Source organism: Gallinula chloropus (genome assembly GCF_964237585.1).
Source record: "Gallinula chloropus genome assembly, chromosome: 4".
Classification (NCBI taxonomy): Eukaryota; Metazoa; Chordata; class Aves; order Gruiformes; family Rallidae; genus Gallinula; species Gallinula chloropus.
In genome coordinates this window covers 34853799-35340999 of record NC_140088.1, presented here as the reverse complement: position 1 = coordinate 35340999, position 487201 = coordinate 34853799, and the positions used below count along the sequence as shown (strand labels likewise).

The following is a 487201-nucleotide window of genomic DNA, read 5'->3' as shown; positions in this document are numbered from 1 at the left end:
CTCTTCAAGCTACAATATGCAGCAAAGTTAGAGGAGTGTAATTATGCGTGGGCAGAATATTAGTCTTATTTTTATGATGCATTTTGTCTGTCATACAATTATGATGAGGCTCTGCCGTCAGTTACTGGACATGGTTCTCTACTGCACAATAAAGCTGTCTTGTCATCAGGTCTGGTGAATCTGTATCATGACTAAGACCATCACCTTCACGGTATTTGTAATACCATTCGCTATTCTGCCTCCTTGTCGCCAGGATCTTTTTCCAAAGCATGAATATTTTTGGCTACTTTAGTCTGACTACTGATGTAAAGAGTACCATCACAGCAACTGGAGTTTGGCCTGCATATAAAAATAAGCCTATATTCCACTATAAAGTAGGAAAAAATAGATAATCCTGAAGAGATAAAAGAGTAAATGTCATGTTATCTGCCCTCCTTCTATCCCATGGCCATTATTAAGCTGCCCTGCAGCAGGAAAATGAACAAAATATAACTACAGTAATGATGTCATTTACCTGAGAGCACCCTGTTTTGCCTCAGTCACTGCAGCCTTGGCAGAATAGCAGCAATCATACTACGTCACACCCTTGCCTTGCAATCAGTGCTGGGGGTGGCCAGGTCCCAGATGGAAAGCATCTACCCTGGATGCTCAGCACGTGGGCTGGCAGTACCAAAATCAGCGTGAAAATGTAACACAGGGCAAATGCTGAATACAGAATATTAACGTCGGATGTTTGCCCTTTCTGTATTTCATTAATGTACATAAATTTAAAATGGAATTAAAATCTCAGAAATGAATTGAATTAGGGAGTATCTATGCCAAAGAGTTAGTTTGGTTTAGTAAAATCCAAAATTGATGCTTGCACTCTCAATTATGTGAGAAGATGAGCATCTTGCATCACTTGCATCACAGTGACCTCCTATGAGTGCCTACCTCCTAGCTAGCCTACACAGGTAAAAATGAAGAGAGGTTTGATCCCAAAACAAATTAAGTGGAATGGTTTCTAACATCCACATTCCAACACAAAAATTCATCCTATCTGAAGGGCATCAGTAGTTATTTTTTGAGCTCCTATGAGCAGTTATAAAGAGAGAGAAAACACCCCAGTACTATTCCAGAGAAGCAGGAGCAAAGATTTATGGCATGTTCTTGCCTCTCTTCTTCCTGCAAAGCTCTCAGACTTTCCTTTCTCCATGAACTGAATAAACATCACCACAAACCCACAGCTGGTACTTCGAATTGTGTCCCAAGTCGCTTGGAAGCAGTCAAGAGGAGACGGGCCAGCAAGGCCTCCCAGCGCTGTTCATACAAGCACTGCCCTGGCGTCATGGGGAATCGCACCCAGGGCCTGGCGTTAGAAATGGAAACTCTGGCAGAGAAACTCCCTGGCATTTAGAAAGAGCTGGTTTCAACTGAGAGACTCTGAGAGCTTAAAGATGAGGTCTGGATTATTCAGATAAAGGTTTTCAGAGGAAAGTGAGAGTGACCTGAGTTAGCAGGATGGAGCCGAAAGAGAAAGAAGGATGCCAAGCCAAGGCGAAGTTGCTGTCCAACCCTGGGTAGAGTGACCCATGTCATGATCAAAAGTGAGGGCACTGCTCTGCCTGGGTGAGAGCAGGGCTGGGGAACTGCTGGGCCTCCTGCTCCAGTGTCCAGGCTGGCTCTGGGCCTTGTGGGTCAGCAGGCTGGTACAGCGCACAAAATAATTAACTAAAAAATAACTAAAGGCCCCAATCCAGTGAACAACAGAGGGGAAAGCCCAGCTTCTCAGGGCTGGGCCGAGCACCACCCGGGCAGGTGGGCAGCTCCTCACAGGGCGGCCTGGCCCTGGGCTTCCCCCTCCTCCCGCTATGACAGGGGGCAACCCGGCCGGGCAGACCCCTCCAAGGAGAGGGCAGCCCCCCGCTGTTCAGAAGGGGGGACCCGCGCCTCAGGGCCAACCCCAGCCCTCCCCGTGGAGGGGTAACGGCGGTGGGAGCCAACGATGACCCCCCCACCCCCGCGTCCCTACTTGCCTGGGCTGAGTCCGCTCGGCGGCCGCCCGCTAATTGGATCAAGAGCCCAGCGGAGGGGGGCGGGGAGGCGGGAGTCTCGCCGGAGCTGCTCTGCCGCCACTGGAGTGCCCCTAGAGCCCCGCCGAGCCCGCCCCACCGGGAGCTGCTGGAGGCGGGGCTGGACCCCCGTGTCCCGCAGCTGAAATAGGGGGAGGGCCGAAACTCTCCTAACCCAGGTGGCCGCTGCTCGGCAAGTCCCCCGCTGTGCTGAGCCGCGCCGCCTGCGAGGTAAGTGGCGGGGATTCTCTCTGCCGGGGCTCGAGCTCGGCTACTCCCGGGCCGGGCACCCCCACCCCTCTCCATTTCTGGCATGGCTTTCGGACCTGTTCCCCGTGGGGTGCCGGGGGTCCCAGCGGCGGAGCCCGGCCCAGTCCCGTCGCCGCCTCCCCGCGTCGGGCAGCGCGGCTCGGGAGGCGCTGGCAGCTACGAGGGAAGTTTCCTCATGGAAAGGGGGCGGGAGGGGGGGGGGGGGAGGCGGTGCCGGGCCGTGCGCTCCCGGTGGGCAGAAGGGGATCGGGAGGTGGCTCGGCGCGTTTCGGCGGGCTATGGAGTAGAGACAAGACCGTCGGTAGGCGCGGGGGACTGTCGGTGCTATGGGGCCGGGTGGGAGGGTGGCGCGGCGGGTCCGCGGTCCCCGGCAGGTTATTCTTGGGGGGCTGGGGGAAGCTCCCGGTTGAGCCCCGGTCCCTCCACGGCCCTTGCCCCCCGGCCGCCGGCCTGACCTTTACCGGGAGCCCCTCTGCCGGCTTCCCTGGAGCCGGCCGCCGCCGCCCCGTCGCAGGAGGCTACGAAGGCTCCCCTTCCCTCCGGAGGCAGCGCCTCCGCTCCGTGGCGGGGACAGGGGCCCCTTTGTGCCGAAGCCGTGTTGAGCCGCTTCCCACTCTGAAACCGGAGCCGCGGGCGCTGGCAGCGCGGTGGCGGAGGGGGGTAAAGCGACTTCCCAGGACCCCCGGGGCCTCGCTGGGGCCCATGCTCGGGGGCTGCACCCCCTTGTGTCGGGGGCGTCGGTCCCTGTTGCTGGTCTAGGAGCCGGGCTCCTGACAGCATAGCGAGGAGTACTGGGAACGGGACAGTCCTGGCCTTGATCGTCCTTTTCCTCCCTTCTGTCTGCCCGCGGCAGCCTTAGTGTCGGGGAGTGGGGAGAGCAGGGTGTGGGGCAGGCCGGGGGAGTGCTGCCTGCTGCCGTGGCGCCTGGCCCCTGGCAGGCTGATGGGGTTACCGTGTCCTCTCCAGCACAGGGCAGGAAAAAGCTGATAAACGTGGAAGGTATTAGCGGGCCTGAACATCCAGCGCTTGAGAGGACAGTCTATGATTTGTCACTGCGTGCAGGAGGAGAGATCTGCGATCTCCGGAAAGCTATTGATAAGTGAAGCTAGCATAGCCCAAACACATTAACCAGTTTCACCACTTTCTGTGCCAACTATGTGCTCTTTGCTTGCTTCAGTTCTTCAGGCTTGCAGAAGGCTCGGGGTTTGGTGGTGAGGGGGAGGTTAGTTGACCACCTCTGGACACTCGCACCTGGCCCCGGGAAATATTCTGGCCTTCTCGTTCACCCTTTAACCCTCCCAAATACCTACCTCCCAAAACAGGAGGTGAGCCTCTCTCTCCCCTTCAAATTAACTGCTGGTCTAATTTGCACAAAGAAATTCCTGATACGATGGTAATTGACTGCAGTACAGAACCCTAGCAGAGCCTTCTGCTCCACCCTGGAACTCAGATGTCACCAAGGAGTCACTAAGACTTATGACAACTCAAGTAATTCTCGATGTGTAATGAGAGCAGTATGCACAACTGCAGCGTGTGGGCTACAATGACAGGGTCCCTATAGTCCTTGCTTCAGGTGTGAGCTGGTCTCGGGGTGGAGCTGAAGCAGAGCTTCTCCCCTTGCTTTGCATAACTAGTCACATTCTTTTGGGCAAGGAGTCACCTTTCTGTGAAGAGCACAATGCTGTGTGTGAGATGGAGCCTGTTCCTCTTTGACAGTGTTTTTGTGTTATTTAACTAGAAGTTCCCTAAAATATTTACCAGATTGTCCTTTTAGTTGCAGCTTGGAACAGAATGAATGTGTGAGCTGGATCAGCTGCTTGCTGCCTTCCCTATTCAGTGCCTGCTTTATTGTATTGCTTTATTGGCTCTTTTTTCCTTTCTCTTCTGGCCTATGAGTTTGAGCTTCTCTGGCTTGCCTGTACTTGTTCAAGTGAAGACTTGTCTTCTTAGGCTGTAAAAAGCAGGAACTTCAGTGTGTCAGCTCCATATGGGCCTGAGAACAGCTGCCCACCTGGAACTCCATTATCAAACGTCAGAGTGAATAAGACTTGTGTGTGACTGGGCTGTGCTGAAGCGCCGCAGGTTCTTGGTTATACTGTGCATAACCAGGTCTTAAAAGCCTGAAAATTTTGCGGACCCAAATTAATTTCTTCACAGGACGATGACTGGTGGTGCTTTTGATCATTTTAGGTTGTTGTGGATTATACAAGAACAAGCCTTAATCTTCTGGGCTTTTCCTGCATGATCGTGAGTTTTAAAAGAACAAACACTCCCCCTACACAGACACATATTGTAAAACTCAGCAATACTCAGGTGTGTTTGACATGACTGCTTTTATTTTGGAGATGCAAAACTATGAGAACACATTAATCACCACAGTAGGGGCATCATGAGCTTCTGTTAGGACCTCATATTAGCTCACCCAGCATGGCAAATACTGCATGTTCTTTATTCTGTCTGTGTTGAGAGCTGAAGATTATTCAGTTGTTTGAACTATTTGGTCTGTGTCATGGCTGGTATCTAGAGGTTGAACCAGGGACCTCAAAAGCTAAAAGTATCTGCCTGTAGCCTAAATGGAAAAAGCTATGCTCTTGATCAGAGAGCATTAATAAACTGCCTCTATTTTTGCCATCAGCTGATCAGTGATGTGTGAATTTGGGCTGCTCTTGGGAGTTCATGGGGAAATGCCTAAACAATAGGAAAGCTGTTTAAGCCCTTTGAGGGACTCTTATCTTTTTAAAACAGACTTTCTGATCAGGCAAGCTATTTTATCACTAGTTACTCAGTGTGATGGGCACTGTATGACAGGGAGCTGTGTCAATAGATTAAAAAAAAAAAAGCCTTAATGTCTTAGTCTAAGGCCTTAATGGGTGGATCAGAAAACAGTGACTACTGTATCTGGAAATTTTCATGAAGATTTGGGGATCCTGCTCTTGGAAGAGTAATAGAAGAGTTTTGCGTGCTTGGAGCAGTTCAGCTGTTGAAGAGGCAGGTTTTTGCCGCTACCTTGTGGCGTGGTGACCTCTGTAATTTGACATCCAAATGTGCTCTGACTCTCTGGGCGTAAGTTTTTTCCAGCAGCACAAAGTATAATGTCAATGCAAAGAGCCTGGTGCATCATCTGCTGTAATCATTTGTTTCAGTGACTAGTACAATAGTTTCGTGTTCCTTCAAGCTGAAATGTGGGCTGGAGCTGGGCGCTGCTGTAAGGCAATATGTGTGACTGGCATCCTAATCACACTTCAGCCGTCAGTGGTTTCTGCTTGCTGTGAATGGCACGATGGAAAAGAGCCTTTCAGACTTTGTGACAGTCAGAATGTGTGTTAAATCTGGTGGTTGTCACTGGGAATTGTAGTTTGTTGAAGAGGTATGTGAGAGATCTCCATGGTACCAGGGGCCTGGATCCAACGGCTTGTGTAGGATTTTAGGCTCTCTTAGGTGACTGTGGTAGGACTCTGTTTATCACAACATGTCAGTAAATTTTTCCAAGCTAGAAAACTTAGATTTGCTGCAGGCAACCCAGAGCTAACAGTGTTAGCAAGCCTTCAGCCTCCTCAGTCCTGTCCATGTTATGTGCTTGCCCATGATGTGTGTCCTCTGTCTGCAGGAATATCTGGTACTTGTCTCCTGGGCTGTTGGGGACATGGTCAGTCTTTTCTGTCGCCTGAGGTGATTATCTGTTGGCAGTAACTTCCTCCTCTCCTTCAGTATTCCTGCTGCTGGGCCAAACCTCTCTTCCTCCTGTGTGTGCTGAGCCACCAGCTGCATCACTACTTCAGAGCCCTGAAGTAGGTTTGCTGCCTGTCTGTGACAGAGGCAAGATTATTTCATGGAGGTTTGGGAGAAGATGCAGCATATGTCACTTCTTGAATGATTATAGGTATTAACTTTTGCTTCTTAGTGGTTTTGGCCAGCTCTTCCTTGTACTAGGGTTGCAGAGCTGTGGAAAGCCTCTCTTAAAGCCTGCTGGTGACTCCAGTAAGCTTCTACATCAATGTGAGCAAAAAACTAGAGGTTTGAGCTGTGGGATAGGAGCTGCTTCAGGAAGCCATTGGGGGGAAATAATGCCCACTGGATTGTGCTTTTTGTGCTTCCTGTTTTCCAAAAGCTCCCAGTGTTCTTTCCTCATGTGTCTGGTTGAGTCCTGAGGATCAGAAACTGAGATCGTTGCTCTGGGCAATGGGCTGGGAAAGCAAATGACATTCCAGCAATGCCAAACAGTTAAAAATCTATTCTGTAATGTGTGTCCTGTGGGCTGACTGTCCCAATTGCTTGTGTTCTGGGTAACACCAGTGATAGGAAGTGATTTATATTAGTAGCCTTGTTCTCCAGCTTGAGACCAAAAAGAGGTGCTACCAATACCAGAGGACAGATTCTGTGCAGAGAGTGTGAAAGTAAATAAAAGTTGCTCAGTGACATACAGGATAATGAACTCAAGAATATGTGAAGTGTGAGTTCATGGTGCAGGCCAGTTCCTAACAGCTGCACTACCTCAACCTTGTATCAGTGTGTTCTTTCTGGGAAAGAGGTCAGGAAGGAATATTGGTGTCTTCAGGAGTGGAGTACCTACAACGTGATTGAATCTGCCCAACTCCTCTTGGACCAGGAGGTGCTGCCAAGGGAATCATAGTTACTGAATGTTCTCTCCAGTCCACAGAGCAAATGACGCTTTCCTTTTACATGCCTGGTCCCATAAAAAACTGTGAAATGACTCTAAAAGCTGGTCTATAGTCCTGGCAGTTCACATAGTACCTGTGCTCTGCCTCAGTGACAGTTGTTCTTTATGTTACTTAGATTTTCCTGCAAGGAAGCAATTGAGTAAACCTAGCTCTGGTGACAAAAGGTGACCAGAGAGCCTTGCCATCAATGTGGAGGAACTGACTGAGAAGTGAAACACAAGTACCAGATGGGATGCTTCACCTCTTTCTTCTCCGTTAGTGTAAGAGAGGTTCTAGCATTCAATCTTAGTTATTTAGTTCTCACTTCAAAAAGTTGGTTGTATTCCCTGCTACAGCCTTTTTGGGACTCAGAAGTGTGGAGGGAACTGGATGAGCTTCAGAAACGTCTTGATGGTGACCTCCTTTCAGATTCTTGCCTGCGTAACATGAACATCTGGAAGGAAAGTACTTACATAAACAAATTTAGTAAATCAGTTCTACCAAGTAAAAACAGAAACCTGTTTGATGCAACCAGATGCAGAGAAATGCAATACTCTGAATTCATCGGCCATGTGATTGCCACACTTAGCCTGAATGACAAAATAGTTGCAACTTGAACTCCCATTCCCCCTTTCCCAAAAGCCAGCTAATGGAAAGGACAACTATTGGTACTGTGAAGCCAGAAGTTGCAGAACTGCAGCTGGGTTAAAAAAAAAAAAACCTACTGTGGCTTCCAAATGGGAGGAAGGGGCAGAGAAGGCTGATGGGAGACATCTGACTACTCTGCAGCCTAGCAAAGCAAGGAACCACCAGAAGCTTGGTGTTAGAATGCAGCTAACTGGCTTGTGACTCCTCTAAACGTTGACTGCATTGATTGCAGTCTGCTTCCTTCAGACTTCTTAATGCATTCAAGTAAACCTGATCCATGCCGGGAGGGTTGCAAGGTGACTCAATCACAGGAGGAGAGAATTCTGTTGAGAGAGACTTACAGGAGTTTGCTTTCCCTCTGCTTCCCACCACTCCACCACGATGTCTTTCATCATTGATCCAGGTTAGATGAGGCTGGGGGATTTTGTTCCATTTGGATCACTGCTGCTCATGTAAAGATCTGAAGAAAACAAACTTACTCCATGCCTGGTTGGAAGTGGGTAGACTGGCTCAGCCTGCTGGTGTGATGAGTTATTTTTATGAAGTTATAGGAAACTGTGGTGCAGGTTGGACTACTGATCTTGTCTTACCCAGTTGTTGAGTGCAGCAAAAAGTGACCAGGTGAAATACTGATTAAATTCTGGAGAAACTGCCCAGGTTCAACACAGATTGGGACTGCTGAGGAGGGGTGGAGTAGCTTTGGCTGGAGGTTTGCACACCTGTTTGTAAATGACTTAGAAATAGTTTCCAGTTGTTTTAGTTCCTTCTGATTAAAAGGGAAGTGCTGATTGCATGCATCTGTCAAGCTCAGTGTTTATTTGCAGAGACTGATGCAGTAGGGTAGGAAATACCCAGCGGGGAAGCAAGTGAAGGGGCTCAGAGCATGACAGTAGAGATTACAGGTTCTCAGCATCTGTGTGTGTTAAACGTGGCTCAGAGGGATAAGGCAGGGCATGTAAGAACCGGGAAATGGGCACACTGACTGGTGTGGGGAAGAGGAGCAATGCTATTAGCAGGGCTGCCAAAGCAGGCTAGCATAGTGCTGTGCCTGGTAGCTTGGATGTGTGCATCTTTATGAAGCTAACCTTGTCTTGTCACTGTAGCTGCCTACTAAATGCACAGACAAACCATACCGGTTAAGATTATTTCAGCAGGTGTCTTGAACATAACAAACATGGCCTGTTGCCTTGCCTGAGTATGGTACCCCATGGTCCAGCACTGACAGTGTGGACACTGTTAGAGGAAGGAGGAAATCTGAGATTATAACCTTTTTCAGTTTTTTCACCCAGTTCTTCGTAACACAGACCTCGATAGCCCAATACATTCCTCTGTTAACATTATCTCATGTTGTTGTGTTAACTGGTAGATCTGTGTTCCTGTAATACAAAAGATCTCCTACATCACATTGGAAGAGAAAGATTATTTAATTTTCTTGGTGAAACAGTTTCTGCCTGGTGAAGCATGTCAGTCAGGAACCGTCATCCTTAGCTCAGCAGCAGTGTGTTGGTAGAAGCCTGACCTGTAGCACTGGCTTCTGAGAACCTGACAGGGAATAGCTAGTAAATGGGGAAAATACTTAATTTTGAATTGACATTTTGAGAACTTAGGGTAATACATAGTGGGATGTCTGTCTTCAGTGTGGTAGCTTGGTCTGAATGTGGAAAAGACTGGTGCAAAGCAGATGTGGTCTGAAATTAGTAATAAAGCAACGCAGACTGAGGAGAACACTCCTGAAGTGGAAGAGGATCTTATCTGTACTTTAGTACTTCAGTATAGTTGTGGAGAATCTTGCTAGTGGACAGCCACATGATATCTGGAGAATCAGTGTGTGGCAGACAGGCTTCTATTACAGGCTTGCACAGCTAAAGTGACCTTTTTGTGTAGTTACTGTTCAGCCTGATGTCTCTCTGACCTCCCTCTGGCTGGAGAGATCAGCTGAAATCTTGCTCGAAACTGCATGAGGCAGCCCTGGCAGGCTTCAGTCCTTAGGGAGTGGCTGGGAAACACTGGTTCTTAGTCCCTTTCCCAGTCAGGTGACTACCAAGGGTGTGACCACAGCAATAAGATAAATATCTCTAAGGGAAGCTTTGGAGGATCTTCATGTTACTTTGCATCCTCTCTACCTTTAGAGAAGAGCTGGCCCCTCCTCAGAGAGATGAGTACACTTGTAAATCTTGGTGGCAGTGGAGAGCACGTTGCTGGGCATCAGCACAGTTGCTGGTGTAGCGCAATTGGATGTATTCCTCCAGAGATGGTGAGGCTGGAAAGGACACCCTTTCCCATACACCATTCCATTCTCTCCATCAGAGACCTTGCTAGCATTGCTGTACCAGCAGCAATCCAGTTCATTACACTACTGGAGTCATGTGGAACCCCTGGCTCCAGCTCTCTAGTTCCATTCTGACAAGTTGACAGGAGGCAAAAAAAGGAGGGGGGTTCATATTGGTTATTCTGAAGGGGGAGGGGTCTCTCATCCTCTTGTGTATTTGCATAGTTCAGACAGAAGTGTCTATCTGTAACCTATACCACAAGTGCCCTGGATTGAAAACCTTCACCACTGCCTGCTGTACAGGAAAAGTGATTGGGAATAAGACAAATGAGTCACAGAAGTCTCACATTGCCTTGTGGTGTTAGCAGCCCATTCCTGATTAAAACTCTTGCTTAGCTTGGCTTTAGTACTTATAGGAATTGGTCCTTCAAAAATGTGCCTCCACGAAAGCCCCAGTGATGAGATAAATATAACTCAGCTTGTTCTTACATGTGTCTGCATCCAGCACTCGGTGTTGAGAAAGGGGGAGAGGAGTTGGGCAGAAGGCCTTGCCTGGCACAGTGTACATGCTCTGTTTCTGTGGGTGAATTCCTGCAGGGATGCATGCACCAGCCCTTTGAGCGTGTGTAGAGTTCAGAGCCTTGTTCTTGGCAGACTTAGGAAAACAATTGCTCACAAGGAGTCTCGGGAGGCAGTCGAGCAACGTGCAGAAGTGATGCCTTGGGCATTTGGAAGCTGGAATTATTGGACTGTGGTGCAGAGGGAACAGGATCTCTGTGGTTTACCTGCCTTAGGGAAAGGTTTCAGAAGTACAGTGATTATTTCTATTGAGTCTAGGAGTGTTATTTGTGGACTGGGACCCTGTTGTACTCGTGTTGTGCAAACATGAAACAAAGATGTACCTTGCAGTGTGCTGCCAGGCTTCACGCACGCGTAAAGGGCAGGTCCTAGCCTGATGCCCTGGGCTGAGGGCAAGGATCTGTGGTCTGAGATGTGTGACTGACTGGAGCAAGGGTGAGATTAACAACATGGTTAAAGGTGGAAACAGCTCTGCCATGACAAGGCCTCTGGCATTTCCAAGTGGAGCTCGGTACCGGTGAGGCAGTCATGAGCCCTTCTGCCTTTCTGCAGCTAGAGCCTGAGAGCTGGTTTCTGATAACTTATTATGGGGCTGGTAGCAGATGTGGCCTAGTAACTACATCACTCATAAGCAAGTGCAGGCATTTTGGGGGAAGTAGTAACACCACTAGCAGACAGGGCTGTAGTTCTGCAGCAATCTCATTTGCATGGTTCAGTTCATTTACCTGATGTTGCTGCTGTTGTTGTAGTGGCTTCTGTGGTGACTTTGTTGGTAATCCTGTGGAGGTGTGAAGCAGTGAATAGTCACTCCTTCAGAGAGCTTGTCTTGCAGGACCTTCAGTGAGGTCTTGGCTAGCTCTTAACTGTGATAGCTGAAAGACAAAGGTGGGAAGGTAAGGATAAATACTCCTTTGTCCTGTAAATATGACTTACTAGATAGCCTCATCTTAGCAGAAGTGTAAGTGGCATCAGAAAGTCTTGTGTGTGGTGCTGACCCACCTATATATATCTGGTTGACCTGAAATAATTCTGGTTTCATTGCTCATACTGTACAGGCTCTGTCAGCCCTCATGCACCACATGGTGGCTCTTGCTCTCAGGCCATCCACGAGGCAGCCCTGTCATCTCTCCTTTGCTATAAACCAGCCTCCAGGCTTTGGCATGTATAACTCCTGTGTTTGCTTTTCCTGGAGAATGGGTTTTCCCTGGTCGCAAGTTCTTGGTGGCTCACAACACATGTGGTGTTTTAGGAGTAGTCATGAGGGGGTGGAGTGGCAGTCTCCTTGCTTTTTTAGGGCCCAGGGTGACAGCAGCAGCTGTTCTTCAGCCCCTCACATAGTACTAAGTACCTTCCCTATGTCTGCATGCAGATCCAATTTGATCTGCTGACTGACATGGGCTCACGGACTATGTTAAATCCAGAAAGAGCCTGGCAGAAAATGGTCCTCCTTGTTTTTTGACCTTCTTGTTTCTACCAGGCTAGATTTCCCTGAATTTCTGCTAAGTCTCTATAACTGGTATGGAAATTTGTATTTGGTGGGTTGCCCCTTACATCAAAGAGAGAAGCCTGTTTGAAATATTTTACTGCTTTATTGTATTCTCCCAGCGAGCTGCTGCACTGATGACTACAGCATAGCCTTAAGCTGTGCAGCACTGCCATGTGATACTGTGGATGCTGAAAACTCATGGGAGCCCAAAAGCAGATGGGAGAAATTAATGGATGAAGCAATTGAGTGCATGCAAAATTCATGGGTGCCACATCCAGCTTGGGAAGTTTGTGTCAACAGATGGTTAGAGGCTTGGAGAGCTTGGAAGAAGGCGTCAAATATGCCTGCTCTGCCCTCAAAGCAAGGGAAGATACCTGCTTTTGACTGCTGTCTATAGAGGCTGCAAGAAACCTTAGTCTGATCCACCACAGCTACTATTATGTTTCAGAGCCTGTTGATCTTGGTGATAGTAAATCCAGTTATTTGGATTTGTAACTCCTGAGAAAATAAGCAGGTATGGCTCAAACTCTAATGTGGAAACTGCAGAAGGATTTAGAGTTTGGGTTCTTGGTTTTGCTTGACTGTCCCTCAAATGAGCAAGTGCACTCTGACACACAACAGCCTTCTACGTTTACCCCCAAATTCTAGCACTGTGTAGTCAGCCCGAGTTGAAACCAGAGATGGAAGGCATGTTTGTGATTCATGGCTTCCTGATAAAGTGGGGATGGGGGTGTGGTGTGGAAAAAGTGATACGGCCTTCATGTGTCATACCGAATTGATCTATGCCTTCATCAGGAGGAAGAAAGAAAGAAAGGGTTTGAGGCACTTTTAAGTACACTTTTACATGAGTGCTCGTTAAGTTGTTCTTAATCTTAGCAATTTCAGGAATGTGTAGTCTGGTTTTACTGGGAACCACTGGGAATTCTTAGGTGGTTTATGATGAGCTATATAACCTTTCATACAGCAACCAGGATCATACAAAAAGGTCCCAGTCTTTCCCCACACCCCTTATTCACCAAAGGTCACTAGTGTGTTTGCTATAACCCAGTCTGTTTTCCTTTCCTTCCTCTTTCTACCTTTTTCCATCCTTCTCCAACACTGCCTGGCTAAAAATCCCGCTTCCTGCCAGGTTTTGCAGTGTTAACTCTCAGTTGCTTCAACCTTTCAGCCTCAGTTGTGTGGATAATGGTGACTGAGCAGAAAGATTTTTGCTTGCCTGTTTTGTGGTTTTTTTTTTAATAAAACAAACTTTTGCATTGAAGTACTTCAGGGAGATGGATGTGAGGTACACAGAAATGGCTCTTTCTGCCCTTGCTTCCCTTGGCCTCTGCAGGTCTCTTACTTCCATTTTCTTTCTGGAAAGTTGTTGGCAGTTACTGATACCATAATAGCAAAATAAAATATTTCTGAGGATGTGGTGGGGACAGCTTAGAGAACTAAGGAACAAAAACCCTTCTGCTTGACAGAGAGCCACATCCTACCATGGCAGTGCTAGGTGCTCTGCTATTGAGGGGACTCTAGGTCACTAGATGGGAATGTGTGTTCTTGGAGGGTTTGTCTTTTATTCAAATCCCCTTTGTTTTTAGTAAAAAGGGACTGGAGAAAGTGTGTGCGTCTGTCCTTCCATTTCTCTCTTAAGTCAGCTATGTGTGGAAGCACAGACAGCAGTGCACAGAGGTGGTGGGGTTTGCTAAACCGGACACTGTACTGTGAGGGGGGACCAGGCCCCATGTATGGTTCCTGGGGAGCAGGCTTATTTTAGGGTTTTCTGGCCTGAGCTGTTCCCTTTGCTCAGCTGTTGTGATGCTACCTTTCCCGCACAGTACTGTCATGCCACCCCACTGTTTCTATTTTAACTCTCTCTGGGGCTAGATCTTGTGACACAAGGATTTGGCATCTCTCCTACGTGCTGGAACGTGGCATCTTGGGAGGCACAGTGGCTGCAGCTGCTATATTGGAGGGTGCCCCTCCTTGTAGTTGGCAGACAGGGGACACCCCTAGGATTGCGATGCGTCAGAACAGGCAGCATCCCTGCAAAGCAGCAGCAGTGCCTAACTCTGCCTGTTTCTGTCTCCTCCAGTCTTTCACTGAGTTTGAAGTGCTTGGGACATACTTGCCACCTGCCCACTGCAGCATCTTGCTTTCAGGTATGTAGTTACTGGGGGACAAGGGGAGAGTTGGGTGCCCCAGAGGCATGTAAGAGAGCTTTGCAGCCTCCTGTTAAATGGTGAGGTGGGAGGACAGGGACAGCTGATGGCATGGGTGGGGGTATTCTTCAGGTTTCAAGTTTCACGCACCTGAGTCTCGTGTCCCACTTAACTTGCTTCAGTGGCTGGAATTCAGCTCTTTCAGCCTTCTGGAAAACCCAGAGGAATGTGCTTCTGACAATTTCCATGTGAAATGATACTAGGAAACAGCACCAGACTATTTCTAGAAGAAATATAGGCAGTCCCTGTGGTCTGTGCGTTGGAGTGCTTCATCGTGTGGCTCAGGACTTGTGTGAGATGTGAGATAAGGACTTTTGACCTGACTATCTCTGCTGTGTGCTCTGTGGGCTGCCAGAAAGAGCAGATACCTCTCTGGGGCGTGAGGGAAGCTTTTTATAACTAGGAATGCGCAAGAAGAGAAGGGACATCTATGCTGCATTAACCCAGGCTTGCCTAGAATGGAGAGGGTTTGTGTGCGAGGGACTGGGCTTGGGCCTTTTTCTGTTCCTCCTTCTCTTATTCCTTGCACAAGAGCAACCCTGAACCTCTCCCCAAGGAATTCAGTGTCACACGATGCCAGGAACAAACTGGCAGCACATACTAGTGCAGGGGAATAGGGAAAAGTTCTGAGGGAACAGAGGATGAGATGGCACCTTTTACCTTCTAGCCTGGATTTTGAACCTCCTGCAGGTTGAGTGCCATGAAAGCATGAGCTCTGCAGGGATGTTTCTAGAGAAGGAGCACTGCTTCCCTGCCTGTATGTGTGGTTGGGTATACCCCAGCATCACCATGTAGTACTGCTCAAGCCCAGCTCAGCTGGTGGGCAGCACATAGAGTTCCTCCCTGTTTGAGGCATGCCTGCTTGCTGACTGCTTAGCCTTGTTTGCTCCAGTCAGTTCTCATAATCCCATAATCCTGACTCATACTGGGAAGCTGGAATCATCTCCATTGACAGAAGACTTATTTAAAGTCTCTCGAGACAGACTTCAAATAGCTTGAGCTTCCTTAGTTTCTGTGGCTTTTGCTACCCTCTTGAGGGCTTTGGTTAAAGGAATCTGCCTGGTGCTGCTGATCCACTGGCATCTCCGATACCTGTACAGCTGGGGTTTGGCAAGACTTGTCTGCAGCATCCTTTCTAAATGTGCAACAGACCTGCCAAGGAGGCCGTGTCCCTGCAGGGAAGGGGGAGGCAAGTTCAGTCCTGGGACTCTCTGCTGGATCTAGCCATCTAGTGCAGGAGGTGCAGTGGTGCCAGTGCTTGTCTCCAGGGCAGTAAGTTGGCCTCGTCCAGCTCCATAATTTGCAGAACAGTGCTCTCAGCAAAGGCTCAGCCAGTGCTATGTTAGAAATCACTTTTCTCTCTTCCCAGCTTAACTGAAATCTGCAAAAATTCTCTGCTGCAAGAAAACGGGGGTGATGTCATCAGAAGATGATGCTGGCGGGGAGGCTCCCGGGGGCAGTTTCTGGGAGGTAAGGAGGGATAATCGGAGTGTGAGGGAGGTAGGAATGTCTTCTTACCTCCCACCTGTGGAATTAGGGGGTTGAGTTTCAGGTTTCTGGGTGACGTGTTGCTCTTGGGGAGTGGAAGGGCGGAACTGTGGGGAGGTTCAGTAGCACAGCGTGTTACTGCAGGGAGGAGGTGACCCTTTCCTCTGCAGATGCTGTGGCATGAGAGTTCTGTGCTCAGCTGACACTGAGCTCTGAGAGGCAAGACAAGCATCTCTGCTTCTTCCCTCTATCGCTGTGCTCGCCTACAAGAGTACCAGAGGAGGGTCTGAGCCCAGCTGCTGGCTTCAGAAGGGCCGGTGCTCCCTCCCCCAAGCAATGACTGAGCTGCTGCTGTCTCTTTGGGAGGAACATGAAATTCAGTGCAGTATAAATGATGATGTTGTATGAAATTACAGGCTGGAAACTACAGGCGGACAGTGAAACGTGTGGATGATGGGTACCGCCTCTGCAATGACTTAATCTCCTGCTTCCAGGAGCGAGCTAAGATAGAGAAGAACTATGCCCAGCAGCTGACAGAGTGGTCCCGTAAGTGGAGGACCAATGTGGAGAAAGGTAAAGTTGGCAGGTTGGGCTGGGAACAGGTTGCAATCATTGCACTCTCATCCTTGAGTGCTGCCTCTTAGGTGATGCTGTTTCCTCAGGGGACAGGCTTCCCTTCACTGGGAAAAGGGTGTCTTTTTTTGTGTGTGTTTTTATAGCTGGTCCTCTGATTCACTTGGAGAGGTGTTCTCTGCATTGTCAGATGTTTGGTTATGAAAAAATATAAAGTGTTTAGTTTGGCCAGTCCTTGGCCAGTCAAAGTCATAAATCAAGCTGCAGCTCTCCCCTTTTAAGCACAGCTTTGGCTTGGCTGTCTGTCATTCTCTTGTGTTGGTGAACATCTACTAACGCTGTGATTTAGGGGCAGTGTCTCACAAAGTAATGGGAACAGAGGCCCCGAAGGACCTACTGGCCTGTGAAACAGAAGCTTAGCCTCAGTCCTGAAGCAGTGGTGCTGTCTGTCCTGAAGCTCAGGCCAGATCTGAAGAGAATTTTCTACAGAAACCTTATTCTACCAAGGACCATCTGGGACAGCTAAGGCTGCCCAAAAGAAACACCAGTCTGGGCCAGCTGTAACAGCCACTCCAAATACTGCCTGTTGGGACTCTGGAGACCAGTCAGTGCTGGCATGTGTGATGGGGGAGAGTTACGGAAGTGATTCTGTACCGATAGATGCCTGTGGGATGAAAAGCCTGTTCTCTTCTGTGGGCAGGAGATTTAAGAGCCCCTCTGGTACTTCTTCCTGCAGGTCCACAGTACGGTACTCTGGAGAAGGCCTGGCATGCCTTCCTGACAGCTGCAGACAAACTGAGTGAGATTCATTTAGATGTCCGGAACCACCTGGCTGGTGAGGACTCGGATAAGATCAAGGCCTGGCAGAAGGAGGCCTACCACAAGCAGATGATTGGAGGCTTCAAGGAGACAAAGGAGGCAGAGGATGGGTTCCGCAAGGCACAGAAACCCTGGGTGAAGAAGATGAAAGACGTGAGCAAAGTGTGACTGGGGAGGGAGGGAAAGGGCAGCTGAGCTGGCTGCCTGATGGTGAGAGCCACTGGGCAAACAAACTGAGTTTAGCCAGACTAGCAAAGAATGCCACACAGGGAGTCTTGATGGTCTCTTGTCCTTGATGGCTTTGTAGCTCCCTTTCCACGTGGGAGGACTTAGGTTAACAGGCTTTGTATTCCTGCATGACAGGTGAGCACTGTAAAAGATTCTTTGGCAGGATCTCCTTGGTTTGGAGCAGAGCTTACCAAATGCCAAATTGGCATGCCAGTTAGGTTGTCCTGAAACAATCACTGCTGGCTAACAAATGTTAATGTGCTCCCTCTGAATAATGGAGCATCTGTGTGGGCAGGATCATGGCTTTTTCTGCATCCTCCTCCTGTTCCAGGTGGAGATTTCTAAGAAAAACTATCATGCAGCCCGGAAGGATGAGAAAACAGCCCATACAAGGGAGAACCATGCAAAGGCAGACTCCTCTGTGTCTCAGGAACAACTGCGCAAGTTGCAGGAGCGTGTAGAGAAGTGCACACAGGAGGCTGAGAAGGTGGGTCTGAATTGTGTGGATGTGGGTCATGAGGATGTTCCCCCCCTTAAGGAACAAGCACGGGTAGTAATGTTGCTTAGTGAGATGTCTCCTGCTGAAGCCTGTGAAGTGGTGTGAGATCCCATTATCTGAGGTGTTAGTGAGTTAGCCTGAGACTTCAGCAGCTGAGATCTCTCTAGCTTTGGTGTTGGGTATGGTCTCTTAATTTCTATGTAAATTTAAAAGTAGGGGATTTGGTGCAGGGGGTGGGAGCTACAGACTCAGCTGCCAGAAGTGTCTGGTGTGCCTGCCTGCAAGAGAGAGAGGGCACAAAGTCCTCTATGGAAAAGCATGGCAAGGGACTTGGAAGAATTGGGAGAGCAGTGGGCTGGCATCCCTGCTGTGGGATTTCTTCTTTCTGTGCTGTATTGATTCAGCAGCATGCTGGAAGAAAAACTTGTCAGTCCCAGTCAGAGGAGGGGCAGTGTCACTGGTTTGACATCTCACTATTGCTGTCCTCCTGGGTTGACACAGTGCAAGGATCAATATGAGAAGATGCTGGAAGAGCTGAACCGCTACAATCCCCGCTACATGGAGGACATGGAGCAAGTGTTTGAGGGCTGCCAGGAAGCAGAGCGCAAGCGGTTGTGCTTCTTCAAGGAGATGTTACTGAATCTGCACCAGCATCTCAACCTCTCCACCAATGAAAGGTACCAGCCCTGACATGGAGGGGAAGGCTGCCAGCCCAGGGTGCCCCAAGCTTTGGTGAGGGGTGGCAATTCCAATGTCTGTAAAAGCGAGCAAGCAGCCCTTCTTGTATCTACCAGGTCTTGCTCCTTCCTCCTACAAGTGTGTGTGAGAACTGGCATTTGGTTCCTTTAGACTGCCAGTGCTGGTGTCGCACCTTGGACAGTGACAGGCTCCCTAGAGAGGATTCTTTCTGCCTTTGAACCCTTCCCCTTGCACTGCTGTCCAGAGCTGTCCTGTGGGTGTGCTTCTGCTCCATGAAACACCTCCATGTTGCTATACATAATCCCAGTCTGAGTAATGTGGCTCTGCTGTCTTCTAGTATCTGTAGCTATTGCAGCCCTTCTGCCCTGAGTATGAGACCTTTTAACTGCCATTAACTGGGGGTTACACCAGGGAAATGGGTGCAGCCAAAAATCATCTGTGCTCACATACTTTTATGGTGGAGGTAACAAATCTGAGCCACCTCCCTGTCTGTATGCAAGAATGTGCCAGGTTCTCTCAATGCTCATTTGATGAGCTTTGCTGAGAGCTGGCAGATGTTAGCCACTGCCATGCCAAACAAGCCTGTCCTGTTTGCCAGGCTGACTTCTCTGTAAGGGTGGCTTGAGCATCCTTAGTCCTATGGGATTTAGGATGCCATACAACTGTGCATGAGGTTATGCTCTTCCTTCCTACTTGGTGGTTGGGGAGGTGCTGAGGGACACTGTTCCTGATGATTCTGCCTCTTCCTGGTCATAGCTTTCATGCATTGTATCGAGATCTCTACCAAGTCATCATGGCTGCAGACAACCAAGAGGACCTGAAGTGGTGGCGCAACACTCATGGACCAGGCATGACTATGAACTGGCCTCAGTTTGAGGTGATGTAGCATTCCAGAGTGTATTATTACTATTTCCAAACATTTAGCTGCTCTATGGAAACTGATGGATTGTTAGTCTTGTGTTGGAAAGACCATGCCTTTGCTCAGCAGGGTCAGGATGTTAGGCTCTTCTAAGGCTTCTGCTGTGTTGCGAGCTCTCTGGTGCCCACAGGGACATGTGTAACCCTGCCGAAAATGCAAATACTTTAGCCTTCCAGCTGCAAGGTCAACAAACAGGAGTTGGTGCTGAGGGCCTTGGGACAAGCTCCTGTTACAGCTTTCCCACAGCCCCTCTTGCTGCACCTTGGGATACAAGACGACAACCTGCTATGTCAGTAAGGTATAATACCGCCACAACTGATGTGTGACCTGGTGTTCTGTCCTTCTGCATTGGCCAGAAAAGATGCATAGAGCTGTTGTATGGGAGTGGCTTGATGGTGTCACTGCTTTTTCCCTGAACAGGAATGGTCCCTTGAAACACAGCGGGCGATCACCAAGAAGGAGAAGAGTGGCAAGATGGCTGATGACGTCACACTGACTAGCATTTTGCCTGCACGGGATGGTGTTGTCTCACAGACTCCTCTGCAGACAAGGCAAAGGTAAGGGCTGAAGATGGGGATGCATCAGGTTAGGAAAAGTGTAGCCCTGCCTAGAACCATGAATGAGTTGGATGGGTAGGAGTGATCTCTTCCTGAACCTCCTGTCTCTTGCCCATGGCCTTGCCCAGTGCCATGCTGGAAAAGACAGGGTAGAGAAGTGGATGGCATGGGTTCTTTGGGGGGGTTATTTGTTTTTATCTAGTACATGTTGCCTCAAAGTGCCCTCCTAGTAAAGATCTTTCTAGTAATGAGATCTGGCTTGGGCAGGCTAATGTGATGTGAGATTTTGGCACGCCTATCCCTAATTCTTCCCAGAAATGGCAAGGAGAGTTTGCAACTGGCAGCTTTGCTAGTTAGCTAAATGCAGGCACTGGATTTTCCCTTTCCCTGGCATGGTGCTAAGTACTACCTGACAAGTCTGGGTATAGCTGCTTCCTTTACCAGGAGGTGAGCTGGACATTAGGGAGAGCTGAAGAGGCTCCTGTCCTGCAGCTCCAGTAGCCATCCTGCTTTAAGGTGACCTCTGGCCTACTCAAGATGTGTCAAGGCCACTACTGTATTTCATGGATTCAGGGGGCCTATTTGCCAATCTACAGGTTTTCTGATGAAGAGGAGCAGAACAGCCTCTTCTATGACAGCCTGAGGGCACCCACCCTTGTGAAGTTAGTATGGGATGTAGCCTTTTCAGGGGTTTTGGGGTTCTAGGTGCCTGCTGCACCCTCCCTCTGCTCTTTTTCCTGACTTAAAAGCCTGCATTCCAGACCTATCTCTTTGGACCGGGAGACATGGCTTTTCCTGTCTGTCTTCTTGGCCAGAAGAAGTCTGGACACAGCCAGGCTCTCCAGTTAAGCCTAGCCTTCCTTGTGTGAGAGGGTCTGCTAGGATAGGATGAGGTGGTGGAGTGTGCATGCGTGAAAATACTTTCAAAATGAGCTACCCTCCTGGCCTTCAGGGCTCTAATGCTGCTGGGATGCTTTCAACCAAATCTAGTATCTCTTGGGGTCTCTCATCCCTGTTCAACCTCACTTGGCTGTTGGGCCTCTTGCACCTTGTTCTATAGCACAGGTGTCAGGGTGGTGCATGATTTGGGAGGAGCTGGGTGAGAGAAGTCTAATAACAGTCTTGTCCTCTCTCCCCTTCCATGTACGAAGCGGAGGGAAAGAAGACATTTCGGAGTGGTCAGATGAGGACACTCCCAAGAAGTGCCTGGATGCCAATGGGCATGAGGAGGACATAAAGGTACCAGGTGTACGGGTACGAGCACTGTATGATTACACAGGACAGGAAGCTGATGAGCTGAGCTTTAAAGCAGGTACAAAAGCACTAATCTCTTACTAACCTTTTGCTGTCCTCACGTGGGCTGACTGAATGATTGAAACACTCTTAAGAACTGGATGTCCCCTTGAAAACTGACACTTACTCTTCCCTGGCCTGACCCATTGCCAGCTCCTCTGAGGTGGATGATATGCTGGGCAGTCCAACCTGTTCTAGATGAAGAGGCCATATAAAAAGAGCCTATGTAGGTCCTGGTTACAGTGTGGAGAAAGTAGGTGCCAAGACAAATCCTTCCTGCTTCCTCTTGAGGCACTTGCTCTGCAGTGTATCTTGAGACTTTACTAAATGCTTCTCCCTTCTGCTATTGATACAGAAATTGTAAGTAACTAGAGGACCAAGGTTTTGAGAGAAAGCTCAGCTGACTGATACGCCCTACTGAAGGCAGGGTTTGGCTGGTGAAAAAAGCTCTGCAAACTGTTGCTTTAAAAGGGCATCTTGAGAGTGGAGATCTTGGCTCTCACAGGGGTTGAGTGAGAGAATGCTGGAGCAAATAGACTTCCTCTTTTGCTTCCTTGAATTATATTTAGTTTGTGCCATCTTCTCCTACTCCAAAAGGACATCTGGATCTTAAGAGTGTTTCTAATCTTGCTTGTTTTGAGTCTTCTGTGGTGTGTCTCTGCTATACCTCTCCAAAATACACCCCTTTTTAAAAGGCACTGAAGTGCTTCGGTGTCAGGGGCTTGTGCCTGAGGCCAGTACCTGTGCTGCAGTGTTAACCATGCTGGTAAACTAACCTGTTGCTTAATAATTGAAGTACCTTAAATATGGGGGCTCGAGAATGTGAGGCTTTGCTCTCCCCTCAGGAGATGTAATGAGGCACGACTGGATAGCTTTAGTCATCCCCCTTTGGAGTCTGCTCTGAACAGCATGCACCAGGAGGGCTTAAGCTTAAGGTGACTTTCTGAGCCTCTGCCAGTGCAGGACACGCTTACCAATGCAGTTGGTCCTCCCTCTTTTGCAGAAGTATGACTGTCTACTGGTGGAGAAAGGGACCTTTCTGCTCTTTCCCAAAGTAGATGTGGGAATGTTATAAGCCTTTTCTGGTCATAGTCTGAGAAATGAATTGATTCCATGCTATGCTGGCCAAACCAGACACTCCATCATGGAATAGTCATTTTGTTTCCTAACAGTCAGAGCTTAGCAGCCTCTTGCATTTCTTTCCCACCTGCTATAGAGGAGCAACTAAGAAGGATCCCTGAGATCCTTCTGATCTCTCTGGCTTGTAAGCACATTCTTCTGGGGGAAGGAAAGCAGGCAGAAATACAGAGCACAGAAGTATTAGTGATGTTGAACAGCAGAAATGAAGGTTTGTCTGCAAGTTCCTTGGCCTGGGAGATGGCACTGACCATACATACCAAAGGGGTCAGTGACTGGCTTCAGTTAAAATGTGCAGTATGATATGAAGTGTGGTAATGGGAGAAAAGTGGTGATTCAGACCCATAGGTCTTGTTTTTTATCAGCTCTTCCCTGGTTGGGAAGAATGCCATGCTGCCTTTCCCCAAGGCTGTTTCCTAATGACTGTTTGTGCTTTCAGGTGAAGAACTAATGAAGATTAGTGAGGAAGACGAGCAGGGCTGGTGCAAGGGCCGACTTCTCACAGGCCAAGTTGGACTTTATCCTGCTAACTATGTTGAGAAGGTTGGATCATGATTGCTGCTGCCTTGCTAGTGTCTCACAGCCATACCAGCACCTCCCCCAGAGGTCATTGGGTTACTGCTGGCCCCAGTCCACCTTTGCAGTATATCTAGCAACTTCTGGACTGTGAGGGCATGTATTCCATGTAACTAATGCTTCATTTTAAATGCCTAGACCTGTAGGGATTTTCTAATAAATAAACAAGGATGAGTAAAGACTTCTCTGCCTGTGAGCCCTGTAGGAGTGCACAAAGGAACAGATCTTCTTGACTTTAACTCAGTGAAACACTTTCAACCAGAGAAAGCAGCATTCCTTGGCTGCAGAGCATGCACATCCACAGTGGGGTGAGGTCTGCCCTGCCCCCAAGCTTCCTGCTTGAGAAACTTGGGATATACAGGGCAATAGGGAACTTCTTGTATTCTTCCCCTTTTTGGTGCAATCAAGCTGACTGGTGGAAATCTATTTTTCTCCTACATCTTTCAGAAGTCTTCAGTGCCCTTCACCTGCAGCTTCAACAATCTGGATGTCCCTTCCCACTGCAGACAGTGGGCTAACACCAGGAATTAATGCCAGCATAGCTTGGGAACAGGAGAAAGAGGTTTCTTTCTCACATGACATGGCTGTTCAGGCTAACAAGTTGCAAATCAGAGCTCTGTGACAGAGTGTTGGTGTTGGCTCAATGTTCCCTGAGCTAGAGTGGACCCTGACACACACTGAAGTCTGGTATTGAGAGGCAGCTATGTCTCAGTGCTGTTCTGTCTGACACACTTAAATGCACCAGTACATGTTGTGGTTTCTAATGCTTCTAAATTGTTTGGGCTGTACCTCTCTTGCTGGACATTTGGTGCACAGTAGAGACCCCCTTTTTCTTTCTCCTCAATTTTCCTGCCTTATGCATGTTAGAAGTGTACTCCCTGCTTTGCCAAAGGCCCCTGTACTGTAATGAGGGGTTGCAGAGCATGGAATCAACCTGGTGGCTGGCATAACATTAGCTATAGAGGGATAATGCCTTTCCTGGTCCTGAATTGTTGCAGACATACTTATGCCCAGTTAAGTGCCATTCAGCAGGGAGGACCTATCACATCTCTATCTGGCCTGTCTTTCTGCCCTTGAAAGCATCTGAGACTGCTGAGGCAAAGTGAGCTCCTGATCCTAGTGCTCTGAATGCTCAAACATGAGGACTGAGGGGCAGGTCCTGAATAGGATAAGCCTGAAAGTTTGAGATGGAAAAAAAGAAGCTGCTAGTTTGTGAACAAGGAAGAGCTGAGAAACTGCTACTACACTTGCTTAAAACTCCTGTTGAGATGTGTTGTACATTTGTAGCCTGCTGTAGTGAAGCTTTTGTTCTGGGTTAGCGCAGCGGTTGGTGTAGAAGCGCTTGGGCTTCTTCAAAGATCTTGTCCCTGCTTTCAGTACTGTGTCCTAGGTGAAGTCTGGTCAGTGCTGTACAGCAAGTGCCCCTGCTCTGCTGGATGACCCACGTCTGAATGATTTGTTGCTGCTTTGTCCTAACACGTGAGGGGAGAAAGCGTGTGCCAGGCTTGTGAGACAATGCAAACAAAACCAGTCAGGGATAAAAGGACCTGAGCTAATGAGTAGTACTGCTTACCTTGTCAGCCTGGGTCTTTTCAAACACTAATGCTAAGGGTAAAAGAAATCTGGAAGGAGGTTACAAAGGAGAACAAGATGGCTTGACCAATTCCTCTTCTGAGTTCTACTCAGGCTCTAATTAGGGATGGAGATAGGTGGGGCTAGAATCTGCTCTGAGGACAGAAATGTCCAGTGGACAGGACCTCTGGTTACAGTATAAACAACCTGAAATTCCAGAGTACAAAGTCTGAACAGACTTGTTTGTCCTAGGAACATGCTGCCATCTGATCATAATGAGCTGGTTGAAGGTTTCCAGTGACAGACTGCAGCTTATGTGAACAAGTCCCCTAAAGGAATGTTTGCACCAGGAATTTTTGCCAAGAGCTGAAGGAATGGACAGGAGACAACACACTGAGAAGGGAGAATTGCTTGGCTGAACTGTACCTCCTGAGTTTTGGCATGGCACTTAGTCCTGACTATCCAAACCCAACTGCATTAGTTAAAGCCTGTATAGTAAAGAAGCACCTTGAGGGGAAAAGACGAAACCGCCCACCAAACCAACCAACCACATCTAACGATCTTATCTGAAACTAACAGCTCTGCCTGGGGACTTAGTTTTTTCATAGAAGCAAGAGAGGTTTCATGAACCACACAGGCTCTAGTTGAGACTTGTCATCACCAAAAGCTGTGTGTATGTGAACAGAAATGCATGTGTGAACTAATTGCATTGATTTGCCTGAATTCCAGAAGGCCAGCAAAGCATATTCTTCCCCCATGGTTCTCCCATGGCTTCCATGAAAAGGGACAGATTCATCTCTGTGCCTGCTGGACAACACAGTGAAAACATTCTGTTGTCATATTTTATTTTTTTAATAAAGCCACTCCTTGCAGAACGCTTGTATGTCTGTGGTTGGCAGATAACTTCATTTGGTTCTGATATCTTCCTGGAAAAGCATTTCCAAAGCATCACACAAAGCTTGGATTTCCTGCTGAATATAATTTTTCAAGGAAGAGGAAGTTAGAGATTCTCTGTGACAGATCACACCCATCTCCCCAAAGCAGAAGCTGAGCTTGCTCAACCTGTTGATGCTGTTTCTGCTCTGTTGGCAAAATGTGGGTCGCAGAGCCCCCAGGACAGCTGTGCGCTGTGATGGCAGCTGAGAGCTGTGGTTAGTGTCTAACTCTCCGGGGCACTCCCCCAGCACCCCTGGAGCTTGGGGACACTACTGCTTCGCTTTCCATCCCACTTCCCTGTCTCCCATGCTGTTATTGTGGCTGGTTTGCTTGGCACTGAGCACTGATGCAGGTGCAAATATGTGGCAACCCTGCACCACAGAGCTATTACCCACTGCTCTGCACTCCCTTCACTCCTGCTCTGTTTGCAGATCCAGCCCAAGGCCACAGCTGTGCAGAACTCGGCTCTGCTTTCAGGGAGGTTCTCCCTGGCTGGAGCACAGGCTGGGCACAGATGGGAACTGCCTCAGCTGTGTTTCTAGAGCTGCCACTGCTGTGCTTATTGGGCAGCAGGCTGAAAAATTCCACTCTGCTTGTGAAGAAAGCTGGGGCTGAAGTTAAAATGGGCTTGAACGCTTCACTCAGGCTGGTAGATGATAGGCCAGAGATTGGCTGCAGATTGGTTGTGGGGCTGAACTCGAGACAAAGCCAGTGCCACAAACTCTATCCTGACCCACTGAAAAGTGGTTGGAAAATACCCACTACAGGCTAGCAGGAAAGGTTGTGCAAAGCAAGCAAGAACAGTAAGGCTGGGTGGTATGAGAGGCAGTGTCTTCAGAGGGACCTTACATGCAAAGAACCCCAACAAATGAAAAAGACTTGCAACCAGTGTTGCATCACTGCCCTGTTCCAGGCTTTGAAGAACTGGGGAAACTCAGGAGCTGCAAGGGCGTGGGGCAGTTTCCCAAGCCACAAATGGTTCTTAGAAGATCAGAGGGTGAGTATGAGGAGGAAAGCTTTCTGGAAAAGATGAACAAATCCTCCCTGACAGGGGGAAGTGGGGGAGGCAATGGAGTAGGCTCTGTAACCAGAAGAAACTGGCTGGTTTTCTGTTGGAACATCTTGACTAAGCAGCATGTATCCAGTCAACTTTTCCAAACCAAATTTCAGGCCAAATCACCTCAGCTGCTTTCAGCACATCCTTTTTTCTGGCCATGTCCAGCCAGTCTCTCAGCTTAAGGTAGTTACAGCTGCACTCCCAGACTTCTTTCCCCACAAGCAGTGTAGTGGTGGTCAGCACCGCTTCCCCCTTAGTGCGGGGGCCCGTGATCTCTCCCCGTCGGTCCCAGCGCTTTTGCTATTTACAGAACCTGTGGTCCCTTCCTCCCTGTGTTTCCTTTCCATCCTACCAGCTGGAAGTCTTCTTCCAGGTCCTGTACTCTGCCCCTTTGACTTCACTACTTTTTCCTTCCTGAGTCTATTGTTCCTGCTTTCAGCAGGAGACTGACACTGAAACAGTCGCTGCCCCCAGCTGTGACCACAGAGTAGCCCTTTCTCTCAATTTCTCCTCGGGGCTTCCCCACAGGTGGAATCCACAGACCTCTGGATGTTTGTGTGGCTGGTGGCCTTGCATCCCCTCTGCACACTGTGGCCACCTGCAGAGATGAAGCACTGCTACCTGCTCCCTCTCCACTCAGATACCACCTAGTAACCTGTGTGACAGTGGTGCCTGCACTCTGGGATAATGCTTTCAACAGTGCTTCATAGTAAATTAACTACTTTCTTGTCTTGCCTTGCTTAACTTGTGCTTGGCTCCACCTGAGCTGCATTCGGGGGTCGCTGTCTGCTCCTTCTAGGCATGCTCCTTACACTTGTAGAGGCTGCAAGTCCTTAGATTAAAGGGGTTCAGTTTAGAAAACTGGAGAGTGGGATGATCCACAGGGAAAAGAGATTATACGTCTGCTGGAAAGTCTGGAAGGGTCGTCACTGATAGGAGAACAGCCCGGCCAGCTCTGACTTCAAGCAAATTAGTGCCTGTGCTACAGACTGCCCTCAAAGGAAGGTGAGTTGTCTCAGGACCTGCCCCCTGCCCAGTCTCTCCACCTTGCTTCCATATGGTGTGGTGAGCGTTAACTTGAAGCTATTCATCACTCAAGCGATTGTCACCTGCCAAACAGCCTGCTCCTAGCAGGGACACCTCTAACATCTCCAAAACAACTACTACAGCAGGGTATGAATCCTGTACTCAGACCCAGGAAACCCCAGGGCAATCTGCCAGCACACCCCTGTGTGGGGTTATCCCCAAGGCCTCCCAGGCCCTGAGCGCCAGTCAGGCCAGTTAGAGGTGAGGTTACCAGACTGGAGGTCCCTTCCAACCCCTACAATTTTGTGATTTATAATACTGGACATGCAGATACAAAAGAAAAGCCTGAAGACATACATGTACATGCATATACACACACGCACACATAACAGCTGGGTCCTCAGGAGCAACGTGGAGCAGTATGCCCCTTCTGCCAGATGCCAGCGGTTTTGTCTGGCAGCACAGCAACACCAGCTGGCACAACTGAAAGGGACAGTCCTCTCCTTTGCAAACCTTGCTAGCCCTTCCCTTTCTTCCCTGAAGAATCCCACAAGCAGGAGGAGATCAGCTCAGCAATGTAATGACAATCAGCATTGCAGCAGGGCTAGGGACACAACATGCAAGCACAAGGGACAGCACGTGCAACAGGACCAGACTTTCAGCTGCAACACAACTCCAAACTGCATCAAGCCAGCCACGACTGCACTCCTCAGTATCCCTTGAGTTACCATCCGTTGTGTTCCTTAAGTTGTGTGATCCTTCTACCTTTGCTGGCTTTTCTCCAAACCACAACATCTGTAAGACTGCAGTAATAGTGTGTAAGTTGTAAACCTTCACAGAATATTCACTCTACACATAGCCCATTAGCTCCTTATCTTAGATCTTGCTGGAAGCGTTGCACAGAGTCAGTGTGTGACGTGGCCGCCTGACTTGGTGCTGTACTTTTTCCTAGGGATACAGCTCCTGCTGACACTCAGTCCAGCACACTGGCAGGCTGGTATCCAAAAACCCTCAGCCAGCTGTTTCCCTTGGATCAATCCTAGAAAATATATAGCCTTGCAGGCATGCAGGGCAGCTTGCTGATCTGACAGAAACCTAACCCGGCTAAAGGAAAAGCTTTCTGTGCTGTCTCTGAAACCACAGGAAACTGGGAGCATCTTCTTACACACACTGGGAAGAGATCTACCTATTGAGAATCTGTCCCATGCTCTAGTGAGAGGAGAAACACTTTCTGTCTGATTCTCTTGTCCTCCATCTGTGGTCATGTTTGCTCTTTCTGCTACTGAAAACAGCCAGGGTGCCATGAAACACTGAGCAGAGCTCTAGGGTTACTAACTATCCATCCCCAGGGGAAATCATGTATTAGTGTCTGTAACCTCCTTGGTAAGAAAAAAACCGAAACCAAACCAAACCAAAAAAGTTCATAGACTTGTGTTAGGAATTGCTCCTCTCTCCAAGGCACCATTCCAGACTCCTAGTACCTCACCACTCACACTGTGGTCCATCTCTCCTAGATGTACTTCAGATAGTTTACTGCATTTGTCAGCCCCCTTCCCTAATCTTCTCATTCAGTCAAAGCATGAGAGACCAATGGGTCTGAGCAGGAGAGCAAGATTCAGCCACCTCATCCTTCTCCTGATGTCCCTTTACCCACGTTCTTTCATAGGTAGTGAAAAGAGAGAAAGGCCTTTCTTGCCCTCTGCCACCCTGCTGCAGGACAGACTCCCAGAGAAGCACTTTCTCCTCCCTTTGGCTCATACCTGCAAGTGCAGGGCAGGTTTTACCCCATCACAGCACTTCACTTGAAGCCTCTCCAGTTCTCTTCACAGTAACCTCGTGCCCTCACACAAGACTTCTGTACTGGAAATGTGTCCCCAGTGGTATGGCAGACTTCAAGAACAAGCCTGTTAATCGTCCTTTGCTCTCCTTTACTCTTTGGGATGATGCTGGGGGGCCATCTTTTACTGACAGAGATGGGTAACAGCGAGGTGATACCTGATCAGGAGGCTGCGTTGGGCTCAGGGTCTGGTGTCACAGCAGTCATGAGGCAAAAGGCAGATTTCAGAGGTGATGTAGATGGACAGGAAAGCTGAGGGCCAAAGAGCAGGCTGCCAGCTTGGAGCTCAGAAATTCAGCACCAAAGCACATGAGATGCAAAAGAAACAGATGCAGGAAATAGCAGGGACTGTGCAGTGACAGCACGCGCTCACAGGGAACAGTCAGCAGCAGGAGGTCTTTCCTGTACGGACAAAGGCAGCAAAAAGAAGCTGGCTGTTTCTCAGAGCTGCAGCATGCTCTTCCTGCTGCTTTTATGTAAAACTGATGGACAGGATCAGCAGCCTTGCCAGCAACCAGCCTTGGAGCAACCAGCATGGGCTGGAAGTCCTGCAAGGGACCCAGCTGAGGTAGAGAAGCTTGGGTAACCCTGTTGTAGCAAGCCACAAGCCACAGAACAAAAGCTGTGCACCCTTCATGTAGGAGAGGAGCCCACACTGTACCTCCTCACGTCTCCTAGCACAGACAGGCAGAGACAAAGTGTAACACTGACCTCCAGGCCTCTGAGGCTGCCGTGGCTTCTCCTGGGCACATGACATTTCTCTCTCACAAGCCCAAATTGGGGCAATGCCAGCATGAACAGACTCTGCCACTCCTAACCCCCACACGACGTCTCCATCCCATGGCCAAACACAGGCCTAGTGAGAACAAAGCCAGCAGAGGAGGGGAGCAGCACTGCACAACAGATGGTGACAAGGCAGGAGCAAGCAACTCAGCTTGAGGCTGCTCAAGCCACCACCACTCCCAACACACACTCATCGCCTTGCCCCTTTACACAGCAATATGCAGCTCAGCCTCCACCCTGGCACCATACACTCCCTCTCCTGTCCTTCTGCCCAGTTTCAGCTGTCAGGGCCCTGGGTGTGCTAACAGACCCTAAACTGTCCTGAGCATCCTCGCCTGGGGCCTCTACCCACAGGCCTGCCCACGTGTGTTGGGGCTGGGTGCTTTTTCATTTAAGCTTGCCCAGAGCTGCTAGTCCCCATCTGAGGTAAGTTGGAGGAGTGCTGGTTTCTGGCTGTGTGTTGTTGTTCATCCTGACTCCAGGGCTGGCTTACCAGCCTGACCTCAGCCTTGCCTTGTCACCACAGATGTGCCTGGCCTGATACTGACTTCCCAGCTTGAAGTCATCCAACTTGGGGACAGACCATGGATGACGAGGGCCCAGGCCTGCTGACCTTCAGACTTGCTCCCCACTCACAGCTCTCCTTCCCTCAGGGTGCAGCGTGGGCTGGCTGCACCCTGACATCACCTCCCCTGGTATGACTGCTAGGACAGCTGCACTGTGAATGGGATCGGGGAACCCACCTATTTTAAAAATAGATGCAAGGGGAAAAGCTATTGGTTACTTTTACCTGAATCCATTCCCCAATACTGTCTGTGTAATCCCAAAAACGGACATATGGGCAAAATTAAGGTAGGAGCCCCCAGCATCTGTTGCTCTTCTGCTATTTAAGACAAGACCACTGCCAAGAACAAGCCTTGGCAGGCTAGATCAAGCTTCACTTGATGTGTCAGCCAGAAGCCTCTCATCTTACTGTAGGGCAGTGTGGTGCCCATATCAGGTCTCACTCCGATCATACAAAGTTAGAGCTTTGCTGATTCCCAGAACACAAGGATTCATGGCCCCACTAAACCTGCAGGGTTCTTTGCCCAACAACTCAGTTGTTCCTTATTGCACCCACGTGTCCCGGGTCTTGCTAAGATCATGGGTGTTGGGTTCTTGTTGCAATGAATTCTACAGTACACCTTATGTATCTGTGGAAAATGTGGGATCCAGAAAAAGGAAAGCCTTTACATTTAAACAGAAAGTTGCATTGTCCAGGGGTTAGTACATAACTGGATTTTTTTAGTGACAAGCTGGTGCTACAACTGTGGTAGTGAGAGTTTCCAGCTGTTTAATACAGGGCTCTTTATCCAGCCCTGCTCAGGGAGACACGAAAGGTGGTCAGGTGAAGAACCACATGTGCAGTGAATCCTAAGGAGATTGATAGACTCCTGTGGAAAACTATAGAGTTGCTGGAAAAGTCATCTTTGGTTATGAGGGACTCTGGGTGCAGTGCCCATGCATCTGAAGCTGAGACAAGTGTGAAGGACCCATTGCAGAAGACAATGCAGTCTGTTGTATAAGGCCAGCAGTTGGACTCACTGAGGATATCTGCAACCCAAGACACGCCTGCTGAGAAGAGCAAAGCACCAAAGCAAAAGCCTCCCACTCTGACCTTACCTGTAGGCAGCAACGTGCCTCACAGTAATGGTGTGCATAAAGGGGAGTGATTTTATGTTTTTTAAAGTGCTTAAGGACATGGTCTAGAGGTGGACTAGGCAGGGTTAGGCTGTGGCTGGGCTCGATGATCTAAAGGGTCTCTTCCAACCCAGGTGATTCTATGAATGGAATTCCGAATGTATTCCTTCTCAGTAGTACCACGCTACTGATGAGTTTATGTTGCCCTTCTGAACCTCTCACTGCTCTGTTTGGTTATTGCTAAGGCACGAAACGGGCTATGTGCCAGTGACTTTTAGCTCAAAGCGCAATTGTACCTTTTCTGTTTTCCTTGCACTGTAAGTGAACTTTCTGGTCAACTCCCTCCTGCTTCCAAGCAGGTGACACCGCATGTTTAGGCCCTGCCACCGTCTTTGGTCTCAAGTAGCAACTTCTCTACCTCGATGCCCACCTTGTGCTGCCTGGGTAACCGCTCAGGGTCAGGCCTCGCTGCTCTTGAGAAGTCTCCAGCCGACTGTACAGCTTCGAAGTCCACTCAGTTGTGCCGCTGCACTGGGCTCCGCGTCCTGAGGCGCAGCCGCCGCGGCCAGCAATGCCTGATGCCCGCCACCGCATGTCTGAGCGTTTTCCTCAGGCAACAGCAGGACCAGGGCGGGCGCTGCCTCCCTGAAAAGCCTCTCTCCGGGCCCGCAGAGGCCCCCCGAGAGGAAGGGACGGCCTGGAGCGCTCCCCGGGAGCGCCGCTGCCTCCTGCCTGTGCCGCGAGGGGCCGAGGGAACTCGACCAGCAGCCGGAGCTGGGGGTCTCGGGGGGAGGAAACGACCCCGTTGACGTCCAGGCTCGGAAGGGGGTTTGCGGAGGAGGACACGCAGGCAGCCCTGAGGCCTGCAGGCCGCAGCCCCGTAGGGAGCCGAGGAGGGGCCGCGACCCGAAACGCCCACCCCTGGGCGCCGGGGCCGCCCCCGAGCCCGGGGAAGGTGGGGACTGCCGGCGAGCAGCCCCTCCGCCTGTGGCGGGGGGAGCGCTCAATGGCTCAACGGCCTCGCGCCCACGTCGTCATGGCGACCGGGCAGGTAGGGGCTGACCCCCGCGGGGACCCGTCCGCGGGCCGCTGTACGCTCGGGCGGCACCCGTACTGCGGCCGGAGCCGTGCGCCGATTGGGCCCAGCCGGTACCCGTCGCCGCGGTGGCGTCTGGGAAGGAGAGATCATGGCGGCGGAGCCGAGCAAGACGGAGATTCAGACCCTCTTCAAGCGACTCCGGGCAGCGCCGGCGAACAAGGTAGTGGGGCGACGCTGGTCGGGCCTCCGCGCTCCCGAGCCGGGCCTCTTCCCCGGGCCGGCACTAGGGCTCGGGCCGGGCCCCGATAGGACGGCCGGATAAGGAGGCGCGGGGAGGGCTCCGCGAGAGCGGCCGGGCCGGGCCGGGCCGCGCCGGGGGGACGGGGCCGGTGGGTTGCAGTAGGGGGCGGAGGAGCCGCCGCCTTAACCCGGCCGTCCCTTTGCCTTTGCTTTAGTCGTGCTTCGACTGCGGCGCCAAGAACCCGAGCTGGGCCAGCATCACCTACGGGGTCTTCCTGTGCATCGACTGCTCCGGCGTCCATAGATCCCTGGGCGTGCACCTCAGCTTCATCAGGTGCGTGGGGGGCGGGAGCGGGGGCGGGGGGGCAGCACTGGCCCGTGGGTCACCGCTGGGCTGTCGTTTAATTTCTTCCTCATCTGCCCAGCGGGCAAGATGGTGTTGGGTTTTGAGCTGGTGTTTCTGACTTGCCATACTCGTTAAAGTTAGCAGTTTAGGTACGGCCCTGTGACCTTTGCTTAGTCAGAGATAAGGTGAGTAACCGCTACCAGCCGTGCTCTCTCACTTAGCCTTGCTTGGGTGTTCTCTCAGTTGCTTTGTCATGTGTTTTGGCCTAATCTGTGGGATGGGCTGAACGTGGGTGTCTCATGTTGTGGTGAGATCACATGTAGAAGAAAGTTGTTGGCTGAGCTTTCCTAGCTCAAGCTCTGCTCTCTTAAAAAGCAATACAGGTGCGAGAGCCTCTATGTTTGGGCACTGGTATTTGGTGTGAAGGTGAAACTGGGTTTTTTTCTTCACTTCAGAAGTTCAAATTAATTTCTCATGGGAGCAAAGAAGTTACCAAGATGTTCATTCCCCCTTTGCCTCCTGTGCTCTGGGATAGTAGTGGGACATCTGACTGTTCTAGCTCAGAGCTTGCTTTTGTGTGTGGTGTTGCCTGTATGTGATTAATATAAATAATTGGCTCTCACACAGGTCCACAGAGTTGGATTCGAACTGGAACTGGTTCCAGCTGAGGTGTATGCAAGTGGGCAGCAATGCCAACGCGGTGAGGAACCTCTGTAGGCATTTTCCTTGCTTTCCCTCTTGCTGATCCACATCCCCTGTTTCTTACCCCTTTCCTTTGTGTGGCTTTCTTGGAACCAACTTCATCTGAGATGTGTAACAAGGGGAGGCATTTGTCAGGTGTGCTTGAAGTGAGACCTTTGAATGTGTGGGTTTCTACATCTCATTTAAATGAGAGGCGTAGTCCTCTTCAATGAAACAAGCTAGTATTACTGATCAGTTTGAAAGCTCCTGCTCAGCACTGTGACTCAGAAACATCCTCCTGTGGAGGACAGGGATGGCTTTCTTAAGCTTCTGGGGCCTGGAGTGAGACTTCTTGGAGAAAGCTGATCAACGAATGGTTGTTGGTTCAATGCTGTGTGCTCAGTATCTCATCCCCTCCCTCTGGGAAGCTTCCTCGTTATGTCTAATGCTTGTTTGAGTGTGATCTAGCAGCCAAGAGACTTACTGTTCTCTCTTTCAGACTGCTTTCTTCCGCCAGCACGGCTGTACTACCACAGATGCCAACGCTAAGTACAACAGCCGAGCTGCCCAGATGTACAGGGAGAAGATCCGGCAGCTGGCAAGTGCTGCCATGGCCAAGTACGGCACTGATGTAAGTCGGGCAGCTCTGTGCTGTTACAAGTGTGGGGATGGGTGTTGGGCCTTATGAGGTACCTTCTTTCTTTCAGTGAGGCCACACCTTGAGTGCTGTGTGCAGTTTTGGGCTCCCCACCATAAGAAGGACATTGAGGTTCTTGAGCAAGTGCAGAGAAGGGCAACCAGGCTGGGGAAGGGGCTGGAGGGCAAATCCTATGAGGAGCGGTTGAAGGAGCTGGGGGTGTTTAGCCTGGAGAAGAGGAGGCTGAGGGGAGACCTTATCACCACCTACAACTACCTGAAGGGAGGTTGTAGAGAGGTGGGCGATGGTCTCTTCAGCCAGGTGACAGGAGATAGAACAAGGGGAAATGGCATGAAGCTGAGCCAGGGCAGGTTCAGATTAGATGTTAGGAGAAAGTTCATCACTGAAAGAGTTGTCAGGGCCTGGAACAGGCTGCCCAGGGAGGTGGCTGAGTCACCTTCCCTGGATGTGTTCAAAAAAAGGGTTGATGAGGTACTTAGGGATATGGTTTAGCATAGGATGGGAATGGTTGGACTCGATGATCTTCAAAGGTCTCTTCCAACCTTGTGATTCTGTGATTCTTTCTCCTCTCTTCAGCTGCTTATTGATGGACTGAGTGGGGCCCCTGGGCACTCCCCGGACAAGAGTGATGCTGATTTCTTCATGGAGCACACACAGGTGAGAAGACTAAACCAGACAGCCTTAACAGCTCTTAAATAGCTAGCTGCTCAGCCAGGACCAGTCCTGATTTGTTTTGAAGGACTCTAAATTGTATGTTTGTTCAGTAGTAACATGGAAGGACTAAGATTCAGTTGTCAGCCTGGGACACAGTCACAGATCCAAACGGTCCCTTGTGGGAACTGTAATATCCATGTCTGTTGTTTTCAAGACCATCTTTATTTTCAAGGAACACTTGGGCCTACCAGCTACTCCCTGGAAAATGCTTTGTGTACTGCTACAACACAGTCTCTTTGATCAGTTAACACAAGAACTGGCTTACTTTGAACTTTGGTTTAGTCTGCTTTCAGTGCATAGACCCTGGCAGAGTGGATTTGGGCAACTGCTTGCCCAATGCTAAGCAGGCTGTCTCAGGTGAATAGGTTAATGTGAGATTTGGCTGTATGGCAACAAGGAGAGTGGAAGCTGAGATTATTTTTTTCCAGAGAAACTCATTCACGCTTTCTGCCAGGTTTAAGCTCATCTGTGTAACTTGGGAAGCCCTCACAGCAGCCCACTCTGATACTGCTGTTGAGCGATGCTGTTGTTCCCCCTGGCCTTCCATTCAGCTTATCTTCTGTGTTTTTTCTTTAATTTTGGTCCCTGCTAAGGGAATGTAGAGTTGGCCATATGCATTCCCTTCAGTGAAGGCACAGTCTGGAGTTTGGAACACGTTTCCTTTGGCCTGAAACTGGTATGTTCAGGATTGTTTGGTTCATTCATCTTCCGCAAATCACCAGAATAAGCATCTCTTTGCAGTCTTCCAGTACCTGGGATGTAGCAGACACTAGCCAGAGTCCTGCAGAGTCTTCCCCGGAGGTGGAAAAAGCAGCAAAGACGTCAGAAGGCAGTGAAGTATTGAGTGAGTTCCCTGCTGAATAGTTTTTCCAAGAACCTCATTTAATTTCTAGAATACACTTCCGTACCACAGTTGGAAGAGCTGAGCTTTTCCATTAGTTTAGGCTTGAAGGAGTGGAAACTCCATGTGCTGTTAAATAAGTGGACGCTTCCAAGAACACTGCTTTCTTTAGGAGCAGTTCTCTGCTTTCTCTGAAGTGCACAAAAAACGTGTTCTGAGGACTAGCTGCCCTGTTTCCCTGCTTTTTTACTTAAATATTTGTCTAAACACTCTTCTCTATCCCTTGAATTTGGTGGATCTGGAAATGACATAAATATAGAACAATAAGTGTTTCTGGGGTGAGTGACAAGGAAACTTAGAATCTGAGGGTATAGCTGTAATTTGGAACAGCTTTGTGTATTCCCTTGCAGAGGGTTTGCTTTCTTTTAGTGTGTTAAGAACACTGCAGAAGGAATAACTTGCTCAGTGGAGGCATAAAGGTGTGCTTTGGAAATGATGTGTTTCAAACTAACTTAGCTTGGGGGGGGGGGCAGGGGGAGGAGGGTGGAGGAGATACAGTGGAACTGTGGGTACACTGAAAAGAAAGGGGTGGAGAATCAGTGGTTTCTTCTGGGTTTGTGCCTGCAGATTCCAGCCAAGGCCCATCTATTGACTTGTTGAGCACATCTCCTAAAGCTCCTCTGGGTAAGTAAGACTCTTCACTATCTCTGACATCAGTGTTGCTCTTATACCTACTGTTCAGTAGTGAGCTCAGTGGAGCTAGAGCTGATGAGCCAGTTTTGAGAGTAGCTGAAGGAGCTTATTTTCCTTTGAAGCCAGTATTGAGTATCTCTTCGAACCTCAAAACCAAGCCACGATTTACTGGGGGTTTATGCCTCTTTTGGATGACACAAGTTCAACCCTGTCACCTTCCCAAAAGCTTATTTTAATTTTTTGAGCTTGGGACAAACTGATCAAGGCCACGTGGCTGTGGTGTGTGTTTATTTCTTGGGGTCGTGTCGTCATCCACCCCAAAGCTTTAGAGTCAAATGAATTTTTTAGCTTCCTGAGTAACAGGGATTTGTCTTTGATTCTTCCCTGCCCTTACCATCCTGGCAATGCACAGAGCATCCTTCCTGAGTGTGCTGCTAGCCCACAGTGGGTTCATCCTGGGTGGAAAGCCTGTGTCCTCAAGTACCTATTCATTCCCCGTGTTTTATGTCTCTTCCTCAGACATGTCCATGTGTCTCTCAGCACAAGGGCCTGCTCCTGCCAGAGGTAACTGGCTGACAGCTAGCCTGCGCTGGCTGCTTGTGACAGCTCTGCTTGCCCCCCTGGTGATTCTGCCTTCAACTCTAACATTAGCTTCCTGCGCTGGGAGGGAGAGAATGAGCCAGAACTTAGATGTCCTGTGTTGGGATCTAAACCAGCTATTCCTTCTCTGCAAAGGGATCTTACTGTCGTTCCTGTTAAATGTTTCCTGACAATAATTACAAAAAAAAAAACCCAAACAGCCTTAAATCACATGTTAGGAAAAGTAAGCTGAAAAGAGTCTTGGATAATGTGAATATTTTTTGAATGGCCCTATTTCAAAAGCTTAGGGTAAGACAAGAAAAGACATGGGAAAGGCTGTCAAGAGCAATGTAAAGTGTGGGTTGACAAAAGTCATGTGGGTGGGGAAAGGAAGGAGGTGCTTCTGTGGAAGAAAAAGCCTAACAAGGGTAATAAAAGATTTTGGAGCTACATATTGAAAGCTGGGAAAAATGTCCCTGGCAGCCCCTCTCTGTTTGCTTTGTTCTTACACTTTTCCCCAGGCATCTGCTGCTTGGCTGGACCTTGGCTGGCTGTGCAAGTGTGGCATGCTTCATGCCCTCAGAGTGACAGGTTCCTGGTGCGCGAGGTGTTGGGGAACCTGTTGCTTTTACAGCTTGCTGCACTTTAGGTCCATTTTGTCATTGGGCTGTTCATGTGAATATGACTTCAGGGTTCTTGCTTCTTTGTCCCCAAGGCATTGGTGAGGCACTGACCTTCGCATGGCTCTGAAGCTGTGTTTTCTTGGATGTATGTATGGAATAAATCTAGTCTTTTCTTTAGCTACCCTGATCCCTGCTGGGTAGGGTCACCAACTGCATTACACTTGGAGGAGCTATGTGAAGGTCTGAATTCACTTAGGAGTTTCTTTGGCAGTGGACATGCTTCTCTTGGCCACCAGCCTACAACTGTGGAGCTTCTATGTGAATCTTTCTTGGTTGGGTGAAATCACCCAGGCTTCTGATGTGAAGCTGCATGGTGTGCCCTGGACTCTATATCAGTTGCACTGTGGTGGATGTTCATGTGAGTTGCTGACTAATTTCGGCTTCTTAAATTAGCTCACTTCTGCTTATTTGCTGCATCCCTCCTCTTGCAGAACTTAAATCCTCCCTCATTGGAAAGAAGAAGCCAGGAGCTGCCAAGAAAGGGGTATGTCAAAACTCTTGTTTTATGGAGAGGAGGTAGAGTGTGTCTCACATTACTGCTGGCCTGGCCCTTGCTTGCTGTCCTCAACAAAGCTGCGTACTGAGAGATCTGTTTGGGGAAGGGAGAGCTTTGAATATATCACTGCTTATTTTTGAGATAGTTTGTATATGAATTGACAAAACCAGTTAGGTTTTGGGTCATTACTTATTGTGGTTTGAAGTGTATGCAGCTGATCTCTTGACTCTGGCCACCAGTGGGTTAACTCTTGGGAGTTCTTCTGTATGAAGTTGCAAGCTCTGTTGTGTCTGTATGTTGTGACTGCACATGGAAGCTGAAGGTCCAATCGGTGCAGCAATGACTAGGATTCTGATTCTTTTCTATGATGCACAACCTAAGGTGAAGAAATAACGTGGTTTTGTTTTTCAAGTTGGGTGCAAAAAAAGGTCTTGGAGCCCAGAAAGTAAGCAGCCAGAGCTTCAGTGAGATTGAACGGCAAGCCCAGGTGGCAGAACAGCTGAGGGAGCAGCAGGCAGTGGAGTCCAGGAAACAAGCTGAGGAGTCCATGTAAGTACCTTGTTTGGGTTGAGCACCTTGCATACGTAACGCAGAAGCAATACGAGGTTAATGCTGTTCTCCCCAGGACCACCTAACGTGAGCGCAGAACATGCTGCGTGGCAGGATGAGCAGTATCTCTGAGCCAGTGTAGCCCTTTCAGCTGGGCACGAGTTATGCTGCCGTATTGTATTTAAATTAACATTCTTGGAAGAGCTAAAGAGCAGATATGGAACTATTTTGTGTTTCTGTTGACCTTTGGATAGGCCTGGAAAAAGCAAAGGCTGAACTGGATGGGGCATTCGGGGGGTGGAGGGGGGCTGCAACATTTACAGTAAGGAAATGGTGGTTAGCCAAAAAAGAATTGGATCCCATTGGAGGTGAGATAGGAAAATAAACAGTAATTTCTAGGCAAAGATTTTTTTGGGAGAGCTGTTGTGGAAGGGAGTGTTTGGATGGGTTGTCAGGGTTACTCTCCCCTTTGGAGATGCGTGGTGGAGGATAATGAGCTGGCACCCACCACAGCTCTTGCTCTTTCCTTTAGAGTCACCTCGATGCGACTGGCGTACCAGGAACTGCAACTTGATCGGAAGAAGGAAGAGAAGAAACTTCAGAACCTCGAAGGGAAGAAGCGTGAACAAGCAGAGAGGCTGGGCATGGGCTTGGTGTCCAGAAGGTACTTGGCTATGAATGGCATGGGATAGATGGGTGCCATGGAAGCACCTCTCTTGGGAAAAGTTTTTCCTGAAGGCAGTTGCTCACTCTTGCAACAGGTGTAAAGGGCTCATGTGCTGGACTATGTCTGAAAATGCTTTAGGCCCCAGAAGGAATGGGCACTCTGTTCAGAGGTTCTGATGCTCATTTGAGCTTTTCCAAAGATGCATCTGGGCTGTCAATGTCTAGCCTTAGAACCATGCTGCATGACAGATATCCTACTACAGAATGCTTCCTCAAAGCCTTGAGCTACCTTCTGGAGGATAAGCGGTGAAGGGGGTGTGCATCCCACAGCTCTCCCCTGAGACTAGTGGCACTTTGCCCTGCCTGTGGAGGCTGGATTCAGCTTTGAGGCAGGCAGGCAGGGTGTGGGGGCTGGATGCTCTCAGACCCATCGGCCCTGACTGCCTCTTTGTTGTGCTAGTTCTGTTTCGCACTCGGTGATGTCAGAGATGCAAGTAATTGAGCAGGAGACACCGCTGGCTGCAAAATCTTCCCGCTCCCAATTGGACTTGTTTGAAGATGCTGGAGGCTTCACGTCTGGACCCCCCAAGTAAGACTTAGCTTCATTGTAGCCCCTGGCTTATTTCTGAGTTTAATATCTGGCCTAAATTACCTATTTTTTGGTACCTAGGTACAAATATAGTCCCTTCTCATTTGAAGATGCATTTGGCTCACGATGGGAAACAGACTCTTCATGGGGTATGGACAAAGAGGAGGAACCTGAGGTGACCATTTCCAGTATTCGTCCAGTTTCAGAGAGGTGAGATAAAGTGCCTGCCACTGCTACTGTACCTTCTGGGGCATTGACAGTGCAATGGGATATGCCTGGGAGCACATGGGGGGAGAGATGCTGCTCTGTTATGACAAGAGCCTTGTTCCACAGAAGGCTTTTTTGGGCTTGTCCATGCAAGTTAAAGGGCCTTTAGTGTAAGAGGCTTGGACACTTCCTTGCCTATCATGTCTTTATGGTGACTGAGTGCTGAGATGAGGAGAGGAGAGCCCTGATGGTAGCCAGCACCTGAGGGCTTGTTGCTTTCCTTTGATCAGCTGGGGTTTGGGGGAGAGAAGTCTGTTCCTTTACTGTGTTGGTGAGCCTAAGCTGAGATACCTCCCCTCTTGTTTTTTCAGACCCACCAGTAGGCGGGAGACAGACACCAGGACAGCAGTTGTGGAATCCAATGAAGCTCGGCAGAAGTTTGCAGGGGCTAAAGCCATCTCTTCAGATATGTTCTTTGGGCGGGAGGCAGATGCTGAGGTAGATGCATTCTGCAGGACTGAAGCTGGTACAGCTCTGGCTTCATCTCCTGTTTGCTCAGGTCCTCGTTTGTTCCTTCCTTCGTAACCTTTTTGTTTTGTTTTCTGCTGCAGTACGAAGCCAGATCCCGACTGCAGCAGCTCTCAGGCAGCAGTGCCATCAGCTCTGCAGACCTGTTTGGGGAGGCTGAGAACACGCACTCAGGTTTGTTAGCACTCAGCAGGTAGAGGAAGGGGGCGGCTTTGGAGGACCTAGACTGGAGGGAGGGTGTCAGGGTGCTCTCTGGAGCTGGGGGACACCAGGCTAACTCTCCCTGGTTCTCACAGGTGGCGTGTCTATTGGAAATGTCCTGCCTGCAGCTGACATCGCACAGTTCAAGCAAGGAGTGAAATCAGTTGCTGGCAAGATGGCTGTCCTAGCCAACGGTGTGATGAACTCCCTCCAGGTGAGGTTACACTTTGGCAGACAAGGCTCTCTCTGTGCTCAGGGACTTTCACCATACTCTGGCTTTTGCTGGAATCAGTGTTCATCTTAGATTATATGGAAAGGTAGAGATACTTTTTTGTAGCTGATGGCTACACTACAGTAGCTGGCCAGTGAACTCTACTTGGCCGACCTTACTGTCCTGCTGGACAGGACACCTTATGTCAGATAAGCGTTTTCCCAAAAAGCTCAGGCAGAACTTCAGAAGTTAAGGCCATTTTGCTTCCTGCTTTTTGTATGGTGTCCTGTCTGGGTAACCTCCTGCTGCATTCCAATCCCAAAACACCCAAAGACGTTGTTACGCTGTAGTTTGAATGAAGTGTTGTAGCATGGTGTCTTGCTGTGTTTCCTCCCCAGGATCGTTATGGCTCATATTGATGACCCAGGGACTGCAACCCACAGGGAAGCCAGCAAGAGGCACTGATGCCACCTTTGCCTGGAGTTAACTGCAGGATTGTCTTAGTTTGTCTGGGGTGGGTGGGGAGGGTGGAGGTAAGCAGAGGGGGTGAGGACATGGTTGTGCCCAGGCTGCTTTCCAAATATCTCTGGATTCCTCTCTATTAAAATTCAATGTGCCCTCAAACCCACTGCTATCTACTAGCCAGTGGAGACAGGCCTTCCTACAGGTTAACCTCACTGCTGTAAAACACGTGACAAGGACTCCTGGGCCACCCCTATCACTGCTCCTGTCCTTGGCCCACACTGTCCCAGTGACAGAGGAAAGGGGAATACTTTTTCTGAACATCATGTTACTTGGTTCCCATGGACATGACTGTTTTTTCGTTCTGCTCAGTGCTCCTAATCCATGGTGCTGTGGAGTCCTCTGTATTTGCAGGGTCTGACTCTTACCATGGGATATACCTTTTTACTGTCTTGTAACCAGCATATATTGATGCAGGAGAAAAAAAATTATCAAAGATTATTTTTTTAGCTTCTAATTACATCATCAGCAAAAAAAGGCCCAGGTAAATTAGTACTGTAAAGATATTTACTGGATCCCTGGTTATTTTGTTGCCGTGCTTTGAACTGAGGTCGAAGTCCTGTACCTCTCGACTTTGTCATGAGTTGAATTTCTGAGGTGCAGCAGCATGATGACTGTTCAATTTGCTTCTCTGCTCCTGATTTGGTTTTAAACAAGAGCATGTTTTTTCTTTTCCTTGGACTATGGTGTTGAGGATGGGGGAGGAAGAAAAAGGGAGGGTTAAAGGCTCATGACACAACTAGCAAAAGAAGAGGCTGGGGCTCTGTTGGCACCCCTCTGGGGCTGGTCACAGGGTTGTTGCATGGGCTTTGCCCCTCCTGTCCAGCTTGCTCGGCTGTGGTACCTGCAGGGCTGGGGGTGGGAGGGAAAGGGTCACTCAGCCACTGTGCTGGGGCAGGAGAGGGGGGCAGGGGTAAGGGTTGGGCTTGGCTGGGGCTTTGGCCCCAAGTTGCACTGTAACAGGCTCAAAGGCAGAGCTGGGGGTTTGAAGGGTGGCTGCAGGTGCTGACCAGGCGGATGGGTGAGGCAGAGCTGCCCCAGCCCTTGGGGGGGTATCAGCACCATCTGGCCCAGGCGCCATCTGGCAGGGCACCGTGAGAGGCAACTGGGACCTGTGAGTACCACTGCTGCCCCACACTGCTCCTCTCTGCCCAGTACCGCTCCCCCAGGGCCTTACCCCCAGCTGCAGCAGCCCAGAAGACCCAGATGCAGCAGCAGCCTTACACGGTGTGCTTTATTGCTGGGCTGTCACAGCCACTCACGGATGGCTAGGAGAGAACACAGTTAGCGAGCACATCAATAAATAAAATAACTTACAATAAATAAATAAACCCTCCCACTAGCTCCACAGGTGGGGCTATGGTACAGACTCAGCAGTAGTTATGGGATTAGCTTTAAAATAGCTCCAGCGTGTGTTGAATCCACTCAGCTTAGCACTGCTATAAGCTCTGGGCTACCAGCTCTGCATAGCCTGTGCTGCAGCATTTTATGAACAGGAAGAGCAAGGAGGCTTCCAAAGAATCAAGGGAAACTAAAATTCCCCAGGAAATAATTACTCTCTGCAAGATGAGGCACAGGAACTGGCCTAAACAACATTCAGGGCTGTGGTGACCAAGCTCCTGAGTTCATTAGCATTAACACATAAGATACTACTTTGTGTAGTTGTAAGGGTGACACTAAGATGCTACAACAATGTCAGTATTTACAAAAAAAAACCCAACCTGGGACTCATTTGATAACTGCTTCTTCCTCCCCTCGTGCTTCTACCCACCCATCCCCAGCTATGTTGGCAAGCCACAGCACCTGTGGCCAAGGAATTTAAAGACCTGCTCACTTTCTCCTCCACCCCCTCTGAAGCTCACGTTCTCAAATGACCTTACTATGCTGTTGGAGGCAGTGGGAGGCCTCACAGCAGAAGATCCTGACAGTACCATGCAATACACTTCCCACAACCAGGCTTGTTTGCTGTATTTGCTTTGGCAAGTCTCAGACACATGGAGGAGGAAGCAGAGGCAGGTGGCATGGCACTACTGAAGCCCTTCTTTTCTAGAAACTTCAGGAATTTCTCTACCTTTGATTATAGCAGATGCAGCTTTACTGGGAGCAATTCTAATGGAGCACAAGTGTAGAGCTGCCACTGGCAGTTTAGCCACTCCGTGGTGTAGACAAGAGTCTGCACACGGTCACACAGCGGAACGCTGGGAAGCAGCCTGCACCAGCCCTCCCAGCACCTGCAGAACCGTGAGGCAGAGCCCTGGTGACAGAATGCCTGGCTATTTCCAAGCGGAGTCGGCGCTAGCAGCTGCTGGATTGTCTTGCTTGCCGGCAGGGGGTAGCATTGCTCTGCACTGGAAATAGCTTCTGCAGAGGAGCTACTCCTGGCCGAATTTGGAGCTAGGAAGAAGGTAGAGTTTTTCCTGGGAAGAGAAGGGTGGACCTGGCAGTAGGGACAAGATGCCTTGGGGAGAGAGTGCTGTTTCTCCAGTGGGGTCTGGAGAAACGCAAAAGGGGGAATGGTGCCCACCCTCACAACCTTCAGTTTTCAGAGGAGTCTGTCTCTTCATTGGAGCCTTCGCTCTCAGCATCCATTTTTCGCCGGTGGTGCAGAGGTTTCCAGGGAGAGTTAATCCTGGGTGAGTTACGGACAGGCAAGTTAGCTGTGTCCCCGCTGGAGCTGGTGGGCCCGGCCATGGACAGCCCTGATACCTGAGCTACCCTGAAAGAGAAAAGACACATGCTAGGCTGCCTAACTTGTCATCTCTAACGCTTACTGTAGCAGTTTTGCCTGGGCGGAGGACTTACAGCTAGGACAGGGATGGAAAGATGTTCATGTCAGAGGGGGGAACACCCTGTACTAGTACCTTTCTTCCCATTTAAACAGATCTTTTCTTCTGGACTGATTCTGTGTCCTCCAACACAGCTTGTTTTCACCATCCAAACAACATCTCCCTGTTCATTAGAGACTGCTGCTTCCTCTAGATCCCACTTTGATGCAAGCTTTTCTCTGTTTCTGAAGAATTTTCTAAGGATTTTGTTGGCTGCACTAAGACACCCCAAAGAAAGAGGCCCTCTCTGTTCTCTTAGGTCCTCTATTGTTCTACAGTCGAGCAAAGGAATAGGAACAGTACTTTACACATAACATGCTAAGGAAGGCTTTAGTAATCTCTTGCTTTACCTCCTACTTTAGACAACTCCACTTACAATTTCTCAAGTTCCTGATCCATGGCAGGGTCCAGAAACAAGTCTCCTTTATCTGGCAAGGCCCCTGGGGAAAAAAGGAAAAAAAAAAAACAAAGTATAAGAGCAGAGTCAGGCTATTCATTCTTAAAGGAAAGTGCTCAAACTGTAGCAGCATCCAAAACTGAACTGCAGGACAGAGAAAACTCTTTCTTATATCTATTAGAAAAATGGACCCTCAATGTTGAGGATGGTGGACAAATAAAGAATGATGTTCCATACTCTGTGTCCTTCCTACAGGCTGTACCTGAGTTCAGACTAAATGGGAGGCACTTCCAGTAGCCTCACCTCTCAGAGTGCTCAAAGAGCCCCAAGGGTTAGCAGCTTCCATTCACTATACAAAGTTACCAAGTACCGACTGTCCGAAATGACCATCTGTCAACTTTGCACCTCTGCTAATTGCCCCACATAGTCATTAGTCCCAGATCCCATCAGAGCAATAGACATGTTGTTTGTGCCACAGCCTGAATGCACCCAGAGAGACGTACGCTTCTGTGCCATTCGCCTTTCCTGTGGTGCACTGAACTTGGGCATCCAAACACTCCACAGATAGATACAACTCTATTGCTTTCCTTGCCACTTGGGAAAGTCAGACCTGCCTCTGGTGCACGTTAGATCTACAGGAGTAAGCATGGATGGACTATGCTTGCGTTGCTTGCTGTCTGGGTGAGAGCTGAAAGGCTGGGACAGTAATTGGGTGCTCACTCTCAGCATAAGGTCAGGATGCTGCTTTTCACTTTTGAAACCCTATTCAGGATGAAGGACATGGTGTAGGTCAGGACTGTAAGAGCTGGTTGAGCATCCCTGCCATTCTCTGAAAGGACACTGGCACTTCAGGAAGGGCTCAGAAAGGCAGACGGGTCTCTTAGGAAGCATCCTCCTTCCCAGTTCTGTAACAAACCACTTTGTACAGGGGTCATGGGAGGGTATGATTAACCAGCATGAAGATGATAGCAACTGCCTTCCACAGCCACTGCACACCAAGGCAAAAGAACACTCCCACTAGATAATCTGTACCAACAGTGCAGCGAGGAATGTTCCTGTTTTTTCAGGAGCCCTGGGTGCTTAGGAAGGGTCTTGTACTCCCCGTGGGGACACAAATCTGTTTTCTGGCCCTCACACCTTGCTCTTGAAGGATGGGGCTGAAGAGCCACCTGCCTCACCCAGGTAAGCTAGCAACAGTCATCAAAATGTAGCAATGACTGCCTAAAAATTACAACCAGTTTAGACCAGGACTGAGTCCCCCACTTCTTCCACTTGTGGTCTACCTCTCCACAAACAAACAGGAAAGCCTGGCACCACCACACAGTGTCAGGAGGTGCACTGAAGCACCCAGCCTGTTCCCTTCCATGGGCTTAATTAAAAGACTAGGCAGGTAAAGCTTGACTTGTTTCTGCATTTGCAGAATGCACAGTGAGGTCTCAGGAATTACTTGCGAGAGTCAGTAAATAATGCTCAAAGGCTTTGCAAATCAACACTGACACTGGAGTTAGGCTTCCTTAAGAACTCAGTCTGCCCCAGCCTGAACAAGGCACTCTAATCCCTACCCCTGTTCCTCAAAGGGAGCTACTGGCTTTGTGAGACCAGAGAGAAGGCAAGCATCCTGACTGAAAGCTCCTTTGCCTGGAACTGCCCTCACTGAAGGGCTTCGGGGACCTTGTGATTTCCTGCAGAGCAAAGACTATTGAAATCATCCTTCAGGAGAGATTAAAAGACACCAGGAAAAGAATCCTCCTTTCCTTGCCAAGACACTAGCACCTGTCAGGCCTGTGGCTGCTGCCCCTCCTCTGAGTGAGGCCTCAGCAGGAGCCTGGCAGAGGGCCAGGGGACAGGCCCACGTTAATGGAAATGAAAACCTACACACTTTGTAGAGGGCACAATGGAAGCTGGGGGCAGGATTATTTTTTTTTCCCCTGCTCATCTGTTTTCTTTGCACTCGACTAGAAGTGGATTTCATAGGGCAAAGGAATAAAAAGAAGCCTTTGCGTGCTGCAATCCAGGCGTCGCCTTCCCCAGTGAATACGCTGCTTCCTAAGCCTGTTTGCAGAGGGGATTGCAGGGCTGTATCCCTGCACCTTTGATATATAATCTCCATGTCGCTGGGTAAGCAGCCCTGCCCCAAAGGAGCATTAGCAGCTTAAATGGTTTGCTGCAAGAAGGGGCTCAGCCAGGGAGGGGACACTTTTACTCTGCTATGACACACACCTGTGCAAAAGACCAAGCCCTCAGGCAAGGCACACCTGCCTTTTCACTGAGGTTTGTTTTTGTAATACAGGGACTGCCAGATACTCAAGCCTAGGTGTAGGGCAAAAGGATACCTACCCAAAGACAGAGAAAGCCCACTCTTACTGGCCAGGTGATTTGCTGAGTGAAGATAAGGGTAGATGAGTGTTTGGGCCTTCACACATTTAAACATACCTCCTGGATACACACTTGTCAAATACAAAAAAGCCATTTCTGTTCCCCTTTGCAAGGGAAGGATGAACACAAGCAAGGCACATAGGGGCAATACAGAATTGTGAGTCTGAATTATGGATGGATTACATACTGTCCTTTGCCAATGCAACACTTTCCTTCCACAGTATAGAATAATACTGACCAGCACAACATGGAAACAAGCAGTGGTTGCTGCTGGGTAATCCCCCTGGTTCCCACAGCAGTACAGAATTTTGTAGCAGCATGTTTTATGATATCACCAGAATTTCAGCAGGCTGTAGATTAATATACTAGTGAGATGACTGCCTTGAGAGGGAAGACAGAGAAGAGCTGGGAAAGACTGGGTTTTGAGGCTTTGAGCCAAGGAGGCAGCAGAGGTTCTCCTATGAGATATGCCTCCTTATCCTGTCAGCAAGAGTAGTCACTTAACATCTGTGAGACTTAATTCAGTACTGTCAACAGCAAACAGTCACCTTATTCATCTCCTGGCCACCAATGCCCAACCTTTATAGCCAAACATGTTAAAGCAACAGTTCTGCAAAATGATCAGCTATTGAAGATGTAAAACACTCTATTAGGGCAGCATTTCATATCTAATTTTATCTTTGAAGAAGGCCCACAGCTTCAGGTAGACAGTAAGGTGCAGTGTTATGTTTTTAAAATTTAACCCATCAACAAAAAAAACTTTCCCTCACTCTCTCCCTGACAGTGTAAAATCCAGGACAGAGGAAATTCCACAGAAATACAGAATGACTGAAAGTCTGGAGCTGTACCACTCACAGGAGTCTTACCTAGGGCTCTATTGATCCCCTGATCCTTCGCAAGTGCCATAAGGAATCCATAGAAGGTCAGCCTCTGTGCACTACTTAACATTTCCTTCACAAGAGCAGAAGGTGGACAGCTAGGAAGAGAGAGAAGAGGTCATCTTGTCTTTTAAAGTTATTCTTTCTTCTCAAACTGGAGAAACAAGCTTTTTTCCCTGTTTTGATACTGCCAAATTGCCCTGACTCAGCTAAAAACAAACAGCCGCCCGCTTGGTTATTTAGCATTGCATCTGCTCCCCATTTGCTAAGCAAGATGTCTGAGCAAGTCTTACCTGTCTCCATTCCAAGGTCAAGGAGAAAAGCCTAGTTCCCTCAGAGACATACACATGACAAGTCTTAGCATTTTCTTTCAAAAAACAACTGGGAAATCCTTTCTTTTAGAAGACAATAAAACTTATGTTGTTATCAGCCTTTTATCAGTGATAGTCATCCAAGGGGTACAAAAGCCTCTCGAATGATGGCCTAAATATGTCTAAAACCAGTATTTAGGTGGGGCTAAATTGACACGTCTCCTTCTCCTAAATTCACCTTAAGCCCTGGAACTTCTAAGCAAGATCATCATAGTAATTCTTGTTCTTGCCTAATACTCATTAAAAGGTTTTCATGCAAAAGACCCTGCCTCCTAAAGAGGAAGTGTTGAGCAGTCCATGATGTAGTGGCACCCTTGGGAGACATGGGTGTGGGCTGGTGATGCCTCAGGCAAAGGAGGTTACCGAAGCCTGGATGAAAGGCTGGGAATGGCTCCCCTCACAGTGCTGTGCAATGCCTGACCTACCAGATGGGCTCACAGTATCTTTCCCATCTGAAGCTCTCAGGACATACATGCATGTAGAGCTTTTGTTGCTTAAAAGAACAATGCAACCTGGCATCTCTATGCTTAGATATCTATAGTACTGGACAGCAGCTCAGCAGTAATTTTCTGGATCACAAATTTGGATTCAAGCACCTAAAGCAGGAATCGGGTAGAACTTGGGTCCTGAGTCTTTTTGTGGATCTAGCTCATGACCTTCTAGTAGGGCATGTGATTGCTACTCGCAAGGAACTACGAAGAACGTGTCTGTCAAAGCCATAGAATAGGGTCTGGTATTTCTCTCTCCCCTGGTGAACTAAGGCTAATCTTGTGCCTGGGCTCTGTAGCTGGAGACCAGCTGCATCACAGGCTCAGGTACAGACTAACAGCCTAATCTTGTCTAGGTACTAAGGCTTCAAACTATGTCCACCCCAGTGGGCCCTTCCCATGTGTCAACACCCAAAACCACAACTGCATTTGTTTATCTCCTCTAGTTAACTCATGGATCTCTCCTTGAAGAAAGCATCAATGCAGAAATGAGAAGGAAAGCAGAGACCCAAATAATTTCATTACTTCAAGAATCAGCTCAAATCCCATGTTTCTTGGGTCCATGAAATTGTTTCTCTCCTTTGGTTAAAGCAATTCAGCTCAGATATCTCCCTTCATACCTCTCCAATGAGATCTATTTGGAAGCTACAGTTTGTTCAAAGTCCTGTATTTCTTCAAAGCTCCAACCTTACAAAGGTTGGTCTCCAGAAACAGGCTTCAAGTCTGTGTTTTGGACTCCATTCATACCTGTATTTTGATCTGTCACACAAGGACTCTAGGCACTGGTAGAAGAGAGATGCTTCTACTCCATCGAGTGGGCTGCAGTCATTTTGGGATTGGCGCTGCCGATGTTGCCCAGAGGATGATGTTGGCACAATCACAGTATTTGGATTCTTACCAGCCAGTAGATCTTGATAAATGGCAGCCACACTTTCCAGGAACTCTGAAAAAACAGAAAGCGACTTAAGACTCAGGACTATAACCAGCAAAGCATCCTACCAGACCTGGGATCAAGCTGTCGTTCCCTGCTCTGTGTTGTATATAGAACCAACAGGACATAACTGCAACACTGCAGCATCCTGAAAAGAATATTCAGATCATATATTATGCAGGCTTTTCCCCATAAGTTGCTGGCTTCTTCCTGTCAGGATGACTATGAGAAGCCACTCACTCTGTTGAACAAGATTCTTCTTAAGTGAACAGAAGCTAGGCTAGCTAGCTCATGGAGTGTGAAAGCTAACTAGTTTGCAAAGTCTTCCTTCTGGATATCTTGCCACTGATTATGAATTCATCCAAGTTGGGAACAAACAATATGGAACTGCAACAGGAGGAAAGGGACCAAGTTAGTCAGGGCTCCAGTCTGTATCCCAGCTTGCCTCTGTGCTTCTCCAAAGTAAATATAACACGGGATCTAGAGGAGGGGCCAGGGCAGGTCAGGGCTAGAGCTGGCAGAAAGCCTCTCCCCAGGCTCCTCATACTACCCACTGTTTACTTGCAAGAGTCTAATTTTAAACAAGTTTGTTTATGGATGTGGTCAGCAGTTTACAAATCTAAATTCCATTTGGAGTGGTTTGCATGTGTGGGTTGGTGGGAGAGCATATGACAGGCTGTGTGTGTGCATTGTGCCTGGGCGGACAGGATAGGGATGGGATGTTTGAGCGTGTGTACATGAGGGCAGGCCTGTGAGGACTCCAGTGGCACTTATCCCAAGGGAATGGAAGTGTAACACTGTGTGTGGAAAGGAAAGGCAGGATGTCAGAGAGCCCTGAGGCTGTGCTGAGGTTCTACAAGTCAGTGGAAATATTTGTTATACCAGAGAAAACACATTTTCTGCCCCTGGTATTACAAGCCTGGTTCTGCCCAACTCAAATCCCACCATTTTGAACGGTTTTTCTTTGTTGAAGTGGTACAGGTAACACTGTGATATGCACAGGGGAAGTACATGCAGAGAAGTACTGAGAAAAAGAGATTTTTATATTAGGGACAGCAGCTGACAACTGCCAGAGATAAAGGAACTGACAGGTTGGATCAGATCAGCAGGCCACCCAAGTCTACTGTGACCACAGACTATGCTCCACAACAGCTTCTGGCCAGTGTCTCCCAGTATCCAAACCAGGCCCCTTTTGCCTGGTGTAGGCCAGTTGTGAGCTATGTCCATCAGAGGGAGCTATTAAAGTGCAAGTGTACAGAAATCCACGCACCTTTAGAAAGGGCTCTGTGCTGGGAGATGAGTACGCGGCACCCTAGCAATCCCCAGTGCTTGGGGAGAGTATCTAACTTTGACAGAGCAAATGTTTCCCTCTCTTTGCCCACTTAAGCAGTTCCCCAAATAAGGTTCCCTTTCCTCACCCATATTTTAGTGAGGCTAGGACAAACAGGCCAATGTGTTTTAAGGCAGTCTCACTGTACAGAACAAACATCTGTCACTCAAGTTTCTCTTCCCTGTTTCCTGAACTTCAGTTTAAAAACACCTGGGGATTTTTACAGATGTGTACATACAGGTGGACATACATAACTACACACACACACACGTGCCAATATGATTTGATTTGTACTTTTCCTGTCAATAATTTGAAAAAAGATTGAGAGAGGTAGAATTATGATGAGTGACCAACAATATGAAGAAGCAGCCAGAAGAGGATTGACTGTTCCCTTTCTTTTCCAACTAGGGGCTCTAATCAAACAAAAGAGGTCCATCTTCATGGGACACCTCTGGTAGACCCCATGCAAGTTCTTGCCAAAAGGTGGTGTGGAGGCTACAAGTTTATGTGATTTCAATGGGAGTCTGAGGATGTTCTTGGGAAAGGAATCCACTGGGGGGTCCTAAATCCCTGGAAACTATACCTAATTCCATAACTCTCTGAGCTGAAACCAACTGATAGTTGGGTGAGTATTACAGGGAAGAACTGTATCCATTTCCCCAGTTTCATTTCTTTTCAAAGCACCAGGTGGTGGGCTTTTCTTATCCTGCCTCCAGCAGGGACCATTACTTTAGAAGCAGAAATGCTCTATTAATGAAAGGCAAAAAAAAAATGTTCCTAGTAAAAGTTAATTGTTAGGTGCTAACATAATCTAGATAAAGCTGGAAATTTATGTCTCAAGGCTAAGACAAATACATATATAACAGCCATAACAGTTACAGGTATCTTGTTATTCACAAAAATTTGGAACCTCCTTATGAAGCTTCCTAATCTCTTGGCATCACTGATGTCTTTTGTCAGTAGACTCCATTATCTATGCATTTTCTATGAAAAGCCATATATCCTTATGAGTTTCAAGAAACTGCAGGGACTGGGAAGCTGTAAGGTTGTAATTCCGTACCAGTGGGTGAAGCCTGCAGCTTCCCAGCATTTACCTGAATAATAAAACTGGATCTGGAAAGCAAAGAGGAAATCCGAAAAAGACATCAGGCAATCCATGGCATCATCCATCAGCACAATCCTAGGATAAGATGAGAGAAACAGTTTAGCACCTACAAAAGAACTAACCTCTGTAACCAAGAACCCCAGATTTAGTGAAGTGCAGCTGGGGAGCTGTGTGTAACTGAGGACTGCTAGTGGCTTGGCCCAGTATAAAAGGTTAGGAAGGAGGAATAGGAACACCCACTGGTGCATGGATTGTGGACAGACTGACATAAAACAAAGGCATCTTGAGAACCTGCAGTGAGAAGGTCCTGAATGTCAATGCTATCCCAAGCTCCAGGTACAGTGTGAACAGAGCAGTGTGACATGCAAGTCCAACATTCAAAGCCTGGTGGATATGAGAGCATGAACAGTGGCCTAAAAACGGCGAGGCTCGTTCACATGGTTATACAAAGAGTAACCGTGCTACAAACGAGACAGTTACCCGAGTACCAAGCTGGTGTAAGCAGAATGAGACTCATGCTATTACTCCGCATACCAAAGCTCAACAAACTGGAATATTTTCAGATTCATAAGGCTAAGAACGTTTATTAATTGCCAATCTATGCTCAAACTCCACTTGACTACTGAGGAAATTACATTGCAGCACCAATCAGCTTTCTGATTACACGCTGTGAATATCCTCTCCCCCCTTCCCAATAGATGAGACAGTCTCTTTTCATATCTATCTGGTCTATCATCTGACTATCAGGTCAAATTTCATGGAAACTGGAGACTTCTTGGGCTAGGGACAATGTCTTCTTTCTCTCTGCTAAGCCCCAGGTGCATGTAGCTCCCTACATGCATCCCTATGTTGAAGCATACTTCATAAATATGGGAAGTATCAGCCACAGGCCATAAAGATCAAGTATAAGTGATAGCAAAGCCCAACTCATTTCAGGAACAAACTCTGGATTTCAGAAGTAATTTAGAGCAAAAACATTCAAAAATGGAACAAAACCGACACTCTGGTTAGCATTGCTACATAAAGATGGAAAGGTCAGTCTCTGAAGTGGGGTAAAACAAACCTGAGCTCATCAATGACAGCACAGACTAGAAAACAGAAGGAAACACTCCACTTCAATGGGAAAAATACAGAATATTCAGACGATGCTGAAGAAAAGCAGTTGGCATTTCTTTTCAACCATGCCCAGGTCTACTGACCCTGTACATTTAGTATCTGGCACATCACAGCATATGAGGGTTACCAGTTCATTATAGCCAAAGTACTGGCCATCTAGTAGAACTCTTTTGAACATGGGGCCAAATCCACCGACCAGCTCCTGCAGCATCCATGGTCTAAACACATTGCTGGGGAGATGCTGTTCTGTCTCATGGTTTGTCTCTGACTCCAGGGAGCTGTGTGGGAGGCTGACCTAAAAGAATTACAGGATCTTCCAAGACATCCCTGCCACTCAGACCAGTTCTGCTCACTGTGGCAAAATCGAACATGCAGAGCAGCTTGAATTAATTATCTCAAAGAAGAAAGGCTGGGGCTAAGAGGGTCCCCAGGAGAAAACCCAGTATTTAAAACAAAACCCTTTGAAGATGTCAAAGTGCTTCTGATTTATTTATTATGTTCCAGAAGCCTCCTCCTCCTCCTGTCTAAAGAAGCAGTAGCTTCAGTTCTTAATTCTCACTAATAAGCATGTTACTGAGATTGTCAGTGGCCACATCAAGGCAACAGCTTTGAAGCTGGCAGGCAGAGCATGTTCATCTCTCAGGCAATACTGCTCAGCCACTGGCATTTCCAACCACTATTTAAGCACTGAAGACGCGATGGGCCACATCACTGATGAACTGCGCTCCCTCCTCCTTTGAAAGGACGGTCTGTCTTGCAGATATCCTCAAAGCACAAACTCCAAAGCTTTTATCAGTGCATTTCTCCATTCTGGAGATGCAAGAGAACAACCATGGAGAGTTTTTTAATGCATTCATTATGCAGAGAGACAATATTGCATCACCTTCGCAATAACTCACTTTACTTGTTAAATCTAAAGCTACAGTCAGTGGCTGTGCTCTGCAGCACCAAGTGCCACTCTCTTAGTAGAGAGAGCATGAGGAAGTAGATAGGGGTCTGAGCATTTGATGGACACTTCTCGCTGTTAAGACAGCAAGGAGCCTCTCAGGAAGACTGTACTGCACATATGTGATGGAGGAGCAACTAAACAAAAGCAGGTGCATTCTGGTGCTGGGTTACTGACTCCATTTGGCCCAGGGGTCTGCACTCTGGAAACAAGGAGAGGTCTTTAAATCCACTACATTTATGAGGAGATGGACTGCAGCTGGCCACTTCCCCACTTAGCAGTCAAGGAAGCTGGGAGAGCATCATATGCAATGTATCTGCACCTCTTCCCTAAAATATCTAGCAAGGAGAGAATCCTGCCATGGACTGTAACCCAGGCAGGACCAAAATCAAGGATGAAATCTGAAATTCTGAACTGCAACTCAAATGAGTTCATCAGGTAGCTGATATGTCAAGGGAATCTTTATTCTTTCTCGTCCAAATTAGACTTTAAGCCCTCAGGGGCACAGACCTATTTACTAAGTTAGCTGTCAGCACGCAATGAATTATGAAAGTCAAGAAGCTCTGGAAAGGACTGAAGAAAGATGCCTACACTTAAGGGGCTCTGGCAAAGGGTGTAGTGGTCTTTCAGGGTTCAAGTGGGTTTGGCTGGCAGGAAAGCCTTGCTACTGTGCCAATGGGGAAACTTTATCATTTACTGATTGTGGTTCACATCTCAGAAACCCAGACGAGACAGGATGTCCCCAGGACAAACTCTAGAACAGGCAAGTTGAGAGGACTTTTACTGTTCTCTGCTACCATTAAAGGCTAACTGACACAATCTGTCTTAAGGCCAGTCTGGCTCAAATGAGTCTTCAGGGACTTGGTTTGTTTAGTGATTGAGGCAAGAATAAGCGGAACATAGAAAAAGGGGCAAGATCTGCACTCTCAGGCAATCTTCTAACAACAGGGGTACAGACTTGCAAGCCCCACCTCCATTAGCATCGATCAGTGGAATATGAGCTCTCATGCCACACAAAACAGCACAGGAGCTGTGGACAACTCAGCTCTCACTACTCAAATGCTGGCAGTGGATTCCTTGTGTTTCTATTACAAGAGAAAAGTCAGTGCTCAGGTACAGGTCTTGAAATCGTGGCAGCAAACCAGAAAAATCCCTTTGTTTTCTGTCCTGAAATGTCAAGATTCAGAAAGCCAAAAGGTGTCTCTGAAGATCAAAGGTATCTCTTGTGGATTAAAATCTTCAATCTGCTAATGGCTACAACTCTTTGGAGAAAAAAAAAAAAACAAAACCAAGAAATCTCACAGCTTGGTTCTCTTCTGGGTATGACTTCTGTGCTTGTGTGGCAGCTGGAGCAAAAAAGTGGAGCTCCCTGGTGTCATGCAAATACAACCTATATTGCCATAGTCTCTGTTGTTCTGCTCTGACACTTCCTGATCTTACTCCTGGTGTTTGTTATCAGTGCATAGCAACAGCTCCTGATGAGCAGTGTGTGCCACGCTGTGAAATCATCTCAGCCATGCAGCACTGAGACTACAACTACAACTGCTCTCTTCCCAAGAGTGTCAAGAATTACACAGGTCCTAGCTGTATCAGTGAATGCTGCAGCTACTCCCACTGCTACTTTAATTCCTTTCCTAAGCAAATTAGCAACAAAACCATTGGGGATGTGCAGAGGAGGAAAAGTGTCAGTAGGTTTGCATGTGACATGCATGCTTTGGGAGGACTCAGTCAGCTGGTGCCAGAAGACAGCCCACGGAGTTCACCTTTCTAACTGGCCAAAGAGAACAATGGGAAGTGTAGTTCAGAAAAAGGACAAGAGAGCGAGCAACAGTTGGAAGGAAAGAGAAAAATAATTTAGAGATACAATAAGTTTTATTAAAATTGTTCTACTAGATTAGCTTGTAACAGAATAATAGCAATATGTAAGTAAATCTCTAGCCAGCCAAAAGTAGGAGTGAGATCATCCCCACCTGAGCCTGGGTGCCTCTGACAGAGATCTCATTTCTCTCCAACACCTGCTCCCCAGGCTGGCTTGTCTGTCTCTACAGCACACACACAACAGCGTGGCAGGCCCCTGAATGGGGCCCCTAGTTTACAACAGCCTCATGGATTAAATTCCTTGACACAAACATCATAACATGTGTAGATACGCTGAAGTCTCCTTTCATGCACCATCACAAATTCCTGCTCAGCTCAGCTGGAACCCTGTGAAACACACACCAGCGCACGGGACTGGTGCTGGTGTACCTCCATGAAAGGGAGCAGCAGATACATCCCTGCTACAGGGGTAGCATTATTTCTTAGTCTGGCCAAGCAACTGTACTCTGTGGAGCCCCACAAGCCCACAGGTGAGATAGAGGGAAAACTCAACTTTTAGTTTTAATTGAACCAACAAAGCTTTAACTGCAGTTCAATCAAGTAGCAGCACATAGGAACCAGGGAAGAATTCAGAGCATCAGCCCAGTGGAAGTACTAGCAGACAGATAACACTTCTCTTTTTTACATTTCTTAATATAATTTTCATGGGACATTGATGCCGACAAAGGATAACAGAATGACAAATGGAAATTGAGAACCTTTTCAGTATTTAGGTCATGAACAACATAGGCAGCAGCTAGCATCCTGGTCACGTGTCTGAATCCTGTTTCTAAATGTCATATCTAGGTCCATAAAAAAAAAAAGAGTTAAATTTCCATGCCCCCCTCTGCTGAGGTGGCTAGGAACAGGAGCATTCATTCAGGAACCCTGCTGTGACCATTAATGTGCATGTGTATGTGTGATCTCACTCCTACTGAGATCTGAACTGACCCCCTACCCTAACAGATTCACATACCTTATTACTTCTCCACTATCAGCTAATAATCAATTGCCTGGGCTGGAACCAGAGAGCACTATCAGTAAAAAATTCCATATCATACTATCAGTGCCCCAAGCAATCTGTTTACTTGAGGCCTTGTCTAGATTAAAATAAAATTTCAAACAGATTAGCTACCATGTTCTTAGCTAACGTACTTTTAAACACTGTCAGTCCTTCAGAGGTTAGTGCCTTTTCAACATGATCAGCCATAGGAAGCTGGGGTGAGAGAAAACATGTTCTAAAGATGGTAAATAGTATTTGAAATAGTTTAAAATCACGTCATTTAAAAGCACATTGGCATTCTTTCATATGCAGCTCATCTTCTGAACGTAGAGCCAGCAGCAGCATTCTGCACTGTTATTTCAGTCCCAGAACACCTCCAATATAGACTCTCTCATCACTAGAAAAACACTCTGTTCTTAACCTCAAAACATGGTGTCTCTTTTCCCCCAAATCTTAAAAGCTTAGAAAGTCCATACCTTTACCCACAGATCTAGTTCCTAAGTCCATGTGTAAGACTGATCTTGTCTTAAAAGAGAGGATGAAGACCCACCTTGCTGCCTTCTGGGTGAGTTCCATTGGGAAGTCAGGGCAGAGCAGCTGCAGCAGGCAGTGGTATTCCTGTGCTGTCAGCAAATCTGCAGGAAAAGAGAGGTGAGAACATCATAATTCTTTTGCAGGCTGTTCCCTCTCCTTGCTTCCTCTCTAGGAAAAAAAACTCATATTCCCTTCTGCTCTCAATTCAAGTAGACTGGGTAGTAATGACAATATAACTGCTCCCCAGACCCTCAGAGCTGGGCTTTTCAGACAGGGTCTCTAGCAAAGACAATCAGAAAAGGGCCTAATCAAAGGGAAATCCTACTGAAGAGCCCCTGCAGAGAAACTGGTTACAGGTGTGAGAAAGAGGTGACCAAAACAGGGGGGCACTTTCAAGTGAGAACACAATTTGGTCTGACTTGAATCTAACCATGTGGAAAAAGGACTCATTTCAGAGTTACTTAAATTTGCTGAAATTCACTGGCATGGTGACATTCACCACAATATGCCTGAAAACCATCCACAGAACATCTGGCAGCAGTAACAAAGGCAAACAAGGTTTTTGGGTTGTGTATGGAAGGCTACAGAATATAAACCACAGACGTTATTACTTTGGCATTTGGTAAGGCAGCTGGATGGAATAATGTGTACAAATCTGGTCACTGCATTATAGGAAGCACAGAACGAAGATCCAAAAAAACACAAGAAAACCAATCAGATGATTCATGTTTTAGAGAGCAGCTTTGTGAAAGACTGGTCAAGAAAGGCTTCTGTGGTTCAGCAGCAGGAGTCTAAAAGAGGTGACTCTTAGGGAAGCGTATAGGACCCCAAGGGAATGGAAACATGCTGATGTCAAAAAGCCCTACATGATTGTATGTTCATAGTCCAAAAGGCTGTGGACTGAAGTTAAGGAGAAGACTAGCTGAACAGCAGCAATTTTGCAGTACTTTTATATACAGAAGAATGCAAAGTATGGAAGAAAGAGCCAAGGTTAGAAGTAGAGCCAAGCAGTAGTCAAGGAGGGGATCCAAAGGGCACAGGCATTAGGACTGAGGTACAGAGCATGAGCTCTTTTGCCACAGACACATCTTAGCCTTCCTTAGGCTCCCATACAAATAATCCACAATGTCCCAGATGATAGACAACTTCTCCATATCACCACAACTTCTCAAATCCTGGCAGTTTAACAAAAGTGAGAGAAAGGGAAGATACTACACCTTTGTCAGATGTTTCAAGAGGCAGGTATGCAGTATGAAAGGTACATTTCACATCCAACTCAGCCAAAGGAATGTTTTCTATGCTGACTAAAGAAATACTGCAAGAGGACTGTCACCAAAACCAAGTTATAGACTGTCCCTTTACCTACATTACTAGCCAGGAAAATGGAGGAAAGAGGTAAGAGCGCTACTATTTCTCTCTTCAGTTCAGGAAACCCATCCCTTATAGACACTCTCTCACTGCTCTTGGGAGGGCTTTCTACCTAATGAAGCACCTTAAACCTAAGGTCATGCTATGAAAAGGTGATTTTACTCTGACTAGAAAAGCCAACTCTGCAGTCAGAAATCTGCTCTAACACAAGGCAGTACTAACCTGTGCAGAATTACAAGACCATTGCAAGGATTTCTGCACCCTTATATACCATATTTTGTCAGATCAACAGTCATTTAATAGCAGGAGAGATTTTGGTTCTTAAAACTACCATTTAAGGTACATGCAAGTTTCATAAAATCATCTTCAGTGGGCTCGGCATGGGAGCCAGGTTACAGAAAAACAGAAGTTGGGCATAAAAAGGCTCTTTTGAAATGGACACTTCCTCATAATTAAAGAGGACAGCATAGACCTCTTACAACTACTCTTCAAGGCTCTCTAAATCTAGCTTTGAATAATAATGGGTATTAAACTTATTAAACTTCCAATGTTTCTTTAAAAAGTCTACATGATGGTCTGAAGGACTCACACCATTTGGAAGCTTTATACAATAGTCAATTTATTTTAGTTCCGTTCAAATTCCTATTTATGCATCCTCATACCTCTTGCTCTCCATTATTTTTCCTTTTATTTGTCAACATAACATTATACTAACCCTTTCTTCATAGTGCATCTTGTTTAATCTATTAAACTCATAACTATATTGATTTAAAGCCAATCTTATCCTCTCCACCCCTCCCTACCTAGCCAAGCCATATCTGTTGCCCTGCTTTGATCCCCTTTAGATTTTCCCAGTGTGGTGTCCAGCAGCGTACAAAGCATCCCACATACATTCAGAACAGACAGGCTCGAGGAGGATAATCTGCCCACTTTCATCAGCAAAGCCCCTCTTCATTAATAACTGAATCTTAGCCTCTTCTCCCCCAGAAAGTGAAGGAATGTAAGGTTTTTTTTTTTTGAAGACAGTTGGAGAGGGTAATCGGGCCCTAAAGCGGGCATTAGTTTTGAGGCCTAAACAGAGATCTTTCACTTGCTGGAAATAACATACTTTTAAAACTTACAATAATTTATGCTGCCTTTTTCTCCCCCCTCTTCAAAGTCACAGCATCATCCTTACTCCTCCTTCACAAAACAATGAAACAACATAGAGCAAAAGCAGAAGTCTGCTCAAAAAGACTTGGGAAAGGGTGGCAGAGATCCACTCCAGCCAGCACATCAGAGGGTGAAGTTCATTGTCAATAAAAGAGGAATTAATTACAGTTTCACTCTTTGAGTAAATGGTCTATTTACCAGAGAACTGCCCACAAAGCTGAAGTGGTGCAGAGAAGTTCCTTGTCTAAAGAAAGAAGTCCTTTGCTTCTCATGCCTGGAGAAATAGCACCAAATTAGTCGCTGAAGTATGCAGGCAGACTCTTTTCGGCTGTAACATAACTCAGCCTGCAGACACCCCAGGGGCCTGACCAATAAATCAAATAAATTTCTCAGACTAGAGATGGGTACCTATTACACAGGAAGGGGGATCACCACAGACCTTAGGAGGTGTCCACAGTTTGCTGTGATGACTGTTTTCCTGTTCCCTCCAGCAAGGTCAGTGAAGACCAGGCAGAAAATTACATTTGCCCATGCACCATATTGTCTGCCAAGAGCTGCTTGGAATAAACAAGGGCAGTTTTGGTGCATGACCACATTGCTCCTTCCTGTCTCCAGGCCACAGCTGAGTAAATAGTGTTCAACGCTGTGTGATGAAGAAAGAAAAGGACGGTACCAGTAAGAATGAGTGAGAACTGGAATCCGCAACCGCTACTTTGGTTGCTACCACAAATTACTGTATCTCAAGTTCCAGTAACAAATGAAGCAAATCACCCCCAGTTTAAATCTGACCCTGAAGCACAGGGCAGTGAGCTGTCCATGCTTTCACCATGGAACAACCTTGGTCACACCAGCTGCTTGAGAATGGAGAGAGATTGCAATCAGCATGTCAACCATGTTCATGGTTACAGCTGAACATAACACTTGCCTCTTCTGCTGCAAAGCAGCTAATTACAAATTCCAAAGTGATTTTAAAACAGCAGTACACTAAGAAAGAGCTGGGAGGCTCAGGAAAGCGAAGTGATATGGCTAGAGATGCTCAGGAATACTCTAACCATTCAGTCATAGTTTTTGCTGTACTGGCCTTCAAGCTCCTGCCCAGCCTGTCCTGCTGCTGTGCCACAACCAAACCCTTACTGTTCCCTACCAACCTCATTGTCTGTGAGTCGTTTATTGTCTTTTGGTGCCAGAGGCAGACTCTACCTCATGTTTCAGAGACAGTGGAGAAGGAAGTTAGTTCATGTGGTACTGTCTTGGAAAACAAACATTGCTTTCTGGATAAAAGTGGCCTACCTTTGAGAAACATGAAGGCAGCTGCTTCGCATTTCCCTGGCTTTTAAAACACGTATTGTTTTTACCAGCTTCACTTCTGGTTTATACGTGGCTGACAGATGGCATCTGACCTGAAGTGAAGCAGGCTCTAGGAATGTGAAATGATGTGTTTATGCTGCTGTCAGTGCTGTGAGTGAAGTATAGACACACCTGAGTTGTCTTTAAACTGGATATCTTTCATACCGACAGCAGCCTAGCCGCAGAAGCCTGGAGCTCAGTGGAGGTTGTAAAATCTACCCAGGAAGCCAATAAATATTTAGGACTTAGCTTGAATTACAGTCATTGCTGCTTTCAGCACAAGAAATAGCTATCTACAGTGCTGTCACAACACCGTGACAGCCATAAATATGCCCAAAGCAGCAGGAGAATATTTACTGCAGTTGGTGTATGAAATCTGCCCCAAAAAGTCACATCAGTAACTTCCCAGAAACATAAGGATTGTCTTGATGAATATACATTAAAGTTCCCAATTCCCCCCATCTTTTATGTACAACCACTATCCAAGCAGGCTGGAGCCCTGGGCGATGTAGCCTTCCCCTTTTAGATTATGGCAGGACACACAATTTCCACAGGTTGCTTTTCTACCACAGTAATGAAGTCATTCAAGAGTCATAAAGTCATAGAGCTGTAAATCAGTCTCCTGGAAATATAACAGAAGACAGTCTAACAAATAATACTTTCTTTTTTTTCATGTCTAGAGAGTCTTTCCTGGCCTTTAGTTTTCTAACATTTCTGGTATAAACATCACATCCTTGGGATTTTCTCTATATCCATACAAGCTTGCAACCTTGTCCAATAGAACAAAACTTAAAAATGAAAGTCTAGGTGTTCTTGTGCTGTCTATAGGAGATGTGGTTTTACAAAAAAACACCCCACCCACCCCAAAAAACGTGAGTATTGATAATACCGCAACAACTCCCATCTGGCTAATAGGCTGCACTCTGCACATGCCTTGCTCACAGCGTACCCACAGCCTGATTCCCTACATATATCTGGTACCAATAACAAACAGAAACCCAAGAATTCTAGGAAAAATTAATCCATGTGTAGGACCTAAACAGTACTACACAGCTGAGTGAAAACCCCATTTTTTCATCATAACACATTCTACTCTAAATAAATAAATAAATAAATTCCTCCTTTTCAATAATTTTTTATAAAATTCTGCATTGAGAGATTTTATGACCTATCATGAAAAAGATCTGTTCCTGTTACTTGAGAGAATGGTTGTTAAAATAAGAATTTAAAACAAAATAAAAACATTTAAGGGCTGTTTCTTTGACTAACTCGCTTTTTCCACTGACAAGATGAGATAGAAGATAAACAGAAACCAGATCCAGAATGTGCATTTGTTTAATTTTAAAAATTGATTTGTATTATTTTCAAACAAGCAAAAAACTGATCCAGCAGGTCACATATTTTTTGCTGCAATTTGAGATGGAAGGTTAAATAAAGCTAAAGTAAGCAATAAAGAAGAAGCGCTCACACACTTTCCCTTCAGTTGTACAAGCATGTTCACATAAGCTGTGTACAGCAGGATTCATTCCCCCCTTGAAATGTACAGACAGCTTCCACAATCATTAGAAAACAGTCCTAAGAGCATAGGAAAATCAGAAGAAAATTGAGAGACCGATCTGTTACCTTGAAGCAACAGGACAATGCACTAGAAGCCAAGATTTCTGAGAGGTTAGCTCAAAACCATTTTCATTTGTTAATAGGAAGGTTTTCTAGTGAATAGTTTAAAGAGTGTAATTGTAAAATCTTTTTCATGGATCAACCTGAGAACGTGTGCGCTACGTGGAGTCTTGCACATAAGTAGCTTTAAAAGACTATGTGGCTTTGTACGCACCAATGTCTGGCCGAGCTCATTAGGTACTAACAAAAAACACAAATATATTCTTAGTTTTAATAACTGGATGCGTTACCTCTACCTTCCTGATGGCAAATGTCAACAAGCAGCTGAGCCACTCTAGAAAAGGGCAGGTCTCACCCCTCTCTCTCCCCTTTCCTTTCCCCTCACTTGCTGCTGGCCACGTGGCTCTGAGCCAGCCCCTGTACCAGCTCTGGCACTCAGCAGGCCCTCTGCTAAGATAATTCACCTTTTTTTCCTGGGCTAGTGAATTGAACTGCCTCTCAGAAGTATCTGATGAAAGCTCATGCAAAGTAAGCTGTGGAAGAGCACGGTCAGGTGCAAGGAAAAGAGGAGGAGAGCAGAACCTCCCCTCCTCAGCAGAGATAAGCTGTTAGATAGGCTCAAGTAATTCCCTGCTTTAGATGTTTTAATTCTTAAAGTTAAGGATGTATGCAAGGCATTGTCATGATCCTCCTAATTAAAAGTGGGTTCAGCTTTACTGGCTGTACTTGCACCATACCTGCTAAAACAGTCTGCGAACACTTTATTATTGGACACAGTCTTAAGACAGAACTTCTGGTATCCTTACTACTCCAGCAGGGATATGAGTTCAGGTTATTCACAAACCCCATCTATTCTTTCCACTGATACAGTTTAGGTCCTCCCAGAAGGGATCCCAAAGCATCCTTCTGAAAGGACCCCAGTAGCCTTCGTGCCTGACGTGACAGCAAATGCAGATGGGGTAACTGAAGAACACACAGAGCTGCTAGACTTTGGTTCAGAGGATGGTGGCAGGGGGTGTCTTCCAGGAGGGTACCTGAAGCACTGTCTGCACCCTGGACTGCCCTTCCTGACCTATGAGAATACCAGTAAAATCCTGCTGGACATAAGGGTGCTGCTGCAGGCAAGGAGCTTTCACAAACATGGTGTGTTTTACACCCTACAGAAGGAGGCCGGCTGCAACTGGCAGACTTAGCTACAGGTGACCCCCACTGACAACAGGTAGAAAGACCTAGCTTGTAACGTGACAGAGATTTAGTGAGATTTGCCTGGAACAACCCATCAGTCTCAGGACAAATATAGTTTAGAGCTAAGTAGACTGACCTAAAAAGATTTCTTTGGGGGGTGCTGCAAGAGAGAACAGTTAGAGGGGATTAGCGCTGTGCTTGTGCAGAAACTAATTCTGAGGAACTCAGGTAAGAAGGAGAAGATTCAGCTGCAGCTGATGTGAAGAATGAATTCATGTGTTCTGGAGGGACTCTGGGCAGTTCAAACAAACAGTAAATTCACTGAAAAGCAAGCTTCTTATGGGCAAAGGTCCAGTAGCACCATGATTTGAGTGAGCTAAAGGGTTTTTAAAGAGTAAAATCCTCTAAATGGTGTGATTTTTTTTCCCTGCCCTTTGATCTTGAGCCCTTTTATCAATAAACCACTTGCCAGATTAACAAAAAAACAAACAAAAATTTATACAGAACTGCTCCAATTCTATCTCCAAAATCCAGAATCTTGCTGTTTATACAAACTTTAATCATCCTCTAGTCCCTTTCAAATTCCCCATAATTATCCTTCAGCATCAAACGTTTCATGTGGCAGCATTACTTCAGCTTTGAGTGAACGTTACTCAGGGCAGGATGAGCTGTGCCAAAGGTACAGTCCAAGGCTATCATCTGGTGCGTTTATGTGGCTAGCGTGGCACGTCCACAAATTGAAAAATTCAAACTTTCATTAGAACCATAAAAAAATGTTCTCAGCTCTCATGGCTGTAAAGAAAACATTCCAATAATGGAAGAGTCTAACTGATACATTGTGGTACTGAAACCATAGACAGCCTGAAACACGCCTCAAGTTTGAACTGTCCACTGACTTTGAGAACCTTACCCCCATACCTAATGCAACGCTAAAGACAATGTTAACTCTTTAACTTCTTGTTTTAACTATAGGATGGGACTTTGGATGAAGTTGGAGTTTAAGGAATTTGGAGTTCCTGAAGCCTAACAACAGCAAACAATAAGAAAGGAGAAGCTGTCACTATATTTCCAGAAGTGGAAAAAGAAGATAGAAGATGACGAACAAAAGAACCTGGTTTAAATTTTCCAGTACGTTATTGACTACAGCTACCAAATAGTAGCTTAAACTTTGCTTATTACATAGACACCCAATTTTCTCCATGCAGTTTTCTTTAACATTTGCAGAGATAATTCTGTGCATGTTCTGAAGCACATATAATCATAAAGATACGTTCAGCACGTTGAGTATGATCCAAAAGGACATTTAGCCATCTCCAAAGGACATAGGGCCTGAAGCAAACAAAGGGGCTAGTTTTGTGGATTACAGTATGAAAATGTATGAATTCCTCTCGTGTTTCTGAGGCATTAAAAAGCCAAGTAAGAAATGTTAGGAATGTCCTAACATCTGAAGTGAAGTGTGATGATATTCTTGGCTAAGGGTAAGCCTGTGGAACAGCAAAGATCACCCCTGGCAATCTGCAGGTAGCTGCAACGGACATGGCGTCAGGTAGTAAGAGGCACTTTAATCTACCAAATACAGGCAGAGCAAAACCAAACCAACAAAAGACAGATAAACTAGAAAGCTAGAAGTAAGGTACAATTTCAGAATGACAGTAATTTATAGCTGAAACATAGCCATTTGTCCCTTTCACCGCAACATCACAAAAGATGTAACTGGCACATCTTCTTCTATCTTGTCCAACAGTTGATTTTTCTCTCACTTTGAGTTTTCAGTCACTGATAGAGAAAAGAATCAAACCAATGCCACATCTAATTGGCCTTGTAAACAATAAGAAGCAAACATTCCTGTTGGGGTTCTGGCCATCTGGGGGGCAGACTGCTCAACCACTTGAAACAGGACCCACAGCAATCTTAATAGGGACGTACAGGATTGCCGGCAACACTTCACCGGAGGGGACCATCAACATTTCCCCAGCTCTCAAACAGCAGCAGTGATCTTTAGACAAGATGTGGATCAGCCTCTGTTCAAGAAAACAAGTTGTCATTAAGCTTAAGATCTTCAAAACAACTGAAGAATTCATAGCTACGTATCACGAGATGGGCAGAGTAAAGGGGCAGGTGGCATGCAGCTGCATCTCATGCGATAGAGGACCTTACACACAACCCCTCCTCCTCCAGATACGTACTAGGCCTAGTGACAATAATGTGACTATGGCCAGGGAGAGGCACAGAGTCTTCAGTTACTGTTTCGTATTTCCTTTCTGCCCAAGAAATTCAGTTAGCTGACAGACAACTCATCTGTGTCACGCACACAGGGTCAGAAGAAAACGATAAAACTGGCCTAAAAAGAAAAGAAAATAGAGGTTAAGAAGGACATACGATGACCTGTGGAACTGCTGCAGATTACTGCAGAAATCTCAGATCAAAGATCTCCTTGACTTCCAGACTCTTTCCAGGCTGATCTCTCCAGGAAACCCCAAGGAAAGGTTTCAGTGAACCAGTTCCAGCAGAATCAGGTCTTTTCATATACTCTGAATCTCTCAAGTGTCTCAGACTCCAACATAGCATGTAGAAGTATGAAGTGCAATGGTCAACAATTTTCTCAGAACAATGAATGAAGCAGAAATAGTTTGGACTTTTCTAACACTGGTTTATAAGAGGCTTTCAAGGAACAATGCAGTTGCTACAAACACCCCATGGAAGAAATACAAAGTATTGTAGTATAATTTAAATGGCCAGAGATAGTCTTGTGCGTCTCCCCCTGCTCCAAATCAACTCTTAAATATTCCACTGCAATTTTCTGAACGTTTAACTGCACCTTCACCAACAGTTGTCATCACAGCAGGCACTCTGATACTGCTTTTCTGAAACACGTCCTCCATGAGTCCAGCCATGAAAGAGACAAGTTCAGGCTTGTGAAGAATGGAGAATCCCACATGCCACCAAGAGCGACACCAGTATGCAATTACACAGAGCAGTCAACTCACTGTGGTTGAAACTCAAGCAGCTGGTTGTGATCCACAAAACACTGAATGGTCTAGCACGTCCTTCCCTGTGGACTTGTGCTCACCTCAAACCATTTGATTACCTGACTTAAAAAGGAATCCTCCAAGCGCTGAAAGCCATTCATAGTCCTGGCCATTCTTTGATTTTACTGCACAGTGTGTTTATATATGAGGACATATTCAGGCCATACAGTATAATCCCAAGCATCCAGACTGTTGGCTAGTTTTCTCCCATTTTCTTTCACAAATTATAATGCTGAGAAAAAGAGCCTGAAAGGAAAGGACATTGTTTTTAGGAGCCTCAGAGCCAACAGTTAAAGCCACTATTCACAAAAATAGTATTGCAGTATCTGGACCCGTGCTTGGGCAGTGTTGTTCAGTCAAGTAAAATACTCTCAAACACACCAATAGCGAGTGTCTTTTATAAGTGTAAAAACTCAACAAGAAAATGAACCTCAAACCAAACAAATCAATAAGAGAACTGACTGGAGGAAGGTAATCTGGTTAATGACGGGACTGAAGAAGTCATCATTAGTTATTTAGAAGGAAATGCAGTGGAGCATGTAAGCTCTACAGAGAATGTTTGGAGCCCATTATAATATCAATGAGCCAAATTAATGATAATAAATGACCACCACTACAGAACTAGTCTGAATGCAGAACAGAATGAATGCACTAAGAGAAACCTGAAACAACAAGGCATCCAACTGCCCCTTTTAAGTGTATGCTTTTGGCTAAGGTTCCGTAACATGTCTTGATTTTAACTCTTACAATGCTTTAGTGAGCAGTGCGTCCTACAAAAATAATAATTTTTTTAATAAAAAAATGGAGGCCAAGGGAGAAGGAAACAAATTAGTGTTCTTTGTGTTTCATGTGGAGAATCACATGCTTAATAAGACTTTAACAGTTATTAATTTCTAAAAAAAAAAAAAGAATCAGTCTTTTTTTTTTTTTTAAACCTTCTTTGAGCTTCAGCCCAGCAAGTTCTAAACTCTTCAGATGTCCATTAATCCTGAAAGCCTCTCATGGACATCATGCATCTTTGTCAAAAATTAACGTAAACGCCACCTATTTTACAGCTAAATATACACTTCCATGGACCATCTACCATGAACCACAAGTTAAGAATATTTTGCTGGAGGAAAGTTCGAGCAAATGCCCTAAATCCTCCAGCATTATGCCCTAACACTGATGGTATGCATATATTATGGTAATCAGGGAAGTGTAAGAAACTAGACAAAAGAGCAACTCTTGTTGCGGACAGAAAAAAGGACACTTTCTTGTTGCTGCACACGGCTTTCTAGAGGGGAAAAAAAGGCCATCTACTGGAGGCCCAACACAGAGACGAATCCGTACTGCAATCCTGGCTTGTAGAAACTGAAAATAGATAAGAGTTCAGTTGTTTAATCCTTTTCAGCCTCGACAATGTCAGGCTCTTCTTTGTAAGGATCTTTATGGCAGGACCAATAAAAAGCAGTATCTTTTCACTGACTAGTGGTAGGATGATAGGTTAGCATACTGAGCGCAGGATTTAAACCAGGTATGATATGCAAGCAATTTCTCCTAAAGGAAGCATGGTCAGCATTCTGCAGAAACTCCTAGAGGGATTGCTGCTGTGATGTAGGTCACTGAGAAGATGATGCAAAGAAGAAACAAAACACAACCTCTAAAACATGGAGGAATGAGAGATGTGGAATAAGAGATGGCTGGAATCCTAAAACCCCAAATACGGTTACTGCGGCCTAACCCATTTAATGACAACAGCGAGATGGGCCATCCACAGTGAGTAACACTGTATTAATGTCTACTAGCAGCTGGGGCTTGAGCTACATTATTCTAACACAACCAGTCTTTGTGGTTTCACTTAAATTTTTTCATCTCCTATGCAACAATATCCTGACTGTTCAGCAAAGAAACCCATCATGGAAATGCAAGTGTGATAAACCCTCAGAGTGGGAGTCAAGATGAAAGCTGCTCTTTAAGCATCTCCAGCCATTGAAGACTTACAAAACACATGTTCCTTTTATTTGCTGCAACATTTGCCCTTCTTTTCCCATTCGATGCTGAAACTTATGGAGCAAGTCTGAAAATCAGATGGTGCAAATCATACAGCAATATCGCTTTAAATAGTACTTAAATGTAATGTATTTCAGCATATGTTCTTGACTCAGAGGAAATGTGCTGGATCTTTCAAACCAGAGCTTAAAAGCCAAGGTCCTACTTGCTCTATGCAATTTAAATGTTTCTTAATGCTGCCCTGTTGGGAAAAAAATTGCTTCCTGGTGTTCCTGGCAGAAGAACTGCATCTAAACTGACTATATTCAGATGTAGCTGCCTTTTAATAGTACTCTGTGAAATGGATGGTAAAAAACCCCATGCTATATAAATGTATTTATTCATATTCCTCTCACTTTCACACCATATTTAAAGGCAACATCCATCCTTCCAGTTGTCTTTCAAATGGGTTATCTTCTGTCTGATGTTTCAGGCTTTGCCATTCCAAGTCCCCACCTACATGCACTACTAAGGGCTCTGAAACTAGTAGTGCTAGCTCTTATGATATTCAAGATTTAATAAAATCATTAACATACAGGGGATCCCAAAGGAAAGCAGAAAACAGCCCACCTCCAAAAAAGCTCCAAGATGTTCAGCAGACAAATTACAAGAAAGAATTCCTCGGTTATTAGAAAAATACAGGAGAACCTGGGTCCACATGCCGAGACAAGATTTTACTTTCCATCTCCTGAAATCAGAAACTCTGGACAGGAAGAATGGGGGTCTGGAGGATCCATGCTGGTGGGCAACAAACAATGCTGGAGTTCAAGGTTTCTAAATTATCTCTGCTAAATAGGGTATGCTTGGAGAGTCACTTTACACGACATGTTTATCAAGGGAAAAAACAAATCTTCTCACTATTTACTTTTGCTCTTTCCTTTTAGGAGGATGTTTTCTGGGGGTTGGTAAAGAGCAAACAGAGGAGTGCTGCAAAGGGAAATAGACTGAGGGCCTTTGTGTGTACAACTCATTTTCACTTCCAGCTTTGTATACACAGCTGTGACCAGAACAGACTTTTGCTGAATGAAGGACACACAGTTCTGCACCCACTGCCATGATACAAGGAGGATCATCATTAATGCTTTGCAGTTAATGTTTGAAATAACAAACCAGTGAATTATTCGTGAATTTAATGAGCTTTTCTTCTGAGTTCCTTCTCTTTTTGAACTGCTGTTTGTACCCGTCTAAAGCCTTTCCATGAATACAATGTAGAGTTGAAAGCACTTCAGTGCTAGACAGATTAGATTCTAACTTCAGTGTCTGAGTAACACTTAACTTTTCTAGATGTTAAAAGAAAGCAATTAAAATACTTTGTTATACCTATAAGGAAAGAAAAAGAAGCTATACAACTACCAGAAGTCTCTTGTATAGGAGGAATATGTGGAGATGCAGGAGTGGAGTTTGTGACTGCAATAATGTGCTTTCAGATGCTAAGTAGGAAGAGGGACAGAAGAACTTTGACTAGTTAAAACCCATGCTCTGCAAAACAAGTATAATTTATTATTCATCCTTTCAGTATTTCCATTTTTATAAATGTGAATACTACTGGTCAGCAACAGAAACAAGATTATTATTTAGTGCTAATGATCACCAAATGCAAATGGCCATATCTGACTCAAAAATGTTCCAAAAGCTGTACGGAAATTACTAAATGAAGGGGCAAAATAAAAGCAGGTAAAATAGTATCTAAAATTATTATTAAGCAGGGAAAAAAATTATTACTTTCTCAGAAAAGTGACAAAGTTCATTTAAATCACAGATCAAACAGCATTAACCATGTATAGGAAGTCATAATCGGTCTGCTTGGGAGTACAGGAGAATGCCGCAGCGGACTAATTATTCATGTTTAAGGCACTTTATAACAGGTTAAAAGTTGATATGTAACATAAAGATCTGTAATCCTTTTATGAACTTGGCCACAAGCATTAATGGGAATAGAAAACATGGCATGAATGAACAATTTAGCGAACTGAATAGTTATAAAGAGACCAAAGATTATACTACCCATGAAAATATGGGACAGCAGTTAGGAGACATTAGTACTAGCATGTTTCAGTTAGAAAAGATACCACCACAAACAACAACCACCCACCCATCCCCCAACAAAACCCCCCAACAAACAAACACCAAAACACCAGCACCCCCATTTCCCTAAAAGGGGTTGAGAACCCTTGGAGACGACGATGGTTACTTGTCAGGGACCATCCAGAGATCTGCAATACAGAGGGAAACTAACATGGAGGAATTCTGTGTGATCCTTGGGTGAAAGATGACGAGATAACTTATAAAAACCATAGGTTTTCTTAAAACACTTTTATCTAGGGAGGCTTGGTGAACCCAGCATTGGTACCTCAGAGAGAAAGGAAGTGCAGGAACTAAGTTTCAGTCTGACAAACAAGATGGTTCTAATTCAGGCAAGAGGACTGCAAAATCAGAACCCCACATGCAACGAGAAAAACTGTAGTTATTCCATCCTGTATCAGGCATGAGACTGAGGAAGAGTAATGCCTACTATTGCACCAGGAAAACTGAGCAGTTTGGCCAGCCCAGTAACCGTGGCAGCGCTTACTTCCTTCCCACCGCGCACCTGGCGACGCTGGTGCGTGGCCCACAATAGAGGCCTTCCCCTTTCTTCAGGTGATGAGCTGTAGTGCCGAATGTCTGATTTTGCCTTTCTTGCTGTGAACACTAGCTACAGCTGAAGCAGAACCTGTATGGCAAAGCAACTCCTTTCCTCTTATTTGCATGAGACAGGCACACTCCTATCCTTTTGAATTACATCCCCAGACTTTTCATTTCCAAAGCAGAAGGCCTTGGGTCAAGATAAAGTCTTCTGTCACAGAATGCCAAGGGAATGTAATAGCTAGAGACCCAGAGATAAGCAATTGCCCATTCTGTACAGAACATCCGTGGGACAGTCATGTATTTAGACAGCTACCCAACACCAACTAGATGCTTCAGTTGTGGGTCTGGTCTCAAAATAACACTGAGAACTTTCGTCATTGATTTGACTGGGTACATTATCACTGAAAGCCGAATTGTGCATTACTGCTCACTGAACAGATGAGAAACAAATGAACAGAATCCCCAATGAAGAGATCTGAGAGCACTGCAAAGCAGACAGTCACTAGTGTTCTAAACAAAACCTCTCTTTATTAAACTGGTTAATATCTAAACTTTTACAATATAAGGACCTATGTGTTTCTATTTCTCAGGTTTTCCTTGTCTGTTCCAAGACAGATCATCCCATGAAATTGGACCCCAACATCAGCTGTACAGAAGGAAGGTCCTTAAGTGATAGTACATGATACTGCATTTAACAGTGTTCCTGTGCCAGTCTGCATAATGAGTAGGGGATGAAAAGCAATCGTTTTTCTTCATGTACAGCTCAGTGAGGACAGTTCCAAGCCTGCCACACAAAACTTCTTTAATAATGCAATCCAGTGCCTTTGATTTAAGGAACACGCAAAAGAATAAACAACCTATTAATCTAAATTTTCTCGTTTGCCTGAAAGTACAAAGAGGCAATGAACAAACCTCTTGGCTACATTAAGTGTACTGAAATGCAAAACTGCTTCTTTTCTCACCCTACAGTTACTCCGGAAAAAGGAGGGGGAAGAAGAGGGAAAGGAGAGAACAGGCAAGGGAAGCAGAAATGTTTTTAATATAAATTGCTCAGTCAAAACATAGGGCACAATGAATTCTGAAGAAGGCTTTCAAGTATTGCCACACGAAGGCACTTTAATACAAGTGGATGTGCTCAGAAGATGAATGAAAGAGATAGCATTACTTAGCAAGAATCCTCAGGCTAACCAGCTCTCAACTGAGCTGGTACTGTCAAGACGAAGGAACCACGGGTAGTAGCTTGATTAATGTTTTCAGTGGTTTTGTTTGTTTTGGGAAGCTTCAATACGAAATACAGGTGAACACCTTGATTAATGTTAGTCTCCTGACTGTCTGCAGTGGTGTGCTTTGCTCTGTTATTCTAATGCACTGCAGTCAGCAGAGGCGCTTTCATTATCCATCCACTAATTTCAACATCTGAAACAGAATTATTCCAGAAGCGCTGTCAGTGTGACTCAGACCCAGCCTGCTGTGCCCAAGCACCACGAGTGTGGTTGGAGGATATGTTTAGGCATTTGGCTAAACACTTTTGGCAAATGTTCTTGGTTCCCCCTACAGCCTTTTTCACAGCTTGAGAAGGGCAGAGAGAGATTAAAGTTGCTTGTCAAAGCAGCTTCACTACATCTACAGTTTGGTTAAAACATGCATAGTTTCAGTCAAACTCTTTTCTGTATATATATAGTAAATTATAAAGTACACCAGAACGTTTGGAAAAAGAAAAAAAAAAAAGCTACTTCATTGTCTGTAACCTAAGTGGGCTCTTGGAAAGAGTGGAAAAAAAATTCTGACAACTTTGGGTTAAGCAGAAGAACCATAAACTGAAAAAAAAAAAAAAAAAAGGGTAGGACCTACACCACAGAGGAATTACTTGCGTGGGTTTAGCAGCCATAATACTTTCTGTATGGAAAGTTCAGGAAGAGGCTTGAAATACCTGCAACCAGGGTATTTTCCGTAAAATGTTATTTGAGCCAATATACCAGTCATCTTTCTGCTTTGGCTCCCACTCTTCAGCATGCAGTTGAAGCCAGACAAGACAAATTTAGCAAGCTGTTGATAGCTTATGCTACAGTTGTAAACAAGAGATCTGAAGTTATATATAAATTGTCTTCTGAGGAAGAGAAGTTTTACAGCGCTAAGAGCAAGCTTGGCCTGCTAGGCCCTTTATATCACCACCAAGCAAAGCTGTAATACAAACATGGATTTTATACCAGGTCATTTACTGAAAAGGGCAGTCCTACTTTCCTCCCTACTATTCACTCCCATCCTCTCCATTATGCCTACAGAGCTGCCTGTACAGCCCTGGTGTGAATGCGACAAGAAACTCATTAAACTGAAAAGTAACTTCTTCTTTCCAGGTTATTTTTCATTTGGATCAGCTCTCTACTGTCTTCACTACACAGCCAACCACTCCCCCACAAAGAAAGGGAAGAAAATTAGGAACAGACAGGAGGTGAAGGACTACCCCTTCCTTTACCAGTGCCAGCCTGAAAATATTTATCTAGTCACAGGCTCAGTTTTCTTTGGGAAGAACCAGCTACCTTGTAGAACAGCTAGCCACAAGACTCCCAGTGAAACTCTCTTCTTTCTCCAGTGTCTGAAAGCAAAGCATCACCTTCTTCAGAACTCAATCCACAAAGTGTCCCTACCTCCACAGCAAGCAGGACAGAGCAACAGGCAGTATTTTACTAATGATTGTACCTGTGACTAGAAAAGGAAAGTGAAATCCAGGAGTTTTTTTAAACAAAAAATTGGTATTAGTGAAAAAGCAGGAAATTAATCTCTAGGAGAGTAAGTTTAAATATCTCCTGCATCATGCAATTCTAAATCATTAAGGAAATAGCTTATGGTTATTACAGAAAGAGAATGATTTATCCCCTTAATTCTCAATTTATCTACTGAACAATCTCTTACAAAAGTAAAATCTTGAACTAAAGTAAGTTAACAAGTGCCAGGTGCCTTCAATTATATCCTCCAGTAGCCACCATCTGAAAAACTTAGGGTCATCTTAATTAAGGACAAATGAATCTTTAACCAGTCACCTTAATACTCAGTAATGGCATACAAGCCTCTGTTCTGTGTCATTCAGAGGCTGCATTTTAAATGGTTTTATTAAACAAGATAGGAACATCCCTTGCTCTGGGCAAAAAAGTCATTAGATGCAGCTAGTTCCACCCTGTCTCTCTTAGGCGTTTGTATTTGACTTGGAAAGGTGTGCCTCCTTCAAAAGTGCCATGTCTGCCTTAAGGTTTTCCAACCAAGCCAATATTCTTTCTTAGTAATGGGAGTACCCAGCCTTTTGAAGGTTTGTTGGGTTTTTTGTTTGGTTTGGGTTTTTTTTTTTTTTAGATACTCATGATTATCAGGAGGTTGAAAGTATAATAATTAATTTTAAAATTACCAGATTAGACTTCTCCCTGCAGAGAGCAGGTTATTAATAGCTGAAGAGTTCAAAATTCTGAAGATCCACCCACACTTGGACTGAAGTGCCAACACAAGGCATATTTTGCCTTTGCTGTCAGTTTCTAGTGCTATGTGGATGATTCACTACTCAACTTTATGAACAACAAACAGCATTACAACAAACCACTGGACTAAACCAAAAGACCTGGTTTTGGATCTTCACAGTTTGATGATCTATTTTCCCACTCAATAGAATAGAATAAGGATGAACATAGCTCAATCTATTTATATTTAATAGCCCCAAAATTGTCACCTTATGTTAGGATTTCCTGTTTCAAACTGAAATTTTCCCTGTTTGCACCTTCAGATGTTTTGAAAGTCATGCAAAGAATATAGCAAGGCTTTATCCAAGATGTTACCTCATTTCATGCACAGCTTATCAATTGAACAAAGAACTATCTGCTATGGAATTTGTTCATTACATGGAATAGGAAGGCAGTCAGTATTAGCCAATTATTTCAGTAGTGTAAGACCTTGTTTATCAACCCCCCCCCCCAAAAAAAAACTCCAAGGAAAAGCCATTTAAAACTATGTCAGTAATATGGCACTATATTTGTACAGCTTAGGACTGTAAATGTCATTAAATGCTAAAATTAGGAATGCACAGAAAAATCTCAAGTCTGTGTAAGTTATTTTCCTCTGACATGCAAACACTATTCTTAAGCATTATAGCATTATCCCATTTTTCCTACTTTCTTCCTAACATCCATTTCATACAAATTTCATTGTCACAGCAGTGCCAAACACCTTCATTGACAGATTTTTGTATTATGCTTTATTTGGATGGAATGTCACATATTTCCTTTTCCAAAAGGCACAGAGCCTACCCCAGATGAAATTCAGATAATAGGAGGGATTAAGTTTTCTGCCAAATGCTGACAAGATTTTTAACGACCTTTCCGATATATTTCAACTGGAAGATTGAAGTAGATGTTCATCTAGTATTGCCCAGATATCTTTCATAGACTACTAAGCAGAATAAGAATAAATAACAATGTAAAAAGGAGCCTGTAGACAGCAGTGAATAATAGCGAGAAGCCAGGATTTTGCAGAAAAGTGGAAAAAGAAACAAAATTAAACAAGTAAAAAAAAAATACAAAGATAATGACATGTATATCAGGAGAAAACTGTAGTAATGATAGTCCTCTTGACATTTTGCTCCATGGGGGAAAAAAACAGTTCAGAAAAAGCATGTGCTGTATTTAATACGCATCATGCTTCTTTTTCTGAATAATCCAAAACATTTTTCTTTTCAGTGATAATTTGGGAAGATGTCAGTAGTGGAGTGGTACTTAACATATTAAAAAATTAGAAGCAGATGTTCATCATTTCTGTCAGAATTTTGAAGAGGGTTGGCTGACAAGCTCTGAGCACTGCTGAGAATAGATTTTCAAAGTCTGAAACACCTGGGAAATTGTATAGGACTAGGGAAAAAAACTGAAGCTGCATTAGCACTTAAAAATTATAAGATCAGGGGCTTACTCTGACTGAAGTGGCTACAAACAAGAGCACACAGTACACCAATGAGTGCAAGGATGGAGTCAAAAAAGGCCTAAAGCACTGCCACTGGTTGAGATAACATAGGCATCTGTACCATGGCCAGCTTGACACTACTGCCAAACAAAATATTCAAAGAACAAATATTGGACTTCATCAGTTAAAAAGTCATCAACCATGAAAAAAAAATTTCCTGGGTGAATTAAGTAATCTTTTTAAATGGGAACACAAGTGTAGATGTAAAAAAGTATCAAATAACTGGCTTTGAGATATACTACACTTTACACTGAACTGTGCTGGGATTAAAGAATCTGAATTACTCAAACCAACCACCAAAGACATTAACAGGGTAACTGTTATGTCTCAAAATGAAGATGAAGAATCACTACTTAGAAGATGTATTTCTCTTGGGATCCCCAAGAATAGCCCCTTAGTTCTACATTCTGAAGAATTTTTTCAATTAATGTCATATAAAATAACAAGAATTAATTATAATATTTGTGAGCCACATAGAGACTGAGGAAGCACTAAAAATTTGAAAGGAATGAGTAGTTAACATAGAAAAACCTTAATTGACCTACTTGGCTCACACCTACCTTTGAGTATCCTCATATAAGAAATGCTATACCTAGAAACAAAGAATGCAAAGGGCTCCACCTCGATGAACTGTTTCTATGAAGACAAGTGCAGAGGAAGGTGACTACAAATGCTCAGAATAATGTAATCAGGAAAATAACGTGGTCCTCAGATGAGTAAACATGCCAATGTCAAGTAGAGAGGCTGAATTACTATCATTTGACCAAGATGAAGTACCCACAACTCAGGAATGATGGTGAGAATTGAAAAGGAGTCAGAAGCGCTACAAAAATGACCACATGTTCTCAAAACATGCCTCACAGGGGGAGGCTCAAGATGATAATTTATTTTGTTTATTGAAAAGAAAGATAAGAAATTGACTGCAATACATGACTCAAATAACTGAAAGAATATAATTTCTATAAACTTTTTAAAAAAAGGTAAAGGTAATCACATTGTTAAAGAGGCCACAAGTTGAGATTGTAGTAGCACATTTACTCACCCCTAATGATACTTTGCAGTTCAAAATCAAGTCTCCATAAATTCTGACCTCCAACAAAACACAATTATCAAATAAACAACCTTCTTCCTCTGTCAGGACTGTTTCTTTCTCACCTGGGCCTTCTGTCATCACAGTCTTCACAAGCAACTGTCTTCTCACCACCAGCAGCACAGAGTGTGCACAAGGGCCACCCTACACATGGGTCAGGCTTCCTGCTGGCACGTGAAAGCCTGTGCGAGCACCCCAGGAAGGTGTCCGAGAACAGGCTATTCCTAGCGGTCCTCCTTCCCATGAAAACTCAGTACTTCATGGGGACCGGGCTCCAGGCCAGCCTAATTGCTCTGGCAGCACTGACAGCTGACTGCTTCCTCCTGCTATTTTTCCTAGGGGCCCTTCAGTCCCTTCAGGCTCACATGACTTAATCAAACCTGAATGTGCTTCTGGAAGATATGCAAATTATTTTTTCAGTCGGACAAAAGTGTTTTGGCTCAATGTTGGTGTTACTAAGTGAAGTTTAATGATGTGCTATACAGGTCAGACTACATGGCCTAATGGCATTTTTTGGCTATAAACTTGACAAGTGTATTACTCTCTAAAGGAGGTTTTAAAACAAAGTATTACTATATTACATTATATCATCTAATTAGGCTGGGCCAAGTGTCAATGCAAAGCAATATGACCTGTATTTTAGGGCCAGGTTTGTCAACACTGGGATTTTTGCACTTAGCTGGGCAGTGTGAGTTTGGCCACAGCTGCAGGGTAGCACAGTCTGCATCCCTCTTCTCCTGTGACCTTGCATCAGTGCGTTTCAACTTGCTCTGCCAGCAGAAAACTAACTCAACCAGCAGAAGTACTGAATAGTTTACTACGAGTTCAGCATGCCAAGACAGATCAGCACGAGATCGGACAAGTGCTGGATCTGCCGTTAGGAGGACGTGAGAAGGCAGTATCTCCCTAGCCAGCAGTTAGATCAGGTAATGCTGACATGGAACAGCGGCTTTAATTAAGGCAATAGCAAAGGCTCAGATGCATTCAGAGAAGACAACAGCTTCAGTTTCCGATTTATCTTAGGCACATGACCAGAAATAGGTGTCTCTCCCTTACCACAATAAGCTGTTTCACTAGGATATCCTTCTCTTAAATACTGAGCTGAGGCTTTTTCCACTACAAAGTAGGATAAGCCAACTATGAATGTTTCATAGCTACATGAAGCACCACAGTTTGGTTTTAAAGCCATTAAAAAAATGAATTGTGGAGACAGACAAACTACATTGCTTTTAAGGTTATGAAAGTACAATATCTAAAAGATCCACAGGTTTCAACTTGTAGTATTCCATCTTGCTCTGGGCAATCCATTCATGCTGCATGGTGGAACACAGTCTTGCATGTTCCCTTTATTTATATAAAAGATACAGTGTGGGATCATAAAATGCATTACAGGTGACGGCTTAACTGAATGTTGGACACCTCTGCAGGACACACACATGTACTTTCTTGGTTCTCTTTCGCCTATTAAGATAAACTCAAGCACCCAAGGACACTAGAGGCAATGCTAAGCTAAAGATAGTATCAGTTGTAGTTACAATAGAGCTTCTGGGATAAAGCAGCAAGCACTTCACTGGATGCAGCTCAGTTCTTTCTAAACAACAACAGCGTAGCTACCTCATCCAGCCAGCTGCATGTCGTGGTATACATCATGAATTAATACTACAGAGAACTCCACATAATTTGTTGTTTATTTACAACCACTCTTCTCACATGCTAATGAGTGACACCAGCTCTTCAGAGGGAGAATTTCCTTTCCTTGCCAATGCAGCCTTGGCACACTCTGCCCTTGAAGAAACAGAAGATTTCAGGGAGAGACTGCAGCCAACAAGAGGGAATGCAAGGGAGGATAGTATGATGCGAGAGGAATGCCTGCAATTTTGCAGGGAAAAGACCCAGCTGCCAGATATTCAGATGTTTCAACTTACACACAGACACCAAGCTGTTCTATCAAAAGGTACACACTTAGATACTCAACTGCCAGAAAATGCCAGGGAACGGGTGCTCCTCTGTGCTCCAACCTGTTCACGTGCTTATAAGTGAAGATGCCTGCGTTAAGAAATAGTGCAAGCTATTGAGGTTCCTTCCCACCCCCTGAAAAAAGGAATACCTCTTTACTACAACACCTTCATCTGCATGTTCAAAAAGCCTACACAGGTAATGTAGTTACCAGGCAGCTTCTTCAAACCGACTTGTGTCTCAGGTAAAACTCGCTGGGGTCAAGGCTTTGCTTCTCAACAAGCAAAAGCTTAAAATCCTTCAGAATTTTCAAACTCCTTCAAAAACAACAAAGTCATTTGGCTCTCTTCTGTGGTCTTCCAAGCTCCTATCAAACCATAATGGTGCTTTTGGACTTCTCCAAACCACTTGACACTACTTCTAATGAGAGGCATGGAAACAGGTTGTTCTTTTATCAGAATACGTCCTTTCAGAGCATCCAAAGCATGCAGTGAAGTGCAGATACGACTGAGTTAAAAAGCATCTTAACTATCCTGATGTTTCAGTGGTCCCTAGACTTCTTTTGGCACTCAAGCATGGAAGTCACATGCTAAAACTGAAAAAAAAAAAAAAAAATAAAAAGACAACCAAAGAACTTGTAACTTCCAGACCAAGCTAAAACTGTAGAACACAGCATCTCTCCTGCACACTAGCATGACTGGGAAAAAAAAATAACACAGTCACACATGCAGAGGGCAAACAAACTCTGTAACACATTTCAAAGCTGCTGAGCATTTAACATATTAATGGTAGTGAAACCTGAAGTAGTTCAGTTAAAGCCAAAACTAAATTTTGCGAGAAAGTCAACAAATTAATTTGCAACTCGTCCAGTTGAGTCTGATGCACTGCAAGATTCAAGAGAAGTATGTGTATGCACTGTTCATTATCCCGGTGATTTTAGGAGAAAGAAAGGAGGGAGCTTGTTCATAGTGGTAGCCCACCCAAAATCCAGCTTGTGAAGCATCACACAAAGATTTACTAACACGCCCACACAACTTATTAATTTTCATTTCAACATTCTGAATAAGTCAATTACATTTACTGCCACTTATGCCCAAGCTACCTCACTTTCTGCTCGAATCATCTTTATAAAGAAGCAGCTAATTATATTTTTGACATCTACCAAAAGTCACTTAACGTACTCTGGTAAGCAGAGAGAGTTACGAACCAGAACCAGTTTTAATTTATAACTATCACAGCAAGGAGAAGCATAGTGTGTTGGTTAAAATAACTGAATGATTTTTTAAAAATTATCCATTAGAATGGCATTATTTTATTATGCTGCGTGATTTTATATTAGGGTACCTGGGCATCAGGACTAGAGACAGGTATAAAGACAGGTATAAAATTCCATACAAATACTTTTATTCTTTTAAATTTAGCCAAGAACTGCAAACAATCATACTGATAGTTCTAATAAGAATGTGCTGAAACACACCTAGTGCTCAGTAGAACAAAAGCACGTATTTCCTCAGGTAGATTTCAATTTGTACCCTGAAGGTGGAATACCAGTACTTATTTCTGTGCTCGCAAGCTTGACAATTTCTTCCCACCACCTGATCCCAGCATAGTTCACTGCTCCTTCAGTTTGCCAAATCAAGTGTCTGAGGGGCTGCGTTATACATCCAATTACTAAAGTGATCCAAAAAAAAAAAATCATTGAGTGCAGTAGTGAAAGGACAGGAGAACACTGTAGTGAGTGTATCTGGAAAATCCCTCCATTAGCAAATGGAAAAAAAATACTTGTGCAGAAGAATCAGCAGCCCCCACACCGCTCTAGTTGTGTTCAAAATCCCAAGAAGTTCTGCATTGCATTTCCAATTCCAGCAGACAGAAACCAGGCTCAAAGGATACACCCAACACGTTCTCTGGGAGTTGTTGTCATTTACATTGTTTTCTCAGTGTTACTCTTTTTACTTATTTGGCTTTCATTCTCAAAATCATCACAGAAGGCAAACAGAATGCTATTTTTTCTTTCGGACACGGGGATAATATCATCTGTCACATCTGACTTTACCTTGAAAAAATTGCAACTTCAAAGTTAACCTGAACATGGCTCCTGGAAAGCAGAAGAGCCACTCCTGGATACCTCAGTAACTTAAACTCAGTATTTTGAAGAAAACTTTCTCGATATTTTCTTCAAATCACCTCTTCTGCAGAGATACAAGCCATTTCATCCTAGATTTATCTATTTTTGCTTGTATTTCCTCAAAGAGCTGCTAGATTCTGAAAACAAAATTTTAGAATACCTTCTGGGTGTAACTTGAACAATGATGTTGCACATAGACTTCATCTTAAGGAATGTGATGTAAGGATGACACAGTTAAATCCCTTATGATTCAGGCACTTCTAGAATTAATTACTACAACACTCTGGTTTCACATTGACCACTGCTGTGTAGCTTAAATTGCTTTTGCTATGTTGCTTTCATACAGTCTCACAAGTAAAATATTTTTTAGGGGAATTTAACCTAGTAGCAAGCTAACATCTAGTGTTTTGAGGCTGCTTAAAATATTAGAGTTACTTCAGACCACCTCAACCTCTTCTCAAAATACCTTAGAGCCATACCTTAGAAGTGATTGAATAGCAAGGTCTGTGCCCTGCAGAGTAGTTGGAAGTGAGAAATAAAATACTTCTCCAGGTATATCCGCATTACATAAAGAAAATGCTCAAAAAGGAAAAAAAAAAACAGATTGATTTGCTTGCACAATGTCATTTTCATCATCTGAGTCTTTATGTTTTTAATATGTTCCATTTGTAACAATCAGAAATAGAATCATACAGATATCCACAAATTAAGTACCAGATGTATCTGACCAACATCTAACGTTTTATTAAACATTTAGCAAATGCTCAGACACAAAGAGGGCAAGAGAAGTGTCAAGGCAAGGGAACACATTTTAACCATCTGGCTAAAATCAATGGTCCACCTCACTCCTGCTGAAACTACGCTAGGTCTGAGAGCTTGAGATGATTGCGTGCACTGTGTGTGACAATCTTCTGCAACCAAACCACAACAAACAGAGCTGCCACTTTCATATTTCCCCTCTGCAGGTTTGGTTAGTTTTCATATGAATAGATATAGCTCTTGAAATCCACTTCTAACTGTCATAAAGTCTTTCCTTCCTTCCTCCAGAACTGATTTTAATATAATCCAAAGAACTGTTAAAAGGAAGAAAAATTCCCATAGGAAAAAAACCTCCGAGTCTGAATTGGGGAAGGGGGTGTAGACAAAGAGAAGAAAGACTGATATTAAAGGTTTTTAAATTTCAAATGCTTATACTGCTTTACTTGTTCTTTTTTGTGGATTTAAAGAGGAGTTAAATCATTTTAATGGAAAGAAGCTGGAAGGAAGTTTACATGCATCTGTCTAAAATTAACTGTTTATACTTACAAAAAATTGCAAGTTCATTAATGCCTTGATATCTGTATAGATCAAATTTGATGGAATCTAAGCAGTCTCAGTTCTACCTATCCAGCTAAAACATGTACATCCAAAGACTATTAAATTTAAGGCAACAGGTGGAACTGCAGGTTATAAATAGAAAAATGAAGGTACATTGAGATTAAGTGATTTGCCCAAAACAGATTAACAGGATTAGGATTCAGGAGTTGCCAGTCTGAATTTCTCTGCTTGTCCCACGTTTGCTGCAGCAGACTAAGCACAACAAGGAGACCAGAGAAAGGATGAAAATGCTAACGTCTTGCACTTGGCATCAACCAAAAAATGCCAGAGCCCTATTTGATATTGGCTATTTGCCTACAGATTCACTTCACACACGTTTAATGCATGTCTATTATCAAAAGTAGTATTTTGATTATACAAGAACTAATCTAATTCATTTTAAATCAGCATAAGACCTTATAAGACGAAGTTCCAGACTGTATGTGCATGCAAGGGTGTGTAGAGGGATATTGCAGCTACTTTCTTCTAACAGAGAAAGCCAAAATAAATAATAAACAGAAGTTCTCAGTAGCTGTATTACTACTTAAAAAACCTGCTTCCCTTTTGTAACCATATTTAACTGCTATATCCACTGAAGCCAGCAGCGTTAACTTTCTGAGAGACAGATAAATAACATTTCACTAGATGTTTTTCCTTTAATATTAGTTCTGCAAGATGTGTTAGCTAGGATTCAAAGGAAATACAACAAGAGATTACAACTTTCATTTCAGTCACTAGCGACTTGATTCTTAACTCCTCTAGTCTTGTAAGATTTAATGTGTTATTCATTCGCTTTGCTTTAAGGGATCCTTTAGATAGAAAAGACTTTTAAGGAGAGAAAAAAGCATCATGGAATTAAAACAAACTTTCCAAAAAAGTTTATTCATGAGCATTACAGCATAGTGAGCGAACAGCATCAATAGAGACATACATTTTGCTAAGTGTTTGAAGTATTAATCTGGAAAACAGCGCACGCTTGAAATGCAGAGCGAAAGAGTAATATCTGTGCTGCCCAACTTCAGGCAGCAAACTTGGGTCCTCAACAAAAAGGCTGTTCTACCTAAACTCCTAAGATAATCAATACAGAAAAATATTACTAGATAGGGATTGATTCATGGCATGGAACCCCTCTGAACTGTTCAAAACTGCCCTAGAGATCAGGCACTCTCTGCTGACTATCAGAGCAGCCTATGAAAAATGGAATTCTGTTTTGGGCATCAAACTGTTATACTCCCAGGACAAAATGTGATTGACACAAGCTGTAACACGGGACAAGCTCCAGCAGGTATTTAACTTCAGCTTATAAATGCACTAGTGTGTTTATTCAACTTTCCCATGCAGCAACCTCTTTAGAGCAAATGCTAAAATCCCACCTCATTGGGTTTGAGATCCAAGCTTGACTTTTAAGCCTGCTTTTCCTGATAAATGGCTAGGTGTAGCATAGCCAAATCAGGTTCTAGATCTCTGCATTTCATTACTTCAACAAAAGAACTCAGAAGATGTCCCTTCACAGAAGAGATTTCCTAAGCAAATCTTTCACTAGACATTAGTCCAACCCAGGCGAGTTGCACAAGAGGAAAGAACAGTACACTATTTTATAAGGTGATCTTGTGAAGATCAACTTGCTTGAACAAAACTCTACTAGATAGCACTTTGAAGCTGTGGAAAAACAGCAAAAGACTGCAACCTTTTATATAAAAGGGAAATATTCTGAACTTACAATGAAGAAAGAGGAATAAAGAAGATACTCCAGCATATAAAGTAGTTTCTATTTTGAGCTCCTTCAAAAGGGAAAAACTCTTGCCAATTTTACGTTAGAAGCTAGCAACTTCTATGCACAGAGACTGGCTAAGTGATAGTTATCACCTAAATACCAGAATGCTCATGAACTAAGGTACTGTCAGAAAGGGTGTACGTTACTAACGCACGTGTTAAATTACCTCCCTCCACAAAGAAGGAAGGATTGTTCTCAAAGTGGTGCTGAGCATATGGTTTGACAATAGAGATGAACACAATGACATGACTTTATCTTTCTCTAAAGACTTTAGAAAAGCAAATAGCGAAGGGGGCTTTAATGTCAAATTTGAAAATAACTAAAAATACACCTGGACAGGCTGGAGAGCTGGGCAGGGAGAAACCGAATGAAGTTCAACAAAAGCAAGTGTAAAGTCTTGCACCTGGGAAGGAACAACCGTCTGTATCAGTACAGGTTGGGGGAGACCTGCTGGAGAAGAGCTCAGGGGAGAAGGACCTGAGGGTCCTGGTTGATGACAGGTTGACCATGAGCCATCAGTGTGCCCTGGTGGCTAAGACAGCCCATGGGATCCTGGGGTGCATCCGGAGGAGTGTGGCCAGCAGGTCAAAGGAGGTGATCCTCCTCCTCTACTCTGCCCTGGTCAGGCCCCACCTGGAGTATTGTGTCCACTTCTGGGCTCCCTGGTATAAAAAGGACAGGGATCTCCTGGAGAGAGTCCAGAGAAGGGCTACAAAGATGATTAAGGGCCCAGAGCATCTCCCCTACGAGGAAAGGCTGAGTGAGCTGGGGCTCACTAAGGGGGGGGTCTAATTAAAGTTTATAATTATCTGAAGCAGGGGACGCAGGGGGAATCAGCCAGCCCCTTTTCAGTGGTCTGTGGGGACAGGACAAGGGGCAATGGCTGCAAGTTGGAGCACAGGAAATTCTGCACTAACATGCGGAAGAACTTTTTCCCAGTGAGGGTGACAGAGCCTTGGAACAGGCTGCCCAGGGAGGTGGTGGAGTCTCCTTCTCTGGAGATATTCAAGACCTGTCTGGACACCTGAGTGATATGTCCTAGGGAGCTGCTTTGGCAGGGGGGTTGGACCCGATGATCTCTCGAGGTCCCTTCCAACCCCTATGATTCTGTGATTCTATGTAGGCCATGCACAGTGATCTACTATTCTAAGGCAAGGATTACTCTCAAAAAAAGAAGACAAGTTCCAACAGTTTCTCTAAACTAACATATGCATTTTTTCCTACTTGGCTCATGACAAAAGAAGCCTGTATCTGTATGAAAACTAAAATTTTAGTGTATAAAACTGAATTCATAACACTAAAAGGCCAAAAATCTTGATTTTATCTCTGAGTATGTCAACTTTAGCTAGTCACTTTGTTTCTCTGTGTCACTTTCTGCGACTGTGAAGTAAAAATAGTGTTGTCAAGGTTTTGGGGAAGCTTCATTCTTAAAGAATTGTAAAATACCTGGAGATCATCAGCAAGTAAAGTGTCATAATAAATAACTATTCTGAAATTAAAACATCGCATTGGAGTTCTGTCCTTCACAGAAGTGAGTCATGAAACACTTCTCAGCACCTTAAGGACAATTACACTCGCTTGACATTTCAAGGGCTTGATAAAAGAATTTTCCAATCATAGTAGACAGAAAAATTAAAGTTCTTTCAGGAAGAAGCTGCAATATTAACTGCTCAGTATCCTAATCATGTCGACTAGTATCTGCTTTGCATTGTAACTTCACACAGCACAGCAATCCCTCTGCCACTGCTTGTAGACATGAAGAAAAATCATAGAATCATAAGATGCCAGGTTGGAAGGGACCACAAGAATCATCTGGTCCAATCTTTCTTGGCAAAAGCTTCATCTAGGTAAGATGGGTCAGCCACATTTTACAAGTACCCAGCGTTGGAATAATCTCCCCAGGGAAGTGGTGGATATTCCAGTGGCTGATTGCTCTCATTGTGAAAACTTTTCCTCTGAAGTCTAATCAGAATCTCCCCAGGAGTAACTTGCACCTATCACCTTGCCTTTTCCCTGTGACTCCTTGTAAAAAGTCTCCATCTTCTTTGTAGACACCCTTTAAGTGTTTGGGCATGGTGATGAAGTGACCCTTAAGCCTTCTTTTCTCAGGGCTGAACAAACCCAATTCTCTCAGCCTTTCCTCGTATGGCAGGCTTCCCAGTCCTTTGATCATCTTTGTGGCCCTTCTCCGAGCCCTCTCCAGCCTGTCCACATCTTTTTTGTATAGTGGTGACCAAAATTGAACACAGTATATCCAGGTATGGCCTGACAAGTCCTGTCCATGAGGATCCCCACGTGGATTCCTAGTCTGTACTGCACACCCATATTATGTTTTCCCAGGTGTAAGACCTTACACTTGTCCTTGTTGAAGTTCAGAAGGTTCTTGTTAGCCCACTCTTCCAGCCTATCTAGGTCTTCCTGCAGGGTGGCTCTCCTTAAGAGTCCACTTCCTCACTCAGTTTGGTATCATCCACAAACTTCATCAAGGTTTGATCCCATCATCCAGATTACGTAAGAAGACACTTAAACAGCATTGGGCACTTTGAGAAATGGACGATCAAACCAAAGAGAAATTCAGGAGGAGGATAGTATAATGATACAAATGAATTTAAAAAAAATGAGCAGGTAAAGAGCTGACTAGGGGAAGGAGTCAATATAGTTCAGAAGGAAAGCTGGTCCTACAGTACAAAGGAAGAACAGAGGAAGGGTTTAAATTCCATTCAGGACAACACTGCCTTCCTTGACATCTCTTCTCCCTCCGTGACAATGAACACTAGTAACACACCAGAACCTTACATACTTGCACTTTCCAACAAAAAAACAAACCAACAAAAACATTTCTCTTCAAATGTTTGGTTTCCTTTAGGTTTATTAAATAGTCCGTGGACTCTCCAGCCCCCCCTTGACAGTACTGCTTCTCCTCTTGAGCAACACCCGGTTGTTTCCTCCATTACAAATAATATGAAAGTCCTACTGTATCTATACCAGTTTCTTGAATCAGCTGATGTAAATTTTGACTGCTTGTAGGACTAGACATTAATGCAGGAAAAGCTCAGGAAAGACGTGTTATAGAGTATCTCTGGGAGCACTAGAGTCCACAAAGCTTTTATTCCACAGGTTTGTGGGTTTTGGCTAACTGACACTCAAGTCTAGCAAGGTGTGAACTTCTATAAGAGCTCTTACTGTGCCTGAATCATTTCTAAGGTCTAAGGCTCGAGAGGAAAAACAGGGGTCTTGTTGATGTTCAGGTATATCCTGCTCCAACAAGCACTGTACCAAGAGAGATGATGAGAGTTATATGTAGTAAGAGCACAGAATGCTCACCCTCAGACCAGCTCATGAAGGAAGGTATCAGACTGTACAGTATCAGAATCATGTCCCCACAACAAATGCAAAATGGACCAAGCTTAATTTACTGAATACATTTCATAACTCATTTGCAGATTACAGGTTTTTTATGGTGCTACCTTATCCCCATTTCACAAAGCAGTAGTAGCATATCAAAGTACTAATCATGCATGCAGATCACTTCTACTGATAGTCATCTAGGATTCTTAAAAGATGCATAACCCACCAATCCTGTTAATTGTATACACCACCTTTATTCATGATCATGCCTATTTAAACTGGACTTAGAAATATGTATTGAGGTAAGACAACTTTCAAGTGATCTAAGAACTTCTAAACCTAAGCACAGCTGTACTGTTTAGCAAACTAATTCTGCATCCCACCTTTAGTCAAATACAGACATATTTAGTGGTACCAAGGCCTCAAAATGAAGTGCAGAATACGGACTTGCTGAGAGATTATGAGCTTGTAGGCACCAGTTATCTTGCCTAACAAGAAAAGCTTTTCTGGAAGAGTTCAGTAACAGTTACAGAAATAGAAATACAGCTGGTGCCAGTCCTTTCAACAGCACAGGGAAAAACATAATCTCCTCAAAAGTAGTAAGTGGCACTCCCAAACTCAATTTTACCAGAAAAACTGAACTTGAAGATTTTGGGGGCATAGCTAACAGGAGGGGTGGAAACACAGGGGGAGAGACTACAGTTGTCCACATTAGCAATCAAACAGGCAAAAAACTTCTAGATGTAGGTCAGGGCTGCTCAACCCAATAGGAGATGTAGACTCTAGAGTCAGGTGCACATTATGGAAATCAATCAAGTTGACTTAGGAAAGTTAGAAAGTGAATCTGCAATGATGAAAACTATGAATAATAAGACCACCAGAAAGAAAAGATATAAAAAGCAGCTAGGATGATAAAAAGAAATTTTCTGTGCAGCTGGGCAACAGTACTTGAAAAAAAGATAGACATTAAAAAATGTCAACATCTCTTCACTAATCACAACATCTCCTAGCATCTAGGTTACATTGAAGAATTAAGTGCATGTGTGTACAGGAAGGTCCTTACTCTTCTGTCCACACCTAACCTGAGCACTCATTTCCTCTCCAGAGTGCTTCTTCTCAGTTTGCAACTACACTGCTCAAAGCAGCTCAGCAGAGATGCTAATTTATTCTGCAGCAGTGACTGACATGGGCACACCATAACAACACCTCCCATATGTCAGCTGACTTGCTGAGATAGATCAACTAGCCTCAGGCTGCTGTCAAAGGAACTGCAACCTCCAGGCCCCAAGCTAGCATCTTGAGATAGTGCTGAATTGTACCATACAGAAATACCAGGCCTTAGATTGTCCATATAAACATTACATCACACAGCATGGACATACACTTGAAGCCAACAGCATGAGGAGAAGTACATTTCACAGTTCGCTGAGAAGAGATAAAGAGAATTCTTCCCTCAGTTCAGGCACGTCCACATCTCAGGGCATGTTAAGAGCCAACAGTGGGTTGAAAGCTGACGAGGCCTTCACAGATGTTCTTAAAACCTCTATGCAGAAAGTGACAGTATAAAGAATCAAGAGAAAACAAGATTTTCATCTTCTTTCTCTAACTCCCTCCATTTTAGCATCTCTGCTGCTGTGGAGCAGACCAGAAATACCATAGAGAATACTAGTTAATGAAGTTAATGCTTCATAGAACTGATACTGGATGATTGCATATGCAAATATAGTGTGCAGATCATCTCTCAAGACCTGCCACAAGCGAGAGAAGAGTTAGACCAATGTCATTTAAATGAAGAACCACACAGCATTCAGAATCTCAGCCCAGATCACACAACTTCGAATTCATTTTATTCCAGGGAACTTCCCCACAATTTGCAATGCTAACTCTTCAGGCCCATATTGGAACCTAAAAAAAAAAGTCTTAATTGAAAAAATCCATTTCAATTGGTTTGAATAAGAATGCTGTCACAGGGATGGGAAACTTGCCAAAAGACTGCAAAGCAAATGGTAATAATAATTACCAGTTGAATTTCAGATAATTGCTTAGCAGAAGGCAACAATGATCACTGTACATAAGCTCATTTAAACATTTCACTCAACTGGGACAAATACTGAAGAACATACTAATTTGCCAGTGACACAACCAGTGAAGAATTGTCAAAAGATACAAAATAGCCAAAAACAATTAAACAAACATCTAGAATATAAAGTTGAAAAATTGCAAAGTTATAAAGTTGCATATAAAGCTGGAAATTCAGATGAGCTGGTGAATGTTCAGAGCTACAGTTGAAAAGCAAATGCAATACAGGGGGGCGAAAGGGGGGTGCAAACTCATACGAGATAAGGGGGACTTCCAGTACACTACATTTCATTTCACAAACTGAACTGACAGAATGGTATGAACCAAATTCAGAGAGAGACTAGGTAAAGAGTCCATTGCTGATGCACATGCCACTACTTCCACAGGTGATTACTGCAATGAATTTTAGATGTAAAGCAGGTAACTTAAAATGCTCGTAGATATACCTCACCATCTCTAAAATGTAATCCTCTACTTCTCCTCAATTTAAGAAGATTTTTGTCCTAATATTCTGGTCATCAGTGGTTCCAGGCAGAGTTATGTTGATAAATCATAAATAGCAACAGTGATAACTGTAGGGCAAAGGAACTGCTAAGTCAGTAGAGATCAAACATTTCAGCCAAGCCTATTTCACTGCAGAATGAGCTACCAGAGAACATTGGGTTAAAATCCATAGCTTAATTATCTTTAGGACATACTGTGAGATCTTACGGGTTCCTTAAAATTTTCCTACAATACCACGATACAAAGATCTGACTTAGTCTTAGTTAGAAAAAGGAAAGAGCAGAAGATTCTAACATTCACTGTGATATCACTTATGTTCTACGCATTTCACTACACAGAGATTGGCTAAGACAGAAATGCAGATAGTGTAACAGCTTACAAGGGAGGGAGTAAAAAAAGACAGAGGAATTTAATATAAAGAGTTACATGTGGAAGCATTAGTATGACATAAGCAAATGAAGGCGTTTTGGAACCCAAAAAATCATTAAAATATCATCTGTTAAAAACTAGCTAGGAGAACAGTAGTCTTTCTAGCTCTTCTCAAGCTCCAGGTTACATGAAAGATACAGATAGGGCATTTCTTTAATTTTGGTAAGGAAGCTAGCCTTCCTGGCAAACTCAAGAACTAATCAGCCACACATACCACTCATGTCATTCTGTGACAGAGACTGCATGCTTGGTTGTGGTAAACATTCCTTCTACAAGCTCCAAAGGTAGTTAGACTTCCAGTTTCCCAATTCAAGTGTGCAGCAGCAAAGGGGCAGCCACTACCCGCCATGATGAAAGAAATGAGTTAAGTTCATATGAAGATTTCATTTCAATACAAGCAGCAACAGCACTTTTTCCTCTGAAGGGGAGGATCCTCAACCAACATAGCACAATATACTTTCTATAGCAGTTTTATGCTTCAGTGGTGTCCACATCTAAATAAAGTAACAATCAATCCCTGAGTGGAAGGAAAAGATCCTGTATTTGGTGTTGAACCATTCCAGGGCTATATCTAAAGTATACAAATGACAGCTACTTTTGCTGGAAGTAATTTTAAATTGAGAGGAAAAAGAAATAAAAAAAAAGAAAGAAAAAAAAAAGAAAGAAAAAAAAGCTGTTGAAAAGCACCAAAGAAAGCTGGGGCTCTAGAAAAAAAGTGCCAATGATCTTGACTGAGCTTTCTGTTCACTTCTCAATACATCAGGCCTGGAACAAGTTTCTCAGTGCAAAATTTCTCTAATTGGCTGGAAAGCATTTAAGGAAAAATCTTTTTAATTAAAAACAGAGAACCAACAAGACATGAAAGCCATGGGGGTTGGGAGAGGCATATGTTGACCTTATGAAGCTTTGCAGCAGAACTCTGCAGGGGCTGTTTAAACTGAGAAAGCACAGTTTTAATTAAAGAGTCCCGAGGAACAGACAATTCAAAAGAGCAGGTCAGCTAGATTCCAAGAGGTCAATTTAAGCATAAGCAGAGGGAAAACAAGACTTCTGGTCATTTTGCTTTTCTCTGGGAGAAATCTCTTGCTAACTGAGCATTATTCTCTGTGCTTCTCAACACATAAGCTAGCTGTCCTCTAACCACCTCTACGGGTGTTTATGTATCATTAGTAGGTGGTTAAGGGAGGGAAGATGATGTTCTGTGAAGCCCACCCCAGTTTCTTGACACTAGATCACCCTCCCTGCAGCTCCTCAATGTGTGGAATCTCAGATATGCTTATACATACTTGAAAATAGAACACTGCATCTTGCTAAGCATCTAAAACCAGTGGGAAATCCTGTAAAAAAACCCAAATCCAGCACATCACCACACAGAAATCCTCTTTTAAAAACCAAACAAATAAACAAACTTCCTTACTTTTTGACATGCATTATGTTACTATAACATTTAGTGAAGCTAGTCAGTTTTCCCTGTTACTTGGAGACAAAAAGGAAAAACAAATCTAGTCTCTAGTCAAATGAAAGGAGTCACAAATGGCAATGTAACTAGAACCCATCAAGTAGCAGGGCTAACAAAAGTTTAATACAAACACTTCTGCATTTCTCCATGAAGGATTACTTCCCATTGTTTCATAAAGATAAAGAACTAAGTAGAAATGTAATATCTACAGTAATTTCCCAAGAGAAACAATAACGTCAGCATACTCCAATTAGTGTATACAAGGTCCTTCACATACATGGATTATTATATTTAAGTCTTGCTCTCTCCCTTATTGGCCCTTTGAGAATTCATGGCTAGATGCATCTGTTTGGGTGAATGAGGTACATATCCCAAGCCAAGGCACAGTTATTTCAAAACTGACCAAAGCAGCTGTAAATTTCCCCACATCAAGGAGGAGTAACTAGCAGCCAGATTAACTAATCAGTTGTGAGAAACTGTCTACTTTTCTAAAATCCCAGTTAAGCATTAAGAAGTAGAAAGGGAGATGGGGGGGAGCTATTTGGGGTTTGAGTTTGCATAAGCTTGGAAATTGCATCATCTTACATCTTCAACTTTATTCTTTCTTGCTTCCTCCAGCCATAGTGCAAGCTTTGATACAAGTTCTTATTTATTTTTATTTATTACCTTGACCTATATTTATAAGGTTTATCATCAGGGATGACCCCCACATATGCAAAAATCTAAGAAAAAGCCACCATTTTCTTCTATAACTAAAATTCAAATCTGGAATGAAACTTAAAAGTAAATGTGAGGGGGAAATGCTTTGGGCATCACTTGGACTTTTTCTACCGGTAAGAGACTCATTCTATAGTTACCAATGACCTCACTTTTTGTTGCTGCTATTTTTGTAGAACGTGATTCCTTCTCATGTTCACCTAAGTCATGAATTTCAAGGAAAGAAATCCAGGTGTGGTCTATGCCTGAGTGCAGTAATAATCATATTTCACCCACTATGTTACACAGGTTCAACTTCCTCTTAGTAAATAAGCTTAGCTCTTAAGAGACCACAAATGTTCTGAGCTCTCCTATGCACAACAATAGAAAACAATCCCATAGCAAATAAAAATTAAATTTAAAAAAAAAAATCAAGGTGCTAGTACATAATTGCTGCCAGAGAACCAGAGAAATTGGACTGAGTGGATGAAAATATTAACATCAAATTCTCTAGAGTGACGCATTTCTCCTTCTAGTTTATATAAAAGATGTGTATAAATACACAGGTAAACATGCCATATTTTCTTAAAACTAAAAAGTGCAGCAACTAGATTTAAAAAATCAGAAAAATATGTATTGAACTCTTAAGGTAACAAGCAAAGCATAGTAACACCCACCCGACTTTTGTTCCTCTGCTTTCCCTTCCCCTTCAAAGTTCCTTGGTGATTACATTTTTCCCACACACACACCTTTTCCATGCTCACATAAAACTGCTAAAACAGAAGGCAGATATTATGTAATGAGAACTTTTAGGTTGTCTCCAACAAAACCAGGTCCCCATCAGCTGGCAAAGTCAGATGCTAGGTAGAAGCAGCCTGATGACTTACATTGAAAGTACAGCAGGAGGTACTTTCCATCAGATAGCTTCTTCTCAATTAGTCAAAGATTGCCACGGACAGCTGCAGTTCTGGTGGACTACTTCACTATCATCTCTAGTACTCCTACAGGGAAATGCTCTGGGAGTCTACACTTTATCTTTCCTGACTATGACCTGACCTCAAATCAGATATGTCTTCACCACATACTAATATAACTAGTAACATACAATTTAACTGAAATGATATAAAACATTATCTCTGATCTAATATAAATGCTTCAGAATGTAACGAAACACACATCACTAGGAAGAAGGTGTTACAAACAGCAGCCACTCCCTTCAGTAGTTAATTAGAGATTTTGTCATGTTTAGCTATGATTGCCTAATTTCCAAGAATTTAAATAGCATGTCAAAAAAGTCAAGTTGTTATTCATAGCCTTGCAAACCATGAGCAGAAGTGGTGCAAAGCTTAGCCAGAAGGTGAGGTTTTTATCTAGCCTTCCCTGAAACAAGAAGTGAGGCTGAATAGTCTGGAACAAGTGAGGGTTATAGTAAAAACACCCACCAACATTCATATTCGTACAGCAACATCCAGTGTATTTGCTTACAATACTAAGTTAAAACTAAAACAAAATACAATTTTAGTTGTATGTAGTTACTTGAGTTTATTTTGAACTGGAGCCAGGTCTGTAATACCTAATACACTGAGTGCAGTATACGAATAGCTAGACAAGATAGCACAGTGCTGAACAGTTATTTTGGCTTTGGAACTTTTTCCTTGTGGGTAGGGTTGGGGAAGAGGTCACACAATCGTCAGTGGTCTCCCCTCCACAGGCATCAGGATCCTGCAACATGATCTAGGAGATGTTCCGGGACTAGCTCAAGCACAACTCAGACAGCAGTACTCACCACACTACAGCCCAGCAACACTAATACTCTGCCTCCTGCAGAGCTCCTGGTCAAAGCACTCGATACCCCAACTGCCTTGTCTCAGCACCTGCCTCTCTCATGCTCCATACCCTATATTCTAACCATCTCTGGGACTGCGACCCCGCTCCCATCCAGTGATCTGCAGCACTTCTCCACCCTGGCCCATCCCTCCCTCCGCACAGGCCCAGAGACATCCTCCCTCTGTTCTACTGCTGCTCTGTAATGCAAGTAGCATTGGCAACAAGGTGCTCATATGCTACTTTATGTGTGTTTTCTAAATACTTCACAGGCAACTGTAGAGTGTCTCAATGCCTAACATTACTATTAGAAGATTAGAACACAGTGTGAAGCATCAGTATTTGTACTGCCTTAATAGCCTGGCTAATGATTTTAATGTCAAGGTAAGAGGACAGCAGCAGATGGCTGGAATACTTGCCTCCATTTTTCCCCACTGTTCGGAAACACCTCCAGAAGGTGCGAAGAAAAGACGCCCTGTTGTGTGGGGTGGCTTGGACAAAGCTGAACTCCCGGAACAGGATGTGTGTTCCTTGACGCACACTGTTAAAGCTGAGGAGACAAAGCAAAAACAAGAGAACGTTAGAAAGCTGAACCAGGGCGGATGTTCTGGGACCAGCTGGAACAGTAGCAAGAAAACCACTGGCAGCCACATTTTGTGAAACCAGATCTCCAACGATTTTATACCCATCTGTTCTCTAGAGAGAAGACTATTTGCAAAAACCACATATTGGAATTTAATTATAGGAATCAGGAGCTTGTGAAAGTAAAATTCATTCTAAAGAATCCCAGCAAGGGGTGTCCAAGAGCCACTTATTTGAAGCCATTCCATTGGAAAATGAAAGGCCAAGAGTAACTATTGTTTATCTGACCAGAAGATGCCCTTTCTTTTAGTACCATTTGAACTTCACTGCTATTCTAATCACGGTTTTGGTGAAGCCACCAAAATAAAATCCTTTTTAAAAGAAGCCTCAAGATTTCATTTCTAGGTTACCAAAAGTTGACTCTACAGGATGCATAAAAATCTATTTCAGCCATGAAAAGCAGACTGACACTTCACTAAACGACATTTTGTACCAGTGCATTTTGAAATGCTGGTCATTATGATGGTCAATTGGACATCCACATTATTGTATCTTAGTACAAATTCCCCACATTTGAGTTGTATGCATTTTGAGCTAACTTGTCACATTCGTCCATAAAAAAGGTTTCTCTGAAGTTCAAGAAGCTCTCCTTTAGGCACAGTGAAGTGCAACATGCAAGAACAATAGATATGCAAATATAAACATTATATACCAAAGGGTATAATGACAGGGTTGCCTCAAAGACAGATTTGGTGCATTTCACTCTGCATCATGCAAGTGGGACAAAGCTTTCAAACGCTCCAGAGAGATCATTAAAAACATCCACTTGGGACAGCAGCTTAACTCTCCTGCATAGGAGAGAATTAATGAGAACATAGAAGTTTACTTTCATCACAGTAGAACCTCTCCATAGGTAGCATCTCCACAACAGACGAAACCCAGTGGTCAGTGTGAACACTCTTCAGTTTGCAATTTTAAATCAGCTCTTTAAATATAAATAGCTTAAATCACTTTATCCCTCATAGTATAGAAAAGGATCTTACATTTTAAAGAGCATTACACCAGAGGTAAGCAGAATTAAAAACTCATAGAGCTACTGGGGGTGGCATGGGGGGAGCTTATGGAGAGAAGCAAATTCAATTTGTCAGAAAAGAATCACAATTTGTTTGGTTTTTTTAATGTCTTGGTTCTCAAACACATGCAAGTAAATGGAATTTTTTGTCATGTGTTGAAAGCTAGGTGCAGAACACTGTTTCTAGCCCTCTCATCCAGAAGGAAATGCAACTCAAAACAAGTACAATCATCTTACGATTAATAAACATTCATGACTCTTGAATCCCGGAGTTAGAACTTCTTTTTCTGTAAATATCATGGCCAAATAAGTTATTTTGTATTTATGAAACCTTATTCATGCAGCAGCACTGTATAAACCAGAGGAAAGCACAGGCATTGTCCCAAGAGATTAAAGTAAATAAATAAATCATGTGCTTGATCAAAATATGCCAAAATTGCTGGAAAGGGCTCCCATGACTATCACTGTATGTAAAGAGTATTCATGACAAAAGTGCTGTGGCTCACTGCCTTAGAGTGAGTGAATTCAGAGTAAGGGAAAAATAACTTGCATAAAGACGCACAAGATGCCTGTGATAAAGCTGGAAATGGGATTTCAGATCTTCTCATCCCACACCACAGCCTGTAACACTTTTCTTATTCCTGATTTGCATTGTTTTGCTGATGATTTGACAGGCTGATAGAGAAAACATATATAAATGTATAAATGAAAAAGCAGCAGCTTGGTGTAATAGAAGGAGGCAGCTGTCAGGAAGGTGATGGCACAATGATACAACCAAATGCACCAAATTATGTTGCTCAGAACAACTACGGCACATGTTCTGTCTAGAAGCAGACCGTGGCAGAACTGGAATGGAAAGGTCCAGACACAAAGCTAACATACTATTAACTCACAGCAGACAGCCCTACTATTCTACTCCTTAGTTCTAATAAGGGAAAGCTCAAGTCAGTTCCATTTTCAGCATGGGATGGCTCTAAACCTAGCAGGCAGAAGGGTATGATATCATTTGTTGTTGCTTACTGAGTTAAAAGCGTAGGTGGGTATGTTGGAACATCAGCACACCTGGATGTGCTGACAGCCAAGTGCCGTCAGCTAGTTGAGTAGAAGTACAGTATTTCTTTCATTCCTCACTTCTGGCAATACAGTTTTGTTAAACTATACAATGGAACAACTTCCCACCCCCAAAAGCTCAAGTCTGCAAGCACAGGAGTCAGAATTCTATCCCAGTTACGATGTTGCATTTCAGAGACCCCACTTCACAAATTCCTTCTCATAAGGTGTAAAAGTTCCACTCAAAGCAGCCAGCCCATGATGCAGCTATCCAGCAAGCAGCCCAACAACAAATCAACAGATCTGTTCTCAGGCAGGGTCAAGATCAAGGGACGGGAACACCATGTATTTTGAACACACTGTAGATCTTCAAATTCCTTCATCATCAGTAGATTGGCAGTACAAAAGTAACTTCTCCACCTTTTCCTTAGCAATTGCCCAGAGGTGAAGTTACCATTGATAACAGCAAATAAACCCTTCTGGAAGAAAAAGAAATGGTGACAACTCAGAACTGTTACAAGTGTTCCAACAGCACATAGGGACTACAACCAACACCTTACCTATGCTTTTTATATGCCTGCAAACAGATGTCTTTTCCAATTTCTTTTGAACAAAAAAAAAAAAACGAAGCAAGCTTCAGACTTAGAGGGATGTCTTCAATAAGCAAGATATTAACAGCAAAGCAACAAAACTTAGCTCAAATGTTCTCAATAAGTTTAATAGCTGGTGACATTCATCCCTTAGGATTGCTCCAACTTCCCTCTCTGCCCTCCTCTCACTGAACAACTCATAGCCTTAACAAAGTTAGGTGGCCAAGGCTTATCAGCACATGTGCAGGAGAAAAACTGACCATCTAGGGAATCTCAGCAAGGTATTAGTTTGTCCACAATCATTTAGAAATGGGTTTGTGAACTCAGAAGCAAGGAAAGTATTTTTTTCCACTTCTCTGGTTAACTTTTCCTTCCCCCTCTTTCTGGCTGTTACTGCAGCCATGCTCCGCAAGAGACTCCTTCAAGAAGGAAGCTTTCAGCAGCTCTGCAAGTCTCCCACTGCACACCTAATGGCTGCCCTGGCCTGCTACATTACCAGGAGACAGAGCTGGCAAACACAAACACTTACAGAAGAGACCAACAATAGGATTCTGGCTCGCTTAAACGGGCTAGAAGTTGAACTGAATGCTCACTAGTTATCACCACTTCACTGCAAACATTCATATTTCCACACAAAGATATTACACAGCTGGATACTCTGTTAACAAAATAACTGTTCCATTCATGTTTGAGAATATTCTGGAAAAAGATGAGAGGAAAATAACACAACATTCTCACTTCATGGAAAGATCTAAAGAAACTTTTGCAGTAGGGACTTCAAGATGCTTAGTTTTTCACTCCTTTACATGCCCCAGAGCAGCCAAACCACAGAATAGTCTATTCCAACATCACTGAAAGCTGAATCTTGCAGCACACCCAGACTACGCTTGTGGGATGGCACGTGCATGTGAGGGAAAGAAAGAGAGTTTCAGGAGAAGACTGTGATAAAACAGCCCCAGGTCTCAGCAATGGTTATGCTGGGAACTCTAGCACTCAGGTGCTGCTTCTCTGAACAGAGCTGCTTTCAGTAAGGCTTTGTCTTTTGTGTAATTACGTTTCGGCAACTTGCCAGAGTTCAGAAACTTTCAAGCACTCTTTTCAAACCTTTGGACTTCTAAATAGATTGTAAAAGTCCCAGGATGCTATGGTAACATCCCAATTGAAACCCACTACAGCAGTTAGCCTCTGCCTGCTGAACTCAGGCAAAGCCAAATATGCACAATGCAGAGAGAGCCCCAAGTGCTCAAGAAGGACAGAAGAGCTTGCCAGGACCCTGCTGTCCCCCTAGCAGGTGCCACCTTTGGTTACCACGCAAAGAGCTGAATGAGTTCACAGGACCCCTCCTCTACTAAAGGGTAAACAAGGAACAAGGACTTAACTTAGAGCATTACTGCTTGCATTTTCCATTGAGAGCACAACCACAGAAGAAAAACACTTTGAAGACTTAAGCTGCTTCTCCAGCATGAAGATTTCCCCACTCACACACTAGTCTTTTCCCCAGTTACACAGGTGTCTAAGTTATTGTAATAGAATTGAGTGTCTTAAGTGAATATAAAGCAACCTCCAACAGCAACTTTGCGTTTGAGACTAGGTCTAGACTGGCTAAACCATCTGTAGAGAGAAACAGTACAGAGTACCCAGTGTCAATGGTATGGGTGTATCCGGGTTGATTTTTCTTGAAACACACTCTGAACTAGCTCTAGTCTGGTCCCGTGGGCTGAATGCTCATTTGCAGTTGGAACACATCTTCCAATTTAGTTTCATCTGAAAGGAACCCAGGTCATGAGCTCCAAGACTGCTTCATGGTGTGAACCAAAGCACAGTAAGTAGGGATAATCAGGAGTATTAGGATTAAAGACTGTGGTACAATGGGTAACAAAGAACTAGCTCCAGCAACAGAAAATACTGAAATTCAAAAGGCTTTAAAACCCAGGCAAGTTCTGTCGTTAAATAACTTATACACACACAAAGCATCCACAAGCAACTAATCACTTACCCCGAGGCCATTCTCTGAAACAGCCGAGTGAGGCTTACCTTGCCTGGAACACTTAAAATTGGAGGCATATTGGGAAAAAAAAATAATCCCAGTTTCACTGATGTGATGAACAAATTACTGCCACACAAGTGTAATTTAATTTAAGACCATGCTATTCTTCATCTATTGGTTTAAGTGTACTACACTACTTGCAATATTCAGCCCAATCATTGGGTTGGTTCTTTAGCTGTTCCTCTTGGAAGGTAGCAGGAGCATTAGCATTCCTCAATTCAAAGCTGTTGTATCAAGTGCTTTCTAAAATTCCACAGATATTAACATTTAGGACAATGAATTCAATCTCAAGGAAATCACCATCATCCTCTAATGTAATTAGAAGGGCTTTTTAGGCACTTCCTCTGAAAGGTGTTAGCAGTGTTAAGACAAAACAGATGCTGAAAGTTATTCCTGATGACTGGCTTTAAGAAAAAATCCTTTTTTAACAACCAGGCAGATAGGAAATCATTAACACTCAACATTTTTGTGAGACTGGATGATGGAACACTGAAAACACAGGGACTGGATATTTTGAGATCCTTTTTCTCACTCACTCATGTTTATTTCAGCTGAAGGGTGTGGAAAGAGGGAAAGGTGTGACAAATTTTAATTCGTGGTGTAGGCTTGGAAATCTCTGTATTCATGGTATAGTTAATACAGGTGGTACAGAGATTATCCCAAGTACCATTTGAGAGGGAATCAACTACAGCACCTGTGACAGCTAAGAGCAGCCAGCAAACAAGCATTCTTGTGTTGTTTTGTAGCAATCAAACCCTCTGAGACCAGTCCACAGATTCTGGAGAAGGAAAGTATTAAAGAACAAGCACAACTCCTCATCTATTACTCAGAATCCCTTTATCTTTTTTTAGAGCCACTCTCCCTTGATTTTTCCTATGCTAGGTCAGTAATTTAACACCTTGAAGCTTTCAAATCAAAAGCTAAAATGACCTTATGGTGTTGAATTATTAGCCCAGGATTAAAAAAAAAAACACCAACAAAAAAAGCGCAAAAGCAGGGGGAGGGGGCGGATCTCTAAAAACAGAGGCCTTTTGATCAGAGCAGCATCCTGCAGTTTGCTGTAACTCAAGCCGGCCATTCTTATATAGTAGGAATTAAGGACTCCCCCTGCCAGGCAGGGTCCTATTAAAACACAATAGCTGTTTGAAAAGGGTAAGCAAGCTGATATGGATATAATAGGCCACATATTGGGGCCCCTTTCTACTCTGAAATAAAGCTGCTTCTCAAGAGTTATGAGCTGGGAAACCTAGTATTTGGGAAGATGGGAAAAGATGTACAATGGAAGACGGTAAATAGCCCTGTAGAAGCCCTCCAAGGTGCCTAAGGGAAAAGTAAAGAAGCCTTCAGAGATAAATATCAATCACCCAGGACTCTTTCAGGTGCTATTCAGACCACATGGTGTTTCAGTGGGTCTGGAAAGATTTTGCTGGTATAAAAAGAGATTTGGTTTTTACAGTAGAAAGTCCAGTGAATTGCACAGCAGAGACAGCTGCATGAATAGCATTATAGCTAGTTTTATGGAGATCATTGCATGTTGCTACCCAGCTTTCCTCAAAACCCCTTGCCCTTTCCCCCCAAACAGACAAAATAAATAAATGGAAATTACAGAATTAAAACTAGGCAAAGAAAGCTGCTAACTCTCCAGGTAATACATTTAGTATTTGCTCAAACTGGTCCAACTAGACATTTGGGGGTGAAAAGAAAACTCTTTATTGAATTGCTCTATAATCTCCTCAATGCTGAGGGTACGGGAGACTCAAGTCCTCTACAAGCTTTATTATCATACAGCCATGATCTCCATTCTTTAGCTTTCTTTATTAACCCTCAGCTGTACTTTTGTCCTGCCTGTCACGCTGTGGAATTTATTGACTAGCCACAAGATGCTACAGAAACCATACAGTGAACCTGTGGCAAGGGTGAGAAGACAGTACAAAGAGGAGAAACAATATTCAAGCTACAAGCAACACATGGCAGCATTCAGATTTCCACTAGTCTAACAACAGCTCTGGAAGTAGCTATGGAATTGACACCAGCAGGAGATGGATGTTGATACCAAAAAGTCAATGTCTGTTGAGAAGTATAAATTTGAAGAGTACTGAACTCTCCCGCTCATCTTGTACAGCTGAGATCAAAGCATAATGCTGATGAAGACAAACTGGCTTCTTTGAAAGTTGAGGCCAAAGCATAAGCATGAGTAAGGGCCTGCTTGCTCCATTCTGCACAGTTCCAGGCTTTATCAACTAGACTTTTCATTATTTTAAAAGGTAGCAGCACAATCATGTTATGACTGTGGTGATCTAGGACCTACCGAAATATAACTTAGTGACTGTTCCAAGGAGATTCGACACTGGTGCTGTGCATGCAGCTCCCATACTTGCTGCTTTCAGTCTTGGTTAGACTGGAGAACTTCAGAAGAAGAAAAAAATTAAATTTACAACTAATACTCTCTTACCTATTCAGTTGCTTTGGCAAGAACTATAGCACATCAAAGACGGAGCAGCTTCCAGTAATTCCATCACGGCAACAAACGAACCTTGCCAAAATTCCTTAATGTAAATGAAGCTTCATCATTTGACATTAATGCTAAGTCTGCATTGAGAGATTACTTAACTAAACCACTTTGTGTTCACTGCAACTGCTTGGCTACAAATGTTGACCAGCTACAGTTTGTCTAATGTATTTGAAGATACACAATAGGATTAATTTTACAGGACATGAGGTTACTGCAAGTCTCTAAGGCTAATGTACTCTGGAATCTGTATGGTTTCAACACAGCATAGAAAGAACTCAGGTTCTCTAAAGACATGCAGATTTCTAGAAACCAGAATTTTTTCATTGTTCCTTCTTTTTTAAAGAACAGGAAGCTAAATCAAGTTTCAAAAACATATTTTTCAGTCAACTACAAGAATTGGTTTGCTCTTCATAGGGATGCAGAGACAGTTAAAGGATTTTATCCTACAAAGGACAAGGAATCCTATTACAGGGTCTTATCACACCACATTGCTCCAGGAATTTGCTGATTTTTACAGCTTGGCATATTCAATTTAGGAGAAATTTTACATTTGTTGGCCCTGTCCACATTGGAACATGTGTATTCTGAGCGAGGCAAATAGAAATGCTCAAGATTGTGATATCACACTTTACAGACTAAGAGTGAATACAAAAGTCCTCCCAAAACCACAAAACCAAAAAAGAAAACCCACCCCAACCTCAATTCTGATCCATCTTTCTTAAAGGTCCTTCTGGGAAAAAGAAAGCGTTCCTCAAACTTACACTACTTGATTCCAATTTACTACAAAGTCTTACAAGCTTATGTGGCCAAGAAGTCCTCTGAAATCAATTTCCTATATAGAGTAGACCAGGCACACATCAAAATGCATCATTAAAACCAGAACTAAACTATATAAGTTAGTAATACAGATATATGAATAGTTATTGATGAAGCAATCATCTATTCAACAGTGGATCTCTTGCAGCCTGAGACATCAAAAACTTTATTGGAGGAAACAGTATGTTAAAAAAAAGTTTCCTAACAGAAAGTGATAAAACTATGCCTTGTAATTCTTAAAAATAGAAACCCCCACCATATAAAAAAAGGGAAAGACATCAGTGTGTACTAACTTCTTACATTGTTGTATTTTTCCAAAGCTCTTATTCTCTAGTGCATTTCTACTGAATTCCAGGTGCCAATTTCACATTACTCAGTTTTCTTCAAAACATTTACAGAAGCTGCAGGAAATACAATCCTTATAGCATGTGACCAAGCATGAAAAGAGATTACTGCTTTATATAAACATTGCAGATTGTGTGCAAAAGACTGTAAATACCCCCTCTACATCTGTTGTGGATACGTCACTATTTATCTTTCTCATTTTTTCCTATATATTCCACCACAGTGACTCAGCAAACACAGCTGAGCAGTTTTCCAGAACAATGGAGAAAGATGCTCATCGAACAGCGATCTCAGCCTCAAATACCTATTTTGCATCATGGGGAATTCTACTATAGACCTTTCCTCAGTAGGAAGGAGGCAATATAAGGTTACCAGAGTTCAATTCTGACTTGAGGGCCTTTGCCCTTCTGTAAGAATACAAACTAAAACAGAGCAGAGATTTGTGATCAGAAATGCAAGAACAGGGATAAGACAGGAACTACCCAATACCACAGATATTATAAACAAACAGGCTGATGGAGAAAATAAAAGTAAACAAAAGACCGTGTGGCATCCCAAAAGGAATGAGTGCTATGAAACACCTAACCAATGAAATGAATGAATGCAAAATAACCACAAAAAGCACATCCTCCTTAAGAAGGGTCCTTAAGGACTTTCTTGGGAACAGCAATGACTTGTGTACAGTCATTGCAGACAGTGGGATGGACTGGGAAGTAGGGAAACTATCACAAACACACATACTTCTCTATTACCTTCTAATCAAGATCGAGAGATCAATTTTCAGCAAGCCCAAGGATTTTGTCCTTTATCCTCTCTCCCTCAACCACTCAAACTTGTTTCAAGAATAAATTTACACAACTGAAGTCTGTCACCAAAGTTTTATTTTAACTCCCAGCTGGGATGCTGTATACATCTCCAAATTTGTACTAGTAACATTAACAACTATGATGAAAAGCAATATAAAAACTGGAAGCATAAGCGGAGTTATGAACTAAAACTAGACAGAGGATAGAACTTCAACTCCAGCCCAGACAAAAGGCACAAACACAGTTAACTCAGATATAGTCCTAATGCCTGTACCATTTCCCAGGTTTCTGGCCTTTGACTTTTGGAAAGATTCAAATGTCTGTTATTCAGTTATTAGCTATCAACGCTGCCTATATGCAGTTGGCTTTAACCATCATTACAAGAAGTTCAACTTCATGGCAAATGTCTTTCATTTCAACATTCAAGGCTGTAAGGAGGAATATGAATTCACCCAACTACATAAGGTCCCCATAAGGGAGTCAGTCCACTTCTGCTGCAACTATCCTACAAAGACCACAAACAAATACGTAGTTTCTGTAACATAAGGAAATAGGAAAGAAGCAGGCAAAGACTGTGTTGCTATACCAGTGAACATCCTAGATGCATCATAATCTGGCCTCACTGCACGTAACAATCATGGGTGCCTCTCTTCAAACAGCAAGAGCACAGCTCAAGTCTGTGTACAAGTGAACGGTTATCTACACATAACTACCCTGTGCTGACAACGTGATGATATCAAGCATTAACAGTCATATGCTACAGCAAGTTCTCTAGATTTTTCTGTCCCCAGTGTCATAAGCTTCCTGAGTGAAGCATGTTACCACACACAGCATCAGTGTTCGACAATGTCTTTCATGTTCAATTCTGTGTTACTCCTCTGGCTACAAGCCTGCAGAGATTGTCCTGCTTACAAAAAAGCTTTTTTACCTTTTCCCCCAGCCCTGCATTTTTTTGCATGGGTTTGGACTCCTCTGAGTATCCATTTATTTGTAAGATTCTCATGTATGTGGGAAGAAAACACTACATCTTCTAATATATTGGCAACATGTACAAACTACAGTGGGAATCAGTGTGTTATTCCCATTAATGTATGCATTTTTTCCAGCTGTTTACTCAACAAGAGTCATCCCAATCAGCATATTGGTCAGGCTAGAACTTGTTGCAATGTTTCTTACAAAGAAACAGCTCTGGGAAAATCAGGAATTCGTAGAACCTGCCTTTCAAATGAAGATAATAACACTGTTTCTGCTGTCAAGCAATTCTGTAATAAAAACAACATGCTTCAGGTGACAGATCTACATGTTCTGGACAAAATTCACATAGTTTTAATCACAAATAAACCAAGTTATTCACAATACCCAAATCTTCCATAGCTCTCATACAAAAAGCATACCCCATGGGAGTACTGGAATCCCATTTCTAATACTGGTTGGAAAAACTTAGATTGCAAGGAAGAGACTACACCATTCTGAAAACTCTTCTCTGTAGAGGTAAGACTGGAAGGCAACCAACAGACTGCAAAAGAAAGGTTTTGTATCTCCACTCTACGTGGAGAAATATACAACTATTTTAGGTTCACCAGAAAGATTTATCAGCATATTCAGTCCTGCAAATCCACCTACTCTGTGAAGAGGTACTTTGAAAACACGTCTCAAAAACGTATTAACATTAGCTGCAAAAACTATTCCTCAGAGCTTCTGGCATGAGTGCTGAGTTCATCCTCTTTCCACTGATAACTGAAGAGAGGAGAGGCAGGCATCACTCTTCTGCAGCGCCCTAGGGTGCAAGGAATCCCAAGCAAGAGCCTGTCAGGAACCATCAAGCACATGCTCCCAGATGAGATTTTCAGCCCAAAGGACTGCTTCAGAGCTAGGCCACTGACATCAGCAGCTTCATACCGACTGCATGCCTCTGCGCAGGCTTGCATCGACCGAGATAATTTTGGCTTTTTGTCTCTAGAGTAGAAGACATGCAGGAATCCTGGGAGTATTTAAAGAACACATGAAATATTATTTCTGCAACTGCTCATCAAATTTTATCAGTGAGAATATCAACATTTTTGTAAGAACCTGAAGTACTGTTACATCCCAGAGGCTACTGAGTTGTTCAAAAATAAAATACACACCGAACTAGCACTTAAAAAAAAACCCTGACAATAACAAACACCCCTCCCCCAAAAAGTCATACTGAGAAAGTCTAATAAATGGCTCAATCTCTCAGAAAAGGAATCTGGCACAACCTGTCAAAGCCCTAAGGACCTTCTCAGTACTATACAATCCTATAAAGCACAGAGACGACGTTCTACAATGCTGGATGCTGTAAAGTGTATGCAATACAATATCATTTCTGTCTTGATGAGTTTACACTATCCTTGTGAACAAGAAAGAACAAGTTACTGTGAAAAGGGGAAAGATGCAGAGCAAATGACAGCAAGATGATGATGATAAGGCCTACATACATAGACATGCAAAAAGAAAATAAATACCAAAATTGATGGCTCTAAGCTAGCTCTAAGAATCTCTCCTCTTTATAAGCAGATAAATCAGCTTATTTCCAGTTGCCAATTAAGGTTGCCTTCAATGAGTGGCTTATTTCTCATGGGCATCCCATCTGTCCCGTCCCTGGCCCTTCCCCCTGCCTTTCCACCCACCAAGGGCACTGAGATCATTTTAAAAGACAAGGATATTGTTTACAGATTTATTTAGGTAATGTTGTACAGCAGTACAGGACTGAACAAGCCAAAAGTTTTTCTGACACCAAAGCCCGTGTCATTGCTATCGCCAGAGAAAGCCAAGAAAGCAGTATCGTATTTGTCCCCAAGGAATGAGTCGAACAAATTGTTCCAGCCAATTCAGACAGCAAGACAAAATGAAGTACTTTCATTGGTAGAAGTTGATACTTCTCACCATGATAACATCTTCCTATCCAGGGATCTCCAACTATATAGCACTGGCAGTCCTGTTACTCTGAACAAAGCAAATGTTACTTTGTGTCAAACAGGGTCTACACGGTGCAGACCTGGTATTTTGAACTGCCAGTCACACCACAAAGCTAAAAACACTATCTGACCCCCAACCTGCTGAACACAGACACCACAGGCACCTTCCCAAACAAATATTATCCAACTGTCTCACAAGATCTAGTCAGGGCACTTCAAGTTTGAGCCATGAGAAACATCCTTTACAGATAAAGGGGATCTCAGACATCAGCTTGCAGAGTCCATGGAAATAGCAAAGAATTTGCAAGCTAAAAGCAAGATGTTTTTCTCAATCGTTCTCCAGCTGGCAAGTGGTCAGGGAGACATTTCACTGGGGGAATAAAAAAGAAAACAAGAAATGTTTTGCAAGAACAGAACAACAGACAAAAAATACCTTTTCCTGTGTCTCCAGTTCGCTTGTATTTGGTTTATCAAACAAACCATAAAAGCGATAGAAGAGTTTCCTGCCTGAGGTAAGTTAGCACTGGTTAATATTTCTGAGCTTTCCAAAGAGTCTTGAACAGAGCAGCACATACCTGCCTGCAAGCTGGAAGAGAAAACGTGAAGCAAAGGGTTAGCCCAAAAGAAAAGCAAAAAATATTAATAGGAAATCTCTTGGTCAATTTGGGATTTTGCTGCTTATTTCAGCTGAAGTGGAAAAAAGCCACACAGGCTCCCTTTGAGATCCCAGAAAATACAAAGAGGGATGCAATGCACATTCTCTCTGCGTGATCAAATGCAGAGCATGGGGGCCCTGCTTTTATTCAGTACAGGAAAGATCCAGAAAACAGGATGATAAATAACGTATAGGAGGAACACGTCCCTTTAAGATATGCTGGCACAGAAGTTAGGCTGGAAGAAGTAAAGCAGCATTAGTTTGTAATTACACAGAGGGCTTTCAAGAGTCTACATTTCATGGAGATTCAAATGCTGAGCAGAGATTTCTTGGGTTTGTAATGAACAAATACCAGTAGCATTTCAGCATATCTATACAATCAAGACTAGTCCTAAGAGAGGCATAATTTTATTCATTTAGCTAAAAGATGTGGATTAATTGGCAGAAAGGTGATTGATCCCTATTCCTGTAATTGTCAGCAATGTTTCAGATGAAGGGATGCTCAAGGAACTCCCAAGACTGAAAGCAGATGTCCATACGATTGGGACAAATGAATATTGGAATAAGGTAGGAGGGAAAAAGAATACCCTTGAAGACTAAAAATACTCTGAAAGGAGAACTGTCCAGATGAAGGTCAGCCCTCTGCAGTCTTCAATCCCAGTGCTAGGCTATAGATAGCAGTGAAATAAACAATCAATTTCATTTCCTAGAAAAACCCCACAGTTATTGCAACTGGCACAACGATTTTAAGTGACTCATGGTGAGGTGGAACATCGTAATGCATGATGGAAAGACCACGATTGTTCCTCAGTGGTGAATCCAGCAAGAGAGGTGCATGGAACACCACTCGATTGGAAAGTGTGCCCTCTGAGAAGAGTTTGGAGAATATCTAAAACCCATCCTTGACACACTATCTTCATTATTTCTGAAAAGTTACTGAAGCTATTTTATCCAAGATACACTTAAAATATAAAAAGTGACTTGCCTGGGCCTACCTACTACCTTTCTAAACTCTGGGCTTGGTCTCTAATTAAAGTGAGACAGGAAAAGCACAATGTGAAAAACTGGACACCCTAATACCAGCACTTTCAAAACATATACATGTCAATCCTCTCAGAATAACCTGGAACAAGAAAAACACTGGGAGAGCGAACACAAAGCTTCTGGAATCTCACAAGGTATCTTTGAGTTTGAAGATACTGAGATTAAAGATAAAAATCAAGACCATGCTTATCTGCTAGACAGAGCAAGACCAAGCCAGTGTAGGTTCTAAAGCACAGCCTGAACTAGTGTTGACCGTTGTATGGATGAACAGGCAGTGAGGGCTCATCACTGAGCCCTGGGAGCCAGAATGTATGACAATTATGTGAATAATGATTTCAACTAGGTATTTCAGAACTGCCTTGACTTCAACCCTGGTAGGGAAATCCTGTTGGTGGGTGGAGGTCATTGTAGTCACGCTCTTTATCTGTCCTAAGCTCTTGTTTACTGATTAGCTGTTCAGTTGACTAATCTCAGAATTACTTTCTGTAGAAACTCACCTATATCAAATGGCATATGACGATTCCAAATCATGCCAAGTGCACAGGCTGTACTTTCATCCGTTCTCAAAACCTACTCTTGGTGATTAATTGTCCACAACCTTCACCTAAGTGACCACTGCAACTTGCTCAGACCTCAGAATTACACTGTTCATTGGTTTGTATAGTAAGAGCTTCATCCCTGATACTGTGTGTTGGGTTTTTTAAAAATTTTTATAGAGTAGAAAGAGGGAATGTTTTGAGTGTAAGCTACGTTATATACAACAACAGCAAACATCAATCTCCTTATAAAATCCATGTAGTTGCAAGTATTACTTGCTTCTAAAAGTTTTCTGAGATCTTTTGAAGTCAGCGTGAGACTAGAATGGATACTAAGTTAATGAGGAAGGCTAACAGTAAAACTAAACACCCTTCATATGGTGCTTGATTCTCCAAGAAAAACTGACCTTACACTTTTCTGCATGCTCTTCCAGAGATGCATGATCTTCCAGATTTTACAGCATGGTTGATTTACTCCAAGGGAAAGTTGCAGGTACATTGTTGAGAGCAAAAGAGATAAGGTACTATCAAGAAACTGCATTTTCTTGTTACAATGTGATCTACCTAAAAAACCTGTTACATTAACAGATGTTGCAAGATGGCCCATACTTTACCTCTACTGCCATGATGGTCAAAACCATGCTAGTCTTGAGCTGCTCGTTTCCCTATCTTAAGGGATACAAAAAAAAAAAAAAAAAGGAAAAGAGGCAAATAAAAAAAGCTTTCAGAATTTCCCCTCAGACTTGCTGCAGTATTTACCTTACTCATTTACCAGCAAGAATCTCAATTTTTTTAAAAGTTGAAAATGTGCACAGAAAAAAAAAAAATATCTCCAGTTGTCCAATCTGTCCCACTAGCAAGTTACATCTCATTTGGAGATCAGTTGGACACAAATGTGCAGGGGAAAAAAAGCAGCAAAACCAAAGAAGTACCCACAAAAAAAGCCTGAAGCTGTGGTCAACTGATAAAGCAAGCTACCCCTATGCTTTGAGGGTTTTTTCCCATGGCTGTAGCACAGAGATTGTTGTGAAATACTCTGTATGTTGATTTGCCACAGAAAAAGATAGCAGCAAAAGCAGCAAGGAAAGATTTTCAAGTGAGCACCAAAAGACAGGAACATATAACCACTGCAAGCAAACACATTACCAAAAGACCTAGAACTCTTCCAAGTAGCTTCATTAAAGATGTTATGCAAGACATCACTGAGCTGGCAAGACACACAGCAGTCGGCTGAGTCAACATCAACACTGAAGACCAGCACACAGTTTTTCCTCAAAAATAATCTTTCCAAATTAGTAGAAAGATATTATCTGTGCCAATTGTCTTCATTATTTAAGGACTTATGCAGGTTTTAATGGAGGAAGAGGCTTTCTATTAAAGCATTCACCAGGACAACAATTATGAGAAGAAAAACCAGTTCAAATTCATACTCAGAAAAGGGAAGCAGGAGTGCTGCTGAAACTCTGCTTTAGACATTAACGTTAAGGAAAGCAGAATTTGGGTCTCTATAGGTTTTTAAAAGCTCTGTTCCCTAAAATGCCTGCTTCACATGAATGTTTGTAACAGGAGAGGTACGAAACCTTTGTATGTTTCTGAAACATGCTCAGGCAGCCTTTGGCTAACCCAATGAAATCCAGCATTCACAACATAATCAGCATGTGTCCAGCTCCATTCTCCATGTACCCTGCCTGTTTCCAAAAGCCCCCCTCAGGCTGGCCCTATTGGCAGCTTCCTGATGTACTTACTATTCAGTGAAGAACCTGGCAATGCCATACTGACTAATATCTTCTCTGTTCTCCAGCAGCTGGCTCACTGCATCCTCCATGTACGTGAGGACATGCCTTTGAGCTGCAAATAAAGAGAAAGTAATAGACAGAAATTAGAATACAAGGGGCCAGCAAAGCCCAGAGCCAGACCAGTCTAGTTGTGTACCTAACACAACAAGCCAACAAGCATTTGCTCCCTCAGCGCGTAGAGGTTTCATTCTCCTAAATATGGATAGTAAAACTCTTGACCTAAATCCTCCTTACTTTCCTGGCTAAAAAACGTTGGCCATTAACAGTGCTGACCTTTTTTTGAAATCCTGTGACATTCTGGGAGTGAAAGAGGAAGAGTTGTGAGACTGTCTCACTGGTAAACGCTTCCTCAAGAAGAGTTCCCAGTCTCTGTTCTGAGTCAGTCACAGACAGCCAGTGTCGTCTGTGGGCATCTATGGGGCTTTCACAGAGCTTTAGGTGTTCCCTCCTTACCAAAGACAAGTAGCTGTAAGGTTGTTCTTTAAAGTTGTGTTGTTTGGTTTTTTTTCCTAAAGATGCAAATAAAAACACATCTGTTTCCATACAAGTATCAATGAACATTCTTGAAGTGGCAGGTGGGGAACAAGTCTCAACGCCAAGACAGATTTATATTGCTCAACACTCAGTCACAAATAACTGCCTAAACCCAACCTCAGGACATTTGAGGAGTGGTGGATCTGCCGGTACCCAATGCCCTAAGACTTCTGAGTAAAGATAGTTTGGTTATAACACAAATCATTCTGCTGTTTCTACAGGGGCAGACTGTACAAATCAAACATTTGCCAGGGAGGAAGCAGCACAGATTTGCCACTGAGGCCCTTTGATGTTTCTGGCTGGAAACCAAGCTGGAGCAACAAAGAGCTGAGTCTGGGGTGATACGCCAGCTACCAAGCAAAAGACTTTCCAAATCTACAAGTTCAACAATCAGAAGACAAGTCACAACGAACCCAGGAAAATTGTTCCTAACCTGGAAAGCACACAAACCCTGTTCCCAAAGCACACACCTCCATCCTAAACACGTATGCTACTGCACCTTTGCAAGTAGTGTCGTGTCCTAAAAAGAGCAGGAGAAAACCCTTAAGGGATGTAGGAAAGGCAAAGGCTGTTCCTGATCCTTGCCAATCTGCTCCAGACTTGGCAGCATCACCCCCTCACCAGCAACTGCCCAACCTCAGACCCACATCAATATTCTTCAAACCATTTTAATTTGTGCTTAATATCCTGGTAAGCATCAAGCCTGAGCCACTTGATGCACAGCATGGAAGTTCCTTTCATCTTAGTGTGGGGCAGGTGGACTTCAAGAGAGGCCCGGAAATGATTATTCCCAGTGGATGCGGTGATTAAAACTATGTATGAACATTGATTGCTATCAGGGGATTTCTCTGCCTAGAACACTTTTCAGGACAATGGTAAAATTGGTTAAGCACACCCTGGAAAATACCTTGCAGCTGATAGCAAAATGGTGAGCCAAAGGTTCAAAGATATTATCTGGCACTAAAAGATACAGGGCGTAGTTTTATTTAATTATTTTAATGCAAAGGAATAAATTTAATTTATGTGAGTGATTAAAGAAAAATAGCTCTGCGCACCTGTGTCCCCCGAGGGAGGAATGAGTCGTGCAGCTCAGTCACAGGCTCAAGATAACAGCAACAGGGTAACTTCACTTCAGCCCATCCTTCCTCCCTCTTCATTATGCAGCCCGGCTTGCACTCAGAAATCATCTTCCCAGGCCCCTCTTGAGCTGTCAGCGGTACCAGATGAAGCCAGGAAACGGTACAAGCAGACAGGCTTCCACTCATCTCAGCCTTCTGCTCAATTGCAAAACCGTTCTCAAAGCTTTGCAGGGAAGTTTACGCTCCTCCTGTCACAGAGCAGCCCCCATCAATGAAACACACTTTTGTTATTTTGCCTCTTCAGAGTCATTCGCCTCTCCCCTACAAGCCTATGGGAATAGGCAAGCACAGTTCCACAGCAGGGCTGACCTCTGTAACAAATACTTTTGAATCTGCTCCTGGAGAACAAGTTAACTTTCAACACTGAAATTCAAACATCATATACATTTTTAAGTGTGACAGAAAATATATACGGACCACTGCTGAATACAGTTGCTGGTAACTGGATACTTCCATTAAGCTTTTTGTTGCATAGCCTAAGGATCCTGGCAAAGAACCTCTCTACTTCCCAGAAAATAGGTAAAGATGCGGGGGAGGGAAGAAATTGGTGAGTGCAGAAGCTGAAAGAAAATAATAGCACTTAAAATCTCCTTGAGAAGTCTCTTTCTTTGGCTCTCCTGCTGCTATGCTCTTTTCCAGGTAGCACATTGCCAAACCAAATTCCAGCTCTAGCTTCCTGTTCACTGGCTGCCCAGTTCCATGGAACAGTACAACTAGTATGTTTTATAACCCAACCAGTTATACCCTACGCAGAAAAGTCACCGAAGACAATTTAAGTTGCAGGCAGGTTCTAGCAGGCCAGAAAGGCCAAAGAAAATGCCAGGAGTCTGGTTATAGCAAAATCGCAGCTCCACAATTGACACAAATGGTATTTTCCGTAACAAGCACTGGAACCATACTGGAATGTTAACTATTTATGCAAGCACAGTTAAAAATCCATGGTGTCCTATACAAAATAAGTGTGATGACTTGTATGTTTTTAATGGATTTAATCTCTCTGAAAATTGAGGGAGATAACCATAGAATAACAGAGTGGAGAGGGCCTCAAGGATCATCTGGCACAGCTGTAAATGGTGCATTGGTATTTTTGATGTTCACCTTGCAATAAGGCAGCAAGTCCAATTCAGAACATAAAGCCTAAATGCTCGTGCAATTGTGCTTTTCCAGCTTACTGTCTCTATTAATTTTCCTCCTGATTGGAATTCCAGTATACTGCAGCTTCCATGCAGGTGGTATTACGACAGGTTATCATCCTCAGCATTTGTTTATGGCTTACTGCAACAAAGACTCTCCTCCCTACTTGTTCAAAACCTTCCAAGTTAATGATTCATACAACGCACATCTGCTAAATTCTTCCCTAAACATTAAGTAACTGCCTGCCACAGTCATCTGGTAGGAGCTACTCTCTACTGTCAGGCAAGCTTTGTTACCAGGCTGCTTTCATTGAATGATCTGACAATGTTAATTTCAGAGAGGAATCCCGTGATGTTAAGTAGATACCTTCACAAAGAGTTCCTTAATTCTTATCACTAAAGCACTAACAATGATGTTACACTTAGAACCTCCGTCCTATCAATAGCAGTACAGCTCACTCAACACTGGCTACAGCAGCACTCAGGAGAACCGCCTCTGATGGTACCACCACCACATTCACAAGCTCGCACCCCACTATCGCTCACATGCCCAGGATTCAAAGCAAATTTTGGAATCAATGCACTTTTGGCTCAGAACCAAGTTCAGGCTTAAACAGCGGTTGTTCAATTTAAGCAGAGCCAGACCAGGTCACATAAATCTGTAAGTATGTGTATGAAAAAGGCAAAATAAGAACTGCACCCACAGTCAACCTGCAATCTCTACTGACTTCACCACAAGAGATTAGACAATCACAACTAATTCCATTTAGACAATCACAACTAATTCCACTGAGCCATATACACACATGCAGAATTATCTGGTATAGCAAAAATAGTCCTTTTACAAGGCACTGAATTACTTTTCTCAATCTTCTTATGAGAACAATAAGCCTGGTAATTCATAGATTTGACTACAAAAGACTGTAAAACCAAGCATTGAAAAAATGAAGGAAAAGGAAAACGTAATGCAAATTCTCAAAGCCAAAAATTCAGAGGAAGAAATCACATGTCAACTTTGAAAATATTACATATATGCAATATTGACTATCATCAGAAGCACTCAGGAATGAAAAGCATTAAGACCTTTGAAGCACCACAGCACAGGCTGTGTCAGTCACATGACACCCACTTCAGTGCAGCACAATCACATTAACCATAACTTTTCTGAATATTCTTTTTCCAGTTTCACAACTTACACCCATCTCCCTAATGTCACACTGATAAGAAGGTTCTCTTTCCAACAAGTCTGCCTTTTCTAAAGACAGAGAAGAAAACCTGAAGATCAGCACATCAGCATGCTTAGCAAGAAAGGATGCTGAACGACATATTTGAAGGGAATGCAAACATGGGATGGTCAGAGAATGCAATAACCATATCAGCAGACACTGCAAAAGGAAAATGAAGTGCACCAAACAAGGTGAGGAGCAAGCATAACTGGAATAAATTGGTATCAAGTCATACCTTGTTTAAAGAAGCAAGGGAACAGCGCCCTACAGCAGCAGTAAGTATTTATCCAATCATTATTGTATCAGGTAACTACATCACTGTGCAACTCTTCACGAGATATGACTACTTCTGGAACAGCAGCTGTCTACCAAAATAATTTGCACTATATGCACATAAGAGGACTCTTATTTTGTGTTAATGGCTGGTTCGTTCCTGGAATAACTGAGTATGTTGAAAAATCAGGAGTGGGAACTCCTGGATAATAAGACCAACTTCTCCTAATTATTTGCCGCCGCCTCCTCAACTGAAGTGCTGAAAAAACACACTATTTGATGCAATTAACATCATGATTAATTTCATTTAACTGAAGTTCAAGAGCATAATAAGCTTTCATGTATTTGGAATATTTCTGGCATTTTTAATCTCTAAGAGTGTATGGCACAGCAGCTAAATACCCTTTCAGTATTTGTTCTAAATTGGAGCTTAACTAAGGACATTGCTGCATTATGCACATTGGATAGGCACATCTATAGTAACACAAAATCAGTTTCACACAAATATTACCAAAACAGTAACAATGCAAGAGGGAATTAGTAAGGATAGAAACCGTAAGAACAAAATCATGTCAACTCTGGAAGTTTTTCCAGCATTAATGGTCTTGCTGGATGCTCTTTTTAATCTTTTCAGATATCATTATGAATTTAATCTCTTCAAAGATTGCTAAGGAAGCCTAAGCACGAGAAGTATATAAACAAAATAATCAACCTAAAGGCTAAATGACTGGACAGCTGCAGTCCCTTCCAGCTTTGCACAGCTTCACAGCGTAATTGCTTATTAACCCTCAAAATAAGGGTTTTTTGAAGGACAGAACACAATGAACTACAAGCAGACCTTGTCATATCAGAGATAACACTACGATGGGAGACATGCGCTGTTACTCAGGGACACATGCTAAGTGCCCACACAGCACAACTGTAGCCTATTTCATCATGTTTACAGTTTCAAAACCATTTTCAATACAAAAATTTAAGAAATGTTTCAGTTTATAACTTTATCTTGACTGTAACTGAAAATTTGTTTCAAACAATTAATCAGCATATCCATTACAAACCATAACACTGTACTCTTCCAGTTTGCATTCCTGAGGCTCCACACAGGCTGACTTAATTGTACAAGCCCCCCCAGCAGACCCCTTCCTGCAAGATGCCACAGAGACTCTAGAAATCACCTCAGCAATGCAAAACTGTTGAGCTATTGGGTTTTTAGCCCAACAAACCAAACAATTTATGCAGTGAATTAACATTATGGAAGTTGTTTTAAGGAGCATTAAGCAGCCTAATAGTTCCCTGCCTCTTCATGCTCAAAAGGAGGTCTGTGTGCTCTCCAGTTCTGGAAATCTACCTAGATCAGGATCAGATTTCACCTGTTACCTTTCAGGTTAAGGTGGAAGTGTCGTCGTGCAAGAGCATGTCTGGGGATGACACCTCCATCTTTTGGAGAAAGTACTAGACTGAGCCTAAGAATATTCAAACACATCTAACAGGTCTATAAGCAAACTCTTATACATCAATGGGGTGATCATTCATCTGCTACATTACAGCTGCCTATCTGTACAACAGAGAAAGAAATAAAGGTTTTTCAAGAGAAGAAAAACCAAAGAGGCATTATCTTTTTACAGCACAAGCTTTTTCAACCAGAGTGCCTCACAGATGCTCATCAAATATCTAGACTGAGAGAAGACAGCTGTCTGGATAACAACATAACCTATACATTGATTATGCTGTTCAAGGAAATCATTGCACTTGAACTATCCAACTCAGTATTTCTTAGGACTGTTCAGAAGAGTAAACCCTCAGTATTTTCAAAGTCTCTACACAACGGAGGTTCCCTGCTGAAAGCACCAATCCAGTGAATGTTCTTTCTAACCATGAAGCCTGAGACTTCTTAATAGAGAGAAGAGGAAACATGACCATGTTTCTGGCACCCAATAGTCCCACGTTTTACTGATAAGACACTTCCCTAACAGAGTATTCGTGTCCTTACATGTCTTACATTGGCAAAGGAAGAAAAGAAAGCACATCCTCGAGTTGGGGAACAAAGGGGAGGAGAATCCAGACAAAAATAAGGTCAGAAATTTACAATAATCTACTGCTTTTTCTCCGTAACAGCGAAGGGCAGGGAGGGATACAATTCGAAGCTTCAGAAGACAGCTGCATGAGCAGCACAATACACTAAACGCTTCACTGCCTGCCATAAATAACCAAGCAATCACCAGTTATTAAACCATAATGAGGAAGGCATGGAAAAGTGTCTCAAATAGGCCTCATTTTGCCTACTGTAGCTTGTTTCATCCATCAAATGAGAAACACATTTTCGTCACTATCCCAAACATTAATTGCTGTTTATTCAATGAAAACACTGTTTAAAGTGTCCTGCTTGTTACAACATCTTCCCTGTAGCCTTTCTGTCAACTGCAGGCTGCATCTCCTTCCCCATTCACTGAGTATCCACCACCTCCGTTCTTATGCCTACTATCTCACAACCATCAGGACATCAGATATGTTGCCCTGATTTTTATTTTCCAGGAACTCTACTGTACCAAAGCTTTGTGATTATTTTTTTTCATCTTAGGTGAATACTTAATTTTTTCCCTGTTCACTTCTATTTGAATTCACAACTGTTTTTATTTCCCTCCTACCATCCAAACTGGACATGGAGGAATCATCTCAAATAGGAAAAAAACCCCCTAAATATTTAATGCAGCAGGTAGCCCGTAATGTTATTTTGGCCACTCATTTTATTTGTTGCCTTCATTTTGATACTGAAAAAGAGGGTAAGTGAAGATTGCCCAGGTCAGGAAAGCCAATGCCATCTGATCTGGGAGACTCCAGAACACTTTACAGGACAGCCTGGGGCAACACAACTTCAGACTGAAATTACAGTATGTGAAACTCATCACAATTGCTTACAACCGCACACCAGGCAACTATATTAGCACAGACTCTAAGGCAGGCAATAGAACAAATCCAAAGAATGGTAGTTGCAGAACACCAGGTCAATGTAGTAAACATAAAAGCATCTTATGCAAGCGGGTAGGGAGGCGTGTTTGTTTTGAGAGAGGAGAGATCAGGTTTTGTTTGTTTGTTTGTTTAACTACTTTCCTACTGCTAATACACAATCCATTCCGCAGGATCTGTTAGCAGTTTGGTAAGTAACAAAGTCTCACAAAAACAAAAGCATTGTTACTAGCAACGTTTACAGCTGTTAGCAATACCATCATGTAGCAGACACCTTTCCCCCCCCCAACAGACAACAGATGCTGCAGCCTTAACAGGAGGATATACTCAGTGATTAACAGCACAGGCTCTTACACAAGTTCCTGCTCAATGTGACATGCTCAGGCATGTCTTTTTCTGACCCCGATGTGAAAATAAGTTAGAAGGTTTTACAAAATCAAAAGGGAATCTTAGATCAACAGGCAGAACAGAGACAAAAGGAGGCTCACTAAGTAGGTCAATAAAGCTGCTTGCACCTAAGAACCTTGCACACCTCTTAGTCTTATTTCCCAATTTCACGTGTGAAACAGAAAACTGGTTTATTGTTCAACTGTAAGGGGTTTTAGTTTGCTTCGCCAGATTGAGTGACTCAATCCTTACTGACAAATTTCACACAAGTTAAGGGTCTACTTCACTAAAAACAAATAAATGAATTTAAAACCAACTTGGCTTATTAAAAAAATTAAAAAAAAAAGAAATTTTGCAAGTTTCAGCCCAGAGCAACTCTATAAGTTACAAGTCTCTGTTACAAAGCGTAGGCTGAAAATGCTGACGTAGTGTGACAGAGTAGTACAAAACCAAAGGGTGTATCTACATGGCACACTCCTGTTCTCAAGTACCTGAACTAACTCCAGAATTGAATTCTACAAGAAGAGCTTCAGCAAAGTGAGTCTCCCCAGAATCACAGGCAACAGAGCACTAAACAATCTCTTATTCGTGCCTTGAGTTTCCTGAACACAGAATAGCACTGCAGTCACGTAGGCATGCACAAAGTACCTACCAGCAGCCTGGCAGCACCAGCACAAAGAAATTCTACTCTAAGATTAATTAGAGTATTTCTTTGCCTTAATACTTCATCTCTCTTTAGTGCTAAGAGGTGCTTTGAAAGAACAGTCAGAACCCTCCTCATCGACACTATTGCTAGGCTAAACAAACTAAGCTCTTTTAGTCTCCCCCCTGAGAGGCAGGTTTTCTGTTTCTGGGAGCCAAGAGTGTTTCACTAGTCTTGTTCCATTTTGACCTACCAGAGACAGCAAAATCATAGCAAAAGTAGTAACACAAAACAATCCATGCCATTTCTGACCTTTTCTTGTACAAGAAGGCCATGGTAAGTTATGTATACCTGTTACCAAACAGGCCCTTGGGCCTAGAAAATAAGAGCCTGAAGAGGCTCAAACACATTCCAATTGCCACTACTTGGAATTCATCTCTTCTTCAGCAACTAAATGAAGTCATATTGACTTTATTCTGTCCTAATTATTTTTATTTGGCACATTAACACTGAATCACTTTGCTACATAGTTTCCTGAAACACCAAGCAGCAACACAAACTGCTAGAACCAGCTTAAAAGGGAGCTGTAAGGGAGCAACTGCTTTAGAAGTGAAAAGACTTCAATTTCATGTGGGAAAGCTTGCCAACATCGTCTTATTTTAGAAGAAAAGCTGACATTCCAACCATCTCCCAACACCATCCCTTCCAAACAAGCATAAAATAAGATTGCCCATAGGTGTGTGTGCAGCCCAGGTTGGTATTGGGCTAAATGAGGTGATTGACTGCCACTGACAGCCAGACCTAGCTTGTCTCTGCGCACAGAGAGCCAGGGAGACGGGAGAGGAGGCGGCCGTAGCTCACTTCCTCAGGCCGGCGCTGCCCGAGCGGAGACCACACCTAAGGACCCCGGAGGGGAGCTCCCTGCGCCCAAGAGGGTCCCGCCGCCTCTTGCTTCAGGAGAGCGCCCGGAGAAGCGGCATCTCACGAGACGGACCTATAACCCCCCGGTGTTACCCCCTCCACTGCCGAGAAGGTGGACACGAAGTCGCTCCCACCCGCCTCAGCCCAGCCAAGGGGCGTGCCGCGGGCCTGAGGCCTCTCACCGGTGTACCCAGGAAGGCCGGACCGGGCCGCGCCGACCTCCCCCCCCCGGTCCCACCAAGCCTTAAGCAGGCCGGGCCTCTTCACACAAAGAGGCCAGAGACCTCAGGGCGCAGCCACACCGCTCCACTCCTCACCCAGGTACTCGGGCCCCGGCAACGAGAGCCGCTCCGGGCTCAGCATCCTCCCGCCTCCACCGCTCCCTCCCGGCTTCCGGCCGTTTCCAAGGCGCCCGACGCTTTCAGCGCTTGAGCCCGGCGCTGTTCGGCCCCTCGCCCCGTCTGGGAACACGACTCCACGTCGCCGGCGTTCCGCGCCTAAAACCGCCCGGCCTCAGGCCCCGTCCCGCCCCGCCACCCCCGACCGGGGACACGGCGGCCGCCCGCCCATCAGCCTGGGCGGCATGCACAGGTCGGGGTCTGCGGGAAAGGCAGTGAGGTCATGAGTGACCTCGTGGGAAGGAGGAGCGCGGTGACATTGCGGCCCGGCCTTGAGGAAGGCGCTGTGGGCACCATGGCAGTGTGACTGCGAGGGACGGGGCAGCGAGGCAGCGTGCACCTGGGCCAAGGGACGCCTCGGAGGGAGAAGGCCCAGTCGAGCTGAGGAGCCAGGCGTAAAGCCCTTCTGGTTACAGTTACGTTGGAAGACAGAAGATGCCTAATGCCAGGGGCTGACGATTACAGCTGCGGGGAAAAGGCCCTAATTGCAAGGTGAATGGTAATAAGTTAATGAAGGGTACCATACAGCACCCCTGTCCCAGGGAGCAGGGGATGAGCAGTGTGACCAAAGAGGTCCTTCACAGCTGTGTCCATACCACTCTTCTGCCAGTTTTTTTGCTCTGGAGAGGGATATGTGGGGACCATCAGGAGTTGCCCTTCATCCACATGGAAAGTCCTGAGCCATACAGCCCCTCCTGTTCTTGGCTGGGAGCTTGTGTGGGGATGGCCTTTGTCCCAAGGATGTGTGAGAAGAAAAGCTCTTTGCAAGGCTGGAAGCAACCCTGCTGGGCTCCTATTCCCCAGAACCTGATGGAGCTAAAATTCCCAGATAACTGTGCAGTTTCTTGTATCACCATTCAAAACCCCCCAGGATGTAAAAACCAAAAAAACCTGGAAATGTTGTCCATGTTTTTGCAGACAAATGCAAAAGAACAGTAATTTAAAAACCCACTTGTGCGTGCACATAACCTGCCTTTATTCCCCATCAGGAATAAAGCGTGACTGTTGGCAACTCAACTTTAACCTATGCTCAAAGGACAGCCACTATTAAAAAGGGTGAAGATGATGTTATGACTTACCTATTTATACCCCCCTCCCCCAAATTACCTGGAGCACTCCCCTGTCTTTGACTTGTTCTGTCTTTAAAAAGATACAGCTTAGATATAAATATTCCAAAGATGGGCAGAAAGAATAAGAAGTAGACAAGGGTATAGTCCAGTGTGTAGAATGTTCAGAAAATTCAGAGATTTTCTTAAAAAGAACAGGCATAACATATAAAATTACATCATCTAAAAATGATATAGATGTTCAGTTTTGTGGTTTGTGCATTTGGTTATAAGCTATAAATTTAAAGATGGGAAATGTTTTTTATAATAGATGCAGTTAGATTGTAGACTACATCGACGTAAGATATTTTTGATGCCAGGAATTCAGCAGAATTTAGAAAGGAGGTATATATTTCCAAGCAAAGTGAGAAAACAGGATTATGTTGTTATGTATGGAAGCGGGGGGGGGGGGTGGGGGGTGGCGTGGGGAAGCACATCTGTAGGAATATGAACTATCCTACTTCCAGTGCAGCCAATTATCTGACAAATGGAGTTTTGGAAAAAAATTTTCCTAACATGATGTCTGTTCCATAACTGCTCACTTTAGGGTTTCTGGCACTTTTCAGTGAGGTATCTGGTTCTACACCACTGTTGGACAGGAGAAAAGGAATTTGATAGACCCCCTTGATCATGAGGTTTAAGAGCACAGTTACAGCACTTTTAAAACTAGTGTCAAGGTCTCTATTTTCATAAGCGATCCTTTGTCATCAGCCAGTTTCCCCGGTGTGCAAAAGCCAAATCTGAAAACCTTCCTCTCTCACGTTGCTGGTCAGCTGAGCTGGCAGGAGCTCTCCATGTATTGTGCACTGCTTCATTTTTGTAATTTAAACCTTTTATGTAAACCATCATTTATCCTTGATCAATATCTGAATCACTCATTTACAAGAGGCCTTTAAAGTCCAGTTTTAAATATACTTTCTAACATTTCTATTTTTTAATTCTCTCTGGGATCTTTTTTTCTTGTTACTGCTTGGTCTCTATGTGTTGGACTTTATTATTTGCTTTAAACCAGCTAAGGGAATCCTTTTGGACACTGAGCCCATTTGTGGTTATAATAATGATAAGTTTCAGTAGTAGTGGCGCCTGACTGTTAACGACTCAAAGAAAACTATATAAAAACAAGATGTCATTTCTGGAGCCATTTATAGACTTCCCTGTTTACTATTGTTTCTCTCTGGGCTTGCCAGAGCCGGGATTAGGTGATATAACAGATCAGCTGAAGCACTCACCTGTTCTCTCACACTCATGACCTGAAAAAGGAGTAATGCTTCCAGCCTGGCCATAGACATTAACTTTGTTTTCCTGTATTGATTTTAGAACTGTGTTTTAATAAACTGAGAAGGCTTTTCGAGGTCACTGGAAAACATCTGCAAGTTTAATAGCTGCCCCAAGGGAAGCAAATCAGGGGCTACATATTCTTGTGGACCCAGCTGGAACAATGATGGTTAAAAAATGCATTTTTCTCCATCACAACCCCTTGGTGGATTATCAGAGGCACAGATCGCACTTTAGGGCAAGCCTATGGAGTACAGTTCTAGGGTCTCCATCTTCCCTGGGAATCATGGTAATGCTTGCACCTCTTAACTAAAATTGCTAACTTTTCTCTATTTAGGAACCCAAATCAGTCTTTCCAGAAGGATCAGTTGGACTACATTCATACATTTTGTGCATGTCCTCTTTCAGAGTTAAAGTGACCTTGATTTGATTTAGCTTAATTCACTTTAAAGTGTGGTTTAAGTAGTCTTTCACAAATCATACCTCTGGGTAAATTGGGCTAATTTACTTACATGAGTCCATGTGACCACAAGTTTGAAAATCTCAGTGGTATAATTTAAATTATGTCATGAGAGAAATTTTTTTTTTATTATGTTATGATGCATGGGCTGAAAAACTCCTTTCTCTGTCAATTTTATAAGCACATCTTAGCAATTTAGCTTAAATTGGGTTTCCATTTTCCTCCATTCCCACATACTTCATCCCCACAATGTTAATTGCTTAGCTCTCTTTGCTGGTTTTATGTTCATCTTCTTAAATGATACTATCAATGCTGAGCTGAACTATTTCCCTTTTATTAGCCAAAGTTCTCCTGAGAAACAGCTCCTCTTTCAGAGAGAGTATTATATAGAATAATAAACAGGACTAGATATCAAGCAACAAATTCCATAGGAAATGCCTTGTTTTAAACAGACTGAGTCACTTTGTCTGGGTTCTATTACTTTTCCTTAGAATGAAATACTCTGTTTGCTTAGAATTTTAATGATTATTGGTAAAGTAATTACAATAAAGCTTAGACATATTGGAGAAAACTCAATGTTTCTGTTTTTTTTTTCTTTAGGTGAGAACTGGAAATACTACTGCTTTGAGTATTACAGCTACCATGTATGTAGAACTGGACTGTGGGCAGTCTTCAGTCCTGTTTCATCTGACTTCTATGAAATTAAAGTAAGCCAGTTTCACAGAAACACTAGGAAACTGTCTAGCCTTTCTTGTTCATCCTTTGAGTTTCCAAAGCATTGTCCTGTTTTAAAACAGTTACCTAAAAGCTTCTCTTGTGGGAGAGAACTTTCTGAAGTTCGGTAGTGCTTTGTATTTTTTGAGGCTTCTTATTAAGGAGAATTAACAAAGTTGCAGGTGTGATAACAAAATGTGTATTTTAAGACACCTGATAAACAAACTGCACTGACAGGAGAAAAAAATGGAGTTAAAACAAACAACTGCCATTCTCTATTGATAATCTATTATTTTGAGCACTATAGCAGAGATAAGATTTGAGGAGAGATCTGAAGAAATGGAGAATTAATTTCAAAATGCTATTATTTATGTAAATTATTGGAAATTTTGTAAGTGACATTAGGATTCTGTTACTCAAGACGTTTGAAAAATCCATGTCACTGAAGCTGGATGATTCATTTCTGAGTCAGTTGCAAACACATAAAAACCTCCCCTTGATTTTCTGATTTAGTAGTTATTTTTATGAATTATGACCAAAGTCTTTAAACACATGCCCTAAAAATGAGATTATATAAAATAAAAAGGTCAGCCAAAATCACAATGAAATTATGTGATGAAAATTATCTGTATTTCCATATTGTTGATTGCTCAGGAGCCATGTACAGAGACAGGTCCGGTACTTCTAGTGCTTATCCTAGTCGAGCCTTTGCAAGCGTAATGAACTGTTTATCTGGTTCACATGCAGCACAGTGATTTCACCCAAGAAAACCAGTAATTTTCCTCTCCTAACACAGTATCAATACTAATTTACCTCTTCAGGCAAAACCTATTCAGATAGGACATGTGTTGTCCTTTAAGATCAACAGACTTGAGAGAAATAAGATGTGCAAAGTTTCTCACTCCCAACATAGAATCATAGAATTGCAGGGGTTGGAAGGGACCTCGAGAGATCATTGGGTCCAACTCCCCTGCCAAAGCAGCTCCCTAGGACATATCACTCAGATAGGTGTCCAGACAGGACTCCACCACCTCCCTGGGCAGCCTGTCCCAGGGCTCTGTCACCCTCACTGGGAAAAAGTTCTTCCGCATGTTGGTGCAGAATTTCCTATGTTCCAACTTGCAGCCATTGCCCCTTGTCCTATCCCCACAGACCACTGAAAAGGGGCTGGCTGATTGCCCCTGCATCCCCTGCTTCAGATAATTATAAACTTTAATTAGACCCCCCTTAGTCTTCTCAAGGCTGAACAGTCCCAACTTACTCAACCTTTCCTCATAGGGGAGATGCTCCAGGCCCTTAATCATCTTCGTAGCCCTTCTCTGGACTCTCTCCAGGAGATCCCTGTCCTTTTTATACCAGGAGCCCAGAAGTGGACACAATACTCCAGGTGGGGCCTGACCAGGGCAGAGTAGAGGGGGAGGATCACCTCCTTTGACCTGCTGGCTACACTTCGGATGCACCCCAGGATCCCATTGGCTCTCTTAGCCACCAGGGCACAGTGCTGGCTCATGGTCAACCTGTCATCAACCGGGACCCCCAGGTCCTTCTCCACAGAGCTCTTCTCCAGCAGGTCATCCCCCAGCCTGTACTGATACAGACGGTTATTCCTTCCCAGGTGCAAGACTCTACATTTGCTTTTGTTGAACCTCATCTGGTTTCTCCCTGCCCAGCTCTCCAGCCTGTCCAGGTCTCTCTGGATGGCAGCGCAGTGTTCCTGTGTGTCAGCCACTCCTCCCAGCTTTGTATCATCGGGTACTTGCTGAGGGTGGATGCTATTCCCTCATCAAGGTCGTCAATAAAGTTATTAAACAGGACTGGACCCAACACCGAGCCCTAGGGAACACCTGGGGAACATCTCACTCCTAACTCCTAACAAAATGAAGTCTAGAAACAACCATGTGTTTTCCAGTCAGTAATAGGGCATGACAGCAGCAGCTCCCTTACGTAGCCAGCATTTGTACCATTAAAGGGCTTAATTTTGACACTTATAATTGTACCTGGAAGTCTTAAGAATATACTGAACTAGTAAGATGTCATAAACATGCAGAAAACTGTGCTGTGAACATTATGCCATCATAATTTATTTTTATTTACTAGCTTCATTTTAATCTGGATTGCTCTGAAAGAAACTAAGCAAGGATCTCATGCCATTTTGAGGCCTGTCTATATTGAAGAACTTTATGTTCATCTGAGGATTTCAGTCTAATCAAATTCCTAGTTAAAGTCTTTAGGGAAAACAAACCTTGAAACATTCTTCTGCTTCTCAGTTATAGGAGTACTTCTGAATTCTGGGTGATCTGCTAATGCGAAGAGGGAATTTTAGTACAAGTTCTGTGGCTTACAGAGGTCATATTTTCATTTTAAAATCAAGGGTGGCTGTAAGTCATATGATAGATTCCTGGCATGTATTAAATGCACAGTCCAAATTCTGGCTAGTTTTGAGCTTCGCATTAGCAACCAAAGTTGGCTTTTTTGTAACATGTAAACTGTTGAAAGACTCTCCTTCAGTTTTCATTCCCTTTATCTCGTCAGGAAGGAAAGGACAACATCTTTAAAAGTACTTAAGGACCAAGCAAGTGACCCTTTTCTGCTGGAATGCTGCCCCACTAATGATGCAGAGAAGAAAAACAGCCATTTCTGGCAGTGTTTGCAGGATCTCTTGTGCCAAACAAAAAAGTCTAAAATGCCTGGTAAAAATAAATATCACTATGAAATTCTGGCATGGGAAGCGTTTCTGACAGCCAAGTCTTAGCTCATCCTGGGGGGTAACCCAAGAAGGCCTGTAGTTTTCATTCTTCATTCCTACTCATCGAATGTTCCTTGCAAACTTAAGCTGCCAGACTGTGTTATCTATTAGACCAGGTGTCTGTGTGAGAAAATTATTATAAGTAAATGGTTCTCTGTGTGTGAAAGGAAGTAGGCAAATCTGCCTGTGAGTGAGCTATTGCTTCGTGGGCTGAAGTGAATGCTGATGGCTGCACTGGCCAGCTCTTATAGGAAAGGTATATAAATTTCTGTGTGTAGTACAGAGATTTAGCATGCTCAAAATACTCTGAAAGTATTTCATCTGATAGCATCTACAGGGAAGCAAGTTAAAAAAATAAAAAGAGAAGATCATAACTTAATTAAAATTATGGAATTCTTGCAAAATTCTTCTTAGTTCTGCTAAATACAAGAGAGCCTGAGTATTTACTAGGTCTGTTGTGAGAGAGCACTGTGGAACCCTACAGCTATGCAAGAGCTGAAGTCTGTATTTGTTTTTTTGTTCAGTGAAAGCACACATTGGTATCCCAGTCAGTCACTCTGTAACGTAAGAGGACAAAGCAATGAACGTTGTTTCCTTTCTGCTACATAATACTCAATATCTTTGTGGAGTCCCGGGAAGAGAAGATAGAGACCAGAAAATGATATAATGGTTAGAGAGTACTTAGGAAGAGAACTTGAGGAGTAGTAGCTGGGAGATGGAAAACATAGCGTGCAAATCACTTACTGAGAGAGAAGATAAGCCATGGGAGAATGAAAAAATAAATGACTATCATGGCAATAAATTTTAAACAGAACAGAAGTAACAAAGAGCATTTTCCAGAACATATTAGCAAATGAAGACATTAATGAGGTTTATCTGAGGAATGTATTTGTTTGTTTGTTTAACTTAACCATGCCAGTTTCTAAAACACTGCAAAATATATTGACTGTTCTACATTTGAAATTGGTAATAACATGTTAGTAACAACATGTCCTTAAGGTTCCAACTCTTTGTCTGTTAAACTTTACATGGTCTGAGTGAGAATTGCTCCTTGAACGCTTAAAGTTTAAATGCGGATCAAAGTTTCTCTCAAACTCAGTGATTAGGGCCCATTTCCATGTGCTGTAAGTGATGTGAAACATAAACCTGCAGTGTCTGTGACAAAGTTTTTGCTGTGATTAAAAGCATGGCTTTATGCTTGCTGAAGTCACTGATAAAGTTTGCATCAACTCTGCTGACTTAGAATGAAGAGGAAATGGAAATGCAATACACAAAGCCACATTACCTTGAACTCTCAGAGTGCTAATATTCTGTTAATTTGCTTAAGTATCCTAAAATCCTAAAATTGTGATGACATGGACACAAGTATATGTGGCTAGGAGGGAGGTTGTGTGTACATGTGGGTGGCTGATCTCAGGCTCATGCAGAAGGTGTGTGCAACTCTGGATCTTGCTCCCACCTGTGCCTTTATTCAGAACCCAGTGATGGTAAGAAGCAATTAATTTGTTCCCTCGTTCACATTTATCAAGAGCTAAGATGAGAGAGGAGAGGTGTTAAGAGGCGTTTCTGATTCAGCCACCTGATAGGAAGGCAGATGGTTGACATGCAGTATCTCTTATCAGAAAGACTAAGGGTTGTATCTCGTGCATGCTGGCAGTACTTGCCTAACCCATCATGCCAGTAAAGTATTAGAACTGAATCATCTTCCAGAAAGAAAACACTCTTTATCTGTCTGTCTACATTTTTACACATCACTCATCTCCATAGTGGCAGGGCTTCTGCAAACAAGAAAGGTTTGTGAGCTGAGGGAAAGAGATGTTTATGCCTTTCACATCTATTCCCATGACTATTTGTTTCTCTTAGAGGCCAAATTAATGTATTGTTCTTTTTTACAAAAGGAAAACTCAGCCCATCAGAGATATTCCAGATACTCAGACATAAGGTCACCTTTCTTTCTGTGTGATTGATCTATACCACAAACTTTTTATCTGAATACAGAGACTACTGATGACAAACTACATCAATAGCTTGAAGTCAGACAGACACAGGTCTTCAATTATTTGGAAAATGCTTTTTTGTGCCATCAAAAATGAATTTAGGAGCCCAACTTGCTACTTAACCATTTGAATGTCTTTGGAGAATAAAGGTGGCTAGGCTTCTGTCTTCAAACTGAATTCTCCTACTGCTTGCTTTTAAAAGAACTTTTTCCTTTTATGCTCTTCCTCTTTTCTCTTCTTTTTTTCTGTGCCAGAGTCAAGATATTAAACTGTGCTCTTCCTAAGGGTAGGCCACAGGCTATCTTTGCAATGCAGACATTGTGCAAGGCCTGGGTAACTGCCATTTCACTGCAGGAAGGAGTCTCATCAGGAATAGAAGGGGGTGTATTTGCATTATTTTTACATTGAGGATGTAAAGGAACTGGCAAATGAAGGAGCAGAACCAGCTTGCAAGACACCCAGGAAGAGCTACCATCTTAAAGAAAACATGAAGGAAGGTTTGGGTTTGGGATTTTTTCCTCTCTTAAGTTGAAAGTCAATTTACTTAGAGTTTTGGGGGTTTTTTCCCCCAGAGTGGAAGATTGAACAGCCTGGCAGGTTGGCTTCAGTCCCACCTTACACACACACACACAGAGAGGGGTGCCAGATGAATCTGCAGTTTGGTCATTAAATTACAAAGGGCCTTTTGCAGGATTCTTCATACCTCAGCTTCTGAATATAGCCTTTTACTATAATCTTTAGCTTTTCTCTTCTATGCCACATTCATGGACCACAGAATTAACTATGGTACATGAGATTATGACAGTTTCCCAAAATAAATATGCAATTGGAATGCATAGGAGGCAGCAGATAAATGAAAGGTGGAGAAGATGAAGTAACACTTAAGCTCTGACTTGTTATACTGAATTTCATTTTCTTGTAAATTAAAACAGTTGTGGTAACACTGAAGAAGCTGGCACATGGATTTCTCTTTTCTTAAGATTAAGTGGGCAGTAACTCGAGAAACACTGTAAGGAAGAATACTGACAGAACTTGAATGTTTATGACATCTATGAGCATATCTGGGTATACAGTAGCAGTGCCACTGCTTACAAAACTTCAGGGAAGGCAACAAGGGAAAAAGTGATAGCATAAAATATAAATCAATGCTAAAATTTTATTTAATGTATTTAACACAGAGACCATAATTTACAAACTAGGTCACCAGCTGAGAAAGCTGTAGGTCCCTCAGCTCTTTGGAAAATTAAACTGGGTTTTTACATGTCCAACAGTGAATTTGGAGGCACGACTGTATGACTTGTATAATCTTGCTATATATGGGTAAAATCTCATAACTTACCTGGCATTCCAAGCTGCTGCTGCGGTTCACTGGTGGTACTGAAGAGGGAACTGCTGTGGATGTTGTAGCAGTGGAATAATGATAGAAATGGAAAGGCCATTGGAAAATCCATAGTCTGTTAGCGTGGAAACCCTGACTTTATCTTGAACCCAGAGCTCTGTTGGAAACAACTTGCTGTTTTCCTGGTTTTTCTGTGTAGTTAGTGGAGCTCAGTAATAATACAGAATTTGACCAACCCGAATGCCAAGTTAGTACTGATCTTTCCAGTTAGAAGCTATTTGAATTATATCCGTTGTGGCAACTTTGGTTTGAGAGGGGTCCTGAAAGATCACCTAGTCCAGCCTTGCACTGCGTCAAGTCTAAATATATCAAGGCTAGCACCAGCATGCTTATCAAAATGTTCTTTAAAGCATTCCAGTGGAAGAGATTCCATAGTCCCCCTAGACAGTCTGCTCCAGTGTTGAAAAACCCTTAGTTGAAGTGCTGATCAGCAAAATCTTTTAAGCATTACTTGTCACAAATCAAGTTGACTCTTTCATGTCTTTCTGCTGGAGACATAGAGAAAAGCTGATCAACAAGCCTCTAATGAGCTTGTATGTATTGGAAAGCTGCATCTCAATTGAAGCTTTTATTTTCTTGACTAGGCAAATCTAATTCCCTCAGCTTTTTCTCAAAGGGTTTGTTTACTAATCTACTACTTCTTGTTGCTGTTTTCTTGTTTCTCTTCAGCTCTGTTTATATTTCTAAGGTGATCAGCAAGGACCAGAGGCAGCATACCACTTGGGGCTTCAGTACCATGCTAAGTTAAGAAATCAAACAAATTCTCTTGTATATGACACACCTGTTGGTGCATTATAGAATTAAATGCCTTTTTTGGCAGTGGCACTGTACTGTTGATTTATGTTGATGGTTATCCATATAGCCGTAAGATCTGGTTTTGCTGTATTTCTGTCTAGTCAGGAATTCACATTGTTTATTGATGTGTGTTTCCTAAGAATAATATTTTATATTTCTCATTACTGTTTTTTTCCTTGGTGGTTTTTGGACAACCTCTCCAATTTGTCAATAGCATTTAGGGTGTCGGTTTGCAGCCTTTACTATTGTTTTGAAGTTACCAGCTTTCTAGCACAGATTTTACAAGCATAAACATTGCATCATCTAAGTTGTCAGTGGCCATACCAAACAAAAAAAAGCATAGAACAGACCCTGAAAAGTGTCTTTCTGAGATGCCTTTGCATTTTGAGGAATAACCACTAATGACCACTATGTTTTTCTTCTATCAGATACCTCTACACCTTTGTCCTGGTTGTGGCCAGGCTCTCCAAGCAGCTGGCCCAGGTGAGCTGAGTTAGCCCAGGGGAGCTGACTTAGCCCAGGCTGTTCCCACACCACCTGACATCACTCACCCATAAAAGGGGCTGGAGGGGGAGTAGTGTTTTTGGGTGCTTCTAGGGCAGGCTGAGTGTAGTTAGGGTATCAGGTTGGTCTTTGTCCTGTGCTCTCTGTTATCCTTGGGTCAGTAAGGTACTCTATATTACCAGGGTGTAAGTGAAATTTGCTGTGGGCTGTTATTGTTCCTTTTTCATGGTCAATGAACTGTCCTTATCCCAATCAACGGAGGTTTTACCTGTTTCTCCTCTGGAGTGAGTGAGCAGTGTGTGGTGCTTGGCTGCTGCTTGGGGCTGAACCTCCACAACCTTCCACTAGTTACATTTAAAAAGCTGATCTATGGAAGGGTCCTGTGTGACAGTGCCAAAAGCCATGCAAGGTGTATCATGTCCCTTGCCTTTTGTTTACCCAGCAAGCCTAACATTGCTTCAAAAAATGCATTTTGTTCATTTTCTATATGCTTTCTTTGTTCTATTGAGCTAATTTATTCCATCTCAAATATTTAACACATGATTGCTCCAAGCCTCCCTGTGTATAGCAATTAAGCTATCTGATGTGTCATTCACTTCTAGGAAAGTTGAGGTGTGGAAAATCACCTTCCCAAGGAAGGGTCCTTCTGAATGCATTAAGAATACTTTGACAGGGAAGACCAAAGTGTCCATAATTATCTTTCTGTTTGTTTGTTTTCTTTTTAATCCCTTAATGCCTTTGTGGGTTTAAAATAAAGTGTATTTTCACTAGTAATCCTACCTTGTTCTGGCTCTTTCTTCCTTAGTACCTTCCTGGTACCATGTCCTGGGTTCTGTTTTTTCCTGACACAGGACTGCTATTTAACATCACTCTGAAAATGATGCTAACTTTTAATATTATTTCATAGCAGTTATTTCCTGTCATTGGATTGGTTTATTTCTCTAATGCATCTATTTGGAGCAGAGGAGGGAGAATTATGTCCCAAAACAATTCCCCTGATCATAATCTTCTCTCTGCTCCCTTTATAATGCCTGGTGTGTTTTCTTTATGAAGCATTTTGTCACATTAAGTTTACTGCTAATTATATTTTCTCATCTTTCTTACAATACTTGTGTTATGTATCACTTATCAGTGATATACTTGTTATACTGCAAGTTAATAACATTCTTCCCTTAGAGCCATAAAAGCTACCTACTGTATGGGTTGATACTTAACATAGTCTATTTTAACATTATTTGGTCTGAAAGAGGCAAGTTCTAAGCATATGGTTCAATTTTACCAGCATCATTTAGCAACCTTTCTAGTTTTCTTTCATCAAAAATACCCTTTTTACACTGCATAAATCTACTTTACAATTATTCCCCAAAGATCCCTGATGGAATCAGGGCTGTATTCATAGTATTATATCAACAGGTAAGTAACTGAGAGGTTTCTAGTATAAATTTCTGTCTGCTCAACTGCAACCTATTTAGGAAATTGTTGTGAAAGACCATGCTATGTGCTCCTCTAACATTTCACCAGGGGATTTCAAAATGATTTATAGGACAGAGATATAATTATAGGGAAGTTGAGCTTGGGGAGGAAAGTGATTTGCCAGAATACAGCACAAGATGCAGAGGACTAGTAAACACATTTTAACAAACACAAGTGGGTAAAAACATTTGTTCCCTGGGGAGAGGAGGACTGAAGAGCTAACGAGTGAATTTATTTGTGTTCAGGACAATATTTTTCAAGAGGCTTTTGTTTTAAACACAGTAAAATACTCATCTCAACTGTTGGAAGACTGTTCCATGACCTAAGTATATAATTATCAGGAAGTTCTGGGCCCTGTGTCTGTGCTTTATCACGTTCAGTACTTCGGCATCTCAACTTCTTATGAGCTCCTGTGAGCCTGAAGTCAGCAGGGCTCCTCTGATTTATACTCCCTGAGGATCTAGCCTGAGCAGAGAATATAAACGTAGATGAGTTTTGGTTATGTTGCCCTGTATTTTAGGGGCAGGCAGTAAAGGTTTCCAAGCTAGCCAGTCAGCCAGCCCCCAGTCAGGGTGACATTCATGTTTTCTTTCCCTTAACTTCAACTCATGGCTCCAAACTCTTCCACTTCAATCAGCTTAAACCCTGGGATCTTGGATTTTATTTTTTACAACAATTCTTTACACTTTTTTTTCATAATAATTGCATGTTCTTTCCATGCCTCATTTTGTCACTGCTTCAAGTCAGTATTGGCATAAAGAGGTTTTTTAATCTCTCCACCTGTGTTTGTTGTTACTTTTCCATAACTTTGTACGCTTTGCTCATCAAATATGTAAAAATCAATGCCATAATTTACATTCTATTGTGCCCATGCTGTGCAAAGTAGATCTATTCCTATCTTGAAGGGGTGGTTCTGAATATGAAGCAAAAAGTCTGCATTTTTTACATTTTGGGGGCCATATAGTGTAAATTTATGCATGGTTTGCTGTTTACCATTTCTCTCGTGGTATTCCTGCTCTTGGGAGGTCTCCTCAGTGAAGCTCCGTGGTGGATTAATTTATTTTTTCTTTATGTTGAGCTCAATTTGCCAAGCCTCAGTCCCTGCTTTAATTTTCTGTTGACGTTTTTACTAATATCCCTTGTCTTCACTGTTTTACACTTAATTAGTAGGAGCAGCAGAATTGTCTCGATCACATGCTGTGCTGTTTACTCGCTCTTGTGATTCTTTAAAGGAGAGGATTAATTGCAGCTTCCTCTGGATTCATCTGTGTGAGGCTGTAAATAAGACTATTCCTATCACTGGCCCTTTGGTGTCAATTTGACAGAATTCCCATCTTTCCCTGTGGTCCAGGCTTTGGACTGTCTGAATCAGCATTCCATTCCAGTTAATACTTTGAAACCAACTGAGATTAATTATTAACAACAGTTTCTTGAATTGCCAACCCTCTGTATTAAAATGTCAAATCATGCCACAGAGGATAGTAAAACTGGCTTTAAGGATGATGTCCTGCAAAGGCTCGGCTGCAGCACAGAGACCAGAAGGCACTTAAGACAATCATCCAAGTGTTGATTTCTACTCCTTTGCTGATTTTTAGGGTATCTGAGATTCATACGTAGTCAGCTGCCTCCGGACACTGCAGCTACGAGGAAAATGCCAACTAGCAGAACGCTTGTCATCAACAGAGGTAAAAATCAGACCTTTTTCTTAGATGGCAACGTGTACGCCGGGCAAAGAGCTCGGGAATGGGGTGCTTAGAGGCTTTCTGTGTCTGAAGGGTGCTCGGCAAACGGGAGTGGGGACAGGGAGAAGGGGCTCGGCCATTTGCCATGCGAATAGGCAGCCGGGAAGCGGTCGCAACGCACGGGGGAACCGCTCAGCCACCGGAGGATACCGGGCAGCCGAGAGCCCGGAGCGATGCTCCTTGGCGACGCTGCGGGAGTTGGGACAGTGGGAGCCCCGAGCACAGGGGCCGCTTCAGGAAAGGCTTCTCCGCCCGCAGGGAGGGAGCCGCACCCGCGGCAAGGGCGGAGAGGGGCCGCGGGGCGAACCCGAGGGTGTCGCGGCGGAGCCGGGCGGCGGCCCCAGGGGATGGGGAGGGGGGTGGGTGGGTGGGTGTTTGTGTGGGGGTCTCGCCGCAGAGCCGCGGTACCGCCTCTGCCGCGACGAAAGTTTGCGAAGTGCCTGGGCGCTGGGGGGAGCGGGGCGGGGGCTGCCCCCGGCGGGGCTCCTCCTCCGGGGCCGGGCCTGGGCCGGGCGGAGCGGGGAGCGAGCCCCCAGCCCCGGAGCTGCCGCGGTTGTGGAGGCAGCGAGCGGTGGCTGGTCCGGGGTGCTGCGCGCAGGAGGAGCCCGGGACGTCGCTGCAGGCGGCCCGGGCGCGGGGCGCTGCCAACATGAGGCGGCGCGGCGGGGGCTGCCCCTTGCCCGCGCCTCCGCAGCTCCTGCTGCTGCTTCTGGGAGCGCTGCTCCGAGCCAGAGGTAAGCGGCTGCCGCGGCGCCCTCTGCCCCGCGGCGGCGCGGGGGGCCCGGCCGCCGTCCCGGGCTCGGCGGCGGGGAGCCCTGCCCCGCCGCGCCGCTCACCTGCCCGCGCCCGCCAGACGGGGAGCCCTGCTCTGTCCCGCCGCGGGACAAAGATCCGTGCCCCGTCCGGCGCCGGGACGCGGGGCTCTCGCCTTCTCCGTGCCCCGGCGCGGCGGGCCGGAGCCAGCCAGGTGCCCCGGCAGGCCGGGGCGCGGGTACCGGGACGGCGCTGCGCTGGACGGGCGGCAGCGGAGGGTCCTCGCCGCCCACGCGGCCGCTGGCCCCCGCGGAAGTTTGGCGACGGCGGGCGCGGGCTTTGTTCCCGCGGTGCGAGCGGCGGGCCGGGCCGGGGCGGGCGCGCAGGTTGCCTCGGAGGCTGCCGTGCCCGGCGTGTCGGGACAGCCGCCGCTCCGAAGCAGGAATGCAGCCGCGCACCCGCCGCGACGGGCCCCTTAAAGGTACAGCCCGGCTCCGCGGCGGCGCCCGGGGCTACCTGCCTCGCCTGGGTTAGGAGCGGGAATCCTCCCGCAGCGCCCTGGCAGAGCGGGGCCGGGGCAGGAGTGGTACCGAAAATAGCGGCGAGGGGTTAAGGGGAGAGTTGTCTGCGGTCTTAGCGAGCAGGGAAACAGTTCCATGAAGTCTCTCCGGTGAAAAAACTTACCGTTGCGGTTGCTCCATCAACCGAAAAACAGTTGCCGCTTCTCCCTCTTGCGCGGCAGTGTTTGATTTTACAAGTGCTCCCGGTGGAGGAGGAAACATCTAAATGCTGCGCGGAATTTGCTTTATGAAGAGTTTGAAGGCTTTTGGGGGAGGGGTGCCGAGAGGAGATACGTACCTCGTTTCTCTCCCTCTGCTCCTTTGGCAGCTGCTGTATAATTTCACCCATCCGTTTTCTCCTATGCTACTCTGAAATTACAGGAAGCATTTGCAGTAGCGCTGCTGACCTCCATCGTTCTACAAGTATTGCCTCTGGGGCACAATCACATGGGATTTGGGTTTCGAGTAATATTATTTCTCTTTTAACAAGAAACCTAATTGCAAGGGAGCTTTGAAGAAGGTGTTAAACCAGCTCGGAAAGGCTGAGTAAAGGGTTGTAGTTCTGCGTATCAGAAAATCTGCTTTTTAGAAACCAGAAGTACTCTTTAAGCTCCCAAGTGCCGCACAGATACTTAGCTGCTGCAGTCTAGGAGTGAGAAGGATCTAAAGCATAGATCTTAGTGTAGGTGCAGATCTGGATGTGTTTTATTTTGGCTATTACCCAGGTGCTCCTAGTTAATGTGTCTGGGCTGTTAACAGCCATGTGGGGGATGTCTGATTGTAAAGTGCAGGTTTGCTCCTAGGTGGTTGTGCCTTGATGACTCCAGGATACTTTTTATGGTAGTTTGTCTCTCTTTCAAGTAGTTCTCCCATCAGCACACTTTCCTGTATCCTCTTGTCAGATGAATGTGAGTTTATGATTGGATGTGTCATCTGTTTCTAGAAATGAGTATCCTCTTTCCTTTGTGAGAAGGTACAGTCTCCAACAAGAACACAATTCTCAAGCAGGTTTTTTATTTTTCCTATTTGAAGCAAGGAAAAACCAGGAGGGAGGTGGCAGAGAAGATGCCAAAGTTTGTGATGAGTTGGTGTTCTTCCTCCAAGCTGGAAATTTTTCACCATTGTCCTTTTGAAGTATATAATAAGTGTCATAAAGCAGCCACAGAACTTGTGATGCCAAACAGGTAAATTGTTAGAAGCTCTTGGTCATTTACTGCTACTCCTCAGTACAGGAGGAGGTAAAGCTAACAATTCTGCAAGGTTGACCTTTGACCCTCTTTTGGTGGATAGTAGCACTTAAAGAAGTCTTGTGTCCATCCATGTGTCGTCCCTGTGTCCCATCCCCCCCCCCCCCCCCCCCAAAAAAAACCAAAAAACCCACCAAAAAGAGAGGTCTTGGAAGTGTCTTGAGCTCTTGGAAAAGTGTGCTACAGGAACAAACAGGTATATAAAGAGAATTTAAAGCTAATGGCATACACTGCTGGCACATGTGATGAAGAAGGGCCTGATGTTGTGATGGTCTGTGTCAGTATAAATACAGAATGTCACAGAACCTGTCTGGGTGATGTACTTGCCATTCTGGCTCCTGGAACTCAGCCAAAAAGGTACACAGCTAATGCCAGACCTTAACTCCCAAAGCTTCTTTACTGCACTTTATAGTCACAAACCTGAATGTGGTACCTCTGTAGAGGTATCATTTGCTGCAGAATCGCGTTCTTGCCTCATGTGCTTGGTGTTGCTGTTGGTTCTACAGCCACCTGCAAAACACTGGTTTCCCTGTTGTCAGCTTGGAGCTGATAAATTTCAAGCTGCTTTCTGGGGGTGCTGAGGGTACCTGAGTTTACTGGTGATCAGGTTGGATGTTCATGGATCTCATGATCCCCCTGAATTATCTTGACTGGTTTTTTTTGTCAAAGTGGTGAAGGCACTGAGTAACGTCCCCACTCCTTTCAAATGAAGTGTAAGATGCTGCAGGAGGCTGACAAGGAGTGGGTTTTTTTTACTTCTTTTTGTTTGTGGGTGTTTGGTCTTGGTTTTTTTGGTGGTTTTCTTTTTAAACAATTCTCTGCCTACTAAAGCATAAATCTTCTTTATAATTGCATTTACTTAGTGTAGATAAGCAATTTGTTTTTATATTCCCTTTCCAAAAACTTTCAGTTATGTGCTTTAGCACTGTTCTGCAATAGAGGATCACTTCTTGCATCCTGGGAGTGTGGGTGTATGCAGCAACCAAATTAATAGGTGCTTAGTTATGTAAAAGTGCTTGCATTTCCAAAGTGTCTTGTGAACCTTGAAGAGGGATATTCTGCTCACGTGGGCCACGTGGTGGGGTTTCAGAAAATTTCAAGCTGTTTCTCTACATTCTATTCATTGAAGTTACAAAGAAAATGTGGTTGGATAGAAACATTATCAGTTGTTTGTAGTTCAAACTAGATGGCAGTACTTGCTGTGTTTTAACTAGAAAAAGAAATTGAAGTGATTAGTGTTTTATTTTTATTCCTAAAAACCTGTAGTTCTCCAGACTGCTGACATTAATGTTTAAAAAATAATAAAAACATTAATTCTATGAGAATGATCTGTAGTCTGATAGTCCTCTTGAATCTTCATGTGCTCTTGTGAAATAGGCGAATATTATCCTTGTTTTGTAAATGTGGGAAGTGAAGCAGAAATTGTCTTGCCCAAGGCCAACTCCGTTTGCCCTAGAATGCATCTTACCATTGAACACAATAGAATATATGCTTCAGAACACTTACAAAAGCTGATAAAGAGATGTTATCTTGAAAAAAAAGCCAAGGTTTTAAAAATAGGTTTAAAAAGTAAGTGCATGTCCTGCACCTTTGTTGAATTCCTCTGCTGCTTGTGACTCTAGTGGCTGTTTCTCTTGCTGATAATCAAAGCATTCATAAAGCTGCAGAAATTTTACTGACTGTCCGTTGGAAAGGCTGAATTGGTGAGTAAAGGAGTTGTTAAAAGAGAGATGTAAGAAAAGTGGACGCTTTGTTTCTCTAGTCCTCTGAGATAACATCACAAATAGCTAAGGTGGAAATAACAAAGGGGTTTACATAGTAAGATGATACGTATGCACACACGTGCATGCTCTAACTGTCCATCTTTGAAGATGTCTGGCTTTACCTGATATTTTTCCTGAGCTGGAGCTCTGGCATGAAGCAAACCCACTCCATTAACTGGCACACTGTATTTAGCAGGTATCTGCTTCACACAAACCATGTCAGAGAACACTAATCGTAATTGCTGTCCATGAGTCTGATGGTTCATCTCTTGTTTTTGCATCTGTAGTTCCTGTGGTTCTTTGCCATGGGTATTTGGTTAGGTATTACTCTTTCTGGGGATCTGGTTTTCTCATCTGTGTGAAGACTGGGCATCTTGACACTCTTCTTTCTCTATCATCTTCCCTGTACATTTCCATTTCCCTGTAATGAAGATACAGTAACTACATGGATCTAGGGGTTTGTGAGTCCGTAGGCTCGTGGTTTATTCATGCTGTATATCTGGTCACTCTGGGACTGTTACCTTGGGAGTATTTGGCTGCCATCCTATTGTGGGCAAGTTTGTGTTCAGGTTTTTCAGCTTTCCAGGCATTTTTTTGCCTGTTATTCAGAACTGCCTGTTAAATGCCCAAGTATTCTAGCCTGTGTCTTTAGTCTAAGAGACTCTTGATCTGCAGTCAGCGTTTCTGCGAGGAGCGGAACTCCTTGGCTGCTGTGAGCCTAGATGAAAGGAGATTTACAATGTAAGGGCAGGAAAATAAGATTTCATAAAGACTTTATTAACATCAAACAGAGCTGATGTTTGTGGACTTCTGCCTTGCTAAATCGTGGATGGCTGAAACTCCTCATATCAAGGAGTTATACTTGTTCAAAATAGGAGAAAAGGAAAAAAGAAGACTGAGCAGTTGGGATCTCAATGCTGATGCTATGTCCATAGCAGGATGCTTAATGTTACCACAACTTTAGGTGATGAAAAATAGTAACAGAAGCTTCTGTCTTCCATGAGCTGCTTCTTAAGTCATTAGATCCTTCTGTATTTAGCCACCAGTCAACAAGTCACAAGCCATTAAGATTATGGGCAGTACCATATATGCATATTAAATATTTGTACTGCAAACAGCAGTTTTGTCAAAAAGGGACTGACAGAAGTCAGTGTAGAGCGTTGTTTCTGGGGCTGTTGTGTGTTAATAGGAACTTTCTGGTGTTGCAGTACTCAGGAACTAAGGAGCACCAGCTGTATCTCCTGAACGGGTCAGGATGAGAAGAAAGCAACACTTCCCTGTACTGTAGTAATATGAGGTTGTTTAAAGAAGTGTTTGTCCAACAAAGCTTCCAGCAGAGAACAGTTTGCCCAAAAGCAGACCCCGTATTCTGTAGTGTCAAGGTGAAGTTTTGCTCCTGGAGTTAAACTTAACCAGCAGTGAGATGTTAACGGTAACTCCAGGCGGGTGAGACCCCTCTCCCGGCTACCAGTATGGTGACTTCCTCCATATGCCCTAACAGGGCATAGTCTTCTGTGTCTCTTTGTTACTGCCTGACAGCCCCTCCCGGCTGCTGGAGCTTTCTGTTTCTATTGCATAGCAGCAGTTCTTTAATCAGAAATCTTGTTAGTATTCAAGGATAATTGATCCGACTCTCTGGTAGGGGGTGGGGACCCAGCCTTGCATCCTTCTCCTACTTGCCACCCCCAGTTTGACCCCTGTTGTCTCTTTGTTTTCTCCTGTTAAGTTTGTGCCAGTGATGTGTGTGTGTGCTGTTTTTCCAAGCAGCCTGAAGTTGGCTGTAACCAAGAGCAGCAGTTAAATAGAGCCCGATTTCCCCGCTTCCTGGCGTTTAGTTGTTCAGCTCCATTTTCTGGTCTTCTGTGTTTTTGATTTGCAGAGAAGGAACTTACTTGGTGCCCCCGGGCATCTCTTAAACCCATTAGAACCAACTCCATTATTTCACTGTACTTAGAAATCCTCCTCCTTTAGTCCCAGCATCCATCAAAATAATGTATCCTCTGTAAGGCCCTCTGGAAAATGTTTAATAGGATCTTTTCAAGCTCAAGGAGAGTTCCAGTTGGGAAGGGGGAGGGGAGAAGGCTAATGGAAGATCTGACTGTGACTCGCAGTAAGCCTGAACTTGGCCTGTGTCGGCTCTCCCTTCACCTCCATGCTGAGGGAGTGCTGAACAGAGCGGATCCAACACTGGGATCAAAGCTGGAAACAAAAGGCTTTGGGAGAAAAATTTCCCGTCTGGCCAAGAGGCAGCCACACAAAGGTGGTGCATAATTTATCATTCGAGGTTTATTTCTGCTGTGCTCCTTCTGGAGAGGGAAGGAAAAAAGAAGTGACTCTCCTGCTGTTTCAAAGGGGATAAGTGATGGCTTTGGAGACTTGAGGCAGGAAGGAGCTAGAGATAGCATGGAAAAACATTTTCAGTGCAGTCTGTACCCAGCTCCTCTCTTCTCAGACATGGCCAGACATTATTTTTGTTGGGGGGGTAGGGTCGTGGAGGGAAGGAAGGCATGACCCTATTTTTGCCTTTTGAAGCTTCAAAGAGTGAGTACTTTTAACTTCGGTGGTCATTCCCAAGTCTCAGTGTATGGGGTGGCACTGCTTTCTTGAGGTATTTTTGTTACGGTGAGCCTGCAGTACTTGGACTGATTCTTAAGGTAACAGGGAGGAAGAGGCTACATTTGCCCCAAAGGGTTTATACTCTAAATTAGACATCTGACATCTGATAAGGATCAGGGATGTGATAATTCTAGTGGAATAGATAAGGTCCAATATTAAAATAGCATAGCTTTCTAATTAAATTTCCTTTAGCTTTAGTTTAATGGGAAAAGCTTCTGAAAATTTTTCATTCCAGTCACAACAAGGATAGAGAGGGTTTTTTGGGTAGGAGGTGGCATCAAAGACTTCTGAAAGCTGGTGAGGATGAGGAAGCGGATGCAAGAGTAGTGTAAACCTCAAGAAGAGAAGGGGATATAGGCATGCAGATATTAACAGGAGCAAAGACAGGCATTTTGGAAACGAGAGTCAAGGAGTTGAGCTGGCAAAGGAACAGAAGAGCCATGTGAGGAGATCCAAGTGGAGTAATTATATGGGATCTGATGGCAGAAAGAGTTGTTAATTAGATAGCATAAAAGATGGAAGTTTTGAAAGTGAAGATGAGCACTGAGCAGAATTTAACTGCTGAGCCAGGGAAATACTTATTTTAGTAATGCTTTAAAGAGGGATGTGACAGCTTGTTAGGGACCCTCAGCAGTACAGTCCCTGACCTAGTGGGGTGATTTTGTGAAACATCAGGAGCTTAGCAGTGGGGGCAGAGTTGGAAAGGGAGCCTGATATCAGCATAGTGCTGAGATGGTCAGTCCAAGACACAGAGATGGTGATGGAGCTATCTGTGGCAGTGGCATGTGGGACCTGTCAGGCTTGGGAGCACATACAGCCAGAAAGATTTTTGAGTGGGATGTCCAGGAAGATAGTTTGGAGGGCAGTCCTTTCTGGGAAAGTGTGTGAAATGGGGAGGGCAGAGTTGGAGAGAAACTAGAAGGCTGGAGGTGATTGCTTGGAAAAAGAGATAAAACGGGAATAGGAGATTACTCTGGGTTTGGAAAGCAGTCTGAACAGAAGCAACAAGACTGGTGTCAGAAAATAACACCTTTCCTGGAAAAGGAGGCTACATCCCTTCCTCTTCTCTATTAAAAATTGCTGTGTGAAGGAGTGAGTCACCAGAGAGAACTATTAAAACATAAACGTGTGATGTGCTTGGCCTCCTTCTCTGAAAGGCTCATAAGAAACATTGTGTGACTATGCAAGAAGATGAGAGGTAAATATGCACTCTGCTCCTTCAGCCTGAATCTCCAGCTCCGTCAGTTCGTTTGACTTGGTAACAGCTGGTAGTGTCTGGGAGAGGTTCTTGCCTAAGGTGCAGCCATTCACTGTAGCAGAACCATGTCTCATGGGATGTAGGATTAGAATAAAATAGACACACCTTAATATTTTTTTTCTTTCTTGATGCTCCCACACAGTTTTAGTTCTGAATTTCCATAATTGCTGAATAGTCAAATCCTTTCTTTGCAAATCTGACGGCATGGGGAAAAAGAGTAAAGTCTCAGGACTGTAATTTCCTGCTTCTGTTCTGAGCTCTTGAGGATGAACCAGGAGGTGGGATAATTCTCCGAATTGAAATTGCATTTGTTAAGAGGAAGCCAGCTTTACTGGTGGCCTTTCTTTGTGATGTGATTTTGTAACTTCTTCAGGCTTAACAAATTTAGGAAATGAGGTTTATTGAGATTGTGTTCTTTTCACTGTGATTTTTGAAGCCTGTTACTCTTGAAAAGCTGAGTTGAGTTTCTTACAGCTGGAGGACATGCCCCTAATTTGTGCTGCCCTTTTAAAAATCGCCTTGATCAGCATAGCACCTATTAGCATGAGGGAAAACTGGAGAGTTTGTGGAATGGGAAAGGAGCATAGATTGGAGGCTTTTATAGGCATGCAACAGGAAAGGATAGTCATTGGCAAATAGGAGTACTAGTGGACTATCTGCATTTTTGTCATGGATCTCAAATAGTAGTATTCAGTGTCTAAATCTTAGAAAGCATGTTGTGGGAGTAGGTGGGGAAAAATAGAACAGGTCTCCTGACAAAGGTCTGTTTACAGGGTGATGTCTATTGCCTGAGTTTAATACAAGGGAAGAGCAGGTTGAATTGAGAGCTGTATCTGTGCAGCAACAGAATGGTGAAGTGATTTTTCTTGGGCATTGACTTGGAAAGAGGGAAGGACTGTGTTTGGCTGTATGGTGAGGTTACAGCCCTTTGCTATCTTTGTTAGGCCTTAGGGAAGGCTGCTCCTGGGTCTGACTTCTTTCCTGTACCAGTAAACGACAGCTGCAAGAGGGTGTTGACTCATGAACAGCTGATTCCTGAGCGGTTAAGATGTCTCCACCACAAAGGTGGTAACTTTGTGTTGTCCAAGTTCAAACTGTCACTGCTTATGAACCAAGACGATGTGTAGGCCTTTGTTCACTACATTTTTGAGTTTAAGGAAGAACTCAGACCTGAACTCAGCATTATCTTAAATAAAAGAAGGCCTTTAGGCCTTTTGAGCATTGGCTGTTTGGTTGTTTTGTTTTTTTTCCAGGCCCAGGATTCTTTTATCTGTGGAGCAGGTGGATGCCCTGCCTGTGCCTCAACTCCCCTGGAAGGGTGGATTTGTCATCTTAGGCACTTCAGTTGGGCAATTTCTATGCCACTAGTACTCAAGCAGAGAAGAATGTTCATCTGTGCCTTTTGAAACCTTTCACTACAATCTTCTTTGACTTGAAGCAGCCCAGTGTCTTTCTGGTCTTTTTCTTGTCTGGGGGCTCCCTCCTGCAGAAAGATGAGGAGCTGTAATCCTGTGTTGTCTTAGTGCAAATTTCAGACCAGAACAAAATAAACTAGTTCCTTAGGTTAAGTTTTCCAGTCAACTGTCCCTAAAAGGTGGTTTTTTTTCAAAATTGTTATGCTTAATTCTTCGCCCACAAGTCTTCAGAAGTCTGGGAGCGAACACTTAAGATGGAAAAGAATGTCTAAAAAAAGAAAAGGTATAATTTCTGTGATACTCTGTAGTAACTTCTTGTTGGTTGCTTGTGCTGAAGGAGCAAACTCTTGGTGATATATGTATGCATGAGAAGGAAATGTCAGATTATTACTTTCTGAGAAATGATCAATTTTTGTGCTGCAGATGCTTTTGAACAGATTGGCAGGGGAGAGGGGGAGAGAACTGATGGGCAATACAACCTATGTGCAATCCATCAGTTGTAGGATAAAAATAAACAGTCCTCAGACAGAAGCCTTTGAGCAAGGAAGGGAGTGAGGCAGATATGACATCTTTGGTATGTACATCTTGACTTGCCCGCTCAGGCAAAACAGCCTCTGAGCTCGGGCTTCCAATTTAGTGACTGGGACAGCTGCCAAGGCACCCACGTTTGCTGGCTAACATACTGCAGTGCACTGGTCCTGCAGGTTAATCTGGGGAGGGCACGGAGTGATACATGGGTTTCTTTAAGGCTTTTTCTTGAATTATGTCATAACAGTGTGTTCTGTGTCCTATATATCAAGTTCTTAAATGCGGTGAGGATGCTAAAACTGCCTCTTAGAGTGTTGTGAAGAAAGGGCAATCAGAGTTACGCCACTGAACCCCTGATTTGCCCAGGGAACCAGCTTTTCTGACCGTGCAGGCTGCGTGCCAGAGTCTGTAAGGTATGTGCTGTATGGCTCTGTGCCCTTTAGAGACAGGTGAAGAAGCAGAGGCTCACGGAGAGAAATGGCAGTAGCTTCATACGAGACAATGATTCTGTTGCAGGATGGGGCTGGGCTGAGGTGGGTGTTAAAGGACAGGGTCTGCAATATCCCTCTACAGCCCTGCTAGTCAGCCTCTGGAGCCCTTGCCATGCCTAAGGCGCTGTGCCACTGTGGCTGTAGGTAGCAGCCCCAGCAAGTAAGACCCGCTTCAACTACTCAAACGATGAGAATGGAGTACAGTGCTGAGATTTTCTAGCTGTACTATTTGGTGGCAAATTAAACTTTTGAGTCCCACAAGAATGAGCTCCAGAGCTCTTTATGTTCTTATGTTGTAACCAAAGGGAAGATAACTTAACTTTCTTATTTTCAAATGTGGAAAGATGTGGTAGGCCTAAATCTGAAAAGCTATGTAGTGATGGCTTCAGAGTAGAACTAGAAGGATTTCCACTGTTGATCTTAACACCAAACAAGGTCTTCTCTCTGCAATCTCAGACAAAGCAGCAAAGACTGTTTTCACCTAGAAGTACTAGAGAAGCATGGACTAAACCCAAATGAAAACACTGTCCATTCCTATGAAAACATTGCTTCTAGGATTTGGCACTCTTTTTGAGGCTAATGAAGCAAATAACTTAATCCAAAATTCATCTGTTTAAGAAACTAGTCTGAATCTAAACCAGAACACAAGTTTCTATAACAAAAAAAAAACAACCCACCAAACCTGCTGGCCAACTAGACTGCAACAAGTAATTGTGCAAAGTTGTTATGTTGGCAGATAGTACTGAATGAAATGTACAAAATCAAGTCAAACTCTTACCAAATACTGAATTGGCATGTGCAGCTTTTACTTGAATACAGGGAGAACACCATAAATTAAACAGTAAATGACTGTGAAAGAAGGGAAAGGAGAGACTGAGAAGGAAATCCTCTAATCCTGGGAGTGACATATAAAAAAGATTAGTGAGAGCAAGAAGACACTTATCTAACTAGAAATAAAACATTATTCCTTGGAATGTTTTCACTTCTGTAATTGGACTCCATGCCGTGTAGCCTTCTCTATTGAAACCTCTGTGGAGGCAGGCGCTTCAAATGTTGAATCCACTTCTGGGAGAAACTCAAGTGTGCTATCTCTTACATGTGGGTAACACTTGCAGAGCTTGTTTTGCCAATAAAAGTGTCTTTGAATTGACTGTGGTGGGATGTGGTGCAAGTTCTGATGCAACATGAGGCTCTTTGTAAGTGCAGATTTTGATGAGAACTCGTCTTAAAATCTCTAGTAATTTTGTTTTCTTGTTGCTGTTATGAATTGGCTCCTTCCTTTTTGTGGTCCATTGTTGTATGGTTGATGTTTCAAAATGAAATGTCTTCCATCTGGGTAAGAAATTTGATTTATCCTTGGAGGCTTGAACTACTGCCTTTGCTAGTAGGAAATAAACAGTATTCCAACTGTCCCTAATTATCATCCACTTGCCTCCCTGCAGATCCATGTCTCTTGTAAGGGCACTAGAAGAAATTACTTAAGGTTTGTGAATTGCATTTTTCCTGTCCTCTGTTCCTTCATCTCTGTCAACTTAGTCCTTTCCTTCTGTTTAAACTTTGTAAATGAAACCTACTACTTGGGGTTTGGTTGGGCTAGGTGATCTTTCCAAGTCCCTTCCAACCCCTAACAGTCTGTGATACTTTGAATGACTAGACAGTGGGCCTGAGAGTAGAGAGATGGCTTGCCTGGAACACAGTCAGGGACTTGTTTTGAGGGACATTAGGAACATAACTGCAAATGACTTGTTTAAATGCACGTTACTGATCTGGAGTACTGTTTAGTATAATCTTGCTTTTTGGGAACCACAGTCTTCAAAACACAGTTTTAGAGTAATACAAAGCCCATGTTTTGGAATATCAGAACGATTTTGTTCCTGCATCTATTGCGTTCAGTAAACTCAATCTCTCAGAGAGAAATTCTGTTTGTTGCGGGTGCCAAGATGATGTTGCTGCTGAGGATTGTTCTCTGCCCACAGCCTCTAGCTGCAGGACTTACTTGATGCTCAGGGTGTAGTTTTGTCTGGTGTAATGGTGAGTTGTCCCACAAGAGCGGTCTCACCCCACACATCCCTTCAATAGGTCTATGTGTATGTTGCAGAACTGACCTGCAGAATGGTGAAACCAGTGACACTGTGGGTTGTGTGGCATCAGCAAACTGAAGAGAATTGCTCTTCAGTGAGCTGATCTTGTGTGGGTCTGATGGAAGGATGGAGATAGTCAAGACCAACTGTTTCTTTTCTTTGGCTCTGGCTTGCTGCTACTTTGCTGTAACAGTAACTTAGTAAGACTTTCCCTGGGAAATGAGGGAAGGAGATGATTCAAGCCCAAGATTCAGTTTCTATGGCTCATGTAAGCATAGGTTTCTTTATTGTGTGGTACTTGTATGACAGTCTTAGTGCTGTGTTACTGTCATAGTGGGGTAAAAGATCGCTCTACAGATGTTACAACTGGTGTGGTGCGTTAATTGCCAATGCCTTTTGCAGTGGAAACGTGTATTCGGCAAGACTGGAAGGAAACACCTACTATCTTGTTTTACTTGGTCTAACATGGACTTTTGTTCTGAGTTCTGGCCAGAGAAATTGTCAATCTAATTATAAAAAAGCCTTGACTCTTCTTTCTTAATCTTGCCTTTTAAATGACTGATGTAAAGCAAAGAGTTGTGCTTTGGCCCGTAGTTGCAGAATCTGGGAATGAATTTTGCTTGCAGCGATGGTGTGCCCTGGTTTGACAAGCCTGGCCTGGGTGTGCAGAGAAAAGGAGGCACTATCTCGCTCTCCTCCAGAGTGGATGCAGAAATGGCACCGCTGATGCAAAGTGTCTGGTTAGTCAAAGGAAGACAGAGTTAGCTGTTTGGAAACATAAGCTGCCTAAATGGCTGTTCCCGTTCTCCCTGAATGAATATGTGGCAGACTGAAGGGGAAGATCTACATGGGCTGCATCTCACACATGAATTGTCAATTGGATCATGTAAAGATTCACTCTGATGGAAATCAGAGCTTCACAGTGTTACATGCAGCGCGTGCATACAATATGGACAGCCCCTACTCTGAAGCGTGTGTCATTTCTACGTGTAATAAATTGACAGATGTGACAAATAACAAGAGAAAAACCACACTGAAATACTGACTAACATAGTAAATAGGGGCTCCAGATAAATGCTTTGCCTTTTAGCCTGTATGTTGATACTCCTCGCTCTGTCCTGCCCTTCCCCAAAATACCTTTCAATTGAAGCTGCCTTTCTCTATAATCTTGTGGGTTTTTTTCCCCTCTGACATGCTGCATACAACATTATCGCAATTAGATAGGCATATTTGTTGTTGTGTCTGGGGTCTGATGCTGGGAGAGGAAAATTTCTGCTCAGACTTAGTGCCCTTCTAAGATAATTTGGTTGCTGGTTTTGTCCCAGGTAGCATATGTTTGTTTTCTGCTAGTGTGTTCAATAAATGGTTAGCATTAGCCTAATGAAGGGTGTCGTATCTGAACCCAGCTCACAAATAGCTATTCGGCCTCTGAGTGTAGTAGCTCTTAGGATGGATTGCAAATGGATTTTTAACCACATAACCACAAATGTTAAGAAATTTGAGCACAGAAGCATAACTTGGGCTTGGTTAGGAATCCAAGTATTAAACCCTGGGTTCCTGACTTGGGATAGTTTAGCTCTGTCCAACTTTAAATAATAATTATTGAATGTTCCTTTTTGCTGCTTTTTAGCAGCAAGTTAAATTGCTGGGTAGAGTTCTGTAGGTGCGTAATTAGCTTCAGTGGCTCTATTTATCCAATAGCTTACGTGTTTTTCCCCATAACCTTTGGAGACCATCCGTACAGAATTGAACTTGGGAATATCCTCTCCCATGCTGTGACAAAAAGGTTTCCTGTAATTGTCGGGCCAGGTGTGCTAATGGCTGGAATCTTTTTGTTTAGTTGCGTGTTTTTCTTCCTCTAAGGATATTGATTTCTGCATTTTTGGAATCTGCAGATTTTTTTCCCTGCAGAGGTAAAGAACTGAACCATGGTGACTGGTTCCTTAACAGCCGTTTTGGGTTGGTTGGTTTTTTTCTGCATATGGAAATTGATGGCTTTTTCTCAGATTAGAACATTACATTTTTTAAACATTTACTGTACTCAAGGGTAGAGTGATCTAATTCACCATGATGATTTCTTTTCATAAGAAGCTTCAGCATAGCAGCAAGCTTATCCTACTTCTAAATGTACAAACACTTGGTAAACAGTCTCTAAGAAGAAAGCTTTTGAGTCACTGTAGTAAATATGTCTGTAAATCCTTAAACAGAAAATGACCCCAATTTCTTCTGTCAGTTTGGCTCTCAGGCCATGGTTCTGCAAGCAGTGAAGCAAAGGGGAGGAATCAAACTGGGTGAGGAGTTGGAAGGTCCTTCAAATATGCATCGTCTTGCTGCTCATCATCCACTGGACTGCTTTCCCTATTTGGTTTTTACTAGGCTGCACAGAGCTGTGCCAACTCTTGGGAGTCGTGGGACTGGGAGTAGGAAGAGGCGGCCTGGAAGCTCTTAAAGCCAGCACTACCAATGAATGTGAAATGATAGTCTGAAGTTTGTTGAGCAATTATCGGTGTTTCTGAAGGACCTGAGAGCTATGTTACCACTTAAGTGTAGTCAAGTCAAGGCTGCTTCATGTCCTTTGCTTATCGTGCACAGAAGGGAGGATATCTGGCAAAGAAATCAAGAAAAGAGGTTATAGCATGAAGGGCAGAAGATTATATCTTCCCCGTGGAAAACAGTCATCCATTTCTGAGGACTTGATACCTAAATCATCTTGTATATATTTCAGTTTGCCAAGTGTTTGTGCGGTTATAAGGAGGGACATGGGAACTGTTGCCAGAATGCTGTTGCTGTTTGTTGTAATTCCACATTTTCCATACCCTACAGTAAAAAACGGAGGGAGGGGAATGAACCTCTAAGCAGGCTTCTCAGAATTTGGAATTAATGGACAGCATTCAACCTCAGACCAGGAAATGGGAAAGCGAACTGGGTTCAACCTCTGAGGTTAAGATGTATGCTATGATGACCGTAACTTTGTGTAGTTTAGTGGTGTACTGTGACTTCAGTAGATCAGATCTTAACTCATCAAGGCTTGTTGGCTGAAGGTCCAGATGTACCAGATGTTCTTACTTAGAGAATGATCTGTAGGAATAAATGTTATGTTCTAACAGTGTCGGGGAATGGCAGTGTATGGTACCAGAAATATTTAGCAAATCTAGTTAAGATACAAACTGCACACTAAGGCCTTTTTTCCCCACCACAGAAATCCTGGTTGTTGGGGTTGGGTTGTTTTTTTTTTTTGACTGAAAATGTAATTTTACTGCACAACCGTTAAAATTGATTACTACATAACTCTTCCACTTAGGAGTGGAAAGAGAGAGGAAAAGAGTCTGTGTTGAACTAAAAAAAAAATCCCAGAACAAACCTCTCAGGAACTTATCAAGATAGATCATCATTACTGGAGATAAAACTCACCTGTGAGTTGTAGCTAGACAAGTACCCCTGTGTTTTGTCACATCTTTACTGATATCCAGTCATTTTAGATAGCATTTGTGACACTGATGGGCCTGGGTCATTCTTGGATTAGAGGAAGTACTCTGTTTGGCTGAATAACATCACTACTCACAATGCCCACAAATTGCCTCAAAAACTTGATTCAGCTCGATTTGTCTGTTGCACCTTATTCCCCAACCTACTGTGGAATAACAGAAGGAAAATGGGTCTTGATTTGTTGCAGTAAATGCATCTGTAAGACTGAGCAGAAGATGCCACACTGTCTCATCATGGTTTTTGGCCCTGAGATCACAGTTGTAGCAAAAGGCAATATGCCTACGTGGAGGGTGATCTTTTCCTCTGTAGGCAGAAGAGTTTAAAGGGCTCTTAAAAAGTGCCAAAACTTCTGCTTCCAGGACTGAATGACGTGTCTGCTGAAATGGTTTGTGGTCTTTGTGAGGAACTTGTGTCTTTTAGATACGCACTTCAGATCCTGGAACTAGGTCCAGGAAGTGGTATCAGAAGCAGTTTTTAAAAATGTTGTTAATACAGGCATTTCTCATGAGAAAAAATCCATGGGCAACTTTAGCCTGCTTTTGTATGGAGGCGATGGTTATTTCAATATGTGTGCATGTCTTCTCACCCAAAAAACTGGTCCCAGAGAATACAAGTTTCATGAAAATAGGCAACACAATAAAGGGAAGGCACCACAGAAGCAACTTGGCTGTGGGTGAAGATTCTTTGTGAGTTTGCATCTTGTTAGACATGAAAGAATCCCCTCCCTCCATTTGGCAACAGATGCACCAAAATTGACTATTGGAGATGAATCTGTCTGAAACTGGCTTTGTTAGTTCTGCTTCTCATGTAGCTATTGAGACTAATCAGGTGTGCAAGTTGGAGTCTTGCGGGACATAAGCCTGTTTCCAGGTTCCCAAGGAGTGGCAGTGGTCCAAGTGGCTAGTTCACCAAGCGCAGGAGATATTTAACGCTCTCTCGTTAAGAGGCAGAAGTCTTCAATGGGCTTTAATTGGGTTGCGCTTTAGGACTGCTCAAAGGCTTTGGCTGGTTTAGGATGTGGCTGCTTGGCTGCAGAGCGGTGTTTCTGGCGAGAAGCACGTTAAACTTGTGTTCTGAGCTAACCGGCTGCTGGCTGGTTCTCAAAGATGGATGAGAGGTTTGGGGTGGGGGGTTGTGTTGATTTTCGTTTGTTTGTTTTGGGTTTTTTTGTTTAAACTCATGAATCTTTTGGACTGGATTTTGTCTGTTAAAGTTCTGATATTGTGCACATCCCCAGCTTAAGGGTCCATGGAGGCTGTGCTTTTATATAGTAAGAAATTTTAACTGTGGTATCTGAAATAATTACTGCTCCCAGTGATCCGCCCTGTGCCTCTGAATGCCTGAATACGAGGTACAATACTGCTGAATGTCACAGTTTACAGCCTGGCAACTTCCATTTATTTTAGCATGCTGAATTATGAACTGGTGCTTTAGGAGCTGTGTGTGACTATCCTGAGGTAATACCTTGCCAGTTAAGATCCTCTGGATTGCTGGGTCTAGTCTGATTGAATTGGAAGGAGGCTGCAGGCGTGATGCTCTTTTCCCACTGGAGACTCAGATTTCTTGGTCCTCAGGCCATGTTCCAAGGCCTGTGTGCCTCAGCCTTAGCTTGCCTGGCTTGGGTGGAAGCTAGCTGAGGGACTTTGCTGAGGGCAGGGAAGGAAGGACATCCTATGTGCTCCCAAACATCCTCAGTGTCTTGGAGCTCAAGAGAGACAAATAATGCAAGTTGCACCAGTTCAGTTGGTCTTTCCTAATTAGTTACATCAGAAAGGCCAAGGATCTTTACTTCTTTTACTGGTTTTTTTTTTTTCCTTCCTCTTCTTCCCCCACATCCCCCTGCTTTTGTCTTGCTTTCAGTTTACCCATCTGCATCTGGTCTTGCCCAGGCAGCTGCTGCTCTATTTGTATGTTCCCTGGGGGAGCTCTGGTGCTCCTTTAAGATCTCCTGTTGCTTTGGGAATTCACCTTTTAGACATGGTGCTTCATTAGCCTCTCTCATTTATTTAGAACTGTGAGAAAAGATTTCCCCTCCCAAAAAGCAGAAGAACAAGTTTCCAGTGGCATCTGCTTGAGAGAAGAGCGTCTCTTGTGTAAATAGAGCAGGTTTAAAAGCCTCCTGCTATTGGCAAAGGAGCGGCTGGGGAGTTTTTGAGGGAATATTGTTTGGCCGAGTTGGCACCAGGAGGCCCTTTAAAGGCGAGGGCTGGAGAATTGCCCCCTGCCCGGTCTCTCCTGGGGAAGGCTTGCGAGCGGCTGGGCTGCCCCTGTGCACCGCTGTCCTCCTCCCCTACCTCGGTCTCGGCACAGCCGCTCTTTTTTTGTTGCTGCTCATTAGAGAAAAAAAGAGCCATTCCGGATTTTTTCGACCCATCCGGTTCTGTGTTTCCTCACACTTGCCGCCCCTCTCCCCTGCCGAGCGTGGCGGGAGAGTCGTCCCCTCTGCAGGCGATGGTGGGAACGGCCCCGGCCTCACTTATCACCAGTGACAAATCAATGGCAGTCTGCAGAAAGCTGGGCCCCAGGATCCCCGCTCGGCCCAGCTCTGGAGCAGTGGGAGGCTTCCCTGGTGGATAAAGGGCTCCTCGCAGCTCTGACTTGTTGCCTTAAATCTAACCGAGGAAACCTTTTCATTCTCTGCAGCAGTGGCCCCCTCCCATCTCGGTTTGTCTTGGGGAAGGTGGCTGCTGGTGGAAGGGGGGCGCCTGGGGAGGCGGGGGAGATGGGAGCGGGGGAGCATTGGGGTTTGTAAGGGTTTCTTTCTGTTCCCTTTCATAATAGTCTGGCTAGTGCATGCAGACCTGGGCTCACAAAGCCTCCCCGAAGCGCCTGGAGTCCTGCAGGGCTCCTCACAGTGCAAGTTTGCTGTGTATATTCCTACCAACAATACAGCTGGGCCCAGCAACAGGATCCAGCTTTGGGCAAATATTTCTCCAGCTTTTCCTTAATCGCTTTTGAGTGGAGGGTAAGAAAATTTATATATGCGACAGGGGAAAACAGAGATATAGGGATTTATCTCTGTCAGAATCTGCAGTCCAGGCTTCTAAAGGGAGCCTTTGTTAGCGTTCGACATTGGCATTATAGCTAGAGTGGGTTTGGGGGACATCAGTGTTGGATCTGAGGGAGGAAGGAGATTTAGGCAGACAACACATTTGGTTTGGGCTCAGCCAGTCTCCTTTTTTGGTTTGTTTGTTTTTCTTTTAGCAGGACACATTATCTGACAAGTCCCTTCTGGGTGGTTTCATCCAAAGCGTTGCTGTAGGCTGAAAGCATGGACTTGGGCAAAAGCATGTCTGTCTATCTTCTGTTTCGCTGTTCTGTATGTTTTTATGTTTCACGTTCCCCCTACTATCTGTGATTTCACTCTCAATTTCTAGTTTATTTGATCTGGGTTCCAGCTCCAGTTGTGGAAGAAACCATAGAAGTGATGTCTCTTTAAAGCAAGCAACTGCAACTTGTCTGCCTGATAGGTTTTGGCCTTGGGAGTTCCTTGAGCCCATTATTGTATAACTGGGATAGTCTGGTAAGCTCATATTTATGTACTGGTTTGGTCTGCCACTTCTAAAGCTTCAGTGTAGATATCTAAACAGCATGAAACTGCGTGACTGGCAAGAAGAGAGTGTATGAGTCCACTTCTCCCAAGCATTATGGCAAAAAGTAACCAGGTGAATCCCTTTTAAACATACCTCTGCCCCTCTGCAGGATTGGGAGCAAGCCTGGCATGCTCACAGTTCAGGCCTAAATTCTCCCATTGGCTAAGTTGTGCTGCGTGCCTTATTTGCAGCGTATTAAAGATTCATATGTCTTAGACCTGATGCTCTTGCTGTAGTAGGAATGATGCCAGAAGCATTATCCTTGTTCCAGATGTGTCATGTCAGAAATTAAATTTGGGCAGGAGACATTTACCTGTGTCAGTGTTCTCCCAGAGCAGGGAGTATCATTGCTTTACAATCAATAGTTCCACAGATGCTTTACCCTGAGCATAGCTATGGCCAACATATGTGGATATTGGTCATCCTGAACTCTCTGGCCGAGGCCTGGCTTATCCTCTGTTTCCAATCAGTCAACCCCAGCAAAATTTCCAAATTGAATCCAGTCTTCTCCACACAATCAGCAGAATTCAGTAAGCAAAGGCTTACTCTGGGTCAGCATATGGGAGAATACGCAGGATGAGGGAAGGCAAGACTGCTGTGCTGTGGTAAAACTTGCAGTCAAGTTCTTAGCATGAATGTAGCCAGTGCTTTTAATTGGGGGACATCCTTGCTTCTCATTTGGCGATGAGAGTGGAGTAACGGTCTTTATTTGTAGGAAGAAATTGCTAACATTCCTAATGCAGCCCCGAGTCAAAAGAATGTACGTAACTTTTTATGGAGATTTTCAAGCATCCTTATCCTCACTGGCATCTGGTGAGTGCACCTTTCTTCTATATTATTCATGGTTCAGTATTTGTAGAAGCAGTCCATCCTTGGAGCATCACAACTACAAGCGAGGCAAGGTTTGTAGGGAGAGAAAACACTAGTTAGACCAACTAATATGGCTGGAAAACCAGACAAGCTTTCGGGAGCAGTTTCTCCCAAGAACAAAAGTGGAAGCCTAAGTCTTTAAGTGCAAGTTGAGAACAGTTGCTTAGAGGTCAGCTTGCCTGTGCTAGTGAATTAGAAATTCAAGCAAAGGCTCCTGATAGGTGTGGAACAGAAGGGGATGATGTATGGGAAGAGAGTGTGGTGCTAAGATTATCCCAATTCCTACCTGATTTTCTCTTTTCAGTTGATTGAAGTTTAACCAATTTCTACTTAAGAACTTAAGAGAGAGAAGAGAAGAGTTTCTTCTTAAAATGGGCTGTGAAATTTCAGTTAGAAGTTATCTGGTGAGGCTGGAGAATAAGGATAGAAAGGAAAATGCCCTGCCCCCATGTCTAAAATCCTGCCATAGTACACAAAACTTTGAGAATGTTTGTTAAGCTCCAGAAATACAAAAACACAGAAGGGGCTTAAAGATTAGTTTCTCTGAAATTCCCCCATGCATGCTGGAGTTGTAAATATTTGAAAATCAGTACTTGTATGTGTTGAGTAGGAGTTACAAAGCCTGACAGCAACAGTCTCTTTGTCTGCCATGGATGCTGACTGTCCAGTGGTGGACTTGAGTTGAGTAATTATTCCCCCAAGCGCAGGGCTTTGGAGGAACTGTTGTCCAGATAATGCCTCTGAGAGGCAGCTCTCTGGCCTGAATGCTGCTTTGCTGGCCTGGAGGCAGTGAAGAGGACGAGAAGGAGGTTACAGTAAGCTATTTCTGTCATACAATGCAGTGTTGCAATGCAAGAAATAACATGGAGTCCCCTATGGAGCTATTTGTCTTCCCCAAGGCCCTAAAGCAGGTGCACAATTAAACCTGGCTACGTGCACTCAGTGTCTCTGCACCTGAATTGGATCAGGTTTGAATTTCTGGGCATTTTTTGGGAAGGGAAAGTTTAGGAGGAAAGGGTAGTAGAAGAAAATTGGATTATAGAAGTAGGAAAGCTTGTTAAGAGACAGAAAAAGGATGAGGAAATGTGGGCAGGTAGCAGGAAGGTTCTGGATAGCAGGTATCAGATGGGAGACTGCCTTCTGCTCTCTTTTCCTAAATCTAGCCTGTCCTCCTTTCTCTTGAGTCCCACTTCTCCATAGCAGCTTAGCACAAAGCAACTTGTGTCTTTCAGGTTCTCTTCTGCTGCCTGTCCTTTTTCTTAGGAAAAAGGGATTTTCAAGGCCTGAGTGTGACCTGTTTGGCACAGTGTTTTACTATTGCACCACCTGTGTCACTCCCTCTTCCTTCTGTTGTGTTTTATGAGCATCTAACACTTCTGCAAACCATTCCTTGGCTCTTCAGGTTGGATACCTAGGAACATGGGTTTCTGGTGTGAAACACTGGCTGTCTGAGATCTATAAAACAGGGCTGATGAAACCATTCAGAGCAGTAAGATGTGAAGACAAAAGAACCTGTGTTTATGGACTGCTTGACTGTTACGGTGATGAATACCATATAATAATTTTATGGTCAGTTCAAAACTTTGTGCTGCAAGTAGTGTGGGGATTGTGTGGTGTCGTAAAGTGCAAAAGGGGCCTGTTAAAAGCTGTGCAGGTGAATTTAATTCTGGGTTTTTATTAAAGCTTTTTTAACTTATAATAGATTTTAAATGTCCTGTGTAATCAATAGCAGCTGGATTTATTTTCATCTGGAGCATGCAGCATGTGATGCTGTCTTTGCCAGACTGTTGCTCAGTTCTGCATACCAGGAAGCAACCCTTTTAAGTTCACACCTCTGACAGTAAATTTACTAAAATCTTCCAGGTTCTGTAACGCTGGAGAGAGAGCTGGTGTGGGGGAGTCATGGCGTGTCTCCTAGCATGCCGTTTACTGCTGCCTCTGCGGTTAACCTGTTCCTCATGGACCATTCGGTGGGGTCAAATTTTCTTATGCTGACTCATTTCCCACTCTGTTGGGGAATGTGTGTGTGTGTCTATGTATATAATACAGTATTATTTTTTCCTTGGAGCTGTCCCATAGCATCTCCCTTCTATTTCTGCTTCTTCAGGAAGAGGAGATCCAAGTGTCTCCTAACAACCGCGCTTGCAGCCTCTCTCAGCCTCTTTCTAGCCATTCCCTGTGAATGAGTGTTGAGGAAAGGCCACGGGTCTGCACGTGAAAAACACAGGGAACACGAGTTGAGATCCACGTTCAGTTTCCCCCGGAAACTGCCTCTCTGTAATTACAGTTCCAACATCCTCCAGAAGAAAAGGGCCCTGTCCCCGCTGCAGCCCCCCTGGCAAATTCGATGCTCTTTGCAGCAGGGAAACCAGGCGTGGAGCAGAGCAGGTCAGCTGGGGCCTGAGAACGTTCCCCTTCTGTGTCTTCATTGCAGGAGGGGGAGGCTGTTCATCTCCCAACCCCTTTCTTGCCCCTTCCTCCAAATCTCCCAAGTAAATACAATTTTATTTTATTGTATTGCTGCTGATCTGCTGTTGTTTTTTATACAAAAAAGGTGGAAGGGGCAAGAAGGAACGAAAGAGTCTGGCGACAGGAAGAGATGAATTGCTGAAGAATGACACTGGCAGGGACTATTGTTCATTTTAACGCTGGAGCAGGAGCAGAGAGAAACGTTCACACGCCATTCTTGGGTATCCTGCTGGGCAGGCTAGGAAAGGGGCATTCCAGCTGGTCATGAGATTTGGCCAGGCAGATTGAATCAGGCTGAATAGAGTGCTCGCCGTTTTTTATTATTATTTTTTTTTCTTATAAAGAAACCCACTGATTAATTGCAGTGGAACCTGATTAAAGGGAGAGTCTGAAACCCATACAAACATTACAGACATAAAGCTGTCAGCCTACCAGCATGTGATAACTGGGCCTTAACCCTTTACAAGGCTCATGGGGGGATGGGGATGCTCACTGGAGTTGCCCAGTCTGTGTTTACATGTTTGTGTGAGAGAGGACTTCTGTCATTTGGGGCAGGAGTTCTCTGCACAGCAGGAGTCCTGTAAACAGACTGTGTCTCATGAAAGACAAGTGCCTGAAGAATGAAAATAACATTTAGAGATATTTTGATCACGGAGAGGTTGTATGGGGATTTGCTCAAATGTTGCTGGCTATATTTTAACAGTTCTGCAGAATTTAGCAACCCCTGTCCATTTCTGTGTCACCGTCTGCTCGATCCTGAATATGACAATAGGAAAAAGTCTGTGAAGAGAACTGTAAAAGTTCTACAGGCCTCTTGGGGATTCTTGCAAGTGAACTTGATAGAAGCACGTGGTGAATCTAACATTAAAAAATTAGGTAAGTATTTACAAGAAAGCTGTAATCTGTGTGAGAACAAAGCTGTAGGCCAGCTGAACTTGGAGACTGATGTGGAGATTGCAAGTGTATGGACAACTTGGCCGTGCATTGTTTCAGCAGTGATAAGATGGAATTTCAAGATGCTTAGAGACCCCTTTCTGTGAGTGAAAATTCTTAGTTTTGTTATGTATTGATTTCTTTTAAAATGTATGGTGTGTGGAGGATGTGGTATTTCTGGCTTTCTTTCACCCATTTTTTTCTCTGGGGATTTGGTGTCTGGACATAGTTGAATGCCCTCTGCTCATTCTCTTCCTTCTTTCTATCATGCTTGTAGTTTTGCTGGTTCTGTTGAGAAGCACAGATGATTTATTCAGACAGACTCAGGAAGCTTTGAAAGGGGTCTCTGTGTTGCAATGTGAGGAAATGGGGAGGCAGGGGTACAAACACTCTTGCCCCCCAGCAATGTTCAGCTTCAAGTGTGACACGGTATAAGATGTCATGTGGGGATCTCTTATGTGCACCCTGTGCACATGTGTGTCTGCCAGCTTGCAGATGTTTCTGTAGAGAGGTGGAAAGAGCAGAGGTACAGTTGGAGCAAAGGTCCTTTGTGTGCTCTGGGAAGATGACAGCTTTTTGCTGTCTAAAGCTCTTCGTTTCTTCCAGGTCATCTCTGCAAGTGAGAAGGAATTGTGGAGCCAGTAGGAGCTCTCTGAGAGGGAAGCTGCTGCTCTTCCTTTTTGTCCTGAATCTCTGTCCCTTCCATCAGAAGTTAGCAATGCAGGTTGTGCCCTTGCTAGCTTGGCTTCACAGAAAGCAACTGTCAAATGGAGGAGTCCTCCACTCCTTACTGTTGGGAAAAGGAGGCAGAGGGCGGGAGTCAAAATGAGAGTATGTTTAAACTCTCTCTGTACAGACATTTGGATTAGATTGAGTATTCAAAGAAGGGCATTGTGTTGTCTAGGTGTATACAGTTCATCAGTGAAATGAAGAATGTCTTGAAAACAGGATCTTGCACCGTTTTCACTGCACCCTCTTCATGGAAAGAGAGCCTGCTCTAAGAGCTGCTCCTGCAGGCAGCTCCGTACCACTCCCTCCAAGAATATGGGATCCATCAAGTTCCTGGCCAGGGACACTGGAAATACCCATCTGCTGTTAGCTGGCCAAGGCTGAGAGTCTAGTTTCATGGTAACTCAGCATTGATGCAGGCGAGGAGTCAGGAGTAACTGTTTCCTCAGATTCTTGTTTTGTGTTTCCAACGTGGAGAGCGGAAGGTAGATGGGAACCACTGTAGGTAGAAAAACACCCATGAGCAAGTGGGACTTAGTTATCTAAACAGCAGACTTTAAGTGAGGATTGGACAGGGGAACTCACTCCTGCACAAAAACCTTCCTTGCTGCTTACTTCCCATGCCTTGCTTCTTGTTTCTGCCTCTTCTGTTTGTGGCTTCCCCTCCTTCCTCCCTGCCACCTACTAGCCCTGCTGTAGTCCTTTCCTGCAGCTCTGTTAACATTTAACAAATTTCCCTCCAGTTCCTATGTTTCTTTTGGCTGTAGCTCAAGGCAAACTCCCCAGATCCAAAACTAATTTAGGGCTCTGAGCAACAGTAGCATTTAAATGTTGGCTTTGTGCCATCAGGCGGGCAGCCTCTTCACTGAGAAGAAATCTAATTCCAGTGTTTATTAGATCAACAGTGGCCTCGGGGCTGGACTTCCTTTAATGTTGGCCTTTTAATAATTGTAAGGCTAATACAGGAACTTGGGACCCCCAGGAGGGTCTCAGGAGCCTGGCTCTGACCTTTTTTTTTTTTTTGGGGGGGGGGTGGGGATGGGGAGCAGGACTTGGATCTGACTTAATTTGAGTCAGGGAGCATGGGGGGGCAGATGGGTGAAGTGAAGCAGGAGGTGTTATTTTGACTTCCCAAGCAGCATGTGTAAATCCTTCCACATTTGTGCAATAGTGACTTTGATTTCCTGCAAGTTTGTTTTAACGAGCTCTCTGGGGTAAGGACCTAGGTAGGGCAGGGCAAATTGTGCCCTGGTAAAGAAGTGGACTGGGACCCTATAGGATCTGCGTTAATTTCGCAGCTTGGCCGGAAGCTCCTTGGGAAGTCACTTAGGGCTCAGGTTTCCAAGCAGGAGAAGTCCCTGTAGTGGGAGGTATGAGTACGTGGTAATACCAAGAGCCAGGTCTAAAGCTCTTTGACCAGATGTGTAATGATAGCTAAATGTCTAATTTTCCACTGATTTTAAATGAATTAGCACAGATATGTGAGTACCTGGGTGCCTGTTGGGCTTCCATTTAATGCTGCTGAATTGAAGAGAATACTTCCCCGGTTTTAAGAGGTGCTGAAATTGTTCATTAGGAGAAAAAGGCGCTCTGACTTTGTCGTGCTGGAGACCACACACATACTTACAAAGATGTGGTTCCATAATCAGGTCACTTTGATTTTTGTGCACCTACCTCAGCCTGCCTCAGTGCTGTTGCTACTATTTCATTGAAAGAGCAGGTGAAACCCAATGTGAACAACATGAGATTGGCTGTAAGAGTTCCTCTGGTGCTTTGCACTATTGTGATCAACTTTTCTGGGGTGTGAGTGTGAATGAACAGCGGAGCTTGTGGGTTTGTAGAAGCAGCACCCAAAACTTCCATCTCAAGCAGAAGAAGAGTTTTGTGACCGCTTGCTACGCATTGCCAGGAGCCTGGAGTCCAGGCCCTGCAGGAGGTGTAGGTCAGTGTTCCTTGAGCTGCCCAGAAAGCAAACAAATGTGGGTGGGCTGAACAGGGTCTGATGTACAGCATAGCTGCCCTGCAGTAACCCCAACACTGACCTCCTTGTTTTTCCTGACAGCAATTCTGTTGGAAAGAACTTATACTACCTGAGCCCACAAAACTGATTTGCATTAAGCTTGTGTTTTTGAGTACACGTGTGTGAATGTGTATGTATTAAAAAAGATGTTACTGGTGAAGGTTTCTTATTTGCTTTTAAGTTAATCCAGTTCTTTGGTAGGCAGCACAGTTGCTGTGATGACTCTGTGGTTGTGCGGTACCCCTCTCTTTGCCAGGCCCAACCCTGTTCTTCCAGCTCAGTCTGGCTGGTTAATAATTGGCCCTTTGCTGCTCATCCTCTGAGGGCAGCATAATATCATGTGTGGGGTTATTTTTTAGAAAAGGACATACAGGAACAACTCTCTTTGTCCCAAGATAGCTCCGTTTATCTTGTGGCTTGTGCTTTTGAAGTCTTCCTGCCTGTGGGATTGCAAAAACCATCTTCTGCCTCCCTATTGCCACAAAACCACACAGTGTATCCTACCCCTTCCCTGGAGAGCTCCTCTGCTAAGCAGAGCTGTTGTGGTTGGCTTCCCAGTCTCTTGTGTGGCAGAGAGCTGGAAAGCTACAAAGTTCAGATGTTCCACCACTAACATGATGGCCTCTTTATAGGAGACCAAAATAAACTCCTTAAAATGACCCTGTAAGAGAACAGTCTCTGTCTTGTCCAGGAACCTGGCCTTTTCTCTATCATGCCATAATGATGGGAAGAATCTGACTGCAACCCACAAAAGCCAAAATGGGCTCTTTGGAGGCAGAACTCATCTCCTTGCACTGGGCAACTGCAGTTCAGATAGAACATTAAGTTCCCTGAAAAGAAGAACTTTGAAAAGCTTGCATTTTTTATCTCCTGCAAAGAAGTGTATTCCTGTCCGTGTTGATGTGTTCTGGGACTGACCAAGACAGAGGAACTTGGCTTTTGTCTTGAATAGGTTAAGTGAATGGAAGAGTGTTCAGAGTTCTAGCTTTGTGCTCGTTAGAACATATGCCCAACTATTCTCCCATGTCCTTACAGCTAGTCCAGTGCCCAGAGCATCTGAAAGATTTACACTGTTGCTTTTGCTGACTCTTGCAGGTGCGTTGTGGCTCTGTGCTTTTGTGATCTATCACCACCAAAACCCAAGTTAGCTAGTTTAAAGCTAGCTTGAGTAGATAGGCAGTATGCTTTAGGAACAGCAGGGATTGAAGCAAGCCTTTCACAAAACACTGTAGCAGCAAGAGCAGGGCTGTTTCCTAGGGACTTGGTGAGAGCCTGCTTTGCCCAGATGCTTCCTTCTGAAGGCTCTAAGTGACAGGACTTGATTAATTTGGTGCTTTGCCTTTAGGAGAGTAGGTGCCCTGTGATGGTCCAAAAGTTTAAAAACATGGATGTGGATCTCAAGTTTATACATAAACTGCTGTCACTAAAATGTCTTCTAAGATGCACTTGTATTCTCCAACAACAGTCACTAGTGTTCTTATAACTCTCTGCCTCTTTTCCTCTGTTTCCTCAATTTATTTGCAGAATTGAAGGATGAGAGTAATCCCATACAATGTTGTCTGTCCTGTAACTGGGAAAACAAACTCCAGTGTCTTGCTAGTCCTGATCGATGTGTGTAGTTGGTGTCCATGAACTTTGATATAGTAGAAGTATTTCCGACCACTCAGTGAGCTTCATTCTCAATAACTATCATTCTAGTGAAACTCTTTGGTGACTGAAGTAGGTGTCCTATGGATTATGTCTTTAAAACAGCAGGTTGCTGCTCTGGCTGGCACTTAGCAATTATCTGGTATCATGAAGGTCTCCTGGTAACATTATTTTGGCTGGTCTGCCATTATTTTCTAAATTCTAGTGTCTACTGTACTGTGTGATTCATGCTAAATGAGCAGTAAATTGGTCACAACCCTTATGGGACAGGAAAGGATAGGGGTTGTTAGTGTGTGGTTTAAAAAACCCCAGCCCACGGTGAAAGAAACGGAAAGCTACGTGTCTCATGTTGTTGCTGAGGTGACTAATTCTTGTGAAGCACGATGTAGGCTTAAGATAGTATTTTAAAGTGTCTCATGTGTGTCTAGGATATTCTGAAAGGGTTTGAGTCATGTAGCTCTGCCTGCCAGGCCGTGGTGGTCCAGCTAAACATTCCTGTACTGTTATACAGCAGATGATGGTATTGCTGAATGATGTTAGGCAGCAGCAACCTTTTATTATTCGGCCCATTTCTGAGTGGTATTTCGTTTCTGCTTAACGTGCTTGAGTGGAATGGTCCTGCATGGCAAGTAACTCAGTGCTGTAGTTGAGCACTTTGTATCTGTCCCGTGGATTCTTCATTGTAGTTCTCCATTGACACACACAGGAGCCTGCAGCTACGTGAGGAAATGCCACTCCAGGCTACAATCAGCAAAGTGTTTCTTGATGGCATCCTTCAGGTACCGTAACACAGTATGGATTAAATGCACTCTGCTTAAAAGAGGAAATTTACAGAGAATGAAATGCAAAGGCTGAAGGGATGCTATTAATGGTAACAGGAAGGAAGTTCCACAAGGTGGGAAGTATAATGCTCTTGGTCCTTGGCATTCAAGTTTGTATGTAGGAAAAATTAAAAAGGCTTTAGGAGGCTGAATCCCTTACAGTAAGAGCCTTGGAGGGGAGAAGTAGCGTGTCAGAGATGGCATACTGCAGTTCATGACTTTCTGTGGCCTTTGTTTTACTAAGGATCTGTGAAGGTGAAAATGGATGCCCCCACTATCTAATGGTTTTGAACGCATTTGTAGAGAGAACGGGAGAACCATCATCACAAATTGAGATCTTTTGAGAGGCTTGAAGCCCTTTCTAAGATGTGTCTGTATTGACATTGGACATGACACCTGAAGCAGGCTGATACAGTGCTTGGCTTCTTAAATGGCAGCAGTGATTGGAGACACGTGGAGCTACAGAACAAAGCCTGGACTTTTGACTGCCAGCTGCAAATGTTTGAGGGAGCCTTGTACTTAGGCAAAGTGGGACATTTGCTGTTTAATGGCAAGTTAATATGTAAAACACATCACAGTGTGGTCACACTTCAACCAAAGATCTGGGTACTAGAGCAAAGATGTTTTAGAAGATTCTTACAGAACAGTTCTGGTGTTACCAGGGAAGGTAGGAATCTGAAGAGAGGGCTGGGGGAAATGTCACTCAGATACAACTTTCTCCTGTCTGTCCTTGACAGATAAAATTCCTCAGTTGTTTGGAAATTGTTCTCATCTACCTGATACTTCTTGCCTGCCTTCAAACAGGGACTTCAGACTGATATTTTGCTATGTTTAACATGCTTTGGTGGTTGAAAGGATCCTGTTTCTATATCGGGACTTCATGTGCTGTCCACCGTGAGCTCTTTCCATGGGCAACTGAGGGGTTGCTCAGGAAACAGGGTAGTAAAAGTCCTATTTAGGAGAAAAAAAAACAAACCAAACACAACAGAACACAGAATTGATGGTAGTTGCCTTTTTTTCTGATTTCAGGAACTAAATAGTCATGGGTAGGAAAAAATGCCATGCTGGGTCAGGCTTCAAACAGAATCTGTTTGAAGGCTTGAGGGAGCAGTGTGCAGTAACACACCTTTGATAAACATTTTGTTGCTGAGTTAGAATAAGTTGTTTAGTTTCCCTGTATCAGCTTCTCCATAGGTCTCAGTGTTACATCTGAGTTCTGCACAGGCAGAAAGTTTCTTCCTCCATGACAGGACACTCATGCTTCCTTAGCCTAACCAAGTTTTTTGGCTGCCATATTGTGTCATAATGTAAGCCAATGGCCAGCTTGTCTTTTATTATTGCTTCTTGATTTCTCCAGGCATTGCTGCATCCCAGATTTTTCTTTTCATTTGAGTATCTGTTTCGAATTATTTTTTACCAGATGCACTGGCTTAAAAAAAATAAAATAAATTAAGATTGAATTTTAATTTCCTGCCCATAATTCTAATCTTCTAAGGTCCCTTCTATATTGCTTCTTTTTTCTCTTATGTTTGTAGAAGAATGTTTTCTATTTTGATACAATTTGCAGGCACCTTTAACATGATACTTAATCTTTCTTCCAGATCATTAATGAAGTTATACAATGGGACTGGATCTAATGCTGATCCCTATGATACCTCCTAGCCATGTCTACCCTCTGCAGCTTGACTTGCTGCCATTTCTCATTACCTTTTGTTTATGGTCCTTCAGCCGATGTTTTTGGTCTGTGTGTGCTGGTGGCCAAGCCAGTTTGAATTAATTTTTGAGGAGAATTTCGTGACAATAATGCTGTCCCTTCAGCTGCACCTTCTGTTCAAAGACTCTGGGTATTTGGAAATACACATTAGACACTAATACAATAGTGTACCATAACAGCAGCATCCTCGCTTCTAGAGGGTGAGAAGTAATTTTGTCAAATGTCATAGAAGATATGGGTAGAGGAGGAGTATCTAGAATCCTCAGTTTAAGTCACGTTGTTTATTGCAAGGTGTTTGAGTTGAAGGATTTGGGAGAAGGAACTCCAACAATTGTGTCTTGATCCTTGAGTCTTTATGTGCAAATAATCTTTATTCAGTATTTCTATTTCAGTACCTGTTTCTATAAATGCCTTTCTTTGTGCTGGGTGTGCCATGATGTTTTCAGTGGCGTTGGTAGGACAACCAATTCTGATGCCATAAAAGCATCAGAATTGGGCCTCAATCTCAAACATCTTTTTAAAGGCCTCATATCGACACATGTGGTATTTCTGACAATACGGCTTCTGTTCCTGTCTCTCTCTACCTCTACCCTGCGTACTACCCATCGCACCAAACCCTAACACAGTTTGTACTTTCGTCGCACCCTGTATTTTCTTTAGGTCCTAATTAGCAGGCATCCTGTGGAATGTCTTTTACTTATGCTTCCTATTCCTTGTAGTCATGTCCAGTGTAATATTTTTCAGGCCTAGCCTGCATACTTGTGTGGTTTTTAATATGAGCCCTGAAGGGCTGTTGTGCCTGATGGCCTGCACCTGCACGGAACTGGGGTCAGCAGTGTGTTTAATGGGGGACCAGCTGTTTAAGGACAGAGGTGTATCTGCTTTTGCAAACGGAGAGGGGAATTCTGGAGAACTTTCATCTTCACTTGAAAACTGCCAAAGTAGATACAGTACACGACTACAAAAATACTGTGACATCATCGACCTCTTCTCTGGCTGGTGTGGTTTTGTTTCAGGGTGCACATGTGTGTGTTTGTATTTTGGGGTGTGGTTTGTTTCTTGCATGGCTTTTTTTTAATGTTTGGGGGTTTTTTTGGTTTGTTTTTTTTTTTTTTTTAATTAGCACTATTACATCATTCTCCAGCAGAAGTGATGCAGCTCCATGTAAAGCTTTGAAAACTTTGCTTTTTCTAGAGCATTTGCTTTTTCTAATGAGGTTAGTTTTATTCTCGTCAGACATCAAATACTTGGCAGAACTGCTTCAGGTACTTCCATAATGGAAGTTTAAAACAAAACAAAAAAAAAAAGAGGGAAAACCCTGTTGGCTTTTATCAGTTCATGGTGCCCTTTCTGACATCACCCTGTTGTGCTGTAACATTGCTTTTGCTGTGTCTGCCAGCAGAGCTCTGGATTTAAACAATGGTCAGCAAATCCCTCTTCTAAAGCTGGATTAACTGTACTTTCCTTCAGTGGAAACAGTTATTTGGGTAAGAGAGAGGAATCCAAAACTTTAATTTTCCCTCAAGATGGGCAAGCAAAGAAAGCTGAGCTGCTTTGCTATGGAAACACTGGAAGTGCTGGATGAAGGAGAAAATGTGGCAACTATATTCAAGGCCATCTGAAACACCTGAAATCAGACTTCATCAGGGTATGTATGTGATGGGAATCATAGGGGTTGGAAGGGACCTTGAGAGATCATCGGGTCCAACCCCCCTGCCAAAGCAGCTCCCTAGCTCATATTGCACAGACAGGCGTCCAGACGGGTCTTGAATATCTCCAGAGAAGGAGACTCCACCACCTCCCTGGGCAGCCTGTCCCAGGGCTCCGTCACCCTCACTGTGAAAAAGTTCTTCCACATGTTGGTGCAGAACTTCCTGTGCTCCAACTTGCAGCCATTGCCCCTTGTCCTGTCTCCACAGAGCACTGAAAAGGGGTTGGCCAATTCCCCCTGCATCCCATACTTAAGATATTTATAAACATTAACAAGGTGGTCCCCCCCCTTAGTCTTCTTTTCTCTAGGCTGAACAGTCCCAGTGCACTCAGCCTTTCCTTACAGGGGAGAGTGGAAAAGTGAGCCTGACCTGGGGAGAAAGAGGAAATGGTATCAGACACAAACCTTCTAACACTAGGTATGCAAGCTGGTACAGGCTATTAAAGGCTATGCTACATAATTCATTAATTTCAATGCCAAATAAACAGTCATATGCTTGTGGGTTCTTAAAATACAGAAACAAAAAATGAAGTGCATCTGTAGAAGCCAGGGAAAAATACTCTGATGCTTAGTCCAGATTTGTTCAAAAATGCTTTTGTTGCTACCCTTCCACGCTTTATCAGGGGAAGAGGGGCTGGAATCACAGCCTTATGCCCACCACTATTAGGACTTCCTTTCGCTTGTTTTCTCTTTAATTCCATTATTCATGTTCCAGTTCTTCTGTACAGACCTGTGTATCTTCTTCTTAGTTACTGTAACTGTCAAATACTTGTACTGTATTTTCACATACCTTCAGTATCCACGTAGACCTTTTGTCCTCTGCCAGGAGGGTACTATTGAAATTATAAAGGATGGTACTGTCATCTTTTTACTTGTCTCTTGTAACAGTGAGGTTGCTGAAAGATGCTGCCCTCCACTGAACATTGTCTGTAAGCCATGAAATATGGAGTTAGGTGCCTGGCCATGGAGGGGAAGGAACCCAGATCCGTGTGTTACTCCATCCTGGACCAAAAGAGTGATTGTTCCTTCCAGAGGTTTCTTATTCTGAACTGAACAGTCTTCAACTGTAAATCATGCCAAATATTTCCACAGTTCTGGGTTTTCTAAATCTTCTGCTGCTATTTGCCTTGCAGTGTAGAAGAACTAAAGGGATGATTAACTGTGGTTGGCTTGCTACTCTGTGTTACGGGTACATGCAGGATTGCAGGGTGATGCAAGTCAACTGATGGCTGTGAATTTAATGCTATTCATTTAAAAAATAATAGTAAGATTTTCTGTGTTAGGCTGAAGGGGAAAAGATGCAACTAACAGGGTTGTGTGGAGTGGAATTATCTTATGTAGTCAGTGCTAGGTGCCTGGAAATAAAGGAAAAGTGGAAAGGCAGTGTGGTGTCGACCACAGATGTGAGGATCTTTGGCAGTTGTTCATGCAGGATTCTTGGTCAACATCCATTTGATGAAACTTCATATTATGGGACTATTAGAGTGTAAACAATCATTCACTGGAATTACCTCCCCAGAGATGTGGTATAATCCGCATTGCTGTAGATAGATTTTCAAGATGTGACTGGACAGGGTGCTAGGTGATATCGTCAAGGCTCCTTTTCCCACAAAAGGTTGGATGGACCAGGTGACCTTTCAAGGTCCCGTCCAGCCTGGGCTGTTATGTGGTTCTGTGTTCAGCCTGTAGAAGGTTGAATTGCTACCAATAGGGATAAGAGCTGCCATCTGTCATAATTTTTACTGAAAATACAGTTGTCACCTCATCTTTTGGAAGAACACATGCAGAGTTTAGAAGGACTGTGTGTTTTCACTCCCCCTTGGAAATCTGCTATCTCTAAGAAAACAAAAGCTACAAAGTTCAGTTTGGTAATTATTCTGTCTACTTAAGCTTCCTTTGTAATGTCCATGTTTCTGTGAATCTGTGGCACATACAGAGTTGTTATGTAATAGCTCTGAGGGTTGCAAGTGACCTCATGAGCAAAATGAAGCTTAGTATATTAGGTTTTTCTTTATGGACTGTATTATTTGGCCTAATGAAGAGTTGGCAGGACAAAGCAGCAGAGTGACAGGTTACTGTTTAAGGAACTCTGCCCACCCTCCCCTGAAAAAGATGTGCAGAAATAACAGGATGATTACTGACTTTTGCTTTTCAGCCAGGAATGATGTAACTGTTTTGCCAAGTTTGGATATAAAATTATGAAGCCCCTAACTATCTTTTTAAGGGTGAGAAGGGAAGAAAAAAATCCACCCTCCCTTAGGAGATGTTTTATTTGTCAGATGACCATGAAGATGGGGAGGGTATTTGGAAGGAATCTGAGAATACCATACTAAATTTAAGGTGATGGCAGATGTTAACTGAGGCCTGTGTTTAGACTGATTTCCTGTTTTTAAAATCTGGAGGCTGTTTGTATAATATTTTGCTATGAAAACTGTTTGGTTACTGGATCCTGCTGCTACTGCATCTGGAGAGAACCAAGCTTCAGCCAGGGAAGATTTTTTTTTTTTGTTGCTTGTACACATGGGTAAGTGAGAGAGTAGGAAACTTGTATGGTGGTCACATGAGTTACCAGGAGAGGCCAGGAAAGTTGAGTGATGTCAGCTCAGCACCTGGTAATAAATGCTTTTCTGTGTTGTTTGGTATTATACTGCTCTGTTACAATATGTCAGGGTTTTGTTTCCTGCATAAGTGAAATGATTTCTGAATATAGATGGTTGGTAAAATGTCCAAGCCTGCAATATGGTTGATAAGTTTTAGGAAGAACTTTTGTTACGGCTAAGCCAGAGGTACCCCTCACTGTTTTCTGCTCCAGAAGGATGTGCAAAAGTGTAAGCAGATATGTCTGCTTTGATTGTTGGTCCAGTTGCCTGAATGGCAAGTATTTCCATCCTCTTCCTGGACCCCTTACTAACTAGGGATTGAAACGTGACACTGAAGGTTTATGTTCCACCCTCATGCACTTGCTTAGTCCTCTGTCCCACGCTCCCTGTGTTTAATGAGAGTTCAACATTAAAGAGCAAGTCTTCCATTGAGGCTTCTCACACTAAATTGGAGTTGGACTCGATGATCCTTATGGATTCCTTCCAACTCAGTATATTCTCTGATTCTGTAAATTGGAGAAAACATCCCTCTCATTGTTACCCTTCCTGGCCTTCTGTTGTTACAGATAGAGTTACAGGGTAATGTTACTGGAACCCTGAGCACCGGGAAATAACCATGGGACACTAAGAAATACTACCCACACTGAAATCATTGAGAAAATTCCTGCTGTCTGCAGGAGGTCCCAGGTTTCATTCAACCTGTTCTTTTTATTGGGCAAAGACTATTCATCCAGGATTGGTCCTTCTGATACTGTTGGCTGGTTGGAATTAGTGTGCTTTCCAAACAATAATGTGCTTTGATTGTCCAAGTGTAAGACTAGGGTAAATCATGGCTTATCAAATGCATCATTTTAACGACTAGAAAGTTAGTTACCCTAAAGGTCACAAATCAAAAGCATTGGACTCACAAAGGTCACAAATTTGAACTAGTTAAGCAAAATGTGCTTACGTGATAGTACTGCAGATGTAGGCTGATGTATATGAGAGTGTGTTGGTATCTGGGTCATAACGTATCCTTCAGTTCCCAATGGTTTCTATAGCATGGTAAAAGCACAAGCCAGAGACGGCAGAACATAGCAACCCTAATGAGGTGGGAAGAACAGATTTGATGTGTGTGTGTGTGCATGTATATAACCTGATATTACTAGCAACTTTTGAAGATAACCATGTGTTTGACAATGCAGCAGATTAAGTTGCAGTTTGCCGATTGGGATGGCTGCACTAGTTATTTCTTTGCTGTTGCCGAGCTCTGTCTTCATGCTGAGGAGCTAAACCAACTTGCTTTTACTCTTTCCCAACTGTCTCATTTGTGCTTATCCAGAAACAAATTATTAAATAATTGGTTGTCCCAATTCAGCCCCTTGTGTCCATGCTTGGGAAATAGTGTAGTGAGGCCTCGCAGCCTGCAGCGAAGCAACGGGAGCAGGCAGCGGAGGCTGGCCAGAACCACCCCGGACAGTTTTGATGCGGAAGAAACTTGTAATGGAATTCTTCCTGAGGAAGAAGAGCATCCCCTCTGACCTTAAATCTTAGCTTGACTTGCACAAGTGGGTATCTTTGCTGGGGAGAATTCTGTTGAGGGACTTTGCAGATCAGTTACGTAAAATTTTGCAGAAACTGCTTTTCTCAATTAGAATGGAAAAGAGTGAAATTATGAGGCTTCTTTTTCTTTTTTATCTCTCTTTTTTTTTCTTTTTTTTTCTTTTTCCCTTTAGGATTTTGTGGGTAGGTTGCTACTACAGCTCATGGTTCATCACAGATACACTAGGTGTAACATGAGATCAAAAAGTCTGCAAATAGTTCAGGATGTGTATAATTACAGCTTGGTGCAAATATCCCTCTGTAGTTCTTTCTTTATGATCTATTGTATAATCTGAGAGATGATCTATTGTATAATCTGAGAGCTTTATGTTTGCTTGAATTGCAGTAAGAAGGAACCCTGCAAAAAGAATCCAGTCACAGACTAGCCTGAGGGGATTGTTGATTGATAGAATAATAATTTAACAGTGATATTGATTATATAGATTGTCTAGATAACATCAGAAGTTCAGGCGTGACAGTTTCCCTTTTGAGAGTTGGGCTGTAGCCTGTTCTCTCTGAAGTCAGAGATTTATCAAAAGACTGTGGGATAACATTGTAAATAGCTGCATTTGCACAGGAGTGAGTGTCAGTTGTGCAGAGCGTTGCTCTGTAGCTGGGAGAGGACAGAAAAAGTTGAGGCCTCCTTAAAATAACTTTTAAGGCTGAAAAAAATGTTCTTATCAGATTATATATTGGCATTTGGATTAAATTGTCTTTTGATCTGTAGAGTTAAAAACCATTTTCTCTTGCTTTCATGAATATCAGTTGTACACTGCATGGTGTCACAGTTTAATCTCCAGGTAAATGAGCAAGAGGATGGGGTTTGGGTTGTTGGTTGGGGTTTTTCTGTGGGGATGTGTGTTTTTGTGAGGTTTTTTTTCCTTTCACTGGAGTCAGAAACATTTAAAGCACTGACATGTAAAAAGTTTGCATCTACAAAGTTCAGAATCTGCAGAAGACCCAGGTAACTCTCTGAAGTAGAATCCTTGCCATCCCATCTTTTGTGGTGTCAGAACTAAATAGAGCAGCAGCCACACTGTGCTCTTGGAGAAGAGGGACTTGGTAAAATAAAGATGTTCTGATACCTGGGGTTCCTGGAATACGACTGTGACTAGTGCTGAATTATTTCTCAGCTGATTCCCAAACCTTTCTTTGGCAGGTTGCCTTCAGATAGCCCCATTCCAGGAAACTCTGCATAGTGCTTGATCTCCCGTTCAACAGTGCGAGGGGGGGATGCGAATGTTTTTCTTTGCAGTGGAGTATGTGTTCATACCTATCGTGTGTACACGGGAAAAATGGTGATGTCACTTTGCATGTAATGCATTTACCCCCAAACAGGCAAATCTCCTTAAAATGCCTTTCTTCTTTGTTCCCCCTGCAGGTGTTACAAGTAGCACCGAGTGCTCCTGCGGCCGCAATCATTTCACGTGCGCGGTCAGTGCTTTTGGCGAATGCACGTGCATCCCTGCGCAGTGGCAGTGCGACGGGGACAACGACTGTGGGGACCACAGTGATGAAGATGGCTGCAGTAAGAATGCCATTTTTGACTTGTGTTTGTTGAAAATGAATGTCTTGGGTTTCTCTTTGTTTTACAGATGCATCTAGGTTTTGCGTGTCGGATATTTAAGACTGTAGATGATGTACTTGTGACTGACTTAAGTACTCTGAGCATAACAGAGCCAGTGTCCACTGACATAAAGCACTGTGAAAGCCTAACTCTGCTTTACATGGCTGGTTTTAGAGGGAGAGAAGGGACAAAGAGAAGTACCTCTCTTTTTTCCCCACTCTTGCAAAAGTGCAATCTGTGAACTATATTATAATTGTTTTGCTATAAATATTAACAGAAAATAAATAAGCAGTGTCAAGAAGTGGAAATGGCCTTAAGCTGCACCAGGGCAGGGTCAGATTAAATGTTAGGAAAAAATTCTTCACTGAAAGAGTTGTCAGGATGTGGAACAGGCTGTCCAGGGATGGGGGGTTGAGTCACCATCCCAGGATGTGTTTAAAAGACAGGTACTTACAGATATGGTTTAGCATAGGACAGGTGCGGTTGGAGTCGATCTTAAAGGTCTTTTCCAACCTAGTCATTCCTTGATTCTATGAAGTGTATTGAGGGTGTCTTCCCTCTGCAATAACTTAGTTTCTGTCCTAGCTGCACTATGAAGGGAGAGGAAAGTAAGCACCATAATCAACTTTCATTGATCTTGGGATCTGCTGAGGGAAGTTACCTTGGAGCTACTGTGTATCTGTGGTGTCAGTATCTGCATAGCTGAGCCTGGCTAGGTGAGAACTGATAGGAAGTGTCATACGTAGTGGGTTTAGCATAATATAGATGAATAGAGAAAATCTCTTTCCCTGGAGCCCCAAGTAAGTTACTTTCTTAGCTCATCTCTTTCGATTCCACAAACTGTGATAGAATTGAAGGGTGGGAAAAAAAGGTCTGATTTTTGTGGGACTTGGCTCCTGAAAGTTTCCCTCAAGCTGAAAATTTAAGGCTCCTGTCAATGAATGTGATTTTGATCTTGTTTTTTGTAATTGTTCAAATAGTGAACAACTTGAAAGACCTGGGGGATGGGGTGGGGTTTGGTGGTTTTGGAGGTTTTTTGTGGAATGGATTTGAGTTGGTTTGTTTTGCATTTGTGTGTGTGTTTGTAAGGGGAAGTTGTGCTTCATGAATCCATTGAAATGATGCGAAAGAACAGGTAATAATTTAGCCAAGAGATTCTTGTTGATAAGGTCTATCTTTGTATTTGAAAATCCTGCACCAAAACAGGCATGGTAGGACTGGGGGCCAGGAGGGGTAAGACTTTCCATAGGAACTCAGCACGAGATGGGTTCAAAGCTAGCAAAATTTGCTTGTTCACATAACATGTACTTAAGCTGTAGATCTCCTTGCCACAGAACACTGATTCTGAAGTTTCAAACAGTCTCAGAAAGGTATCTGACATGTAAAATCCCCTGATGACTGTTAAAAATGAGTATGTCACCTCTTGTTCAGGAAGTATTTGTATCAGAAATCAAGACAGATTTTTTTGCTTCTGAGGAAGAACTTGCATGCTGTGTTCCTACACTCTTCTCTTGGCATCTGCTGTTGCACTGTATCTCTCTCCATGGCCTGGGCAGGAGGAACCTTTTGGTCTTGCACAGTTGTCATGGTTTAACCTGGCTGGCAGCTAAAACAACCACATAGAAGTTCACTTGCTTTCCCCTGACCCTGTGGCATGAGAGAGAGAGAGCCAAAAATAAATTTAAAATAAGGTAAAACTTGTGGGTTGAGATAAAGACAGTTTTATAGGACAGAAAAGGAAGACAATAATAATAACAAGAATCTACAAAATGAGTGATGCACAGCACAGTTTCACCGCCTGAAGCTGATGTTCAGCTAGCTCTCAAGCTGAACTGTCTCCCAGCCCGCCCCACCAGTTATATATGGAGCATGACGTCATACAGTATGGAATATCCGTTTGGCTGGTTTGGGTCACCTGTCCCGGCTGTGTCCCCTCTCAGCCTCATGGCCTCCTGCCTTCTCCTTGGCAGGCCAGTGTGAGAAGCTGGAAAGTCCTTGACTGCTTGGCAGCAACTGAAAACATCCCTGAGTTATCAACATTGCTCTCATCTTAAATACAAGACACAACACTTTACCAGCTGCTAGGAAGAAAATTAACTCTATCCCTGCTGAAACCAGGACAACAGTAAAGCTCTGGTTGTGGTGTATCCCTAATATAATAGGGAATTCTGGCCCATATGGATTGGAATGGAATCTGTGCACACTAGGGAGTAGTAGTGAAGTGTGATCCATCTGCTGATACTCTAAGGCACTGGGGGCTGGGAAGTCTATGGAGGCAGAGAACCAATTGAGGCAGAGAATGTAGGAACTGAGTTTGACTTCTGCCTTCTTTAATTTACTGTTTCTAACAAAGCAAAGGGAGGAATAAGGCTGAAGCAAAGGGTCCTGTCTCAATAACATGTGTAAGATGGGAGCGTTTAAGCATCTTGTTCTGAGTAAGGCTTGTCTTGTAGGTCCATGCAATTTAGTGAGAGAGGTTAGCTAGCAAGTACAGAAAAGGACAGTTGGTTTGAGGAAATGGAAGAGCAGATAAAGAGCTGAATTTACACAGAGTGTAGAGATTACTCAAGGGGGAAGGATACGAACTGCCTCTTAAAATATTGCATTATAGTAGAATAAACACAGAGAGGAGAACTTCTTCACCTGACAACCTTGGAACAGCAGCTCAGACTTTAAATCAATTTAAGCTTCTTGCGCATCAGCACTGATGCTTGCACATAGTACAAGGGAATGGGCAGGTCACAGATTTTTCTTTCCTTCCCTTCCCTGGCCATCTGTCTGCAACATGCATACAGTGTTCTGGTTGGAGTAAAATTTTGGACAACTTCAGTGTTGAGCTTGATTGATTTGTAAAAAAAATTTTTTTAATTGACTTATGCCTGAAATTGGTGAATTTTTTTAAAATACAAATATTGAGTTGTAGGTTTGGATTGTCCTGATGAAGTCATCCTACAAGCCTCAAATATATTATAGGTAAAAAAATAGTGAGATTCCTCGGAAACCACGGGGACAATTTTCATGCTGGGTTTGTTCCGACTCGCAGTACTAAGTCAGCGTGTAACCACTTACATGGACTCTTCTGAGCTGCTAAAGCTGCTGGGATTCTTTTTCAGCACAGTATGGAAGTACAGCTCGGAGTTTTAAAGACAGGAATTATAATATTAGTAAGGAGCTGCCTCTGATCTGAAGAGTGAACCGAAGTGATTGCAAGGAACACACAGTTCCACTGCTCTGTTGTGAGCTAGTTTTGCAGTTACAGGACTTTCTTTTTTCTCCTGTGAACATCTTAACTTTCCAGAGAAATAAAGCTGCAACTGCGCTTATTTAAGGGCTACTTTTACTTCAGTGTACCACCTCACATGCATATGGTAAGGTGATACAGTATCAAGAATGAGTTCCTGGGAGAGTTCTGCCGGCTTCCTTGAGAAAGGGAGAGGGGAAAGGGAAGATATCAGACTGTTGGACTCTTAATAAAGCAAGAGAGTGAAACGTGGGGTGGGGAGGCAAGGTGAAAATTAGCAAGTGAAGATTCAATCTTGCATCTGTCTCTATATAGCACTGTATATGCTTGAGTGGTCTATCATTGCAGTTAAAGAATGACAGCTTGAAATGGTGTTTTTGTGGGGTTTTGGGTTTGGTTTTTTCTTTTTTAAATCAAGTGTGAAGATACTTGGCCGTGAGTGAGAGGAGCTGCAGCTATGAAAAACAAGAGCAAACGCAGGGAATGTTTCTTCCAGAGAGATGTTCAGTTTTAACATAAGTTCTTAAAATGTGGTGTGTTTGGGTTGGTTTTATTTTTTTTTTAATGTTCTCCTACAAACTGCAAAACAAATACCCACTTCTTGAGTCTGTTGTGTTGATGTTTTTCCTTCATCTGTTACCCTTCCACACACCCCAGTCCTTTCCCACTTGCGTTGGTGTCTGCCTCTCATAGGTGTTTTCCCATCACTTTTTGGAGACCTCTGCTGCAGCTTACCTGGCTGTGACAGGAACTGTTTGTCTTGCAAATCTGAAGCCTTGCTGTGGTGGGAGCCGATTCTTCTGTGACATCTTTGCTTCCTGCACTGGATCATGTTTACAAGTCCAAGTGCTGTAGTAATAATAGTAATAAGCAATGTCCCAGCTGTCATGCCAGCTTCCTAGACTTTCTCTGGTGTCAGCTCTCTGGCTTGCTGACAGCGTCTGGCTTGGAAGCCCTCACTACACATGCAGGGAGTAGCTCAGCTGCCTTCCTGCCCTGTGCCAGCAGAGCCTGCTTTGGACTGTCCCTAACACAAGCCGCATGCAAGCAGAGGAATGGTTTTCATTCTGCCCTCCTGCGTGTGCTTTGAAGTCCGGAGTGGTGTGAATGAGGCTTACTTCCTGTGGCAAGGGTGAAAGGACAACTGAGTAAACTTGGCCTGAGGATTGATAAATAGTTCTGTTTCTCATAAGATACACCAAATCCCCTCGTAACCATCCTGGTAGAGCCTTGTTACTCGGAATTTTGGGTCTGTGTTGTTCCTAATCAGCTTGTAAACGTCTAGCTCCTTGGGATGCAGCCTTGCTTGCTTAGCTTAGCTTAGTTTAGCTCCGTGCACTGTTATACATTCTTTTATAGGGACTGAAGAAGAATTTATTTGTTTTACCTTAAAGTTCGCTGAAAGTGGTCTGTTCCCATCTCATTGGGAAATTTAGGCAGTTCCTGTTGAGCTACAGCTCATTCAAGCCCATGAGAGGGTCTTTTCCTTGCCAGGAGCAGGGCTGTCTGTATAGCCTACATTGCAGGCTCAAAACAAATATTTTTTGATTTAAAAATCTCATAGGTCTTTTATTAAAATTAATGGAAACTTTATACAAGAATTCTCTTCCCTCTGCCCTTCACTTAATCACTGGTCTTCATTAAGTATAGAATGACACTTCTTAAATTTTTACTAATTTGAAACAGTTAACGAGTTCAAGCTTCTTTTGAAAAGATACCAATTCCATGTCTGGAATTACACTTCTTCCTTTTACTGGGCTTTGAGTGTTTCCTTTAAAAGGCATCAGAATTAAAGCAGTGCCCTCCTCAGGCAGAGCACTTGTGATCAAAGGGCTGGGAAAGACTGGGTGCTAATAACTCTCCGCTTTTTTTAATTTTTTTTTTTCTTTTTCACCAGCAATATACTTAAATACAGTTCAGCAGTGCAATTGGAAAGGTTTTGTGTTAATCTGGAATGAGATTTTCCCAAAATGCTGCTAGTTAAAACGCAGCATCTCTTATCTCTTCCAGAGAGTGGACCAACATCCTTTATTTTTTTTTCTTGACCGTTTGCCCACTGTGCTACAAATCTCAGCACACAGATCTGTGTTTATGTGTGTGTCTGTGCTCATACCAATGTCTTAGCATGGGTATAGCTGGGGGTCAGGCTGGGATTGCCTCTACTGTTGACAGCATGATTTATTTATATATATTTTTTAGTTTGTATTCATTTTTAACAGACTTTTCCTACTTCACATGACCGAGAGTTTGTCTAAACAAGCAGTATTGTTTAAATTGCTGCGCTCCAGAGCTCTGAGCACCAGTTCCTCTCTGTCCTTGGGTACAAAGCAACCTGCTCGCTGTCGGCAACAGGGATAAAATGTTCAAAGGATAGTAGGATGTGATTCAGTCTATGTTTCACCTTATAAACTTCCCTTTTCCCCCGCCCTCCCCCTTCCCCTCCTGCTTGGCCATAAAAGAGTGCCCTGTGTAATTGGAGTTGGGAGAGGGGGAGGAATAGCAGGCTTACGATAGACCTAGCTTTGCTGAAACCTTGGATGATGTCCAGTGTGACCATGCAGAGGGATGAGCTCAAGGAAATGGTTGAAGTTCAAAGACCTTTTCTTGTTGCTCTCTGTCAGTTGACAGATGTGCTCTCTTGTGCTGTCGCTGTCTAGCCTATCTTTTCCACTGGCTCACCTTCCTCAGGCTTGTTCCCCATCCTGCCTAGGGTGATGGGCTAGTCTCTCTCTGTCGGGCATCTGTCTGTCTTATTCTCCATCCTCGGACTTGCCTTTATTCCCAGGAATTTCCCAGAAAATACTGGCAAGTCCGAGGATGGAGAATATCTGGAAAAATACTGTTTCATTGCACAGATATGGAGAGGTCAAGCTGGAATTGAACGTGGAAGGGAATATGAGGCTTAGCTGTGTTTACTGTTGCATTACCTAAGCCTGCTGTGATCAGTGGTGAAAGTGTGTTAGTGCAATGTGTGATCACTTTCTCAACAGTGGAAACAGTGCCTATGAAGCACTTGCAGCTTTCTTAGGAAGCAATAAATAAATATTCTTCATTTTATGGGGTAGGGAAGTGGGGAGAAAGAGAGGATTGCCCCATCTTCATGCAAACATCAATATCAAGGTGGGAAGAGAATATAGCGGTTCTGTTTCTAGTCTTTTAGGTGCTAAATGAGCTTGGCTAGAGTGGTCTTGCTCCATCTTTGCCAGCAAAAAGGAGTTCTTACTGCTTCATCTGCTTTGCCATGTACTTTTCTTCAGACTGTTGTTAGAACATGGAGCGTGGCATTTAAAATCAGTTAAAGCAATAAAATATGTTTCCTGATTGTATAGCAGTTCCATGATGTTAGGACAAAATATAGCAGAGGTTGTTTGAATGTCCTAAATGTGACCTCTCAACTTTTGAATTTCCTCTTAAGTTCAAATTTCCAAACACTTTGGATATATTTACAACACGACTAAACATTAACTCTGGGCTAGTGGTATGCCCTCAGCTTTAACTCTGTAAGAATAAAACTCATCAAAATATGTAGTAGTGACTTGACAGAGGAGCTGAATAATAAAAGAAAGGGGGTTGTAGGGTGAAACTGAAGCCTGGGAGGGCAGAGCTGGGAAGAGTGGGTTAGGCAGAGACTGCCACCACGTGAAAGCTGCTGCTGGAATGTCCTGCATTTCCCTTTGAAGCATCTGTTTGCAACCATTATTAGATTCAAGTTATGAATTTACGTGGCTCCCTGCCCTGATCCCATTGGTAGCTCCTGTGGTCGTTGAGACACCAGCTTTCATCCATTAGGCTGGGTTTGCTGTTGGTTTCTGGGTGGGGTTTTTTGTTTGGTTTGGGTTTGGTTTTTTTGGTTCAAGGTTTTGGGTTTTTTTTGCCTCATAAGTGAGTTTGTGTTTTTTCTTCCTCCTTTAAGGGAGAGCTCCTGTAGAAGGGGCTTTATCCCCCCCCACCCTGGTGTTGTCTGGGCTGGCACACACTTGCTGTCTGCTGCGGTGGGAATTAGGTCCTCTTTTGTATGTGGTAGTTTGTGTTTCGCCCTCTTCCCCTTGCTCCCCCTCCCCTGTGCTTGAAGCTCAATTTTTATATTTAGCGGGAGTATGAAATTGGCTGAACTGCTCCCTGTAGGGGTGGAATTTCATTTTGTGTCATTACCTCATGAAGGGATGCAGCAGTTCAGTGGGATAATGGTATCAGCTCTGAACCAGTGCTAATGGCCTAACCCTCTGGGAGCCTGAAGAATTCTCCCCTGGAGAGTCAGCATGCAAATTCCCTTCCAGGCGGCTCCTCTGCAGTCCTTTGGTGATTAGTCACGCTGGGACCCGGGAGAGCAGACAGAAAAGCATATGCTGGGGGGATGGTTTCGGTCCTGAAGCTGGCAGCTGAGGCCAGGGGGGGTTTGTTCAGTGTGCAACGTATGGGAGTTGTGCTTGGGGGAGAGGAGGCTGACCTGTGGGACCGACCCTCAGAATCCAAAAGTCTGCCTTGCTTTTGTTTGGAAAGCAGAGTTTGGGAACTAGAGTGTTTTTCCCCTTCTGCCCACCCTGAGGGAAGAGGGGGAGCTCCCACTTGGGTTTGATGCAGCAGCACAGGGGTGCTCAGAGAAAGTGTGGTGCAAGGGAAGGGCTCAGCCGTTGGAAGAGTGAAGTGCTGTTGGATCTGTGGGGTGAAAATATAGACTTGTATGCTTCCTATTCCTTCATCACTCTTTAGGGCCTAGAAGTGGCTGTATCTGACCTGGATATAGATCTCTGTGGAGCATCGTGGACACGATAGGAAGAACCTTCTCCCAAGGGCCCATGCCAGATTCTGTGTTTTGTTGCCCAATGTGGTGGTCAGCCCTGAGAGAAGTGATGTGTGCAGCAATGTCCTCTCAGATACAGAGATGCCTTTGCCTGTCATGGTGCAGGAATAGCTGAGAATATGATCCCAATTTGTGGTTAGGAAAAGAGAGGTTAGGGGAAGTGTGAATTTAACTGCAATAGCCTATTCTTAGGGTGGGAGTCTTTTAGGACAGGCCCTTGGTGAGAAACCTTGGGAGAACTTGGTACAGGGAGCTGTGAATGATTCTGTGTAGTGTAATCCATGCTGCTTTCACAGGACATTGGCAGCGGTCCTGGGCCAAGGGGCAACAGAGGGTTGAGGAAGCTGGAAAAGCTGAGAATGTGACTATTTGTTCTCGTTATTAAATCCTCCTCCTTTTGTGCGTGGCTGCTGTCCTCACCTTCTTTTACTCTCCCTCCCCTGAGGCTCCCATCTCCAGGGTAGCGTTGGCAGGGGAAGAAGCAGCAGTACAGCAGAAGAGGGCTGGCCTGCCTGGTGACAGATGGGAGATGCTGTCGGCGAGCTGGGCTGGGATGAAAGGGTTTCGGGCACTAGTCTCTCCAGCCCTCATCCCTTCGCGTTGCTGAGCTAACCTTGTTCTTTGGAGAGCACACCTGTCAGGAATAGTCTTGTGCAGCCCCTTCCCTACCACAGCTGGCAGCACTTAAAAGCATGAACTTCCCTGGGGTTGAGTGTTCCTCTCATCTGTGTGGGGAAGGACAGGGCTGGTGCTCCCCCTTGAATTCCAGCTTTGTGGCTCTGGTCGTCTTTGAACACTGTGGATCTGTGGTTCTACTCCCATTGTCAGCAGACTCCTGTGTAGGCAAACATCATCCTATATCTGTCCCCTTCCTCCATTCTTTTTGGAGACCTCTAGCAGGGTCTGGACTCTGCTGTACCTGAGGCACAGTGGATTATCCCCAGCTGTGGATTCCTGCGTCTAAACTTCTCCTTGCAGGTTTGTTAGACAAAAAGGCTGGCAGTCCCCATGCTAGAACACAGGCTGTAGCAGGTACCTTGGAAAAGCTTGTTCCCAGAAATGCTGCTTCTGACAGTTCTCACTCTAAAGTGCTTGCTGTGTAATAGGAACAGGATGGACAGCACTGGGAAGCATGCTGGAAAGAAGTTGGTAACATAATTTTGCTTGTTATAAAACAAGTGCAGTTATGGGAGGAGAGCAGGCTCAGGCAGGAAAGAGAGAAAAGGAACTTGGCAGGGGAATTGTGGCGGCTAGTTTATTGTGGAAAGGTCAGTGCTTCTCTGGGGAGGAGAGGTTGCCAAACTACAGACCTACCCTGGCCCCCCATCTAAGGGACGGGTCTTCCTTATGACTTTAAATTTTGTCTTTGTTTCTAATCGGTGTAGCTCCCTTCCCTCAGAAGGGAAGGAACTTCACTTTCAGGAAGGAAGCTGGCTGCAGCTCCATGAGGTGTTTCTTTGCTGTTGCAGTGCTGCCCACGTGCTCCCCCTTGGACTTCCACTGTGACAACGGGAAGTGTATCCGACGGTCCTGGGTCTGTGATGGAGACAACGACTGTGAGGATGATTCCGACGAACAGGACTGCCGTAAGTCACCTCTGAGGGGAGAGGGTGGGTGCTGCAGCCAGGGAAAGTTGACCCTTTTTATTTCAGGAACGTGAGAGTTTATCCCCTGAATCAGACCTTTGGCTTATAATAAGCGGTATCCTGCCCCTGACAGGGGTGTACACCCGGTATCTGTAAGCCCTGCCGCCTTGGCACCTGGCTTGCTGTTCAGCTGCGAGTCCTGGGGGAGGGAATGCTTCTCCATCCGGCTGGAGAACCGTTTATGCCCTGCAGCCTTGCTAGTTAATGTCGCATGAAGCACCTCCCTGAGCAGAGCTCTTCATGTCCTCCCCTGTTCGTGGAAACACCTAACCCCTGCCAAATCCTACTGAACTGCCTGTCTGGACGACTTCCTGTGGCCTCAGGTTCCACTGCCTGACTTTTCTGCTGGGCTGGGCAGTCCCCAGCATCCTCTCCCTTCAACAGAATTCCCTGAGGAGAGGGAGGTGGTGTAGGGATGCTGCCCAAGCAGAGACCAGTTATCCTGAAAGTTTACTGTCTGTTGCTATGTGAGATGCCATCTTCAAGAGCTGCTGTGGCAGGCTGCTAGCTCTGAGCACTGTCATTGTGCTTCTAGAGATTACTGAAACCATTTGGGGTTCAGCCCCCTACTTTCTCCCCTTTGTCTTGAAGATGAGGGGTAGTTGTAGCTGGCTTTTTTTAGCAAAAGGTGTTGAGCTTTCCTTCTCCACAACAATTTGTCAGGTCCATACTTGGTAGCATGTGCCAGAGAACCAGCAACATAATATAGCACTGGAGCTGCAGCTTCTCTGAAACTCCACTGCTAGCTGGGGCTGGCATCAGGCTGCAGTTAGGAAGAGAATTGTTCTGCTGTCCAAGATGTTTCCAGGTTCTTAATAAGTATCATTCTACAGCCCTTAAGTTCTACAAAAATTGTTTACTTGTGCTCTCAGGGGGCTCTGATAGAGGAAACTTATCTCAGGAAATGCAAACATGATGTTCTTGACTGCAAAGTGTTCCATGTCCAACACTTGGGTAGAAATTAACTTGCTTTTAGATGAGGATGTCTTTGATCTTTGCCTGCCCTTTTGGGCAAAGAGATGGGAATGGAGGTTCAGGGGGTTGACATCTTGTGTGACGCTTTGAATCAAAGGATTAAACTTAGTTTTCTAGTCTATTAACAAAAAATCATGAAAGGAAAGGTGTATATAGGTCTGGGTCTGTTTGGTCCTCTGTCTGTTAGAAAAAGTTGGAATGCCCTCGTGTCTAAAAGAACAATGGAGAAGGGTGTGATCAAAAGATTTGGAGATTATTAAAAGGAGGAAGGCAAGGTTTTGTGAGTAAGAGTCTCCCATGGCTTTGTTCAGATTCTCACGTGACCATAGGAGGGTTTCTGTTGGATTGAGGTCCTCAGGTGCTAATTTTGCAGACCCTTTCCTCCCTGGTCTGCACACAAGTTTCCTTAGAAGATTGGCAAAGAGGGTGGAATGAGGCTGAAAATACTGAGGCATTTGGAAGAGGAAGTTTAAATTTTCTCTTTCTCCTTTTCCTTTGAAGGCAGCTTCAGCATTGTTGTGAAAAGAAGGTAAAGAGATAATTCTGCCAGTAATTATTTATTAGATAATGATAGAGCCTATTAATTCATTTAAAGAGAGTCCTGGATTGCCTTTTCTTCTGTGCAGAGATCTCTTGGGCCTGGCTTGGGGCTGTGCTAGAACACCAGCACAGGGTAGTTGTCTCCATCTCTGTCCCAGGTACTTCCTCAAAGACATGTTCTCAAGTTTTAGTCTACTGTCCTGTTGTCTTGTAGATGAAATGGAAAACAGGGACTCTTGCTAATGTTAGGCAATGAGAAATAAGCTCCAACATCATGATGTCACAGAATCACAAGGTTGGAAGAGACCTTTAAAGATCATCAAGTCCAACCATTCCCATCCTATGCTAAACCATATCCCTAAGTACCTCATGAACCCTTTTTTTGTACACATCCATGGAAGGCGACTCAACCCCCTCCCTGGGCAGCCTGTTCCAGGCCCTGACAACACTTTCAGTAAAAAATTTGTTTCTAATATCCAATCTATCCTTGGAGGGCAATGATGTTCAATTTGTAACATGTCACAGATTTGGCGTTCTGCAAGGCAAATCTTCCTGCCTCACCTTTACTTTACCTTCAATGTGTCGCTCCAGCTCCACGGGAGTGTGAGGAAGATGAGTTCTCATGTCAGAATGGATACTGCATCCGCAGTCTGTGGCACTGTGATGGTGACAACGACTGTGGTGACAACAGTGATGAGCAGTGTGGTGAGTAATGTGGCTCTACACGTGCTGCGTTGCCAGTGCTTTAAAAGGAGTTGTGCAGGCTCCCACCTGTGTGGTTCTGGCATCCCCTGAGCATGGGGAGGGATTGCAGCTTCCTTGTCTCAGCTGGGTTTGTGGAATATTTTCCCAGGCCTGGCTGCTTGCAATCTCAGGCTGTGTGCCCCTTACCTGCCAGGCAAAAACCATCACTTGAGACCTGTTACTCCTTGACATATCGTGGTGAAGTCCTGTGGATTCCTTTTGGAATCCATCACCCTGTGTCAGTTAAAGGAACAATGATGGTTTTGCACATGTACGGTTTAATGAGCAATCTTGCTTGTGGGTGCCCTGGCAGCCTTCAGGAGCTTTCAGGAGCATGGTGTGGTTGCTTCTTGGGTACTGTGAGAAAAGCCAAGGCGTTTGTGTTGCTGTCCCTGCAGATATGAGAAAATGCTCGGAGAAGGAGTTCCGTTGCAGCGACGGGAGCTGCATAGCTGAGCACTGGTTCTGTGATGGTGACACAGACTGCAAGGATGGCTCAGATGAAGAGAATTGCCGTAAGTGCTCTCCTTGCTTTTGTAACCACAGGAAATAGCCCTTTGGACCTGCTCCTGTCTTGGGGTTTGGCACGTTTTCTGCAACAAAGATCAAAAACATGTTAGTCCTGCTTGTACTGGCAGCTATGCCGCCTTCTGTTGCTTACCCCAGAGGGCATAAGAGGATGGTATATCTCTTGTGTTACCTCACAGGCATACTTTATTGGTGCCTGGCTGCTTCTCTGTTCTTTCCCGTGGCTGTGTGACCTTCAGTCAGAGCAGAATTATGCTTTACTGAATACAGCTAGGAGAGAAGGGGAGAAAACTGTTCCCTGCTTTTTCCTTTTGCCTGATTCTTGTGTGTGATTTCTGAGGGACTCTGCCTTGCTGACAGCATCCTCGAGGACTGTGCATCCCCAGCTGGCACGCTGCAGGGGCTGCCTGCCTGGCCAGCCACCCTCTCATCACTCGGATGCTTTATGCAGGACATAGTCCGAAAAGGGCCAATAGGACAAGTTAGCTGGAAGCTGATTTGACTGATGGGGAATGGGGGGCCCTGAGAGCCCGCAACAGTTGTTTTCTCCTCTGCAGGCTTGTAGCAAGTGGGACAGGAGTCTATTATGTCCCTTCCTAACCCCCACTGCCTCTCTCCCATGTCTGTGAGTGCTGTCAGTGTCTGTGGAAGTTGCAGTGGTCCCTTCCCCCACCCTGCTCTCAAAGGCATTTTGCAGAATTTGTTCTAGATAGCAGGAAACTTCAAAAGGCTCTGAGAGGGGGATCAGGGCCGCCAGCTCCTGAAGGGCAGGGGGAGTGGATGCGTGGGGGAGTTGTCTTTTATCTCTCCAGATAATGAGAGTTGGCAGGGAGCCAGGGGCTGAAAACATTTCTAAGCCAAGGAAAGGGCTCTAAGAGAAATCCAGCCTCTTTCCCTCTCTTTTTCTCCCTTTCTTGCTCCCTTGCCTGTCGCTTTCTGGCCGACCCGTGAATAGTCCCTGGAGAAGTGAGGGGAGATGTTTCAACCTTGCCTCCTGTGGGAACTGGTGCCCTTGTTCTCTGAGCTGGAATGCTTCTTCGGTCCTGGCTGGCCACTGTCTCTATAAGGCATTTTAAGTAACTCACTAAGGATTCTTCTCAGTTTGGCCTTTCTCTTATCTTCCTCCATGTGGTTATTACCTTTTCCTTATCTCCAATCCTGATTGTCATTTATCTAGGACAAGGTGGGACTATGCTGTTCTTTTTTGGGGACTTTTTTTTTCTCTGTGTGTGAGTTTCTTTTAGGGGTGTGATGAGCTGAATTGTGCTACAGGAGAATTTAAGTCACTGACTTAATTTTCTCCTCCAAGAGAGCCAAACATTCTTTTTCAGTCTCCTTTGCCCAGTCCACACATGCTTTAGTATCCAACCACTGGATACTTGCTGAACTAAAGCTCTTACAGGCTCTTAGTAAGGCTCTTGCAGGTTCTGCCCACTACTTCAGGTTGGAAAGGCAGGCATCGTTCACTTCCCAGGCTGTCAGTCTGTCTTTTTTTCCTTTTGTTCAATGGATTTATTTTCAGAGCTCTGCAGTGGGAAGACTTGTATGCCTGAAACATGCAGTTCATTCTAGGGACAGCATGTCAAGAGGTATCAGATTCTGTTGTGTGGGGCTCAAAATAGTTTTCATCTCTGCCCACATAGTGTACTGTCGAACAGAGAACAGGGGACAAATCCTTGAGTCTTAAGTTCGTTGGGCTTTGGTCAGGGTCATCTGTCTGGCAGTGCTCCTTGCTGATAAGGCACAGTTTGTTTTGGCGACAGCTTGAGAGGAAAGCGATGGGGGAAAATCCTCAAAGGTCAGAGCAGACCTGGGCACCTTGGTGCTTGGTTGCTTCCTTTGGTCTTCAAGTGCTTATTTTTGTGAACATTTTAAAAGAATCATTATTCCATGCTTCACCTTGCATTCTGATGTGCCTCAGTCTGGAATACAGAGCCATCCCAAAGGGTATCTATTTTGCCATCTCTTTCTGTATCTACCTTTTTTTTCAGGTTTCATAAACAATTTAAACACTTTCTGGAGGGCACTGACAATGGAGGGCAACACTCTTGGATCCTTGTTGTTGCTTTTCCATCAACCCTTCCTTCTTCGTAACTGTTTCCTTCTCTAGAATTTAATGACTCTTGAAAAGGTAGTGTTTAAAGACTAACAATAGTGACTTGTCTACACAGGTGTGTTACATATAATAAAAGCTTTAACCTACCCCTCAGTGAAGCACAAACAGCGTTCTCACTCCTTTCAGTAATGGAAGTCATGCAGAGATAGGTAGCAGTTGGTAGTAATTTCCAACACCTTTCCACTGAATACTTGCTAGTCTGTTATTAGACTAAGAAGGTTGTATTGAAACTGGATTATGCCCTGTCACCTCAGCCTTTTTTTTCCCCTTTTCTTTGATTCCCTCATTAGCATCAGATGTTCCAGCTGCCACCTGCAGCTTGGAGGAGTTCCAGTGCGCGTATGGACGCTGCATCTTAGACATCTACCACTGTGATGGCGACGATGACTGTGGGGACTGGTCTGATGAATCTGACTGCTGTAAGTGCAGGGTCATGTACTGGCCCAAGCATCTGAACTGCAGACTTAAAGGAATTTTGCACTGGCTGGAGACACATTCCAGTGTAGACAGCAATCTAATTGTTCACACTTAAGTTGACTCTCTAATTTTTTTAAAATTCAGGTAAATGAGAATAGTGATTGGAGTCACTGTCTAGTCAGCACAGTGCTGCATACAGATATTAAAGCAGTTTCCAAGAGGACTCTGTTCAGGACCAAGCTCCACAATAGTGCAGCACAAGGGTGGTTCTGAGGGGCCTTGAGGGTATTATATTGGTCTGAGTTTGCTTTTTATTTTCTTTGCCATCTCTGCAGCATCTCACCAGCCTTGTCGCTCTGGAGAGTTCATGTGCAACAGTGGCTTGTGCATCAACGCTGGCTGGAGGTGTGATGGAGACTTCGACTGTGATGACCAGTCAGATGAGAGGAACTGCAGTGAGTGGAACTGGAGGAAGCGTCCTCTTCCTGCGGGCGCTGAACAGTGGTTGGGACTGTTAGCCTTGGAATCGGGTCTCTTCTGATCCTTCTTCCTGATGCTCTTTTTTTGGTCCTCCAGCTACACCGATGTGCACAGCTGACCAGTTCCGTTGTAAATCAGGGCGCTGTGTCCGTCTGTCCTGGCGTTGTGATGGGGAAGATGACTGCTCTGACAACAGTGATGAGGAGAACTGTGAGAACACAGGTTTGACCTGCTGCCTTGCTGCTTATAGCTAATGTTTTCATCCTGGAGGTAATAGGTAGTGAAGTCTCCTTGGAATTGCTTCTCTAAGTTCCACTTAGAGATTTCACCCTTTCCAAAGAATGGGATCTATAGGCTATCTTATGCTTGGACACAGGTGCAGGTCTTTGTGCTTAAACTAACTTAAGTGACAGTGTTTTCTGGTCAGCTATCAGATCCTTTTATCTACTGCCCTCTCCCTGTGCTATGAATTAGCACTGAGTTCTGAGATGACTTCATCTGGACTTGGAGAGGTTAATAGTGTGCAAATTCTCTGCCTTTGTCAAATGGACTGCGCCTAACTCGTGCCTTCGAGATAGCTCTGGGTAGCTTTCGTGTTGCCTTGTGAAATTGCCAAGCAATTCTAGCAGGCAGTGGAATCAAAAAAGGGCATTTTGTGGAAGTGAAGGATAAAGCCTTTGGTTTAGAGTTTAGGGGTGTTGGCATTTTCCTTAGATACTTGCTCAGGAGTCTCTCTATTAATTATTGCATGCACAGCCATTCTTTCATATAGCAGTGGTTATGGAGAAGAGGAGGATTTCAGCAGACCATAGTGTTGTTGACACTAGACAAGGAATGTCTAGAATCTCTGGTTTTCTTAAAACCTTCAGGATGTCTGTAGGCCTTGTTGAGGAGTAGTGTGTGCTGGTCCATTAATTCATCCCAGTGAGTGGGGCCAAGCTATGCATATTGACCCTTCTGGATCAGTGTTTTTAAATGGTGGGTTTAGGGTTGACAGAACGGATTTATGAAACTATACCCCTGGTTTGGGCCTGTTGAGGAGGGGAGAGTGTGTGAAGGACAGCTGAGCTGGGAGGACCTGGAGGAGAGGCACGCTTCATTGTCACTTCAGAGCAGCTGCTCTAGATTTGGTCAGCTGTTGTAACCACCAGTGTGCAGGAGATGGTGGTGTTCCTGGGAAAAACAGTTGTACTTAAAGACAAGCTGGTAACACTGTTTCCTCATCCTGATAGCAAAGGAATATAGAGGTATGGAAAGAACAGTTGCCACCCAGAAGCCAAGTCAAACTTCCAGGGCCACTGAAATTCAACCTTTCCACCTCAGACCAAACCCAAGGTGGCCGAGTACAGCTGCTGTTACTGTAAGGTTGGTTGTGCAGTCCTGCATTAGGTCTGTGGTCACAGTCAGCAGGTTAAAATTAACTCAGAGCTTCCAAGTAGAATGTCTACTGGCTCATCTAAGCAAAATAGTTTGCTGTCTCAGTGTCTGTAGCAAGAGTTAAAATCATGTGTCACCACTTGGATTTAGAGCAGAATTATATTTTTGTTGGCCATAGAGAGAAGTTTCCTAGAATACTAGGAGATCAGCTGATGTAAGGATCTTTGTTCCGTTCGACAAATGCAGTTCAAGTTTCAGGATCCTTCATGTAAAGCATTCCTGTGCTCTGAAAGGTGAACCTGCATGTGATTTGGGTTGTCTGGCATGTCTGTTAGTTCTTATTTGTACTCGTTATTCTCACAACTACCTTTGCCATGCTGCTTAACGGGCAGCCTGCCAATCTTACTTGTTTCTTTGCTGATAACTGTATTGTCCTGTTGTCTTCCTAAGATTACCAGAGGGTGATAATTTAGAAAGCACTAACTAAGCTTAAGAGGTACAAGAAATAAGAGGCAGCAAGACAGTTATTTGCTGAAGAAACAATCGGATTGGCGAAGTCCTTACAAACAGCATTACTTTACTTACAAGAATTCTGTGGGGTCTCCCTGCCAACAGCAGAAGTGAAGCGTGTAGCTCGTGTGAAATCCTGTTGCCTGAGCTCAGATTTCAGGGATGCCTGTAAATCTCATTCCAAGTCCGTCACAGTGCAGTTAGGGCTGGACAAGATGCTCATTCCTATGCAGGTTTAAGATCCATAGCCGTGCCAGGGTGACATATCAGATGATTAAAGTGAGGAACTGGCACATACTGAGTAGGGTTATGGAATCTGGAACCAAAGGGAACTAAGCCAGGACCTTCCAGTTATTCTGAGAGAAACTAAATGACTGGACTCCCCAATAAAGCAACATTGGATTTAGTTTGGAGGAGAGTTTGCAGGCCTCCAAATCAGCATAAAGATGCGTGGAACAGTAAGGAGTGCACAGTGGGCTGAATTCAAACAAAGAGGAAGTCATGGATCTGTGCTCGTATTTGTAACAAAGCTTAGAAAATGTTCTGTGTCCTTTTCTTCACCATGACTGTGGTTCCATCAGTAAGCTGTGGTGTGCTTGCTTTCTGCTTCTACTGCAGGGACCCCTCAGTGTGCCCCAGACCAGTTCCTGTGTGGGAACGGGCGTTGTATTGGCCAGAGGAAGCTGTGCAACGGAGCAAATGACTGTGGAGATGGAAGCGACGAGAGCCCACATCAAAACTGCCGTAAGTTCTCCACGTTCACTCTTAAACACAAATGGAGGTGCTGCGATGTGTCTCTCTGGTGCTGCTGAAGGATGTACATAAGCAAGGAAGCCTGGTTTGTGGTAATGGGAGAGAGTTGAAGGCTGAGGAGAACGACCTCGGTGGTTTTACCAGTTACGTATGCAGACAAGGAATGCTGAGAAGACCATGATCTCAGCTATCAAAGTTTCTCTGCAGAGATAGTGAATCCTAAAAGCGCATTACTCTGAGTTTTGTCATCCACTTTGTTTGTGGCCTGCAGGGCAGAGTTCTGACTGTGAAGAGGCAGCTTCCAGCCTGTGTCCTCCCCTTCTTGCACAGCCTGTTCTGAAGGGCGGCTGTTGCCAAGCCGCTGACTTGTGGCTTCAGCTTGGTTATCTTCACATGTTCCTTTTGCAGGTCCACGAACAGGGGAGGAGAACTGCAATATCAACAACGGTGGCTGCGCTCAGAAGTGCCAGATGGTGCGAGGGATGGTGCAGTGCACCTGCCACACAGGTTACAGGCTCCTGGAAGACGGCCGCTCATGCCAAGGTAGGTTTCTGGAGCAGTAGCCTGCTCCCTGCCGATTTGATGTGCATGAAGTTGATGGCTCTGATAGGGTGCCTGGCCTATTAGTGATCTAATGATAATTTTCTCCCTTTGTAACTTCCAGATGTGAATGAATGTGCTGAGGAAGGTTACTGCAGCCAAGGATGTACCAACAGTGAAGGAGGCTTCCAGTGCTGGTGTGAACAAGGCTATGAGCTGCGACCTGACAAACGGAGCTGCAAAGCTCTAGGTAGATAAAGAGGAGTTCAGCCTTATTCTGGGGTGTGTGTGTTTGTGTTGGTCTAGTTCTCATAATCTTGTCTCTAATGCTTCATTGGCAGTGTTTTGCTGTTCACCAAGCCAATGTGTGAGGAAAATTAATTACTTGGATTTGTATTAGATATGCTTAGGCTGTTGATGAATGTCTGTGACAATTTTGTGTGATTTTGACCATGGAGAGCTACTTCAGTTTCCTTTCCCTGCCAGCAGGACAGCCCTTGGCTTCTTTCTCTAGTCTCTCATCATTCCTGGTGACCCAGATCCTGGGATAAAAAAACAGCCTCCTGTCTCTGTCTCTGTTCAGGAAGTGTCTTACAACTTCACTGACTGGAAAGGTTATCATACCTCCTTGTGGTTTGATCCTTGATGCTGATTGCTGATCCTGAGTGCTGTGAGCAGCTGCTGTATGGACTTACACCATTTTTTAAGGGCATCTATACACTCTCTCAGCTCCGCTAATGTGGGAGCTGAGGAATTAAAAATTCCTTTTAAAGAATTAAGGGTGTTGATGTTGGTTTGTGGGTTTTTGTTGTTTTGCTTTGTTGGGGGGTTTGGGGTTTGTTTTTTTTTTTTTCCTCTGCAGTTGAAGTACCTGCTGAGTCTGTACCTGGGTGAAGCACGTTTTGAGAGTGTGTTTTGTCTGTGGTAGAACATGTGTGTGCTTGTATAGCTAGGAGATGGATACAGGAAAAGGAATCTATAATCCAGCTGCCAAATGGCTGCCTAGTGGTAGGATTTCAGAGGCTGAGGTGAAGTTGGCTTACGTGGGACCTGGAATGATCACATCTTGCTGAGTGAACATTTGCCAGAAGGTTTAAAACTGCTCATCTCTGACTCAGTACTCTGTATTGAGGATGTGAAAATGGCTCTCTGAACTGTTTTGAACTTGGGAGTTGATTTCTTGCTGCCAGTACTGCAAAATTGTGTTCTGGGACTTGGTGCCAAGGGAATGGTGGAGGCAGGACCCTGTCGAAGTACTCTAATGCTGTCTTCCCTTATATCCTCAGGGCCAGAGCCAGTGCTGCTCTTTGCCAATCGAATTGATATCCGACAAGTGTTGCCTCATCGCTCAGAGTACACCCTGCTCCTGAACAACCTGGAAAATGCCATTGCCCTTGACTTCCACCACAGCAAGGAGCTGGTGTTCTGGTCTGATGTCACGCTTGATCGCATCATGAGGGCCAATCTGAATGGTAGCAATGTGGAAGAGGTAGTTTCTACAGGGCTGGAGAGCCCAGGTGCGTCACCAAAAAAGGCAAAAAGCCTGGGGACTGACCATAATGTGACAACAGGGGGGTGGGTGAGTGGAGAAAAATGGGTGGATGGAGTGCATTTCCTTGAGCAAGGGGATGGGTTGGATGGAATGGGTATAATATCAAGTGTCCCGCTGGAATTAATCTTGGCTGACAGGGTAAGAGACAGGAGGACTTGAACTGTGCCTCTTCTGAGGCTGAGAGGGAAAGAGAGAATTTTTCTGAGCAGATCCTGCTCCTGGTTTCATTCTGTTCTTAATTCTCCTCTGGAGATAGGTGGACTTGCTATTGACTGGATCCATGACAAACTATACTGGACAGACTCTGGGACATCTCGAATTGAAGTAGCAAATTTGGATGGCACTCACAGGAAAGTGCTTTTGTGGCAGAACTTGGAGAAGCCCCGAGCAATTGCCCTACATCCTATGGAGGGGTGAGTGAAAACTTAAAGACTCCATTGAGCCCTCCATGCAAGCGCTTCCAGGTGAACGCTGAAAACTCCCATCTTTGGTCACAAAGGCTGCCTCTGGGTTTGAGCCTTTTTTTGGTACTACCAATTTGGGGTACCTGGCAAGGCTGGGGACCTTCAGAGCCTTAATCGTCTTCTAGGCCCTTCAAGTTTCACCAGCCTGAAAGTGCCAGTGTTACCTTGTTGGCTGTTGCTTATCACACGGCTGTGACCCAGTCTCATGCTTGAGGTCACAGAACTTGATACTGTTTTGCCCTGATAGGGAGTGAAGCTGGGAGCGGTATGGGGATCATGAGTTTTGCAGCCTGTCTCTTCCTGCTTCCTCCAGCACTATCTACTGGACTGACTGGGGCAACACTCCCCGCATTGAGTATTCCAACATGGATGGCTCTAATCGGCGCATCATTGCGGACACACACCTCTTCTGGCCCAATGGACTGACCATTGACTATGCAGGACATCGAATGTACTGGGTGGATGCCAAACATCATGTCATTGAGAGGGCTGACCTTGATGGGCAGAATAGGAAGGCTGTTATTAGCCAAGGTAAGTAACAGGGCTACGTGCAGGGAGGGCTCTTCACAGTAAAGAAGAGTTACACAGAGCTACTGAGTTTGAGCTGCTGGCTCCTGCTTCAATGCCTGTTTTTTCAGCACGGGATGCATTCTGCCACCGCTGAGGAATGGCATTGGCCACCCGGTCTTTGGTGGACAGGAGAGAGGAGATATCTCCTGTTATATTAGTGTAATGTGGATTTGAGCAGGGCTGGCTGTGACCCGAGGGGCGAGAGCTTTTCCTTGTCTCCCTGCTAGCCTGCCTCCTGTTGGACCTGACCATATCCCTGTATCTGATGTCCTTCACAGGCCTCCCGCACCCATTTGCTATCACCGTGTTTGAGGACAGTTTGTACTGGACAGACTGGCACACCAAGAGCATCAACAGCGCCAACAAATTCACCGGCAAGAACCAGGAGATCATTCGCAACAAACTCCACTTCCCTATGGACATCCACACGCTGCATCCTCAGCGCCAGCCAGCAGGTAACTGCAGACAGGGTAGAGACCCGTTTGAGCCCCTGGCACACCTGCTGCCACCCACCACGCTGCAAAGCAGGGAGATGGCAAGCCTGAACCCAGCGTTCAGACTCACGCACCACCTCTTTTCCAGAGCTGTGGTACAACTTGCTCCGTGTAGCAGTTCAGTAGAGGTTTCTCAGCCCCGGTAACCCGGCGTTAGGTGTTGCCACAGCTCCCCCTGCTGACACGTGGGGAGGCTTTTCAGAAAAATACTTGTGTCCTCTTTATCTCAGAGCTATTTTGGGGGCTGGGGGAAATCCGAAGTGGGGCAGTAGTGATGACTGACACCTCGCTTATTCTTCTTCAGATACCATAAGCTGTTCCAAAGTGGGTTGAGTTAAAGGCTTTATTTTAAAATCGGGCTATACAGGTGGAGTTAGTGCTTTAGTTTTTCTTCTCAGTCTGGGTAGACAAGTTATCTTACTCAAGTGGGTCTTGAAACCTCAACCGGTGTTTTTGCTCTTCTCTTTGCTCTTTGTTTTATGCGTGGTTGTTTTTGTCTTTGGCTACTTGAGCAGGGAGAAACCGTTGTGGGGCCAACAATGGAGGCTGTACTCACCTCTGCCTGCCAAGCAGCAAGGATTACACCTGTGCCTGCCCCACGGGCTTCCGCAAGACCAGCAGCCATGCCTGTGCCCAGAGTAAGTGAGGTGGGACCAGAACCTGCATGCTTAGATGTTCGGTGGGAGGCAGAGGGTTGGCAATAAGCATAAGCAGCAGCAGTTGCCTCCAAGGGGATGCAGCTGGATAGACTGAGTTGGTAGTATTAAGGGCCCCACCAGATGATGCTTTGGCTTTTTGATGCATTCCCCTGTTCTGCAATCCCATTGTCCTCATTAGTCTTGATGGGTGGGAATACAGAGAATGTCCATCCTTGAGCCCTTATTTCAGGGTGCTATTGGTGCCTTGCCTTGCTACCTGTCACAGCTGTGAGGGCTTCTTTGAGCTTCCACAGGAGCTGTGTCAGTGATGAACAAAAAATTAAGTCCTCTTGATTGCCACGCTTCCTCTTGGTTTGCAACCTTGTGGAAGAATGAGGCCAAATGTTTCCTAGATTCACAAGGGGTGGCACAGCTGTTTGATTTGGAGGAAGGTCTGTGCCATTCTTTGAAGGAGACAGCTCCCTACTGCTCTGTTCTCCTCTGTCCACACACCCCTCCGTGATATTTTGTTACCACTAAAATCCTGGGCTGTGACCTCCCAGTGAGCGATGATGTAAGTGGTTAAGGATGTATAGAGCAGGGATTTGTCTGTGTCTATCACTGTGTTGTTGAACTTAGAGAAATTAAAAGAAGACCTTTCGACCTTTGATCAGGTCTTGACAAGTTCCTGCTTTTTGCCCGAAGGATGGACATCCGTCGGATCAGCTTTGACACAGATGACCTGTCAGATGATGTCATCCCCCTTGCTGATGTTCGCAGCGCTGTGGCTCTAGACTGGGACTCAAAGGATGACTATGTCTACTGGACTGATGTTAGCACTGACTCAATCAGCCGAGCAAAATGGGATGGATCGAGCCAGGAGGTACAGTGTTAACTACGTGTGGAGGTCGTATAGCCAGGAGCTTGCTTGAGGATCAGATTTGAAGCCACTGGGATACGTTGGCCTTCTCAGGAGCTGCAGTTCATGCTGGATTTGTTGTTCTTCAGTTTGCTTAGATCTGGCTCAGAAGAGCCCCGAGATCACTGAACACTTCATACGTATATGGTGGTCCTTCTGTTTGTATGGAAGACCTTGAAATGGGACACGAACATGTCTGATTTGTAAGCCGTGGTCAGTTCCTTTGTTGCAGCCCTAAAGTCTGAAAGGAAGAAGTTTAAATCTCATATTTACTACGTTTGGGACAAGAGCCATGCTCTTTGGGTGTCCTCTTTTGCATATGCCTTTCAACTAATGTTGTCGTGAGTGAGGGGAGCAGAGTTCAGAGTTTGGAGTGGCAGCTTGAGCAGATGTGAAAGATAGATGTTTCTCCAAATGTGAGACTTATTTGATCTTCTGAATCTCTCATAGGCATTGCTTTGCTTGGGCTTTTGCCTTTTAAAAGGTAATGCTGTTTGTGAATGGGTAGTGGTAGATCTAATCTCACTAAGGAGTTTTTTCCTTTTTGTTTTTATTTAGGTTGTGGTGGACACCAGCCTAGAAAGTCCAGCTGGACTGGCAATTGACTGGGTCACCAACAAGCTGTACTGGACTGATGCAGGTACTGGGATCGTCTGCTTTACGTAGACTTCTGTCTTATTAGTCATGAAAACCAAAAAGCAGCCGAGTAGTTCTATCTGTCTTACTGTTTCTGTCTAGCAAGAACAGAAGATGTGTCTGTTTCTGTCTAACAAAAAATGGAATTGCATCTTGTGTGCTTCTAAAAGTGGAAGATGAGGTAGAATCCTTAAGTTTAATTTGCAGTATCCCCAGTAGAAGGGTTTATAGTAGAAGTCAAGCACCACTATTGGCTTGCTGCAGAGCTTGTGACTGTGTCTGTTTACATATTTTCTAACAGTGCATCTTGGGCAGCAACTAGAATTTGGTGGATGTTCACAGCTGGAGAGTTCTAGTTCAGGGAGATGTAAGGAAGGGGATTTTTTTCAAGCTGTTGTCTCATGCCTATGTAAATACTGCGGGGACTTAGAACAGAGCTGGTGAAAGTCACAGAGGTGATGTAGCAATCTAATGGAAGGTGACACTTTGAGACATGTTTCTTGCCAGTCTTCCAGCTATGAACAGAGATTGACAGAAGGGAAGAAGGCATTGTCTTATGCATTTTTTTTGTCTTAGCTCTTGCAGTTCCAGAGGTCTTTGATCTCTCTCTTGACTTTCGTAGGAACAGATCGGATAGAGGTCTCCAACACAGATGGGACCATGAGAACTGTGCTAATCTGGGAGAATCTAGACAGACCTAGAGATATCGTGGTGGACCCTGTTGAAGGGTGAGAGATTCTTTCTTCTGGGGTTGCCATGGCAATTCTTGCATATCTAAAAATGTTAGGGTTCTTTGGTTTTGCGTGATTGTCTTTCTCTCTGGTGCTATTGTTCTACAGCTTGCCAAAGACTGAAATTAGACACCTGATTTTGGATGCTAGTGGAACAAGATAAGCAGGGATAATTGCCTGTTGCACTGTACAGCTTGCAGGAACTGGCTGATGTCTTCATTTGTTTATCTTGAGGATGTAATAACTAAAGACATGGTACAAGAAAAGTTGAGAATTAGGCCGTCTGGATATTTTCTGTTTCTTTATTTCATGTCTATACTGAATTGCTATTCAAGCTCTCTGCTTATCAGCCAGAGGTCAGTCAGAAGGATCTCAGGTAAATTACTGTTGATCTGAAGTAAGCTGTAACATTAGCGTCCTTTTGGCTTCAGAGCATTATGGGAGAGTAGTCAAGGATCAACTGTACCATGGAAAGCAAAACTGAGCAGAGTAACAGAAGCAAATGGCTCCAGTAACAGATTTTGCTTCTGAATTGTGAGACCGTGTGGAGTCTGGGGGTAGGGTGGATGGCAGAAGCTTGCCAGCCATTTCTTTAGAAGTGTTGAAGGTCTTCCCTTGTGTGGATTACTGGAAGACCAGTGCAGCAAGAGTATAAATAGCCTATGATGGAGACTGGTAAATAGCCAGTTATTTTTTAGGCCTTGAACTTTTTCCTTCATGTTGTAATTAGGCCAGAACATGGGAAATAGAAGGTATATAAATTTGAGTATCATCTTAAGTACATTCCAAGAAGCCAAAACTGGACATGAGTACGCTATTAGTCTAACGCAGCTTCCTGCTAGGGCCTGAAGACAGCAGGCTCTCTTGCTTTTCTGCAACACTGCCTGGCTGTAGTGGCAGTGAAGGAGCGCAGGCATTCACAGCTGTTTGGGCTTGTGTTCAGGTTCATGTACTGGACGGACTGGGGAGCCAGCCCAAAAATCGAGCGGGCTGGTATGGATGCCTCAAACCGCTTGGTGATCATTTCCTCCAACCTGACGTGGCCCAACGGCTTGGCCATTGACTATGAGTCACAGCGCTTGTACTGGGCGGATGCAGGCATGAAGACCATCGAGTATGCCAACCTGGATGGAAGCAACAGGAAGGTAAGGAAGCCATCTTTGCAGAGGGAGTCTGGGAGCCTGAGATCTAAGTCCTAGAGCACAGTGCTGATGGCCCCTGCCTCTCTTTCCAGTTGAAAGTGAAATCTCCAAATCAAGACACGCTGAGCTGCTTTCACTGGGAGAGAAGAGCTCCCTTTCTGTTGCAAACTGTGTGGGAGGGAAGCTCCTTTTGCTGTGACTGTATGATGTTGAGAGGGGGCAAAGGAAGCCTTTTCCTCTTAGTGACTTCTTAGTAATGTTTTTTTGGGGGGTGGGGTTAATCTGACCAGGTGCTGATTGGGAGCAATCTGCCTCACCCCTTTGGACTCACTCTTTATGGCGAGAGAATCTACTGGACAGATTGGCAGGCCAAAAGCATCCAGAGCGCAGATAGAAGGACGGGGCAGGCTCGGGAAACGCTGCAGGACAATCTGGAGAATCTTATGGATATTCATGTTTTCCACCGGCACAGGCCACCAGGTACAGAGCTCACTCCAAGACACACTGAGCAGAGCGCTTGCTCAGGCTCTGCTGTGTGGCACAGCTCTCCTGCAAGGAGCTGACCCAGCTGTCAGCCCTCCATGCCTTAAGTCTCTGGGTAGACTGTGCCAGAATGGGAGTAAGTCCCAGCTTGGTATTTAAGGGCATTCTAGAATGCCTTTCCATAACTCTTGCACCCTTTTTTTGGTGCCCGTGCTACTGGCTTATGGATTCCTCATCCTCTTTCCTGCAGTACATACAGCATGTGAAGTTAGCAATGGAGGCTGCAGTCACCTGTGCCTCTTAGCACCTCTTCCAAAAGGTTACAGCTGTACCTGCCCTACTGGGATCAACCTGCAATCTGATGGCAAGACCTGCTCCCCTGGTGAGTCCTCTCTGTAGGATCCTCTTGCAGTTTTGTGTCATGGTTTGGTTTTGTTCCTGCCTTGTTAGAGAATAAAGTTCGCTGTCATGTGCTTGTCTGCTGTACCCCTTGAAAAACCCACTTCATGCCCGTGCCTTTAATTTGAGTGGGAATAACTATGAAGAAACTTATTGATAATGGGCTTGATGCAGAAAACTTTTTTCTTGAAATTATGTTGGGCGACTAAACCAGATACCACATTTTTTTTCTCATACTTTTGCTCTGATCTTGAGGTGGAATCTTTTTTAGCTACAAAGTATTACCGTCCTTGATAGGTCTGCACACAGTCCTTCCAAGGACCCTCTCTTTGACGACTGTGGAAGGCACTTGACTTCAGGCCAAGTGGTACATCCACTTTTTTCTCCTTATCAGGAAAAAAACACTGACTCCGGATTCCTGTTTCCCACACACATTAGCAGAAGTGACTCTTCTGTGAGTGCGCTCCTCTTCAGCTTGGATATAAAGAAGCATTCAGTAATGCTCAGTAATGCCTGAGACTTCCCCTTTTCCAGTAAAGTAGATGTAACTTCTAGAATGTTCAATAAATGATGCCTATAGTTGACTGAACTTGTTCCTTGCTGATACCTGTCCATTTTCAATTTTCTGCAGGAATGACCAGCTTTCTGATCTTTGCTAGAAGGACTGACATCCGGATGGTTTCTCTGGATATTCCCTACTTTGCAGATGTTGTCGTCTCAGTCAATGTCACCATGAAGAACACCATTGCAATTGGAGTGGATCCTCGTGAAGGTCTGAACTTCTTAGTGTATCTGACTGTCTGATGGGAAGACAGCAAGTGACTTCATATCTAAGTGCCTGAGTAAAGACACAGGTGCAGATCTTACTGTGGATTGTGAATTTGGTTGGTGTTTCCCCCCACTAATTATGGTGCAAATATTCCTTTCCTGATTGTAAAGGAATGTCCTTATAGAAGAGCAGAGAACCTCAACTATGTGGGAAAAGCTGCCTGCTATGCTGACTGAGATTCCTGTGCATTGTGCATTTAAGAAAGCTTTCCTCCTGCTGACATGTTCACAGCAGTAGAGCTGAGACTGGGGCTGTTCGTTTATGCTAAATATCTGATACTGTGCTGCATGTAAAACCCTCTGTTGTACAGTGAGGTAGATGATCTAATTTCTGCCCTCTGGGACGTTTAGAGAAATCAGAGGTGGGACTCCATGCTACGAGCTGGTACTGTGCTTTGTGTTCTCTGGCCTTGCATAAAGGTCAGAGGGCCAGTGGTTCTACATGTTTTGGGGAGGATTGGAACATGATAATTTGTACAGTTTTATCACTGTACCGCGCTCCTGTCATTCCTGTGTAGTCAGATCTGTTTTGAACAGTGTAGCTGGTAGGCAGAGTCCTGACTCAGTTTGGGTTTTTTTAAGGTTTTATGTTTGGCTATTGGGATTTGTTTTGATTTGGTTTTGTTGTGAGTTTTATTTAAGTTTTTCTTTCCTCTTCCACCCAGGAAAGGTTTACTGGTCGGACAGCACACTGCGGAAAATCAGTCGGGCGGCTCTTGATGGCTCACAATTTGAGGACATCATCACCACAGGTAAGAGAGATTTTGGCCTGGGAGCCTTTTGCTTCGGTGCAGTGTGAAAGGAGAGATTCTCTGACATCCTAGTAGAATAATCTTTACATTTTTTGGTGGAAGGGCAAGCAAAGCTTAAAACAACTGCCTGATGAGATGCACAAGGGGAATACCAGGAGTTTCTGACTGAGCTGTGAGGATGAGCAGTGACCAATACACCTTTCTGTTGTCTCAGGTCTGTTGACCACAGATGGGCTGGCTGTGGATGCTATTGGCAGGAAGATATATTGGACAGATACAGGAACAAACCGGATTGAAGTGGGAAACCTTGATGGCTCCATGAGGAAAGTCTTGGTCTGGCAGAACTTGGACAGCCCTCGGGCAATAGCTTTATACCATGAGATGGGGTTAGTGTTGTCAAGAGACTATCTAGGGGTGAGAACAGCACTTTTGAACTCTGTTTCCATAATATTTGCTGGCTTTTTCCCAGGTATATGTACTGGACAGACTGGGGTGAGAATGCCAAGCTGGAACGTTCTGGAATGGATGGCTCTGGCCGTGCAGTGTTGATCAGCAACAACTTGGGCTGGCCTAATGGACTGGCAGTGGATAAAGCTGGGTCCCAGCTGCTCTGGGCTGATGCACACACTGAGGTCTGATTCTGTTCTTCAGCATTGTTTGTCATTGTGTATTTGGTAGCCTGGAAGCTGTTTTGAAGCTCTTGAGTAATCTCTCAGAAGAGTAAGGGGAACACAAGTTTTTTGAAAGTATGTGCTGTGGGAGGGTGGACTTGAAAAACATTGCTTGTGTAGGCTCTGTTTCCCTCTTGATACAGTAATTGCTAGCAAGAGGATTGGTGTTTTGAGTGTGGGGCTCATGCTTACTTCTTTCTTCAGCGGATTGAGGCTGCAGATCTCAATGGTGCTAACCGCCGCACCCTGCTGTCTCCAGTGCAACACCCCTATGGCCTGACTCTGCTGGACTCTTATATCTACTGGACTGACTGGCAAACTCGCAGCATTCACAGGGCTGACAAGGACACTGGTGCCAATGTCATCTTGGTGAGGGCAAACCTGCCTGGCCTCATGGACATTCAAGCAGTTGACAGGGCACGGCCACTGGGTGAGTTGCTAGACAGGTCCCACATCAGCGGGTGCCTGTGGTGACTAGGGGAGGACTTCAGACCTGTCATTGAAAAGAGTCCTGTAGTGTAAAGAATAAGTGACAGAGTAAGTTCACCAGGGTTAAGTGCAAGGTCCTGCATGTGGGTCAGGGCAATCCCAACCACAACTACAGGCTGCTTAGAGAATGGGTTGAGAGCAGCCCTGAGGAGAAGGTCTTGGGGATGTTGGTTGATGAAGAGCTCAACATCAGCCAGCAATGTGTGCTTGCAGCCCAAAAAGCCAACCGTATCCTGGGCTGCATCAAAACCAACATGACCAGCAGGGCAAGCAAAGCAATTCTCCTCCTCAACTCTGTGCTCATTTGACCTTGCCTGGAGTACTGTGTCCATCTTAAGGCTCCTCACCATAAGGAGGACATTGGGATCCTTGAACAAATCCAGAGAAGGGCAACCAGACTGGTGAAGGGGCTGGAGGGCAAATCATATGAGGAATGGCTGAGGGAGCTGGGGATGTTTAGTCTGGAGATGAGGAGGCTGAAGGGAGACCTTATCACCACCTACAACTACTTGAAGGGAGGTTGTAGAGAGCTGGGCGATGGTCTCTTCAGCCAGGTGATAGGAGATAGGACAAGGGAAAATGGCACGAAGCTGCGCCAGGGCAGGGTCAGATTAGATGTTAGGAGAAAGTGCTTCACTGAAAGAGTTGTCAGGGCCTGGAACAGGCTGCCCAGGGAGGGGGTTGAGTCACCATCCCTGGATGTGTTTAAAAGATGGGTAGATGAGATACTTAGGGATATGGTTTAGTTTAGGACAGGAACAGTTGGACTCAATCTTAAAGGTCTTTTCCAACCTTGTGATTCTGTGGTATTTGGGGTCCCCAGTACAAGAAAGACATGGAATTGCTGGAGCAAGTCCAGAGGAGGCCACAAAGATAATCAGGAGGCTGGAGCACCTCTCCTATAAAGGCAGGATGAGAGAGTTGGGCTTGTTCAGCCTGGAAAAGAGAGGGCTCTGGCGAGACCTTATAGCAGCCTTTCAGTACCTGAAGGTGGGGGGCTACACGAAAGCTGGAGAGAGGCTGTTTGTCAGTGAGAGTAGTGATAGAACGGAGGGTGATGGCCTCAAGCTGAAGAAAGATACATTTAAATGAGAGATTAGGAAGAAAGCTCTTCCCTGTGAGGGTGGTAAAGCCCTGGCACAGGCTGCCCAGAGAAGCTGTGGCTGCCCCATCCCTGAAGGCGTTTAAGGCCAGGTTGGATGGGGCTTTGGGCAACCTGATCTGGTGGAGGGTGTCCCTGCCCATGGCAGGGGGGTTGGAACCAGTTGATTTTTGAGGCCCCTTCTAACCAAAGCCATTCTATGAGTCTACCTTCTCAAAAATCAGCTTTTCTGTTTTCCGTTTCTCCCTGTTTACCCAGCTCCACAGCTTTGGTGTTTATTACTGCTGCATGCCTTTTGAACCCCTTCATCCCGCTTTCTTCACTGGATTGCACTGACAACCTCATTCTCACGCACAACAAAGCCACTTTCTTAGGAGGACTGAGTCATGCCCTATTAGGCTTCTCCAGAGTCTGCTGGCATTGGACAGTTTCCCTTTTTTGAACTCCAAAAGGCACTAATTCCTCTTAGGCTAGTTGCTGAAGCTGAAACATTATTTCAAGCTCTAGTCATTTTTTCCCAATCGTTGCAGGCTTCATCCTCCTGTCTGTAACTGCTCTACAAAATCTTTGCTTCTTTAGTTGCCCTGAATGTGTCATGCTTTCCAATTATTCTGTGCCGAAGTCCGATTCCTTATGTTATTCTCCAGGGATCCTATATGACCCCCATCTTGCCTCCTTGCTCTTCAGTGGGAGCTCTTGCTTTGTGCTGTGACTTCACTCTGGTGGAGTTTTCCCAGTAATTCTACAGAAAACTGTGCCGCTGCTTCTGTGGCTACTAACAGCAGAACATCACTCTTGACTTCACAATATAACCAAACTTCTAGCTGCCATGTTTCCATTATCTTCTTTCCGTTCCCTGTACCTGTCTTCTGGGCTTATCTCCTCTTAGTAAGTGTATGCTGTTGGATTTTTTTGGTGGGTTTGTGTTGGGGGGGGTGTTAATTAAAAAAAATATATGACCCTAATATGTCAGGCACTTGGAGCAGGCTTCTCTGATGCTTTTGTTTACTTGCCACTGTGTGCAGCTAAGTTGAAACAGAAGCTTCTTTGTCAGCCTGGCCTCTGGTGCATAGTCAGGCTGCTTCCCCACGGGGTTGGATCTTTGTCAGCATTACCATTTGCAGAATAATAAAGCTAAACTGCAGTTGTGAGAATCTATCAGTGTTGGCTGTTCCTTTTTCCATGGGAAAACTATGATTAGCAAGGAATGCCGCTTCTGTGCCTTCCTCTTCCCCTTGCCCAACCATGCCCATACCCACCACGAATCTCGGAGGGGAGGGTGACAGTCTCAGTATGAAGGACTAGATTCCCAGGAAGGCTGGGATGGTAGGGATGAAATCAGCTGGTAGCAAGATGTGTGTTTATATAGCCTTTAAAATAAAGCTTTGGTCTGTGGGACTGTGCAGATCCCTAAACTGTGCTTTCCCTATTTCTAAAGGCTTCAATAAATGTGGAGTTCGTAATGGTGGTTGCTCCCATCTTTGTTTGCCTCACCCCACTGGCTTCTCCTGTGCCTGCCCCACTGGCATCCAGCTGAAGAGAGATGAGCAGACATGTGACTCTTCTCCAGAGACTTACCTACTTTTCTCTAGCCGTGCTTCCATCCGTCGTATCTCTCTGGACACCACTGACCACACAGACGTGCACATACCTGTCCCTGAGCTGAACAACGTAATTTCTCTGGACTATGATAGTGTGGATGGCAAGATATACTACACAGATGTATTTCTTGATGTCATCAGGTGAGTGCCAGTCATCTGCTTGGTCACCCAGCTACTTGTGCTTGTTGTGCCACAGTGAGCTGCAGAGTCTGCCAGTAAGGTGGGGAGACTGAGCTGCTGGCAGTAACACCACTACTTACACCTTGTCTTTGGTACACAGCATGGTGTGTATCAGTGAACTAAATGCTGAAGGTGCGTTTAACATGCTGGAGACTATGGGGGAAAGGTGTTGGGGAGGTCGCAGTGTGAAGTGGCCCTGTGATTGATGGGGATCACACATGGAGGTGTGGGAGCTTTCTGGAAGCTACCCCTTCCTCACTGCCATTTGTCATTGATTTCCATCCAGGCGGTCTGATCTGAATGGCAGCAACATGGAGACTGTTATTGGTCAGGGTCTGAAGACTACAGATGGCCTGGCAGTGGACTGGGTTGCCAGGAACCTCTACTGGACAGACACAGGGCGCAATACCATAGAAGTAGCTAGACTGGATGGAAGCTCCAGGAAAGTGCTGATCAATAACAGCCTGGATGAGCCCCGAGCCATTGCTGTCTTTCCAAAGAAGGGGTAGGTACGGGGTATTGGTGGGGCAGGGAGAAAGGCTGTATGAGGCAGATTGGAAGAGGAGGTTGTGGGAAGAAAGAGAGATGTACTGTGTCAATCTGAGTAGCAGGAAGGGACTGACTCTGAGGGACAGACGTAATCCGGCAGACAGTGAATTCGAAGGTTGGGCAGATAGTTGGGAGAAGCAGGCTATAAACCACGTGATGTTTTTTTGAACCTAAAGAATCTGGCAGTTTAATTCATAATGAAAACTTTTATTAGGCTAAATGACATCTTCCTTTCTTCTTACACTTGCCTTTTATCTCTTCAGGTACCTCTTCTGGACAGATTGGGGTCACATTGCTAAAATTGAACGGGCAAACTTGGATGGCTCTGAACGTAAGATCCTGATTAACACTGACCTAGGGTGGCCCAATGGATTGACACTGGATTATGACACCAGGAGGTTAGTGAGAGATCTTCTTGTTAGAAACAGGGTTAAAGGAGTAATGAATGGGATTTTTGGCTGCCTTACTTTGGTTTATTGGAGCAGGGTTGTGGGTTTTGGTGGGTTATTTTTGTCTGATCTATCTTGTCTAGTGAATGACTAGGAAGTAAAGAGATTGTCCCTGTTCCTCCAGGATTTATTGGGTAGATGCACATCTTGATCGCATAGAGAGTTGTGATCTCAATGGGAAGCTACGCCAAGTGTTGGTCAGCCAGGTGTCACATCCCTTTGCTCTGACCCAGGTAAGAAGACTTCCCTGCTGCCACTGTTTTCCCTGGTGTGTTGATGAGTTTGTACAGTGGAGCCTGGGGACATGGAAATGTTATTGTCTGGGGAAACCAAGGTGGCTGAGGAGATAGTAGTTAACCTTTCTGTGTAACTAGCAAAGGAAGTTTGTCTGAACTCCTGCAGGGTGTAGACAGTTGCATATTTCTGATTAGAACAGAAAGCATTGGAAAGGCCTTTGTTTGAGGCCTTCTGCCACTGGGATGTGTGTTTTATGAGTTTCTTGTGTCTACGTGGCTAAACACGCTAATGTTCGTGATTTTTCTTTGCTGGCTTCCTGAGCAGCAGGATAGGTGGATATACTGGACTGATTGGCAAACAAAATCTATCCAGAGAGTGGACAAATATTCTGGGCGGAACAAAGAGACAGTCCTGGCCAATGTGGAGGGACTGATGGATATCATTGTGGTTTCCCCTCAGAGACAGACAGGTAAGTAGGAGGACCTTGATTCAGGCAAATGCTAATTGGAGACAGAAATAATTCTGGAGCCACTGTGTTACCTGTAGATGTCAAGTGAGGTTGGCATCCTTTCTTATACTCAGACTGTGAGTGCATCTTCCCCTGGGCACATTCCTTGTCTGCCTGTGACACCTTAGTCAAGTACGTCTTAGCAGTGTTTGGTTGCTGCTTTGATTAGTAAATGTCACTTTATTTTTGTTCATATGACCTTGTGTTAATGCAGAAGAATGTGAGCTTTTTTTTTGTTATCTCTGCAGATGTGTTGACTGGGCTCCTGTCTAATGATTCCCAGAGCCTTCCTTTCAAGACTGTCCTAATACTACCGGTGTCTGGCTATTGTCAGCACTTTCTTAGCAGTCAGATGAAGGGCATGTGTCAGAGCATAGTAACTTGCTGGTTTTCTATGAAATATCTGTAGCAAAGCAGGAAAAAGTTTGTTTCCCTGAGCTCCTGCTCGATCATCTGCAACGTATTAAGAAAATTGCTTGTTCCTTCCAGGTACTAATGCTTGTGGAGTGAACAATGGAGGCTGCACTCACCTCTGCTTTGCCAGGGCTTCTGACTTTGTCTGCGCATGTCCAGATGAACCAGATGGGCGGCCCTGCTCTACTAGTGAGTTTACCACGTGTATCTTGTGTAGTAGCTTCCTAAGTGAGTCACTGCTATTACTTAACACAGTAGCAACCAGAGCATCTGAAGCTCTCCGGTGTATAAAAACTTATGTACAGTTGTATGCTGGAAGTAAGGCAGTTGTAAGCCACAGACCCTTCTGTCCATTTCGCTGACAGGCTGGGTTTGAGATGGAAAAGCCATTCCTCTGTAACTTACCAGACCTGTTAATCTGTTCCACAAAATTAGCGTCCTGCTTGTTTTTCTCTATTGTTCTAGTTCCTGGTGTGGTGCCCCCTGGTCCTGAACCCACCAGCGTGAGTGAGAGAAGTCAAACGCCACCCAGCAGAGAACGTACCTCAACAACGAAACCTCTCACATCTCTGGAAGCAGTGGAAGGAAAGTGAGTGCTCTTGTTCTCTTGGAATTGGGGTGTGAAAGTCACAGCTTGTGCAAGGTGCAACACACAAGCCCCCTGTGGTTGTAGTCATCAAAAGGTACCTCTCCCTAACCGAAAGAGGCTACTTCAGCTCCAGAATTAATGCACATAATGGGGAAAAAATGTTTTTGGTAAAGAATGCAGAACACTGGATCTGTCTAGAGGTGCAGGGATCTTACTGTCTGTTCTATTGACATGTGTCTAGGCTGGAGTGATAAATCCTCCTGAGACCATATCATTCATTTGATTTGATTTCTAAGCTTTGGTTTTTGAGAACTGATTTCTGAGAGAAGAGATTATTGCTTTAATTTGCTGAGACATCTCAGACCTGACCCAGACACTTGAGGATGCAGTTCTACCTTGTTTGGGGCAGGACAGAACTTTTGCAGCAACTCTAATGTTTAAGTTACAATGTAGGTAGTTAAGAGACATTTTTCTGCTGATTCCTCACAGCTTGGTGTTCCTACTGCCCAGTAGAAAAGTGTGCTTTATAATATATGGCTGGGTTGTTAACAAGGAAAAACTTCTGCTTTGAGTATGATGTATTGGACAGAAAGATCTTTGTGCTAACTCTAGGATGTTCTAATTTTTGCTTGAGCGATGATGCTGAAATTGGTGTTCTGATAGATACAGGCATCTCTGTAGTGGAGGTGAATCTAGAATGACTCAGACATAGGGATAGTGCAGACCTGTACTTGATAGATACTGTATATACGCACACACCCCTCCCTATATGTATGTATATGGCCCTCTCTGCTCTGGATGAAGAAGGATACTGAAGAAGAGAAAGGAAGGCTACTCTTGAATTGGAAGTGGAAGGGATATCAGAGCTCACCTGTCCCATCCTCTTTTGATGCCTTTAATACTGTTGATGCTATTTTTCAGTAACAAACTGTCCTTCTGTTGTTCAGCTGCTCTGACAAAGATGCCAGGCGAGGCTTGTGTACCCATGCCAATGAGGCAGTGTTGGCAACCATGGGTGAGTTCCTTTCCTTTAACTGCTCTCCGCCAGGCTTGTTCCTCCAGATGTGCCATGGGCATTCCAGTCCATAGTCTTTGAAACTCAAATTTCTCAAACTCAGATTTTAATTACTCAAATGCCCTTTGAGCAGAGCTAAGTGTGTATAAGGATGAAGATCAGTCATACGCGTTCGTTGGCCTATATGACACTTTGGTCCTTTCATCTGAAGAATATCTTAATCCATTGGGCCCTTCCCATTAATGATACTCTTCTCACCATCCCCTTTGTGTTTAGTTGAGGGTGGTTAACTATGGTGATTGTTTCCCACTGCAGGAGTAACCTGTCAGCAAGGGAATCTAACTCAACTTTATCCAACCCTGTTATAAAGATCTTGATGCTCCTTGGTTTGCAGGAGTCTGGGTGAGAGGAAGGGTTATCATATGTTTGATTTCATAGGCAGCCAGACAAAACCCTTCGCTAAACCTTGGTGTGCTGATATTTTGCTTTACATGCCTTTGTATGATGTAAAACCACTGTATTAGGCTCTACCCAAGGTTGGTATTACTCTGTGGAAGTTAAAAGCACTGCATAAATTACCCTTGCCATTTACTTCCAGGTGAAGGACTTCATGTCAGCTACATCATCGGGGGCCTTCTCAGCATCTTGTTTATATTGCTGCTTATTGCTGCTTTAATTATATATAGGTAAGTGATCTTTATCCCCCTCTTCTGGCCAATAGCAATATCTAGGGTTGCAGGAGAAGAATGCTTCTATGAAAGCACTTTGTCTTTCTGTATTGTGATTTACACTCGCTTTGTTCTCCATTTGAAAGTGTTTAATTTTGTTTGCAGGGTTTGAGTCCTGTGCCTTTGAAGTGTTGGGCATGCAAAATTTGAAGCCTTATTGGCTAAATTTTCTGTAGAGACCTTAGGAGTTATAGACAGGGATGTGAGATAATGTGTATCTCAGTACATAGGTGAGCTCAGGTGCTTACTGCCAGTATAGCTTTTGTGGTTACATGGCAGTGCCTTGTTGTACTGGTAGCTAGTGAATGTACTGGTAGCTGAAGAGCTAGGTGAAGTCAGCATTCTCTGTCCTTGAGGGACAGTGAAGATTGCTGGAGCTTTCCACTTGCTGAGCATTCACGAACTTTGGATCTTGGCAGCAGGGCCCTGTGTCTTTTCTGATGGCTCTCTCCCTCTAGGCATAATAAGTCCAAGTTCACGGACCCTGGTTTGGGGAACCTAACCTACAGCAATCCTTCGTATCGGACATCCACCCAGGAAGTGAAGATTGAAGCAATTCCGAAGCCAACCATGTACAACCAGTTGTGCTATAAGAAAGAGGTAAGAGCTGCTACTGAGGACATTGGAGCCCAGCTCGAGCTTCTGTTGAGTATTACAGGCCTTAGTATGTGAACATGTTACAACTTGTCAGCATTTACTTCTAGAACAGCTTCAGTGCATTGCTCTGACTCCTGTGGAGATCAGCCAGCAGCACTTCTTCCCCTAGGAGCTGTAGTGAATTAGACCTGTCTTTAGCTTTCTGCTCCTTCCCCACTCCCACAGTGGTTTATATTTTGCTTGCATTGGGTGCTGGCCCTCAAAGTACAGGAATCAAAGGGAATTGTCTTCCTTGGACACAATCCTGATTAGTTACTGTGGCACCAAAGTTGCTTTATACAGTCACCAGGGGAACCGGGCAGCCAGATGGGGTTTGGTAACAAGAACATGACTCCTGGCTGTGTCCTGCCTGGAAGGGGTGGGATAAGGACAGAACTGAAGCACTTGTGGAATAGAGCATTTTAAAGGTCCTGCAGTGCCACAGGATGGAGAGGTTTTAATATGGTATCTTTCAGCACTTAGTTTCTCCTCTGTTTTCTCCTCAGAAGCTTTCTTATCACTCAGATAGCTTCTCATCTTCCCTCTTCTGATTTCCGTCCACATCCTCACGTCAGGTATCACTCTGTGTGTGTTTGATCCTGCCTCCCTCACTCAAGCTCTGTTGTGTGGCTCAAGCACTGTCCCATACTAATTGCTCTTTCTCGTTGTTTTTGGTTTGTTTTTTTCCCTTTCCTGCTTTTATGTCCTTAAACCAGCTGCCTTGTCTGTCAGCAAAGTGTAGGTAACTTTCCGTGGCAGATGCTTTGGTGTGGGCTTTAGATGCTCATACTTGGTATGTAAGATTTGAAAAAGATAATTTCTGTAGGACTATTTATCTATTAGATCATCAGGGATCATAGCAAGACTTATGCAGAGGAAATTTTCCCCTGGCTTGCTTTTTCTAAGGTAATATCTAATAGGTTTCCCAAACTTTCCTGCAATTGTAGCTTTATGTACTAAGGATAAACCAGGATTATTTATCTGGGAATTTAAATCCTTTTTACTTAGACCTGCTGTTCCTAGATAGATTCAAATGTGTATTTCTCCATCCCACTCACTTCCTTGGGGATAGATCAGATGTTCTGCTGCTCCTTATTTGTCAGTGAGCCAAGTTAGATTTCACTGCTTTAATCTCAGCGTGGTCCCTTTAGCCTCTGATCATTTCCGTTGTTTCCCTATAATTCCCTTCCCCTGTTTCACAGTGAGACTCAGGCTCAACAGTGGTATTCCAGCTGTGCTTTCCTGAGAGACGAATCTAGACTAACTCAGATACAAAGATATTGCAGACCTAGCATCAATTCCTTGCCTACTTTTACCATGAAGTATTCCAGCTGTTCCTGCTTCCCATTTTGTTGTTGCTTTTTTTCTCTTTTTTCACATTTTGTGTTTTATTGTTGTGTTTGTTTTGGTGGTTTTTTTCTGGTTTGGTTTTTTTTTAGGCTCAATGTTGTTCTTACAGGGAAAATAAAATATATGTATTTGAAGAGCCAGCTTACCCTCATTGCCTTCTATGATTTGAAGGCTCCTGAAAATCTCGGGAATGAGTTCTCACAGGGAATATTTATCTGGGGTGGTGAACTGAACTGAAGGGAAACTTTAGATGGGTTCTGTCATTGTGACAGTCAAAGCCAGTGGCTTGGAAATGGAGGGTCCAGCCTTTTGTCTGCTTCGCTGTCTACGTTCCAGTTCTGCTTTGCTCTCTGCCATATTTTTTCCATAGATGTATTGTTGTTTTCATTCATCTTTCTGGTCCCTAGACTGGTCCTGACCACAGCTACACCAAGGAGAAGATCAAGATTGTGGAGGGGATATGTCTTCTATCCAGTGATGATTCTGAGTGGGATGACCTTAAGCAGATTCGGAGCTCCCGAGGAGGGATTCTTCGCGACCACGTCTGCATGAAGACAGACACGGTCTCCATCCAGGCTAGTTCTGGTTCACTGGATGACACCGAAACTGAGCAGCTGCTGCAGGAGGAACAGTCTGAATGCAGCAGCCTTAACACAGCAGCAGCCACTCCTGAACGGCGTGGCTCGCTCCCAGACACAGGCTGGAAACACCAACGTAAGCCCTCCACAGAGAGCGAGGTCTAAAATACACGTGACTCTGGAAATGCTCATACCCTCCCTAGCCTCTGCTCTGCATGAAAAAGACAGGACTCTGCCTGCCAGGCAAGGAAGGGCACAGAGACCAGCCTCTCTTGTGAGGGGCCCAGAGACTGCCTTTCAGCAAGGAGCTTGGGCAGCTGTGCTGTTGTGGTTGGAGAGGGAAGATGGATGAGCTGGAACCCAGAGACCCTTTTGGCTCATTTTCACTGTCTGTGGTTTATTTATATGTTCCCTTTTCCTGGAAGCTGCCATGTTAACTTTTACAGTGACTCCTCTGGCCTGAATCTGGGTCAGATTCTGTGTTCTCTGTCAACCTGCAAGTCCTGTGCCGTCCAGCTCGCGGTCAGTGCCCATGAAGAGAGCAGAGCTGCCTCATTGCTAGCTCCCAGTCACAGAAGTTCCTTGTGTCATTCCAGCACTAGCAGCACTGTGAGGCTTTGCATTGAGGGGTCTCTGACTTGAGAGAGGTCGTGGAATAAATGGTGTATACTTTGGGGCTCCAGGGGACACTGACACAGTATCAGGTCACCTTTTGAGGGCATAAAGAGGGTAACCACAGTTGCTGTGGCTCACTTCATGAGAGCACCTCTGCTCACTTTCCCATCTGCTAGTAAAAGCTTCAAGGAATGCCCAGATCGGAGCACTGTGTCTGTTGCTGGCAGTGGACGCTGCTCCCGTTCTCCCCTTTCCTGGTAAAACACATTTCTACTCTAGAAAAACAAGAGTCAGCAAATGGCCCTTTCAGAGTTGCTCCCTGTGGGTACTGGAGTCAGAGTGCTGTACTGGAGGAAAGAAGAGATTGGTATTGTTCGCAGCTCCACAGAGCTAATGGGAGGAAATGGATCTCAGCAAGACTAGATTCTACTCCTGTCTTTGCATAAGGGTTACGTTAAAAAAAAGGAAAAGAAAATCTGCCAAGTCCCCACTAGTCCAAATCCCACAAGGTCCCGATTCTCTTGGCCCTTGGGACATTTGATTACAATACTGAGGGAAAGAGAGAATTCCTAGGTTGAGTCTTTCCCGGGAGAATGCTCAGTGCTGACTGTCAGGAGCTGCTTTATTAGTAGGCTGAGCCCGCTTGGCCTAGAATAGGAGACAATAATCAGGGAGCTGTAAGGGCCATTTTAATAGTTGTTTATCAGATAGAATTGCACTTTAAGCTCTTCTGTTACCACTAAATAGCTCTCCTTGCAAAGTCACTTTTCCCATCAGCTGCATGAGCCTCAGTCGTTCTCTGGCCTCCAAGGCCTTTACTCTCGAGGGGGGTGCAATACCACCCTTAGAGTTACAACCCAGCAGCATCTGGAGCTGGGGCTTGCATGCTCCCGTGGACTATTGCCACCTTTTCGTATTGTCATAATTTCTCTTGTCATCTGTTGGTTCAGAGGGAAAAAAAAAAAAAAGAAAAAAAAAAATCTCTCAATGCTTCTTCAAAAATTAGATTTCTATTAACCTCTCAAGTCGTGTGGATGCTATCACAGTAAAATACTAAGTGTTAACTCGAATACTTGGAAGCAGAACTTTCCAGTGAAGAATCTCTCGTGGCAAACTCTGTAACCCCTGTCTCCTGGAAAAAGGTCGAGTACCTTCCCACCTGTGGTGTAAACAGCCCAGCATATACAGTAGGGGTATGGCGTAGAGGTGTGGGGAAGATGCATCTCCCATGCAATGTTTTTTCCAGCTGGTAAAATAAAAAAAAAGAGGGGGGGGGAGGAAAATCCATCCTACTCTGCTTCAACCTTGTGCATATGCTGACAGTGCCGCTACCCCTAAAACCACGACAGCTGCCAGCAGGTCGGCTACACTTCCTATGCCCGAGGGAGCTTTGTGGGAAGGGGAAGGTTGCAGCTTTTACCTGGCTGGGTAGCTTGAAACTCTGTCCATACCTGCACCATTGGGCTGACTGGTGTGTATATTCCTCTGGAAAATGAACTGGAGATGAGGCTTGGAAATGTCCCTGTGTTAACGTGGGACTCTTTCCTACTCCTAGAGGGGTTTTTTTTAAATTTTTTTTTTTTAAAGATTTTTATTTAATTATTTATTTGATTGACTCCAGTCTGGGAAGCGTTGTTTTTTGTTGGGCAGAGGCACTTTGGGATTGAGGTGTGCGCTTGACTGGGAGCTGAGAAAAGAGTGTGTATCACTAACACGGACCTTGCCTGTCTAAGCTGCAGGGACAACAGCAGAGGGCTCGAGCATAAGACTTGATTTGAACAGAAACCACACGTAGGGGCAGGGGCATAAGCTGGGATGAGTGGGTGGATAGGGGAGGAAGGCTCGGACATCTAAGAGAGTAGGTTTTGTTTGGGGTTTGGATTTTTATCCCCTCAATAACTTACATGTGCACCAAAATCCTGAGGTGGGACAGGGGTGAAGGGAACCACCTGCCCAGACCTGTCACTTGAGGTTCAGCCAGCCTGTCAAAATAATCACTGTCCAAGTCACCAGTGCAGAAAGGAAAGGAAAACCCAGTCAGTCTTCAACAACTTATGGTGCTTGTTGTACCCCACCTTGATCAATATTCTGTGCTCCTCCTTTGGGGGGACCCTGCACACTCCAGCCTAACCACCACTCGTAACTGCTCTCTGCATCCTTCCTCAAATGATTGTGGCGAAAAGGAGCAACACAACGTCTCACAGCCTCTCCTCTACCAGCGGGGCCTGCAGAACGTTCGTTTCTTTTCCCTAGAGACAGCCCCAGTGCCACGCTGCTGGGGGTGCATCATGGTTCCCCATTCTGCGGAAGACCCTCGTTGCACTTAGGATGTTAAGAATGTAGAAACACCACTGGAGGATGATCTCTTGAGCACTGATTTACTATGTAAAAAGCAAACCTCTCTCCTGTCTGTCCTGAGCTAACGTCAGTGATTTCCGTGTGTTCCTGTGTAATGGTTTTAACGTTACTCACTGGAGACATTGGACTTTCTGGAGTTATTTAACCACTGTGTTCAGTATTTTAGGGGTTGATGATAATTTAATATAAATTTAGCTTTTCTTAACCACTCTGCCTGGCTTGTAGTTGTGAATTGTGCGTGTTATTTGGACTCTTCTTTGAAAATGAAGTTGCAACTTGGCTTCATTGAGAGCAAGAAGATAGGAACAGATCAAAGTTCTCTTGATAATGTGACCAGAACACAAGCTTCTTCTGCCACTGTGGCTTTGAAGCAAGGCGAAATACCTCATCAGACGCTCTTGCAAATTCCTGCACTTACACAGTGCCTCTCACCCTCCTCACACCTTGCCTTTTTTCCTTTTTTGTTACCATTTTAACATGGCACAGCAGAAGAGGATGTTCCTTTTTCTGAAAGTAGTATCAGAGTGGGCTCAAGCCTCTGCCCAGGGGACAGTAAAGCTCTGAAGAAGAGCTGGTTTTCTGTCTCTAAGGGGGAATCTGCTCCAGATTTTCTGGCTTTTTCTTTCTTTTTTTTTTTTTTTAAATAACCAAGAGTTTAAATGGTGTAAAAGGCTGAATAATTAAATGGTCACTAAACTGACTCCACAGTACTGATCCTAATCTCTTTCCCCTGTGGTGGGGAAAAAAAAAATTGAAACCCTTAGCTTTATTCCTGCTCTTTTAAGAGTTGAAGCACAGTTCCTAAGTTACTGTGTTGAGGTCACACAAAAACTATAATCACCTAATTTAAAAAGAAAAAAAATCGCTGCTTATGCATCAAGACTAATTGCAGGTGAGCTGAGCCCAGAATCACAGAATTGGAGGGGCTGGAAGGGACCCCAAGTGCTGGGTTGCTCCTGTCCCTTCTCTTCTATTCTGATTGCCCTTAAAAATTTTTCCTTCGCTTGCTTCAGCCTAAGGGAAGAAGCAAAGGCGGGGAGACACAGGGCAGAGTAACACCCCGCAGTTCCTGCTTGCGAGCTCGCTGCTCTGCACGACGTGGAGGCCCCTTCCCCCGGGCCGGGCCGCAGCCTGGAGCCCCTTCCCCTTCTTGCGTCTCCGCTGCCCTTGTCCTGACAGAGCGGCGCTGAACTTGGCCTCAGCGCCTGCTCCAGCCCTGAGCCAAAGGCGGCGGGTCCCGCAGCCCGGCACGGGCGCCACCGGTACTGGGCGCTGCGAGGCTGTACAGCCGCTTCACGCCCTCAAACGGGCCCGTGGCGGCTGCTGAGGGACCCCAGGGTCCCTGCGGCGGGGCGGGCAGGCGCCGTGGCCTCTTTTCCCGACCGCTCTTCGCCGGCACAGAAGGGGGAGCGGGGGACGTCGGGGTGTGCCAGGCCGCCGCCCCGGGGCTGCCCCACGCTCTTCCCACGGCCCGGCCGGACCCCCGGCCCCGGGGGACCCCCTCGCCGGCCACTGCCTCAGGAGAGCACCGAACACGCATCGCCGATGCCGGATTCAAACGGGCCAATGAAATGAGCGGGTACGGGTGTGGGTGGGGCCCGCACCGACCAATAGGCAGTGAGGACACTGGGAGGTGCGGGCGGTGTTAGCGATTTCAAACCCTGCCGAGGAGCGGCCGGACACTCGCCGCGCCCGACCCCCTGGGGCTCAGGTGAGAGCTGTCGTGTCTGTCTGCTCCTTGGGGGAGCTCGGATCCCCGCGGCTACCCTGCCGCGGCTTCTGGGGCTCGTAGGAGGGTGTGCTGGGCCCGGTAGGGCCGGCTTTCCCCCCCCCCCCCCCGCCGCTGGGCCTCGTTCTCCCCCGCCTCATCTGCGGGGGGGGCGGAGGCGCGGTCCTGAGTGGCTCGGACGGGAGCGTCTCAGGCCGGGGGGCTTCGTCCGGAGGCGTTTATATGGCTGGGGGTGGCTGCCGCCGCTAACGGTGAGAGGCCGCGGCCTGTTCCACGCCGCGCTGTGGAAGCGTAAGGGGCGCCCCTCGCCTAGGCCGCCCCTGAGCCGGCGGTGTCGGGCCCCGCCGTGAGCCGCGGTTCGCGTTGTTCTACCGCTGCCGCCTCCTTTTTGTCATCTTCGCGGGCCCGGGCATTGTTAGGAGTTGCTGGGGCCTTGTCTGGGAGGCGGCTGGCAGGGTGGGCCCGGCGCCTGTGAGGGACCCGGTCTCGTCCCTTTCCTAACGCTCGCTGTAGGAAATAAGGACCCGGGATCATCTGTGCTCCGAGTGTGCGTTTCGGGAGGCTGCGTGCAAGATTGTTTTCCTCTCTAGAATGAACTGGGGAAAACGCTCCCTGAGGTGATTCCAATTTTAAAGCAAAAGGCGTGAGCTCATCTCCCTCTCTATAGCTGGTTGGGAGCAGGTGTTAGACTTGGATCTCCCGAGCCCCGCACTGGGGGGTCGCTTCCTGTTGATCCTTGTCCAGGGTCTGTGAAAAAGGTCTGGACGGGAACGTGGGTCCTGTCCCTTTACCCCTTTCTGCTTCATTTGATTTTATTTCTGTGTTCAGAGTCTTGTGATTGTTCTGAAGGTAGAGATTTCAGATTGGTGTGTTGGGGGGGATTCGTCTTGTACTTGGACTGCCATCAGTGAGGCACCCAAAATGCTGTAGAGGCTGAGGAGTGAAGCTGTTGTGCAGCTTAAACCGACCTGAACTCTGTTCTAAAAAGAGAACGAAGTCACAGACTTCTCTGCTACAGTTTTCTTATTTCTGTTTGGCTGTCTAGTTATGCTGCAGTTTTCCTGTTTTTGCTGGCTTACTCTTTTTGCAGTGTTACATCCTACGTTGTAACTACTAAACTTCGGTGTTGCTAAACTTGACATGTGCAGATGAGAAAGGGACAAGCAGTTGCCAGGATGCTGGGCTGTGATCTGTGGAAGACCTTATTTATTTATTGTTGTGTTCTCAGAAAGAGAGGTGCTGTAGACTTCCAATGAATGCGTCTGTTGGCTTGAAACTCTAAAGACGTGTATTTCCAGGTGCTAAGAGCCTCAAATATTGAAATACTCTAAAAGGCTACTCATAAACATCTATTAATAAAACTTTGCAATAGAGTCAAAGAAAGAAGAATTATTTATCTGGGACAGGCTGTGCTTACAGTTTTGGTTCTTTGGCATCCAATGTTAGATCAGTTGACTCTGCAAAAACTGGAATTTGGTTTGACTTTCTTGCCCCAGCCAGACTTAGCCCTTCTTTAAACTTAGCTGTTTGGCAGATTTCCCTGCCTTCTTCCCCCTCCACTTCAAGAGTTGCAACAGGGTTAAACTTTTTAAGCAACATCTGGAGAGGGATGTATCAAAGCAGAATTAACAAAAATGGCCTTCAAGTACAATAAACTGGCTTTAAACGACTAGTTGTAGATGTATTGAAGGTGATTCTCAAGAACACACAGGTGGGAACATTAACTAAGGGACCTGCTATGGAAGATTGTGTACGCAGTACAGAAAACTGGGTGTGTAGTAATGGAACATGACTCCTAGTTCTTGTATTTGTCTGATATGTATGTGGGGGGACTTCCCCACTGGCTTCTGTCTTTTCCCTGATACAGGCCAGGTATGTAACCTGGGCCTGTGCTTCTGAAAACCTGGCACCCTCACTCCAGGGTCTGTGGAAACATTAAGGCCTTATTCCTGTTTCACTGTCAGCGCAGAAAATCTGACCTCCAGAGTCAGGTTAAGATGTGTCTCTGGTGTATTGCTGTGTGTGTTAGGTGATACATCTACAGCTGAAATTCACTTGCTATGTTGTAAGCTTGGGCTGTCAGTCTTTTTCCTTTTATCTTTTTTTTTTTCTTTTTGCTTCCCTGATTGTGTCATCTGCAAACTGTAACACTTCTGTTTGCCCCTTTTTATAGATCACTTACAAACATCTTGAACAGTAAAGGCAGTTAGAAACTGCTCTGGATGTTCTGTGTAGTGGAGATAACTGTCTCTCAATATTAAGTATCCAATTTGGAAGATTTTGTTGTGTAGGATGTATGTATGACTTGAAGGACCCTCAAGAGAAGTAAATACTTGTAAACCTTCTAATTAGAAGTTTCAAAGTTGTGGTCAGTGATCCTATGGGTTACTCCTTTCCCTCCTCCCCTCCTCCTTATCTATTCTCTCTTCCAGTCAAATGTCCTTTTCTGGTGTCTTAAAAGAAATGTGTAAATTCATATTGCTTATTTGTCTGTGGAGTCTCTGCCAGAGTAGGATGGCATGAAAGCCATTCCCATCTTAGCCTAACAACATAGCCTGAGATGATGCATATGGTGTTGCTGCCTGTGTTGATGCTTTGTTGTAGGCTGTTCCAGCAGTTCATCTTACATGGTGGAATTCTGAAGTGTGATGTGGGGAAGCCTTGTACCCTTGTGTGTATATTAAACATCGCCTTACGGTGAGCAGTGTCGCTGGGACTTGTTTGAATAAAGAGTCTCCTGACCTGAGTGGTTGTATGTTGTTTGGGGCTGCCTGGGACAGTTTGGCTGCTGTGAATGTCAAATACTGACAAGTAGAAGCTGCTGTATGTGTCTGTGTCTCCCTGTTGTGTATGTGTGTGTGTGGGGAGAGATGGTAGGAAAGGTAACTTGCACAACTGCTTGGTGGGGAGCACAGCTGGTGCTGCAGTGCCTGGAAGAGGCTTCTGCCTTTGGCTAGGGAAAAAGGTGTCTGCAGGAACAGCCTTGCATCGTGTGGCTTGATGCTGTTCTTGGGAAGACACTATGGACACCTGGTTTCCACCATACCACCTTCTTCAATTGCTGCTGCCCCTGTAGAAACAGCATCTCAAGATGCCAGGCATGGGCTGGAGAGATTGGTGATGGCTCAGCTCCACTGGAGCGCTGTCACCACGCATCTCGCAGTGGAATGTGAAACGCAGTGATGGTGTCAGGCTCTGTGTTCATGCCTCCTTTGGAAGCCACCATGTTACTCATCCTTCACTGCAGGTCTTGTTCCTCCCGTCGGGTTTCAGAACTGCTCCCTCCAATTAGGGATTGCTGGATGATGGTGGCCATCGTGTCTACTACATGCTGGGATGCGACCGCAGCTCCCTCTCTTACGGGAATGATGGTTGTGACGGATGTGGGCGTTCAGGGACAGGACGCGGGAGGGCAGCGGGCCTGACAGAGCGCGCTGGTCACCGGCCCCGCGGCCGCCGGCGGGGCTGGGGAGCACCCGCAGCCGCCCACGCACCGGCGGCGCGGAGGAACGCGTGTCTGTCCCCGCGGGGGAAGGCTCTTCGGCGGCGGCCGGGCTGCGGGGGAGGGAAGGGGGAGCGGGGTTCCGCGCCCTCGGCGCTGCCGTGCGGGGCGCCCGGCGGGGCCGAGAGCCCGGCGCTGCCCTGCCCTGCCCGCCTTTGTCTGGCCCCGGCGCGGGCCGGCTCCCCGCCCAGGTGCGGCCGCGGCGCCCCGAGCCCCGCCCGCCGGCTGGGAGGGGCTTTTCCCGGCCCGGCCCAGCCCGCCCCGCGGCTCCCCGCCCGCTGTTGCCGCGGAGCCGGCCCGGAGCTGTCAGGGTGAGTGTCCGGCGCGGTGCGGCCCGGTGGCGGAGCGGCGGCGGCGGGGCCCGGCCCGGCTCAGCCCTCGGGCGGGGGCGGCGGGCAGAAACAATGCCGGACGGGCGGCCTGCTCCGCTGCCGCTGCCCCGAGTCCCGGCCGCGGCCTGCTACCAGATACCCGCTGCCGCGGAACTGGAAACCTCCGGCCTGCGGCGTGCGGGGGAGGTGGGGCCCGCGGGGGCGAGGAGGAGGAGCGGGGGGGACATCTGGGGCTGCGGGCGGGGAGCCGGCGGCGAAGCGTGCCGGAGTGCCGGGGTGCTCTTCTGGAAGGTGCTGGGCATGGCGGGGGAAGGCCGTGCTGCCGTGTCGGAGGCTGCTTCCCTCGTAGAAGGAGGGAACTAGTGGTCGGTCGCAGGGTGTGATGTCTCCTCCGGAGCTTTCCTTCATCAGCAGTTCAAACCATCCTTTTAGAGAGCATCACGTGAGCCTTTCTGTGCTCCAGCTTTGTAAACACCTCGAGGGACGGGGGAGTTCGCCGCTAATAAGCACGGCCCCACCGGCGTCTTTCACACCAGCCGGCCGCATGCAGAATTATGTCAGTGCACTCGAACTTGCCCGTGGGCTGCCCTTTTCCCCTCTTGCCCTTTTCTGCTTCGTAAGACTGGCTTCACTCCAGGCTTACCCATGCAATAAGGAATCACTTTTGCTCTTAGCTGTAGCAGAGGGTCTGTTTATTTTTCATTGTGTTTCACTTTGGAAAAGAACAGCCTCGGTTACTTTCAGAGACCAGGTATTAAAACATTTTTTTCAGAGAAATTAAGTCTCTTCCTTACCACTGACTTGCACTATTAAGATGTCACTAAACTGTCTTAGGACATACGAGTTAGAGCAAGCAATACAGAATTTAATGCTGCTTATTCTTGAATGCCATTTTATTGCTTCTGAAGTAGTAGCTTCTCTCAGCTGCCATCGACTTCACAACTGCTAAACAGTTCATTTATAGCATACTTTTCTCCCATTTCTTTTTTCATTTCTGAGGTCCTGCTTTCCTTTCACTGAGAATCTCTGTTGATCTCACAACTTATAATTCATCTTCTAATTGAAAACACCAACCTTTAAAATGCTAGGAGACTTTTGTTGCCTAAGCAGCATATAATCCTCTGTGGGTTTTTTTCTAAATCTCTTGTTCTTGTGTCATCAAGATCTGTAGAGTGAAGCTGGAAAGCAAGTTTATGGTCTGACTGAAAGTTCCAAAACTCTGGTACTTTTGCAGGAATCTGTAGTTCAGGGTTGCCAGCTGAAATTCAATTTTTTATTAGGTGGCATTTACTAAAGCAATTCCATTGTTTCATTGACTGATGTAGGCTGTAGTTCTAGATTTGCCTGTTCTTCAAAGTACCTAGTATGTTCAGATGTTGTTTAAAATAAAAATTTAACTAAGGTTACTTGAATCTTTCAACTTTGTTGGTTTTGAGCTACTTTATGTTGTATCTAATGAGAAATTTTAGCTGACAGATAAACTTCTGAGAAAGTAAAACTCATCCTTCCAGAGCCAAAGAGTAAATATGACCCAGAACTGCCATTAAACAAATAAAAATTCTTTTTGCTAGGAAAACTGTGAGCTGCGTTGGCAGAGAACTTCCCACCGAGAAGTCTAGTTTGACTGAAATACGACATGCAGCTTTATGCTCTCCAACTATGTGCCCTGCTCTGTTAGGAACATTTCAGGCATGTACTTTTCTTCTCCTTTAAAAAGGCCTGCCTTGCTTTCCCAGAACTCTTTCTTTGAGTAAAGTTTTTGAGAAGCTTTCAAAACATCAGTATGATATTCAGTAGGTGGACTTGAGTAGGGAGAGGTGGACACATCTGTAACAGTAAACATCTGGCTTTGTTTAGTGTCAAATGGCTTCCTAGTTTGCCTTTGCACGTTTTCTGTAGAAAATGGTTTGGAAGCTGAAGCTTCACAATAAAATATAATTATGGGTGATAAATGTGTGCTTCAAAATAAAAACATTTGCATTTCAGGATGTTTACAATGAACATGAATGATTCTATGATGTTTTCGTTAGCGGTTACCCCAGTCCATGAAGCAGGAAGGGTGATGCTGTTCAGCACTCAAAAACTGTAACACAGAAAGTATTTATTTAGAAGCTGAGTAGGGGCTGTTCAGGGTAGCATGTGGTTAATCCACACTTTAATGTATTGACACTTTCCCGTGTTCTCTTCATGTGCTGATAAGTAAGTTTAAGATACAAATTTGTAGTCAATGGGGATTTCTCACCTTTACATTTGAAATTCTTGCATTTGTGCTGCCTCATAAATATTGTCTACTCTTGGTGCTTTTCCGTTGTCTTCCTTTGAAAGACATCCTATTCCTTCCTTGATGATCTTCATTTTCTCACTGCTCTGTAGTATAAGAACTTGTCCTGCCAAGAGCTATCAGGGAGGATTTGTTATTTGTCTCCATTGCAGATTCCTCAGCTGACTTGCTTTTGGCAACGTTGTGTTGTCCACAGTAGTAACAAACCTCTCTCTCATACGACTTTTTTTGGTGGTTCAGTCAGCTTGGAGGTCTTGTTTTCTGGATTCTCCCACTATGAATATTGTTACTAAAAGACTTAAATCTGTCTGTTCTCTGTTGTAACAAGAAAGCTATCTAGGTCAAACACTTCATTGCTGGAAATTCACTGGTAATAACATAATTTAGCTGTATTATTGTATAATGAGGCTACTTCCCGTTTGGATGTTGAGAAGTAAGGGCTGGAGGTTTATGTGTCTCTGGAAAGATGCTTTTTGGGGGCAGGAGGGGGAACCCCACCACTCTTTTGTTGGTTGTGGGACAGTTTGTGAACAGAACCCTGTGATTTAATTGAAGGAGAAACAGCAGTCTTTCATCCTGGTAAATGCAAGATGTAGGCAGCACAAGATTGTACCATAAGGGCAGGTGTGACCAGTGTTAAAACTAGAAAGATTAGATGTTTAGGAAGGAGCTCTCCCTCTGTGGCTGTGGATTACTTTCTGATAAACTGTTCTAAAGGGATTTTGTAAGTTATTGGAGGGGAGGTATAATTTTGTCACTATTTTTATATGCTTGATTTAGCACAGAAGGCAACTTAACCCATTTTACAATTGAAATAACCACCGTAGATCTTACAGACTAAAAATAGTAAGGGAACTCACTTGACAAGACTGAAAAACATGGGTGAGAAAATACACACCGTTTCATGGCTGTCCATCTCCCCTCCCTGTGTCTGTCCCATCACGTGTGTTCCCCACCAAGTTGAGTACAGGGTCATGTTGTGCAGGGAAATCCTAGATCCTACTCTTCTAGATTCTGTAATGTATCTCTAGACTGTGCAAGAAGGAGGTCACACCTCGTAGCAATGACCTGTTGGGTATGTGCAAGGGTAAAAATGCTTGTGAATCAGTATTGGCATTGCAGTGGACAAGGCTTTTCAATGAGCTGCTCCTGACTTGGGGATTGTAGTAAGGTAGTTGCTGTCCTGTGATGATACTTGCCTTGGTGACACTGGTTGCTGTGAAGAAATAAATGTTTCTTTTCATTGTTGAAGTAGGAGGTTCTTGCAGCTGACAGTTTTCTAAATGACCGTGTGTAGATGGAGGTTTGTCTTAGTACAGTACCACAACTCTTTGTTCTGGTGTTCCTGCTGGCAGGCTTATTAGTGCTTTATTTCTTTTTCTGTTTTCTTTGTGAATAACTACTGTCTTTATATTGGTTCCTTATGCATTCCTCTACAAAATGATGTAGACAGGTAATGCCTTGAATTACCTCCAAGTTTCTGAGCAAGATTTGGAACTGTCTAATTTCCTGTGAAGTTCACTCTGCTTATTCTTGACAATGTCATGTGTGAGTTTAGGAAAAGACAGCCGTAGCTATTTGTCATCTGCATCCACGCTGGGGGAGTACCCCATCATTTCTAAACTGGTGTGTTGTTATTACATAATTCCATGATTAATGCAAACACAGCTTATACTGGCAAAACCGCATCTTTCCTGATGGTGCTTGGCTGCAGAGCTAGCTTGAGTGACAGAAGGAACTCTGCTACTGCAGAACAGGGCATTCATGCATCCTTTTCCAGGTGAACCATTTGAAATAGGTGAACAATTTTTAAAATTTCTAATGTGAGGAGGTGGGTTTGCTTTTTTTTTTCTAAAAAAAAAGGTAAAATTTGAATGTTGAATTGAATCACAAGACTGCTAACTTGTATTTCATTTTGAGCTCTTGCTTTTGGTAGACTGAAGGAAGGGGTAAGAGAACAGATGAGAGGTTTGGGCAAAGAAAGCAAGCAGTAGAATTTCAGAAGAGGTTAAATGGATGAAAGCCATAGCTGTTGCAAAAGGCTGATTGATGCCAAAAGACTTAGTAATTCACTTGCTCTGTTGATGCTTTACAAGTGTTTGCCTTTTGGTATGGCATTTCTAAGTTTAAGGTTGTTTTATGGCAACTGTTCAGTCAGACAATCTTTCCCTTGTCAATTTCGGCACTGAGGAATGGTGAGACCTGTATTTAAACCAGAGCATTTTAAAATAATTTGTATAACAAAAAGAGAGCATACTGGAATTAATAATTCAGTTGAATGGGCTTTAGGTAGCCTTACTTCTGTGTACTGTTTCTTACATAATGAGCAGGGTGATCCCTCCATTCGCAATGGTTTACTGCTCTAGGGTTGGTTAATTCTTTGTTGGCCCTCCTAGTGATTTGTTTCTTTCTTTCTTTTATAAAGAAACCACTGGGCTGATGTCAAGAGAGTGTCCACATCACTGGTAGTGAAATGAGAAGGACAAAGCATAATAATGCTTGAATACATTTGTTTATGTGTATTGACTTTCATTTTCTTGCCATTGGGCAAATCAGTATGTTTGTGCAATTTTAGGGAGGCCACTATTAAGATGCACAGGAACTTACAAATATTTAAGGTAAGTTTAGTGTAGTTTGGGGGGAAGGTGTGTGTTGGTAGCTGGTGGGGATTTGAGGTTGGTTGTTGGGTTTTCTTAGTATTGAGAATTGAGAGTTGGGTTGTTAGTTTAAGTATCATCTGACTAATCCAGTAATGAAGACAAAAAGATCAGTTTTATTGTGGACTGGTCTAACTTTGCTGTGTAGTTGGCTGTATGTTAGTGCTATGTGACAGATAGGTGGCTTTGGAGAACTTGTTTTTATTAATTTGCAGCCCTAATTCTAGGGGTTAATTTTCTGCAGAGAGCCTCTGTGCATTTGATGAAGTACTTTGTAGGTTAAAGTATGCTGCTCTGCTGGCACTGGCAGAATTTGCATTGGGAATATTCTGCTAGTATGGTGATGGTGTTTATATGCCTGTAGTGATAAACTGATGTAAATGCTGGCCAGTCTTCAGCGTTTTGGTCATCTTTGTCTCTGCATTCGAACTGGTATGCTGGAATATGTTACTCCTCTGGTTTGATTCTGTTTGTTTATATGAATTATGTTGGGACCCCTCTCATTACTGCTGCCATTCTCATTTTGCTGAGCTCCTTCCTGTGTATCACTTCTCATTATTCTCTGAGCAGTCAGGTTAGTTGTATGGTATGCCTGAGATGGGTGTTGAGCCTGGGGTCTCGTCTCCCATATCCTAATGGTCTGTGTTCCTATTATAATAAAAAGGAAAGGGGAGCTGGTGAGAAGGAGAAAACCACGTAGGAACCTGAATAGTAAAGATCTGAGCCCTAGGTGAAGTAAGAAACTGATCTCTTGTTGACACTTGCTGATCCTAGCTACTTTAGAATTAGGGCAAGAAGTGGCCAGCTTGCAAAAATGGGTTTTGTTCCTCTCACAGTACTGTTGATTTCAGTTGTGCTGTTTGTGAAGTTGTTAAAATGGCTGTCCTTACACTAGCACCCAATTATTTTTTGACACTGATTCATGCACCTGTTGCTGAAAGCACATGTCAGTAAAAGTCGGTTTTGTAATGTTGATGGGTACTCATTTCATTTTAATGCCTTAATCGTAGCATGCTCTTCCTCAAGCTTAGAGTTGGTTCTAATTTCTAGTTCTTCTAACTGTAATTCACTTCAGAGTTCTTATACTTTGTATGCCTTCTTGGCTGACTAAAACTTTAATGGATTGAGGCTTCTACTATCTGAAATATTACGAATTACACTGCATTCTGTCTTCGGGTGGCCCTTCAGGGCTAACAGAATAGTGGACTAGTCTTGGTAGTGCATACCTAAATATAACTGCAAGCTTGGGAGAGTGGGTTGTGCATTAGCAATAGATTTGCTAGAGATCAGCCTTTGTTTTGTGATTGCGTGTTTATTATTTTTAAGTAGAACTGTGTTGTGAGTAGCACCTTGTGTATTTTTCCATGTTCTAACCTGTCTCTGTTTCTACAGGAATTACTGTAATTATAGAGAGAACCTGAATTAACAATGGGGGATGACAGTGAATGGATGAAACTGCCCATTGACCAGAAATGTGAACACAAGGTAAGAAATGTCGTTGGATTTGGCTTGCTGTGTATCTCTGCTGTTGTGATTCTGTGGTACTCCTCTGTGTATTACACCATAGTTAGGTAATCTCAACTCAGTGTACGTATAACAGGTCTGAAGCTGCATCAGTTCTATCCAGCCTAGAGGCTGAATAACATCTATTAAGCAGAGTTTAGTAGCACGATAATCTGTATGGCGTAAGCTTGTGTGCTCAAGATTAGTGCACTCATTCATGTGGAGAAATTACTCATCTGTAGCTCAAACTATTGTTGGGTTCCCACCTACTCATCACTGATTGTTAGAGCTTATGAAGAGCAGCGGGGAAGACAGGCATCTCTATCCAGATCATTCTTGGCAGGAGAAGAACGAGCATTTTGTCCTGTTGCATGTTATTCATGTCACTGGAGAGAAGTCTTGCCGGCACCAGCACATTGTTAACTATGACTGAAGAGTTATGGGAAACTGGTGAGGTAAGCTTGTACTAGCACAACACTTGAATATCTTGTTTTCTGCTTTTAGCTGTGGAAAGCCAGATTAAATGGTTATGAAGAAGCCCTTAAACTCTTCCAGAAAATAGATGATGAAAAGAGCCCTGAATGGTCCAAGTATCTTGGATTGATAAAAAAGTTTGTGACAGACTCCAATGCGGTGGCTCAGTTGAAGGGACTGGAAGCAGCGCTTGCTTATGTTGAAAATGCCCATGTAGCTGGGAAGTAAGTATCTTTTTTTGCTGTTACACAAGTTTGTGTGTCTCTGGGAGAGGCTGCAGATAAATTATACAGTGGCCCTAAGAGTTCTGATCTTCACTGTTAAGAGCAGAACTTGCTCTCTGATCTAGAGAATTTGCCAAATGGTAAGCTTTCCTTGGAGATGCCCTCCCTGTGCATGTTAACTTGCCAGAAATGGCTTACAGTGTTCAAAGAAGCTATTAAGGCAGAAGTAAAGATTTCTGAGGTGGTAGAGAGTGAATCAGTGCTTTGGTGGCATAGGTATTGTGACCTGTAATCCCCATTCTTGTTTGAATGAAACAGTACCTACAAGGAGCCTCTGTTTTTTTCCAGGGAGATAGTAGTGTTATTCATTAATGAAATAAAATGTAGTTATGTTAGTGTGGTGTCTTACCCAATTCAACCAACATGAATCTTTGTACCTACCAGTTTCTTCACAGGATGTTTGGTAGTAGCTCACTGTTGCCTACAGCATGGAATAGCCTGTACCTCCGAGGGTGAAAGAGAAACAACGCTTAAGTCCACTGACTTTGTGACCTGCCTAAATGAATAAAAGCCTCATTAAAAAAATAATAAAAATAAACCCAAGCCTTGTTTAAAAAAAACCCAAAGGAACTTGAAACCCCTTGATTTAAGTGGTGTAAATTATTTAGTTGATCTGAAGCTCTGAAACAGATATGAAACCACGTGCAGGGATTATGCACCAATGGTGTATGTTAGTTAACTGTAATGGATGGAATTCAGGAAATGGCCATATTTGTGGACCTCAACTAATGTTTATTAATGAATATGCTTTTGAGAAAATGTCTACTATTAACTGTGTGGTCCAGTACTAGGAACAAGTTAACTAGTGCTCCATCTGCAAGAGATCTGAAACTAGAGGTTGAAATCACCTCTTATAAAAGGCTGCTAGCTTAGAATTTAGCCTGTTGCATGAGGATTTACTGAGTTCTAATCCATGTGTTTGGGTGTTGTATATGCTTTTGTGTGTGAACAATGGTGCAGAACACCCAATTCACTTAAATATTCCAAAAGTAACACTCTCTTATCTTTCAGGACAACGGGAGAAGTAGCATCAGGAGTTGTAAATAAAGTGTTCAATCAGCCAAAAGCCAGAGCAAAAGAGCTGGGTCTGGATATATGTCTAATGTATATAGAAATTGAGAAAGGGGAGACAGTACAAGAAGAATTACTAAAGGGTCTGGACAACAAAAACCCGAAAATCATTGTAGCGTGTATAGAGACACTGAGGAAAGCGCTAAGGTAAGCTTTTACTACTTAATTCTTCCTCAGTCTCATCCTATCTCAGTAGTATGTAGAGTCCAGTTTGTTGCTTAAGGCTTTATAGCAGGCTCTTGTTGTTGTTGAATAGGAGGTATCTTTACTGAACTGACAATTTTTTGACAACAATACTTGAGAGCATCATGGGATCTGTTAGTTGTGAGGGACGTCTTTGTTGTAGGAGCCTCATCTGGATCACTTTCATTCATGGCAACTGTTTACCAAACTTCTATTTTCACAATGGACCTCTGAAAGAAGGGCAGGATTAGTGTCCCTTGTTCCAGACTGTGGAGATTTCTTCTGAATTGCTGAAATAAACTCACTGATGAGAAAAATAAAATGCAGTCTTTTTGTTCAAAAAAAAAAAAAATCCCTCTTTTTCCTCACTGATGTGAGCATCTTTAATTGGGTACACTCTGTGTGGATTTTGGGAGAAAGGAAAAAAGAGAAAAGCTCACTGCACAGTAGGCTTCCATTATCCATATAATAATTTCTTTATTAAAAGAAAAGCTGTTAATGCTCCTTAAAAATCAAATCCAGATGGGGTAGTTGGTTTCAAGATTAGATTTGTGACACGGTTGGGTTCTTTCCCACTTCAAGTATGTTTGCTGCCTTTGCATTGAGTGAAAAATACTGGGGTTATATCAAATACTTATACTTGGTGTGTGTATAATTCACTGTCCATTAGATAATTTTTTTGTTTAAAAGGAAACAGATAATTATAGTATTAGAGGACAGAATACTTTGTTTCTGAAAAAAATCATGTGACGACTGTATTATACAGATGGAGAGTGTCTTACGCCTGGTATTTTTAGATAACTCACTGAGGCATATGTGGTTCAGGCTTCTGTAATAGAAGGCAAAACGAAGCACTGAGCTTATTAGAAGCAAAGGTAAAGTGCCAAGTGAAACTACTGTCCCCTATTTAAGAATATATTTTAGCTACTTTAAAATACCTTAGCTGATCAAATGTCCTTTTAACAGTACAGTGTAACTAGAAGCCTGCATAACCTTCCTCAGTATCTTTCAACTAACCAGGTCTATAAAATGTGCCACATCTGCCTATTTTTTTCTTTTATGTGCAGCGTTCACTGCCTTTGAGGTGGTGAGATCACACTGTTTCATGGAGCCCTTTTGCCTTAACCTTCATCTTCTGCTTCTGAGCTGTGTTGCCCCCTAAACTTAATTTGTGCTTTGACAGGGTTTCTATGTTGGTAACAAATTTTGTCTATGTTGTGCCTAGGTGGGTAGCTTGAGCGCATAACTAGTTCAGTTTCTGGTGGGGTTTATCTTGTGCTAAGGTTTCTGTTATTTCTTCTGTTAGATGAATTAAATAATACTATATGAATAAAAAAGTAAGAAGAGAACTTGTATAGGTGTCTTAATAAAAATTTTTTGAGTCATGGTAGAAAAATAAAAATGTTGGTCAACTTGTTTGTTAGTATTGAGCATTTAAGTTGTGTTGTTTCAAAGACTCTGGTCTCTTTTTCAGCTTTTAGTACTTAGTATTCCTCAAAGTGAGCTTGGCAATAAAATATTTACCACTGGAATTCTTAGAAAGTGAGACATGGAAGTTTTACTTCCTGAGCAACCATTTTTGCTGGCATTTCAATGGGGCACTTCATTAGAGGGAAGCAGAAGGAAACGTGTGTTTGGAATTAATTCAGAATTCTCAAGGAAATTAAATGTTTCTGAATAAAAATATGGTTTCTGAAGTGTTGTAAATATGCTTTAAGAACTGTAGCAGTTAAGTTTACTATGAGTATGAAAAGAAAGCTCTCATGTTCTCGTTAAGCTTTCTTTTTCAATCACTGCTGAGTGTACTGAGTTCAACAAGATGTAGAATCTGCTGGGAGGGAAGGGTGGTTGGCTGTGGAAATGTGGTTTATATGTCCTTTCAGCAGTATGTATTTCAGCACGTATATTTTTTGTGAAGATGACCCAGGCTCACTATAATTATCTGGTCCAACAAGTGGAAAAGTGACTAATGCTTTTACTGCAGTTTGCCTCCAAGGATAGACAAAGGAGATTCTATTCTGATTTAAAAAAAAAAAAAGTAGGCCATACATATTTTGATCTAAGGACATGTTTTTCCCCCTCTTTTTCTTTTTTTTATTTTTTTCCCTTTTTCCTCCCCCTGGTAAGGGAACAGATTTAAGCAACAGATTAGATTAAGCTTTGAAGTAATATCAGAAGCCTGATTTGTAATTCCAAGCTGGGTGTGGAGAGCAATTATGGTAGGGTAAATGTGCTTTAAGTTTTACAGTAGCTTAGTAGTTTCACAAAATAATAGCTGTAATGATTTGAGTAAATGACACAGTCTCTAAATGTGTGTACTGAAAGTGTTCTGTAGGTTGGTTTTTATTTTCATTATTTGTGGGTCACACTCAGGTTCCTGCCTGGACACTGATGCTATTTTGTTTTCAACTTTCAGTGAATTTGGTTCAAAAATAATCTCACTGAAGCCAATCATTAAAGTATTGCCAAAACTTTTTGAATCTCGGGAAAAAGCTGTTCGAGATGAAGCCAAACTCCTGGCTGTGGAGATCTACCGGTGGATAAGAGATGCTCTGAGACCTCCATTGCAGAACATCACTTCGGTTCAGGTAGGCAGAAAGTAATTCTGTGTCAAAACACTTGAGAAAATGTTTCTGTGCTCACCCTCCCTGACCCTGTGGTGTTGAGCATTCTTAAAGCTGGAATTTTCAAGTAATAGCAATGTTATTTTTTCAGCTTCTAGTAACTGGGCCTTAAACATTAGTCCCTCTTTGTTGTTTGTAAAGAAATGGTGACAACATTTCGTTTCTCTGAACACATGTGAAGTTGCATGGACAAGTGTCATACTGAAATTGAGGAGAGGATTTGAGAAGTGGGGGAGTATTTCTGAGACCTAACCCAAGGACAAATAGTTACTCTTATAAAAGACACCTACACTGAAAGTCTTTAAGTTGAATCATGGAATGGTTACAGTTGGAAAAGACCTTCAAGATAGCGTCCAACCATCTATTCAGCTCTACTAGGTCCAACACCGGACCATGTCACCAAGTACAGCATCTTTTCTTTTTAAACACATCCAGGGATGGTGACTCATCCACCTCCCTGGGCAGCCTGTTCCAATATCTAACAACCCTTTCAGTAAAAATGTTCCTAATATCCAAGCAAAACTTCCCCAGCACAATTTAAGATCGTTGCCCCTTGTCCTGTCACTATCTGCCAAGGAGAAGACACCAACCCCTACCTCACTACAACCACCCTTTAGGTAGTTGTAGAGAGTGATGAGGTGTCCCCAGGGGAGAAAAGAAAACCGAGTCAGTCCTCAGTTTTCTCTTTTCTTTCTGATTTCCCCTGTTCCCCCCAAGCCTTTCAGACTTGTTCTGGTGGTGTGCAGGATGTGACTGTTCCACCTCAGAAGGTGGCATTACATTATGATGGATAACTATGCTATTGGAGATGAAATTCCCCATTATTTTAAAAATTTATGAATTCTGTATGCATCCTTTCTTCCTACCCACTGGAGATAACTGTTCAGGTGGAAATCAGTAACTTGTTGGAAAGGGGCATCAACATGTTTGTTATGTCTTAGTTTTAGTGTTTAACAATAGCATGGCTGTAACAAAGGTCTTCCTTTGTGCTCAGCCATTTTTATTTTAAAGCTTCTACAGAAGGGACACGCCATTCTGACTGTTCTACAGTTCTTCTGTGAAAGCTTTACATTGATGTTTTTGTTGGTGATACTCTGTTCTTTGGATATACTTTGTCAAAAGCTTCTGAAAGTGAAGGGGAAGTTACCTCTAGTGGCAGAAAGGAGAACTTGAAAGGTAGTACCGTCTTGGCTTTGAAATGGGAAAACTGTTGCTTTCCATACAGCGTTGCTTGTCTTAGGGAATGTACAAAATGTCTCTGATAATTCTTTTTCTCTTTTGGCAGCTAAAAGAACTGGAAGAAGAGTGGGTGAAAGTATCATCGGCTGCTCCCAAGCAGACCAGGTTCCTGCGTTCCCAGCAGGAGCTGAAAGCGAAATTTGAGCAGCAACAGGCAGTTGGAGGAGATGCAGATGGAGGTAAACTACTTCAATCTCTGAACTCCATTGTGAAGTGTATCACTGTTATATTCTTGGAAGAAATGCACTAAATTGTAAAGGTGCGTTTACTCAGACTGGGGCAAAACGTGGGGTGCAGTGTGCAACAAGAAAACATGTCTGGGGCAAAAGCTTTTGTTACAAAGATCTATCCTTTGGAATAGCAAAATCACAACTCCTGATTGTACTTTTTTTAACAGTGAGCCTTAGGTGGTGCTGTAGTCAAAATTTCACTTGTCACTCTGCTTTTATTTTCTGGTTGCAGGAGGTGATGATGAGGAGGAGGCGGTGCCACAAGTAGATGCATATGAGTTGCTTGAAGCTGTAGAAATTCTTTCCAAGCTTCCCAAAGACTTCTATGAGAAAATAGTAAGCAGAAATTTACATGCTACCAGTTAATTCTATGACACATGGAGCTAGTAAGTCTTAAGACTTACTGGGATTCTGCAATATGTGCTTTACTGCTACATGGATAATAACAGGCTAGTGTTAGTATAATGTAGTCTGTTATAAATAAGTCTCAAAATTTGATGTACCAGCAGAAAACCCTGTAATTTTAAGGAGCTGTGATGTCCTGGGAAAGGCCTGTATTTCGTATTTAATTACAGTTGAATTGTAGGGAGACTTTGGCTTTCTCAGAACAGAATTATGTTTTAACTTTATGGTTTGTGGCAAGCGTGCTTCTCTAGAATTGTTTGCATTTATAAATGAATGTAAATTATTTGTTCTGCAGGAAGCAAAAAAGTGGCAAGAAAGGAAAGAAGCTCTAGAAGCTGTTGAACTGCTCGTGAAAAATCCTAAATTGGAGTCAGGAGACTATGCAGACTTGGTGAAAGTTCTTAAAAAGGTAATAAATAAAACTCAGAGTTCACATATAGTTGGATTTTTTTTTGTAATTTATTTGTGTTATACTTCAAAAGTTACAATCGAGACAATGCTCATGAATAATAAATTACTAGCTGGAGCAGTGGCGAAAATAACCCAATCTGCGGCCCACTGGCTATTCTAAGAAATTCTTCCAAGTCTCTGAAGCTTGGATTTTTGGACTTTAACATTTATAGTTCTGGGTTTTTAACTGTTCTTTCTCCTCAGGTTGTTGGCAAGGATACAAATGTTATGTTAGTTGCTCTGGCTGCCAAATGCCTTGCTGGCCTAGCTGCTGGCCTGCGAAAGAAATTTGGACAGTATGCAGGGCATGTAAGTAAGACTGCTTTTATCTGTGTTTATTGATGCTGAACCCCAGGGAAGACCTTAACTTTTTGTCTGTCCAACCTTGGTATTTATCAAAGATATTCTTTGTATGATTACTTACATGTTTACCTACCCCCTTAATGGAGCAAGCAGTGAAATATCTGCCAAGATCCCTTGCAGCTTAAGGTTAAAAGGACCTTGTTTGTTCACATTCAGCAGCGTGAAGCTTACTATTGCAATAAATCTTCTGTACTAAGAACTCTGCATTACTCTGCCATGAAATGAACTTTATTTACATTACCTCATCCTGAAGATACACCCACAGAAATGCATTTGTAGGCCACAGTAGGGGAAAAATAGCTTCTGAACCTGAATTCTACTTAGCAGCTCCATGATACACGCTTTAGGCTGGTTGGGCTTTTTGAATCTTGGGAGAGGGTTGTTGGTTGGTTGGTTGTTGTCTAGGTTTTGTGGGTGGGGTTTTTTGTCTGCTTTAAATAGCAAAACTACTGAGATTTTGGGTACTAAAATGTTCTGGTGATGAAGCTTAATGCTTTTCTCTGTTCTTCTTTGCTAAACTTCTCTTACCAGCAGCTAGTAGCAGGGAATTCAGGGAAGCATAAACAGTCTCTGGAAAGAAAGGGAGCGTTTAATTAGTTGCAGTTATCTTGTTTGTTTCCCAAGCCTCTGCTGCTGTGTTGTTCAAGCTGCTTGATCAAATTTTTTGTGTGATAAGCAAGAGTGATGGGGTTGGAGCTTAGAGATGAGAAGTGATGTGTCTGGCTGCTGCTGGTGTTACGTGTTGTGATGAATCAGATCATTACAGAATCTCACTGCTTCAGAAACATTCAAGTCTTATGAACTCTGAGCAACAGTTTGGACAAAGTCTCTTTCATTCTGAAAGCTGTCTGTAGCTGTAAGAAGCAGTCTTAAATCTCTTTACACCTGACTTGTGTTGGGCTTTCTGGTTATAGTAGGGAAGAGTCTATTGACTTTTCTTTCCATTTTCCATAGGTTGTTCCAACAATTTTGGAGAAATTTAAAGAGAAGAAGCCTCAGGTAGTGCAGGCGCTGCAGGAGGCCATTGATGCAATCTTTCTTACAGTACGTAAGAGTGACAGTTTTCCTGTTGTCTGAGAATTGGTCTCTAATTCTGATTTGCCTTTCTCTTACATTACTGGCACTAATGACAACTCTTTATCCAACACTGTAGACCACATTGCAGAACATAAGTGAAGATGTGTTGGCAGTGATGGACAACAAGAACCCAACAATTAAGCAACAAACATCCCTTTTCATTGCAAGAAGTTTCCGTCACTGCACACCTTCTACTCTGCCAAAAAGCCTGTTAAAGCCTTTCTGTGCTGCACTTCTCAAGGTAAAGCAGGAGGAGTTCACACTTCTGCGGCATTGGCTCCGGGGCTGTGGTTGTGAAGCATTGGATTGTCTTTGGAGAAAGACCCTTCTGGTAGTGCAGGGGTGAAAGAGTTTTCGTGTGGCTTTGTAGCCATCAGAGTCAGTTTTGACTGATACAGGCTTGAAGATGGCTGTCAAGTCATGGGAACAGTTCAATCTCCTTCTACTTAGTTTCTCTGAAGCTGAAGACTCACCAAATTCGTAATAGAGTAAGACAGTGATTTGCAACTGCTGAACTTCTGGGCACTGTGCCCTGTGCTTCTTGCAGACACCTCTAGCAAGGTTTTCTTGGAACGCTGCGTATCATTTACCACGAATAACAGAACCATCATTGGTTTGTATACTGCAGTTACTGCACTTCCACTAGAACATTAATCACTGTAAACAATGTTGCAATTTTTTCATTGCAAAATAGCCCTTTCCCTGTTATGAAGAATATTCTTGGCTTAAAAACCAAAGCTTTCAACAGAGTTGCAGAACTTCAAGCTCCTGAATTTTTGTGGTGTTGCAGTAGCCACCACCCTGTTGGCAATAGTCAAAGGTAGGAAGATGGCTATGTTTGAGGAAGCAGAGACTTGATCAGTAGATAGGAGAACAGAAATGAAAACCAGCCTCTTCTTTTCTGCTGTAGTGTGTTAAGTATTGTTCTCTAGTAGATGCAGATTTTCAAAAAGGGGGAGGGACTTCTACAGAAGATTTGAATCTGTGTAGATATGATCTGCAAGTCATATGATAGAAGTTGTCTTTCTCTGCAGCATATCAATGATTCTGCTCCTGAAGTAAGAGATGCTGGGTTTGAAGCATTAGGCACTGCCTTGAAAGTGGCAGGAGAGAAAGCTGTGAACCCTTTTCTAGCCGATGTAGACAAACTAAAGCTTGATCGGGTGAGTTTGTTAACATAGATGTTGTAAAACATTCTCTGTTTATCATTCAATATACATCTTAGGCTAACGAAGACTTAGCTAATGTTTTAGCTAATGGCATTCATCACACACTTTGTCATTTTTTTTTTTTTTTTACTTAAGTTACTGGTGTTGCAGAGAATTTGGACATCTCTGGGTTTTGCTAGATAGATTATCAAGCATCTTTTATTTGACTCCCACTGTCTAAATTGTGTTACGATGTTAACATGTTCATTCTTATGTCAATGTCCAAAACCAGGACAGTCAAGTATCTGACTTCAGGGCTATTATCTATGAGGTGGCTTGGGAGGTTTGGGGTGGTTTTTTGTGGTTTTGTTTGGTCTTTGAACACTTTCTCTGTTTGAAGCCAGGTTTAGGGTTTTATATCACAATGACATGGTCTAGTTCTGTATTACCACACAGGATTTGTATTAAAATTTACTTTCCAACAACAAAGCTTTCATGCCCTTGCAAAAGCTCACACATTTGACTGAAAGATTATTTTATTTAAGGCATTAAGAATTAGCCTTCAGAGCATCTGTAAGTGTGGGCAGGGGAGCTTCAATGCTTTCTGTGTGTATAAATGCACTACATTTTGAACTAGGAAAATTATTTTAGCAATACAGGGATGGCTGACACCATTGACTCTTTCACATCACTACTGTAAGGAACATGGGGTAACAGAATTTTGTCAATTAAACAACTTCAGCTCTTTGACTAAGACAAGTTTGAGCCACTGCCATGGAAGGGATGCTGTACATCAAATTGTGGTTGCTAAAAGCTTTTTCATTTTTTTTTCTCTTTTTCTATGTTTTTTCTCCCTTTTTAATGGCTTGTCAGATTAAAGAATGTGCTGAGAAGGTAGAACTGGTTTATGGTAAAAAAGCAGGAGGAGGTCCTGAGAAAAAAGAAGGCAAGCCTGTTGCTGGAAAGACCCCTGCTCTTTCAGGGGCTGGTGGAGATAAAGAAACAAAAGATGCATCAACCAAACCAGGACCACTGAAAAAAGCACCAGTTGCAAAGGTAAGAGACTGCCAGGAGACTGACAGACTTGTCTGTGACTGCATCAAATATTTACTTTTTGAAGATTAAAAGTGGCCTATTAAATGTCTCCTCCTGCTGAGGAATCATTATTGTTGTGTGAGAGTAGGTGAGCCCAAAACCAAAAAGAATCTTGCACTTCCTGAGAGGGTTTTTTTTTTTTCATAGAATCATAGGGGTTGGAAGGGACCTCGAGAGATCATCGGGTCCAACTCCCCTGCCAAAGCAGCTCCCTAGCACATATTGCACAGACAGGCGTCCAGACAGGTCTTGAGTATCTCCAGAGATGGAGACTCCACCACCTCCCTGGGCAGCCTGTCCCAGGGCTCTGTCACCCTCACTGTGAAATAGTTCTTCCGCATGTTGGTGCGGAACTTCCTGTGCTCCAACTTGCAGCCATTGCCCCTTGTCCTGTCCCCACAGACCACTGAAAAGGGGCTGGCCATTTCCCCCTGCATCCCGTACTTAAAATATTTATAAACATTAATTAGTTCCCCCTTAGTCTTCTTTTCTCTTTGCTGAACAGCCCCAGCTCACTCAGCCTTTTCTTATAGGGGAGATGCTCTGGGCCCTTAATCATCTTTGCAGCCCTTCTCTGGACTCTCTCCAGGAGATCCCTGTCCTTTTTATACCAGGGAGCCCAGAACTGGACACAATACTCCAGGTGGGGCCTGACCAGGGCAGAGTAGAGGGGGAGGATCACCTCCTTTGACCTGCTGGCCACACTCCTCCTGATGCACCCCAGGATCCCATTGGCTCTCTTAGCCTCCAGGGCATACTGCTGGCTCATGGCCAACCTGTCATCTACTAGGACCCCCAGGTCCTTTTCCACAGAGCTCTTCTCCAGCAGGTCACCCCCCAGCCTGTACTGATACAGACGGTTATTCCTTCCCAGGTGCAAGACTCTACACTTGCTTTTGTTGAATCTCATCTGGTTTCTCCCTGCCCAGCTCTCCAGCCTGTCCAGGTCTCTCTGGATGGCAGCGCAGTGTTCTGCATGTCAGCCACTCCTCCCAGCTTTGTATCATCGGGTACTTGCTGAGGGTGATATACTGTCATGTAACTTATGTCTTTAATATTAGGTTTTGATGTTGAAAGTGATATACTGCTGGAGGCTTTCAGAGGCGCCTCAGGTGTTGTAACAATATGTATATAAAATGATGCAGTAATATTTGGCTGAAGTCAATGTCTCTTCTAACTAGCTAACTTACTTAAGTGTACAGTATTATCTTCAGTGTTGTTTTTAGTTTGTTGCCATAAATAACTTGAACCATTAGCCTGTATTGCAAAAAAGTTATTATTTGAGTTTTAAAAACTTACCTAAGTAGCCCCGTAGATGGTCTGTGCAAGAACTTGCTATTTTTTCCAGGTGGGAAACCTGGAAGTGAGTAGTACGATGGATTTTGTTTTTTAAAAAAAAACCCTATTGATACTCTGGTAACCTGGAGAAGAGACACCAATTGCAAGTTTAGTATCTAATCAGTGTCCATAGGATAATATACGGAACCTTCACAAAGACATAATTGTCTTTCCCTTTTCAGCTTTCACTGGCTTGTGTGTCCCTGTTGCTGTACGTGTTTTATAGATCCTGGTAGCGTGGAAGCAACGTATGAAGTAAATAAGCTGTAACAGACAATTGTTTTTTGCCTGCAGCTGTTACCGTACTAGAGAGAGTTGTGGGTTTTGACATTAGACTGTAGAAGTGTATTTGGTATCTAGTGAAGGAGAGACCTGTTTGATCTTGGTTATTTGTCTATTCCTTTTCTAGTCTGGGGGCCCACCCAAGAAAGGCAAGCCAGCGGCAGCTGCAGGTGCGGGAGGTGCTGGGGCTAAAGGCAAGAAGGGTCCCGAGACCAAAGAAATGCTTGAATCGGAGCTCTCTGTGAGTATTCTGCTATTCCATGAAATAAAGTCCTCTCTATAAGGAGCTTTGGTTAATCAGTAGTTTTGGTTAGTCAGTTCACCTATAACAAAATTTTCACTCAAGTTGGAGTTTGTTGTTAGGGTAAGGGAAAGCAATATGCTTAAATAAATGGAATTCATTACTGACAAAATTGCTGTTGAATATATCCTGGTAAATACACCTGTTCTTTAGGCTGCTGTCGGTACCAGGGCATGTAAGACAGTAACCAATAAGCTATGCTAATGTAATAGGGTGTATCATGTTATCCCTGAATTAGGAACAGGTGAAAAAAGTAACACTGTGACTACTTTCTTTATATGTAATTAAGGTGGATAATTTGCTGAAGGTGTCTTGTATTGAAAGCCTGAGAAAACAGTATGCTGGAATTTACAGTGATATCTGAAGTAGAATACAGTAGTAATTAAACTAATGCAAGTTCATTCTGTGCTCTTAGTATAAAGTTATACGTCAAGAAAATTCTTGAATTTTGCATGTTAATTGAGCATCTACCTAACTTTGTTTACCCAGTTGCCTACCAAGAAGATACCTGTAGGTCAAACAGTAACAAAAAGCTATTAAAGTTTTGCTAGATGTATCTGCCAGTTTTTTGACCTGCCCTTATCTCTACAGTATCACTAAGAACAAATACTTTCCATTATGTATCTGATTTACATTGGTAGTTATAGAGTAGAAAATGAGCATACAACTCCTGAAGGTAATGCACCAGTGAAACAAAGGAAGCTTTTATCACTTTTCATATACTAAATAACTTCAATTCTTGACTTTGCTAAAATGGGTGCAGTAGAGATGACTTCTCCCATCTACCCTTAGCAACCACTGATGCAGTGCTGTGAATGCTTGTTCAGACCTCATACAAAATCAGCTTGCGAACCTGAGCTTACCTCTGTAAGTAGATAATGGTACTCAGGATTATTTTTGATTGCATATTGTATTGCATACTTCTCATGAATTACTCTTCTGTTGCAGTACAATTTAGCAGCTTCCTAAATCACTAAAGCCCTTAATGTATAATCCATGCAAGGTCTTTCAACCTACAACAGAAGACTTTTCATATCTTGTAAAGGCACCACAGTGCAAGGGTCATTCCAGTGTATTATTTGTCCTTAAGGCTGCTGCCCTCCTCCAAGGGGTACAGTGGGGTGTTAACTTGTTTCTGATCTGTTTGCAGATAGAAGTATGTGAAGAGAAAGCTGCTGCTGTCCTTCCGGCTTCTTGTATCCAGCAGTTGGACAGTGGTAACTGGAAAGAGAGGCTTGCCTGCATGGAGGAGTTTCAGAAGGTAAATTTGTAGTGGTTGCTAAGAGAGGCAGAGGAGGAAAGAAATTTCTTCAGCTTTTAGTCCTGGTAACTCTAGACCAATAGTAGTGATATGTCAGCACTTCATATGGAGTCAACAATACTTGCAAAAGACAGGTGCCTTATATGGTTTCAACTGGCTCTTATTCCATAACAGTCGTAGAGTAAGCCTTTTACTTTAATATAGATATGCTTTTGCCAAAAAATAGTTGTGTGTGGATTGAGGATGCATCGAGGTCTTTCTCAAACACTAAGCAATTCTAAAGCTTAATCTCAAAGATAAACAGCTTTAAACAAAACAGTTTTTTGCAATGACTGTGCAAAACCAGTTGCAGGGAAGTCCCTTCTGATTGCACGTTAGGGAGCAATTGATGTAATACTAAAATTTTAATTGGCACATAGCTGGTGTTTGAAGCCTTATACAATGCCAGCAGTCTTCACAGCTGGTGGGGAGTACTTCATGTAGTCACAAACAAAAGAAGCATCATGTGTCACTCAAATGAGAAGCCTGGCTTTTTTCCATGGTGTGTGTCATAAGACCTTTGAGAGTTCCCATTGAAAAAGGCATCAACTTGTAGATGTACAAATTGCTCATACCACTGCGCTGCTACAGTTGTAACTGAGTCTTAAATGTTTTAGTGGTAAAGGTGACAAACTTAAATTATGAAACAGTGACTGGCTGAATTGAAGTGCTGCTGCAGAAGGCAGCTTTACTCAAATGTAAAGATGTTTCAGTTCCAGTGGAATGCATAAGACTGATAACAAGTAAAAATGGGAATTTAGATTACATTCAGGCTTAATCTCTACTGTGCAGTCCTCATTTCAGTGGGAAAAAGGCCCAGTATACTTCATTTAACAAAATAGAAGAGACCCTGGGATTGGTTGGGTTTGGGAAGGGTTATGGTGGTAGGTAGTTTTGTTTTGGTTTTGGGGGTTTTTTTGTTTGTTTTGTAAGTGCAAAATTCCCTGGGCTGGAATGACCAGTAGTGGATGTAAGGACAGTTACTGAAGAACGTAAAACCTATGGCAGTCTTAGTGCTGTAGTTTCTATGTTGGTTCAGTACCTGCCAAATGGGCTCCTTGTAAAATTTGGTTTGGTTAGTAAGGTTCTTCAGGTAAATTCTTATGCTGAGATGTTCTCCACCTTAGTTCAGTATTAAGGAAATATTTGCAGGACATTTGAGCTAACTTCTGATTGCTAACTTCTGATTGGTTTTGTATCACTTGTGACCTGCTGTCTACTTTCACATTTACCCTTTAGGCTGTTGAGCTTATGGAGAGAAGTGAAATGCCTTGCCAAGCTCTGGTAAGAATGCTGGCCAAGAAACCTGGTTGGAAGGAAACGAATTTTCAGGTAATACATTATCCTCTAACAGTACATTTTTACTACTTAATGAGCTGTGTTTCCAACTGAAAGGCTGTAGGTGTGCGTATGTCAATGGATGAGTCCCAGCAACATGACAATAGCTGCGCCTGTAGTCAATAAGAATATAATCTCTGAAATTAGACTTTTTTGCTGATGGTTGACACCTAGAGACAACACTGAAAATATCTGGATGTATGTGTATTCGTGTGTGCAGGTGTGTGAAAGCATGTGTGTGTATATACAAGTTCTAAAAGTAGATTAGAGCTGCTCAGTGTTATTATACACACATGTATAAACATAGGTATGTGTGTACAATCACACAGCTGTATATGTAAAATATGTATTTGCATACACAAAAAGTTTTTGTAAACACAATATATTCAAGTGTATGTGTACATTTGTGTTTACACACAAATACATATAATTGTTTTGTTATATACCTGTAAATAGGTAAAATAAAAGAAACCCTACAATACATGACTAACATGCATGCCTGTATGGCTGTTCCAGGTGATGCAGATGAAACTGCATATAGTTGCATTGATTGCACAGAAAGGAAACTTCTCCAAAACTTCAGCCCAGGTTGTGCTGGATGGGCTTGTAGACAAGGTTGGTGATGTGAAATGTGGGAGTAATGCAAAAGAAGCCATGACAGCAATAGCAGAGGCCTGTCAGCTGCCATGGACTGCTGAGCAGGTGAGTGAGCAGCAAAGGTATTCATCCAGTAAATAAAATCAGGAATAGTATGTGGGGTGTCCTTTTAGCCGGAGGACTAAATCCAAAATGTCTGATATTTTTCTCTGTTGCCTGAAAGTGATTTGTTGCTCTCAAGATACCACCCAAGGCAAAAGTTAAATACAAGTTTCTCCAAAAGATCAAATAATGTGTAGTAAATTAGTATTTTGCTGAAATACTGTCAAAGCAGGTAACATCCATAACAAAAGTGACTCTGGCTGCCTTTAAGTACTCGGGAACGTCTGGTTCACATCAGTTGCGATCATATTCTGTTACAGTGACACAACCAACTTTTCCTGCATGTTACACCCAGCTGTTTCTGCTTATTTGCAGTTCCACGTGTTTTTTGAAGGTGACTTCAGTCCTGTACTAGTGGTGTCACCTAGTGTACCAGTGAAAATTCACACTTAACTCTCTTCTGTTGCAGGTTGTGGCTACGGCTTTCTCTCAGAAGAACCCTAAAAACCAGTCAGAAACTTTGAACTGGCTTTCAAATGCAATTAAAGAGTTTGGCTTCTCTGGGTATGTCTTTTAAGTAAATTAAGAGAAACTTGAATGAAAATGTTTCCAACCTAGGACTAAGAATCAGTTATTCTCTGACAAATTGATGTGCAGAGGGTGGCTGCAAGTGTATCTGAGCTCTTGTTCCTTGAACTTTGGTGCTAGCTCTGTCAGATCATCTGCTAGCTCTGAATGTGTAAGTAAAGTATCTGACACTGCTAATGAAGTTGGGTATCATTACACTGGAAGATGCTTTATTCATCACTCACTTCTCTGAAGAGCATTTTTCTTAAACTTTGTACTAATAGCAGAGGGCTGGGCAAGGAGCTGTGGTATTCCATCTCTCTTGTTTCCATTCTACTGGGATCCACCTGCACCCAGGTGGATTGCTATATTGTGTAGTTAAAAACAAAGCCTAACAGCCTACAGAAGGGTTCGTACTGGCACGCTTATCGCTCTGCTTGGGAGAGGTTTTGAGGTGGCTGACAGGGTAAAGTTTTAGCCAACAATCCAGCCATTATTGCATCTGGCACTGTTGAGGGTAAGAAATGGATTCTCCACCAGAACCAGGGATAGCATTCCTTAATTATTAATCACCGGTCTCTTAACTGAATGTGGTCAAGCACATGTAACACAGCTTATTCCTGAGAACAACATTTCTAAGCAGCGAAGACTTCAAATATTAATTTTTTGGCCACTCAGGCGGTTGCTTTGCCTGTCTAACTTTTTCCCAGCTATTAAATGGATAATGATGTTGATTAAATCTGAAAACTAAACTCATGTATTTTCGGGGGAATTTACTGAAGAAGTATTATCAGCAGGCTGTCTGAGGCAGCACAAAGGAAGCTTCCGTGATTGCCTTTTTTTCTCTTCCTTTGAATTCAGTGGTGGTATAGAATATTTCATAAGCTAAATTTTCCTTTTTTTCCTTTTGTAAATTTAATTTTGAACTTTATGCTGAGACAGAGTACCAACCAAAAAAACCCAAGCCCCTTCCCTTTACTGTACAGCCATTTATCAGGTGCTTAAAATGAAACGATTCTAGAGTCATCCACCAGGATTTCAGTCTCACTGTTATATGGATGATACAGTTTGAGAAATTTACCAGCTGTAGTAATAGCATTCTTGATATCAAGTATTTTCCTAGTAGAGTGTTCTCCAAACTGGTATCTTCAAGTAGCTATTTAGATACTTATTAACTGCACTGTACTGGTGGTGATGTAAGTGATATCAAATATATCTTCTGCTTGTAAATTAGCTGCTTGAATCACTTCTCGGTGTGCTTTATGTTTTGGGGTTTTTTTTTCTTTAGTATATTGTGGTGTGTGGTGTTGTTCAGGGTGGGGGTTTTTGTTTGTGGTTATTTTTGGGTTGGGGTTGTTTTGGCTGGGGTTTTGCTTTGATTTTTTTTTTTTGTTTGGGTTTTTTGGTGATGCATCCTGTTACCTCTTTTTTTATGAGAAATATCTTTCTTTTCTCCACAGACTGAATGTCAAAGCTTTCATCAGTAATGTCAAAACAGCTCTTGCTGCAACTAACCCAGTGAGTAAACTTAGGGTTTTAATCCTGAATTGTTATCAGTTCTTAATTTGAAGACTGAGTGGCTTTTTATCTCCTTTCTGTTAGGCTGTGAGGACTTCTGCCATTACCTTGCTGGGAGTCATGTATCTTTATGTGGGACCTCCCTTGCGAATGTTTTTTGAGGATGAGAAGCCAGCCCTTCTCTCCCAGATAGATGCGGAATTTGAGAAGGTAGGACGTGTTACCCCTCTTACTAACAGGCATCGTTAAAACTGTTCGGGAACTTCAGTTGCTGGAGTATGTAGCAATATCATGGTGTGACTTGTGGTTTTTGTAGGTGAACCAGACACCTTGAAGTAGCTGCAAACTCATTATGTCCAACTCATCAGTAGTCACTTTTTGCATTATGAACTTCGAAAGTTTGTGGTTTTGTTTCAATAGCGTGATGTTTTAAAGTCTGTCTCCCCCAGACAGCGCATTTGTATGCTGCAAGTGTTTCATTTTTAATGTCAAATGAAGAAAAAAATGTAAAATGGCTGTTTATCTTTTGTGTTACACACAGATGCAAGGGCAGACAGCACCAGCCCCAACACGTGGCATTTCCAGGCACAGTGCAGGAGGTGGGGACGATGGTGAGGAAGAGGAACAGGAGGAGGTTGGGAATGATGTTGTGGATCTCTTGCCGAGAACAGATATTGGGTAGGTTTGGATTTCACAACTGGAAGACATACTTCCACTGCAGTTCAAAACTTTGTGCTTATAAACAACATCTGTTTTTAAAGCAGAAATCTGTGGTGGTGAAGCACTCGCATGCAAAAAGACATGGAACTAAGACAACTGGTGGTTCACCTTCCCTTTTTTTTTTTTTTTTTTTTTTACCTTACAGTGATAAGATCACAGCTGAATTAGTGTCCAAGATTGGGGACAAAAACTGGAAGATCAGAAAGGAGGGTCTGGATGAAGTGACAAGCATAATTAATGATGCTAAGTTCATACAGCCAAACATAGGAGAACTTCCAGCTGCTTTGAAGAGTCGTCTCAATGACTCCAATAAGATATTGGTATGTTATTCAAAATCCTGTTTCAGCTGTTTCCAGCTTAGAACTTAAGACAAAATATGATTCCTGAACCTTGCTTATTATTCAGTCTGTTACAATGACATGAAATCAACAGTTGGAAAACAGTCAACTGTGTATTTCTAAATAATGTGTATTTTTAAAATATTTGCTTTTGGTTTTGCTTGTACTTAGGAAAAAATAATCTTCAAAAAAGGGAAAACTACCTTCAAAGTACAGGTAGATGTAAACAAACAAAAAATCTTAAACTGAATAACTGCTCTGGTTGTGACAAAAGAGAAGTAGGTGAAAGTAGATAAGAAATACTTCTGTATTCTCTGGTGAATTTTGAAGTCTGGAATAGGTATTATTGAGCGGGCAGTGTCTGTGTACAGTAGAGTTACTTTTCTTGTATAACTTGGAGTTTTGCTCGTGTGGCTGCAGCAGTATTTTGTTCAAAGTCTTTTTGTTTATGTGCAGGTACAACAAACACTGAGCATTCTTCAGCAGCTAGCAACAGCAATGGGCCCCAACATCAAACAGCATGTGAAAAACTTGGGCATTCCAGTCATCACTGTCCTAGGAGACAGTAAGGTAGGACACTCACTGAGATCTTGTTCTTTTTTGCCCCTCACTATCTGAGCTATGCCTTAGAATAACTGTTGCTGTTTTGAGAGGCAGGTGGTAGTTAAAGCTTTTGTAGAAGGTTCATGCCTAAATGACAACTAACCATGCAAATATGAATGTGTGTCTGAGTATATGTTCTTCCTGAGATGGATCCTCCTGCTTATAAATAAACCTGGTCAGTGTCATAATTCAGCTTTTAAATGAAGTGGGGTGACTTCTGATCCTGAAAATACACTTCCATAGACGCTCATCAGGTTTGTGTGGTCAAATCGCTTGTAGAACTTCGGTTCTTTTATCATAATCAGTGTGAATTCCAGTGCACGTTGTTGCATTTGTGTCACTGTGAAGGAGACCTTTGAACCATAGGTAGAAACAGGACACTCACAGCTCACACTGACGTTTGTGAAATGTCAGTGTCAAGCTTGTCAAGATGCTATGTCACAATCAAAGCTAGGGCCATGGGAAAGACCTGTTTGAAGTGCGGGAAAGCAGCTTGGGAAGATGCCAGTATCTTGTGCGCAAAGTCACATGCAAATATCAAGAGGTGGTGTTCTTCAGATGTCTTCTCTGAATGTGAGAGAGAAATAGAGCAGAAACTAGATCTACCTGTCCCAGGCAGTGGAAGGAATAGGACTGGTCCTAGAGCTAAATAAAAACTTGCGGTTCAAATTTTCTCATTAAATCTAAAAGAACTGAGGCTTTGTGTGAATAAATTGGATGATTCTTTCAACCACCAATTACTGTGAGGAAAAAGCAAGCTCCTTTCAGTTCCAGGTACATGTTTTGACAATAAGACCAACTGTGATTGACTTGTACTTTCACTAAAATGCATAATACCAGTGTTACTTGTAAACTCTATGGTGCTGATATGACTGTATACCCATTCAAATAGTGTTACAGTAGTAGATTTTTTAACAACCTGGGTACATCTTGTAGTATACCCAGTTGCTAGAGTTTTTGACGATAAGGAGGATCCTTTTGGGGCTGTACTCTGAAATGTTAATGGTGTGCCCACTGACAGTTGAGAAAAATCAACAGCTTGTTGCATGAGTGAAGGCAAACTAAGTTTCGATGATGGGGAACCAAGGCCCTATCAAGAGAGGCTGATGAGGTTCTGTTTGGCTGGAGTAAGTGACTTGTCCAGCCTTAAATCTCATTGAGGAAAAGAATGTCATTTACAGGGGTGCTCACTTCTTGTTTAGATACTGAATATTACCTTTGCATTTAAAATTGGTCTAAACTAAAGCTAAATTAGCCTGTTACATTATCAGCTTGCCTCAGAAATTCAGCCTACAGGGAGAGGGGTCATATGTCTGGAGTCATGTCTATACTGGTAACATTATGAAGAACCATGGCTGTTAAATATTCTGACTTCTCGTAACTTCACATAGCTGCTTCAAAAAAGGGTCCTGTTCTAAGTTGTGCTTGGCGGGGGGGGGGGGAAGCAAATGCTGAAGCTAAAAATTGGTAGGAGTTAGAGGGCTTCCCTATTCCTGATTTGCCTTTTGCTCCTGTGTGTCCTAAATAAGAATGCCCTAATAACAGGCTCCATAACCCACTTGCCTTGATTTAAGAATGTGCTAGGTCTATTTTAAGCATTGGATAAATCACTAACCTTATTCTTTAGCTTGTTTGAGAATTAGGAAACCCCACCAAATTCTCATAAATGAATGGTAGTAGGTACAAAGTGCTCTTAAAGATTCCATTTGTCCCTCTTTTTTAATAAACTTTTTTCTTTAATTATGGTAGATGGGGTATAGTGTCTGATCTGGTGACTTCCGCAGCTGATACCATCACTAAAACTAAATTCTTCTGAATCTTACGACTTCTCAAGCAGTGAAGAAAAAAAGAGATTTTAAAGCGAGTGAATGTGGAAGCTCTTTGCTTCCATGGGAAGGATGAATGTGTTGCCTCTTCTGTTGTAATCTTCTGACCTGTCCTTAGGATCATTCTTCTTAACTCTTCTTTTTGCTACAGAATAACGTTCGTGCTGCTGCTCTAGCAACCGTGAATGCCTGGGCTGAACAAACTGGCATGAAAGAGTGGTTGGAAGGGGAAGACCTGTCTGAGGAGCTCAAAAAGGAAAATCCTTTCCTACGACAAGAGGTTGGCTTCTGTTAAGTGAACTTTTCTATATGTGTGTCTAGTCAAAACATTACTTGCTGTGGACTATGTTTATCTGTGCATACTGAGATGGCACAATGCTGTGGTTATATGAGTAAACAAGTAGCTGTGTCTTCATCCCAATGTAAAATTGTTAAACCTCAAAAAGCTAATAACAAGCTTTCTTCCTGAGTGATAATCTGTCATTCAGATTTCAGTACCTCCAAAACAAAAGATTTGATCAATGTTTTAAGAGCTAGTTTGTTCTCTCTAGTTGAACACGTGGTTATGAAGACCAGAACCGAAGAGGAGGCATTAGTGTGTTTGAGCTGAAATTCCGTTACTTTCAAAAGGAAGAAACAGCCTGTACAGTCTTAAAGCCTGGTATCTTAAGTTTTAGGATAGGTGCATATTAACATACTGCACTTAGCAATTAAAAAAAATGAAGATTGACATGAAAGGTGATATTTATTCAGAATATTTGTCTGAACAAAGGTTTGGATGGGGTATTTTCATATGGAGGGATGACCATTCTGACTCTTGTGGCCTGACAGAGCACTGTAACTGCTTCTTCAAAAACATTTATTTTAAAATTTTCAGCTGCTTGGTTGGCTGGCTGAGAAGCTGCCTACCCTTCGTTCTGTTCCTTCTGACCTACTCTTTTGTGTGCCTCACCTGTACTCCTGCCTTGAAGATCGAAACGGGGATGTGCGTAAGAAGGCACAGGATGCCCTGCCATTCTTTATGATGCATCTTGGTTTTGAGAAGATGGCAAAAGCCACTGGCAAGCTGAAGGTATTTGTCACTACAATTAGATAATGTGATCTTTAACGAGTGGATATTAACAAGTCACACTCCACAATCTCATGATATACTGTCTTGAGTCATGTAAACTTGTCTGGATTGAATGTTTCAGGGGGACTGAAAATAGTATCAGGAGATGCTGGATTAGAGCTTTCTCTCTGCTTCTGAAAGACTACAGCACTCACAGGCTTATTTAGGAGCTTGATGTCTTTTCAGATGAAAAGCAGAACAAATGAATCTACCTGCAGGCAGCTTCCATACCAGTTAGTGTCCAGCTGTATGCCTTTGAATGCATGCTTTCAGAAGGCTTCTAGCGATTTGGATTATGACATGGACCTTTGAGTGCCAAATGACTGTTAGGGCACTCAATGTCAGGACTGCTCACCTAGAACAAATTGCTGGTTCATGTTTCCTGTAGGTCTTGCAGAAGAAACTTAATGGAAAGGTGTCTTAAATGCCTGAAAATGTTTTTAAGATAAATGTCCTGGAATATGCTAAATGGATAGTAGCTCTTTTCAAACTACTACTGTTTTCCTTGCTTGCAGCATGTACTGGTAATCAGTATTGCTAATTTTTCCCAATTTATCACTGCTCCGCCCCACCCTCTTCTGTTCCCTAGCCAACTTCCAAAGACCAAGTACTGGCCATGCTTGAGAAAGCCAAAGCCAACATGCCAGCCAAACCAGCTCCTCCTGCTAAAGCATCTTCCAGAGTGGGAGGGGGAGCAGCTCCAGCCAAATTCCAACCTTCATCAGGTAACCTCTCTTACATTATGGGAAGTGACTGAGAAAAGGGTGGGTTTTGAAGCTTTCTGACAAAACAGAGGAAGAAATGAGCTTAGGAGGAGTTCAGCATAGGTAGGGTTACAAATGGCTCTCTGTTCTAGTGAGTTCTGTCTGCAGTTCTGGTCTCTCCCTTGTAGTTGACTCAACTTCCAGTGTAGGAGGGTTTTTCATTTAACACAGAACCATCTGTCAGTTGCTCTTTGAAAATACATGCTTGGTATTGAAGCTAAAACCTGTGGACTAGTGGGTTATTGGCGGTTTGGGTGTTTGGGTTTGTTTTTTTCTTAATACGACTTCAACGTTACACATTCTAAAATGTTTTCACCTGAATTTTTGTCTGGACTGTTTCCCCAATGTAGTTCACTGTGGGGCTACCAGAATGCTTGTGCTGACACAAAAGGGAGGGTAATAGGACTAGAGGACAAGTGGTTTGAAGAAGCACTCCTCCCTTACCCCTCTGGATCTAGCTTGCTTCTTCAAGCTGTGTGTAACTACAGCTCTAGACGTTACCCTGCAGTGTATCTGGGGGTACACTTTTAAATTCTTTTGATAATGAGATTTGATGGCATATTGTGATTTTAATTAGGCAAACTTTGTATGATAACATGGAGCTTAAGGAACTTTTTATGTGTCTAAAATCCTTGCACCTCTGTGTGATTAAACATATTGTATCCATGAACAGTTTTCCTTCTGTCCAAAGAATGGAAAACTGTGTGGACCTAAAATGGGCATGTTGATAGTTTGAAATGGGTCTATTTTTTTCTCCAGCACTTGCTGAAGATTCAGGGTCCAATACCATGGAATCCAAGCCTGATCCCAAAAAAGCCAAAGCAGGAGGAGGTTCCTCTAAAGCTAAGGTACGTTTATTTCTTTCTGTGTAAGATCAGCACGATAAAGTTGATGGGTTCTAGGTAGAAGTGTATAACCCTTGTTTTAGGGAAAGCTTTTACTGAGAATCTTTATCCTTGTTCTGAAGTGACAAGTGTTCACTTAACCACTACTTTTGTCATTACCTATAATTCTTAAAGCTTGTGTTGTGTAAAATGTACTCCTGTGAGCAGCTCTGGCCATGTTCTAAATGTGCTCAGCATCTCCAATCTCATGCTGTTGGGAAATTCATTCTTACTGCTGCAGTTCCAATGTTACACTTTGAACAGTCACTTTGAATCCACGTATCAAAAGAAATTCATCTCTCCTTTACAGTACAAATAAAATGTTCTGAGTCACAAGTGCAAAAAGGGAAGGAACTTGTGTTATATACATAGCAGTCCTTTCAGCTGACTACATGTGAATTCACGGTTAGGTTTTTCTGTTTTGTTACCATCATTTTTTTGCTGTTAACTTTACAGTTTGTTCTATGTGTATCACTAAAACCTTAAATTGTTCTACAGACTCACTGCCTCCATTGTCTAAAGTTGTGCTGTAACAGGAACGTTTGTGGGTCCAGATTCATGGCCGGAATGAACAAAACAAACCTTGAAGGATGTTTAGATTTGCCTAATTTGATGTCAAAACTCTGATGCTAGAGTTAATCCCTCTGTTCTGAGTGCATTAAAAGGTTCAGAATGGTAACTCTTAAGAGTAAATAACTGTCTAACAACAAAGCCTTTTCTGTGGCTTATTTACAGCAGTCAGATGTTAATAGCAGTTTGTCCAAGGGCAATACCAGCCTGTCCAAAGCTAACACAAGCCTCAGCAAAGGCAGTACCGGTCTGTCAAAAAGCAAATCTGTCAAACAGGTACCACATCGGGTTTTAGGGATGTGTGTGGGTGACTAGCACACTGTTTGAGAGCGTTGTGTTATTTCACAGGGTACTACTGTTCACGCTGTCACGGGTGTTGCTTCCACAGCAGCAGAGCACATACTTTTAAAATTCTAATCAGCATTCTTCCTCCAGTTTCTCTCTGGCTCTTGTACACATGGGCAGCATGAGGCTGGCTGGCATCTTAATGCTTGCAACTGCTGGGACTGAGGCATATGCGTGTCATCTGTTGCCTGTTAATACCTTGCTTTTTTTCAGGGTGTACAGGGGAAGAAAGTGCAAAGCAAACCGAATTTGAAGGAGGATGATGATAAATCAGGTCCTATTTTTATCATAGTCCCAAATGGGAAAGAACAGAGAATGAAAGATGAAAAGGGTCTAAAGGTGAGAAAAATCTCAATGTATTCACAAGTTCTGAAAGTGTGATTTTTTTTTTTTTTTTTTTTTTTTTTATTTCAACATGTAGCTTTAACTTTCAATTTAGAATTAAACATTCTACGGCATGAAAGTGCTTGTGCCTTGGCCTGATTATCTAGTTCTTCAGGTGACTTTCACCAGCCAGTATCTGGTTTTATTTTGATATTTCTGTTCTGATTTTTAAATTTTCTTCATTTATACAGTCAAAAAAAAAAAAAGCCAAAGGTCTTTTTACAACTTCCAAGAGATGGTCTTCAGTTGTGAAGTATCAAGTCAAGCTGAAGGCAGTCAGCTTACTTCAGTTCTAGGATACATTGTAAATGCTTTAATATACTAATTTTGAACAGCCCCGCTGATCAAGCTTGTCTTTTTTTTAAGGGAAATTTTATTACTTCAAATATGCATGTTGTTTTTAACTTGCTATTAAGTAAGTGTATCTGTAGCTTAAAAGCAACCACTTGAGGTGATAAGTGACATAATGTCCAAAAGACATCTACTCCGTATAACATTTTTGCCAAGATGAGCAAACCCCACTGAATTTTCTCATTACTTGTTGATAAGCAGAAGAGTTTGAAAACAGATTCTGAAAGGGATGCAATTTGCAGATTCTTTCAAGTAGAAAGTTATTTCTTGCTTTGAGTTCCAAATGCTGCCTTTTACAGGTGTTAAAGTGGAATTTTACTACTCCCCGTGATGAATATATTGAGCAGCTGAAAACTCAGATGTCCACTTGTGTGGCCAAGTGGCTGCAAGATGAGATGTTTCATGCAGACTTTCAGCACCACAACAAAGCACTGGCTGTTATGATTGAGGTGAGTCTGGATCTGTGGTGGTAGATGATATATAGAATTACTCTGCTGTGAAAGATTCTGTTTGAATTAAAATCAAATGGTAGTTCTTTGAGTCATTTTTTCTGATGGGTCATTTTTTTGTGAAGTTAAAACCTTGAGATCTATATAGAGAAATACCTTTCAGAGGAGCTATGGTGTTAGTATTAATGTTTTTTTGGAGAAGGGATAATTTGCTCACTGGAAACTTCTCTTAGAACTTCAGAAAGCTGTGTAATTAAAAGCGAGTACTTACGATTCTAGGAATCAATCAATAAGGGTAGACAGTCTTATCAGGCATAGCTTTTCTTTATTCTCTGCTCTTCTCTTGGACAATGTGTTTCATTTTGCACAACTTTTTCTTTGTGGGTTTTTTCCTTACTTCAAGCACTTGGAGACTGAAAAAGATGGAGTCATTAGCTGCCTGGATCTGATCTTAAAATGGCTCACCCTGCGGTTCTTTGATACCAACACAAGTGTTTTGATGAAAGCACTCGAATACCTTAAATTGCTTTTCAATTTGCTGAGTGAAGAAGAGTATCACCTTACAGAAAATGAAGCTTCCTCTTTCATACCATATCTTATCCTAAAGGTACAGTTCATTTTACAGAACTAGCCTTACTTCTCATGAGGAATATAGCAGGATACCATCACTGTAATATGTTAATTCCAAATATATTGTGGATTCACTTAAATCCAGTGGGTGGCCAGTTACAAGTGGTGGTCATCAGGGCTCAGTACTGGGGCTGGTTCTCTTTTCATTTCTTTGTCAGTCATCTGGACAAATTGATTGAGTACACCCTCAGTAAGTTTGCAAACTGATAGATGATATGCTTGAGAGTAGGAAGGCTCTATGGAGGGATCTGGACAGGCACGTTGTACAAGGCTCAGCAAGGCTGAGTGCTGGGTCCTACCTGTGGGTCTCAACCACTCACTGCAATGCTACAGCCCTGGGAAAGAGTGGCTGGAAAGCTGCCTTGTGGAAAAGGACCTGGGGATGTTGTTTGACAGCTGGCTGTATATGAGCCAGCAGTGTGCCCGGGTGGCCAAGGAGGCCAACAGCTAGGATGCAGTACTCAGCACTGGTGTTGACCACAGCTAGATTATTCTGTGCAGTTCTGCTCGCTCACTACAAGACGGACATTGGGGTGCTAGAGCATGACCAAAGAAGAGCAATGAGGCTGATGAAGGGTCTAGAGAGCAAGTTGTATGAAGAACAGCTGAGGGAAATTTGGGTGGTTTAACCTGGAGGAAAAGGAGGCTCAGTTGAGACCTTTCTGCTGCCTATGGCTACCTGAAAGGAAGTTGTAGCAAGGTGTTGGTCTCTTCTAAGTAACAAGTGATAGGACAACAAAATGGCCTCAAATTGTGCCAGTGGAGGTTTATATAAGTAATTTTTAGAAAAATTTCTTCATTTGGAGGGTTACTAAGCATTGGAACAGGCTGTCCAGGGAAATAGTCACCAACCCTAGAGGTGTTTAAAAGATATGTAGATAAGGTGTTTAGGTATGTGGTTTAGTGGTGGACTTTGTAGTGTTAGGTTTACAGCTGGACTCCATGACCTTAAGGGTCTTTCCCAACCTAAACAATTCTATATTGCATATTTGCCTTTAAAAGCCATTTACAGAAAAGGATTTTTGCATTGAGACTAATTCTGATTTTTTAACATGATTTAGATTAATCAAGAGTATCGTAAGACTGTTTAAAATAAAGAATATTTCTTCCCTCCCCACCCTTTCTCCACTAGGTAGGAGAACCAAAAGATGTCATCCGCAAGGATGTACGTGCTATTCTGAACAGGATGTGTCTTATCTATCCAGCCAGCAAGATGTTCACTTTCATTATGGAGGGGACAAAATCCAAAAACTCAAAACAGCGTGCAGGTGGGAAATGGCATGATGAACTGAGCAATTGCAAAGTACTTCAAATTGCTTTGGTTTCCATCATGAAAAACCCAGCATAGTAATGTTTGGTGGAATGTGAGATTTGCCAATGTACAGCATTGTATGCAAGTGCTTCTATGTGTTTAAAGGCTCAGATTTTATAGTAGTATAATCTTTTTATTTTTTGGTGTCTTTATACATCTCTGGAAGATACAATCTGTTTAACTGCTATTGGCATTAAGATTGAGCCTCCCTTGAGTGGGTTTATTGTCTTAGCAAAACAGTCCTGGGGAAAACGGTGACAGTACTGCTCAAGGAATTGGTTAATCTGATAGAAACATTTCTTTTGAAAGTCTCAACACCCTGCATCTGTCTCAACTATAGATATTATTTATGATGTGGTGGTTGTAGTTCAAACAACTCCCTAGTAACCTTGACAATATCTTATCCTGGTATAACCAGGAAGTTAAACTAGACACAGAACACAGCATTGCAAGCTCACAACTTAGCTTCACAGCTAGGTAATGTGAAAACTGTAATACTGCTGTGTATGGGAAAAGGGAAATATTTGAAGGGCGCAGGGATGAGTGACAGCTTTTAGATGTTATCTGTGTGAAACAGTCTGAATCTTTCATTTACTACCCATCCCATAAATCAACTGGAGTGAATGCATTGTGGCTGATGTTTCTCTACAGTGAATGTTCTGGTTGTGCAAGCAACGCAGAAATTAGGAGAGTGCTCTTCCCAGCACCTTTAAACTGGAATGTGCCTGTGTCACTTTCTTCCTTTTAGAATGCCTGGAAGAGCTTGGATGTCTGGTTGAATCATATGGCATGAATGTATGCCAGCCAACTCCAGGGAAAGCCTTAAAAGAAATGGCAACTCATATCGGTGATAGGGACAACACTGTGCGCAATGCTGCGCTGAACACCATTGTGACTGTCTACAATGTTTATGGAGACCAAGTGTTCAAGCTGATTGGAAATGTGAGTGTTACTGGAAATAAGGTTCTCTTAATTTTTTTTTTTTAATAAATCAGCACTGTTTTTCTTGTGATTGGTCATGGTACATCTTGCTGTTGGTGTCAAAAGCATTTTATAAAGTTGAAAGTAACTTTCTATGCCATAGAACCTCTAAAAGTTAATTGGTTAATTCCTCATTGTGGGATATATAACCTTGAGTGTGCACAAATGAAAAGCCAACTTGGAAGAAACAAGCAAAACACTTTCTACCTTGGGAATTCAATTATTTTATGAAAGGTAGCTTGCTTTATAGTCAACTGTGTAGGTAACACCTGTGACTCTTAACTATGTTTGGATAACATGGCCAAAAAAAGGCTAGTTCTTGGGGCTCCATCAGGTATTCTTGGCTTCTCTTGTATGGCCATCTCCTCCAACTGCTTCACAGTCAAAGTCTGGTAAGTTTGGTTTGTTTGGTGTATCTTACTGCACTCTAGTGCTTACCATCTGCATCAGTGCTGTGTTGCTCTGTGTTGCCACTGGTTTGTCCTCTGGAAATCATGCTTAGCTGTGCCATCTAAAATGCAGTACAAGTTCAAGGTGGCAAAACTCAGTTCCCAGTCTCCAGCAGTGAAAAGCTAGATCACTAGGTTGACTACAATTACTGTGCATAACAGACTAAAGGTACTGAATTCCAACCCAAATCAAGCGCTGTTAGATCATTTCCTTCTGATTTGTTATCTGAGTTTGTAGTCTTAGTAATGTTTCCAGTAGCTCTTAAACTGATTGGAATACAATAGATAAGATAATGCAGATAATTTTCTGATGCATTATATGCCATAGTGCATGTAAGCTAATGGAGGGATATTTTATGGAGTGCAATGAGAAGGGAAGCAAGGCTGCCTTTTTTTTCTTTTTTCTTCAACTTCCTGAAATGTTTGGAATTCTCTTGAAAGATGGCTCTTGGAGAAACTAGAAGTCAAATTAACATAGCATTTTTCACTAAGATTTTAGATTCCCATTACACTATAGCTCAGAGTGCAATCTGCCACCTCCTCAGTGTTGCACAGTCCATTTGGATTTGGATTTTCAAAGTTAGGAAAAGAACTGTAGCACTTGAACCATTCAGCCCCTTCTAACTATATGGTTTTCTCAGCTTCAGTGCAGTCCATCTAGTCTCAGAATTTATGGCTTTTCAGGAAGGTTTCCTGGTCACTAAGGCTGTGGGAGGGTACTTCCCACAAAGTTGTCACAGCTACTTATGGTCAAACTGAGTCACTGGTAGCTCTCAGTCCTGTAAGTATGCAGCTAAATATGATGCTGTTTTCACTGTATGAATTGGGAATGTTCCATTGGCTTGCCTTGCTTCAGGTTTAGTTATTATGGGTCAACTGTTAGAAGGACGCTAGCTTCTGTTGCAGCATCCCTAGTGTTAAAACATTGTTGGAGTGCTTAGTTGGGAAGATAGAAAAGCAGGTGGGGTTTTTCTGTTTGGGTTTGCAACAATTAAACTCATTACTGTAGAGTGGTTTGAATTTAAGATTACTTGTTTCTTGGAAATTATGTGGGCTAGAAATAGCTGTATTCAGGATTACAATCAGTCAGTATGGAGTAAGTAGCTCCTGAAGTAGCATCTGGCAGTTCAGTGTGGCCCCGTTAGGACTGCTGCTGGATGGTAGTATTGACAGCTCCTTTGCTATGGGAGAACTTCAGTCTGCAGCACGAAGGGGTATACTTCCTGTAGGTGATCAAGGTTTCAAAAATCACTGCAACTCAAAGTGAGTGAAAGCGTTGTGTGTTGTAGCTTTCTGAGAAGGACATGAGCATGCTGGAGGAGAGAATAAAACGGTCAGCCAAGAGGCCGTCTGCTGCTCCAGTGAGACAGGCAGAGGAGAAACCCCAGCGCACTCAGAACATCAGTGCTAATGCCAGCATGCTGCGGAAGGGACCAGCTGAGGACATGTCCTCCAAACTCAAGTATGTAAAGCTAGATTATTGTCTAGTCTGCATAGTGTATGTGCTAATATCATGTTCGGCAGTGTTATTTTAGTTCTTGTGTATCATCACCTTTGCATGTTGGGAAAATTAGCTAAATAATATAAAACAAAATGTCTGAAACTTTTTATTTTTGTCTTGTCTGTCTTGAAATCTTTCTAAATGGTCTTGTGCCTTTTTTCACTGCTTCTCCATGGACAGAATTATGTATCGCACTTATAGGATGTAAGTACTGCCCACTAACTCCTTGGTAGCAAGGCTCTTGTATCTTGCAATTTCTATTCTAGTTACCCCTTCTTGAGGGTGACAGGTTTGCCGTAGCCAGTTCTAGGTTATTTATAGGTCTCCGAAACAGAAAATAACAGAAAATACAGCTTTTTGCCAAGGTGACTATGGGTCAGACTGCAGGCAGACACTGCCACGTTAGATGGCTTTAGAAATATTGGGAGAGCTCCCTGTGTGTTACATTAAGCTTGGACTTGAGTAGACCCTGTTCTTAACCCGTTAGTGCAGACATCCAGCACAGAACTGGATGAACGTGTGTGTGTGTTATAGAGCCTGGTGCAATGGGTACCAGAAACAAAAAGCTTAAAAACAGTATTTCTTGCCACCCACTCATTATCTTGGAATAAAAGCATCTGTTGACAGCTGTGTATTAAAATATTCCCTTGAAAAAGCTGGTATGCAGCACAAGTCACGTGAGATGCTGGGGAGTCATAGGTTCAGAGAAGTTTGCGAAGTTGCTATGTATATATGCACCCTGTCCATCATTTTAATAGCAAAACTGAAAAGCCACTCATATTCCATGAGTGCTCCTTTAAACTGTGCTAGATACCTCTGAATATGAACCAGTGCATTCCTGTCACAGATGGCAGGGGGTCTCATGGTGGGTTATAAGAGAAACTAGGAAGTCAGGTAACTAGAAGCTACTCTTCTGGCCTACAAGAGCTGGTTTTACTAGCGGCTAGGGGAAAGTCAAAGGGAGTTATTAGGGGGCTTAAAGAAAAATGGACCTTCAAAGTTTGCACTATTCTATTCTGAGAGCTTTAGGGCTACCAGTGGATGCTAGTGCTAGTAGTCCTGCCTCTTGTGTGTGTGTATGTAACAAACACCTCTACCCTGGTTTCTGTAGCCAAAACCGCAACATGGGCAGTCACTCTGAGACAGCGCATACAGTTCCACGGGAATTTCAGCTGGATCTTGATGAAATTGAGAATGACAACGGTACTGTCAGATGCGAGATGCCAGCTCTTGTGCAGCACAAACTAGATGACATCTTTGAGCCAGTCTTGATTCCTGAGCCCAAGTGAGTCTAGTTTTAATACCTAAGCAAAACCAATGGGGCTACTTAAACTCTGTTTGAAAAGCTGAATTGACCATGCTAGTTTTCTATGTTTGGACTTAATGCAAGAAGATAGTGTCAGCTGGTTTGGAGAGAGACGTCAAAGCATTTGTAGTAGAGGGATCTCAGGTCTGTAAGTGTATCATCAGTGTCTTCACAAGTAGTGCAACACACATGTTAAAAAGAATGATCCCTTAGTATTGCCCAAGAGAAGTGAAATTATTTTGCTCTGTCTCTAAACAGTTTTTGAAATCTAGCAATTCAGTGTAAACTTGAGCTGTCTTTCCAAAGAGTAACAAATCTTGTTTTTTCCTACTGTTCAGAATCCGTGCTGTGTCACCACACTTTGATGACATGCACAGTAACACAGCTTCTACTATCAACTTTGTCATTTCCCAAGTAGCCAGTGGTGATATAAACACAAGCATCCAGGCTCTGGCACAGGTAAGGGAATTAAGGTAGAAACTAATCACACTGTACTAAATGTCTGCGAGGATGATGAGTTGCACTGTGGTGGAGCAATCATGTCGGGTGACATGGACTCTGCTCAGAATCTCCCTGATGACAAAACTAAGTGCACAGGGGCCATCTGACTCGCTTTAGCAATAGAAGATCCACTTGGATCATGTTGAATAAAGTCTTAACACAGAAGCACTAAGCAAAAATAAAAAGGCTTATCTATTTGTTTCTGTCAACTATCTGTACTGTGAGTTTGAAAAAGCTAGTGAGACATAACTTTTAAATGTAATCTGTTCTACAGATCCTTAGCAAAGAATTGTCGTCTCATGGCTTTTACATGTTTCCAGAGTGCATTTAACTACTTAAAAGTAGTTATCCAGAAAATATTGTGGGTCTTCACAACTGTTAATTCCAGAATCCATATTGTAGTATTTCATGTGTTCATTAGCGGATATGATATGAGTGCAAGTCTCTAAAAGACCTGGATTGATTGTGTTTGGATTAGCGATAAAAGTCTGTGGCTGCTGATTTCAGGTGAAAGCTTAGAATAAAAGTGCCTTGGTAAATGGATTGGTCAGGACTGGTAAGACCTTTTGTATAGGAAAGTTCTTAAATTATAGTTACTTTGCACTGTTCACATTTGGTTGACTTGACTTTGGTGTTTTGGTTTTAAATCTTAGATTGATGAGGTTCTCAGACAAGAAGACAAAGCAGAAGCGATGTCTGGCCACATTGACCAATTCCTAATAGCGACCTTTATGCAGCTTCGGCTAATCTACAATACGCACATGGCAGATGAGAAGCTGGACAAAGATGAGATAGTCAAACTTTACAGCTGTATTATTGGGAGCATGATCTCGGTAAGGCTTTGACCTAAAAGTTAAGGTGAACAGTAAGTAATTTCTGTGGGGAAGTTGCAGAAGAGTACGTCTGTCCAGAGCTGACTTTAGGTTCCTTTACTATTGAGTCTTATTTATGAAGCTTTGTTGCTAATTGTCTGCTCACCAGTGCATCTTTTGGGAGGGGCAATGGGGAATGAGAAATTGAGGAAGAGGAAAAAAAAGGATATTTGTTGTTTCTACAGAATAGAGCCACTCAACACTGAAATTGAGTTTTTAATATTGTTGACTCTTCTGTCCTTAATTGGTGGGCCAAGTTTTTTCAGAAGGCACTTGGTAGAAATATCTTTCTTCCCAGCTGCATTTTTATTGTTTAATGGGGGCAGGAGGATGTCAAATGGTTTGACGGTCTAGTCTAGAGAGATCTCTATATCAAAGCATTGCCTGTAGAGAAAACTTCTAATACTGCTTTCAATTTGTAGCTATTTCAGATAGAGAGCCTGGCTCGAGAGGCCTCCACTGGTGTGCTGAAGGACCTAATGCATGGTCTTATTACATTAATGCTGGATTCTCGGGTTGAAGACCTTGAGGAGGGTGAGCAGGTCATTCGATCGGTCAACCTCTTGATAGTGAAAGTTCTGGAAAAGTCTGACCAGACCAACATTTTGAGGTATGTAATGAAAATTGCACAATTAGTGTTTCTCTTAACCCATTCTTGTGTTTCTTGAATGGCTGAGTTTGTTTCACAGTTGTTATTCTGTAAGCAAAGAGTGATGTCATAGAATCATTCAGCTGACTAATGAATTGTTACTGATCATCAGTGATGATGAGAATTTGACTGCACAATCTGCATAACTGGAGGCAGGTTCAACAAACCCGCTTAGTATGCTTCAGTGCTTTGTATCTAGTCCATCACACTGCCTCTTAAACTCTTGTAACATGCTAGAAAAAAAGAAAGAGCTGTTATATCACATGAAGTAAACTACTGGACAAGTCCCGGTCTCTGGTGTGATATTCTATGGGGAATTAGTGTCTCTTTTTTGCCTGTAGCACTTTTCCTGTGTAACTAATATAAACTTATTCCTTTCAGTGCTCTTCTTGTTTTGCTCCAAGACAGCCTGCTAGCAACAGCCAGCTCTCCTAAGTTTTCAGAACTTGTCATGAAGGTGAGCCTGTAGTAGAGGTTTTGAATTCGCTTCTGAATCCACTTAAGCTGAAAGAACAAACACACCAAAAAAAGAATTGGTGAACATAACTTGAAATATTTCTTATAACTCTTACAATCTTTTACATGTCACATATAGTGATTTCATGTATGGCAGGAGGGAGCAGAGCACCTGCTCATAGCTTACAGAAGCTTGTGTGTACTAATACAAACTCCATGCAGATGTGTGCAGTCACAGGCTGGACCTGTCATCTCTAAGAACAGGCAGTGTGAACATGCAAATGCCTGCATCTAAAGCATAGGCATAATCTTTTTTTATAGTACAACACCCTTCTGTAACTGGCAGGGTTTGGAGACATCGTAGGCATTCTTGATGAGGTTAAACTAAAGAATTCATGCTCGGTGTGGGTGTAGATAGCATATATGCATTATCTGCTGGAACTTCTTCCCTCAAAGGATTCAGTCTGCTGTTACTGGTAGTGAAGTGAGTGCTGCATTTATGTGTCAACTCTAAAGAAGGACCTGGATACAATAACTAGTTACAAAGAGAAAGCACATACTGGCGAAAATGTAACTTGAGCAGACAGACAGGTGTATATGGTAGCAGAGTGAAATTGCTCAGAACTGCCCATTGTAGGAGAAAATCAAGTTTGAGATCAACTAAGGATCCTGAAGATGCACAAGTCCATGGGACCTGATGAGATGCATCCAGAGGTTTAGAGGAAACTGGCAATGAAGTGGCTAAGCCACTCTCTGTGGTATTTAAGAAGTTGTGGCAGTCTGGTGATGTTGTCAAGGGAGGTGATTCTGCCTCTATCCTCTGCTCTTGTGTGACCCTGCCTGGAGTACTGCATCCAGCTCTGGGGTCCCTAGTATAAGACAGACATGGAGCTGTTGGAGCAGGTCCAGAGGAGGTACACAGAGGTGAGCAGAGGGCTGGAGCACCTCTCCTGTGAAGGCAGCATGAGAGTTAGGCTTGTTCAGCCTGGAGAAGAGAAGGGTCTGGGGAGACTTTACTGCAGCCTTCCAGTACTTGAAGGGGCCTATAGGAAGGCTGGAGAGGGACAGTTTATAAGGATATGTAGTGATAGGACAAAGAGTAGTAGGCTTAAACTAGAAAAACTTTACGTTACATATTAGGAACCTACATATTAGGGAAGAAATCCTTCCCTGTGAGGCCCTGGCACAGGCTGTCCAGAGAAGCTGTGGCTGCCCCCTCCCTGGCAGGATTCAAGGCCAGGTTGGATGGGGCTTTGGGCAGCCTGGTCTGATGGAGGGTGTCCCTGCCCATGGCAGGGAGTCTGCAACTAGATGGTCTTTGAGGTCCCTTTCCAACACAAACTGGTCTGTGATTCTATGATAGTTTGTATAATTGCTATAATTAAATGCTTTTTCCTTGAGTTGAATTGCTTTAAGTCAGCCTCTCATTCCAGTGTCTGTGGAGAATGGTGCGTTTTCTTCCGGAAACCATTAATAGCATCAACCTGGATCGGATTCTACTGGATATCCATATTTTCATGAAGGTCTTTCCCAAAGAGAAGCTGAAGCAATATAAGAGCGAATTTCCTATTAGGACACTGAAGACTCTCCTTCACACCCTGTGCAAGCTTAAAGGGCCCAAGGTCAGAGCAGTCACTAGTCATGTGCTACTTTAAGTTGGACATTCATGCAGTCTCTAAAGCTTTTCCTTTTTTTTTCTTTTTTTTTTCCTCCTTTTAGATCTTGGATCATTTAACAATGATAGACAACAAAAATGAGTCTGAGCTGGAGGCTCACCTGTGTAGAGTAACGAAACACTCCTTGGACCAGTCGGGAAGCAAAGCTGATAAGGATACAGAAAAAGGGGCTTCTCGCATAGTAAGTGATGTAAAGGTGTTGGTAGGGACACACAATGAAAAGCAGTTTATTTAAGAAACAAACTTAATCTTGTGATTGGAAATACAAAGTATTAATTGCCTTTCCAACATGCAGGTAGAGTTAGAAATACTCTTCTAGTCTCGCTCTTACAGCTGTTTTGGGAACTTGCAGTGTGTTTCTGTTGTTAACTGAATATTTTGTGTATATGAAGTACTCTCCAGAACAGTACAGCATAGGTATTAGTCTGCTTGCTACAGCTTTTGATCTACTAAAAGCTAACCATACCCAAAATGGGTTTGAAGCACTGACTTCTCAGAAGGAGTCCTACAGCTTGATCATGTCTTCATTCTATGTAAATAATTGCTGTATAAAACCCTAATCGCTTCAAGACTTCATCTTGGAAGCTCGGTCCAGCTAGCAGGTCTGAGGGCACTGTGTCTTTGTCTAACTCTCCTTCATTTTCATTCACTTTATTTTACAAGTCTCTATTTATTTACTTAGGAGGAAAAAGCTTCAAAGGCCAAAGTTAATGATATTTTGGCAGAAATATTTAAGAAGATTGGCTCCAAGGAGAACACTAAGGAGGTAAGCGCTCCCTTCCTGCAAGGAAGCAGGCATGATGCATTAAAAAAGTGTATGCAGCAGTTGTAGTAACACAGAGGAACTCTTCCCTCCCAGGGCCTGGCAGAGCTGTATGAATACAAAAAGAAATACTCGGATGCAGACATTGAGCCCTTCCTGAAAAACTCCTCTCAGTTCTTCCAGAGCTATGTGGAAAGAGGCCTCCGGCTGATCGAAACAGAACGTGAGGGGAAGGGACGCATTACTGCTTCTACAGGTACATGCTATGGCAAAACTGACTTAGGAGCAGCAGAGATACAAGGAGAGCAGTTACATATCTCCTCTGGTAGAAACTAATACTTGCAGATTTCTAGAGTGAGTCAAGTATTTTCTTTACACTTGTGTTGCTTCATGAGATGCCATTTGCAGGGCCCCTATGCGGTCTGTGTTAACAAAAGAGATGTTACAAGCATTGTCACGCTAAATGTAGGAAATACCTGAAAGGCTTGGAAAACAAATGATTTGAATTCCAATCTCACCCTGTGAAAGCTTAGCCTGTGCTTTGTATCTCTGGTATCAAGAATTGTTTCTGCAAAGTATGCAGCTGGTTTGTAACAGCAGCAACTGTCAGGTTTTCGTTTTAGTTCTTGGTTACTAAAATGGTACAAGAGGTTTTTTGATAGAGTATTATTTACTGTGGAATTGGAAAGTTTATTTTAAACAACTTGATCTGTTTCTCTAATAGTCTTTGGCCTCTTTTCAGCGAATCAGCTTTTTAATTGCATAAATTCCTGTAAAACACTTAGCTTAAACAAGTCTTTTCATTGCAGATAAGCACAAATGAGTACTTAATGTAATATGGAGGGAATGTGACAAATGATTAGGCAGCAATCAGAACTGATACACAGTCTGTCACTGCTTTAATTAATTTCAGTTCCCTGTGAGACTTTAGCCTTTTCTTCTACTGCTGTTACTTCTATCCCTGTATTGTAAATTACTCTGGTAAAACAATGTAAGTATCTTTCAGAACCTTCTAAAGGTTTCTGCCTAGATACAACAGAAAATTCTACCTTTCATCCTGAAAGTCTGTACAGCCAAGAAATACTAATTCAACAGTTAGACTTCAAAACAGAATTTACATGCTCCAGTTTTCTCTCTCTCTTCTCACTATTATAGTTTGATATAATAAAGATTATTGTTCCATCTTGCAACTCTGCTTTATTTAGACTATAAATGTTTAACCTTATTTCTCCTTTTATTTTAAATACCCTTGCAGTAAACTAGTGAAAACAAATCCCTGTCCACACTAAGTGTTAGAACTTGCCATTCATTTCAGAATGGAAAGGTTTTATTCCTAATGTAAAATATTTCCCTGAACTTTTGCTAAGGAAGTTTTAAAAACCTTGCTACATACCCTCCAGAAATCACTATTTCAGGTGGAATTGGGAGAAAGAAGCAGCTTTAAGTTACCTGAAGAAGAGGTAAAGAAGGGGAATAGAATAAGTAGTGAGATCTGCCCAGGAGTACTACTGAACTCAGAAATCAAAATATTCCCTGTACTGCTAATTGTCAAGTTATCTCTGGACATTGCGGCTACTGCTGATACACATCAGCATCTTCCTTCCACAGTCATCTTCAACTGTTGGCCTCAGCACTGCTTCTGGAGCTGCTCTGCTGCTGCTTCTTAAATGTCTCCGTTTCCTTTCTAGTTTTTCAGTTGTCACTCTTGCAAGGAAATTAAAGGGTTGATAAGCCAGCAAATACAGACAGCTTTGTTGTTTATAGATTGGTTAATGCTTCATCCATTGTATCTTATTTCATGGAACTAAAACTTAGTCTTTTGATGGTTTTAAATTTCTTTATCTTTTTCTTTATTTTTTTTCTCTAACCCCTTCCCCTCATGCTCCAGGAATCTCTCCTCAGATGGAAGGAACATGCATTCCTGCTCCTACCCACACTGTATCTTCATCTATAGGAAACACAAATGGGGAGGAAGTGGGGCCTTCAGTTTACTTGGAAAGATTGAAAATCCTCAGGCAGCGTTGTGGCCTTGACAACGCAAAGGTATCTACTTGACAACACTTGTAAATCCCCGGGGGAAACACTTCACTTGCTTGGGGTTGTTTTAAGAATTCAAATGGTTGATTCTTTGATGCCGAAGACAGATTCCAGTCAGAATTGATTATACTGCATGTCCTAGTTCTTTAGCGCATGTCACACTGTCTGCTGCAAGTGGCTTTGAATGCATTGCTTGGCCAGGTGGGCTTACATTTCAGTCTACTCTTGTTTGTAGCACTGATGTACATGCAGGTGGTTTCTACAGCCCTGTAGTTTGGTATCTTCCTTTGCCACATAGTTATGTGTGTCACCTTCAAATAACTACTGTTCTCTAAAGGTTAATACACATTGACATCCGAGTTGAATGATGTCGGAATTCTAGATATTTCTGCTCTGAAACAACCATAAGAGCTAAATGAAGACTTTGAATTAAGTTTTATATATTTTTAGTGTTGGAAACCTGTAAGCCAAAATTTCTACCAGTCCAGTGACCTGTGTGTTAGCAATCTAGTGTTGATTAATGGTTTGCACTTGGCCACATGAGAAGTGATGTTTGCTCTAGAGGAGTCATCCAGGCACATCACTGTCTCAGCCTTTAATGAAACTTGTGTATCAGCTCAGAGCTCTGAGTAATTGCCTGTCCTTTAGGAAACAAGGCAATTAAAGCAAATGGAAGTATTGTACTGGCAAAAAAAGAACAGTGACTTGACATTGCTGGTCTTTGGTAGGGTGGATCTTGCCAATCAACACAAGGTTCCTCTTCCCATTCCTCCAGAGAACTCATTGGCTGTTGATGCAGCACATAGGCATGGACTTTCCTCTTGTGGGGTTAGAATTCAGGCTGTTCGAGACTGCAGGAGGCCATCTCAGTAAAGCACTGGTCCGCTGTGAATTTTTGATCTTTAAAGACTCTAGTTCCTTTGTGTCCTCATTGATACTAAGTTTAAACATTTACTACTTAAATGATAGGAATTAAGTATCCTAGCTAGCTTTGCATGGTTCTGGCTTTGATAGCAGCTGACTTTATTGTTCCACATCATCCCATATTCCATTGCTCCTTCGCTTTCCTCTGTTTCGTGTTTCTCGTGATTATGGTTTGCGCTTCCGTGGCTTTTGCCACTGTCTTAACACTTCATTTCCCCCCCCATAGCAGGAAGACAGGCCGCCTCTGACGTCTCTGCTTTCAAAACCAGCAGTCCCTACGGTTGCATCCTCTACAGATATGCTTCACAGTAAGCTCTCCCAGCTCCGTGAGTCACGGGAGCAGTACCAACATCTGGACCTGGACTCCAATCAGACTCATTCCTCTGGCATTGGAACTACTCTGGCTTCACCCTCTTCTGCAGCAGCTAATATTGATGACTTGAAAAAAAGATTGGAGAGAATAAAAAGCAGTCGCAAATAGAGATGCGGGAGAGACAGCATTGCTGTTGCTTGGGCTGTCTTCAGCTTTAGTTTACTAAACTAGAAGTCTTCATAGTTAAATGGCCTCATTTAGGCCTAATGTATACAAACTGGTTTATGTATAATACAGTGGATTTTGGGGGGTTGAGTCATTGTGGCACAAGTATTTGTACATACTCTGCTTCTCAGTGAGCATTTCTTTGACAATAGAAGGCTGTCTGTGTATTAGTTTTAGTGTACAGACTTGTAAACAACCATCTTGCTCTGACTAGTTTCTCATAACTTGGTTTTTTATTTGTAAAATTGTCTTTAAGATCTTTTCCTAGTTCTTAGCTCTTTAGTGATTTCACTTTTAATTTTGTGAATTCTTCTCCATGTAATCCTTGAACTGTTGATTCTGTATGGACACATGGCATGAAGTAACTAATTTAAGTGTCTTTTGTAAATAAAGTTTGCATTAACTATACCAGCCTCTGTAGGAACAGCAGTGACTGCTGGGTAGAGAAGTCACTCTATTTCTGAATGTTAGTCGCTGGGCATCTAGAAACCGAACTAAGCTATTCTTGACATGAACCTTGGGGTTTGGCTATATTATAAGGAAGATGAGTGAATATATACTATCTGCCAGTGCAATCCTGAGACTTTGCACTCTTACTTCTATTAGCTGTAGTGCTTTTTTTTAATTTGTTTGGAATATGTTTTTGTAACTTGAGAGTAAGTTGAGACTATTTGGTTTGCTGAAATGCTTTTAACTTACCTAGTCCTTGTGATGCCTCTATCCAAGTTAAGCATAGGCCCATCTTGTACAAATGCTTTCTTTCAGGGAGCCTGCTGCTGTTGATACAGAATAGATTAGCAGCGATGTACAGTCAGTGGACTCATTTATCCTGAACTCATTTGGTTAAGCAGAATTCCTCATGTAGTTTTCAAGTGCAGGTGGACCTCACTGCCACATTCTTTTTGCTCTTAAACATCTGATGTCAGCAGACTATTGTTTTGTCTTAAGACACCTGGTAGTGCTAGTCTGAAAGCTGTAGCCACCGTTACACTGTGTAGCCTTTCTAGCCCTTTCATCTCTAGGGAAGTGGTCTGTTTTCACCTTACTATTGCACTTTCCATGCAAGAGCTGGTTGCGCAGCGTAAATTGCACATCTGTTCCATAGCTAGAACAGAGTTATCGAAGAACTGGACAGAACTGGACAGACAGGCTTAAAATGGCACACATCTGCTCTAGATTTTAATCTGTTCCACGTATCTGCTGCTTTTGTTGTTTGCTCTGTGGACCAGCAGCCTCTGCATTAGGGCCGGTTCTGAATCTACCTTGCCTGATTACAGTAAAAATGTGGCTTTAAATTAGTACCTGTACAACAGATCTATGCCAGAGCTTCTGCAAGTGGCTGAAATCTTCCTTTTACAGGATGCTTAGGCTGGGGTTGCAGCTGACGTAATACTGCTTATGGTGAGTTTGTACACTGTGATAGCAGGTGACTTGCAAGCATTCTTCATCCTGTGTTAATTGGTATGATGCCATTCATTCCTCCACCTCCTCGACTGAGTACTCGCAGTCTCCTCTCCTAACCTGAAGTGGGCATGCACTTTCTTGTGGAACAGAGCTGTATGATGAGTAGAGGTTTGGCCCTTATTGGTAAGTGGTGAGGTTTTGCGCACCTAAACTGGATGTTTGTGAATAGTTTGTGTTGGCTGGCACTAGAGTTACTGCCACTACCTCTCAATTACTAGCTGCTTTTTGAAACCTACAGACACTTAAATTAATCCATATGCTCCTTTACCATGTCCAGCAGATGTTCTGAAGATCTGTTTGTTGATTAGCTCAGGATGTTAAAACAGCGATGCCTGCAAACCTACATATAACTATTTTAAATTTGAAGCTGAATTGGAAGTGGAGTACAGGAATAATTGAGTAGCAGAAGATATAGTTGCTTACGATGAATGAGTTTTTGCCCTGTGTCTCTGTAGTGTTTGGTTGGACTCAATATCCTGGGAGTTCTGAACTAAAACTTGTGCACATAAATTAATAAAGCCTAATCTTTTAGCCCAGACAATACTTAAATGACATTAAACTGAATTTTAAAAATGATTCCTCTGTATTGTTTGTAACAAGTCAGTATTAACAATGACTTATTCCATAAGCTCTGTGGTCCTGGTTCCCCTCTTAAATATGCCATTTCTCACAGATTTATTAGGTAGCAGTGAGAAGCTGAGGCTAAAAATTTAAATACTAGAAGGACTAAACATTTCCAGTGTCCAATGCCTGTGGTTATCAGTTACTTAGAATATCTGTGGAAAGTGAGGTGTGTGTCTTCAGATGGTTGTCTTTATACTTTCTTTGTGCAAACTGGGCTGTTTTCAAGTTGGTTCCCAAATGAGACATCTTCAGGGAGGTGGCCAGACAGTGTGATTGATCAACAACTTTGTTTTATATCCAGCTAATTTCAGAGTTATCTATAATGTCACTTTTCCAACACAGTCACTGTGCTGCTTAATGCTCTGTATGAAGCATAACAATGTCACTGTTGCCTTTTTCTGTGACTTGGCCCGGGGAATGAGTTCAGGAATATGGTGGCATAGGGAGCAAGGATAGCTTCCAAATCTCTTGATTGCTTTAAGAGAAAATTGGGCTGAACAAACTGGCCAATATGTGTTTATTGTTGAGTCCTTGATCATCTGCAAATTGCTGCTGAAGAGCAAGAACTGAAGCTTCTTTTTGTGGGTGATCCCTAAACAGGCTCTGTAACACAGCCTAACAGGTACAGTGCAGGATGCTTCCATTGGAGGCCCTCTGACAGTGACTGTGTCACTGAGCTTTCTTCTGAAAACACGCTTTGAGGACCCAGTGCCACCTGACATGTAAACAGCTACTGCCATGCAGTACTGGATGTGCTGCTTCATGTATTCAAACCTGTATTCCTTCCTCTCTAGGATGAATTGTTTTCAGCTGTCATCTAACTTACTAAGACGTAACCTTGCCAAGAGTGGTGCTGGTCTTTGCTCTTGTACCCAAGACAACATCTTATCAAAACAGGTTATAGTTGCTTTGACGTTGGTACTGGTGGTTTATGTACTGCCACGGTTACTACAGAGTGATTGTCTCCAGTATGTTCTTGGCTCAATTTCTAGAACAGAAAGTAAGTAGGAACTTGAAGGTAGGAAATAGGCAGTGCTTGAGGGTGCAGTCATGCTTACTGAGACTGACCTAAGGCTGTCATCTGAGGTCAAAAATATGATGATGATTATAGGTGACAGAAGGGAGAAGAATTTGTTGGCAGCACAACAGCTACTGCCATCCTGTTGGTAGTCCTGGCTACTGTGATGGCTTAGATGGAAGTGCAACTAAACTCCAGCAGAGAATAGGGGGTTTGAGAACTTTTATTTTCAAAGGAGAATACTTCCTTTGAGTTGTAAGGATATAACTTTTACTTTGGTATCTTTTATGCTTGTGTTTGCTGTGATGGTCCACTTCTTACAAAACTGAGAGCGAGCAAGGTAAACCCTTCCCCTACCCCCCATGTTTTTCAATGACTTTTCGCATCCACTTTTTCAGACGGAATACGTGGGTGTAAAATCCGTATTTGCCATCTCGGTCACAGCCTTCTCCCCACGAAACTATTCCCACTTGATACCAACGGTTGTCATCTGGGTTCTAAAGCAAAGAAAAATGGGATTAACACAAGGAGCAAGAGATCTTCAGACCTAAGCCTTGTATGTGCCCTGGCCAGGTTAGTGATGGACACTGCTTTGGAATTCAGACTGACAGCTGCTAGGTAACAAAGTTGGTCAGGGTAACGTTGTTTCCTCTCACCTAGAGGTTTGGTTTTAAGAGTCATTATTTGTGTTCTGCAGCTGATCTCTATGTACCAACGACTTGCTACAGAAGTAGGGCTGTGTGAATGCAGGATTCATCTCAGTTGCTCAGCTTAAGTGTGGGGATGGGTTTACTTCTGCCACTCGGCAGTCTCCATCTCTGCTGCTGTTTATCTTAGAGTATTATAAAAGTTCAGTGTAGCACAGAGCTCAATCCATGTGTTCCATGAGCTTGAACTTGAACATACCTTCATTACAAAAGGTCCTCCACTGTCCCCCTCGCAGGCATCTCCTCTTCTTGAGTCTTCAGGACTGTAACCTACAGGCAGGAAGAAAGTTGGATGTTTGACTGCAGGAGTGGTGGCTCAGGTTGGTAAGATTTTTTTCCTTTCAAGTATTGCTGTATAAATCTTCAGAGCAATGAGATTTGCTTCTGCTAACTATGGGGCTCAGAGCAGTTTCCTAAATTTATATGGAAAATGGCTAACGCTGCTTCTGTATTTGCAATATTCCTGAATCCACTACATTCTTCTACCCTTTGTGCTCTCGTTCCTGTTTTCTTTCATCAGAATTGCTGTTTAAATGTCAGCTGCCACTGTGCTCACAGCTGGAGCTGCCATGCCTTTCTCTGGTCTTAGACACTTCTGTGTGTGTAATATACCCTGTACCCCATTCTTTAATTCTGTTTGCTATGGGGAAACATTGCTGCACTCGCTTTCCCTCTCTTGTTACTGCACAGGCTCTGTCTGCTCTTCCCCAACTGACTCCATACAGTCTCGCTATGAAGAGGAAAGGGATTTCCCTTTAATTCCTGATGAGCTCGACAGTTTCCTTGTGTTTTCCCATCCCCCATCTCTCCCCTTTTCTGCTGTATGTCTGTATTTCAGCTCTTTTTCAAGATTGTCTAGAAAAAAGAAACTGTAAGAGCATTGTATTGTCAGTATACATGTGAAACTGGTGCTCATACTAAATCAGGCAATCATACACAGATGCAAGCAGCACGAGCTCAGTCCAAAATCATTTGGACATCAGCTTGTAGGAACTGATTAAGTCTGTGCAGATAACAGTATGTAAATCCATAGTCTCTGTATCTTCAGTTCAGTGTTAACCTTTATTCTCTCTCAAAAAGTGGATGGTGCTAGAGAGATTTAGAAGGGTTCAGCAAGGATTGTCATGCCTTCTGTATTGGGAAAAAGTGCTGCTTAGCTGGGAAGCGAGATGATAGAGCTATAAAGGATCTGTAAAATAGCATGTGACCCTGAAGAAATTATTTTTCCAGAATAGAAGAGATGGGTAGCTCTTCAAATTTATTAGTTGGGAAGCTCAACAGAACATGAGGAGTTACATTTTCCACACATCCCCAACTGATCTGTGGAGCTTGTTGCCACAGAAGTTGTGGGCTGAAGTCTGAATAGGTTCCCAAAGGCTGAGACAAGCTAGTAGAGGAGGAGGAGGGGTTTGGATAGGAGTAGGACAGTTGTGTGCAGCCCCTCATTTAGGAAGTCACTGAACTGGTCCATATAAAATTATCTTTTCAGCAGTACACACACTCAGTTCTTAGGCAGCTGTTGGTACCTAGCAGAGTGGCAGAGGGTAGTTACCCTGACACAGAGGGTGTTATGAAACAATTAATTGCTTTAAGTTTTCCAGCCTTCACCACTTCTGAGAGCTGAAAAAGTTCTTATCATAGGGAAGTTCCTCTGTAAAGAGGGCATCTGCAAATTTATCAGAAATTACCCTCACTGCCTGAGCCTTATCAGGAGCTCAGAGCCCTTATCTTCTGTGACAAGATGGCTTTGTGTCTCCAGAGTTACTTACCCGCACAGAACATGTTGTCAGTGACTTTAACTTTGGTGGATGCCTTGCAGATACTTTGGTCAACAATTGGCACGTTGAGCTGTTGCAGAACTGTAGGGAGGTTGCCTGGGCTGGTGCCCCATGTTTCTTTCAAGTTTCCCCAACCAGTCACGCGCCCTTTGTAACCTGCCAGCATCAGCCTGGGGAAGGAAGCACGAGTAAAATTCAGTGTATTGTAAGAGCTTACTCCTGCCTGGCTGTCTCGCTGCAAGTAACCCAAACAAGGCATCTTTATTCTATTAAATTCCTGTAGCCTGTATTTTTAGGGCTGTGGGACAGTCTCCTCACCTCTGCACATCCTCTTTGGTAGGCAGGCAGACAGGATGGATGTAGTCACTGAAGGCAACGGGTCTCTTCAAGTGCATGAGTGCAATGTCTCGGTCCATGTTCTCTTTCCAGTTGTACTTGGGATGGATGATGATTTTATCCAACAGAGCAATCTTCTCTTGATTCTTTTCATATCTGAAATAGTCATGAAGGAAAGAACTTGTTGTACAGTAGCAACTGAGAGTCTTCTGGGGTTCATGATACTCTCAGGTGCTTTGTACCCTCTGAGACAATACGGTCTTTAGACTGGAGCATCCCGTTAGTGTTTCCGTGCTTCTGCCTTCCCTCCCTCTCCCTTTAACCTCTAGGATCAGCAAGAGCAGCAAATGACAGCTCCATTAGATCTTGTTATTGGGAATGTGACAGTGACTATATACATTTCCTTGGATACTGAACAATAGCCCAACCTCGTTGCATCTCAGCCTTCCTCTTGGAGTAGTATTTCACTTCATCCAGGCTCTTACTTTGCCCTTACGTGCTTGCCAATCCGCACCAAGATGTCATTTGTAGTTAAGTTCTTGTCCCAGGGTGGATAATAAAGACAATGAGCAGCAGTCAGGATCCAGCTGTCACTGATGAGGCTGGCACCACACAACAGCTCTTGGGGGCTCTTTTTGAAGAGCATCACCTGCCTGAGAGACAAGGAGGGAGGAAGACTTAGCAGAACTGCAGGCATGGCTGGCTGCGGCCTGGTGTCACACAGAGCAGAACTGGTAGCGAGCGGGAAAGAAAGTGTGTTGTGATGTGCTGAAAAAGAGCTGCATCGGTGGCTCTCTAGCAAAAGTCTTCTCTGGACATGTATGTATATACTATGTTATAGGCCATTTAACTGATGTCCTTCATCTAGAGCAGTTTTTCATCCTCTCTGCTCCAGCAAAGCAAAGATGAAACAGGCCAGCACTCTGTTTTCCCAGGTGGTTGTGTACTCAGCTGAAGAGCATTTCTTTCCAGAGATTTTAGTACTGCCCTGTCAGCCACTCAGAGAAGCTTCAATTAGAAGCCATAATACCTACAAGCTGTCTGAGATGGGTGAACTCTTCTTTTTCCCCTGCTTGAACCAAAGGGAGACACATGAAGGATGATGTAAAGATAACTCTTACCAGGGCGAGCTGCCAACTTCTGCATCATCCCCGTGCACAACTCTGGCTCCTATGTAAGACTCCAGCAGCTCCTTCTCGCTTTTGTCTGTTACCTTTTTCTTCTCAAATAAGGGACGAGTGCCACAGTCTGAAAAAAGAGGCAGTCTGGCTTTGTTACTCTACCTGATTCACAGAGGAGAAAAGCTGTCTGCAGTCAGCATGCTAAGCTGGAGGAGCCTAGGAAGGAAATGCCTCCTAACACGGTGGTCGTAAATGGAGATTGACTTCAGGGGGTCCTTCAAGGAATTCAGTTATCTCCCCTGCTTCTGACAGCGTTTGGCAAGCTGCTGTTTGAGGAAGAGCAAGTGGCCTGTTGGAAGAAGCTGTACACCTTCTAAAAACTGTGATGTTGCATCTAGAGATTTTGCTCACCTGCTTCACCTGCACCAAAAGTTTTCTCATCAAAAAAGGTTTTAAACTCTTGAGGAAGGATTGTACGTCCTGATATTGCCTCCAACTGTTCATTGACATCATCTAGTGAACTGTCTGAGAGAGACAAAGAGAAGTAGGGTAAGAGGCCTAGCTGTGTTCCAGAATTATCAGCAACATAGATAGTCCTTTCCACACACAGTGGGTTGGATGAAGGAATGATGTTTTACAGCTACTGCTCATTTTAACGCTCCTGGTGCACCATCACGAGTTTTCAGAGAGAACACCCGAGGGCCAGAACAGCCCTATGCACACATGGGCAGGTTAGTACACGTGATATTTGGACGAGGAACTTCCATGTACATGGTGCACGTACTTCCTTGTCTGTGCCTCCCAGGCCAAGCACTTCACCCTAGTTGCACATACTGCTTTTGTTTGCTGCTGCCTCACAAGTGTGCCTACCCAAACCAATGCAGGCTTCTCACCACAGTAGTGCAGATCACAATATTCAAAGTTGGATGATTCATCTGTGACACACCAGACACCCTCGTCATCTCCATCGGGATTCCGACAGTAATTCTCCTGCAGATTCACCTCTGGGTTGATGTGTTTCCCATGGAGCACCTGTTTGGCTTTCTCAGAGTTCCATGGCAGGCACTTAGCTCCAGACATAGTGACCGAGAGGGTCCCGGTGTAAAGCATGCCTTTATCTTCTTCACAGGGCTCCACAGGGGCTGGTTTTGTGGCCCGTGGAGTGAATTCAACTGTCATCCTCTCTTCACCTGGAAAGACAGGGAGCTGTCATTTAAGTCATAGCTTTGTACTCTGTCAGTCTCTGAAGCACTGTTAGCAAATAGCACTGGAGCCCCATTACTAAAGCCCAGAGTTCTGTGAGGCATCCTGTTATGTCTGGGAGCTCCCACCATGCTCCTATGCATGCGGTGGCCCTCCACAGTACTGCAGTGTCAGTGGCTCTTTCAACAGGAGGTACAAGGAGGCTGGTGCTACTCATCATACTTCTCTGTGCCACTGAGATGCAAGGGACAGCATTATGTTCCTTCCTGGGGTATCTCTGAGAACCGTCTCAAGGGGTAGGCAGATACCTCAGGCCTCATTTTGCTGCTGTGTTAGAGCCTCCAATGCCTTTTTCTCAAATGCATGGCTAGATCACATTTGGGGAAGACTTTTGCTGTGGTAGGATACTAAGACAGCAAATGTAACTTTTCCCAGTGTACCTATGTTTAGTGAGAAGAGAAAACTATTCCAGCTGGACTTTCCATACTTCCTCTTGCAAGTGTTCTAACAGCTGCAAGCTTTAATCAGCCTTACCTGAGTGAGCAGGCACCAGATACTCTGTTCCACAGCAGCTGCTTGGCCTCAGACTACCTTCTCCTTGTGCACTGGGCAAATCCCCTTGTAAACAAAGACCCTCTGACTACTCACCCCAGGGCACAACAGCCGCTGAGCAAGAAGCATTCACCTCAATGGATGAGGCTGCTTCTGTGTGAGACTGACTCACATCAACATGATTGCAAAGGACCTGTGCACAGAGCGAAGGCTTGTCCAGTCCTGCCATGCCTGCATGTGTGGTAGTTAGGTTACTGTAGGTCAGAACCTAACTAGTGAACAGAGATGGTAGAGACGCCTGATGCTCCTACAGCAGAGCTGTACCCCTTTCCAGGGTGATGTATTGCAGACCAGGACAATGCTAATGAATTTTTAAAACCTGAGAATGTGCCCTTGGTGAAAAGGGTTGCTGGCCCCTATGGATTCCACTTATCAGGGTCGTTGACATTGGTCTCTGCTTTCAGAAGAGAAACTTTTGCTGTGAGAAAGTTCTCTGTTTTCTACCAGTTCTTCTGAGACAGACCAAGCCCTTGGGGAGTCAGCTCTGTATTGTGGAGGAGTGGAAAGGTGTAAGTGTAGGGTGATGGTTCTCCATCCTGTCAATAGTGATGATGAGAGATGGGCGTCTTCTCTTGAGACTGAGGCTATTAAACTGCACACAGGCAGTCAAACACAAGCTGTAGTGGTTTTGTCCTAAAAGTGAGAGTTCAGACCAAAAAAAACCCGAAACAACACAGCATGACTCACTGCTGTCACAAGTTAGAGGCAGCTAAGCCAGAATTTTGGGGTGCTCCTGATTGGCAGCACTGTGAGAGATTCTAGGGGACTGCTGACAGTGGATTTAATTTAGATCTAGATTAGTGTAGTCTAGAGAAAACAACACATTAGAGGAATGTAGTCAAAGTAGATGGGGAACTCAGTGATTTTTCTCCTTGGCTCCTTTATCCTTTAAGATCCAGCTGCAACTGATCTCTGTCCTACCCCTCTCCCCTTCCTGGACAGATTTAGTACGGGTTTCAGTGCAGTGCTCCCTGCTGGAGAAGGGCTTGCTGGGGCCCAGGGCTGGGACAGACAAACCACACATACATACCACACACAGGGATGGGGCATGCCTCCCGTTCCACCATTGGGTCTCGGGTGTAGCACCAGGGGCCTTCTGAGCTGTTATCTGGGTTTCTGCAGTAGTTCTCGATGAGGTTGGGATAAATGGTGTCATTAAACCTATAAGAAAAAAGATGGTTAGGCTGGGAAGGACACACTGGAGGACAACTTAGGGGTGTGTAGGAGATGAACTTACTCAGGTATATGTGGATATTTGCTTGTCCACACTTGACATTCAATCCCTGATTTGGTATAGCTAATTGTCCCCTGATAATTGTGGCCCAGACCAAAAGAGCAGTTACCTGTTAAAATTCCAACACAATGTAAGCCAGAGGGAACCATTGGGCAACCTGGTCTAGTGAGGGTGTCCCTGCCCATGGCAGGGAGGTTGGAACTAAATGATCTTCCAACCCAAAGCATTCTATGACTCTACGAACTGGGCACTGCATTTATCAAGCTCAAAGGTACCATCCCACAAATCCCTTGAACATTTGCTGCATGTATGAACCAACACTGTCATTCTCTTCTTGGGGTGGGAAGACCATGAAGTTTAAAGTCTCTCTGCTTCATTAGAGGGAGCTTGCTCTGAGGCTCTGTGTTTTGCTGTGGCTGTAAGAGCAGGTGAGCGCCCTTTGCAGAGGCTGGGCCTGGGGACAGCTGGCTCCATCACAGGGACATGCTGTTCTGATGGGGAACTTAGGCTGTTTGTGAATGGTTAGGGGGGCATAAAGAGGAAAGGAATTTCAAGCTCCCCTCCTGCTAGTTTTCTTTCTAACCAGATGGCTTCACCAACTTTAGATTATGCTTGTTTTCCTTACAAACCCTACAGGAAGCAAATTCCTGGCACTAGCTGTATCTGGGAGATTGAGATCAATGTGAGTTTCTTACCTTCTAGACAAGCATCCAGAATTGCCCTGGAATTTCTCCGGTCATTACATACTAGTAAAATAAGAAGAAAGAAGTGCATTATATGAAAGGAATCCAGATAAGTATCATGGTTCAAACCAATTTATCAACTAGGGACAAAACACTTGTGTAAGTTCTTGTAAGGGTGAAGAGGGTAGGGAGGTATCTCTCCAAGATGGGACAGTGGATAGGAGAAAGCACCTGTAGGTCTTGAAGCAACTTACCTTTGTATTTTGACCAAAATGCTTCCTGTAAAAAAAAAAATATATATATATATATATATAACAAGAGTAGAAATGCAGACCTTGCTTAGCTATGCAATTCAAACCAGGAGGAGTTTGTGTTCCATCACAACCAATGGAACAAACTATCCTGGCTTTGTTGATATCAATTACTGTGTAGTCCAACAAAGCAAAAATTCTGATATAAAAGCATCTTCCCACTCGTCAGACTCAGGCAGCAAGAGAGAACTGTTGTTTGTAAAAAGACCAGAGCTACTTACAACATGCATTGACCTGCAAAGGAAGCAGAGCCTCTGTTACAGCACAGAAGTCCAAGGAGTGGAACCTAGGACTTCTAACGCTGCAGATCACATGCAGGTATTTACCTGTCCTAAGGAACCTGCTTTGGCAGGGGGGTTGGACTCAATGATCTCTTGAGGTCCCTTCCTACCCCTACCATTCTGTGATTCTGTGATTGCTCAGTGATTTGGATCTACAAATCTCTGCTGCATTTGCTTTAGGAATACAAGGCAGAGTTTGTCCCTTGCTGGCTTAGACTCTTAATGGTCATCTGTTTACTATGGTACTCTTGGCTGTGGAATTCAGCATGGGCAGTAGCCTTAGGGGTAGGAGTGTTTCCCAGAAGGATGCAGAACAAATTTTGCTGTGTGAGTGCAGTAGCCAGAGAAAAGGATGATCTGTGTAAAAGCTTCAGCTCAAAGGAGCTTGAGGCCTGTGCTACGTGTCTGGTTGCTAAGCCAGCTCCTCTGTGAGCATCTGGTGCTGTGGCAGTTTGAATGCGTGTGGCACCATGCTGAACTAGTGGAAGAAGCAGTTCAGGACAGGTGGTTGAGCAAAGACTCTCTCATTTTCACTTAGGGAAAGAAAAGAGCCTGAGCTTTGAGCTGCATTCCCTGGAGTGGCTCTAGGGAAGGGAAGCCTGAGCTTTCCCGAGGCGCACAAGCATCAGCTTCATCTGTGTGTCACAGAATTGAGTCTTACAAGCCCAACCCCTGGTTGCACTTGTGACCTGCTGGTCTCACTACAGGGGTCAGCTGAGGGAATGTTTTGTGGGCCCACCCATGTCCCCTATACCTACTGTCTGAACGGTGGATTCAAGGGCTTCAAAAGCCTCCTCGTAACTGCACGTCTCCTCCAGGCATTCTCGCTCCAGGCTTCCCTTAAGCATCTCTTCCAGAAATCCCTTGTTGGCACGTCGTGGGCGCTTGAGCAGTGACAGTGCCTGCCCCTTTTCCAGGAAAACTACCGGGTCAGAACACTGCCAGTCAAAGGGGAGTTCACAGTGGGAAGGCCCCTTTGTCTCCCCTTGCAGTTTCCAAAAAAAAAATGATCACATGCAGCTGCTGTGATGATCCCACAGCCCAGCCTCCCCCAGTGCACCGTACAGAGAGAAGCCCTGATTCATCCCTCGGGCCTGGCATCACGTAGGCAACAGAAAGGACAGGAGCCCTCCTCTTCTATCCTCGGCAAAGCTGCTCTGCGCTTTGCAGTGAGGCAGTGGCCTGTTTGCCCAGAGCCTGCTACTGCTCCGTGCCAGCCACTGTATTTCTGTCTTGCCAACCTCAGACCACAGCGATAGGCACAACTTGGTTCATCTTCATGTTCAGAGACCCTGGCTTGAGACCTGCAAACAGGTCTTGCAGAAGTGAGTCCTAACATATGTTAAGAAAAGACAGATGAAGTAGAGGATAGGAGAGAAGGAGCAGTGAGCAGAAAGGCTGCATGCTTATCCTAACGTTTGGATAAGGGACAGCTGGGGAGGCAATGGAGCATTGCAGCCATCCCTGTCAGCTGAGGAGCTCTAGCCAGAAAGGCCCACAGCTGCACTACACAAGGTCCTAGACTGAGCCACCTTCCCCCCATCTCCCAGGTGACCCACAAAATCCACTGGGCTGTTGTCACCAGCCTTCCCTGCCAGCTGCTGGATGCTGCTACATCCTCCTGCGGAGGAAAGCCCCCTGCTCACCCCACTCTCCACACCCTTTCTCTCCCAACTTCAAGCTTTTAGAAGCTCCTCCTGCTTTATCAAAAAAAACCCCACCGCTGGCTTTACCCCTGGAAAGCAAGAACCCCATCTTTCTCCCTCCTGTCACCCACTGGTACTGCCCTTCTCCCTGTGCCACTGAGTCTTACCTCCGTCATGGCTCAGTGTGAGATGCAGAAGGCTGGAAAAGAGCAGGCCCCTCAGTAGGCTGGTTTTGTCGTGCGCCATGCTGGATAGCCCTGGCTGCAGGGGAAGCGCAAAGGGAGCAGAATAAGTGGAGTCACAGCCCCGCTGGGTTAATATTGAACCAGAATGAAGAAACAGGACTCCAGAGGTCATGGTGTGTCAGGGACAGTGGGGCTGAGGCTCCTCTTATCCCTCCTCTTTTGGCATCTTTCCTTCCCTTCAGGGTATCTTCATTTTCTTGCTTCCCTCCAGGGCACCTTTGTTTTCTTACTTAACTGGTGGAAGCCAAGCAAAACGTCTCTGGCTCCCCACAGGACTAAAACAAGCATCCCATTTCATAGCAGGGAAGATGGCATGAGGAGCTAGAGGACAAACTGCTCCCAGGGCACGGGGAGAACTTGGGCTGGCATGGAGGGGTCTCTTCCACTCCCAGCTGCAGCAGCTCACCCCTTTTCCCTTAGTGCCTCTCTGTTCCCCCTCCAACTCTGGGCACCACACTGGCTTGGGTCCCCGCTGCCAAATCTTCTTGGACGTTGTGCTTCAGTGGCCTCGCACGCAGACAGACTTTGAGAGCTCCTTAGCCAGTTTTTAGCTGCAAGTGTCCCCACCATGCATTCCCTCCCCTGGAGTCCGGCCATCTTTTCCCCCCACAGTTATCAGCATGCTCAGCCCTAGCTGTTTGGCACAGAATGTGCAGTTAAGAGTCTCCCCGCTTCTCCCTCATGTGTGCCAAGGAGCAGGAGGGTGCCAGTGACAGCCCATGTGGAATTTCAATTCTCCTCCTGGCTGGGTCAGCAGTGCCACTGGCAGCCCGTACCTCCCGTTAGGTTGCAGCTCCCAGCGGATGGATGGGAGGATGGAGCACCATAAAGTCTGGGATCCCCCTTTTATTCTTACACCAGTAGAACATATGTACATCTAAAAGAAAAGAGAAGCTCTGACGAGCAAGGAGCTAGCATGCTCATAGTCAGCCAGGAAAACAAGGGCTTCCAAGAACAGGAAGGCAGAAATAGTTTGGATGACATGGCACGAGTGATAGTAAGTCAAGAACGGGGCTGCTGGGACTGAGACAGCTGCTGTGATTCCTACAGCAAGCAGAGAATCGGCTCGGTGAGGAATAAGCAGGCAACAGGGTAGGGACAGGGTAGTCTCAGGAGCTGCCACATGGCACAAAGTACTTTCTGCCAGCCCGGAGCATGTTTTGTGCTGTACCTCTGTGCAGCAAATACATCGGCAATGTTTATCTCCATAGGAGTGCAAATATTAGCATTAGGGTGGCTGAGGAATGACTCTGTGGCCACTGGTACAAAGAGCAGTTGCAGAGCCTGCCTCTCTCATGTAAGAGTATCTCCGTTCTCACCCCCTCTCCCCAGTCCCCCAGGATTTTTGGAGAGACACCTTTGGAAATGCCGGGATGACCTAGATGGAGATGACCTGGCTGAAGGAGTGTGTGCGCACAGGATTAGGCACAACCCTAGAAACACCCTGTGTCACTTGGCAGGGGGAAGTAGCCTGAGCCTGAGCGTGCGTGCAGGGAGGCGTCAGGGCACAAACAGGTTTTGGAAGAGTGGTGAAATCGCAGCCAATGTCATCCCCCGCGGCAGCCGCTGCCACCACTGCTGCTCCTCAGCGTGGGAGGAGGCACGAACAGCCCCACATTTGTGTAGGCAGAGGACCTTGCTCAGCTGACAGGAGAGGAGACACAGCAGCAAGAAGAGTTTCTTTCCTCGATAGGGTCATTTGGTTTTGGTCTCACGTTGCAGGTGGGACAAGCGACCTCAGGGCTGATTTCACCAGGCGTCACGGAGCGATAGATGTGAATGCAGGGAAGAAGCATCACTGCAGGAGGAGTGCCACCCACACCCCTCGTCGTGACGCGAGCCAGACGCTGCTGCGTTATTTGGAGGAGTAACGCACCCACGGAAGGGGTCATGATGGATGCCAGTAAGAAAAGCACCCAGACTCTGTGAATTATTGAATAAAATACCATTTGTTTGGGATAACGTGAGAAGGCAAAAGGGGATAGTGTTAGGTAATCCCTTACATCCCTTCAGACCCTGGCAACACCAAGTAGTAGAGCTTCAGCCTGTGCCACCTGGCACAGATGGTGCCTGCTCCCCAGCGTTGTAGCCTTCAGGGGTTTGACAGGGATTTCTCTGAAGGAAATAGCTCAATTTGTCATGTCTGCTGTCAACCAAAAGGATGTCCACATAAGAATACACTGCTTCACTGTCAGATAAAGACAAAGACATGGTGGTGGCGTCACCACTGGGGACCCAGTGAAAGCACTGTGGGCTCCCAGATGGGTCTACCCAGCTGAGTTTATCCTGCAGCCAAGTGGTACGTGCAGCACTGATCTGTGCCTTCTCAGGTCAACTTACGTGGATCACCAGAGCATTTAACTTGCTAAGAGTTTCCAGTTGCTCTCAGTTGCTTTTTTGTTTTCATTCCTACACCTCTCTCTCCTTTATAACAACCAGGCAGCCTTTACACTGCCTGTTAAGTCACCACAGCTATACTGATGTACAGATTTTTTACCATCTTTGTGCCTTTTCTTTAAAGGAGAGGTGTTAGCACCTTGCATGGTAACATGCATTATACAGAGTTAACTTTAAGCAACATTAGAATACAGCAGTTAAGCTTGGTTATCAGACAGGCATGCATATCCTTTAATGCTCACCTATGCCATCTTCCTTCAACATTACTTCTGTTTTGGTTCCTACATGAATTCTGTTTAAAGCACTTGTTTAAAAACCACCTTACCGAAGCAAATCATTCTGCCACTAGTTGCCATTCTTCTTTCCCTCAGTGGAACAGGACAACCCCACCTTCCAGGGCCATTGTTAACTGTAACTGCTGAAACCTTTTACCTCAAGATTGCTCAATGTGGCATCTGAAGATGCATCTATTTACATAGATTTAGATTAAGTATTAGGAAGAAATCCTTCCCTGTGAGGGCAGTGAGGCCCTGGCACAGGCTGTCCAGAGAAGCTGTGGCTGCCCCCTCCCTGGCAGGGTTCAAGGCCAGGTTGGATGGGGATTTGGGCAACCTGGGCTAGCGGAGAGTGTACCTGCCCATGGCAGGAACCTCTTTGGTTGGAACCTCTTTGAGGTCCCTTCCAACCCAAACCAATCTGCAATTCTGTGATTGGTTTTGCTTTATAACAGGAGATTTTTACTACGTTCTGGGACATTTTCCAGCTCTTCCTAGTATCTTTCAACAACGTTAGCAATTAGAGATGCTGGCTCTCCTTTGCACTGTAGCCTTTTCTTGTTCAATAGTATGCTTCTAGGGCTCCTCTGTTTCTTCCATACTTGTGGTTAGTGTCAGCCCTCATCTCTCCAGGGGCTTTGACTTCTACCTCTCAAGCATTTAACTCTTCCATCTGTTCACCATTCATGTAAGCAGCGTTTTATCATTTAATTTTCTTTGTGCTTTCACCCACCCATGAGTGATGGATGCTATCTTCTTTCTTAAGGTAAGAGAGTTAAGGTTTGTACCTTCACCCTCCCAGAGTTACAGCTTTCAACACAGCTGGGAGTGCTGATCTTTTCTTTTTAAATGAAATCACCATTTGCTGATTGTTTATTTCCTGTGAAACTACTTTTCCAACTTCCAGGGAGAAGGGCATAGAAGGTTTGGCCTTGGCTTATTTTCTTGGGCAGGCACCCATCCTATTCCTTGCTATCCTTCCAGTAAGGAGTTTCACACCGCTAACACATTTCTCATCAGGATCCTGCCAACTGCACCAGCTGTAATGCCCTGGTGTGAGTGTTTGTTATGGATCCCAGTAAGAAAAGCACTCGGAGCCCAGCATGTATTAAATAAAATACCACTATTTGACACAACACCAGAAAGGGTATAGCATTAGCTCATCCTACCCCCCTTCACATGCTGCAAACACGAAGTTGTACAGCATGGGACAGGTGTCTAGTCAGGCCATGGCACGCTGCAGATTCCACCTGTGTTGGTGCTCACCAGCATCGTGGTCTTCAGAGCTTTTATGGGATTTTCTTAGGAGTAAACAACTTCATCATTTTGCTGTCAAGCAAGAGGCTGTTCCCATAAGGACATACTTTGCCTAAGAGAAAGACATGGTGGTGGCGGTGGCATCACCAGGTGCCCAGTGGGAGCCACGTACGGGCTCCTCAGTCAGGGTAAACTGGCTAAGTTTACCCTGCACCAGGTGATACGTGCAGCACAGCATAGACCTCCTCTCCCTACTCAGATCAGCTGTCAGGGGAGTATTTCTCTGAGGACCTCCCAGTTCATAGTTGCTCCTACTTCTTCTCTCCTATTATCTCACAGCAAAGGCAGCAGAAGGTACAGGCCAGCAGATTAAGGAACAGGGGCCCAGATTCTCCCCTTCCCCCAGTCATTCCCCTTCTCTCCTGGTTGTGCTGTGGCAGAAGGCACATGCCTCCAACAGCGCACGAGCCCCGCTCCAGCCAGGACACTTTGCAGCTGTGTCAATATTTGAAAACTGCAAGATGGGCACCAAAGGGAGAGCAGCAGGAAACACCACAGCTGCAAATACGAGTCCCCCTCGCACGCCTCTGCTCCCTCTGGTCCCTGTCCACGCACTCAGGGCAAAGGACTGAGCTCATCTGCCTCCTCATTTCTTCTTTAAAGAAAAGGCGCTCATAATTTGATGAGCTGAATTCACCTGCTGTCCTCCCTTCACATCAAAGCGGCATGGGTCTGTCTGACTCCAGCGCCTCGTATGCAAACAGGTCACAGATGTTTATGGAACAAATTGAGCGTAGAAACCACAAAGAGCAGCTCTTCAGATTCTCTCATTACTGTGGTCACAGCACCCCAAAAGGGAACCATGTTACTGATGATTCCCCAGTGACCTTACACCCTCCTCTTGTGCAAAATGCAGATGTTAGAAAGGAGCAAGATAGAACCCAAGAGCAGCTGAAGCTGAGGACACAGCGGATGAAAACCGTGTCTGCCTAAACAGGGAGTGCAGGGTGGGCCGGTCTGCAAGACCTCTGCTAGGGCTGGCATAGTTGGTCTCTTCCTGTGAGGCCAAGTTCACATAGCATTGGGAACTGTGCACTTCTTTCCTGAAATGGGACCAATTTCCTTCACCATGCCCCTGCTGGCAGATGAGTGAGTGCTAAAGAGGCCGTAGCAGTGGGGATACTGGGGTGTAGCTGTGGTGGTGCTGTCTCTTCGCTTTTTGGTGCAAGAGCAGGAAAGACATGGAAGAGAGAAAGCAAAAAGGAAAATGGAAGAGAATTAATGAACCCGGCTTGAACATGGAGGGGTAAGGCAAAGTCTTCTGAGCATACCAAAATGAACTGCTGAACCCATACAGGGGACAGTGAAAATGGCACTGTACAATGCTATTCGTACAGTGAGACACGAAGCTACCCTTTTCATGTCCTCAGACCATCCAGTCACTGTAAGGCCAGGAAGCTGATATCAAGCAAGCCAGGTGATAGTGGAGAAAGAATGTTCCACCCTAGCTCCAAGGCAGGACTTGGCTTCTACTGTGACAAATGCTCTTCAAAAAAACACACAAGACATCTTGGAAACACTTGGGAAGCTGCTTCCCAGCATCACAAATAATCAGAAGTGCTGCTGAGCTCCAAGAGTAAAATCCCAGGAAAGTACCTGAAGAGCAGCAATTAGGAAGGTGTTGTTCAAAGCCAGGCCTTTAAGACTTGTCCTGCCTTCCCCATGGTGCACTGTCACCCGCTCACAGCATAACAGAGGCAGAGCAGAAGCACTGCTCATTAATACTGTAGGTGTCTTCTTATCAACAGCCAATGCCTTCCCCACAGCAAGCCTGGTACATCAGATATGGAGGCTCATAGCTCCAAGGGGCGGCTACCGAAAGAGCAAGGTTACCTCCAAGCTTGCCAATTCTGCCTGGGGCTGAGCCACAGCACTCTTGCCAGAAAGAGACAATAGAGCTAGGGTTCTTGTTGGGGTTTTACCCCTTTTTAATAAGTATATAAGAAGATCAACCAGGGCAGACTGAGATAGTCAGGTCCCAGTCTCGACCTCCACCACTTCTGCCACCGCTCCGAAGCCCACCCCCTCCTGGATGATGACCACGTCACTTGGTGAGCCCCTGTCCTGCACTATGATGCACCTGTCCTCATGCTCAGCGATGGTGATTTCAATGATGTCCTTTGCTGATGGCAATTGCCCAGCGGGCTGCCCGTGCACCCCAGGATCTGGGGGGCTGCCTTGAGGAGGGTAAGCAGCAATGCAGTGACTGCTGGCTGTGATCAGCAGCTCAGCCTCATCTGCTGGCCCTGGCACCTCCACCATGAGCAAGGTGGGCTCTGCCGCAACCTCCTCCTGGTGGCCCTTCCTCTCAGGCCTTTTCCTTGCTGCCTCGGGGAGCTCCACAGCAAGAGAGGCCACTGCAGCGTGGAGTTCCTCAGGGTCCTTTTCTGGCTTGTGGGTGAGCACGTGGCACACGAGGCTCTGGGGGAGGGTGTAGCCCATGCCACACAGCTCACACTTGTAGGGCTTGTCAGCCAGGTGGGACTTCTGGTGGCGCCGCAGTTTCGTGGCCAGGGTGTAGGACTTGCCACAGTGCTCGCAGCGGAAAGGGCGCTCGCCTGTGTGCAAGCGCTCATGGGCACGCAGCGTGTGGGGGTCCCGCAGCGCCTTGCCGCAGACGGTGCACAGGTGGGCCTCGCCTGTGTGGGAGATGAGGTGTCGCCGCAGCTCCGGCAGCTTGGGAAAGGCGTCGCCACAGAAGTGGCACTTATAGGGCTTCTCACCCGTGTGCAGCCGCAGGTGCTCGCGCAGGTTGCTCTGCTGGCGGAAGTCCTTGCCGCAGTGGGGACAGGGGTAAGGGCGCTCCCCCGTGTGCAGCCGCATGTGGTTGCGCAAGGAGCCAGCGTTGGCCAGGTGCCGTCCGCACACGGCACACTGGCATCCCTTGGGACCGGAGGGGCCAGTCCCAGCGGGCAGGTGGATCTTCCTGTGAATGCGGAGAGAGGGCCGGCGTGCAAAGGCCTTGCCGCACTGCTCGCAGGAGAAGGGGCGCTGGCCGGTGTGCAGGACCTGGTGCTCCTGCAAGTCCCGCTTGGTGCGGTAAGCCTTGTCGCACTGGGTGCACTGGAAAGGCTGCACACCCCGATGGGCCAACAGATGGGCCTTGAAGCTCTCCTCTGAACTATAGCTCTTGCCACACTCGGTGCACAGGAAGGGCTTGTGGCCAGCATGGACAAAGCGGTGCTTCTTGAGGTGGCAGAGCTGCAGGAAGGCTTTGCCACACTCCCCGCAGCGGTATTTGCGCTTGACCATCTTCTTCTGGGACACAGCCTTTAGGGGGGTCCCTGAGCTGCCAGAATGACCTTCCACTAGCTCTGTATATTCCTCCTGCCCCTCAGGCCCCTCCAGTGGGCCCTTTCCCCCATCCTCTGGGGATGCCAGCTTGGCGTCTTCGGAAGCTTTGCTCTCTTTCTCACAAGTCTCTACACCCTCTCCTTCAGAAGGACTGGGCTGCTGGGATTCCTGCCCAGCTGTCCTGCCACCACAGTCCTGGGGGTACTTCTGGAGCTGGCTGGCCAGAGCATGCACCTTGCATGGCTTGCCAACCAAGTGAGCACCAAGTTCAACCCTGCTTGAGAGCGACAACAGATCCAGGTCCCCTGGACATGCCTCTTTATGCCCCATCTCCACTTTTTCTGCAGCAGATCTGTGACTCACACCCTCATAGAATTTTTCCTTGCACCAGCCATTGGCCTTAAAGGTTGAGATGGTCTCGAGGTGCTGATTCTTGGTCCTCAGCACCCTGGCTTGCCATGGCTCATGTTTGGGAGTGGTGCCTTCCTGTTCTTGCAGCCTATGAGAACGTCTGGCAGCTGACCCACTATCCTCAGTAGGGACATCAAAGACCGCGGTTTCATCTGCTACCACCTTGGAGACATCAGGATCCCCTGCACAAACACAAAAGCATGGTGGGTGAGTTAACGTTGGCTGTTGTATGACACTGCTCAGAGAAGCATGAACCTTGGAGACCGATACTCTGCTAAACAGTAATCCTGGGGCTCTGGCATGAAACCCATTAGTTTTGTGACCCTTTTTTCTTTTAAACTGGGGAAGATAGAAGGAATCTTGTTTCTCACCACAGTTAGCCACCTGTGCAGCATTCCTAGCATTTTACAGGCAGTATTCCTGGGTGGGAGGTAGCATGGCGACTGGCACAAAACAGGGTGGCACGCTCCTTTCCCGGCTGGCAGCTCTTAAAGGCTTCCCGAGGGCCGGGCAGCCACCTCGGCGGGGCGAACACGGGGCCCGTCACCCGCCAAGGCCAGGCCGCTCGTGTCACCCAGGCTGGGACGCGCATCCCCGGCGCGGCACCTACCTGCGAGGGGCTCCGCCGCCGTCCCGCCGGGAGACGCCCCGTCCCCCTGCACCGCCTCCGCGGCGGCCGCCAGCCGCCCCCTCAGCCCGGCCTCCCGCGGCGCCGCTATCCCCTCGCCTCCGTCCGGCCGCCGCTCCTCCGCCGCGGCCCCGCGGGCCTCCTCGGGCCAGTAGAGCAGCTCTGCGCCCGCCGCGATGGGCCGCCGCGCCCGCAGCTGCAGCCGGCCGCCCGCCCAGCCCAGCGCCACGTTGGCCTCCGCCTCCTTCGGGCTCCGCTGCACCAGGCTGCAAGGCACAGCCACAGCGTCGGCCGCGGGCACGGCCACCCGCCCGCCCGCTCGCCCGCCCGCCGCGCCCAGTACTCACCTCCTCCAGCCCGGCCCCGCCGCCTCCTCCCGGGCCGCGCCGGGCGGCCCCAGGAGCGCCCCGGCCGGTAGGGCCCGGCCCACGCACCACACGCCCGTGCCCCTGGCCCGGGACAAGGAGGGCCCCAGCGCCAGCCCGGGCGGCAGGCTCCGCAGCGCCGGGCAGGCGTCGCCGGGCAGCTCCTCGGGACCCGGCCCGCCCGTAGGGAACGCGCCGAGGCCAGGGCGCTCCATGCCCGCGGAACGGCGCGAAGGGGGCAGCGGGCGCGCCCGGACAGTGTGCGGCAGCGGGCGGGGCGAGGCGGCGTTCCCCTGGCGACAGGCCGCGCTTCCGGCGGGCGGCGGATGCCGGCGGGGAGACTGACCGGCGAGCGGGCCGGGCGGCGGCTGGCGGCAGCAGGTATCGGCACTGGAGCCGAAGCAGGGCGTCCTGCTCGGGGACAGCGGCCGAGACTTCCGCGCAGCGGGGCCTGGAGCGGGCCGCGGCGGCCTGTTACGGTGCTGCCGGGGCGGGGCGGGAAAGGGGCCCGGCGGCCGGGCTGAGCGGGCGGGCCGGGGCAGGGCCTGGAACCGCGGCTCTCTCTGCCCGGGCACTGCGGAGTCCTGAGGCGGGGGACCCGGGCGCTGCCCGTGCTGGGGGCGGGGCGGCTGTTTCTGAGGGAAACGCCGAGCCCAGGGCCTCGCTGGCGCCCCGCGGGAGCCCCAGGGCGCGGCGGGAAGGGCCCATTCGTTAAAGCGCCGGGGGCACCGCTCGGCGTTGCGGCCCCGGTGCCGTGGCGGGCAGGACAAGGGCTGGGAGGCCGCGGGGTTTTAGCCGCTCCTTGGTCTTGGCGGTGCAGCCGGTTGCTGGAGCTGGGCCACGGGGCCCGGCGAGTTCCGGCCCTGGCCGCGGGCACTGCCCGGCGGCTGCGGGAGGCGGGAGGGGCGGGGTGCTGTGCCGCCCCTTTAGCCGCCTGACAGCGGGGCTGTTCAGTGCGCCTCGCCCCGTGCGCCCATCGCGGCGTGTGTGACGGGAACGCGGGGTTCTGGACAGCAAATCCTTGGGCCTCTTAATTGAGTCTTAAACTGGACGGGGGACTGTCACGGGGCCTCACCTAAAGTGGGTGGGAGAGAATCAGGCCTAGGGTGGAGAGGAGGAGGAAGGTGCAGCCTCCTTCAAGGCGTGGGGCTGTGTGTGCCCCTTTCCCTCTCGTGCCCGGCATGTGACAGCCAGATCCCGCACGGCACCCATCGCTGCAGCCACGAGGGAGGAAGCAGAGCGCAGCACTTTTGCTTTCAGACCCTGTGGAGAACCACTAAGAGGAGGTCAACTGCTGTCTGGAATAGATATCAAAGTGGGCACGGAGGTGGCCTTCAGCAACAGGTTTGAGGTGACTGGGGGAGGAAGGCTGCTCATTTAACAAGCCGTTACAGCAATGAAGGCCTGGAGGAGTTCTCCAAGCAGTAGTGTCTGTCCTGAGCTAGCTGGTCAGGGTGCGCCAGACAAAATAAAGTATAGCTCTTGACCCTTCGATTCTCTCAGGGTACTACAGAGGTCATGATGCTCTTGGTGGGATCATCACTCTCTGTGCGAGCGGAGACTTGGGCTGTACTTACTGATGTTTATAAATTATAATAGACTTTATTAATGTTTATAAATCTGTTAAGGGTGAGAATCAGGAGCACAAAGCCAGGCTCTTCTCAGTAATGAACAGCGATAGGACAAGGGGCAGCGGGTGCAAGCTGGAGCAGAGGAAGTTCCATGGGAATGTAAGGAGGAACTTTTTCACTGTGAGGGTGCTGGAGCACTGGGACAGGCTGCCCAGAGAGGTTGTGGAGTCTCCTTCTCTGGAGACATTCAAACCTACCTGTGCGTTCCTGTGGGATTTAGTCTGGGTGATCCTGCTCTGGCAGGGGGGGTTGGACTAGATGATCTTTTGAGGTCCCTTCCAACTCCTAATGTTCTGTGGTTCTGTGACTTTCTCAGTGAGTCTTGGTGCTGGACCTTATTCCCATGGGTCATGGGTGAGCACCTTGAAAGTCTGCTGTCGAGTGACCGCTGCTTTTCCCTTTGCGATGTGCTTGATATTCAGACTATGGCAAAGTGCAGGGACCTGATGGATGTGTACAGAAAAAAAAAGACGTTTGTGCAAATTAAACGAAAGTAGGAGAAGTTGCAGATGACAGCAGAGTCAGAAAAATAATACAGCCACCAAAGACTGGGGTTCCTTTGGGTCTGAGCATTGCTTGTCAATCGGACAGGGAAGAAGAGGCCACTTGGCTCTTGTAATTCTTCATGGTGTGCAAGTACAGGTCTGGGGCATGGACATGTTCTTATATGTAGATTTACTTCTGAATTAATAGTGCATCTGGAAGAAAAACAGGAAAAGGAAACTGCAGAGTAGGTGCAGCTTACAAATAAGCGATGGAAAAGTCTGAAACTGGAATTGCAGGGGAAAAAAAGGAGTGTGCATGAACGGCAGCTGCCAGGAGTTCATAGAGAAAAATGAACTGTCTTCCCTGGGTAAATTCTGCTGAGACCTTGTACAAGGAATTTCCAGCTCAGAATTTGTATGAAAATAGTATTTTAAAGGTCTGAGGTTTCTTTCCTTCAGCAGAACATGCTGTTCTACAGCACATCTCTCTGTTACCAAGAAAGTGAATTTTTGTTAGGCAGCGAACATTCAGGTCAACCAGTACAGATGTAGAAAACACTGAAATGCTTGGAATAAGGGAATTAGTTGGCTTTTTAGAGCCTGGCAGTAAGAAAAGTTTCTGATGTCAGTTATGGTTCTTTAGTTTTTAAATGTTTGAGTAGGCTTTTTCTTTTTAGATCTAGGTACATCATTTTTCTTACCTTATGATTGTCTGTACTTGGTGCATCGCTTGCATGTTATCATGGCATTGATCTAAACCAAGCAGTGTTCTTCAAGTTGGACTTTGTTCAATGACAGATCCTGCTTATGGGTCACTATTGAGTCCGTGGGGGGAAAATCTCAGGCAGCTGCACTGTCAAGAAGTGAAACATGTCCCCTTACTCTGAGATCCCCAAGCGGTTTCCTACAGCGTGACTCCAGGGCTCTCCTCAGCGCCTGCTGGTCCCCAGGCACAGAGGCTATTATTTCTCTAAAACAATTTAGAGGGTAACCTGATGTGAGACTCTGAGCTTTTGTCTTTTGCTCCTGTTGGGAAGGGGATGGGGAAAATTCTGCAAAAGCCTGCTAGAGATCTCTGGGAGCTACAGTCTGGTGCACAGGAAGGACCTGAAACCTAAGAGGTCTTCTGCTCTGGATCCTCCTTCCATTAACATTTCTGCCATGGAGCACTAACCTAGAGCCGAGGACTGGAGCTGCCTGCTGGACTGTGGAAAGCACGTGGAGGTATCTGGGGAGTTTGGTCTGCCTTGTCAAGGGGTAAGGAAGGTTTTGGCAAGAGCATTATCCTCTCGGCTTTTTTTTCCTGTGTGGAACTGTAAGGATCCTACTAACAACTTCATTCTTCCACATGATGCCACACTGGGATTAATTTTATGTCTAAGGGGAATCCCCTGGTGCTGTCTAGTAACCAGTACTTCTGCCTCTGATCAAGTGCCACAAGTTGACTGTGAAGCTACGTTGTGATCCACGTAGGGAGAAGTGAGGACACTTGGTGTCTTGCTGGCCCTCTGGCAGCACAGTCACTGCTCTGTGGGGACATTTGGATTTGGTCTCTAAGCACTTCAGGGCCTCACTTTGGGGACTCTGTTGCTACTGGGCGTCCCTAAGAATCTCAAATGAAAGGCATCTCATCTTGGTGGATGGCAGCAGTTCAACATAGGTCCTCTGTCCCCACCAAGGCTGGGAAGTCCCTGGGAGCTGGGGATGCTCAGGGGCTGCTCTTGGGGGGTGTGTGTGTGTGGATGCCTCCTCAGCATGGGGTACTGGGTTGTGGAGCTGCTGAGTTGGAGTGGGGAATGCTTGGAAGTCATAGGAGTTGTGGCTGGTGTTACTATAGAAATTGGATCAGCTGTGAGGGGTGGGGAGTCCTTATCCCTTGGGTCCTCTGCTGCGTGGTTCCAGCATGAGCTCATGGTGCAGGGGAACCTGATTTCTTCCTCCTCGTCCCTCTGAGATGAGAGGAGGTTAGACAGCTCTCCAAACCCTCATTGAAGGGTGAGGAACAATTTTGCTTGGGTCTCTCCCAGGCTGCTGTGTTCAGACCCTGTGTGTGTCCTGTGCCGTGTTGGTGATCAGCTGCCCTTACCTGTCTTGTTCTTTGGTATTTCAATCATCTAATCTCATTTGTTTAGCAACGGCTCCCAGCTCTTTAGGAGCCCCAAAGAGGTGAAAAACTGCTTGTAAACTGGTAACAGATAAGGGTGAAGGGGCGGATAGCAGAAGTAGTAAGCATAGAGTGATCCAGAGGGAGGGGACAAACACTGAATATCCCATTTCCTGTGCCTTTAAAATGCATCCCGACGCTTGGTCACGAGTTTTGCCCTGAGCTGGGACTTAATGCCTTCCGCTGCTCAGCTTTTCACGGTTTTTGTCCTCTGTCTTTATTAACTGTTTCATCATCTTCTCTGGATAAGTACAGCCTTTCCACACAAAGGCGTTGTGCCTCCACAGATCATCTTCGAACCCTTTGCGCTCCTCGTAAAATAAAACAAGCCCAAGTCTTCCCAGAAACTGCATTACAGAGTGTTGCTGATGAAAGGTGTCGTTTTGTTTTGGTACAGTTCCTCTTGGCTTGCTGCCCATCGGCCACTGAATTACCCATGGTGTGAGCAATCCAGATCTCCCTGGCTTGTCCTTTCTAGTGTTTGCTTGTTTATTTCCGGGACGCTGCCTTTAGAGGAGAACAGTTGTTTCCACGGGGTTTTCCCTTAAATCGATGCCCTTAGGAGGTGCTGTGCTAGCTCAGTCCTGGGTTTGACGTAGCTTCTGCTCCAGGGGAGGGAGGAGAAATATTTGTAGGCAACAAGAAGCACACTGAGCAGCATTTCTTGGACCCTCTTAATTCCTCGGACTCCTCAGTGTAACAGCTTGGTGAAAAGTTCTCCTTCTAGCAATAGGGTTTTAAATTAAAGCGATGATTCCTTGCTCATTGCTGTCATGTAGGAGAAAAGATCTGCCGGGTGATGCTGAAAAGAGATGAGGGTTGTGTGTGACTTACTAGCTCAGCCTACAAAATCCTGTTTTAAGAAGCTGTTTGCTTCTGTGTTCAGATCCCAGCACACTGAAGCACCCACTTGGGTGTTGTTGAGAGCTCTGGCCCTCCCTTATGGGGAGAAGGGGGAAGGTGGGGGGGATTCCTGGGAAAGCTTCCAGCATTGGGCCAACTGTGGAAACAGCTGGGCTTTGTGCCAGCCCTTCGGAGGGAGGGGGAGCTCAGAGCTTCAGAGCTGGTACAGCGAGTGTATCAGGCAGGGGCTGGCGTAGCCCGTCGCCTTCCTCAACATCTTGCTGCTGCTCCCGTTTCAGGAGACAGAAGTTCTCTGTACAGAGCTGTGGTCAAGCAGAAACTGGCTGAGAGGGTTGGTACAGGCTCCTGATGGCCTTTGGATAGCAGTTGGCACGAAAGAAATGATGTGACATGCTGATATGTCCGTGCTCCTGGCTTGGAGGAGGAGGAGTTCCTGCTTGTGTTAAGGGGGAGGGGAAGTATGATGTCTGGATAAGGAAAAATAAGTGAGGATTTGTGGAAAATGTGTGGGAAGAGGAAGAGCCTTTCTGGGGAGGCATGCTTGTGATCTCTGTGTCTCACCTAGCAATCTGCAGTTCTTGTTCTAGACCCTGCAAAATAAACTGCGGTGTTTGGGACCATGGCTACAGACCCGCTCTCCGAGCTTCAGGATGACCTCAACTTGGATGATACCAACCAGTCCCTCAGCCAGCTCAAACTGGCCTCCATAGACGATAAAAGCTGGCCTGCAGATGAAGCCCCTGATTTTCCCAAATCGGGTAAGTATCCTGCATGTTTGGGGTCTGGGTTTTGGCCAGAAAGGAATTGTTTTCTTGCAGCATTGTGGCCATATCTACAGAGAGCCTCAGCTCTGTTTGAAAGCTTTATAGACACATTAATCTTGCACCACACCCAAGCGAATTAGCCTTGTGATTGAACAGCACTAAAAAGCTCAGAGCCAGCTGATGATGACTCTTCTCATTCCTGTGGCTGACTGCACTTTGGTGCTGTGAGTCCTTGAGTGTCCTCTGCTACGATCCCTTGCAGGATAGTTTGGCCTTCCTGAGTGGAAGGGTCTTGAACTTCCACGTGGGAGGTGGGGCTGGAGATGTGAGTTGTTGCTCTGAAATACGGTGCTATGGATTGCTGCCAAGAGAGGTCAGGGAAATTCTCGAGGGCACATAGGATGGCCACCCACCAAGGGATGATGTTAAGATCCTTCTGCTCTAAAACCCCACAAAGGTGGTGCTGCACACATGTTTTGTGCTTTGTGAATGTTTGTGACATATCTGGACAGTTGTTTTTGAGAGAGAGGGTGTACAGTCTGAGAGACACATGTGCACCCTCACATCCTTGACAGGTCTCTTCTGAAGTCATTGCTGCTCTTGCACCCTCACAATTTCAAAGGTGTGTTTCCAAAGTGGACAGGTGCATACATTAGGCACTCCTATACTGAAGAAACATATTTTCTCATCCATCTCTATTGTACCCCTCACCAAGGTGCTCCAGATCCTTTCATCTAATTGCTTGTTTCTTGTGTTTTGTGCAGAGGGCTCCAAAGGCTCCCCTGAGCCTGTCACTCACCTGCAGTGGAATGATCCCTACTATGATATTGCCAGGCACCACATCGTGGAAGTAGCAGGTAGTGGTCTTTCTCTTTTCTCCTGTGATGCCTTTGGATCTGGACTGAGGAAGGAACACCAGACCTCTTGGATGTTTGTGATATGTGTGATTTTCCACTGACTGCCGTTAAACTTGTATTCCTTCTTGGCTCCTGCCCTCTCAATTATGCTGTTAGAGGGACTTGGTTGCTTTTGCTGTATCCTGAGCACAGGATGTTGGTTTTGCATGATAATACCGCAGAAGTGACTTAATTATGCAGTACAGCTGCAAGGTCCTCAACTGACTGAGTAATCCAGGTAGGCCTGGCAGCTCTCTCCTATCTGAATGGCCAGAGCTTCATCCTGTTCAGAAAGAGCACTTACACAAATCTGAAATGAGGGGAATAGGCCCGTGGCCCAGGGCAAGGAAAGATCTGATCCTTCAGGGGCACAACCATTCAGACTGGCTCTAACTAACAGTCGGTGGTTACCTGCTGGGACTTCCATAAGCAAGAGTTTTTGGAGTAGTTTTTAGCTTGCTGTGGTAAGTCTGAAGGAAGGGTGATCCCAGTCTATCTTGAATTCCTTGCTTAAAAAAAAAGTCTCTCTTGAACCTGTTGAGACTGATTCACGCTTCCTCCTTCATTATCTGTAGTCACTTCCTACCCCTCCTGTTGCTGTTTCTCTGTACCTTGGTCCCTGCCCCACGTGTAATTTGCAGCAAAGCAGAGGCACAACCTGGAGTCCCTCTAATTCAGGGTTGTTCTGCAGCAGGGTTTGGCCACAGAGGGAAGATTCTCAGGCACTTACCTTGGTTAAGAGTTTTCCTGACATCATTCTTTTCTGGGCTGTCTTCTGGAACAAGCTTTCCTTCTCCTAACCTTCATGGTACATGTTTTAGGGAACAAAACCCTAATGGCAAAGTCAAAACCTTGTTGTCCTTTGTTTCCTGTGTGCCTCTGGCTGCTCAATTTGAGAGGCCAAGTGTTTGGCATTTGGGCCATTACATCTGGTAGATTTGTCCCAGGTACTTTCAATTGCAAATGAATTTCTAACCTTTTCCATGGGGCTGGAGTTTCAGGACTAGGGTTTTTAGAGGTCTGTACCTTGGTGTCCCTGCTGCTGAACCTGGGAAGGCTCAGATGTGTGGACTCCATCATGTCAGTGATAATAGCTAGGGCACTTGGAATGCCAGTGGCAGAGGTAAGGTGTTTCTGGACTCTGGGAGCTGGTGAGTTAAATGATCCAGTGGCTCACTACAGACAGAAGTGCTTAGCAGTGAGCTTAGATCCCAGACGCTGATAAGAGTGGAATGTCAGCCCAAACCAAGGATATACTTCCTGACGTAAGCACCAGTCTTTCTGCAGGGTTCCTGTCCTGAGGTAATAGGATTTTTATTTTTTTCCCCACAAGCTCTGTGAATTCCTGGGGAGGTGTGTCTGGGTGGCTCTTGGAATGCTGCTGTTTGACACGACGTCTACGATAGCAGATGAAGAATTATCGAACTTCCTGAAAGGATTTTGGGGTGGTATGTTGGCTGACTGGGAGGCATGCCCGTGTTCTCAAAGAGACCTCTTCCCTTGTGGTTTAAATTTGTGTTTCTAGTGAGCTCTCTGTCCCTGTCATGCCTCTGCATAGCGGGGGAGCAGCTTAGAGAAGCTTCTGTTGCTGGCTGCTCCCAGCCAATTTTACCAGTAGCTGGCTTATCTGAAAGCACGTGATGGGTCCCCACGGAGACCGCGCTGCGATGCCTTTCTTGGCTAAGGAAGAGCTAGTAGCACAGCTCCAGAGAGTGGGTATGCTGCCACATAGTTCTGAGACCTGCTGGCGTCTCATCTCCTTGATTAAAGGGGGGCTAAGTTTTAATCTGGGCTCCAGGGTGAAGCTGTTTTGTCAGTTTTCTTGGTCAGTAATTAATAATGTTCACTGTTGATAGAATCAGCCAGGGTAATGTTCACTGCACTGGCGTTGGAGGCAAATGGCCTGGGAAAATCTGAAAAAATCCTATCCAGAAGTAGCCTGGAGAATGAGAATCTCACTGGAGGATTAAAATGGAGCTGTTTGAATGCGGCTCTACCGACAAGTTGTGCTTGTCAGCACCTTCGTGTGCAATGAACGCTCGCCACGCTGAGCCTGAAACAAAACAGCTCCACCCCAGTTCTGTAAATATTGGCAAATCCCAGCAGATCAAGGGGAGCTTTATCCCTTCTGCTGATTGGTGAGCTTTCTCTTCTGTGCCCTTCCCTGGTCTTCAGGGAAGAAAGCATATGGCTAACCCTGTGCCTCCCTTCCCTGAAATATATTCTGGGATGATGATGATACTATTTTGAGACAAAACCAGAAGGCTAGTTCCCATCCTTGCGCTGAACTCCGCGATCCCAGGGTTATCCTGGGTGGTCAGAGAAGTAATTGCTTCTTGCAGGATGGATGCACAGTGTCAGTAACTTCTTATATGCCCAGTCTGGATGATGAAAAATTAGCATGCTCATTTTCTAGCTGACTTTAATTTCTAATTCAGTTTGAGGCACACTGGATTTGAACATCCTAGCTATATGGCCTAAAGAGGGGGGGGAAATACTGAAAAACATTTGGCAGAAATTGTTAGGAAAATAATTGGTTTGGTTTTGGTTTCCACTTAAAAATGTTCCATGGAAGCTGTCCTTTGAGCCCGATGCTCCTGTCTCTCCTGGAGGCTGGGATCTTCTGGGAAGAGGCTGTTTGTGGGGCACTGCTTTTTGTCACTGGAAGGAGCTGACATGTCCCAGGAAGATGGGGGCAAAAGGCATCCAGGCTGCAGCTCTGAGGGATTACCATGTCAATGTTACCAATCAGTGTGGTTTGGTTTTGGGGATCCTTCTCTTGGCTCTGGGATTCAGTGCTTCTCGGAAGGGAGGCGATGACGCCCTGCCTGTCTTTTCAGACCTGCCTGAAGGTGTGTGGGTTTGGTGTGTTTCACGCAGGCTCTGGAGAGGTCTGTGTGTGGCTGTGCTTTTCATGACTTGGGCTTCTTGTGTGTGAGCACTGCAGCAGGGAAATTCATCTTTGCACGTGGCTGGAAGTTGGAGCAGAGGCAGCTTGATTTCACTTCACAAACCACTTCTGCAAAGCGGGAGGGTTTTCCCTTGCTTGCATCACATAGCATTTGGAGGAAGCACAGGCTTCTCTTTGAAGGCTGTTGAGGAACTACCCTGAATTTCTGTGAAGTTTGAGAGTTTCTGTATCCTCCTGCTAACTCTTACATGCCACAGGTGCCGCTTCCATTTCCCTGGGGGCTGAGGCAGGCTAGTGTGACATAACCTTGGCCTGGAATTTCCTCAGATGCTGAATGTGGTGGATAGTTGGTAGTTGTCTGAAGGTGGTTTCCAGAGACAGCAGTGCCTGCTGGAAACCTGGGGCTGTGGGGGACGAGGGGGTCTCTTGAAGTCTCACTGGCAACATGTTCCTTGTTCTTCTGCCCAGTCCAAAACACAGCTCTTGCCTTTGTGATCAATATGCAAACCTGTAGCTGTGAGGTGCATCAGCATTCCCATCTTATACAATAACTAGCTTTCTTCCTTTTGGGATAAGAGAACTGGGGCTTACCATATGGTTGATGTATGAATTTTCTGCTACTGTGGAGGCTAGATGTTGGTGTAGCAGTGGTGACTTCAAAGCCTTATTGAAGATCAGAGTGTGTTTCTGCTGGTTTTTCTGGGAAACCTGCTGCCCAGTGCTGGAAGCTTTCCCAGGAATACCCCTCCCCCCTTCCCTCTTCTCCCCATAAGGGAGGGCCAGAGCTCTCAACAACACTGAAGTGGGTGCTTACTAGATTGAAACTGCAATTTCAGCAGTGAATCTTTTTTTCAATGGTACCAAACCAACCTGAGAAGCATTGTGGCTGGCTCTTGGCTGCAGGTGCCAGAGCTGTCACTAGTGCTGGTGATTTGCTGTGGCTGTTGGTGATTGATACGGGGAGGTAAAATCAGTCTTGGAGCACCAGTAGCTGTCATTTCACTAAGCAGACTAAGGTAGAAGCTGCAGACAAAACTGGGGAAGTGTGTTGCAGTCTGTCTTTGGTGGCTAATGGGCTCAGCAAAGGCCTCTGGTAAAATGGATCCTTCTCCCTTCTGCTCTGGTGTGTTGTTATTAGCTCTGTCAACACAGGGGGCCTGCACTTCTGCTGCTTTTGCACGTAGTCTCTGGCTCTGGTTTGCTGGGGCCTTTGTGTTTTTCTTTGCTTTTTGAAGAGTATTTGGATGATACAGAGCAATGGGTGGCTTCTGTAGAGTTGGGCCTATCCAAAGCAAGTCCAGGCTGTGCACTGTGATTTGACACTTGGGATCACAGGAATGGAGAGTTTCTTTCTCCAGCTTGTTCTGCCCAGGCTCCTGTCTGGATAGGCCCAGGTGGGTCTGTTGAGTAAATAGGAGTAACTGTGATGGAAGGGGGCTGGCAAAATGCTTTTGTAGATCCTTCCTTGCCCAGAGAAACCTTTTGATTTTCTTCTATTTGACAGTTGGGGTTTTGATTTTTTTAAAATTATAATTATTTAAAACCTACTAAACTTTTTATTAAAGAAGCTATAGGTGTGTTCAAGATGTAAATTGTCCTCATTTTCAGGTTATTTGGAAAATTTAGCTTCTTGTAAACCGGTCCCCTGGATGTGTTATTCATATGGTATGGTGCTGTTCTCTGTATGCTTCTGAAGCTGTTCAGAAGGCCTTGACATTCAGAATTAATTGCATTTAGCCCTTTAAAGAGTGGCAGTGTGCTAGTTGCCATGTTGGTGGTGTAGGGAAAGTAAGGGTCAGAAATTTAACTGTGATTATCCAGAATTAGTTGCAGATTCAAGGAGGAGCAGGGGATTGTGGGCTGCTGTTAGGTAAGGCTGCTTTGGAGAGGAGCGTGGGGGAGAGATGAAATAGAAGGAGTTTGACTGCTGCAAGAAGGCAACTAAATGCATCGTTCCAACAGCGATCCAGCTGGACTCTGTGACTATATACTCAATATTACTCTCTGGGAAAGCATGCAAAGCTTTGCTTGCTATAACTTTGTTTCTGTTCCTCCAGACCAGGGTGCACTTGATGGGGCCCAACCAGGTAGGTAGATTTTTTGTGGCACTAACATTTGGTACTGTAGATCATGGTATTCCTTTAGCATGACTGTGGCCTGTAGCTGGACTGTCTCAAGGGAGCCCAAACTTTGCTCAGCCTTAGGCTGCACTGGCAACTTTTCAGGAGTCCAAAGGCTGCACAAAACTGCCATCCGAGGGCTGCACCTCTCTGCCTTAGGCACAGCAGAATCATCTCAGCCAAATTTGGCACGTGGGCTTTACTTTGGGCACTTTGGGGGTTCTTGGGTCTCAGTGTAAATCTTGTTCCTCTTCTGCCGTGGTGGTGGCCTGCTTGGACCAGTTCAATTTGAACTCAGATTTACCTCACTGTCATGTGTGCTTTGGAAGTTCATCCTTGGATTGCTTCCTGACCCTCCCTTGGTGTGACGGCTGCTGCGCTCGCATGCTGAGCAGCAGGTGCTTAAACTGAATCCATTCTCCAGCAGAAAGCAACTGTCATCTGTTTCTTCCCCGTTTGGCTGCAGAGATGATGTGTTTTGGTCACTTGTTTCTCATCGTAGCCTGAAGCTGGGATAGACTGCTCAGTGCTTGCTGAGGCTTTGTTAATACTTCCTGGACTTCAGTCCCAAGCCTTGGGAGTTTGGCTGCCGGTCCTTTCACATTTCTCAATGTAGATGAAAGCTTCTTTGGGTGTGAAATCCTTCCTGCTGTTTCCCAACAGCAGCGGGCTGAGACCTTTGCACAGTCCATGGAAATGCTGACCCTCACTGCCTCTTCACGGGAGCTCTTCTCCCCCATTTGCCACGCTCTCAGGCATCCTCCCATTTTGCATTCTTTAATCTGACCCTAGAGTACATTTTGTGTCAGTCAGAGCTGCAGAGGGAATGTCTAGGGGGAAGATGTCATTTATTACAATACTTCTGCTTTGAGCTCCGTACCTTCTTTTCCTGAGGGGCTAAATCCACTTGGGAATTCAACAAACAACTTAAATCTACTGTACTGAAGCACTGCCCGGCTGTGTCATAAGCTTGGTAGAAATTACATTAGCAAGGTTTGTTTTGGGGTTTTTTTTTACTGCCAGTAGCTCTGAGAAACATCCTAAGCTCTGTGAAACCAGCGTAGTAGTAACGTCCCCCATCTCCTTGGCCCTGACATCTGTGAACTTTGCTGCTTTACCAGTAGTACCAGCATTTGGTGGCAGGTGATACCTGTCTGCATCCTCTCCATATCAGCATACCAGGGTATCCCTGCTTGAATAGTTCATCAAGGTGGGCCCTGCGCTGCAGTTACGCTGCCAGTGAGTAGTATGACAGCTCCACTCGTGGCATAAAGGCTAAAGGATCTATCACAGGAGAAACACCTAGCAGGATTTGCAAGTCAAGCATGTATTTTCCATGTTGGCTGTGCAGATTCTTTTAAGAGTCCTGCCCCAGGACAGTACTGCTGCCTCGATAGAAATTTCTGCTCTGGTATGTTTGCAATGCTGCAGGTTGCCACATGAAACATTTAGCTCAGTATTTAAACTTCAGCCTTTTCAGAAGTATTGGGGCTGCACTGATGGCTTGGAACCACAGCAGTGATGTTTCTTGCCCCTCATCTCAGAAATGTTCCTCTTCAGATGTGAGGAAAAACCGAGTTTGGGCTGTAAAAAGCACCATCACAGTACTCAGGAGAAATTAGCAGGTCCATCAGTGCTGGAGGTTAATACCTCCGTAGGTGAGCAGCTGTCTTGACTGGAGAAGCTTTGCATATTGGCTACTTCCTTGCTCTCTGTTGCTAAAAATAAGTAAATAGGTGAATTACATCCTGTAGGGAGGTAGATTAATTCCAGTGTAGATTGTAAGTTCATACATACAAATAATTTCTAAGGTATGCACATTGTTGGGGTGCACTGTGAGTACTGATGGTAAGTAATTGCTTCTTCATTGGTTAACAGTTGAGCATTCCTCATCTGGGAGAAGTAGAAGACAGCCTGGGAAGCTGAGCAATTGCTTCCTGGCTTAGAGTTGTATTCTGTGAAGACCTGAGCTGTTTGCAGTTGCAAACAAGGGGTGAAAACCTAGAAACATAAGATTAATATTGGAAACAGGAAAGCAAACAGGATTGGAGAGGGAGCATCTGGAAAGAGATTGAGCATGGTAAGAATCTGTGTGGTAGGAGGCAGAGAGGCCACCTGCAGGCAGCCTCATCCCACAGCTAGGAATGCATGGGATGGGCTTTAGGTTCTTGTTTATAAAGTGGAACAACTGATTGTTCAGCTTTGATACTGAATTTTGAATTCTGTCATGTCAGGAGGAACCAGGCTGATCTGATATATATCAGGTGGAAACAAAAATTGGCAGTTGGATGTTTTGAAAGTGTCTCTGTTGACAGGCCGAGCTCAGAGTGATGAAACTGGAGTGCAATCCAGAACTCAGTTAATGGACATGCTGGTTCCTGTGTAGGTCTCGTGCATATATCCATTCTGATTTGGAAGGTAAAATGGGCCACTCCTTTTTCAGTTATCCAGAGGCCTATACATTATCTTTTGGTGTACTTGGCCTTGGAAGTTATCAATGGGGGAAACATACCATGGCAGAATCACGGATTATCTGTTTTTTCTTTGCCAGTGATCCCAGACCTGCTCACCAGCATTATGCAAGGGGCGAGATTCTAGACTTTGCGTCTAGACACGCGTGTCGTTCCAGAGGAAGGTGTTTAAGCTGTGTAGCTCCTGCCTTGTCACTTGGCAGTTCTGGACATCAGTGCCCAGGAGCCTGAGCTGGTGGGTGGCCACCCCCATCATCACATGAACACGGTGCCGTACCGCAGTTCTTCACAAGCAAGGCCTGCCTTGTTCAAGATTGTGATCTGCTTCTGGCCCTCAGACCATCAACTCTGATGTGAAATGCAGCCTCTCAGTTAACTGAAGATAGCACTTGTTCCAGCTTTAGCACAGAGCTGTGATCTGCAAAAGTCTGACTATTCTCTTTCATTGCTACAAAACAGATGCTGCCATCTTCTTGCTGTTCAGTGAGGGCAGGTCCCTTTGTCTTCCAGATGGAGATACACGAGTGCCTCAAGACTATTCCCTGCTCAGGACTTTGTAGCCTGCACCTTTCTTTTACAGACAGCTTGTGCACACTTGACCCAGCCTCAAAGCTCATAGCAAGCTACCAAGAAACTCTGGGCTAGGCAGAGAGTGGGCTACCGTGGGCTTTGCAATGTGATGTTGGTCTCGTGGCTGGCTGTGACTGTATCTGGTTGTTCCAGATGAGCCTTGCATCACGCTCTCCTAGTCCTGCATTCTGGGTCATGCGTCTTTCCTACTTGCCCCTTACCTCCTCCGCATGTGTATGTCAGTGTGATGGCCTATGCCACCCCTTTCCTGGTCTGTACCTAGCGCTGCCTCGGTGTCCCTAGCTTTCCTAGAGGTTCTGGCTTGTGCACATCAGTAAATTCTGTCTCTCGTGTTGTCTGGTGAGTGACTTGGAAATGGGACTTCTGGGGGAAAAATATAAGTGAACAAGTAGCAAGAGAATCTGTTCTGGGCAGGATGGGGGTGAAAGGGGGTTAGTGGCATCTTAATGTCCTGGCTGGTGTGTGTGAGTTCTCTGGCTGCCATTTGCAGCACCAAGTAGTTGTATGTTACTAGAGGGCAAGGATCCCAGGAGCCTCAGCCTTGCTGCTCTGGGATTCAGTTTGAGATCTCGGTTGCTGCATGACAAGTGTAGCCAGAGGGCCAGTGTATCTGAGGGCCAGAGACCCTGCAAAGGGAAGATGGCTTCATGCTCTGAATATTGTGGACCAGTGTGGGGAAAAGGAATGATGTATTGCAGGGCTGTCCTGCATAAGTAGCAATCCTTGCTGCTTTTCGGAGCTGTGCTCTGCATGGGATGGTTGTGCTGCAGGGGAAGGGGAGGGTATTGTTGAGTGTAACCTCGGTGGCCCCTTCCCACTGCTCTGCGCTTCCCCTGCTTGACAAGAAAACATAATGCTCTGAGCAGGGTGAGTACCAAGATGGGAAGCCTTTAACCCTTCGCACTAAAGGAACCATTTCATCACCACTGGTGCTAAAAAGCAAGTAGTCCTTATGGAAATGGATTGGGTGTCATGTCTGGTAGAGAACCAGACGTTCCCCTCAAAATCCGTATGTCTGAAAGATTGTACCTGGTTCTTACCTAAATCTCGCAGTTCCCCCAGCATGTCTGCGAAGCTTGTCCATGCTCATCTGCTTGGGTTCTGTTCATGGGGCTGAGATCTCTGCTGGCAGAACTGTACTGATGTATGAAGACTTGCTTTTGGGGATTCTTAGCACGCTGTCTCTGAAGCCTGATGTTTTTGGGAGTGTCCTCCCCAGGATGAAGGTGACTTTATGGGTTATTTGTGTGATGGGGACTGTTTTCTGCCAAGTTTTTACATAGAATGCATTGTTGTGCTGCACTTTGCAGCTCCTTCCAGCTCAGGTTGGAAAAATCTCTCTGTGGATGGGAAATCTAGGAAGTGGTGAACACCTTGTTCTGCAATCCCCCTGGAGAATCCAGCAGTTCTATGTGGTCCCATCTGTAGAAGAGGCATGTGATCATGCTTGCTTCTCATCTCTGGCGTGTTGCTGGGACTGCCCTGTTTCCAGGAATTTTTTTGTTTCCAGAGTATGGAATGACTTTGTTCTGTGTATAAGATTAAGCTTCAGGTGAAGTGAGAAACATGTCCCAGACCACAAGCAATTAGCCTGGGACTGTGTGGAGGACAGAAGAAGTGGTTATTGTGCTTGTGAGGGGCAGTTTTCCCTGTCCCTCCTTCGGCACACATGCATCAGGAGCGGTGCCCAGGAGCAGCGTTGCAGGAATCATGTGGTAAATGCTTAGCTCTGTACTTGAGGCCTCCATCCCTACGTGCCCCGAGGCATCCTGGCTTCCAAACCGCTTCTTCCTTTCATGGTTGGAGCGTGGACTTTGTTCCTTTACATCATTGATTGCCAGTTCCTTGGTGTTCAGGTTTCTGCTTCCATACCAGGCCCATGGTAACTGCTGAAAATCAGGTTTAGCTTTGCTGGCAGCTGTGGCAACCCAAACCTCTGCCTTTCCCATTCTCTGTTTGCCCATTGCTGCCAAGCCCACAAGGTAGTCCTTCAGCTCCCCGTAATCTCTGGATCTCATCTGCAGGTGATGACAAATACGGAAGGAAAGTCATTTTGTTCAGTGCCTGCCGGATGCCCCCAAGTCATCAACTTGATCACGTGAAACTGCTAGGGTGAGTAGTGCCTTAGGAGGCTGCTGTTAACTTCTTGAGCCTGATGTAATTCTCAAAGGTTGGATGTCTGGGGTCAGATCTATCTGCAGTAGCTTCTTTCACTGGACACATCCTCCCAGAACGCTTACCTCCACTGCTGGGGATGCAAATCCTCTGTTACGGCACAGAAATATGAGGTCCAAAGGGAGGAAGCATCTTTCTGTGGCAGAGGGTGAAGTGATTTTTGCAGCTGTCTCTTCTCAGGTACCTGAAATTCACTCTGGACCAGTATGTGGAAAGTGATTACACGTTGGTGTACCTGCACCATGGCCTGACCAGTGAGAACAAGCCATCCCTGAGCTGGCTGCGGGATGCCTACAGGGAGTTTGATCGCAAGTGAGTAAGGCTGCAGCAAGCAAAGATACGACTTGCTGTTGTGCAGCCTAACCTAGAAGACCTTCCCCAGGTCCACCGTGTGGCTCAGTATCGTGATTTACTGTCGCTTTTGTCTGCTGCTTATGGAGGTGGGTTGTTCAGTGTAGGCAGATCTTCTTCTCTAGTTACATCCTTTAGGCCAACAGGCAAGCACCAAAATTGGGACCCAGTGCAAGCGTGTCAGCCCCGTGGTTTAATTGTTGCCTACTGGTGAGGCTGCTCACTGCTTCCTGGTGAATCTTGGAGTACAGCAGAGCGTGCCCTTAGGCTGCTGAGTGGCCTGGCACAGGTGTAAAGCATGGGAGAGTAGAGGCCGTGGGTGCTGGGGAGCAGTGAGGATCAGTGCGAAAAGAACGGAGCACATGTTCCTTAATCTTGGTTCCTCTGCCTAAAGTGCAGTTAATTCTTACTTAGCTCCTCTTGGCAGGTACAAGAAGAACATCAAAGCCTTGTATATTGTGCACCCAACCATGTTCATCAAGACCCTTCTGATTCTCTTCAAGCCCCTGATCAGGTAGGAAGCGCTATAGGAGGCTCCCCCACATCCTCACTCTGTGGGGCATAGAGGGGTACAAGATGAGCCCAGGTTGCCAGCCGTGCCTGCCCTGGAGCGTCTCATCCTATGCTACGTCCTTCTGTTTCTGAGCTCAGAAGTATCCAGACACAAGAAGTACTGCTTTGGGAACCTACAGAGTTTGCAGCTCTGTGCTGCTTCCTTTCTATCCAGCCAAGTAGAAGCAAAGTGTTGCAGGCTCTGCTAATAATAAAAAAGGGAGTGAGAGCATCGCTCCAAATTCTATTTAATTCATTGTGTTGATGCTGAAATCCTAATTCTGTGAACTAATTGAACACAGAACTTTCTCTGGCCTACTCCTGACTGTTGGAGAAATCCAGCGTTTTAGGGAGCCTGGTGCTGCTGGGGCTTCTGATTTGACTTGGAAACTCTTGGCGTCTCCAGACAAAATATACGGAGCTGGGGAGCTATGTGGGTGACATCTCTGCTGCTCAGCCATAGCTGCCTCTTTGCACCACTGATGTCTCTTGCAGACCCCTGCTCTCCTTGCCTGCTGTGTCTGTTCTGATACAGGATTTCCTGCTCCCTCATGTACCTACTTTTCTCTTGTTTTTCAGCTTTAAGTTTGGACGAAAGATTTTTTATGTGAACTTCCTTAGTGAGCTGGAGGAGTACGTGAAGCTGGAACAATTGGGGATCCCAAGCCAAGTGCTGAAGTGAGGATGCTGCCTGTCTCCCATTTGCTTAGGGTTCTGTCAGAGGGGACTTTTCTGGAGGAATGGCAAGTGGAGGAAGATACTGTTCCACTCAGGCAGTGGTTTTGGAGGGAGTACCGACAAATTGCCTTAAAAGATACTGTTTCTGTCCATGCTCCTTCCTGTCTGTCCTTGGCCCCATTGTTCTGCTTTGCCCTTGAGTTAAAAATCCACACACAGTAGAACACCCATGCTGCCTCTTTCACTCGTGCCTTTAAGGGCTTTCTGCAAACTGCTGACCTTCACCCTGACCTGGAGCTCGTGCTGCACATACACTGCATCTTGGGATCAGTCTGCACAGTTCAGCTTGTCTCTGGGTCTTGGTCCTACCAGCTCAATTCCCTGTCCCTCACACACACATGCAACTGTCTCATCACAAGTGGTGCTGTCCTGGCCTCCTGCCCACGCTGTCTAGTCATCCTCAGCTATGCCAGTTCCCGATTCTGGATAGAGATTCCCTTCTCCCTGTTTTTTTCTGGCAGCCAGATGTTCGTTCTCGTTGCCCCCATGCTCCAGAGCTGCCCGTCTTGTTTTTGTATAGGTGGAACAACCATGTTAGGCTGGAGCTATTACCAGTGTGTGTGCAGCAAGTCTCATGCAGTGTTGGGCTCACGCTCTTTCTGGGAGGTGGAGTGGCTTTTTACTAGACTGTGTTTTGCCACAGATACGATGAATATCTGAGATCCCTGCAGAAGCCTTCCCAAGTGCCCCAGAAGCCAACACCCCCACGTCCACCACTGCCAAACCAGCAGTTTGGAGTCTCTCTCCAGCAGTGAGTATCTCTGGATTGTGTTTCCTTTACCCTGACTTGCTTGGTACGAGATCAGTGTGTTTATAACTGGACAGCAGCAAAAGTGGCTGTAAAATTCCCTGCAGTTCAGAATTCCTACAAAGCTTTAATCACTTTTCTGAGGAACTCTGAGCTCATATCCCAATCCTGACTAACTCAGTGAGTTCCACCCTCTTAATTCCCCAGCCAGATTGTATCTAAGTTTGGGTGAAATTGTTTCCGCAGCTAAGAATCACTAAGGGAGGAGCAAAATAAGGGCCGTAGGGACAGCTTTATGGCACTAGAAACGCCCCGTAAGCAAAGGAAGTCTGTAGGAGGCCGATCGAGGTATCTGTAGGACTCTGCTAATTTGATGGGGTAGTGCTGCAGATCTGAGTTTTGTCCATGTCGTAAGTTCTATTTTAAAATCAGTTTTGCTCACCCTTGTACCGATTCCCGCTCCCCATTCCTGTGGGATGACACAGGCACACACAGACACTGGCGAGGGACGGCCATACTGGCTAAGTGGGGAAGGTATTTTTATCTTCCAGTGTAATTTGCTTCCCAAGGGGATGAGGAGGAGCCAGTCCTGAGTGGCCAAACAGATTCTCCAAAGCAATCTGGGAAAACATTTCCCAGCTTCCACACGGCATTACCGAATGTGAGCCCGTGGTGCTGTGTGCCTGAGCTCATTAGCAGCCTGAGAGGGGTAACAGCTAGTGCTGGGCTATGAAGGGGTCAGACAGTCGCATGTGAGGGCGGCAGCAAACACCTTGGCATTACTAGGTCTTCCCTGCCAGCCACTGGGGTGATACATATTTTGTGTTACAGGATGGGAGTGGGTAAACTTATCCCATATTTATTTCTCCCATGTCAGCTTCTTTCTGCTCTTGCTTCTGTGGAGGAGGAAAAAGGAAGCGTAACCCTTTTCACCTGATTCACAGCAGCCTTGCCTTCTGTGAACCCCTTTGCCCTGGCATCTATAGAGTATGATTTTTACAGAGGACAAATATTCCAGTGGTGTATTAATGAGCTTTTACTTCCTCCAGTGATGGAAATAGCATGATGGGTGAAGAAGAGAGAAGGCTGGAATAATGAGTGAACCAGGGCCTGAGATAGCCAGATCCTTTGTGGCAGAGCTTGTGTGTGCAACTTGAAGACTCAGGGGCTGCATGCAGGGCAGGGTGCACCACTCACTTGTAACCTTTTGTCTCTTCCTGCAGTCTCAGGGAGAAGAGCCCTGATCAGTCTCCTGTTCCTCTGGTGGTTAGAGACACCATTGCTCATTTGCAGGAGCATGGTAAGTGCTCAGGGGAAGCTGCAGCCCCTCTGAATTCCATTTCAGTGGCTTTTCCACCCAAGGTCCCATCCAGAGTGTGGTAAGATACAGAAGAACAGCAGTCCAGAATAAGGTGTAAAGGCCTGACCTAGATGAGTTAGCCTTCAGGAGAGATTGTGCAAGGCCTAGGAGACCTCTTTCTTCCAGTTGTCCATACTCCCGTTTGTATAAGAGTAGCTTCTGGTATCAATTTACTTGGTGGTGGAAGCAGAAAGAATTGCCATACAAAGGGGCTTTGTCAACAAGGGACTCGTTCATACTGTCTGAGAGCCCAGCAGCAATGCAGTTATGAAGAAGACCAGCATTTCTAGGGGCTGTCATGTGGGTGATCTCTCTCCTCTCTCTGCTCTCACTTCGCAGCTCTTGCTACGGAGGGGATTTTCCGGAGATCAGCAAATACACAGGTTGTCAGGGAGGTCCAGCAAAAATACAACATGGGTAAGTGCCCATCCTCAGCAGAGCCCCTGTCATTCCCTCATTTCTACTGTCTGACTGGAACTGTGTTGGAACTAGTCCATCATGGATCCTCCTTCTCTGATAGGCCTCTAGGTAAGGCCCTATGGCATCTGATACTTCTGCTATGTGGAAAGCATCTTCCTTCCCACTCGTGTTCCCCTTCCTGCCCTTATCCTCCCTGAAAATTTCCTTGGTGTTTACATCCCCTAATATACCATCTTAGCCTGGTTATACTGTATGCTCTGAAGATGGCCAGGAAGCAACTTGGTCATCTGTTTCATTTGATGACTTCTGAAGATGTAGTGTTGGATTCAGTAGTGCTTTTCAGATGCTTTTGGGACACATTTTTCCTCTCTGTGAGAAGGTGGGGTACTTTAGTACCCTCACTGTGTTCTTTAAAATAGTTTTCCCTAGTTCTGGGCTCTGCCCACCATGCCCAGTTCTTTGTGTGGAGGAGGTTCTGCTTTGGCCAGTGAGCACTGAGTCTCTGCTCTACTTTCTCAGGTGTGCCTGTAGATTTCCAGCAGTATGAAGATGTCCACCTCCCTGCTGTGATTCTCAAGACCTTCTTAAGGGAGCTGCCTGAGCCCCTCCTAACTTTTGGCCTTTACAGCCATGTTGTCAACTTCCAGAGTGAGTTGTAACAAAAGCACGTTGTTCCCTTAAATGTGGCACTCCCTTCAGGAGAGGGCAGTCCTGCAAGGGATGCCCTGTGACTGCAAGCAGGGCTTTCGTCAGGGTTGGTGCTGAGGATTCTTCATGGACCTGCTTGTCCGGTCTCTCTTGATTTTCAGGTGTGGAGGAGGTGAATCAAGTGGATGTTGTTCGCAAAACACTCCAGACTCTGCCAGAAGAAAACTACCAAGTGCTCAGTTTGCTGACAGCATTTCTGGTGCAGGTGAGCTGCTCTAAAGGTGGGCAGTCGTACTCCCACTGGTTCCGTTGCTAGTGTCTTGCATCAGCTTTTTGGCTGTCTGCTCCCTCTTTTTCCTTTGGGAGGAAACGAGTCTTAAGCTAGGAAGTTGCCCTTCTCTATGTTCTTGTTATACAGGCCCAAGAATGATCATGGTGAACTAGCCTAAGCAGTTGCTTCTCATAATGCAGAGAAGTGCAGATGGACATTAAGGCTATGTGGTCTGTGCCAGGGAGGCTGAAAGCTCCCCAGGGTGGAGGTACAAATGCAAATTAGAAGGTTAGACTAGAAGAGGAGTCTGGGATCTGCTCTACAGAACTTTCTGGTGCTGGGGAAGCCACTGCAAGACTATATTCTAGCAAGAAGAAAGACCATTTTATTTTTAGTAGTGATCTGGTTACACCATAGTGGAAAATAGCAAGATACTGTTCCTTACCTCCTGAATGCTGGATGCCATGTGTGGTTCCCCCGCCACCTTCTAGCCTTGGGCCTTCAGGTTCTCTCGACCCATTTCCTTGTGGGGTATCTGCCAGCTCTGGCTTTGGTGGGGAGGGTAGAGGGCAGCTGCTGTGTTGTTGTGTGGGATTCACAGTGTTCTCTTTCCTTCCCATATAGGTCTCTGCTCACAGTGACAGAAACAAGATGACAAACACCAACCTGGCTGTTGTGTTTGGCCCAAATCTGCTGTGGGCCAAAGATGTAGCCATCACCCTAAAAGCCATCAACCCCATCAATACCTTTACCAAGTTCCTACTGGACCACCAGAAGGAGCTCTTTGAGGATGTGGAGGCCTGAACCCAGGCCAGCCCACGCCAGTACATTGTGCCCACCTTCCAGCCTTCTTTCCTGCCTTGTCTTGGAGCTGTGACCAAGCTGTCTCCAGTGCAAAGGGACCATTGATCCTCTGGGTGATGGGGTGATCTGGTTTTGTTGCTGGTGTCCCCTGCTGCCTTTTTCTGTTGATGTTCATCAGGTGCAGGGCTGGGGTTTTTACAGTTCACGTTGTTTATTTCCCTCTAATCTGCACCAATCTTGTATTTCACAGTTTGCACTTTTTGTATTTCAATAATAATCGAAATGTAATCCCAGCCCCGGGTGTGTCTGTCAGGCGGCAGCAGCTGCGGCACAGCTACACCAAACAGAAGGGAGGGTGGCTCTGGTGCCAACCACAGCCACGCAGGGCGGGTGGGAAGCCAGCACCGAGTGCCTCCTCTGGGAGTAGCTTTGGGACAAGGGTTCCTTTGCAGGAGCCTCCCGCTGGGAACAGAAAAAGAATCAAGTATTGCAACTTCCTCCCTTTGCCGAGCAGGGCTGAGCTTCCACGGTGCTGTCTCCCTGCTGGGATGAGCAGATGAGGAATTGCCAGGGGTGCCCTTTCCCCGGGGCGTGCCCCAGCAGCAGCACAGGTTGTCTGTCTGTCAGCAGGTTGTCTGTCACAGTGACCTGCAGGTTCTCCAGTTAGGATTATCTGGCTGAATTTGTCCTGTGACCAGGTGGAATGTGCAGCACAGGGCTGCACTTTCTCCTCTCACTAACTCCTCGATGTACAATAGTCTTTTGGTTAGGACGGCTGCTCTCCACCCCTTGACTCACAGTTAACTAACTACCTGTTCCTAAAGACAATGTCATTTGCTGGTTACACCACTCTATGTGCATATATAAGAAAGGCTCTTGCATACAAAGTAATCACTACAATTAATAGTAGCAACAAGTGTACCAAATACTGTGTGTGAGAACAGGAGTAGCACTGGAGCTGAAGGCGCTACCTGAGCCCCGCTCCTTGCCTTGTTGACAAGATGAGGTGTGAACGCTGCCCTTGGCACTGGCATTTCTACAACAGCACGCTGCTCCTGGGGTTTCTGTTAGATAAGCCATCCAATCAAGGGCTCCCCAGCGCTGCCAGTTCTCCTTCTGTGTGATGACATTACTCATCCTCGCTCACAACAAGCTGTCAGCCGTGTAGCAGAAGACAGAGGTGGTTCTGGCACCTGTTCACAGGTAATTCTCCACATACAGTCCTTGCAGTCAGATGTATTAATTGATTCACCTGCTGTCCCTGGACAGTACTTCAGCTCTAGAGTTGAGGGCTCACTGCTTACTATTTCTGGGGGGCTTTTTCTTGGGGTCTGTGATTTGCCACACGTGGGCCGGTGCGGTTAATACGCCGACAGCACAGCAGTGTCACAGACCTCCTGTGAGGGCAGCAGTTGGTCGGGTCGCTGGGATTGTGTTTGGTCGTGGTGACCCATCACTGCTGGAGTTGTCCTGTGGTGTCTGCTCTGGCCTCAGAGGAGCTTGGGAGCAGGTGGCTCTGTCCCTGACGGCGTGCTGTAGTTGGCAGGGTATACACTGTGTGCAACCATGTGGACAGAGTAAACACAGTGTAAACACAGTGTAAACAGCCTTGCATGGTGCGTGTTCTCCTGGGTAGCTGCCCTGTGGCCTGAAGCACATTATTCTGAGCACGTTTTTCTCTGTTTTACGGTGTCTGTTCGGTAGGCTCAGCATGGGATGGGTTGTGGTTGTTCATGACCCTGGGGGTTAATTAAGCATCCTTCCATGACTGTTTCCTTCTTCACATATTTGATGATGGTTTTCCTAATCCCTTGTTTTCCTAGTGAGGAGGCTTAGTACCAAGGGCCCAATTTATGAGTTTGTCAGCAGTTCATCCCCCTCACTGTGCACGAAATGACACTCACAAATCCACACATACACACAGGTGTAACAGCCAGGTCAGCACCCAGAAGGTTGCACTGGGTTGCTCAGTTCACTGTGTTACCTCCTGAAGGTAAGATTATGACAAGATTGGTTTCAATAGCTGCCCTCATTCCCCAGGATGGAATGTTTCCCATCAAGGAAGCTGCCACTGTACACAGTCATTTTTGTCTTCTTTCCTCCCATCTCGGCCATGTACGAACCAGGCCCCTTTCAGCACCGCTTAAGGCTGCAGTTGTTACACACAGACTTTTAGCATTGTGCCTTGCCCTCGAGGGGAGGCACCTTACACAGCTGTGTGCATTACACAGGGTTAACTCCAAGCCATGCTGGATTACAGCTGTTGCATTGGGTTATCAGACAGCACAGGCATGAACTATGCACTGCAAGCAGCATGCGCTCTCCCCAGCATTGCTTCCTGCTGGGATACCCACACTAGTTCTTTCCACATCTTAAGAGTCTCTCCTAACTCCTCCATCGGATCAGAATGTTCCCACGCTCCTTTTAAGCACGTAGTAGCAACCATGTGCAGTGCAAATTCTGCTGATGTTTCCGCAGGGTTTTTTCCACACCCCTTTCTATTGGACACTGGAGAATATTTCAGCTGGGGTGGGTGGGACGTGGTGATAATTCCCTTTCCCACTCACTGGATCCATCACCGTGGCCAAACACAGAGGCTGTCCCTCGTGCCTGCATTTGGGGCCAGCCAGGCACCCGCCCTGTCTTTGCCTCGGTATCCTCCACGCAGCAAGGCCGCCTGGCCAGCATGCTGCCCGCTGTTCCAAATGCAGTGCACGCTTTGCAGGGGGTGACTTACCCTCACTGTCAGAGACACCAACGTGTTCTATCTTCCTGCTGCTGACAGGGAGCTCTGAGTATCCTGTGTCCTGGAGGGGGAGGAGGAGGACTGGGAGGTTGGGTCTGCCCCAGCACACACGGAGAAACACACAAACCAGAGCACTGCTTACGTAAAAGTTTTATTGGAAATTCCTTGAATACTTGAAGTACATGGGAGACTATTTCCAAAACAATACGATTTAGGAGCCTTCCCCTTCACCCAAAGGATCTGTAAGTCAGCAGCTACGTACATGCTGTCTTTAACCTAGCATCAAGCAGACAGCTGCTAGAATTACCAGCCCTCGTAACACGCTCTGGGGCAGGCCCCAGCAGCAGCCAGGTCTTTCCTGAAGCAGCGCGCTTGTGCTGCGGTCAGGGGACTCGGAGACCAGACGCAGCAACTACGTGCTGAAGCTGAGGAGTGCCGGGCAAAGAGGCACGTAACAGCCCTAGAGAATCTCTTTATTGCTATGGCCACCCAGCTCAACACCAGCAGCTTATGCAGGCAATTTTCCAGCTTTCTCAAGCAGAACAAAACGTGCCACGCCGACGTTCTGCCTCAGGGGATGTGGGAGCTGTACCCGTGTATGGAACTGCATCAACAGAGGAGCACGAGCGTTGGGCCCAGGGGCTCTTCCAAAAGGACCCCCCCGCCGAAAGGCCGGCTACCTGTCAGCTCCACAGCCCGCTGCTGGGATGACAGCGGCAGCACTGGCTACATGAAGTTCAACCTAGTCTCTTCTTGCCTGCAATTACAGCGTGAACCAGCACTTCATTCCATCCCTGCTGCTCTGCAACCCCGCTCCCAACGCTCTCCCAAGCACAGCCCACATGCTAAAAGAAAGGCAACAGCAACCAACAAAGCCTGTGAGCTACTTCTGACAAGGTGTCAGAGCCTGACTTCCTCAGCATAGGTGAGAGACAGCGGATCCCTTAATTCCTTGTGCTCCTGCACCCTCCTGCGACCCTCTCCACCTGTAAAACAAGGTGGCTCTGGCTGTGGGGATCAACTACTTGTTGAAGCCTGGGTGACTTAAGCCATCTCCTGAGCTGTTTACCTTGGGAGCTTTCTTAAACTTACTTGGCAAGGACTAAGCCATTTCTGTGCGAGGTTGCTGAATCGCTGAGTTGGTTGGGTAAGCTAAAAAGGTTCTGGCAGGTGAAGCTCCAACAGTTCTGGAGGTTGTGTGGCCTCCCACTGAACACATCACTCGACAAAAGAGCCAGAAGAGCTCAAAGCACTGCATCGCTCTGACCTCACAGCAAGCACTGGTCTGACTGTGGTTCCTTGTGCTATCAGCAGCCCAGAAATAGTGTTCGGGGGCAGGGGTGTGGGGGCGGCGCAGGTTCCCCGACGGCTGCCAGCAACCTCTTTCCATGAAGAACGCAGCCAAGTTGCAGGGGCTGCTACACTGCACTAACTAGAAGGTTTGCTACTCAGCTACTCTAAGTACTGAGGCAACACAACCCTGCTTTTGGAGAAAGAAGGGGGGGTTGTCAGTGTTTTAGGACAGTAAGGGGTCTTGCAGTTGCTCACTCTAGTTACATATGGGAGGAGGAGGGAGAACCACAGGAAGACCTACCTTAGCGAAGTTTCTGCTTAGTGTCTGTTTCTCCTCCCCTCCGTACGTCAGGCGAAAGGCCACAGCCACCCCGGGGCGCTGCCAGGCAGCCGCGCTGCCGACAGCCAGCTCATTACAAAAATAAAATCTCAGCTAATCAAAAGCCAGCTGATTGCAAAGTACCATCAGCTCCCAAAAACTCTGTGCTTCTCTACAGCAGCTGCCCTCTGACTGGCGGAACTGCAAATTCATCCCCGCCTACCAGAGCACAGCTTTTAGCCCAGTCCCTGTCCACCCCACCCCACCGGCGTGTGCGTTGCATCCTAGCTGGGCCCCGGCTGGATGTAGCGGATACACGGGCCCCAGCACAGGGCTCGAGGTTAATCAAGTCTGACTCAGAAAATAAATCTCTCAGATATTTTCCTGCAAAGAGAGACCAGTCTCACTGGCACACTCGCTGTCTGCAGTGATCCAGGGCAGAACAACCCGCACTACTACATGAAAACAGAACATCTTTTTAAATATAGGTTTCTTTAAAAGCAATAAATATTTTTTTGATTCTTAAGATCATCTATTAACCATGAAGCAGGAAGATTTGCAAGGGTTAGAGGAGAGAATCTTGGGCTGACTCCTAGTTACATAACCCTAGAGAAACAGGATTCCTGGTATGTACAGTTACATGTCAAGAGTGGAGCCTGTGAATTCAGCATCCTCACGGCGGCCGTGCGGGTTTGCCAGCAGTCAGCGCCGGCGAAGCCAGCAGGCCACGTCGGCACGCTTGGGAGGGAAAGGTGGGAAGCGCTTCTGGAGCTCCACTCCTGCTTATCATTATCAGCCAGCAGTGCAAGACGACCCTGCAGAGACCCAGTTCCTTGGGAGCAGGGAAACAAAGGTAACTTGTATCACACAGGTCCCAGAGCTGACACCTCTTCCTGGGGCTCCAGGCGCTCACACCGAAGTCAGGATGAAATGCCCCGTTCTGCAGAATGGATGTTCTGGACTTAAAGCTGTTGAATCTGCTGAACTCACAGACCCTGGAAAGGAGCCAAAGCTTTCTATGCTCTACCAGGATCGGACGGCAGGGAAAGGTCTGTTAGCAAGGAGCTATACGGAGGGGACTCACACCACAGGACCTCTGGAGGAAGCGGGTGGCAACTTTTCACAGAGCCCTTCCACACCAAGGGAGACTGACGAGGAAACAAGTTCCATATGTTGGAGTTTGACTTCCTGTGTTCCAAGAGAAGTCTTCCATTCAAAAACTTGGCTGTGAGGAGAAGCAGTCCAGAACTATGTGGTGGTGAGGAAAATCAGCAGATGATCTGTACCCGCTGTTGAAGAGAGCAAAGGCGGCTCGCTTGATGGAAGGAACTAGTCAAGGTGAGACAAAAGGCAGAGCAGGGGCAATAGAGATACTCATGTAGATGTCATTCTCCAGGATGCCTTGATGAGGAAGAACTGCTGCAGCGAGGCTGGAAGATGGCTTCACTGCAAGGTTTCTACAAAGGCATCAAACTCTTTGACATTTTTCTCATGAACTGCTAGCTTCTCTGGTAACGAGTCCTGGAAGGGCAGAGAAGGGTGTAGGTCAGGGCCCATTCTCAGCAGATACAAGGAAGCTTTTCACACTTCAGGGCAAAAATTCTTCTCCCAAGTCCTGCAGCCCCTCTCCACTGCTCTGGTCTCCCTGTCCCAGACAGACAAACCCAGGAGCCCTCTAGCAGCATCCAGCAAGTGACCCTGAGAAGGGCAGCCTGCCCAGAGCGTGTTTGTTCTGCAGGAACAGGAGGTGTGCTGGGGCCTGGCCTTGTGCAATTCCTACCGCCAGCTGCAGCACCAGAACCTGCCCCTGTCCCAGCCGTCCTCAAGCTGCCAGCCACTCGTGGCCATTATTCCCCACAGTTACGCTATGACGCCTGGGAGGCCAAGGCATGACCCTTACCAGCCACAGCAGGACTTCACCTCTGCTCAGGCTGCAAGGTCAGGCCTAGTGTGCCACTAAGTTCCAGAGGTAGGGTCAGTTTTGGGGGGCTGAATGACAGAGACGGCAGCACGTGGCAGCAGTTTCAGTGCAAAGATAAGCACACCCCTCACAGAGGCTCAGGTGTGGCATAAACAAACGTGCATTCATCTGGGATGTCCTACTGAGGGACCCCTTTTGCAGGGACTCTGCTGAGGAGAGACAAGGTATTTTTTTCCAAACTAGGAATAGGGAGAGTATGATAAAGGACAAATGATTCCCCAAAATAGCAATTGCAGGGTTCCATACCAAATCCTCTGCCATGGACTGTGCTCCAATGTCAATGGAGAGGCTGCTGAGTTGAGGGGGGTTCTGAAACTCCCGGTAAAACGTCCCCAGGTCCATCGGAAGAATGTCATCTTTTGAAAATGCTGGTTTCTAGAATCAAAGGTATGATGTTAACTCCCATTTCTAGAATCAAAGATACTGATTTTAATTCCCATTCAGGCTTCCCTCCAGCCATAACCTCAGGTAAAGTCATGCATGACCTCCTATCAGTAAATATCTTGGCATTACAACTGCTGTTGCAGTAATGCAGATTAAATAACTGAAGAAGAGCTGGGACTTGTGCTTGCCTGAGCATTTGGAAGAGAGCACTTCCTTGGAATCTGGCTCCTGGAGGCATTACCAAGAGGATACCAAGCCCAGGCGTCGGAAGGGAATGGAAAGAGTATTTAATTTGTAGTTGTTGGTCACAGGTGTCTTTGCAGCTTTGGGACTATCAAGCTCTAGTCTGGAACTGCGAGTCATGGATCCTTTACACCCCCACTGAAAACTGCTCTTGCATCCTCTGCCCTTGTACCAGCACCTGAAGCCCACCTAAGATGCAGGTGTTGTGTGTGAGCACAGATGAGGGCACTTACAAAGTCAATCATTACAAAGTCATCATGGGTGTTCCCTGTGCTGCTGCCACTGGAGCCCTCGGAGTGTAAGCTGCCTTGTAGAGGAGATTCAGTTTCTGGGGAGTCAGGAGGATTGACCTGCCCAAGAAATCAAAGATGGTGAGTACTCATCTCATGATCCCATCTGCCTGTGTGTTTTGGCAGGGTGGGGGCAGTCAGGAGGTTGGACAACAAGCGTGTGCTGCAGCAGGGGCAGCAAATGTGCACTGTTATTTGCATGTCTAGAGAGCCCTGGGCCCCACATCAGAGGTTTCTTCAAGCCAAACAGCTCTGTGTGACTAGTGCTTTGCTCAAAACCCAAAGCGTACGTGGGGCAGGGAACAGCATGGATGTTGCGTAAGGGATGCTGAGAAGGCACATATTGTACCTCTGGAAGAGGCTTACCATGGGGTCGTTATCTTCCAGCTCAACATTCTTGGGAGCAAACATGGCAAAAGGAATGTCTAAGTTGGCCATGGTCACCTGAGGAGATTCAGCAAACAGAATTTCACTAAGATGCTCTGCTTACCCAGCACAGAAAAGGATACTGAAAGTCTTTGTCAAGTCTGTTAAAAATTGCCTAAGATCCCATCAGCAGTTAGGCAGGAGGCTGATGGTCTCATTTACAAGGCACAAGCTAGAGAGGTGGTACACAACTGACCTAATGCAGATACACCCCGTGGTGTGATCACTCACATACATCTGGTGTAATACAGGTAAGGATTAACAAACTGCTACAGGTTCAAACCGCTCTCCTTCACCCATCCAAAAGTCATAGTACAGGACTTAATATTCAAGAGCAGCCCTAGGAATGGGGCTGATCTCTGAGCTGCCCCAGCTGAGTGTAAACGTGTGCTTACTTGTGATGAACTGATCTCCTGCATGTCCCTTCAGGGAAGGGAGGCTGCTTTCCTCACCTGCCTATCAGTATCCCCAGTTTATGAGCCTGTGGTAACAGCAGATCGCTGTGAGACCCAAGTATCAAGTCTTTCACACCCAAAAAGGAGTTGGCAAAGAGGGGCAGATTTGGTGGCTGTCACACTCCAAAAGGCTTTTACAGAGAGCAGGACTGTGACAAAGGAACTGCAGCTGGCTCGGGCTCCAGGGCTGCCCTCGAGCTCCAGGGCGACTCTGGCACTTTTCTCTCCTTTGTGTCAGGGCAGATGGGAGCAGCAGGGTGTTATGGTGCCCTGGGAAGATGTACTGTGAGTTACCTGGTTAATGGGTTTGTTGACAAAAGCTCCCACCTTCCGGATGAAGATGGTCTCCAGAAGGTCGTGTGGGGAGCCACACTTCCCTTCGCTGCTGTTCGACACCGTTTCTGTGTCCTCACTGGGGGGGCAAAGAGACCTCATTAGTGACTCATGGCACACGCAACAGCGACAAACCACATGCTTTACAGGACTGCTTAGCTTCTGGGGGTTTACACCTCCTTTTAGAAGGACAACAAATGTCTCTGTCCTTGCACCACACTTTCTTCTTCAGCCATGAGCAGGAAAGGGGAGTGGGACAATTGTGGGATCAGGTTTTTGGTTTAAGCTGGACAAAAACTATCCAGTCGAGTGAAAACTTGCTGACAGCTGAGCAGGGCTTTTTGGTTTGGAGATGGGCTTTTGGCTTCAGAACGGGCACGTTCACAGCGACTCCTGCTCCTCACCACTGGCTTTTCAGAAGCAGAGCAGTTGCAAAGCTGGCAGGGTGAGGGCAAGAACCACTCAGGTTACAAAGGCAGCAGATGAATACATCACAACAGCTACTGCCACTGTGACTAAGTCACTACATGGCCATTAGCTATTTGTCTGAGCTGTTTTTTTCCTACCACACGTATTCAGAGATTTAAAACACCACCACCAAAAAAAGGGTGAGTCTTCTGGCAAGAGGCCTTCTTGAACAGTGCACCCCAGAAAGTGCTAGTGCAACTGTGGCTTTTGGATTCCTCACAGCAAAATACCTGCTTAAGACCCCTGACTCAGAGCTGTGCGACCTGAAAAGCGACTTCACAAGAAATAAATGTGGTGTCAAAAAAAGGAAGGATTTGGTTAGCTGAGAGGAAGGTGATTTTAGGACTGTTTGAGGTTGTGTTGGTTCCTTTTCACTACCCGGAGTTTCCTAATAAAACAGCAAAGAGATTTGTGGTAACTATAACTGGTTTTGGTAACAATTCACATCAAGTCTCTGGAGAATTTAAGACTCACTTGTGAACTTACTGCATCAGCAAAACCAGCAGAGATTAAAAAAGATAAAATGTATACTAAAGGTGACATAACAGAAGTTGCAAGGTTGTTGCAGTGACTAGTGGGGGTAAGCAGATGGGTGAGATGATTGGAGAAAGGCTGAACACACACACCCCCCAACACACCCCAGTCAGAGAAGTTGCCAGTTGTTTTGGTGGGTGGAAGAACAGTAGGTATCCAACAAATAATAAATAGAGGGGAAATCAAAAAGTTTTATCTTGACAGGATTGTAAATGGGCTAACACGAACAGTGGGTCATCTAAAACCAACCTACCTACTAGAAGGAGTAGCTGCTGAGTAGTGGACTCCATCGAGTGGGGTGCACATCCTCTCTTGGTCAGCTTGAGTGCCATGTGCTGGCTGGCTAGGAATTGGGGGAACTCCCCCCTCTTTGCCTGGACCAATCAACTGAGACAGAGAGGAATGATCACGTTAGAGATCTCAAAATGAGGCCATCACCACAGTGCAATACCCAGCAGGTTCCATTGTAGTGAGACTAAGTCCTGGCATTTTTGGCATGTGACTGGGCTCCAGCCCCTGTGAGGCTGAGAGAGGGGTCGAGTATAAGGTGAGCACAGCAGTACAGACTTTTTTTTAATTCCATCCCTACTCTGCTCCACTTCAGGCCTGTTTTACGCTGCAGAACTCACTGGCTATAGGTCCTCTGCTTCAAGAAGCAAGGGGGAGAATCCTATCCTCTTGCTACCTCATTGCTCTCTGTAGCTTTCTGAGGAGGAGAAGTGAGGTGAGATGTGCCAAGCTCCTCTCCCTCATATCTAGTGATAGAGTGTGTGGGAATGGCTCAGAGCCAGGAGAGGTTCAGACTGGACTTGAGGAAGCATTCCTTTACTGAGAGGGTGGTCAGACACTGGAACAGGCTTCCTAGAGAGGTGGTTGATGCCCCAAGCCTGGCAGTGTTTAAAAGGCATTTGGACAATGCCCTCAACTTGTGGTCGGGCAGTTGGACTAGATGATCACTCAAGGTCCCTTCCAACTGCAATAGTCAAGTCTGTCCTACCATTGCTATGTCAGCACAACTCTGGTGCAGCAGCAACATCACAGGCAGAGGAGGACTTCTGTCAGCTTCGCTTATTTGTCTGATGATTGGGTGCAAGTGTGCCAATATGGACTGTCAGGGGACCCTATGGCCAGGCTACAGAGCTCTGGGCAGCTGTGGGGCAGCAGTTCTGTAGGAACAGCTCAAGTTTGGAATCAATGACGAGCTGGTCCAGACAAAGAGGTCTGGCACCAGCTCTTTTGGCATTGTTTTTCCACGTGACCTCCATCCCAGTTAAGTCAGGGATGCTGAAGAGTTATTTCCCAGCTCCTGGGCGAGTTGTGCTTTCTCTGCAATTACCTTAGACTCTTGTGGCTCCTGACAGACAGAACACCAATGCACACACCAGTTTCAAGGCCTCTCTCAGGTGTACAAGTGACAGAAATGGTTGCAATACCAGCCACGCTTCTTCTACCCTCTAGAAGTACCTGGTGAGGGTGTGCAGCATTCAAGCCACCAGCAAAGAGCACAGGATACCCCATGTCAGCTGATCCAACTCCCAGGGCAGCAGGCTGATAGGAAAGACGAGAGCTGGAAAGCTAAGAAAGAGAAAAAACAAGAAGGGCAAAGGGAGAGGAGAAAGGGAGGGGAAGGGGAGCGTCCCATGGTCTGAATAATCATCAGTCACTGAAGAATGAACAGGAAAAGTCAGGCATGGCATTTCAGGCTGGCAGCAGGATGCTAGGCTTTCAGTGGAATCACTAGTGAAGGTATAAAGTGGGGGTGTTTCTCCCCAAAACAACTGCATTATCGACTGTTTGAACCCATCCCCCTTGCATGTTAAAAGAGCTGATCTTCAAGACCTGTTCAAATAGCTTCAGCCAAAGAAGGGGATCCCATAGTTGTGCTAGGTAAAGAGACTTGGGAAGCTGACCCTTGTGAGGCTGCTGTAGGAATGAATTGCTGGAAGTGGTGAAACCCAGGAGAAGCTCCTTGCAGCCCCATGTAGAAATCTATCTGGCCAGGTTAAAGAAAACGTTCCTGGTTTAGCTTGCTTGAGCTCAAGGGGAAAGCTGCTTTCAGAGCTCTGTGATACTCCAGCAGGGCTCTGAATGATGAGCAGCACCTTCAGTCACTGGAGGCGAGTCAAGCTGAGCGGAGCACTCATGACTCTGCAGGTTCTGGGGACACCGGTTGTTAAACGCTCAGCGCTGTGCCTTACTAATTGTGCCACCACTAACAACCCTTGCAACAGTTGTTTTCTTTAGGAGTGCTTGCCCTGTCTTTGGGAGACCTCCACCTGTACAGGCATTTAAGCAGCCAGTCTCAGCAATATGCCCATTTTGGGTCCACCAGCCTTTCCCATGCACAACAAACATCCCACACAGTCAAAGCTGTGCTGTCCTGTGTGTGTTCTGTCACGCCAGGCCAGTATTTGGCTACCTGTAGCATATTCTGTTGGCAACTCACTTGATGTGAAAAGGCCAGTCCCATCACTGGGACCTTCAGGGTGTCCGTCACCACAGGAGAAGGGGTCTGAAAATGTGCCTTTGTAACGGTAAAAACACACTGTGCACAGACACAGAGGAAACAAGGAAGAGAGAGAGAGGGGGAGGGAAAGAGAGGGGGTGGGACGGGGAGAGAGAGAGAGAGAAGGACTTCAGAGAAGAACTGTAAAGAGTTGGATGAACTGAATGCTAGTGAAGAGGTTTTGGCTGCAGCAGCCACACCTATGCATCCAGCAGAATGTGCTTCTGGCAATACAGGGGCTTCCTTTTGTAAAGAACTGTCTGTTTCTCCAATCTCAACAGAACACTCAACTCAGGTAATGTTTTAGACTCCAGCAAACAGTGACAGAAAGTAACTGCAAGAGACTGCTCCTCAGTGTATTACAGCTGGTACCAGTAAATTACCAGGAGAGGAAAAAAGCCCCAACACAAAAAAACTGAAAAAAACCCCAAGAGTAATTTAATTTTTTTTTTCCCCAAAATGTATAAAAGTATTTCAATACTCTCCATCCATCCATAATCCTAGTCTTTCAGCATCCCAAGGGATTGTGTCTTGGCAGGTCTGTGCTGCACCCTTGGAATAAAGGGGACCCAGACTCAGGTGCACATCAAACACATTGATGTGGAGGGAGAAGTCTGTGGACAGGAGGGATGCTCTGGAGATAAAGGCTGCCTCACAGAGGGCGCTCATGCAAAAAGGGCAACCCAAACCTGGCTCAGTCCCACACCTTCTCCATCATTTTCCTCTAACAGTTTTCATTTTCATTTCTGGGGATTGCCCATGGCCAGACTTTCTTCTGTATTTTGGGCTACGCTGCCACCCACAGAGACACAGACATGCTGTGCAAGCTCACGGGGAGAAGGAAACGCCTATTCCCTCTGTTGCACAGGTTAGCCCTCATTTCTACTGGAAACACAGGCAGAGGTTTATTCTGCCTACAGAACCACATGGTTCCCAGTTTTCCTACATGTCAAGTTTTATACAGAAAGCTGGAGAAAGAAATTTACTTCTCATTTACTTTAGAGGCCACTCTGCCAAGGCAACTGTACAATTCTACCCCTGGTAACAAAGACTGGCCTTTACAACAAGTGCAGAGCGTATGGCAGCTGAGCCCCAGGAAGAGCAAGAACACAGGCTTGTACCCAGGGTGACTCGTCAAGGTTCATCTGTTTTCATAAAGCTTTTCCTCCCAGTGACAGCAGAGCTCCATGTCCTTTGGGGAAATGCCAACCCCAATGTATTTACATGAGCTATTACTGAGTAACACTGGCACAAGCAGGCCAATGGAAGTCTCTTCACAAAAGCTGTGGTGTTTAACCTGCTTTGTGAAGAGGCAGGACATGAATCAGCCCCATCTCCCGAGCTGTGGGGCACAGGGTAAGAAAAGCTTTATCCCAGAAGACTTACTGTGAGTGCTGGCTGCTTAGTTCAATGTTACCTGACACCCTGTTGCCCAAAATCCACTTGTCACAAAAACCCTTCCCAAGAAAAGCTCATTTCTAGCTCATTTAGACAGTAGACTATGTTCTGCTAAACCAGTCATACTAATTCCTCTGAAGCAGTGGCAAGTCCCAAAGCAAATTCCTTCAGTTTAGAACAGCATTCCAATTATGCTTCATTCGATGTTCTACACTGACAGCAAAAGAGATTTAGTGTCTTTATGTTGCCTTTAAAGATCAGTGGAGCCATCTGCTTGGCTGGACAACAAGGCAGGACATTCCTGAATATTTTAAAGCTATTGGACAACTGCAAATCTGTCTGAGTCTTCCAAATATAGAATTATGGAGCCAGATCTATCAGGACAGTAAAAGAAGGAGGAATTGTAGTTTGGTTTTTTGCTATTCAGAAGGAAACCTATCTATCTATTTTAAAATATTAACTTAAATGAAATTTGCGTGGGTAGGTGGAAGTACAGAGTGTTAAGTCCCTCCTTAAATACCACAACCCAGTTTCTTTGCTGACACTTATTCCTGCCACCCCAATTAGTTTTAGGTGGCCCAACAATTACAGCTTTTGTCTTTTTCCTGTTTTTCCATTCTGCAGTGCAGAAAATATGGAGACTGCTATAAGCATTTTCCTGATATTGTGGTGTTTCTCTATGTCAGTCTGTTATCTCTACTTACGCCACCTAATATCAATCTCTTGAATTCCTCTTCTTGCAGCATCAGCACGTGAACATGTAGGTACTCTGCTATCCTTTTCAGGCACATCTTGGCCCAGCTACAGGTGTAGGTTCTTTTAATCTTGCTCAGTAACTCAGTTTTTCTAGTCCCTTAGCAATGTGTTGAAATCAGTCGCTAACTAGGTTTTACTCAGCCTAGCAATATAACTAACTCACACATTAGATTTTAATTAGCAGCAGGAGGTTTCCTCTTTGCACAGCAGCTGATGTAGGAGCATGTACACTGCCCTAACAGTGACTGTTCTATCTAGGAGTAAAAAAAGCCTGGTTTGTTTACCTGAGATGGAGGAGAGGTGGAAAAAGACGTGGTACACACTTCTTGGGAATCTTCTACTGTGGGGTATGCTGCACCGTTGTCCTCAGCAGCTCTAAAGCAGCAAGAAAAGAAAAGGTTTCCTACTGGAAATACTCCCTAACACAAAAAAGACAGTAAAACACACTGGGACAAATGCTGCAAGGGGGCTGAGAGTATTTGAGTGGAGTTGAAAGGAGAATTATGAAGAGCTCTCATCTACTTGGAAGTACTGAGGAAAAATAGAGTCAGAAAATGTTAATCTTCCCCAAGTGCTCCTCTTCTACCCCCAGATAGAAACACTTCCCTCTGTTCCTTTAGCTAAAGGTTTTGTTACTCCAGCTAGTGCAGTTTGCAGAACCGTTGCCAAGCAGTACCACTGATCACAGTATTAGTGCCCTCACATGCATTTTAGAGAAGACAAACCTCTCCTCTACAAAGACAAATTAAATTTGGATCCTTCCCTACTGGAAATATCTGGAGATGCATGCCTCTGGACACGTTATTTTAGAGCAGGATTAACTGTTAGACTTCCAATTCCCAAAGGCAGGCAAGGTTAAACCTCCTTTGTGTCCAAGTGCTGCTGTAAGGAATTGAGAAAATCCTGGAGCTTGCTATGCTCAGCCTTACAGATGTGAGGAGGAAAACATCACCCTTCCTCACATGCTGAGTCACGTCCCTGTGATTGACACTAACCCTCCAGTCAGCAAGCAGTGGAAAAGGCTCCGTGTTTGGGCGTAACTGATGCCTTCACCAGGGCCCACGGCTTCAGCTCAGTATTTCCTCACCTGTAATTGCAGGGGTGCATGGGTGAAGAGCTGGGATAGGGCCGGTCCACAAAGTGATCAATGATAATCCCCATGATAGGAGGGGTCCTCTCAAACTGCCTGCAAGGCAACAAGCAATGGTGTTACTGGCTGTTTTCTCTCTACTCTCATCCCAGTTCACTGTCCTCACAGAAAACCCCTGTGTCTGTTAATAGGACCAGAGCATCTTTACAATTCAGCCCTGCAACTCCAAGCATGCATCAACAATTTGGAGTTCTAGAGTCAGGCTCAGGGCTACTTAAATACTCCACTTGTTGCAAGGCTTAAGCATCAGAGAATGTTCTCTGTGAAAGAGAATCTCAGCAGGAAAGGATAAGCAGGAGGGAAAGATTCCAGAGCTTATAAAGCAGGTTTGCTGATACGTTATTGTACTGTATTGTTCCTGGCACAATCATGTTTTCTTACCTGGTTGACATGAAAGCCAGGTTGATTCTGTAGGCACAGGACAGAGTGATGGTGCCCACCGGGGTACCCACTGTCCCAACACGGACTGTCTGGAAACCTATAAGGTTAAGGAATGATTATCAGTTCCACTGTTTATATTCCATACTTTTCTGTTCTGAGGTTACATTATCTTATTTCTACAGTGTTTCTGTTACCCCTTGCAGCCTGAACTCTGAAGGCACATACAGAACCCCTAACAAAACAGCAGCACTAGCTTGCCTTACTGGCAGGCCTCATCTACAAGACTTCTGACATTGCTTCCTATCTTGATCTAGATACTGGTCTGAAGTGCCTCTTGTTCCTGAGTTGCTCATGATCTCCTTTACCAGTACTGCCCCTTATCAATATACTTCCATATTCTTATTTCAGCCCCAGATCACTAGAGTTGAAATGGCAGTGACCCTAGATTTTGTCAAAGTACCACCACTATACTTGTCACAACCCTCTGCTTGTAGATCCAGATAAAAAGCATGTGTAAGCCTCAGATTTGTATTTTCCTAATAACACTTGGGAATAGCAATAAAAGGCTAGCCAGCATGGAAAACAAATCCACTCTGGTTTGTGTGTGTTGCCTAGTCATACCTTCTCCCAAGCCGCTCAGCTGCACTTCACCAAAATATATCCTGCAGGAAAAGAAAAAAGAAACTGTATCAGGTCCATCTGAGCCATAACACTACACACACTCTTACACCTTATTTAATTTTATAAACTGACAGGCTGGAATGACCTTTCCCCTTTAGAAAAGAAAAAAAAAAAAACCCAACACAAAACCAAAATAAGTGGCTACAAGGTCTATCTCATAAAAACTTTCAGCTACCTTTGAAAGAGACACATAGGGTAAAAAGAAAAAGGAAGAAAAACAGTAGTCTAATAAATTTCTCTAAGTTTTTTTTAAGCTTCTTTGGCAAGTCTACAGTTCAGAGCAGAAATGTGAAGTGATATAAACTTCATGGACAGGTCTGAGTCTAAAAATTGATACTCATCACACACATAAAAGATTAGCTGTGCTGTAAAGAGACCTTCTCTTAAGTACATGCCAAAACAGCACTGGAGGCAAAAATAAATGACAAGGATTTCTTTTTAAGTTCTTAGTTGTGCAAATGATAACAAACCTGAGCTTTAGAATCATCTGAACGAGCTATACAAATGTACCAAAGACTTTCTCAAAACCAAAGACTGGAAGGTGATAACTGTGAACCACAAGCTAGTCAGATCTCTCAGGCTAAACAGAGCTGGACTCCGTATCTGCATGAGTCAGCTGCAAGAAATACAGGGAGCTGAGGAGGCTGCTCCAAAATGGAATGGCAGGAGAGCCTGAAGCTGTACCGCAGTAACGCGCGTTGCCGTTATGCGCAACACGGGCGCCTGTCAGATCTGGGTCAGCCACTGAGCAACTGGATGCTAATGAGGCATTTCACCAGTGCTTGCACGTAGAATTTTTGAGCTCTTCCCCACTTTACAGCCTGTGCTTAGTTTTTCTTTCAATGGCTCAGGTGGAGGCTGCAAGATGAGATAAATATATATGTGTGGCTCACCTTACAGGACATATATATATATGTCCTAAAGTTCTCTCTGTCACTGGTCAGTAGTAGTTAAATCCAAGTAACTTGAATCTCTTATTGCTCATTCCTTTTTACCACATTAGCAGCTGCACTGTGCAAATCCAGTCTCTGCTGTTTGTATCTCTAAGGCGGGGGGGGGGGGGGGAATATTCTGCTTTACCTGTACAATATCACATATTCATGGCCTTGTTTCCTTGAGAGTCTGTAGGCTGGAGTTACCCTGGTTATAGCAAGCAAAGATTTCAGCAGTAGAGACAGTCTGTTGTACACGGTATAGGAAACTTTGATTTCTTTGTCACACCTATGAAACACAAAGGAAAAAAGTGAAGGTTTTGTTTTGTTTGTATGTGTTTTTAAAAAAAAAACAAAAGTAGCTTGGACCAATTGTTTAATGTCAGTTTTATTGCCAAAATTAAGACTCCTACGTCAGTCGAGTCACCTGTTGTACTAGTAGGTGCTGAACAATGCCATGCAGCCTTCTACTAGACAGGAACGTCTTTTCAACATTAAGAATGTTTGTCACCATAGAGCATATCACTTCTTGTATCTGAGGAAGCAGACTAGATTTAATATAAGAATGAACAAGGAAGAAAATGACTCATTTTCTTGACACTGATATTAAACCGTTTCACTGCTGCAGTAGGCAAAGTGGGGACTTCCCTCTGAAGTGTCCTAAGCCACGCAGCCAGTCTGTGCTCAATCACCACCACTGATTGAGCACACTGCCCCTTTTCACCAGCTAAAACAAGAGAACCCACACAAAGAAACTGAAGAATGCACTTACTTCTCATTCATTTCTAGACACCAAATTTCCAGCTCCATGGAGTCCCCCTGGATTAGAAAAAGGACAGCAAACAAAGGCTCATTTCAGGACACAAACCTTTTCACATCTCATTAATGATCAGCAACAGCCACACCTCTCAATGAAGACGTTTCTCTTGGCTCACCCTTTCTTGTAATGCAACAATCGATAAAGGTGCCCTGGAAGTCTCACTGCACAATTATATCACCCAAGGGAGTACCTTCCTGGGAATGGCTATGGTCTTCATAGTCTAAGAAACTAAATTTTGCTGCTCTATTATTTGTATGTTTCGCTTCAGATATTTGCAGTGAGTTGCTTCCCTTAAACAATGCATTGCTTTTCATCAGCATACTACCTGACTTCATAAATGAAGATATTTTCACACTGTCACAGACTAAAGGGCGGGTGACTTAAGGTTCAAGTAAAAAAAACAGCATCTATTTTGACTAAGTTCTCACCTCTGAGGTTTTGAGAGAAATCTCCACACACATAGACCGTCCAACAGCAGGTAGCTGTCCTGCCAGGGCTTTCTTTGCTTCATGAGTAACCTCTGGTATATCTTTGATTGCCAAATTGAACTGCAGAACAAGAGAGATGATTCTGGTTTTTATTTATTCAAAAACCTGCCTGACAGCATGCAGCAAATAGACCCACAGACCCACGTGTAACATACTAGGTCAGAGTCTGCTGAGATATTTATGAAACACAAAATTCCCACAGGGGCTCAGGCTTTGCATATTTGCAGACATTTCTTTGGCTGCTAATTCAAATGTTTTTCTTGATCCTGCCATAAAAGTCCTGTTCCTTTTCCCTTGCTTGAGTCCTACATTCACCTAGAGTATCTTGAGGCTCTTCAATTTTAATAAAGCCCGCTACTTACACAGTCCTGAGTTGCAGAGTTGCAACCTTGAAACACAAAAGAACTCATCACCCCACCCCCAGGTCTTGGAGATGCACCTTGGCTGGCCAGAGTGGCTGAGAGTTATCGTTTCTCTCTCCTCTAATCAGTCCTTAAGAGCCCACAGGGACATGTTGCATGTCAACAGCAACCAAAAAAAACCCCTCAGCACCAACGAGCATAGTTGGATATAGTAGTTATTCTATGGATAGATATTACAGTCTGCACAAGACTAAAACAACTGAGTAACACCACACACAGAGAACCCCCAACAGTTATGGAGCTGCTGTAAGAAACATGAGTTTACCCAGTCAGAGCCTGTTGGGGAGGATGATGATCGGGTACAGATTTTCTCTCCAAGTCGGGCCTGGACAATTACTTGTACCGTCTGGAATAGAAAGGACAAGATGCACACTCTTGTTTGGAGCCCAGCAGAGCCCTCACTCAGTTCAGAACCTGAGCTAGACAAATTCCAAGCTAAAAAATCAAAGGACTGAGCAGGATGTAGAGAAGCAGAGTTTGCTACACTAATCTTCATTTGTAATCAACTTCAATTATTACATATAACGAGTAAATCTATTTCAGACAGAAAACAATTTCAACCTGACCTTTCTTGGTAATAACATGAAGTGGCCAAGTCAATTTTGTGATCAGGAGTTGCACAGTTATCAGTAACACCAAAAAAAAACTTCCAACTATATGCTGAAACTGAACACATGAACAAAGTCCAGTGAATGTGTACACTCATAACAGAGCTACTGTCAGAGTATCTACTTGTATCTATGTACCACGTGAAACCAAGTTTCATCATTACCTGTCATCATAACTCAGAAGCACATTCTGGTATTAATGGCTTTTGGATCCAATATAAAAATTTACATTGGCTGAAAAGAAAGAGTGGGGTCCAACAGAAGATAGTACCTAATAGCTGAATGGTTAGATGTGTTTATAGCAACCCAAAGCTCAAGTGTCTATAACTGATCCTACAGCAGGACACTTCTGGGGAAAGGAAGAGGATTCTAAAGTAGAAAAAAGGGGGAAAATATAGCTTTCTAGTTATTCTCAGGCATCTCCTAAGTTTGTCATCAGTTTTTTTTGTCTTTAGCAAAAACAAGCCAAAACAAAACCAACCTTGTTACACTGCAGGTTATGTTTGTTTTGGTGTTTTGGTTGGTTTGTTTGGGTTTTTTTAAAACAAGAAAGAAGAGGCATTTGCCCACAGGAGAGTTACCTTTAAAGCAAAAAATTTGATGAACTTGTCCAGGTCCTTCCTGTCCTGGGAACTGAGATCAGTGTCCATTGCATATGGCAATCTGAAACACAGCACAGATGTGGGAATAAAGTCTTCCTTCAGCTCTCTGCTTCTACTTCCAGATTTCAAAGTAATTTGCCATAAGACTAAACCACTGCTGGAACAGGCTACGCAGCTGCTTTACCTCCAACAAGTAGTACTTGCGGTAAACCTGTACAGCTACAAGTTTGCTTACAAGGAACTGAAAAGATCTATTTTTGCCAAGGGGTAGACCAAAATTCTCTGTTTGCTTCTCTCAAAAGCTCTGACAACAACTACTTGGCTCCCACATTCCCACTGCCTTGTTTTTTGAAAACACAACTGTTTCTAGCAAGAGGAGGAACTTGCCCCGCGCCTGAAGCGAGGCGGGCACGGCCCCCATCAGACCCCTGCCACCATCCTGCCATGTGGCCCGCGATAAACCACCAGTTTTCTGTCTCTCAGTTTCTTCATGTGTAAGTTAATAATCATAGAGAGACCATGGGGAGGAACGAACGCCTTAATTAGCAGCACTAATTGTACTTCTGGCTCATAAGCCTTCAAAGTATCCATTCCCTCTTAGCTCCCTGCTGCTGCTTTTGTTTTGAGACAGCTGGTCAAACGTCACCTGTTCATGGAATGCTGCTCATCACCGAACGCTGGCAGTCTGAGGTCAGTGAGCAGGAGTGGCTGCAGTGCACAAGGGTCCCCTGCTCAGTGTTCAGTCTTCAAGCAAAGACTGGACTTGCAGGAAGGTACAGTATTTATACAAACTAAAGCACAGCAGGAGACAGGGGCTGGCAACCTGCAGTCTTTAATGACTACACACATCCAGAACTTCTATTTACAATATTTCACTTAATAGTAGTAAATGACTATTTTAAGTAAAGCTTCAGGAACATCATCCAAGGAGAGCTGCTAGATAAGAGTACTGCATATTGGAGTGCTTATAGAGAAGAATTCTGCTTTCTGAAGGACTCGCTAAGAAAGCTGGATGTCTGGTATGGCTGAAAGGTCCTAGGCCACATTTATACTGCATCTCCTAGCGCTGTACTTGTCCATGTCACAAATTTAACTTGAGAACTAACACCACAATGATTCAACATTAGATGCATCACCAAATTCTGCTTTCAATATTTTAACGTCCTCATCAAAAGTTTCATACTTTCTTTCACTGCCTCTACCTCCACTAGACAGAGATTATAGGTCTTTTCTACTGGTGGGAGAGGATGCAAAAGGAAGTCAGCACTTAAGACCCTAGATGTTGAATTGCTGCAACACTCCAACTCAAAAAACTAAGCTTTTAGTATAGACACTTCCCACTACAAAAAAAAAAAAGGGGGGGGGGGGAGAGTGACCTCTGTTATTCTTTTGACTTAACTAAGTAAAGCAGAGTAAGTGTTGAGGGGACATGAGTTCTACAACAAAACCTGGCTGATACAGGCAATAAAGCACTGCATTAAAAAATACATCATCTTCTCAGCAAAGAGAATGCTGACATTTAAACACCAAAAGAAATCAAACTAGCTTTAAATGTGGAAAGAAGTGACAGGGCGTTTCTACGTGACCCTTGGAGAAAGGTGAAAGGGAGTATGTATGTCCTTATGTTGAGTAACACACCTACATTTGCCTTACAGGGCTGGAAAAGAATTCTGGTATCGACTACTGCAAGACAAGGGTGCTGGGCTCGCTGGTCTGTTAGGAAAGAAACAAAGCAGATCATCAGCACGGCTCCCTGTGCAGTACAGGGATTAATTCTAATGACTATATACTCAACTGTCTCTAGAGGAGAATAACAGCTGCCAGACCCATGTTTTAGATCCAGGGTTCAAAGAATGATAGCTTCACAGTTCTGCCCTTCTGCAGCAGAACTGGGATTCATCCTGCAAGACCCCATACAATCTGTAACATTCATGAAACGTTTGGAGGTTCATACTCTTACCTCTCAAGCTCCAAAGAGTAGCAACAGTTGACTCAAACGAGCCTACTGTAAAGCAGAAACTATCAGGCAAGGTTTCCTGTCAGGAATTTGTCATTCCAGGGGGAAACTGAGACCTTGGAACTCAGCTTCTAATGCCTCTGAGGGCTGTCATTTAATGACCACGGTCTCGTTTTTGCAGGAGGGCCTCTGGTGATTACCTAAGATCTGCTAAGACTTAGGACAGTGTTTACCTTTAGAATCGTTCTTGCTAAGAGTCAAGATGGTCTAAAATTACAGCAAACACAAAAATGCCTTGGGACCCTCAGGTTAGCTGTCACCAGCTGACCTGAAGAGAAAGGACATTATTAAACTCAGTTCCACCAAACTCATTCAACTTTGCAAGTCCTGTAGGTCACAAGGCCAGCATGGCTCCTTGTTAAGTGCCAGTATCCAGGCACTTACTTAGCTCAAGGAAAATGCTGTCCAATTTGACAATGAATAACAACTAGAAGGAAATAAACTTTGGTCTAGGTTAGAACCCCACAGATGACTGATTCTCCCTCAACCAAGAAATACCTTACATAAACTGATACTTCACTTCTTTAGCCTTACACATGGGCTGTTTGCAGGTAAAAACAAGTAACTTGGCTATGTGCCTTTCTGCTTTGTCTCCCTCTTCCTGCAACATCCATTTTCATACTAGTTTACTTTGTTTATATGCCTTTGTCTCCACTACCTTCTAAGAAGAAATGTCAGAGATGTTCAAAGAACTGCCACATGTGGCTCTTAACTAAAGCCTTACTCTTTCTCACTAGGTTATGAGGCAGAGGCTTACCCAGAGTTTCACATCTAAGCATCATGCCTTACTCTGCTGGTATGTATACTCTCCAAGGAGCACACATCAGCGTAAGCTGTTGGCACCCTATTCACATGATGCAACCAGCTGCAAAGAGCCCTCCCTTTCATGCCTGGGTACAGCCTAGAGAAACTACAGCTACCAGCATGCCGTGCACCTGTCCAACAGCCGCAGCCCGCTGCCTGCTGGTACCTGTCACCGGGCACACAACAGGTGCACGCTAACACCTGGGCATACCTGCGTTAGGAATCCAGTGTGTAACCTGTTTGACACTCACTCACGTAAAGGGAAAGGAGCAGAAGCACCCAATGCATACCAGGCTTGATTACTGCTGCTGGGGAAGGTATATACAGACTGCTTCCATCACCTCCCTGCTTTTAGATTTCACTCTGAGCCATGGCTGCTACAACTTTAAGGGCTTGGAGCATCTCCCCTATGAGGAAAGGCTGAGTAAGTTGGGACTGTTCAGCCTTAAGAAGAGAAGACTAAGGGGGGACCTAATTAAAGTTTATAATTATCTGAAGCAGGGGATGCAGGGGGAATCAGCCAGCCCCTTTTCAGTGGTCTGTGGAGACAGGACAAGGGGCAATGGCTGCAAGTTGGAGCACAGGAAGTTCCACACCAACATGAGGAAGAACTTTTTCACAGTGAGGGTGACAGAGCCCTGAGACAGGCTGCCCAGGGAGGTGGTGGAGTCTCCTCTGGAGATATTCAAGACCCGTCTGGACGCCTGTCTGATATGTCCTAGGGAGCTGCTTTGGAAGGGGGGGTGGACCCGATGATCTCTTGAGGTCCCTTCCAACCCCTAAGATTCTACAATTCTACAACTTAAAAGTCCTTTCAAACAGATACTTACCAATGCAAAATAATTCCTCGTGGTTCCTATCCCAGAGTGAAATTCAAAAGACCAGGAGGAGGAAAGAAGGGCTGGTGCTGTACGGAGTGAGCTGTGGACAGCTCTCATCCCAGCAGCATAGTCACAGTTACCTGACTGTGTCCCCAGACCTAGCTCCTTGTCCCTACCACTCTTCCAGAACTTCTTTGGTAATCCAGCACCTAAATCTAATCTTCAAGGATGTCCTATGTGAAGTTCCAGAAAACCTCGTTGAATCACGCAGGTAAACAAGAAGCACATGGAAGTTTTGGAAGCTTTTAATAGAGTGCCTCTGATAAATAGGCTTGACTGCCAAGAAAGCTTTCCTAGAACATCCCCTTCGATGACCAGGAAGCTTCACTGCAAGCAGGTATTTTCAGCACATTAATAAGCAACTATAAAAAGATCTCCATAAAGACAACAATTTGTTTCAAGGCAGGGTCTGCAAGTCAAACTCCAGTATCCTACAATTACTTAATCTTCACTTTGCCTTCTTAGTCAGTTAGTCAGAAACCTGGGGAGAGGAAGGAAGCAGTTCTAAGTGTTGAAGCGTGCCACTCTCATTCTTTGAAGTTTATGGATTCCAGCAGAAAAACTGTTTCACATAATGTATTTAGAGAAAATTAAAAGGATCTGTAGTTCACTGTTTGGTTTCTTTTTTTCCTCCTGCTCAGCAAATAGACTTACTTTGTAACAGATAAATGACTTGGGATGTATCTACTAAAGCCTGAAACTGCCAGCTCCACTGGCTTAAAAATGATATTAAGTAATTCCTGTTGACCAGCAGTTACATTCTGTACTTCCCCAAGTTCTAAAAATGGTGTCTGTTCAAAGGTCCATCCCCTCTCATTTTGTTTGTCAGGCTAAAGAATACAAGCTGAACCAGAATCTGCTTCTATGGGCCTTGTACTACAACCACCAATACAAGCACCAGGTCTCAACTTGTAAGAAATTGTACAACACCGTTTAAGCAAAATAAGGTGATCCTGTAGGATCCTTCTGGACATCTAAATACAGCCTGGCTCATCTGAATGACTTGTTTCATGCCACAAGAAGAAGGGTTCCACCAGGTCAGGCCACTCCTACAGTAATGTTACGTTATAGACTTCATTTCATAGCCAACTAATTTTCAGCTAGGGCAGTAATTTAGCTTGTTTTCCCCCCTTGCAGCGTGGCTAGTCATGTCACCTCTGAGCTCTATTGGGCAGTCTGTAGGCTTTAGTCCAAAGTGCCCCCTCTTCTATCGTTTCTCTGACGGGGAAGGTGTCCTCACTCCCGCCGATTGGGTTGGACTGACTGGCAGTGGCCCGAGAGCCACAGCTCTCACAGGAAAGCCGGCTGCGATGCTCTATAAACCCCGATCTCCCCTAACAGGCGGCTAACTCGCCCATTGCAGGGAAACTATGCAACGAACCAGGGGGGCCGAAGTTCCGCACGTTTCTAACAGGCTCCGAAGCGCTTTGAGTTCAAAGGACATCACTTGGAGAGACTTCGCCAGGCCGCGTCCCTCCCGATCCCCACCGCCAGCCGCTGACAGGCACCGGCACGGCTGCAGTCAGCCCCGACTTCACCGAGCAGCGAAGCGAAACTAAAAGGGAGACACGAGGCCGCAGCCAAAGGCTGAAAACCCACGTCCCGATCCCCTCCTCACACAGCTGCCCACGGGCTCCCCTACCCCCCACCCCCCGCGGGGCCCGGCCCGGCCCCGGGACCCCCCCGGCCCGGCCCCTGTACCTGCGCGGGGGCGGCAGTGCTGGCGGCGCGGCGGCTCATCCCGCGCGGAGGCCCGGCTGCCCGAGGGGGGCCCGCTGCCCCGCTCCCCCGCCGTGCCCCGGCGTCTGCTCAGCGCCCCGCGCCCGCTACCGGCGCCTCTAAGCCCCAGAGGCCCCGCGGCCGCCCTGGGGCTCCAACCGGCGCCTCTCCTCCGCCTCCTCCTTGATCCCGAACCCCGACGCCCGGGCCGGCGGGGATGTCACAGCCGCGGCTCTCAGCGCCTGTGAGGGTGCGGGGATCGGGCTGCCGCTGCCCTCAAAGCCGCGGCCTGCGCCGCGTCGCCGCCATCGCCGCCGCTGTTTGTTTTCATCCGCTGCGGGCAGGCGGGGGGAGGGAGCGGAGGGAGGGAAGAAGGAAGGCGGCACCTGGGTATCCGCGGCGGCACTTTCCACACGGAGCTGCCGCTCCCCGCCCACCCGCGTCCTCCCGGGCCGGCGGGGGAGGAAGCCGGAACCGGGATAAAAGGGTTCCTGCGCGCCGCTGCCGCTCTCGCTGGGAACCCCGTCGCCGCTCCGGCGAATCTGCCGCGTCTGACGTCGGGGCCTCGGTGGGGTGGCGGCACCTCCCGCTGTGGCGGCCGGGTCGGTGGGCAGCGCGGCGGCGGGCTCCTTGGGGGCGGGGGACCGGCTGGAAGCGACCGCAGGCCGGTAAGGGCCGGGTCGGAGACGGGCGGGGTCGCTCCGCTGTCCCGTCGCGGCAAGGGCAGGGCCCGCGGGCCCGGCCGTTTCACCCGCCCAGCGGTGGGGCGCACGCGGCTGCCGTGGCTCTGCCGTTCCGGGTCTCAGCGTGGCCGGGTCGGCGGTGGCCGGGGACGGTTCTCCGGCCCGGGAAACTGGCTGCTGTGGCTCATCGGCCCCCTCCCCGGCACGGTCAGCGCCTAGGCCCCGTGCCTCCCAGGCAGGGCTAGAGAGCTGGCAGCTCTGCGGTGAGCCCTCCTGCTTCGGCCCCCGCGTTTCTGAAAGCAGTTACGGAGAAGCAAAAAGATTTGCTGGGTAACCCGAGTGAAAGGAAAGGGGCGAGGGAGTCTGAAAGGATGAGCAGCAAAACCCCTCCTGAGTTTCCTTCCCCTTTGTGAAGGCCACAAGACAGTTCAGTGGTGGGGGAGCCCCGGAGGACTCCCAGCCATTACCCATGGCCGTACCTATTGCTGTTCTTGACTGTGACCTCTTGCTCTATGGCCGCGGACACAGGACTTTGGATCGCTTCAAGCTGGAGGATGTAACGGATGAGTATCTAGTATCCACATATGGCTTTCCACGACAGTTCATTTACTACCTGGTGGATCTCCTGGGAGCCAGTCTCTCTCGCCCTACGCAGCGGTCCAGAGCCATCAGTCCAGAGACACAGATACTTGCTGCGTTGGGTTTCTATACCTCTGGCTCCTTCCAGACTCGCATGGGGGATGCTATTGGCATTAGTCAAGCCTCCATGAGCCGCTGTGTTGCCAATGTGACCGAGGCATTGGTGGAAAGAGCCTCACAGTTTATTCACTTTCCTGAGGATGAAGCTACTGTACAGAGCCTGAAGGATGACTTTTATGGGCTGGCGGGCATGCCGGGAGTGCTGGGGGTGGTTGACTGCACTCACGTGGCCATCAAAGCACCAAATGCTGAGGACCTGTCCTATGTGAACCGAAAGGGTCTCCATTCTCTGAACTGCCTGATGGTGTGCGATGCCAGAGGAGTCCTCCTGAGTGCAGAAACGCACTGGCCGGGCAGCCTGCCCGACTACATGGTGTTACAGCAGGCAGCCCTTACCAGACAGTTTGAAACTGAGCTGCATAAAGACGGCTGGCTGCTTGGTAAGTAATTCTTTTCATCCTTGTTTTCTGTGGGAAGTCTGTGTTGGTTCTTCTTTGAGTCTAAAGCCTCTAGGCACAAGTGATATGTTTACTTCTGATTGCTTTCCTACTAATTCCTGGAGATTTTAAATTCAGTTTGGGTGATCCTTCTCTTAAAAGTCTAGAATGGTAACTTTCAATCTGTGTTTTATACGGTCTGATTATTGTAAGTATTTCTTTACATTCATTCTGTAAAGACCTTGGTTTTGGTATTTTACACCTTTTAAGCCAAAATTTGCCATTGTTAGTTCTGTCCATGCTTCTAGTCCAGCTGTCTTTCACAGTATTACATACTAAATTCATTCTCTTTAAACTGTTCTGTGTTCTTCCAGGATTTCCCTGTGAAAAAACACTGTCTTCATTTTGTTGTCACATTTGTAAAGATGAGTTACTGTTTCTCTTTTGTGGTTTCTCATGCCTTCTCTTTTGGCCAGAGAAATAAGTTAGTTACCCTGTATCTGCAACATAGAAAACCAAGGGTCAGGAGCTGAAAACCATGGTTAACTGTAACCTGTCCTCCTCCTTTTCACTGCTAACAGGTGACAGCTCCTTCTTTCTCCGAACTTGGCTGATGACCCCTCTGCATATCCCCGAGACACCTGCGGAGTATCGTTACAACATGGCACATTCTGCCACTCACAACATCATCGAGCGGACATTCAGGACCATTCGGTCGCGTTTCCGCTGCCTGGATGGGTCCAAAGGCACCCTACAGTATTCCCCAGAGAAATCCAGCCACATCATCCTGGCCTGCTGTGTGCTTCATAACATCTCCCTGGAACACGGGCTGGACGTGTGGTCTTTGCCAGCCACGGGACACATGGAACAACCGGAAGAAGAGTATGAGCAGCTGGAATCAATGGACTCGGAAGCCTGTCGTATCCGCCAGCAGCTTTTACTTACTCATTTTAGCTAGTGTTGGGACAGAGAGAAGGTGTCTTAACGGTTTGTGTCTGGGAAGATACAGAGAGTAAATATGCCCTTTCCTCTTAAGTCTGTGAAGACTAAGTAGATGTGGAACTAGGAAAAATTTTACTCTGTTCATCTCAGGTGGTATTCTGAACTTCTCTTGATCTCTCCAGAGATGTAATTTAATCACTGAATTTTTACTGTTGCTATGCTTAGAGGCTCCCCTTTCGCCTGACTAATGTGAGATCAGTGGAGGAACTTGGGAAATTGTCATGGATAATTATGAGAAATCTGTAAGCCTTGCACTATTCTACCAAGCAGTGATTCTGTGCCACTTTGTAATCCAAAACACTTATGGCTTATTTTTAAACACTATTTCACACAAACTAAACTTCCATGGGAACTCATGTCTACCATGAATCCATGAGCAGCAAAGCAAATGTGTATCTCTGTCTGTGGGTATGAATTCCTGCTAAATACCACTCTTGCTGGGTTTTGTGAGATGTCAAAAGCCGCAGTTCCTCTGACAGCTGTGTTCTTGGGAGGGGTACACACCAGTGCTTGATATACCTAGAAGACCGGGTTGAACGTTTCTCTCAGACTGGAGAAGGTGTTAACCTGCAGCTAACTCTGTGGTTAACTCAGTTACTTAACAGCTACCAGGCAATGAGCTAGGCAGCCTCAGCCTAGTTCTCACTTGATACACCTGCCACAGCACCTTGTTGGCTGCTGGAAAAGAAATACCAAGGACTGGCTGCGTCACAAAAATTGAAGTGGTTGCAAAAGTTCTCCATTTAGATCAGAGCTGATGTTCAGGAAGGCTGCTCTATCACTGGCTGGCAATCTCCCTTCTCAGTGGAAAAAGACAACTAAGGCACGCAGCTGTTCCTGGCACAAGACTGGGAAGTTTCCTGGCAATGTTCTCGTTCCAAAAGATGCAGGTCTTTCCAAGGATCTCTTGACAGCAGCCTAAGAAACTTTTGTTTCTTGGATTGTATTATTTACTGGGCAGTATATGAAACAGAAGTGGTAGGGAAATGCAGAACTCGGCAGACATGTAGTTAGTTAAAGTAGCAGCGCAACCATCTGGCACAGCAGGTCTGTCTGCTCTTGTAGAGGAAATGACCCTGGATCATGCCCCCTGTCTGAAGAGTAAGAAAATACAGGGCACATTCCTAAGCACGGGATGGGGATGCAGGACTGCATGCAGTTCTGCCAGGTTTGCCACGGCAGTAAACACTTCCTAGCTTATAGAAAACCAAGCATGCTTTATGATGTATAGGCAAGATGTTGTCACAAGCCTTGATGAGAACTGTCAAATAGATGTAATTCTATTTTCTTTATGTGTCTTCCTGTGAGGTATCATGTAAGAACTATTGTTGCTTGCTGTGTCAAAATCCTGCCTCTTTTACCCAGGGTGATGCATACACTGTTTTCTAAGAGAAAAAAGAAAAAAAAAAAAGGCACTTTTAAGGTAGGAGTTGCTGCTGTGTATGGTGCCATATGGCTCATAACCATATCCGACAGTCCATGCTAAAAATACAGCTCTTTAGACCCAAACACCAAATGAGCTGCATGGGTGACACTAAGGTCAAGTGAGACTTGGGACATGTGTAGGTGCAAATGCTGTCACGTTAATAATGAGCTGGAGCTTCTCAGTTTATGCTATGAATAGCTCTTCTCAGAGTGAACTCAAAGTGGAAGCACTTCCCAGAATGTGTTTGCTGCTGGGTTTTGTCTTTTTTCAGCCACTGTCACCTTTGGTTTATTTAATTTCAAAACTGATCTCACTGCTTATCAGTTTGAGCAAAAACTGCATCAGGTCACACTAGACAAAACCAATTCACTCAAAACTGCCATTCTTCCTTTGAGTCACATGTCAGTACCCTTCAGTTCACGTGGGAAAGGGCAATTCCCCATTTAAAGAACGTTTTGCCTCTTAAACAATTCATCTAGACTTTTCTCTTGGGTTTAGACAGCATTTAAATTTGACAGCTGAGATTCGTGTTTCTTTCCTGCTCTCTGGCTCCCCTGTACGTTTCACCTCTTCTCTGCCAGCTGCATTCTGGAGTACTTACAAGTTTGCACACTGTTAGAGCTTTGACAAGTGAAGTCTTCTCTGACCATATAATGTCTGATAAATCTCAATCACCTGTGGGAGGATGACAGTGACTGACTGTCCAAGGTATCGCAGTTTTCCCTGCCTGACTGAATTCCCTATAAAACTGCATCACCAGCCCCTTTCAACTTTCCCTTTAAGCACATCCTCAAAGCCTGCCTGGCTGTGTTGCAGGCTGCCTCTGCTCCCTCCAATCCTGCTTATGACAGCAAACCTCAAGTCTTAAATTCACAGAATTGTAGGGGTTGGAAGGGGCCTCCGGAGATCATCGAGTCCATTTCTCCTCTCTGGGCCTTTTGACTCTTACTTTGCTGATTTACTGGTGCAAAGTGCCCTGGCTTGCTGAGATTTTTCCTCTTGACATCCAAGTCCCCTCCCTGCTGGCCCTGAGCTCTCTCTCCTCCCACACAGGCAAGGCTTTGCAGGGTGCCCCTCTGCCAAGGGGCTACATAAAAGTTTTGTGTCGTCACCATCCATCATGTTGGAGATGGATAGCAAACAATAAATATTAACACCATGCTGTTTTAGATAAGCAAATCTTGTCACATCTCATACAATACACTTTTCTCTTTCCAAATGTGTTTCATTCAGACACCATCTTATCTTTTCCTGCCCATGTTTAATGACAGTTTTTCTGCTCTAAGTCCTAGAATCACAGAGTGTGTAAGGTCGTAAGAGACCTTTAGACCCCATCTAGTCCCACCCCCCTGCAGTGAGCAGGGACATCTTCACTAGATCAGGTCGCTCAGAGCCCCATCAAGCCTGACTGTGAGTATCTCCAGGGATGGGGCCTCCACTACCTCTCTGAGCAACCTGTTCCAGTGATCTACCACCCTCATACTGAAGATCTTTTTCCTAATATCCAACCTAAAACCATCACCCCTCATCCTATCATTCCATGCCCTTGTTAACAGTTCTTCCCCAGCTTTTTTATAGGCACCTTTCAGGGACTGGAAGGCTGCTATAAGGTCTCCCCCACAGCCTTCTCTTCTCCAGGCTGAAGCAGCCCAAGTCCCTCAGCCTGTCTTCACAGGGGAGGTGCTCCAGCCCTCTGATCATCTTCGTGGCCCTCCTCTGGACGCGCTCCAACAGCTCCATGCGCTCCCCATGCCGGGCACAGTCCTGAGGGTGAAGCAAGGCCCGGGACGCGGGGAGCGCGCTGTGTGGAACCAGCCCAGGCGGCCGGCGGGTGCTGCGGGCCCGAGGGGCCTCCCCATCGCGGGCCAACAGCCAACGCCCGCGGTGCGAGGCCCAGCCGCAGCCCGGTACCGCCCAGAGGGGTTTCGGGCGGCCCGGCGGGCGCGCAGCCGGTTTTCCCCTGACGGGTGCCTGGCACGGCGCGGGTCGCGGCCCCGCCGCCCGCCCGCAGCCAGCCCCAACCGCTGACCGCCTCCTCCGCGCTCGACTCGTCTCGCCTGCCGCCCGTCGCCCCCCGGCGGCCGCGCTCAGCGGCGGCACCGCACGGTGGTGGAAGATCTCGTCGCTCGGCTGAGGCTGCCTGGCGGAGTTCTAGTTTCGGCTGCTCGGGCCTTGGTACCGCTTTCGGCGCCGCTCTTCGGGTCCGGCTCGGCGCTCGGCTGGCTCGCCTGGCCGGAGCGGCGGAGACGACCGAGCACTGGGGCCGTTCCTTCCGGGCCCGGCCCTGGCCCCGGCAGCGCACCGTTCCGCCCGCCCGGCCCCGGCTCTTCCGTACCAGGTAGGCTCTAGGCCTACGCTCTCGGCCCAGCTCTAGGTCAGGGCCGCGCCGCCTGTTCCCTAGGCGGGCGGGCGCGGCCGTCCCCGCGACGGCGCCTCGGGAGGCGGCGGGCACCTGCCCAGGCGGGGGACTCGGGCCGCCGGGCCGCGGCAGGCGGAGCGGCGCCGGGGAAAGGGCCGGGGCTCGCTGCCGGAGCCTTTGTTCAGGAGCTTCGGCACTGCGGCCTGTGGCGGGGGGAGCGGGGAGGCCGCTGCAGCGACGGCGGGCCCCTCTCCCCGCGGCCCGCCGGCCTGGATAGCCCACGGAGGGTGAAACCCGGGGCGGTCGCCCGCCGCGGGCCGGGAGGGGAGGCCTCTGGGGAAAGCGGCTCCCGAGTCCCAGGGGTCTTTGCCCCGTGGCCGAGGCTCCTGAGCACCGGGTGTTTGTATCCCAGCTTGGGTGCCTGGAGCTCCTCTGAGCGTCGCCCCCTCTCTCCCGAAGCGCAGACCGGGGTTTCCACGCACACGTCGGCTGGGTAAGGTCCGGCTGCGTTTGCGGGCTGCTGTTTGGAAGTAATACATATTTTTCTTGCTATTTTCCGGTCTTAGCCAAATAAAACGTGGAGTAAGCAGTGTCTCCTTAATCCCTCCTTCTGGTTTTCATCGTGCGCTGCAGAGCACTTGCTTGTGTAAGTAGTATTTCGCACAAAACGCACCCCTGTGTCCCCAGCGCCGTGACCCTTGGTTCCTCGTGTTCTGGTGAGGGACCATACCCCCAGTTAACTCCCCAGCTACAGGAGTGGTTTTCTTCCCACCTGTGTAATCTTCTGTGGCGTTCATTGAGCTTTTTGAGATTACTTTTGCTTGTGGCAGCACCGTGCTGTCTTTGGAAGGCACTTTTTGCAACAAGATTCCTGCACTGAAACAGCATTTCCTTTTCAAGAGGTGTCTTACAGGGCTGCCTGCAACTTTTCCCAATACAGGCTTTTACAGCATTGTTGTGTTGTAGGAGACTGGCTCAAGCATAGCTGTTACCTGGGCAAGCTAGTCCTCTGGAAGATCAGCTGTATGAGCACAGGGTCTGTGTGAATGTGTTGGGGAAGAACGCGCAGTGCTGCTCTGTTTTCTCCCCTGTATGAAACATTCTTAGACCTTCATGTAAAAACCCAATGTGCTTTTCTATATTTGTCCTTGTTTACTGCCCCACCCAGTTTGGTGTCCTCTGCAAATGTCATCTGGCTTTTCTGCCTTTGCCACTCCCATCCTCTTTCAAATTGCGAATGGGGATGTTAAAATGGGACCTAGGAATGACCTGCCAGTAGTGCACGCTTACTGCCAATCCACTACCAGACTTTTTTCATTTTGTTGTTGGGTCAGTCTTCAGAATGCAGTGTGGGGTTAAATCCAGGTGAATTTGAATGCCTTACAGGTGATGTAGGCATCGTTATCTGGAATTCTCTGCTAAGTTTAAAATCCCTGTTTGTATTCTGAAAGGCTGCTGTGATGCCATCTCCAACATTTCGTAACTCTTCAGTGTAGCTTGCTTTGTTGTTCTATAGTCCACAGCTAGTGCTGGCTGCAGATAGATACATTTCTTAAAGTTGGCCCGTTTGTGTTGTGATAGTTACAAGTGTCTTGTAACCCATCTGCTGGCTTGTGGCAGGGTGGCTGTTAATGAGTAGGGCAGCCCGTTAGCATTTATGCTTTTTCTGGTCCTTGGAATGAAGTATATATTTGGATCCGAAAATCTGGAACTGCCTTTTCAGATTTAGTTGCTTGGGAGCTTACACAGAATGTTTACTTTGTTAACAGCTTCTTAGTTTTCTTTCTTTTGCCCTTTTCTGAGTCATAACTGACCCTCTGGATTCTTGTTTGGTTGTTTTCTACTTTTCCATTTTCTGTGCTGCACTTTTAACTTCTACGCAGCTGTAGCAGCCAGTTGTACAGAAGACAAGCACTGATACTGTCTGCCAGTTTCCCTTTGCTGTGAGTTAGGCGATTTGAATGCTTATTCCTTTTTATGAGTCATAATTTTTTAGGAGCTTCAGTATCTTTTACTCCATGGTTAGCAAGTTAACAGAAGTGAAGGCTCTTACAAAGTTACTGTTGATGTTAATACTTATTAGTACTGTTAACACAAATAACATTAGTATACGTTTTTCCCTCCCCCTCTATTGAGTTTGTGTTGCTGGAGAGCTGATAAAGGCATAGTGTGTGTTCATAGCTACCTTGTGTGCTTCGTGTTAGCGGCCCCCGTGCCAACGTAGCAAGGGGGGAATGACAGAACCAAAATCTTCGGGAATGATGAGGTGATGTGCAGTAGCAGAGGGTTATTGTTAGAAATATTCTAAAGGATAGTTAAATGATGCTTAATGAAAGACCTATTGATTGGGTTGCTTAGGACAAGAAGACTCCCTACTTGTCTTGGTGAAGAGCTCTTGACTGGGATTGTTGTCTAGTAACTGTTTGTTTGTCTCCAGTCTTTGTAAACTGTTTGTTGAAGGCATGCAGGAGGACGAGGTGCCAGGCCTGAGCATGGAGAGAGTCGTCTTGATCTGTGAGCTCACGCAGCTCCACTTCGAATGTTCTCGGTGAGGTCTTTTGGGCTGTCTCGGCAGGGTCATTCTTGCTGCTCTTCCCCTGGTATGCAGCACTAATTCTCCACCTTGAGCAGCATAAAATTACTGAGAGAGGGATCTCTGATGGTGTCTCAGACACCACCCCCTCTCCCTTTTTATTTTTCCCCACAGTCTCAGTCCAAGGCCAACAAGGGAAAGTGTGTCAAGAATTGGCTGTGTCTCTTTGTTCAGAGTCTAGATCTTCTTTGCCCCCCACCTGTTCTTTAGTTCTCATACATCTGTGCATGAAGCTCCTGTGTAGAGCCTTTTTGCTTTTTGGCTTGTTGACTGTATGTGATTATTTCCATGTGCACAGGAAATCATATGAACTATGTTGGGTTGTTTTGAACTATGTTCTCGCTTCCAGTTGCTTTTTCTTTATCACTTGGATAAGGTGCACATGCCTTAAGTGCAGCCTTGAATGTGTAAAATACTTTGTCTTCATCTTGTGGGTACTCGATATGGCTTTGACTGTTCTGTAATGTTGGTGCTCCCGAATTTCTCCTGTGTGTATGATGTCACTAGGGGGGCATTTGGCTGCGGCTCTTGGGCTTGAGGAACCCTGACATCACTTAATGTCAATACTGGGATTTTTGAATGAAAATTCCCTTACTTTCCTATCTAAAGCAGAATAATTGTCTCCAGGGGTTAATCTGGACTCCATGTTGCTTGCTTTCTCTCTATATATATGAGTCTAGTTCTCTCTTTTCCCTAATTTCCTGCTATCTGCAGTACTTAAAAAAAAAAACAAAAAAAGATGCTTTGCTCTGAGTACAGAATTGAGAAAACCAACTTTTAATCTTCTGGATTTCAGTTCTGCTGTTTGACTTATCTTGCAGCTTTGTGAAATTACATTTATTCTCTTCCTGTCTTCTGGATTTGTACTAATATCTCTCTCCTCAAGAATTCATTACATTTATGTGGACGTGGTAATAATAGTCACAAAAATGCTCCATGTTCTCATTGGTAAACAAAACTGCCAGACTCTAGACACAGCTGATCACTTTTATTTTTATTACTTCCCTTCTTATATTTATCAGTCATTTTCTGACCTTCAGGAGCTGATATCCACAAGTTCCTTTTCCACTTTCTCATCATTTTGCTGTAAATAACTAGTAATTTAATGTAGTACTTTTGACTGAGAAGTTCTCTTAAGAGTATTACAATTAATTCTATCCAGACAAGGAATACAAATTAAGATTGTAATGGTAATCAGCTCCTTTTTGCAGTCGTATAGGATCTTGAAATGACAATGTACGGCTGACAACTTTGAAATGTAATTGAATTTTCTGAGCTGTTTATAGTTTAAAAGTAAAACATGGCATTTAATTTTTAAATCATAAGCACTAGTGCAAGTTATTTTTCTTTAGGAACCCTGTTCTGGCTTACGTGGAAGTGCTTAGAGCTGTGGATATAACTTAGAGCAGTGTATCTAGTGCCTCTGCAGATGATGTGCTTTGGAATTATTTTCCACATCTCTCTGGCCTTAATCAAGGGAAAACTTCAGCTTGCAGAATACTTCTGGGAATATCTTACTTTGAAAACAAAAAAACAGGGCTGTATAACAAGAGTGCCTTCATGATACTAGTTGCATAGTTTCATCATTAACTTTCTTACTAAGACTTTTTTTAAGTGTGGGTTCTTTTCATGTTTGGGGGTACTTAGAGCACAGAGCCACACTTCAACTAAGAGTCAACTAAGCTGCTTTTGTGTTTTCAAAAGCGTAATGAAGGACACAGAAGTAGAAACAGCAAAAGCATGGATTCTAGTTTTGTTTTTCTCATTGCTTTGATTAATCACTCTTAAGGTAATCGTTTGTTATACCTCTGTGGGCTATTTTTGTTTGTGGGTTAGCCTTGTTTAAAGATTCCAGTGCAGTGTAACTTCATTTGCAAGATAAAACATTTTGCACAGCAACAACTTTAAGTTCATTTGTTGGTTGGATTTTAAATCAAGAAAAGCTAGGACTTCTGAGAACGGTCATAAAGCTTGTGTGGAGGTACCACAAGTGGAGTCAAGGGAAGACAAATCATGTTGTATGAGGAAAATTTAAATATGTAGCCAATTAGGTGTCTTGTCAGAAATTCACATGGTCCTGTGGCTTAATAGTCAACATTGTCCCATTCCTCCAGTTCTTGTCTTAATTTTTGATCTGTGTGAAAGTGTTGTGTATGAGTTATGTATGTCACCCCTTTATCAATTTTGTTGTGGTGTAGTGTTGTTCAAATTCCAGTGCTACATAGTTTGATTACTTACCAAACCAGGACTCTCTGAGGTGTTGTGTTTGTTTAGCTGAGCTGATGCAGTGCAAAGAGGGCAAATTGGCTTTTTGGTGCTGTTTTTGGGTAAACTTTTTACAATTTTGCCTTGTATTTCAAGTGAAGACATGAAAAAGGTTAGTGGGAATGGTGTGACGCTTGGTATGAATCAAATCTCTATTTTTAATAAAACTCATAGTAGAATGCAGGTCTTTTATCTGGGGTAACACTTCTGGGTCTTCTTAAGTGGTATTGTTTCTCTGTATTGCAGAGGGGAAGGAAAACTTGGAGTGTAAACAGGCAAGAGCACTAAAAGGTCCCTGGAGCTGTGTGATTGCTCACATATATTGCCAATGACGTTTTAAGTATCTGCTTTGTTCTTTGAGATCTGTCTCTGTGTCTCAGAACCAGGTTTTAGTGTTTTAGCAGCAAAGCTCCTGAGAAAGCAGAGGCTGTGTAGTCCCTAGTCATGGGCAGGATGATCTCTGGCTGTGTTTGGTAGGGACAGTGTTTTCTTTTTGCTCCTTTGAGCTTCCGAAAGACACTGGGGTCTTGACAGAGCAATTTGCCTCAAACTTAAACTCTGTAAAATATATGGAAACTGATTCGTTGTACAAAATACTTTGAGGAAAATAGTATGTTTTGTGACTGCAGCCTTCATGAGGGTCACTGGTAGTGAAGATAAAGCATTTGGGCTCTGCCATTGCGTACGCTGCTTTTACGCCTGTCTGGTACCCTCTGATTGTTCTTTGAGAACCCACCCACATGTGCAGTAGTGGGAATGCTAAATTCATAGTAATATTTATTAAATTACTAAAATAAAAAATAAAATACTCTTGGACTCTAATATCTTGCTGAGATTCAGAGAGTGAGATGCTGCAATTGAATGTGGAACCAATTAAATGGCAAGCTTTACTCTTAGCCCTGGACACTTTGTGTTTGATAACAGAGGCACTCTGGCTTACAGGATAGGTAGGGCCGTGCCAGTGCTGGGATAGTTCGGGTACTGATGATGTGTTTCTCTACGCAGCTTGCACTGGCTCATAACCTATGTGGATCATACCCCTTTGACAGCTATGCATTCTGGAAGTCTTAAAACTTGACAAAGGGACTTTGAGACAGAAAGCACCAGCACATGTTTTTTTCCTGCCTTGTCTTTTCTAGAGAAGCTTATACACGTATTCTCTCTGTTGATCCCAGATTGCAAAGCCAGAGATAGCATTTATACTTCACTTAATGTTGTCTCTTTCTTCATTAGTCACTTCAGACCTGTTCAGGCAGCAAAATTGTCTGAAATTATTTGGACATTTGTATCTCTTTTAGATAGAGGTTCTCTTATAAATAGAATTTACCAATTGTAAGGGGTTTTTTTCCTCTTTTCTTTTTGCACACTGGCATAGCTGTTTATGCTGTTTCTGTGTGCATGCATCAGGAAAGGCTTTTAGTGTTGGACTCAGCATGACAGAACCAAGCCATCCTTTGGAGTGGTAATAGATTTGTAGCTTGAGAGCAGATGACCACATGAAGTAACTTATTTTCCCCAATGGAGAATTGAATAACATGAGGTAGTACTCCAATATTCTTCCTTGTATCAAAGCCAGCTCTGCTTCCAGAAAGTGGTACCAGAATCTCCACAAAATCAGTAATGCCAAAGATGTTTGGGAAGGAGGGGTGGGGGCGTGTTAAGAGATGGGACCATCACCTCCGCAAAGTGCTTACATGTCTAATTAGAATGGTAAAAACTGCTGCATGTTGCATGAACTATCTCGGTATCCTTTCTGTATGGTGAATTGAATGTGCTGCTTTTTATTCCTCTTCTCTCCCTGCCTTTTCATCAGATTTCATGGGGTCTTGTGCAGTCACTATGAAGTGTTACTGATTTGCTGCTTCGCTTTGGTTTTCTAGAGATTCATCATCTGTAAAAATGACAATTACAAGTGAGCTTGTATTGCTCTGAGGATGTGAATTCTTAAGGCTTCTTCAAGGACAGCTGGCGCAGAGCAAGTACAAGGCTTGGGGCTGGGCTGTGTAAGGTTCTTTCCAAAACTGTAAACAGCCCAGCATGTTGTCCTGAAATGCCCCGAAGGGAGAAAACTGTTAAGGAAACAAAGCTGCCAATTATAGAAAAATTTCTGACTCTCCATTTTCTGTGGTGCCCTGGCCCACATCCAGGGCATCAGTCAATCTTCCAGTTGCTGGACTGCACTTTTGGTCATTAAAAAAACCCCAAAGCCCTCAAAACCCCCCAAACCCAACAATAAGAAGAAAACACAAAAATACCTATCCCTGAGCTGTTCCTTGTTTTGATGGTCAGTTGTTTATCAGTTTTGATAGCATGGGTATTTGTAATAGAAGCTGTTACTGAATCAGTCCATGCCTTTCCTGGACAGGTTTGACCCAGTGAGCTGCAAGTTTTCTTTATCCTGTGGCCTAAGAAGTATTTTCAGACCCACCACGTTTCATTTAGATGTTGTTAGGTGGCTACTCAGTAGCTGCAGATATGGTTGGTACTTCCATGGTTTAGCTGCTAATTGTATTTAATAACATGCTCTCGTTACTTGGCTTCTTTATAGTAGAGCAAAATTTTTGGAGTTGGTGGGTATCTTTATTAGATTACAGAAGGAACTGTGTGCTTTAAAAAAAAACCCCACCCCAACTACAACAAAAAAATCCCTGCCATACCCAAAAAAACCTCAAGAACAACAAAAAAACCCAAACCAAAACTGAACCTATGATCCAATAATAAGTTTAGAGGCTTCTAAATAGAGTGAGCAAAGGTAATGCCCACGTCTACACTGCATCTGCTTCTCCATTCGAAGGTGCTATTTTTATTTGCCGGTCTGAAGTGTCCCTGAATGTGTCATCAGCTAGCAGAGAGCAGTTACTGTGTTCAGGGTCACTGAGATAAAGGGCTAAACTTTCACCTGTGGAGGCACAGGTAAAGCTTGGCCCCCAAAGGGTTTCAGGGGAACACTGAATTGCCAGCCCTGCTTGAGAAGGATGCATTTGGTATTTCCTGAAGAGTTCCCCGCTTTTAAAAATCCTGGGCAGGGTACTGTGCAGGCATTTAGAGCCCCGAGATTCTTTTGTTTTCTTCTCCAGCGGGATAAAGTAGTGAGTCAGAAGAAGCTGAAAAACCAAGGGGCTGTGCCTGAAGGAAAAACAACAAGTTCAAACATGCACAGGAGGCTCACATATGAAGCCGAATTAGTTTGAGAAATTAGTACACATCTGCAAAGATTTAGATAAGCTGTCTTATGGTAGGTACTTGATTCTTATATAGCAAAGATGGCTTGGTCTTTCAGTGAGGTGAATACCAGGGTTTCACTAACTGCAGTTGTAGGTCCTGCCTGTTTCTTTATTTTCCAATAGGTGAACTTACTCATGGCATAAACAAACATAAAGATGTTTGTTAAACCTCTTGATTTCCGTGTTGCTATTGTACATTAGTCCTTTGGATAGGACTGAAATGTTCCCATGTTGTCAGAGCTTTGTTCTTTCTCATGAGTAATTGGGTTATCCTGCTTGTAAATTATCAGGATCTCTTAAGTTATTGAGGTTATTGGTCCTTTACAGCTGTCAAAAGGCTATTCCAAAGCTTAATGTTTGAAACTTCTATAAAATTCCAGCTTATACCGGCTCCAGGCCTGGTTTTCCATTTGTTTCCTTTTTTTGATATTTTTATGTTTGTTTATTCTTGGGTTGTTGTAGTCATTACTCCTTGAGTGCACCCATATAGAATATTCAGCTACTGTTTCCTTAGTTTTCCTAGCTGAAGCTAGAGTTACAGTTTCCTTCTGCAAAACAGTTTTTACTGTGTGTCCACCGTTTTAAGGTGTCCTTCCCCTTGGCGTGGCTTGCCATCTGTATCCAGTCATTTCTGAGCATGGGTGTCTAGCACTGTTTGCAGAACCCAGATAGGGATTTTTTTAGCATTTAGTGAAAAAAAGATTGTTGGTTTAGTCTTATTCTGTGCTTTTGGCTGTATTTACTGCAGTTATCCTTGTTCTAGCTTTTGGGGGTTTGGGCTTTTTTTAATCTCTTCAGTTGCTCTTAAGAATCAGCTTGCAGCATGACATCTTTAGTTTTTGTGTTTTCTTTCCAGTAAGGCTTTTATTTTGTAGAATAATTCCTACCCAATGCTTGGCTGACTTTCACAGATTCTTAAAAGAAGGCTTATTTTACGCTGCAGAGTTCAACTTCTCTAAAATAGATGATCCCCATGCTGTTCACGTTAAACATCGGGGAATTTCCAGCTAGCTTGGATTTCTTTGTGGTGAATTCCTTTTCTAGGAAGATGGATGCCTTCACTTGTTCATCACTTTGGTACCCTTTATTGTATTTTAATAAATGAAAACTGGTCTGCTTTAGTAGAACTTATTTTCCTGGCTTATCTCTTCAAACAGCCCCTCCCTGTAAGCAGCAGCTGTCTCAAATCATTTGTTCAGGAGGGGTTTTGTTTAGCGAGATTGGGAGGAAAGAAAAGTTTGCTAATGACCATTCTGAGTTATGTCATTTAACAATTCACCTCTTCTTGTATACGTGAACCTTTTTTCTCTGTATGTGTGGTTTTGTGCCCTTTTTTGAAGTTGAATATTGATGGTTTTGTTCAGTGTAAGGTGAACCGAAGAGGGTTTATCTTTAAATCTTTATATTCTAAAGAGATGACAGCGTAGCGTGCATGCTCTGCTGGGATCAAAAGGTAACAGCATTACAGCAGCATTTCTTGGCTTATGTATTCTGAGGAATTTTTATTTAGCTTCTGGAGAGTGTTTGGTGGCAAACTCCAACGTACAGGACCTTTCAAAAGCTCTGCAAATTGGTTGCTATTAGGGTCACTATAGAATCATAGAATGGCATGGGTTGGAAGGGACCCCAGGGATCATAGAGCTCCAACCCCCCTACCACAGGCAGGGACACCAACCTCCAGCCTGATCTACACAAGGTTGCCCAGGGCCCCATCCAACCTGGCCTTGAACACCTCCAGGGATGAGGCATCCACTATCTCTCTGGGCAGCCCATTCCAGCACCTCATCACTCTCTCTGTAAAGAGCTTCCCCCTAATATATAATCTAAACCGTCCTTCCTTTAGTTTTAATCCATTCCCCCTTGTCCTGCCATTGTCTACCCTTTTAAAAACTTGATTCTCCTCCTGTTTGTATGCTCCCTTCAGGGATGGGAAGGCTGCAATGAGGTCCCCCCAGAGCCTTCTCTTCTCCAGGCTGAATAAGCCCAGCTCCCCCAGCCTCTCTTTGTAGGGCAGGTGCTCCAGCCCTCTAATCATCTTCGTGGCCTCCTCTGAACCCTCTCCAACAGTTCCGCATCTTTGTTGTATTGGGGGCCCCAGACCTGGACATGGGACTCCAGATGGGGCCTCATGAGGGCAGAGTAGAGAGGGACAATCACCTCCCTGTCCCTGCTGGCCACCCCTGTTCTGATGGAGCCCAGGATACCATTGGCCTTGCAAACTGCAAGAGCACACTGCTGGCTCATGTTAAGTTTCTCATCTACCATGACACCCAGCTCCTTCTCAGCAGGGCTACTCTCACGGAGCTATATTTAGTTCTTTCAAAGAATTAACTTTTTTTTTTCCTTAGAAAACTGGTATTAATGTTTTCCTTAGCAGCTCAAAGCATACTAAAGGCATTTATCTTTGGCACCATGCATTACTGTTGTTCTAAGAGCAGTGTGGATGGAAAGACCATGTGCAGACTGGCCAAATGAACCGTCTTGATGGAGCTGGCAAAGTTGCTACTGCAGTGTAAGGTTTTGGTCTGATACATGCTTCTTGTTGTGCCTTGTAAGGTATTGTGATGGAGTGGGAGGTACTTTGGATTTGAGGTCTATCAGTCATCTGACCTTTGCCATGATAATAATTACTATTACTAAAATTTGAGTAATTCCCCAGAGACTCTTCTGTCCTATTGTGGATTTTTAACATTGTTCCTCTAGCTATCAGTCACCCTTTCCAGGTAGGACCCAAGTCTTTGAGGTGTAAAGACTGTCTCTTCATACATCTTTTTTTGTTTATTACATGCATCAGGAGTCAGAGGGAAAGGGTAATAGTTGCGAGATCCATTTTTTTATTCCTTTTAGATGTGGTATGCCTAGGGCATGTGTACAAGGAAAGGTCTGGGTGCATTAAAAAACCTTTCAAAGTAATCTTTAGCTGCAGAAATATCAAAATTGGGCCTCAATAATGGAAGAAAGAAGCGAAGGCTGCAGGGAGAGAATAGATTTTTCTATTAAATGTAGTCTTCCGGGATGTAAAACTCTTACTTCGTCTAGGTGATTAAGGTAAAACCTGCCTTGCTTACCGTTCTCTTCTCTTTGTAGGTTTCCATGAAGATAAACAATTGAAATGTGGATAGCCTATTTGTAGCTTGGTGGTGGTTGTCATCTGGAACGTGCCGGTGTCTCCTCCCAGTAGCTGGTGTAACGTTGGCTGCCGAGAGCCATGAAGGTTGTACCAGAGAAGAATGCTGTCCGCATCCTGTGGGGTAGGGAACGGGGTACCCAAGCCTTGGGTGCTCAGCGGCTTCTGCAGGAGTTGGTAGAGGATAAAACTCGATGGATGAAATGGGAGGGCAAGGTAAGGTTGTGGGGTAGATTGACTTCAGACTGGGGGAAGGGAGACGGGTTTGAAATACATTGTCTCATGATTATACATTTGATGTGTTACACTTGATATGCTCTCTGGCTCTATTCAGTTCCTGCAGTGATGTGATACTAAATACATTCCTGCAGTGGGTTCCCCTTGTTGTCTGTGTGGCTTACAGTTAAAGTATGATCATATGACACTTGCAACACTTCCTGCTTTGTTGGCTTTTTCAGAAAGTTGAGTTACCAGACAGTCCACGCTCCACCTTCTTGCTGGCGTTTAGTCCAGACAGGTAATTAACTCCTAGTTCGTTCCCTGTTTCAGCAGTCTCCTTACACTTACAAAAGTGATGGAGGCTTGTGCCCACTGATTTGCCCGCTCCCGAATAGCTGAGTGAAGCGTCTGGTTCCTGGTATGCATGGACGGAACGTGCGCACCTTCCTAATCCCACAGCTTCCAGCGTAGTTGGTGGTTAATTCCCGAGGTCCCCGAGCGACGGAAAAAGGTTCTGTGCAGCTACTGTGGGATTTCTTAAGACCCTTGAGGGAGGAAAAGGGTATTTTAGCACAACATGCTGAGTGATGGAACACCCACTGGGGTATCTAGGACTAAAGAACAGAGCGGAATGATGCGTGTGTTGGAAGCAGAAATGGAGGTGGGATCTTTCTTAGCATCACTTGATTTGACAGTGGTTGAGATGGTGTGGAGAACTGGGAATATTTATATACCCCAAACTGTCACTCGGGAGTAACTTCTGAGCTGCATGTTCACTCTGATTTTGAAAGTCAAGTTTGTGCTTGCAGATCAGAGGAGCTCACATTTGCATGGACCCTGGAATCTGGCTGCAGGAAGCTTTGTGGCCATTGGTGAAACAGTAGCCTCTCACCCTTTGAGCTCTCTGTGGGAGAGCTGCCGGGTTAGGTGTGAACAGACCCTGTTGAGATGAAGCTAACCATGGTCTGGTTTTACTGCGCCCTTCTCTGGGTAATGTTTGTCCCACCTTCTGCGTTCCCAGGACCCTAATGGCTTCCACACATGTGAACCACAACATCTACATCACAGAGGTCAAAACGGGCAAGTGTGTTCATTCCTTGGTTGGACATCGCCGCACTCCCTGGTGTGTCACCTTCCATCCCACCATTCCGGGCCTCATTGCTTCAGGATGTCTAGATGGGGAGGTTAGAATTTGGGATTTACACGTAAGTCCATACGTGCTTTTGGTATTTGGTGGGTGGTGTCTTCTTTGTGTGTGTCTGAGTTTGTTTCCTGAATGTTGCCTTGTAAGAGCGGTTTGGAAGCTTTGCTGGAACCTGTCTCTAAAAGTGCAGGATAGATCAGAGCTCTCCTCTCCTGTCTAGAGAGGTGGTGACACATGCTTTGCTCAGTCCTGCCAGGTAGGTCATGCTCCTTAGCCATGCCTGTTTGGTTAAAGTGGTACAGATAATACTGGAGAACATTGTGCAAAGTGCCTGTTCAGCTTGTGTAAAAGATACGCTGTTGTTCGTTCCACTGAGCCTATCTGAAGTCCTCATTAGAGACCCAGCTGCTGCTCTGCCAGTTTTGCCTAGCCTGGTGCTTGGCAGAGAGACAAAACCTATGTGCTTACCTGTCGTTTTGAAATGCATCGTGTTTACGGGCTGCCTGAGACACCCTTACCTACAAACCTACATCTGTGGTCATTGCTGCGAGTGGGGTTATGTTCTAGATGTGACACGTGACTTCTGTGAGAGCAGCTGTGGTTTTTTGCCAAGAAAGCATTTCGCTTCCGTGCTCTGGACAGATTCTAGGAGAGGGAGCACATACGTGGAAAACTGATGATCTCAAACTCTGTGACAAACTGCATGTGACTCTTTACTCCTCACTCAGGGTGGAAGCGAGAGCTGGTTCACAGATAGCAACAATGCCATCGCGTCGCTTGCTTTTCATCCTACGGCTCAGCTCCTGCTGATTGCAACTGCCAATGAGATACACTTCTGGGACTGGAGTCGTCGGGAGCCTTTTGCAGTGGTGAAAACAGCCAGTGAAATGGAGCGGGTCAGGTGAGTTCCTCTTCCTGGGGGAAGAGAATGCCTGTATGTGAAAAATCTTCAGATTTGGGGAATTTGGGAGGTTCCTCTGGGATACTGCACTGAGGCGGCAAAGTGTTGCTTGGAGCTCCTTGATTCAGCTGGTAGAAAAACACTCCTGTGGGCAGGAAAAGAGAAACTAGAAATAACATGTGAGCTTGGTTGTTCATACTGGTAGTCAGACATGTTCCCAGAAATGCCCAGAATCTACTTCATGTTTTGTACACTTGGTAATTAAACTCCTCAGCCATAAGGATGAGAGAACCCAGAAGCTGCTGAAAGTGAATGCTGAGCTATTACTTTGGCGCAGCTACAGAGGAAACTGCATTGCTAGAAACTTGATGCCTTCTTTTGAGCAATTTAAAATAAGACATTGATGTAACTCTCAAGGCAAGTTAATCTCTCCCTTTGCACTAGATTCCAATTTGTAATATATATGTATTCCTTAAAATTTCCTGGCTATTTCAGTTGGCACAGCAGTACTTCCTTCCAGTTTTTAACTTCTATGTAGCATTGTTGCAGACTACAAAGTAGCTGCAGTCTTCAGCTAGATAAGTATGTTATCTCCTCCTTAATGCTTAAACTTTTTGACATCCTTCAGATGATGATGATGGTAATGTTCTTATTGTAAGTATTTCACATGGAGTCTTCTTCCTTGCTGTGTCAATGTGAATCTGCACTGGTGATTGATACTTGGCTCTGCTTTTTTTTTTTTTTTTAGGTTGGTACGGTTTGATCCCTTGGGACACTATTTGCTCACAGCAATTGTTAACCCTTCTAACCAGCAGGTAAGGGGAATGTCAGTACCCATATTGACTGGGTAGTTAGAGGATGGTCTCCAAACATTAACCCTCATCTGTTCAGAAAAGCACAAGGCTGCTTAGGAAGTCCCTCTAATCTGAATTCTGTCTCACCTTAATTCATTGCGTGAATGTTCTTGCCTCATGTGCAGAGCTGCTAAAGAGCTCTCCAGAGGGTGTTTGTTTTGCCGTTTTTATGTCATTAGTGGTGGGACAGGTGTCCCAGTGGCCCTGCACTTTCAGTTCTGTTGTGACATGCTACTGGATTGGAAGCTGCTCCCCTCAGCTGCTGACCTTCAGATGCCGATGCTTCTTTCTGTTCATGTGAACGGTCTATTGTCAGAGGTCACTGGGCTGTAGGAAGAGGTTGTCTGGATCCATAAAATGAGCTCTGAAACAGTCTCAGCTGGTTTCCTGCAAGTCAAGGCCTCTAGGAAGGGACTTACCGCATCCTTTCATTTGTCTGAGATGGTAGCTGACTTTCTGCTGTTTATTTGGAGGTACAGGATTTTGCTGTGAGGTGATTGAACTTTGCTTCCTTCTGCAGAGTGATGAGGAAGTGGAAATCTCCGTGGACAGCACAGAGATGCCTCATTATCGCCAGCGCGCTATCCTTCCGTCCCAGCCTGTGAGGCGCACGCCTCTCCTCCACAACTTCCTGCATATGTTGTCCTCCCGCTCCTCCGGCATACAGGTGGGAGAGCAAAACAGTGTTCAAGACTCTGCTACCCCATCCCCTCCACCGCCTCCACCACCACCACCTCCGCCTCCAGCCAGTGAGAACACAAGGGCATCTGTCTATAACAGGCTCCGGGAGCGAGTCAGCTATCCCACAGCAGAGTGCTGCCAGCACCTGGGGATGTTGTGCCTTTGCAGCCGATGCTCTAGTGCAAGACTTCCTTCTTCTCTCTTCCCACACCAGGAAAACGCACCCTCCACGTCTTCTGGGGCCACTGGCACTTCCTTCTCCTCTGTGCAGACAGAGCCTTATCAACCCCCAGAGCAGGCATCCGTAGCGCAGGAGGAGCAGGGGATACTTAACAGGCCCTCTGCTTTCAGCACAGTTCAGAGCAGCACTGCTGGCAACACCCTGCGCAACCTTAGCCTGGGCCCCACGCGGCGGTCCCTCAGCGGGACCTTGGCAGGCCACCAGTCCCGGTACCAACAGTCTGCGAGAGAGATGGCTTCGGGCTTAGGCGGGTCTGACTGGTCCAGGACAGTGCTGAACATGAGCTCACGGTCAGAGCTGGAAGCCATGCCTCCCCCTAGGACCAGTGCCTCCTCCGTGAGCTTGCTGTCGGTGCTGAGACAGCAGGAGGGAGGTTCCCAGGCATCGGTCTATACTTCTGCAACAGAAGGGAGAGGCTTTCTGGCCCCAGGGGCTGAGGCGGACAGTGGTAGTGGCGCTGGTCCGAGCAATCCGGCCAGCATCCGTAATGAGCTCCAGTGTGATTTGAGGCGATTCTTCCTGGAATATGACCGGCTTCAGGAGTTAGATCAGGGGATTGGTGGGGAGCCCAGCCAGTCACAACAGGCTCAAGAAATGCTCAACAACAACATTGAGCCTGATCGGCCGGGTCCCTCCCATCAGCAGACTCCACACAGCAGCGAAAACAATTCCAATTTGTCCCGGGGTCACCTGAACCGCTGTCGCGCTTGTCATAACCTGCTGACCTTTAACAATGACACGCTGCGCTGGGAAAGAAGCACGCCTAGCTACACACCAGGGCAGGTTCAAAGCACGTTTGAGGGTGTTCCTCCAAATACCAGCCAGGTGCAGCCTGCAGAGAGAACCGAGGGCAGAGCTCCTGCCTCTAGCAGGCTGCAGCTGGGCAGCTCTTCCACCCCGCAGGAGGAGAGGACCGTGGGATTGGTCTTTAACCAGGAGACGGGGCACTGGGAAAGAGTTTACAGCCAGTCGGCTTCAAGCAGACCTGGGAATGTATCACAGGAGGCCTTAAACCAGGAAATGCCTGAGGAAAGCTCAGAGGAGGATTCACTCAGGAGGTAAGATATATGCTTGGCCTTCCTCCTCTATTTCTTCTTAAGCCTTTCCCATCTGGTCTGAGTTTTTCAGTGTTTTCAGAGTTAAAAACCTTTTCTCACGCAGTTATGTGCTATTTGTGTAGATGAAAATCCATATACGTTGATGTCTTGTAGCTGCCATCATCATGCTGCAGATAGGTTCTGAGGATGTCTGTAAGGACAAACACCAGACCTCTCAATGGGAAAGGAGAATGGTAGTGCAGGCTGGCAAAAGTATGGGCTCTGGCAGCAGATCTCTAGGGTGAAACTGCACTCCTGGTGCTTCTCAGACACTGCAGGAGGGTGAGAACATAGGATATGCTGTGCTGTCATTTGTGCCCCATATCATGCGTGTGCTGCACGCTGAGAATCTGCCCAAGGTAGGCATGGAAAATTTGGCACGAGTAGGGAGAGTTGCTTTGAGTGACATGACTTGTTAAGGTTGTAGTCGTGAAGTTGGAAAGGTTAACAGTCAGTTCCTTGGTGTTGCCATACAGGACAAAAAAAGTCAAAGCTCTGTGTCAGAGCTTTGGGCATGGGCTTTAGCTGTGAGTGTTTGGTCAAACCCACGCAGTTTGCTTGCCTTGATGAAGAGGTAGGTTTTGAAAGTGGCTCCTATTGACCTGAATCTGTAGTGAGCTTGTTGGGGGCATGCTTATAACTGAAAAATTTAGGCTCTACTGTATTTTCTAAGAAGGTGATTGTTATTTTTGTAAGGATATATATCTTTAATATACTTCAGAGGCATTACAGGAAAGAGAACAAGCCAAATCAAACTTGCCACAGAAAGGACCTGTGCTTTGTGTGAAGGCATGTCCATTGGCTTGTGTGGTTGATTTGGCTACTTTGTTACCTTGGATAAGGTTTACTACTATGTTTCAGTTGGACATTCACTCTGGCAAGTGTTTTGCCTAGGCAGAGAAAAGGTCCAGTCCTGCTCTTTCTCAGAAATAGGTGCTTCATGCTGTAGGAAAGTGACATTTCCAGGTTGGATGCAGATGTAACTGACTGAGGCAGCTTTGTACACAGGAGTGCCTGGGGAAAGGGAATTCTTTCCTTCTTTCTGCAGATAAGCTGATTATGCTCAGGCTTGGAACAGTGACTGCCTTTCTTGTTGCTGTAGCTGCATAGCAAATAAGTGGTGGTGGTCATGAAATTATTAATCTGCTTCTAAATCCTTGCCCCAGTTTTTTTTTATAGCCTGCCATAATGACAGTCTCAAGCTGATTACATGGTAACTACTTCTTTCTTGGGCCTGGACTTACCTGCTGTTAATTTAAATCAGATATCCTCTAGTCCCCTTTTAAAGGGCAGAGAGGTGAGAAGGAACTGACAAATTTAGCTTTAAAATGGCACTAAGTCTTGTATTATCTTTACTTTGAAATAGCTGCAGTAGTGCCTCCACTGTGTTGCTTGTTCTCTGGGCTGAGTCACCACAGTGTCAGAAATGATGAGGGGAAAATAACTTTCTTATTGATCAGGGGGTTGGCACGTATTTGGGCAGTGAGGTGTGGTAGAATCTGTAGATGGGAACTCTTCTGTGAGAACTGTAAAATTTAAAAAACATCCCGAGGCACGTAACTTAGTCCACCCCAGTGTGCAGGAGCTGGATGGGTCACTGCCTCACAGTTGGAGTCCCATGACCAAATCTCTGGGTCATTTGGCCAATGGTCCATAGTGGTTGCTGCTGCCTGCTCAGTGGCTGCAGCATCTATGCAGGGTTACTGACCTACCTGGATGCCTGTGCAAGCAGGTGCTTTTTGCCAAGACATTAAATTGGAGTGTTCAGTTTGAAGTGTGAGTTTATATTCCAGAAGAATTCCTGTAAAATGAAACCTTTAGTGAAACCCTTGTGGCAGAAGTTGCTGAGAAACTCTTTGTTTTCCCAGCCTCCTGCTTCTGTTACCAGGCCTTTCTCAGGAACAAGACTGGCAGGGGCTTCTGCTTCCCTTCTGACTGAAGTTAAGGGAACGGTGGAGTAGCGAGGGAAGGAAGCTGAGAGCAGTGAGCAGTCTGGTATTAAATGCTCATGGCAGCTTTCCTTGAAGTTAAACTTAATTTCTTTCCTGATGAACACGTTTGGTGGACTTGTGGGGAGCTTTATGAAATCTCTCCCCTCAAAAGGAGCCTTGCATGTGCATATATGCTGCAGGTATTACTTCTTTTTCTTCTTTTTCTCCTCAAAGTAGCTGTTACACTTTCCCTTATAGTAACAAGCCAACAAGCATCTGCTTTTGCATAGAATGAGCATCCTGGGGTCCAGCCTTCTTGGCTCCCAGACCTAGGGTGTGCTCCCACAACTGGAAGTGCTGGAAGCACTCCTGCATAGCAGAGTCCAAAATGTCTGTTAGCCGTTGCAGCTGCAGAAGCATGCAAAGATGGTGACTAAGGTTTGTGAGATGTAAGCTGCGTAATGCTGAAAGTGCTGGGGAAATAGAAGAGAGAAGATAAGCCTTCAAGCCTGAGGGTGCAATTGATGACTGCATGCACCCTTTCAGACTGTGTAATTTTGTGCCTGTGGACCTTAGGGGGGAGTTCTTGGTGTTGGGGAACAGGCACGGATTTGCTTGTAACCTGTTTCATACTCTGTTTTACTTTGTTTCTCCATTAGATGTCCTCATTGGGCAATTGAGCTCTGTATTCAAAGGCTGGCTGAAAAAATTATATAGAAATTGTGTCTGGAAACTGTGTATGTTCACATTCCCTGTCCACGGGTAGGATCTTTTCCTTGACCTGGCTTGCCGGGCTGAGAAGTAGTTTGCTGGGAAGATACAGCTGTAGAGGGTCAATTAAGTTAATAGGCAGTTTAATGAAGGTTGTTCCTCTTTGATTTCTGTTGGTGCGGCTATGCCAGCTTGGTATGGAGAGAATTCTGCTTGTTGTTATGGTGCTGGGCTAATTATCTTGGGCTAATCATGAAGGGATTAGTAGGCATGTAATGAAGCTATTCCAGCCTAACAGCTCTGGCACCTCTATTAGGAGGCACATGTATGCTGCTGGGAGCCTTGGCAGTCCTGTCCCATTCTGGTTGAGCTGTGTGATTCTTGAAGCTGTATCAGTGATGTATGAAATTGAGCAAGGTTTATGGTCTGCCTTAAGCAGAAGTTGGTGAGACTGAGCTACAGCTTTTTTGAGGTTCTCCAGGCTGATCACATTAATTCAGACGTAAGGGGCTTTCCCCTGTGAATCTCTCTCTGCCTCACTTGTAACATCAAAGTGAAAAGAGCCTCAGAAGTCCCTGAAGTTGTCATGTGAAGCATGCTGAATAAAATGGGAGATAGAAAATGCCTCTTTGGCTATTTGAATACAACACAGGTGATACCTATAAAACTAGTGTTATTAAAAAAATCCTTTGGCTTTTTATATCTAATGGTATTTCTTGGTTCTGGCACAGCGCCTCAGGCCACAGTCTTTCTAGAGTGGATGCAAGGAGCAAATAGTGCTGTGTGTGTCCCTGTTGAAGTATTTCAAACCTTAACAGGTGAAACAGTCCTTAGAAACAGGGAAAAGAGAGATACAGATGGAAATTTATCCTCTAAGCGTTCAAGATTTAGCTGCTTCTAATATATCAAAGGGGCAATTCTGATGTTGTTTACCTGCCTATTTTGACTAGTAATTTGAATGAATTACTGCAAATGAAAGACAAGCCCTGTCCTATTGCTGGACAGGTTTTATGAAACCTGTGTTTCGAGAGGAAATGCTAATTATTCTTCTATGAAGAAGCTTTGTCTGGCAATTATGTTAAACTTCTCTAACCACTCCACTGCACTTATTCCAGAGGTCAAGTTCTGTAGGCTGTGCTATGAGTTCACATCAGTAAGACACAGGCACAGAAGTTAATGTTTTTGCACTGTAGTTTGGCAGACAAGATAGTCAATTGAAGTTACCTGATAAATCTGAGAAGTCTTTTGAACTGTCCTGGGTGATGGTCGTGTGATGCACGCAGGTAGGAAGAAGTCTGTGTTAGGTGGGAGAGTTTGTGTTGTCTGCAGACACTTGTATAAACTCTGAGGTGTTGTTGGTGTATAAAAGTGCAGAGTGCACGGAGCTGTGTGAATAACTGACCCGTTGGAGCGGCACAGCTCACCAGAGGCGTTGCTTTTCAATATTTTTAGACTGTTGGATGCAGCAAGCACAAGTGCAGACAGACCAGATTCCCTGGAACCATGTAACAGGGTCTGAGGTGAAATTTCTGCCTTTCATGTTGCCAGCTCTGTGTGAGGATTGAGGTCCTGCCTGCCTGCTCCCCTGCCTTTTGTCCTGAGCTACAGCTGTGTGGTACTTGGCAATCTAGGGTTTCTGCCTCGGTGAGGTGAGAAGGCTGTAGGATTATGACTGGTCCAGGCATTGGTGCTGGACATGGCAAATGAGTTTGGCTGTGTTCCTTTCCCTTAGCCAAGGTATAAACGCGCTCCCGGTGGTCTCACCTGCTAGCCAAAAACAGGCCCGTGCGCCCTGCTCTTGTCAGGTATGTGCAGGAAGGTGGAAGTGATGGCACCATCCTCACCTGCCTGGGCACTGCAGTGACTCCGGCTCGTGTCACAGCTTTATCCAGTCGTGACGGCCTTCCTGGGAGCACGTAGCGCTCTATACGTATACCAGGCATGGAAAGGAACCTCTAGCCTGTTTGTTACCCTCTGGTTTCTCAGAACCGATTTCATCTCCACTCCGCTTTGCTGCCACAAGGGGGTAATGTTGCTTCTGCTCTTTGCTCTCCTGGCGGAACCAGAAAGTTTCTGAGCTCTTGCATAAAGAAAACAAGGTAGCTTGAGGACCTCCCGCCCTCCCCCCTGCCCAGTCCGAAATTGCAGTTTATCTCCTTAGTTACCATACATTTGGGAGTTGTTCAATGTCTGTGGAAAGGCATGAATGAGCATCCTAAGGGGAAATGGGTCTGACACGGAATGCAAGCTTATCCTCTTATCTTTTGTAGGGCTTTTAAAGGGACACGTAGGGATCTGGAGGTGAAGCAGGTATTTTGTCTTTCTGACATGCAAATACCGGTGAGTTAGAGCTATACAAGACCAGCTTCGCGGAAGTGGTCTCACTTCTTGCTCATTGCCAAGCCTGGAGCAGACATTTCTTTGCAGTCTGCCTTGTCAGAGGGTTTGTTTGCATTTAAATGGTTGCTCATCCATCCTCGAGGCTTCCATAATACTGGATTTATTTACTGGAGGAATGCTTGGCAGATGTTGATTGGAGCCTGGCCTTTTCCTTGGGGCTGTGTTTATTTTCTTGTTCAAGTATGCTGTGAGCTATTACCGAAATTCCTGGGCTTTTCCATAAGAAGGCAGTGGGCAGGTTTGAGTCGGTTTGTTTGTTTCTGATGCAAATAGGTACGGTTTACTCGAGGCCAGGAGGGGATGCTTCTTCCGTTTCTAAATTGTAGATACTGGTGTTGACTTTGTGGTCAGCGGTTAAATAGATTGACAGGCTTAGAGCGCTCCCATTCCTGCCCAGCAATGGCTAGTGCTATATAGAAAAGAGTATATAGTCTCTTTTATAGCTCATTCTTGAGGTCCTGCTGAAGCCTGAGCTTCTGATGTGCTGCTCTGGTTTTTGATCTAAATGACCAGGCTGTTCAGATCTGTGCATATATTGGCTTCTGGTAGCTTTCTCACCATGTTAAAGCACTGAATGAAAAGGTGCTTGTCACTCATGCCCTCGCCTTAAAAACAAAATCACCAGAACATTTCTTTGCCCCCTGCTGTGGGTACAGACTTGCCTGCAGAGACAGTTATGGGGCTGAAATTTAACATCAAAATAATGAGGGGAAAAAAGGAGTGCTGCACCCATTACTAGGTTTTGGGGGGAAGGGAACTGCGGTACCTAAAGCTACAAAAAGCATCTTGTGGTGTAGACAGAACACATACCTAGTGTATTTCGTGTTGTTTTGTTCCTTATTTCACAAACCCCGCATTGTTACTATTTTTTTCCTAATTGCTTACAGCAGTTGTGGCTTGCTTATTCAAGTATCTAGTGTCTGATGCAGCAGTGATGTGTGGAGTTCACTGAAAAAGGGGGGCTTGAGGAGGAGAAGGGCACACCTCTGAGCCGTGGAGAGGCAGCTGTATGATACTGGATGCTCAGACAGCACATCAGTGGGAATGTGGTCCGTGCCAAGTCCAAATGGATATGCACGCAGTATCATTTCTCCCCACCCCTGACATTCGGGCCCATTATTTATGGAAGCCCATTTGCAGTTTGGGCTCAGTGTTTTGTTTAAACTTATGGTGTGTACACCTTACATGTGTTGTGGAAAGAAGGGTTTTTCTGGCAGCCTTGTAGCTTCTATAATGGAAAAGTTAATGCTGTGCTGTTTTCAGGCTTGCTAAGAAGTCATTCCGAAGATGCTTGTTACAATTCTTGAAAATGATGGTGCTAGAGGTAAGCATTATCTCAGTGGGTCATGAGGAACAGTGGGGTAAATTGAAGTTACGAGGGGATTTGCAAGCAGAGACCTGGTTCAGGTTTGTGGCTGAGAAGAGGAGCTTGAGGGAAGAAAAACAAAGCTGAGGTGGAGGAATGGTTTCTGGAAATGTTAGCCTGGACACACGGGAATGAATGAAGACCTAATCCAAAGGCAATGTGAGCATTTAGAAAGGGTGAGCTGCGGTGATGGGAGAGATATGCAGGTTGTGGGCAGACTTGGCTAGTATTGGGGTTTTTTTTGCCTTTTCTGAAAATGGAAAATACAAATTAGTTTTATCATGAGAAGGTCACCACAGCCTGGACTGTGTGAGAGGCTGCCACGATGTATAAATGGGCAGGTGATACCTATGTGAGCTCTGAGGTGATTGCTGCCGCCCTTGCAGCTTTGTGGGGTGTTTTGTCTCTGTGTGGGCAGGAAAGACTTTGTTTTACTGACATGGCAGAAGTTTGAGCTCTTGAATCTGCTGGTAGTTGTTACAGAGAAAAACAAGTAAAAGAGGTGCCTGTTTTCTTGCACAGAGGTTCCTCCCCCTGCCTTTGCTGGTCTCCTGATTGAAGATTAATGTACGGTTGCTAGAGCCCTTTTACTTCGTTACTGAGAGTTGGTGGGGGGAAAAATTGATGCCTTGTGCTTTCCCTTTTGCAGTGACTAATAGAGGTCACTCCTTGCTGCTGAGTTTCCCTGAATAGTTTGGAGAGCTGGGCATGTGCAGCCTCCTCCAAACCTGCAGAAAGGCTTAAGCCGCATTTTCCTTCTCTTGGCCTGTATTTAAATATACAGCAATGGCTGTAGCACACAATAAAGAGATTCTTTTCCACATGATACTCTTGCAGCAACTTGGCTTGCAAATTAAGCAGGTATAGAAATAACTCTGCTTTCTCAAATACCCTCATGATTCTCAAATACCCTCAGTCAAACCGTTTGTCTTCTACCCAACCCCTGCCCCCAGGCCCCAGTCCAGTACGCAATGAGAAGATCCCCTATAAGAGAAGCAGGTAAACTGTTTCTCTGCAGTCCCCGGGAAACTGAAACCTGTTTCCCTTCAGGTGTCTGTCTGTGGGGTTGCTCTGGGACTTTGCTGCCATGCTTCAGCAAACACAAGGGAACTTGTTAAAATTGGATTCCAGTGGTGCTCCTTAATGAAGATGGAATAGGTATATGCTTCCAAACTGGCTTGCTTAGTTGCTTCTATGGAGGAGTAATGAGATCTAGAGTTGGGTGCCTTGTTTTCAGTGTTGGGGTGGGTTTGTTTTGCTTTTTTTCTTTCGTTTTCAGGAAGGCCTACATGAGATGACAACAAAGATATTAGATAAAGGCAGGTTGCTTAGAAGTTGAAAGACAGCTGACTTCAAACAGATAGCTATTTGAGGATGTATAAAAGATACCCCAGTTCTCAGCTTTCCTACAGAGAAGTGTGAATAGCTTCCCTCTCCCTGTCCTTTGTTGGGTTGTCTGTCTGCTGTGCTGTCTGCACGTGGCTTCCCTCTGCCCTTCTGATCCAACTGCTGCAGGCTGGGCAGGATGTCCAGACAAGCTTACTTGGCCTGGAACAGTTGCTTCTGTTTCCATTTTTTTATTTATGCCCACTGAGTTCATGTACTCATAGTGTTCTCACTCGGGGATGAGGTTTGGTGTAGGATTAATGGTGGTCTCTGACATGCTTAAATCATCTAGCTGTGATTCTTTAGAGCTTGTTGTCTGGCTTTAAGCAGTGGTAAAGCAACGGCAGAGTTTTGTTTTGCTTTTACCAGGAAACAAGTTTTGGGCGGGCCCTCAGACCTTCTATTTCAGGCCTGCTTGCTCAACTAAAAGCTCTCTGGCTTTTTTGAGCCGGGGAGGAGCTGGGGCTGTCAGCGTAAGAGGCACGCTGTGCTGCCAGCACAAGCCCCAGTCGTTACATGTACATATGTTGCACACACTCACTCATTCTTCACACTCCTTATAAATGCCCACAGCACGGTGTGCCTGGGGACAAAGTGCCCTCATCCAGTTATTTGCTCCTTAGTACAGAATCTGGGCTGGAGAACTTGGCAGTAGAGCAGCATGCATCTACTGTCTGGGCCTGGAGCAAGGAAAGAGGGACCTGGGATCTGACTCAGTAATACAACTGTAACCAAAATAGTGATGAGTCTAGATTTCTCTAGTTGAGCCGTTCTGGTCTGTTGAGTAGCTAACATGCATTTTAAACATTTTCCACATACATATTTAACTGATTGCACCAAATGGCTGTTTGTGTGATGATGTAACTGACCCCCTCCCTTGCTCGTCTTGAGAAAGCACCTGCTGGAACTGAAGGCTGTGAATAAACAGGGTTCATTATCTGCCAGGAAACTGACTCATTTTTCTGCTTGAAATGCTTTAGCATCAAATCCTTCCCCTGTCTTCATGAAGTGGGAGGGCTGGGGTAAGTGGCTGAACTGCCCTGACGGTCATCTGTTGACCTGACTCTTCATTATTCCAGCCTGAACATGAACGTTTTAAAGAAGGTGATTGATGTGTGGTTGGGACCTCTGTTTTCATAGCCATAGAAGCCTATGGAGATAACAGTATGGCTTCTGCCCCCTCAGGAAAGACACCTCCTCTTCAATTCCCTATGGAGAAGCAGGAGTCCTATGTAATTATCCCAGAAGCTGACGCAGATCTGCGTGCGTGGGTAAGCAGAGATTTCTGCTGTCCACACAATCTGTGGTGTTGGGAACTCCCAGAACAAGGAGAATTTGAAGCAGATATTATACATACGAAGGTAGGTAGAAGAGCCCTCGGAAAAGTGAAGCTGTCTGCAGGCTGAGGGAGTTCACTGTGTTGGCTCTGTTCTGGCCATGCTTTTGAGCCTGTTATCATAACCACGATGACTTAGGAACCGATCCCCTCTAGCTGAATCTCTGATATAACTGCATGTTGTTAAGGCTCTGGGTGGAGGAATGCAGTGTCTGTCTTCAGCTTGGTTGCCTGCCCCATTTGAAGTACTGCAAGAAAACTGCCACTGCACAACAAAACAGCACATGCAGTAGCTTGAGCTGATTTAAATTTCTTCTCCACTTGCCACACCTCAAGTTTTAACCCTACAAAATGAGAGTGTAAACATCTTCATCATTCGGTCCATGCTGGAGTTGTTGCCAAACTAATCGATTGCTGCCAGAGCTGCTCTTGACCCTTTTAATGTCCATCGTGGATGTGTGTTTCCTGTTGAAATAACGCATTAATCATTCCATGGGTGCTGTATGACAAGGACCTCTGCATAATGCTAGCTCATCAGTTGTTCTGACGCATGGCCTTTGTCAGCAGGTGAAGTAATAGATCAACAGTGGGACCTTGGGTTGCAGATGAAAAAATCTGTCATCTTCCTCAGAGCCACTGACTTTCCCTGTGATGAGGTCCAAAGGTGCTGTGTATCTCCTGTGGCATCAGGTGGTAAATGGAAGTTGAAGTTCCCAGTCTAGGAGCAGAGATGAAGTAACAGCATGATTAATCATGTATTACTTTCTAGTTAACCTGAAGCAGGTAAACCTTTAAGGGTTAACAGTAGTGTTCTTGAAACTTTTGCTCCCTGCCTTATCATCAGAACTCAAAAGTTTTTCAGCTCTTTGAACTCTTACCTACAGTTCTTTGCTTTGTGTAATTTTGCTCCTTTTCTCTTCATTCCTTCCCAAATATACTCCTCCCATCCTGGCTGAAGACCTGACATGCTGTCTGTTTTCTGACTGAGGAATCCTTGCAGCTTGTTTTCTGCAGGATTCTTGCCCAGAATCAGTGAAGGGGGAAAAATGTTTTCGGTGATAACTTCTGACCTATATTAAACCTGCTTCACTGACAGCTCCACACCTCCAGCTGGGAAGGACATCATCTCTGTCCCTGGTTGCCCTTCCGAGTTAACACAAGTTCTTTCTCACAGACAGGCCAAAGTGTTCTACAAAGACCGTGTTTGGAACATATTGCATCTTTGCTGTCACTGCTTTCCCTAAAGAAAGGAATCTTATTGCAAAGAGCATTCATTATGTGGAATAACTTTATAAAAAGGAAAAAAAGGCAATGGCAAGAATGGCTAACAGGGCTTGGAAGCTTGTAAGAAAGACACACACCATCTCTTGTGCCTCACTGAGGATCAGAGGTTTATGATGAAGGTGTGAATAAAGGGATGGAGGAGCTAACTTGGAGAACTGCAAAAGTGAGTGTTGAGGTTTTCATCAGTACTGAAACTCTCAGTGTATTTATCATTCTTAGACAGTTACAACGGTCTTAAGAATTGGTTTCTGACCTGTCGTAATTCAGATCTTGATGCTGGGCTAAACGTGTCTAACCATAACTGAGTGAAAGCTGAAACAGTCTAGAAATGTTCACTTAGAGGTATCAGAGTAGATTATGTTAAGGACTTAATTTTAGAAATCATCTTTCAGGCAATCTTTAGAACTGCGTACAGATTGCTTTTTTATTTTAAGCTTGAATATGAAACGGGTGATAGCAATAGTGTTTTTCTGTTTGACAAGGACTACAAAACTTTTATGGAAAATGAAGCTGTGGAACAAAACACTTGATGGTTTCTCCTTATGTGATTTCAATTTGCTCTTTGAAAGCAGGCAACACAATGCAGAGATGTCTGAAACAATTCTTCCTATTCTTCTGAGAAAAGGGAAGGGGGGAAGGCAGTGCATTGCCTTGGTTAAGATTTTTTTTTTTCTTAGGCTATTTTTCTAATGTTTTTTTTGAGGCTGTAATTGATCTCCAGGAATTAATTGGGCTTGTTACCAGTTAATACTTGAGCTTAGAATTTTAAGGAGGGTAGCAGTGCTATTGGGCAGCTGGATAATGTTCATCTGTCTCCATGCTTGAGCTTTCTTGTTATCTTTAGGTTAAACATTGCCCTGCTGTAAGAGAAAGGTGACTGAAGGGAATCTAATTTTGAACTGTTGCTATTCCTTATGTTCCTATGAGGAACCCCAGGAACACGTCTGTAGGGACAAGCGCTCATGAGAACTGACTGCTGGCTGTAATTTGGAGGGCTGAAAAAGGGATGTAATATGAAGCAGTGTGGCAATTTTGCCTCCAAATAGGCAGTAGGGAATATAAAAGCCTTTCAGGGAAGAAACAAAACCAGAGGAGGAAACTCGGAATTGTCAGTATACTTCTGCTTCAGAGGATAACTGAATTGCTCTCTCTCAGGTTCTCTTCAGAGCTGAAGGCTGGCATGATGAGTAGGGTAGGTGTACTCCCTGTCCTTAGAGATGCTTCATTTTACTGGTTTGCCCTGGTAGTTGGTGTGCAGCAGAAGCTTAGAAGGATGGCAGCTGAGAACCCTGTTGATGTTAAGGAACCTAAGCCTCTGTACAGTTTGCTAGCACCTCCCTTTCGGATGGGGAAGAAAGCCCTTCCCTGGGTGCTGCTTGGAGTAGTGCGACTCAGTAATGCGCCCGCTGTGACAGCGAATCTAAGAGTGGTGTAGGAATTGCATATCATTAGAAACTGTTACCGAGAAGTTAAGTTTGCCGCATTTAAGTGTCTTCTCAAAGCCTGCTGAGATGAATCACTCTGTCCCAAGAGGCTTTGGTGGTGATCCTCACCCCCGCAGGGAGAGTGTGGGTATAGTCCAATGGCTGATGGGTTGTGAGGAGGTTGCTTACTTACTTTTTCTCCTTGGAGCTGCAGCTTCTGACATTCAGCTGCTTCATTCCTGGGAAATTTCCTTTTTCTGCTGGCAGTGTCCCCTGTTACGTGCACTGCCTTTCTCCCCTGCGTAGAGATTCCCTGTATCTCAGACCTTGCTTCCTTTCCCCCTCGCTAGCAGTTGCTGCTGTTTGCAGACCCGAGGTAACAGAGCGTAGGGCAGTGGTTCCATAGCTACTGATGACTGACAGAAAAGGAGTCTGTTGAGATTTCGGTGCTGCTGAAAGAGGCAATTTATATGTTCTTGTAGTAGTTTTAATAATTTAAAAAAAATAAGCCAACAAAACCCCACAATCCCCCTCCCTCCTATTTTAGCAAGCTGGGCCAGAAGCATCTCTCAGGGTGAGCAGAGTTAATCTTCATCATTGCGGCATTGACTGACAACCTGGAGGATGATAATGTGTGATTTTTTTTTTATATTATTTTTTTTTCTCCTGGTGAGCGGGGGAGGAGAGTGGAAATTGCAGTTTCTCTGCTAATTGTACTTTAGATGTCATTTGTGACAATTTCATATTGTCTAGACAGAGATGGTGGAGCAATTGCTTCCACAGAGCCTAGTGTTAGCCTGTTATGTATCTGGGTAGCAAAAAAGGATTGGGGGGGGGGGGGGAAGTGGAAAGATTGGAGAGGAAGAGGGTGCTGTAAGCTCCAGAGAGGATTCAGGAGTCAAGTGTGACCTAGTGAAATGTTTCAAAAGGAAATGTGAGCAATATGTGTTTCTGTTCTCTCTTAGTACGCTTCTCTGTTGGAAACTTAGATGTTGAGTGGCTAGCAGCTCCCTGCTTCTATTCAGCCTTGGATTATGTTTATTCTCCTGAACAGAACTGCTCCCAGACTCAGCATTTACTGTGGTGGGATGTTGGGCTACCTTACAGTTTGGGGTTACTGAAAACAAATAGCCTCTCTCTTCTGCGACTATGGGCAGCGAAGGCTGTGAACATGGTACCTGACTTGATAGAATGCAGCATGACTTACTCTAAAAACATTTATCTGTGCCTTCCCGGAGGACAGTAGGTTACACTGCTAGTGTCACACATGGGACACTTTATTGATGATTATAGCAGTGTATCTATTATTGAACCCATTTGTCAGTACTAAACACATTCAGATCTGTAACTTGGCCCTTAAGGGCTCAGTCTAGAATGAGTTAGTAAAATAATAGATTTTATTTGTGTGTAGTACTCTGATTTCAATACAGATACTGTTAATTCTCTAGAGCACTAAGCACAGAGATGGTGCTTCTGGATTTCAGGCAAGTGCTGGTTGCCTTATTTTGGAGTTTTTTTGCCTACCTTATGTATTTATATTCACCTGTTCATTACTCTGTGATCTGAGAGCGCACGGTTGTAGGACAACTACCAGTCAGGCTTAAAATCAGCTATAGCTTTTAGTAGTTACTGTTAACTGAAGTATCTTTGCCCATCTGGTCTGAATGCAGCCCTAGTATGTGATTTGTGTCTCTGTGTGAAATAGTGCTGGAGCTGAGTTTGGTCTCTGCTGGAAAGGCCATTTTGGCTGAGACCATTCAGCTTGGACAGAGAGTGTCTTGGGAGTAGGTTTAATGGCGTGTGCTTGTCATCCTGGTCCCCACAACCCCCTCACTGCTGGTCTTCTTAAGGAGCTTTTCTAATGAAAGGGGTGGTCTTGAAGCAGCAACAGCTCCTGTTGCTTTGTTGAGTGGGATTGCAGTCTGTCTGGATACAATCACAGGGCCGTGAGGCCTCTAGAAAGTCTCTTTACCTGGATACCTGGTCATTGTATGGCTCAGGCAACTGTTGGTTTGTGTTTTACTGAAGTTCTGCATACCAGCTCTCATCTGAGGTACCTGGTAGAACAAGGATCTTAAAAGTATTTATTTCAAGGATCAGATGGGGTGTGGAGGTGAGAACTGTAGATTCCCCAAAGTGCTGTTCTGAAGCAAAACAGTGTGTCTCCTGGGAGACCCACACCATGTTACTATAATGACTGCCTGTGTGAAAGGATGCTTCCACACCCTTCTGGTCCCTGTGGTTGGTATACATTTTGATTTCTTTCAGTGAAGCTGCTGGCTGCTTTCTGACTGTGATCTCTCCAAATCAGTGCTCTTCGTGCAATTGCTAGCCTTTCCAAAGGTCAGAAGTATGACTGGAGAATTCTTAGGGACTCCTTTCTAACAGCCTGCAGAGCCATGCAGGATGTACTGGTCATCTTCCCTGTGGCTTTAATCTTTGTATGTCATTTAAGTGGCTAGACCATAAAATGCTGTGAAAGAGGGTGGTATGTAGTGTATAGGTGCCAAGACTTTTGGCAGGGATGATGAGTTTGATGATTATTTGTGCATGTATCTTATAAGGACACCAGGCATTGCAGGGACATGGCATCAAGCAAGCTGCTTGTGAGTAGGTTGCTCACACCTGTAAGGAGGTGGGCTGCTGTTTCTTGGGATCTGTGTGCTGTGGGAGCTCTTTCTCCCTGATTAAAGGCCAGTCATTAGGCAAGATGATCCAGAAGGCTAGCAGCCTGGGCACATCCAGGCTGCTTGCAAGCCACTGTTTTTGGAATGCTCTGCATAAGCAGCTCTGAAAAGCACCTTCGTGTTGCAGTGGCAGTAACCCAGTCTCTGAACTCTGAGCCGGCAGTTTAGAAAGAGCCAGCTGACTTAATAGGTGGAATACCCTTCTGCTAATTTTAATCTGTCTACCTTTTCCCCCAGAAGAAATAAAAGCAGTTCATATGTGATGCAGGTGATAGCTATATGTCACAGGGGTAGGACTTCAGGTATACCTCAAAGCTATTGCTCTGTTTGTTCTAGATTAACTGATTTTATATATATTGACTTTATGAATTTGGAGCAGGAGAGAAGGTTTGCTGAGGCAGGATTGAAGTATGGTAACTTTCTGGGGACCCAAGGGATTCCTAATATCTATCAGTATTCAAGGTTGGAGCTTTTGGCTGAGTAACCTGGGGAATTAATTAATCTCAAAGTTTAGGAGATTTAATAACTGTGCTTGAATAAGACAAATGGTTGCCAAGCAACTTTGTGCCATAGAGGACAAGATTTCTTGCCTTCTGTAGAGTCCCAGGGCTTTGTAGCAAAGTACCGAGTCTTTCCACCTTGCAGATGCCTTTCCAAGCCACTCAGGTTATCTCTTGGTGTTTTCTCTATTCTAGATTTATAATTTAAATTGAAGAATGTTTTTTGGTTTGGGTTTTTTTTAATTGCTGGAAGGCAGTGAAAAATTGTCTTGTGATCCTGAGGGGGGGCTGTTGCTGGAAAAACATCTCATTTGCATTCCTGCTGGCTAGAAATAGGAAGCTGGATGGAGATTTTATCAGGTCCTTCTTCCTGCTTCCTGTGTTGAAGCTTGCTGTCCTGCCTTGCAAAAACTAACTGCTGGTTAATGTGGGGCTAAGACTGACACCTTCAAGTCTTTCTCACCAGTTGTGTGTGGGGGTGAATAGAGCAGATGTGGAGTGGGACCTCTTTGACTTCAAAGTCTCAGCAGTTTTCATTAAGTTACAAAGACTGCAAAACAACGTTTAGCAGGAGTTCTGAGGCAAAAAGACTTGAAAGGGAGCTCAGCAGCCTTACAAACTTTGACAGTTGAATTTTTTTTCCCCCCCTTTCCATATCTGCCCCAGATCATCTCTCTTGTGCTAATCTAATGGCTGCAACGGGCTTGAATGAGTCAGTCTTGAAACAATGCCATCCGCTGCTTTATGACAAGAGGTGCATGTAGAAGCCAGAGTGGAGGACATGTTCCTGCTATATGCTTTTGATTCTGCTGCCTTCGTGACTCAGACTGGCTTCTCACATACTCAAGCTGTCTGGCTGCATTTGCATACATTTACTTCTTGAGTGAATACTTGGTATCTCTCCCTGTGGCTGATTAAGATACAGAGGAAACGAACTTTTTTTTTTTTGTAGCCGAAAGCCTCTCTTTCTGAGCCTTGAGCCTAAAATTGAGTATCTTACCGTGAAAAAACACCACTGGTTAACTTAAAGTCTGTGTGCCAAAGTGTGTTCTTTGTCCTGTGCTCCTTGGTCCATCCCCTGTCTAGTCACCTTTGAATAGGTAAGAATGTGACAGGTGACCAACAGGTTCATGTTTATGGGTCTGATAAATTGGCATGGGTTGTCTCCAAAGGAGAAGTAGCATCTGCATCTTTCTCTTGAAACTTGAGAGCAGCTTTGGGACCCACTCTTTTTTCTTACTCCAGGTGTTGTTTCTCCTATGAAAGTGAGAGTATTACGCTTTGAATACCTGTGTGGTGAAAACACTTAAGCTGTCAGTGAGTGGTGCAGCATGTTGCAGAATTCTCTGCAGTGGTGGTAGAAATAGTCTTAAGAGGTTTCAGAAAGTGGGGCATAAATGGGGGGGATGTTCCTGAATGGTCTTTGACTGTGTCATGTGCTTTTTTTCCTTTCTAGGAGGTTGCTGGAGTCTTCCCTCATTTCATTATCTCGCTACGATGGAGCAGGGTCCCGGGAACATCCAATCTACCCAGATCCAGCCAGGTAAGAGCTAAATGCACTCAGAAGACATTCAAGTTTCATAGACAAAAGTGTAAGTTTAGTATAACTCACTGAATCCTTTGGAAATGGTTCTGATATCAGGCATGTGTCCTCCTCAGTGACTTGCCATGGGGGCAGAGTGCAAACCAAATGAGGAGATACTGATAAATCTGGGAGAGGGTGAGGAAAAGAGGAAGAAATTGCTGTTAAAGTAAGCACTTAAGGATTCCTGAAAACATGTGGGATGGAGAACACTAGGTGGCAAGCAGATCCAACAGTAAATGAGATTATATCAATAAATTTGAAATCTCTTTTGAAGAAAAATCAAGAAAAAACAGTAAGGGAGAATGCAGTAAAGGCAGTTAAGAGCTGGTGTGAGCCCACAGCATGATTTTGGAGGAATGGAATGTCTCCATAAATGTATCCATATGAGAGAGCCCATAACCAGGATGTTATGTATACTTAACTAACAACAAAATACAATTAGTTCTGAAGAGTTGTGAATCACTGACATTAGACACAGAAACACCTGTAGTCCTGCATAATCTCCAGAAGAGGTGGGAGTATTTCAGAGGACTAGAAAAAGCAAACATGGCAGAACTATCAAAAATGGAAAGGAGTGATCTTTGCAGTTTCTCTTGGTGTATTAAGAAAGCAACAGATGGAATAATGTGACCCATAGACTCTGTCAGAAGAAATGATAGAATCGTGAACAGCAAGCAGCTTTGAAAGCTTTCAAAGAATAAATCGTGACAAATGCGCTTTCTTTAGATGGGTTTAACAAATCTCTGAATGAGGAAAATTTAGTAAGTGTAAAATGTATCTGATTTAGGCTGTTAGGGAACCTCTGGCATAGCTGTGTGAGTTGAAGGCTACCAGGATTTATCATAAAGGAGAGTACAGGAATGCCAGCGCATGAAAAAAAAATGTCTAAGTTGCTTAGAGCTTTGTTTGTTGTCTTAAAATCGTGTTCATTTTACATCCTTAATAACAAAACCTGACTTTTTATACAAATAGTGCTCTAAGTACAAGTTCTGAAAGGGCTATGTTGCAAACTGGCCAGATGGTATAATTAAGCTGGTAAATTGCTCCTTACTGACTATCTCTGTAGACAGATCCTTGCTGAGGTGAAATCTTACATTTGGCTTCTTTTTTTCATTTATTGTTGTGGTGGTTTGACCCTGGCTGGAGGCCAGGTGCCCGCTAAAGCCGCTCCATCACTCCTCTTTTCAGCTGGACAGGGGAGAAAATACATATTGTGAGGCTCAGGAGTGAGATAAGGGCAGGGAGAGATAATTCCACGATCGGTGTCACGGGCAGAACAGACTTAACATGGAATAAAAAAAACCCAAACCTTCTAATTTATTACACTGTTACACACCCAGTGACACCAGAGTTGAATAATGAGAAGGGCGACCAGATCTTAACATAACTCCCCCCACCCCTCCCTTATTAGCAGACTTCAGTCATGGTTTTGCTCCCTTCTTTCCAGGGTGACAAGGGGCAGAGTGTGGGGGGTGCCTGTCAGTTCCTCACAAGTTGTTTTCCTTCTTAGCTGGGGTGGGGGCATTCCTCAGACCCTTCCCCTGCTGCACTGTGGGGTCCCACCCATGGGAGACAGTCCTCCATGAGCTTCTCCAATGTGAGTCCTTTCCCACAGGGCTTCAGCCCTTCACCAGCTACCCCAGTGTGGTCATTGCTATGGGGTGTAGTCATTTATCATAGAATGTCTCTCAAGCCCAGACTGCCCCAGCCTGGTCCTCTATGGGCTCATAAGGCTCCCCAGCAAACTTTCTCCAGCATGGGCTTCTCTCTCCAGGGGCTGCTCCTGCCAGGAGCTCGCTCCAACATGAGTCATAGCATCTTCTGTGTGTCTCCACCCACACCAGCATAGGGCCTCTCCATGGGCTGCAGGTGGGGTCTCTGCTCCCCATCCTCTTCCATGGGCTGCAGGGGAACAGCCTGGTCCACCACAATCAGAGTTCTCTGTGGGCTGCAGGAGAGGCTTTCCAGCGCCTGGAGTGTCGCTTCCCCCCCTTCTTTACAGACCTTGGTGTCTGCAGAGTTTCTTACATCTTCTCACTCCTTTTTCTGGTGGCAAAAAGCAGCTGCTTGTGGTTTTTTTTTTCTCTTAAATGTGATTCCCAGAGGTGTTGTGACCATCATCGATGATGGGCTCAGCCTTGGTCAGCAGTGGGTCTGTATTTGACCCCAGCTGGCAGTTACTATGTTGGGCATTGGGGAATCTTCTAGCTGCTTCTTGCAGAAGCCACCCCTGCAGACCCCCGTCCTCCACCAGACCCTTGCCACACAAAACTACAGTTGTGATGACAGTTGCTTTGTAAAGATAATTCAGAGGCATAGGAATGATGAAATTGACTGTAGTGGGGTAAAAGTACGGTGGAATATGCTACCTATATGCAAGGTCATTGGGAATCCAACCAGGGTAACTGCAGAATGTCTTGGCGACTGCGTGTCAGAATGGTGCTGATAAATGTAAAAGCTTTCCAAATAGCAATTGATTAAATGACAGGTGAAGGGATTGATTTACCTGGAAAGTTGAAAATGATATTTTACGAATGTTATTTAAAAGATATTACTATATTCACGTCAACTTACGAATGCCAAGAGCTGCTAAATGGCTAAGAAATAATTCCTTATTTCTGGAATGTGTGATCCAAAGAAGGCAGATTTATTGATTGTAAGAACCAATTCTGGGTCTCTGGGAACTGTCTTTTGACAAAGAAAAGGAGGAGGGCCTGTTTAGGTTGCTGAAATATTTTTTTTTCCCTTCTGTCACATCTCTGCAATGATGAAGCTCAATAACATGTATGAAAAAGGATTGATGCCTGAGACATTTCCTAGCATAAGGAGCATTGTCAGAAATATTTTTCTACTTGAAGCCATTTTTTAACTGATATGATGCTCTTCATATGACAGTTGAAGTGTTTTTAGGTTGTAGTAGAAGTTTTATAGTAGCTTGGGTTTATAAAGAGCTGTGGAAGAAAATCAGAGAATCCCAGGATGGTTTGTGTTGCAAGGGACCTCAAAGATTATCTAGCCCTGACCCCCTCCCATGGGCAGGGACACCCTCCAGTAGCCCAGGTTGTCCAGAGCCACATTCAACTGCCAGGGAGGGGGCAGCCACAGCTTCTCTGGGCAGCCTGCACCAGGGCCTTACCACCGTCACAGGGAAGGATTTATTTCTAATATCTAATCTAAATCTACCCTCTTCTAGTTTAAACCTGTTACCCCTTGTCCTATCGCTACATTCTCTCACAGAGCCCCTCTCCAGCTTTCCTATAGGCCTGTTCAGGTACTGTAAGGCTGCTATAAGGTCTCCCTAGAGCCTACTCTTCTCTATGCTGAACAAGCCCAACTCTCTTATCCTGTCTTCATAGAAGAGGCACTCCAGCCTGCTGATCAACTTTGTGACCCTCTTCTGGACTTGCTCCAACATCTCAGTGTCTTTCTTGTACTGAGGACCCCAGAGCTGGATGCAGTACTCCAGGTTGGGGTCTCACCAGAGAAGAGTAGAACTGCAGAATCACCTCCCTTGACCTGCTGGTCACACTGGCTTTGATGCAGCCCAGGATACGGTTGGCTTTCTGGGCTGTAAGAGCCGATTTCTGGCTCGTGTTGAACTTTGCATCCACCAACACCCTCAAGTCCTTCTCAGGGCTGTTCTCAGTCTGTTCTCTGCCCAGCCCATAGTTGTGCTTGGGACTGCCCCAGCTGTGTTCAGGACCTTGTACTTGGCCTTGCTGAACTTCATACAGTTTGCATGGGCTCACCTCTCAAGCCTGTGAAGGTCCCTCTGGGCAGCATCCCTTCCCTCCAGCGTGTCAACTGCTCCACACAGTTTGGTGTCCTTAGCAGACTTGCTGAGGGTGCACTCAATCCCACTGTACCTGCCTGACAGAGATGTTTAAACGGTGCCAGTACAGCATTATTTCCCTGACCACAACTCTTAGAGTGTGACCATCCAGCCAATTCCTTATTCACTGAACAGTCCATCTGTTAAATCTATGTCTCTCCAATTGAGAGACAAGGATGTCATGTGGGACAGTGTCAAATGCTTTGCACAAGTCCAGGTAGAAAACATGTGTCACCCTTACCCACCAACATTGTAACCCTGTTGTAGCATCCCACCAGATTTGTCAGGCATGATTTGCCCTTACTGAAGCCATGCTGGTGGTTAATCTTTTCATTTTTCATGTGCCTGAGCATAGTTTCCAGGAGGATCTGTTCCATGATCTTGCTGGACATGGGCACAACACTTGACTGATCTATAGCTCTCTGCGTCTTCCTTTTTTCCCTTTTTAAAAGTTATGTTTCCCTTTTTTCAGTTGGTGGAGGCTTCACCTGACTGCCATGACTTCTCCAATAGGATGGGGAGTGGCATAGCCACTTCATTTGCCAATTCCCTCAGGACCCGCAGATGCATCTTTTTGGGTCCTATGGACTTGTGCACTTTCTGGTTGCTTAGACATTCTCAAACCTGATCTTCTACACTGGGTGGTCTCAGTCCCTGCCTTTGCCTTCTGTGACCTTAGCAGTGTGACTAGAGCCCTTGCACGTGAAGACTAAGGGGAAAAAATGCGTTGAGTACCTCAGCGTTCTCCACACCCTGGGTAACAAGATCTCCTGTCTCATTCTGGCTGGGGCCCACATTTTCCTTCAATTGTTGACATAGTTGTAGAAACTTTTCTTGTCTTTGATGTCCTTGGCCAGATTTAATTCTATCAGGGCTTTAGGTTTCCTAACCTGATCCCTGGCTGCTCAGACAATTTCTTTTATTTCCTCCCAGGACCTGCCCTTGCTTTGACCTTCTGTAGGCTTCTGTTTTGTGTTTGAGTTTGCCCAGGAGCTCCTTGTTCATCCATGCAAACCTCTGGGTGTTTTTGCGTGACTTCCTCTTTGTTGGGATGCAATAGTGTCAAAACTTCTTCTAAGGACAGTTAATTTGTTCCAGTCAGTGTCACTGTCCATTTCAGAGAATGAGATTCATAGATGCACGAGCCGGAAGCTTGGGGTAATGTTAGAGTCTTCCTCCACAAACCTTACTGGGGTGCTAGGCTATTAGACTGTCCCTTGAATTTGTTAGAAATTGGGAATGCGATTGAAAGGGGGAGTACTGCATTTTGAGGGGTTTTTGTAGCATCCTCCTTTTTAACAGAAAGCTGTGATTTTCAGATGTTCTTAAATAACAAAGTGGAAAAATGAAACAAAGGTGAGAGAAACATACATCATGTCTATGTGGGTATGTGCACTTAAATACATATAAAAAAAAATATATATACATATCCTGAAGATCAAGCTGTCTCCAGTGGAGTCTTTTTTAAAATTACATGAGCTGAAGAATTTATTTTTGAGAGTGTGTGTGTTAGCTTTGTTCCTGCTGTCTGTAGTGGTGCTTTCTTTGAATAACTGAGGTCAGGGCTGAGGCAGGAGAGTGTTTTTTGAAGTTCCCTCAGATTTAGAATGAATATTTTGATGTAGACTGCAGCAAGTCTTTCTCCTTGGCCTTGCTGAACTCCTCGAAGGTCAGCTTGGCTGTTCTGTCATTCTTCATGGCTTCCGTATGTACAGGGTTTAGGAAACAATCTGCAGAGGAATGGAATGAAGCTGTCATCAGAGAACACTTTCTTTTAAAAATAGAAATACTCAAAAAGATGGTCCCAGACTGCATATATGAAGTGTCACAAGGGTGTCTGGTAGATGTTCTCTAGAAAAAAATCAAAGAAAGTTACTGGGAAGAGACTTTCAGGACAAATGTTGCCTGTTGAAGGCTTGCTGATGGCCATTTCCTTCCCTATGTTCCACTTCATACTGGCCAGCCAGCAGCGCTGGGTCCCTCTAGAATGCACTGCCTGTTGATGACATGGTTGGTAGATGAGATGGAAGCTGTTTGGGTCTGGTTTTTGCAGTGCAGCCTTTTTCCCACTCAGTCCCTTGTTGCGTAGCCTCTCTTGCTCTGAACCATCTGCTCCAGTAAATGGGGTCTAGTCACCTCAGAGACTGGGTTCATTTAGCTCCTCTGGTGTTGTCATGCTGCTTGCTGTCCTGTGGTTGCAAACTTGGTTGAAGAATTGCTGGATAACTTCTATGTGTGTGTTGCCCCAGCTTTGTTAGAAACACAGGTCAGAAAGAAACACACCAGGCAGCCCACTGTGTGACTGGTGTGTGTTCAGCCAGCCGGGGCGCTGACTTTGGGTGGAGGCCGAGTTATAGTTGCGTTCACGAAGTGAATGAACCGAAGAGATATATTTAATGTTAGCTGGTGTTTCTTTTGCTGCTTTGCAGCCTTCTCTTCCCCCCAGGACAGGTAAATCTCTTACACTAGCTTTCAGCTCTGGTTCTAATTTGTGTCATAACTGTATTCGAAAGACAGATAGAATCTGACAAAGACAATTTATTTGTTTTGCCCTGTGTGCACTCATCTGCAGAGATTAATTCCGTAGCCTGTTGCTTTGAATGTTTCTCCTCTGCCTTTTTGTACTTTATATCTCATGCTTTTCTCTGTGTGTATGAGACTTAAGCTTCTAGTCTTCTCTTTTCCACTGTCTGTGCAGCCTACGTGCCACGTTCTGTCAGGATGCTGAATCTGGCTTCTCATTACCTGTGACGGCCAGATATTATTCCCTTCTCTCTCTTCTTTTCCTATCAAGCATCATTGTGGCTTTTCTTGTAATGTGTTGCATAATTTGAAGACTAAATGTCTGCAAAATTCATTCTTTGTATCCTTCTGTAAAACTCTCCCTTGGTGTGTGATATTAGCTGAGAAAAGTTAGTTACACTGCTGGATTGCTGAGATCACTGTTCATCTTTTCCAGTGTTGCCTTGTTTCCATGTTACTTCATTCTCTATGTGCATATATTATGCCATAGACTTATTTTTAGGCATTCACAGAGGCTTTGGCTTATGGAAAAGGCCAAGGAAGAGAACAGCTCTTCATTTGAGTGCACTGCTGTAATGCCTTGCTTTTTTATACTTTGTCTATTAAGTCTTCAGGGGAGTAGAGAGAAGTGCTGTGTTTGTACAGTGAAGCCTTCTGTGTTATATAAGCATGAACAGCTTTAAGTCATCAAACAGTGCGTAAAAGATCCAGGATGAATCCAAAACGGTGTGTGTGGTTCCCCTTAACTCTTGTGCTGCTTATTGACTAGGTTTTTAGACCCCTGTGCCTGTAGTGTAAGCCTGCCTCTTTACCAAGATATAGTAGCTTAGTAGGATACAAGGAACATACCTTGGGGAAGACACTCTTTGTGTCTGGGTGGCTTCTAATTACTTCTTTCTTGCAACCTGCTGTTTTGCTTATATGCCCTGAACATAGAGCAGATAGAATGCCCTTGATGGGGGTCTGCAGCCAAAACAACATCATCCAACAATCGTATTAGTAGAGATTATTATGGAGTTTTTGACTGTGGTCATAGCATAAAACAGTGAAGCCGTGTGATCTTGGTCACTACAAGTTTGTACATATCCTTGGGAGACTCTGTATCACTGACGGTGAGGTCCGTGGTAAAACAAAGGTAGCTTGAGACTCTGTTCTGAAAATGGGTAGTACTCCTATAAGGCAGACAGGCTACCTCTCTCTGTGAATGTAAATGAGTGTGTTTTCATATCTAGACTATCCCCTAGAATTCACTGTTCATTTGAGGCTTCTTGGGTTTTTTGCCTTTTTTTTTTTAAAGCTGTTCACGCTCTCATTTATAAATTAAAAATTAGGGCTGCTCTCTCCATTATCAGTCTCTTGCCAGTGGTGCCCTTGCAGGAAAGGAGATTGTATTTTCATGACCCTGGGAAGTACCAGTCTGGTAACTTTAATTGAGTAAAAAAGAACAAAATCAAACAGATGTACAGAAGGGGGAGTAAGGGGGAGAAGGAAGGAGCTAGAAGTTAAAGGAAGAGAAGAGGAGCGGAGGAGGTGAAGGGGGTTGTTCTCATCTCCTGTCCTCTCCCCAAATCAGTGTGTAAGTCTAATTGAAATAAGGCTAAAGAAGGGATTATTTGAGCATCTCAGGAGTCCAGACTTGTAATACTGAGTAACTGTCTCGCAGAAAGCACGTACTAGAAGCTGTAGATATATGCAGGCTAGGGAAAGAGAGTATCAAGGAAGGGGTTAATACTGGCGTGTATTAGCGAATGCAAATAAAGGCCTAGTTATGCATGAGAGAGAATTGACAGTTAGTTGCAGAGAAAGATTTTCTTTTCAGGTGGGATGCAAGGCTGGGATGTTCATCCCCATTCAGGTGGGATGTAACATTCCTTCACATAAATCTACTGGATCTGATGAAATTGCTACTATGTGAAATCCCTACCATTTGGATTGCAAAGTGGTTTAATGAAACTGTTAAATGTTTGGGGTTTTTTTTTCCCCCTCTTGCTTTATACTTTATGGTGCTCCATAATTACCTTCAAAACAACAGTTCCTTCCTTCAGTGTTTATTTGAACACTGCTGCTGTTTGGCATTGCGAACAGAGTTCACATTGGGAGTGGGCTTGATTCTTACCAGGGTTACTTCCTGAGCTTGGTTCTGTGAACTGATTAAAAACTGAAACAGTTACCTCCAAAGAGTCCTGAGAAGCTAACTTCTCTCTGTTGTAGATGAGCTTTTTGTCTATAGGTACTGTTGTAGTGCTTCTGTTTGCACAAGAAGGGACTCACATGGGAGTGTGGCGTATAAAGGGAAGATGACTTCTACTCGTGTGTTACTCTTACTCACGGGTAAAATGCAAACAGCTGATTTTCTGATATGCTGGTACTGTCCTGTCACTTGGAGCTCTGAAGGAAAATAGGACTTGCTGTCGTTCTGTACTTGTGTAACAATTGTCTGTCTATCTCTCTCTTGCTCAGGTTGTCTCCTGCTGCATATTATGCTCAGAGGATGATCCAGTATCTTTCCCGGAGGGACAGTATTCGACAGCGCTCTATGCGATACCAACAAAACCGTCTCCGCTCTTCCTCCTCCTCTTCTTCCACTTCAGAGAGCTCAAGCCCATCTGTAGAGGGAAACGATCTGGAATTTGAAGATTTTGAGTAAGTGTGTGTGCTGCCTTGCTCTCTTGCTCGAGTCTGTACAAGACTGCTTTGTTGGCTTCCTACTGTTTACTAATCAAAGACATCTCAGGCTTCCTGTAGGAACTTAACCTGTAGGTTAAGTCATTCAATCAATAATTAGAGCAGTGATTGCTACAAATGGGTCTTGTCATGTTATGAAAATTAAGGCTGCTTTAGACTACCTTCAACATACCAGGCTAGCTAAGACAGATTTAAAAGATTGGTTAAACAAAGAAAAGGAGAATCTTTTTTTTCACCACAGAATGACGGGAGGTTGAGAGGTTATTAGAGCTTTCAAATCTTGAGACAAAACAAAACAGGCACCACTAAGAGGCTTTCTGGACTTAGTTCTTTGGTCTAAGGTTGAAGGATGCAGTCAAACATGTTCTGTTAGTTTTACTTCCTCTAGCTTTGTCAAATGAGTTGAAGTTCCTGGAACTATTTTTTGGAAGTTTTGATGATTGTGAATCTGTGGTAAGTTAAGGTTTCATTTCCTCTAAAGAGAGCAAATGGCCTCTTATGTCAAAGTGATGACTAACTGCATCCAAACCTTTGAAGAGTGCTCTTGCAAGCCACTGTATTTCCTTCTGAGTGGTTCTCCTGACAAACTTTTAAAGTTTGTTGTCCAGCATCTGCTTCTGGACTCCTAGAGATACCCACTGTAATCCCAGCAAACAGATCTGTTGCAAACCCTTTCCAATAAATGGAAACGAAGTAATGGATTGTTTACGTGGCATGAAGACCAAAAGCTCAGGAATTTAGATTAAAATCCATTTTAGCAGAAAAGAGATTATGACCTTTTGCCCTGGTTTCAGCTAGGATAGAGTTAATTTTCACAAGGAGCTGGGACATCCAGAACAGGTGACCCAACCTACCTGAAGAAGTGTGCCATACCATATGACATCATGCTCACTATAAAAGGGGTCTAATCAGGGAGGGATGGAGTGGTTCTGGGGATGGGCTGAGTGTCTGGTCGCTCCTCAAAGTTGCGTTATCACCCATTTTGTAGATTCTAATGACTGGTGTTATTATCTTCCTCTCCCTTTGTTGTCCCATCTTCATCTTTGTGTTCTCATTCTTCATCCCAGCACAGGGGGAGTGGGCGAGCGGCTGTGTCATGTTCAGCTGCCATCCAAGGCTGAACCATTGACACCCTTTCCAGTCCTTCTTCAATCCTTTCCTTTCAAATACAGAATTTTCCCAAAGTCCTTTGAAGTATTACACTAACTTCTCTCCCCTTTTGTGCATATAGTGATTAAAACAGGATGATTCTGAGCATGGTCATGGAAGTCATCTGTGGTGGTAGAGTAGAGGGAACCTGTGAACTTCTCAAAAGTCTGTGCTTTTATGTTGGTGCTGCCAGCAGAGGATGCTGTCAACTCTGCTACTATCGCGACTTTCATGTTCCTTTGCTGCAGTGGCACATACTTAAGATGGCACAGTTGTTAAAGCTCTGTGTCCTTTGTGTCAGGGTGAAGTCCCTTTATGAAGGATGCCAGTAGCACTAGCTATTTCCAGAAAAGCAAGATAATAATCCCTTCCTGACTTTTTAAGTGGTGGTAGACTTTTTTTTTACTTCCTTAGAATGTTGTTCTGTGAAGCTGTCATTTCATGCTCCAGCAATTAAATATTCATAAGGACAGGGTGAGTGAATGTCTTCCCCTGTCATTGTGGCCCTTGTTTGTGTAAGATGTAAATGAGGGGAGATAATGGAGAAGAGTTACTGCTTTGTAGCTTTTCCCAAGAAGCTTCGTGGTCTGGAAGAGCAGAAATATGGTGGCTGCTGGGCCCATTATGCGAGGCGGGTGCGTCGTAAGCGTAGACCTTAATATTTCCATTATTCCATTTCATTTGACTGAAGCCGCTTGTTCTGCTGGGAAGAGAAAAGATGGTAAGCTCTTCATTCAGAGCCAGGCAAATGCCTGCAGAGAAGTGTGTTCTCCTGCAGATAATGCTCATATAGTAAGAGCACCCAGTCAGGGAAGCAATTCAATCAGCCATGCTAAGGTTGCCTTTCGTTTCATACTGAGCAAAAAGAAGTGTTTATTCCTCACTGTGCAGTGGCTGAATTTGTTCAGCTATTTGTATTTTCAGTATTTCACGTTGAATTCTTGTCTGTGCATTCAAGGCATGCTGTCTTTTTCCTTTTCTGCTCTGTTATTTCTCCTAGCTGATTAGAAGTGCGGGGGTCCTTAGAGCTGGAACTTGTCTCATGACTCATTTGATTTCTTCTACTGACACTTCACAATGCATCCTTTCTTCTTTGCTTGTTCACTCGAGCAGAGTGGTGTATTTCTTCGTGTATTTTTTTCTTGCCCTGATCTAGGGCTCTGGCTTCCCTGATTCTCCAGATCTGATGTAGGACAGGGAGTTGCCATCTGCAGTTCATGCTTTTTTTGTGGAACCCTGTGATTTTATTTCTTCTTACTTTTTTTTTTTAATGCAAAAGCCATAGCAAATTGCCTTGATGCTTTGTCTTTCTATACTGGTTAATGTAATTAGTAAATATTCTCTCTTCTTTCATCTTCCTAGAGACCAGGAGGAAGATGTAAGGGGCATTAAATACCAGTTGATTCTACTGCATATAGAGCTCTGTGCCAGGAGTAAGCCCTGTGCTTGTGCAGGGTGTCTGTGAGACAAGCCTCCCTTGGCTCCATCTTTTGTTGGGTTCTGAGCTTTTTGTCTCCTCTAAGATTCATTATTTTATCTGTTGTGGTTTAGCTCCATCCAGCAGCTGAGCACCACACAGCCACTCTTTCACTCCCTCCCCCACAGCAGGATGGGGTAGAGAACCCAGGGCAGTATCTTTTCAGCTTTGCTTACCTAATGATGTGGTATGGGGCATGAAATGCTTGCCCCCTACATTATTTCTGCTCATATGGTCTCTAAAGCCCATCTTATGTGTCAGTCTAAGGCCATAGGTGTCATCTTTTCCATGCAGTTTCTCCAGAATCTCAATTGTATTCATTCATAAATACACTTAGTTTGTGATAGCAGTAGTGTTGGTCTAAGAATGTGAAGTAGAGTGGTTTTATAGGTATTAGTAATCTCCTGTTACACCAGCTTTATGGACAGGGAGGAGGAGGGAGACATGCTCTATACCTGTGTTATTTGGTCTAATGAGATGTTATCTCTCTACATGCGCTGTCTGTGTTTAACCTGTCACTGTTGTCATCTTACTACTGCTTATTGAATACAACTGACAACTGTAAACTTAGTCATGTCTGCAGGAAAGCATTGAATACTGTTTGTAATATATATACAGATTGTAATATTAGGTTATTAACAGATAAATTGATATGAGTGGGTTTTAAGGTTAGCTTTGGCAGAATCCTAAGCTAAAATGAAAAGGCTTCTTGTGTTCTGGGATAAAAATCTCTGAGCGGGGAATGATGTCACTTTAGTCTTCCAGCATAAGTGGTAAAAATAGATTCTTTACAGACAAGTCAGATGAACTTTCTTATTTCAAGGTCTTTTTTTTGTGTCTTATGTTTGGATCACAGAGTTTAGCTCTAAAAATCTAAACTTACTATCTTCTGACTTCTTCAACAAGTTTGAATCTCTTCTAGAGACTTCTTTTAATGTGGAACAACTCTGATGCTGGAAACTGTGGGTGAAGTTTCTAGGACTCCTCAGCACAAGCTCATTTTTTTTCATGTGTGATTCTAAATCTGTCACCATAATGGGAATGTGAAGGTGTTTCTGCAGATGAATTCTGGCCATCTATGTCCCTTTTTGTCTGCAGTAAGTGTAGGAACAAATACGGGTGCGTTTTATCTGTCAGACTGAAAAGCAGATACGTAGGACAGTGCACCAGCTCTGTCTGAAAGCCTTGCTCAAATCCTTCACTGCAGTTCTATAAAAGCTTTCCAGCCAAGGCTAAAGGTGCAACTAGCTGACTCCCCTGCTTTTGAGAGCAAGCTGCCTGGTAGAATGTAGATATGAAGGTGCTTGGAGATTATGCTCTTTTATTGTCTGCAGCTTTTCCCCTTTCTAGCCTCTCCTTTTTCCTTCCTCCCAGAAGGATCTGTGCTGGGTTGGATCCATTCAGTTGTGTCACTGTCACAGGCTAGGAAGGTCTTTATTGTGTCTCTACAAGAAGGGCCTTACCTCATAGGCCTGAAATCTTGTTTTGGTGCTTTATCCTCTTAATTTCTTTTGAGGCACCACCGAGCACTCAGACAGAGAACATGATTGCTGGAGGCACTGCTTTCCTGAGACCACAATGGGCATTCTGTTTTTCTCGAAGCAAGCTCTTGCTTTGCAGAGAGAATGAATTACACAGAACCACAGAATGTTAGGAGTTGGAAGGGACCTGGAAAGATCATCTAGTCCAACCCCCCTGCCAGAGCAGGATCACTCAGACTAAATCCCACAGGAACACATCCAGGTGGGTTTGAATGTCTCCAGAGGAGACTCCCCAACCTCTCTGGGCAGCCTGTTCCAGTGGTCCATCAGCCTCACAGTGAAAAAGTTCCTCCTTACATTCCCATGGAGCTTCCTGTGCTCTTTCTGTGCTTATGGAAACCTTACAAGATTCATGATGACATTATTTGGCTTTACTTGACAACCTAAAAGCCTTGAATTTAAGGCATATTATGGAGCAAGACTTGTGGTTTCTCAGGTGGGCAGCTTGAAGGAGTCTCTTCATAAGTGCATAAGATAAACGAGTGTCTGTCATGCCTGTCTTCAGCTGGTTTTGGTTGTGTTATTGATACTGTCGTGGCAGGACCTGTCAAATCCAAGTTCTTCCAGTAGCCTCTTCGCTTAAAAAGTTCTAAGATCACAACCTGCCAGCTGTCTGTCCCTGTGTTAAAGCTGTAGTACTACATCCAGTTTCTTGATTATGATTTTCATTTATTGTGGAGAATGGTATGGTGGATTCCTTCTGGCCTCTTCTGCAGTTGAAGTGTTTGGTTTGCAAGTCTGTTTTGTGTCCTACTTGATGATCCGCTTCAAAGTGGCATTTTGGTTTAACTTCTGTATGTATTAAGGAGGAAAGTGCACATCTCATTCGTGCAAGATACCCAGGCGATCATCCTTCTTTTGGAATGTCTTCCCTTAAAGCATTTTTTTTTTTCTTGTTGGCTTCTTTGAGAACTTTGACTTGTGCATTGTTACCTGAAAATATTAACAAAGGAAGTAATTGTGTCTGAACAAACACCATGCAGTGAGAGAAGGGGAGGCTATGGCTGTGGCAGTGTGGTTACTCAGTGTGTGCTTGGGTAGTAGCTTTGGGTTTGGATTCTGTTTTCCCTATTGCTTTTCAAGTGAAATGGTGGAAGTGGGTTTCAGGGAGGGAGTTGTGTGTCATGGTGATAATAAGCGTGTGGTTTGCTCAATGGCGGGGACAGAAAGCGATTTTGGAAAGTTTGTGTGAGAGGGGAGAGAGGTTGGAAATTACCAGTTACAGAAATAACTCCCTCCTTACCCTTGTGATGGAATCCCAATCTCCTGTTTAAATCCAGCCTCTACCTTTTCAGTCTGATTCTGTATCATTGTTTGCTGGAGACAGAGCAGTGGGAGCGCTAATCTGCAGAAATGCAATCACATCAGATGTACCTGCTGTTTTCACTTAAATGCCAATGGAAATGGATTTGTAGGATCCATGACACATCAGTTTACTGCAGAAAAAGCAGCTCTTTCTTTCTGGATGTGTTAGGTGGGACAGCTTGTTAACTGTCTCTCTGAAGCGGCGACAAATAATATTCTTGTTAGTAATTTGTTATTTGAGTTCAGATAAAGAAATTAAAAGCAAGATTGATGTTTGCTGTACCTACCTGCCTTTGTTGTTTGGTTTGGTTTTTTTTTTCTGGTGCCTCTTTATCTATAGCTTTGATGCAGTTTCCTCCCTTTCTTAGCTTAATATGGCTCTGCATCATTGTTTTTGATGAAGGTGGAGCTTCTCAAAACTGCCTTGCAAGGCAGACCTGAGTTTTTTGGAACTTGATGGTCACTTTCTGATAAGGGTTTGTTTTGTGGGTTTTTTTCTTTCTCCTTTCTGTTACAGGTTTCTGGAGCAGTTAGTCCTGGGATGTTGCCTCGGGATACGTAGCAATTTATGTTAATTATATTCATCATTTTAAACACAGTTGCAGGCTAAGAATTCTAACAAGTCCTGGATGAATGGGAATGATATTGAATCTACTCTTTGAACTTCATTTTTCAAGGATTAGTGAAAATCTTAGCTTGGCTTGTGATCTACTCATAGTAGCCTCCAGCTTCATTTTTCCTATTCTTTTTATCTTTATCTTTTGTGACAGTCTTTTATATTCCCCTTATCTTGGTCTTAATGTCTAATAATGCTGCCTGGATGCAGTGACAGGCAATGACTATTTCCTTGCAGCAGCACTGCAGGATATTGCTAACCTCACCAGCATAATGCTGTTTTACCAGTAAGTCACATTCCAGCAAGGCAAGTGTCTTCATAGCAGGGTGGTGAGGGAATGAGTGCTTTTTGAAAGATGACAGTTGCCAGAAAAGCTCTCATCACTTTCCAGACTGTTGGTTGCCTGTGCTCGTAGAAACAGTTTTGATGTCAAGATGGTAGAACTGAATTTTTCTGCTACTTCTGTTCATTGTTTTCCTTTTGCTTTTATTTTGTGTCTTTGAAACTCTTAAGCCAGGTCATCTACTGGGTGATGGCTGGTGTTAAGGGGAGTGATTAGAAAGCAAGCTGTTAGGAGTTTGTCACTGGCCACCCAGAGCCCACAGTGGTTAGTGTGCTTCAGGCCTGTAGGTCTAATCAGTTAGCGTTGATTGTGCAGTTTCCGTATCTCTCTTCATGTCTGCATATTTTTATACCTGTTTCCTTAGGAAGAGCAGTAGCATAACAGTGCAACATGTTTGTTTTCTTTTTTTAAAGAAAAAAACCAATAAAGAAGTTGGTGCTTGCTTTTGACACTTTATTCAGGTATTGAAGCCTGATGGAGTGCCCGACTGCACGTCTGCGCTGCCAGCTGTGTTCGAGGAACACTGGTTATGAAGCTCCCAAGTAATTAGCATTAGCCGTAGTGGTGTTTTTCCCTCCTCAAGTTTGTGTTTGGATGAATGTTTGAAAATGTCTGATTCAGGGGTCTCAAGGGAGGGCTACCTGTAGTGCTGGATGCTTTGTTTGGGTTTTAATTTTTTTTTTTCCTCTTTAAACATTGATTTAAATTTCCATAGCAGTTGTGCACCATGTCTAGGCTAAGGTGTAGGGATTCTCTGCCTTCCTCTGGGCTCTGATGTTTCCATTTTCTAATCATTTGCTGTAACTATGAAGTGTATTGGCCTTACTCTAAAACATGTCATCAATTTGTAAGCCTGCCGTGCAGTGAGGTGATTTAAATAGAGACAACTGGATACTGTGCCTAGATAAGAGTGAGTGCTTAATTCTGGTTCCAAATCAGTCTTTCTCTGAAGCAATTAATCCTTGGCATTTAATGGGCAAGTGCTGCTGTTTCTCTTGACCAGGTGATAAATCCTCTCATGTGATGCTTCTCTGAAACACTTGATCTTCTGAAGTGCCATTTTAATCTTGCAAATACATTTTCTCCTGAACAGCCCTCTGAGAGGTAATCAAGGCTGGGGGATTTGTTCTGCGCTGGTCAGGAGAGTCATTAGTTAAGTCAGCAGCCTACCAGTTTATAGGAAGTTTTGGCTGATATATAGACACAAGTTTTCCCTGATGTTCCTTTCAAAAAGCTGCTAGTGAAAAACTGGGACTTGAGCCTTCAAAAGAACATAGGAAGATGGAAGGGCAGCGTCTCTGGTGACTTACCGAACTTCTTCATCAATTACTGTATTAAGTAGCTGTGTTAGAGATCTCTTCTAGTTCCCGTCTTTCCGGCAGGGTAGCGCTGCTCTTTGCAGTTCTTCAATTTTGTTTGGCTTCCAGTGTTATACTTGGGAGCTTGCTCCACAGTCCTGCTATGTTTAGTGCAAGGAAAGGCTTTTCGTGTAGCAGATGCTGCTTTTTTGCTGAAATTTCCTTCTTCCTTGTTGTCTCCTTCTGTTCTGCCTTAAGTACTTCTCCAGTAATGGTCATACCCTTCAAAGAGGGGCAGATAAATTTATCTTTTTGCCTTTCCTTTTTACTGCGTTAAGTATATTCTTTTAAATCAGGGTTTTCATTGTGTTCATATCTGTGGATGTCAAAACTTATACCCTTTTTGATAGGAGCAGTGCTCCTGACTTGTCTGTTTGTATCTAGTTGTGGAAAAGGGTCTCTGCTCAAAGGTCAGTTGTCTTGAATCTTTTCTCTTAAAACATAATCCTGGTTTTAGGTGAGACACCCCTGTCCTCAGAGTTATGAGCAGGGTGGTCCTCTTTTTCCTGGATTGAGTTAACAACTTTTTCAAGAGTGAAGGACCATGAGTAAAGTAACATATACTGGATGGAAACTGGGGTGGTTTTGAGACTAGTCCTGCTCATCCAGGAGATATTATTCCAGCTACTTTGTCTCTGCAGGGTTACAACCAACTTGTGGTGTGGCTTTTCCCTTTTGTCTTCTAGCATACCTGTATCTCACGGAAGTATTTGGAATCCCAGGGGGTTATTTCATGTTTACCTCTATTTTGAGAGGCTTATTTCCTAGAAACTTCCAGTTTTCCCTGACTTCATTTGTAGGTGATGCTCAGAATCTTTCAGGATCAAACCGAAAAAGAACTAAAGTTTTAACATGTTCTGGTACTGGCTGCACCTCTGAGTTGTAAAGCTGCTAGTTAAGTTTCTATCATAGTGTTCCCATCACTGCCTCTCCCTTACTCATCAGAACGGTGCTGGAAAGTGATTGACATGCTCTTAGAATAGAATCACCCACAAATGCAATGTTCCCTGTACCACCTTTTCTCCTATTTCTCTACCCTTTGTGAAACATAGTATATGCTTTGGCTGGTAGTCCTATGCTCTTGTGAGTATACCCTTCTCAAGACATATGTCATCTGGTTTTACCTAAATCAACAGTGAATCCTGTAAATTGAAAGATTTCAGGATCAGTTCGGTATGACATCTTCCAGGTACGCTCTTTAGAGGGCCTGGGGGTTGGTCTTGACTAACCTCTAAAGCCAAACAAGTTCAAGTTACCTGGAAACCTCCTTTGTGATGCTCCTGCCCTCCGTGCTATCTCCTCCAGAGTAACCTCCTGCAGTCTTAAAAAAATGATAATGAGTAAGTGGAGATACTTAATGTTTGAAATACTGAGAAAATTATTCTGGTTTGGTTTTTTCCTCTTGTATCAAGATGGTGCAACTGAATCCAGTGCCAAAATTTAAAGATATTAGTAGATACCACTTAACCAATTATTTAGCATTTCTATTGTATGGAAGTGTCTAACCTCTGCAATAGAAATTGATTTAGCATTTTAAATTGGATCGCATGAAACACGATAAAATGCTGAAAATATGGAACAATTGGCTTGGTCCGATATAATTTGATTCTGCTGAACTTGCGTGGCTTACTGGTGCTGGCTAATAATTAAATGGCTTTTCAAAATGGTCATTGTTGACCTAATTCTGTTGGCTGTGTAGTCAGTGGGAGTTTTAATATTGACTACAATGGGAACAGTTAGACCAACAGATTGCATTAGAAACCCCGTGCTGTGTGTTTAATTTCACTTCCTGATACAACAATCTCTAAATATTAAAGAGAATTCCTGCCAAGACACAAAAGCAGAGCATAGCTTTTTTTTTTTCCTTTCTGACAGTCCTGACTATTTTCCATACCCGCTCAGTTATCAATGCAGTAGCCAAGTTACCAGATGAGAGAGAATGCTTTTTCCTCCAAACTTGAGGGTGCAAAGATTTGCTTCTCCATCTCAGTTTCCAGAGCTGTCGTGTTTACATTGGTCAACTTTTCTCTCAACAAGCAAAGAAACCAGTAGCAGAAAAATCCAAGGAGGTTTGACTCTCTTATCGAGTTTATCCTAAACTTTCATCCTTCTTATGCCCTACTAAAGGTCCATAGATCCCCTGAATGTTTGGGAATTGCTTTCTTTTCCTACTCCATTCTGAGTTGGTGTTAATGCCGTTTTTCCCCTACCAGCTCTTCTCTGTATCGCTGTTTTGACGTGTCCCACACTGATACCTGAACAAATTATGGATAACCTGAATTTTGAGCCAGACAGCTGAAGTTGTTTTGACCATTTGTTGGTTCCTAGAGTTTTCCTCCTGAGACAAATGAGTCTGTTAATAATTATAGTATTAAGTCTCCCTTGTTACCTTATATGCTGATTACTTCTGATTCTTTCTCGGCTCAATGGATTGCTTAGTTCCTCCGTAGTTATTATTTTCACTACAGAAGTTTCCCTGTGCTATTCATCTTTGGTGCAGTTAAAACAAAGGGCATTGCAGGACACCTATTTAGCCCGGTTGCAGCTCTTGTGGTATGATTTGTTTCATTAACTTAAGCCAGGTTATTGAGTTGCTTTACAGAAGAAGCTTTTTTTAAATCTAGATGCACGCGCTCTGAGGGATCCATCCACTTTTACCAGCTATGTTAATTAAACTGTCCACCGCACATCATTAGTTAATGAGCCTGTAGGTAGTTGAATAGAAAGTGGAGCGTTCAGCAGTACTTTAGAGAACTTTAGAAACTTTTCATTTCTTGCCGTGCTTCACGCTGGCACTGCAGTCGTGCTAACATCTGCTCTCCTCCCTCTGTCAGCAGGCTGTATGTGGGACAGAAATAACACAGTGCCACCCATCTTCACTGAGCTGTAGGGATTTTTTTTTTTTTATTTTCCTTTTTAGAAGGTGCAGAAATAATCTTCAGCTGGCACCAGGGTAATATCAGCTGTTCTAGCTTTTCGGCACTAGACGCTTAAGAACACTCTTGCATGTAGTTGAGCATGGGAATTTAGATATAAATGACTCTGTAAATTAGTGATTCAGAGTAATGTTTAGTAATATTCCTCTTTAGCACAGGGAAGTGTGTCTTACACTTCCATTACAGTAAATAGGAACTCTAACATTCTCCAAGGGTAGTCACTCTTTCTCATTCCCAGTTCTGCTGTTAAGAGTTTTGGGGCAGCAGCAGTTGGGGTGTGGTGAGTTTTAATTTTGTTAATTTTTTTATTTTAAGAGGATGTTAAAAATAGATTGCTGTCTCTTGGATCAGTAGAGGCTGTGTCTGTCATGGTGAAAACTGAAGGAAAGTCTAGTTTCTATTTTTTTTTTCCCTTTTAGGCTTTTGTATTGGGGGAGGGCTATACACACAGTGAATGGACAGCACAGGGTGGAGTTCTCACATCAGAAAGTCTCACAGATAAGAAAATTTCTGTCCAAAAAAGCTTTTGTGGGTGCTAACAGCATTGGCTAGTGGCATTTAAAAAAACAAAACCAAAAAACTTGAACAACTGGTTCTTTTAGGTCTCTTGAGTTGGACTGTAGGAGACTTTGCACCTTTATATTCTTGTATTTGCTGGAGCTAATTCCTCATTCCTTTTGTAACCCACCGCAGTGTTTCTCTTCATCCGCAGAGTTCTGTGGAGTGTCATCCTGCTGTTGCTCCTTGTGCCAATATTTGCCCCTTTCAGAAAAGTCTTCTAATTATAGTAAATGTCCAAATGAAATGCAGACCCTGACAATCAGACTGCTGCTCTTCTCCCAGGGCTACACATCGGTGCGGTTTCAGAAAGTGCTACATGGACTCTTAAATCTCTGACTTTCACTAGCTTTTCCCATGTGTGGCAAGATCTGGAACGTGACACTTCTATCTCCCTTTTGGCTTTTTCTCTTTAGCAGGAAAAGTCTAAGCAGTATGTCAGCACCCAAGTTGGTAGGATTCCTCCTGTTATTGATCCACATCTTTTAATAGGCTGGAGGTTTGATAAAAGAACCCCAGCAGCTTTTCACATGTCTGATTTCAGGAACCCTGCTGCTTATGCAGAAACCTCGGGGTGAGGTGGGGCTTTGGCTGTGAACTGCAAGTGCTGTGTCTGCAGTAGGAGGAGGAATGGAAGCTTTGAGCTTGGATTTAGATTTTGTTTTGGTGAAATAGTTTGAAATGCTAACAAGCTTTGCAGAACAACCTCTGCTCTTGTGTTCCTGGTTCCTCAAGTGTGTGGGAAACAGCCACGTAATGGACTTTCTTCTCAGCCCACGTTTCTTGCTCACTGACTTTAAAAAAGCAAAACAAAAAAAAATTCTAAAATGCACAGCTTGGTGGAGTGGGTTAGGAATGTGCCGCTAGTGTGTTGCATAAGGAATATTTAGTTTCCTAGTGATTCCAAGGCTCTGCAAGTTAATACTCTTCCCCAAAACTGCCTGAGAAGGAGACAAGTAGGGCTGCAATTACAGATGGGGATCTGCAATCCAGGGAGAACAGGCTTGCTACTTGAGCAAGGTCATGCAGAGAGTAAATTTCTGAATGGAGAACAAAGCACTGCAGAGGCCTGTTTCAGAGCTCTAGAGTCACTGGTGGAGCCTCATTATTTTTAATGCTGTCTAATTGCAGGTCCTCTTGTGACCTATGAATGCAGTATCAGAAATTTTGTTTGCTGGAGACTTTGGAGGTCCTCCCATTTGGCCTCCTGCTTGTTTTAGGGGTTTTTTTATTGCCAAAGTCAGACTGGGTGAGCCATGGCTTTACTCTCTTGAGACTTCCAAGGATGGCAGGTCTGCAGCCTCTGAGTAACCTGTTTGGTGTTGCACTGCTCTCCTGGGGAAGACAACTTTTCCTGCATGTGCTGCAGCACAATAGGTGCTAGACCCTTTCCCCTCTTTCCCCGAGGCCCAGACATTTATTGGGAAACCGCACAAGAGGGACTTTTGAGGGGGAACAGTTTTGTTTGACACTGTCTAATGTTTCTGACTTCACTGGAGAAGCTTCTGTAAGGTGAGATTATCTTAAACTGTGATGGCATTTAAACTGCACCTCGAGGGAAGGAGCACAGAATAATAGTTTTCAGATTATGCTCTTTTGCCTGCACTCCTGGCAATGAAAATGTGAAACTTAATGTCTCTTTGACTAACTGAAAGGTCCCATAAGGACTGGGGTGTCTTGTTTTGCTCTCCTGGCCCAAATTCTAAGGTTTCTTGTTCATTTACTCGGGTGATTGACATTGTTAGATGATGAAGAAAGTGGACATTAGGATACCCATTTGTAAAACTGTCAGGAGTCGGTACAGTAAGTTGTGTAAATTTGGGACACTAGATGTGTGTGACTTGCACAAGAGAACTATTAAGTCTCAGAGCATAGTCAGGATGGCTAGATGATGTTGCTTTTTTATTTTCTTGAAGAATACTTGGTTACATCGTAATTTTAATGTACAATAATTGTTTTCTCTTTTGCTGAAGGGACAATGGAGACCGATCCAGGCACCGAGCTCCCCGGAACGCCCGCATGTCTGCTCCATCACTGGGACGCTTTGTTCCAAGGTAAGGCTTGTTCATGTAAGAGTGAAAGGGTGTGGAAATCCTGGAGGTACCAGTTGCAGTACAGTGCTCTGGTGCTTTCACATGGATTCCTTTTCTTGCACAGGTCTACTGTACTCCTTGTTTTGCAGTTTTTGGGACCCCTGAGATGGCATGCTAGTATTATCAGCTCATCCTGGGACATCTGAAGGACAGCATGGCCTTAGCGCTTCTTACCTGCAGGTTGGGGCTCCCGTGAATAGGAGGATAAAAGAATCCGATCAGAGATTCGCAGCACAGTGTGCTGGTTTGAGATTAGGAAACTATTGTAGGAGGTAAAAGATTTGCTTAACGCTGATTTTTTTCACAGCCACATTGATCAGAGGAGGGTGTAATCTGTAACTTGCCTTTTGTTTGGAGCAGTGAAGTGGTTGACTAAGCAGAGGAGTCTAGCCTTCCCTGTACTATAGTCTACTGGAATATAGTCGTGTTTCCTAAAAGCAATTGAGGATGCTGTCCAGTGCTGTAGTACACTGGGATGTCTGTCATAATGTGAGCCTCCTCTCTTTGTTTTGCAGACGCTTCTTACTGCCAGAGTACTTGCCTTATGCTGGGATTTTCCATGAACGGGGACAGCCTGGCTTGGCCACCCATTCCTCTGTCAACAGGGTTTTGGCAGGTAATGAAACTTCCTTATTTGCAGTAGTAGTATAGGTTAGTGGTATTTTTCTTGTGAATCTGAGCAGAGGATTGATGAGAAAAATCTAACTTCAACTTTTGAGGTTTTATTTAAGTTGCCTGAAACAAAGGAAGGGACTGTTGGAGTGATGAGCTATCATTCAAGTGCCTGGACTTTGCAGATTCCACATTTCAAGTACGGGAATCTCTGCATGAACTGTGGAGGGGTGCTGTTAACAGTTCTCCCTTTGTTTAACTTCCTCTCCTATTCCTAGATGTCTTTTCCTTAACAACCTGACAGACTAATGATCAGCTTGCTGCAGGTCCTTCTAATTGAATTATAGGGTGCCTTGTTCGTGTTCCGGCTGGCAAGACGCACACAAGGCAATGCGGGATTCAATTAGGATCTTAATAAATGCATATTAAAAAAACTCAGCTGCCACCACATACAGTGCACAGGCATTTGGGAGCCTTAAAGGGCAGGCGGAGGTGGGAAGGGAGGTGGGGGGAAGAGGAGGAGTATGGCACTCTGGCAGTTCATGAATGAGATGGTTATAGATGACACATATCTCAAGGGTGGGTCTTTTTTGGCTGCGTCTTAGTTGCTCTGTAATTAACCCCAGTGCATGGAAGTCATTTCGGAGCTTGGGGGAGAATAAGGGATGATGTATGGACAGGTAGGTTGGAATATGGGTCCCTTCCTTCCTGCAGGTAATCATAGGACTGCCCCTGAAAGAAGTGATGAAAGGTTTGTTCAAGAGGCCGCGTGACCCTTTACCTTATCCTAAGGCATGATGGAGTGTGCCTAAACCATTTTGGACAGGATTTATCTAACCTGTTCTTAAGAGTCTTCACTGGAGTTTTCCCAGTCATTTTGGGGTGGAACCATTGGGGGTTGATTTATTTCTGGTACCTCCCAGATCTTTATCTCTCTGGGCATTTTTGGTTTGACTGCGTGGTTCACAGACCTTGCTGTTGCAGAGCTCATCCAACAGTTAGCCTCCAAAGACCTCTGTGTTGTTCCCGTAGGAGAGACTGGAGCTAGCCTGTAGCTTTAGCTGACGCATGTACTCTCCCGTGCTTGCTGCCTGTGTGGGCTTTGGCTGTTGGCACGTGGAAGCAGCACACTGGCAGATAATTACTTGCTGCCAGGCAACACTGCAGAACTTGTGTGGCCCCGCTTTGCTGGAGACACCTGTCTTCAACCCTCCTCCAGCCCTCCCCACAGTTTGCCTGTTCCTTGGTGGCTGGGAAACAGCCTAGCTTTTTCTCCTTGCACGTTTTTGGGGAATTTGAGCCCCAAAATACATGTGCTTCCTTACTATTTGTTGTGTGTACACCAAGACAAAGAAGGTAGAAATTCTAATCGTGGAACTTTCAAAAAACAAGATGAATCCCTTTCTGTATAGCGCTGTGCTGAGCCTGCGTAAGGCAAGGTTTGTTTGTCTCCTACAGCGTGGTGGAACCTCACACTGGAATATTTGGGACTCCACAGTAAAGGCTTTTTATTGACTTAAACATAAAATTAATTCCTGTAATGCGACAGCTGCTCGTGATACGTTGTTTTAATAGTCTGTTTATTTTAGTCTGTACCTACGCTTTCAGCTTTCAAAATATCTTTTACATTTGTGCTCAAAAACATGTTAATATGTTGCAGAAACCAGAAGGGTTGAGGTTGTAAACATTAGGTGGAGGCTTGGAAGATGAGAACTATAAAATGAGGCAGCAATTGTAGAATAAAGACTTTCTTGGTCAGCAGCATTGTCATTTTCAGTATTATATTTTTGAGCCATTGAAAGTTGCAGTGCTTATAATAGACTTTCCATTTCAGTTAGCCTGTGCCAAATCTTGTGGTAGTTCTTTCTTCACTGTCATGGTGAAAAACCTCTACTCGAGTTCCGAACTACTTAACCCAGGCTGGTTGTTACGGATGAGGTTGCCAGCCTGGGCTGAGGGAAAAATCAATCATCCATCTTCCTATTAACACAGGTTAATCTAAGCTTGAGTGCCTTAAATTGCTTCATCCTACCCTGTATCTAGACTGTCATTTCTGAATTATGTTTAAATGCATAAATGCCAAATGTATTTCTTATGTAACCTCTATGGCATTTGAGAAAAGGTGCCAAAAAAAGCCCCTATTCCGACCCTGACAGCTTTCTAAAAACCGAGGATAGACTTCTGTGGTCAACTGTAAGTGAGAGGTGTTGTTTGGGAAAATATGCCCAATTACACTTGTGTTCCTGTCCCCTGCCCCACTTACTGCTGATGCAGAGAGGAAATGAAAGCAGCAGACAGAATCTTATGGGTATGTGTCCTGGTTTCACCTGAGAGAGAATAATTTTCTTCCTGGTAGCTGGTGCTGTGTTTTGGATTTATTATGAGAATAATGTTGATAACACACTGATATTTTAGTTGTTGCTAAGTAATGCTTATACTAAGTCAAGGACTTTTCAGCTTCCCATGCTCTGCCAGCGAGGAGGTGCACAAGAAGTGGGGAGGGAGCATCTTGTGAATTACTTTGTGCTGACTAAATTTCATAATGTCAGAGCTGCTGCTGTTGAGTTCTGTCCACGTTTACTTTCAGCTCTCTGCTTTGTATGAACAGCTTTGTTGTTTAAGTATCGTTCTTGTGCAACTGTTACAGACAATAGCTCTGTGCTAGGGCAGACTGCCATGCGAATACATTCTTTAGAGCAGTCTGGGTTAATGAACCGCTAAAAATTACAGGTTATCTAAGCAGACAGGGCTAGTACAACAACACAGTGGGTTTGGCAGAATGAGTCTGATGTGCCAGGCAGGGCTGAGGTCGGGATTGGAGTGTTCATTGTACTAGTCATGGAGTGGTGGTGGCCATCCCAGCACCAAGGGACTTCCACACAAAGTATGACAAAGGTGGTAACAGATGGGTAGAGTCGGTGGGAGTTCAGGGGGAGAACGAAGTGATACTAGTCAACATGACAGACAAGAGTTATCTCTGTGCCAGCAGCCTAATTTGCATGTAGGACTGGAACAACAACGAGCCCCAGTAGCGTCCCTGCCCAAATCCTTATATACTGGTGCAGTTTAGACCTATCAGCTGATACGATGCGCTGCATCACTGCTTTCTGGCACCAAGTTAAACACCATGTGAAAATATATTACATCAACATTGTTACCTTTAACGTTCAAACTTGTAATCACACCAAAAAGTGTTGGTAGTTTGACAAGTTATATTTTCCTGTAAAGTCTATGTTGATTGGCAGTAATTACACTGTCCTCCTTTAATCCTTTATTAACTGAGTCTTATATCAGCTTTTTCATTATTTTGTCTGGAATCAATGTCAGGCTGACAAGACTGACATGTCTCATCCTATTTCAACCTTTTAAAATACTGGTATAACACTAGCGTATTTTTCAGTCTTCCACATTACGCTTTTATTTCAAGACTCATCACAAAACCTGAGAGTTCATTTGGCAGCTCTTCTAATACTCTTGGTGGTGTGGGCTGTAAGCTGCCCTCTGGACTCCCTTCTCCTGCCGTAAGTGATGGGGTTGTGGTCTCAAGGAAACATCCATACGGGGAAGGCTAGTTGAAGTGGTTGTTTGCTAAAGTGATGATGAAAGCTGGAAATACATCTTGGCTTCTCACTCAACAGGACTTGGCCCATTGTGTCAGGTAGTGCGAGTGGGATACACATCTTAGGGCCATTTCAGTCATCTAGTCTCTTGAGTTCTCTGCTATTTGCAGGCCATCAGAGTGTTGTCTGTTTTCCTTTGATTCCGCTGTGCTTCCTAGAAGATAGCACTTCTGTGGGATGAGGTTACACCTTTTGTAACAGGAGTTTGAACTGCTACAGAGTTCAGCAGTGTTAACATGCCTGGCTCTAGATCCAAGAAACACACAGCTTACTTGTGTTTACCACCTCCTACTGCTATTTTTGGGGTTTTTTTTTAAAGCTGAATATTTCTACACGTTCTTGTTGGGAGGTGATGTTGTTCAGTTTGGTTGGTGGGTTTGGTTTGCTGTGGTTGGGGTTTTTTGGTGGGCTTTTTGTTTGTTTAGGATAGGTTTTAATAAATTTATCTTAAGTCATGTTGTGAGCAGGATACCGCTAAGTAATTTAGGGACCAAGTCATGGATATCTGACAGTAGACAGATGTACATTTTAGTATGTTTTTTTTAAATCAGTAAATACATTTTTTAAAAAGATCCTCTTTATTGCCACTGAAAAGCTTATGACCTCTTGTTTACCTACGTGAATTTTTCCTTTAGGCTTTATAGTAATTGACTATTTGGGATAGACAGAGACATGCTAATGGTATAGTGGAACAAAGAAGGCTTTAGTTTCAGTTCAGTGGAAACTCAGCGGAGAAAGAAAATCAACGTTTGCCAAGGAACTGTGCAGGAGGCTTTAAAAATTGTCAGTTTATTGACATTCTTGTTAGCAGGAGACCTGCAGGTGCAAGTTTACTGGATTGTGATAGCTATCTAGCTTTGTGAAATGCTTCTGTCTCACCTCACTTGGGTTTAATAGGCTTTGTGCTGGTTTTGCCTGGGAAGGAGTTAATTTTCTCCATAGTGGCTAGTATGGGGCTGTTTGGGATTTGTGCTGGGAACTCTTGGTGACACAGAGATGTTTTGGTTACTGCTTGTGCAGAGTCAAGGCTTTTTCTGCTTCTCACACCAACCCATCACAAGCTTGGTGTGAGAAGCTGGAGGTGCACAAGAGGCTGGGAGGGGACACAGCTGAGACAGCTGACCTATACTGACCATATAATTCCATATTGTATACTATCACGTTCAGTATAAAACGAGGGATGCTAGCCAGAAGATAGGGTTGCTGTTCAGAGACAGGGCATTAGGGTTGGGTTTTTTTCCCTCCTCAGGTGATGAGCAATTGCACTTGTGCATCATTATTATTTCTTATTATTATTGTTTCTTATCTTCCTTTGGTATTCTATTAAACTGTCTTTATCTCAGCCCACAAGTTTGGTTTTTTTCCATCTTCCTCCCTGTCTCTCTGGGTGGGAGGAGGAGTGGTGAGCGAGTGGCTGTGTGGTGTTCAGGTACTGGCTGGGGTTAGACCCCAACGGGCATCTATTCAGTTCTGTGCATCTAAACAGGCAAAGTATTCTTCCTTGCACGGGCACCCATCCTGTCCTGGCTTTGCCACCAGACTCTGTCTGTTCAAATGCAATCCAACACAGTTGCTCTGAGTTCTCTACCTCATTGTGGAGATCCAGGTTCAGCACAGCTTAGAGACTGAGTGATAGATATGGCACTCTACACATTCAGGTTTTGAGTGACTTTAATTGCTATTGTCAGGGTAATAGATTCAGACCAGAGACTGAACACTTGGCATGTATTCAAAGAACCAGCTTGCTGTTACAGCTCTTTCCATAGCACCTGTTCAGAATATGACCCACTACAAGAGCGATAACAGTTCAGCTTTGGATATCTCTCCTGGGGTTGCCAAACAAAGCTGTCTGGCCTTGTTGCACTAGGGTAGGGGTGAGGCTGTAGGTGAAGCTAAAAATTAGTTGATAACCTGCCATTTTGGGGGATCTAGGACTTCAAAGTGTAATGTTCAGCTGCTGCTTTCCCAAAAATCACATAAGCTATCCCATTCTTCAAAGTTTGGCTCCCTGGGAGAATTCTAGGTCAGTGTGTCTTCAAGTGAATTTCTGTACTTCAGCCAGTAGTGAGTAATGCACGATTGTTAGAGCATTTCAGGTTTCATCAGGAGGAAAGCTGGTGAATGGGCTGGAACACAAGGCTTATGAGGAGCAACTGAGGGAACTGGGACTGTTTAGCCTGGAGGAGGTTGAGGGCAGACCTGAGCTCTCTACAACTACCTGAGAGGAGGCTGTGGTGAACGGGGACTCGGCCTCTTCTTGCAGATAAGTAGTGATAGGACAAGAGGGAATGGCTGCAAGTTGTGCCAGTGGAGGTTCAGGTTAGAAATTAGGATGAATTTCCTCTCAGAAGGAGAGGTTGGGCATTGGAATGGGCTGCCCAGGGAGGTGGTGGAGTCACTGTCCCTCAAGATTGTCAAGGAAAGATTGGATAAGGTAGTTAGGGACATGGTTTAGTTAGTAATATAGGTAGTAGGGGGACAGTTGGACTAGATGGTCTTGGAGGTCTTTTCCAACCTTAATGATTCTGTGAAAAGTAGCAAAAATGGTGGATAAATGTTGTCCTTCTGTGACAGGAAGATTTGTTTGAGCATTTAGTAGCTGTCTTAACAAGAATTAGGGTGATGGCCTCTCACCAGTCAAATTTTTGAACCACAGCCACTAGCTAAGGTGCCTGCTGGCACACGTTCCCAGTCTCTTCACTGCTCTAGCTGTGTTTGGGGCTGATGTTCAAATGCAAGTGAATGGCTCTACCCTAAAGCCAGTTACAAGGGATGTAGATGAGCCTGTGATATGTACAGTTGGATATAGAGTATTGGTTGCTGCTGCAGCTAGAATTAGCCCAGTAACCTTTCACTTCTGCTCTAATGATGGAAGTAATCATAATAAGAGGCTGCTTTGATTGCCTTGGAAACTGCATTGCAGACAGATTCTCCAGTTCCTCTGGCATTGCAGGTGTGATTGCCTCCTGTGGCTCAAGTCGTCTTGACCTAAGTGGGTTCTGTCGCATATGGTGTCAGTGAGCTGTGAACTCTGTTTTGAGGTGCCCTTTCCTTAAAATGTGCTTGCAGTGATGCAGAACTGTACAGAGTAGGACTAAGATGACTGTAGAGCTCCAGAGGGCTAGCAAAAGCTGATGAGATCAGATGTACCCTTGTTTTTCTATCAGTACATGTACATTCTCTGGCAAGGCTTTCTGCACAGTTGCCCAAGACTTGAGTGTTGTTTTGAGTCTGTGCCTTCAGCTGTCCATCAGCAGCTCTTTGCTATTAGCTTGCTTCTGCCTGTTCATCTAAGACAACATGCATTTGGATTAGTATGCTGATCTAATCCTGCTTTTCATGAAGTACAGGTCTGTAGAGTAATACAATCCATGAACACAGCCGTATGGCTTTCTACACTGTGCTTCTGTTCTTTTGGATACTCCTTGATGTGGAAAGGGGTGAACCTTTGAGTAACCTCATTCCCTGTGGTACTTGTGATCTATGTGATTGGACACTAAATGACACAAGAGTCTTAAAATATGCCTCAAACTCTTCTGCAACTTGAGAGCTATAGATAATCTGTTGCCTTCATCACAGACTCGAGAAAACTTTGATTTCTGTGGAAGTGCAGCCTTTCATGCAGAATCGTAAAGAGGAAAAGAGGCTGTAGTGCTGCACTGTAAATGCATGGACAAACTCATTGCAGTAGGGAGTAGAAAGTGTGCCTTTATGAAACTCATGAGAGGTATCCTTGGAGTTGTTGATTTCCTCAATGTGGAAGGTATCTCAGTATGGTACTTAAATCCTGCTGTCTTCAGAAGCTTTGGAAGCGTGGCAAAGATGTTTTAATCATGTTAGGTGTTCACTTAAACTTGCTTCAGGTGTTCTGCTGCCATGCTTGCAGGTTTCACGAAGGTAAGCTGCTGGACCTCAGCTCCCATCTGCCTTTGTGTCTCTCCAACTGCCGCTTTCTTAAAGCAACTTTTGGCCATGAAGGTTTTTAATGTTGCTGCTCCATCATAGTGGAGCATTTCATATATAAAATCACCTGATAGTTTAGTGTCCGAGGGATTGGATGAAGGGACAATAAAGCCATATGTTGTGAGTGAACTTTATCTTAGTATTATATCCATTATTGCCTTCTACTTCTTAGGTTCTGTAGCCGTGGCTATACAAGGTTGTACTGCATTGAGTCTGTGGTCAGAAGGTGAACTTGTTAGCAAACATTCTTCAAACGAAATCCCTCTCCCAGAAGGTAGAAATCACTTTAATGCTTAAAAAAACAAGCCTAGAAAACAACCTTTGTGGCTACACAGGGATTGGATATTTATTCCACAGATGCTATGCTCTCCCTAGCAGGACCATCTTTATAGTACATTGATCATTTTTCACTCTATTGCAAGACACCAATAAGTTTGATTTTTTTTTTTCTTTTTCCTGGCTCTAATTGACAGTCCAGCTGCCCCTTTTCTCCTTCCACCCTGCAGAGTTGTACCTTGGCTGTACCTACCCACAATAAAGGTGGGTAGGTAGTTCATATTGTTATTTGAATGACCCACAGGCCATCTCTTCTGAAATACTAGTCTTGTGTAAAGACCCCACAATGGTGGCATTGTGTTTGATGCAGATAAATGCTCTTCTGAGCTAAAGGAGGCTTGGATCTTCTGTCTAGCTAGATGTCTCCTGGATGTGGATGGTAGGTAGCAGTTGAGAGAAAGCCATTAACATACGCAATGGAGAGGTGGTGTGTGTGTTGTTTCCAGATAGCTTTTCCCTCCCATTCCACAGTGAGGATGTGTGGTTACAAATCGGTTTGATGTCCTCTCCTGCTGAACACTGTGGCATGCAGAAAGCAGGGGCAGGGAGGAAGCTCTTGGGTACTTTGCGCTGGAATGGAACAACGCCCATCTGGCTGGCTGCTTATAATGCCATGCTTGCTCTGTGCCTCTCTGCTTGCAGCTTCCATTTAGCAGCAGAGGTGCTCTGTGGGCAGAGTCACTTCTCTTGTCAGCTGTGAACTGATCCAGTTTAAATTCTTTGGTTGGGACATTGAGTGTGAAGCACTAGAGACTGAGGGGGGAGGGAACAAACTTGCATCAGAACCCTTGCAAGATGCTATCCCCTATTTTATTCCAGAGACCAGAGGAAATGCTCTCAAGGCTTCAATGAGTCCAAATTCAATTTGATTTCTAAAATCTGTAAGAGTATTTTGTGTATCGAGGCCTTTATATGGAAAGAGCTGTCTCTTCATACCTGAGAGCTGAAGATGGTCCCAAAGCCTCTTAAATATTGAACAATAAAGGTGAACTAGACTGTCAAACAAAATAGTGCTTGTTAGTGCTTTAAAGCTTGGTTTTGCTCAGTCTTTTTTGTTCGTGTCTTTCCTTTATGCTTTTGCAGCTCGAGCAGTAGTTCATCTCAATCTGCTAAATCTGAGAATGTGTTAATTGAGAGGGATGTGAGTCAATTGGAGATAAGAATCCACAGCTATGTGCACCATGGGGGGTATTTACATTTTAATTTTGGGGACATTTGACTTGGGGAGGATAAGCTTCCTGTATAGTTAGCAGAGAAAAAGAAGCTTCTGTTCTGATTCATCACCTGAAGGTGAGCCAAATTTAGGTGCTCTGAATCTTCTGTGGAGCTGCCAGTCTATTTATTGCTGATTATATAGGGGGCTTTGGAAGAGCGCTTTTCTGCTGTGGATACCTTAGATGCCTATAATTAGGCAGGTTGCATTCTGCCCAGGCGGCTGAGTGCAGAAAGGATGATAGCTAGAAGAGGAGTCTGAGCAGAGGGGATGAAAGGACAGCGGCAAAGGTGATGTAAGAAGCCGAGCAAGCAGGAACTCTGAGAGGAAGAAAAGCAACAGCTGTTTGGTTTGTATGGTGGGTGTTCTTTCTCATGTACTTTCTTCCAGCAGTAAATACTGCTTGGCAGAGTGGCAATGCCAAGGGAGCTTATAGCTTTGCTGCTGATCAGTGCTGCTCACCTGCTTGCTTTCTTTTCTACATTTATCCACTGAAAAGGGGGAGGTGCTCTCCGCCTCCCCCCCCCTTCCCAATACACAAACCCTGCCACTGTCTCCAGCAGGTAATCAAGTTTTCTTAGGAGGACACTTCCTCTGTTTCTGCAGATTTTTGTTCTGGTTTCTTTGCTTGGGGTCTGCTTCTGTTTGGGTTTGTTTTTTTAAAAAAAAACTTATTCTGGACTGCAAGTATTAATGGCTATTTTGAGACCAGCCAGCCAGTACCTGCTTAATGCGGTGCTCAGGAAAAACGGAGCCTGTGTGATAGGGATTATTTTTTTTCCTGGTTTCTGCCTCTGCAGTTTGAAGCTGCTGCGTTATTTGGTGTGCACTGTTCCAGGAGTATGGAACTTGGTTTTACAGAGTGAATTAATGTGCCTGCTCTAGGAGCCCCTTCTCGCACCACATCAGTCTCAGGTGCTCAATAAAGACTCATGGGACTTCCTCCTCAAGTTTTCTGTAGCTCAGTGCTGTGATCTGTTTAATTTCTTCCCCTTCCTATTCAATGTCCCTTGGTGCTGTGTTGTACGCTGACATGACAGACCTTGGACTTGTCGACAAGCTGTATTTAACAGAGTAGGTAAGAAACTGTACTAGGTGTGATACAAGGAGACACGTTGTAGGTACACTCCTTAATGCTGCCTTTCCCAGATTTCATACCCAAAACGGCTGCAGGACTCCACAGGTAGCCTTTTGGTGTTATGAGAAACAAACCATCTTGATTTTCCTGTTTGTAGGAAGATAATGTGGCAGTTTTGTCAATGCAGCAGAGTTTTGTCAATGCAGCAGAGCTTTGTGCCACTGTGTTTTGTAGCTCCTGGATGCATTTAAAACATTGTTCTGTGTGTCTCAGAAGCTAACATGTTAGCTAAGTGAATGTGTGAGTACTGTAATCCAGTTTTGTTTGTAAGCTTCATGTCTTGTAACTGGATGTTTTCCAGACCTTTCATTGTGCCTTGCTCTTTAGATTTCATACCTCAAAACTGGTAAAAGGGACCCACTCTGAGCATATGCAGATAAAAAAGGAGATATCTACAGGACAGTACTGCTGGGAAAAGCTCTTCAGCAAGGCAGACTTTGGCTTGTTCAGGGATCTGCTTGGGGCCAGTGCATACTGTTGAACATCTTCATACCTGGGTGGTGGGTTGGAGTGTACCATTGGCAAGACTGGGAGTAAGTAATGAAACAAAGTTGTGATTCTCTTCAGAGGGAGTGTCATAGGTTAGGAAATTGGCCAACAAATCTCAAGTTAAATTAAGAGAAAGGCCAAGTCCTGCATCTGTGAAGGGATGATCCCATCCGCTAGTACAGGCTGGAAAGCAACTTTGCAGAGAAGGACCTGGGGGTCCTGATGGGCAGTAAGTTGAACATGAGCCAGCAAATGTGCCCTCACAGAAGAGAAGGCCAACAGTATACTGGGTTGAATTAGGAAGAGCATAGCCAGCAGGTTGAGGAAGTGGTGCCTCTTTTCAACTCTGGTAGGGGCGCATTTTGAGTGCTTTGCCCAGTTCTGGTCCCCCAGTGCAAGAAAGGCATGGACATAGAGTGACTGTGGCAAAGGCCCACAAAAGTATGGGATGGGAAACTGACTTGAGGGCCTGGAGAGGGAAGGGTGTTTGGGGAGGGGGAGCTTGTCAATGTGTATAAATAATTGAGGAAACTAAGACAAGCAAGGCAAGCTCTTCTCAGTGGCACCTAGTGAAAAGACAAAAGGCAGTGGACACAAATAGAAATTCCATTTGGAAGTGTGATAGTGATCAAATGCTGGAACTGGTTGTCCAAGGTGTTTGTGGAGTTCTCATCTCTGGAGATATCCCAAGTTTGACCAGAGATAGTCCCTGGTAGCTTGCTGTGATTCACCCTGCTCTGAGCAGGTCCTTGCTACCCTCAGCCTTCATTGATTCCCTGAATCGTGTGAGTACACAAGAGCAGTGACATGATGGTTGGGCTCAGTGTAGGTGAGAACAGAGTTTGCTTTAGCTAAAACTGTGTTAAATGCTGTAGTTCAGCAGTAGGTACAGCTGCCTCTGGTTGGATGTGTAGGCATTGTCTGTTAAACCTATTGTAAAACCTTGTGGCTGTTGCTGTAGCAGACTTCTGGCTCTTTCAAGGTTTGTCAGAGAGAGCAGATGTTACTGGAGAGTGCTTTGTTACTAGCTTTCCATGAGGATACTTTATTTTGTGCCAAGAGTCTTTCATTTTCAGTTCCATTTGGTAAGCTGAACTGAAAGCTGAAAACCCCTCAGTTGCCTACTTATGTAGCACAAGTGTCCATGGAAAGAGTTGGTGTGGATTAGCAGCTGCACGTTATGAGCGTCATTTGCAACGTTATTTGCCAGTGAGATTAGAATGAGCCCAACTTTTATGTTCGGAGTCAGCACAGACCAGTTTCTACAGGATATGCTTGATGAGGTCTGAGGTGTCAGGGGATTTTTGGCTAGTATCTGGAAATGTGACTGCACTGAGATTAGCAGTAGTTGGAAAGATCTGCATTTACTCAAGCCTGCCAGACACTGTCTGCGACTGGCTGCATTTCAGGAGTTGTGGAGATGTTTGTGTGCTTGGCTATGCTGCACCATGAGAGAAGTTTGTTAGAGAAATGTGTACAACTCTGCCTTCCACATGAGAAAGTACTGTTGAAGGGTTAAGAGGTCCCAAATACAAAGCCTTCATGTGCTATTTAAGACCCTCTGTTTCCCAGAAGGGATGATGGTGCAATTGGCAGGGTTATTGCAACCAGCCCTGGTACTAGTCTTCCATATGCATTTGTGGAAGAGTTCAAATGGGAACAGTGTGGTACTTGAAGCCTTGATTTAGACTGAAACCATAGGGAAGATATTGGTTAGTTTAAAAGAAGCAGTTTCGTGGAATCACTCAGGGCCCTGAGGCAAAACATATTTCAAACAAGCCAGTTGTTTGAACTCTCTAAGAGCCTGGAGTTCAGTGTTAGCAGTCTGTCGCTGTTGGGCTTTCAAAGAACCAGGTGTTTGGGGTCTGGGGTCAATCTACTTCTGGCCTTTCATTAGTAAAACATGGAATGTGGCAGTGGCAATCTCAGTGTGATTACTTAGAGGGCAGATCTTTCCTGCAGTCAATTCATTTTCAGCAATGGTCAAAGCAGTGGTATATTGTAGGAAAGCGGGTAGTATTGTAGCCTGGGCTGAGATTAGATGCCTTGAGACAAGTAATGGGTGTCCCATCTGCAGTTCATGAAGGTTTCTTTTGGGAAAAATGCCTTTGGGGAATTGCCTATGGACCAAGGGAACGTGAATTCCTGTCACGATGACATAGCTCTACAAGACCTTATATAGACATGTAATGTCAGGGACTGTGAAACTACAGTTACCTTTTTGTATGGTCTTACTACTGCTGTTCCAGATGGTGTGCAAATCCACGTGCAGCTCTTGAACCCTTCTGAAGTACAGACACAAAGTAGCTGAAGGAAGAGTCAGCTGAGGAAAACTTAAGCTATGGAATGACATAAGCTTAATGTACTTAGCTAATCGAGGTAGTAGGTAGTTGTTGTTACTCGATTGGTATAGATATATCTACGTGGGGGAAAGATTTCTGATAGAGCACCCTTTAATTCAGTAGACAGAAGGCATAGAAAGATGCAGAAGCTGATGTCAGACCAATTTCGACTGGAAATGAGCGGCAGATACTGGAGTGGTGGTGGGGGTGGAGTAGGGTTTTTTATTTCTCGAACTCCTGCTGCATACAATTCACCTCTTACCTTACGGTAGCTGATTGCTGAAACAAGTGGATCTTTTCCCAGCACATGGAGTGTTTAAACTAGTAGAATTGGGCTCAAGGGGGAGTTTATGAGCGTAGTACTGGTCCCACAGTTGCTGGTGTATGTGCAGGAATCCTGATGGGATGCCTTCAGTGGTCTAAGTGCAGGAGAGGCCCTGCTAGCCGTTTGGATCATGTCGCAAGCTGTAGTCTGTTCCAGTGCCACGTGATGGAAGCAAGCGCTGACAGAGAAAACTTGTAGTATTTGCTGACACAGACTGTCCCAGTAAGCCTTTCTTTGATCTGGTGGCTGGAAAGCTGAAGCTGGCTTTGAGATTCAGAAAGGCAATGGAGAGAGATGATGATGTTCTCAAAAGTGAAGGGTGCAGGCTGATTCCTTTTGTGTGCATTGTTAAAGCGATGAATTTCTAGATATCATTGTATCAGAAGGGGTAAGGCTTGACAGAAAGGCTCATCTTTTTGTGGGCGGTGAGGGCCCCTTGGGGACCTGTCTCTTTGTGGGTGGTAAAGCTCACTTAGCCATAAAAGTATTTTCCCACAGCTTGCAGCCTCCTTTTTTTGGGCGGGGAGGGGGGAGTGAGGGGAGATGATAAAAAATTACCCACGCTCCAGAGCGCAGAGGGGAGGCAGGGACCCGTGCGATCCGCTTTGCGGAGGGGTGGGAATTCTCAGTGGCCTGCTGCATTTCGCTGTCATCTTTGAAGAGAAAGTCATGATTTTTGCTTGTGTGTTTTACGTGAGAGAGGAAAAAAAAAACCCAACACCCCAACCACAAAGCAAACCCTGAGCCAGATTTGCTACACCCAATATAGAATATCTTCACAGACATTTTTAAAGCCACGCTGGCATAGAGATGGAGGAAGCTCTTGCTATGGCAACATGTATATAGTGTAACTGATGTGCTGATAATGCTGTGTACTGATCTTCAGCTCCCTTTCCCAGGTAGACAGGCTTGTACCATTGGATCCTGCTCTGTGGTATCCTGGAGGTTTGGGGGTTTTTATAATTGAGTGTTAATGTTTCAGTCCCTTACTGTATTCATTTATGTATACGAATCCAAGGTTGTCATTAGCAGATTCTGCAGTGATAGTTCTTCCCTCCATGTAGCACTGTTACCCCAGCTTGCTCCTGTGGTTTCATGCTTCTGGCCTGCTGGCTTTCCTCAATTACGGAGGAAAATGCATGGGAAAGTGTTGTGTACCTTTTGGCTTGTGGGTTCATTCATCTTACCTTAATGTGAGCTGCACTGAGAAGTCACCCTCACTGTATGGAGGCTGGAGGAGTTGTAGAATATGCCCTTGGCAAGGGCAGAGCCTAGGGTAATACACAGAATCCCAAGGTTGGAAAAGACCTTTAAGATCATCGGGTCCAACTGTTCTTGTCCTATGCTAAATCCTACATTTATGCTGCAGACTTTTCCTGAAACATAAAAGCTGCATTTGTCAGTGTTTTGGGGGTATTAAACATGTGGAAGGAGGGGAAGTGTCCTGCATGAGGCACAGGAAATACTTGAAGAAAAGCAAGCAGAGGGTTGAAACAGGTCAGAACAAACACAAGTCCTAGTCAGGGTGAGAGCACTGCAGAATAAACTCATGCCAGCTTTTTAACTTGTTGCCTCAGAAGTCAGTCGGAAGTAAATGGAGATGTTGTACACTGATGAATTATAAACAGGAACCAAGAATGGAGGTGTACTTTGGATGTTACCCCCTCCACACCCCCTGGTTTTTTTAAAATTAGTATCCTACCTCCTCTGGAGCAGGGCAGAAGTGCGAATGGTCTCTGGTGTCTGCAGGAGCTTGGAGAGTTGGTTTTGAATTAAACCAACTTTTTAAGGAACTGCAAGTCAGTGCTACTAAAGCTGTATTTTGCTTTCTTGAGCAGTAGGTTGACACACTCTCCTGCTGAGCTCGGTGTGGGCTGTGATCCAGCAGTCCTGGCACACAGGAGATCTCATGTTTCTGAGAGCTCAAAACCAGCAGGAGCTGTGAGTGAGCCTCTGAGTGTAATTGCTCTGGGCTCTCAAGTCCTCCTGAGTTCCCTGGTAGCTTGGCTTCTGAGTCCAGCTCTTTCTCATCTGGGAACTAGGTTCACATCTCTTTCCCTTCCTACAAACTCTGCCTGAAACTATGTATAATTTCAGCTGTATCAAGCTGCTTCAACCCACCTGTTTTTGCAGCAATGGGTGGGAAGGAGTACGTAGGTGTGGCTTATGACCCATTAGATAACTTCAGAGTTGGCAGCAAGCAGAGAGATAAGTGTGGAAGAAGTTGTGGTGGTGTTCACAATTGCTCATTTGTCTTCTTCAGCATATTTGGGGGTGGTGTAAGTCGTTCACAGGAGGCAAGGGAAGAGTAATCAAAGAATCAGAAATGTTACCACCTTTGCTAAGTAGAAGATAACGATGGAGATTAGGCTACTGGTCCTGAGCTTTGACCAGGAAGGGGGTCACTAGAACTTCGGTAGTATGTGAGAGATGGAAGGTAGGCTGGAGAGAATCCAAACTGGACTTGACAGAAGAAGAGAGCTCACACGGTGCAGTTTGAGAGCTAGAGATGAGAATGACACTGGGGTATTGCATTTCCCCTTCTCACCCTAGACATCCAAACTGTGATCCAGAGTCTGAGGAATTTGTAGATGCAGGAAGTTTATGTGTGTTTGTATTGAGAGGAGAGAGAAGAGCATGAAAACATGTGCTGTCCCCGTGGCAAGGAAGCTGGCACAAAACAGGGAGATGGGGCTAAAATCATAGAGGCAGGTGGAATTCTTGGAAAGGTTGGGAAGATGCTTCTTTATGTGATGGGAGGAATTACAGGAGGGGAAGGGAAGGTTGAAAGGATGGAGGAAGTAATGTCACATGGTAATTTTCTTACAAGCAACTGAGATTCTGCACAGAGAGAAATGGAGGCTGGAGGAGGGGAGGGTTTGAGGAATGAGTCAAAGGTGGTGATGAGGCAGCTGGGATTGCAGGCGTGGGTTTCAGTTAAGCTGGAGAAACACTTTGTCTTCTTTCAAACAATTGTTCGTATTAGCATTCGTGGTGTGGGCATGCATGCACCCATCCATGTGATGTCTCCTAGTGTGCTGTGCACACACTGTGTTTGAGGATCTGCCTTTTGGTTCATGACAGGCCAACCCAGTCAGATCTCTGTCTCCCCTGAGGTGCCATAGTAGAAGAGGAAGGTTGTGTTAGTGGAAGGAATTGGTCTGGTGACAGTTTTTGTTAGTCATCTAGCAAAAGATGATGGAATGGGAGCTGGTATCAGGGTGGGTCAGGCTCAAAATCTGGTTGGGAACTTGACTGGAGGAAGGAGACAAGCATCCAACACTCGTACCTACGCACCCCCAGGCCCCCATTATGAGGACACTGAAAAGCATGAAGGAAATCCAAGACTACTCTGACGGAAGGCACAAGAAAAAGAGGGCTGGGGGCTGACAAATAATTATCTGTGCTAGAAATTCTAGCAAGGTGGAATGAACAGATTAGCAAAGAATTTGAAAGGTAGAAGACATGTTGCTAAGGACTGACTTGGGTTATTTATGTGGGAGGCATGAAAAAGGTGTGAGGTGAGTGTGTTTCTCTTTTCCTGGCCAAGCTGGGCCCCTGAGGTTCCACAGAAGACCCGTCATTTGCTAGGTACTCACATATCTATTGACACAGGAAACAGTGAAAGCTGAAGGCAAACCCCTGTCATAACTTCTCTGCTTGCAAAGAAATGACCTGTAACTGGACGGCGGCGCACCCACTCCTGTGATTGCCGGACTCCTGGTGCTCTCTGACTTGAGCCCTAATAAAATTGTCCTTTTTGGACTGTAATTTTACTCTGAGTCCTAGGACTTGAGAGGCTGACCTCATCAGCTTCTAAGACTGTACCATTGCTGATTCTTTGATCTAGGAGTTGCTGGACCTCTAGCTCTGCTGCAGTAGGATGGGATCTTGGAGCCTCTCACCACAGTTTCTTTTTTTGACTGAGGCACCCTACCCCAGTAAAGTGTGCCCTGCTTCAAATTTCTGTTGTGTATAGTCTAAAATCTTACAACAAACCAGTAAGTTGTGATTGCCCTGGTTTCATCGTTTGAATTTCCCTTCGCTCTTGCTTATAAATGCTGTGTGGGGAACCCATGGTGATTTATATTGTATAGCAGCTTCTTGGACAGGTCTGCTTAGTATCCTCTGGAACTAGTATGAGGTAACTCAGGATGGATTAAGGTCAAGTCTGCCTTAAAAAGAAATAAAACTCACCCGAGGTATCCATCCGCTGTGCAGCTAAGGGCCTGCCTGCTCAGTAACTATGATGTGCTTCTGCTGCTTTGAACTTGTCTTAGTTTTGATGTGCATGGCTTTGAGTTTGATTATTATTTTTTTTAATACTCCTTAAATAATGGGCTAAAAGGTTAATCTCTTCTCATCTTGGAGTTGCTTTTGTAATTGCAGTGGATTAGACCTGTCTGGGAGGAGCTCAGCTGTGTCACTGGTCTACAGAAGTCACTGCAGGTTATGAGCTTGTCTGAACTCCTTGGTGGAGCCCTGCTGTGCTCTAGGATCTCTGATGCTACATCACTGTTCTGAATGTCCCACTGTTACTTTCACAGTGTTACACTGTGGTCCATCAGAGTGCGGACCAGTGTGTTTCATCAGTCCTGCTCTGCATCCTCTGGGATCTGGGTGATCCCTTGAGCCTGAATCTCTTCATTGGCTCTATGTGAAGATCCCTGCAGAATCACTGAGGTGCTGAAACCTGCTTTGTGCATTAAAGCTAGCAGTGGTGAGTCTTGTTTCCATTGCTGTCACCTAGACCGTGCCAAACTGCCCTCAAAACTTCCTCCATCAGAAAGTATTCAAAACATTGTGAGACCCAGGTACTTGATTTGCTGTTTACTTCTCAGTTCCTGACCTGCCTTCTCTTCTTTTGCTCATGGGATCAAAGATGCCTCGTGAATTGTTTCCTTTAGAGATGTCTTTCCAGCTTTGTATCCCCTGCTCAAGGTTAGCACCCGTTTTCTTTGCAGGCATTTCACAAATGTCACCTGTCAACTCTTCACTTGTTTTAAAACTCTTTGTTTATTGTATGGATTTATTTAGGTTAAGACCTGTATTCTTACTGATGGAGATACATTTTTCTGTGAGAACATGTGACTTAATTGTTACCTCCCTAGATGAGTACAGATTCAGTGTGGACAAGGATTTCCTCCACAGATCTGTCCTGCTCACAGGATGCTACAGCTGTGAAATGCAATCAACCACTGAGCCTGTTCAGCTTAGTGTTCTCTATTGTGGTGGCAGCAAAGCTGCCACAACGTTTTCACTGCAGGTTTGGATGCACAGGGCTTTTGCTGCAATACAGCAGTCCTGAAATGTGTTGAGAGATAGTAAGAATTTTTGCAAGCCTTCCATTCACTGGCAAGTGCAAGGCTTTGAATGTGTTGCTGTGCTCAGAGCTTTTATTAACGCTGCACACTGCTATTTCCACAATGAGAAGTGACTCCAGTGTGGAAAGCTCGGTGGTGTACTGATAGACAGTTAAATCTCAGGAATTCAAACCCTTCTAGGGAACATACTGCTGCTTAGATTAGTGAAAGTTTGTATTCTTGCAGTGTGGTGGTTGATAAGGTATGCATGTGCTCTACAAAGATATTGCTGAAGGGGTTATTTTTTCCACTGCAGATGAGTGTTTTGGCATAAGACACGCACATTTAAAATTGTTCTAAGCACACGCTCTTGCAGTAAGAGCTACAGAGGCGGTAGCAGGCATTTGGCTTACTGATTTGTTTGGATTAATAGGATTTCATGTAGTTAAAATGCACACTCACAATGGGAAAGGCTCTTCCCTATAAAAGCAGTTTCACCCATCATGTTTTGCACCTATTCTGCATCTACCTGTTGGCATAGCTGGGTTGCTTAGATGGTGGTGCTGTTGTAACACTGCCTAGGGGAGGAATTACTTGGTGTGAACTGAAACTGTGGCCACACTAATTTATGAGCCGTGGAGCTGATGATTCCCTGTATGGAATAAGGCAAAAGTTGACAAGTGTCTCAACAAACAGTCTCTACAAGAAAATCTTAAGAAATTGTAGGAGCTCTAAATTATCTGAAACTATATAAAGCAGTTTTGGCAAGGCTGGATTAATCTGATACTGTGCTAGCATCTATGTTAGACGAGTGAACTGCAGACCTAGTAGACAGTGTGGGTGGTGTGACAAGTGTGGAGGACACAAGCATTAGCCTTGGGTGGTACGGATGTTCTGGTTAAGCAATGATGGCAACCCTGTGAAGGAGTTTTTTGTTACCACAGTGGAAATATTCCTCTGAATGGGGACGAACTCTGCTAGACTGGGAAGTTAACTTCTTTAGTGATTGTTGGAGACATAAGTGTCTTAATACTGTAATCATCCAGTCTCTTCATGCCTCTGTTATTGGCCAGGGCACTGTTAATGGAAAGGCCTGCCCTGGACATGCCAGTGGGACTTAGCAAGCTTTTTCTTTGGTAAGAGGTGGTGCTGGGATGCAGGCAGGCAAATGACCCTTGAAAGTCAAATGTTTAACTTTTTCTGCTTCGACATACAGCAGCAGTATTTGAGGACTCTGTCCAGCCTGAGTCAAGTTGTGCAGTAATCTTAGGTGGGTTCTTGTGATGGGAGGACCATTTAAGCAGGAGAGGGGGAGACTGGAAAGGCAAGTCCCTGTTCCTGGAAAAGTTTGTCCTTGTGCTCTTCAGAAATGCAGCAAAGCGAGATGGGAGCTCTGGAGACTCAAGAGCTTAGCGTCTGGTGCTGTTCACAGCTCCTTGGTGGAAGGCAGTGCCCCCTTTGTCTAGCCTCTGCAAGACTCTCCATCTGAGGCAATTAGGATTAGCAGGCACATTTCATGCTCTGAAAAGTCAGAAAGGGGAAGAAGAAGGTGTTTTACTAAAGGAAATGCCTGCCAGGCACAGATTTCGTTCTGGTTTTGCGCAGAGAATAAACACAGATGTGAAGGTTAAAAAGCAGACTTCCAACAGCATTTAATGAAGGGCTTGGTAATGATGCAAGGGACTTAGTGATGGGAGAGAGTGGAGGCATTGCAAGGGGCAGAGTTGGCAGAGGGAGGAGCTGGAGCCGCGTACAGCATACATCAGCTATTGAGGCCTTCCTAGTTCACCTTCACTGGGATTCTGTGAAACTTAAACGCTGGCAGGAGATACGTGTTTCGATTTGGAGAGTCACCTATTGTTACTGGAGGCTTAGAAGGGAGGAAGGCTGTGAGTGTGCCCTCGTGTGTGGGTTCAAACTGAGGGGAAGGAGGAGAATGCATGTTTCTTTAAAGACTGCGAAGTTCATCTCTCCTCTACCTTTTCATCTAGCAGGGTGCCCTGGCCTCGATTGGTGCCCCCTCATTTAATTCTGAAAAACACTTCTCTTTTGCAGTGCCAGTTGCCTGGGAGCTGATTTGAAATGTATTGTCTTACTGATTATGTAGTAGATTGATACAGACCTCTAGATGAGGAAATGACTGGGACTCAGATTTGTTGTTTTTTCCTCACGCTGATGAGGTAGAGTTGTCTTTATGTGCCCAGTATTTTCCCATAAATAGGTTTCTGATTCCTATACCAAAGCAGTAGCTGATAGCTCTTACAGCTGATTCTGTAAGTATCAGACGATTTTATGGTGTAAGGAGTAGCAGATTGGGAAGAAAGCATAAACCCCTTTCTCCAACCCTTTACTCACTGAGGTTGTTTTGTTAGGGCTTCTTCATACAAACCCATCTAAAAGGCTGAAAATACGCAGAAAATGTCAAAAGAAAACATTAGTTAAATAAAATGCAGATCAAAATGTATTTTTAGTGCTTGACTATTTTCCCTAAAAGGCTGTACTGTAGAAAACATGTTTTACTGCTTGAATCATATGGTAGTATGAGGCATGCTTTTAACACATGCTGCTGTCACATGGAAATAAAGAAATAGTCTCAAAACAAGCAACGACGTCCTTTAACAGCTCCAGCAGTTAGCTGAAGACTCCAGCCTTGACTCCCTTTCCCAGCAAGGGGCCCAAATGAGAAAAGGGAAAGCTTGTTTGCCCACCCACTCCTCAACTTGTGAGCTGTTTCAGCCAACGGTAACAGATGTTTCTTTCTGTTTCCATAACCTTTTCCTGTCAACCTCTTTTAACGATACAGCATCTCTATTTGCAGGAGGATTTTTCTTGACTGTCTAGCCTGCAACGTTTACTTCCACCTGCATGTTTCATGGAGCACCTGCATCTCTTTACCAGTCCAGTACTGCATTCAGGATGAGAATTCTGAGCCCCTCACAGTGGTCCCTAAACAAGTGGGGTTTTGCTGTTTAAAGTGTGTGCACGCATGCTGCTACATGGTGTAAAGCAAGCAATGTAGTGGAACCTTCCCACAGAACTTCCCAGCCACTGCAGCTAAAAGCATCCTACATTACAAATGAGAAAACAAACAGCTGAGCCTAAACAGTCCTTGTTACTAAAGGTTTCCTTATAAAGAGGAGAGTCGTGCTTACTGGCTTCATTTGAGCTGTGCAAATGTAGGAGCACCACTAAGACTCGCAGCTCTGCTTTTGCAAGCAGGCTTTGAGGCTTCCGTTCTCTGGTGAGTTGTAAGTAGTACCCTACAAGAATGAACCTTTAAACTGTGCAAGCAAAGTATCCTCTGAAGCATAAGCTTAAATAATTACCAGAACTATTGCTTTGTATTCAATGCCAGAGTCAGGCTCTCACTTGTCTCATTCATTCCTTTTCCTTTCCAGCAGTTGTTGAGCAGTTATATGTTGCTCTCCACTCATCACTGAGGTGAGGCATGAGTAAGACACTGGTATGCCCACAGTTCCAATAGTATTTCTCTTTACCTTTTTTTTAATGGCATGGGAGGTTATGGATTTTACAGATAAAGAATAGTGTGCAAAAATTGTTTTAAATCCTGTCAGATAAGGCTGTACGTGAGGTGGAGTGGTAGTGATTTAGGAGGCAGAAGGATTTCCATCCAGTTTGGTTGATTTTTTTTTTTCCTGTTCAACTGCATATATGATACTAGATGGTTGCAGGAAGTTCTTGGCAAGTTGGAAACTTAGCCTATGATCTGTCACTAATAGTAGCTGAAAGGGTTGAGGTAGCTACAGCAAGAAAATGGAACTGCTTGCTCCATATCAGTCACCCTGAGCAGGATGAGGACTTCCTAAACAGTGCCATTTGCTTGCTTCAATCTGTAGGTACAAAGGCTATGATAAGATAACCTTATTTGTCACCAAGGAGGGTACAGGGTTTTTCTTGTCTGAGAGGTTCAATGTGAATAGTGTTGGTGCAGTTCTTGTTGACTTTGGAAATTCACCATGCAGTTTCATATCTTTTTCCAGCTTCCAGGTGTAACAGGGTGACATGAACCGGGGGCATCTCTGTGGGGTGAATGACAACAGAGAAGTGACTCTTCTTTTAAGGAAAAAAATTGCCAGCTTGCTTGATGAAGTGTAGACAATTCAGATAGGAGGGGAATGCACTTGAAAGGGACCTTAACCTCATCTAGTTTCCCCGAGGGAAAAATGGGCCATACCATCAAAGACAAAGGCATCCCCTGTGCATTTCTTTATTAATTGTTTTGTGATTGGGCAAAGGAAGGTAAGATGTCAAGGAGCCATCATGACTGGAGGCTTTGGGTAGGACATTTGATCATTTATTGTTTGTATTCTTTGCAAATAAACTGATTTCCTTTTGAAGTCTGAAACTTGCAGCTGGAAAAATCCCTTTCTAGTATGATGCTTGCATTGCTCACAGTGTGAGTGAAGCCCTTGGGCACTTTACTGGAACTCCTATTAGGACCATCATCTTCGCTACCTGCAGCTGAGGCTGACTCAAATTCCCATAGCTGATAAGACTGTGGAACTGGCTTGCTAAGCTTTGCCCCTTTTAAAAGGAAATTTTGCAATAGGAATGAGCATGAATGGGAAATTGCCTTTCTTCTGATGTTGTACATCTGGGATAAAGGAAAAATAAGAGCCTTTTGAAGGGTCCAGCCTTCCGAGAGCATAGACCTCTTTGAGGCTTTCTCAGCTAACACTGAATCTAAGATCCTTTCAGTACTTAGCATGTGCCAAACTACCCTTACTAACGTTTTGTGCATCCATTCATGAAAACAGGTTTGCCCACTTCCTATTTCCAGCTCGCTGATACATTGACAACCAAGCAAAACAAATCCTTGAAAGTCCCAGGTTGCTATGCATACTGTTTCTACAGCATTAGCCCACTTTTGGATAGTTAGCTTGGCCACTTCAAAGGCAGTGTCTTCGTGGTAGCCTGGAATGGAGATTTGCTGGGACCTGTCAACTTCTTATTCAGGATTTAAAATGTTTAGTGTGATCAAAGGTAGTCCCCAAAACCAGGCTGCCCAATAAAATACTTTAGGGTCAGCTATGTGCAAGAACCTGCAACATCTCTGCTAGGCTTCAGAGACAGTAATCACATTTCCGCTCAATTCAAATTACTTTAAGACTGGCTGAGAGAATCTGGTGTAGTCTTGGAGCAGAGAGCGTTATCCTTGGTTTGTCAAGTAGATTTACCTATTCTTTTGGGCTTCCTGGAGCCTGGATTATAGTATATCTAGAACTAGTAAATGTAAAACTCATCAGCTGTGATAGAACCTTTCTGCAAGCGTAGGATAACCTCAGTATCATTAGCTACAGTTACAAACAGGCTCATAAAGAGGTAATTACTTTTCAGAGGTACTCATGCTTAAAGATGTGAGTACTAATCTAAGGGGAATTTTATACCAGGGCCTAATCTCTGTCTCAAATTGAGTCACAAATTAGCTCAGAGATGTTTCCTGCTTTCTCACGCTTATCTGTAAGCGTCTTAATAAATTATTCTCTTACTATGAGGGGACCTGCCAGGGACTAAAAACTTGAGTTGAAGGTTCTAGTCTAGGGAAAAAAAAAAAAGCTCAGGTTTCTATTAAATATGAGAGAGAAATTCCCATAATATACTGACGTTCTGTGTTCTTGAAACTTGGACCCCAAAGCCTGCGTAGCTCTAGAATATCAGTTCATCCTCAGAGTCTGGTAGTAGTAGTCTGGGAGTATCCAGCTCTTCACTGAAGGAGTGCTGGAGTGCCGTGGATTTTGCACTGCTTTTTTTCCCTTGAGTTTAAGCTCAGACATTGGCTTTCATGGCTTGATTCATAAATGAGCAATAGCTGACTGGCAAAGGTTCATTTCTCCACATGCCTTAGATGAGTTGGACCCTCTGAGGGATTTGTGACTGACGGATAAATATCTGTCACGTGTAGGTGGCCTATAAGAAAAGATTTGAGGATTTTTAATTTTTTTTAAGTCTTTGTTAAGACTTTTTTTACCCCACTCTTTAAACTCTCTTGTCATGTGCTGAGTGGGGGTGGATGGAGATCAGGGCGGGGCGGGGAGGGGGGGAGAAGGGAGGGTTGCTGAAAGCATTTATCTTCATTTCTGCCATCACCCAGTGTTTATTACGCAGTGATAGACAGACGCAGGAAAGCTGCCAATCAAACCTACGTTCGCTGCATTTCAATTGGCCCTTGCTTTAGATTTCAGCACTTTGAAATCTACATCATCTCTGCAGCAAAAGGTCCTTCTGTTCATGGGGATGACAAGCCTGAGACCCTCAGTACCCACTGCAGTCACTTGTGATCCTGTCAAACAGTGGAAGACCCAGGAATCAGGACAGACTGTCAAGGGCTTGGTGAGAATGACTGCTAGAAAGAGCTGCTGTGCTGCTGCCCACAGAAGCTGATGATGCTGAAGTGTGTAGTTTGCTTCCAGGTTAGACTAGAACTCAACAGCACCTTCTGCTTTTGCCCAGGCTGAAACCCTGACTTGACAAAGCCCAGCTGACACTGAGTTCTCACGCCACACTGTGAACAAGAGTCCCATAGTGAGGATTTCAACTTACTTAAGTTTTTCCACCTGTGGTCTCAAATCTTCCCAGTCAACCAATGGAAAAAGCAAACTACAAAGGTTGAGTTAGCATAGGTGTGTACTGGGGCGGGGTGGGGGCGTGTATAACCCTCCCTAAATTGAATGTCTGAAATGTTTGCGTGCTTTTAATAGTCTTCATTATGGGACAGCGCATGTGGGAGGCTTCTGGCAGGACTTGTGATACAAATGTTATTCCACTTTGTTATGTGTAGCTAGATATAATTTAATAATTATGCTTCTCAATTACATAATTAGTATAAGTAGAGGTAATTACTTAATAAAAACATGTAGATCATGGATGTCATTAGCATTAGGCACTCTGTTTTGGAGCCTTTGAGAACTGGACCAAACAAATCCTTCTGAAGAGGCATGTTGTGCTCTATCAACCTTGTTCCCCGTGTCCTAATATTTTTGGTACTTGGTAAAGGTACCTGTTATCTGAAGCACTAGCCTTAGTTGGTAGCTGTTGCTGGCTCTGAAATGTGTTCAGGGCTGTCCTGTAGATGAAGAGGTACTGCTTTTTTTCTTTGTTGGTTTTTCTGCATAGGATGTGAGTGCCTTAGGAGGTGAAGGGGATGTGTGCTTTAAATGAACACCGCAACTCAACTGAAGGTTCTGGGGAAAGGGATGAGAAGAGCAGAATCTTTCCAGAAAAAAATTCACAACTGTTTGCCACCAGCTTTTTTAATGGTACTTGTAGCAGTAGGTGCAAGAGTTGCATAAGCCAGATGAACTTGGTGTTTGTGGAGCAGTTAGCAATGCTGCTAGGCTTCTGTGATGCAGGGGGAGTACACGATTGCTCTCCTAGGATACACTGTTTGTCAGTTTATATATTGCTTGCTGTGCCTACAAGGGTTGTTCTCATTGCAAAACAGGTGATGACTTTTTAATGTTCATCTGTAATAAAATCAATATTCTGGAGTTACGTGCCCTGAGTAGCACTTCTGTTGGTTACACAAGAGTGTTCTTTCTCCTTGTCTGACTCAGCCCTATAAGGCAGTTGCTACCTAGTTGGGCTAAGCTACTTTTTCCCTGCAGCAAGACCCACTACTTGAAATTCATACAGAAACTAGTTTTCTGTTCTCCACCTGGCAGCTGGAGGCAGGGCAGAGGAAGAGCTGCCCTGGGTACCAAGCTTGGGCTTGCAAGAAGACTGCTAAAGATGAAGCGACGTAAAATTGAATTGTCCTTCTTCCACTTCTGGCTGCAAAATGTAATTTCATTAATGCATCAAATCTGCTTTCTCCAGTGAGTAGCTTTTGTTCAGAGGAGCCCTTTGTTTTGGGGGATATGGAGAACAAGGCCTTGGGCATGTGCAAGAACAATGGAAATGTTCCTAACTCTGCTCTCCCAGTGATATGTATGTGCCTGACAGAGGCAGATATGGTGACTGAGGAGACACAGGGTGGAGGTTTGTGGATGGCTGGAGGCCTGGCACAGCTGACTGCGTGGTGTAGAGCTGTCTGCTCAGAAGTCTTGCTCTTGGCGTATTTCTGGGCTTTCTCCAGAACCAAAAATCAGGACTCAAGACAGCTTATCAATGAAAAAGAGGGCTAGCAGCAGATTTCTCAGTGTCTGTCTTCATCATCACCAGTATAGAAGTTGATTCCTCACCTTGCCCTGCCCTTGTTCGCCCTTGTTCTTTAATTTGCAGAGAAAACAAAACAAAAACTCTGTTATTCTGCGTATGTGTCTGTGCTCAGGCCACATTTTAATTTTTTTTTTTACAAGCTTGAGTGTTCTGCTTTTATTTCCTAAGAAAATAAGAATCCAGCCACTGTAGTCCCCTTGTTTTCCTCCACACCACCTTGGTTGACTAGCAGTTACCGAGCTTTTAGCCCTCTGCACAGGCAGCTGGCCTGCAGTGCACTGGATATGGAGTTGTCAAAGTGATGTACCTTCTACTATTGCTGCTGTAGCAGCAGTCTTGAGCCAGCCCTTTTGGGAGAGCAAAGCCCCTGACTCTTCTCTGTGCTTCCCACCAGAGATAGTGTGGAGATGCTGAAATACAGACTGTGTAGACTCTGGAGGCTGTGCTTTTCCTCATTTGTGCTTGGGGCTGATCTTGTTTTGCTCTCCCTTATCAAATTCTATTACCTCGATTTTTCTCTGGGTGCCAGTGTGTGTGTGCAGTTCAAGGGCTGCATGTATATGAAGGCCTTGGAGACTGCAAACAGCATGAGATTTTTTTACTCTAGTACTGTTATGGGAGAACTGTTTCTTCTCTCTCCTTGTGTCTCTTGGGATTGCATTTAATGCCTCAGAGCTTTCACAAATATATGCTGACTTGAGTTACCAGTGGTAGTTCCTTTCTGCCTGGAAAATTCTGTTTGTGATAGTTTCTGAAGTATTCTGCTTAGCCTTCTGTTTTGGGCTCTTGCCCAGATGCTTGGGTGGTTAACAAGGGTCATCTCATTTGCCCAGTCAGGGCAGCCCCTGCCTGCTGTAGGTTGGGCCACCCAGAGCAGCATAGGGTCAGTGCGTAGGTGGTCCTTGCTAATACACCCCTTCCTGTGTGCCAAATAGTGTAGGCAACCTGTATCTTCTCAGTGGAATTTACAGCAATAGGAGGGGTTATGTCCACAGATGTGTGTGATTTGCCAGGACAAAGCTTTTCCTTCGTGTGCATTCTGCTCTGCCAGCACTAGAAGATTTTAGGCCTGCAAAAACACAGCTTCGCTAATACCCGTATGTAGAATGCATTAGTACCAAATGAACTGATGAGGATTTATGTCTTATGAGGCTGGGCAAGTCTTATCTCTTATCAACTTTCTTTCAGAAATGTGTTGCAGGGAGGTGCTTTCCTATTAATTTCCTGTGCCTCGTGGCCTGTTTAGGAGGCGTCGGCATTTCTGTAAATAAGGTGTCTTTAAGAATCTGGAGCCTTGTGTATTGGATTTTGAAAAGTTTTCTTGGTATTGTCTCACAAGCTCTTTTCTAGATAATCTGGAGGTTAAATTGCTAATTATTTCCCCCTTTTTTGTAGGTGCTGTGATTGGAGATGGACAGTCAGCTGTGGCCAGTAACATTGCCAACACCACCTACCGACTGCAGTGGTGGGACTTCACAAAATTTGATCTGCCTGAAATTAGCAATGGTAAGCTGTAAAAGACACCAGTGTTTTAAATCTATGCCAGCCAGGGGTACCATAAGCTTTAGGCCCTTCCAAAAGTAGCCACATGTTGCAGGCCTTGGATTACTTGATTGTCTTGCTGCATTGGGAACTGTAAAATGCGTTTCCCTTTTGAGAAAGTTGAGTGGAAGCGTGCAGAGCTGTTCTGGCTCTGTCTAGCTTGTGTATTCCTGCTATCGGCAAATCTGTGCAAAAATGGGGCTTTCTCTATGAGCATTCTCACAGGAGTATACAATCCTCTTAGGAGATTGGATAGAGAGTTCTTCTCATTCTTTTCCCGACAAGTTTGTAGAGGGATATTGTCTCTATACCTTTAAATTAGAACCTGCTAACGATCTGGGTCTGAATTCTCCAAGTAACTGACATTAGTGTGGGTTAAAGTTCTGCAGTACTCTTTGGGAATCGAGGTCATGGTTTGTTCTTAACACGGTGTGGCAAGCCAGGGGGAGTGGTTGTAGCTTCCAGCTATTTGCAGAAGCAGTGATTCTGCTTTTTATCTCAGGTGAAAGCTGCTTCTGGGTCAAGAGTGTCAGCAATATTGCTGATTTCTGTGTATGTATTTTCTCCTTCCCTTTGGGAAAATTGGACGGTGTTTTTACAGGTGTTCTATGGCCTGAGCCAGCTCTCACACTGGAAGAGGCTTTCCTATGCAGGACCGAGCATATCTGATGCTTGTGTCAGTTGATCAAGGAAGGACTTTTTTGTGGCTAAAACTAACTTGACTAGAAAGGCTATTTTTAACCCCAAATGGGATCCTGATATAGCCTGCTGCACAGCTGCAGAAATAGTTGTGGCATGGGATGAAGATAGGAGGTAGATATTCATGAATGTTTCTTTATACAACAATTTTTAGCTCAGGCCCTCTCTCTGCACATGTGAAATTCATTGCCTGACTTCTCAGTAAAATTGAGCTCTGCTTTAAGGGACTGACTTTTTAAAGTAGAACAGAGATCTTTTTCAGAGAGACTTCTGCTTTCATAGGGAGCCATTGAAATAAATTAAAGTTTCTTCCAGTCCCAGGCCGGTCCTCCAATTTTGGAAATTACATATCTGACAACAGAGGCCTTGGTGGGGGTGCGGGGGTACTGCCCTGTTGCTTAAAGAACCCACAGAGGGAGCACATACAGTGCCACTGTAGCAGCAGAGCTGTGTGGAACTGAAGTCATGGAGTCACAGAATGGTTTGGGTTAGAATGAAGCTTTTAAGATCTAGTCCTTGTCTACCCCCCCATGCTGTGGGCAGGGATGTTTTTTAATAGATCCCATTGCTCAAAGCTCCATCCAATCTGATCTTGAACACTGCCAACAATGGAGCACTCATAGTTTCTTAGGGCAACCTGTGTGGGGCCATTTACCTCTTAGTCCTTGGGAGGAGCTAGGGAAAAGCCACCGGTACCCCATCCCATTACAAAAAGTTTTCTTATTGTGTTGTTCCTACAGATAAAGTATCTGGTGTTTGTCTCCTAGAATCATAGAGTGCCTTGGGTTAGAAGGCACCTCAAAGATCACCTATTTCCCACTCCCCTGCCATGGGCAGGGACACCTTCACCCGACCAGGTTGCCCAAAGCCCCATTCAATGTGGCCTTAAACACATCCAGGGATGGGGCTTCCACACCCTCTCTGGACAGCCTGAGCCAGGGCCTCACCCCCTCACATTAAAGAATTTCTTCCTAACATCTAGCCTAAGCCATCTTCCAGCTTTAAGCCATTCTCCCTTGCCCTATCACTACATCTCCTCTGTCATCTCCTTCCTCGCATTGTATAGAACATTGTGGTGTGGTATTTATAGCCTGGTGGGAAATAATAAGGGTAAAGGGGGAAGATGCTTTATATTTTGTCCTTGAGAACCAGTCTGTCTCTTGGGAAGGAGCATGCAGTGTCATCTTCAAAGTAGAATACTGTGGTAAACTTGTGCATTGACATGTCTCATTAAGTGCCCAACTTGGTAGTACTAGTGAAAGGTTGTAGGCTGAGGATCAGTGCTCAAGGCAGAGCTTTGCCACGCGGTGGCAATACTTTCCATGGTCTATCCAGTTTCTGGAACAGAAGAATAAAGATTAAGTCAGAGGGGGAAGCATCTTGCTGTCTTAAATTTTTTGGGACTTCTCTGCAAGCTTGTAAAGTATTTGAAGAGTGCTACAGCTGCTAATAGCTTTTTTTTTGGCCTCATCTGGCTGTTGAGGAGAAGGATGCTGATTAAAAAAAAAAAAAAGGCAGAAGATGTTTGTTTGTAATTTATGGAATCCCGTAGAAAATAAGAACCATCTGCTCCTCAGGACATCAATATTTCAATCTTCTCTCTCTCCCCTACCAGGACACTTCCATTCTAAAATAGCCCAGTTTCTGACTAATTGAAAGCTATGGTTTCTGTTCTCATCTTGCCCTTCTTGCAGGCAGGGTTCCAGCTTTAAGTCCATTCTCCTCCCTGCTCACTCACTGCTTGATGCCACATAGTACTTGGCTTGTCTATCTCTCTGGTTGTTCCACCTTACGTGCTGAGCCCACTCTGGCATTTCTAGATTGTTAACCGCCTCTCCCTCTGCCAAGGTCTAGTAGGGAGGTATGAAGATGTAGCTGCTGTGCTCATCCTAAACCCAGTATCTGCCAAGCTTGCCTAGGCACAGATCAAGGCAAGCTGCTAGTTTGCTGCGGCGCAGAAATTTGTAGAGCTCATGTAAAGCTAAATGTGAACAGTGGAGTCAAGGGTTGGAGGAGGTTTTTCTGACTCTTCATGGTTGTGTAAATATGTTATTTCCCAGTAAAGCCTGTGACCTCAGTAGCTGGTTTATTTTCTTCCAATCATTTCCTATAAATCGGAGGTGACGCTGTGAGACAGTCGGCTTACACGGAGGGGGCTGTTGCGCTTCCTGGGGCTGAGCGAGCCACAAGTGGTTCGGGAGTTCAGGCAGAATGAAGCGACGCAGCTGAAGTTTGGGACTGCCTGCCAGCTCCGCTCTCCGTCAAAGAAATGACTCTGTGGCCAGTCTCCATCTCCAAGAAGCTCTTCTTCCTGTTACGATTAAACAAAGAAAAGATAGTTTGGAAGTAGGATGTTTTCCACGGACGCATCTGAGCAAGTGAGAGCAGTGCTGCGATCTCAGTGGCTGAACCCCAGCATCCTTCAGAGCCCTGGGCTCGGGGATCAGCTCCGCAGCAGCGACCCCACTAACGCTCAGTCCTGCAAGCGCAGGAAAGAGGACTCCAGCGGTCTTGGGGAAGTGGGTTTGCCAGGGCTTGTGGGATTTTAGGCTCTACCCTGTCTTTCTCTATTAATTGCAAAATAGGAAAAGATTGCTTCAGATTTCCTCTCTCCTTTTGCCACTTTTGCTTTTAATAATGCTGAAATGAACGTGACCTGGTCTTAAAATGTAATTGTCTGTCATATCGGCATTGGGGTGGGGAATTTGTTTGGTAACATAGACAGTGCTATCTCTGGCACTTATTTAATACTCTACTAGTCAAGTGTTGCATAGCCTTAAAATTTCCTGCAGCTAGCAGGTAAGTATGGAATCAATGAACACGGTAAAATAGAGCTGTTCCACAGGTGAAATATGTGAAGGTTTATCTCTTGTTTATATCTTTGGAATAGAATTTCTCTTATAGAATCCTAGAATGGCATGGGTTGGAAGGGACCCCAAGGATCATAGAGCTCCAACCCCCCATGCTAGTCTTATTTAATTTTCTAGCCGTTGTGGCTGGACTGTTCTAGTTCTTCCATGTTTAATCAGGCATCAGGAATTTGTCCTCTTCTAACACTGGCTTGAGACTTGAGGAAGGTGAATTGAGCAATACTTAGGATGCAGAAGAACTTAAAAGAAAAAAAGGAAAAAAACCCACCCCCAAATCCATGCTAAACAACATATAAGTAAGAGTAGCTGTTCAGAAAGTGTCATCTTTAAGGGTGGTTAGGAGTGGATGGTGTGCTCAGCACTATTACCCTTTGGCAAACAGCACTGTTGCTGCTGGCGTTCCAGGCCTTCCCCAGCTTCAAGCATAATTACGATGTAGGTGTAAGCACTCCAAGTTGGCACAACAGCTTGATTAATTTGTTCTCTGATGTTTCTTTTGATCTGTTCTGTCAGCTAGGCAGCTGCATTAGCAACAAAGGAAAACAAGAGATGAAAGGGCAGACTTGTTGTAAATGGTTTTCCCAAAAATAGCAATTTTCCCCCCTAAAATTTTCTGTATTTGCTTCATTTTCATAGATCAGTCCTCAGGCTGAAAGGAATCAAATAGCCTGTGGCTTTGTCAAATGCATGGGTATCTTTGTCCTTCCCACGTCTTTGGAATCGCTTAGATGCTGTTCATTAAAATGAAACCTTGCTGAGATCTCCACTTATCACATTTAGACTTTTTCTGCTGACACAGTAGACTCCCTTGGTTCTAGGTGCAAGTGCTATCTGAGTCCCTCATCCTTTGTAAGTAAGGGAAGAGCAAAGAGCCATAATGCCAGCGTGAATCAGATATTGAAAGGGTGCTTTCTTGTTTAGCACAGCGTGCATCTGTGATGCTTTATGTTCCAGGCATACATCAAGGGGAAAAGATAGTTAACTTCTGGCAGGGGAGCTCACAATCTGTTTTGCTAAAAGGCATTCACCATATACAACAAACTTTTTGAAAGAACAAGACGTGTGGTCGTGTTGGCCATCTTTGTGGACTGCTCACCAAAAACTCTATGCTGTGCTGAAGGAGGGGCAGGTGGGGAAAAAGGAAAACCCCTGCAGATAGGAAATGAGTGTGCCCTACGTGAGAGACTCTTGGTGACTGCAGATCCACCACCCAGCGTGGTTTTAAAAGGACATATAATAAATACTAGATAAGAAAGAGAATTACAGACCTGGAAAGGGAGAAAAATAGCCATGGAACTGTGAGGAGGTATGTACAGAATGTGTACAAGACATGTACACATGAACAAGGTCACGGAATCTGTAAATGGTACAGAAGAAATACAAGCAGTTTTTTGCCTTGTAGAAATAAAGATGAGGAATTCTTTCTTCCTGTGAATGTCCAAGATTTCATTAGATTTTAAGAAGTCCCAACTTTACAAGCTGATAAGAGATACAGATCCTGTAGACAGCGATTTTCAGTAGCCATAGGAACAAGAAAGAAACATTGCCGGTGCTCAGAGTAATTAGTATCTGTCTCCCCTAAAACTTCTTGTGCCTCTTTGGAAAGCAGCAGGAGTTCATCAGTGCAAAAGGGTCCCTGGGCTAAATGACACCCATGGTCATGAGGTCCAATGAAGCAGATGTACAACCTCCCTACTACCAATATTGAGTGTTGAATGACAGTAATTAACATTGCAGAGAAACCATTGCTTCCTCATGGAAACTACATCCTGAGCAGAGATGCAGGACAAAACCTTAAATATCCAACAGAATAGGAACAAGAGAGAACAGTTCTTAGACCCCAGAGAAGGGGACTGAACTGTATTTCTCTCCTGATAATCAGAGTTTTTTGCAAGGGGTTGAGGGCATGTTTCATGGTTGTACCTCTGGCTGTGTAATGCGCGCTCTATAATGTGTAGTTTTGCTCTGTCGCTGGTTGCCTTGCTGGGCTCTCATTTTAAGTAGTTAACTTGGGTTTGGCTGGGAGAGACCCAATATTCCTTCTGTTCAATTAGCTCCCATTTTCCCCTTCCTCCCTTTTTTCCCCCCCTTCTTTCTTCTCCCCCATCCCAGTTTTTAGCTCACTGCTGATGAGAGCACAACTACAAAGAAATAAGTGAGAAAAGACTCCTTTAGCCACCGAGTTTAGCTGCCTACTGTCTTAAGGCAAGCCTATCCCATAGTTCTTCTTATTCTGTCCTAAAACTGGTCAAATTCTTTGCTCCTTTCACTTCTGTAGAAAGACTATTCTAGAATCTTGCTGTTCTGGTAGAAATCTAGTTTCCAAACTTAATAACTGCTTTTACCTACTTACTCGCCTGTCAGCATCATTTGTGAAGAGAACTGATGTTTTTCTGGCGCTTGCTTTCTGGTGTTTTTTTGTAAATACAATCCTATTTCCTTGCAATTTTTTTTTTTTTTACACAAGAAACACATTTTGTTTTCCCAGTCACCTTCCTAGCTCTTTGCTGGACTTCTTGCCATTTAAGGTTTAGTATTTCTAGGATCTTTTCTTGACAAAAACAGTGCCGGGTATCCTGCAGGTGGTCTCAGCACAAGGTTACGAGTCAGCGCTGGTATTTCTATTGTGTGTGCTCTGGTGCAGTTTAGGATTTCCCCCTCTCACTGTTATGCCACGCAGATGGCTCTGCCTCTGCTATGATCACCAAAGTGGACCCTCACTTGTTTCCAACTGAGAAGCTCCTAGGTAAAGCAGCAATTTATCAGTGTAAACACAATTGAGAGTTCTTTCAGTTACTCCTGTTAACGTCTCCTTAAGTTCTCCAGTTCACTGTGTGATCTGATCATCCTCTGTTAATGAAATTACCCAACTTTATCAACTAATTCATCAACCAGCTCAGCTCTGTGGCTAGCCCATTGATAAAGGGAATAAAAAGGACTGGTTTTGAAATGAATCATTGAAGAATGCAGCAGGATTCCTCCCAATTTGATGGAGATTAGTGCAACTTGGTATCATGTATCCTTTAGCTAGTTCACAGCATATAGTGCAGTTCTGCTGTTGATGCCCATCTTATCTTGTGATGGCATGGTGAGCACTTGAGTAAAGCCTAGATTAAAAAAAAAAAGGGAGGGAGATTTTAATTCTACCTCTTTCAAAATGAGATAGAATAGTCTTTAATCTTTATTCTCTTGTCTTCTGTTCACCTAGCTTCAGAATAAGCACTCAGGAATTTTGGCATATTTTGGACCGTCTGTTCTCTGAAGGGCCATGTGTATTTTAGATTCTGTTATTACAGTGCTGACAGTGACTGCCATTATTTACCTTTCTCTGTTCAGCACCTTTCTGTTTATACTAGGCTGAAAATTACTGTTTTTAGTGGCTTCGAGACTGGAAAAAAAATGGTTGAATAAATTTAGAGTACAGGTGTAGGTGGTTTGGTACAGAATGTAATTACATAGTCCACTTTTTATCCTCATTTTCTTTTTCATCTGAGTTTCTTAAATGGAACAGTAGAAGTTGATACTCGAGCATGTAGGAAAGCAGTTCCCAGGAAAAGCGTCTTTGACACCAGAAGAATTAAAGATGAGGTTTAGTGAGTGCTTTAAATCAGCAGCACTGGAAGGAGAGGTCCTGTCTGCTTCCCTGTCATGGCTTCTTTTTCTGCTGCTGCGAGCGTCCCCATGGCCATGTGATGCACCAAGTTGGGAAACTCTTCTGGCTCAGGAGTGACCTAGACAACAGTCAGTAGTTCCTCAGCCCTATCAGTTCCCTGATGTAGCTTGCTTTCCACAGAAGTGTTGAAAACGAAGGGCAGGGATTGTTTCTTCTGGCAGCAGCGTGCCAGTTTGTTAAAGCATTGAGTTACAGCCTGAATTTCGTTTGGAAGTTCAGACTTCCAGAAGTATGCACAAAGTATTCTTGACACTGTTATTTTGTTAAACTAATAAGGAATCTGGCCCACAAAGTGTCTTCATAAACTCATCTCAATTTTAGCTGAACAAATCAAAGCTACTTCTAGGCTGGCCATGGTCTGACAGTGTAGAAGATAATTTTTGGACTGTAAAACGTGACATTGTTCTCCACATGATGCTATAGCTTCAAGTATGTCAGATGGGGTATCCAGTCTTCTAGCATGCAAAGATTCTGTATTGCAAATGTGAGCTTTATTTATACTTTTTTATATTTCTATCTCCTTGATTTTGAAAGTACCAGAATCTGAAGCTTCTCTGTCCCCAAAATAATGTGTGTGGTTTAAGCTGCAAACCTCCTGGAATAATTGCAGTGGTTTTAGTGTGAAAACTGGACCACACTCATGTTCATTCCCTTATCCTAGCCTAGCTTCAGCCTTATCTTATCAAGCCACCATTGAACTGTTGGTGACAACGATGCTAAAAGGCTTTGGAACCTCATTGTACTAGGAATAGCACCAGTGTGTAGTGAGATTCAGCAGCCCAAAGAGCTCGTAGTCTGCATATGTGAGGCATGGAGGGGAAAAGAATTGTACGAGGTCACCCAGCAACTCGCCAGCAGAGATTAAAATAAAACATAACGTTTTCTGAATTGCTGCTCACTACTACACTGCCTGCTGAACAGTTCCCTCACTGATTGCATGAGTGTGTCAGACACCGGTGTAATTAAATGGAGGGCTGGCTGGAGAAGCCTCTGCCCTTTCTCACTTGTTTTGTCCAGGGTTGGTGTAAAAATCAGCTGTCAGAAACAAATGTCTGTATCTGCAGGGAGGAATTCTTCTCTCATCTCCTGTTTATTGGAGATAAGGGGAGCTGGAACTAGGGGCTCCACAGGAGAAGGGGAAATGAATTAAGGTGTACTGTTTCTAATGATACCGCTGCTGGAGTTTGTCAGAGTCTCACAATCTGAGACTTGTTTAAACTGTGCTGTCCTTTGCAAAGGATGGTGTTATGCTCAGCAAAGGAGAGGTTGGATAAAGCACAATTGCCACTGTTTCTTGGCTGAATGCTTCAGGAGGTGAGTAGATTTCATTTCCTGGGCTCATTGCGGTGTCTTATCTCCGTTTTGGAGCAGTTTTTACATTAATCAGGGTATTAACATTTCATAAACTTTTGGAGGAAGCTAAATTTCTTGAGTGCCTTTTACATGTACTGTCCAGTCTCCAATATGAAGTTTAAACCTTACTGCATTTTGTGTTGAACCCAAGTGCTTTAATCACCATTCCTTCCTTTCTTCTTTGCAGCCTCTGTGAACGTGCTTGTTCAAAACTGCAAAATTTACAATGATGCTAGCTGTGATATCTCTGCTGATGGGCAGCTGCTGGCAGCCTTCATTCCCAGCAGTCAAAGAGGCTTCCCGGATGAAGGAATACTGGCTGTGTATTCTCTGGCACCCCACAACTTGGGCGAGATGCTTTACACGAAGCGATTTGGTAAGCACACCATCAAGAATTCAGGGTGGGTGGGTGGGGGTGTGAGAAGTTTCCTTAGAACTCAGCCTTCAGTGAGAAATCCTGATACCTGAACGTCAGTGACTTTAGTAGCAGGAAATAATTGATTGGCCTTTCAGCCAGGCACAAATACAATACTGCTAGGGGGAAGCTCGTGGTATAGTCTCGACCTGTAAGGTGCTGGTACTGGCAGACTGCAAAGGGATAGTTCTTTATTCCTTGAAGAACTTCATTGTCTTAGTGGGAAAATGCTTGCAGCAAGGAAATGTCTTGCAAAATTTGTACTTGTACGGGTCTCCTTATTCTGCTCTACCTCTTATGAGGAGGAATTTAGTATGCCATACATTATGGGAATGCTGGCAAGGAATGAAGAAACTGTGAGGATGAAGCATGGGGAGGGGTGTCAACCTGTGAGAGAAATAACTCCTATTTGCTTCCTAGGCCCTAATGCCATTTCTGTGAGCCTGTCTCCAATGGGCAGATATGTAATGGTGGGACTGGCTTCCCGGCGTATCCTGCTGCACCCGTCCACAGAACACATGGTTGCTCAAGTCTTCAGGCTGCAACAGCCCCATGGTGGAGAAACCTCTATGAGGGTGAGTGCATCTGTATTGTGCTTCTGTGTGTCTTCACACCAGTGATGTTGTGTCGCTTTGGCCTTAACGTTTGCAGTTGCTGGGTTATGACAACAAAGAGGTGCTGTGTTCCAAGCCTACTGAATAATAAGCACCTGAAGGAATTTATTACAGAGGTGTTCAAACATGGCAGGAGAACATAAATGTGACAGAACTGTAAGGCTTTTCTCTGGTTTCAAACAAGCACATACACTCCTAAGCCTAGATATCCTTCAGAGTGCTTAGTAGGTCTTTAGTATTTCTTCGGGTAATATGTGTCTTGCTTGTGGTACTACATTTGCCTTTGCTGAGGAGGGAGTATTTTAGCTGAGGCTTCAGGATCATTTCCTAATATTCCTAAAAGCAGCTAACCTCTAGGAGAGCAGCCACCAGCAGTTTCAGGAAGGGTAGGAGCCATGCTTCATATTGGACTTGGAGACTGAAGGTGAGGCTCACCATGTTTTTGCCAAAAAGGCTTTTGTTGGCTATTTCTCTCTGAGCTTCCTTGGTATACATATGTGCTATGCATATGCTTTCTGGGAAAGCTGAACCATGACCCACTCTAACTTGTTTAGTACCTAAGGGAAAACCTTCATCTTTATGCAAACTGGCAAATAGAATTAAGAGAACATGTATGTTTTGCTTTGTTCATCAGCGGAGCACAACAGCTGTTCAGCGATAGTTTTAAGATGGAAAAGCCATGTCCAGCTGCTAATGTACAAACAGACTTGAAGAGGCAGAAAATTTCTAAAGCTGAAATTGGAGCTGGAATCAATTTTTTTTTCTTTTCTTAAAAAGTACCCTCTGATTGTTGCTGCTTTTGGCAGAGCTCTCCCAGTGTACCAGGGTTGCAATGAGCCATTTGTCTAGTGGCCTGGCACCAGGCAGAGACTTGTCTCTAGGAGAAATTGCTTGATTCACCTTCAGACACTGTAGTTGCTCTCCAGGCTGCTTGCGAATCAGAGAGGGTCGTCTCAGCTACGTTGTTACACGAGCAGCTTTATCAGCTGATAGAAACCATTTTTGTTTATTGTCATCATCTGCTCCAAGTTATAAGGCAAGGGAAGATCAAAGATGAGGATGTTCTTTGGTGCACTAGTCAGCACTTTGAGCCCTGGTTTTCTGATATGAGCCTCTTAAGGTAAGAAACAGAAATTAAAAAGTATTTATGAAAAAAAGCACAGTTTGGCTAGCAGGTACAGTTGGTGGAAGCTACGTGGATGTGATAAGATCACTAATTACATGGGTTCAGTATCCTATTAGAGCCTTTTAAAAGTGTAGCTTGCCCTGGTAAAGTTTCTTTTTTTTCAGGTATTTTAAAATCCTGGTGAAATACACAGCTCTTAGTGCCAGATGCGGGAGTATCCCTTCCCACAGTCTTTTTACCGTATCATAATAAAGAAGTCCTATTAGCTAAAATTGTCTCTTCCTCTCATCTGTCCTTTACATTTGCTTTAAACTCCAGTTGCTATGGCTTCTAGCCCTTCCTTTTGGAACCAGCTATATCAGCAGGCTTCTGTCTAAATGTGAATTTATATTTCTTCATCTCCATTTCAAACATATCTTTCTCTATGGTGTGTTACGCTCTTCAAATGCTAGTACTCCGGGTCTTAGTCACCATTTAGTGAAGTAATGCTTTGTATTCTCTTAATCTTTTCTTGTAATTCAATCTCCCATCTTTCGTTTTCTTCTCTTCTGAATTCTCTCCAAAATACCCTCCCCCTCCCTGTTACCCATTTTCTGGGATATGTTTAAATGTACGTAATGTGATAAGCATAGTCTTACCAGAAACCCAGAGAGGGCATTTTTTCTGCTTTTTTTTTGATTACAGGGCTTTACTTGCACTAAAAAACTCCTATTCCCCCCCCCCTTTTTTTTTTCTTTCTCTCCTTTTTTTTTTTTCTGTTATGGTGCATTTAAAATTTTGTACCATTTTTCCCACTCTTGCTTTTCAGACTTGCTCCACATCACTGCACTCCTGTCTTTCTCATCTGCTGTAGTTCTGGATTATTTCTCTCCAGATGGATTGCATGTATTCTAAAGGTTGCTTTTTTCATCTTTCTTGCACATGTATTTTTAGCTTCCAAAAACCTTTCCCCCACGTTTTCAAATCTATCCAGTCTAGCAGGATTTGCTAACTAATTTGCTGTTTTCCCCTTACCCACATCATGTTTAAAATGTCTCGTTTCTGACTGCTTTGGACTTTCAGCTTTCTGCATATGTGAGAGGGTCACAACTAAACCAGTTTGAATTGATTTGGCTGAAGAGCCTTTCTGTGGGGTGAAGCTGAGTATTGCTTCAGTGTTCTGGTGTGTCGTAATCTTTGTGCAGTCTGTAGGAACAAACTTGGAAAACATAAAACTCTTAATTTTGCAAACATTCCTTCATCTAGTTGTAAAAATTAGTAGAGCAACTGCAGGTATTACTTCTGTCTTGAAGTTTGCAATACTTTTCAGGACATGTAAGACAAAACCAGAGCTTTAAGTAGGAAAATTTATAACGTTCCTAGCACGCTGTCTTTATAGGGGCTGTGGTATTCATATTCAGTTGAGTATAAACCTGTTTGCAGCTTGGCCATCATGAAGTAGAAAAAAGTTTAGGGAACCTGGTGAAACTCTGTTCTTCAATCTCTCATTTAATATGCACATTAGAGAGAATCAGAAGCATCCCTGTTGCCTCCATGCCAACAGCTCATAATACAAAGCAATTGTTACTCAACTTCTTAATTAAAAATAAGTCATAGTCATGTTCTAAAGCAGTGCTTTGTGGATATTTTAATTTTACATTACTCACAAAACTCTCAAGAGAGAAATTAAACAGAAATGCTGCATTGCATTCTATGAAAATTCTTATAAGTTGTCTTATGATTCCTTCCCTCATGCCTTTTGATTTGCAATCGATGAACCAGGAGAGCAGGGCTTGGCAACATGGCCTGTAAGTCACTGCAGAAGCATAGCAACCTGCTGAGGAGTGAAACACAGTGATTATTCCTGCTTCCAATTAAAATGGAAAGACCCTCCCTCCACATCCTTGACTAGAAGGTTTCTGTTTTTCAGAGAGGTTTCTCCATCTTGTTCCTGAAATAGAGGGTTTTGAAGATTAAATTATCCAGCTTAGTTACATGAAACCCTAATACATTTAATTACACCTTGAAATCCAGTGGCTGCCGGTGTAATTTTCAGACTTGGAGAGAAATGTTCTCTCCAAGAACTATAGCACTTTTGGATTGTGCTAAGGAGCATCTTGGTTATTGTAAGTGTGTGTTGTCTCTGTACATCTTGCTCCTAATATTTCAGATACTGGGTAGAGATCTGTGGGTCAGGGCTGGCATGGTCTTACAGGAATTGTGCTTAGAAATAGTAAAAGTAGTGAATTGTCATCAGATACTGTAGAATCATGAGCTAGAGGATCATGATCTTTCTATTCACTCCCTTAAGATTGATGTGGCTAAAATTTCAGTTGGAAACCTGACTTTGCTGAAGAATAACCTTGTTTTTTAGTCTGAGGCCTCAAAAGTTCTCTGGTTGTGTTGACTTTTAACAGGAGTGGCTTGCATAAAGTTCATTTTGTGTTGCTTGTGTTGTGGTTAGTTGCTTTTTCAAACCTAGCTAACGTACCTGGAAATGATCTGTAGCTAGAGAGTGCAGGGAAGGAACTGCCTTTAGCAGATCTCCAGCTTGGAGTGGTACAGGTTGCAGTGGTACTGAGAGTTGTCTGGAAACAGGAGAGTTTCAGAGATGGGAAGTTCGGAGAAAGGCCTCTGAATTACGGAGTAAGAACCGCTTTTGTAGCCTGTTTTGAAAGCATAGGTGGAGCTGGGCTCCAAATAAAGAGGATCTGTTTTCAAGCTGCTGGGATTTGGGGTGACTTCTGATTTTTGGGTGAATCCAAGAGTATATGGAGGTTAAAGAGCATAGAAGAACATGAAATCAGGAACTTGTTTGGTGCTGCATTTCCTTAGGAATGTAGAAGAGTAAAGAGCATATTCCCCTGGATCTGTTAGCAGCGGGTATTAGTGAGAAAGGAGGCCAGAAGGTAGTTTTATTTCTGGCATTCACAAATTCCAATGCCCTTGCAATGTTTAGTGTTTTTCATTTTACCCACAGGAAGCTAACTCTAAATACCAGAAAAATATAACAAATGTAATCCAAATCAAAATAAAACTTGGAAAGGAGCTTTTAAGATGAGAATGTGAAATGAGTGAAGTGATAGAAAAACTTGATTGACATGAAGCGAAAGAGGAGATGATGCCATTTGTGCAGATAAGAGGAAACTTCACTAAGGCCCATCTCAAATATTGCATTGTGCATTGAATCTGGAAGGAAATTCAGACTGTGGAGATCTGGGATTAACTCTTGACAAGACTGCTGGTAGTTGGGAAACATCCCGCTGCAGTGGTCCGACAGTAGCCTGGCTGGAACAGAATACGTGTACTTCCTTTGTAAGCAGATGGAGAATTCCAAATACCACAGGAAGAGGGACCTGGAGCAGAAAGGCACACACAGTTTTAGCACAGAGCCAAGCTTATTTTCAGCCTATTAACTCTTAATGAGGGCAATGCACAGAATATGTGAGAAGATGCACAATTTCATTGAGTGCTGTTGTATTCTGAGCTTCATGCAAGGGTCAGTGGAACATACGCAGTGTGATCTGCACAGGGCTCACTAGAGGACCTGTGAACGCTCCTGCAGCTGTAAGTGACGGGCCTTTAAGCCTGAAAGCAAATGGCTGTGCATGTTTGCTTTGCTGGGGTCCAAGCTACAGTTTTGTCAGAACCATTGATAATGTGAAGTAAGAATTTAGTTGGACGATAGATGGAGATGGCTTACTGTAATACAATATTTCCAGTGGAGAAGCTCACATGAACTAACATGCCTCTGAAAAGGAGAGTAGTTTGCAAGAAAGAGAGTACCAACCTCTTGTTGCACTATTGCAAAAGCATGCTTTTTGGTGTGGTCTTTTGTGTCTCCTTTTGAGACGCCTTTTGACATCTTCAGATTGACAGGGGGAGCTTCTGACAACTCTTGAGTAGAACTGCAAATAATACTTTCAGTTACTGTCCCAAGAGATTTTTCACTGTTGGCAAAAGTTGAACCAGGTAGATGTTTCTTAGATGACCAAAAGTCCAAGTTGTGGGTACTTGTTGATATTAGAAAGAAGGGACAGAACCCATTTCTGACTTGTATGGGAAATCCCTCCTTGTAATACAAAGTAGAGCATAGTAGTCTAGTTGAGGTCAAATAATTTTATAGGCTCTGTGTATCAGCAGGTTCTGGCAGGTATCTTTAGAAAAAGAGAGCATATCCAAAACCCACATTGGTAAGCACTCCTTATGTGGGGTACTGTAAAAAAGAGCTTATTCGCTGTCACTGGAAAATGCGAGGCCACTGTGGTGTGGCAGGGAGCATGAAGGCTTGTGTGGGTGGGCACATTTGAGCATAGACACAGGAATGGTACGTTGTAAGAGGTGGTTAAATTGCTGTCTTGGTCAGCTCACCTATGTCTCCACAAAGGCTGCTGAGACAGAATTTACAAGAAACTGTAACGACTTAAAACTCATTAAGATCCCCTCATCAACATCACATTTAACCATCATGTTTAATCATCACGTGATGGTTAAATATGGGTGCAGCATCAGTTTTAGCAAACTGGTGTGAAGAAAAGGGAAATGACATCTATTCAGGATGTTTTTACTTCACATCCCATGAACCTGAGAGCCAAGACCTTTTGTTTAAAATGGGGTCCGTTAGCCTTAAGCCCATTTGCCCCACGGTAGCTGCTGTTAGCTTTGGTGCAGTTGGGTACGTAGTTTTAACTAGATAGAAAAAAAATCTTGCAAATAATGGTTCCTAGTCTGAGATTATTAATGTGCAGTCTTCTTGCGCTAATCAGGTAGGGTCAAGGGAGCCAAGATGAATTATTACCAGATTTGCACCCAACTGGCCACTGGCTGAGAACTGGTTTGCAGTTTCATGAAGGTTTGGGTTGGGTTTTTTTTTCAGTACTTCTTCCTACCATCTTTCTTGAATAAAATTTAAGCCAACTCTTTCCTCTGGTATTTATTCCTTCCAGACGTGTAGGCAGCTGCATGACAGCCTCTTTTCATCTAGATGAGGATGCATGTAGCTCTGTCATCAACATATTGTTGACACTTGATCTTGTATGCCGCTCTATTGAGGCTCAGCAGACGGAGAGTGAGGTGGAATGGCAGCTGTGCGCGAATCCTTTGCTCTTGTCATTAGATCTCTAACATACCGCAGATTTCGCTGTTACAGTCTCAGCGTGACATTTAATGGGGAATTCACAGGTACTGCTTTTGGTTTGCAGTCTGAATTAAGGGCAAAAATGAAGAAGCTTGTCACTCCTTTTGTGATAGCAGTGGCCACATTTTTATTAGATTGTTCCAGAGCTGTTGGTGATTTTTGCCAGGGATGGCAATAGCTGGGGGCACCGTCCTGTTTGCGCAGCTCGGTTCATTTGTACATCTGCACTGAATATATGTGTATCTCTGTTCTGTGACACTAACACCCCCTTTGGCATTCCTGTTTCTCTCGTTTAATCTGTTCCAACCACATGCACATACAGTTGAAAGGACAATTGTTTTGTTTCATTTAACAATTTCTTGCTTACACAGCCCAAGGTTTCAGATCCAGGCTTGGACTAGTCCCCTTAAGGGCTTTTTGGAGGTATTACCCTGGTTGTGCAGCCTTTGGGAGACAGGTAGGAAATTAAGGAGCCACTTCACTGTAAGTGTGTTTTCCTGAGTGTAAACTAGGTCTTTCTTCATAAGACCTGGTTCTTGTTAATGTTTTTAAGTTTCCCACTGCTTACTTTTGCGCTCTTTCTCATGTAGTAGTTGCATGGCAGGCTTGTGAGATAAAGTACCAGTTGACAATGCCAAGAGCTAGCCTTAAGAAAGAAAGGGTTAGCTGTGCTGTAATGAGACTTCTCTTCATTTAAAAGATCAGCAATAAAATATTTATTCTTCTGATTTAAAAGATCAGGGAAAAAAAAAAAGACTATAAAATAGGTATGGTCAGGAAGAGCCAACAATGTTTGTTACCTTTGCAGAAGGTTTCTCAGTCATAGAATCATAGAATGCTTTGGGTTGGAAGGGATGCCAAAGATCAACTAGTTCCAATCCCCGCATCCAACGGAAACTACTGGTGCTGACCTGTTTTAGGAGTTGGATCAAGTATCCTCAGTTAAGGTTTCAGTTGCTGCTGAAAATTAAGGGTTAGTTCTCATTTAATTCCCTGTGAATCAGAAAGCAAAGCCCCGATTTTCTGCACTGAAAACAGGTGCAGAAGACGGCAGAAAGAGGTTTGTTGTGTTGCTAAAGACTGAAGAAGAATTTCGTATATGATCCCATTGCATCTGGGGAAGATAAATGGAGTTGAAAGAAATTTTATTTTTGCTGAGCATTGGATGATAAGATCCATTTGAGGATAAGGCTGACAAATCCAAAAAGATAAGTGCATTATTTTTTTGCTTCTTCCATTTTAACGGAGAAGATCTAATGGAAAGACGTGTATGTTGTTGGCAGCAATCAGCTGTGGGGGAAGGGTTGAGAGCAGCACAGATCAACCTGCTCCATAAGGGGAGACTGGGAGCAAAAAAGTGATTTTATTCCCCTGTCTGATCACAGGAAATGCCTTTTTCTTTGTATCTCTGTACAGATCTGGAAAGGAGACCCCATTTCCAAACAAAGGGGAGACTTGTCACCTTGCAAAATACTGATCTGTGTTCTTATGAATAAGTGTGTTGAGCCAGGAGTGTTTGTTTGACTTTGCATTCAAAGCCCTCTGTTTTGGACAACCCAGACCTGGATGCTGCTGGAGAGGGCTCTGAGGTTTGTGGCAGAGCAAGGCGTAAGCCTGAATTTCAGCAGCTTCTGCAAAAATTCATTAATAGAAGGCAGAATAAGAAATGTATTCCAGGCAAGAAAGGGATAGTGTTATTTATTAAGGAGATCAGGTTAGGAAGTCTGTTTCTTATTATGGTTCTGGACCTTAAAAAGCCGCAGACTTGTTTAAACTAATTGGCAGCATTATAGGAGTCAGTGATGCAGGTGGCTTCCTGGCCACTAAGCAAAGGTAGTGCGCTTTCAGTAGAGTGGTAGAGGCTTTGTAGCAACTTACCCAATACCCTGGTGCTAGAGGCGAACTATTTAACATATTGATATTAAAAACATATATGTATACTGGGTAAGATCTTCCAGTGGCAACACACTATTTGGGTGAGTAAGGCAAAAAAAAATGGTAATGAGTTTATTTAGGTGCTTTTCAATCAAAAAAGTAAGGTGTTTGCAATTAAAAAAAAATAAAGTGGAATTTCAAGTTCTTGTTTAAGGTCAGATTACGGGACAGAATATGAACAGTGGATGGGGGAAAAGCAAAATGTGTGCAGTTGTCCCACTGTTGGGTTTGCTGTATTTATGCCTTCATCCCATCGCTGCGCCTCATCTGCTGCTCTGGCAAATACAAGTGCAGGTTATAGTCTTCTGCACGTGATTTAATGTTCTTTGAGTAGTTTCAAATGGTATGTAGGCTTTGCTTGGAGATGTGTTTTTGGTGAACCTAATACAGTGTTGTGGATTGGCTGCGCTTTCAGGACGGCATCTGCATTGCATACTTCATGTAGCTTAGTTTGCTGAACTGTGTTACAAAGTGAGGTGCCTGTGCTTGCCCAGAAGCTCTGGTATAGCAGCAGTTACACGGGCAAACCTGTGCAGCCTCTGCCATTACTTCAGTGGTATAACCTGTATCTATCTGAAAAGCACATCCTTTACCAACATAAACTTCATCCAACAGAGATCAACGCTCCTTTCTGAGAGGCTTTTTCCAGGTTAGCATAGCTGTGAGACCATGGATTTCACCAGTCTTCTCAGTAAGAGGTTTCTGTTGGGTTTAGCATATTAAACTTTTCTCTTCCTGTGTGTTTCCCTGGTCAGTCAGCCTCTGGTGACGTTCATGTAGTTGAAAATTAGTAATTACATTTTAGGCTGGTGCCTGATAAACCCACCTGATCTGCTCCAGCCTTTGCTCTCCCTTTACCTGTCAGGAAGGAGCTTCACGGGTGACAAGATTTCCCCATGCACACAAGAGAATATCTGCACCCCCTCCCCACGTGGTTTTTATCAAGGCTGATCTAGCAGCCCAACTTGCTGCTTGGGCTAAGCACAAAGGTAATGGCTTGAAATTTATTGGCATCTTGCAAGGCGATGCATCTAGATGAGAGCAGAAATGACTATATTGAATTAAAAGAAAAAAAAAACAAACCAAGAGTTCCTGCTGAGTTTCCCTACCTGCTTGTGCCAACTTTCTCTTCTCCAGCTTCAAAACATGTTTCTTCTTTCTTGAGTGCCAGAAAGGAGAAGAAAGGCCCCACTCTGCCAAAGAAGTTAGGTTCAGCACTCCCCTGCTTTTTCTTGCTCTCCTTAGAAGGTGGGAAGGAAGGCCTTGAGCAAAGATACAGATGACATGGTGCCTCTGCTTTGGTCAGGCATGGTGCTGCTCAGACCAGGCGAGCCGTGAAGAACCAGTGCCAGCTGGCAGCAGGGCCAGAGGCTTGGGGCAGCTGCTGCTCTGATGACTGACAGGATCCTGGCGATCACCCTGTCCAGCTTTTTAATGTTGGCACATCCCAGAAACGGAGGGGAAAGGTGGAATTGGAAGAGTGTTATTAAATAGTAGCAAGTTTCTTGGGATGGAGAGGAAGAGGGAAGCACTAGGTCAATAATTGGGGCTTTGCAGAGCAGAAGCTTTCAGCAAAAAGTTTTCTTAACCCTCCGGGGCAGGTACAAATTAACTGCCTACCTCTGGGCTTACATGCTGTGCCCTGGGCCCCCTTCTTCCCACTGACGTACAGCAGCTTGATGGTGAGGAAGAGATCATCAGAAAGATTCCTTGAGGCTGTTGATTGAGCAGCCTCTCCTGGCTATAAGGGAATATTTAGTTTAATACCTAAGGGGTACCTGAGACAGTATGGATGTGCCAGCACTAACAAGTTGGAGAGGGAGAAGCGGTAGTAGACTCAGGGTGTCCTATGCACTCCACATGCAGCATGTTTGCTGAGCCCTTTGAGAGCCTGTTTTTGATTTTTTTTGTGTGCCTTACAGCCCTGCTTTCTCTCAGCCATCTTCTCCCCTGCTGAATTCAACAGGGAAGAAGTGCCTGGAGTGATGAAATGAGCTTTAGGGAGTTCCATGGATGAGATATGTGCTCACTTCTGTTCAGGAAGGACAGAAAAGGCACACTGAAGAGAGAGTTAGTTGCTTCTAGTGTGATCTTTGGAAATAGTGAAGTGTAGACACAAGTTACTCAACCAAATCTTTCCCCACACTTTACGGTTACAGGGATGTAGAACAGAAGCAACCAGCTGTTTCTTTAGTGAGTGTTGCTTTCCCTCTGTATGAGAGTTGCCTTTTGTGTTGAAGCTTAGCTATGTAGACAATTCTGGTATTTCTAGAGAACAATTCTTACCTTGCTGACATCCCCTGAAGAGGAGAGATGGAGTCCCTGAAGTGGCAGGAGACTTCTGGAATCTCCTGTGAATTGTGGTGAGGTCACCAGAATATGGGCTTTTCTACAAACATAAGCACAGGTCAAACGACTGTTCTGTGTAATCCAGGCTGGGTTGCATGGCCCGAAAGGGAAGGGGTAGGACCTCTCTTGACTACTGAAATGACATTTATAGGTTTGTTTTTGCCAAGAAGAGAACAGCTTGTTATACTTCTGTTGTCTGTTTGGGTTTAGGCTTCCATAGAGATGTTTTGAACATCCTCAAACTTGAGTGTGTAGAGTTAAATACACCACTCAAACCTCTTGTTTCAGAACAGTATATCAGTATCTGGAAACTAATGCAGCTGCCAACTTCATAAAATGCTGACCTGTCACATCGAAGTGTGTGGCTGTGTATTACTGATTTAGTAATTTGGTGGTGGTTATGGTGAAGAACCTGGAAGCTTGCTGTGACTGCTGGCAGTGATTATGTTCTGATAAAGTGTGATGCAATATGATATCTGTCCTAAATGAAAATCCCACCCTGATTAAAAACTCTCTGGAGGCTGTGCTCGGGTGTAGTGGGCACCTTAAAGGTTAATGGACTTTTACAACAGTGGTTCTAAACCCTTGCCACTGACAAGGCTGTTACATGTGGCCTGCAACTAGTCTGTGGACCAGCACCAATAAAAGGGAACTGGTGAATACAACTTTAGGCATTTGTATTGCTAGTTTTAAGAGTGTTTGAGGCTTGGCAGCAATCTCTTGACCTAGAAGCTGGAGAATCGTGTAGGATTCCGGTAATAACTTGAATATTATTCCTAGAAGTTCAGAACTGCAAAGCATAGACAGTCCCATTGACAAAGAGGTGTGGTTGCTCTGTGGTACATGTTCAGGCTGGCTACTTTGAAATATCTCAGTAATTTTTTAAAAAAGATTTATGAACAGAAACAAAAAGACACAAAAAAAAAAAAAAATCCAAAAGGAATTAGCTTTGATCTGTGAAGAATCATGCTGCCTGGCAGGCTCCTGACCCTCTCTGAAGAGAGGGACAGACCTGCTGGTGTTGAAGGAACTTTAAATTTATTTTTTTCCCCACTCTCTGGATAGAGTAGGGGGTCTTGCTAATGGATGCAATTGCTACAGCCAGTCTGTATGACTGCATCAGATTGATTAGCTGGGTCCTGCTTACTGCTGCGAGTGGTGATTATGCCAGTACAGCTGCTTTCTCTTTTTATGTACTAATTACCACACGCGCGGATGTCATCACCCTTAACACTGCATGGAGTTGTCCCATTAGTGTGGGAGTGGGAAGCAGCAGGGGAGGGGAGCTCTTCGGTGTGACAAGCTGTTTAGGAGTGAATGGAGTGGAGTGATGAAGCAACTATTCTTACACGGAATTTTTATGCCATCTTGTCTTTGAGACTCTGCCCTCAGCCAACATTTTTACAGGTTGTCAGAACTAGACCTGTGTCCTTGGCAGCACTTTCCATGGGGTGCTGTTTACTGCAAAAGCACCTGGATGCTGAGGTGTAGCTAGCAAGCCTCCCTCCTTAATATGGCTGGTTGCAGAGCCTGTGGGACCGCAGCTCTGCAAACTGACCTGGCAGTGGAGGAGGCAGCTTCTGTAGCTGCGATACCATGCAAAACCATTTTCAGGAGAAGAGAAACTATTTGTTTCTGACCTGCCAAAGAAAGATGTGATGGAAAACCCCTGTAGTTCTTCAGAGATTCGGAATGCTTATTTTATGAATTTATTCTCCCAGCTCTGGCGGACCCCTCCTTCCTCCTCCTCCTCAAAATCCAGTCTCCCCATCTCAGAGTGCACCATAGTCTCCATGGTAACAGGTGTTACCATCGTACATCTGATTTTTCCCCCCCATTTCCTATTCTCCTCCTGCCCTCCCACCCCCCAGCAAGCGAGGCAGGGAGGGAACAGGGCAGACATGACAGAGATGGGTAAGAGCTAGTTAAACCCTGAAGGGCCTGTTCCTTCCATCCAAACACCCAGCTCCAAAAACACTTAACTGCTGACTGATAGCCAGGGCAAAGAGGGACCAGGTGCTGTCATACAGAGAAATCCTTAAGGACTTTTTTTCCCTCTAATATGGCCTCCTCAGAGAAGAGGTTAAATGTGTTACTTGATGATGGGAAATAACGTAGCTATATTGTTTTGCTCTGGCTTGCTTGGCATTACAGTGGTCAAGATGAAGGTTCTGGGTACTGGCTATTGGAGGGCACACAGTTAAGCAGTCTCTGCATCCTGACTTCTCAAGCTGTCAAGCAGATGAGATGTAGGGTGAGCAATAGAGCTACAGAGGAAAATGGACCCAGTTTGTTATGCTAGCTGATGAGTCCCACCCTAATGAATTCTAATTATTACTTCAGGCCACCTTAACAGTGCAGTAGTGGTTGATCTGCATTCCCGTCTACTTTTAGCTTGTTGTTCCAGCACATCCTCATTCCCTTCCCTGCTTCCTGGTCCAGCACCATCCCCTTTTCTGGGGAGTCTGGAAGAAAGATTTTGCGATGGATAGTCACCCACAGGAAAATCTGATTAAAATGTATCTTTCACCTGGGACTTACCCCTTGAAAATCTAGATCTGAAGTCTGTGTTACCTGCAGTGGGTAGGTTACCTAAGTTTAAATCCTAGGTAAATATCTGCAGAAATTCTGTTCATGAATTGCACTTATAAATCCTACCCTTCTGTAGCTGTGATGGAATGTGTTCCGATAGCCCAGTCCACTGAAGCAGCTCGACCCTATCTATTCCTGGTAGCCAAACTGACTCATTGCTCCTCTTCCCACTTCCCATGCCTCTGATTTTATCATTTACACGTGTTATATTTTCCGGTAAATGGAGTGTTGTCAGTATATCCAGTTCTGGTTCCTGGATGGCAGGGTGCAGGAAAGCACTGTGCTGTACAATAGACACTAGCTCCATGGAGTAGAAGGAGAGTATCTGTTCCGTTTCATCATTCTTGCTTTTCAAGCTCGTCCACTGTAGAAACCAAGCCTGTGCAGACCAGAAAGCTGAGCTTGCTGTTGGTCCTCCATGTGCCCAGGAGTTCCGTTTGCCCACATTAAATGCAGTGTTTAGGAAGCTCTGGCTTGCAGCTGTGCTAGCTACCTGCAGCCTTAGCAGCTCTCCAGCTTCTCACCTTACTGCAGATAAAACAGACAGTGTTGAAAGGGGAAGTGAACTGAGGGATTTGTTGCCTGTGTACTTGTTTTAGTCTCCTAAACTCTGGATTGTGATTTTTTTTCTTTTTGCAGTGCTGTTGTGAGGGCTGGTCAAACTCTGAAACATTTTCAGGAGGCTGTTTAAATGTTTAAAAAAGGAAAGAATTGTATATTATTTTTTTTCATAAAGTTTGGCTTGCTTGATAGAAACGATAAACTTTTGATGCAGAAAGCCCATGTACTTGCCAGTTTCCTGAGAGTTGAAGGCCAGAAGAGTCCCAGTTGTCCTGCTTTCTAATGACTGTACCACTTGTCCCCCTTGCTTTGTTTAATTAGTTTGAATAGATTTACTGTACAGCATACTGAGTGACAAGCAGATTCTCCTGGGGGCAGAACTATATGCCAGTCAGCCTATTAAACACTTAGGGGCACATGTACGTGCGCTTCTAGCAGCTGCTTACCCTTGCTGCTGGACTAGTTGTTTCTTGCAACATCCTGTAAAGTGACATGTCTCCTTGGCCAGCTGCGCTGCCTCAGGGAGACTGAACGTTTGTTTGAGCCTCCTTGGCTCTCCTGCATTTTATTGTCCTGTCAAGTAATGTCCTGTTATTGTTTCAGAGAGTTTTCAACGTTCTGTACCCAATGCCTGCCGACCAGAGAAGACACGTCAGCATAAACTCTGCTCGCTGGCTGCCTGAGCCAGGCCTGGGATTGGCATACGGCACCAACAAAGGGGACTTGGTGATTTGCCGACCAGAGTAAGTGATTGATTGCTTTATATAATGTTACAGCTGCTTTGGCCATCCTGTTCTCAGGGCAGTGAGGGTAAAGTGGCTTTTCACCGTCTGGGGCATTGTGCTTGAAGGACCCAAAACCCCCAACTCTTAATATTCTCCTTTGGGACTTCCACAGCATTTACGTGAGTCTCTTACAATGAATGTCTGTGGTGCTGAGTATAAATTTCTGAGACTGTTTGAAGTGCATCTCATGGGCTCATTTTATTTCTCATGTCTTTCTAGGCTTCACTGGTTCCCTTGTGTCACATATGTCTAGCGCGGTGTCCTTCAGTCTCTAGATTTATGAACTTCTTTTCCGATGGAGAACAGCAAACTTGAGCTGTTAGTGTTACAGTTGCTTTCCTCAGGTTTCATAGACCCCTTGGCGCCCACCAACCAACTGGGAAGCTGCTGACCTGTCCTTACTGAATACTTGTTACAGTATTCCAGCGTGTGAGATTCTACGGATTGCAGTGGTTTTTTTAATACTTCTTTTGGTCGTGATTATGAGCAAGCCAGTGAATGGCTTTTATTTATGCAGTGCCATGAAAAGTGTAACTGTCCCTTTGTAAATTGCAATTAAACACAAGCTAATTTAGATGTAGTGTGACACAGTTGATGACTGAGCATCTGAGCAGCGAAATGTGTGTTGCTTTCAGTGTTCTGGCGATGTCTGTGCACCATACGTTGTTGAGACCCTTTTCTCCATTGTGTTGTGCCAATGCTTCTTTTTGAGCAGTGTTTCTTCTGTGCTGCAGGAACACTTCAGGAATTTCTTCGTTTCAGTTGCTTCCTGGCACTAAACTACCTCGGTATTCTTTTGGGTTATGCCTCACAAGCTGAACTTCCTTGTAACTTAAAAGCTGGCAGTTAGAAACTTGCAGCACTGGCGGTGATCTTGCCCCATGCATGCAGGTTCCATCTGTTGCGCGTGAGATCAGGCACGTGGTGCTTGAGGGGGGTAATATGGTCAGTGTGGAACCACTATCTTAAATGAGACTAAATATATACAATTGTAATAGTGACTAACTCAGTACAGCCTTCTGGTGAAATCTGTGGTTGGAATTCAGATTGGACCCATTTCAGTGGTATAGAATGCCAGTGCTCTTCAAACAGCCCTCTTGTTCTCTGGAACGTAATTTTTCATCAGGGCCTTATTTATACACGAAGTTCTACAAGATATTATTATGGAATAAGCTATAATCACTCTCTTCCAAGATAAGTGGCTTTCTTCAAGAACAGTTGCTGCACTTCTAAGCAGAAGAATTATTCAGGAATAATGGCTCTCTTCTCAAACTCTAGAGAGTTACTCTGTTATTTTCAGTATAGTGAAGTGATAAAATCTAGTCTACTGATTATCGCTCATGAGATGAACTTGGATGAGAACCTAGGGAAGTGACATCTCCCTGAGGGTAGATGCCTGGGTTGAATGCTGCAAACTCCAGCTTGGTCTGGCTGTCCTGTTTGCCACACCCCACATGTGAGATGGGGGAGAGAATCAGAAGAGTTGAAGTGAAAAAACTTGTGAGTTGAGATTAAGAGAGTTTAATAGGGAAAGAAAAGCAAGACAAGGATTCCTTCACCATTTACCATCAGCGGCTGTTCAGCCATCTCAAGGAAAGCGAGGCCACATCACGTGTAACAGTCACTTTGGAAGACAAACACCATCACTCCAAACATCCCCTCTTCCTCCTTCTTTCCCCAGCTTTATGCACTAACCATGACATCATATGGTATGGAATATCCCTTTGGTCAGTTGGGGTTGGCTGTTTTCGCTATGTCCTCTCCCCAACTTCCTGTCCACCCCCAGCCTACTCACTGGTGGGGCAGTGTGCCCTGGCAGAAAAGGCCTTGGCTCTGTGTAAGCACTGCTCAGTGATAACAAAAGCATCTCTATATTATCAAAACCATGTTCAACATCAATCTAAACCAGCCTCCTACTAGATACTGTGAAGAAAACTAAGTCTTTCCACACCAAAGCCAGCACAATGGCATGTCTCTTGACACCTCATTAATTAAAGACATGACATACTTTCATGGTATGTTATGGAAGCACCGTCACGCCTTCTGCAGCATGTGAAATCACCTTAGCTCACCAGATTGCTAGGGCACTCTTGTATGTCCTTACTTCTGTCCCAGTAACAATCGTGCAGAATTCCAACACAAATAAACTTTTTGTGTGTGAACATGAAGCAAGGTGGCTGTGGAGGTGGATATTTATTGGTGGTTTGACAGTAGGCCTTCCTACTGGTGGATTAGAGTGACTGATGCTTTTGGGGCTTATTGCAGACGTCACATGAACTGGTGGGCACCTGTTACATTCAGTTCTCAACTGCACTATTTTATAGACCTACAACAGCCAGAGTGACTTAAAAACCTCTGCACTGAGCTGAATAATTTTGCACTGAGTCTCAAACATCAGAACACACGAATCACTGAGGCTCTATCAGAACAGAAGGGGTTTGCAGCTATGATGTCTGCCCCAGATCTACTTGGAAAACTCTCAAAGGAAAAAGCCTGACATGTAGATGCCATCTCAGTGGTTCTTGGCTTTAATAAACTTGGTCTGAGGTTATCTGGTGTATCTGTTGACTCAAGTTGAGAAGTGGGTAGAAAAATGAAAAATATTTATGTGGTTTCCATACACTGTAATCCAGTGGAAGAGCAATATTAAATTAAGGATTTGACAATTGATAAAGTACTGTATGGGGGTAGCCTAGCAAACAGCAGGAATCAAGAAAACACTGGACTGCTGAAAACACCCCCACTGTTCTAATTTGGCAAAGAGAACTGTGGTCAGTAGCAAACAACTGAGATGGTTTTAATTCCCTGGGTCTTTATTCCCATGTACAGTGGAGGCATCTGAAACCAAGTACTACAGGGATCACGTAAACAGGTTGCGATAGCAGTTGTGCCTCAAATACAGGATTTGGAAAGCATGTGCTTAGAGAAAATGAGATGAGTAGGCTGGAAGGACAAGCTGCCCAAACAAAAGGGCATAACTTGAAGCTCCATGGGCTCATGAGAGGCAATCCAAGTAATCCTTCCAGAGTTCTAAAGAAGCAGTAATTAAAATCAAATGGTTTGGGCTATGTTGCTATGTTGATGTAGCACTAAAGGCAGTTTTTCTTGCAGTGGGAAATGGGGAAGGTCAGGTTGTGTTAGCAGTCCCTAATGTGAACTTGATGCACAGATTTATGGGGTATGTTTTGAAGAAAAGGAGAATTAAAACCATGCAAAGCAGGAACAAATGCATTGTGATTTGTCTGAGGTGGAATACAGCACACTGGATACCCATCCTTGAGAATTTTATGTAGTTATTGTTAATTAAAGGGTCGACTAAGGACTTGTTCCAGATCTAATACCTCTCTTTCTCAGTAAGGCAGTTCCCATATTGGAACCGCAATAAATCTAGTTAATTTGCAAAGAATTAGGATCAAAACAAGACCTGGTAAAAAAACCATTTCCTGGCTAAGAGAAAGAATACAACAAGATGAGAGCTGGACCCTGTCACAGAGGAGGTCATTACTGACCATCCTTAAGAACCTTCCTGGATCTGGTCATTAATACTATTTACACTAATGTCCTCGTAGAAGGGGCTGAATAAATTTGCAGAAGATGTGACATTAGCCTTGTTATAGCAGAGAAAGATAAAGAGTATTGCACAAGAATTGGATTGCCTTGAAAGTGACTGGAGCTATAGAAATGAGAACTTAACAGTACAAAGTGCACTTAGTGACTAATAACACTGAGCTCAGTAGCTAAAATGACAGAGGAGGAGAAAGACCGGAGGTTTTAGTTGATCGTAGGTGATTAAGCCATCAATACATGAGGCTATAAAACCAACAAGATGCTTAACAGCAGAGATAGTGAAATGCGTGCGTCGCTGTGGAAAAAACTAGGTATGTAAAATGGAACAGTTTAAAATTGCCATATCCATTTTCAGAACCGTTTTTGAACCAGTACAGTAGTTGAGAAGAGCTGCTAGTAGGGTCAGTGAGACATTTTCATCTTAGAAAACCTGTGGGTTGGGGTCGTCAGCAGGGCTGACAAGGAGGCGTACAAGGAGCCCTTTGAAGGGCTGCGAGAGGGGGTTATAGACCCTTCCGTAAATCTCCAGGAAAGGAGAGCTATTTAAATGTATATCCTTTTATTAGAGAACAAAGAGGCACAAATTGACCATGACTAGGTTGTGTCTACAAACTAGAGAATGGTGGCTAACCAGCTGGGTTCTGCAGTAGCCTGTGCCTCGATTGGGTGGATGCAGAAGCCTTTGCTGTTGGGGGATGCAGCTTGGCTGTTTGCAGAGAGAAGCATATGGCTTGAATACTTGTGACCGGGTGTGGGACTGGACTGCTGAGCCATGAGGCAGTTTTCAGGATTTCAAACCCAAGGTTCATGTCAAAACAGGGGATGGCAAGTTGGCTCTCAGAGCTGCTGTGCTGTAGGGAGGTGAGGTGGTGACAGCAGCTCTGTCAGCAATTTCATCCACACTTGGAAATACAGCCTGAAAGAAGCCTGTAAGAGACTGGCATTCATGAGGCTAGAACAAAGGCTTTTATTAGACAAAGTTGTAAGCCCTAGCAGGGTTGCATTGCTGAGTAAAGGAAAGAAAGGATGTTGTGTACCTGTCTCCTTAGATTTCAGGGTGACACCCATGTCACTAAACTGCTGTTGAAAAGCATCAATTTGTTTGCTTTGCTTTTTATGTGATCATATTGGAATAAACTTCTACTGTAAGATCAGGAAAGTTCCTCCTTTCCCAAACACTCAGAGGCCAACCAACTTATGCTGTGTATTAATATGCTAGTTCATATGTGCAGTATTAGATACAGACTTGTATTGCTAACTCAGGGATCCCAACTGTCAGTGCAGAAATACTCTTTCGAGCCAGGGCGATGAATAGCAAAGCTGGTGCAGTGTGTCTGTCTGCCGTTTTCTTTTGCTTGTTTAGCTGCTGGTTTCACTTTCTTGCAAATAAACTATCCATCCTAAAGCAGGTGTCTGTGACCTGTGTAAAACTTTTTTTTTACTTTTTCTGATGTGAATTAATGTCCTTTTGAGGACTGGTCTATGTGAAGGCAGGAGGAAAGGAACCCAGGTCTCAGAAACAGCTTGCTCTGTGAGTGACAAGCAATTTACTTTTTATAAGTCTGATCTTTCATTTGAAAAATCAGCAGCCAGTGTGTAAGAGGATTCACTGGAAGAAGTTCCATGGAAGTGATCCTTGGGGAGAGAGCACAAAGTTCAGGACCTGATATGAAGAAATATATCTGCAAGTCCTGAAGATGCGTAGAGTAATGACCGTAGATCGTAGACAGTGTAAGTGTCTTTGGGAGATGCTTCATGCATGCCTTGTTGCTTTTTAGCCAATAACAGTGATGATAGGTTGGAACAAGGGTACTGAGGTCTGTGGTTCACAGGTGAGTCCTGCTAAGACCTTTGGCCCTCAGATGTGGATTGGAAATGGGTGGCAGACTGTGAGGTTGTGACAGCCTGTTCCTTTTTTGAGGGTCATGATTCCTTGTTGCAAACTGATGGATGTGCACACATAATCTGCCGTCCGTCTGCACGTGGCTTCACATTGCCACGTGACAGCCTGTGCTTTTCAGATATGAGATAAGTTTGTGCTTGGTCCAGAAGTGTGGTAGCAAAACACTTTGAGGCTGCCACAGAATGTGGGCGCACTGTCCAGCTAAATCAAGGCGCTAAAATCATTCCATGCCATACCGCACAAAACGAGGAATCCCTTTAGGCACGGTGCTTGAGGTGGTGTGCTCCACAGGGGAAGGGAAGTGGACCGTTACTCACTGTGGCCTTGGAGGTCTGGGGTAGGAGGTGGAGCAGAGCAGTGTGAATTTTCCCCCCACCCTTCTGCTATCCTGTTGCACACTGGCTTGTATGTGTTGTTGCTAGTGTTCCTTAGCCTCCCCGAGCTGCTTCTTCCCAACCATAGACTGCCTGACATCCTTTGTAACTGTGGCCAGCACTAATCGTAGAATCAGAGGGGTTGGAAGGGACCTCGAGAGATCATTGGGTCCAACCCCCTGCCAAAGCAGCTCCCTAGCACATATTGCACAGATCGGCGTCCAGATGGGTCTGGAATATATCCAGAGAAGGAGACTCCACCACCTCCCTGGGCAGCCTGTCCCAGGGCTCTGTCACCCTCACTGTGAAAAAGTTCTTCCACATGTTGGTGCAGAATTTCCTGTGCTCCAACTTGCAGCCATTGCCCCTTGTCCTGTCTCCACAGACCACTGAAAAGGGGTTGGCCATTTCTCCCTCCATCCCATGCTTAAGATATTTATAAACATTAATAAAGGTCCCCCCTTAGTCTTCTTTTTTCTAGGCTGAACAGTCCCAGCTCACTCAGCCTTTCCTTATAGGGGAGATGCTCCAGGCCCTTAATCATCTTTGTAGCCCTTCTCTGGACTCTCTCCAGGAGATCCCTGTCCCTTTTATACCAGGGAGCCCAGAACTGGACACAGTACTCCAGGTGGGGCCTGGCCAGGGCAGAGTAGAGGGGGAGGATCACCTCCTTTGACCTGCTGGCCACACTCTTCCTGATGCACCCCAGGATCCCACTGGCTCTCTTAGCCACCAGGGCACACTGCTGGCTCATGGCCAACCTGTCATCTACCAGGACCCCCAGGTCCTTCTCCACTGAGCTCTTCTCCAGCAGGTCATCCCCCAGCCTGTACTGATACAGACGGTTATTCCTTCCCAGGTGCAAGACTCTACACTTGCTTTTGTTGAACCTCATCTGGTTTCTCCCTGCCCAGCTCTCCAGCCTGTCCAGGTCTCGCTGGATGGCAGCGCAGTGTTCCTGCGTGTCAGCCACTCCTCCCACAATGCTCGATAAGAGTATTGTATGGCTTTCTTGGCTTTGTGTAGTTCAAGATTTGATTGAGTTCTTGAACCTTTGGGGTTTGTAACATGGAATGAAATATGCAGTGTCTTGTGTGGTAGAAACATCTCTACTGAATTAGAGGAATTTTGGTTTTAGTGCTTACAGTCTTTCCTGTCCTGTTGCATCCTAACAAGCTTTCTCATTCAGAAACACCACTGGTGGGACTTCTCAGAAGTTAATTGTCTTGTAGAACGTGAACAGGTGAGGCTGAAAGCGGGGTGGAGAAGACAGCATGCTGCTGATTGCCCTTTGTTGCCTTCTTTGGGGGAGGAGAAAGGCAGGGGGGTCCAAATGTCAGTTCTCCACGGTTTCATCCTCAGTGCCCTCCACCCTGTGCTCAGGAGCAGGTTCTGGAAGAGCTCAGTGCTCACATGCCTTTGAAAAGCAAAAACCTCCAGGTTCCACGAAAACTGTTTCAAAACCATGCACTCGAATCACCTTGTCTAGGGCGAGCTATGTGATGCAGGCATCCGCAAGAGAGGAAGGATTTCTTTAGCAGACAGAGCCTCTGGTAATGGAATTAAAATACCCCCTGAAGATTTATCCGGTTCAGATGCAGCATCCTTTGGAATTCTCTCATTGGGAAGTAGGTGTGGAGAGTCTCAGATTGATTCCGTGCTATGCAGTGTGCATATTTTAATTCTTTGTGGTGAGATCTGTCTCTAACATGAAGTTATTCTGGGAAAGTTCTCTTCACGATAAATTCCTGTGCTTTGCAGAGGATCATAGCAGTTGTCTGTCTACAGCCAGTCCAGTTGTGTGGGGTTGGTTTTTTTCCCCTCAGAATTGTGTATCCTCTCATCTGGTAATGGGGACAATGTATCTGCATGTAGTTACCACAGTGGTAAAGAGCTGGTAATCTGTCCGGCTGCCTGGCACCTCTTGTCTCTACTGGCTGGCTCCATTAGGCTCTTCAGCCTCTAGCAATGATGCCTCCAGCAACATAAACCCTGATGCATTGTTTGCCTTTAAGAATAGCTTCTGGAGGATGGAGTAAACAGACAGAAGGAGGAGCTGCCTGTCTTTTTGTATAATGGAGGGATGTTGGCAACCCTGCATGGGGGAATGCTCTCACAGCTGTTAACTGGGGCAGCTAGATGTACTGGTTATGTCTCTGGAAGGGCAGCATCTGCATAGAGACCTTTTGACCACGGTGGAGTAAGTGAATGCTTACACAAGATACAGGGAATTTTATAAATGAGAGTAAAATATTATTTTGATCGATAAAAGGACTGAAAAAGGGTGAAGGCAGGCAGCTTTGTGCTAAAGATGCATTCTGAAAGCATATCTTTGAATTTTATTGATGCATTCATTAAAAAAAAAAAAGAAACTAATTATTTCTAAATTGTGCAGAGAAGCCTTCAGTGTCCCTGAGTGCCAAGAGGCTCGGTCATGGCAGATGCAAGAGAAGCAGAGCGGTAATGTGGAGGCTTGAAACAATATATCTATTCTCATACCGGGTTTTATTCCATTTCTGTATGTGGATTTGATATCTAGGATGAATGATGGCATTAGGTGGAAGATGCTCTCATAAAATTCCACTTAATATGTCCATGATCCTAGAGATAAATTTTGAGACCTGCTTTAAGTCTTCGGTTATTAGCAAGTTCATTTCCCTCACCCAATTCTTCAAGATACACCGAAGCACGGACTGGTTACTGACACTGATTTTCCACCATGAGGAAGGGAACTTGGTACAGAGCTCAGTGTGGAAGAAACTTAACCTGCTACTCAGTTTGTGTACTATGTCTCTGGGCTTTTGCAGGTCCTTACTGTTCTCAGGTTGGGTAGCAGTTTTTCTATGAGCACAGCCACATACTTTTAAGAACAGTTACCAATTGCTTCACTTATATGCTTCACTTATATCTATTCAGATCACATCTGCCGCCTTTTCTTCTTTTTACTCTTTTCTAATTCTCTCTACAAAAGCAATTAAATTCCATGCAAGCAATTATTTGACTTACTGCCTACTGCATGTGGCTCACTCTTTCATTGTTTTCATATATCTTCTTTTTTCTCTTTGTTATATTACTGTCTTTAAGGATAAAAGTTATGCTTAGGGAAGAATAATTGTCAATTTAAGTATGCCTTTCTTTTTGAAGAATGCTGTTAAGTTGACTTTTTTGGCCTTTTGTCACTTCCTCTCTTTTTTTTTATAATGCATTAAAAATCAAGAGTGCGAATGGCTTAAAGTTAATTATTTTCTTTTATTATTATTTTCTTAATGATTGCAACTAGCTGCTATGTCTGGCTCCTTTTCTTAGTCCCTAATTGCATAAGTACCCTTGGCTATTTTTTTTAAGTGGAGACTTCAGAGGCAATATTCAGTATCTTGTCCACTTTGAGTCATCATTGATTTTTGTCCTCAGTCTCACTGATTAATAGAACTTTTTTCCATCTACTACCATTTTCCTCATGTTTATTTTTAGAATGTCTTTTCCCTCTTCCATAGCACCAGTCATTCCTGCTTTTCTTATAACCTTTCTGCTTTCCGCAGGTCTATACTAGACTTTCCTTCTATGGCTGTTTATTCCCTTGGCTTTCCAGTAAGATCATCTTCAGTTTTCTGGTCTTTGATCCAATTTATTTATGGAGTTTTATTTGTTGTCCCTTATGCCCATGTTTTTCAGCAGGATTGTAGTAAATCCAGCTAGCAAATAAATCAGCCAACTTCTTCATTTTCTTTCCCTTTTTCAAATTCAAGCTCTCTGGTTGAGGTAAATGGTCTCAACTCAGTGTCTATGCATTGAGTAGTGTACATAATTATTAATTTTGTGGTTGGTTTAGGGTTTTTAAAGTTTTTCCTTGTTTTTTAAATCAGATTTCCCCTAAACAGCACACTTTCTAGTTGGCTAATTTCAGAGCTGCTGAAGATTGAAAATATAAAACTTGGCTTGCCCCCTGGATTTCATTGAGATTAGACCAAGCCAAGATCTTGGTCTCTTCAGCTTGTCAGCTTTGTGTGTGCACATTGTAATGCTCTATTTTTAAAGGAGAGGAAAAAAAATTTTAAAAAGCTATTTGCCATGCTTGCTAATTTTAAAAGTTTATTTTGAAGTTGATTCCTTCCATTCTAAATGCATTTTCCTGGTTTAGTTTGTTGGCGTAAGATGCATAAAGCCAGCCTACTTCGAGGTTGCTTGTAAGTCACCGTAAATGTCCGTTTCTGCTAAAATGCTAGTGAAAGTTCAAAGGCACTCAAAAGTGACTTTGGCTCTGGAGACTTGTAGTCCTTGCAGGTGTTTGAGGCCTTAGAAGGCTTAAGCAATTTGCGCTCTCCCAAAGACTCCTAACACCTTAAATTGTCTAAGCCACTGGAAGAGCTGATAGATCATAACCAGCTTAAGACAGTCTGAGGGTTCCAAGCTCATTTGGAGTGTAGTCTGCCTGTAATCGCTTTAAGCACTTAACAAGCCTTTAGCTTTTAGTGGGCTTTGAAACAAGCTATCCATCTTTAGAGCTTGGTTTAAGGTGATACCAAGCTAAATTGTTTTTCTATAAGGAACTTAAAGCTCCGCATTCTGGCATCTGTTATTTACCTTTCAGAGGATCCCTGCATACTACTTGGATGGAGCTAGATGAGTGAAGGATACCCTGGAATACTGGCAAGAACTTGAGTGAGAAGAAAATAAATGAAAATTCAGGAAATTCTTACTCGGATTATTTCTGCCTTGTTTACTCTAGGCTGTTTGGCCTGGGTGGTATGTTCTTATTCACATAAACACAGTGGGGTTTTGTTTGTTTGTTTTGGTTTGTTTGTTTGTTTTAATAAATACTGCTAAAACTACCATATAGCACAGTCTTATGATACACCAAAAAAAAAAAATCTTAACGAGAGTTGTAGGAGCAAATCTTAACTCACACAAGTGTTTTGTCCATCTGCTTACAGAAGTGCATTAATTCAAATATTTTGTGTTTAATCATGGCCTCAGTGTATCCCTTCCAAGTTAGGATATATCTCTTCTAAATATCCAGGTAGATGATGTGCAGCTACAACGTCAGTAGCACAGGGGCTGCTTTAAAAAAGCCTCCTGTGGCACTTCCTCAGAACTGATGCTGGCACTAAGGCTGGCTGTGAGGGACTTTTCTTGTCCTTATTCTCAACACAGGTTTTGCTGTGTAGCTTCATGTCCCTAAAGACAAGTGGTCTCAATATCAATATTTGTACTTCAGACCCAAGATAATCGAACATCCTGTTTTTTATACAAAACTCTCTTCTGCTCTGTCAGTCCTGGTACTTCATTTCTCTGTATCACTCCTGTTGAACGTGTTGGAAGACTGATCTTAATTTAAGACTTTCTCCCTTGCAATGTAAGGCAAATTTTTCTTAACGCTTTCTATTGGTGTGTCCTCCATTTCAACTCATTTGATGAATCTGCTCATCTGCTACACGCACGCTGTAGGGAGGTTACAGATTCTGACTCCTGGAAGTCACTTGTGTGTTAGCTGTAGCAACCCTGTAGATTGGAAAAAACCTCTCTCTGGGTTTTTCCTACTGTGTTAATCTCTCTCTCTCTCTGAGGTATCTAACATCTTAGCTGACTGATGACTCTCTTCTTTAGTAGAGATATCACATTTTTACCCACAGAAAATGACTGTTAGAGATGTGCCTTCTATCTAAATCTTACCCACTGGCAGCAAGAGCATGGATTGTATCCAGCTGTCGTTGGCTAGTGGTGAACAGAACAAGCTTGTGCAAATTCACGCTGTTGCTACAGAAAAGTGTTATTAGCTACTGGTGCCTCCAGATTTCTAATGCTAACCTCATTTAAATATTTGAATAAAGCCTTCTCAAAAATCCCTGTATTTAACCTAGCTGGCATAAACATGGCCAGTCATCTTGCATGGCACTCTGAGTTGGCCTCCTCCCTGAAGCAGGCATGTGGTTACCAGCTGTACCAAACTGATTGCTGTCCTGCTTCTGCAGCACCTTTGGCAATTCAGGTAGGTGGCAGGGTGTGTTTCTGCATGGGTGCCAGTTTCCAGGCAGGCAAAGCTTTCAGGATGCTGGGCTGTATCAGTATAGGGTGTAAAAATGATCCTGCTGCTAGTTGTGTGGAAGGGGTGAGCTTTCCCTTCTTCCTCTGAATGTGATTAATAGGGTGATTTCATACATCAGTTAAATGTCTGTGTGATTATTAACTGTAAACTGCAGATCTCGTGTGCTTGCAACTTATTTTGTTAGGAAGTTCTATACTCAGACTATACTAGCCCCCTCACTAGATATACGTGGGCTTTACTCCAAGGTTGTGCTCTGAAATAGGCCGGTGCCAGTGAAGCTACCACCTCTTGCTTGGTCAAATGGAATTACTGCCCAGCAGAGCTACTCGAGGAATCCCATTTGCTGGTTCCATAGAGTTTGTGCTGCAGCCAATTTTCACTTGGATTCGTCTCTGCACGTGGTTCGTCGCCTGCACAGAAAGCTAAATATTTATGAAGTAGGGTGTTAGAAATGATTGTTTTCCTATCCAGGCAGCTGCTGGGAGTGCCAAACTTTGCCTTGTACTGACAATACCGTTGCCTAGCTAATCATGGGAGCCAGGGCTGGGCTTGCTGTGCTGATCATCACATGCTGGCAGAAGAGATAATGAGCTGCTGACAAGGATGCATCTGGAATCTGGCCGAGCATTGTGTCGCGTGAGATACCGTGTGCTGCTGCTTCTTTCCTAAACCAGGACAATGGATTCCTGTGCCTTAGCATAGTGTCACCTTGCTCTCTGTAGCGTTCTCAGTATTTCCTTGATGCAGTTTGAATGACAGGTTTACACAAGGGGAGGAAAGCACATCTGGGAATTCAGATCCTTTGTAAGCTAACCTGCTTTCATGTGCTTGCTTTTAGTGATCTTGGACGGGCAATATATTTGAGAAATCAGTTTTAAAGAGTAATTCCTTTTGTAGAGAAAAAGAACCTTGGCAGCGTGGAAATCAGATACTCACCTAGCTGTGGGCTGCGTGGCATCACTTTGCAGCTAGTCTTTTCCATGTTGTGCTAGCCACGTTCTTCATTCTAGTAATGCTGATATTTTTAGATGGGATTGCAGGCAGCGGTGTCTTAACATTTAATTCAGTGCTGTAGCAGGTAAGTATGGTACTGTTGGGCCTTTCTGCATAGCAGGGTTTGAAGGGAAGGAGCAGTGCATTTGCCCATTGCTGCTACCTTCTTCAGTGCTGGGGGTGGTTTAAGACAGTAAGTGCTATTTATGCCTTCCTGGACATGCATATCCTACTTGCAAATTGTGGGGGTTTGTCTTGCCATCTTGCTCATGAGCTGTATTGTTACGGTAGGTTGGGGAACTTTGTTCCTAATCCCTCCTCTTCAACTCCCGATTTCGGATATGCCAGTAGAGGGAGGGTTATCCAGGTGTCTAGGTCAGTTTGTGCCCACCTGTGCTTTGTCACTTCTCAACTACTGGTTAAGTCTATGCAGTAAATCATATTTCAGCTTTCTTGTCATGTATGAATAATTTTGTCATTAATTCCTAGAGCTTGGCCCTAGTTCCTTCAGGGGGACATACCTGAGCTGTGTAGGCCTCCATTCAGAGGGGGAGGCTGTGCTGCCTAAGTTGTTGGCTCTTGGTACTTAACAGGCTCTGCTCCGAATCCTTATTCAACTTTCAGCAAAGCACACAAGGCTGTGCCCTTCATCCTTTCCAAGCTCGTTAATAATGTGAGCTGGATGCAGGCGTGAAGGAAAAGTCCATCTCAGAACAGATCCCTGCTGGGAAAGCCAGTCTGTGAGCAGCTCTGAATTTAACAAACCTAATGGAAATTTCCAGGGATGGCTTAGAGAGCTTAGTGACAGCCATAAAAAGGAAGAAAATAAAAACTTGACTAAGTGGACTTCACTGTCCGTGACTGACGCACTGTGGAGAATTGCAATTTTTCACCCAGAAGCCCAGGGCAATGAATGTCCTCCTTATTGCATCCACATCCAAGTGGCAACATGCTCCATGCTCTTATGCCTGGAAAATGGAAAGTGCTTCCAGCATTTCCATGTCTAGAGTTTGATGGAGCAAAAGTTAAATGCTTACATTACCTGAAAAATATTCATTTCTCCAGTGTGAGCTCTGCTGCTGTGAAATGAATAGTCAGACCTTGATTTGCAAATCTCCTGGGAAACGTACTGTGAAAGGCTTGCTAATTTACAAAATTCAAGCAATATTTTGCAATGGGATTTCAAAAAAACCCCTTTAGGCTTTCTGAAAAGGGAGATTGCACTGGTTTAAATAGGTGTGGTTAAGCCAGTGCAAATCTTTAAGCCTAATTGAAAATCTGATTTAAACCAAAGTAATTGTGGTTGTCACACGCATCTTGTTGCGTACTGAAGTTGGTTTAAGGTGTGATTATGTAATCAAGTTTCTAATGCAGGCATGGTCTTAAAACTGGCACTTAACCCATACAATAGCAGCCTTTATTTCATATCTTTGCTTATTAAGAAGAGAAGTGGTGATCTTTGTATAAAAAGTAGTGCCCAACCAGTTCCCTCTGTTAAGTTCAGATACTAGCTTTCCTCATGCTACCTTGATGCAGTCTGAAACATCAGGTTTCATCAGGTCTGAAACAACCTACAACAGGTTGTAGAGAGGTGGGCGATGGTCTCTTCAGCCAGGTGACAGGAGATAGGACAAGGGGAAATGGCACAAAGCAGCACCAGGGCAGGTTCAGATTAGATGTTAGGAGAAAGTTCTTCACTGAAAGAGTTGTCAGGGCCTGGAACAGGCTGCCCAGGGAGGAGGCTGAGTCACCAATCCTGGATGTGTTTAAAAGCCGGGTAGATGAGGTATGTAAGGATATGGTTTAGCTTAGGACAGGAACGGTTGGATTTGATCTTAAAGATCTTTTCCAACCTTGTGATTCTGTGACCTCTTCTGTAGCTTCAGTCAATCATCCAAAGGTTGGGAGACTTTGGGGATCAAAGCTGGATATTGGTTTTAGGGCTGTGGAGAGGCAGGTGCGGGTTCCAGGTCAGAGAGATGCAGATGCATGCAAAAGAGTACAAAGATTGTGCCAAGGGCTTTATCACTTGAAATCTTTTTGCAAGCTGTGGAGGTGGTTGTGGATAAGTTGGTTGTTTGGCCAAGGGAAGAGTCTGCTGAAAGGTAGCAGTGAGGATGCTCGCTGCTGCAGCAGGGAGTGCCAGCTCTTTATTCTGAGCAACTTTGTTGGCCCTGCAGGGAGGCACGCTCAGCCTGGGCTAAAAAGTCGGGTCAGCATGGTGCTGAGGGTGTTGAACCCTCACTGTGGCCAGGTGTAGTGGCCTTGACTAAAGCCTGTTCATCAGCATTCCCAGAGTTAGCAATAGGAACAGTGGCACCAGCTGCTACAGGTCCTCCTTCTGGGAAAGGAAAGCAAAGTCCTCTGCTCTCTGGCAGTAAATGAGTGGCTAATAGGACCCTGGCAGTGAAACTCAGTTGATAAATGACAGTGTTTAAAGCCAATGTGCAAAGTCATGGATTAAATGGAATGGCTATTGATTTCATTGTCCAGGGGAAGGTGCAAATTGACAATGCTGAGTTAGAACAGACTTTCCTGTCCAGTAGCCTGACAGAATGGCAGTGAGCCTCTGCAGAATAGGTGGGAGCAGGGACAGGAGTTTCTAAGGTGGTGTACTGCATGCCAGTGTGGTACCATGATGCTGTGATGCTTTTGTAGATGTGAGCTGAATCAGATTCAAAGAAGTGCATGTGTGCATGAGCTGAGCTGAGTGTAGTACAGGAACATGGTGTTTCGGGGCAAGAGATGAAACGTGATATTGCCAACCTGCATTTTGGCCTAGAGAAGGTTTTGAAGTCTTCTGGTTTATTGTCTTGGGAGCTGGCAGGCGGGCAAAGACAAGTAGGGTACACTGAGCACCTTGGCAAGGAATACCAGTCATGTCGGGGGCTGTGGGGATCATGCCTGCACTTCGAAAAGCACAAGGAAGTGTGGAAGGATGAGGAGAAGAGCGTGGGTCAATTTAGCTTTGTTGTGTAAGAGCTGCAGATACCAAGCAGACTAGACTTTTTATGGAAATTTTGACTACCAGGTCAGAAAGTCTTGCTTGCCTAGGGAGCGTGCCACTTTGCTGTATGCAAAGCATGACAGCTAACCTCAGAGTACTAGGCAGGGGATGGAGCTGCCAAAGGGACTGACACGGTTTTAGTGACAGGTTACCATCTGTCAATAAACTCTGAAGCCTTTGTAATTCAGCATCTCCTCAGTAGTTGCTTCCATGGGGTGTACTGCAGCACAGGGCTAGCTAGCTCAGCACAATAAACAAGCGATGACTGATTACTTCCCGTACACTCCATGCATGGTTTTGCTGACCTGATTTTCCACCCTTGGTCCCCAAGGTGGGGTGCTGTCACCACAGCAGCCTAGCCCCAGGCCTCCAGCACTCACAGCTCTCTCCTTGCAGCATGTCTGACCTGCAGCGATCTCTAACCTGGGGTTCTTGCCAGATCTGCTGAGGTATCTCATTAGAGTGACAACAGCTTTTGTATGTGTGCAAAACACCGTGTTTGTGCCCGAGCCATAACCAGCTCCCAACCACCTGCCCAGGATCCTGCCTTCAGATTGTGCACTACCCTTAGATCATGCTCTGAGATCGCCTGTGGCATGATGAAAATCCAGCTCTTCAGATGCAATTCCCTTCTGTCTGCACAGGACCTTTTTCTATTTTATTTCTCCTTCTTTTTTGTTCTTTGCGTGCTTTGTGGTGACTGCTGCACAGCCCTGTTAACTCTCCACCTAGCAGCAGCATTGGCTGTCTGCAGTCCAGCAGCCATGGGGTGTAGACAGCACCATTTGGAAACCCCCAGGCCAGCTCTCAAGGAGCTGGTGTCTCTGCACAGCGTGGCAAAACACTGTACAGAAAGTCTCTCCTGTGGTAATGCCCATGGTGCTTCTGGAGGCGGGACACGGCAGCAGGTGGGAAATCTTCATGCTGCCTTGGGCTGCTCAGTGAGCTGCCCTCTGAACATTTCTGTATGGCATGGAGTAAGCTGGATTCACTCTTATCCTCTTCTGGTTTAAGAACTGTTGGGCCTTAGAAATAGTGGGAGATGCACTTAGAGCGTGATGGTGGTTTAGTTTCTGTGATTGCCCGTAGTGTTCAGCAGTGAAATGATTGCTGACCTTCTCCAGCCCTGGCTTTGCGTATCTCTTTGGGAAATACACTGTGAAAGGTTGCCAGAGCATTGACTGTTCTATTAAAAATTAAATTATCTGTAAAATTCAAGTTTTGGATTTTTCAGACACTCGTCCAGTTGATCCGGTACAAATTCTTTTGTGGAAACTTATTAATACACCCTCTACATCTGCCCTCACCCCACAGTGACTGTCGGTGAGAGGGCTGAATACAGAATTAATTGTGTATGGGAGATTGAGAACCGTTTGCGAAGGACCCGGGCGTTGTACTTGGCATTACCCAGCGCAGGAAACGCTGGCAGGCACCACAGAGAGAATCTGCCTTACCATTCCCATTCTTTGCGTAGTCACCTGGAGTTAGGGTAACCTGATTTTATGCACACAGTTGTATGTTTTCATTTCCTGAAAACCTCTCTGCTCCTGTTGCTGTGCCTCTGTGCTAATATTGAATTGCAGTGAATGGAATATTCCAGAGCTCCGTGGCTGCAAGGCTGTTTGGGACGATGAGCCCTTTTAACAAAAACATGAACTGAGCAAGCTCTGCGGTCTCTGTAGGGCAGGAATCAACACCCCTTCAAGTTGTGAGGACGCAATGTGTGCCGTCTCAAATAGTGTCCTGACCTGCTAATATTTTTTCCTTCTTTGGTGTTTCAAGGGCCTTAAACTCTGGAGTTGAGTACCACTGGGACCAGCTGAATGAGAACGTCTTCGCTGTGCATTCCAGCAGCAGGAGCACTGAGCGGCCTGGGTGAGTCTCCTGGGTATGGGTTAGAGAGACCTGACCCTTTCTGTGCCCCTCTTGTTACATCTGATGGCACCACTACTTTTTCTTTGTCCCCTAAGCACTGGCAGCTTTAAATTTCCTCACCCACCCCCCAACACTGCCTGGTTAGATCACCCAGCCTGCTTCCAGCAAGTGACATTCAGTGCCCAAAAGTGCTGCCATTCAGTGATAGTGAAGTACATGTCATCCGTGTCCTCAGTAACAACTGTGAGCAAGCCGCAGGAGGAACACATTGGGGGGACTTGATCATCAAAACCACCATGCAAAGTAAATGGCCTTTGGAGGATAACTGAAGGATGGGGGGTTTCAGAGAGGAGTGCAGATCCTTTGGGCAGTCCTGGTGACTGATTTTTATCCTTTTAATTTCTGGTCATGAGACAGTTGTTTCTCATCCATAAACTCTAAAAATAAAGCTAAATCCCTTGACAGCCCTATTGGCTGCTTCATCCAGTTTGTCCAGCAGCAGTGTTACTCAACACGTGGTGGATACTTCTCTTGCTGTAAGGGTGTTCTTGGTAAGAGGATGGTGGTCTTATTTCTGAATTGCGAGCTCGAGGATCCCAAGGAAGTTATGAGCTGGAGTACAGGGCAATGTCTGTGCTGTCCTGCAGCCTTGGTCTGGTTGAAGGTGAGAAATAAGCAGTAGAGATTCTTTGCTCTGCCGCGTGAGTGGCTATTGCTACTACTCACATTTTTGACAGCACGTTACCAGTCTTGCATGATGGGCTCAGGAGCAGGTGGAGGGCAGAAATACTCTTCAAGAATGAACTAGCTCAAAGAGAAAGCAAGAAAAGTGTGGCAGCTTTCAAAACTTTATGAAAAAAGGGTGTGAACGGGGCAGTCGTTCCTGAAATCTCTTTTACCATTCCCAGCTCTTAGAGCCAGGGGTCAGATTTGGAAAGAGCATCCAAGCATTGTCAAGATTCAGATCTTGTAGCATTGTACATTCCAACTGCTCGATTCTGACAAGCTAATGAGCCCCGAGGTGGTTTCTGTTTGCTTTTGAGAGTGGAGAATTTGTCTTGTCCAACTGGAACAAGCAGAAATGCCTGCTGGAGTGCTTCACATATGATGCTGACAAACTAGGAGTTCCCGAGGAGGGAAGGGATACAGGCTGCATCTGTGGGAGTTAAAACCACCCTGCTGAGGTGCAGAGGGAGATTTTATGTGTTCATGGTCCTCTGCTGCATGTTGTGTTGCCTGCTCAATTCAGTGACCTGAGACAGAGTTGTTCTGCAGACTTAGTGATGCTGCAGGGATATCTCTCTGTGCCTGCCAGACACGCTGCTTCTGTGGAAGGGTGAGTGGACTACCAGGCTCCATTGGCTTAAAACTCAAGGGGCCAGTCGGGTGAGGCTGGAGAGGGGTGTCTGTGTATGTGTAAATAAGCGCAGGTCATGATTCCCTTTAGCCCCATCTGCATAGTGGTCAGCAGGTGCCTGCTTGGAGTGGAGGCAAGAAGAGGCTCAGGCAGATGCTTCGGTCGTGCTGGGGCACATTGCCACCAGTGCTCCTGGTCTTACTTGTTTTTCTCTCTTTTCAGAACCAGCAGAGCCACATGGAGGACAGACAGGGACATGGGCCTGATGAATGCCATAGGCCTGCAACCCCGAAACCCCCCCACCTCTGTGACTTCGCAGGGTACCCAGACCTTGGCGCCTCAGCTGCAGAATGCCGAGACTCAGACAGAGAGGGAGGTACAGGAGCAGGAATCCGCCTCTGCAGGGACTGGGGAAGGTAGGAGCTCAAGTAGTGATTTATCTGATAGAGCTTAACTGGTGAATGAGGAGTTTCTACATAAGTTCCATATCCTATCAGTACATTTGGATGCTCCTTTTATCTCTCAGCAAAGATTTCTCCAGCCTAATTTGTCTGGAGACGGGCCAAGATAATCAGGAGAGTGAATTTCTGTCCATATGATTCCAGAAAGTTGTTTTTCACTAGCTTTTAGAGGACAAAATGAACTCCTTCCTCTCCAGGTTATTGTATCTTTGTAGAATCAGCTGTACTGGCATCAGTACTCACAAATCTCCTGAACTCTTAAGCATCTGTAGGACTACAGACTGATAAGAATTACACTTACTGCCTCTGTGTTACAGTTTACCTTGGTCCTTCAACCTCTGCATCTAAAACTTGTGTAGGCTTCACAAGCTCAGCTTTTGGAGACAAAATAAAATACTGCAAATAATTTCTCCAGAGCAGGTTATGAGCATTCTGTTTTGGGTGATCAGTGAAGGCTGTGATGAGTGTCCTGCACAGCTTTTCAAAAATGCCTCTGGTGTTTTCCAGTCCAGGAAAACTTAACAAGATGCAAAGAGCTGGAAGCAGCTGATGTGCGCTTCCTATGATCTTTTGAAAGCATGATGGTATTTTTTCAGGCTCATCTTTATATTGTAGCATCATGCTTGAATCCAGTTATGAAGGCTTGGCTAGGAAGGAGCTGGGCAGTATACGTGTAGGAAAGACAGAGGAAGAGACAGTTTTGAATTTGATGATGATGAACCTGCTTGGCTTTGTGAAGCAGCCCATGGCATGCCTGTTTGTGCCTCTGTGCATGCTTGTGCTCTCTAACTCCAAAAGAAGCTTTTTGGCATGTGACTCTTGCACAATGTCTGCTGTGCAGCATCCAGCGTGTGTGATAAGGCTTTGTGTTTCTCTGATCTCAGCTCCTGTGTTCAAAGTGGCAAATTCCTGACCCCTTAGCAGAGCTGAGATTAACCTCACTGGAAGGTTAGTACAGTTGAGGGCGTGTGAATAAGGCTGGAACGTAGGATGGCTGGACAAATGCTGAAGTTGTGCGAACTGGTTCTTCCACTCATTAGTGTGGTATGCAGACTGAGAACAGTGTGGGACCTTCTTGCATCACAGCCACAATGGCTGATGCTGCAGGCTTGGGGGTCTTTCTCTGCTCTGTTAAACCAGTGAAGTTCTCCAGTGCTGCTTCTCTCTGCTGCAGTTCTGCAGTCTTCTGAAGGTTTCGTTACCTCGTTCTTTCTAATTAACCTTTAAATTTTCAGGTCTAGATCATGGTTTTTAACTAGACCATTAATGACATGGGGGAGCATCATCCTTTATCAGTGTCTTGGGCAGTATATCTCTACAAAGAAGCAAAATATATGTAGCATTTGGAAGAAAAGGAGTGCAGGTAACAAGCCTAAACCAGACACTTCACTTTCTTTCTCTTTCTTGCTTAGAAGAAGATTGGTGGGTTCCACATCTGGTATGATTTCTGGCTCAGATGCTGACGTATTGCATGTCCCTTTGCAAGTGGTCTCACCTGCAAAATGGGCTGTCATACTTATGTCTCCTATATAAGGATCTTTAGAGTTATTCCAGTATGGATGCATGCACTGGAGATGAGTCAAGTGGTCTTACCCTATAATTGACCAGTTCTTCTGTCAGTTGCCTCCTTGGTGGAAATTCCTGGGTCAAGAGCAGCTGAAAACAGGGAGTTGTCAAGACAATCCATGACAGAAGAGTAGTAGAAGGATGTTATCATGAAGCAGTAAGAGTAGTACAAGGATGTTATCATGAAGCAGTAAGACTTCAACTTCAGTCTGCTGAAAGACTTCAGCAGACAGTTCAGCTGCTGTTTAGGAACACGCCAGCCAGGTAGTCAAGGACTTGTGGCATCAGTGGTCTGGTTCAACCAAGAGTCATTATACTCGAGCCCCATTGCACTGCCTGTTACTGTTTTTTCCAGCACCATGAATTCTTGTGACACTCAGGCAGCGTGTTCAGGCAGGTGAGGTTAGGTGCTGTGCTGCTTTGCCAATGGTTAATTTGCCCACTGCATCTAACATAAAGCTGTCTGTTGAGATGGAAGCAGCGCTTCCCGAGAGCGGGATCTAGATGACAGGGACACAAAGGGGAAAAAACACACACCCACTAACTTGGTGTGTGACCTGGGGCAAATTATTAATCATCTGCTGCATGGGAATAAATCTTCCCTGTAGCACAGTACACCAGGAGCTGTGAAGATTAATTAGCGTTTTGTATGGGGCTTTGAAGATGTAAATCACTATGTAAAGGCTTAGTATTATCAGCAGCAGAATGGATAAATCAGATGTGAGTCTGAGGAACGTAAAGGAAAGTGGTTTATTTACCACCTCATCGGGGGCAAGGGGGGGGGCACAAACCCCCTTGGTGTGTTTCAAGAAGGAAAAAGGAAGGCTAGTGCTACCCCCAGGAGTGGGTTTCTGCCCCGTGTCCTGTGAAGCTGCTAGGGGGATTCGGGCTCAGGGCATTTCTTCCAGATATGTGCTTACTGTACAAAAGAAGAAAAAAAAAGTACGGTGAATTGCATCAGAAATCTAATTAAGCTCTGTGCGGGTATAAATAGGTTCCTTTTCTCATGCAAAGCTCTGCGGGGACTTTGCTGTTCTGATTATCTTTCTAGCTCCTTTGGAGGAATGAGTGTATGATGACTTTATTAGAAGTGAAGCCCTCTAACGTCTGTGTGTCTCTATATTCCGGCAGTCGATAGCTGCCCTGTGAACTCTGCTCCCAAGCCACACATAAACCAAAGGAAGTTAAGAGTTGAGAGGAGACGTGGGGAGGTACCAAGAAATGCCTGAAGCAGTCCTTCAGCGTTTTCCTGTTTTCTGTTAAGCAGACAGACATAGTGGAAAGAGTGATGGAGCTGTAACTCCAAAGCACTCTTAATTAGAAATAATCTTTTGGGACTTACACTGTGCATTCCCTTGCAAATGGACAGTAGGGTGCAAGTGGCAGTAACTGTCAGCAAAGGCTGAGGGAAAGGGACCATTGCAGAGCTGTAGGATGCTTACTTGTGCGCCTTTTTTGTCCCCTGGCTATTACATTATATCAAGACATCTTTCTGGTAAACCAGTTGTTTCAAAAAAAAAAAAAAAAAAAAACAAAACCCCACACTGAAAAAACCTGGGTGGAAATAGCTGAAAGGCAGTTGTCTCCTTGTCTTGTCATCACCTTGCTCAGGTGGCCAGGAAGGCCAGCAGCATCCTGGTTTGTATAAAAAATTGTGTGTGGCCAGTAGGTCTAGGGAGGTGATTGTGCCCCTGTACTCAACATTGGTGAGGCCACACCTTGAGTGCTGTGTCCAGTTCTGGGCTCCTCACCATAAGAAGGACATCAAGGTCCTCAAGTGAGTCCAGAGAAGGGCAACCAGGCTGGGGAAGGGGCTTGGAGGGCAAATCCTATGAGGAGCAGCTGAGGGAACTGGGGATGTTTAGTCTGGAGAAGAGGAGGCTGAGGGGAGACCTTATCACCACCTACAGTGACCTGAAAAGAGGGTGTAGAGAGGTGGGCAATGGTCTCTTCAGCCAGGTGACAGGAGATGGGACAAAGGGAAGTGGTCTTAAGCTGTGCCAGGGCAGGTTCAGATTAGGTGTTAGGAGAAAGTTCTTCACTGAAAGAGTTGTCAGGGCCTGGAACAGGATGCCCAGGGAGGGGATTGAGTCACCGACCCTGGATGTGTTTAAAAGACATGTAGATGAGCTATGTAAGGATATGGTTTAGCATAGGACAGGAGCGGTTGGACTTGATGATCTTAAAGGTCTTTTTCAACCTTGTGATTCTGTGATTCTGTCCCAATTCCTGTCATCTGCGTTGTCTTTGGGGCTTAAAATTTGGGCAGCTAGCTCATGCTTATTGTGCAAGTAGGCACTTGTTAGAAACTGCTGAAGTTGTAGCCTGTCAGATGACTTGCTGGCAGTGCCTGTCTTTGGGGGAGCAACATACTGCTGCCATGCCATACACAGCTTTTACCACGCTTGTTTGAAGTGTTTCTCACCAGCAAGTACAAATTTCCATCTTGCCCAGCTGAGGGAGCTGGGTTTGTTCAGCCTGGAGAAGAGAAGGCTGCAGGGGAACCTCATTGCAGCCTTTCAGTCCCTGAAGGGACCAGAGAAACAGGAGGGGAACCACCTTTTTAAAAGGGCAGACAATGGCAGGACAAAAGGATATGGATTGAAGCTGGAAGAGGGAAGGTTTGGATTAGATATTAAGGGGAAGCTCTTTACAGAGAGAGTGATGAGGTGCTGGAATGGGCTGCCTAGAGAGCGGGTGGATGCTCTATCCCTGAGGGTGTTCAAGGCCAGGTTGGATGGGGCCCTGAGCAACCTTGTCTAGATCGTGCCTGGAGGTTGGTGGCCCTACCTGTGGCAGGGGGATGTAACTCTGTGATCCTTGGGGTCCCTTCCAGCCCAGCCCATTCTGTGGTTCTATGATAAGCAGAGTTAATGTGCCTGCATGTGATAGAACTTATTTAATCTGAGACATGAGGAATGTGTATTGCGGGGCTGCATGGGCAGGAATGTCCCCAGCCAAGCCTCATGAATGCTAAAAAGAAACAGGTTGTTTTATGGTAGCTGAACACATTCTTGCAATGCTGTTGTCAGATGTGATGTGACTTCTGTGCGATTAGCGGGGAAATGGGAACCAGAGATCAGCTTCCAGATCTGCCTCTCGTTCTCCAAGTAGAAACGTGGGTAGATCTCTTAGCCTTTCATCTGCCCGTCCATCTGTAAAATGTGCGTCATATGTCCTATAGAACTGCAAATTTTGGTTTCTCTTTAAAGCCCTCTGAAAAGCACTACCTAAAAAAATAGAATCAAGTTCCAGAAGCACGTACTACGCAAGCCTTTACCTGGCTCTCTTGGGAGTAAATTATGGGGGCTACTTTTAAACTCTCATTACAGAACTAAGTTTCACTCGTACAAATCTCTACAGTGAGATACTGCTAAGAAATCTGTTCAGAGTTTAAGCAGTTGTGGCTGCTTAAAAAATCCAACCAGTTGTTTGGATTAGCCCCGAAAGGAAGCATGAACGTGCTTCTGAGCTTGGTTGGGGAGAAAAGTAAGTGGTAGTATTTCTTCTGGCGCTGAGGGAGATGTGATTATTCATATGCAGTGCTGCGACCCTCCCTTTCCTATTCTTGTGCAAGGAGTGAATTAATTTTAAAACACTGGTATTTTTATCTTTGAGCATGTGAATTAGTGGGTCAGCTCACACCTCAGAGCTATTATTCCATGTTCTCTGAAGACTTAAGATATTTCTGCGGTGCTTACTCTCAGTTCTAATTTTAAAGCTTTGTTTGCAAGCTTGGCTACTAACTGCTGCTGGCTTTAGAAAGGGGAAAGCTGAAAATAGGCAAAAAGTCAAGAGCGATGTTGGGATATCACACAGCCACAGAGGAACCTCCATCTAATCCTTGCTTCTGTGGGCTTTGCTCTTTATTCGGTGTGTGCCATCCATGCCCAGAGATAAACAAGCTGTACTCTTCATAAGTACTTCAGAGACCCACTTCATTTAAGAGTGGAAATGCTCCTGCCATATGTTCACTTCCATTGAAAGTTTGCCAGATGTTTCACCTTTGTAGTCTTCTGTGTTGAGCTCCTGTTTTGCCAGAGTAGCATGGCAGAGGACTTCTAAGGAGAGATGCTTATCTAGGGAATATTTTGTTAAATTTTGGAAGCAGTCAGCTAGATTGACAGAAATGCCCTAGTCTTTGGGATAATTACTCTGAAGAGTAATGTCTTGTGTATGTGGTTGGGGTTGATAGGGTTTTGGACCTCTGAAAGGTCACTTTGGTTAGAGTAGAAAAGGTTTGTAGGACACAGCACTGTGGACACAACACTAATACTTACATTGTGGAAGGGAACCATGAGGCATCCTTTTTTGTCCTGTCAGGCATGGAACTTGTGTTCCAGGACAAGGTGGAGACTCGGTCTCAAGACTGCTTCCAGCTCTGTGATGGATTCTGATACAGGGGCAACCTAGCTGGAGGATGTCTTGGCAGATACTGTGCTTACACTGGTCCTTCATACATTGGAGCAATTTAGATTTTTGTCTGTAATGCTCTGTGAGGTTTTTCAGGTGGGCCTCGAAGAATGAGAGCTCAAGATAAAGGCTTTTACAGACCCTGGGATATCAGGATGTAGTTTTGAGCCTAAAGTGAGAGAAGAGGGGTTGCATTCTCCATATGGAGAATTAGAAGTGCTGTCACTTGGCCTATCCCTGCACAAGCTGAGGTCCATGCTCTGGATATGCCTGGAGTCTACAAGAAGTGTCAGGAGTACGAGGTTTCCCTCTGTCCTGGTTTTGTTCAGCTGGCGGTGCTGGCAATGGGGTTTGGCCACTGTAGTGAGTCAAAACTCGGATGTGGGGTGTGTGGCACTGCTGCTGTTTTGGCTAAGTGCCTGTGTGCACACTCTGAACCTCCACCACATGGAACTTAACTTACTTCCCATGCACTGAGAGTGCTCCTGTAGCCTGCACTGGCAGCCTGGTGAAGGAACGTGCGTGGGAGTCACCAGGCAGTAGAAACGGGCTGTATGTGAATCTGCACTGTAGCTCAGCTCCAGGCACATCTTGCAGGGAGCTTTGCTCTGAACCAGGCAGACAAAGTCACTGTTGAAACTCAAAGGATCAGTGAAGGGGAGGACGGCCCCCAAAGCAGAGGTTCTTGTTGGCTGTTTGAACAGTGAGGCCCTTGATGGGCAGGCTTTCTGGAATTCCCAACACTGCTGTATCTCTGTGCTAATGATAGGAAGCCTTGTGACTTGCTGGTTTCTGCTGTGACATCAGCCCTTGTCTTTCCTTCTGAGCAAGCAGCTGCCTCAGCTGGAAATCCAGGCCTGGTGTGTAGTATTTCAGGGGTAGGGAAGAGCAGGGGGTGCTGTGGTGTGCCCTGCCTGCATGGACTCCTCTGGTGAAGCAGGTTTGTGGTGCCGAGGAGCATTCACTTGATGATTTGCCGTTCCAGTGCTCCCGTACTGGGCTAGCTACTAGCAAGTGATCAGTCAAGAGCAGAGTACCTGCTGTTTCAGGACTTGCGCCGACAGGCTTGACCAGCAGGACTCTACTCAGCCAGGGTGCACATCCTCTCTTTCTCAAGTTTCCTCTCTGGCCTTGGCCAGATGGCTGGTAACAGAAGTGCTTACAGCTGCCCTCAGAAGGAAGCAGTGACTGAATACAAAGCCATGTGTCTCAAACCTTCCCCTTCTGCTCGTGATGAATGCTTCAGTACACCCCGGTACACATGCTTTTCACGCTGAAGTTTCCAGTCTAATAGCTGCCTCTCTCCTCAGCCTTCATGCTGGCCAGACAGGTTCCTAGTTCATGCACCAGCTGCATCCCAACCAGGATTGCTCTGCTAGAGTTCTGGGCCAGGCTCTGCCCAGAGGGTATTCTTGCTCACTCCTCAAGGCTCTGCTCCAGATTAGCGCATGGTTACAGGTGTCTCTGTGGTCTCACCAATGCTCTAACCAAGGGGCTGAGTAGTTGCTGTGTGTATAGTGGATGTAGCAGGCTTAGTACATCCCTAGCAGAACAGCACTTTCTTTACTTGTGAGAATTAAATTTGCCCTTAATGTCCATAGCATTTCGACAGCAGGGCAGTAGGTCAGCAGACTTGCTTGAAGATTAAATTAGCCGTACCCTGTGGTGGAGGAAGCTGGTGGTGTTTGAGACAAGTATCACTGAGCCCATGAGGAAAGGCAGCGAGCTGTCACTGACTGACTGCACATGTTAACAGCTTTAACTGTCTTGCTTTTTTAAATTACAGCCTCTACAATGGCACGGTGTAGGTAGTGCTGGATACCCCAGCTCTCACATTGAATACACGATCTCCACCCCACAGCCCCAGGTGGTTTTCTCTTCCTAGTCAGCGTAGAGTTTTGGGGTTTATTGTGTTTTAACTCCTGACTACATCTAGCCTTGTTGACATTTGTGTTCATTTCCTTGGTGCCAGGAGAGCTGATGGCTTTCTCCTCTCCTGTAATCAGCACTGAGATAGCTTCACAGAGCTGGGAGTGAGATTTATCTCTTTAATAAGAATCATCAGGATCCCACTGTGGAATGATTCTAGCAGTTTATGATTACAGATTGTTTTCTCTAAAAGTCCAGATAGGGTTTGTAGCAAAAAGGAAGATTCTGGGAAACAGAACTGGGCTGGACTTTCCTGCCATGGGGATTTAATCTCCTACATGAACTATTTTCATTCTTCAAAAGTAATCTTGAGCAACCAAGGCATCTGACAGCAGTTCCCTCAGAGCTCAGCACAGCCTGACAATGGAGGGAAGGTGCAGAGATAGAATAGACAAAGACTCTCAAACACAAGAGGTGGTTTTTGCATTCCTCAAAATACCAGTCAAGGGGAGCAGGACCCTACACACTTGATCTTTCCTTGATCATAGTTGGTGTGGAAGCACAGACCATGTTCTGTAGCTGCTGTCTGCTCTTGGCCAGCTGCCTATATCCTCTCCAATACTGGGGAGAGTGCCAGCATGTCATCTGCCCAGGCTGTTCTCAAACAGATGAAGTAGGAAAGGTCACAGGACTCTGTAACACCATGGTGAAATGTATGGTTTATTGCAGTTTGAAGTTTTTCTTCCTATCACCATGGGACTGGCTGGACTGGCCATGCAGCTGTGAGAACACACACTGCCTCTGTGGCACTGCTCTCTTCTCCATCCGTTTGGCTGGATACGAGCTGCTTCTCCAAAGCTTGGACATGCACATCTGAAAGGGACACCTGTAGCCAAGATCTTCTCGAGTTTTGTGCCTTTGGCACTTCACCAAAAATTATAGAAATAAAACATTGAGCTCCCTCTGGAACAAAACCCACCTTCTGCCCGAGCTCATACACCCTGCGTGATGCATCTACCCAGCACGCTTTCTCTTTGTGTTCTGGTTTGCTCTGTGCACCAAAGCTGCTTCTGCTTTCTCTTACAGGTGAAGGTCCAGAATATGGGGCCAGTGGGGACGATGCCCTGAGTAGGATCCAAAGGCTGATGGCAGAAGGTGGCATGACCGCCGTGGTCCAGCGGGAGCAGAGCACCACCATGGCTTCCATGGGCGGCTTCGGCAACAACATCATTGTGAGCCACCGGATCCACCGCAGCTCTCAGACTGGTGCGGAGTCCAGTGCAGCTGAGGGCACGTCAGCGCAGCAGCCCAGCTCGCAGCAGCTGGCGGCTGAGCTGGAGGGACGGATCCTGTCAGAGTCTATGCAGCTGTCAGAGCACGGCCTGAGCCCGCGGACAGCCTCCAGTGGGAGTGAAGGACAGAGCGCTGGTGATCTGGACCTGCCAGAGCAGGCCCAGTCCTCCATGGACACTGAGGGACCAATTGAATACAGTGACCTAACTAATAATAACCATCTTCCTGACAGTACCAACTTCTATAGTAATGACAGCACCAGCGAGGAGTCGCGGAACAGGTAGAGATTGAGTTGTGTGTTGGTGCTACCCTTGTACTGCTCAGCAGAGACCTGTACCTCACAGCTGGCCAGGAACTGGAAGAGTAGGGACGTGTGGCTCTAACAGGGTGCTGGGAGTTCTGAGGGCATCTTTGTCCTGGGTGAGTAGGAAGGGGTAAGGAACTGCAAGTGAAGCAATGGGGAAGAAAGTGTACTTAACTGCCAACATTCCCACTGCTGAAGAGTTAACAGGAACATGGACCGTGCTGGCTGCACATCATGCAGGCTTTCAAGCCCCCTGGGATGCCCTGTGCTCAGCCCTATCCTGCAATTCGGTCAATGTCACCCTTTGTAAAGCTTCTTTCCTTTTTCCCCTGGGCTGATCGGCAGAGTGGCAGAAGGGGAGGGGGCCTGCAGCATCCATCTGGAGCCAGGCAGTCTTGCTGGGTAAACCTGGGTGTGATGCTCCACCTCTGTTGCTGGAGTGGATGATTCTTCCAGGCCAAAGTCCTACTCAATGGCCCAGCACTGGTCCCCCCTCAGAGGGTGGTGTTATGAGACCCATCCTGCCTGCGCTCTGATCTTTCCTGGGAAAAACTGGGCTTTGCCAAAACCTGCATGGCTTAGGCTCTGCTTCCAGGTGGGGATCTTTCCTTTTTAGAGTTAGTTTAGTACCTGGCAGGGACCTAAGCAGGGCTGCTATATAGATGGGAAGAGGGACAGGGACTGCTGCTTTCTAGCCAGGGTGATGCAGTTCATGCAAGGATGTTCCAAGCTGTGCCAATATTAAAATGGATGAGCCATCCCAGTGGTTTCATGGTTCCAGGACTGAGCTGCACCCCCTTGGCAGGGGACAGGAAATGTCTTTCAGCTCCAGGCCAGGGTGTGAGGTATGGGTCTGTGATGTAAGGTGTTGCATGTGAAATCTTGACCTTGTACATGTAGTTTCTAGTGGAGAAATCAAGGCTCTGATATTTTCTTTTTAGTCTCAAATGTGATTTTCCTTTTCGTTTGTAACTCTCCATCCCTAGCAGGTTTGCGGAGGAAGGACGGGGAGAGCGTGAGTGCTAACGAGGGAAACACCAAAGATGAATGTCATTAAAATATGACAAACCCTTGCTTGACCTACTGTCTTCATTTGTGTGATGGTGGTCTCTGTGTTTGGCCTTGGGGATAGGTACATCCCACTCAAAAGCTCAAGGTAGCTTACAAATGTCAGATGATGACCATCCCCTTCCAGGAGGAAGGTAAAGCTCAGCCTTTCAGTTGAAAGCCCAAAACTGGGAAACGGGGAAGGAGCATTTGGGAGTCTTGATTGCAAGTCACCTTTTAACCATCTTGGAGACGAGCAAGAGCCTCTGTACTTCCCATCCATTCAGGTACAGCTGCAGGGAGAAGGAGGAGCCTTCCTCCCATCCCGCTGATAAAGGTACGTAGAGATACAGCACTGTCTGTCTCGGGCAAGCAGGGAGTGAGTGGGCTGCCTTGCTGGCCTCTCAGGGGAGAGAAGGGGCACAGTATCTGTCTGGCTGAAGGAACGCATGCCCCCCATGCTACCGCTCTGCGGTGAGGGATGCTTCCCTTGCCGCCCGAGCACCTGCCGGCAGCTGCTGCGCTCCTGCCCCAGCTCCTCTAGACTCTGTGCTGCAAAGACATTACAATAAATAAGGCTGTCATTAGGCAGCACTCAAGCTCCCAGTCAGAAGAGTCTGTTAGAGAACATTAAGCAAATCTTCTCTTAAATCACAGCCTGGAAATGA

At 44.8% G+C, this 487201-nt stretch overlaps 11 protein-coding genes across 21 annotated transcripts; 7 read left to right on the top strand and 4 right to left on the bottom strand.

Annotated features, from left to right (window-relative positions):
* The first annotated feature begins 2166 nt into the window (after positions 1-2166).
* Positions 2167-23507, top strand: PACSIN3 (protein kinase C and casein kinase substrate in neurons 3). 5 transcript variants are annotated; one of them, XM_084263793.1, is made up of 11 exons: positions 2167-2282; positions 14042-14108; positions 15538-15638; positions 16073-16229; positions 16966-17201; positions 17608-17763; positions 18277-18452; positions 19231-19351; positions 19814-19950; positions 21102-21262; positions 22820-23507. In XM_084263793.1, exons 3-11 carry the CDS (start codon positions 15585-15587, stop codon positions 22933-22935), a joined length of 1314 nt encoding a protein of 437 aa, XP_084119919.1. In that variant the 5' UTR covers positions 2167-2282; positions 14042-14108; positions 15538-15584; the 3' UTR covers positions 22936-23507. The 5 variants fall into 5 exon arrangements, with proteins under 5 accessions (XP_084119919.1, XP_084119920.1, XP_084119918.1 ...); XM_084263792.1 differs by lacking the exon at positions 2167-2282 and adding an exon at positions 2536-2622; XM_084263794.1 differs by lacking the exon at positions 14042-14108 and having other exon boundaries at positions 2234-2282.
* Positions 23508-33034: 9527 nt separating this feature from the next.
* On the top strand, positions 33035-42917 carry ARFGAP2 (ARF GTPase activating protein 2; the record flags this gene model as incomplete). Of its 2 annotated transcripts, XM_084263881.1 has the most annotated exons (17): positions 33035-33106; positions 33342-33460; positions 34100-34172; positions 34653-34784; positions 35388-35468; positions 36267-36369; positions 36994-37050; positions 37579-37623; positions 38753-38805; positions 39230-39366; positions 39899-40030; positions 40493-40621; positions 40703-40831; positions 41200-41326; positions 41440-41530; positions 41653-41771; positions 42167-42917. In XM_084263881.1, the coding sequence occupies 17 exons, from the start codon at positions 33035-33037 to the stop codon at positions 42185-42187; spliced, it is 1620 nt and encodes a 539-aa protein (XP_084120007.1). In that variant the 3' UTR covers positions 42188-42917. The 2 variants fall into 2 exon arrangements, with proteins under 2 accessions (XP_084120007.1, XP_084120008.1); XM_084263882.1 differs by lacking the exon at positions 37579-37623.
* A 1779-nt stretch (positions 42918-44696) lies between these two features.
* On the bottom strand, positions 44697-122809 carry CSTPP1 (centriolar satellite-associated tubulin polyglutamylase complex regulator 1; the record flags this gene model as incomplete). The annotated part of the gene is made up of 9 exons (XM_084263906.1): positions 44697-45006; positions 45492-45555; positions 48755-48864; positions 50373-50568; positions 52981-53066; positions 58464-58548; positions 96856-96986; positions 113176-113278; positions 122764-122809. 9 exons carry the CDS (start codon positions 122807-122809, stop codon positions 44826-44828), a joined length of 1002 nt encoding a protein of 333 aa, XP_084120032.1. The 3' UTR covers positions 44697-44825.
* Positions 122810-137704: 14895 nt separating this feature from the next.
* On the top strand, positions 137705-215045 carry LRP4 (LDL receptor related protein 4; the record flags this gene model as incomplete). Its single annotated transcript, XM_084262750.1, has 38 exons — positions 137705-137789; positions 175323-175469; positions 185020-185136; positions 187303-187416; positions 187854-187970; positions 190390-190518; positions 190852-190971; positions 191093-191218; positions 193502-193627; positions 194045-194179; positions 194301-194426; positions 195463-195693; positions 195985-196141; positions 196506-196723; positions 197041-197217; positions 197769-197894; positions 198569-198777; positions 199372-199453; positions 200072-200177; positions 201124-201325; positions 201613-201802; positions 202056-202187; positions 202836-202976; positions 203698-203784; positions 203999-204170; positions 204254-204416; positions 204660-204885; positions 207485-207788; positions 208114-208332; positions 208640-208774; positions 208950-209058; positions 209387-209531; positions 210060-210173; positions 210450-210573; positions 211521-211588; positions 212187-212274; positions 212775-212916; positions 214710-215045. The coding sequence occupies 38 exons, from the start codon at positions 137705-137707 to the stop codon at positions 215043-215045; spliced, it is 5745 nt and encodes a 1914-aa protein (XP_084118876.1).
* A 14737-nt stretch (positions 215046-229782) lies between these two features.
* CKAP5 (cytoskeleton associated protein 5) lies at positions 229783-271182 on the top strand (the record flags this gene model as incomplete). 2 transcript variants are annotated; one of them, XM_084262823.1, is made up of 43 exons in its annotated part: positions 229783-229839; positions 230362-230555; positions 231627-231833; positions 234286-234457; positions 235779-235911; positions 236195-236298; positions 236663-236776; positions 237022-237126; positions 238135-238224; positions 238334-238498; positions 239292-239420; positions 240279-240461; positions 242248-242361; positions 243572-243682; positions 244961-245053; positions 245576-245761; positions 246228-246322; positions 247786-247843; positions 247928-248053; positions 248385-248521; positions 248709-248883; positions 249358-249471; positions 251482-251610; positions 252208-252402; positions 253031-253166; positions 253965-254053; positions 255218-255343; positions 256039-256188; positions 256592-256795; positions 257951-258086; positions 258879-259072; positions 260850-261022; positions 262173-262346; positions 262706-262826; positions 263522-263701; positions 264163-264350; positions 264771-264846; positions 266279-266467; positions 266565-266702; positions 267204-267287; positions 267381-267540; positions 269173-269327; positions 270472-271182. In XM_084262823.1, 43 exons carry the CDS (start codon positions 229783-229785, stop codon positions 270724-270726), a joined length of 6114 nt encoding a protein of 2037 aa, XP_084118949.1. In that variant the 3' UTR covers positions 270727-271182. The 2 variants fall into 2 exon arrangements, with proteins under 2 accessions (XP_084118949.1, XP_084118950.1); XM_084262824.1 differs by lacking the exon at positions 263522-263701.
* Positions 271183-274096: 2914 nt separating this feature from the next.
* F2 (coagulation factor II, thrombin) lies at positions 274097-284054 on the bottom strand. The gene is made up of 14 exons (XM_084263596.1): positions 283969-284054; positions 282914-283077; positions 281818-281842; positions 281576-281626; positions 280884-280989; positions 280677-280807; positions 278725-279021; positions 278243-278356; positions 277832-277958; positions 277196-277363; positions 276693-276866; positions 276366-276544; positions 274796-274866; positions 274097-274386 (listed from the first exon to the last, which is right to left on the bottom strand). Exons 1-14 carry the CDS (start codon positions 284045-284047, stop codon positions 274243-274245), a joined length of 1830 nt encoding a protein of 609 aa, XP_084119722.1. The 5' UTR covers positions 284048-284054; the 3' UTR covers positions 274097-274242.
* A 5891-nt stretch (positions 284055-289945) lies between these two features.
* Positions 289946-291887, bottom strand: ZNF408 (zinc finger protein 408). Its single transcript, XM_084263597.1, has one exon. It carries the CDS (start codon positions 291657-291659, stop codon positions 290007-290009), a length of 1653 nt encoding a protein of 550 aa, XP_084119723.1. The 5' UTR covers positions 291660-291887; the 3' UTR covers positions 289946-290006.
* Positions 291888-298496: 6609 nt separating this feature from the next.
* ARHGAP1 (Rho GTPase activating protein 1) lies at positions 298497-315984 on the top strand (the record flags this gene model as incomplete). The annotated part of the gene is made up of 12 exons (XM_084263443.1): positions 298497-298635; positions 299406-299498; positions 309655-309742; positions 309986-310117; positions 310584-310670; positions 311288-311386; positions 312090-312197; positions 313418-313494; positions 313894-313971; positions 314494-314622; positions 314784-314887; positions 315518-315984. The coding sequence occupies 12 exons, from the start codon at positions 298497-298499 to the stop codon at positions 315695-315697; spliced, it is 1314 nt and encodes a 437-aa protein (XP_084119569.1). The 3' UTR covers positions 315698-315984.
* A 2613-nt stretch (positions 315985-318597) lies between these two features.
* ATG13 (autophagy related 13) lies at positions 318598-341380 on the bottom strand. The gene is made up of 18 exons (XM_084264040.1): positions 341317-341380; positions 335893-335974; positions 334969-335049; positions 334222-334341; positions 333746-333792; positions 333122-333262; positions 331982-332022; positions 331361-331457; positions 330917-331015; positions 330114-330204; positions 327616-327714; positions 326634-326744; positions 325423-325556; positions 324129-324246; positions 323320-323397; positions 322897-323013; positions 322283-322411; positions 318598-321576 (listed from the first exon to the last, which is right to left on the bottom strand). The coding sequence occupies exons 2-18, from the start codon at positions 335959-335961 to the stop codon at positions 321499-321501; spliced, it is 1650 nt and encodes a 549-aa protein (XP_084120166.1). The 5' UTR covers positions 335962-335974; positions 341317-341380; the 3' UTR covers positions 318598-321498.
* A 1106-nt stretch (positions 341381-342486) lies between these two features.
* On the top strand, positions 342487-344111 carry HARBI1 (harbinger transposase derived 1; the record flags this gene model as incomplete). The annotated part of the gene is made up of 2 exons (XM_084263147.1): positions 342487-343156; positions 343735-344111. 2 exons carry the CDS (start codon positions 342487-342489, stop codon positions 344109-344111), a joined length of 1047 nt encoding a protein of 348 aa, XP_084119273.1.
* Positions 344112-359230: 15119 nt separating this feature from the next.
* AMBRA1 (autophagy and beclin 1 regulator 1) lies at positions 359231-485480 on the top strand (the record flags this gene model as incomplete). Of its 5 annotated transcripts, XM_084264052.1 has the most annotated exons (18): positions 359231-359365; positions 359608-359666; positions 360390-360573; positions 361241-361413; positions 362162-362228; positions 362788-362934; positions 363220-364247; positions 380768-380854; positions 389712-389894; positions 403193-403273; positions 403828-403928; positions 432227-432337; positions 441156-441344; positions 441804-441958; positions 456280-456419; positions 474131-474223; positions 475803-475996; positions 484976-485480. In XM_084264052.1, 18 exons carry the CDS (start codon positions 359231-359233, stop codon positions 485464-485466), a joined length of 3618 nt encoding a protein of 1205 aa, XP_084120178.1. In that variant the 3' UTR covers positions 485467-485480. The 5 variants fall into 5 exon arrangements, with proteins under 5 accessions (XP_084120178.1, XP_084120179.1, XP_084120176.1 ...); XM_084264053.1 differs by lacking the exon at positions 380768-380854; XM_084264050.1 differs by having other exon boundaries at positions 362788-364247.
* Positions 485481-487201: the final 1721 nt, after the last annotated feature.

Bases quoted from the DNA above. Each gene is read 5' to 3' on its own strand.
- PACSIN3 (XM_084263793.1), top strand. From the start codon at position 15,585: ATGTCATCAGAAGATGATGCTGGCGGGGAGGCTCCCGGGGGCAGTTTC. The intron at 18,453-19,230 runs GTACCAGCCCTG...TCCTGGTCATAG, and splicing joins AACCTCTCCACCAATGAAAG to CTTTCATGCATTGTATCGAG. The intron at 19,951-21,101 runs GTAAGGGCTGAA...CCATGTACGAAG, and splicing joins CCTCTGCAGACAAGGCAAAG to CGGAGGGAAAGAAGACATTT.
- F2 (XM_084263596.1), bottom strand. From the start codon at position 284,047: ATGGCGCACGACAAAACCAGCCTACTGAGGGGCCTGCTCTTTTCCAGC. The intron at 276,867-277,195 runs GTAAGAGCCTGG...TGACTATTTCAG, and splicing joins GGCAAGCACGTAAGGGCAAA to ATATGAAAAGAATCAAGAGA. The intron at 274,387-274,795 runs GTATGTTCAAGT...TCTTTGCTTTAG, and splicing joins GAGGACCTTTTGTAATGAAG to AACCCAGATGACAACCGTTG.
- ZNF408 (XM_084263597.1), bottom strand. From the start codon at position 291,659: ATGGGGCATAAAGAGGCATGTCCAGGGGACCTGGATCTGTTGTCGCTC.
- ATG13 (XM_084264040.1), bottom strand. From the start codon at position 335,961: ATGGACACTGATCTCAGTTCCCAGGACAGGAAGGACCTGGACAAGTTC. The intron at 332,023-333,121 runs GTAAAGCAGAAT...CTTTTCCTGCAG, and splicing joins GAATATGTGATATTGTACAG to GATATATTTTGGTGAAGTGC. The intron at 327,715-330,113 runs GTAAACAAACCA...GTCTGTGCACAG, and splicing joins CCACCTCTCCTCCATCTCAG to TGTGTTTTTACCGTTACAAA.